The sequence below is a fragment of the Meles meles genome, chromosome X (genome assembly GCF_922984935.1).
Source record: "Meles meles chromosome X, mMelMel3.1 paternal haplotype, whole genome shotgun sequence".
NCBI lineage: Eukaryota > Metazoa > Chordata > Mammalia > Carnivora > Mustelidae > Meles > Meles meles.
The window spans coordinates 13,681,025-14,237,945 of record NC_060087.1 but is presented as its reverse complement, the minus strand read 5'-3'; the positions used below and the strand labels follow the sequence as shown (position 1 = coordinate 14,237,945).

The 556,921-nt window shown below is 46.9% G+C and overlaps 3 protein-coding genes, 1 long non-coding RNA gene and 1 pseudogene across 14 annotated transcripts; 3 read left to right on the top strand and 2 right to left on the bottom strand.

Moving 5' to 3' along the window:
* Positions 1–90,813: 90,813 nt before the first annotated feature.
* On the top strand, positions 90,814–150,358 carry RAI2 (retinoic acid induced 2). 3 transcript variants are annotated; one of them, XM_045994507.1, is made up of 3 exons: positions 91,191–91,568; positions 148,381–148,539; positions 148,831–150,358. In XM_045994507.1, the coding sequence occupies exons 2-3, from the start codon at positions 148,405–148,407 to the stop codon at positions 149,995–149,997; spliced, it is 1,302 nt and encodes a 433-aa protein (XP_045850463.1). In that variant the 5' UTR covers positions 91,191–91,568; positions 148,381–148,404; the 3' UTR covers positions 149,998–150,358. The 3 variants fall into 3 exon arrangements, with proteins under 3 accessions (XP_045850462.1, XP_045850463.1, XP_045850461.1); XM_045994506.1 differs by lacking the exon at positions 91,191–91,568 and adding an exon at positions 90,814–90,986 and having other exon boundaries at positions 148,381–150,358; XM_045994505.1 differs by having other exon boundaries at positions 148,381–150,358.
* A 23,015-nt stretch (positions 150,359–173,373) lies between these two features.
* Positions 173,374–186,644, bottom strand: SCML1 (Scm polycomb group protein like 1). 9 transcript variants are annotated; one of them, XM_045995214.1, is made up of 8 exons: positions 186,475–186,644; positions 182,430–182,578; positions 181,135–181,215; positions 180,566–180,643; positions 177,663–177,767; positions 176,744–177,278; positions 176,444–176,595; positions 173,374–175,010 (listed from the first exon to the last, which is right to left on the bottom strand). In XM_045995214.1, the coding sequence occupies exons 1-8, from the start codon at positions 186,497–186,499 to the stop codon at positions 174,876–174,878; spliced, it is 1,260 nt and encodes a 419-aa protein (XP_045851170.1). In that variant the 5' UTR covers positions 186,500–186,644; the 3' UTR covers positions 173,374–174,875. The 9 variants fall into 9 exon arrangements, with proteins under 9 accessions (XP_045851170.1, XP_045851171.1, XP_045851172.1 ...); XM_045995215.1 differs by having other exon boundaries at positions 180,566–180,640; XM_045995216.1 differs by having other exon boundaries at positions 182,487–182,578.
* Positions 186,645–186,863: 219 nt separating this feature from the next.
* Positions 186,864–241,218, top strand: LOC123935015. Its single transcript, XR_006816864.1, has 5 exons — positions 186,864–187,063; positions 190,265–190,318; positions 237,152–237,228; positions 240,409–240,644; positions 240,743–241,218. It is a non-coding gene; the product is annotated as an uncharacterized LOC123935015 (long non-coding RNA).
* NHS (NHS actin remodeling regulator) lies at positions 190,314–523,257 on the bottom strand. The gene is made up of 9 exons (XM_045995410.1): positions 522,268–523,257; positions 243,153–243,305; positions 238,378–238,511; positions 204,730–204,792; positions 202,534–202,726; positions 199,748–199,879; positions 195,818–198,799; positions 195,199–195,325; positions 190,314–192,037 (listed from the first exon to the last, which is right to left on the bottom strand). Exons 1-9 carry the CDS (start codon positions 522,782–522,784, stop codon positions 191,431–191,433), a joined length of 4,908 nt encoding a protein of 1,635 aa, XP_045851366.1. The 5' UTR covers positions 522,785–523,257; the 3' UTR covers positions 190,314–191,430.
* Positions 523,258–552,586: 29,329 nt separating this feature from the next.
* LOC123935095 lies at positions 552,587–553,909 on the top strand (annotated as a pseudogene).
* The last annotated feature ends 3,012 nt before the right edge of the window (positions 553,910–556,921 follow it).

Genomic DNA, 556,921 nt, shown 5'->3' with positions numbered 1-556,921 from the left:
TAAAAAAGCAGGAAATGTCCTCTGCACATTTACTGACAAGTGCGATCTTGGGCTAACTACTTTTCTAGCCTTAATTTTTTTTTTTTGCTTTTGTACAATAGAAATAATGATAACTGCCTCTTAGGATTGTTACGGAGATAAAAAGATAAGATATGAAAATTACTGGGATCATCTGCATTAATGGAGTTCTTAGATGTAATAATAACCAAATGCAGTTCATGGCCTATGATTGCACCCTGCTTTGAATAACCAGCTGAAAAAGACATTTGGGACAATTGGGGGAAATTTTAATATAGAGTGTTAGATAATATTAGGAAATTACTGTTAATTTTCTTAGGTCCAATGATGGCATTGTGATTATGTAGGACATGATGAAGTTTATAAGGGTAAAATATTATTATGTCTGTAATTCTAAATATAAAAAATAGATGACAGAAATATGACAAAATGTGCACTGTTAAATCTAGATGATAGGCAAATGGACATTATTCTCCTTTTTTCCGTTTATTTCTGACATTTAAAAAAATAATTTGTTAAGGAAGAAAGAACAGTACCATGTCCATAACAAGAACTCAATAAATGTGAATTTCTCTTCTTCCCTCATTGTCTTAGGGACCTTACAGTCTTCTCAAAATGGCTGGTATGCCTCCCATACTTTTCCCAGCCAACCCGCCCCACTTTTCCCAAGGCTACCTGCTTCAAGTTTCCTGCCCTTTCTGTGATAACACATTCTCTGTATCTGTGGGGACCTTGAATACAAGTAGTAGTTTGCCCAATAATGGGGGGAGCCTTGCAAAGAGACACTTGTCCCCAGCACTGATACAGGATGCGACGCCTTTCCCCTGGCATCAGAGTAAGGGTTCAGAGAGAGAAAAATCAGGATACTGGTGCTCATTTTCATATTTGTCAGATCAACCCCCTTTCCCTGATGTTGGGGAAGAGGAGGATGTGGCAGCCAGTTTTTTTTCATTTTAGTTGCTGCATTTATTCAGTGAACGTAGAGGACCAAGGTATGGAGGCTTGGAGTCATCTCACAAAGATCAGTAGTGGAAGGCAAGCAGATGGACCTAGAATGGATCACCTGATTTTCTCTCTGAGGGGTCGTGAGAAATAACTTACCACAAACATGAGTTGTGAAGCCTGTGACAAATGCTCAGCAAGCTACGATGGCTAAATGATGTCTTTGTATAGTGTTGAAGTAACAATAGCTTCCCTGTGTTTCTGAGATCAAGGCAAGTGGCCAAGGTCATCAGGGCCCGCTTCGAAAGGCAAACTAACTTATGGTACAGGACCTGTCTTTAGGGACCATGTGCCAAAATATCAGCTTTGTATACAAGAAGCAAGCATCTTGAGGCCCATAGCTATTTTTAACATTAAAGATGATCAAATAGTGACTAAATAAGAAAGCTAGTTTTATATTTGGTGCAGTGAGTGAAATAATGAATAATGACATTTTTTTTCAACCCGATTTCCACCTGAAACAGTGTGTTTCAAAGTTAACAATTGAGGGGTGTGTGTGTGTGTGTGTGTGTGTGTGTGTGTGTGTGTGTGTCGGGGATAGAAGGAGTGCTCTGAGTGACTCTCTCACTGCGTAGCAACTATATCCTGAATATAAAATATAAAACACTTTTCAAGGCATTTCTGGTCAAGTGGTTGGGGAGATTTCCAAAGGCTTCTACAACAGCAGCTTCTAAGATAAAAAAATAATCCAGGCCTAGACCAGAGCAGAAAGCCTTAAATTGCAAGGAGTAGGTGTGTGGGGGGATGCCCTGAGGGTAAATAGCAATAGCAATACACAGCAATACTGAGAATGCTGATCCGAGGGCCCGGTTCTTAAGCCAAGATCTTCACAGTGGCTGAAGTGGTTTTATATCAGAGGTTTCAGAAAAGACCTCCTCTAATTTAGATCTACAGGAGTCCCACAGATTAAAATCAAGCATTCAGCTTGCAATTCAGTAAGACAAGCCACTGTGAACCAGAGGGAGCATAAATGACATATAATAGATTCAGATCTCCTCAATGATTAGAGATACAGGAATTTTCAGTTACAGAATACAGAACAACTGTGTATGAAATGTTTGAAGACGCAATCACACAGATGAGTAGACAACAAAAGGCTAACAGAAATAACTAGAAAGATTTTTTAATAGAACTTTTCTAAAGAAAAATACAGTTATTGAGGGGCACCTGAGTGGCTCAGTGGATTAAGCCGCTGCCTTCGGCTCAGGTCATGATCTCAGGGTCCTAGGATCGAGCCCCGCATCGGGCTCTCTGCTCCGCAGGGAGCCTGCTTCCTCCTCTCTCTCTGCCTGCCTCTCTGCCTACTTGTGATCTCTCTCTCTGTCAAATAAATAAATAAAAAATCTTTAAAAAAAAATACAGTTATTGAAACAAAAAACCTCAACTGACTGGTTAAACAGTAGGTTAAATCCAGCTGAAGAGAGGATGAGAAATTACCCAAAATGCAGCACAAAGAGGGAAGGAGATAGAAACCATGAACGAGAGATTAAATGATTGGAGTCCACAGTGAGAAGGTCAAACATAAATCTAAATGGAGTTTCAGAATAAGAGGAGAAAGAGAGAGAGATTTGAAGAGGTAGTGGCATGATTCTTCCAACACTGATGAAGGACATAATAACACATATCCAGGAATCACAACATGCCCATCTCTTCATATACTGTCATCTCTGGAAACATTGAGTTCAGGATCGACGAAAGCTCAGATCTCCGAGCATGGCAAGGGCTGAGTCCATTGTGCAATAGCGGGTATGGGGAGGCTGAGGGAAACTCACTAAACATGGCTGTCCTGAGTTATCAAGGAGGGGACAGAGACGTGGAGCTGAGTGGATGTTGAAAGTAGGGTGCTCTAGGCTCACTGTAGAAGTAGTGAGGTGTCTTGCTTCTCTTCCTTGACCTTGCACCCCCTTCCCCAAGTCCCTCAGAGCCAGGCAGCCATGCCCCGTGGATGGCATCACCTGGGCTCACTTGCTCGCCAACTTCCGTAGAGACTGAGCAACGGGAGACCCTGGCAGGAAGGTGGAAGGGAGGAAGAGAAAGCGGTGATGGTCTTCCTTCCTTACTCCCTCTCTGCTGTCATGTCTAAACACGTCATAATTCAAATGCAGTACACTAACTGCCAAGAGATCTTAGAAGGGGCCAGAGAGAAAAGATGGCTTATCCTTAAAGGAATGACAATTAGACTAACAGTTGCCTCAACAGCAATGGGAATCAGAAGACTGCGGAATAATATTTTTCAGTTGTTGAGAGAAAATAGCTTAGAGCTTAGAATTGTGTACTCAGAAAATCACACTTTAGGAAGGAGGGTAAAATTAATATGTTTATGAATACTCAAAAAGAAGGATTTGCTATTGAAAGATCTTCACTAAAGGAACATCTTCTGGAAGATGTGCTTCAGGAAGAAGGAAAATGATGTCAGAAGGATAATCTAAGATGCCAAAAGGAATGGTGAGCAGCCTGGTTGGCTCAGTCAGAGACACATGTGACTCTTGACCTTGGGGTTGTAGTTCCAGCTCCAAGTTGTGTGTAGAGATTACTAAAAGAATAAACTTTTCAAAAACCATATATACATGTGAACAAATGGGCAAAAATATAAAATCATACACACATGATCAAATAATATTGGGAGGAAAAAGGAATACTAATGTCAAGTTATAGAGTTAAGAAAAATGACAAAAATAAAATATTGGACAAGAATCACATGCAAGTCAGGAGGGGAGCTCAGAATTTAAATTTCCTAAGATCCTTAGGACATCTGGGTGGCTCAGTTGGTTAAGCATCTGACTCTTGGTTTCAGCCCAGATCATGATCTTAGGGTCATGACATCAAGCCCCTCACTGAGCCCCACACAGAGCTCCATGTTGGGCTCTGTGCTCAGCTGGAGTCTGCTTGTCTCCCTCTGCTCCTTCCCCCACTCGCACTCTCCTTCTCTCTCAAATAAATAAGTAAAATCTTTTTTTAAAAAGTCTCCTAAGATCCTTAAGAGTATTATTAGAAAATAAGTGTTGGCAAACGTTTTCTATAAAGGGGCAGCTAGTAAATATTCTAAGTTTTGCCGACCATACAGTCCCTGTCAGGAATACAAAACTCTGGCCTCATAGGGTGAAAGTAGCCATAGATGGTACAAATGAAAGAACAAGCCTATAGTCCAATAAAACTTTATTTACAAAGACTGGTGATGGGCAGATTTGATCATTGGGCTATAGTCTGCCCATCCTCTTTCTAGAGGAAAGTTAAAATATTGCTAATTTTTTTCTCTTTTTAAGTTAAATATACATGATAAAATTTCAATGGTGATCACTAAGTAAGTAAAGATAATGTCTATAAAGACCAAGTAAGTAAAAAGGAACAATGAAATAAGGAAATAAATGTACCCACAGACAGACAATAAACCACAAACCATCCAAACAGTAGCAAGAAATGGGAAAGAAAAAGAATCACAGAAAAATCAGGACAAATAAAAAATTAAAAATTAAGATAGCAGACCAAGTCCAAGTATAATAATTGCTATTACTCACCAAATATGCAAGTGAATTAAGTAGCCAGTTAAAAAAACAGAAATTATCAGATGGCATTTTAAAAAAATGTAACTATATGTCCATTACCAAAGTCACACTTAAGGCCCAAGAATGCAGAAAGTAACAGAAAAAAAAAAAAGACACTCCAGCCAATTACTAACCCAAAGAAAGCTACTTTGGGGAATACAGACTTTAAGATAAAAAAGCATTATCAGGGTTAGAAGGGGTCACTAGATCATTATAAAGGATTCAGTTCCTCAGGAAGATAAAACAATTCTAAACTTGTATGCACCTAATAAAATAGACGAAAATGCATAAATATTGGCAGGATAACAGTCCTTTGGGAGATGCCGGGAGTAGGTGATGACTTTAGGAGCTTAATGAGATTGAGCACTTAAGTAACCAGAGTCATAAAATCATGTGCTTCTTATCCTTAAAAGTAGAGGCACACGCCAAAATAAAGCGGTGTTAAGACCACCTAACACCATGGAAAGAAGGGTGCATGTATGTGTATGTGTGTGTGTTGTAAACTCAATTAATTAGAGAAATTCCCAAAGGGATGTGTGTGTGCATGGGGGGAGTGCTAGAGGATTCCTATTTACATAATAGCCCAGAGGCTGGCTGGAATCCATTATTAGATTCCGTGCACATGTGCCCTGGAAAAACTGAGCAGAGGGGAGAGCCCGTATGGCCAGCAGAAGAAGAAAGCTAGTGTGATTGGTTCACAAAGGTAATACACACCCTATACACAAAGGAGATCCCCTAGCTTCATTTATTTCAGAGAATGGTGACTGGCCAGCTAAGGTAGATGTTAGGAACACTGGGAAGAATCCTGTAGGGGAAAAAAAAACCACTCAAAACACAATTCTGAGGTCCTTAATCATCATTCACTTCATCCCCATCCATCAGTCAGTTTAGGCTGCAGAGCTGTATACATAATACTGAGAATACTTGCTCTTGGCCTTCAAAGATCAGCTATTGCCTTTATAGACTAAAGGCAAGAAGTCTGTGAAAACACAGAAAACATGCCCATCTCTTCGTATACGGTCATCTCTGAAAACATTGAGTTCAGGACCGATGAAGGCTCAGATCTCCGAGCATGGCAAGGGCTGAGTCCATTGTGCAATAGGGGGTATGGGGAGGCTGAGGGAAACTCACTAAACGTGGCTGTCCTGAGTTATCAAGGAGGGGACAGAGACGTGGAGCTGAGTGGATGTTGAACTTAGGGTGCTCTAGGCTTTTGGTGCTGTAGAAGTAGTGAGGCGTCTTGCTTCTCTTCCTTGACCTTGCACCCCCTTCCCCAAGTCCCTCAGAGCCAGGCAGCCATGCCCCGTGGATGACATCACCTGGGCTCACTTGCTGGCCAACTTCTGTAGAGACTGAGCAACGGGAGACCCTGGCAGGAAGGCGGAAGGGAGGAAGAGAAAGCGGTGATGGTCTTCCTTCCTTGCTCCCTCTCTGCTGCTGGAGAGCCTCCCTTCAGGACTCCTGAAGCTCCAAAGATCCTTTGGCTATAAACAACCCTACCTTAATGCTGATGGTTAGCATTTATTGAATGTTTACTGTGTTCCAGTGCTTACTCTAACCCAGCACAGTGTACAGGTGAACTTGCTGAATCCTCCCAACAACCCCATGAGGTCGGTACTCTATTTACAGATGGATAACTGGGACACAGAAAGGTAACTAACTTGCTCAAAGTCCATCAGTTACTAGGTGCAGAGCTGGGATTCCAACCCAGGCTGTTTGGCTCAATTGAGTGTCTATTTTTAAGCTCTAATAGAAGCCATATATGTAATTTTTTTTCTACTAACCCTATTTAAAAAATGAGAATTGAAACAAGGAAAATTAAGTTGAGTAATATGTTTTTATAAACCCAATATATCCAAACTATCATTTCAGCATGTAATCAAATATTTTAGAAATGAAGATGTTTTGCATTCTGTGTTTTGGTATGAAGTCTTTTAAAATCCAGTGTGTACTTGATACTTACAGCACCTGTCATTTCCGACACTGAATGTTCATTGGAAATACTTGATCTGTATTTAGATTTCATAAAACTTACAGCTGAAAACATAAGTTAGTGTACTGAAGCCCTTCCGACATCTCCAAAAGTTTTCCAATAATGAGTTGAGTAGGACTTCTGATTTTCAAATTCTTAATAAGCTTTTTATATCAGAATGATTTTACATTTACAGAAAAGTTGCAAAGATGGCACAAAGGTTACCATATATAAATTACATATTTCCCTATTGTTAGTATCTTAGGTTACTGTGGGACATTTGCCACAACTCAGAGGACGACATAGATACAGTGGTAGAAACTATTTCCAGTGTTTCTTTGTATTTCACCAGTCATTTGACGAATGTCGTTATTCTGTTCCAGGATCCAGTCCAGAACACTACCCTGTATTTATTCATGTATCCTTAGTCTCTTTTGGTCTGCAATAGCTTCTTACACTTTCCTTGTTTCTTGTGACTTGGACAGTTTTGACGAGTACTGGCTGGGTGTTTTGAAGACTGTCCACCAAATAAGGTTTGGCTGCTATTTTCCTCATGATGAGACCGGGGTGACGGGCGTCGGGGAGGGAAACTACAGGGGTGAAATGCCTTTCTCCTCGCGTCGTATCAGTGGCCTGTGCTATTGACATGACTTATGACTGCTGATGTTGACCTGGATCATCTGGCTGAGGTCATGTTTGCCAGGTTTCTGCACCCTAAATTACCTTTTTCTCCCTTCCATACTCTTTTCCTTAGAAACCAGTCACCGAGCACAGACTACACGGTAAGGATGGTGGAGGAGGGGGTGTGGATTAAGCTCCAAGGATCAGTTTTAAATGGAAATTGATTAAAATCAAATAAGAACTTAGTTCTTCCATCTTACTAAGCATATTCCGAGGGGCTCGGGCTGCTGTATTGGCTAATGTCGCACTGTGCATTACCACATTTCTGTGCTCGAGGCAAGAGGCAGCTGGTGAGGAGGTGAGGTACTGACAAAGATGTGATGGGCCTGAGTTCGAGGATCAGAGATGTTGAGACAATTAGTGAAGCACAAGAGGAGGCCAAGGACAAAGGATAACTTAATGAGAAGCATTAAGACGATAAGGGCTAGGGGTGTGTGTGTGTGTGTGTGCGTGCAGAAAGGGGAGAGGGTAGGAATGGAGTGATGTTTCAGAGAATGCCTTAAGCACACAGTTAACTGTGTGCTTAAACCGAGCCCCTGGGTGTTGGTTAGAAAGTTTGAACTCACAAATCCGGGCTTATGTTTCAGCTGTGCCGTTTCTTAGCTATCTGATGATCTTGGGTGAGCCACAAATCCTCTAAGCTTGTTTCCTCATCTGGAAAATGGGTAGGTCCTATCCTAGTACTCACCTCATGGGGACATTGCAAGGATCAAAGGATCCTTGGTTCAAAGGGCTTTATAATCTTTGCTAGAACCTACAAATGGAAAGGCATGGGATGGTGTTGATGGGACATGAAAATTAGCTAGTCTCTTGGTACATGGAGGTGTATTGGTTCCTCTTTTGTCCGTCCTTACCCCCAGATCCAGTCTCTCTGCCCCATTCTGTGCCTTACACACTGCCATCAGCCAGTCTCCATGGCCAGCTGGCATCCAGCTGGGGTGGGCCAATGTGAAACAGCAGCAGGAACTCAGAGGGGCAGGAGAAAAAGCCAGGGGATTTCTTCCTTGCTCTTTCTCTGCGTTGGCATCCTGTCTCTGGTAGTGTCTGCACCTCTCTACGGTGACAGCTCCCATGGGGGGGACCCCTCCCCCCATGGCGCCAACTCTCAAAAGCTCCAGTAACACTGTTTCCTTCCCTCACTCCTTCAACCCTAGGCATCAGCTCCCCACTGCTGCTGATTCCCGAGGGCCTCGCCGTCTTGGTTCGTTCCCCTGACCCTGCCCATACTTCACTGTGGTGTTCTCTCTTTGGTTTTCGCTTAAATCATCTGGTAGGAAATCTATGCCCTCTTCGATCCCTGACTGTGGTCGGAGAAGACGGTAAGGAAGAGAAAGTTGAGAGTGACATATAGGGTCAGCTGAAGGACATGAGAGCACGAGGCGATGGCCCCACTGCAAGGACTACAGTGATTGAACTGGCGAGGCTTCGGGCTCTAAACAAACAGGATGTCCGTGAAATCAGAGGCGAACAGACACGTGGGAGTAAAGCCGTCCAGAAAGGCAGGGAAGATGCCAGCGGCGGGGCTGAGATAGAGAACAGAGAGGGAGAAGAGTTTAGGTCTACAATGACATTTCCATGCCAAGTACACCAGGAAGTCAGCCAGATGGTGAGAGCTGAAGCAGAAGGTACTACCCACGACGAAGACATCAAGAGGCCGTGCTTGGCGTTGAAAAGAGTGCAGATACTGGATTCGTACAAGTGGGCTTCAGTCCACTCCACAGAAGCTCTGGGACCAACATAGCCCTTCAGAGTTGCCCCCAGGCAAGGCAAGTATGTGGGCCTTTCTTTATACTCCCACTTTGGCCGTCAGGAAATGCAGGCTGCCTCAGGGGAGGGGTGTGATCGATGGACAATTCCTGAAGGGCTGCTGAGAATACTCAGCCGCCATCAATTCCCACTTCCTGGAGGAACGAGCACCCTAATCCCAAAGGGACTAAATACGTAACTGGCCAGGAGAACTGCAAGGAACAAGAGGTGCTTCGGTGGCACCGCTAGATGCTGTGGCGGTTGCAGAAAGATAAGACACGGTCTCGGCTCCCAAGGAGCTTGCAATGTAGTCGAGGGAGATAAGGGATATAGAAAATTAGCCAGCAGTACCAGGTGGCATGGCATGACTGCCAGTAGATGATACAAACAAGGATAGAAGTGTCCAGATGCTTTTTAGTCTAAGTGGAGTTTCACAGGTGGAAAAGTCAGGGGCGTAGTTTTGGTCAGGAAGAGTAACTGGAGAAAAAACTGATGATCTGGGTACGGGCATGGGGTGTCGCAGTGTTTCATTTGTGGACGGGGATAGGCAGAGCCAGGCTGTTGTCCTTGTGCGTTGGCCTGTGATGTTTTTCTTTTTTCTTTTTTTTTTTTTTTAGATTTTTTTTTTTAATTTATTGATTTGACAGAGAGAGATCACAAGTAGGCAGAGAGGCAGGCAGAGAGAGAGAGGGAAGCAGGCTCCCTGCTGAGCAAAGAGCCCGATGCGGGGCCCGATCCCAGGACCCTGAGATCATGACCTGAGCCGAAGGCAGAGGCTTAACCCACTGAGCCACCCAGGTGCCCCTGGCCTGTGATGTTTTTCTAAAGCATTATTGGGTTTGTCCCAAGGTAGCAGGTCCCTAAAACCCATTCCTTAGACACATGAGATCTTGGTGTGTGCTGGCTGTGCGGGAGGGGAATGACCGGCTGGGACCAGGCAGTTCCAGAGGCCTCTTGGTAAGGAGCGGAATAAGTCTGAGAGTTTGAGTCCAGGCAACTGTGCGAATGGTGGTCCCACCAGCATAGGTGGGACGTTCAGGCAAGTGGAATACGGGATCAGATTCCTTGAGAGGGTTTGGTAATGAGAGGTAGTTCGGGAATAGATCTGTAGAGCTAATGCCTTGAAACCAGGAAGGAGAGTGAGAACTCCAGGAGTGAACGTCTACGAAAAGAGTGGAAGGCTGGAAAGCTCTGAGAGGCATACCTAGACAGTGGATCCTGTACTCCTACCTGACCTACACAGTTGGTCCTTGAAAATATATATCCTAAAGCATTTTCAGAAGGGCAGGCTGGTCCACAAGACCCATAAGCATCAGGAAGAAAGAGAAATGGCAGCAGGTTCAGAGCCTTGGCCCTGGTACATTTTCTGTCTCCTTGGTTGGAAAGACTTTGTTGGCAGCAGGGGTCCGTGCATTCCAAGGGTTTGAACTTGAAGGGGATGTCATTTTTGTTAACCTTTAACCAAGGTTAAAGGCCGTCAGGGAGGAGATAAATGATCTGCTCAAAGAGGAATAGTGGTTGCATTCAAAGAGGGAATAGGAGATTTCGGAGGCGTTATGGCCAGCGACCCCGCAACCCTTCTCTTCGTTGGAGGATTGATGGAGAAAAGGCCCCCCCCCACTTTTTCTCCAGGCATTAAAAGTGAAGTCCTGGGAGTTCTAAGGAAGGGATGACAGGACAACTTGAGAAATTAAGAAGGATATGAATCAACTGAACAGGGAGGTGTTTATCCAAGACTTCTAAAGCAACTGACGAAAATGTATTAACCTTCTAATGAAAATATTGTTATCAAATTCATCATTGGAAACCACTCTTTGGGTAACTGCTACATTCACTATTTTAGGAAGTTGCTTAGTGAGATCCTGGAAAAGAATGGAATTTGGTCTTACAGTTTTGAAGTGTGCCTAGGACAGCAGTTGAAAAGTGTTGTCAGAAGCTGCCATGATGTGGTAGATGCTAAGACGTAGTGATCTGAGTGGCTGCTCGAGATCCTTCAAAGATCACAGAGGGGTGGGGGGGAGCGGAGGCCAGAGGACCAAGGAGAAAGAGAATGGCAGATCAGCAAGTCCTTCAAAAGCATAACACTGAATGAGGCCGGTGGTCCAGCTTGCTCATAGAACTGTACCTGTATGTTTCCTGGGGTTGCTGTCCTCCTGCCATCACATTAGATGTCCCCCCACCGGGAGAAGCTGGGTGAACAGTATGTGGGCCTCTACGTCCTGTTACACAGCTTCCTGTGAGTCTGTAATTTCAAACAAAATGTCTAAAAGAAGTCATGGGGTGGGGAAGTGAGAACAAGCCTCGTGAACTGTAATGGGTATTTACGCTTCCACTTAGGTTATCTCCTTTGTACCTCCGACGGCGCTGTTACATAGCAGAGGTTGTACTGTTATCCCTGCTTTGTAGATGAAGAGACTGAGGGTCAGAGAAGGAAAGTAACTCCCCTGTAGTCACAGAGAGCAAATTGCCGAAGCAAGGCTCAGACTCCTGTCTCTGAGTTCCAAATGCCACGATGCCCTGAGTCCGAATCCATCTGGCCTGCATTGGGCCACACAGATGCAGACCTCGAGATGAGGATTTAAGGGCAAGGAGCTTATTTGGGAGGTGATCCGAAGCTCCAGTAGGGGAGCAGGGAAGCACGGCAGGCAAGAGTACGTGACAGAGCGTATTTTCTGTGCGGGCAGTCGGGGCTCACTCCTGCTGGGGCAGCTCTGGGGGGATCTCAGTAGAGCGTGCCTTGGAGTCATACCCGATTAAGGGGCAGAAAGCTGGTATATGTACCTCCCCGTCCATCCTGTATCAAGTGAGGGCAGTGCTCTCGGGGTGCTCATTCCACGGGTCCTCTAGATGACTCCATGGTCAGGCCACAAGAAAACCTCAGGCAGGGAATGGAAGACACTGCTCGAAGCTGGACACTGTCAGCATATATACTGGAAACGTGAATGCACAGGGGATGAGGGCAGGGTCCCCCCCCCCAGCAGTGACTGTCCCTTGGTTCTAGCACCCTCGCTCTGAGCCTTCTGCCACTCAGACTTGTTCTCTCCTCCTCGAAGACTCTCCAGGTGCAGGTGTACACCCACCCCCATACAGAGAGGCTGGAACAAGGGAGACAGGGCTGCCCTTACCTTGCTTGTTGCGCCCAGGGGTCAGCACCTAAGAGTGAAAGAGCAGCAGAAAAGGCACGTGCGCGTGTGTGTACATGGAGGCCAGATGTGTGCACATCTGTCTCTTGGCGCACCTCCGCTGTGAGCCACCACCTTATTCCAAAAGCAATTTGCGACCAAGGAGAAGATATAAAATGCTGGTGGCCAGTGGGTCAGAGGTTAAGTCAAAAGTCAGAGATTAGTTGGCATTTTTCGTTGTATCCATAAAAGCACCTGATTTTGTTTGGTGGATACTACAGAGGAGGGTACCGAGATTCTGGAGAAATGGGCTGGCCGCATGGTGGCGTGGGGGAGGGTAGAGGCAGAATCAGCCAAGGTCGTTCTCATGGTACTTGCCGCCCACTAAAGAACTGATTGGCTCATTCGTTATTCATATAGTGTTCTTCTCCAGGGTACATGCTGATATACTCTTCATCTCTGTGGGCTAATGTAATCATTATGTGCACACTCTAGAAATAAGTGCCATTTCCCCCTGCTTGTGCCTAAAATAGACATTTCAGACATTTATAACTCAGTCATTTTAAACCAGTCCTTTGCCCCAAGTATGTTACCAATTAGAGCCATTTTGCTCTGTGGTTGATATCATGAAGTGGAACACATGTTCTGATCTTGAAAAAAAAATCTTTTAAATAGCAAAGGTATACTGTGTTTCCCCTTATTATAATTATTGAAGAACAGCTGATGGAATCTTTCTTGACTGTTTACCGAACCATAAAAATTTGACCCTTGAATTAAAATCATAAAAATATCCAGGGGATGTAATGCCTTGAAATATAGAGCATTTTTTTTGTCTCTATAAAACTTCCACAGCTTTAATTCATTATATCTTCACAGGTTTTTTCATATTTAAAAGCTGCCATAAGGTTGTGATACCAAGTCATGAATAATAAAATAGTGTTCAGTTTTGGTACATGTAACATCATTTTGTTTCCCAATTTAGTGTCAATTCCTTCTAAATCGTAGCCAGATTCTTGCATTAATACGATCACATTTTGTAAGCCTGCATATGAACAAACATAAAACCACTTTAACCTAGAAAATGTATTTGGATTTACCCATATTTTGGTTCCATGCTCTTTCTTGTGCCCTTCAAACTTTTTTCTTTTTTTTTCCCTCACCCGTTTTCTCATCATAAACTGGAAAACACATCTCCTGACAGCCCAATGCCCTTCCATTAGGTCTGGCTCCTTTCCAAGGAGCTGGCAATTTAAGTGGGCCCGTCTCTTGATGCTGGGCTCACCTGGACGGCGCCCATCAGAGTTAGACTTAGGCTGCTCTGCCAATAGCGTGTCAGCATAGAAACTCAGCTCCGGTGGTTTCTCAGTGAACTACCGCCCAGCAGGTGCACCTGAGTAACTGAACACACCATGAATAATCAAAGAGTGCTCAGACGCATCGTGGAATGGCAGAGGCTACAATGTAATGATGAGCACGTATTAAGCAGTACCGGCAGAGCCTGCCGTTCAACTCGGTTTAATTTTAGAAAGTAACTTGGCAAACGATATGACAATTTTGGCTTTGCCAAGAAAGGGCAATTCAAAAGCAGCCCGATCATCAGCCACTGGAATCATTTTGTCAAAGAAAAGCCATTTGAATTGTCAGAAGCGCCAGAGGTAAAGCGTCCGTCCGCGCACATGAACGCAGCCGTGGGTGCCCTTCTAGGGAAGGTGGGTCTTTGTCTCAGTGGGACCCAGGTTCGTGGAGAAAGGGATGAGTGAGTCCTACTGTCTTAAGGGAAAGTCGAGAGACCACACCCCAACCTCCACGTTTTGACTGGCAGTTCTCTACCTGAGGAACTATAATGAATTCCTGGTGAACAAGCATTTTGTCTTAATCCGGAGACGAGGTTCTCTTAAGTGGCCGGCACTTTGCGGAAGCCTCTTTATTTGGAATTTTAATGAATTTCTTTTCTTTTCTTTCCCCTTCTCTTCTTGTCTTTTTTTTTTTTTTTTTTGAGGTATGGCTCATGGGACAGTGCACAAATACGGAGTGTACAGTTTAATGAACGTTTGCCTGTGTCTGCACCCATGTGACTTCATCAGATCAGTATGTAGAACATTTCCAGAGTCCCACAAGTCTCACTCCTGCCCCCCTTAGCCACTACCCCAGGGTAAGCACTATTCTGACCTCTAGTGCCGTAAACTGGAATTGCTGGGTTATAGGGTATATGCATGTTTGGTTTTAATAGGTACTGCTGAACCTTTTGGAAAAATATTGAACCAATTTATAATCCTCACCAATTACTTTTTGTTCGCCTAGATTTTCTGTCATTGGCGCTGAAAATGCTTGACAGCTCTTCGCTTGCTGGTACTTGACCTAACCCATGACAAGTTTTCATTACCCCCCTGGGTTTTTAAGGGTGTATAAGCCAGTATGGCTGTTATTTGTCATTTGCTTGTGGTGGCAACCGCAGAATGAGCAATATGGTGGCACACTATGATTTCACAGTTAACCATGGGTGTTACTGTGGATTTCATGGTGAGTCTTCACAAGACAAAAACGAGGTCATCTTGGTAGATCTCAACAAATCATGACCTGTGTCATTAACTTCGGAGACCCCAAAGCCTGAAGTACTTCTTCTGCCTCCCAGGCAAGGAAATGCCCTCTTCTCAAAGGGCTTCTAAGAGGTTTGGAAAAGAGTGGATATAAAAACTTAGGAGTGTGAGAGGAAGCCTGGGGTTTTGCCAATGGGAGTGTCATCATTCCGGCCCCATTTCCAATCTAAACCAGCTGATGGTGTCTCTTTAGATTTTTTCTTTTTTTTTTCAGAATTGTAATTAGGCTTACATTTTTTTTTGTTTCAGTTTTTAATCCACCTAGTCTTGGGCACAGGGCGCCTGGGTGGCTCAGTGGGCTGACCCTCTGCCTTCGGCTCGGGTCATGATCTGGGGGTCCTGGGATCGAGTCCCTCATGGGGCTCTCTGCTCAGCAGGGAGCCTGCTTCCCTCCTCTCTCCGCCTGCCTCTCTGCCTACTTGTGATCTCTTTCTCTCTGTCAAATGGATTAATAAAATCTTTTTAAAAAAAAAGATCTGGGCACAGCTGACAGAGGGTGTACGACACAGATATTCTGTTTGGTAGTCATGTCGTAGACTATTAGTGCCATTTGTCTAGAATTTGGTTTTATTTTATTTTTTAATAAATCTGGGTTTTTTTAGATTTTATTTATTTACTTGACAGACAGAGATCACAAGTAGGCAGAGAGGCAGGCAGAGAAAGAGGAAGGGGAGCAGGCTCCCCGCCGAGCAGAGAGCCCGATGCGGGGCCTGATCCCAGGACCCCGAGGTCATGACCTGAGCCGAAAGCAGAGGCTTTAACTCATTGAGCCACCCAGGCACCCCTAGAATTTGGTTTTATTTTAAATATTACTCAAAAAAAATAGCAAAGACACCAAGTGGCAGTTTATCTGATCCACTGAAAATGTTGCAATTAATCTAATCCTTTTCCAGGGATTTAGAAATGAAACAAATACATAACTGCCTACCAGAGAACACCTCTACATTTTCTTGCCACCAACCAAGCCAAGAATGCATGCCCAGTGACAGGAAGTGTTGTCTGGGGGATTGCTTTATGAACAGCCAGCAAAAGGAGGATATAAAAAGGGGAAAGTAAATGAAGCAAGATTGACCAAATATAGATAATTGTTGAAGCTAAGCGATGGGTGCAGGGGGTTCACCCTCCTATTTTCTCTACATTTGGGAGTTTGTTTTTCATAATAAAAAATTTAAAAATTATATCAACAGTAGCAAAATCAAGTTAATAATGAAAAGGTCTAGAACTTTATTAGAAAGAGCAGAATTTTAAAAGTAATTTACGGAAATATGAATGTGGACTGGTATTGCAATTATCTTTTAAAAAAAAATCCTTCTTATCTTTTAGCGATACGCCCAGAAATATTTATGGATGAAATGACATGATAGTTGGTTTTGACTTAGGAAATGGGTAAGATTGGCCGTGGGTAAATGGTTGTTGCTGGATGACAGCCATGGGGGTTCATATACTGCTCAGGCTATCTTTGTGTACATTCAGAAATAATGTAAAAGGGTAATTTGTGCATATACATTCAAGGAAAACAGATCAGTACAAGGTGATTGCAGATTTGTTTTTCTCTTCATACTCAGGGTGTGAAAAGCTTATATTCAAATGCTTTTATGAAACTAGCTATTGTATAAAGCACCTCTGAAATTGGTCTTTCATTTGGGGAATGCATTAAAACCCATAAAAATTAAAATTGCAAGTCCAAACAAAAAGGTAATCGTGGTGCTCAGATAAACGTCCCCCAGTGGACCAACCAGTTCCCATGGTTCCAAGGTTACCAGTGCAAAGGTGCCTGGGGAGTAGGGCTGTAGGGCTTCTGAGCCTCTGTGGCATGTCTTGGTGTCACCAGTCAGTGGGCTGGATGGGGCAGGGGCGGGACAGAGCTTCCCCAGCCGGGCCTCTTCTAAATATTTACAGACCCTCTTACCAGGGCTAAGTTTTTCTGCGGCAGTATCAGAACGTAGGGCATGACACGTGCACCACGGGGAGACCGAGGGTCGGAACACGGCCGTGTGTGCCTTGGAGATGGACACTGGCTCAAAAGCCAGAGCCAGAATCTCCGGGTTTAAATCTGGAGCTGTGTGACTTCGGGCAAGTTATTCAACCTCTCCATGCACCAGCTTCCTCATCTTTCAAACAGGAGTGATTATAATAATACTCCATCTCATGGGATTATTATGAGGCATCCCCGAGGTCAAGCCTGTAGAACAGTGTCTGTTATAGTCATTATTATCATTATCTGTTAGTGGGTCTGTCCTGAAACATCCTATTTACAGAGCAGCAGGCAAATGTGCGGATGAGAAATCGTCAGGCTTCCTGTTCTGTTCTACCCGCAGACCCCCTTGCCAGAGAGGAAGGGGTGTTCAATGCAAGGGACTCTGGGAGTAGAGTCTGAAGGGTTCCTGTTGCAAGTACAAATCTCTTTAGAGGTTAATATTTTAGCTTACAATTCCCACAGATTTTTGCATCCTGCACCATAATATAGCTGTGTCTGTTCTATTATAGAAATAATGTGACCCATCCTATAGGTTTGTTTTTTGTTTTTGTTTTTGTTTTTTTGCATAGAATTGAGGTTCAAGAGAGATGCTTCGTGTTCATCCCACAGTTTTCCCGATCCTCTGGATATGCCTGTCAGTTCAAGAAGCTGCGACACATAGAGCCATTTGCTTTAGAGAAATTTCCAGATCTTTCTCCCCAACAATCTGGTATACTTCTCCTTCATAGGACAGTCTGTTCTCCAAGGAGCAGTGCCTAGCTATACCTCATGGGCTTTTGTGGCCAAGATATCAGGTCACACCCCCTGTCCTCCTTTTCATTGACTCCTCTGTGACTCTTGATTCAGTTCTTTTTGAAACTCACTCAGTTGGTTTCTGGGACGTCACCTGGCTTCAGGATCTCCTCCTACAGCTCTGGCCTCTTCTTCCGCATCTCTTTCGCAGGATCATCTTTTTTTCTATTCAGCTCCTAAGTGTCATGCTTCCCAGAATTTTGACATCAGTTCTAGGTTCTCATTCTATATGTCCCCCCAGGGTGATCTCACTAATACTCAACCCTTAGTTTCCACCTGTAGAGAACATTCTGGTCTTTGCCTGCTCAACAGCACTTTCCCTACCTGCTAGTACCAGAATTTCTCTTTCCTGGAGGAACACACTTGTGGATTTTTTGGAGCTGACCGTGTCCCACCCATTGTGACAGGTTTGGGTTCATGACCCGGGCATGGCTAATGAGAATGTTCCACTCCAGGTTACAGGGCTTGGTTCAAGAATGGACATGTAATCCCTAATGAATCATAGTCTTTACAGAGACTTTGCTGCTGGAGCTATCAGAAAACAAAAACCAAAACAAATCTCTGCTGAGTCGTGGAATGACGAGATGTGAAATGGGGACTTTGGGGTTGCCAGAGGCCATCATGCCCAGAAGAGCCCAAGAAATTAATTAAAAGAGAGACAGAAATTCAGTACTGTCATTTAAAACCCTGCATCTAGCTATGCCTGAAGCTGAAGAAACAACCCCAGGGATTTTTGGTGTCTTCAGCCATGGATTCCCGTATCTTCATGCACTCCTTTGTGCTGGTTTTCTTGTCACTTGCATCCACGCATATGCTGATGACTCCCAAATCCACATCCATGGCCAAGGCTTCTCTCCTGAGCAACAGACTCATAGAAGTAACTTACAGTTAAACAACCCCCATACGGATGTCCCATAAGGATAGCTCAAACACAGCAGGTTATTTGCTAAATATAATCACACTGTACATTTATATTTACTTGTGAGTGTTTTAAAACTTTCCACCAGAATGTAAACTCTACAAGGACAGGAACTCTGCCTACTTATTCATTGTTGTATCTCCAGCACCTAGAGGAACACAGATAGTAGATGTTCAATACATATTTGTTACATGAATGAAACAAAGGGATTTTCCTTGACTCCTTTCATATATCAAATACCATATTTAATCAGTTACTAAGTCTTTGAGTTTTGACTCATGAACATCTCAGATCTCATATCGGATCCCCTCACAGTACCCCACCGCTTACTTCAAGCCCAAATTGCTTCTTGCCTGGACCATGACAAAAGTCTGCTAACTCCTATGCTGCTTCCAGCTACCCTCTACGCAATTACCAAGCTCTTCCTGAGTTGGAAACCAGTTTCTATTACACCTTTGCTTAAAATACAGCAGTGATTTCTGGCTCAAATCCTGGCTCATGCCTCCCTTTCAAGGCTCATCTCCTGGCGCTCTTGGCATTCATCTATTGCCCAACGAAGAAGGAATCACTCAGAGTCTCTCAAATTCATCAGTGTGTTTCTTGTGTCTGCAGCTTTACAGATGCTCTGGTCTCCTCCCACGCTCCTCTTTTCACCTTCCTGATTACCTTGTGAAACTCACGTCCCATCCTTCAGAAAAGCCTTCTCTGGTCTCTGCCTCCCCGTTCTGATTGGAAGTCCCTGCTATGTTCACGAATCTCCCTGTGCACCCCTTTGTGTACTAAGGCAGTTACGACACAGACTTTTTTCATGCTGGTTAGTATCTGTGTGTTACTTTCCTCTTGGCAGGTAGCTAGACTACATTTCCCAGCCTCCTTTGCAGTTAGCTGTGACCATATGACTGATGTGCCTCACTTCGAGGCCTAACCTGATAAAACGTCTCACATAAAGTACTGCCCCTTCTTCTCGGTTGAGTAGAGAGAACTTAGGGTGTACGGGAGTGGGGAGCCACGACATGTGTAGAGCCACTGTACAGCTCTGCGACTTGGGCCATCAAGGGATCACAACTGGGAAATTAGAGGAAGTATGCCACCATACTGACTTCACTTGCCTCCCCCGTCTGTCTGCTATTATTTGCTTTTTCAGAGTCTTCTGTCATTTGCTGCTGCTGTTGTTGCGTCCTGCCCGGAGTTCTCAGATGGAATCAGTGGGGGCTGGTCCATCTTGGCCAGCAGCCCCCTGTCACCTTGTTTTTGTATCCTAGTCCTGAATACGTGGTTCTTAGTGGGACTTTAACCCTGGTTTGCTAGGTGGACTAATTAATCATCCATGAAACCAGGTGTGGCCTCCTCTTTACCAGAACGGTATTTCTTGTTCTTAGCTTTACAATTTATGTAAGTGTGAAAGTGTTCGGAATGGTTCTTGGGGGAACTTGCAGACGTGATTAAGGATCGCAAATAGATGCTCCAAAGAGGTTACACCATGTGCTATTACTTAACTTTCCTGGTGGGAAAAGAATGAGCGGTGATAATTTTGTGTACAGACGTTCAGATTACTGAGGGATGGAATTCTGCAGATCGCTTTTTAAAAAACTGAATATGGGTTATTTCTTATATCTTATGTATGCATATTAAGCTTAGGGTAAGAAATCTATGTTCATATGGGTGCACTGAGAATTTAATTTGTGAATTTTTGATTCCCCGAGCAATAACATTTACAACTCTTTATTATTGATTATAAACAAATATATCACTCAGTTAACACATACTTGTTAAGACCTCCTACATGCTGCGTTCAACAAGGGTACAAAGAAGTGTAAGAGCTCCGGTTTCCGAGAATAGTGATAGAGTTCACTGATGTGAACTTGACATTTTACAAAGCACTTTTACGCTTCTTGCCGAAATTCTCCTTGCAATGTCCCGGTGAGGTGGGTTTTAGTCCTGTTTGGCAGTCTACAGAGGCTCAGAAACTTTGAGGAATCTGTCCCTGATCACATCATAATGGCAGAATTGAGTCTTTTCCCCCAGTCTTCTGGTTCCAGTTTCTGTTCCTTTGTCATCATACGTCAGTCCAGGGGGGCATAAGTTATCTCATCCATAGACTGTTATCCAGTGGTTCAAGGCAGGCTGTGACGAATGCCAACTGAATGACCAAATGCAGCGTGGAACACACTTTCCCAACTCCCCTTACTACCTGCTATCAGGAAAGACCGCATTCTAGAAAGGTGGCATTCTAGAAAGGGCACCAGTGGCCTGACTGGCTCCCTCAGCACTAAACTCATGTTTTAATGTTCTTACTGATACTGATGAGGTTATGTTATTCAGGACATAATAAATAAAGAGCATGGAAAAGACTGAGAGAGTAGCACCTAGGCCCCAAGTGTGAGAAGTAGCCATCTCTAAGTAAAATTCTGCATATTTGCAGATTACAAGTAACATGCACAGTGGTTCTACATTCCCTGTCAATCATTCCTCATCAAAGAAATATGGAAAGTGTTAGCTGTTCAGTTTTTCCTTTGTATGCAATAAAGTGTACTTTGAAAATTTAGATATCAAATTAAAGATGTGCAGAAGGCTGGGTGTTATACACGACTGATGAATCATCGAACACTACGCCGAAAACTGATGAGGTACTATACGTTGGCTAATTGAATTTAAATAAAAAGGATGTGCAGAAGGAAGACTAATTCTGGGTGAGAGTCAGGAAATGGAAGATTACCTGTAAAGGCACCAGAGGGACAATTTGGGGATGATGGAAATGTTCTGTGGCTTGTTTTGGGTGGTGGGTACTCAAATGCCTAAAACGCATAGGAAAGGAACCTTTGGGAACTCTATGTTTTATTGTATGTTCAGTATACCTCGGGGTTTTTTTTTTTTAACGTGGGAAAGAGCATATAGTTTCTCAAAATTCTTTGAGACATATGTTAGCAAAAAGTCTGATAGCCATTGTTCTGGGGGCGTACATGGAACAAATAAATCTCTTGTTTTTCAAGCTGCTTATTTTTTCTTTTGACTTCTCAGATCCATGTAGCTAGACTGTAAAGTAAATGATTAATAACATGTCATTTTATTTGTGTTTTTTGATCGTTAGCTTTTAGTGTTTTTCTCATAGCCATTGGGTTTTTATGTCCAAGAGCATTCTCCGACGGAAGAGAAGAGAAAGGTAGGCAAGAAAATTAATTAGGGAGAAGATTAATCTTCAGATAATTTGAGGAATGGATGTATTTTCCTGTTTGTAATTGCTCCCTCCCAGAAGCTCTTTTTTAGAGGGAGAATGGAGTGACTGGAGTCACTTTCCATGTAAACGGAACTCCCAGATTGATGATCTAGTTTTAAAGAACTGCTCTCAAATTCCGTAAGAACTTGGAAGGGAAAATGCCCTGACACACAGACGTTTGCATGAATCAGAGAACGGATGCAGTGGGTTTCACTGAGTGGAGATGCTCAGTACTGACAATTTCATCCCTGACCTGGCTCTGGTTATCATTTCTCTGCAACTCGCCCATTCAGCTAGGCCATAAAAAGCTTAATAACCAGCTGAATGTTCTTGCAAAGAGGGCATGAAGCCCCAGGCTTCTTTTCTGGTGCCGTGGAGACAAGCAACGAGATGGTCTGTTCTTCTAGGATATGTTTGCGTGTGGCCCCTTCTCACACGTGCTACGCGGCGTCAAGAGGTTTTGTCAGTCCTTCTTATTTTGTGTGTCTGGTCTCTGCTCCATAATCTGATTATTCTCTCATGGCTTGAGATGGTCTCTGGGCTTTCGGAGCTGGGAGTCAAATGTGAGAATTCCCCGGAGCTGCGGGAATCAGGGAAATTTGGGCTTTTCTTCTTTCTAGGTCCGCTGTAATGACTGGGGCCCTGGCCTTGGGAGGGAGGGACCTCAGTTCCTTCAGTTTCCTCTTTGCAGGTGTGGCAGTGATCGCAGGAAGGAAAACGGGATGGGCTCACTTAGAACAGTCTGAATAGTAATGCCTCAGGGCCCAGCAACAGCAACTGCCTCTGGTTTGGAGAGTTCACGTTCTTGCGCTCAGTACCACTACCGCTCCTCCTCAGAAGCGGCTTCTCGACTGGTGTCATTACTCCAGGATATAGAGTCCTCAAGGGCATTAGTTTTCACTTCAATCGCCTTTTGGTCACTTAGTTCCTGATTTTTTTTTTTTTTTTACTTGTTTGATCAGTAGTCACAGCTTCTCCTTTTATTCCAGCTCCTAACTCTTCCAATACCGACTCCTTTACAACCCATCCATTCCCGCCCAGTGCCTGCGACGGCAGCAGGGCCCAGCCCCTTCTCTAGGAGTTCTGCAGCGCGGATACCATCCTCTTCGGCTCTTTTCCTGGACTTAGAATTTCCCCTGCACGTTGCTTCAGTTGCTCTTGGCTCAGAATATCTGTGCTGTGGCCCTGGAGCCCTGATGACAGGATTCCTTCTTAGCTGATCACAGAGAGGGCCCGGCTGTTTCACAGAGAAGCTCTCACGTCCACACGGTTCCCCCGAAAGATCGCCACAGGCTACCCTGGGCTGCTGCCCCCTCGTCGGCTGGGTAACGCGCCACCACTCCAAAGGCGCACGTTTCATCTCTGCACCTGCCACCAGCCAAACCTTCAAAAGCGACAACTTTATTATACCTGTTTACACGTGAAAGCAATCTGATTGATGTGGTCTGGGGAGAATCTGCAAGCACAATCAGCAGGCAGAGGCTTTTTTTAAAAAGATCCTCTTGGCACTGAGGAAATTGCAGTCTGTTGACCCAAACTCGCAGCGATCCCGGGGCTCGCTACACCCCAGTGGAGTCTGGAAAGCGTCAGTCACAGGTCCTAAGGCCTCAGCAGTGTTTTGAAGCAAATAGTAGCTGAGGATTCTTTTTTTTTTTTATTTTTTTTTAAGATTTTATTTATTTATTTGACAAACAGAGATCACAAGTAGGCAGAGAGGCAGGCAGAGAGAGGAGGAAGCAGGCTCCCTACGGAGCAGAGAGCCCGATGCGGGGCTCGCTCCCAGGACCCTGGGATCATGACCCAAGCTGAAGGCAGAGTCTTTAACCCACTGAGCCACGCAGGCGCCCCAATAGCTGAGGATTCTTAAGAGACACTTTCTGCCCTGAAGCGATCTCTGTGCTCTTCCTGTTGAGCAGTGGCTTCCCTGCCCCTCCAAGTTCATGTCCACCTGGGATCTCAGAAGGTGACCTTATTTGGGAATGGGGTCTTTGCAGGTCTGAGGAGTGGAGATGCGGCCGTACTGGAGTGGCATGGGCCCTAACGCAACGACGGGCGTCCTTATAAGCAGATGAGAGGACAGAGAGAGACACACGGAGGAGTCCCTGTGGTGATGGAGTCAGAGATGAGGGTGACGTGTGTCTGAGCCAGGGAGCCCCGAGGAAAGCTGGGCACCACCAGAAGCCAGGAAGAGGTGAAGAAGGATCTTCGCCTCGAGGCTTTGGGAGGAGCGTGACTGCAAACGAGGGGTGCTTGGGCTTCCGGCTTCCAGAACTGTGGAAAAATAACATTTCTGTTGTTTTAAGCCACCCAGTGAGTAGTGGTCTGTCACAGCAGCCACAGGAAATTCCTACAACTCTCTCTGTCCAAGCTCCGCATCATTGGCAAATTCTACTGTAAAGTCCCATGCTGGTGAGAAGAATCTTAGCATTGTGGTTCACTGTAGTGATTCTGAAGCCAGGTTATTCGGGTTCGAATCTTGACCCTGCCACTTACTAGCTGTGTGACTTTGAGCAGCTTATTCCACTGCTCTGTGCCTCATTTTTCCTGCCTGCCAAATGAGGATTGAATGAATGAATGAATAATGTTAGGGGCTTGGAACAGAACCTGACACACAGGAAGTACTATTCGGTGTTTGTGATATGAAAAAGAATATGTCTATTAGTTTGACGTGGCTGTGTGGAAATGGGAGTGGTTCCATAGAGGAAGAATTAGGAAGGGAGTTTGAACTTCAGAAATCCGCTAAGGCTGGTCAAAGGTCACCCAGGCAGGAGAGACAGTGTGAGCAAAGGCTTGCTGGAGGTGGGACGGAAGAAGACGGTGGCAAGACTCTATTAGAACAGTCTCCTCACTTTCTTCTCCCTGATGGTCAACAGGGAAACACACTATTTGTGTACACCTGGGCTCGTTGAAGCTGCTTACTGTCGCAGCCTGGAGGTGCCAACCAAGCTTCTGAGAGCCGAGGGGACGCAACACCTTGGCACACCTGTGAGCCACTCCCAGAGCCGGTGGGGAGCTCAGGGTTTGAGTACCACTTCTCAAGCTCAAATGTGCATTAGAAATGTAGATTCTGCCTCAGTAGGTCTACGGACTACCCTTTGCCTCAAAATTCTTTCTACCCCAAGTGCAATTTATAAACCAATAACATCAGCACCCTGCGAGCTGGTTAGAAATGCTGAAACTCTGGTCCTCCCCCTCCCCCACCGACTGCAAACCGCCAGAAGCAGAACCCACGTTATAATCAAGTTCTTGGTTGACAGAGGCGCCCGTTAGCATTGAGAAGCACTGGTTAGAAGCCTCAGCCCCGCTTGCCACATGGGACGGTCAAGCCTTTGTTCTCAGACCCAACTGTCTGTTAGACCCTTGAGAGAGCTTTAAAAAACTGTGATGTCCATGGAGCGCACGCGTGGCTCTGTTGAGCATCCAACTCTTGATTTCAGCTGGGGTCGTGATCTCAGGGTGGTGAGATCGAGCCCCGCATCGGGCTCCGTGCTCAGCGCGGAGTCTGCTTGGGATTCTCTCCTTCCTTCTCCCTCTGTTCCTCCCCCTGCTCTCTCTCCCTCTTGCTGGAGTTCCCTTTCTGTCTCTCCCTCATAGAAATAAATACAGAATTTCTTTACAAAGAAATCCTGATGTCCAGGTCAAAGTGGCTCAGTTACATAAAAATCTCTGCAGGCGGGGTCCTGGGGAATCAGTAGTGTCTTTTACATTCCCTGGGGGATTGCAGTGTGCCCTCAGGGCTGAGAACCGGGGAGCTAGGGACAAACCTCTAAGCAGGGCTAGAAAGAGGCTGAGGGCACACAGAGTTGTTAACGGGGTTCAGGTCCCTTTCTCGAAGCCTACCACAGTAGTCCAAGGCATGGACTCTGGAGCCAGGAGGGCCTTGCCTGGCTTCAAATCTGGCTTTGGGCCACTCGCCGGCTGCGTGATATGCAGGATACTCAGCATCTCTTCGCCTCTGCTTGTCTACGGTGAGGGCGCTTGTGAGAGTAACTATGCCCTGGGGTGTTCATGAGGGTTAAATGCTAAATGGACGGTGCTCGGTATAGCACTTGGCACACAGGGCCACATGAGTGTTCGTTCATGTACGTATTTTACTCTTTCAGATGGGGGATCATGGAAGGTTCCTCACATTCCTGTCGTGCCATCTCGTCGTCCTTGCTAGGTTCTTGGGCAGCACTCGCACCTCTGATTAGGCGCCCAATAAATGTTTGAGGAGCGCACGACTGAATGGTTACAATGCCCCCTTGTGTATTCAGTGGGAAGAAATAACCAAACATATAGTCAGGACATGGGACTTTCTGCCCTAAAACTGGTGAAGTCCAGGGAAGCTGGGACAAGTTGGTCACCCTAAGCGCGGGCGTGACCCAAATGTCCTCTTCCTCAAAGAACTGTTTCCAAATAAGTACCAAGAGAGATTCCCACAGTCCGCTCCTTTATGAGCACATAACAAAGGCAATGATAGTTCACTTCCTGGCCGTGGTTGTGTGTGTGTGTGCCTGTGTGTGCACACACCAACAATAACAGTAGGTAGACTGTACTGCAGTGCTTAGGAGGGAGCATCCGATGGCTGGGTTCAAATCCTGGTTATCTCAATTACTAGTTTTGCGATGTTGGACATCTTTCTTAGTCGCTCTGTGCCTCAGTTTCTCCGTCCGCAAAGTGGAGATGATCATAGCTCTCACCTTTCCAAGTCCTTAGGAGACTGGATGGGTGCATCCATGTGAAGCATTTAGCAGAGTGCTAGACACGTAATACATTGGATTGATATCAGAGATTATTAGTATCACTGCTATCATTACGGATACTACCAGGCGACCGACATTCCTCTTCAGCTACTCTCCCTTTCTCGCCTCCCAGCCGCTTCCCTTTGCTAGGAGCCCTCTGCACACTACCGTCTGTTTTCCTTTACCTGCTCTCTCCCTCCCCCACCAGAGGGGCCATCAACAACTTCCCCCCCGCCCCCACCCCTCCTTAGGTGGATGGAGCCCCTGGTCCGCCCTCAGATGCACAAACCGAACACACGCCTTATACTGTAGGCCATGACAAGCGTTAAGAATCTGTGTTAATAGCATTACTATGGATATAAGAAACCAATATGCTTAGTTTTCTCCTTTGATTGGTAGATCAGAGCCAAGAGATAGATGGCAGTGGGTGCGAACTTCAGTCAACATATGGTAAGTTCTGTTCTTAGAACCCTAAAGATGATATGGAGAATCATAAGCCGATTGCTATTAAAATTAAGTTGCTACTGTTTGAAGCATGAACAAGCATGCTAAGTAATAGAAATTTCTGGTGCAACAGGAAGGCATTTCTCAACCTTATTCTATTCACTATTTCTTATCCGTAGCTTGGAAGGGCGTGTAGAAGCCACATATCAAATACGCAGGAGAAAATCTCAGAAAAATAACAAATACTTTCAATGGAGAATGGAGACATAAAACAACCTGACTCTTGAAGCAATATATAACCAGACGAAATGAATATGGATACATGTAAATCTGGTGCAAGGGTCCAAATAAAACCCCACCTGAACCTACGTAAATGAACATACATATTATTACATTATATGTCATATAATTAATACATTGATTTTTCTTATTTATTATACTATTAATAGGGACACCTGGGTGGCTCGGTCAGTTAAGCATCTGACTCTTGATTTCAGCTCAGGTCATGATCTCAGGGTTGTGAGATCAAGCTTGGCAGGATGGCGCCGGTTGCTTTATAGAAGATAAAGGGCGCGTGGGTGGCTCAGTTGCTTGAGTGACTGCCTTCAGCGCAGGTCATGAGCCTGGAGTTCCAGGATCGAGTCCCGCATCGGCCGTGGGTCTGCTTCCCTCTGACCTTTCCCCCCTCATGTTCGATCTCTCTCATTCTCTCTCTCAAATAAATAAAATCTTGAAAAAAAAGAAAAGATAGAAAACAAAGCGGTGTGTCTTGCTTGCCTGACCTTGTGGATTGAGCTTTTTTTTTTTTAAAGATTTATTTATTTGACATAGAGAGATCACGAGTAAGCAGAGAGGCAGGCAGAGAGAGAGGAGGAAGCAGGCTCCCCACTGAGCAGAGAGCCGAATGTGGGGCTCGATCCCAGGACCCTGAGATCATGACCTGAGCTGAAGGCAGAGGCTTAACCCACTGAGCCACCCAGGTGCCCCTGGATTGAGCTTTATATCTGCTGCGCTAGCGGAAGGGAGGCTCAAAGTCTCACGTGGGACGAATGCTTTCTTCACCTGAGGGTCTCCAGGTGACGTGACAGCTGGTGTCTGAGCAGTGGTGCGGTAGGGTGACTAGATTGTGCTGGTTGTCAGGGAAAATGCATTTTGTAGCTTTGGCCAAAATACTTCATCCCTCTTGGCCTCAGTTTTCTTGTATGTAAAAGGAAAGCACGAGATGAAGTGAATGCTCAGAGCCCTCCCACAGTCTGAGACTCTCCGGTCTGGTTCTCTCCTTCCTCTCCGTCAGCTGAATTTCTTATCTCCAAGCACTGAGGCGGATTAAGCCGCCCTCTCCCCGGCAAGCCGCAGTCGCCTTTGCCTAGCACATGCGAGGGAACCAGCTCGTTGGGAGAGCTTGCGTTACGGAGGAGGCTACAAGTGTCCCCAGCTCCAGGATTTCAGACACAGAGCACGAGTCCCCGCGGATTTAACTGAGCCGGCCCGATGGTGACAAGCCTACCAAGTTTGCTTTTCAAGCCTGGGCCATCCGCTGAGGATGGGCTTGCACGCTCGTCTCGGAGGGCTAATTTATCACTCGGGAGAGCAATTTCTCATTAACACAATGTCAATACTGCTGGGGATTGGCTAGACCACCTTTGGAAGAGGTTAAATTACCTTTTAATCAGCGTATGGAAGAACAAAAGCTGTGTTCCATCGTGGCACTGTAGCCCGCTGATTTGAAGGCTTACGAAAAGCAAGGCAATTCCAGCCATACCTGGGTGAGACAAGCAGGATTATTTCCAGAGAGGCGGAAGACAGGAAAGGAGGGCTTCTGCAGCTGTTATCCAAACTGGCATAATTGATGCGGGTGCAGTGGGTTAGAGCTAATGGTCTGTGTTTAATTATGGAGGCAGTGACACAAGACCTCGAGGATGATCCGGCACTAACCGGATGATGGACCGCTTGCGCAGTTATGAGCCCACTGGATAGGGTCAGGGCAGTGGCACGGTGGTCTAAATTCCGTGTTCTTCCCGGGATGGGGGCTCAGTCCTAGAGAGGCATGGGACTATATTCATAAGATGATCCACATTCACACTGACAAGGTCTCCTGGAGAACAGTCACAGGCCCCAGACGGAAGGGCTTGGGAATCCACCACTCCAAGAATTCATTCTGCCATTGAAACCGGTATCGTTTACATTGATAAGCACTTAAAACTCATCAACCGCAGTGGAAAGATGGGACTTTGCATCCCATTTCATTCATCAGAGCAGTAAACGGCAAACAACATTTTTTGTCTGCCAGCTTGCAAAATGATGACAGTAACTGTTACTGATCTGCACATTATCACACTGTGTCCATTATCAGGTTTTGGAAATAGAACCTTCAGGTTGGACCCGGACACCTGGCCAGAGACCACATTTCTCAGCCTCTGTGGCAGGAGTGTGAGACCGTGTGGCTCTGTTTTAACCAATCAGAAAGGAGCAAAAGCGGGGTGCATGTTATGTCTTGGGTCATGCTCTTAAAGGAATCTGTTCATCCTCTGGTTGTTCTTTCCCCCCGTCTTGTGGGTAAAAGTGAAGCTGTGGTGGGTGGTGGTTCAGTTTCAGTCTGGAAGGTAAGGAAAACCCCTGCAGGGTTTTGTAGGTTTTTGTTTTAAATGCCCACGAACTGTGCAGGAGTGGTTAGAGGGTCTGTTTGATAGGGAGGACGCTGGAGCTCAGAGCGGCCAGGCCTTTTTTTCTCAGTTGCTTACCTCTGCAGACACAGAGTCACATCCTGAACCCGGGGATTCTGACTCTGATTCCAGTGCTCCTTTTACCGTAATGTTGCCTCTTCGTCCTCGGAAACCTTAAGACATAGCCCTACACATTCCTGAGAAGGAGATCTGCATCGGTTGACACCCTTGCTGTTTCGGTGGCTTAAGCATCCCCGTCTAACTGGTGTCCTCTCTTTTCTATACCTCCTCCCGACCCCCCCCCCCACCCCTCAAACAACAAATAAGCAAAGCTCTGTAAAGCAAGGTTTTTTAAAAAAAATGGTCGCTGGCCTTGCTTAATATCAGAACTTTCAAGGGCGGGAGGGAAGGAGGAGTTGCAGGAGGAGTATTTTATCAGCGACACTGTTTACAATGCCAGCACACGGGGTAATAAAAAGCAGAACAACTTTTGGTCAGTTTTATTATTGTTTTAAAGTTCTCTCCAGGCAGTGAACCCCTCATTACCTGTACCCGCTTTTTGCCTGTGCTTTGGATGGACCGCTTCTCTCACCCACCCCCCTTTAGTATGCTACAAAATAATAGTAATGAAGGCAAGCAAAATCATGAAATGTAAAATCCACCAAACTCTTGCCTTGATCTCTTTGATATGTACACATGTCCAGGAAATGGCTGGGATGTTTGTACCAGTTGCCGCCCGTTACGTTAAGAAGAGCTTCTGTCAAGAAAAGGAAAGCTTGTCTGTTTCCTTGGGTTTTTCCTTCCCTCTTATCTCCATAGTTACAAGAATTGGTTCAGTGTGTTTCTTAAAGCTGGCATCTTGCCCAACTCAAATTGATTATAAAGGTTGGGAGGGACAGTTAAGATCTGCGCCTTGATTCCCGGCAAGTTGGTTGTTCTGGAAGATAGTGCTGACAGCCCAAGCAGCATGTGGAGGGGAAGGCAAGTCTAGAGACTCCCTCGGTTATTATGGAGCCGCTGAATGACTCACTGGGTTGTGCTCTTCCTTGGAGGAACACAGAAAGATGAGTGCCTAAGTGCCTGGCAGAAATTAGCAAGAGGTTCTTTCCTCAAAGGCTTTATCGTAGGGTTGCCAGATTAAAGACAGAACACCAATTACACGTGCATTTCAGAGAAACAACAAATGCTTTTTTTGGTATAAGTATGTCCCAACTGTTAAGTGGAATATACTTGTACTAATAGATACAGGAGACCCAGTTAAGCTGGCATTTCAGACTTGCACATTTTAACCGGGCATCCCGTGTTTTTATTCAGTAAATCTGACAGCCCCACCTAGAGAAATCCGGTAAGATTTTATGACATCGTCTCTTTCAATTTGGGATTAGCCAATGCTAATTTATTGGCAGGGGTGGGGGCATGCAGGGGAGAAGATCAAAGGGAAAGAGACTAGACTGGAAGACAGAGCTCGAGCTCTGAGTCCTGTGCCAGCAGCCGCCTGTGTGAAGCTGGACGAGGCACTTCACCTGTCTGAGCTTTAGCCTCTTTTTTTTTTTTATTTTATTTATTTGTCAGAGAGAAGGAGAGAGAGAGAGAGAGCACACAGGCAGGCAGAGGTGGAGAGAGAAGCAGGCTCCCTGCCAAGCAAGGAGACCATGCGGGACTCGATCCCAGGACCCTGGGATCATGACCCGAGCCGAAGGCAGCGGCTTAACCCACTGAGCCACCCAGGCGTCCCTGAGCTTTAGCCTCTTAAAAGGAGCGGATTACATGGTCCCTGTAAGGATAAAATGATTTTAAATTCTTTGCTCTTCTCCATGCTACAAATATTATGATGGAATTCATTTTCCTAGAGATGATGTAGGTTGGTGCTGTCCAGTAGAAATAAACCACAAGCCGCATGTGTGGTTTTAGATTTTCTAGTAGCCACGTTATAAGGTGAAATTAACTTCAGTAGTGTATTTTATTTAACTGATTATATTAACATATTATCATTTCTATGTGTAATCAATATAAAAGTCATTAATGATGTAGATAGTTTACATTCTTTCTGTGTACTAAGCCTTCAAAATCTGCTGTGGAGCCTTACGGAGTGACTCAATTTGGACTAGCCACAGTGAAAGCGCCCGTAGCCACATGTGGCTATGCTCTGGCAGGGGTGCAGGCTAGATAAATAACTAAATCAATAAATAAGTAAATTTTAGAGAATTAGACAAGTTCAGAAGTGAGAAATCTGTAGTGGGTTATGGAGAGAACCTAGGCTATTGGGAAGCATGTTCCTAAGCCTTTGAAAGTTAATATACAGTTGATCCTTATTATTCATGGATTCCATATTTGTGAATTCACCTACTTGCTAAACTTTATTTGTAACCCCAAAATCAATATTGGTGGCACTTTCGTGGTCATTGGTGAACATGACTTGAGCATGGGGTGAATCCTTCGAGTGGCCCAGTGCACGTGTTCCCACCTGGGGGGGAACAAGGTGATGTTCTGCTTCCTTGTATCAGCTCTCATACCGTACACAGAGCCCTTTTTGTGGTCTGTTTAGTGCCATGGATTTTGCATTTTTTTGTGCCTTTTGTGGCTGATGTCGCTGTTGAAAAGGGCCCCGAAGCATAGCACTGAAGTGCTTTCTCGTGTAAGAGGGCTGAGCTGTGCGTGCTGGAAAAAATATGTGTGTGAGATAAGCTTCTTCCGGGCGTGAGCTAGAGTGCCATTCGCCATCCATTCAATGTTAATGAGTCAACTATATATTAAATGAGGCAGCTTTAAGCAGAAACACACATAAAAGAAGGTTATGTATTGATCCAAAAATGTTGTGACCAGAGGTTCACAGCCAGGGGTAGTGGTTCCGTATTCACCAGTTTGTGTTCGTGGGGATTTTATAGAACGCAATTACCACAAATCATGAGAATCAACTGTACTTCATTGTTCACAAGAGTTGTAGATTTATAAAAAAGTTGAACAGATAGTATAAAAATTTTCTGTACACTGTCCTTTCCCCCCGTCACTGACACGTTATAGTAGTATGGTTCGTTCATTACAATTAATGAGCCAGTATCAATACATGAGTATTCGATGACGTCCACGGTTCATTCAGAGTCCCTTAGCTTTTACTTAATGCCGCTTTTCTTGGACATCAGGATACCACACGACATTTAGTTGTCACATCTCCTTAAACCCTTCTTGGCTAGGAGAGTTTCTCAGATGTCCTTTTTTTTTTTTTTTTTTGATGACCCTGATGGGTTTCAGGAGGACTGGTTAGGTATGTTGTAGAATGCTCCTGTACTGGGATGTGTCTGATGCTTTTCTCACCGTTGGGCTGGAGTTATGGCTCTGGGGAGGCAGATCACAGGCATAGAGTGACATTTTCATTGTGTCATATTAAGGGTACATATTATCAACATGACTGGTGATATTGGCCTCAGTCACCTGGCTGAAGTAGTTTGCCAGATTTTTTCACTGTAAAGTTAGTCTTTTCCTCCCCTGGCCATACTGTCGTCTTTAGAAGGAGGTCATTATGGGTAGCCCACACCTAAGGAGTAGGGTTATCTGTTCACCTCCTTGAGGGTGAATATTTACAGAATTTCTTTGGGAGTCTCCTGCACGGGAGACTGGGTCTTCTCCATTTATTAAGATATTCAATCATTTATTTATAGCAGTGTGTGGAACCTAATACAACTTTATATATTTTATTGCTCAAATTGTTCCAGCTTTGGTGACTCGGAGCTTTTTCAGTTGATCCTTGTGACCATTCAACATAGTCCATCACACCACCATTGTGTGTGTGTCTGTGTGTGTGAGAGAGAGAGAGAGAGAGAAGAGAGGAGGGGGGAAGAAAGAGCATTTCCTTACTTTCTGGCTCTACAAGACACTCCAGGCTTATTTTGTATATTTCCTGCCCCAATCCTAGAATCAACCATTTCTCCAAGGAGCTGTGATTCCTTTTATTAGACACTAGTACACTAGTATTAGAAATGATTATCCGGGGGGGCACCTGGGTGGCTCAGTGGGTTAAGGCCTCTGCCTTCAGCTCAGGTCATGATCCCAGGGTCCTGGGATCGAGCCCCGCGTCGGGCTCTCTGCTCAGCGGGAGCCTGCTTCCCTTCCTCTCTCTCTGCCTGCCTCTCTGCCTACTTGTGATCTCTCTCTGTCAAATAAATAAATAAAAATCTTAAAAAAAAAAAATTTTAAAAAACAGAAATGAGTATCTTGGAAGTAGGTTTGCTCATTGTTACTGGAGTGTTGTTTCTTTTAGGACCTCTCAGCTGACAGAACAGAGAATTATAGGTGTGTGTACTACCCCATACATTCATACGTCTCTATAAATATTTCTGTATATATCCATCTGTGTCTATATTAAGCTAACCCTAAATTCATACTGATGTCTCCAACTAATCCATTACCACGTGGGCCATTCTAGCCTCTTCCCCTTGCTGATCTGTAAATTTCCACTCCAACAGTGAGAAACCTGGCTCCCACCATCTGCCATTCATTTACTTAATTGTTCAATTCCAGCGTACATGTATAGAGGTATTAGCTCTGCCGAAGTACTGTAGACTTTTATGAAATAAGTTTGTTTCCATTATAAAGCGAACATACGTTTAACAAAGAAAATAGGAAAGCTAGGTACAAATTGGGAAGGAGCATCCTAAGTAGGCCCCATCACCCGAATACAACCTTTGCTGATGTTTAGGGTTATTTCCTTCCCATCTGTCTTCTACTGGCCCTTTAAAGCAGCCAGAGTCTCCCCACACCCCCTAAAGCTGCCAGTGGCCATCTCTCAGGACCCTTCCTGGCTCCCCATCAATGGCCCCTATCTCCAGTCCCCACACCCAGAAGCCGAGCTGCTCTGCAGCCTTTTGGACTTGATGCTTTCCTTGGCCTCCCTCCATTTGGCCGTCGGCCCCCCCAGGGGCACCAGCCTATCCTTACTTCACCTCTTGAAATGAGACCCTGATTTGTCTCAGGCCCTAGTCCCAGCCTAGTCCTGTTTCCAGTCTCTTTCCTCCTATCACTTTGGGCTCATTTTTCATAGCCGTAGTCAGGTTTGAGATAAGATTTTGAATATGGATTCTTCCATCTTAATACTATATCATAAGTGTATTCCATGTTATTGCAATTTTCCCAGTCCCCATTGTCCTGGGTTGGTTTCAAGAGCAGGATTTACCGTGACTTTTTCTTTTTTTAAAACCATATCCTATTGGAAACCTGAGCAGACCCGATTTCCCGGTATTATCAGGCACCCTGCAATGATACATTAGAGCCTTCTAGTCTTTTCTGCATTTAGAACAAATAAGACACATTAGAATATATTTAGAGTCACTCCCAGAAACGGAATTATTACATCAAAGAGTATTTCAAATTTTCAATGCACATCAGTAAATTTCTTCAACACGTGTGGTACTAATTCCACTTAGGGTTAGTGTCAGAAGACACGGCCTCGGGTTTCCCAGTCCCTAGCCCCACAGGGCGGCCACTGGGTGTTCTTGGGAGAAAGAGAAAGGACCCCAGGTGGACCCAGTGAGGCAATTCTTGGTTTTTCTTTTTTTATGTTATGACATGAATCCAGATATACTACAGACAAATCGGGGCCTCAGGCCGTTGTAATAACAGTAGTAGGATGTATTAAGGGCTTCCTGTGCGACAGACACTCTTCTGACGTTTAAATAATGTTGTTCTCACAACACTAAGAGGCAGGCATCTGCTGGTCTCCATTTTACCGTTGGAGAGGCTGCGCCATGGAGAAATTAAAGGACTTGCCCAAGGTCACTTGGTTTGTACGTGGTAGAGGTAGGATCTGAACTCAGGCACTCTCATGCCACAGGCCATTCTCTGGGTGCCTCCGTGTGAGAGCTCTTCATGAAACAGTTGCCTCCGTTCCGTGTATTATTTATTGTCTTCTAATACCAAACCCGTAAAGAGGGCTCCCTTGTCGTATTCTGTGTCTTTTTTTTTTTAACTTCCATTATAGAAAAACTTGTCTTATTTACATGGGTCAAAGAACAGTATGAATAAAGGTCACTTTCTTTATTGGCAAGCATTCCAAAAGAGAAATTTGCATTTCCACTAGTTAAAACTCTATCACAGATACAGGTGATGGTTCAGTGTTCTAGCCAATAAGAAGTACAGAGTGTCGAGCTGAGCTCAGCGACTAACTCCAGGCTGTCCTTGCTCTTCCAGGACTGGTCCTGTCCCAGTGTCTGGGGGATTCCTAGAAACAATCCTGAAAAAGGTGCATGACTCTAGAAAATCTTTTTTTTTTAATATTTTATTTATTTGACAGAGAGAAATCACAACTAGGCAGAGAGGCAGGCAGAGAGAGAGGAAGCAGGCTCCCCGCGGAGCCCGATGCGGGGCTCGATCCCAGGACCCTGGGACCATGAACTGAGCTGAAGGCAGAGGCCTTAACCCACTGAGCCACCCAGGCACCCTGAAAATGTTTTCTTATGTATAAAAAAGACCAGTTCCTTATCTTTCTACATAGAATGTCTAAGATTTGTCGTTCCTACATGAGTAAGGGGATCAGGTCGTGGTGGTCTTCAGTAGCTGGGAAAAGCAAAAAGAGATGATTTGGAAGATGGCCTTTGAAAAGTTTAAGATTCCCTCCATCAACGCTGCTCTGTGTTAGTTGCAGTAATACTAGAATCTCAGTAGATGATTCCATTAGCTGTTTATTTCTGGCTGATGTCAAGTCCATCGCTGGGGCTCTCACTCAGCAAGTGGCCTTCCGTGGCCTCCTTTGGGGGCCCATTTGCCCCCATCTTGAGCTAGGTCCAGAGCATCAGCGGATGGGGAAAGAGAGTCTGCAGAAGGCACCCTTCCTTCTTCACCACCTCCGCCCAGAAATGAAAAGTGTGTTTGCACTCACGTTCTGCTGGTCACCCGCAGTCAAAGGGCCTCCCCCATGACTGTGGGACATGGACTCGCTGGCTAAGCAGCTGTTTTCCAGCCACACCTCAGCGTCCCAGAGGCCAAGGCCAGTCCTGGTGGCTAGGTCGTCAGCTCTGCCATGAGAACCGCAGATGGACTGGGTTCAAGTTCCTCAGGACAGTGGAGGACACTAGACGTTGAGGAGGAGGGCGCTCTGTGGAAGGGTAGAGCCCCAACGCCACGCTCTCTGCGACCTGCGACCTGGGCTGCCCTGGCTAGGGAAATGTGCGGAGAGCTGTCCTTCTGTGCGCTGGACACAGAGGGCCTGGAGAAATCACAGTCCTTGATGGTTTGACTCTAAAGTGAGCACAAAATAAGGAAAGCTAACGAGGCATGTGGAGCAACCCCATCAAAGTGGGGGTATGGGGTGGTTTATGCCTGGGCACTGACTTCGTTAAGCAACAGAAAAACTGCCTGATGTTTTAGAACAAAACCAAACAAAAAACCCTGATGCTCTCTAACTGTGTGGCCGTGTGCCTGACATTTGGCCACTCTGGGGCTTAGTTTATGCAAAAAATGATGATGTGGCCTGATTGTTTCCAAAGCATCTTCTACGATCCTATGACCTGTGAACTCTAGAATGGTAACAAGCGCTTCCAGAGCCCTGAGAGAAGCCTCCTGTTACAGATCTTGATCTGGCTGGTGCTTACACAGATGTGTTTACTTTGTAAACATTCACTGAGCTGTACACTTATGATTTGTGCACTTGTCTTTATGTACGCTGTCCTTCAGTTTTAAAAGTTTACAAAAGAAAAAGAAAAAACAACCCTTGTCATCTTATCCACCCCTCTTCAAATAAGGAGCCTAACATGGTTTTCAAAGTCCAGTCCAGGCCATGAAACATGCACAGGATAGAGACGTCCTTTGCTGGGCTTCTCCCCAGGATCTCCGCCACCCCCCCCCCCCCCCCCCGCCTCGGACTCTGTGTCTCTGGGACAGGGTAAAGGCAACTACCTATTGCAAATGCACTCGGACTTTTCTAGAATCCCTGATTCTCATAGATGTGAAGTCCAGGGAAGGAGGAAACAAGGCAAAACGTGGCCATTCTCTGTAAGCCCACTGACTGGTTTTCAGTGACTCTTGGAAGAATCTTTAGGGGGTGTCTCCTTTGGTGCTGGGCATGTCACATCTCTGGCCATCAGCCGCCTGTTGTAGATTCCCGCTGAATGGTCCCCGTCTTCAGGCAGTTCCTCAGTCAGAGGTCATCCTTCTGCTACCATGTGACCTCATCTTCAGACCACACCAGACTGGCAGAGATGGGCACATGTCCAAACAGCAGCACATCGTGATCGAAAGCCCAGCGATAGCCTGGAGTAAAAGTTCCACATAAATAGAGATGACAGATTAACTGGTACAACCCGATCTTCCCGGGGAGCCCGGATGTGTTACAAATACAGAGTCGGGCAGGTGGGTGAGAGCCCCAGAGAGACGGTGCCTAAGAGAAGGCAGGCAGAAAGGCCTGGAGGAGGAAGGCTCATGAGTGGCCATGACCATGAACAAGCTTTGCATAGGTAGAAGCCAAGAACTTAGCAGGCTAGAAGGTGAGGTGGTTGATTGGCAGGAGCAAGGAGGAGGACACTGACCGAGAGAAATGGCAGAGCCCAGAGAAGGTGGCCATGGAGCGTGAGCTGCCCGTGAAGAGGCCCTACATCTCCACTCAGGCTTGCTGGAGGGCCCGTGTGCTGCCGTTCTTGCTTTCCTTCTTGGAGTAAGCGCAAGAACAAGATTCCTGTCACCCTTATTTCATCTCTCAGTTCCCACATCCACAAAATGGGGATAATAATGCCTACGTCTCAGCATTTTATGGAGTTTAAATCAGTTGATGCATATAAAACACTTAGAAGAGTGCTTCCCGGGGCGCCTGGGTGGCTCAGTGGGTTAAAGCCTCTGCCTTCAGCTCAGGTCATGGTCCCAGGGTCCTGGGATCGAGCCCCGCATCGGGCTCTCTGCTTGGCAGGGAGCCTGCTTCCTCCTCTCTCTCTGCCTGCCTCTCTGCCTACTTGTGATTTCTCTCTGTCAAAGAAATAAAAAAAAAAAATTTAAAAGAGTGCTTCCCACATACGAGGTGCTCAAGAAGCATAAGTCATATTCACGGGGACAATGGTGATGATTTTCAGGCGTGTTCTTAACCCCACAAGGCCCAAAGCGATCAGAGTGACTGTTACTTTCATTCAAAAGGCCCTAATTCTTTTACCTGATATTTTTAATTCCAAAATATGTGGCTCGATACTAACTCAATTCTGGCCTTACCTCTACTCATAACTTTGCTTCCAAACACAGTCCGCTTTCCTGTCTTGGGGCTGTCCTCTAAAACACTTGCTTCCTGTCATAGTTGTTAGTGACATTGCCATCACCTGAAAGGAGCCTGTGGATGTTTTAGGCACTAGAGAAACCGTGGTTTTCTAGAAGCATCAGGAACCTTGCAGCAAGTCTGACCTGAGCAGTAAAGAAGGAAACCTGCTGTGCGTGCCAGTGTGAACTTGGAACTCAGAACTAACTTTTAAGATGAACAGTAAACTGGAAAAGGTGTGTTCCACTTGGCACAGTATGCTGCTGGATGTCGTCCTCCACGGAAGCCCTGACATCTCGAAACCTGCCAGAGCGTTCGGTTGCAAGAACCTCTGGGAGAAGATAATCGTCTGAGCTTGAGTTCCTCCGGAGGCCGACTCAGAAACAAGGTCTCCCATACGTGGAGCTGATCTGGAACTCTGAGGAAACACTGGAGGGGAGTGGGCAAGTGAAACAGGGAAGGGACGGCGGCGGAGAAGGTGTGTGCTATCTAGCCGATGGTCCCTGTGGGCAACCGGCTTCAGTTCCTCGGCACTTCTGGCCTGCCACAGAGAAGGGCCGTGCAGACGCCAGGGACCAGAAAGGGTCAAGAAATGCGGGTTCTGGCAAGTGGGAGTCAGGCTGGAGTGCTAAGGACAAGGGGCGGGGGATGGGCAAGGCACCTGTCCATGCCCGCTCCAGCAGCCCAGCCTGCCCTGAAGACGGGGCTGCACGTGCACTTCTGGGGATCAGGTGCTTGTCTTACAAGCCATACTGACAGCCTGCACTTTGTCATCTTGCAAATCATTTGGGTTGAGACAAATGGAATGGTTCTCCTCAAATGGTAATTGCGTTTTCCTGGAACTCAGCATGGGTTTATTTATCTGCCCCTTGCACGTTGCGGCACGTAGCACGTGCGGATGGGGAGCATGGTGAAACAGCCGCCCAGAGACCCAGCACGAGGCTGCTCACAGACCTGCCCGGAGGACACCAGATGCTGTTAGGTCCTCCTCCTGACTGCATGGCACCAACAAAGGAGCTCTCCGTGCTGGAGGTGGTGCATTTCTGTGATGGCGCGGCAGGCTGCAGACACGAGATTTATGTCATTGCAAGGTCTGGCAGACGTTCTACAGCGCGCCAGTGGCACGGGTGAACACTCGGGATGGGGAAGGTTGCTATTTTAATTTACATGCTATTGCTACCCGTTTTGGCTGGCTTACCCAGAATGCCCCAGATACCTATTTGCATGGGAAGCGTTCCATATTTGTAAGACAGACCATCTTGTGGAAATTGGTGTTTTGTCACTCTCCCAAACAGTGTGAAGTTAGGAAAATGGCTTGAGTGTCTTGTTTGTGTTATAAAATTCTAGCATTTTTTCCTTCATCTTTCTTTCTTATCAACATTTTTGTCAAGGGAGCTCACAAAAGCCAAAAGGATCCTTTTTACATTTTTTTAAGAACCATCCAACATGAAAAATAAAACCTTCTGTTACGCCTTAATTATTGTTTGCAAAAATTCTGAGTAGTTTCATGCCACGATTTTTGTATACTACTACTGAGATGGCCTGGTAGAAAACTGAAAGCTTCCAGAAATCATTTTGAGAATTTCTTCTTTTTATTTTTCTCTTGGAATATTGATGTATTAGACAAAATTTGCTACAGACATTTATTTTTCAAAGCTGTATGATTTCTTTTATATCCTAAACTATTATTTTGCAACATATTTCTATGCATTATTGAATTATCACATTTTTCAGTTTCATTTTTATATGATGAGTTTTGTTTGTAGAACGCTCAAAATGCCATATATAATATACATGCATATTTAAAATGATAGATGCATTCAGAATTCCAACAAGAATCTCATATAATTGCAGTGATAGAATAGAATATAATGCGATAAAAATGCAATTTATCCCAAGGACATATTTGGCAGAATGCAGAGGTCACTGTTTTCTGACCCTCATTTTCAAGCTTCTGTCTGACATTTACATTGTATATCATTAAGAGCATACACAAGTATATCATGTCTTTTTGAGACTAATTTTACATAAATTATGTGTCTCTTTGATTTGTTTGCATAATGGGGTCTTCAGCCTGTATTAGGAATGTCATGTAGACCAGCCCCCTGCCATCACAAGAATGCTGGAAGTAAATCAGAGAAAAGAGAAGTTGGAGATTTCTTCTGAGACATTCTAAAAACAATCAACAGCAGACTTCTTCCAGTAATAAAACAGACTGAGCTCATGATAAGACCTCTCTTCTATTACTAATATGTGGAAATGCTAAACACACACACACACACACACACATCCAGAATTTAAGTACATACATGGGCTCAGAAAAGGATAAGGAAATCCCCAAGAGCCAGAAAGGAAGAAAGGAATCGAAGTCAGAGCACTAAGGCCAAACAGGTACTCCAGAACCATGAAGATTTCATCTCAGGTTCTGAAAAGGAGCATGGCAAGCTTACTAGGGAAGCAACCCTGGCCCAGGGAAGTTATGAGGACGCTGGTGGCTGGGGCCCTCGACTGAGAGAAGTCCTCTACAGGAGATGAAAAGCCCAGGACTACCCTGTACTCGGTGTATAATTTGAATTCACATTTCCTATATGGCACAGGAAACCCAAGCCAAAGAACTAACATAAAAATGGATCTAGAACATTTTGAAAGCTCCAGAATTCCCAACCGAAACAAAGGCAGACCTACTCTGCAGGTCCATTTTCACAGGTAGTGACTCACAAGCCTCCAGGGGAAAAAACCAACCTGTCAAAGAAGAATTCACAATAAAAGTTTGATTGTATAGAATAAAGCTCCCATGGTGAGGGTCAGTTAGAAAGTTCAGCAGACTGGAGAATAAGCATCCTAAGTTGGATATTATAGAATCATCTTGAAGATGCTGTAAGTATCTTTTAAATAGTTGAAGACATAAAAAAGAGAACCAAAATGAAAACCCCAAATAGTATGAGAAAAGACCAGAGAGATTTGACTGAGAAACAGATAGAGTTTCTACTGATGAAAAATAGTCATGGAAATTAGTGGACAGGTTTGAAGAGTCGTGTAGACAATGGCAAAAGGAAACTTAGTTAAATGGTACCTGTGAGGAAATTACTCCAAAGGTGGCAGAATGGGAGAGGGAGAGAAAGAGAAGTAAAGAGAAATGAACTATGAAAGTAATTTGGAGCAAGTTCCAACAAATGTCTAATCAAAACTGCAGAATGAAAATCAACGGGAAATGAAATGGGGGAGAAGCAATATTCCAAGAGATAGCGACTGAACATTTTCTGGGGCCAAAAAAAGACATGAGTTTTTAGACTAAACAAAGCATGTCTTTTCCCAAGCAAGATCAATTAAATCCACACCTTAAGAAAAAAATGTGGTAAAACTACAGAGTGCTCCAGTAAGGGAGAAAATTTCAAAACCAGAGGGAAAAAGAAAAAAAAAATAGCCTGCCGAGGAACCATACAGGTTATAATTCAATCGCATGGCCAAACCTGACTGCGAACACACCTGGGAAATGTAGTCAGGCCATGTGTCCAAGAAGATGGTACCATGGCTTTCAGAGACGAGATGCCCTCTCTGCCACGGTGTAATTATCACCTTCTGAGCAGTGCGCTCGGACCTATGGAAGAAGAAGGGAAGACAAAGGATGCTCTTTGGAGATTGAAGTCTTTCTAACTATCCTCCGATCACACTACACAAAGCACTGGAACTTTCTTCTCTGATATTATCTTGGCTTTACTGTTGTAAATGGCAGGGAAAGAATTCCCCCACCCAGATGGAATATAACATGTTCTAGAAATGAATCTTGTCCAACCTAAACTCAGAGAAGAGTAATCATTTGTGTTTGTTTCTCAAACGCAGAGCTAGCCACTCATAGAATAATAAACTTAAGAAGATCTCAGTGAATCACCCAGGTTAGCCTCTGCCAATGCACTGAGTCATGAGGGTCTCATTTGCATGTGGCACACAACAGACTTAGCAAAAGCTTGTTGAATCCATTCACTGATTCTTGCATTCAGCAAAAACTTACTGGATGGCTACACCGAACCATTGTTCTAGAGCTGCACCGTCCAGTACGCTAGCCATTAGTGACATGTGGCTATTTCAATTTCAATGAACTAAAATTAGAAATTCAGTTTCTCCATCACACTAGTCACATTTCAAGTGCTCAGTAGACACATGTGGCTAGTGGCTGCCACATAGGACAGCATAGATAGAGAATATCTCTACTGTCACAGCGGATTCTATTGGCTAGATACTGGAAGTACAATAGTGAACACAACAGACACATTTCCCGTCTTCATGAAGCCTAGATGCTATGTCAGATGGTGATAGACCTATGGAGAAAGATTAATCTTTTTTTTTTTTAAGATTTTATTTATTTATTTGACAGAGAGAGATCACAAGTAGATAGAGAGGCAGGCAGAGAGAGAGGGAGAGGGGGAAGCAGGCTCCCTGCTGAGCAGAGAGCCCGATGTGGGACTCGATCCCAGGACCCTGAGATCATGACCTGAGCCGAAGGCAGTGGCTTAACCCACTGAGCCACCCAGGCGCCCCGAGAAAGATTAATCTTAATCTTAATAGGAAGTGGGAGTAGAGGAGTGGAGGGGAAGTAGTTGCAATTTTAAATACAGTAGTCTAGGAAGGTCTCCCTGAAAAGATGACTGTATTAGTTAACGTTATGCTAGCTGATATAACAAATAAGCCCCCAAGTCTCAGTGACTAAACACAAGAGTTTATTTCTTGCTTTAATCACTGGGCTGCGGGGAGGGACTCTGGAATCACCAGGTAGAATCTGTTCTGTGTGGTCCTTCAGGGCCACAGGCTATCAGAGGCTCTGCCGGCCACAGTGCAGAGCCTCCCAAGGGGCTCTGGATGTTAACATCCAGTCAGCAGATGGGAGAAATGCAGAAATGGAGTATCGTATAAGAGGTCTCTCTGGTCTGTGGGGCAGGCCTGGACATGGTGTAATCATTTTCACCAGCCTTCAGCTGGCCCAAACTCTGTTTGCCGGGTGTAGAGTAGATGTGTGACAGAGGGCAAGGAGAACTGGAGAGAGAGGACTTCACCGAATGTGGTTCGAATGCCTTATTTTTGCCGATTTTGCAAAAGCACATGACATGTGAACATGTTGCCCGGGCCCCTTTCGGGGCTGGTTAGGGGGTCTGTGCCGGTGAGGGGCCTCGCAGCTTAGGCTTCATTAGCTCGTGCCAGTTAACCTTTTTTTTTTTTTTTAAAGATTTTATTTATTTATTTGACAGACAGATCACAACTAGGCAGAGAGGCAGGCAGAGAGAGAGGAGGAAGCAGGCTCCCTGCTGAGCAGAGAGCCCGATGTGGGGCTCGATCCCAGGACCCTGAGATCATGACCTGAGCCGACGGCAGAGGCTTTAACCCACTGAGCCACCCAGGCGCCCCCCAGTTAACCGTTTTGATAGCGCTATCAAATAATTCAGCCAGGGAAAGGCCACAGACTGTGTAACTGGGTTTTAGCGAAGGAGTTAGCCAAGATCTTCATCATTTTTTTATAAACAAATTATGGCCAGTTGGATGGAAGTGAACAACCCACACTCGGAGAGAGAACCTGAGAAGATAGCCCTGGAATATCCTACCACACCTCCCTATTCCAACCACACTGGCCCCCTTGCTTTTCCTCCTCGATGTCAGATGCACTCCTGCCTCAGGGCCATTGTATTTGCTAAACTGCTCCTCTCCCCTCCCCCTACATTGCACGCTGGCCCCCTCCGTCCTCTGAGGAACCTGTTACTGTGGTAGATAGCAGCTCACCAAAATGCGTGCCCCCAACCATAGGGTGGAAGCATTAGCAGTGCAATAGATGCATCTAGGGAAGGATAGGTGCTAAGGTGGCCAAGTCATCCCAGTAGGTCTGGAACTTCCACGGTTTGGGCACCGGCAGCCCCTCAGCTCAGGAGATCATCTCCTCAGTACGGCAGACTAGCTCGGTTAGTCACCGTACTCGGCAAGGCGCAACTTGGGAAGCTCTGTGTTGTGGACAGCAGAGCGTCCTTCACATCTGGTGGCATTGAAGTGGCCAGAGATGAGATCGGGCCATGGGGAATTTGAGTTGGGGGTGCATTTGACTTACGCTTAGAGGGAAATATTTATGTGGCTCACAGTGACTTGTGTGTGTAGTTAATTTATTGTTAGCTATCCCAATCCAAGAGTGGCTCTGGAATCCTTCTGCTTACTTTCTGTGCCAACACATGCGGCGCTGTGACAAAGACTTCCCTAGTCGTATTGAGACGCCAACTGGACCTATGGCGCCAAGTACCGAAGATATGTGCAGAGTGGAGGAGGAAGAAGGTCTGGAAAGCATACAGCTTGATGTTGTGGAAAATTCTTCCATCAACAGACACAAGGGGGGGATTCAGTTCTCACGGAGGCCTAATCAAAATGGACGTACTCCTGGCAAGGATATACTTGGTGTGCTGGCTTGAATAGTGTCCCCCAAAACTCATGTCCACCTGGAACCTCATAACGCCGACCTCACTTGGAAATAGGTCCTTGAAGATGTAATTTAGGATGAAGTCATACTGGATTAAAGGGGGCCCTAATCCAAGGGCTGGTGTCCTCGTAGAGGAGAGGGCCCACGGAGTCACAGAAGTAGCTATGTGAAGATCAAGACGGAGGCTGGGGTCAGGCTGCCACAGGCCAAGAAAGGCCAGGAGCCATGAAGAACTGAAAGAGGCAAGGAATGATTCTCCCTTCCAACCTTTGGAGGGAGCAGAGACCGTGATTTGGGACTTCTGGCCTCCGGAACGGTGAGAGAATGTTGTATGAAGCCACCCAGTTTGTGGTCGTTTGCTTTGGCAGCAGTGGGAAACCAATACACTTAATAAACGCAACATTTATCGTTACAAGCACATAATATGTTTCTTTTTCCCTTGATGAATTGGAACAGTTAGGAATAGAATTCCCGTGCCCGTATGCACAGACTTACAACAGTACCTCTAGGCAGTACGGACAGTGTGTGTAGTTGTGTGTTACAGGCACCCCAGCTAGCAATAAGAAAAAGATGAATTTCAATCAGTCACGATGGAGCTAAGGCTGAATTGTTTCTGTAGACAATCGTAAAATTATTGTCACATGAAGAGGTTATCAGAGTATGTAGAAAAAAAGGAAAAAGTATTGTAAGTATATTTCAGGAAGCTAATTCATACAAAATACTGCCACTTTATGATTTTTGTTTGGGAGTTTTGTTCTTTTTTTTGAAATTTATAAATTTGTTGCATGTTTTGTTCTTATTCTAAGTAAATATTTACATTTGTACCTAATTTTCTTATTTTGTATTTTTTAAAAGATTTTTAATTATTTATTTGACAGAGAGAGAGACAAAGCATGAGCAGGGGGAGAGGCAGGCTCCCTGCCGAGCAGGGACCCTCAGGTAGGGCTCAGTCCCAGGACCCTGGGATCATAACCTGAATGAAGGCAGAGGCTTAACCGGCTAAGCCACCCAGGTGCCCTGTTCGATTTTTTTTAAGTGGGCTCCACGCCCACCATGGAACCCAATGTAGGGCTTGAACTCATGACCCTGAGATCATGACCTGAGCCGAGATCAAGAGTTGGATGCTTAACCGACTGAGCCAGCTAGGCGCCCCATTTTGTATGATTTTTAAAAGAGCTCTCTCCCACCAGATTCTGTGAGCTCCGGGCCCCACAAAGCCTGGTCTGTCCTTGGGCATGAAAAACTGACTCCAAGGGAATTTTCCATCAGCATCTGTTCACTGCATGATTTTCGGAAATCTATGGGCAAGTTAAGCCCTCTGGAAGCTTGTATCATAAGTGAACCCAGTAATCCTAGATTTACAGCTATCCTGCATGAACAGGATTTTCATGAGGTAGTGAAAACGGCCCTAAATTTGCTTGTGCTTCTCGTGGTTTCAACACAGCAGTTCGAATGGCAGCTTGGGCAGAACGGAAGTCTGTTGTCCCAGACTGTCCTGTGTGCTGCACACGGTTTGGCATCCCTGGCTTCCACCCACGAGATGCCAGCAAGAGGCTCTAGTCTTTGGCATTAGAATCATTGCCAAATGTCTCAGCATTTCCCCCAGGCTTGTTGATGGGGGACGGGTACTGCTCCCAAGGAGAACCACCGTGGCAGCAGATGGCCCTGAGATGTTCTCTGTAAATCCCATTTTATCAGGTTCAAATTCAATTAGAACTTGGGGCACCTGGGTGGCTCAGTGGGTTACAGCCTCTGCCTTCGGCTCAGGTCATGATCCCAGGGTCCTGGGATCGAGCCCCGCATCGGTATCTCTGCTCCGCGGGGGGCCTGCTTCCTCCTCTCTCTCTGCCTGCCTCTCTGCCTAGTTGTGATTTCTCTCTGTCAAATAAATAAAATATTAAAAAAAAATTCAATTAGAACTTAATGCGAGGGCGAGGCCCTTTGCTTTGTGCCCCACTTATAGGGCAGACCCTCCTCGGCTATTCCACATCAGCCCCTTTCCCCCACAGGGGAGCCAGGGAAACCGATTTTGGAAAAACTCCCCGTGAGCTTCTGACATCCACGGAATCCCTGGCTCTCAGATGAGAGTGGTTTTGTCCCCAGGGGATTCTGGGGACATTTTGGTTGTGACAACTCAGGAGAGGGTGCTACAAGCATGTCATAAATGGAGGCCAGGGTTGCTGCCGAATGTCCTACAGAGCACGGGACAGCTCCCATGGCAAAGAACGATCCTGTCCCAAGTGTCACAAACACCAAGGTTGAGAAGCCCTGATCTAGACATTAGACGGATCCCTGAAATAGTCCAAGTGACGCCCATTTTTTAGAAAAATCAAATTCTCTTTTAATGTAAGCAAGACTTTGTGTTCACCAAATCCTAAGATTTTCAACCAGGCTGACTTGCCTGAGGGTCATAAGCAGTGCGCCCGCAAGGTCCAGTCCTCCCCTGACTTGTTGGGAACCCTCTGGCTTTGCTCCCCATCCCTTTCCCTCATCTGTCGGCCTGCCCCCAGCCCTTCTCACATCCAACAGGGTTGGTCTGAGCCCTCAGGGAGTCCTGGTGTCCCCTAGCCTCTCTAGGCAATTATGGCACAGCCAGTCTAGAGACCAGACCTTTTCTTCCTGGGTTCACGGGGATCACATTCCCAGCCTCTCTTGCAATTAGGTTGAGGGCCACGTGACAAAGTGCTGGCCCATGAAATGGGTGCAGAAGGGTGCCCTTTTCCTGGCTGGCCTAACACTGGCGTCAGCAGGGAGGGCATCCAGAAGGGCCCTCTCCGGAGGGAAATCAACAGATAACCACAGTGCTGGCCGGCGAGCCCACCAGAAGGGGGGGGGGCTACCGAGGGGCAGAGTGACCCCAGGGCTGAGGGCTGCAAGGTGAACCTGAGGCTGGGGCCCCTGGGGAGTCCCGGCTGGGCTTCAGTAGGATACACGGCTTGTGTAAGAGGCAGGAGAGCGAAAGTGGGGTCCTGAGTAGCTGGGAGTCGCCAGCTGTATGCACCGACAGCAGGGCGAACGGGGGCAGATGGACAGGGACGCCTTCGCTCCCCAGGCCTGCCAGGACCCAAAGAATGTCATGAGGACGTGGCAGGTGTCGGACTTTCTGCCCACACCCCTGTTCCTTGAGTTGGGTGGAGCTCAGAAAGGGACTTTTCTCAGATATTCCCCTAGATTTTTATTTTTAAACTTGTCAAATAGTAAGAAAAGTTGAAAAAGTAATGTAGTCATCACCTGGAACCTCTTCACTCAGAGTCACCGAACACTTCTCCTGACGTCACTCCATGATTCTCTCTTTCAACTCTCTTCCCCCTCTGCCTCCTCCCTCTGTCTCTCCCTTCCTCCTTTTTTCCCTCCCTCCCCCATCTTTCTCCTCCCTCCCTCCCTCCTTTGGCTGAAACTTTTGCAAGTATCATAATGTGTGTTATAATACATTCCTTGCATTAATCTTTGTGAGGGTTAATTTTATGTGTCCAATTGACTGCACTAAGGGATGTCCGGATAGCTGGTAAAACATTATTTCTGGGTGTGTTTGCGAAGGTGTTTCTGGAAGGGATTAGCACTGGAATCAGTAGATTGAGTGAAGAGGAGTTGTCTTCAGTAACGCGGCTCGGGACCATCCAGTCCCTTGAGCGCCTGGCTGAGCAAGGGTATTTGCTCTGTTTGAGGTGAGACACCCACATTCTCCTGCACTCGGACATTAGTCTTCCTGGTTCTGGCCTTTTAGACTCAGACCAGTACTTACTCCATTGGGCGTCCGTGGTTCTCAGGCCTTCAGACCGGAACTGAATTACACCAGCTTTCCCAGGTCTCCAGCTCGTAGAAAGTAGGTTGTGGGGCTTCTCGGTCTCCATAACTGGGTGAGCCAATTCCTATAAGAAATTTCCCCTACCTTTCTATCCATCTATCTACCCTATTGGCTCTATTTCTCTGGAGAACCCTGACTAGTATGGATTCTGATACCAAGAGTGATTCTAGAGGAACAGAATTTTAAGGGTGAATTTTCTGAATCGGTTCTGCGTTTCTGGAATTGGCTCTTTAACCTGATTAGATTTCAAGATGCTAATGACTCGTTTCCAGCAGTAAACAGAGAGGGTGTAATTTTGTTACATCGTGCCAACCCCCCTCCAGAGTGGCTATGGCAGTTTCTGCTTCTACCAGCAGCGTGGGAGAGTGCCTGTTTTCCTACAGCCATGCCAGCAAAGGTTTTTGTCAAGTCTGTGGGGTTTTGCCCAACAGATGGAAGAGAAATGCAGTCTCACTGTAATTTTAGCTTATTATGAGTGAAGATGAGCAATATATATATACGTATATTCTTATATTTAAGAATCATTTGAGGGTGTCTGGGTGTCTTAGTCTGTTAATGTCCAACTCTTGATTCTGGCTCAGGTCATGATCTCAGGGTTATGAGCTTGAGCCCCATATCAGGCTCAGCACTGGGTGTGTGGAGCCTGCTTAATATTCTCTCTCTCCCTCTCCCCTGCTCCCTAAAAAAAGAATCATTTGTTTATCTTTTTCTCCAGACTGCCTTTTTATATTTGTCCATCTTTTAATTTTGCTTTTGATCTTTTTCTTCTTGATCTTTAAGAGCTCTTTATATATGTGAGGGAGATTAGCCCAGAAAGGGGCCCTTTTAAATGGTAAGAGAAGTTTTTTAAAACTGGGAGACATGAAGATATGACTGATTGAAAAGTTGAATCTGCTTTGTTAGTAAGCAGGAGGGAACACGAATATGATTAGGTCATACACAGAAAAATAAGATAGTTTTCTCTTCTCTTTTTTTTTTCTCATAGAAGTCTAGTGCGAAGAGAGCTGTGATGTACCACATATGGCTAACACTCCAGAAGGATTTCAAATCAAATGGGCTTCCCCCTGGACTTCCTGAAAGTGAGACCAGCTGCCGATACATGTAGCCAATTTGCCAACCATCTCCTTTTTAAAGAACAAGATGACGATGTGATCTCAAGGAAAGTCTTAAAGAAGAGGCCATAGTTCTGGTTTTTAAATGCTGTAATGGGTGCCGTGTTTAGAGGAGAGCCAGGTGTCTCATAACTAACCGTAACACACTCTTGGCCCTAATTTGAATTTGGGGCTTATGTTTAAAGTCGAAAATAGCAATAGAAAAATGTGGAACTCAAACCGTTGTCTCCAGATAAACATCTTGTAGTAACGATGACTTCAGAATGTTCTGAGTGCGGCGAGCTTGAACATGGTCATGGAGCATCTGCGCGGCATTCTCTTTGATGAAAAACGAAGAGGAGAGAAAAAGCCACCAAGCGCCCTAAGGGAACGCGTCTTGGTTCTTCCCTTGCATCTTTGCAGGGGCTGAGATGTTCTCCAAGAAGAGAGGCCTTGGGCTGGACAGGTCCTGGAGAGTTCGTTTCAAGTCCCATTCTCAGCCTTAGAGACAGAGAGAGCGAGAGACAGACAGACAGGCAGACAGACAGCAAGAGCCCTGGACAGCGACCCAGATGCAGAGGTGCACTGCATGGAGCGACCCTTGCTGGGTACTGTGGCTGCCCCACAGGATACCCACAGAGAGCAGGCTGCCCCAGCTGACCATCTATAAGCGACAAAGGTAAGTGGCGAACCCGGAGGGAGTGACAGCGGCACATTTAACCGCGTGATCGATAATACCTGATTGCGGTGGGGTAGAAAAAGAGGAGAGCGGATGATGATGGCCAACACAGGTGGCTCATTCTAGAAGTTTGAGTGCAAACGGGAGGAAATACATTAGGGCAGTCTGCGGCCTTGGCTGTGGAGTTGGAGCTTTTACTTACGGCGTGTTTGCACACCGGTCCAGCTTTCTCCAGTATGCACGGGGAAATTGAGGAGATAGTTGCTGGACTCAGTCCTTGAGGAGGGCAAGTGGTTGGGACTGACGTCACGGTCCTGCGACCTGTGGAGGAACCTGGGGCCCCATGCTCTGAAAGGCCTCTTTAATGCTGTGTTGTTGCCATCTGGAGATTGTTGATACTTGGGCTTTTGTAAATAAAGTCCAGTGGAACTTGGGAGCAGGTGCCAGGGACTTGGAGCCTCGGCTCATGCGCAGTCCTGCCTTGTCCATCTCCCTGGGGCGGGTTCTTAGACACCGGCTCCCAGCTGTCTGGTGCCCCAGGACCCACCTGGCCTCCCCCCGATCCCTGTCCCACACCCAGAAACACAGCTGCGTGGGAAATGGAAGGTGGAAGGAGGACAGGCCTGATTTGTGCTGTCAACATCCACTCCCCGGGGGCCTGGGTACAGGCTGCTTGAGCTCAGGTGCTTACATCCTGAGGAGTTTCAGGGCGGGCTGTCGTGGTAGCCCTCTTGGCCCGGCATTGGCACAGCCACGGCACGTTCAGGCAGCTTAACGGAGGCTGCATCCTGGTGGACACAAGCTTCTCATCCACCCCAAATTGGGTACCTAGTGTGCCCTGGTGCGCAGGTTTCAAGATCCCTGAGGGCCATCCGTCGGCCGTGGACTTAGGAGACACACCCATGGAAGGTGGGACCCGACCTGCTTGGAGCTCACCCCCGGTCTCAGGGCCACGGCTAGGCAAGGTGGCAAGACCAGGCCCAGGTGTGTGCAGCAAAATTTATGCTAGTCATCTAAACCTTTCGTTTTTTCGTTTTTTCTGTGTAGCCTGTTAAGCAGCAAATAAAATCCCCATGACAAGTCAAGAGACAGAATGAGAAAGGAAAAAGCTCTATGTTTGAGTACCATTTCCCCTGCTTTTTTAAGCAAGGTGTCCCAAATTTTAATTTGCACCAGTCCCTGCAAGTTCTGGATTGAATTCTTCCTCTAGGCCAGGCACCGTGCTAGATGTTTTTAAGTCAGTGATCTCATTTGACTTTCTGGGTAATTCTGCCCTAATGACCCTGTTCTTAGAACCAAGCAAGGGCATCCTTGAGCAAGCACGGTGGTTAAGGAGGCATAGGAACTCAGGTCTGTTCTTTTCCTGGGAAGAACTCTGAAATTCTCCAGCCAGCAGAAATGATGCGTGTCATGAGATAAGCCTTTATCTTTTTTTTAAGACTTTATCTTCATATCAGTGTTTATCATTTTTAGTAGCTACTAATCTCTAAATAATTCTCTTTTTAATTCTTTCCTTAAAAAACATATAAAGGCTCAGATTTCTTTTTTTTTTTTTTTTTTGAGAAGTGAGTGGGCTCTGCAGGGGACCAGTACTGCCAGAGCCAGAATGGTAGGTGTTTCTGTTTGGAGAGAGGATGGCCAAGGTGGCCTTATCTGCCCTCCCTTCTCTCTAGTGGGCGGCTGGCAAATGGGAAACACCAGTTCTTGCTCAAAATTAAAAGCCTCATTTGCCAACCTTCATGGTGGAAAAAGCTTCCAACATGACGAGGAGTTAGGAAGAGGTACATGACAGTGAATGGCATTCCCATTGTAGCGATGTAAGACGTAAAAACCCCTCGAGATCATAGGTGAGATAAAGTACAATGCAACAATTAATAAATGACTTTCTTTGTAATATAATTTATGTAATTGTATGTTTATTCCATTTAATTCTTTATTTTCACATTTCAAGTTTTTATCTAAATTCCAGTCAGGGGTGTCTGGGTGGCTCAGTCGGTTAAGCATCTGACTCTTGATTTCGGCTCAGGTCATGATCTCCAAGCCGTGAGATGGAGCCCCGCCTCGGGCTCCACAGAGTCTCTCTCTCTCTCTCCCTCTCCCTCGGCCCTCTCCTCCCCTCTCTCCCTTCTCTAAAAAAAGATAATAAAAATAAATTCTAGGTAGTTAACATATAGTATAATCTTGGTTTCTGGAGTAGAATTCAGTGATTCGTCCCTTCCATATACCACCCAGTACTCGTCACAACAGGAATCCTCCTTAATACATTTAACTAATTGTTAATAAGGGCTGTATTTAAATCAATCAGTTGACTCAACCCCGGAAATGGAACAGTCAGCTCTCGTGAGCCAGTGTGGACTGGTGGAAGCTGTGTGGGCTGATTCGAGGCGCCGTGAAGCGGCACAGGCCGGCTCTAGCTCACCATTGCTTCTGAGGAGCTGAGCCGCAGAGAGGGCCGAAGGGTGTTTATGTGAGTTTCTGGGGGCGTGGGTACCCAAGGAGCTAGGATGCGGGGCTCCCCGTTTCAGAGCTTTAGCCAACACCCATTGCACCCATTCTCCTTTCCAGTTGATCTGAAGAGCTTGCTGGATCTTTCTTGCTCAGCGTTTTCCCAGCTGCCCTGGCCGAGGCCCGAGGGAACCGGCTCTGCCCTGCCTGCAGCTGGAGTGGCTCTAGAGGAGCCCGGAGCCTGATCCCAGGGCCGAGGAAGGCGTCCTGTCCCTTGAGCCAGTTTTCTTTCTTGTTACGGACATCTCAGGGCAGAGACAAAACCCCAGAGTAGGAAGGGCTCTAGGAAGCTGCTGGGCCCCTGCCCAGCTTACAGATCTGGAAATGAGTCCCAGAGGATGCAAGGGGTTTGTGCTCCGTGCACTGGATGCCCGTGGACCTCCAGGGTCTCAGCCACGCTGCCTGTCTCTCCCCCCACACAGTGCAGACAGTTTCTGAAAGTGGCTTCTATAGCAGGCCTCACGCTACGTGCTGGGGACTCGCTAGCGACAAGCCTGCCATGGAGGCCGTGTAGGGGCAAGGGTCAGGGGTCCGCTGCAGGACGCGTGAGTAAGAGGCTGGATCCAAGCCGACATGGGTCTGGATCTTGGCTCTGCCGTTCACTAGCTGCAGGACCGGTCACTTCGGTCCTCAGCGCCTCCATCCTTGTTTTCTTCTGTGGAGAAAACCGTGCTTTCCTTTGGGGGGGTGTTGTGAGACTCTGACGGGGTCATGTACGTGCCTGGGTAAGAGTGTTGCAAGACGAGAGGCGCCCACGGGAACATCCAGTTGTTGGTGCAGTTTGCCCGGCACCCTGGGCCGCCCTGAACGGTGGCAGGGGGAGGTGCTGGAACCCACTCACCCTGCTCCGCCTGCCGGGGACTGCCGGCTCCTGCTCCCAGCTCCCCGGGGGCCATGGTTGTCCATCCACCTTTGGCCTAACCCTGGGCCCCATTGTCTTATTACTGGAGCCGGGCCTGGCACCGGCCATGTTCCGGAAGGCCCTGCCCATTCTCCTCGACCACACAGTGCCTGCCAGGGGGTTCAGCCGCCTGCTTCCCTAGAGACAGGCAGCCTGGATGGGGGCAGCGTGCCCTTTGTTCTTAACCCCCTGCTAGGGCCCAAGAGGCTCAACCCTGTCCAACTGGGAGGCCGGTGGCCCCAGTGCTGAGCAGAAACACCACGGATACTCTGCCTGTCCTGCTGCCAGGCCTGGGAAACCCGGGAAGGTGCACACGCCAGCGTGGACTGTGCCTGCACCAGGCTCAGGACAGCCTGAAGGCCAGCTGTCTGGAAAAGCACATCCGGTCCGACACACACGAGAGACCCACGTGTGCCCCCTTCGGCATTGCCTTTATGAGCCAGAGAAACCTAGACAAGCACGGGGCATATGCGGACACATCTCTGCTATTCCCCACTGTCCCCTGAGGCTGATGGGGGTGGGGCAGCCTCCTAGAGGAGGGTCGTGAGCCTGCACAGACCCTCAGGACACAGGGAAGCTGATAGGACATCAAAGAGATTCCCTTCTCCCAACACCCAGGGTACCGGGCAGTACCCAGAGTCCGCCACACATCAGTCCGTGGCTGCCAAGAGCCTCAACATGAAGCCGAACTGTTTCCTGTCCAGCTGCACATTTAGGGGCTGCCAACAGGGAAGCCCCTGTGGACTCCGAAACACGGCTTTCCCGGGCTTCCTGCTGGCAGAAGATGCCAGAGTACAGCAGGCACCATCCTTCGAGAGGCCCTGGAACACCAAGGCCTCTGAGGGCAGGCTGCGAAAGTGCGAGAACACAGACTCGGACTCCCTGTCCCCCTCCAGTACCTCAAAGTTGCTGTTAGTCCCCGTCCCCCCTCCACTTTGCCATCTGCGCGCTGAGCCGAGCGGAGGAGTCGCAGCGCCCTCTCCTCGGCCCCTTCCACCTTCACTCCTTCCGACGAGCCTAGGCCCGTCTTCTTTCACTGTGTCTCCACGCCGCTCGCCGCCCCCTCAGGATGCGTGCTCGTCTTCGGGAGCAGCTTGCTGCTTTCTGTCAAGAGCATCACGGCACAGTAAGAAGAGGGCCGGGCCCCGCGGAAGCCTGGCCCAGGAGGCAGAAGCTTCTGAGCCCCAGACCCTACCCGGCCCAATGGGGCTGCCGCTTGAGCTGACCTTAAGAGGTGTCCCCGGCTGTCGCCCTGAGCCCGTGCTGCCACGGAGGGCCTGCCCTTTACCCTGATGGAGCTATCCCACCCTCCACGGAGGGCCCAGATGGGAAGAGAAATGCCACAGGGGAGGAGGCTGCTGGCCAATGTGTATCATCTGTAGAAAAGTGCGGCCAGGAGGAGCTGGGGGGTAGGTATTCCTGGGGGGAAGCGGCCAGCGTCCAGGCACAAGGTGTTCAGAAGCCTCCACTAGGAAACGAAAAGCTGCTGCCCTGGAGGCAAGAAGAGGAGGGAGGTGAGAACGGGCAGTGGGGTACAGCTGGACCCCCTCCCCGGGAAAAGGCGGTGGGGCAAGGCGGGGAAGGGAAGGGGCTGCACCCCGGCCCGTGGTCCAGAGGACTGCTGCTTGTGTGGTGGCATTTTCCCTCCTGAGACCATTTCTGCTGGGGAAGATGGGGCTTCAGGAAAGTCAGCCAGCCCAGGAAGGAAGTCTCCTTGGTGGCTGAGTGTCCCAAGCAGAAGGAGAAAGTCGCCGGCACAGGAAGTAGTGAGCAGGCCGTTGCGGGGGACAGAGCCGGTCATTTCCCCCCATCCTAAACTGCAGCGAGCCCCCTGCCAGCCTGGGCAGTGAGAGTCCTCTGATTCCTCCAAATGGGAGGCTGGAGCCAGAGTATCAGCGGCCATTAGCACCTGGTCTTTAAAAAGGGGGGACCCGGAAGCCCTGCGGCTGGTTTTGCCAGCCCCCAGGCAGGAAGGAGGCCTCCACGGTGACGGGAGGGAAGGAGACGGATCGGTGGGTCTAAGGCATCTCCAGACTGTGCAGCTGCAGTTCCAGGAAATTCTAGCCCCTGGAGGATAAGCTCCCCTCAGAGAGGAAGAAGTGGAAGTGGAGTTGCTGAGCAGCCGGGAGAAACTAGATGTCCCCGGACCAGGTGGTGATCCCGGGGACAAGCCTGGGAGCCGTACTTGTGTGCTGACCACACGACGTGAGTGCGACGGGTCAGCGGATCGGCCCTGGGAGTCCTTTGGTGGTTCCTTAGCTTCTTCGTGGGTTGTCCTGAGGCACATAGGGCTGAAGGCGAACGAACAACTCCCTGTTCAGTGTGTGGCTGTGGTCACCAGGCAGTGTCTCAGGACCCTGGATGGAAGTTGCCCCCCGCTGGCTGCCTAGCCTTGATTTCCAGGGTTGCTCGCTTCTCTGGAGGGCAGCGCCTGTTCCTCAAAGTACCTCAGATTACCTCAGTGGGAGACCCACTCACCACGGCCAGGATTCTCTCTGTGGGAGAAGGCGGCCCAGGGAATAAGGCATCCTTTCCGGGATGGCGCTGCAGGCTGGTTTCCTGGACATGTGACCTGTGCTGTCCCTCAGGGCCAAGGCATCGGAAGGGCACCTTGCTTGGTTTAATGCTCTGCTGTTGGTATCTTGGGGTTCTGGATAATTTTTGAATAAAGGACTCTACATTTTCATTCTGTACTGGGCTCCCCAAATTACGTAGCTGGTCCTGTAAGTGCGGATGGGAACCAGTGCATGAGTAAGGGGTCAGCTTTAGCTAAGAACAGACAATTCATTTGCTGTAGAGGAGGGAGAAATCATGGTCACAGGGAGGTTGATGGGTGTGGTGGTGGGACCTAAGGGACTGTTCCCTGACTGCTAGTACATTTCCAGTGGAGTAAGAAACAAGGTCATCGGGTGACGGTGCAAAAGAGGAAGTGTCTGTGGTTTGAAGAAACAAGATCGTCTATGAAGGTGGACTGATTGGGTCCTTCCCAACATCTGGGATGATTCATGGGCCCCCTCGGGGGGCACTGTGTTTAGAGGGTCTGAGAGGGTCAACCGGCTAAAAGGACTTCCATCGTACCCAACAAAGAGCGGCTGGAGCCAGCCTTGACAACAGTTGTCCAGTGTGGGGGAAGAGCGTCAACAACAGCCCATCCAGCTGAGGTGGGAGCTGACCCCCACTGGTCCCTGAATGGGAAAACCACGATGGTCTCTGAACGCAGGTGGCCAAAGAGAAATCAGTGAACCTGCTCTTGTGAAGGATGTTAATGGTCTCTATGGTGCCTCATCCCTTGGCCAGTCCTTGGACCTCGTCCTACTTGACCCATCAGCAATAGGGACAATGTTGATCACCATCTCTTCCTTTAAACTCTTTGTTTGGTCTCTGAGACGCCACCCTCTCTTGGTTTGCCTTTTTCTTACGGACTTCTCCTTCCCACCCGCCTGCCCTATACTTCCTTGTCTTCCCAACCTCTAAGCTTTGGAGTGCCCCCAGACTTGGTCTTCGTGTTTCTTGTCATTGCCTCTCACTCCTTAGGTGATTTTATCCAAGCCCGTGGCCCAAAACACCACCTGGATACTCATGCTTCCCACATTTGTATCTCTAGCTCAGACCTTTCTTCTAAACTCCCTACTTAACTACCTGCCTAGCTACTGGACGTCTTGATTAGGAGGCCTAACATACATCTCAACTTACCATATCTATAAGAGAGCTGCTGGTATCTCTCACACAGCTTCTGCCCTGCACACTTCTTCCTCTCAGTGAACACCCAAACCCTGCTACCGCTGCTTCCCAGAAAGATAGACCCTTCTACCACCACCCACCCTTCAGCCACCTCCCCACGGAGCTTACTCACTCCCACTTTAAATTCTGATTGGTAGAGCCTAGGTCATATGCCTGCTCCCCAGCCTCAAGGGAGGCTGGGAGAATGAATTCTGACTTTGACCTTGAGAAGGGAAATTCTCCAGACAGAGGAAGAGTTTTCAAAGATGCTGAGTAGCAGGGCACCTGGGTGGCTCCGTTGGTTAAGTGTCGGACTCTTGATTTTTTTTGAGCTCGGTTCCGGATCTCAGGGTCATGAGACTGTGCCCTGGGTGGGGCTCTCCACTCAGTGGGGAGTCTCCTAGAGAGTCTCTCTCTCTGGCCCTCCCTTCCAGGATAAATAAATAAATCTTTTAAAAAAATGATCCTGAGTAGTCACAACTTAAAGTTTCCTTCTATTTTTAAAGGAAATATGAGTACTAACTCTCCCTAGAGTTTTCTGATTTTCTCCTAATATTTCACACCTGAATCTACACAGCTAGACCATTAGCTTTTTTTTTTTAACCTCCAGCAGTCTGCCTTAGTCAAGTTTATCCAATAACTCTCAAGCTTTTTATTGTCTTTTTTCTATCAGTTTAGGTCACATCTAATTAGGCTATAGAGGTCTAATAACTATAAGCATAAACAGGTTTGAGAACAAATTTACCTCACTCTTGGCTAAATATTCAACTCAAGCATGACAACAGAAGCATCCTGACATTTGACAGAGTAGCCTTTTAGCCCTGAGCAGTTTCTGGCTCTGGGTGTCAGTCCTGCTTCTGGTGGCGAGTATTAGTTAAGGCAAGTCAAGTAGGCAGAGATGGGTTAAGAGAACTTCTGTAGCTTACTTACTGCTCTTATGAGAATGGTGACTTCACATTTAGTGTCTACCTGGATTCCCTTTTGACATTAAACACCTTGGGTTCCTATGTGTCTCCTGCCTCTCTCACTCAGGGAAAGGCTGGTTCTTTTCTCTTCCAGAACCCTTTGTTAACACATCAGTCTATTTCTCTCTGGAGAAATAATGTGCACCCTTAACCCAATTCTGAAACCATCTGACTGCAGGGAAGAATACATTTTATAGATAGACTGATAAACAGCTAGATAGCTAGAATCAAATATCATATATAAAGCATTAAAATATATTAATCGATTAATATTAATAATCAACTAAAATTAATATTTATTAAATATATTTTTATATCAATATATAAATAAATACATATATCTCAACTAATCAGACGCTCTTGAAAGTAAGTAAAGGGGGCACTATAAAAACTAGGATAGGGCAACAAGTGTAGAAACCAAGATATTTTGTCTTGGTAAAGTGAAATACCCGATAAGCCTGTGTAGGTGCTCATGCAACGGCAGTCTTCTCCAAAGTTCACAGAGAGGCTTATAGGGATTGTCAACATGGCGAATTTTGCTTATTGTATGTCGTATGACTGATGCAGTGATTTTAGGGATTGAGAGAAATGATTTTTGCTGTGGTACAGTAGCATTCCAGAAGGATAGACTGCCTGGGATAGACACACAGGGATAATGTGATCCTATCTGGTAAGATTCTGTTCCATATCTGGAAAACCAACATCTGGTTCTGGTTCCAAACCACTGAATTCTGGTATGTACTTAGACTGTGCCAGCTTGGAGAATTGGATGGTGATGGATACCACTTTATTTATGCTTTAAAATGCCGTACCCTGCAATTGCATTGTGTATTGTATAACTCCAAGATTGATGAGGTGTACCTGGACCAATGATGCTTTGAGTCTTCCCAGCCCAGGTGCCAAACTCTGTGAATGAGTGAGCTTTCAGATGATTTCCACCCCAGCCATCTGCATTCATCTGAGAGATCCTGGGCCAAAACCTGCCCAACCGAGCCAATCTCAAGTTCCTGACCCATAGAAACTGTGAGAGATAATAAATTATTGTTACTGTTTGAAGCCACTAAGTTTATGGGTGATTTGGTAGGCATTAATAAATAACTAGAACAGGTACTTATATGTTCTCTCAACAGAGTGTCCAACAATCAATGGATTTTATGAGTTGGAGCTTCAAGGGAGGGCTCACTGATGAAGACAATTTACGGGAGAACCTGAATATATATGGTGGTTAAAGGGCTGAATATGAAACTAGAGGCTAGTGCATTCATGAAAAAAATGAAGGAGGTACCCTCCAAGAGTTAAGCCTTTGTTTCCCAAACCCCACTTTCTCGTGGCTCTCCTCTGTCTCACTGGTCATTGCCTCTCAGTGTCTTTGCTATTTTCTCCTCATGTGTGTGGTCTCTAAACTTTGGAGTTCCAGAACTCAGACCAGACTGCTTCTCTCTTATACGTATATTACCTAGGCAATCTTATCTAAACTCATAACTAAATACTATCCATGTGCTGATGGGTCCTCCCTTTGATTCTCCAGAGCTAACCTCTCTTCTTAACTCTAGGCATACGTATCCAGCTGCCTGCTCTACGTCTCCACTTGGAGGTCTACTAGGAATCTCAGCCTCAATCTGTCTAAAGCCAAACTCCCAATTTTCCCCCAAACATGCTCCTCTTTCAGTCTTCCCCATTTCAGTAAATAATGAATCCATCATTCAAATGGCCCAGGAAACATCTGGAGTTATGTTTGGATCCCTCCATTTATTTCCCATGTTTGATCCATCAGCAAATCCTTTTGGTTCTACCCTCAAAATACACCGAGGAACAGCCCACCTCTCATCATTTTTACCACTTCCTCTGTATTCCAAGTCAGCATCCGCTCCCATCTGGTAGATGAAGGTGATGAAGAAAGATAGTGGTACACTCAGAAGATAACGATTCAAAACAGGGGAGTTAAAATTTTTTCTTAATTAAATTAAACTTTTTATTTAAGATAATCATAGATTCTCATGCAGTTAAATAATAAAGAGAGGTTTGGGGTTCCTCCCAGTGGTAACAAAATCACAACAAAGATAATGACTTTGATATGGTAGAGATACAGGACATTCTCATCACCACAGGGATCCCTCTATTGCCCTTTTGTAACCACACCCACTTTTCTCCCATCCCTGCACCTCATCCCTGACCACTGGCAACCATCACTCTGTTCATTTCTAGAATTTTGGTCGTTTCAAAATTGTTATATAAATGCTATCATACAGCTTATAATCTTTTTGGATTGGCTTTTTCCCCACTCAGCATAATTCCCTGTAGATTCATCCAAGGTGGTTTTGTGTCTCAATAGTTTATTCCTTTTTATTGCTGAGTAGTACAATAGATTGTGTAACCACTCACCTGTGGTAGGACATCTGGGTTGTTTCCACTTTGGGGTTGTTGTGAATAAAGCAGCTATGGACATTCATGTACAGGTTTTTGCATGAACATAAATTTTCATTTTCCTGGGATAAATGCCCAGCAGTGCAATTGTTGAATCAGATGATACTTGCATGTTTCATTTTTTTCAAATAATCATCAAACTATTTTCCAGAGTAGCTGTGCTATTTTACATTCCCAGCAATAGTTTGAGTCAACCAGTTTCTCTGCATCCTTGCCAGCATTTGGTGCTGTCACTGTTTTTAATTTTAGCCATTCTGATAGAGGCAGTAATAATCTCATTGGGGTTTTATTTTTTTTTTAAGTTTTTATTTATTTGAGAGAGAGAGAGAGAGAAAGCAACAGTGGGGGGCAGAGGGAAAGGGAGAAGCAGGCTCTCTGCTGAGCAGAGAGCCCAATGTGGGGCTCAATCCTAGGACCCTGGGGTTATGACCTGAGCCGAAGGCAGACATTTAACCAACTGAGACAACCAGACACCCCTCATGGTGGTTTTAATTTGCATTTTCCTAATGGTTCATGATCTTGAAAACCTTTTTTTGTGCTTACTTACCATCTGTATATCCTCTTCTGTGAAATGTCTGTTCATGTCTTTTCTCATTTTTTAAAAATATTTTATTTATTTATTGAGAGAGAGAGAGAGATCACAAGTAGGTAGAGAGACAGGCAGAGAGAGAGGGGAAGCAGGCTCACTGCCGAGCAGAGAGCCCGATGCGGGACTCGATCCCAGAACCCTGAGATCATGACCTGAGCCGAAGGCAGAGGCTTAACCCACTGAGCCACCCAGGCGCCCCTCTTTTCTCATTTTTTAATTGGATTGTTTGTATTTTACTGTTGGTTTTGAGAGTTCTTCATGTATTCTAGATGCTGTCCTTTGATGAATATGTGCTTTGCAAATATTTTCTCCCAGTCTATAGCTTGCCTCTGCATCCTTTCACAGAGCAAAAGTTTGTAATTTTAATGAAATCCAATTTATCAGGGTTTTTTTTTTTTTTTTTTTTTTTTTTTTTTTTTTTTGAGAGAGAGAGGTTTGGGGGAAGAGGGAGGGAAAGAGGGAATCCTAAGCAGGCTCCATGACCAGCACAGAACCCAAAGAGGAGCTCAATCCCATGACGCAAGATCCTGACCTGAGCCGAAGTTAAGAGTTGGATGCTTAACTGACTGAGCCATCCAGGTGCCCCTATCCTTCTTTTGAACTGTTTTTGTACCTAGATCCTTTACCTTTCCATATATTGTAGCATAATTTTGTCCTTATCTACAAAAAGTTATGCTAGGATTTTGATAGGAATTTCAGTAAACCTATATATCTAGTTGGTGAGCGCTGACTTTTTTTCAGTGTTAAATCTTTTGATCATGGGCATGGTATGTCTCTCTATGTGGATCTTGTTGGATTTCTTTCATCAGTGTTTTGTAGTTTTCAGCATAAAAGTCCCACACATTTTCTTAGATTTACACATAAGTATTACTTTAGGGATCATAAATGATATTGTATTTTTAATCTCAGTGTTTGTGTGCTCGTTGCTAGTATACAAAAATGTCACCGGCTTTTGTAAGTTCCTCTTGTATCATGCCACTTTTGTCAAACTTACTTATTTGTCCTAGGAGTACTTTGTAGATTTCCTGGAATTTTCTACCTAGACAATCGTGTCATCTGCAAATAGGGAAGGTGTCATTTTTTTTCTTCCCAAACTCTATGCCTTTTCTTTCTTTTTCTTTCCATATTACACTGGCTAGAACCTCCAGAACTATGTTGCATAAGAATGGTAAGAGCCATTATTCTTAATTTCTTCCTGGTCTTAGGGAGAAAGCAGTCAGTCTTTCATCATTAATATAATATTAGCTGTAGTCTTTTGGTAGATGTTCTTTATCAAGTTGAGAAAGTTCCCCTCTATTCCTAGTTCTGAGATTATTCTTTTATTATGAATGGATGTTGAATTTTGTCAGATGTTTTCCTTGCATTATTTGACATGATCATGTGATTTTTGTTCTTTACTGTTATTGTGGTAAACTACACTGATTGATTTTTGAATTTGAACCAGCCTCACTTCCTTGGAATGAGCCCCACTTGGTCATGGTGTACAGTTCTTTTTGTATCTTGGTAAATTTATTTGATAAAATATTGTTAAAGATTTTGGTTTTTATATTTATGAAAGAAAGGGGTTTTGTTTTGTTTTGGTACTCTTTTTATCTGGTTTAGTATCTGGCTAATACTAGCTTAATAAACTGAACTAAGCAGTGTTTCTTCCTCTTCCATTTTCTGGAAGAGATTGTATAGAATTGGTGTTAATTCTTTAAACATTTGGTAGTATTCTCCAATGAAACTATCTGGGCCTGGATATTTCTTTCTGGAAAGTTTTAAAATTATAGATTCAATTTCTTTAATGGTTATGGGGGGGTATTCAAATTATTTGTTTCATATTGGGTGAGTTGTACAACTTTGTACTATTTGAAGACTTGGTCGTTTTCATCTAAGTTGTCAGATTTAGGTGTGTAGAGTTTTCAAGAGTATTTCCTTATTCTACTGTTGATGTCTACAGAGTCTGTTGTGATAATCCCTGTTTAATTCCTGAGAGCAGTAATTTGTGTCTTCACCCTTTTTTGTCAGTCTTGCCAGAAGTTTGTCAGTTTTACTGAAATTTTTTTTCAAAAGACCAGCTTTCTGTTTCATTGATTTTCTCTATTTTTATGTTGTCAATTTCATTGATTTTTTGTTTGTTTGTTTGTTTTTATTCTTACCTTCCTTATTGAGGTTATTGAGGTGGGCACTGACAATACTGATTTGAGACTGTTCCTCTTTTCTAATGTAAACATTTTATGCTATACATTTCCCTCTCAGCATTAGCTGGGCCTCAGATATTTTGATGTGTATATTTTCATTTTTATTCAGTTCATCGTATTTTTAAATTTTCTCTTAAGACTTCATCTTTAATGCATGGATTATTTAGAAGTGTGTTTAATTTATTTTCTTTTTTTAAAGATTTTATTTATTTATTTGAGAGAGATAGAGAGATCACAAGTAGGCAGAGAGGCAGGCGGGGGCGGGGAGCAGGCTCCCTGCTGAGCAGAGAGCCCGATGGGGGGCTTGATCCCAAGACCCTGAGATCATGACCGGAGTTGAAGGCTGAGCCTTAACCCACTGAGCCACCCAGGCACCCCTAGAAATGTGTTTAATTTCTAACTGGAGATTTTCCCGTTATCTTGTAGTTACTGATTTCTAGTTTGAATCCATTATGGTTGGAGAACATACTTTGTGTTATTTCAATTCTTATAAATAAATAAGTTGTGGCTTTTTTAATGCCCAGAATACGGTCTTTGTATATTATCCATGGACAGTTGAAAATAATGTGTATTTTTCCATTATTGGGCAAAGTATTGTATAAATATCCATTAGATCCTGTTGCTTGGTAGTGGTGTTGGGTTCTTTGACATCCTTCCTGATTTCCTGTTTAGATGTTCTATCAGTTGCTGAGAGTGGGGTACTCTAGCTTCTAAATATGATGGTAGATTTCTCTATTTCTCTTTTCAGTTATATCATTTATTGCTTCACAGATTTGTCAGCTCTGTCATTTGATTCATACACATTTAAGATTGCTATGTGTGCCTGGTGGGTTGACTCTTATTGTCCTGTAATGTCCCCCTCTGTGTCCGGTAATTTTCTTACTTTGTAGTCTCACTCGATCTAATATCAATGTTGCCAATTCTGTTCTCTTTTGACTGTTTACATGGTATATCTTTTCCCACCATTTTACTTTCAGCCTACCTATGTCATTATATTTGAAGTTCATTATAGTTGTGTCATGTTTTTTAGTCCACTCTACCAATTTCAGTCTTTTAATTGGTATGTTTAGACCAGTTACATTTAATGTAATTATTGACCTGTTAAGACTTCAGTCTCCATTTCATTTTTTAAAAATTTGTTCTCTGTGTATCATGTCTATTTTGTTTTCCCTGCCCTCCTGTGGGTTATGTAAACATTTTTTTAGAATTTAATTTTGGGGTAGCTATATAGAGGCATTGAGTGTATCCCTGTATAGCCTTTTTAGTAGATGCTTTAGACATTGCATTATATATACATAGCTTATCAGAATCTGCTAGTCATTTTTACCAATTCTAGTGAAGTACAGAAACCTTAGCTGCCTTTACTCTCCTTTGTTTAGAGTATACTTGTCTTAAATATTTTTTCTGCATACATTTAGAAACACATCAGATAGTTTTATAATTTTTGCCTCAATTATGAAACATAATTTAGAAGACTAAAAAGAGGGAAAATGTATTTACCCACATTTTTCTCTTTCTCTTGTACTTCCTTCCTTCCTGATGTTCTGACTCCTTTTATCATTTCTTTTCTGTTTAAAAAATTTGCTTTTGTCACTCTTTTAAGATAGGTCTGCTGATGACAGTTTCTCTTAGTTTTTCATCATCTGAGAATGTCTTGATTTCCTCTTTTCCTCTTCATTCTTGATGGATAATTTCACTGGATATAGAATTCTGCATTGACAGTTCTTTTTTCTTTCAGTACATGAAAAACATGTCACTTTATTTTAGCAGTTTAATAATGATTTCTGATGAGAAACGTGCTGTTGTTTGAATTATTCCCCCCCCCCCATAGGTAGTGTGCTGTTTCTCTCTCACTGCTTTCAAGATTTGTCTTCACCTTTGGCTTTCAGAAGTTTTACTATCAGAAGACGTGGTTGGCTATTTCTTTGGTTTTATCCTGTTTGAGGCTTGCTCAATTTCTGAAACTTATAGATTTATTTATTTCACCATATTTGGAGAGTTTTCAGCTATTATTTCTTTAGCACTTTTCAAGCCCCATCCTCTTTCTCCTCTCCATCTGAGACTCCAGTGACCCAGATGTTAGACCTTTTGTTATACTCCCATAGTTCCTTGAGACTCTGTTCATATTTCTCAGTCTTTTTTTTTTTTCTCTTTTATACGATTTGGTAATCTTCATTGTTCTTTCTTTAGATTCACCAGTTCTGTCCTCTATCCTCCTTTCCATCCTGCTATTGGGCCCATCTATTGAGTTGTTAATTTTGGTCACTATATTTTCAGTTCCATTTGGTTCTTCTTTATATCTTCTCTTTCTTTGCTGAGACTTCCTATTTCCTTGCTGATACTGCCTGCATTTACATTGCTTTAGTCTTGTTTGTAATTGTTCCTTGAAACATTTTTATGATGGCTGCTTTTGTCTTTGTCATATAATTCTAACAGCTTTTCCATTGCAGTGTTGGCATCTTTTGATTGTCTTTTTTATTCAAATTGAGACTTTACTGGTTCTTTGTATGATAAATGATTTCTTTCTTTCTTTCTTTCTTTTTTTACTGAGACCTGGACACTTCTGCTGTCGTACCCTGGCTCTTACTGAAACCTTCTGTTTTAGCTGGCTTCCTGATACTGCTCAGGCAGGAGAAGCAGGAGAGGCACTTTATTCCTGCTTGGTGAATAGAAATTCCGGTTCCCCACTTAGCTTCTGTTGTCATCCTAGGGGAGTTCCAATTCCCCACAGAGCCTTCCCTGACACTTGTGGTGGTTTTCTCCTTACCACTGGATAGTGGGGAAACTCCACTAGGACTCCCAGTGGGGAGGAGAGAGAGATGCCTCATTCTGGCAAGGTGGAGATAGGGTTCCAGGCTTCCCACCTGATTTCCACCAACATCGCAGGGGGTGTGTGTTTGTTACCGCCAAGTGGGGAAGAAAGGCATGGCTCCCTACTCAGCTTCCTCTGACTGCTCTGGCCCAGTTACAGCCATGCAATGGTGGAAGTCTAGACTACAGTTCTTTCTGTGGTGTTTGGCCAGAGTAAAGTAGTTATTTTCTAAATGTTCCATCTTGTGAGACTGTCCCTTTCCTGGCACTTTGACTGGCAATAGCAGGTTTTTGTTCTGTGTGTGTGTGTGTGTGTGTGTACCCTGTCTGTGTTCCAGACTGTCAGCTTCTTCAGCTCCAATTCTGTGATACAGGAGGCAAAAAGAAACTCCACAGACTTTATGACCTTGTTGTTCTTCAAGTCCAGAGCTCCCTAGCCAGTCTGTCTTCCTTTCTCCAACTTTCAGAGTCTTTTTATCTTTGTTTTACATTTAATGTCTAGGGTTGTTAGTTGTAGCTAGTGAGAGGAATAAGGAAAAGTATATCTACTCCATCTTCCTGAAAGTGGAAGTTCCCCAGAAGTTTTTTATATAGAGGTTTTCATATAAAGATGGGGGAGGAGAAGTGAGTATCATCTTCATGAAATGCAGTAGAATAAACAACATCTGTCTAAGGGAGTTTTAGGAAGTAGGGAGCTTCATCAGAGAGCCAGGCTTCAATTACCACTAGATGGTGAAGGAACAGGCATCTGCAGGGTTGCTTGCTATGGAAGGGGGCATCAGAATTCCAGGGGACACTCTGTAAAGGATTGGGAGGGACAGGAAGAGTAGGAGAGGTAAAAAGCAGAGCAAAAAAAAAAAAAAATACCTTGGCTGACAGTATGGGAGGGGAGAGAGGACCTGTGGGGTTTATATTTGAGAGGTGACACAGGTGTGACAAGCAGATTGACTGCTTTAGAAGTCACAGATAAATTTGGTGTCACATCAGAACCTGATCACAGTATACGCTTAGTAGTCGGGAAATGGGGTGCTACAATGGGGAACAGGTAGGTAGGAGCAGGAATGACACCTGAAACGTTTGGGTTCCATTTTCCCAAAGGCACAGCAGGACCCAATACAAATAAACCCTAAAATGAAGAGTTTAATTTCCCAAATGTTCTGGAAGAGTGATGGACCACTCATTAACTCAATCTCTATCCCTTATTTTCCCATTCTAGTAAGGTTCTCAGACAAACCAGTATAATTCCTTTGCAGCGAGGCATTTTCTGATAAGAATTTTTGGAAGATTTGAATATTAAGGTTGTCACTTTAAAATAAAGTGGTGTTGTTATTGCAACAAGCATAATACTAATAAATTTATTGAGTGCTTATTAGATGCCATGTAATGTTCTAAGTTCTCGACATGCTTTAAGTCATTTAATCCTTACAACCTTCTCTGTTACCAAATTCATTTCACAAGAATCACAAAGAATGATGTTTTCCAGTGCTTTCCTAAATAATTGCTACAATTTAGTCCTTATATTTATTTCAGTTGCTGGGATAAAAAGTAACGAGTGCTAATCTCATTCATTTCATCTCTGGCAAATCACTTGATCCATTATCCTTATTTTCCCTGCCTTTCAAACTGGGACAGTCATACCAGGCCACCACCCCTCTAGCCACAGAGAACAAAGGCAGTAAGATTTTACTGCAAAACATTTTCAAAAAAATTGAACTTGTGCTAAATTATTATTCCACCCATAGGGAGCTAGGTGGTGGCTAAAGAATGAGAAAAGCAGGAAATGGAAGAAAAATCTCAGAGGAGAAGAGGGTTACCTAGCAAGGTGTAACCCAAGAGAACAAAGGTGTAGGAACATTTTGAGATGCCAGAGGTTTGCTTTGAACTGTGTCTGCCCCATGTTGGCTCTAGGCCCCTTCAGACAGGGCTCGTGGGCTTCTCTTGGGGCCTCCAAGATGTCTATGTCATGTTAAGTAATGACTTGAGTTGTCGAAAGAGCTTCCTTGGACTGTTTCCCAAGTCTTCACCCTTGTCTCTCAGCTCCTCTTTCATCTACCTTTCCAGAGGTTCCCAACAGATGGTTTTCAGGTTTGCCCATATTGATTTTGCTTCATGCAGAAATAGGCCCGAGCATCTCCCTCAGTGCAAAGCTCTCGGCCAGTACAATGTGGGGTGGGTGCGTCCATGCATATGCCCTTGGAGCACCATTCTCTTGCCTGTTGTAGAATCAGTGTCCCACACTTTGCATTTATCTTCACAGAGCAAGTAAAAAAAGAACATTTCAATGTGGTCTTATTATAAGCCATTTTAAACACTGAAAATTCCCTCTTAGTGATATACTTCCAGGGTGGGGCAAATTTGGATCTCTTTTGAGTCAAGACTATAAACAGAAAATTCCTCACTCCTGGGTTGAAGGCCACCACAGATTAACTTACCGCTTGAAAATCTGCAGATTCTCCCATCAAACTGGCTCAGATTCTGAGCAGACTTTAAGATTTCCATGCTGTCATGTTTCTTTCTTTCTTTCTTTCTTTCTTTCTTTCTTTCTTTCTTTCTGTCTGTCTGTCTGTCTTTCTATCTTTCTTTCTTTTCAGCGTAACAGTATTCATTGCTTTTGCACCACACCCAGTGCTCCATGCAATACGTGCCCTCCCTATTACCCACCACCTGGTTCCCCCAACCTCCCACCCCTCGCCCCTTCAAAACCCTCAGGTTGTTATTCAGAGTCCATAGTCTCTCATGGTTCATCTCCCCTTCATGCTGTCATTTTTAAGGAAAGCTTGAAAAATGGAAGACCAAAACTCAAATGCCATTTGTTTGCCTCTGTCTTCTTTTCCAAGAGGAATGCTGGTCCAGGCTTCTTATCAAAGTGTAATCCCCCAAGAATTACTTCTTTTCTCACCTCTGTTTGGAAAGAATAGCATACAAGATAGATGTTTCAAGATTTATTTACTTATTTTAGAGAGAGAGAGAGGTAGAGAGAATCTCAAGCACTCCATGCTGAGCGGAGCCTGGCACGGGGCTTGATCCCACAACCCTGAGATCATGACCTGAGCCAAAACCAAGAGTTGGATGCTCAACTGACTATGCTGCTCAGGCACCTCTACAAAATGGACTTTGAAACAACTTAAGTTCACAAACTTTTATATTTTTCTGTCCATCTCTTCCCTTCCCCTGCTCACACAGTGGAATATACTGTAAACAAACAGTTTTGAAATAAAGTTTCCATCATAATCATGTCACCACTCAAATATATTCAGTGACTTCCAGTGGCCTACAGGATAAATTTCAAAATCTTCAGATAGGCCTTACATTCTTATCTCCCATTTTTCTATCTATAATCCCTTCACTTCAGAAGCCTTCTAAATATGTTTTCTACTTTTCCCTGCAGAGTAAGGTACCACCTTCCTCATAGCAACTCCCTGCTCTTCTACATATCTAAAATCCTTCAGAGAAATGGTTCTCAAATGTGGTCTCTAGACCAGCACCATCCACATCATCTGGGAACTTGTTATAAATGCAAATGCTTAGGTCTCACCACAGACCTAGGGGATCTGAATTTCTGGGGAGTGAGGACCTACAGTCTGATTGAACAGTCCACGTGGTTCTGGTATGTATTCAAGTTTGAGAATAATTTTTAGCTCAGATCTTACCTCTTTCTGGATGCTTCCCTGATCATCATAGCTTTCATCAAAGCCATTAACATGTTTCCATGTTTGTCCACTTCATTTGGTAATCACCATGTACAGCCCTGTCTAAGGTTAGCTACTTTTTAAGGAAGTCTGGCATGATTCCCGTTCCTTCCCTCCTCCTCCTCTCCCTTCCTTCCTTTCTAACCTACCACAGGCCCTGACACAAACATCAAGTCAGCAATTGTTCATTGGCTGAGGTTAGATGGCTAAGCAGAGTTCATATGTTTTGGTAGTATCTTTACAGCTTAGTCTGTAAGAAAGATGTATCCTTCCAAAACTTGTCCTTTTATTTCCCTGACATAAACAGAATACTAAGACAGATGGCTCATGGCCCTAACTCTTCTAGTACTTCCTGAAGCTAATAATCTGGAGACACTAAAAATCAGTGATATAGACCATCGATGTGTCAAGTATCAATGACTAAACAGGTCCCAGAATAATCTTGATTGCATAAACGTTGTTCATCCAGTTCAGGCTACTTAAGACAAAGAGACCCCAAATGGTTAAGTCAGAAAGATCAATCTGATCAACCAGTAGGACCTCATGGCTCTCTACCCACCCCCACCCGACTCCTCAGGGGAAATGGCCCTTCTCACCATGGAGGGCAGCGTGGTCAAATGTCATGAGGGGTAGCTCATCCTCTCTTAGGGTCCACTGGTAAAGTGAGAACACTGTCCTTTCAATACCATCCTCTATAATTTTCTCCCTTCCCTGCCCACCATGAACCCTACATTTTGACATTCCTGTACAAAGCAAATTGCTCTTAAATATCATCATGCTGAAAGAAAAGTTAAGCAACCAAGTTGCTAGGAGTCTTGTGAGAACAGAGAGACACTCCTTTGTAAGATACTTCTGGGCAAAAAAAGAGGTTTAATAATTTTCATTCTATGACTCTACTCTGGTCTGGGGAATTTCAACAGGATTTGTAGTTAGTGCTCATAAACCATTCTGAAATTCCAAATCCCCTTAGAGGAGTGAGCTCCAAAAGCTTTTTTTTTTTTATTAAAGATTTTATTTATTTATTTGAGAGAGAGAGTGAGAGAGAGAGAGAGAGAGAGAGAGACAGAGCACGAGATGGGGGGAGGGTCAGAAGGAGAAGCAGGCCCCTGCTGAGCAGGTAGCCCAATGTGGGGCTCGATCCGGGGACCCTGAGATCATGACCTGAGCTCAAGGCAGACATTTAAATGACTGAACCACCCAGATGCCCCTCCAACGCTTTTTTTGATCCAGACCCCTATATCAGTAAAAATATTTGGGGCATGAACCACTGAGAGAGATATATTTGTTTCTAAGTTATATTTGTGTACTACTAGCTCAAGAAACCATAAGCAGTCACAAAAAGGTTAATTATGGTGGCATCCTCTATCAGTGCCCAATCCAGAACACCTTGACCCATCCTAGCAGTCATCTGCAGAAGGTTCCTGTACAAGTAATGGCTTCCAATGTCTGTCCTCATGAAAGCATTCTCGGACTATTCAAGTATAGTCAGTAAGTTTGAGAGACACCAAAGTGTGAGGAACCTAACATACACCAGAAATGACTCTTAACCAGTGAGGGACAAGAGTCAGTGGATAAACACTCCAACTTCCTTGCACCTCAGAGGGACAGGGTTGTTCCACACAGCCGCTCAGAGGGTCCTGGGTGCCCACAGTAGTAACCTGTTCATCAGCATACCTTTGATTGGCTTTTGTATGTCCCTTCCCTACTCCCTCACTGTCCTTCCCAGAATCACCTCCCAGATAAGATACTTGCATCTAAATCCTTGTCTTGGGGCCTGTTTTGGGGGGACTCCAAACTAAAATAATTACTAGTAACATATTTCTTGATAACTTCGATTTTTAAGTACTCTGATTTGAATTCATTGTTTTATATAATATGGCTGAGGCTGAGCTACTAGGGTAGAAAAATTGTTACTGCTGCCATTTCTCACTTTCGTGAGCTTGGGTTAATGGCCATGATCTGTGGTTTCTTTGCAGGGATTCTTTAAGCTACTTGCCAAATTTGAGAGAGTTATTAGTTAAAACTGGGTAACATAATCTGCAATGCCGCCCAACCAGGAACACATCAATGGTAATACGTGGCAATATGCTGAAAGAAATGATCACAGGAGGTCTCCATTGTAAACTATTCCCAGTGTGGAACATTCGCTCTCTCCCCCAGGAGACCTTGAAGAACATTGGGCTCTCTCATACAGACTGATGGAGGGCATTGGGGGTGATCTTTATATTAAATAAGAATAAAACTGCATCTGTCTGTCTACTGATTCTGACATTTGCTCCCTACACCTCACGATATTATCTCACTCACCCCTGGGGTGTGACCACCGCATTTTGGAGACCACTGCTGTAGAGAATCCAAAGCCATGTTGAAACAGCCAAAGCCAAGTGGAGGATTGAAGATAATGAAGAATATACTATCTCACAGAGAATCCCTTATCACTGGCAGCAGAGGGGTTCGGTCGGGTGCGCAACATTTCTCTGAATTGACAGCCATGAGCCCTTGAGTTCTTGACTTTTGCATCTGAAGGAAGAAAGAGTAGTTAAAAATTTTTTATTTATTTGTCAGAGAGAGAGAGAGAAAGAACAGAAGGAGGGGAAGGGGCAGACAGAGGGAGAATCAAGCTCCCTGCTGAGCAAGGAGATGTGGGACTCGATCCCAGCACCTTGGGATCATGACCTGAGCCAAAGTCTTAACTGACTGAGACACCCAGGCATCCTGAAAGAGGAGTTTGGTGCATAGAGTGCACAGGTAGAGAAGGGTAGAGAACTGGGAACGAGGACAAGAGAGTAGGAGGCAACATTATTGTTCTTGCCTGGTTTGATACAATGGTTCTGAGCCTTGATGGAGAAAGGTATTATTGAGATCTAACATGGAAGAAAGTATTATGAGGCACCCTGATGAGACTGAACACACATATTTTTGCTTTGGAGCTCAGGTGACAATATGACACAGTGGAGAAGAGAGACATTCTCTAGACTGCTGGTCCCAAGTGAATGTCTACTTCATCATGGACCGTTGAGCGAGCGTGGCAACGGAGTGCACTCCGTGGGAGACTGAAGTTCCCACCCTCATCAGCAGCCCTGAGAAGAGACCCTCCCTCCACTTTTGAGTAGATGACACTGACAAGGGGAAGCATTGCAGGAGAGGAGAAAAATTTGATCACAGTGGATGTGCGGAGGTTGCAGCTGCCATCCTGGTTCCCGAGCTCACTGTGAAACGCCTCCAGGGACATCCAGGAATACTTGGTTGGGAAAGCTGTCTCTTTGGGCTGTTGTAACAAAAATACCCTAAACTGGGTTGCTTATAACCAAATGTTTATTTCTCACAATTCTGGAGGCTGGAAGTCCAAGACCAGAATGCCAGCATGATTGGATTCTGAAGGTCCACTTCCAGGTTACAGACTGCTGATTTCCTGTATCCACACATGCTAGAATGGGTAAGGAACTCTGTGAGGTCTCTTTCATAAGAGCACGAATCCCAATCATGAGGGCTCTACCCTTATGACCTAATCACCTCCCAGAGGCCGCCGCCTCCTAATATCATCATCTTGCGGAGTAAGATTTCAATATATGAATTTGGGAGAGGAGGGGCACAGATTTCCGACCATAGCACTGGTGGCTGTGAATAAGCAGGTGGAGTTACGATCCAGGGAGCTTGGATTAATTTGACTCAATCCATATCCCCCAGGAGACATTTGGGTTGCAATAATGATTTGGGATTTTTTAATTATCAAATAAGCAAATGATTATTTAACATCAAATAATTATTTCTCCAGTGTGCCTTGGCACTGCTGAGCCAGCCACACTGCAGATAAAACATCAATGGCTTTTTACCTGTTCACTTCAGGGGAGGGCAGTTTTTGGCGCAGGGGAATATTCTGGAGCATTAGTTGATGATCTTATGTTGAAAAAGGATGAGGAGGAGAACCAATAATGTTAGTGCTTCTAGGCAGGTTTGCAAGGGCAGATTTGCTTCCTCTTGCCCCAAGTTGCAGGATTATAGCTGTTAGAGCCTGCCCTATAAAGGAGCACATCACTCTTCTTGGTGAAATCATTTGTACGTCGTATTTTGTGGCTCTGACCCTTAGATTCTTCCAAGTTGAGTCATAATTATACTGTTGGGTGAATTCTTGCACCTGTAATTTATATACCTGATCGTTCGTACTGAAATCCTTGCCATCTCACCTGCTCATAGAGTCATGATTGAATAGCTCAGCCATGAGTTGAGGTCTGAAGTTACCAAAGCATCATAACTTTTACCACGGATACTCTCAGACATGCAGGAGGAGGCTAAGACCCTTGAAAGCAGTTGCACCTCAGGCAGAAGTGTCAGCTCACTGCAAGACAGAAACTTCTGGAAGCTTGGTTCACTTTTTCCGGATGCCGAGAGGCCATTTCATGTGTTGGAGGAAATTCAGGGTAGGTGAGATGGCATCCCAACATCTTGAAAGTGTTAAGAGATTTTCCAAAGATACCTTAATCTCTTTTCAGTGAGTAGTTTCCCATGCCTCAAAATAACAAATAATCACAGCCCAATTGCACTTGCCAAAATACATAAACCTTCTGTATCGGGCAGTGAATTTCATCCAGAATGCTATCTGCAGTTTGGTTTCATTTAGAGATAGTTTTCCTGGAGGATTTGGGGGGAAGGAAGTCTCTTGGCTTAAATTTCTTTAAGAACAAATGTCTTGGGGTGCCTGGGTGACTCAGTCGGTTAAGCATTTGCCTTCGGCTCAGGTCACGATCCCAGGGTCCTAGGATTGAGCCTCGCATTGGGCTCCCCGCCTAGCAGGGAACCTGCTTCTCCCTCTCCCCCTGACAACGCTCTGCCTGCTTGCGTTCTCACTTGGTCAAATGGATAAATAAAATCTTAAAAAACAAAAAAACTTCACGTTTAAAACAAAAGATAAATTTCTCTTTGGAAAGAGACTCCTAAATATTATAAATTTATACACACACACATACACACATATGTATATATATTTATATTTATATATTTGAGTCTTTCAGTAGATTTCTAAAAATTGAACCTGAAAAAGGCAGGGATATAGCTATTGCTGTATAAAAAGATCTAATGAAAGACTGAAACACATTTAATCAGTAAGCGGTCAGCCTTTATAGGGAATCCTGCATATACTATTGGGAACAAAGGTTTAGCTTATATGAAAGTGATCACAGGCAAAAGAAGCTTGGAGAAATGTGAAATATTAGAAATTGTCACAGATAAATTTGAGAAGTCAGATGCTTAAAGAAAGACATAAGAACTGGTTTTACAGACTTATCCAAATGCCAATTATAATTTAACAGTCTCCCTCTAAGAGTAAGCACTCCATTGGTAATTATTATCTTGAAATGAATTCATGAACATTAAGCCCCCTCCATGCAGGGTGCTTAAGAGACAATTAATAACAGACATTTAATACTAGTCAAATTTAGTAAACATTTGTTTCTTTTGAAACCTTCTGTTCATTTGCCAGATAGGCAAAAGGTACTTGGCTATTGTAGTCTGCTTCTAGAAAATGTTGTGTTTGGAGTTTGAAAGTGGCACCCTGGGAAACAGTGTGCTGTTACCATGGTCTTGGAATGCCATAATCCTGAATTCTGCAACCATTCTGCAGCCAAATGTGAAAGCAGTTTTGGGCAAGCAACCTAATGCTTCAGATCCTTCAGATTCTAATCCCATCATAAAGCAAATAAAATAATAACCTCTCTCAGCTTCTTAACACTCTTTCCACCCTTGGCTTCAAGGCTGTTCTCCACAGTCTTTCTGATCTCTCCTTTTACTTTGCTCACTCTCAGTGGCATAGCTATTATATTGTACACCCTGGAGCAGATCATTTTTTAAATGCCCTTGATTTCTATACCAAAATTATTTCCAGTAGCAATTGTATAACAGTCAGAGCGATACTTTCTTCAATTGTTCTTTAGTTTTAAAATGAATAGTTAAAAATTAGAAGGCAATTTTGTTCCGGACAAGATGGCTTAGACCCATTTCTCGCTGCTCCTCCCTGCTAAGTGCTACTATAAACCCTGGAAAGGACTCAAGGGACAACCAAAGGAACACTCCAGAAAGTGGGAAGAGAAAGGCAAGCTGGCTTGGGATCCTAGGACCATAGGAACAACACAGCAGCAGGATGTCTCACCACCCAACGAAAGAAGGTAACCCAGGCCTGGCATTTTCAGACCCTCAACCTAGCAACAGAGGGCAGGCCAGGTGGGCTCATTTCTTCACCACATCAAACAGTAGGCCTTCTGACAACACCAGGTGATCCTGACAGTGCCGGCGCGGGGGATTGATTAGGAGCCCCGCTAAAAGCAAGCAGCTAAAGGAAGTGCTCTCCTCCTTTGCCAGACCTGAGACTCCTCCCTTGCCAAGAGACACCAAATGCTAGGTTGGCGCTGGCAGGAGAGACTCTGCTCTGCGCAACAAGCTGCCTGGCTCTGGAAACGTTCTTCATCGCAATGGTCCATTGATTCCCTTCCTCTACCTAGAGACATCAGGGGGCCCTGACTGGGGCAACCCTTTTGCTCCCCTCAAGCAGCACCACAGGGGTCCAGTGGGAGTTCCTGCAGCACCAGATAAGCCAAGTACTCCAGAAAATACTGCAAAGGCTTTGAAAATTAAGCTGTCAGTCAAGCCACACCACAAAAAATAGGTCAGGACCTACATGCTAAACCTAAACAGAGAACTACTTGCTGAAATAAAAGATTTAAATAGGATCTAGAGTCTCATAGCATAATTGTAAAAATGTCCAGGATGCAATCAAAAGTCACCCATCGTAAAAAAAAAAAAAAAGGGAAAGAAAATCACCCATCATATTAAGAACTAGGAAAATCACAAATTGAATGAAAAAGACAATCAACTGAGGCCAACACAGGGATGACTCAGATGTTGGAATGATCTGATCTGACAAGGAGTTTAAAGTAGCCATCACAAAAAGCATCAGCAAGCAATAATAAATTCTTATGAAGTAAAAGAAAAAAGAGAAAATCTCAGAAAACTATGTTATGAAAAAGATTGAAACAGGTGTCTTCTAACTGAAAAAATACAGTACCCCAAATTTAAAAACTTGCTAAATGAACTCAATACTAGAGTAAATATGTCAGCAGATAGAATCAATGAATTTGAGAACAAATTAGTAAAATTTACCCAACCTGAAAAAGAAAGAAAATAGATTGGAATAAAATAATAAACAGACTCTCAGGAAACTGTGGGACAACAGAGAAATCATTCGTAGCATTGGAGTCCCAGGAGAAGAGGAGAAAGAGAGTGGAGCTCTCTTTTTTCTCCTCTTTTTTTCCCAGTAACATCTGGGGCCCCAGGGTGGCTCAGTCAGTTAAGTGTCTGCCTTCGACGCAGGTCATAATCCCACAGTGCTGGGACTGAGTCCTGTGCTGGGCTCCCTGCTTGGTGGGGAGCCTGCTTCTCCCTCTCCCCTGCTTGTACTCCCTCTCTCTAATAAATAAATACAGTATTTTTAAAAAAGAAAAAAATAATAATGACTTAAAACACTCCAAATTTAACAAAAGAAAACACACAGATACAAGATTCCGAGCAAGCCCCAACAGCCTATTTCTTTTTTAATCGTGTAAAAACATTATAGGTAAACCTCCGAAAGCTGAAGGCGAAGATAAAACCTTGAAAGCAGCAGAAATGACACATTACCTATGAGGGAACACCAATTTGAAAAGCAGTGGGTTTCTCATCTGAAACCAAGGAAGGCAGAAGGAAGTGATATAGAGTTTTTCAAGTTCTGAAAGGAAAGAATGTCCTTTAGGTGTGAAAGGGAATCAGACATTTACAGATAACGAAAAATTTAAAAGAATTCGTTGCTACCAGACCTACTGTTAAATAATGGCTACAGGAAGTTCTTCAACCAGAAAGGAAGTTATAAAAGAAGGAATCTTGAAGCATCAAGAAGGAAGAAAGTTAATTTTGTATCCTGCAACTTAGCTGAATTTGTTTATTAGTTCTAGAGGTTTTTTTGTGGAGTCTAGGTTTTTCTATATATAAGATCATGTAATCAACAGAGACAATTATATTTCTTCCTTTCTGGTTTAGGTGACTTTTATTTCTTTTTCTTGTCTAATTGTTCCTGCTAGAAGTTCCAGTATTATAATGGCTAGAGGTGGTGAAGGTGAGCATCCTCGTTTTGTTCCCAATATTTCAGGAGAAGCTTTCACCTTTTCACCCTTCAGTATGATGTTAACTAGGAGCTTGTTATATATGGCCTTGGTCGTGTTGAGATACATTCTTTCTATACCTCATTTGTTAAGAGGGTTTTTTTTTAATCATGAAAGGATGTTGAATTGTTCTACATTTATTGAGACAATATGGCTTTTATCATTCATTCTGTTACTGTGATGTATCATGCTTACTGATTTGTATATGTTCAACCACCTTGCATCCCAGGGTTAAATTCCACTTGGTCATGGTGTATGATGCCTTTAATGTGCTGTTGAGTTCATTTGCTGGTATTTTGTTGAGGATTCTTGCATCTATCTTCATCAAAGATAAAGGCCTGTGATTTTCTTACAGTGTACTTGTCTGGCTTTGGTATCAGGGTAATGCTGGCATAATAAAATGAGTTTGGAAATGTTCCCTCCTCTCCGATTTTTTGGAAGTGTTTGTGAAGGATTGGCATTAGTTCTTCTTTAAATGTTTGGTACAATTCACCAGTGAAGCCATCTGGTCCTAGGTTTTTCTTTGTTGGGAGTTTTTTTTTTTTTATTACTCATTCAACCTCCTTACTCATTATTAGTCTGTTCAGATTTTGTTTTTTCATGATTCAGTCCTGATAAGTGTACTTTTCTAGAAATTTACCCATTTCTTAGGAGGTCCACTTTGTTGGCACATAATTTTTCATAGTAGTCTCCTGTGATCCTTTTTGTTTTTGTGGTATCAAAACATGTCTCCCCTGTCATTTATAATTTATTTGAATCTTTTCTTAGTCTAGCTAAAGTTTTGTCAATTTTATCTTTTCAAAAAAAAAAACCCCTCAGTTTCATTGATTTTTTTGTTGTTGTTTATCTGGTCTTTTTTCCATTTATTTCTGCCCTAATCTTTGTAATTTACGTCCTTGAACAATAGAAAGGGCAGCCATATGGCTGAACACAGTAGACTATCCTTCTTCTCCCAAATTTTACAAATCGTATTTTATAACTGAAACAAACTTATAATACCATCTGATATCCAGACAATAATGGCTGGAAGCAATGAGAGTAAAGGGACCTAAATGGAAGTAAGATTTCCACACTTTACTTGAAGTGGCAAACTGTTGATGTAAACTGTGCTATATCACATATTTATGTTGTAATATACAGAGTAACCACTAAGAATGCTATATAAAGAGACATTCAGAAACTCTATGAATAATGCAAGATGGAGTCCCAAAAAAGTTCGTGTAATCCACAGGAACACAAAAAGAGAAAGAAGGAACAATTAAGAAACAAATAATAAAATGGCAGACTTAAGCTCTAATATATCAGTAATTATAGTAAATGTAAATGGTCTGAATACACCAATAAAAATACAGACTCATTGAATGAGTTAAAAAACAGGACCAAATATGGGCGCCTGGGTGGCTCAGTCGGTTGGGCGGCTGCCTTCAGCTCGGGTCATGGTCGCCAGGTCCTGGGATCGAGTCCCGCATCAGGCTCCCTGCTTGGCAGGGGAGCCTGCTTTTCCCTCTCCCTCTGCCTGCTGCTCTGCCTACTTGTGGTCTCTCTCCATCTCTCTAATAAATAAATAAAATCTTTAAAAAAAAACAGGACCAAATATATGCAGTTTATCAAAAATTCACTTCAAGGGGTGCCTGGATGGCTCAGTGGGTTAAGCTACTGCTTTTAGCTCCAGTCATGATCCCAAAGTCCCAGGATCGAGTCCCACATTGGGCTCCCAGCTCCACAGGGAGTCTGCTTCTCCCTCTGACCTTCTCATGTTCTCTCTCACACACACTCTCTCTCAAATAAATAAATAAAATCTTAAAAGAAATTCACTTCAAATTTTATGTTATAGGTAGGTTGAAAGTAAAAGGATAGAAACGGATCGACTATACAAGCACTAATTTGAACAATCAGAAGAGGCTATATTAATATCAGATAAAGTAGACTACAGGTGAAAGAAAATTAGCAGAGACAGAGAGGGATATTACATAATAATAAAGTCAAAGCATTTATTAGCTATAATGACTCAGTGTATGCACCAAACAGCAGAGTCTTAAAATGAATGAAGTAGGGGGCGCCTGGGTAGCTCAGTAGGTTAAGGCCTCTGCCTTCGGCTCGGGTCATGATCCCAGTGTCCTGGGATCAAGCCCCACATCAGGCTCTCTGCTCAGCAGGGAGCCTGCTTCCCTTCCTCTCTCTCTGCCTGCCTCTCTGCCTGCTTGTGATCTCTGTCTGTCAAATAAATTTTTAAAAAATCTTTAAAAAAATGAATGAAGCAAAAACTGATAGAGCTGAATTTGAAATAGATCAGTTCGCAACTGCAGTCAGGGACTTCAACATATGCCTTTCAGCAATTGAAGAATTAATTATTAGGCAGAAAATCAAAGAGGATATAGAAAATCTGAACAACATAATCAACCAACAGTATCTAATTGGCATATAAAAAGCACTCTACCCAATAATAACATCCATGTAACAGTTACCAAAATAAACATCTAGAGGCATAAAGCAAAATATAACATTTGAAAGCATTGTGATCATACTTAGCATGTTTCCTGAACACAGGTCAACAAACTAGTAACCAATAATAGGGAAAAAAAAAACAAACAACAAGAAAATCTCTAACCACCTGAAAACTAAGCACTCCTAAATAATTCAAGTGACAAAGAGGACGTCTCCAAGAAAATAAAAAATACACAAAAGAAATGAAAATAAAAACACAACAAGAAGAAAATATAAGGGAGGCAACTAAAGCAGTACTGAGGGGAAATTTATAGCTGAAAAAAGGTAAGATCAAAAATCAATAACCAAAGTTTCTATCTCAAGAAACTAGGAAAGGAAGAGTAAAACATACCATAGCAATAAAAAGGAAAGAAATAATAAAAAGCAGAAATAAATGAAGTTGAAAATAGGAAAATTATAGTAAAAATGAATGAAATTAAGTTTTGGTTCATAAAAAGTAAAATAATATTGATAAAGTTCTAATATAGCTGAAAAGAATGAAAATAGAAAAGAAATAAGTCACCAATATCAGTAATTAAACAGGGGAATATCACTACAGATCTTATTAATTATGAAAAAGTTAATGAAGGAATACTACAAATGGTTTACACCAATAAATTTAACAACTTAGAAGACATGGACCAATTTTTCTAAAACCACAAGCTACCAAAACTCAACCAAAATGAAATAGGTGATCTGAATAAATGTCATTATACATTTGTCAAAATCTGTAGAATGTACAACACTAAGAAGGAAACCAAAGGCTTTGGGAGATTATGCTGTGTCAATATAGGTTCATCAATTATAACAAATGTATCAGTCTTGTGAATGATACTGATATGGCGAGGCTGTGTATGTGGAGGGGTTGGGGCTGTGTGGGGAATCCATACCTTCCTCTCAACTTCTCCGTGAAGTTAAAACTGCTCGAAAATATAATAAAGTCTTAAAAAATAAATCAATGGAATCTATCATATCAACAGACTAAAGAAGAAAAATCAGTTAATCACTAGTAATTGATGCAGAAAACACATTTAACAAGATTCAACAGTCTTTCATAATCAAAAAAACTCTCAGTGTTTTCTCCTTTCCCAAGATTGCTTTGGCTCTTCAGGGTCTTCTTTGGTTGTATGCAAGTATGAGGATTGTTTCTTCTCTGTCTATGAGAAATGCCTTTGGAATTTTGATAGGGATTGCACTGAATTTTTAGATTACTTTAGGTAGTGTGGACACTTTAACAATATTAACTCTTCCAATCTAATAACACAAGATATCTCTCCATTTATTTGTGTCTTCGTTGATTTCTTTTCATCACTGTATTATAGTTTTCAATGTACAGAACTTTCACCTCCTTGGTGAAAGTTACTCCAACGTGTGTTATTCTTTTTGATGCTATTGGAACTGTGTTTTCCCCCCAAACTTCTTTTTCAGATGGTGTGTTGTTAGTGTGTAGAAACACAACTGGTTTTCGTCTATTGATTTTGTATCTTGCAACTTTACTGTATTTGTCTATTAATTCTGAGAGTTTTTTGGTGGAGTCTTTAGAGTAGATTTATTTTAGAGACAGAGAACATGAGCAGGGAGAGGGGCAGAGAAGGAGAGAGAGAATCTAAAGCAGACTCCGTGCTGAGCACGGGGCCTGACACGGGGCCCAACCCACAACCAAGAGATCGCAACCTGCACTGAAATCAAGAGTTGGGTGCGGATGCTTAACCAACTGTACCACCCAGGTGCCCCCAGAGTTTTTTTCTACATAAGATCTTATAATCTGCAAAGAGACAATTTAATTTCTTCTTCTTGAGTTTGGATGCCTTTTATTTCTTTTTCTTGCCTAATTGCTCTAGTTAAGACTTCTAGTACTATGTTGACTAGAAGTGAAGAGAATGGGCACCCTTGTGTTATTTCTAATCTTGGAGGAAAAGTTGTAGCTTTTCACTGTTATGTATGATAATAGCTGTGGACCTGTTATATATTGGCTTTATTAGGTTGAGGTATATTCTTTCTATACCTAATTTATTGAGAGATTTTATTAAGAAAGGATGGTGAATTTTTTCCAGTGCTTTTTTCTGTATCTACTGAGATGATCATATGGTTTTTATCCTTCATTCTGTTAATGTGGTGCATCACATTTGTTGATTCGTGTGTGTTGAACCATCTTTGCATCCAAGGGATAAATGAAACCACAAGAGACCCCAGTTGGCCAAAACAGTCTTGAGCAAGAAGAACAAAGCTGGAGGCATCACACTTCCTGGTTTCAAATTATATTTCAAAACTATAGTAATCAAAACAATATGGTACTGGCATGAAAACAGACACATAGATCAGTGGAACACAATAGAGAACCCAGAAATAAACTCACACATATATGGTCAACTCATCTTTCACAAGGGCGCCAAGAATATACAATGGGGAAAGAACAGTGTCTTCAATAAATAGTACTGGGAAAACTGGATATACACGCATAAAAGAATGAAATTGGATCCTTATCTTATGCCATACACAAAACTTAACTCAAAATAGATGAAAGATTTAAATGCAAGACCAAAACCAAAAACTCCTAGAAGAAAACACAGAAAAAGCTCCTTGATGTTGGTCTTGGCCATGATTTTTTTAAATATGACATCGAAAGCACAAGCAACAAAAGAGAAAATAAACAAGTGGTACTACATAAAACTAAAAAATGTTTAGGAAGCAAAGGAAACAATCAACAAAATGAAAAGGCAACGTATGGAATGAGAGAAAATATTTGCTAACCATGTATCTGAGGTATAAAAGAGGTTAATATCCAGCATACATAAGGAACTCATATAACTCAATAGCAGAAAACCACAAATAATCCAATTAAAAAATGGGCAAAGGACCTGAATAGATATTTTCCCAAAGAAGACATATAGGTAGTCAACAGGTACATGAAAATGTGGTCAATGTAATCAATCATCAGGAAAATGCAATTCGAAACCACAATGAGGTAACATTTCACCTATTAAGACGGCTATTATAAAAAAGACAGGAGATAACAAGTGTTGTCGAGACTGTGAAAAGAGACCCCTTGTGTACTCTTGGTGGGAATGTAAATTGGTACAGCCCTCATGGAAAACATCATGGCGCCTCCTCCACAAAATTAGAAATAGAGGGGCATCTGGGTGGCTCAGTCAGTTAAGTGTGTGACTCTTGATCTCAGCTCAGGTCTTGATCTCAGGGTCATGAGTTCAGGCCCCTCATTGGGCTCCACGCTGGGTGTGGAGCCTACTTAAAAAAAAAAAAAATTAAAAACAGAAATCCCATATGATCCAGATCCCTACTTTTGGGATTTGTTTGTTGTTATTGTGACTTACATTTACGTTGTATTTAAATAAAGGACACATATACATGAATAAGATGCAAACACTCTTATTTAATTAGTAAGTGTGTGAAAGCAATAAACTGACAAAGTATAAAAATATTCCTTAGGTGTACAAGTAGAAAGCACAAAAATGGCCCACCTCCCTAGTAATCAGTGAATATAGTTTAAAACAAACTAAGACAAATATTTTGGCCTAGGCCGGTGAGTACTCATAAGGCAAGTCCTCTCAGAGCTCACACTTGGAGTTAGTGGAATATCCTTTTTAAAATCAGTTTGGCAACATATAAATGTTTCTGTGTCTGCCCCAGAAATATTACAGCTGTGTATTTATTCTGAGAAATAATTATTAATGGGAACCTTGATATACACAAAGAACTTAATTGTAGTGTTCGTTACAACAGCAGAATTTGGAAATAGCCTACGCTTCCAACAGTTGGGGAAAAGCTAAGTATATGGTGATAAATGTACTTGATTAAAATTGTTCACGGAACCATCGAAAATGTCTGTTTTGATTATGTAATATCAGGATGCTATGGGAAATGCATATTAGTTGAAGTTATTAAGAGGCAAAAATAAGAGTAAAATCATATCTAATATTATTTCATATGGGTAAATGCTATAGAGAGAAAAACCTGAAGGGACTATATAATTGAGAGGGGTTATGATTGAATGTTTATACTGAAGGTAGAATAGGCTGTTTCAGTTATATATAATTCTTAATGAATGTTATAATGAAAAATCATCTGAAAAGAATAAGTTATATGTATTCTAAAATATTTTCATATTAATTACGAATTTTTTCTAAAGCACTACTGTAGTTTTCAAAAGGTCATCTTATCTGTGAGTAAAATGTTTGTGCTTCAAAAAGACAGAAACAATCACTGTAAATCTGTAATGAAGACCCAGCTAACAGGCGTGCAGGAGATGGTCCAGGGTGGTGTAGTCTACAATTTATGCGAATACTCTTGTCAGGGTTTGGGGCATTCCCTGGAAGGCAGGATGTCAGCGACGGAGAAACCACCTCTGTCCCGGGACAGCATCTGGCCATCCCAGGCTGAGGGAGTGGGATCGGGAGGCGGAGCTCCATGTTCCGTGCAAGGCCTGAGAGCCATGCAGAGAAACAGACCCACAGGTCTCATCCTAGGGCTGGGGCCAGTGTGGGAGGGGGTCACAGAGAGAATGACCGGGGAATGCCGTGACTCGGAGCGATGGCTCGGGCACACAAGGGGCTCAGACGGGAGAAGCCAGCTTCGTGTCAGAGCCGGCACACTGCTGGTGTGGGTCGGAAATCGGGCAGGCGTCCTCGCGGGGCCCACGAGCCTCGGAGAGTCCCCCTGCGAGGGGCCAGGGTGGGCAGGGGCTGACGGTGAGCCATCTCCCGAGAGCTCCAATGTTGACCCGGCCCAGGAGCCACCAAGGCAAAGAAAGGACAGCGACGAAAACTGCTAGCCATCCTAGCAAGAGACACCTTACTCTCATTCTCTTTTCCTCCTTCTGTGACGTTGTTCCTACAGTGCAATGATTGGAGAAATTGTCTCAGCTGAGGACAGACAGCACCATTAAAGTCCACTCCGTGCTACACACCGATGCGCTCTCCCAAAATGTATGACCTTGTCGAGTCCTTTCACCTCCTGAGCTTAGTACAGCAAGAGAAACCTTGTCGGTCACGTTGGCGAGACATGCCATGCGGCAATCGGGACAAACCTGGGGGGCCATCCCGGCACGGGAGGAGGTAGGCAGGAGCACACAGTCATCTGGGGGCGTGGCCCCCTGTGAAATGGCGGGCCCCGCGCCCATCTGTCAATGACCGGCGTGCTGGCCCGGTCCCATAGGTGTGTCTGTGAGGGAGGTCATCGCTCCCAACAGCCCGTGGGTTTGCCGCTGAGAAAGCCCCCGTGTGGCTCTTCTTCTTCCGAGAGACATGGCGGAGAGGGACCCTTGCTGTCACCACAGTGCCCGGGGCGGGGGATGCTGGTTTCCAGCCCTCGGGATGTTTAGGAGCCGCTGCTCCTCGTCTCCTTTCACGTCCTGTCTGCACTCCTCTCGGGGAGCGTCTCAGCAGGTACCTGTTGCCAGTGCTTTGGATAATAGTCTGATTGTCAGCGCTCACTGACACCCCAGGGCAACTTTGACGAGCTTCCCTTTCTTACCGAGACATCAATCTGGTTCATTTGTGAATAGATTTTTTAAAAAGGAAAGGCAAGTCTGACACCTGGAAAGAGAAGAGGAAAGAGAAGAGGACTTGGCTTACTTAAAGGGGTGTGTGTGTGTGTGTGTGTGTGTGTGTGTGTGTGTACGCGCGTGCATGTGCGGTTCTCTACTGAACATCATTTTCCCCATCAGATGGTTGGGGTGCGTGGGGTCATCTCTGAGCCAGCCTATTCTTGGTCCTTTATGTGCCAGTATTTCAGACACACTCGTGTTATTGCTGCCATCATTTTCCCATCCAGCAAAATAATTTAGCTCTCCAAAACCAAATTGGAGTCTATTTTCCACTTAACCAAAATCCGCTGCCTATTATTTCATGCCCCGTGACTTCAGATTTCTCTCCCGGCTTTAATTTTTGTTCCTGGTCCTTTTTTTTTTTTTTTTTTTTTTTTTTTTTTTTTTTTTTTTTTTTGCGGATAAACATGCACTTACTTTGTTTCATGCGACCTGGCTTCTCGCTTCGCTTGTACTGGGCTCTCCACTCATTCGGACAAACGCTGGTAGCCTCCGGTGACACACGGCTCCGAGCCCAGTCCGTCCACCTGTTCCTCCACACGGAAAAGGGGGTTGTAAGACTTGCAGTAGGTAAGGGGTGCTGAAGCTCCTTCGGACTAAGAGCCCAAAGCACGAACGTGAGAGGAGATAATCCTGACTAGCTGTCACTTCCTGAGGGCCTCCTCCCTTCACTTCCAAATCAACTTTCTGCTCTTGAATCCTTGTCTCAGGATTCTGGTTCTGGAGGACAGGTAGCATTCATCATCTCCAGTCCCAAATCTGCTTCTCTTCCCAGGATGTCTTTCTCAGTGCCTACCCCCGCCACCCACCCCGTCACCCAGTCCAGAAAGCCAGGTACCACTTACCCTAACTCCTCCCGTGTCCTCCGTCATTGAGTCCTGTCAATCCTGAGTACAACTTGCCTGAAGTTCCTGCCTTTCATCTCCGCTGGTCCTACCACGATTCAAGCCCTGATCATTGCTATAGCCTCTGTCACCTGGTCTCCCTGCTGCCAACGTCCCTCCCTCCGGTCAGCCCTTCACACCTACCAACAGAGGGAGCATTCCTCCACCCAAATCTTTCTTGGTCACCCCTTGCTTAAAGCCTTCCTTGGCTACCCATTGAGTGCAAGAAGCTCCTTTACATGACAGACGACAGAGGAGGGACATCAGCTGCCCTCCAGCCTCCCACCACCCCCCACCCTGTTATTCTCACGGCCTCTACCGCAATGTATTTGCAGCCTCCAGAATGTGCTTTCCATCTGAGTTTTGGTGCCTGCTGCCTTTCATTTATAATGTCTTTCCCTTACTTTGAAAAGCTCGCATTTATTTCTCAGTGCTCAGCTCTTGTCGCCATGTCTATGCCGTCTCCTCTGACTGCTCTGCCCCACGCCACTCTCTACCCTTTCCCAGCGCAGGGCTAGCCCCACTCCTTTGGGGCTCACCTAGTTGATGTGATAAAACCCCGTGCACCACATAGTATCCCACTGTATCATCAGCAGTTCGTTTATTGGCCTCTGAGCTCCTTGGAGTCAGCAACCATATGTTAACCCTCTCTCTAACTATAGCCCTTAGCTTAGTGACCGGCATACAGCAGGTGCTTAATAGATGTTTACTGGATAAATAAATGAATCATCCATCTGACACGTATGTAAAAACTAGATTATGAGGAGTTGCTATATTAGAAAAGCAAGGTGTAGATCAAAGAATCAGATCTGAGATCACCAAATTTAAAAATGAGAGATCTCGAAAATCACCCTGAGCAGACCTGGACGTTTTGGGGGGGACTTTCCTGCTATTTGGGCATATTGTTTCTTCCCTCCACTGTCTTGGGCATCCCTTTAACTGTCTGGATACAATTCTTCCATAGAAAGGTCTTATTTCTGTCCCCCAATAGCTGCTCCACATCCAAACCTGCTCGATAGTTATGGACTTCTTCGTTTTCCTTCTCTCTGCAAGGGCAGTCACGATGAAAATACAAAAGGGTGCCACTGTACACTTCTGTGGAACCATAATGCCTGTTTATTATGCATTAATCTGAATCAATATAGTCTTTCCTGAAAACATAAGCCCCTCAAAGGGCAGCAAATGAGGATCAAACATTAACCCAGGGTTGTGATGAGGCCAACAAAAGAAATAGGCTAGTAATTGCCTTCCAGGGTATCAATCCCTACCTTATACACACATACCCCCTCGGCACACACAAAACCTTTATGGATCTTTCATCCATGAACTTGCCCAATTATAATTGCCCAGCTGTGTCTTTAGTTGTGTTCAGGCTAAGTCCTGGCAACACAGACCTCACATACCTGATCCAAGGATTCAAACATTTGTGAGATCTCTAGAGGAAGTCTTTGGCTACTGGAATGGTTGAAGACACATTCACAGACAAATACTTCCACAGGTATCATTAATGACTCGAAGCTGATTTAAGACCCCAAGAGCCTGGGGCGCCTGGGTGGCTCATTGGGTTAAAGCCTCTGCCTTCGGCTCAGGTCATGATCTCAGGGTCCTGGGATCGAGCCCTGCATCGGGCTGTCTGCTTGGCGGGGAGCCTGCTTCCCTTCCTCTCTCTCTGCCTGCCTCTCTGCCTACTTGTGATCTCTGTCTGTCAAATAAATAAATAAATCTTAAAAAAAAAAAGACCCCAAGAGCCTGACCAAAACAAGTAGGAACTGGTACTTTCTGTTGATATTCGTTATTATCAGTTCTTAAAGTTATATTGTGTGTCTTTCCACCTCTATGTCAACTGAGTACTTCTTAATTTAACTGTTATTTTTTCCCAAAAGAGGAAATTCAGAATCAAGGAATGGTACCACCAGAGCTTACTTCTTTCTTACGAGCAGTGGGCACTGTGCATGGAGCTCACAATACTTTTCAGAGGCCATAGAAATGTTTTCATGTCATTTAAAATCAAAAGAAAAATTGATCTTCTAGGTTGAAGGAAATGTACTAACACATAACATTAATACATTTGTCTTTACACCAATACAACTGTAAAAATATCACTTTTAGGTATTTTTTTAATGGAGAGGGGAAATCACAAAGGCAGAAGTGTCCACAAAAGTCATCATGTGGCCCCGATTTCTACCACATTATGCTTGCAACACAACAAGGTTTGACCAGAACCTCTCAAATACAAGTTCAGGTTCCCATACTAATTATAAACTTGCCAGGCTGCTCTCTGTGTCTTTCACACTCTGTGCGGCCACCCCAGATTCTACAAGAGGGAAGTCATGGTTACTAGTCACGCTGTTGAGATGGAGGATTGAACATGCAAAGCATAGCTGGATGCAGACTGTTCTCTGCTCTGGTTAAAGTAACATCAGCTCTGCTATTCTTTCTCCACTCCCTTCGTCCTGCTTTGATTTCCAGGAAAAAAAAAAAATCTTTACCTCTGCAAGGATTAATTAAACCAGTGCAGTTGCTTCCTTTGCTCTCTTAAAACATTTATGGAATTTAGGTTATTTTATTTTTAAATGACCAATAGTACTACTAATACCTACTACTTATTTACTGATTAGCAACCATATTCAGTCACCTCTGTAACCCCAGGTCTTAGCCCCGGTGTCTGGCGAAATACCAAGTGCTTAAGAAATGTTAGATTGAGAAACAAATCACCTCTCAGGCAAGTTTGTGGAAATTAGATTCTGTCCGTGGGGCTGATTTTGCCTTTAATAATCTTACACCTTGAGAGAAGGATCTTCTACCTGTATCACGTTGGCATTTTAGGAGGTAGTCGCTGGGTCCTTCCCACCTCTCCTGACTCCATCAGCCAGCCACTTCCTTTCTCCGGGGCTCTGTTCTCGCTCTTCTTCATCCTGGGGTCTGGAATGGTCCCCAGCCCGCCACTTGGCAGCGGGATCCCTGCTCCGCGGGCCCTCCCCAATGTCCATCTCCCCCCTCCCCTGGCCTGAGCCTCGGGCGCCCCTTCCTCCTGCCACCCTGCGCCGCCCACAGCCACGCCCTCCCCGTGGGCGAGATCACCTGTCCCTCCTCCGCCGCCGCCTCCTCGGGTACCCTCTCGCCCCCCTCCCGCTCCCCCTCCTCCGCCACCTCCCCCAAGCCCTCCCCTTCCCCGCCTCCTCCCACCCCTTGGTGTATATAGTAAAGGCCGGGCGCCGCACGCAGACACACACTCGCCCGGACACAGGCGCACACACACTCACGCACAACCGGCAGCGGCGGCGGCGGCGACAGCGGCTCGGTGACAGCGGCGACGGCGGCTCCCACCGCTGCGCACCCCCTTCAGGCGGCGGGCGGCGACGCCAGACCGGAGAGTTCCCGCAACCGCGACCACCCCTTGGCTTCCTGGAGGCGGCGGCCGCAATTGCGAGGTAGCCACCGCGGTGCCCCAGTGCGGGCCGGGGTCCCCTTCCCCCGCCCTCCCGGTGCGGACCTGCCACCGGGACGCAGGGGGCGCGCCGGGTTGGGCGCGCCTGGCGGGGCCCGGCGCCCGGGGAGGGGCCTGCTCCCGTGGGCAGGACGGCGCCCGGAGGCCGGGGCCAGCTGGGAGGGCCGGGCGGGGGCGGGGACGCGGGCCGAGGCCGCCACCCGTGCGGCGTCCCCGGGCCCCGCTCCTGCTCCCGGCGCCGCGCACTGGCTGGCGGGGCCGGAGAGGCGGCGCCGGCCGGCGGGGCGGGGGCCCCGAAGTGGGTTTCGGGCCGCCACCAGCGCTGGCACCCGGCACAGCGGGCGGCGCGCGGCGGACTCCGCGCCCGGGCACCGCACCGGGCCGCCGCTGGCTTTGCCTCTCTGCCCCGGCCCGGAAAACCCGGCGCCTTCCAGGCCCTTCGAAAGATGGATTCTGTTGACGTATCTGGCGGCCCTGGCGAGCCGGGTGGAAAGTTGGGTTTTGCCAGATCGCGCTGGGCTTCTCTTTGTGACGCTCGGCCAGCCCCGCATCGCCCCGAAGCCGGGTGAGTGTGCGTCGGCGTCCCGGGAGCCTTCGTGCCCCCCAATGCCCAGACCCGGGGTGGCCGCACCAGCTCGGGCTTTCTGCCATGTTAGGCATCGAGCAGCGTTCTCGCAGCATTTTTGCGAGCGTTTCAGCGGTGCCTTTTGCTGCGGGGGGAGTTACCGCTTCTCTTGGCGTTGGCTTTTTCGGGGTTGGGGTTGTGCTCTGTGTGTTTGCTTGTTTGCCGTTTAAAGCCCGACTATTGTTCAGGATAAGCTCCGCCTGGGTGGGGAAATGGCATCCCACCACAGTTGCCGGCGAGGGGTAGAAATGTTGCCAAACAGCTGCTGCTTTGTGTTTCCCTATCAGAAGTCCCTGGAGTAGGTTTGGGGCACGACGGATGGATGGAGAGAGGGATGGGGCACGGAAGAAGAAGGTGGCTTTGGAGGAGCGAATTGTCACCCACCCCGTGGCATGCAGTCAGCCTCCCTTTCCGCCTGCCAAACTTTTATGAATATTCCTTTTGTGGCCGGGAAAGCTTAATGAATTCAGCCCAGTTTTCCAGGGAAAAGCAACCCGGCTTTAACAATGGTTTGAGAACTTAATCAATGAGAAAGGCAGAGAGAGGAGGAGGCGGCGCTGACACCATGGGGGGGGGGGGGTGCTGCTTCTTGCAGTCAGGTAGGGGAGAGGTGGGCAGGGCAGAGCGCAGCTCCTGGGTGGCCGGGTTCGGGAACTGTCGGTAGCTCTTACCTGTGCCCGCTGGAGCCACCCCCTATCGTGCCCCCATCCCACAGTCTGGGTCTGCCCAGAACATCGGTGGTGGGGCTTGAGGGGCGCCCTGCAGCCAGCCCCCCTCATCTGGCGTTTTTAAGGATGTGTAAATATTTTGCTGAGGATAAGTGACATCAACAGAATGATATTCCGCAGAGCCCGGGTGTGCAGCGATGATAAATAGATACGGCCAAACAAAGTTTTGATAACCGCGGATTCTCATGGCTCGCTCTGTTTCATTTGGGTCTTTGTTTTTGTTGGTTTAGCATTATCTCTCATCCTCTGGTGTGACCCCTTTATTTAGCTGATTTTGGAAGCTTCTCTTTAGAACAGAGAGAAAAGCAGCCAGCAGGAAGAAAACAATTCTTAGCCTTGTGTGCCTGCATCGGGCAAGGTTTCTTTGCTTCTCCCAGGCAGTCTTTCCCAGCGTGGTCTAAATGCCTCTCTTCCTCCTTTTGAGTCTTCAGAATCGTTTGTTGATTGACCAAGAGACTTAGGATAACTTTGCAAGTGTATTGTGATGTGCTCTTGGTGCTGTGGAGGGCTGGCAGTGTGGGAGGGGGCTCTGGGGAGGCTAGCGGGTGGGAGCCACTCACCAGGGCAGCATTGTGGCCCCCGCCCCACTGTTTTGTCATTTGCCTTTTCTTCTCAAAGAGGAGCGGGGGAGCTGTGCCACTCTCAGAAGTCGGGGATGGGATGGAACGCACAAAAACACACACCTGGTGCCATCTCAATTTCCCTGCCCCGTAGAAGCCCTGAGAGGCCACCTACCCACCCCCGAATCCACACCCTGCCCCCCTTAAATATCCTGCAAATGGCCGCTTGTGTCTCATCTTGACTGATGCCCACTAGAGGCATTCCAAGGCAGCCCGGGCACGGTGAGCCAAGTCAGACTGGAACTTGGGGTGTCGGCCGCTTTGGCACCAGCCCATGGAACATGGGGGTGGTCCTTTGTCAAGCAAAGAAGCACCAGACTTCCTGCTGTTGTGGTTTGGCCCCAGAAAACCTGCCCATCTCAGGAAGAAAAAAAAAATGAGAAAACAGAGTTCCCGGTGATGCCAGTCGCCAGTATAAGAACTTGGTCAGTGGGCATTTGGGTAAAAACTCGAAAATAAATAAAAGTCTTGTAGCCAGAAAACAGCCTCTGAGACAGGGCGTCTGGAAAGCAAAGAAAGAAAAAGAAAATGCAAGAGGTGTGTGATGAGGTGTTGCTACGAGAGCTGTAGGACCCGGAGAACCGATAGAGCTCTAGCTCCAGCCTCCCGAAAGCTAGATGGGACTGGCCTCCCCAACTCCATCTGATCCTGAATGGAGGTCATTCTGGATGTGGCCATCTCCACACACAGCATGCTCTGAATGTATAATAAGAAAAGAGCCAGTGTCTGTTCTCTGGCTCCTTCCCTAACCTTAGATCTGGGGGGAGGAGGGTAGTGGAGGGAAATAAATGGGGAAAGGAATTAACATTTGTCGTTGCCCTCTGTCTGCCAAACGCTTCGCATGTCGGAAACCATGATGTGATGGAGGCATTATTTTCCAGATAAGGAATCTGAGGCTCAGAGAACTTTCCAGTCGTGTGTCTGAGTCCCGACTTTGGTGGTTATGAATTAAAGGAGCGGCACATCCCTCTAACCCCTCTTCCAAGTCTCTTTTATTTATTTCTCCCAAAGGCCAGAGTCCTCAGCCCCTCCGTGTTCAAAAACTGTGGTTCCCAACTTGGGGGCAGGGAGCCTACCAGTGAGGCAGCCCAGTCAGCCAGGGTACACGCTCACGTGCCAAGTGCATAGACCCCAGATAGTCCCAGACTATTTCAGATGGAAAGACTGTGTCTCGTCATCTTGGAATTTCCAATGCCCAACTGTTGCTTAATAAATAGGAGTTGAGTGACTAAGTGATGGAATTGATGGAGCAAATGGTGGTGGGGGGGGGGAGGCAGCTGTAAGTCATCATCAAGGGAGACTCAGCAGGGAGAAATCCAGAGATTTTTTTTTTTTTTTAATACAGAGATTTTTTTCTTTGCTTGGGGATTTGGAGTTCCTGGTGTCATGCTCCATTTCTAGCCTGGGGTAGGTCCAAGTCAACAAGTTTATGTGATATGGGCAAGAGCATTCCCGTTTTTATAGGTGGGGAAACTGAGCTTAGACAGGTTAAATAATTAGCTCTCCATGGGAGGACCAAAGGATGGGTAAAGTATTTCTGACTCTAAACTGTCTCGAATAAATAAATTCTCAATAAAAACGAGATGAGGTCGTACCACACACATGCATCATGTACGGAAGTCCCTTAGTCCCTTTCCAACAAGATGGTAGCCTTTAACCTGCTAGAAATTCTGGAGCCACTGGGAGAACCAGGAATGGAATCCATATCTGATTCTGCTGCCTCCCTGATCAGAATATGAAGGGGACCTCTGAGAACGAGGCTCTCGAGGCTCAAGGAGAGCAGAAATTGGCTAATTATCCTCTTTCCTGTACAAAAGCCTGCGTGGGATTCTGAATTAAACTTGATTTGGGGATCAGGGTGCCCTCCTTGCTATAGAGTTGGCAGCTTTTGTCTTTGGAGATAAGATTACCACTTCTTCCTCTCGCCTGTTTATCTGCCTGGATGCCCATCATCTTGTTCTTTCTAGACCCGGGGCATCTCTTTTGTGGCTCCGCCTTTTTTCATAAGCCTTTTGAGTCTACCTCTCTCCTGTGTTCTGACAGCAACTGGCGAGGAGGTGATTTTGGTGGTCGCATTTGTACTTCTGGATTTTGCGCATGACCCTCCTTCCCTCTCCAACCAAGAACACACACACAAACACACATACATGGGCAAACACAGGCGCACATAATTTGATCACGTTTCTTTATCTGCTTCACCAAATTAGATTGCAAACCCAGAATTGTTATTGAAAGAACATATGTGACTTTGGCGATCTTCTGTCCCAGCTCCTGCCTGAAGCAGATCAGATGGGCTAAGATGGGGACGGCTCAACCCGGAGATGCCTTGACCAATTATTATACTTGCTGGCTTTCCCACTGCTATGGGGAAGCCCCCCCAATGTAGGCATGGGCCCTGGGATTCTCATAAAAGCCCATTTTAATCTCCCCTTAATAGTAGGTCTGGGCTTCTAGAATATCCCAATCCTTGCCATTCCCATTTCTGCTTTAAATCTTACCTCCAGGAACTTGATGGCTCACCCTGCTCTCACCTGTCACTCTTTCTTCCCACAGCTTTTTGGTCTTGTACTACACTGTCTAATAGAACCTTTTACGATGATGGAAATGTTCCATTATCTGCACCATCTCCTACAGTAGCCGCAAGTCACATGTGGCTATTCGTAGTCGGAGGGTGGCTTAGTCCAGAGTAGGAGGCGCCAGCGGGATAACGTACGCACGTGATCTCTAGGACTCAGTACAAAAAGAAAAGAATGCAAAATAGCTCATTAATCATTTTTATATGAATTACGTGGTGCAATGATAATATTTTGACTGTATTGGTCAAATAAGTTACAGTATTAAAATGAATGTCACTTGTTTCTTTTTCTCTCTTTCATGTGCCTACCAGAAAAATGACAACATATTATTTCTATTAGGCAGTGTTTCTCTAGAGCCAACTAACCATCAGCCTGCGCCTTCAGTCCCCTTTAGGGGACGTGAACACGCTCCATCTCCATAGCAGATGGGAGGCACAGGCTGGCAGCCTGGTCTCACCAACTTTGATTTTCGGTAGCTAAGGTGTCATTTGGAGGGGAGTTGCCTCATTAAGGCTATCCATGAGCATGTTTGCTCGGTCAGGTTCCCCCGAGGAATGTGGGCTCCTGAAACTTCGGGGAGCTCAGACAGCAAGGCAGGGCTGGGAACGGGCAGGGCTGGCTTGAGTGAAGTGACCCCTTTCCTCTCCTCTCCTCCACCTCACCCCATCCCAGGCTGGTATCTTTGTCTAGTGGAGAGCTGTCTCTTGCCTGAGCAACTGATTTCCTTGACACCTTGTTTAGGAATATCCTTCCTGGGCATTTGTGCTTGGAGTGTCCCAAGTAGACACCCTAATGGTGAGAGTGGGTTATCTGGGGCTAGAGCCAATCTTATAGAAAGGGAAGGGAAAAAGAGGATGCGCATAGTTATTTCCTGACAGCTTGATGAAAACAAGAGCAAGGAGATACATACAGTTTCTCTGAAAGAGACAGAATAAATGCAAGGATGTCAGTTTCACACACCGCCGTGGTGCAGATGAGGAAATCGGACAAAGGGACGGTTCCTGGGGATGGGGGAAGGCTCCCAGCCAGCGCTGTGGTCTTCCTGGGCCCTTCCCTGGGAGATGGGCATGGCCCAAGTAGATGGAAAAGGCTGGACTAATGAACTTGGGGCTGCGGTGATTTATAGGTCAGGCCCTGTGGCTCTGGCCGCTGAGGGGGCTGCCCCCATAGGGGACCCTTGGCTGACCTCCTTGAGCTCCTCGGAAGGAGCTGGTTTTGTTTCCCATGGCAGAAGCAGACTGTTTACTGGAGCGCAGGAAGAATCCGACATTCTGGCGAAAAATAATTCATTAACAGCCAGGGTATTACCAGTTCCCTGGGAAAGCTCCTCCAGCTGCCCTGCAGCAACTGCTCTTTTTCAGCAGCAGATCCGGGCCTTGCTGGCAGCCAAGACTGGGGATGTTGGGGGCATTTTTGTCGTTGTTGTTATTTTTGCATCTGTGCGTATGGCCACTTCTGCCGTATAATTCAGAGAAAGGAATGGTGGCCTGGTAGGGTCATAACGGTATAGCTGTCAGCCATTGTTTCCTTCCCACTCGAAGCCTGGAAGCTCTAGGCCAACTCTAGGAACCTGCATTTCTCCTGAAGAAAGCCCACCCCCACGTTAGGGGCACTGTAGAGCCACACAGAATATTCTAGAACTGAAGGAATTTTAGAGAATCTCAACACCTGCTCTTAAGAAGCTCTGGAAACAATTGGCTGAAGGACGCCCCCACCCCACCCGCCCAGCCCCAACTTCATGCTCCCACATGCACAGAAACATCAGGCAGAAAGTCCTATCTTGGCTGTGTGGGATTCTTTGCTTACTATTAATTGACACAGTGGGGCCAAAGTGTATGATTCATCATCCCAGTTTTGAGGGCATTTGCAAAGCCAGGCAGGCATAACCAAGAGAATGGGCTGCACATTTTGCTCACTAAGAATGACTGAATCTACAATAAATAAAATGGAATGATTCAGGAAGCTTTTTATGCTCTGGAAAAATCTGCTTTAAAAAAAAAAAGGTTTTTGTCTGCTTGTTTGTTTTCTATACCTCATGTTCAGAAATGTGTACCCAGTTAGCAAGAAATGGAGAAGAATGGCATTTCCTTGTTTTCGTTTTTTTAAAAAGCTCTAATTGCAGGTTAAGTAAGATACGATGTATTGATTTTGGTTTTGTATGGAACATAACTAGATAATCATTTTATTTTATGGGATATTAATTTCCATCCATTTAGACTGATGAAATATGCATTTAAAATGCACCCTATCGGGCGCCTGGGTGGCTCAGTGGGTTAAAGCCTCTGCCTGCGGCTCAGGTCGTGATCTCAGGGTCCTGGGATCGAGTCCCGCATCAGGCTCTCTGCTCGGCGGGGAGCCTGCTTCCTCCTCTCTCTCTGCCTGCCTCTCTGCCTACTTGTGATCTCTGTCTGTCAAATAAATAAATAAAATCTTTTTAAAAAAATGCACCCTATCTACCCCTGCCATCACTGCGGTATTTCTTTCTTTCTTGTAGGGGGAGAGAGAAAGAGGGGGAAGAAAATGTGAGTGAGCATGTAAGCAGGGGGCGAGGAGGGGCAGAGGGCAAGGGAGAGAGACAATCTTAAGTAGTCTGCACACCCAGCACAGAGCCCAGCGTGGGGCTCGATCTCACAACCCTGAGATCGTGACCTGAGCCAAAATCAAGACTCGCCTGGGTAGGTCAGTCAGTTAAGCGTCTGACTCATGGTTTAGGCTCAGGTCCTGATCCCATGGATTGTGGGCTTGAGCCCTGTGTTGGACTTCGGACTTCCTGTTCAACACTGGGGGAGGGGGGCGGAGTCTGCTGGAAGATTCTCTCCCTCTACCCCTCACCGCCCCACTCCCTCTCTCTCAAAAAGATAAGTATTTTTAAAAACCGAGTCAGGCACTTAAGGGACTGAGCCACCCAGGCACCCCTCTCACAGTATTTCTTTAATGTTCCTAGGTCCAGACTGAGAACCTATGGCACTTACTTGGAAAGGAAAAAAACATGTCCTTAGCTAACGTATATGTAAACCAACCTTAGATGTCAAGGAAAATGACCTCTTCTCCCTTTGAGGACTGCCAAATAGATGAATATTAAAGGCTGAGCATTTTGGTTTTATCTAGCGCACAGTTTCTCCACCTTGGCCCTGTTGACATTTTAGGCCAGGTTTTTCCTTGTTGGGGGTCAGTGGGCCTGTGCGCTGTATGTAGGATGTCAGCAGCCTGTCTGGCCTCTTCCCACAGGATGTCAGTAGCCCTGCTCCCAGCCACCGTAGTTGTGACAACCCACGATGTCTCCCGACTTCGTCAAATGTCCTCTCTGGGGCAAAATCGCCCCCAGTTGAGAAACACTGGTGTAGACCAAGGTTTAATAAGTAATTTGTGGGTTTTGGCAAATTGATTTTGAAATAGTAAAAGACACAGTGTATCCCCCACACGTTTATATATACCGTTCATGGGGGCGAATGATTAGCAACTGGAAGTGTGTCATGGGCCTGATTTCACTCTAAGGTTGGTGGATGAGTCTGTAAGATTGTATGAGCACAGAGATTTTTTGTTTTTTAAGGCAGGCAACTAAAGAAGGTGTAGGTAATTGGGGGCACGCTGTAATAATAAGGGCTCTTCTGGTTTTTCATAAAGAGAGCAGGTTTATTCCTCCCTAATTTCTTTTTCAGGTGCACCTGATTCCAGGCATGCCTTCAAAGCCAGCAGGAATCCTCGCCTGCCCCACCCCCTCTCCACTGTCATTTCTCCTGTAGCATCTTAAGCCTGAACCAATTAATTTAGCCCGTTAGTGTACTTGGGAGAGCTCTGTGCGTAACCCTGTAATAGACTCATTTCGGGTCGTGGCAGCCCTTTACCCGCCACTAATGTCTCTGTTTTCCAGGGCTGTTGAGGGAGAATGTCAGTGGTGGGCAGTTGGGGTATTTTTCAAGATGCCGGGGCATTCAGATCTAGGTGGTCCTTCTCAGCCCTCCTGGTTCTCTCTCTCTTGCACACATTCGCGTCCCCGCAGCGGCTCTGCTTCGGAAACAGGATGTCAGCAGCGCTCCTGCAGGCAGCTCGGACCTGGTAATGCCTGTGGTCAGCAGCAGCAGGGGGACAGCTGCCGCCGGGACAAGCCCTTAGCTGTCCTCTTTCAGAGGGCCCCTTGAAAGGCTAGAGAGAGGGGTTATGCATTCTCAGGAAAGGCATCCTGGGGCTAAAACATGGAACTGGGCTGAGCGCTGGGGGGACAGCGGTAGAACAGAGAGGTGGGTCACACGTTACCCAGGCAAGCATCCTGAGGTCAGTGTCTTGCCAGTCTTTGGAGTGCGATGGGCCGTGGGCGGCGCTCAGTGCCGACCTCAGTGGGGGCCGTGTCATGGTGCGGCCATCGAGGCAGGCTGACCTTTCCCAAGGAGGGTCTGAAGGCATTACGAGGGTCGGGCTCCGCCAGTGAGGAGAGATGGAAAAGCTGAGCACATCGGGGTGGGCCAAGCCAGCAGCACACCGGCGTGGGTGAGTTCCGGCCTCCCCTGGAGAGCAGTTCGATCCTTCCTTGTCGTCCTGAAGGAAGAGGCAGCGAGCTTGGCAGACATCCACGGCGTGCCAAGTCCAGGCAGATAAATAATTGACTCGTAGCCCGGGACACTTGGTCATTCTGAGTAGCCAGCCAGGATTTGGGTGATGGTTGCAAGACTGGGAGAGGAAGCAGGATCATAAATCTGGGCTCTGGAGGCCGGTTTCGTGGCGCAGAGGCCACCGGGGCCACCGCCGTGCGCCGCAGAAGCAAACAGACAGGTCCAAGTGGTGTGTGGTTCCTCAAGCTAATGGCAGTGGCTGTGAAACACATTTAGACCCTTGTCATAAAAATGCAAACAGTCCTCCTGCTATAGGGAAAAGCTAAATAAACTCCATCGCAGCTGTATTAAGTAGAAACAGATTTGAAAATCGGGTGTTTTTTTTCCTGAGACACTTATTTATAGCAGGTTGGGCAAAGGCTGCCACTATCTTTCGCGACTCCGGAAGAGTGTTTTCCAGATGGTCCTTTGCTGTTTTTCTCTTTATTAAGCTTAGCTGAACACGGCCTCACTTGGAAAGGTTCATCGAAACTGGCGTTCTTTTTTTCAGATTACAATGGCCATTGATTGGCCAGCAAATCAATGGATGGGAATGGATTGAGCCCGTGCTGATGAATTTCCTTTTGCATTTTAGAAAGAAGAAAAATATCAAGGAAAGCTCAGAATAGGGGTGCTCATTCTTTGGCTGTATACATCAGCACTATGGAAATCATACGGGGCTACATTTTCTATTAATTTACATTTGCTTTTTTTCCCCCCTAAATTAATGCCCTTCTTTTTGCTAAACCTCTCCAGCATCACTGTTTCCTTTCCAACATCTAAACAATGTCCAGATATATTTCAGATTGAGCAATTAGCTCTGGCTGCAGTTTCCTTTTAAGAAAAAAAAAATCACTAACCCGCTAGACTAAATATGAAAGTATTGAATGCAGAAATCTCAATCTGAGACCATTTGTTCTAGGATCCTTTGTGGTTTATCACTTGCATTTTAAGAAGGCAAGAAAAGGCTGATTCTGCCCTGCCTTTCCATACTGGACACACCCACACCAAGAAACCTCAAGCTTTGTTTTTGCTCTTAGGAGCTGGGCAGCTGGATCTGGGGTCATGAAGTCTGATTCTTATAGCCCAAACCATGCAGGGAACCATTTTGGAATGTCACATAAACCATTGGTCCCCACAGACCAGGCATGCGACAGAATTTCTGCCCATTCACAGTGTAATGAAAGAAAAGTGAAAATGTGGTGAGTTTCCTTCTTAAAGCCAAAACTTTTCCATTCCACAGAACTGCCCTTTATTCTAAAATGGCCTTCCTACTTGTCTTGGTGTTTACGGCTCTTTTATGAATGATCAAGATAGTCCCTGGCATTTGCAGTTTAACGTCTTTTTTGACAGTCGGAAGTTGTCCAGCTCATGTTGGATCCTCCATTTTTTCCAACATTGCTCACCCAGGAGACCTAACTGGATTATGAAGGGAAGCCTTTGTTAGGATTCTGAAGCCAGAAAAACCAACTGGAGCAAGAGTCTTGCTCTGAGTTCCCTTACTCGATTCTTCTGACCCATCAGCCACAGGCAGCTGGCTTTGTCCGGAGCCCATGGGAAGCACGGAGTCGCATCTCTAGAGGAGTTTGAAAGGGAAAACTGGCTTCTTGGACATGGCATCCTGAACTCTGGGAGCCTGGCCTTTTATCCCTGATTGTGTTTTCAACTCTGTGGCCGGCTCTTACAGGTTCCACCCACCTTCCTCCTCTCCTCAGCCCTGCCCACTGCTGCACGAGCCGGCAGGCCTCAGCAGGGCTCACCTAGGCATGGCCCTGGTCTCCTTACTGGTCTGCTCTACTCCTGTCCTTTCTCCCCCAGCTGCTGTTCCTCTCCATATGGCATCTCTCTAGCCTTGTCACCCCAGCTCCAGAACATTCAGTGACTCCCTGTTTCTTCATTAGTTAAAAGAAAACTTCACATATGAAGCCCTCTTCCCATTTTTCCAGTCCATTCTCCCCCTCATGACTGGCCTTCGGTAAGGATAATGCCTCTGAGTTATACAGTTATCTGGGGGTTTGTTTGTTTTCTTATCTGGAGGAGATCTGCAAGAAGGTTACAAGATCTCTTGGGCATCTTTCTAGATGAAGAACACTGAAGCCCTGAGTCTACCGTAATGAACCGTCCCAGGGATTATGACATTCGTGTTTAGGGGCGGGAAAAAAGGAAGGAAGGAAGGAAGAGAGAGAGAAAGAAAGCAAGCCCCACAGAAAATGAGGCTCTCTGGCTTCAAGAACTGTAGCCTTACTACAAGTCTCTTACGTACCGCTTCTGGATGGGGAGGCCACCTTTCTAGCCGGCCGACAAATGAGTATTGCTTCAGGACGGTACTGCTGACTTGTGCTGCTGAAACTAGAGCCACTTTCACAGGCACTGAAACTTGCAGTCGAAACACAGCAGAAGGAGTGTGTCCTAGCCAATGCAGACTGTCCATTCCATTAGCAAATATCTCCAGGGGTTGCTCATAAAATCATAATAGCAACAATATGACCTATCATTTCTCAAGCTTCTGCTATAGCCTGGACTGTTGTCAAGGTGATTTACATTTTATTATTTTATTTCCAGCTTTGTAACCCCCTTAATGAGATAGGTGGGTATTATTTCTCAAAGGAGGAATCAGGGCTCCGAGAGGGTAGTAGCTTACACAAGGTCACACCGCTCGTAGGAGGTGGATCTGGGATTCTATACCACCTGATTCAGTAGAACTTCCATTCTACACTAGAAATACACTCTATGGTAGGACGCTGGCTGTCCAATATGGTAACCACTAGCTGGAAGTTGCTGTTGAGCACTAGAAATGTGACTAGTATGGCCGAGACCTGACTTTAAAATTTTATTTTATTTTTTTAAATTTTTATTTATTTCTTATTTTTTTTATAAACATATAATGTATTTTTATCCCCAGGGGTACAGGTCTGTGAATCGCCAGGTTTACACACTTCACAGCACTCACCATAGCACATACCCTCCCCAGTGTCCATAACCCCACTCCTCCTCTCCCGACCCCCCTCCCCCCAGCAACCCTCAGTTTGTTTTGTGAGATTAAGAGTCACTTATGGTTTGTCTCCCTCCCAATCCCATCTCGTTTCATTTATTCTTCTCCTATCCCCCTAACCCCCCATGTTGCATCTCCACATCCTCATATCAGGGAGATCATATGATAGTTGTCTTTCTCCGATTGACTTATTTCACTAAGCATGATACCCTCTAGTTCCATCCACGTCGTCGCAAATGGCAAGATTTCATTTCTTTTGATGGCTGCATAGTATTCCATTGTGTATATATACCACATCTTCTTTATCCATTCATCTGTTGATGGACATCTGGGTTCTTTCCATAGTTGGGCTATTGTGGACGTTGCTGCTATAAACATTCGGGTGCGCGTGCCCCTTTGGATCACTACATTTGTATCTTTAGGGTAAATACCCAGTCGTGTAATTGCTGGGTCATAGGGTAGCTCTATTTTCAACATTTTGAGGAACCTCCATGCTGTTTTCCAGAGTGGTAAAATTTTATTTTTAACTAATTTTCTTTTTAATTTTAATTTTTAAAAAACATCTCCTTTCCCCCCCCACCTGAGCCTCTGGTAACCACCATTCTACTCTGTTACTATGAGTTTGGCTTTTTTTTGTTGTTGTTTTAATTCCACATTTAAGTGAGATTGTAGATATTTATCTTTCTTTAAAAAAAAATTCGAAATGTAAATTGCCACCTGAGGCTAGCAGCTACTGTCTTGGACAGTGCAGCTCTGGACAAGGCCCATCTCACGGTGCCTTTCTGCCCTTCTGCTCCCAGCTTTCCTATAATGTCCTCCCAGTCGAGCATAGCTCCTCCCTTTCTCAGAGGCCTGCGGGTCAGTGGTTCTCAACCTTTGGTGTGTATTCAGATCAGCTGGAGGGCTTGTTAAAATACAGATTCCTGGGACCAACCCTGGGAGCAGGTCGGGAGTGAGGCCCAAGAATTTGCATTTCTAACAATTTCCCTGGTGCCGCTGATGCCAGGGTCTTTGGTTGAACATTATCTACCTGGGCTTCAGGACTAATTCCTGCATCTTAAAGTGGTACGGCCTGGGGTTCAGCTGTTCGCTTCTGGTGCACAGAGAGCAGCAGGGGTCGCTGGCTCAGGTCCATTGGGAGAAGCTTTCTTCTTGCTGCTGTCCTGGAGACCTGGCCCTCTACCAGTCCCAGCTTTATTTGGGCCACAGTTAGATTTGGTCAGTCCCTTGGCAATTGTTCTGGAATGCATTCATTTTAATTTGGGGCTCCTTGGGAGAGGAGATGGAAAGCCGGGGGTGGGGCGGTGCGTGTGTGAAGCAAGAGGTACTATGTCTAGGAATTGTCTGAGCGCCCAGGTGATGGAGGGCAAGTATGGACACGTAAGAATATTTGTTGTCCAGCCTGCTGTTCTCTGCAATTAAACGGTGGCAAAAACGTTAAGTAGGAAAGAAAAAAAAAAAGGAGGCAGGTGAAGGGACAGGTGACAGAGCCAGGTCCCCCAACCGTGTATCTTCATCCTGATTAAAGCCTTTGTCCCTTTTAGAGGGCAAAGGCTATTTGCCGTGCGGCAGTGTTGGAGGTGAGGCAGTGTGAGTGGCCAGGGGGCCTGGAGAGGTCCCTGGGAAGGGGACTGTCATGTTGACGGCCTTGACTCTTGATCTAGCTTTCAGCGGTGCTGAGAATGTTGTTCTTGTTTTTGAAAGAAAGGAAGGGAGAAAGGAAGGAGGACAGGTGTAAAGAAGTAGCCGAGGTTACTCATGAACGTAGCTGTTAGGCTGTTTTTCTTAGGAATATTTATAAAATCAAAGAGCAATGTGGAATCACTTTGGGTCTAAGTGTGCACAGATCTTCTGTGTTTTCTCCCACGGAGGCTGTTCTTTCCTCTTGCCATTTTCTCTCTTTGTTTTGTTGTGGTAGTTGTCTCATTTTTGGAGAGCAGGAATCGTGTGTCTTTTTCTGTGGCTTGGTCTCAAACCAGCCTTCAGTCTCTCGAGCCAGGCAGCACTTCCTAAAGTTCATTTTAATCCCCAAGTTTAACAACCCAGCCCTCCTTGGCTCCTGTTTCCAAAACCAAGTCTTCAAAGGCATGAACTCAAGGCCCATTTCTGCTACTGCAGGGGTTCCGCCCCTGTTGACCGGTGGTGGAAATGTCAACTTCCTGTCCTTTGAGTACTTCATCATCTCACTTAGCTCTGGGCCACCGCCCCAGGAGAGAGCTCAGCAAGTCGGGGCACACCAGGGGGGCCCCACCCCCTTCCCTCTCGTCTCTGTCTCCACCACTCAGCGGGGGTAAGACCCGCCTTCCTCCCGTCCACCAGACCGAGCCTCAACTCCATCTTGGACATTTAGAACACGAAGCTCTTCATCCCCTATGTATGGGATATTGCTTTCCTTCCTTGGAATCTGTTGCTTGCCCCCATCTCTGTAGTGACTAGTGCCAAATGCCCTATTCTTTTTTTTTTTTTAAGATTTATTTATTTATTTTAGAGAGGGACCATCATGCGAGCCAGGGGTTGGGGCAGAGGGAGAAGGAGAGAGAGAATCTCCAGCAGACACTGTGCTGAGCGTGGAGCCTGACGCAGGGCCCGATCCCAGGATGCTGAGATCACGACCTGAACGGAAATCAAGAGTCGGAAGCTTAACTGACTGCACCACCCGGCACCCCTGACCTGTTCCTTTTTACAACTCCCGTGGATGGCATGAAAGACTTCAACTTCTCCCAATCCACAATGGAGCCGAAGCACCTGGCCAAGAATTTAATATACGTGCTCTCACTTAAACCACAGAGTAATGTTTAGAAATAGCTACTTTCATTCACAGTTGAGGAAAGTGAGCTTATGATGCTGAGCAGAAAAGGTAGGTGGGGTCCGGATCGTAATGAGTCTTGTTAGCCTTGAAAAAGAACTTTATCCTGAACAGTTTCATAGGGGCCAGTGACATTATCTAGTCTCTGTGGTTGGTTTTTTGTCCTAATGGAGAATAAACTGGGGCAGGAGGGAAAGAAGACCAAAAAAGGGGCTCTGTTGCTGTAATCCCAGGGAGCAGTGACCTTGAACTGAAGTAGCATAGTGGTAGAGGCAAGTGGTTGGATTGTAGCAGTGTTTAGGAGGCCGCCTCTGGGATTCGGTAATGGCTGGTATGGAGAATAATGATGATAACACCCTGGTTTCTGTAGTTTAGGCCCCTTGATGGGTCAGGGAACTCAGGAGAGGGGGGAGATTGGGTATGTGGCCCCTCCCTCCCGTTGCAGTCAGGCGAGTGGGCAGACAATCTTGGCATTGGCCCATGTAATCATCTGGAGCCCCCAATCTTGAAAGGAGTGTGTTGAAAACCAGCGGATGGGCCAAAAAATGGGGGAGAAAAGGAAAACCTGACAGACATAGTCAACAGCCCGAGCACCTTCAGTCGGCAGCTTTAAATACACTTTCCAAATGCATGTGCTTTAAATAGGCCAGAATTTGTAGGCAGTGGGGGACACGGAGTAATCCTGCCAGTTCAGGCCTTTACTGGGCTCAGCAGGAAGAGAGGGGTTTGGCTGGTGGCCTGCTACTAGGTTGACCAACTGTCCTCATTTGCCCAGGATTGAGAGGATTCCTGAGACATGAGACTTTTCGCTCTAAACCTTGGGCAGTCCTGGGCAAACTGGGATGCGTTGGTCATTCCACTTACCAGGGGAGCTGTCTCGGGCCAAGCAGTGAAGACTCAGTTCTTCCTGGGGACTCAGTATGGCGATGCCACCACAGAGCAGAAAGGGGGCTTGGAAATGGAGAAGGCAAGAATGTATCCCAAGCCCTTTCAGGAAGCTTCTCTGGGTCCAAATGAAAGCCTTCTTGTAGAGTCACACCCTCCACCCCCCCTTCCAACCCTAGGGATTCACTGGGACATTTTGGGTGAATTTCAGGTGAATGAACGAATTCTTTGGTTCTGCCAGCATTTGGGACCCGCAGGTCCTTAATCGGATGCGGGAGTTTTTTTTAAACTGGATGCGAGGTGGGAGAACAGTTTCTTTCCTCAATACGTTCCTACATCTTTGAAATCGCAGTTAGAAAAAAGTCTTTATTTATTTTTTTGAACAGCAGCAAAACACAAAATCATTCCTAGCGGTAGATGCTTTGGATCTTCATATGCAAAGGAACCGTAGCTCTCCATTATTCATAAGTCTTTTGAAACCGAATGACAAATTTTTTGTCTTCAAAAGCTTCCCTTCCCCACCCACCCCCCCCCCCCCCCCCCCCCGCCACAAGTATTTCTCTTGCAAAATAAACCTCAGTAAATAGCAGACAACATGTTGTAAAGGGAGGACAGAGGAGCACTTGGAATGGAAAACTAATGAGATGGCTTTTTCCTGCGAAGGCCTGGCCTGGTACAAGCCTCCAGCTCCATCCAGAAACGCAGAGAGAAACAGAGGGGTCAGGTGACCACCCTCACCTCGCACCCGTGACACCAGTGACAGGGAGAGGCATCAGAAGGAGAGGGTCAGTGCAGGGAAACAAAAGAGAAAGGGAAATATAGAGGGAGATGTGAAAAAAAAAAAAAAAAAGTAAGGTTTAGATCCTTCTGGCCACGTGGCTCAGGTAGTGAAGGAGAGAGAAGGGCCCCAGACGGCACGTGGGTGTTTGGAAAGAGCCTCCAACAGTACGCTGTCCTCTAATGAGCCTGAGAGTGAAAACGACCTTTGTCATTTCTCCGCGCCCTTCTGTACCACTTTATAAGGAGTGGATGTTAGTTATAGCGAAATCGCCTGCGGTATATTCTTAACCAAGCATAAAGGACATAGTGGGTAAAAGCTTAAATAATAGTATCAGCATTTTAAAAGGGTTTTTATTTCACATGAAATAACACACCCAGGTCACCAGCACCCTGATGGAGACGGGGGGCCACACCAGCCCCCCAGAAGCCCCTCCCCACATCCTGTCCATTACCTCTCCCCAGCAGTACCCACTGCCTTTCAACAGCGTAGTTGAGTTGTGTCTCACACAGAATTTTTCAGTCCTAGCCTTATGGATGAGTAAAGCCCCCCCCCCCTAAAGCCCTTGTAATTTTTTTTAGGGGGGGAGGGCAGAACTTTTGTAATGGTTTCCTTTCTCCGGCTGCTGTGAATTCGGCCTGTTCAACAGGAAGTTTCTGAGCTGGGTCCCTGCTGGTGCAGGATTTGGGGCAGGCTGGTCTGTGCTGCCCAGGACGATGCCCCGGCTGTGAGCCAGTAGCCTGCCCTTGGCGTCCCCTCTGCCTAAGGCAGCCACCACACTTGCCTTATCTGGCCCATTAAAGCCGCTATCAGATCATGCAAAGACACGTGTCTAGAAGCACTGAAGACAGGACAACAAAATGGCTGAGTGTTCCCTGAACGTACAGGCCTTCTGGAAAAGGTCAGTCACGACCTTTAAAACAGCATAGCCAACGAGCTCGTTTTTTTTCCCCCACCTTACAAATGAGAGTGCGATTGATTAATTTCGCTTCCTCTCAGGCTTCTTCGAAGCTCTCGACGTGCTTTCTGCCTCCTTTCCTTGCTGCAGTACGAATGCGGGAAGAAAGCTATGGAACATACCTCGTCATGTGTCTGGAGCAGCATCAGAAAAGGACTTATTTGTTCTCCTGGGCTGTGTAGTGCCGAGTGATTGAATGCTCGCCAAGCTGTCAGTTTTATGAAACAAATTCCCTAACCCCCTTGGCCCAGAGCTTTGCTCAGCCTGAGATGGAAAAGAAATAACTTTTAATAGAAAACTCATTGCTAAAATCTAAGATAAGATTTCAGAGTTACTTCTCTCCTAAGAATGAAATGAAATATTGAAGAAAGCATTTGATGAGGGATTCTTAGGGAACCTTATTTCTCAGTTCTTGCTTAACAAACTGTGTTAATAAAAATATTTAGACCTTCGTGATGCATAATGCATTTTTATTCCTAGTGAGCTAGCCTGTTTGTATACACAGATGTTTCCTGTGGTCCTTCTATCATTGCTTCTGCTTTTTCTGAAACAATATTTCTAGCCGGAAACAGAATCTTACGTTAAGAACCTAAGCCCCTCACAGACCCTGTTGGTTTGACCAAGGGTATTTTTATTGCTAGATGGGGGAGGGGGTGGTGGGAATCTTCTTTTATTCAAAAACACAGAGAACGCTTTGAATAAAAAGATAATGCAATGAATCCACTGTATGGAGACATTATTAGAACATTCTTCCTTGGCTTCTAAATTAGACCTGGCCAGATCATCCAGGCACATTCATTACTGAAGGGCTGGCCGGCTTTTTAGTCTCCGTTCTCACTGTCAAAGCCCCATGAGGAATGCCTGCCCTTTCATACAAACCTTAGGTGTGTTCGACTGAGTTTTACAGATTTTTCCAAAGCATTGTTCTCCCAGAGCTGCAGTTTCCTTTCCAGCACCAGGAACATGGTAGCAAACGCAGCTCACCAGCCCAGTTTCTCTGCCACTCTTAGGATCACATGGAAATCAATTAAAAATAAAATCCATAGGCCGGCTGTGCTAAGGAAGGAAATGAGGTTTTTACACATCAGCACTTTTCCAAAAAAACAAAACAAAACAAAAATGATCTTAATTGAAAAATGGCACAATGCCCTAATGAAAAATTAAGCTTCAGGATTCAGTCCTTAATATCTCAGTGATGAGTGTGTATTTCCTCCGGTGGCTGCCGCCGTGAGTGAATTCTGAAAGAATCAGGCAGTGTGTTGAAATAAGATATCACTCGGCGTGACTGTTGGAGTGAGGCATCGCCCTGTTGGCGGACTTGTCAGTTGCTGCCTAAATGCCAGGAGAGGAAGGTTCTGGTTCTCTGGAGTTTTCTTTCCTTTGACGTTTTGGTAAACTTTGCTTCTCTATTGTAATAAAAGTAGTACATACCTACTTGAAATTTATAAATTTAGAATGGCAACAAGAAGCGAATAAATACCATTTGTAATCCTGCCACCCAGAGATCACCGCTAGCAGTGACTTTGGTCCTTATCGTGAAGGGTCTTTTTTGCCTATGCCTATATCCTTTCTCTTCCCCAGGAGTTTGGAAGGTCCAGTCCACCAGTTGGCTCCCCCCGACTTCTGTTAACATACATTTCTGTAATTGTCACCATCAAGAATGAAAAGGTATCTCTTTTATTACCTCTCACGTGTGACAAAAACTTGCGGGATATTTACTCGTCCCTCTTTCACTGTCCCCCCACGCTCCCCACCACCAAGTCTCATTCACTGCCATATTCCCAGCATCTGGAACAGCATATGGAACCCAGCCATTGCTTAGGAAATACCGCCGAAGCAATGACTGACTGGTGAGACTTTATCCTCACATGACATCCCGAACGTGAGCACTGACTTGTGAGGCCAACCCCTTTCCACCTTCCTTTGCTGCCTCTCCTGAGAAGTCCGAGGAAGCCATAGGTCCCACTGCTGTCTGCTGGGTCTGCTTTCCCTCAATTTCCACGTGGGGAGGCAGCGAGAGGTGAAGCACCCAGCCTTTAGTCTGTTTGACCCAGGTCTTCAGATGACTCTGTCGTGGGGCAGGTGTCTTCATCTCTCTGGGCGGCAGAGTTGTCACTGGGAAGACGGGCAGTGGTGAGACTTGCCTGGCAAGAATGTCAAGTATGCATGGTGCCCGGTACTTGGGAGGGATCCAAGATCTGTAGCTAGTACTGTTGTTCCCACCTCTCTCTCCCTTGACAGCGTAAGTAAAGAGCCCCTGGGGGGTCCCGGATGTTTTCTTCCGCATTTCCGGTCATGTCGTCTAATGAGTACAGGAGAGTTTCTAATGGGTAACTTTATGCTTCTGTGCCAAGTGAATCAGAAATGGCAGAGAATCAGGTGGCCTTCTAGTAATCTGTGCTTCCCCTGCCACACGGGGCTCATTGCGTTGTGACTGTGTATCTGCAGAGCGGACTTTCCATCTATGCGGCGAACACACAAGCCATCTTGGTGTCCTCAACCGGAGACCCCGGCGCTGTAACTGAGGCATCACTCACTATGAACTTGCTGAATGGATGAATGACGTAATGAATGAGTACACATTTTGTACACACCTTGCCTCATCGCGACTGTTATCTGGGGGCTTTCTGCTATCTCCTAGATGACAGAAGCTAACCAAACCGTAGACTTCGATGTGTCTACATTAAAATGGAAGCTTCTGATAGATAGACAGACACATAAGTATTGGTTCTGAAAAGGGCCACCTTGAGGGGGAAAAATACTCCCTCTTATTTCCTACCGCCAAGTCCATAGGTTCGTTGGCTGGCAGACCAGGTTCCTGGGGAGAAGAGGAATGACAGTGTGTGTACATCAAGGCTCCCGTCTTCAGCTTTTACTTTGAGTTAGATGTGTGTTGGCATCTCTTTCACACAGAATCTGATGAGTTGGCATTTATTTTTGACAGCATCTCAAATCTCGTGAAAGTCAGAGCTGGGGGCTGGTGTTTTTTTTTAGTAATATCTCAGATGGTGGCAGGATAACCTTGATAGTAAAAAAGAAAGGTTTGAAAAGATATCCCCTTAGAGTTCCCCTGGGAAACTAAAAGCTCAGCAAAGAAGAGCTTCAGAACTTCTCAGAGCGAAGATTTCCTTGAACATTGGCTTTTTGTAGGCTGCACACAAATAAAGACACGAACGCATAGTCTCTGAGGTGTGTTTCCTCCTCTCATTCACCGTGGCAGCAACTGCTGGTTAGTCTCCCACACGTGTTTTGTTCATCTTCCCAGACCACCCCCCCACTACATTTCCCAGCCTCCCTTGCAGCCTTACGTGTGGACACGTGACCAGGTTCCAGCTGATAGGATGTGAGTGGCAATGATGTGCGTACTCTGGTCCAATCAGAAAGACTTTCCAGGTTTTCTTCCATGTTCTTTCCTCATCCACTGGCTGGCTGGGTTGCAGCAAAGTCCCAGGGTAACCTTGGAAGCTGGCAGAGTCCCCTCTGCCTGGGGAAGATCATTGCATGAAACAAGCGCCCCCTCCAGAGCCCCCACCTGAGGCTGTTATAGAAGCAAGAAATAAGCTTCCATTGGTGAACTATTACAAACGTGAAGCAATTTGCTATGCGGCCTGTCCTAACTTAACAAAGTCATACTCCTTGGATGTTAAAAAAAAAAAATGTAGCTGGACAGTTTTCAAAGCCCTTTTATGTGCCAGGAATTGTTTATGTTAATAATAATCCCCTCGGTAGACCTAAATGTCACCCTCATTATACAGCTAGAGACTCCCAAGTGGGAAGGAGGTGAGTATTTTGTCCACCATGGTGGCTCTGGGGTTGGCACAGAGGTTGGAATTGAGGCATGTTGATGATTGTGGAAAAGAAGGCTCAATAAGGTCGTCACACGTGGAGGGCCCCCGGCTGGAAAATAGTGGACCCACTGTTTCCTCCAAGTCGACCTGGCTTCAAGGTCCAGCTGCCTCTGAGTACCCATAACCTGAGATTTCAAAAAGAATGAGGGAGGAATCAGTGATGGGCCCATAGAAAAAACATTTTAGTCTCTCTTGTATTTCTGAATGGACAAAGTGACATATTAAAAATGAAAACATCAACATTTCTAAAACAAAGAAAGGAACAACTCTCTGTAAGCTTATCAGAGAAAACTGGTACAAGCTTGGTTTTATTCTGTAAGTTCTTAGCATATACACACATTCAACAAAAATTAGTTCACTTTGTGTGTAGAAAATTCATATTCTCGCCCACAACATGATTTTGTTATTACTTTCCCCTTAATAATTTCCCTGGACATTATTTCCACGTCAGGACATACCATCCTGTGTCATCCTTTGCAACAACCAGTACTATTCTGTGTAACGATCTGCGGCAATTAACCAGTTTCCTCTCAGTTGTCATTCAGGTTGTTTCTAGTCTTTAGGACACAAAAGAGCTGCGCTCATGGGTATCTCTAGGGTAGGATCCTAAGAGGGCAGTCATGAGCATGCAAGAGGCATGTGTCACTGTCCTCCGTATGTTAAGGTAACAAAGAACAGTGGAAGAAAGGGTTTCTCACACCTCAGAGTGTTGCAGATGGGCTCCGTGCCGTGGCAAAGCGTAACAGTAAGGAGGCACTGGCGTCCTGCCTGGAAGAGGTGTCTCCTTCGCACTCTTGGCTGGTCTCACTGCCGCACTCTCACTGTGAGGGCAGTGTTGCCGGGCAGACTGGGGCTGACCTGGGCCCCCGGGAAGACACTGTCCCACACTAGGAAGTGAAGCAAGGCTTCCTTCCAGAGGAGGGGGCAGTGGCCAGGAGGCCAGAGAGAAAGAGGAGGAGGGTGTCTGGATGTCACCGTAGGTTCTTGCTGGGGCTGAAGCTGAAGGTTCCAGGACACTCACTGCTCGCAACCAGGAGTAAACCTGGCATGCCTGGACAGCTTGAGGGACAAGCAGGCAATTCCAGGCAGATGTCTCTGTCTGTGGGCACAGCTGTGCGAGCTCTGAGATGTTCCTGTCCATGAGGGATGTTCGCGGAATGATGGCGATGATGCTAATGATGATGACATTGGCCATGGTTGGCGGCACGAAGAGGGAGATGATTACCTACCCAGACAGTGCTGCAATGCTGAGAGCTGAGCCTTTGAGAAGAGCTGCCTTCCGGGTGTGTGTGTGTGTGTGTGTGTGTGTGTGAACACACCCATGTTCTGTGTGTGGAAATATTTGAGGGGGGGCGAGGGCACTGATTAAATCCCCGAGGACATGATGTGGCCTACCAGAGGCTTTACGCTGCTCACGTTGCGTTTTCCCTCCTGTATTCCCTGTTTCCGGTGGCAAAAATGCCAGCTTCACCCAAGACAACCCTCTTGACCATTTTCTCCCTCAGGGGGCCAAGCTCTAGGGAAACACTTTAGCTTCCGCCCATCATCTCATTACCCGGCAGGCTTAGAGAGACGGCAGCAAGTGTTCTCTAGAGCTACCTTATTTTAGCTCATTATTCTCTTATTTTTCTATTTTACTTTTCACTGAGGTCCACATAACACGTACAGCAAAGGTGCGTGGAACGTACGGATCTTAAGTGCTGATACACCCATGTAACTGCCTCTCAGTTCAAAATAGAATCCATTTCCAGCGTCCTGTAAAGCTCCCTTGAGCCCTTTCCCAGGAGATATCCCCCAAGGACAACCGCAATTCTGACTTCTGCCTCCGTAGATTAATTTTGTCTCTTATAGAACTTCATATCCACGGAACCGTGCAGCATCTATGATCTTTTGTGCCCGGCTGCTTTCACTTAGCCCAGTCCTCTGCGATCCATCCACGTCGCGGCGTGTATCCGCAGTTCGCGTCTCCTGCTGCCGGGTGGTATCTCATGGTGGGGATGGATCAGTCTGTTTATCCGTTCTCCTGCTGACGGACATCTGGGTGGTTTCCAGTTTGGGGCTGTTGCAAATAAAGCTGCTATGAACGTTCTTGAACATGTCTTTGGTGGCCATATGTAGAGCTGTCTTAATGTTGCCTGTGATAGCGTTTGACAGAGATAGAGCTTGCAAAAATCAGACAACAACAGAACCCCCAACTTATTCCAGCGAGTTTCGCAGAAGAATGAAGCAGTTGACTCGAAGTGGCTTGTCTTGAGTCTGACGGCTTCCCTTCCTTTGGGGGAAAAGGGTATCCCCTGGCGGAGAGTGGCAGGCTCTCTGGGACTTTCAGCCCTCCTGCAGAACAGACATCATCTGTGAGGATTGCTGTATTTATGAAGCCAGTTTTCCCAGTGTAAAAGTGACTCGGGGGAGCGGGTGGTAAACTGGGGCCGTTGGGAGGGCCATTGGCTACTGAACTCGATGGCTTATGATTTGGGCTCCAACGCCAAGATTTTCTCACTGGGAATCCCAGTAAGGCTGGGTGCACACAACTTGGAAAGACAGTTTTCTTTGAGAGAGCTCAGACTTTGGGAAACTCCGGCCTCTTGCTGGACCCTGGGACGCCAGGACGGATTTCGGGGAGTGAAGAAAGAGGAACCAGTAGGTTTGCACCAGACTCTTTGGTGTCTGTAGCACCTAAAGCCTCGACTTTCTCTCTAAGGAAGCTCTGGGGACTGACCCCTATGTCCTTCGTACTCGTTCCACCGGCTTGTGCCTTCACTGCCGCCTCTTCGGTTCTTGGCCATGAGACTCTCGTGCTGACCCTGGAGCGTGCTTGGCCCAGGCCTTGGGCAGGCAAGAGGTGCTGGTGTTTCTGCCCCCGTGGGCAGCCCCTAACCAGTGCCCCAGCAGAGCTGGGGGAAGGGCACCGAACTAACCCCCCTCCTTGGCAAGGATAGCTCTGACGTTAACTCCCAGAAGAACTGATGCCTGGGTGCCTATAGCAGGAACCTGCTTGTTTAAAGCGCCTTTGAGGGGCACCTGGGTGGCTCAGTGGGTTAAAGCCTCTGCCTTCGGCTCGGGTCATGATCTCAGGGTCCTGGGATCGAGCCCCACATCGGGCTCTCTGCTCAGCTGGGAGCCTGCTTCCCCCCTCTCTCTGCCTGCTTCTCTGCCTACTTGTGACCTCTGTCTGTCAAATAAATAAATGAAATCTTTTAACAAAAAAAGCGCCTTTGAATGGCTACCTGCCCTTCTGGACTCACTTCCCCACCCACAGTGGAGCTGCCTGACACCCTCTCCTATGCAAACTGTCTGCACTTGAGTCTGTCTCCGGGTCTGTTTTTGCAGGTTTCCCAAAGGAAGCCATGCTCCTCCCCAAGAAAAATGCTCTTTGGCACGTACCGTTGCTTCTGCCTGGGAATTTTGCAAATTCCACGGCACCTTTTGCATCATCCTCTTGGGGCTTCAGCCAGGCGTCCGCCAGCTATATTTGCTGTGGAGGAGTTTGAGACCAGTGGCTGACCCAAGGGAGGATGGTAACAAATAGTATTTAATTGTCAAGCTGTGGTGAAGACAGACAGCCTTTGTCCCATTGCTTACTGTCAATATCGGTCCCAATACTGCATATGATGGACAGGATACTGCAGGAAGGTGTAAGTTAATGAAACCATTTAGGATGCCCGCCGGGGGGGTGGGGGAATGTATGTTTGGGGAGTGAGATGGGGGTGGGCATTGCTCTTTAAGGAGATTGCAAGCTGTTCCGTAGCCCTGAGGAAGATGGTTTATTATAAAACAGAACGTGAAGAACAAGAGACAAAAAGTATCTGTCTGCCATGGTAGGTTGTTTCCTGAAAAGATAAAACAATAAAACCAAATAAGGAGTTTTGATTTGTTGGGGGGTATGTGATTCCTGAATGAATGTTTCCTTCTGTTTTTGATTTTCCAAAATGTGGTTGTGATGTAGGTGTGAACATTTTGAAAAGAATTCTAAGATGAATCCTTTGGGGGAGCAAAATCCATGCACAGAGCACTTTGCCCGGTGTCTTTCTCGTCTCTGCTCGGAGGGGTGGGTGTCTTTCCACGGAAGTCAAGCAAGGGAACATAGAGGACTCTCATTAGATAGAGCACTTGATGATTTGCGTTCGAATTTGCGGTTCTGGAAGAGGAAACACAGGGACCCATCTCCGTGGGGCTGGGGCATCCGCAGGCCTCCAGCATTTGGTGGGGGGAGCGGGTCGTCTGCACAGGTGCAGGGGGCAGCTCGCCTGTGGGGAGGGCGCAGCTGAGGCAGCACAGGTGTGTGGGGCAGATTTGAGGGCGCAGGTGAACTCACTCTGCCGGGATGGGTCAGGGTGGCGGAGCCGGGCATTTTGGGTTCGGAGGACTGACTCCCTTTTGTCTGTTTCTCCTCGCCACCCTGAATACTTAGAAGCACCCAAGCTGTTTAAGTTAATCTTTCTCCAGGGCTGGATTTGCTCGGGTTGATCAGTGCAACATCACACGCCTTTTCGAGTCATTTTTGCTGTTTCACTGATCGCGGTATTAGAAGCCTCCCCTGTCTGGTGAAAGTAGGTCAGGGAAGTTCCTGACTTCGCTAGGCGGCTAATAGATTTCTGAATGGCAGCATGCAGGGCGCCTGCATGTGACATTTGAGCAGAAGAACAATGGTGATCACTCACTGACGCTCTCGAGCCTGAGTCATTCTGTTTCGCGGCGGGAGCGAGCTCGTGTACCCGTGTGGCCGAGGTGCCGCACACCACAGGTGCTGGAACCCTGTACCGGGGTCGGGGTGGGGGATGGTAAGCACCTCTATCAGGGCCTTACCCTTCCGGGTCTCCTCTCCGCATGGCCCTCTGCCATTGCCCTTCCCTGAGCCTCCACCGCGGAAACCTCTTCTGTCCCTCCTCCCGTGGAAAAGCCTCGTACCAGCATCCCGGGGCCATCCAGCCTCCCCTACCAGGAGGAGCCTCGGCTTGGCCCGTGCACCTGCTCCCAAACTTCCTTCTTCCTCCTCTCGCTGTTTTACTCCTTCCCTGTTATTTCAGCTTTACGATACTGTTGGTCGTACAAAACCCACAGAAAATGAAACTGCATAGCCTTACAATAAAACAGTGAAGACTTTAGGTTGCCCCCAGGAAAAAGCAAATGGAATCAGATTATTAAGGCCTAGACATTGTCAAATTCACCAAATGGCTTTGCTCCTGTCAAGTAATTATTGAGATAGGGCATGCTGTGGGTGTCTCTCTGGCTTGCTGTCTCTCCTTACTAAAATTTCTTTTCTTCAATCTTTAAGATGAACAGTTTCTCCGTAGACCCCTTCTTTCTTCAAGCTACAGACAATGGCAATCGTAATCATGTCTGACCAAAACATACTGCTTGTGTGTGTTCATGTTGAATTTGAAAAATGACAGCAGTGATTTCTTTGAAGTCTCCTACTCAGCCAGAGCTACCTCACTATTGGAATATCCTCGAGGAGGAGAAAGAATAAATCAACATAAAATGATGTCATAAAATCCTCTTAAATAACAACCAGGTAGTAAATGAACATATACACGACCTTTGAAATGTTCACATACAGGGAGAGATACAGCTGCCAGAAGATACTGGAGAGTGGGTCCTAGATGCAGAGAGCGGTGTTTTATAAAAAAAGAAAATCAGAACCTTCGTTTGACAGACCCTAATTTCATTGAGATTGACAGCATTGCCTTTGTCGAGCATACATTTAACAAATGAGATTGAACAACTACCCCACTCAGTTTCATCTAATTTAATTTGACAGCCAAAGCAGGTAGGTAGAGTAGTGTACTTACAGAGGGGTTAGGAGTGCTTTCCCGGGGCGAAATGAGCGGCTTACCTCCTCGGTTGCTTGTGTATTTTTTACTTTATTGTGCCACCTATACATGGAATTTTTTTAAATTTTTGATTTTTAATTGAAGTAGAATTGTTGTATGATATTGTCTTACTTTCTAATTGACATATAAAGTATGTCTACTCCCTTGACATATTTTATATGTCACTTAAAAGCTGATCGTAAACGTGCCATTTAATTAATTTTTGCCATTATGTACATTTGTACAGCCACCATCTAAATCAAGATACAGGATATTCCCGTCCTGCAAAAAATTCACTTTCCAATGAACATAACGCCCCTTTCCTGCTTGTAGGGTAACCACTGCCATGACTTCTAATGGTTTTTGTTGCCAGTTTTTGAATCTCATATAAAGTGCACCACGCAGTATGTCCTTTTGTGTCTGTTTTCCTTCACTTAACGGGAAATTTGTCCATGTCGCTGCATGCATTAGAAATTCATTCTGTTACTGCTCTGTAAGATTCCATTATAGGAGGATAGCACAGCCTGCATATTACTGATGGATGTTGGGTCGTTTCTGGTTTCCCCAATACCTTCAGTTTTCACTTCTATTTCTAGAAGTCTTTAGAAGGGCATCCTAGAAATAAGCCAGAACGATATGCACCCCTAGGTGAACTTCTTCCGAACTGGTGGCAAAATGCTCTCCCTACAAGTGTTCTGTATCCTGAATGAGGGGACTGCCTTGGGTCTTTCTCCACGGAGAATGCAGCCAGACCCGTGTTCCCTCATCCCATTCCCCGCAGAATTGTTAGGCGAGGGTGCTGCTTCAGGACCTCACCTCCTTTAACCCTGAGATGGAGGCGAGAGAGGTGAGCGGGGCCGGCGACTGGTCCTGTTGGGGTAGCTTAGCAAACAGATGGGAAGGTGGTCCTGGGATGGTTTCGAAAGCAGCCAGGAAGGGAGGGGAGCGGTTTCCCTCCGGAGTGCCTGTGTATCTGGCACCATGCCCATCTTTGGGCAGACTCAGGGACACAGCTTAAATTTGGGCATCCTTCCTGATCATTCTGACACCTTCCCATATTCTAAGTCTGGGAAATAAAGCAACCATTATTAGCTCTCACAAAGAAGCTGACCAGGCAGTATGGCTCAGGGAGGCATTTGTCACAGGGCAGAAACGGGGTTCAAAGCCTTGTCATCTTAGAAGGCCACCCCCCTCCCTGCAGCTGATGGGTAAGGCGAGTGGCTGTACATACAGGTGTGGCATGGCTGGGAACTTCGGGGAAGGGCAGGTCTGCGAGCCGCGTTTGGAAATGAAGGGAGAGGGTAAGCTCTTTAACCCACGCGTGGTCAGCCTGGGACTGTTACCGAAAGCACTGAAAGTCTTGGGTCCTGAAAAGCCCCTCAGTCCAGGATGGTTGGTTACCCTGAAGGTTGGTCACCTTTGCACACTCACTTACCTGTTCTGTCACACAGCAGGCACCTTGCAAGGTTATGGGCTTAGGAGGGTAATCAACAAGGCAGCAGTGATCTCTGCCCCACTTCCGGAGTCCTTCCTCTCGAGAGGAAGGTGGGATTTAAGGAAGTGATTACAAGCCGCCGCAGCGGGGGCTTTGATAGAGATAATAAGGCGATGAGCGCTTAATTGGGAAAATACTGGAGGCTGTGGGAGCGGGTGGGGAAGACAACCTGCTACCGGTTCTTTATCTCCTTAGCGCGTGCACGAAGTTCTAGACCTGCTCAGAAAAGCAATTTGCAGCGGACTCTGATGCGTTCAGGATGGCTGTGGAACAAGGAGGGTAGCAATGGGGGTGACGAGTAGCCAGAGAGTAAGTCCACCCTTGTAATCCTTCGTGCTGCTTAGCCCTCGGGCGCGGCTCCCAGCGGCGTGTCTTCTCCCATGAGCACCTCTTGGGTGATGCAGAGTGATGTGGTGAGCAGGAGATCTTGGAGTTGTCCATCCCCGTGCATTCGCATGGACAGGCATGCCCTGGCAGACCTTCTGGATCTTTCCGGGTCGTGTAGATAAAATGGGGGGTTGCGGGTAGGGACTATGAGCCCGGGTTGGTGAGGCAGTATATTTGTGTGCAGGGCTGGGGGGGGGGGGTGGCGCGCAAAAAGTTAGCACCAGATTCTTCTCTGTGTCTTGTTACACCAGAACAGCTTGTACTCCTCTCAGTATCAACCACTAATGGACATGTGCTCTTGCCTAAGAGGCCCAGTTATTGTTGTTTAAAAAAAAAAAAAAACCCCAAAACTTTTTTAGTGCATTAGAATATATGGCAGCTGTTATAAGATCTGAAAGGCTAGCCCAAAGCAGGTTTATTTGCTCATTCATTCCATAGTTATCTGTTGACATTAATGCCCCTAAATATTTTACTGTCCACCTAGCCGTCACGTAGAGCCAACAAAACAAATCCCCTGAAAACTAAAGCCCTTCTCTCCAGGGGAAGGTCCAAAACTTAGCCCAGTGTCTAAGACAGCCAAGCAGAATGAGTCTTGAATTTTAGAGTCTCTTTCTTGTACTCCTCAGCCTAGAGGGTACCATTGGCCTTTCTAAAAGGTATAACCTTTCACTGATGTCTGTAGAAAAGATAGGGGTAGAGGATTTTTCTAGAGAAAGCTTTTCATTATGTGTTAGAAACAGCGTGGCTGCACTGGGTCTGGTTTTTCCTCTTTCCCTACCTTTGCCATTGTGCAGTTATACCGAGATCCCTCCGAAGCATTCTTTTTCTGTCGCATGGGAAGCAATGCACTGCCCACCTACTCTGAGTACTGACTCTTTGAATGTTCCCAATGCTCACGCAGCTCTTTCTAGTCTTGGCACGTGACAGGGTAAGGCGGGACAATGACACCCTCCCCAGATGACCTCCGAGCTTTCTTTCGCAAGCAAGGAAGCAATAATGGAGACTTAGCCATGAGGAAAGAAGTGCCTCTTCCCTTTACAGTCTGACAATGCCTTCCTTTGTAGCTCGTTCAACACGCTTGTCCAGATTTATGATTTTTTTGCCATCTGGTTTATTTCTCTTGTTGTTTTGTATTGTTTTAAATATGCTCGAGGCCATCTTTGAGTCTTTTCTTTAAAAAGAGAACAAATTAAAAAAGCAAATCATATGAGTGTCATTTGAAGGTTAGGGATGAAAGAGAAGTTTAAATAGGACTCCTTCCCTGTGAAGTTCAGTAGCTAAAAATAAATTTTTTTACTTTGTTGATTACGTAATAGAACACGGTGCTCAGATGTGAACTCTATGGAATGTCTCGGTTGTTTGGAGAATTCTTGTTTGGGTTTTCTTAAACGGAGATGCAGGCGTTCTGTAAAATCATGGACCGGATTTGGTTAGTGATTGAACACCTACTAGGTGCTCGCCCCTTTGCCAGCCGCTGCCCGTGGCTCACTTTGGGATGCTGATGGCTTTTAACCAGAGGCCAGACTTGCTTTGCACTTGGTCTCACTTCATGTGCATTCCCTTAAGCCAGGTTTCTCTTTCTAGGGAAACATTTGTGCCGAAAGCACGGGGAGGGAGACTTTATAAGAGGAAAGGGTGGGGTTGGGTGGGGCAGTCTTTGTTTCAAGAAGAAAAGGTACTCTGGGTGCTGTGTTCTGGGAAGCCATGAAATCCCAGTGACCTGGATAACTATGTTTCAACCATGCTCTTATTAAAACCAGCAGTGCTGGCTTTCCCAGACAAAGAGATTCTGAAACAATTTTGGAAATATATTCACAAGAGTGGAATTCATAAAAGGAACGGTACAGGCCATCCGCTGCACTGTGTAGACATAAAATTGGATGGGCAAAGGGGGAATTTCACAAGTACAGATTCAAAGCTTTTAGATGAACTTGCCTAATTAGTAGCAGTGATGTAGAGCATCGTGCTGGAAGGAAAACAAATCTCGTATCTAAAAATGTCCTCTTCGATGTAAAAGCAAGTGCAGCTTCAAACAATGCTCGGGAAATATCTTGGTTAAGGATTTCGGAAACCATTTAGGGATCACGAGTTAGCGTCTGGCACTTGGTAAATTGCTCCACACGACTTAGAAATCTTGCCAAGAGGTTCCTAAATCCTATTCCATTGACTTTAGACTCACCTGGGGGTAGTTTGGGACCCGTGCAGCCTTGGCCACCATCAGATGCTTTGGGTCAGGCCCTTGGGTGTCAGGCAGAGGGGTCCAGTCTGCCTCTGTTGCTTAATCCCCCTTTCCTGTGCTTCTAGAGGTACCACCCCCCCTCCCCGTGACAGACTCATTCCGTCTTCAGGCACCTTATTAGTATTTGTAATCAGGTCACGCTTTGTCTTTTTGACTAAGGATCCGTCTGTCTCTATGAAGTGACAATGCCTGGTTCTGTTTAGCTCTTAGCTCATCTCATAGTTTAACTGTTAGAAAGTGGCCTTCCTTCTGGGGATTGTGATGATTAGCCCAGTTTGAGAACTACTGGCCGGCTCCGTTTCTCTGGACAAGATTTTATCGATACCATCCCAGACAGTTTTCTGCCACGCAGATGGCCAGGAAACAGCATCCTGGCAAACGCCATTGACTCTGGGTGGTAGGTTTATTCATTAGCTGAAGCCTGATTTGAAAATCCAGTCCACTACGATTCCTTCAAATGACTTCCAACCAAGTCACGTACAGTGCTTCTTAAGGTGGATTTTGTTTCTGATTATTCTACTGAGCGCTCCCGACAGCTGGTGGTTCCTGGGTCGGTGGGCTGGAGCCGTAAATAGCTTTGGGATCCCACGGGTGTCAGGATGGTTAAAAGGATAAATGGCGAAAAGAGAAGAAAAGGATGAAGGGCGGTGGGTGAGCAGACAGAAATTGGACAAGGCTCTGCTCTCCTCTACACACCGTGAGAGACCCTTTCGCACCATCCCCTGCCGGCCCTCACAGCTTCTCCGCGGGGATGTCGCAGACCCCATGTCACAAGAGGGTGAGGCGGGCTTATAGTCCAGCTTGCAGAGCCATCAGAATTTTCTCCATCACCTGGTTGCCCCACTCTTTTCCATCCCTAATCGGATAGTGAGTTTCCTGCTTTTTACCACCTCTCAAGAGCATTTTAAATTTTCCTCGGGGCTGCCGTGGGGTCCAGCTTGGAGACCTGCCTGAGCAGGCCGAGGCCGCCTTCCTCTTCTCGGAGGAGCAGCGCGGTTCTATTCTGATGTGGCATGCTGGAAAGCAATCAAAGGTAGGACCGCTCATTTCTGAATTATACATGGGTTTCCCTTCATCTGTAGAACGTAATTAAGAAAAAGGGCTCGAGGAATACCAAATTCTGAGCCAAGCATCTTAAGAAGCTGCCACAGGAATTGGATATTTGCAGCCTCTGCTGTGGGTCCCGTGGGCCGGGGCTGCCCTTAGCTTCTTGGCGGGAGGGGAGTGGCCGCCGTGCCAGGAGCCAGGAGCGACAAGCAGTGGGAGGGAAGGCTCTTGCCTTCTGCCCTGGAGATCTTGGAGAGGCGCAGCAGGATCCAGGCTGACATTTCTCAGGGATTCCCAGACGGGCCCTCCCTTGCTGGCCTCACCTCCGCCATTTTCATTAACTTCCGGCCAGGTGGTCTCTGGAGCACCGGGGCCCTTCACCCTTAGCCCTGCTGGCATCTGGAAGGACATCATTCTTGGTCATTGGGACTGTCCCGTGCATCACAAGACGTTTAAGCGTCTCCATTGGCCTCCCCCACTAGCTGCCATAGAAACCCCTTTCCCCGAGTTGCGACAACCAAACATGTTGCCCAGACATTGCCAAATGTCCCCTTCGCGGCAGGGACAGAGTCACACAATCGAGAGCTATAGCAGCAGCACGGCCTCCCTCAAGCCCATGGGGTGTGAGTCCTCGCCACCAGGATTCCTTTAAGGACTAAGTCCCCAGCCTCCCCACTTACCCTGTTTTCGTGCCATCTCCCTCCGCCAGTCCTCAGGGTGCAGGGCCGTGGCCTCGTTCATACCCCAGCTCTGCCACTGAGCAGCAAGTCTTCTGTTCTTTTCGTGCCTCGGTTTTCTCATCTGTAAAGTAGCGAGAATAATAGCATCTCCCTTGCAGGGCTGTTCCTGAGGACTGAATATTTATAAACATTGGAAAACCTACCCGCACACGAGAAGTATTCCGTGGAAGTGTTTTGTAAATAAATCATAAATAATCCGGAGGAAGACCCTCTGTGCAATACAGCCATTCACCCAACGTTACTGGGCGGCGCTGACCAGAGCCCCACCCCTGCCCTCCAGGTCTCCGAGTTTGGCCATGAGCCAACAGTCACTTAGGTGTGTGGGTTAGTCGGGACGTTAGTGAGGAGCAGCGCCCTGGCCGGGCTCTCCTACGCAGTCCAGGAAGAAAGCTCTCGACACCCAGCAGACTCACCGTCCAGCCTTAGAGGCCCGTGCAGTGCTTTCTTACTCATCATCGATTGAAGGCGACTTCACCCTGCCATGAGCTCAACATTCCATCTGACAGTGACTCAACTGTGTAGAGACTCGGCTATGGCCAAAATCCATGGAACCCCTCACCCCAAATTTGGAGGCACCTCTGTGAAGAGTCTGAGGTCTATTGGTCTTGGAGTATCCTAGTCAGGAACACTGTACTCCCCCTCCCTCCCTCCCTCCTTTCTGTTCTCCGTTCTTACAAATGTCTATTCACTGAGCACCGTCTGCGGAGTGAGCATGATTCCGGTTGTTGGGGATACTGCAGTGAACATGGCAGAGGAGGAGCTTACATTCCAGGCGGGATGGAGGGAGACAGACTATAAATAGTAGACAGAGGGGAAAAAAGATAATTTGCGTTTAGGATAGATGCTGGAGGAAAGACACACAGAGATCGACGTGAGGGAGAATCACTGGATGGAGGTGGGGGCTTACAGATGGCCATGGAATCTTCTCTAAGGAGGCTGTTTTGACTTGAGACTCCAAGGCTGAGAAGGCACCCGCTGTGGGAAGGTCATTCCAAGCTGAGGAAACTGCCAGTGCAAAGGCCCTGAGGCAGGAAAGAGCTTAATAGCTTCTGGGAAAAGAAGTATTCTGTCGGAGGAGGAAAGTGGTAGGAGAAAAGGACTGGAAAGTGTTAAAGTGGGGCCAGGTCAGATGAGCCTTTGTAGGGCTTGGCTTTTACTTTAATGTATGATTGAGAAGCCGTTGGTGAATTTTACGCAGCTGAGTAAAACAATCTACCTTCGGATTGAAAAGAAAGAAGGAGTGGCATTCCCTGTCTTTTGGTTTTAGAACATAATGGTCTTACCAAGGAACAGGCATTTTCATTTGAAGGGATCAATAATCCGATCACATTTCTTAACACTGCTTTGTCGGTCTTCAGGAATTACCTGGTTTTCTTCTCTCCTCAATGATGGTGGTGATGGTGGTGTCATCCACCACTGCCTGTCCGCCTTCCATCACCCTAGTGACTTTCCAGGTGTGGGACAGTGCCGGCCCAGCCACACACAGCCCGCGAGCCGCGCAGGGCTCAGAGGGCTGACTTCAGCCTCCTCCGGGCCCTGCTCTGATGGCTATCCTCTGTGTGGCCTTGTGCTTCCAAAGTCCACCCATCTCCTCAACCTTGCATGCACTTTTAAGCCCCAGAAGGGCAGAAAATCCCTCAGAATAAATCCGTAAAGAGGCATTTGACAAAGCATCTCTAAACTTACACTTGGTGAAAAGCAACTGTAGAAAAAAGTACGTTTAGCACCAGCTTAAATATTACCGTGCTTTTCATGCGGTCTCCCACAGCATTTTGGAACCCTGACATTTTTCCTGACTGATCGTTCCCTTTGATATTTTTTTTCCCCCTACGCTGCTTTGATTCTGTAACACAAGAATAATATTTTTTCTGGACTAAGCTGCTTATAAGTGGTCTTACCCAGGGAATATTTTAAAATGTAGAGATGATTCTATTTTCTCTTAAGTACCAAGAAGTCCACACACATACAAACACATTTAATAGCTTCCGAGGAGAGAGTTTGACCAATTTTTAAAGGCCTATGGGGAAAATGTGCTCCTCGTAATTCCAGCCCCTAGTTCGGAGTCCCATCGTTTTTATGCCGTTGCATGCACGCGGAAGCAGCTCCCCTATCTTCTGCACGGAACAGACCCTGGCCTGAGAGGCAGGCCTTGGTTCTTGACACATGGATTTACCCTAATGTATTGTCTTTAAGATGACTCAAAGGCAAGTGCATCCCATTTTTAGAAAGGGAAGGGTTCTAACGCCCCCATGTTAAACACCCATGTTTGGTGTGTGGGATAAGGCTCCAAAATGCTAGCACCTTTGTTCTTAGGATTGGGTCTAGTCATTAACCCCATGGGAGCACATTTTGCAGTGAATTCATTCTAGGGAGGTAGGGGCCAAAAGAGGACTGCTCTGCTCAAAATCCGGCATCAGGCGTCGGGCCCTGCCTGCCTAGCAGTGGCTTTTTAATGGCTGAGGTGCTGGCTGGCAGGACCTTGCTGTAATTTTGCTCCTATCTAGAAGAATGTCCTTTGTGCCTCTGCCCCTGAACTCTGGGGTCTGAGATGAGTTCTTATCTTAAAGTCTGTGCAAATCCTGAACCTTTGTGCCCCCCCCCCCCACCTCCCTATGGCAGCGGAGTGGCAAGGGCACAGTCACCCTGGAGAGCCCTCTCTTTGGCTTCTTTTGCCCATGGATCTCTCTCCAATCAGAACTGCAGGCACTAGGGAGAGAAGCCAGGCGGGGCCTGCATTGTCCTGGGGGGATTCCAAGCAGTAGATTTTCTGGGTCAGTGGGTATGAATGCTTTTAAATGGCCCTTCAAAAAGTTTTTTAACTAATTTTACTTCCATATCAGCAGACATTTGCTTTGGTGCTGTTTTTACTCATCCGTCCATCTGTCCATCCGTCCATCCATCGATCTATTCATTCACTTACTGAGTCAGCGCCAAGACCGTATCCCAGGCACCGTGGCCTCATACACAAATACTAATCAATTTCCGCCCCGGATGGGGCTCAGTGGGTTCTCTCCGTCTCCGTGGAGAGAATTGAGGCTGTGTGTTTGGGCCTCATGAGGACTGACCGGGATAAGCCCTCATTCATGTTGGGAGGAAGGGGATCCGGACCTGAAGGTGGGGTTCTCGGCCCCGCTGGCACACTGGGATCGCCTGAGGAGCTCTAGCAAATCCCACCACCCAAGCCAACTGTGGAAAAGTCTAATGTTTGTGGTCTAGGTGTGGCCTGGGCATCCGGGTCTTTCAAAGCTGTGCAGCCCGAATTGACTGTCCTTCCACAACCCTTTATCCTGGGGAGTCTGGCCTAATGAAAACCCTCCATCAGGTCCCCACTGCCTCTACTCTTGACCTTATATATTTGTCACTTCGGATTTGGTGGCAGTTACTGTCCCCCTGCACATTTTGGCCACCATGGGCCATGGAACACCAGTACCCAGCCAGGCTTAAAATTGCTGAGAAGAAAAGCCACCTCCTTTTCATCGTATTTATTACTTGTAGTTTCAAATGAAATTCTCACCTTATTTATTTAGCCTTCCATAGTGAGGTTCCTTTGGCTCCCTATTTTTTTTTTTAAGATTAAAAAAAATTTTTTTTTTTTTTGAGCTAGACAGAGCAGGAGCAAAGGGAATGGCAGAGGGAGAGAGGATGGAGAGGAAGAAGCAGACCCCCCTGCTGAGCAGGGAGCCCGATGCAGGACTCAATCCCAGGACCCTGAGATCCTGACCTGAGCCGAAGGCAGCCACTTAACCCACTGAGCCCCCCATGCGCCCCTCCCTATCTTTTTCAGTAATAATCGCCAACCCCTATTGAGTGCTTTCTGTATGCCGGGAGCTCTTCTAACTGTCTTGCATGATAGCTCTTGCACCCTTTGACAAACAACCCTGAGGCATAAATACTATTGGCATCCCCATCTCACACATCAGGACACTGAAGCATAGAGAAGTTAAGAAATTTGTTCCTGCCCTACAACCAGTCCATGGGGCATCTCCCCCCCCCACCACACACCACCCATTTCATCAAATAGGGCTCCTCTCTCCAAGTCAGAAGGGTTTGGATGTGCTCTGCCCCTGCTCTGTATTTTCCTTCTCATATGACAAGTAGGGTGGATGAGTGAGGGTCCACCTGCGAGGTCACCCAGCGTCCCGACGCTTTCCTAACGGTGAGGAGCGGCTTGGGACAGAGGGCTGAGCAAGGAGTCATCCCCCGGCTTCTCAGCCAACGGTGTGAGTCACTTCGGTCTGGTGAGACCCAGCTGAAGGAACTGAAAGCAGATGGCTCTTACCTGCGCCAAGCACTGCCATTAGCACTCTCCCGCCTGCATACTTGTTCGGAATTGTCCTCCTGTCCGAGAGAAGAAGCCTGGGCGGGATTCACCAACAGCCTGAATTCATCTCTTTGAAACTCCATAGAACTTCTCATCTGCTTACTCTCCTGGCGGAAGTCAGAGGCTCTCGGAAGTCAGTAATTGTGAGCTCTTGAGTCATCATTTTTGCAGTTGTAACAGAGCCCAGTGTGGGGACGCAAGATGGAAACAGCACGTGGGTCGATTGCCATAGACGAGGTGCAGAATGGAGCAGCTAAAATCTCCTCCTGGAAGGAAGGGATTAGCCAGTCAAAGTGGAAAATAGATTTGAGAAATCCATTTACCCTTAAGGTTTAGTAGGGAATGCGGGTCAGACTTACTGTAATGTCTGTAGTCACGGCTCTGTCTCCTGGTTTTATCTTGGACCGGGCTCAGAGTTTCAAAAAGAAAGGGGGTATGTGAGCCTTTCAACCCTGGCCTTAGTACTTCCATCCACATTATTAGGAATCAAAAATCTTGTCATTTATTGAACCGAAGGGATGGCATTAAAATATATGTAAAATTATGAATTTACTACTTGTATATTTCTCAGTTATTTGTAGGTTATTAAGGAAAAAGTCTTGCTTCTGCTTATATGATCATAGAACCCAACTTAAATTTCACAGAATATAACTAGCATATCCTGGGTTTTTCTCCTGAGAATAAATATCACCTATGATAAGATAAGAGCTTGGAAATAATCACATGGATTTTGACATGGTCCCAGGCCATAAAAGAATGTCAAAATCCTAATTAGTCTTCAAATAATCTCTTTTGTGGCCAAGAACTTCTGCTTGGAAGAACACCATTTCAATATACTATTTGTCACCTCATTACCTGAATGTCACTTGGAGGCATTTTGTGGAATTCAAACCCTTTGAAGGCCCAGAGGGCCAGCACAGCATCACGAAGATGCACGCGGCCTTGAACGGGGAAGACCGAATCCTAACTGTAAGCTTGCCCCTGACTAGATGTGCGGCCTGAGGCAAGTCCCCCTTTGTGAAGCTCTGTTTCCTCGTCTGGAAAATGTGCTGCACTAGATAGTCTTTGTAAAATGAAAATGAGAAGGCTGTGTGTGATCTAGTCCCTTGCTTTTCTTTCCTACTACACTCAACCTTGCTCCCTCCCGCCTTGTAACGCAAGCGCGGACACGCACACTCATACGCGCACAGGCCCAGGTCTTCCTGGAACACTGGAATGCTCTATACCGTGGTGCCTCTTGCCTTTTGGGGCTTTTCTCAAGGGACTCCACCCCACAGAGTTCCCCCCTCCCTGAAGTGGTCTCTTGCCCACCTCGTTTCCCCTTGTCAGTTACCCTGACTGACTTTCTTCAGGGTCCTTCGCGCCATCAGAAGCTATAAGCACCAGGATGCTGGTACGTGGGTAGGTGGATAAAGGAACTAATGGAACACGGTAGAAAGTCCAACAGAGCCACATGTTGAGTTGAGTGATGTCTTCACGGCCATTTATTTTATTTCAAATGGTATGATCTTAAAAATAAAACAGTTTTCAAAATGAAATTTTAAAAAAAGGTGAGCCGGGGCGCCTGGGTGGCTCAGTGGATTAAGCCGCTGCCTTCGGCTCAGGTCATGATCTCAGGGTCCTGGGATCGAGTCCCACATCGGGCTCCCTGCTCTCTCTCTGCCTGCCTCTCTGCCTGCTTGTGATCTCTCTCTGTCAAATAAATAAATAAAATCTTTAAAGAAAAAAAAAAAAAAGGTGAGCCGCGCATAGACTAGTGTCATGAACTAAAGATTGTGATTATACAGACTCTGTGCACCTGAGATCCGGAAATCTTACAGTGGATGCTCACTCAGAGGGAGGGGACTCCTTCTCCAGCTGAGAGATCAGCATAGGTGACCAGAAAGACCTCTGGAACCCAGCAGTGGCCGCCCTATCCCCATCCCGTCTCACTGGCTCACTGGCGAGGGAACTACAGCTCAGAGAGGCCGAGTCCCTTTTCCAAGGCCACGGGGTTCTGAAGGGGCGGAACAAGGGTCTGGGGCAGGCCCCATTCACGAGCCTGTGCCTGGGTCACAACACAACGCCTCCCTGGGCTGTCTGAGGGCTGAACACAGCGGATGGCCGTGTTGCCGCAGCCTCTTCCCAGGGAAATAGAAGAGTCCTCTCCACCCTGCAAAACAGGAGATCTTTGCCCTCCCGGAACTTGGGATTTCTGTTCCAGCAGGACTTCTTCTGGGCGCCCCATGGCAGAGGCCTGCAGAGGACGTCTCGGTAGCAGCATTCTGAGGCCTCTCCCACAGGGCCCCTCAATTGGGCAGCCGTTACTGTCCAGAGACCAGCACGTTTTGGCTTTTGCTCGCCTCAAAGCTCCCTCCCCTTTCCCAAACACAAAAATATTGGCATTTCCTGGAAAGTGGTTTTGGCTCAAAGCCTGATAGCTATCCCACACTCATGGGCCAGTTTTCCTTGGGGCCTCTGTTCTTTTATTTCATTGAGCATTTGTTTGAGAGCTGGTGATGCTCCCTCCTGTGTTTATACCTGAGGTAAAGGGCCCCTGGCAGGTGCCCTGGGGAGCAACCCGCGCCCCCCCCCCCCATCAGCCAGCTCTGCTCCATCTCCACTCCCTCCAGGACGCTCAGAATTGGTCAGAGTCACAGTGCTCACACACAGTACCGCTTTGGGTGGTGTTTCCCCCTTTTTTGTAGCTTGATAGTATTTTTAGCTTTTTTTCCCCCTTAAATCAAAGGTAATTAAAATCAAATGATTCTTAAGTGGTCAAATGATTCAGTTTTGAGATTTTGTTGTACCTGTATAGTCACTGTCTGAAAGAGGCTATAAAACATTCCTGTCACCCCAGAAAAGTCCTTCCCCCCACCAACTCCCCATAGCAACCACTGTCTGATCTCAGGCATACGTTCTTTGGGCCTGTTTTTGGATATTGTGCCGATGAAATCTTATAGCATGTACACTTTTGTATCTGGCTTCTTTCACTCAGCACAGCGTTTCTGAGACTCACTGACATTGTCACATGTGGCGGGAGGTCACTGCTTTTCATTGCTGAGTAGAAGTCCACCGTGTGGGTGTCGCACACTAGGTTTACCCGTCTGCTGACAGACATTTGAGTTTCCAGTTCTTCCCTTCCATGACCAGACGTCTGTGTACAGCTCTTCTTGTGAATATATGTTGTCATTTCTTTTTTTTTATTTAAAGGTTTTATTTATTTATTTGACAGAAAGCACAGCAGGGGGAGGGACAGTCAGTGGGAGAGGGAGAAGCAGGCTCCCCACTGAGCGGGGAGACTGACCCCAGGACCCCGGGATCATGACCTGAGCCAAAGGTAGATGCTTAACCAACTGAGCCACTCGGGCATCTCTCTATTTTCATTTCTTTGGGGAGGATACCTAAGAGGGGAATTGATGAGCCAGAGGGTGGACAGTTGTTTAACTTCATTGGAAACAGCCAGATGGTTCTCCAAAGTGACCAGCAGTGTATGAGCCCTCCAGTTGCTCCAAGTTTTGGTGTTGGTCTTTTTTATTTTAGTTGTTCTAATGAATGTGATAAGATCCCTTAGTTTTTTATTTTAAAGGACAATTTTAAGAATTTTCAAGCATGTCGGTCAATGCCGGCTCAGACACTGAAAATGTCCTGAGAGAGGGGAAGACAAGTGTTATATTTTATGGGCAGGAGGTTTCTGCTCCTCATCCCTGTCCCTGAAGCACAGTCTCCAGCCCTGAGGGCATTGTCTATGGGCTTCCACAGGGCAAACTGAAGGCCAGAGTCCCCAGAGAGGCAAGGCTGGGCAGGAGAAGAGGCAGGCGAGAGAGCAGGGTGAAGAAGGGAGGGACTCCTACACAGAGAGCTCAGAACCACACTGTGACAGCCCTAAGACCTGCCTCCAGGCAAACTGTGCTCTGCGCCTGCGTGGGCACACACAGCCGGTGAGAAACTAACATGTAAGTAACCAGCAGGCACAGACCAGTTCAGAAGCCTGTTCTAGGGAGTCCCAGCTGCTTATCTTTCCTGCTGCTGTGACCACACATGGTATGAAAGCTCCACTGGATGCAGATATGACAATATTTCTGAGGCCGAATTTTGGCAAGGCAACTGTAAATCCTCCAAAACCGATTGCCAGGCACGGGGCCGGCTTGGTGGGAAGCATCAGAAGCACCCCAGGGTGCTGGCTATGGGTTTCCTGGCTTCTCCAACTCTACGCACACAAGGTAGGGAGCACCTGTAAAATGTTTTCGCTCATCTGTATATCTCACATGTCACTATTTTACCCATTTCTTACAGTCCTCATGCTGATTAGTAAGCTACCTATTTTACAACCTGTGAGTTCTAATATTCCCTGTGCTCTGTAGCCAAGCCTCAGGTATTGATGGAGATGAAGAGATAACCAGGACTCTGGTAGCACTCTGGGAACGGGTCTTGCTGATTAGAACTCAAGCTGACACACATCCTCCCCACCCGTGAGGTGTGTGGTCTTGATGACAACACTGACTGACAGGGTTAGGGTTTCACCTGAGTTATAGACCAGAAACGTCACAGTATAGGTGCTTGTGCCTCTTCTGTGTTGTGATCGGCTCACTACAAAGCGTCAATGTCCCAAAATCTTTAGACAGATCAGTATTTCAGAGAGGAACCCAGAAAGAAATCAATAATGTTGAACACAAGGCAAGAGCTTGCTACAAGTGAAACTTCAGTGGTTGCTAGAGAGGAGGATACTATTGAATGGGTGGTGTCTGCCTAGGAAATCAATTATGGAGGGCAGGAAGGGAAAGCTGGCCCAGACCCTTGAGCCATAGACGATGAGCTCCCCTAAAGGAAAATCCACAGTGACCTGTCCAATAAAGAATCTGATGTGACTGGGGAAATCCCAGGCTTTCCTGCTCCACCAGCTACCCCAGCTTCCCAGGTCTCTTGGCCTGTGTCGTGCCAGGGCCCTGCTTTGTCTCCCTCCCACACCCATACCCATTCACATGGACCAGGGCAGCCTTTGGGGTTCCAGGAATGAAGGCTGCTGAGAGCTCTTCTCCTCTGGCTCTGTGAAGGCAGCTTCACCCTCCTGTTCTCTTGAAACCTTGCCAGCTCTGAGTCCCCACCACGAAATGGACTCTTTCAGTGGCTCTTAATGCAGGAACCAACCAAAAAATGTCCTGAACCCACATTAATAAATCGAGCCAAAAGTGTCCACACTTTTAGTGCTGAAGAGTTAACTCGAGGTAGCTCAGAATTGGGCTCTGAGTGCTTGGGCTATCTTGCCAGTCTGGTTTTCAGCTAGTGGGGTTCAGGGTGCTTTGAGCCTACAAGTCAGTCTGTCCCCAGCATTCACTTTGCAGAGCGGATCCCTGGAAACATTGATGGTGTCCTTGAAAGTAATGCCAGCTGCTGTTTCAAATAGGTTGGTAGTGTGTTGTGGCTCAAACACAGTAGAAGTTTATTCTTCATTTCCCAAAACCCCAAAACAGATGTTCCTGATGGCAGGTGGCCCTCTTCCAAACTGTGATTTAGGCGTGCAGGCACTTCTATCTTGTGGCTCCACTGTCTCCAACAGGTAGCTTCCAAGAGGTCTCTGTGCATCAAGCTCAGGTAGAAAAGAAGAGATTGGCACACCATGTATGGAAACTTTATAGGAGCCAGCCCTGGAAGTGGTACACATCACCTCCACCCGCATTCTGTTGGGTAGAGCTCAGGCACATGGCCACCCCCCCTAACTGCAAGGGAGGCTGGGAAATGTAGTCCAGGCGGAACAGGAAGTGGGTATATGGTGAATAGCTGGCCAGTCAGCCAGGGATGAAATATATCCCCGAGAAGGATGGGAATGAATCCCTGCCTGGGCTTCATGCTTGTGCAGAGGTGTAGGAAAGAAGAGCTCGGCCACAAAAGAAATGGGAGCTCCTGTGTCCTTCAGGGGCCAGCAGTGGCTGGCTACAGTGGTATTGGTGGAGAGAGGGGCTCAAGGCTGCCCCTGCCCCAGGTGCAGAAGCAGGCCAAGGAATTCTAGCCTCCAGCCAGAGGTGAGAGGGCACTTTCCCCTTCTCTCTCCCTTCCTGCCCTCCCCCAGCCCCCTCTACCCCTACACAGGATGCCAGGAACATTTGCCCTCTCTTGTCCCACCCTCCCCCAGATCTGCCTTCTCTGCACTAAACTAAACGTTCACATTCTGGAAAGCTCTGGTTCTCCTTCCCATCAAGATAGTCATTCCCTGGGGATTCACAGCTCAGTTCCTGGAAGGAAAAACAAACAAACAAACCACAAAAAAACGAACCAATTCACACCAAGATGGTACTGATCTGCTGGGGTTTCTGAGACACTGGGATGAGAAAGTGAGTGTGAAATACCTAGCAGGGTGCCTGGCACATAAGTAAATGCTTAGTAAATAGTTGATTAGTATCATGTTGTGAGCCTGCATGTCCAGGGCGGGGTGGGGGGGGTGGGGGGGGGTGGGTGGGAGGGGGAGAGAGAGACAGAGAGGCAGACAGGCAGAGAAGGGAAGGAACCAGCAAAGCCCCGCCAATTAATCTACTTCTCTTTTCCTCCCAATGTAATGGTCTCCCTCCTGAATCATGGCATTCTGCTGGTCAGGATCCGTGAAGACATCAAAGCTGTGTGGGTTCAGTTGGCAGTCCTTTGGGGCATGAGGCAGCTTTTCACCCCCTGTGGAAGAGCCAGACACCCTCTCCAGTTCACAGCCCCCTGTCTCTCCCTGAAACCCTCACCAGCCTTGGGCTCCAGCCCTGGCCAGGCCACACAACCCTTTCCCCCTTGTACCTTTCCTCCTGCTCTTCTAGAACCCCCCACTCCATTCCACTCTCTCTGCTAAAATCTGCCCCATGTGACACCTCCAGCAATTAAGGTTCGGTGACCAGAACCCAGACGCAGAATAGGTGAGGACAAAGTAGATTCCAGTGAATTCTGGTTGGAGAGTTACAGGGACAACAGGTGGCCTCATTCCTGCTCACCTGCTGTGCAGTGTGTGTGTGTGTGTGTGTGTGTGTGTGTGTGTGTGTAAACACACGCATTCCAGAAGAACTCTTCCCTGAAAGAAAATAGGAAATAACACCTATAATCTTCATTGTCAACTAACCAGATGTAACCAGATGTTACACGGCAGCTTTTGCCTCCCCCCACCCCCGTCCATTGTTTATGCTCCATTAGCTGCGACGACAAGGCTTGCTTTCGGAGAAATATAGTGAATTTCTAGGACTTCGAAAGGCTCACTGGCCCTAAGATTCTGCAGTGAGTGGTTCTGCTCTTGAAAGAGCTCACCTCCAGGCGGAGAGATGCTTCTGGCCAAAGAGAATTCCAGAAAGCAGTCTCCCTGTTTAAAAGACGAGCGTTCTCCACCCTCTTCTCCCTGCATTGTCTGTGCACTTCTCAGGTCAAGGCTGCTATTATTTTTATTTTTAGGCGGGATGCAGCTGATAAAGTGAAGTGGCGTTTGTTTATTTATTGTTTTTTGGTCCCCAAGTTGGAACACGAGATCCCCAGAAGAGAAACTCCCTCTGTGACTCATCGCAGGAACATCTAGCCTTCCAGCCAGCACAAATATGATTAAAACAACTTTCTTGAGGGCCCCAGTTAGAGTCTAGCAAAGGAACACATTAGCCAAGCTGACCGTCTCTGGACCATTGCGAAAACACCCTACCGTGGTGGCCTGAATTGGTGACATTTGGGTCTTCACATAAGAAGCACTTTCCAGGGTGTGGCTGGTGCAGTAGACATAGTTTGTCCCCGTCCTCATATCCCCTCAGACTGGCGTCTGTACCCTGAGAGCTGCTTACTGCAAATAGCTGTGACTTTCTTGAGGATATCACCCCCCGACCCTGCCCCTGGGAGCACCCTAGGCCACCTGCTGGGCTAGTTCGAAGGGCTAGAGAACTAACACATCATCAAGGGAGCAGCCCTTGACCTGTGACAAATGGGTGTTTGTGAATAAGCACCCCCGATTCTGAGGCATGTGGTTTCTGCCGCCTCCCAGCTTCCCCAGTGGAATCGAGCCCTAGTTGCCCGCAGTGGTAACTTAGCCGATAAATTGGCTTCCTTCTCTTCCATGTCTCTCTGCTTCAGTCCTCTACTGGTATTTTCTGGGATCTTCTCCCAAATAAACTAGTTCCAGGCAAATCGGTCTGTTCATGGAGCAGCACAAACTCAGACAACTGGCCGGCTGAGTTCGTCCAAACCCAGCAGCCCTCCGCCGACTGTATCCATCACCACCGGTGGCGGTCCAGAAGTTTCCACCGTGACCATGGCACTGAGGTAGCATCCTGTATGTGGGGGTGGGGCCCTCTGAGAGCCCCTAATTTCTGCATGAAAACCTAGGAAGACAGAAACCCGACTTCCAAGAGGCAGCCAGTTCAACAGCAGGGCCCAGTACCGTGAAGTAAGGACAACTTCGGACCGTGCACCTGTTTGGTATTTCAGCTACGGTGGGGGCCAAGTGAATTTCGGTGGCGACCTCGCCGTCAGGTGCAACATCAGTTCTATGTCAAATGCCTTCCCAGGCCCTTGAAGCTGATTTAAAAATAAATCTTGGGGGGCGCCTGGGTGGCTCAGTGGGTTAAGCCTCTGCCTTTGGCTCAGGTCGTGATCCCAGGTTCCTGGGATCGAGCCCCACATCGGGCTCTCTGCTCAGCGGGGAGCCTGCTTCCTCGTCTCTCTCTGCCTGCCTCTGTGCCTACTTGTGATCTTTGTCTGTCAAATAAATAAATAAAATCTTTTAAAAAAAATAAATAAATAAATAAATCTTGGAACAAACAGGGTTTTAATTTGGGAGCTTACTGTGCAAACCCACTGGGAGCATTTGTAATGCTATTTAAGACCCTCAGAGGAAGGATGAGCGGTGAATGTAAAGATGATAACGGTGACGCCAGTGACACGATGACGACGATGATGACGTCAATGATGACAGCTTTGACGATGAGAATGATGATGAAGATGGAGACAGCGATCCCGACGACGATGATGGTGATAGTGGTGGTGGCGGTGATAACAACCATGTTTTGTGCAGGATTTTCCACGTGCCTGGCACGGTGCCAAGTTCTTTTTATTTATTTTTTTTAAGGTTTTATTTAATTATTCGACAGAGAGAGATCACAAGTAGACAGGGAGGCAGGCAGAGAGAGGGAGGAAAGCAGGCTCCCCGCTGAGCAGAGAGCCTGATGCGGGGCTCGATCCCAGGACCCTGGGATCATGACCTGAGCCAAAGGCAGAGGCTTAACCCACTGAGCCACCCAGGTGCCCCCGGTGCCAAGTTCTTTACACGGACTGTTTCGTTCAGTCGTGAGGACCACCGCAGCTCTGGAAGCCCCATTTTGCAGAGAGGGAGATCGAGGCTTCGAACTCACTTGCCCAAGACCACACAGCTAGCAAAGCGAGGCAGAGCTGAAATTTGAACCCAGGCCTGTCTGAGTTCGAAGCTGGTACTTCCGACCACTCTCGTGAGGGGGAGCCCAGGGCCCCGGGTGAGACAGATACAGCTTCTATGCCGGTACGTGGTGAGGGGCTCACGTGCATTAGAAGGGAAAGTCCAAACTCCAGTCCTTTGACTTCACAAGTCTACACCCCTTTCTTCCAGTGACCCCTCAAAGGGTCTATTTCTGGCACGCTAGTCTCTGGAAAATGTCCGGCTAATGACACGGGATTATAAACAGTCCTTTTCCCAGAACAAAAATTTAACCTTTGTATCTCAATCTAATTAGAAGTATTTTCTCTTCCAGAGGCAGGTTCACCCCCCTCTTTGTTCCATAGCGAAGAGGTTTCTTTATTGCAAAAACAAAACAAAACCAAAAAAAAAAAAATATCTCTCCAAACATCATAGCTTTTGAAGATGACAGACACTGGACTGAGACCTTGGATGAGACCTGCGCTCCCGCACAAGGTGGCCACTCAGACTCCAGCACCTGAGGGTGTTTGGGGTGTCCAGCTGAAGGGTGGGTGACCTTGACCAAGTGCAGGGCCAGACACTCCCTGACTTTCCCCGCCCACTGTCTAGGTGAGTGTCCCCCGCCCCAACAGCAGTTCTTCACAGTTTCTCTCCCTGGGATGCCGGGGTTCACCAACACTTGAAGGGGGTGCTTCTTGTCTTATAGTTTCTGGACAATTAAGCATTTCTTCTGTACTTTAGAGAGGTCCTTGCCTTAACATCTCTTCCCGTGCTGTCTTGGGACTGGTGTTCTTCTAATGAGACTGACTGCTTTACCTCTACGGGAAACAGGGGCCTTGAAGGAGCCCCGCTGGAAGCAGATAACCCTGAGGGGACATGGGTTGCTTAATCCTTCGGGGATTGAGCCACAACAGAAGGCAACACGCCTATGGACGAAACAGTACCAGGGCAGAGGAGTAGGAAAACTTGTCTGGCACACAGTAGGTGCTCAGATAGTTTTTGAAAGAATGAAGACAGGAATGAAGGGGCACTTAGTTCCTATTCTAGCCCTCACCCAGTCCTGTGTGGCCCAAGGGCCGCCATCGGTCCTTGTGAGCAGGCTAGAGGTAGTTGGGAGTATGAAATGAGATCACAGATACAAAGACATCTGACACTCTCCACCTGGGCAAGAAAGGAGGCCGGGCAACCCCATGATGCCCTCCCCAGCCAGTCTCCCAGGTCCCTCCCGTGCTCTACTGCAACCCAGCAAAGGCCATCAACAGAAAACCGCCTCTGGGCCTCTGAGCTGTTGGCTCTAGTCGTGACATTTTCCCTGTAATCTTCAGATTTGCCCAGTTTTAATATTTCTCATATTCAACCGACTGTTTACCTGGCGAGGCCCAGCCTTAACCTGAGACCCTGCAGAGACCACAGAGTAGGTGTGCTTGGTCCTGGGTAGGTTCTCTGCCAGCGCTGTGTCTTCAGCCCACAGACGCTGCCTGATGATGGGCAGTTGAGTCCCAAGAGAGACAAAGTGTACTCTGACTGAAGCCAAAAAAACAAAAACAAAACAAAACTTTGTACCTTCTCCCTTCCCTTCAGCCTTCACTTCTTCCCTGGCCTGGTTTAAAGATGACCTGGAGGGGCACCTGGGTGGCTCAGTTGGTTAAGCGTCCGATTCTTTTATTATTATTATGTTAGTCACCATACAGCACATGATTAGTTTTTGATGTCGTGTTCCATGAGTCATTGTTTGCATATAACACCCGGTGCTCCATGCAATCCATGCCCTCCTTAATACCCATCACCAGGCTAACCATCTCCCCACCCCCTCCCTTCCAAAAACCTGTTTGTTTCCCGGAGTCCGTAGTCTCTCATGGTTTGTCTCCCGCTCCAATTTCTCCTCCCTTCATTTTTTTCCTTTCCTTCTCCTAATATCCTCCATGCTATTCCTTATGTTCCACAAGTAAGTGAAACCATATGATAATTGACTTTCTCTGCTTGACTTATTTCACTGAGCATAACCTCCTCCAGTCCCATCCATGTTGATGCAAAAGCTGGGGATTCATCCTTTCTGATGGCTGAGTAATATTCCATTGTGTATATGGACCACATCTTCTTTATCCATTCATCAGATGAAGGGCATCTTGGTCCCTTTCACGGTTTGGCTATTGTGGACATTGCTACTATGAGCATTGGGGTGCATGTGGCCCTTATTTTCACTACATCTGTATCTTTGGGAATAAATGCCCAGTGTACAATTGCTGAGTCATAGGGTAGCTCTATTTTTAATTTTTTGAGGAACCTCCACACTGTTTTCCAAAGCAGCTACACCAACTTGCATTCCCACCCACAGTGTAAGAGGGTTCCCCTTTCTCCACATCCTCTCCAACACATGTTGTTTCCTGTCTTGTTAATTTTGGCCATTCTAACTGGTGTAAGGTGGTATCTCAATATGGTTTTGATTTGAATTTCCCTGATGGCTAATGATGGTGAATGTTTTTTCATGTGTCTGTTAGCCATTTGTATGTCTTCTTTGGAGAAGTGTCAGTTCATGTCTTCTACTCATTTTTTGACTTGCTTGCTGTTTGGGTGTTGAGTTTGAGAGGTTCTTTATAGATCTTGGATATCAGCCCTTTGTCTGTAGTGTCATTTGCAGATATCTCCCATTCTGTGGGTTGCCTCTTTGTTTTGTTGACTGTTTCCTTTGCTGTGCAGAATAAGTGTCCGAATCTTGATTCTGGCTCAGGTCATGGTCTCAGGGTCATGAGTTCAGGGGAGTGAGTCTTCTCAGTGGTCCTGGGAGTGGCCCCAGAAAACCTACCCTTCGTGCACTTCCCTTCTCCAATTCTCCTTCACACTTCCCCATGTTTCTTGGCCCTGTAGCAATTCCCAGAAGGCTAAGTTTGACTCCTTCCCATCAGGCACCACTCACTTGAGGGAGGTCTGAGTTAACGTCCTACCCACAATGAGAGCAGGTCAGTAACCCATGTCATAAAAGAGGAAACTGAGTCCCAGGGACATAAAATGAGTTTCCCACAGTCATGAAAATCTCATGTGTGGGGTGTGTGTGTGTGTGTGTGTGTGTGTGTGTGTGTGTCTTTTTTTTTTAAGATTTTATTTATTTGGCAGAGAGAAAGCACAAGCAGGGGGAGCTGCAGAGGGAGAGGGAGAAGCAGGCTCCCCGCTGAGCGGGGAGCCTGACTCGGGGCTTGATCCCAGGACCCTGGGATCATGACCTGGGCTGAAGGCAGATGATTAAGGAGCCACCCAGGCACCCTTGAGTTTCTGTGTCTTGAATCTCATCTCTTCTGTTTCAGTCACTTGACTACTAGGTATCATGGTCTCAGGAGCTTACTTCATCTTTTTGAATCTAGCTCCTTCAAACTATAGTTGACATTTTGATGGTTGAATCAGACCATCCCGCAGACTTTGGTGTTCAGTGCTGGTTGCGTTGGAGAGGTCACTAGGGACCCCTTCGACTCAAGTGGACTTTGAAACCGAAGCAGTGGGCGAATGGCTGTGCCTTTGGAGGAGCAGAGCCCTGGGAGTAGGTGCCCTCTACACCTCTGAACCTCAGCTTCCTGTGTAGCAAAATGGAGAGATGAACTGGGCCGGTGACCCCAAGACTTGTTCAGGCAAGGGGGACCCGGACATTTTGCTGGGCCTTGAGAACGTCATTATCTGTCCTGCTGAGTTGCAACATTTTCATTCTTAAACTCCTATCAGAAAAAACTGCACACTTTCCCAACACACACACACACACACACACACACACACACAGTTATATGTCTTCCTATATTGATTTATTACATATGCTATAAAATAGAAAAATGGGAATAAAAAGGGTGAGATGGCAAAATGAACATAAATGAGTTTTATGGTGACCTTACCTCACTCCCAGGAAGACCTCAGAGTCCCCTGGTGTCAACGGCACTCAGGGCCCTGCTTGCCCACCTCCACCATGCTTTTCCCTGTGGGGAGAGCAGAACCATTTTTTACGCAGCAGCACATCAGAGCTGAGATTTACAGGCTGTGCTCTGCAGAGCTGCCCAGAGCCACTGCCCATCTAACTGAAGGGGAGACTCAGTCCTGAACCCTGAGGCCACCACTGTTTCCATAAATGAAGCCTCATGTCGGGGAACGCATTTCCAAAGCTCACCTGGGTGGTCATATTTCTTCTGGACAGCCGTGTGGGTCTCTGGATATAAAAGGTAGTCAGCTCTAAGGTGGGTGACTATTTTGTGTATTCTCTGTATTTTCACTAATTTGAGAGCACATTCACGTGGTAATTATGTTCACAGCACCAATAGATTGGCTCTGTGCTGGTGTTTAAAGCTCAGAAAATTGAATCACTGGGGCAAGTAACTAACAATTATTACACCCTATGGGGAGAGCAAAACCATTTTTTACCGAGCTGGAATTACTTCTTAGATACTTAGTGCATATCAGGTCCTGAATGGTGAAACCATATCCACGTTGTATGAAAGACGAAAATTACGCATTGCTCCTGTAATTCCTAGTAAGTGGTGGGTGATTTTTACACGGAATTAAGTCAGTCACTGGGGGTGTACTTGAAGTACTGGATGGAAAGGAGAAAATAGATTCAGAATGGAGAATGCTTGGTAGGGCAGGGTATTTAGCAGAGGTCTCTGCGAAGTCAGCCTTGCAAGAGGCAGAGATGTGCCACATTTTCCCAGGGGGAGGGGAACTTGGGGGACACTGTGAGAGCTGGGAAGAAGTTGAGTGAGCTTGGGTTGATGGCTTTAGGTTTTTTTTTTTTTTCTGTGAAGCACAAAGCCAGATCCATCACTAAGAAGATTGGCCAACAGCTGCCTCGTCTTCTGGCCTCTGGATTAAGAGTTCCCAACCTGACTGCATGTTAGAATCACCTAGGGAATTTTTTTAAAACCCCAATGCCCCAGTTGTGCCCCGGACTAATTAAATCAGAGTCTGGGGGAGGAGGGGAGGGACCCAGACATCAGTAGTTTTTAAAAGCTCCCAAGCGACTCTAATGTGCAGCCGAGTTTGTGAAGCAGCGCTAAGCCTGAACTTGTCAGACTTTAACATGAGGTCCTCAAACCTGCCCGGGGGGAGCCTGTCAAGGTGCAGATTCTGATTCCGGAGGTCCGAGGTGGGGCCCAAGAGCCTGCATTTTTTAGCAAGCTCCCAGGAGATACTGCTGCAGCTGCCTTAAGGACCCCACTTTTGAGCAGGGAGGATGTAGACGATTCAGGTTTGACATGAAATAATTGATAGCTGCCTACAAGCTCCATAAAAATCAAAGCTGTCAATATTTTGCAGTGGGAAAACATGCATCTTAAGAGAATTATCAAGATATATTCTTTAAACGAATGTTTTAGAGGAAGAAATTGATCTTGATAGAAAAACCTAGATGAGGCTAATTTCAGTGGAAGAGGAGAGCATCTGCCTGTTCTTGGGGCTAAAGAGGGCATACTGAGAAGTAGGGCCAGCAAAGCCCGGGGTCACTAAGGTCACTTCCCCTGAGGCTGGGCTTGCCTTCCAGTCACCTCACACAGTAGTCCCTGGCTTGAGTCACTTTGCTGTGTTGAATAACCTCTGCTCCTCATGCCCAGGTACCAGCTATAAAGTGTTTGCTGAGGGGCACTGAGCTCCGCAGACCAGAGCCTTGTGATCATCTTGGCAGTTGACTGTGCTGAAAATGTTCTAAATTCACAAAATAAAATTAAGTCCCTCCCTAGAAGATGATCTGGACCTCTGAGAGGGACTGCCTTTTCCAAATCCCCTACTCAGAAACCAGACTGTACCCAAACTGGTCTTGAGGACTCTGTGTTGGGTCAGTGTGGAGTTCACAACCACATTTTGAAGTTCCTTCACTTTGAGTTGCAGGCTCTTCAGGGGGCCCCATGGCATCATTTGGGATGTGGCAGAGAGCATTGGGGTGAGGGGACTGAGCTCTCTGGGAGTGTGTGTGTGTGTGTGTGTGTGAGAGAGAGAGAGAGAGAGAGAGAGAGACTGACTTAGTGATAAATGCCCATGATGAGGAAATTAGAAGGACTTTAGGACCTAGAGACTAGTCTAAATAATCTGAGTGTTCAAGTGTTTTTGCTTTTTAAATTAATCCATAAGCAGGGGCACCTGGGTGGCTCAGTGAGTTAAGCTTCTGCCTTCGACTCAGCTCATGATCTCAGGGTCCTGGGATCGAGCCCCGCATCAGGCTCTCTACTCAGTGGGGAGCCTGCTTCCTCCTCTCTCTCTGCCTGCCTCTCTGCCTACTTGTGATCTCTGTCTGTTAAATAAACAAATAAAACAAATCTTAAAAAAATAAATTAAGCTGTAAACAAATCCTCATTATATAAATGTCGGTCTGTAAGGAGGCCCACAGAGTGACGCCAGGGCAACCGTCTGGAAGCAGGAGGCCCGAGAGGCAGGCATGGCTTGCAGCGGCACCTGGTGGGTGCCAGATGTGGGCCGAGTCCCTAAGTGACTGCTCGGGAGTTAGGCCCCAGGTCGGCTTCCTCCTGAATGTACCTCCATAGAAGGAAAGAAGCACACAGCCAACTTCACTTCACTTTACTTTTCCTGGGAGTACCAGAGAAACACAGGAACCTGGGGTGGACTCCTCCTCATGCCGATGGCTGGCAAAGGGTCCTGGCTGTCGCGTTACCCTCTATGGTCCCACTGGGGCCTGACCCTCCACTTTTCTCACAGCAAGAACATGGTGACTTTTGTAATAACTGGTCTTGGGCAAGTTTGGGTCAGACTTTCTGGGTCACAGTTTCCTCATCTGTGAAAAGAGTCAGGAAGAGGATGGAGACAGGAGCTTGACCACCCTGGCGAGCCTTGACATGCCATGATCATGTACATGGTGAGCCGGCAAGCAGAGGTTGGGCGAGAGAAGTCAGACTTGGGAAGTCCTGCTCATTCGTGGGCCCCTACTATTCACCAGACAGAGAAAGATGAGGCGGTCCTTCGCTCCTGAAGAAACGAGTAACTAGGCAATCCCAGTGTGGGGTGGGGGTGGGGGGACACTCAGGACCATACAAGGGCAAGTTGGGGTGCTGTAGGACCTCTGTGAGGTGGGGGAGAGATCACCCCAAAGTCTGATGAATGAGCAGGCATTGGCTGGGTATACTTAGATCTTGGTGATAGCTAGATGAGGGGTCCAGATGACAATTCTGTGATGCCCCCCCCCACAGCTCTCTGAGCCTAACTGCTGCCCCAGACAGCCTCTCCTCACCTCCTCATTTGCCCTGGGCCCTGAGACTTTTCCCCAGAGTCTCCATCTAGGGGGCATGTGGCCCGTACTGGGGTGGACCCCAATTCTCCAGCGCCAGCAGCTGACCCACGGCCAAGAGCCTGAGAGTGACCCGCACATCCAAGCTGCCCACTTCCCATCCAGCAACGCTGCGTTTACAGACCTCCCCCCACACCCGGATCATGATGGGCGTAGACAAGACAGAGACAGATGGATGACCTCATTTAAACCCATCTGCAAAAGATGTGTGGAAAAAACCTGAACAAAGTGTTCGCTGTCACCTCTGAAGAACTCCTGCCTGTCCACTTGAGGGTTGGTTGGTGGCTTCTGTGATTGCTTTCAATTTGAAGAGGTCTCTAGTACACCAGCCTCCCCCTGCTCATCAGCAGGGAGGACGCCTTCTCTCTTGCCAGCTTGCTTCTCACTCATCCTGAGGCCTGGCGGCACAGAGACCTGCCCTTTGAACCCTCCTCTCATGAGCTGGGTGGTCTTCACAGAGCATCACTAGGGCCTCCTGCCCCGGCTCTGGTAGCAGCATCCCCCTCGGTGCTCGCACGGGGGTCACTCGGGGCTCCCAGCGGGACGGATGAACAACACGGGAGGGAGAAACTTCCTGGAAGACAGGAGGGTGCACGGGGAAGGCAGGGCTACTTGTTCCTCTGCCAGTTGTAGCCAAAGGCAAGCCTCAACTCAGCAGGCCAGTGCCGCTAGAGGGAAGGGACTCGGAGTGCTCACAGGGCCCACTAGGGCTGAGTAGTCAAGCGGGTCCAAAGCTGTGGTGTGGGAGGACGTGAAAGCGGGATTGGGCCCGTGCCTCCTCTCCCCTTTGCCCCAGCCCCGCTCCCACAGACTTGAGTCCGCCGCCGACCCGAGGGCCTCCCTGTAACTCATGAGACAGCTGTCTCAGGAAGGCTGAGGCATAGGGGACGCCAACCTTCTTGCCCTCCAGTAATAGGGCTTTGGGCTGTCTTCCCCGAAGATAGGGACTCTGATGACCCTTCAGCTCCTTGCCTGGTGAGAGGGACAGAGGAGCGCCCTGGTGGACCAAAGAGAATAAGCAAATAGTGCTGTGGTTTTCTGGAAAGGACCTGGCCACCACTTTGAGAAAATCTTACACTCGAGTGCTCTCTTTTACACGGCTGTGCGGGCGCAGGTGCTCAGTGTTGAAGGGAAGGCTGTAGAGGACTCTTCCTGCCAGGAAACCAAATGCATGAAGGAGCGTGACCCTCACAGCTCCCACTGGGAGAAGAAGCCTGGGATTAGCCCTGAACTCTAATCCCAGCCTCAGCGTCCCTTATCCTATCATCTAATATTCCTAGGGGATCCATTTTCTCATCGGTAAAATGGGCATAATCATAGGACCCCTCTCATAGGGTTTTCTGAGGATGAAGTGAAGGAATGCACGGAAAGTGCTCAGCATTCTTGGCAGAGGCCTGGCTCATCGCCATAGCAAATGCCCAGACAGCAACAGTAAGAGAAGACGCCCATGGCCAGCCACCGCAGTGGCTTCTGATGGCCGTCAAGGCAACTCCAATTCATTAATCGAATGAGTGCGTGAAGGCACGTGTGCCTTCAGGAAGGAGGGAACCGAAGGAGGGAACCGACGGTGTCTTGGGGGTACGATGTTTGGTGGGCTAAATCAGGGAGGATTCCCCTCGGGAAAAAGCAGGCCCTTCAGTTAGGGAAGTCGTCTCAGCTTCCCAGGGATGGGCTGCCTCCCTACTCTGCCCTAAAGGAATTATTGGCCTGCATGCTGGGTCACCTCCTGGTTTTCGGAGGACACCCTGGTTCTAGGGAGTCGGGCTCTGGAGCCCCCCCTCAGAGGCCCCACAGTGTAACCCTGTACCACCCCTCGCCCTCCCATCCTCCTCCTTCAGAGAAACTGCTTGTTCTATGCATTTGATGCATTTTGATTACCTGGAAATATCACACCTTTGTTTGTTGGTTAGAGCTGCCTTCCCGTAAGCGGGACCTCGTGTGTTTATTCCTACTCCCATGGCCTCCTGGGCTGCCTCTCCTCCTTGTTGGGGCAGATGTGTTGGTAATTTGGGGGTGAGGAGAGGACGTGAGGTGACTCCGGGACTAAAGTCTAGACAGCTCCAACAGGTGAGGCCAAGAATCAAAGTTCCTCAATGCCTGCCTGGCGAGCCTGAGGATTATTGAATTACTATCAAGCCCTACCAGACTCCAGGGCTGTGCAGATCCCTGAGTTAGACATGGTGCCTGCCTTCTCCATGGCAACAAGGCTAAATATGGACGCGTTTCCATGGAGAGCCATCCCGCAGTGGCAGCCCAGCTTCCTCCAGGAAGCACCCGCATTGGGTTCCTTCGGCCTCTCAGGAAGTGGCCAGAGGTGCCGAAGAGATCGGCAAAGAGTAGCTCACCTTCGAGGATGTTTGTTTCCAAGTCTTCTATGTCTCCAGCCCTACAATCAGTAACATCCCCTCATGACAGCGGAAGTTAGGAGAGGTCACAGGTCGCACAGATGAGCCGATTAAGGGAAGCAACCCTGGGCCCAGTGAGCAGTCATGCAATTTTCTCATGTCGGCCCAGCTCTGTGGAGAGGATTTTCCTGTGATGAGGAGGAAAAGGGATGGCGTCTGTCAGAGAGAGTCCATGAGGCAGCTGTGAGGACCCTTTGGCGATGTGCCGCTGCTCTTCTCACCAAGCCAATTTGGGGAGAATTATTACTACAAAGAGTTCTTACACTGTTTTCCATACCTAGGATGGCCCTTTTCCGTTTCTTCGAATGTTCTAATGATGGACGTTAAGGAAGGCTTGTGATGTAAGGAGCACTGCGTGTTCTGTAAGACCGACAAATCACAGACCTGTACTTCTGAAACCAAGAACACGTTATATGTTAGTTTAAAAAAAAAAAAAAAAAAAAAAAAAGAATGTTGTAATGTGACAGGATTTTATTTTGTTCTCGAAGTCAAGTCAGTCTTTGCCGCCCGTTTGAATCCAAACAGGTCAAACGTCCACATACCCTAACCGCTCAGTACAGCAGTGTGGACTGAAACTTGGTGTCTGGCGAAAGTTAACCCTATAAACTGAGTATTAGGCTTCAAAACACTCTGTTTAACCTCTCGTGGCTGTTTAGTCCTTACATCATCTGTGTTTATAGCTTAATCGTCTGTTAAATTGGGCCTCTGCGTGCACAGCTGATCACGTGGGTGTGTTTGTGTGTAGCGGTTAATATCTGTAACGCGTATGTGTACATAGAGAGATGGGTGTGCTCCTCGGTTCACTGAGATGCGGGAACTTCTCAGAGCTGCGGACAGGGAGCACTTCAGGCCGTTCGAAATAGCCTCCGACTGAAGACTCACGTGGCGCGTTCTGTGTTGCAGGCCCGGTGGCATCAGAGCCGAGTGATGGACGATCTGCGGTCCCAGAACCTCTCCGTGGACATGACTGAGTCCACTCCCGCCTTGGCCGGTAACAGACTGGAGAATGGCATGGCCCAGCTCATCACCACCGAGGCCTGGAACATCAACTCCACTGACCTGGTAAAGAAGGCCCTGGTGACCGTGCCGGCCCCGTCCATCCTGAACCCCCCGGCCGAGTCCCAGAGCGGCATGGCTCTGAAGGTGGCAGCCACCGTGCTGCAGCCCCTGTGCCTCGGGGAGAGCCCAGTGGTGATGCCCATTCACATGCAGGTGGAGGGAAGCTCCGCGCCCGAGCTCCAGCCTAGCGGCAATGCCGCCTATGTCATGACCGCGCAGGGCCCCGTGCAGCTGCCCGTGGTGCTGGAGCAGCACGTCTTCCAGCACCTCAACTCCCCTCTGGTCCTGCCGCAGGAGGCCCCGTGCTCCTCTGGTGCCATCCACAACAACCTGTTCCAGGGAGCCGAGGACCCTGAGGCGCAGCCCCAGCTCCTGGACCTGCGCATCCCCAACCAGCCGCAGGAGCCCACCTTGCCGTTCGAAGCCGTGCTCCAGAATCTGTTCCCTTCTCAGGGTGCGCTCGGCCCCCCACCCTGCCAGCCGCCTCCTGGATATGCCCCTGTGCCCCCCCAGGCCTTCAACTCCCCGCTGTCCCCGCTGGTCCCTCCAGCCACCCTCTTGGTGCCCTACCCCGTGATCGTCCCGTTGCCCGTGCCGGTGCCCATCCCCATCCCCATCCCGGTGCCCCAGAGTCCCGAATCCAAGCTCGGCTCCGCTTGCTCCAAGCCAGCGCCTTCCTTTGGCGTGCACCCCTTCAAAGGCGCCCAGCCCCCTCTGGAGAAGGAGGAGCGGAAGCCCTTCGATATCCTGCAGCCGAGCGAGTACTTCCAGCTCAGCCGCCGCACGGTCATCAAGATGGGGAGCGACAACGAGGCCCTGGACCTGTCCATGAAGTCGGTGCCCTGGCTTAAGGCCGGCGAAGTCAGTTCCCCCGTCTGCCAGGAAGACGCGGCCCTAGACCTGTCGCTGGCAGCGCAGCGGAAAGCCGAGCCTCCCGCTGAGACACTGTATGACAGCAGCGGGTCCGCAGGCAGCCCGGGTGACGGCGGCGCGATGGAGAAACTTCCTGGTGGCGCGGAAGTGTCCTTTGCCCCCGCCACGGCCCTGGGGGCCTCGGCTGTGATGGATAGCCACGTGGGCGGCAGCCACCCCACCCAGCTGCCCAGCCAGCCCAGCCAAGCCGGCAGCGAGGTCAAGGCTGAAAATCACATCGAGATGGTGAGCGAGTCCCAGGCGGCCAAGGTGATCGTCTCGGTGGAAGACGCGGTTCCTGCCATCTTCTGCGGCAAGATCAAAGGCCTCTCCGGCGTGTCCACCAAGAACTTCTCCTTCAAAAGAGAAGACTCGGTGCTTCAGGGCTATGACATCAACAGCCAAGGGGAAGAGCCCATGGGAAGCACCGAGCCCCTCCGGAAACCCGTCAAAAACCGGAGCATAAAGTTAAAGAAAGTGAACTCCCAGGAAATACACATGCTCCCCATCAAAAAACAACGGCTGGCCACCTTTTTTCCAAGAAAGTAAATAATGGCTTTTTAAAATTTTTATGATTATAATATGGGGAAAGGTGCATTGGTTTTATAGAAAGGCCTTTAAAACAAATTATCTTTGTTAATTATTTGGGGGAGTAGTTGGGAAGCGGGAAAGCAAGTTGACTCTAGAGGCCCTGTAAGCTAGTATCGTTTTCTTTTTTAATTTTTGACTTTTCACAAATGAGTAAATAAGAGCAACCTATTTTTCAAGCAGATTGCACATTTTTTGCAGCTTTAATGGAATATTGGGTGAATCAGAGGGGTTTAAAAAAGCTATTTTCATTGCCACAAAGTGCTTTGATGATGTAATACCTGATAAAGGGTAGGATGACTATTTCACAATAAATGTTTGTTTGCACTAATTGGTTGCAGCATTCTATCATTTTTTTAAAATTTGCATTCCTTAACTGGTGTGGTTTGGCTCATGAAGCACGTTGCTCATAAAGCACGACAAGTTCTCTGTGCTTTGAGACCTGAGCTCTTCGGGCGTGTCAGGCAGAGAAGAATTATACTGGCCTGTGCCCCCATAAATGGGCAAGTCACTTCCCCCTCAGAACCTTGGTTACTTCGTTTGTAAAAATGTGGCACAGAGAAGGGGCGGGGAGGTGAGTTTCGAGCAGCCTGGGTCCCTTCAAGTTCACGCGGGCCCTGGGTGTGGAGCATTCTGTGTCTGAGCCTTCTGTAGACTAAAGCAGACAAATGTGTCTGAAGGGAAAATTTGCCTGCTTCCTCCCCACCCCCTCCCAGAATTGAGCTGGAAAGGACCTTCTTTTCAAAGGCAGTAAGAGCATTGTTCTGAATGACTGAAAGTCTTGCAAGTCGAAGGTATTACTGAAGACCACTCAGAATGAGAGGTAAGTCCTTTGCTGGTGGATCAGGAGATGGCCCAGAAATGTTCCTGGCCTGAGGCAGAGACACTCGGGAGTGGGGTCCGGAAGGGAAGAGAGAGGCGCCCCTTGTTAGTGTACAGCCCAGTGGTTTTCAACTGGGGAGATGGTGCCTCCCCGAGGAACATCCGGCAAAGCCCGGAGACACTTTTGGTTGTCACAGCTGGCGGGGGTGGGATGCTACCGGCATCTGGTGGGTAGAGACCTGGGACGTGGCTAAACATCCCGCAGGCACGGGACCCCCCCCCGCCCACTCCCCCTCCCCTGACCACAGCAGGTGATCCGGCCCACATGTCAGTGGTGACTAGGCCAGATACCCCTGTCTGAGCCATTTCTCATTGTGCGGAAGCGAGGCGCTGGAAGAAGGGACCAGCACGCTGCTTTTCGGTGACTGCACAGAGCATCCCACTCAAATCAGGAACCATGAGTGTGCGCTGGAAATAGAAAATAGACCTGCTAGGTGCCACATCACACTTGGGTCTGAAGCCGTGCTGGCGAGAGATGGCTTACGGCGCGCCTGCTTTTAAACTTAGAGCTCTTTCTTGCACGTCTTTGCAATTAGCATGTATCCAGCTGTTACTGCGAACACCAACAGGAGGAAAAGCAGTTGCGAGACTGTTCTTTTATTACCAGGCTCGCCGTGGATAGGGTTACCGTTTCAGCGGGTCCTGGGCTCTACCCCCAGAATGGATTTTGTTTTTCCTGCTCTTTTCCCGTGCTCTTAAACTTGACTTTTCCAAGCGCGCCGTGGTGGTAAGGGGCATATAGATGCTGCTCGCCGGGCTCGACTGGTCCTGTTCGTGGCCCTGGCTACACCCCGTCCCTTCGGCCTCCACACAGGGTGCTCTTTCCCCCCACTTGTATTGCCGTGCTGGGTTTCTGGCCACGTTTCCTGAGCTTGTGTGTTCTGGTCTCAGAAACGACGATCCAAATGTGCCCAGGGACTGGCTGATGTCTCTTCTCCCCATGTCCGCGGTCGCTTGTGCTGCCCCTGTCTTCCCAGCGTGCTGGCAGGAGCTGCTGCCCCCCTGGCTTCGAGAGAACAGAATTCTCAGTCTGGCCTATAGAAGGAGCAGGTGCTTGAAGCCGAGTGACATACAGGTGGAAAGGAAGGCATTTGCGGCCTGTAATTACATTATAAACCTCAAGCCACAAATTCCTCCTTGATGTGTCTGGAAATGCCCCCCTTTCTCCTCAGCTGTCGGCCCTGGTTGGGTGAGAATTTACCCAAATTATGTGTGTGGCTCCACAGCCCACCGGGGTGTGCAGTCAGCATGGGCTCCCCCCTCGCCCTGGGACAGCCCCCTGGAATAGGCCTCCCACCCGCCTTCGCCGCGTCCAGCCCCAGGACCTGCTGTTCGGGCATGACTGGGGGGCCTTTGTGGAGAGGCTCTGTGGCATGGAGAGGCCTGCCTCCTGAGGTCTGTGAGGCCTACGCAGAGTGTTGTCTAGTGACCAGGCTCAGGGTAGCGCTGGGGGGGGGGGCAGTGACACCCTCTGCCTGCCCCCCTTTCCAGCCTGTGATGGAAACTGGAATCCACTTGGCTGCCCGCAGGCCGGGGTATGAGAAGAACAAAGGGCTTGTTGCTGTGGCCAGTGTGAGCCTAGGGTTCCCTGGTGGTTCAGTTCCCTGCTGCCTTCCCACTTGGATGTTTACAGCCTTTCACACAACCTGATGTAAGAGTTATCAGCCTGGAACCACAGTTCCTAGCCTGAGGCATGTGACCCCCACCAGGGTCACGGAGGGGGACACTGGCCAAGTCAGGTCCCTTCGTTTTTCTGCTTGATTCAGAGACCTGCGGTCACTTACTCACTCACCCCTCACAGCTGTCTCCAGCTCACCTGCTTTCAGGTTTCAGCAGGATTTGTATCAGACTCTTTTTCGTGACTTAATTTCTCATTTCTTCTCAAAAAAAAAAAAAAAAAAGAAAGAAATTTGGGCCAACCAGCCGAAAGAATAGCTTTTCAGAGTCTTTTAGGAAATAAGTTTAGTCCCCAGGAATGTTGATATTTGCTCAGACTTGTCAAGATGGCTTCAGCTGGCGTCAGTTCAGAAATGATAAAAAATTGGAACAAATCACAAAGATCCATATTTGGGGGTAGTTATCCTCCTGGCAAAATAAAAACTGGATGGAAAATGAGAGACTTAAAGACGATACAGTTACTATCCTAACCAAGGAAGTCCTTGACAGTGAGTAGAAAATTCTAAAGTGAGGTCAAAGATTTGTTTAGATTCAAATGCAAAAGTCTCATATTTTAAGCATGAAAACCGTTTGTCTGCGAGGGTGAAAACTCCAAACAAAAGGAGGGAGGAGGGGAGATAGATGGAAGGAAGGAGGGAGGGAGGGAAGGAGGGTAAGAAGGAATGGAAGGAGGGAAAGGTAGCCAATTACTGAGAGGGTATGTCAATACAGCGATTATCTTCATAAATACCATAATTAATAGAGCAGGAAAGGATTTAGATTCCATTTTACAAGTGAGGAAATTGAGGCTCAGAAGAGTTTTCAGTTTTCAGTTTTTAAGCATCAGCAACTTAAAAAATATGTACTTTGCAATGATTCTTAAATATTGGGTTTGAAGCCCAATGAACCACAGGAATTTGGATCCTTTGGGGGCAAAAACCAGTATGAATTAGTGACGAGTCTGAATTACAGATTTTTTTTCGATTATTTTTGAAACCATTCCAATTAACTGGAATGCCCAGAGCACTCGGTACAATTATAAAGGGGCGATTTCAAGCTGAAGGGTGGCAATGCCAGGCCTTTAAAACCCACACTCAAAAGCTGCTAAGCTGAAAACTTTAACAGCAGGGAAAAAAGCGTTAGAGGTCATACTGGCTGACTTTACTCCTCATTAAATAAAAAAGGCAATTTTCCAGAACAGCTCACTACCACCAGGTCAAATAACTGACCTCCCACATCAGCGAAACAAAATAGGGTGTATTTGAGGTCCTACGGGTGCCATTTTAATGAATTGGTATTTATTGTAATTAACATATTGGTTGATTTTATAGTAAGTAGCATATATGAGTGCTGCAAATAATCCATCTGCAGCCGTTATGAGACCAGGGGATTTCTAAGCAAAGTGAGATTGTAGCCATGCCCTGCCGAAATTGCACGAACGAGGAAAAAGTTCAAGTTAAAGGAGATGAACTCTTGAGGTTTACTGTATTAACCCAACTTGTAGGTTATCTTCTGTCCAACTAGGCTAGATATACACTCAAAAGTGCTCACTCTGCTTGATAAAGATGGCAGGCCACCTGGAAATGGTCCTCCCCCTGCTAAATAATTTTTTTAAGTCCAAGGTTTGATAACCCAGTCCATTAGTAAGAATGTGATGAACCCCTTTACATCAGCAGTCCCCATGCTCTCAGTCCCCAATGGTACTGGGAATTCAGTTTTATATATAATCGTTTCAAATAAGGAACTTGGAGAGTTTTTGTAAATGCAGAAATTTGCATTAGGTCACATTTCGAGCCATATTAAGAAACACTACAATGATCAGACTTAATTCTTTGAAAACAGGGAAAACATCCACTTTGGCTGGATGATTCTCTGTTGTAGGGTGCTGTCCTGGGCACCGTACCATGTTTAGCAGCACCTCTGGTCTTTCCTATGAGATGCCAGTAGCCATCCCTCCTGCCTGCCCCCCATTACCCCCGCTGGGACAACAAAAATGTCCACAGGCATTGCCAAGAGCCCCCTGGGGAGCAAAGTCACCCCTGGTTGAGAACCACTGCTTTATTCCCAGGGTTTGTCTTCCTATACCAGTTCCCCAGCCAGAGCTCAAAAACTCTGAAGAATGAATTAAATCAAGAGACAGGAAGAGAGAGCTGTAGCTGTGGTCTCTGGTACCCCACTCACACTTTCTGGCTTATCACCACGTGCTTGACCTGACTGGGAAACTATCGTTTGGAAACTTCATTCATCCGTCCAAAGGGCCATCACTCATCTAGCATGTAACGGGGCCCTCTGGAAACTTCTCCCGAGAAAACCAGGTTCAGCAAACCGAGTCCACCTCACAGAAGGGGCAGGCACTCAGCCAGTTCTGAAGGGATGCCTCATGTTTTACCGGCACCATGAAGCTGGAAGGACCCGTTACTCAAACCCCGCCCCCACCCATGATGGCATTCGTCAGCCTTACTTGCAAGGGCAGCATAACCCAGGAGTTTACAAATGTTGCCAGGAAGTTGGGTCTGGTTTTTCTTCCTTGTTTTACCTCAGTCCTTCTTGATGTGCTCGAGCCTAGTTTTTTAGTTGGTCCTTAATGGAAACAAAGGCCAAATCTCCTCCTAGCAATTCCCTATTTAAATACCAGATCTTTCTGCAGCCTCCTTCTCTTGGACTCAAGAGTCCCATCTCCTCTCCTGCTCTCTGAGCTCCAACTTTGTAGTCCTTTTGTCACCTTGGTTGCTCTTCTCCCAGTTTCTCCATCTACTTTGTAGAGTCAATAGGTCCAGGTAGGTGATGGAAATACTGTGAAATCGACTGTGGCGGTGATGATCGTCCAACCCTGTGACCATACTTAAAAAAAAAAACAAAAGTAATTGTATACTTTAAATGGTTAAATTGTACAGTATATGGATTTTATCTCATTTATTAAGCTTTATGCTGCTATCTTTTTAAAAAATAACAGAAGAACTCCAGATAGAAATTGGGAACCAACTGTGGGTTCCAGCAAAGCGTCCTAGAACTCAATAGTCCCTTCCCATCTTTGGTCAGTTCTATATCTCTGGTAACATATCTCCAATTGCCAATGGGGCCCGACAGCTTTGATTCGTTATTTCCTTTTTATGCACCCTCACTTCCCTTTGGACCCGACCTATCTGACTCTCCCAAGTTTCTCTTTCCGGTCAGAATTTTCCTTGGAGCCTCATCAACCCAAGTCTCATTTCTTTGAATCTGGAATCCCTTCTTCCTAGTGATTTGCCCTGAATAGGCCTCCCCAGGCCTTTGGCTCGGTCCTCACCAGTTCTCTCCCAAATTATATTTGGCCACAGCCTCTTAATTCACACAAAATCACACAAAGAGGACCAGAGTGTGTGTGCATGCATGTGCGTGTGCGTGCATGTGTGTGTGTGTGTATAAAATCACACGACAGCAGCCGCTCTGCTCTGGACTCCCACCCTCCTGCCCCCTGGCCCTGCAGGGCCTGCCGGCACGATTGAGGAAAAGCTGCTCCGTTGTGGTGGCGCTGGACCGGCCCAAGCACTGCAGCTGTTGCCCCCCGACCACCACCACCGCTGCCGAGTCTTCTCCACCAGATCTCTGAATGACAGGGCAGTGCGCCTTCTACGATCTCATCTTAATCTTCTCCATGAGTAGAGGGGACATTCAGGGCACACGTGGTCCAATGACCTGTGAGCTCAGAATGAGGAGACCAAGTTCCTGATGATGGTTCCCTCCTCCAGGAGTGGGGCAGGGTACCAGTGCCAGAGAAGCAGTCAAGGACTGTCCAAAGAAAACACTCATCCCCTGATTACAGGTTGTCCGCAGGTATCAGTCCCTGAGGCAGCCACAATGGCAATGGAGACAATGGAAAGGCCCTCAGGAATTCAGTCTTCCTTGAGGCCAGGCCAGCGTACAGAATGCAAAGTTTGGTTGTTAACAAGTGATGTTTGTTTGGATGCGGCTTCATAATTTCAAGTACCAGACCAATGCATACCAGCTAACAAGGCCTTACCTGGCAGAAGTCCTTGGGGGACTCTTGTTAATACTGGGATAGCATTATTGGTAAGAGCTATCAGCGATTTGTAAGTGAATGGGTACTTCTGAGGTCCTTGAGAGTGGATGAGAACAGTGTGTTTTCTTTATGTGGCTGGGGAATGAGCCTAAGCAGGCAGCAGGAGAGCCACTGAAATTGAGCGCTCATTCTTTAAGCTCTGAGACCTTTTTACTGCCACTGTTTTCAATGGGAATCTTTTCAAAATGCATCAAGCACCTGGCAGGGGGGAACCCCTCCTTGACTCTGATCATTTTTCCGGCCATTGGTGACTGGCCTGAGCTGGAATGACATGATGATGCCTTGCAGGGTGCCCAGGGTCAAGGGCGGGCATTGGCTCTCCGGTCCCCAGCACCCACTCCACACTGGTGACTTCCTTCTTCATTTCTTGAAAATCTCTTGCAGTCACGTCCCTTCTTTTCTTCCATGACAGCAGGTCATGCCTGCACGGCCATCACTGGCCAGCAGGCTCTCGCCCAGAACCTGGCCCACAGCATGAAGTGGTCCCCTCTCCCCCGGCAGGGGCCTTCGATCCATGGCCCACAGTGCAGAGGAGCTCGGAAAGCTTCGACAGTTGCTTATCGACATGAAACACAGCGCGATGTCTTTACTTCCTCATTTGTCACCTCTTGGCTCTGCTGGGTCCTGCCCTGGACTCGGCCACTGACGGGCCCTACTGCTTTGGGCAGGTTCCGGACCCCAGTCTCACGTGACCCCTACAAGCATCAGATGAACCTGACACTGTAGCTTAGAACCTTCACTTGGGGCCTGCCCATCCTATTTATGTACTCTTCGGACCCCCTGTTGCCACCATGAAGGTTACAATTGAGCAGAATCCATTTGAACCATTGCAAATTTCCAGAGTAATGAAATTTTAATCGATGTTTTATTGAAGTAAGTTCCTTCCTTCCTCCTTCCCTCCCTCCCCGTCTTTCTTTCTTTTTTTTTCTTTTTTGTAACATCTAGAAGTTCTGCTACTGTTTCATGTTCCAAGTGACAGTAATTCCCTGGGGAGCCATGGCACCTCTCAAGCCCCATGTTGCTGACCTCGCGGGGTGCTTTTACCCCCTTCCCTTCTCAGCTTTCCAGGCATGCCTCTCGCCACGTTCTTCCATCTCCTGACTGTGGCATCCTTTGTCCTCGCTGGACAACGATGCTGATGTTCCACTGCTCACCCGCATGCCCTAAAACTTCACGCAGCACCCCCCTTCCTCACCGCAGCCCCAGAGCCAACTGTGTCTTACCCTCTCTACAGCTGCCTCCTTCCCCATCACCCAAGCAAGAAATGTGAGGCTGTTGTCCATGACTCCGCCCCCTCCTTCGCCTCCCACATCCCATCTTGTTCACTTCGCCTCCTTGATATTCCCCAAATCCACCATTCCTTTCCTCCACACTTACTGTTCATCACCCAGGCCACATCATCCTCTGCCTAGACGTTTAAAATGGGCTCAGAGCTGGCTGGGGACCATGCCTCCCTTTGTAGCCACCCCCTCCGATCTCCTTTCTAGTCTTCCACCAGAATAGTTTTGGTAAAAGTCAAGCCTTACCATGTTCTGCTGCTGCACAAAAACTCCCGGTGTTGGCTATATCCTTATACCCTGAAGAGGCATCCCGTCTCTGGCCTTCTGAGATCAGAGTGTGGACCACCTCTGTGACTGGAGCTGCCCGCTTTACCCCCATGTGGAAGCTCCAGGAATAGAGAAGGTTAACAGTTGCCAGCAAAAGCTTCTGTGGGTCTACTCTTCAGGGCCCTGACACCCCCTCCCCACCTTCTTACTCTGGCTAATGCTTCAAGATTTAGCCTAAAATAACATCGCCTCCAGAAAGGTTTCTGTGATGAACCCAGCATAAGCAGAGTGTTCTGCGTCCGGCCCTCCCATGGCAGTGTGCACACCTATATCATTTTGTCGACCTCATTCATTTGCAAGTATGTCTCTGTCCATCCTACCATACTGTAAATTGCTCTAGGGCCAAGGTTAAGGTCATTATATCTCTCACATCCAGCATACTGTATGGCGTTTGGAGAGCCCTCGGGGTGGCTAGGGACTCTGGGTAGAGAAGTTAGGAGAGCCAACTTTAGAGCTGCAGAGTCTGGATTCATGCAAGTCACTTCCATCTCTCTGCTCCCATTTCCTCATCTGGAAAATGGGAGTGATAAGACATCCGCGAGTACACGACGTGATGCGTTTGGGGCACCAAGGACGGAGCGCTCAATAAATTAGTCTGTGTCATACTTTGTTTATGGCTAGTGATAGAGACCAAGGACACCAGAGCTCACCGAAATTCCTGATTTTATAAAGCTTTTCACGGTAGCTGGCATATTTTGGGGTTCTGCTTTGTTCCACGAAGGGAGGTTTCAAACCAAGACCCATGAGGGCCTCCTGCAGACTACTGACTAATACTTGAAGCAGCTTACGTGTCCTCTCACTCTCCGTCCTAGCCTGAGAGAGGATCGATAGCTTGGCCACCAACAGGAAAAGGGACTAGTTAGAAAAGGACACAAAGAGACCCAGGTGGGGAGAAAAAAACCTCAGAGGCAAGACTGGCCACGGAATCAGAGTGGTGCGCGTTCTTCAACTTCACTCTCCCTGAGTTTTCTCATCTGGGGAACCATGACTCAGCTGCCTTGCTGTGGGGATTGATGACATAAGGCATATGCCCGGGGGCCTGCCGGGACGAAGCACGCACAGGCCACCATTCCCTTCCTCTCCTGTGGCAGAGAGGCTCCCCCTGTCCAGAGGCCACTGCTCAGCCCCATGGCCCATTGAAGGCCATGGCTCAGGAGACGCTCTAGATTGGCCCTGGGGGCTGTGCAGCCCCAGAAGCCTGCTGTCTGGAGGGCAGGGCCATGGGGTCTTTCTCTGAGGTAAACATGTAGAGCCTTTCTCCCGTTTATCAAACCCTTCTCATGTCTTAGAGCAGCTAAACCTTTATTTGAAATAGAAATATAAATTCATGGGGGCGCCTGGGTGGCTCAGTGGGTTAAAGCCTCTGCCTTCAGCTCAGGTCATGATCCCAGGGTCCTGGGATCGAGCCCCATGTCGGGTTCTCTGCTCGGCAGGGAGCCTGCTTCCCTTCCTGTCTCTCTGCCTGCCTCTCTGCCTGCTTGTGATCTCTGTCTGTCAAATAAATAAATAAAATCTTTAAAAAAAAGAAAAGAAATATAAATTCATGAGGTGCCTGGGTGACTCAGTCAGTTAAGCGTCTGCATTTGGCTCTGGTCATGATCCCAGGGTCCCGGGATCAAGCCCTGCATGGGGCTCCCTGCTCAATGGGGAGCCTGCTTCTCCCTCTCCCTTGGCCTGCCACTCCCCCTGGCTGTGCTCTCTCTTTCTTGCAAATAAGTAAATAAAATCTTTAAATATATATATATATATATACACAGACACACATATATACATATTTTTTTTCGCTGTTTGAGAGATAAAGCAATTTCTTTTTCCAGTAAGAGAGCTTTCTTGGGCGCCCTTTAAACAAGCCCTAGAGTGTGGGCAGCCTCCCAGGAACACAGCTACTAGACAAATTGAGGGCAACTGTATTTGAAAGAACTACAGAAAAGGGTTGGTGAGGTTAGTGCTGAAAAGGAATCCCTCGCTCCTCCTGTGTAAGAGCTGCTGACCCCTCCACCACGGAAACAGGAGCCTTTGCAGTTAATAGGTTTTCAAAAAGTCAGAACAGCCAGTGCTTCTCCGCAGTCCTGGGGAGCAAGCGCCACATCCCCTCGGCCCCACTCCGTCTGCGCCCAGAGGACAGCGCCGCCTGCGGGCAGCCACCGCCACAACCACTCGGCGCTCGCGCCGGCAGTGGTCCTGGCACCCGCACCTGGCTAGTGATGTTGTTCTTCTGGAAGCAGATACTCTGTGAGCATCCTAGGACATCCGGGGGAAGGATCCACATGGAAAATCCCCAGGACCCCAAGTCCTCAGGAAGGCGCCTCCTCACCCTTTAGTAACGGATGGAAAACGTCATTTCAGCAAAGCGGGGGACAGAGGCTCGACTGCAAGCTGGGGAGGACCCCATGGGCTCAGGGCACATGGAGCCCAGGAGACAACCCCAACCTTCGAGGGGAGGAGAGAAATCCAGCAGGTGCAGGGCGGTGGGGCTCTCAAGAAGGCAACAGGGAAGGGCAGAAGGTGAGGTCTCTAAGAGAGCACAGGCTCCAGACTCCAGCCACTGTGCTCGAGGGAAGGGGACAAGGAAGCCAGCCTGTCACAGCTGTCAAGGATCACTCCTCTGAGTGCCCCTTCCTCGCCCTGCCCGCACGTGGATCCACCAGGGGAGCTGTGCAAACTGCTGGGGCCCAGGCCCGGGCGCTGGACGTTCCCCCGGCACTGGTCGGGGAGCAGGGTGCTGAGCTCCGCGGGGCCGGGGGGTCTCACGGGCATCAGGCCGAGGGGCGCTGCTCTGTACGCTTTGTGGAGCCGATCCCGATCGTGGCAGTTGACTCTCGCGTCACCCGGGCAGGCTCACGTCCCAGGCCTGGTTTCTAGGCAGCAGGAGAGGGCAGGCCATGGCCACGGCATAGCAAGAGGGTGTGAAGTGACCGTAAGCGTGACCTACGGGACCGTGACCCCCTCTGCGACACTCACAGAGCAGCACGGCCCCGCGTGCTACGCAGGACATTCTGCTGCTTTCATTCAGCTCCGTGAAAACTGCTGCCACGGGTTGCACTCACGAGGCGCGACGGGTGACGGGTTGCCACTCCAAGGGGGGTGCGCACGGACGTGTCAGTGTGTGCGAGTGAGAGAGAGTTGGGGGGAGGTAAAGAATACGTGAGAGACACGGGGAGACACAGAGATGGAGGGGACGTGGGGCTTGGGTGGCGGCCGAGACGGAAAGAGACTCGCTAGGGGTCCGTAAATACAAGGGGACACCTCCCCATTGCTGTGAGAGTCTGACCACGGCCAGTCTGCCTTCCAGGCCGAGTCTGGCCTCAGAGCCCTGGGAGGCTCGCACCAGGGAGCACTGGGGACAGCAGGCCGGCCCCGCTCTGGGGAACAACATGGCCACAACCTCCCCACGCCACCCTGCTCCGGGCTGTCACCTTGTCCTAACCAGAGGCCACACGGTGGCCACCCGCTGCAGAAGTCAGAACCCTTCCTCCCTTGCCTTTTCTCCGATGCTGAGCCAGCCCCACATTGTCGCCTGGCTGTGGTCGCAGACCTCGGGCAACAAGGCTCATGTGCGCCATCATGACCTCGGATCACCATCGCTATCATGATCACTGAAACGTGAGTCCGTCTCCCATTTTAAAGACAGAGGTGGTTGTGCCTGACTGTTCGTGGCTGTCACGAACCCAACGACTCGGGCCATCCTCAGAGGGACACCTCCTCCTCTGACAACAGCCCGGAAAAAGATTACCGTGAAATTGTTGGGAGTCACCGCCCAAAAGAACACCAGAATGGGATTCCGTCGGGGACACCGTGCACACTGGAGGATGGATTCCGTTCCCTGAGAGCTCGCCCCGACCCCCAACAGCTGCCAGAACGATCTGTCCAGAATGCCCACAATGCTGGTCTGCTGCGGGACGCCCACCCCCGTTCAGAACTCCTTAACTGCTTCCCTCGGACCTTAAGATGCCGTCTGGAGGTCACCCAAGGGCCTTCCGGTCCAGACCTCGTTCAGCTCTCCAAGTTCGGAATGACTCCCCAGTGTCCAGCCTGTGCTGCGGTCTCTCTCAACACTCGTGGTTTACCAGATGCCTCGGGATCACATGGCCTGGCAATGACCTGGGCGGAATAAGGGACTCTGTCTTCCTTCACGTGTGGCCCCAAGTGCCCCTGTGGCCGCCTGAGCAGGGATTGTGGTCAACATGGAGGATGTGAACGGGAACCAAGGTGGACAGAGAGAATGAATGCTCACAGGCAGAGCCAAGATTCTTCTTAGAAATGTGGGGTCAGCTTTACCTCCCAGAGGAGCAGAGGGCTGGCCACTCGAGATCCCAAGCTCGGAGACCACAGGGCTAACCTCTTACACTGACAACACAGAGGTCACATTACGCCCGCATCCTACACATTGTGTCTGGCCTGGGTTTTCCTCTACTTAGGCGTCCGTCTTACAGTTGGGAGATTTCCCATGAAAATCTGTATTTCTGCTTGCTTTGCAAAAACTGAAAGGTCGGTGGCACAAGACTCAGAAGTTTGCACGTCCCCAACTGCCAGGACGACTACTCTCCCTGGGGACAACAGGCGGGCTCCAGCCGGACTCAGCCCCCACCCCCACCCCCGGTCACCTGTGCACACGTCGGCACTGCACCCCCCAGCTTCTCAGTGAGGCCACCAACCCCGCCCAGCTCCAACACCGTCTGCCATCACCCTCGCCTGGAAACAGGATGCACAGCCTCGTGGGAGAAACGATGCTACGTGTTGTCCAAGCCCTCTGTTTTCCTCTTCTTGGGAAAACCACTCTCTCCCTTGAGCAGGGCCACGTGCTCGTCTTACCAGTGGGCCCTGAGGAGAACTACCACGGGTCGCCTCCGGGCTGAGGCACTGAAAAGATCCTTGCAGGGGCGCCTGGGTAGCTCAGTGGGTTAAGCCTCTGCCTTTGTCCCAGGTCATGGTCTCAGGGCCGTGGGATCGAGCCCCGCATCAGGCTCTCTGCTCAGTGGGGAGCCTGCTTCCCCCTCTCTCTCTACCTGCCTCTCTGCCTACTTGTGATCTCTCTCTGTCAAATAAATAAATAAAATCTTTAAAAAAAGAAAAAGATCTTTGCAGTCCACATGTTCTAGGAGCAGCGCCAGAGAAAAGACGCGGCGGCTAGGGAGCATCAGACTTCGTCCGGGAGAAGGGGAGGAAAAGCAAAGGCACGGGGCTGTCAGGGTCTGTTTGTTACCGCGGCAGAGCCTGGGGTATTCGGACCAGTCCGAGCACAGTGACCAAAACCACATCTGCCTCGGGCAGTTCGCTTAGTATGACGTAATAACACAGCTGAAGGTCCTCGCACTGTTGTCATCAGTATGTCCAGTTAGCAGGCAGTCCAGGCATCTGGCAGCGTCCACAGTGGAACACAGGGCTGATCACCAACACTCCCCGCTCTGAGCAGTGTCTCTCCGCAGTCCGCTGACACTTTCAGGAAGGGGGTGCATTGGAGCCCTTTCCTGACCAGAATCGTGTCCTGTGTATCTGCACTTTTCCTAACAGCACAATTGCTGTTGCTTTTGCCAGCTTCCATGCTAACTTCTGAAATGTATTAGTACATAAATTAATACAGAAAGGTGCAGCGACACCTGGGTGGCTCAGTCGGTTGCGAGTCTGACTTCTCAGGTCATGATTCCAGGGTCCTGGGATCGAGCCCCTTGTCAGGCTCTCTGCTCAGCGAGGAGTCTGCTTCTCTCTATACCCCACCCCCCCCCCACTCGTGCTCTCTCTCTCTCTCTCTCTCTCACTCACTCAAAGAAATAAATCTTCTTAAAAGGTACTGCAAATTAGAAACAAGGAATTCTCACTCGGTGACTATTTCCAATGGCGACAGTGATATGCTAATTATACGTTCTAAATACATCATCTCCCATATAGAAATGACATGCAGACTCCCAGTTTTTCATGACCCTGTACACTGTCCTCTTCGGAAGGAAGTGTCTGCATGGTCCACACTAGGGCGTGGGCAGCGGGGCTCCACCCCCTGGAGTGAGAATCTGCATGACTTGGGGTTCTTCCGCACAGGTGTGTCTGTTGTCCCCCATCTGTTCATTCCTTCCGTCACTTGCTCCCAGCAGTATGCTCTCATGGGGGGTTATTTGACGCTTTGGGGTCTGATCCAATACTACTTTACTTACTGTTCAAATTGTTCCAGACTGAGGCACTGGGAGCCCTTCTAGTCGGCTCCCGTGTCCCTGTGAAATGCCCCATCCTTGCGCTTTTTAGAGCACATCCTTCTGATACGACAAGATGCTCCAGACTCATCTGGAATTTTCCCTGCCCTGGTTCTAGAATGAGACATTTCTCCAAGGAGCCCTGGTTCCTGTCATCAGAAAACAGTGTCAGAGATGAACTACTCGAGCGTGACAGTAGTATGGTTCCTTTTTAAAAAAAAAAAAAGTTTCTTTATCTTTTTGATATGCATACTGACCTATTTAGATTAAACGATCAGTCATACTTGCTTCAAAACATCATGGAAATGGGGGGTGTGGGTGCGTGTATGGACGCAACAAGATTGGCCGTGAGTTCGTAATGACTGAAGCTGGGTGACGGGTCCGGGCTTCCTTTCACAATTCTGTTTTTGCAGGAACAAATGTACTATCACAGAGCTTTTTTAAAAAACATAGGCACCTGTGACCAACAGAGAATAACCAGCCCCTAAAAAGGAAGTAAGGCACTGAAGGTGTTATCAGTAGAGACGTTAAAGGGACTGGTTAGCTTCCTGTAAGAGACCAACCCTAAAGGCCCTCGTTGACAGCCCTGTCGGGAGCCCTCTTACTCTTGAGAGCTTTTTCTGTATCTTCACTTAATAAACTCCAATCGCTTTACTCAAAAAATAAATAAATGAATGAATGAGTTAATTAATCTTACAAAAGAAGGGGACATTTGACAGAGCCAATGGAAACAGGTGTTTTATGGGAAATACGGACAGCAAGAACAACTTTGATCTTCTCTCTATTTTTTAAATTATTTTTTAAGATTTACTTATTTACTTATTTGAGAGAGAGCAAGAACAAGTCAGAGGAGCAGCAGGCAGAGGGAGAGGGAGAAGCAGGCCCCCCGCTGTGCAGGGAGCCCAGTGTGGGACTCGATCCCATGACCCTGAGATCATGACCTGAGCCAAAGGTAGATGCTTAACCGACTGAGCCCCCCAGGTGCCCGTATATTTTTATTTTTAAAATTCCAATTCCAAAGCATGAAAAATGTAGCCTCTAAATTGTGGAGAAAAGGTATCAGCCTGACTCAAGAAAAAAATGGCATCAGCCAGCATTTGGTTTGGAGATACAAGATATAAATTGTAGGGTATAGGACAAAAGTTCAGAGTTTACAGGCCGTAGTTAGATCTTCAAATCCTAGTTACACACGCACACACACACTTGCGCTCATACATGCACACCCAAAACACCAAGCCATTTTTTTTTAACGCACTTGGTTTGTGTCTTAGACAAATCTTTCCGTATGTGCATACAACGTCAGGACTTCAGTTCTCCTGCAAGCCCTGTCTGCCTTTGCCACAAGAATCCCTGGGATCACTCGTCCTTCATCACTATTCAAACACCTGTGAGATGTGTCATGGTTGGCGGGGGGAAAGGCGTGGATTAGTTGGGTACAAACATCCATAAAAATGAGTTTTTTTAAACTGGCAGATGTACTGGAAATGGATATGTTTTTCAGAAGAAAGTCTGCTTTTGTTTATTCAACCAACATTTATGTATCTCTTACGCAGGTGATACTGAGCTAACCCCAGAGAACCCAAAATAAAGTGTCAGCCGTGGAAGTGCTCCTGGGGCAGAGATTTAACTGACATGACCTCTGGCAGCCAGCTCAGGGAATGACAGATCGGGGGACCCAGACGACCAGAGGGCTGTGGGAGGCGGGATGTGTGGGAGCTGGTGACCTCAAGGCTGGCGGACAGTGACCACCACCCCGTCAGGGGTCTAGCCGCGAGGGCAGGTGACGTGCTATCAAGAATGCAGGACTGGAGAGGGCTACACTGGCAAAGAGGAGACGGGAAAAGATTTAGGTGTGATGAGTAGGCAATGGGCCTGGGGGCCAGCAGGTGCAGGCACCGTGGGCCAGGAGGACACACAGCAGTCCCCCTTACCCGCGGCGGATACTTTCCGAGACACCCAGCGGCGCCTGAAACCGCAGAGAAGACCCAACACTACATGCACCACGATTTCCCTGTACATACATGTCCCTGATACCGTTTCATGCATGAATGAGGCACAGTGAGAGATGAACAATGATAACTAACGAGAAAATAGGACGACGACAGTTCTGTGAACGTGGTCGCTCTCTCTCTCGAATATCTTAGTGAACTGTACTGACCTTCTCCTTCCCGTGATGACGTGAGCTGGCCACGCGCTGAGATTAGGGTAGTGAAAGACGTAGGCGTCGTGACGCAGCATCAGACTACTCTTGACGTGATGATGCGTCAGGAGGATCGTCTGCTTCCAGAGCTGGGCTGACCTCAGGGAACCGAAGTTCATGGATGAGGGGAGGACGACTAGATAGGCCTAGTACTCAAGGAGAATGTTCGGGAAAGAAGCTGTACCTAGAAAGGTGGGGACGGTTATTGTTTTCATTGTTAGTGTTTCAGAACATCCCCTTAACCTCTAATTTTATGTCTCAGCCTGTAGCCTCTACTAACTTTGCTTTGTGTAATTCAGAGGGTACTTTGTACCTTAGGATGGACTCGATTTTGTGAAAGTTCCATAGATTCCTGAATTCTCTTTCCAATCTGATGTCTGTCGCTAACACTTTTTTCATTATATCAATATCTGCCCTTAATTTTGCTTACTTATGTCAAAGGCTGAAAGATACAGTGAAGTCTTTTTTTTTTTCTATTGCATTTCTAGTAAATTATCTGTATGGTCTATCAGGTGTGGTTTTCTACTTGTTGACTCTGTGTCATTGGTCATCTGTGCCAGTCCACGATCTCTCTCCCCTGTACTCAAACCTCTCACCATATAAGGACTCCTGATGCGCTGACTGCTTTTTGCGTATAATTCTATGATGCAGGGATTGATAGATTCACTGGGTCTTACTTTTGGTTCATCTGCATATCCCTCTCTCTCTAGCCCTTTATTTTTAAAGTTGAAAGCAAATGACAAGGTAGGTAAAAGCATATAATTGTTTTTAGAATCCATCTTTGAATTTTTAGAAATATGGGTGTTTACTGTGTTTCGACATACCATTACCTTAAGGTATGACACAGGTTATGCCTTTTTCTGACGCTTCCGCTGCTTCTGCCTACCGCTACGTGGCAATGCGTTATTTCCTTTTCTCTTCCACCAGTGATTTGAACATGCTATGGCCTGTGTTTTTGTAATGAAACAATCATTATAAGAGCAATACACTGTAGCAAGATCAGAAAGTGAAGATAAGCAAAACGAAATGAAACAGACCCGGAATCCCACCTACCCAGAGAGGCCCACTGTAAGCATGTTTGCATCTATCTTCCGAAATGTCTTCTAGATATGTAAACACATCTGTTTACATATTTCCATATTTTCAAACTGCCCTTTGGATACGTTTGTACCAAATTTGCTTCTCATCAGCATGAATAATTAATTCTGTTTTTCATCTTTGCCGGTTTGATAAAAGGGGAGGAATAACACGCATCCTGTTTTCATTCGGGCTAGTTTCATCCCTAGGCAAGCTGCGCGTTTCTAGGTTCTCTTAGCATTTCTTCATCAGGATTTAACAGAGGGTGAAGGTGATCTTTTGGAACCCATTGGGAAGGGAAGCAGTGTTCAGCAAATGATGTGGGAACCACTGATTTACCATGAGGACAAAAGCTAAAGGTCCTTGATAAAATGCTCACCAGATATATTTATGATGTCTTAAAAAGAGACATGGGTGTGCTTCTAGCAGTTTTGCCCTGCTCGCTGTCCCTGGCCTAAAAAGCCCGCTGCCCTGCCCCCCTCCTTACCACCCCCTCCCCGCCCCTCCCTCCTCCTTCTGGGCTGGGCTACAGCCACTCTTCCTCCGGCAGGGGCTCATCCTCCCCCCAGCAGGCAAACATCATCTGGTGTATCTCCTGCCTGCTTGAGCTTTGCCACATGTACGTTCCTAAGGGACCCAAGTCTCTGGAGCTTTCTCTTGCTCTCTTCCCGCATAGGCGGGAAGGTGCCTCAGGTCAGGGATCTCGCCTCTTACCTTCACTCTTCCACGTCCAGGAGACTGCCTGTCGTTTACCCCCTTTCTGGGGGTGCTTCCTCCCACCTCCACTTTTTAAAAGACTCGTTAGAATTTACCAGAAATTGCCAGAGCTCTTCCTGTTTTGGCTTCCACCTGCAGTGCTCGGCCTACGGGGTCTTCCGCCGCCCCCTCCCCAAAGAGTGCCGCTCCCCTCCGCCTCCTTCCTGACCACGGTGCACTGGCTGTTTGGGAATGGATGCAAGTGAAGGGAAAAGCAAGGGTAGAGCATGGTAGAGCCTCGAAGGCCCGTGCTTGGTGAAATCTGCAGCTGCCCTGTGTTGTAATGCGCGCCCAGAAGCCAGACGTGCGCGTGTGCCCTGGGCCGGGGGATGAAAGATGTGTGGAAATGGAAGTCACAGGAATTTTCTTACGGACCTTAGAGTGAGTAGGAATACTGGCCCAACCCCAGCAGGTGCAAGCCTACCCATCTTTGTTTTCAGGGGCAGTGTGCGTTTTCCTCATTTTCATTTCCTTACAGATATTTACTAGGAAGGCAAGCACGAGGGACTTGGGGCTGCTAGAGAAATGCCATGTTAAATTAGGTAACTGCTTGGGAATGTCAGTGTTTCACTCTCTTCGGAGGCACACTGTTCTCCAGCAACTCACTCTTTCTCCCTGGGCTTCCGATGCTTGGCACTAGGTATGTAAAACCAACTGTAAAGTGATCTAAAGGCCAAATGGCAGTTTATAGTACTACCTGGGGAAAAGGCTCGGGGTGAATTTGGTGCCAAGAAAACTCAAGCCAAACTTGATTCCCCAGGGGGAGGAGTCAGTCCACACACAGCGGGGCCGGACTTCGGGTCAAGTGCCCTTCAGGACGGACACTGCTGGCACACAAAACAAACGAGTGAGACTCGCTGCCCTTACGCAGAGCTCCTCCCGGTGGGGAAGACAGCCAGGGTACAAATAAACAAGATGTCAGCAAGGGCCTTGGCTACATTCCACCCTATTTTTGAGCTGCGGTATTGAGTCCCCCAGACCCAGGACACTGCGCACATTGACTTCTTAGGGACACTCTCTGTAGGAGGCACAGGATGGCCGGGCCCCGCCCCGCAGGCCTTCTTGCTCCAGAAGCTGGTCTGAAGATGCAGCCCCTGGGTGGCACGCGCTGGGCTTGCAGCAGAGGGGAATGAGAGAGACGGATGACCAAGAAGCCAACTGGAGAGCTTCTGCTGGGGCTTGATGTGCCTTTGGGCCACTTACGTGTCGGCCAGAGCAGGGTTCAGGGCCAACAGGGGCACAGGCAGTAGGTTTTGCCTGTAAGAAGGAACCGTAAGCTCATGCCAATGGAGGAAATGCAAGATCCTCTTACAAGGAAAGGTGGAGGCAAGGACTAGGAACGATAATATAACCAACCCCACGTGTAAGGGCTATGGAGAAGTCAGAGGAGGCAGGTGTGTGAGTGGAATGTGGGGAGGGGAGGATCCAGGAAGACCAAGACCAAGGAGGTCTTGTGTGTCTTAGGTTTTGCCATTAGGATCACGATATATGGCTGGGACTGCTGGCTATTTATCAAAGATCCAATTTTTGGTCTTCTTGGGCACAGACGTTTCTGGTCACCATTAGTCTGCTGTGACCACACTGTCCTAAAGGAATAACTCTTTACACTCATCTAATATCCACTGGGTACCTGCCCTTCCCGGACGGACTCATACACGCCTTTTTACTGTTGGCTTCTCTTAGGCCGGATCTAAACAGGATCCATGCGTGACATATGGATGACATGTCTTTAAGACTGTGTTAATCTACGATCGTGGCAACTTCCTCTTTCTTTTCTTTGGTGGGTGCAAGGAAATTGTTCAATGACCTGCTAAATGTGATGGCTTCTGTCTGGCATCAGCTGATGCCTAAAGATAAAACAGACGCTCGTGGCAAGAACTTCTGCTTGTGCTGTTGGCTACACTTTCACATTTCAGGGTCTTTTTGAGAATTGCGAATTTCCGGCAGATCTGATTAGGTTGCTCCATTTTCATTTGTGCTGTGGTTGTTACTGAGCTCAGACCAGGGCCGCCCTTTCTTGCTGGCACTGGGCTCACGTGATCATCTTGAGTACTCTGCTTCTTTGCTTTATCCTTTTCAAATAACCTGTTCAGCTTTTGAGAGCTAAAATTTTATTCCTTAACCCGCTCACTTCTCCCCACCTCCTAATATCCATGGAATTAGCCACAGGGATACCCATGGCATGTGATTGAATAGGCCACCTTCTTCTCTCCCACTTGGTCCATTAAATGACGGCGGGTCTTATAGCCAAAGGAGGCTCAGATCTGATTACATAAGGCCCTTCACAGTGGAACTTCTACTCCTCCCTCCCAACAGTGGGCAGCTTCTCTGGGGCAACCTGCAGAAGGAGGTAGACAAGTCCGGGTTTGAGAGGGCACACGCAACGTCCTACGTCTTCAGAACGGAAGTGGTTGGGCACAGAACCAGAAGCTTCTGCAGTCACTGGAGGGCAGGGGGCCAGGGCAAGGGATGTGGCTCCCAGAGATCCAGGCGTGCAAGGGTTGCTCGGAAGCACCCCAGTGGTTTCAGACTCCTGTGTGCCTGACATGGGGAAATCTCCAGATGACATCTGGTGGCCACTGGCCAAATGCACATCTGCCTTCTGCTGTGCCAAAGGCCTGTCCTGAGCAGCCACCAGAGGAAAACTCCTTCTGTTTACTGTCTGCCTTCTCCCTTGTGGGGGACTCTAACCCCCACTGCTGGCAAGGGAGCCTGGGAAATGCGGCCTCCAGGCCACACAGGGGAGAACTCAGCAAGGCCAGGGGTGCGGGGAGGGTCAACACCAGCCAGCGCTCCAGAACACTGCATGTTGGTCAGTCCGTACGTTCAACGTGAAGGAGCTTCATTTCTCTCACCTTCTCTAAATATAAAAAAGGTGTAATATATTCTTCCCTCTCCCACTGGATTGACTGCTGTGCCTTACGGAGTCTACAGACCCAGCCCCTGACATCGGTGAACTTGAGCACCACAGGCCCACCAAAGGCAAGTGCAACAGAGAGGCCAAAGGTGGGGGGGTGCTTCCTAGGACCGTAGCCTGCCCTGCCTGCCCCTTGCCCCTGAGGGGTTAGTTCCGCAAACAAACAAGCTTAGTTAAGTGCTTTGGTTCTATTTATTTATTTGTTTGTTTGTTTGTTTATTTGACAGAGAGAGAGAGGTCACAAGTAGGCAGAGAGGCAAACAGAGAGAGAGGGAGAAACAGGCTCCCCACTGAGCAGAGAGCCCGATGCGGGGCTCGATCCCAGGACCCTGAGATCATGACCTGAGCCAAAGGCAGAGGCTTAAACCACTGAGCCACCCAGGCGCCCCAGTGCTTTGGTTCTTTAGCTGAAGAGCAGGACACAGTCACTGGAGTGTTAGGACACTGAGCATCACAGTCGCCAGGAACTGGCTCATGTGCGCTATCATGAGCTTCCCGAGGCTCCTTTCCACGAACGTTGGGTCACCTCAGTTATGGTCGAAGCAGCTTGAGGCGAGGAGTAGGTCTCTTACTCCTTATGGCTCGCCCCCTGGGTTGCCAGCGCCCCTGGAGCCGAAGCAGGCGGTCCCGCGTGTCCAGGGTTGCCTCTAGAAGAGCAAGGAGAGTGGAGACCTCGGGCTGAGTACTCTCCGTGGAGAGCTGCTTTCAAGGTTCAGTTTCATCAACCTTGAGGACAAAACGGGAAACGTCGGGAGGTTGAGGACCGAACCCGTCTGCCATGCACTCTGAACATGGGCCCTGGGCGGCACGTCCTCCGTGCCCGAGAGCCCTCCCTGGTTCCCTCCCTCGTTCCCTGGATCAGCCTCAGAGGCTGCGAAATACAAGCGCGTCCCGGCATCTCAGCGAACCTGCAGCCCCGGAATTTAAACGTACTTCACTCACTCAGCCCACTGCGAATGCGATCCCTTCGTAGCTCGGAAAGCCGGGCTTTTCCTCCCAACTACATCGTTCGTCGTCATAGGTTCTGTTCTTTTCTAGTCGTATTACAGAAGGGCTTGGCTTTTTCATGCCTACAGAGGGGGCCTGGGTTTAAGTCTGGGAAGTCCCACCCTGGACACACACTCCGGAGCCGCGGCAACGATCAGAAATCACGCAAAGACGAAAGCAAACGCTCCATGCGCCCAGAGGGCTGCCGCGGTCAGCTTGCAGAAATTCCGCCAGCTGGTGTTGGAAGGATGGCCTGAGAGGCAGAACCAGAGGAAAGATCATTTTAAAAGCCCGGAGTGTTCCCGAGAGCCTAATGCGTTAGACCGTCTCTGGACTACAAGTTGACAAACCGGATGGCCGAGAGCAAGCGGGTCTGAATCCCCCAAGTCCCAGACAAGCACAGTGAGACCCCGTTCCCGCCGCTAGAACATCAGCCCTGGAGGCTCAGTGGGGACCGCGTCAACCGGCAGACGTGCTGCTGCAGGTTGTGGGCTTGAGGCATGGAGCAGAAGCTCCTGGCATAGCCGGGAGGGGCAAGGGGTCAGATGCTGAAGGCGACGCAGCCCCCGTCCTGAGCCTCTAAGGCTTTTGCACCCTGTAAGCTGGGAGAGCTGAAGGCAGAAAGGCAGTGTGGCTCCTGGCCCCCGGTGAGAGACGAGCAGCCAGAACCACCAGGCAGACGTAGGAGCTCGGGGACGGGGACAAGACGTGCGGGGGCCCAGGCCTCTTCTAGTGCATCGCATCCTCAGTACCACCGCGAGCGGCAAGTGCTGAGCACAGGCACAGCTCATGGATGGAACTTCGTGCTGCTCCCCTGGGGGCTCGTTTAAGGTCCTGCAGGAGATCAGCCCTTCGCTGCTAGCGATCTGCTTATCTGTAGAATGAGGGCAAGTGTTAACACTCGACTCTCTGAACGTGCACGTAGACAACCACAAGCTTGGTATAGTGTTTCTTTATCAACTCATGTAGTGAAAGCAAACAAAATCAACTCTGAGGCCTTGACATTATTGTGGTTTTAAAACTTTATTATATTTTAAAATCTGAAAACTGTAAAACATAGTATTCATACAAACACCTGAGGACTGTTCAACTGGGCACAGCGTCTTCACACAATCTGAGAGAAGATCAAGTTTAAAATAGAATCTTGTCTTACAAGAAACAACATAAATGAGTAACATAAATAAAAGCACCTTTTAAGTCACATATGCCCAGTAAAGAATTGCATTTGTTTATAAAGCACACTTGGGTTTTGAAAAGGAAGATGTATATTTTTGCCCCTGGTGAACATTTTATTGGCATGTATAACAAATGGCTAATATACTTAGCACCAATTCTCACAGCTTATAAATATTATATCAAATGTTATATAACATAAGGTAATAAATAAGAAAACAATGAACAGGTTTCACTTGAACGTTCTAATTTTCTAATTCTTGAAATAAAGTCCAAAATGACAATCAGAGCTAATGTATTTTTCAAAGTTTAGTAGGATAAATGGCTCAGAAAGCAAATGAACTAGAAACATTGCACAGCACAGAGAGCTTCCCTGTATGGAAACCCCGAGGAGTCAGCGGAGAGGTACTCGTGATGGCGGATGACATGACTATTTTTAACAGAATAAAAACATCTCACTGGATATAGTTCATCTTTACCTCTGTGAAGTGCAAAGTGCTATCCTTAAATTCAAAAAGACGACTTACTTGTGTGTATACTTCAGATATAGAATAAAATAAAAATATGAAACAGTATCATTATGAACACAGACAATAAAAATGTATCTTTCAAAAATTTGGACATAGGCATCTTTATAGAGAGATGGGAGCAATGAGTGCCTAGTGAAATGCCCAAGCTTAGGTAAAATATGTAAGTTGTAAACTAAGTATCTCTTGCATAAAATGACCGTTCTATCTAATAATTTATCTAAAAATTGGTAAAAATACTTTAAGAAAGCTTGTAAGATTGCCTTTTTTTCTTTAAATAGGAACAAATACAACATATATAGAAATAATAATAGAAAGAAAAATACTTCATATGGCTTTCCCCTTTGGGAAGCCGGTAGAACACGAACAGAACCTTGTAGTAACAAACATAAAAGATTTTAGAAAGATGCTATCTAAGTTTTCTTCTAAGGAAAATCCATGGATTTATTAGAGAACTTTTCAGGCCCTGCTATTTTCTCTTTGGGATTTAGCTGTTTTGGTTCCTTAGATAAAGATGAACAGAAATTAGAGGTGTTTCTGTTTCCTGTGTCAAGTACATTTGTAAACTATGCAATAAAAATAATAAAAAGATATAAAGAAAAACTCCCACGACCAAACTGCCAACGCTCACATGTTAAGTGGCTTCTGAAAGAGTAGACCAGACTATAATGGAGTTCTGCAATTCTGGACAGAACATAGTTTTAGAAGAACCTTCTACACAACAAAAACTTCTAAGGGCAGAAAGATGATTTTACACCAAGATGGCACTGGTCTCCCCTGAATGAAGATCGAGCTAAATTGACACAAACATGTCTTCAGTTAACAAAGAATTTTTCTTCTCTAAGCCTCTCGATGTAGTGGCACAGCTTCACGGCTGTCCCCAGCTTCAGCCCCATGTACTTAATGATCATTTCACTCTTCAGTAGTAGCAGAGCCTTCCCGTCAATGTCCTACAGAAGGAAAGGACAGTGATTAGTTGACAGGTTCATATTTTATCAGAATGGTCCTTTCTTCATATTATAGGAACATGTGGTACCAATAATAGAGCAGTTCCTTCCAGATGTGTATTCTCTGAGTATACACCTGCTTGATGGAAACTATTAAAAATATAATTTGTACAATGAAGCATGATTTGATCATTTATAAATTTACCTTCAATTTTAGGAAGAAAATTTAGCCTAATATCTTTTTTTTAAATTTAACCTAATATCTTTTTAAAAATGTATTTTATTTATTTGAGAGAGGGTAAGCACAAAGTAAGGGGGGGGCAGAGGGAGAGCAAGAAGGGGAGCCAGACACAAGGCTTGATCCCAGGTCCCTGGGATCATGACCTGAGCCGAAGGAAGACACTTAACCAACTGAGCCACCCAGGCACCCCTAACCTAAAATCTTAAAAATGTCCTAAGCATCAAACTACCTACCTTTAAATATTGTGCTGAATAAAATACTGCATATCTATGACAGAGCAAAAACTGTGAATGGGAGAAACGGATTTCAGATGGCCATTAGTTATCTTAGAACAGCTCGGAATATGAGGGTGTTAGCATCCATCCGAACTGTACACGTGCTCTAGAGTGCTGTCTTGATGTTGAAAGCTAATCCGTTAGTTGTCTGAAGTTGATTAGATGCTTAAAAACTATTTTCTTGCCGTATCAAAGAGGGTATGGCTACTAATTTTATTCATCAGGAAACACTACAAAAAACATGACTTCATAGTCACAAAGCTTCCTCCTCAAGTTCTTTACTAATAGACTGACTGACGTTGCTGAAACATACTACTTGGTTTTTACAAGTTCTGGTCTAAAAATAAAACCGTACTGTCTGAAAAGACCTGAAACCCCTTACAGTGCTGCCTTTGTCAGGCACTTTCTGTACTTTTCCTACTAAGTACAATAAAAATAAGAACTTATAAAAAATGTAACCCATGATGTTACTTTGTAAATGGCATGAGGCTATCAGCATCCCCAACCAACAACAACCATATAAGGTTAACAGAACTGAGCCAAAGGGGATCAGTTGCTGGCTTCATTGGGCATCATAACAAAGAGGACACCCTGTCACACTGTTCCTATTTAAATCCAGCCTCTACCATTTAAGGAGCTAACTTTGGGCCAAGTAACCTTTCTCACATATGGAAAATCAGTTGCTAGGGTTCCCCCACCATCCACACTAATCAGTACCCAACTGAAGGGCCTGCACAGAGGTCATTCAAAAGTATTATGGCATGGGCGCCCGGCTGGCTCAGTCCTACAGCATGTGACTCTTGATCTTGGGGTTTTGAGTTCAAGCCTTCCACTGGGTGTAGAGCTTACTGAAAGCAAGCAAGCAAGCAAGCAAGAAAGCAAGCATTATGGCAGGAAAACCAAATCAAGATATACATTACATGTTGCCTGAAAAGGTCAGCGATGGGGGTGAGTATCTGAGGATCTGTTTGTTTCAGAAACTGGATCACTTCCTCCACAGACCAGGTTGAAGGGTCATCCGAGAAGCTTTGTTTTAGGATACCTGGGTCAGTTCCAATTGGTGAACTTGTAGCTTCAATGGGGGAAAAAGACAAATCAAACTTGACCTGATCATTATCCCAAAAGAAGAGACGTTAGATAGGGAGAAATGCCCTTGCGTCAAGGACGTTGAGGATTATAGATCAAATAGTGCTACTTGTCATGCGTCATTTCACACTCACCAAAGTTGGGCGGGATACAAAGAGATGAGCAAGTATGGCCGAGACACTTATTTTCCATCAGAGCTGGATAAGTCATCATCTCAGGGTTATGCACCGGACTGGGCTCACCTTGATCCAGAATGGATCCGGGTGCTACTGTACAAGCTCGAGTAGGTGAGAACATGTGGCTGTTATGGCCATCTGGGCTGGGACAGTAGGGCACGGTAGAGGAGCCCTGGATCGGATCATCAGTTGTGAAATATGGCTGGTATGAATGTGAAGAATACATGGAGGGAAGTGTTGGACTCTGGCTCAGATTCGGCTCCTGCTCCTGGAGTGACTCCGGATCCCGTTCTGGGGACCCCTCCTCTGAATGGTAGGGTGTTCCTATAGGATTGCTCGGGGAGTCATTTGGGGGCCTTTCCACCGGCATAGTTGGGCTATAACTTTCAGGGTAAGAGAATGAAGAAGGAGGTTCCTTCTTCCTCATTTTCTGCAATCTGATCTTTCTGGAAAGCAGGTAATTATAATTTTTATAAGCATATCCAAGTGGCTTCTGAAATGACACAAACCCAGCATAAACTGTCAGTGAGTAGGAAATAAAATAAGTAGTAAATATAAATTTTTTTTTCAGGAAATACTGCTTTACATTAATAAATATATATGCTCTATTTTGACTTTATGATTTTTGTTCCTCTTCAACCCTACATTTTAACTAAATTTTATACATTGTGTTTATAAACATAAAACTATTCATTGTCACATACTTCTCAAACCCAAACTTAAGCATTTTCCCAACAAGTTTCAGTCTCCCATCAGCAAGAATCAATTTGGCCTTGCTAATCTCATAGTTAATAGTTCTCTCTCATTTCTAACTCACTGGCATCTTTAGAAGCAAGAGGTCTATTGCAGTTGTGAAAATATTTTTGTTAACACTCACGCGATTCTGCCACAGTGATTTCACACGGAAACGGTGGATTTTTGAAACTTTTCCATGAATGACATCAAATTTCTTATCCAGGTTTTGAATAGCATCATAGATGGCCTATTATAACATAAGCTATTAATAGTTTCTATTCTAAAAGTAACATAAGAATACCAATAAGCCAAATTTTGACTGCTAGAAACAAAGAAAAGTTCTCAAGCTGTCAGAACCAGATGCCTGGTTTTGGTGACACAGAGTGGAGCTGATGGAGATAAGGAGCCCAACCTCCTCTCAACAACTCCAAGCCATGGGGCATTTTTAAGAAGCTTTAATACTGGAAAGTAAATGTACCACCATTCTTATAAGCCACCATATTTATGATGGAGTCGTTTTATATCAAGGAAGGGGCTATTTTAGGAAAGAAAGCTTCAAATCTGCTAAAAAGGCCAAAGAGCCTCTTTCCATATAACCACGGTGAGAATTCAGAGGCAGTGAGCATTCTGTGCTGGAAAGAACAGTGAGCCAAATATAACAGACGTGACTTTTGGCTTCAAAGTATTTCAAAGGTAATCGACAATTAACCTTATAAAACCTTCCAGTATATGTTCCCTATTGGCCAACCAGGTATGTGACTAAAAAAAACCTGAGAATTTTTCAAATACACAGAAATTTCATTCAGGCCCAAAATACACTTAAACAGGAGGCCAGGACCATTTCCTTATTCATTCACTCAAATAAACATTGAGGGCCTACTTACTACCTCTTGGAACTGCTTTGCTAGGTGCTGGGACTGTGGACAGAAAGGAAAACAGGAAAACAACGAGAGCCTGCCCTAAGGAACGGGCCAGGTGAGTTGGGGAGAGAGGATTTCCATAAAGTGATGGGCAGCCTAAAGCAGTGGTTTTCAAAGTGTGGTCTTGGACCAGTAGCATCAATGTCTCCCACTGGCTTGTCAGAAATGCCCCATCACCCACAGCGCACTTGCTAAATCGGGAACTCAGAGCAGGGGCAGCGATCTGCTTTCACGGGCCCTCCAGGTGGTTCTGGTGCATGATCAAGTGACCCACTGACCTAGAGCACTGAGGTAAACCGTGCAGGCTTTAGGGGGACACACCTGGGTGCAAAGACGAGCGTTCTGCCGCCTATCAGCTGTGTGACCTTGGGCGAGTCACTTAACTTCTCTGTGCCTTAATTTCCTCATGTATAGAATCTGATGATGAGAATCTCAGAGTTCTCTCAAGGACAAACCGAGGCGCTGTGGTGTGATGTTAGTACTCCCACCCTAACAACAACAGCACATGACAACCCGCCCAGTAGTGCTCAACCATCCATCAATAGTCGTACTGTTGCTGTGACTCTGATGGCTACGACACAGGTAAGAATGGGAGGCCACGTGTGCGCAGAACAGGAAGACCTAACCCAGGCTGGCAGTCGTGGCAGTGTCGTCAGAGGAGATGTCCCCGTTGAGGATTAAAAGACGAGACGGTGTTCGCTCGGTAAAGATGCATGGAAGGGCAGAGAGGGCAGAAGGAACAGTAGATTCAAAATACCCAGAGAGAACACAGAAGTCAGATGTGTAGACAGTGAACATAAATGACGTTCAAAGAGCTGAGTGTTTTAAGGGAAGGAGAGAGAAGGCAGGACAGAAACAGGGATGGGAGGCCCCAAGCGGAGGTGAAGCTGTGGGAGGGGATGTGGAGAGTGATGGAGACGGAAGCCGAAGGGCCAGGAGGTGGCCACTGACGAAGGGAAGCGTCCTGGCACAGGGAAAGAGGCTCAGAGGCAGAAAACAACACCGCCTTAGCCTTATAGAGGGAGATGCTAAGTGGCTGGCTGTGGGGAGAGGAACTGCGACTCAGAGGGATTCGGGCCTCACGCTCCACCCCACCTTGGCCTCCCTGAAATAAGAAGCGAGGGCCGGGCCCTCCGGAGCTTGTGGGGGACGGAGAAGGAGCTGACCAGAGCGCTGGCGAAGGGCCACGGGACAGTGGAGGGATCTAGACCGGTAAGGGGAAGGAGTTGAAGAAAGGAGAGAGCTCGCACACGGGAGAAACGGGGAGGACCCCTGATGGTCCGTTTCGGGGCTGGGACTTGGGACACTGCCCTCTTCTCCTCCTCAGCGTTCTAGCCCACCACATCTCGCGCCGTCGCTCAGAGAGAAGGCCCTGGCAGAGCAGTGGCAGCCTGGAGGATCGTGGGTGCTTCCATGAGGCAGGCCGGGAATGGCCCTGCTGGGAATCAGAAGCCCCCTCCCACCGCCCGCCCTCCTACCTCCTTCCCCAAAGACCTGCTACGTTCCTTTGAAGCAGTCCCCTTCTGCTCTCAGTAACAGTGATGAAGACTCACCTAACACCGTTTTACTTAGGCGGGGTAGCTCATCTTAATCCAACAAACTCTGTCTGTTAACTACTTTTTAAAAAAATAAACTTCCATTACCTCTAGAGGACGCAGCTCACAAAATCCTTGATAATTACCCCCCATCAATCTCCACCAGCACGCTAACTTTTACAAAATCCCCTCAAAACTACGTAAGATATACTCTTTAAAAAACAACAGTATGCTGCCATTTTTTCAATTGAGAAATATCAACAATGTATTTAGACACATACTATTTTCTATATCAATTTCTTTCAAAGATTTTGTAGGGAAAATTAATTCAATATCAAACAACATAACATACATTTCTTCAGTTAATGGCTTTTAAAACAAAGCTATAAAATGACCATGTTGGTATTTCCAACTTTTCACCTGGAGGTGCTAGAAATAACTAGAAATTATTAAAAATTATTACAATGAGGGGATAATCTTAGGTAATTTGATATAGCAAAATTTTAATTAATTGTACACTTTTACATGAGATAAAGGGAATTTGAACTTAGTCTTTCAGAAAACTACATTTGAGAAACAGAATTTTGTACCTGACAATGAGTGAGGACATCCGTAACAGTTTTTTGTTGTTCTTCAGTGTAGGATGTGTCAGACATCACAGTTTCCTGCTAATATTTTAAAAGTTAAGTAGTTAATGCTTTACTTTTATAAGAGCCAAATTCAACACCAGGAGGAAAAAAACACTTTACATTTATTTATTTAAATTGTTTTTATTTGTCACCAACTTTTCAAAAGGATTCAGAAGTCTTAATCTCAAGCAGAAACAGAATAAAATAAAAGCTCACATTAATACGAAAATGAAAATGACAACTGCTAATTGAGAAAGGAAATAAGAGTTTATTATATCAGAAGGATCTAGGTTTCAAGTTTTGTACTGAAAATGAGTATAAACTGCTCTGAACTTCCTACTACCTAAGGAAAAGGGAAGTAAAATGGTTATATGGTTACTGTCTAATGAAAGGAAGCAAACAAGTTCAGGAGAGACCAATATTCTTTGGGTTTGAGTTTAGAGGAACTCCACAGTATATGAAGAATTTAAACCTTTTTCTTTATGGTTAAGTGTTAATATATTGGGCAAGTGGCAATTAACATTACTTACATTATTGACATATGCAGTGTGTGGTTCATATGCATAAAGAACAGTGTTATCATCATCATAAGCAGGTATTCGTGTTCTTATCTAAGGAAGATGTATTAACAAATAAAAAGGAAAGATGAAAGACAGAACTGAAAGAAAAACTGAGGACTTCAATTTCACTTTTAAGATGCTCCAAAAGCTATTGGTGAATATCAAAGGACCTTTGCCCACTGTAAATACTATGACTACATGAAAAGATGTACTTGCAAAACTGTTTTCTCATTATCCGAACTTAAGGTATCATTGAAGATATCATTTACATTTAAGATATCATTTTCTATTGAGCTTAACCTCTTGTGTAACTCAGGGTTGGAAGACTAGTCTAGTAAACTGGCACCAGAACTGCTGCAAACCCAAGTATTTTAACCATGAACAAGGAAGCAGGTTACATGGCTTTTGATTTTTAAATAATCCAACAGTGCCACTCTGTGGACAAAAGAAGAAACACTTAAGCATCTACTTTTCTTGATAAAGTAATCACCTTAAAACTTTTTTTTTAATAGGACAGTTTATAAATAAATGAATATACAACAAATAAGCATTAGATTTCATTTAAATACAGTATTCTAAGAATGAATTATAAACTATAGGAATAATGTTAAAATAAAGACAGAAGCTATGTAGTCTTTGTTTCAAAAAGCATAACCAAAACAATACGGAAAGGGCTATAGATTAGTTCTTATAAAAATATACCATGTATAGTGCCTTGTGCTTTTCAAACTTCTTCCACATACTTATGTCAGAAAGCAATTCTCAGTAGGCAGTTAACATTAGGTCCGAAAATGAAAAGGTACTGGGGTGGATAGAAGTTAAGAGAATCGCCCACAGCACTTAGGTGGCGTTAATACCCACATCCTTATTTAAGTAAAGAAATGCTTTTTCTGTTAAGCCAAATTATATATAGTTTAATAATCTATATTTCTACTCACCTTCAGGAATCAAGAAACAGCAGAATGTGACAGAATTGTACAACAGCACAATCAAACACAATCAAACAAACAAACAGCACTGTTTGGCAAGATTTTCATAAAGTTACTCAACCCTATGAGCTAGCGGTGCGGCTCCTGAGTGTTTACTCGATAGAAATGCTAGTTCACAAAGAACTTGTACGTGAATGTTTGTCACAGCTTTAGAGACCACTGTCAAAGCTCATGGAGTTGTCATTTCTGAATTCCACTCAATGAAATGAAATTCCATTTAGAAAAGAAATAGAGCACACTGAAAAGAACGAAGACAGATTTATTTGAAATACAAACCACATCAACTTCACTGGAGCCGCTAGACATCTTTTTTGAGCAATAGCAGCACTCTACCTCCTCCGAGTGGGTCCTACTTGTATTTAAACTTGCTGGTGGGTTTATTTGTGGAAATGCCTGGTCACCCAGGGCTGGTAAACCACCTACTCCTAAAAAGCAAGACATAAAAAAGTTACTTCACACATTACCATCATCAACTTAATAGGGATATGTTCTCCAAATGCCAACTCAAACTGACCGGAGTCCTGGCTGAATTTTAGAGTAACTCTTCCACGAGTGACTTAGAATAAACCTTTCAAAACTGAAGAGCTATGTTGTCACACCTAGATATAAGGATCAAGATCACGCACAAATTCTAAATTGTGAAGTACATACAACTGAAAGGCTACAGAGTAAATGCTGGAAAAAATGAACAAGAGAGCACAATTCCTAATTGCTTTTCAGAAGGCGCCGAGGGGCACTTGGGTGGCTCAGTCAGTTGAGTGTTGGACCCTTGGTTTCAGTTCAGGTCATGATCTCAGCGTTGTGAGACTTGAGTCCTGTTTTCTCGCCCGTTGCCCCTCCCCCTGCTAGTGCTGTCTGTCTCTCTCCCTCAGATAACTAAATCTTTAAAATTAAAAATTCTCTTTCTTTCTCTCCCTCCCCCCTCCACACTTATGCTCTCTCTCTCAAAAAAAAAAAAAAAAAAAACCAAAAAACCCAAACCCTCCAATTTCAGGTATAACTTCAATTTTTATTTTTTAAACCGTGTGTTTTATTCTGATTATAAGACTAATAATAAATAGTGAAACTGCTGTGTTTTCATACAAAGGAAGCTACAGAGCAATGAGAATGAACCAACTCTCGCTACACATGAGGAGAATCTCACACCCATAAACGTGAGTAAAAGTCAGACACAGAAGAGAACATACGATATGATTCCATTGATCTAAAGCTCAAAAACAGGCAAAAATAATCAATGGTGGGGTAAGTCTTCCCAAACCAATACTTTTAGATACACTGTAGTCACTCTAACAAGTTTCTCGTTTTCTATCTTGCAGATGGGCCATGATCTACTTAAGCAGTGCCCAGTTAACAGATATCTGACAAAGAACGCTGTGGAGCAGTCTCACACCTCCTACTTGAACTCTCAAGGAGTAAGAATATTGAATTCAAATTTCCCAACTCTGATAGTGTTTCCCATAATCTCATTATATTTCTAACAATTTTGTTTGATATTTTATATGTGTGATTTTTCATTACATACGTTTTAATATAGAAAAATTAGAATACACCACAAGGTACAGATAGTAATACCGAACAGATTTTACAGCCAACCCTGTGCCAGGCAAGGTTCTAAGCACTTGTTAACTCATTAGTATTCCTGACAACCTTGTGGGGCAGGCTCTGTTATTTTATCCCCATTTTTCTTAAGAGAAAATTGAGGCTAAGCAAGTTTAAATAATTTATCCAGGTCTCATAGCTAGTGACTGGTGCAGTTTGGCTCCAGAATCAATGGGCTTTACTTATTATTAAAATGCCTTGGAATTATTATTATATTATAATATAATATATTATATTATATATATAAAAATATGTAATTATATAATATATAATATTATTATATAATTATTATTAAACTGCCGGAATCCCATCTCTAACATTATCAAAATAAAACCCGAACTCCTACAATAGCCTACACAGTCCTTACACAGTCAGAAGTCTCCACACCCTCAAGTGAGATCACCTTTTACCACTTGTCCCCTTGTTCTTAGCCTGAAATATTTACTTTCTGGCCTTTTATAGACAAAGTTTGCCACCACCGTTACAGACTCTTAAAATCAGACAATTCTCTACTGGATAATTACACTGCAGCCCAAACTTGGCTGTAGTTAGACATAAATGCAGCAGTCATTGAATCCACGACTAGACTCCAGACATTTCTACCTCTGTGGCACATTTATAAATCACCAATGTTGCACTCTTTGAACCTCTCACTCCTGTCATGACCTCTACCCACAATACCCTGCTGGGTCTCCACCTAGGAGAATCTGTTCAACTTCAAAGCTCAACTCAAGTTCCATCTCCACAAAGCAAAGTGCTAATTCATCCCATCCAAAAGTGACACTGCTTTCCCCAAAGTACCAGAACACTCACACAGTAATGCTTTTGAGGTCATCGTTACAGAAAGGGAAACATCAAACAGCCTAAAGACCTCAGGCTTGGGGCCAGAATATCTCGGTTTTAGATCCCAGCTCCTCCACTTATTTATTAGTTGCGTGACTTCCCTGTGCTTTTTTTTTCTTTTTTAAATCTGTAAAATGGCGATAATAGTATGGACCTCACACGGAGTTATGAGGATTAAATGCATTAATACACGTCAAACGCTCACCATCACAACCGGCATAGCAAAGGCACCCACCCACTGTTCGCAACTGTTCTTTCATTATTTGGGTATTCGTAACATCCTCCCAATAAAACTATTTGTCACGGAGCACACGGACAATAAATACTCAGGGTCAAAACATGCAATTTCCATTCACATTGCACCTGTATACTGCAGATATAGCAACCATTTCTGGTAAACAAATTTTAAATACCAGGACATAATGCAAAGAACTGGACTTTAAAAATACTTTAACCCATATCCAAATTGCAAAATTTGCTATTTTGCTTCAAGCAGGTATTTAACTTCTCTGTGCCTCAATTTCTAAACTCGTGAAGTGGTAATAAAAACTACTTCACAAAGCTGTGTAAGACCAAATGATACAGTTAAGCACTGAGTATCATGTCTGGTTCACAGCAAGCACAGCATCAATTTTAGTTCCTTTCCCTTCTTCTCATAAAAGTTTCTGCAACAATTTCTTAGAGCCCAATCATGACTGGGTTATGCAAAATAAATTAAAATAATTCATTAAACTCAAAATCCCGCAAAATGAGTTTACTTAAAATGAAGCTCATTTGTGTTTTACCGCAGAAAACCTAAACTCTTGATAACATAAGAAACCATCTGATTTTTTAAAAGGCTTTTTAAAAGGCATTTTTAAAAGGTATTTCAAAGGCTTTTTAAAAGGCATTTTTAAAAAGGCATTTCAAAGGCTTTTTAAAAGGCATTTTAAAAAGGCATTTCAAAGGCATTTTTCAAAAAAGTCATTTGAAGATTCAGCTTCCAAGGTTCCAAAGCTTTCATTTATCTCATCAACTGACCGAAAATGTTAAGGCTGAAAACAGCGTTTCACCCGAAAACCACTCTACTGTCCGCATCGAACTTAAGCGACCACAAAGTTGCCGGATGGAAGATAATGCCGCCCAAACTGTATCCCATCACCCAGCACTGAATCGAGCCCATGCCCTGTTTTTATGGAAAGCCACGAAGAAAAGCTGCTTGTAAAATCACTGTTTGTAAATATTAATGTAGTTTAACTCTAGAGCAGTCCTAATTTGGGAGAGCAAGGAGAGGAGGGAATGAAGCGATCACTAACGAAGTTATCAATCATGCCTTTATTTCTTTTGCCTCGCGTTTATATATTCTATATACAATAAACCGGGAAGACTGCACTGTCATTGATCAAACGAGGTTACCAACAAAGCTTCAAAATCAACGTTTCAATCTCCAAAAAAATGTTCCAACGAATCAACTCGCTAGTTCATCAGTTCTTTAAACTCAAAATTCTATATAAAGTCTCAGAGTCTTGGTAGTTCCTCGCTCCGCCCCGCCCCGCCCCCCCAACACACCTTCGCGGAGGAAGAGAACCGAGGCAAAACGAACTACTTGTCTCAGGAAGTCAGCACAAAGTACTCAAAAAGCGGCCAAATCTCAAAAGCTCATAGCCGCTGCTCTCCGGGACAGGCGGTGGTAACCACCCTGAACCACCCCCTCTGCGCGATCCCGAAAAATCAAGTTTTTTTCCTTCCCTCAGGGCAAATCCTGTCCGCCCCCCCCCCCCCCCCCCCCGCTTCGCCCCGGAGCTTCCCAACCGTCAAACCAAACCATGCCTCAGCGGTTTTTCGCGCACAACCGAGGGACAAGAAAGTTCAAGGGAGGAAAAAGTGCCACTAAACAGACCTGTTCTGCCATCAGGACCTGCCATACTGCCCGCCGAAGGGCACGGGGCCCGATTAATGTCAGCCAGCTTTCCCGAGTATCCACGGCCTAAGACCGTTAACTTCTACAGCTCCACTAACCGTCCTCCCACCGGAAGTCGCGCTCGACCATACGAGGCGCTTGCCTCGAGGACCCCGGAAGCTCCGGAATACGCGCGCATCCGGAAGCACGCGGCACGCTTCATCCCATTCACACGGCTCTTAACCAATCCGGCAAGCGCCTGCGCAATGGTTGGGGGGGGGAAAGGAACGTTGCTAGGGAGACAGCCGAGGGGAGGGGCTTTGCTTCCCATTGCGCGGCCGGCAGTGCCCGCCCCCGAGCGTCTGTAGCTGGGCGTTCCAGTTCAGATTTCCGCTCGCAAAAGCTGGTGGGATTGGGACCCGGTGGTACAAGACCAGAGGCGCGAGCCTCCAGTGCTGAGAGGTGTTTCTGCGGCTGCGCAGGGGCGCTGGCGCGCATGCGCGAGCTTTACTTCCAGCGCGGGAGACGCTTCGTGGAAAAGGCTCTGCGGGGTGAGGCTGCAGGGTGCTTGGCCTGCTCACTGCCATTGGTTGGTTTTCTAAAATTTTGGTTTTTTAAATGTAATTCTGTCTCTCGCCTTCCCGTCACAAACGTCGACTTTGGCTCTGTCCTAGGTGTGCTTGTCTTTGCTGGAATTCAAAGGAGATGGGATGGGGCCTTAGTTGTGGAGGCTTGGTACAAACGAGGGAAAGTTATTTTAAAAAGTTGTTACCTCATGGAGAGGTTAACATAGACCCTGGAGCCAGATTTACAGGGGTTCACCCCAGCCCCAACATTTCGTCTTTCCATGGCTTTGGGAGAGTCAGGTAACAGCTCTGTGCTTGTGTTTCCCCGTCTGTAAAATGGGCATAATGTGGGGAGTACATGAGTTTGACCAAGCAAAGCACTTAGAACACTTTCCAGGACATAAATTTGCTGTGTAATAAAGGGCACATGACATTTAGTGGCATATTGTAATATGTATATCGAGGCTGCCTATCTTCGGAACGAGGCACAGTCTTGAGTAATTATTAGAAGCAAAGCAGGTGAGTATTGTAAAGTAAAGCCATAAATTTTTTCCTGGCTCACAGAGGAGCTACAAGAAAAGAATAGTAGCTATTGGAAATTTATTCTTCTCTCAAATACAAAACGAGATTAGAGAGGCACCTGGCTGGCTCAGTCAGTAGAGCGTGTGTGATCTCTGGGTCGTGAGTTGGAGCCCCACGTTGGGTGTTGAGATTACTTCTTTTAAAAATCTAAAAAAAAACACCCAAAACCCAAAATGAGATTAGAGCTCATTATACATTATTTATTATTTTTTCCACCTACTTTTGCTATAGCAGTTACCTTCCTTTATGTCCAGTTCCCTATAAAACTTGCGTTTATGAAACCCCAAGAATGCAATTACATAATCCAAGAGAAACTGGTTGTTTAATTGCAGTCACGTTTATTTGCAGTTTCTATACACACTTTCTAGGTAATCAAACTTTTCTGGTACATTTTTTTGAGGGGTTCACAATGAAACTGTCACCATTTTTACTAAAAATAAATACAAGACTCAAAGTGTTGCACAGCTCTAAAATATACAAAGGCTTGAATTGAATGTAAACGTTGAAAACATCTTACAAAAGAAACCATTTCTGCAACAATTTAAAAAGTTCATATTTACAAATATTACAAAAATACAAAATGGATGCAAGTCCATAAACCATTGTCTTTTTGGCCAGCATGAACTGGTTCTAGTACCAAAATAGTTACACTGTAACCTTCTTTATAGTTTTAAATCTTTGTCATGATCTAATTCTCTTAAGTCTGCCATCTCTGCAGCAAATGTACTCACTGACCTTTGGCAAGAGCAAACAGTGTGTTTTGTTTGCTACAACTAGTCCATGTCCTCTACTTAGCCAAAAACAAAAAAAAACCCAAAACACACACACAAAAAAAAAAAAGGAAAAAAATTTTCCCCCACACAACATAGACATGTTGCATAAACATAAAAGAACAAAAAATTAGCATCAGTGCAAACAACAGAAGAAAAGTTTGGATTGATGTTTTTCACAATACCTAATGTGTGTACCCTGCTTCAAAACGGCAGTGATGTTGAAGACAGCCCTCTAATTCTTGGTCTTATATGCTATGTAATAAAGCCATGTAGAATATTCCAGATTAATAAGGAATTCCTTACTTTTTTTTTTTTACTCAGTTTGTTTCTCAATACTCTTAACACAGTGAATTTAAAATCCATCATTACTTGGGTTTTTTTTAAATCTATGAAATATAAAATAGAGAAACTCTGCTATAGATTTTTAGAGTAAACAAAATAAGTAAAACTATATTATAAGGGTTAGTTCTGTGATCATTACATATAGAAGGAATCTTATTCCTCACAATTCAAGTCAGTATGTATTTTAAAAAATATATGGTACCATTACTTAAATTGATGTCAATAATAAAAAGGTGACATTTATTAAAGCCAATTCATGTGTTTCCTATTCAAGATTTAGAATCACTTTAAAGCCCACAGACCTTTCTTTACGCTTAAAAAACCCCTAACTACACAAAAGCCATACTGCAAACGAACTGCTTTTATGAAAATTACAAAAGATCACCTATTGTGACTGGAAATGACGGTTTCTTATCGCATTTGTCTAAAAACTTTCTTTTAAAATTTTGCCAAGTGTACTTTTCAAAGCATGAGAAAAAGTTATTCATGTTCCCATGTGGTGTCAAACCATGCTGGTTTTCTTGACTAATGGGTTCCAATGAGAAATGATGGTCCATTTTTTTTCAAACCCCCAAACATTTTTCTTTTAATAAAAAGTATAACACTTTGTAAATGTTCAAATGTACCCTTTACCAGGTAGCTTATCTATCCCAGCGCAAGCACCCACACTCACACACACGCATCCACACACACGTTCTCCCTCCTCTACCCCACCACCCCCAGCACATATTTTACATACAAGGATGACAAATTAAGAAATACAATTTGATAGTGAAAACAAACAGTAGAAGACAGACATTTTTTTTCTTTACAAACAAACAAAAACCCAACAGCAATCAGATTCTCTAATTCTCAATCTATAACACCTTAGAAAGTGTTTCTATTGAAAGACAGCATCCTCTTAGACTAGGCTTTCTCCTTCATATGGTATGAATTGAGCCAAAGCCACAAACCCCCTTTCACACATCCTACTTTCCCAAATACCACTTGCATAAACTTAAAGCCAGCTGCTTATCAATTTCTTGGTAACTCTGGTCTGTTCTATCATTCTAATCACATTCTATTCTTTTATAGGCCATATCCCTTCTTAGTTCTCTCTACTTTCTACCTTGTCCCATTCAAAACATATTTTAAGTACATAGCTGCTTATATTTCTGACATATTTCAAACATTAGTATCAGTTCACGTTAAAATCAGAGGTGTAAGAATCATTTACAGATTTCAACTTGTAACTACTTTTTTTTCAGTTTTAAGACAAGAAAATTCAAGTAATTTCAAGTAATTCAGCTTGTTTCCCTGCCTTCATGTATCAGAGCACTCACCCTGACATTTCCTTTCCCACCCACCACCCTCCCCTTTTGCCATCAAGCAGATATAGTAAAATCAGACAAAAACTCATTTATATGTAGCATTGTGAACCAGAGCTGTTCCCCATTCCCAGTTTAACAGTGACTATAAATAATGCCTGTACACATACCTATTTCCCAACTATATTTTTCACAGTGTCATTTCTGTTACTTTTTTTAGGTAGCATGAATCTCATCAGCACAGAGAGAAAACTTCACTGAAAACTCATTGCAGGTACTTACTGATAAATCAATAGCTCTGTGGCATGCTTATGTTTTATTTTTGTTAGTTAAAGAAACTGGAGCTAATTACTAAATTGTTTAAGGAGTTTATAGTCATTAGATGATGACTGTTTATGTCCCCAGTAGCCTAATACAAAACATAACCTAAATTATTGTTTTCCCAATTCATTCTCTTTAAAGCAATCCACTGAAAAATTAAAAATCTAAAAGACACTGTCAAATGTTCTTCAGGGCTTTGTGTTGAGAATGTTGATTTTTCTCATTGATTAAAAAAAATCAAAAGCATGCTTTTCATTCTGTCCAGATTACCACATGGCAAATCACAGCCATGTGTTACTATTCACTTGTTTGGTGCTGTAATTTGTCACAAAAATGGCTAGGCCTGAATTCATTATTTTAAATTAATCACATTTCAGTATATGACCTCAAGATTTTCTTTATTTCACCAGTTTAAAATTCATAATTGAGGTTTATCTATCACTCAGAAAATCATATTGGTGGACATTTAAATATGGTATTTTATATGAAAATGGTATTCACAGAATACAGTTATTACACTTTATTTGTTGTGTTCTATAAACAGTTGGTGTGTGGTAGATAATTGGCCACATGTCCACTCGTCATTGATAAATCTATTTACACCTTTTTATCAAAAATATGGTATTTACATGTGTGTAGTTCTTTCTTCTGAATTTTGCTTTAGTTCATTTTAATGTAAAAAAATACCAAACCTCCAGAGTAATTTCATCTTCTTAAGAATTATGACAGTGAGGGCTTTGTTTTCTGAATAGGCAGCTCTGGGAAAACTTTGTCTAGGTTTCATGAAAAGCAGACATTTTCAAATTCTATATTATCAAAAGGAATGAGATTGGGTAAATCAAGCTAAGCTAAAGAAAAATATGAAAGACAGTGCAGCTACTTAAAAATGGGGAAAATAATCAAGAAGGACCATCTTCCATTTCCCCAGCCAATATTTAGGAATTCGTTGGTAAGCGGTGATGGTACCCCATGGTGTGCTGACTTCTCCCCGGTCCTCTCTTCTGTTCCTACATCCTCATACGACTAAGGGTTTTGGCCTTTGACAGCCAGCCTGGCCCGGGCCACCTATGTTGAGCTCTGGGAGGATCGGTCATCATGTGGGCTCCCATCAGAATTTTCTGTCTCGCCCTCAGAGATGGCCTGCATGGGCGCATTGTACAGCCTGCAGCGGACGCTGTAGCGACTGCTGCTGGCTGCAGGGGGTGCTCGGGAGCGGCCAACCCTCGAGGAGGCCGAGGTGGTGAAGTTCTTTGAGGAAAACCCTTCTGCGTTAACTCTCGGGGAGCAGGGAGAGAGTGGGGACAGTGCCTCGGCCCCAGGGGCCCCCTGATGAGCCTCATGGGTGCTTTGTGGGGACTCAGCTGTGAGCTCTCCAGGAGGTTTGGGCAGGATGGGACTCTTGAGGATCTCAGTAGCAGACATGCGGTAACTAGAATCCGAGCGACTTCCTTTCTTGAGGAGTAACAGCTTAAACTCTTCGTTGGACGTGTTGGACTTTTTGGCATTTCGGTAGATGAGGCCCGGCGACCTCTGGCTGTTTGGGGTGGTCACGTTGCTGTTGGGCGAAGTGCCAGAACCAGCGCTGCTGCTACTGCTGCCAAGAGAAGCCCTCGATTTGCTTCGAGCCGACATATCCCCAGAATCTTTTCTTCCAAGGACTTTTCTCTTAGACCTTTCAAGAAAAGGAAAAACCTCATTCTGCATGCATTTTTCTGAAACTGGAAGCGTTAAGTCACATTCGTGCACTGTCCTTGAAGAGCAGTTTGGTGTACACTATCTGATTGGTGAGGTGGCATTAGGGCACTGGAGATGCGGAGGGAGATACATTCCTTGCCCTTAGAGCACTCACGGCCTGAGGGAAATTCTCCAACAACCAGCGGCCTGAAATTAGGTTCTGTAAATGACCATCTCACATAATGACTCATGTGGAGGCTGGAGCTAATAGAGGAGGATTTCCTGGGATGTTTTGCAAGAGTATGAGAAAATATTGCTGTCTGACTTCCGGTTAGAGTGTAGGCAGTGAAGGACTGAAGCTTTCTCGTATTAATTCTGTCTCTGCATTACATATTAAATGCTCTGATGTGTGGGGTCGGCTTCCAGTGAGTACCGGAAGAGCAAAGCGAATAGAGGTGTGGATGGGACAGGATTAGCCATAGGTTGATGGTGGACAGGCTTGGGTAACGGATATGTGTGTCTGGGGAGGTACGTTACACTATTCTGTCAACTTTTTAAATTTCTCCCTATAAAAATATTTCTTACATGACTTTTTAAATCAGTCAATCATTTTTGGCTGTAAAGACAATTTTCTGTAGCTGCTTAGTAACAGCACCGTTATCACTCAGTAAATCAACTTTCTGTGAGAAGCTAAAAACCTAGACTGCCCCTGGAGCTCTTAAACCTCTATATACTGTAAACCCTCAAGAAAACAAGGTCAAAAAAAAAAAAAGTGTCATACACACACACACACACACACAAAAGGCAAGGTCATTTTTGTCACTGTGCTACACATAAATAAATCCTATACAAATGCAAATCTAAGATTACCAAGCTCTGTAAGTCCACCAAACATAGGGATCCATCATCATATTATTTCTTTTGATAAGTACATAGGTGTAAACTTAGTGAATCTTTGCATGATTCAGTATGTTGATAAATATTGGCAGCATGCTCTTTCACCAACCTAAAAATCCACAGAGTAGAGAAAATTTCAGCTTTGCAGTTGGAGACCAGCCTCATTTTGATTCACTGAAACCTTTGTGGTTAGATCGCATAGGCCAGTGTCTGGCACCCCAGTATGGTAGGAATTCCAAACTAGCATTTGCTTTTAACATCTACCATATTCTAGACACTAAAATGTTATTTTAGCATCAAAATTGAATATGTGAGTATAGGTATTTCCACTAGCAGGGAACGGGTAGAGAGGTTTTAACTGACAAGACTGGATACGAAGTGGCAGCACTGAGATTCAATTCCAGATGATTCTGACTCCACTACTTATGTTCTGTCCACTATTCCAGATACTGACATTTGGTCCTTTGGGGTAAGAACTTGACTCTCTAACTTATGTAGGATTTTAGTAACTTGTCCTAAGATAAAGTGGGGTGTGGGGAGTATAATTGGATCTTAGACTACACACAGAGCAAAGAAAAAAGTAAACTGATTCTTCACTCTTTGAGTGGCGAGATGTGCCTGGTAAGGTATGTATACACAGAAAGGGTTTCTGATTGAGTCTTTAAAAAAAGCTGTTGAAGAGCTGTGCTCCTTCTTTATGGGAAAACCACATCAACAGAAAATGCAAGTTCCCTTTAAAAGTAGAATTCCAGGGCACCTGGGTGGCTCAGTTGGTTAAGCAGCTGTTTAACCTGGCTCAGGTGATGACCTCAGGGTCCCAGGATCAGGCCCTGTGTTGGGCTCCCCGCTCAGCAGGGGGTCTGCTTCTCCTTCTCTCTCTGCTCCCTCCTCCGCTCCTGCTCTCTCCCTCTCTCACTCAAATAGATGAATAAATAGATCTAAAAAAAAATAGCATTCCAGGAAAAATAGCAAGCTTCTTGCAAAAAACTTGCTTCAAAAAAGTATAACTTCATGGGGCGCCTGGGTGGCTCAGTGGGATAAGGCCTCTGCCTTCGGCTTGGGTTGTGATCTCAGGGTCCTGGGATCAAGCCCCGCATCGGGCTCTCTGCTCAGCAGGGGAGCCTGCTTCCTCCTCTCTCTCTGCCTGCCTCTCTGCCTACTTGTGATCTCTGTCTGTCAAATAAATAAATAAAATCTAAAAAAAAAAAGTGTAACTTCAGGGGTGCCTGCGTGGTTCAGTTGGTTAACCGTCTGCCTTCAACTCAGGTCATGATCCCAGGGTCTCCCTGCTCAGAGGGGAGTCTGCTTCTCCCTCTCCCTTTGCCCCTGCCCCCGCTCCTGCTCATATGCGCATGCTCTCTCTCTCTTTCGCTCTCTCTCAAATGAATAAATAAAATCTTTTTAAAAAAGTATAACTTCGTAAGGTAGAAAAGGCAGTTTGCAAGATGTGTCCCTTGGGAATCCCATGTAGGTCCAAGGCCTAGTGGAAGAAGGTAGTCGTGGTTGTGAAAGGAGCAGGCACAGCACGGTTGGCTAGCTCAGTCTAATCTGGGTTCGCCTCTGTGCGAGTTCCTGCTCTGTTTGTCAGTCACTAACTGTAAGGAGGATATACTCTTGCAGACATGGCCCTTGATCGAAGGGGGCAGGGGGCAGGTGAGAGAATGTGAATGGGCAGGCTGGATACAACAGTGTCCTGCAAAAACAGCCCAGAGGACATCCTCTGTGCGTTTTGGAGTACTAATTTTAGAGAGGACCAGTGTTATTAAAGAAGTTTAAGTTTTAGGATGGGGGGGAGAAAGGAGCAGTGATTAGTTCTAAGCCATGAAACGCGCAGGTTCATACACTGTCTTGTCTCAAACTTGGGCTCTGACTGTTCAGTGAAGCGGCTTGCATCTCTGCTAGTGGAGGATTACGGCTGTGAGCATTTTTTCCCCTTTGGTTCAAGAAATCATTTCAGTCAGAGGTTACAACAGACTCTGAGCTTTCACTCTAAGTTACTTAATATTGTTTAAATGAAAACTTGTTCCAGGATGTGTTTCCTGTGGGAAACCCCCGTTCCTTCCACAGTTCTTACGGAAGGTGAGGTCGAGCTACATAGAAAGGCTCACGTTCGCTAACAGAAATATAAGTCTATCAGTTTGATTTGGAAAATGAGGTGTTTTTTTTTTTCTTGAATGCACCCCAAGTACACAAGGCTTTCCCGCAGTTGCATTTGATGAGACGCACTGAAAGAAGCGAAACGTTTGGTATTAATTGCCTCACCTGTGAATGACTGCAAACAAATCCTCAGTTGTACGAGGTTTGTTTGGAGACACGAACACACCTTCTGCTTCGGCCTGAGAGTCTTCACTAAGCGGTGAAATCATAGAGTCATCACTCGGTGACGATTCTTAAATGGAGAACAAAAGCATCTTTAGGAAGAGGTTAGCAGGCACGCTGCTGCCTTGCACTGGCTTGCAGCAGCAACAGTCAACAGATACCTCACTGTTGTTTTTAAGAAGAGAGATTATCGGGGAAGCCTCTGCCTTCAGCTCAGGTCATGATCTCAGGGTCCTAGGATCGAGCCCCGCATCTGGGCTCTCTGCTCAGCGGGGAGCCTGCTTCCCCCTCTCTCTCTCTGCCTACTTGTGATCTCTCTCTCTCTGTCAAATAAATAAATAAAATCTTTAAAAAAAAAAAAGAAGAGAGATTATCTGTCGCAGCTCAGTCAGTCCCTCAAAAACAAAAACTGTTATCTCACTCGTTTTAATAAGTGAAAAAAAGGGGGGAGGAGGGAAACCAACACCCAGGGCTGCACTGTGTTATGGGGAACATAAGAAAAAAACATAGTGAAGTGCCGTGAGACACCTCTCCACTTGTGACAAAGCCATCAACAACTGACCTTTCAGTGAAACCTCATCCACGCTTCCTTGGGTCTCCTCTGCTCCGCTGTTGTCAGAGGCACTTTTGGCGGAAACACCTGAAGCGGTATTTTCCTGCTCGGAACATTCTTCAGGGCATGAATTTGCAGTTGATAGCTCCGCTTCACAGCTGGTATTCCCAGGCACTTTGTCATGGTGGCGGCTCCTCCCAGGTTGAGGCTTGAGTGGATTGCCTATGTCTGTAGGTCTGGTTGGCGAGTCTGACTGAGCCGGGAGCGCATCGAGAGACTCGGGGTACGCAGCTTCCTCCCAGTCTGCAGAGATTGGCTTCTGCACCTGTGCCAGGGCCCCGTCTGGACCCGCTCCGTATTGTAGTACTTTGCCATCCAGCTCATTTGCGCGGGCACCAGAGACCCTCTGAAATCCCTCTGTGGGAAAGTCAAAATTCTTACTCGCTGTATTTTCCGGAATAGGCTCACTCTCCATATGTTTTTGGTCTTTTGTGACACTTGAATCTAGAAGATTGCTACCAGCTGAGGTCGCCGTTTCTGGGTCACAATGATTCTTTACATCAAAAGTACGTTTTTTCTCCAACTGTAGTCTATCTGGTCCCATCTCGACTGCAGAGGAGTCTAAGAAGGACAGTATGGTGTCTTCAGCAGAGTACTGACGTGATACTGATTTCTTAGCCGCATGTGGCTTAATCTTACCTGGAGACAGGGCAGCCATTGCGAGAGTGCTATCCTCTAAGTAGGGGAGATCTGCATTGTTGCCCTCTTTCTGCTTCACTTCTTCAGACTTGCTGATGGACCTCAGGTTAACAGATTTCAGGACTGTTGGTGTAATCGCAAGGGACGGTGGAGGGTTGGACCGCAGTGTTTCTCCTACTGGGTTCTGCTTACTATGAGCAAAAACATGCAGTGGGTGACGGTGGTGGAATGGTTTATTCAAGACACTGTGAAGAGCACTTAGGTCAAGATGGGTAGGAGGTATAATTGGAAGTTCAAGGTCTTTACTCAGTGACAGAGCTCCATCTTTTAAAGAGGGTTGCTGTAGTGAGGATTTCCTTTCTGGGACTTTCGGTTTTCTTTTGCTACCTCCAGGAGACAGCGGGCCAGAAAAGAAAGCTGTAGGGAAAGAGGAAGTTGGTGTTTCGGACTGGCTTGAGTAGCCACTTGATGGAGATGCCAAGCCGGCCAGCTTTTCTGGTGAGGCCAATTTAAACTCATTGTCAACAGAAGGAAGGGATGGGGTGGTCGCTCTTGATTCTGACTGGGATGTTTGGGATTCAGAGCTCTCTGGAGATTTGATGCATTCAATAACTGTGGTACCCGTAGCAGTGCTTGAATTGGATAAAGATCTGTAAGGATCATTTGTTTTCAAGTCATTCAGAAGCCAGAGATCTGCATAGTGACTTGATTCAGCACCTTCATCTTTGAATGGCGGAATATCTGGAGTGTCTAACTGAGGTTCCTTAATACCATGCTCACTCTGGTTCATCCAAGAAGATTCTTGCTTGGTGGGAAGGTTGGCATTTTCCATTCGAGAAGGTGTGTTGGAGAAATCAAGAGGCAACTTCATTTCCCTGGAACTGTGAGGCAGGAGCTGGCCACTGCTTATCTTTGGTTCTTTCTTCTCAGAAATGTCTGCATTTCCATCGGACTTCCTCAGTGATGAACTACGTTTAGGTGGGGTCGGCTTTGCCTTTGGTTTCCTGAAAGAGATGCTTGGTCTCCCCTGCCTCCTGTGGTCTAAGTAGTCCTGCCAGGCACAGTCAGGAAGAGTAGGAGGAACCCCAATGCCCTGGCCACTCTCTGGGCCCAGGGCTGCATAGTGACAGACATAACTCTTACTGCCTTTGAGACCACAGTCAAAGTGCATGGAAGTGTAGTATCCTTCTGTGTCCACTGAGAAGTGAGAGCTAGTGTCTGCTTTGTCTGATGGAGACTTTTCCAAAAAGCTGTCATAAGTGGCCATGCTTGTGAAGCTTGCGCAGCCCAGGCTGTCTGCCTTGGGGCGCTCAGGACTAAAATCCTGGCGGCAGGAGGCATCGTGGTGGTGGTGTAGGTAATTCCACTCACTGTCGCTGGTGTTGCTGTTGTTGGGGTCATCCAGCAGATCTGCCACAGTGGAGGTGAAGGAGTTGGCCCGGTGGCCTCTCACTTTATCCAGGGGGTCATTGTACTGCTCTGTCACGAAGACGTTGGCGTCCTCATTAGCATGAGGGGCTGTGTTGAGTGACAACTCCGAGTCACAGTGTGAAGAGCCAGTTAGGGGAGGAGAAGCCGCAGGAGGGATTGTCTCTGACGTCTGGGAGGGGCATGTGGAGCTGCTCCCACTCCAGTTGCCACTGGATGACTGGTGGTCATCTTTCTGGTCCATGTGGCTGCTGAGGAGGACGCCAGCTGTGGAGATGCAGTGGATGGGGCTCCCGAAGGTGTCTGAGTTGGAGGAGATGTCACAGCTGCCAGAGTCGGCAGCCACTCGGGACAGGCGTGACCTCCCTCTCTCATTTAACTTGTGCTGAGGGCTGTGAAGATGTTGAGAACAAGCCAGGCCCAGAGCAGGCTGGTGTTCCTGTGCCCTTGGGCTGCTGGGGGCCTCACTGCAATCATTTGATGATCTTTCTCGGTCGCCCATGAAGGGCTCCCCCTCTTCATATGCTGAGGGTTTAGCACCAACTTTGGGCTCAGCATCCCCACCTCTGTTGCCCTCCCGGGGAAGGCTCCGAGATCTTGTACGGCTGCTCACTGCAGTAGTAAACATGGTGTCGCCTTTGTCTGCCAATGCAGAGATGTTGCCAGCGGAATGAGAAAGGGAAGCTGCGATGCTTTGACCCCTTTGAGCTCTGATTCTCCTTCTGGATGGAGCGGCAATCAGAATATCTTCAGTTTGGCACTCAGAGTCCCTGGTTCCAGACCTCCTATTGACAGTGTTGGAAGGGTCTGGATTTGTGTGCACAATCACATTCCTTTCCCTGGCCACAGGGGATTCGTCAGAATCTAGGGCACATGGAAAGCATAGTGAGATATTTCATACATCAGCAGACTAATAGACATTCTGAGAGAGATCCACAAAGCTGGTGGTAGCATGTTGGATCTCCGAAGGAAAAAAATCAGTGTATAAAATTAGGAGAAAGTTAAAATGCTTTAGGGAATCTGTCCCTTTGCTGTTGTCTCTGTCTCTACACACACATATCCACAGCCGCACATGCGCGTGCGAGTGTGTGTGTGTATAATAAGAGAAGATGTTTTTAGATCTTTTGTGAATTTTCTCTCTTCACTATCAAATTACTTTGCCCCAGTAAGTGACTACGATTTTTTTAAATTAAAGTGCATTTTGTCTTCTTGGCCACTATTCTTTTTTATTTTGTAATATATGCTCAGCAAAATGAAACTTAAAATTCATTTTAAGTAATGAAAGAGATACTATAATAATAGTAATAATAGGAAGAAAACATAGGAAGAGATTCCTAAACACATGGAACAGAAAAAAATAGGAAAAAAGTAATATAAAGGGTAACATGTTATCAATATTCAGTATTTAATTGAATATGCTTAAAATTTACCTTTTTAAAATAATTAATGCCATAAACGTATATCTGTCTTCAAGTAAAGGTATAATTTTCTAAAAATAATCTTTCATTGAATCTTATTACTTTTTATTCCATCTTAATAAAACTTTAAAAAATTTCCAAAATATTACATTTCAGCCATAAGACCTGAACATGTATACCTAAATCCCTAAGGTTAAATCTTCACAGTGAAGAACAGAGATTCAAAAAGTAATACCACCCAGCCTGCTGAACACAGAACAAGTACATGCCTTTTCAAAACCTTTACAAGTTACAACACTATCTTTAAGGAAGCTGATGAAAAGGCCAGCTTCCATTTCATTTCCTTCTAATTGACACCCAACAGAATGTTAACCATTAACAGTTTATACTACACCTATTTCTTGTTGGACTCTTCTGGGGATACCCGAGATGGTTTTCCTCCTCCTCAGTTTTCGTCTCCGCTGTAGTACGGATTGTGAATGAACAAGAGAGCAGCGTATACTAGCCTCTCTGTCAAAACCAACTCCTGCAATCCACAAATAGGTCTCATTAGCCTTTAGAAATGGCAAACAAATTTTCATTTGCTTGGAACACAGTGATATTTATTGATTGGAAGTAAAGGAAGAGTTTGGATTAAGCCCGTGAATAAATATAAGGGAGCCCTTATTCAGCTCCTATTGAAATTACTCTGCAGTACATTAAGCTTTACTTCTAAATGCAGCTCTGCACGGCGGCTTGCAGTGCCAAGAGTAACAAGCAAAGAAGGAAAATCAAAAGAAAGAGGAGAGAAAAATAACATCAAAGAATCTCTCTCACACAGAACCAGCTCCTGAAGGACTTACAACCTTTAGTTACTACTGTCTACCGATCTATTTCTGGGCTCTCTGAAGCTGTCTTTGCATAGTAGATCCAGAGCCAAGATGTTAACCTGAATTAGTTCAGCTAACATATCCTGACCCGTTTCTTCATTAAAAACATCTTTGTGAGGTTTTTTCTCTCTCCATTACACCCCAACCCTACCCACAACCCAACCCAACACAATATTCTCTCTCTCACACACACACACACACACACACACACTCACTCTCTCTCTCTCTCCTGTGAGGAGAAAATAGCCTAGAGATTTGTTTTTAAATGATCATGTAACTCTTACTCCTTTCTTCTACTGACTCAGTCGGACACTTCTTGGTATGGCACCAGTGTCTTATCAATATAAAATAAAAATACAAGACAGTCCTCAGTTCTCTACTTAAGTGGATCTACCTTCACTATCAGCTATAAATGAAGCTTGAATTCCCAGTCTTTACAATACGTCTCTGTTTGCTTTTATAAATACAGGAGCCAAACCATGATGCTTGCTTGTTTCTCCCTCCATAATCACACTATTGATACGCACATGCAGTCTTATCAAGACTAGAATGGTGAGGAAGGAGGTGAGGGACTCACACTCCTGTCTGGCACATTTTTCCGAGTGAGCTTTGCCTCAAAATCAGGATGCCAAAAGTGCATTGGAATCTGGTTGGCTTATCTATCCCGATTGTTACACAAAGAATAGGTTGGCATGTTAAACCTCGGCTTAGCTATAAAACGAAGCAATTGGAGTTCTGCTCAGCATCCGAGTGACAACAGTTTCTAGAATTCACTTTAAAAAAATCTGTGAGATATCACATGATGAATAATTAGAATATTATTGGAGAATTCATACTAATGGAATTTTCCTTTCTTAGCTCCAAGCAAAAATTAAGATCTTTCATTCTCCTCATAATAATTACAGAACACATGGCACACAGACACACTTTATGTTATATGGACAAAATTAGCTTTCTCGTTAAAGCTCTTGAAATCAACATATAATCTGGGCTTTAGTCTGAGAGTTCCTGAAATAAAGCAGAAGGAAAGATTTTCCCTTTTCCTGAATCACAAGACCCATAATCAAAGAACTAAATTTGAAAACAAAATTTACTTACAGTGCTGTGAAGAAAGCAGGTGCTGCTTATAATCAAATGTTCCCAGAAGGGAAAGTTAGTTTAAGAGGATGCCAAAATGATACATTTTGACATCTACCAATGCCAGCCCATTTAGATTATGGAGATCAGATAAAATATGCATCCTTAGAATAATTTCTTCTGCAAGTTGAGTAGGTCATCAGGAAAATTTCTCCTAGCTCATAACCAGTTGATCAACCAGAATTCCTGTTTTTCAGGAAGGAAATAATATCTATACCAGATATCTGGTCATCATTTTCTCCCCACTGTATGTGAGAGAAATCTGAGTGGGATTAATAATAGCCATGTCCAAAATGCATCTCGAGTGACATGCCGTCTTTAGTCACGTGGTACCAGGATAAAAGTAATAACATGGCCATTGTGACATTTTCAATATACAAATAAATTAAAACATAACTATCAGAGCTGTTTAAAGAAAGCTCAATGGATAGATTATTTTCTGTCTATCTTTGAAAGTGAGAATATTTCATAACATTATTTCACTTGCAGCTAAGATTAGTAGATCGTTTCCTGGCATCTACGGTTACTACAGATAAACTTTTCAAGAAAAGTCTGGACAGGCTTGCGTTCGACTTAGGCTAACATTTAAACCCTCAGTACACAAGAAGAGGAAGGCAGAGAGGAATGTAAGCCAGGCTGGCTAGATTAGAATAGAATTCAGCTTTCATCTTTGAGTCTGTATATTTTTAGGTCAGAAATTACCAAAATCAATGCGGAAATCTAAACGATCTTTGAAACAAGCCTACCTTCATCCAAAGAAGCCTGAAAACAGATTTTATAGTTGGTCTACAGGATCATTACTTGCAGTTTGAGAGACCTGGGGTTTGCTGTTTTCTTTTTTGCTGTGCCATGCATCATTATCATATGACTAATCACTGCCGCTTTCTCCATTATTTCAGTCGGCTATGACCAAAGAGCTATTTGGTGACTTTTTTCAAAAAGAAACTGTCCATCATTTACATAACAAGCGGCCTAGCAGAACATATGCAAATGGATGTTCAAAACCGGACAAAAGCATATTGAACATCTTCTGGGTTGTATTCTGATGAAAAAGGTATTGCTTGTTTACAAAGCGGTATTCTTAACTGGCCCGCCCAGCAGCACAGGTTTTGAACATACTTAAAACACAGAATATTGCGACCCGACTTCCCCTAAGAAAAGAACAGAACAGTACCAGTGACATTGATGGGAATAATGCAAGAAGAAATCACTTGGGCGTCTTGTTTCATCTTTTCCTCTGGTGTTGGGAGAGGCAGTGCTTTGCTCCAGTTGGTCTGCTTGTCCAGTGTCGAGGGGATATTGTGTACTGGGTTTTTTGGCCTCTGCCCTAACATGACATCTGTATCTTCATCCTCTGGGGGATGGGACTGCAAATGAAGTACATTCAGACTTAGCCAGCATGGTTTATATGTAAGCAACATATCAAGGAATTTCACGGTTTAGTTAAGAACAGTGAGGTCAGAAATAAGCTTTTAGGTCAAAGGAAGAATTCCTAGAAATAGTTAGTAAGCACCACTAATTGAAAGTTACAATTTCAATAGTCAAGTGACACAAAAGAAAAAATGGACTTAAGGAACATGCTTTTCAGGTTAAATGGAATTAAGAGGAGAGACAGGGTAGCCATAGGTCCCCCAACTTGAAACTGAAGAAAAATCTTAGTTTCTAACCCAGTGACAGGTAGATTCTGGCTATCTCTCTCCCTGTATATTCCTAATGAAAGGCTTGAGAGCCCTAGATGACTGGAATCAAAGGGAACAGATAGATGATTTAGATGTCTATGAAAGGTTCAGAAAATATGCCAGAAAACATAGAGTCAGGAAACATTTCAGAACCCATCACCTGAAGGACAAGCCTGTCTACTCTGAGAGGCTGGATTCAATCACAAGGAGTTAATTTTACTGTAGGATTATGGCATTTGTGAATTACATTTCAATAATGCAGTTTCATCAACACTGTGTGCACATGGAAAAGCAACCCCTCTCCCCCACTTACTATAGTGGAAAATACAAAGGCAATTAATGGGGCAAAAGATCCAAGAGGTTTTCTTTTTCAAATTCGGAAGAGTAAAAGATCTTAGTTTCTTTCAGCTTTTGCAGTGGGAAGCTTTTCTTCTAGCTGTGGAGTTAGAGGCCTTGAGTTTGGTATGACATTTGAAAATTCTCCATCCAAGCCCTTGATAGATATTAGTATTGTCTACCTTTTATTTCAGGGCTGGGCTCCTAACCCAGATTATTAAAAAGACTCCACTCCAATTTTGATTTTGGGGTTGGGCTTCTAAACCAGATTATTAAAAGACCCAGTTTTCACCACTGACCCTAGTTTTCTTTCTTTCCATAATTTGGAGGAAGGTGAGTGTTTATATAAAATAAATATTTTTCCCCTCTTATTCCAGTTAAGTTTTAATAATATTCTGTCCTAAAGTCATGAAAAAAAAAATTTCTCATCCTCACATTTGGAAGCATCATGTCCTGCTGACTCGGGATTCACATATTGTTAAACTGTTCTCAGGTCCTCGTAAAGAGAAGATTCTAGAGCCATTTGTTTAAGTTAACCCCCCAGCATTTGCTTACCTTGTCAGAGGTATCTGCAAAGCCCCCCAACACACCCAACAGGATATGACTCCCCCCCCCCTTGAGAAAAATGTGTTCGGCATGAACATTTTAGTAAAACATAGCAACCTTCTTTTCTCTTCAGCTTTTGTGCAGATTCCCAGCGAAGCGAATAGCTCAAATAAAGTTGGAGCACAAAAGACTTTGTTTCCTAGGTAACTTCCAAAAAGAAAAAAAAAGTTTGGTGCATTCGAAAAGAGAGACAGAAAAAGAGGGAGAAAGAGCAAGAGCTGGAGAGAAACCCCCACCACCAGAGGCCACATTTTGTAGGCGATTCCTTCCTTGAATAACAATGGACTGAGGAACAAAGACAGAATAGTGACCTGACTACAGGCTCTGACCAGCAGCCAAAAGCGTGTTTTATTTAATGGAGACAGGGACAACCGGCTGCCAGAGAATCCTTTTGTCCTGTTCCCTTTTTTGATTTGAGAAGCCGAATCTTTACAGTTCTGATAAATACAGGGCAAGTTGGAATTTCTCTCCTTCGAAGTCTGAGGTCCAGGAGTGGCATTAGGTGATGCCTGTCTTGAACAGAGCCTTAATTGTAATTTAGAGGGGGAAGGTAAGTGAGAAAGAAAGCCGATGACAGGGCTGTCTAAATTACATTTTATTTAATTCAAGTTAGGAAAATATCACTCTTGAAGTGGATTTAAAAGAATATCTGTTAGTTGGAAAGAACAGTTTGTCATAGTTAAAAGAGAGAAGAAAACGTCTGGAGAGAATGGGATAGGGCTGTGATGTAATGTTCTCAGAACCAGTACCTTTCTACTCCATGGGGTCATGTGGCAACACTCAGTGGGGGAGGGCGAACGGGTGCTGTTAAACTATGAACATGAAATGCAAAAAAAGCAAAAATTAAAAACATGCACACAACACACAGTATACCCTGGTTAAGTCAAATCTAAGATAGTGATGAATGAGTATACCAGGATGACTCCCTCCCTTCTTTCCCTCCATATATGTCCTTATTTCAAGGGCAGATTAAGAGCACAGACTTTGGAGCCAGACTGCCTGACTTCAAATCCTGGTTCTACCATTTATTCGCTGTGTGACCAGGGACAATTAATGACTCAGCCTTTCTAAGGTCGGTTTCCTCATCTGTAAGGTAGGGAAATAATAGCATCTGTCTGCCCTCCAGGGCTGTTTTGAGGATTAAATGAGCAGTAAGTTGACAGAATTGACTTTAAAAAATGGTGGCACTTAATAAGGTCTGTACGTTTGTCAGCTGCTACCCCTGCTACTGCTACTATTATTATTACCCTTACCATGTAGCTGTGCTGTATCTGTGACATTGACTTTGCAAATGGTAACTTTCCTTTAGAGCCTAGTCCCATTTGTTAATTTGGGCAAGACAGAATTCTTTTCTTTCCTCAGAGTGAGTTTAGTTTCCAGTGAACTACTTGGAAGAAAATTCCCTCTGTGCACTTTCTTCATCCAGGCTGCTTTCCCATGCCTCTTTCCCATATTCACAGACTGTATTTGAAGACAGAGCCAGATTTAAGGGCATGTGACAGTGTCCCGCACTCAGAAGGACACCATGCTTTTTTGAGTAAGGGGCCCTGCGTCTTCATTTTGAACTTGGCCCCACAAATTATGTAGCCAGTCGTGTTTGGAGAATAATCAGGTAACTAGAATCCCCTTTTCAGGATCTACTGAGTAGGACATTGAAACTCTCTTAAACTCTAAACCATGTCAGCTTTAGATTCCGTTAGGCCTCTATTACAGCACTTTCCCTATCGCATTGCTTTAACGTAACCTGAATTCTTCCTGGATGTGTCTTTTTCTTCTATTAGGTTATAAATTCTTAGGGGTTAGAAGCCACATTTGATTTTCTTTTCAGTCTTCCGTGATGCAAAGTGGCTTCTCCTAGTAGGAACTCAAAAAATTATTGGTACACTTGAATGATATGAGCGTTGTATGTTTTAATAGGGGTGAGAAACTCCAAAAGAGTAAGGTTTGTGGTTAAGATATCAGGAAGAAGCAGACACCATCGAATCCAAGGGCACTGATCATCTTAGTGCAAGTAGGTGAAACAGATAGAGGAAACCACAAGCCATGTTTGGTTCCATCAGAGGCTCAGCATTCCAGTTCTGATTTTTCTTAAGCCTATGGCAGACCTCTGTTTTGGAGGTGGAGCACTGAAGGTCTGATTCTCTTCTGAGTTTCTAAATTTTAAGTGACAGGGTTGCTCATTAATTTTTAAGCAAAGCAAATGCCATCTCCTCGGGCCCAGTTAACTTTGATCTAGATGTTATTTAAGACAACTGATTTCGTAGGGTCTGTGGCTCCCTCACTGAAAATGATCATTTTGACAGATGTGCTGTATGTGGCCTGAGTTCAGATATTACCCCGCTTCTCTCCTAAGCCTCCATCACAGATAGTGATGTGTAGGTCTCAAGTAAGACCCCGGGGTATGCCAAGTAGAGAGCAAAATCATGGAAGCAGGAGAAAGGGAGCCTGAAAAGAAAGCTTGCATGGTGAAGGAACCCATGTCCAAGAAACCAGAGGCTCTGGTGTCTCATGAAAGAATTTAAAGAATTACACAGCAGAAAACTGCAGGAAATAAAACATATTAATGATATTAATATATTAATTTTGGTAGTTTGTCTTTAACCTTCTAAGTCAGCTCTCCTACTGAGTGTTTTTTCCAGGAGTGAGGGATGAGGAGTGGTTTTTTAGTTTTCATCAGTTTGAGACCCTGCCCCGCCCCACCGTGCCATTAAATAAGTACGAGGTAACATTTGGGAATGACTAAGGACTCCAAGTCCAGAGAGAGACTGTTCTGTTTTGGTCAGCCATCGTTAGGTCAGGGTCTCTGCAGGTTACACTCCACTGAAGATTCCTTCTCAACTGATCCGCCTCTCCGCTGTTTTGATAGGAGCTCCAGCCTCCAGCTTGTGTGGCCTGAAACTAGGTGCCCTGGAGCTTGTGTGTGGAAGGACTTTGTTCTTTGGTTTTACCACCACGACAAAAGCACTTGAGCTCCTATAGATGATCTGTTGATTTTGAAATGGACTTTGGTTTTATTTCTGCCATGAAATTAGTACCTGCTTAAGTGAAGTGTTTTAAAGCATTCTCTTTCTTGGGTGTTTGGTCAAAGGAAGTAAAATAGTTCTGATTATTTCTGATTCGACTTTTATATGGTGATATAATCAGTTCATAGGATTTTTTTTTTTCTAAAACTACCTGAGAAATAAAACTGAAAAGAGAACTGCTGCCTCCGGGCATCTCTGCACCGCCCAGCATGCCAGTCCTTAACCAGTGCGCATGGATAAGGTGAGGAAAAGCTGCATGCTGACCAGACTTGTATGAATTAATTTATCCTTTAAGGACTCTATTTAAATGAATCCTATTGCTTATTCTTAGTAAGACCTATAAGGGCAGAAACCATTTCTTGTTCATAAGTGTATTCCTACTGCCTTGGTAATGCTTAAGTAAAATCTGTTGTACTGCTAGCTAGCACCCCCATGTGCCTGACCCAAGCAAACAAAAATCCCCTCAAAAGAAATAATATCAGATTATCTCCACGTACAGTTTTGCAGTACAACATCCAGCACAAAGTCAAAGATAACAAGGCAAGGAGGAGACAAGACAGCATGTGCAAGGAGCATCCAAAACAACAGGTAAAACAGAAGCAGAGCCATAGGGTGTCCTGTTTTTGGAATTACCGCTCCGTGCAGGAGTGCAGTGAACAACCTTGGCTTCCCCGGAATAAGTATGTGGGAAGCCTCTTAGCCACTCATTGATTCATTCAAGAACATTTCTTGAAGGTCAAAAATAGCACCCAGGGAACCAAAGTGTCACATGAAAAATGATCTCTCTCTCATCACTATACAGTTCTTTTGACTTTTCCTTTTTTTATTTTTTATTAGCATATAATGTATTATTTGCTTCAGGGGTACAGGTCTGTGAGTCGTCAGGCTTACACATTTCATAGCACTCACCATAGCACACCCCCTCCCCAGTGTCCATCACCCAACCACCCTCTCCCTGTCCCCCTTCTTTTGACTTTTCTGTACTTTCAGATTTTTTCATAATGTTGGAGAAAAACACACACATAAAAATGTCTCTTTCTTTTTCCAGGCTCCCATTCTGGCCCTCTTACCCCTGATTTTAAGAGGCCTTAGACTCCGAGATGAGACCATTTTAGAATTAGCCACTACTGGTCTTGCCCATCTTGTCCCTGACAAAAGATGCTTCTTTGATGCTTTCACCCCATTTCTGTCCCTGCTGGCCCATAATTTACACTCTCAGATCCTTTCCCTGCCTGCCCATGAAACTGCTTCAATGAAAGTTAGAGCTACATACTTAGGGTCAGTGCTCAGAACAGGAAATAATAGACACTATTCATTTCTTCAGTTTTGTGGCTGTGAACAAGCATTTCTCTGAACATCTCAAGATTTTCCCCAACCTTTCTCTTACTGCCAAAAGAAAAATATAATCGCTCCGCATTTTACTTTCTTTGGGGTTTATTTTATATGCTGATGGGAGCTTATTTTGCCTCTAGACTCTCCAAAAGACATCTGTTAAAATGTTGTGGGTATTTCAGCAGAAAATGTTTTGAAAATTTGGCTTTAGTGTGTGATCTAACTGATAACACATGGCATTTATAGCAACTGACTTTCAGAACTGATTCATTACTATCATGCTGTCTTAAACATGAGAAATATTCACTAGAGAATGGATGCTGTGGTATGCTTGAATATAGGAATAAAACCTTAGAGCGAAGATGCCCATTACAAGCCACATGGGTTCCTAGTCACATGATCTGGGACCTTACTTTCTTTCCACTCTGGGGCCCATTTGTCCTTAGACCAGGTCCCTGCATTTCTGCACAAGGTCACGGCCTATCTAGGAGATGAAGGGGACCTTGTCTGCCTCCGATTTTTCTTACTGGAGTGTGTGACTGTGTTGCCCATAAACAGAAAGTGCCTCGATCTTTCTGGCAGGCTTAAAGGAAGCTGGCGACACCTTCCTCACTCAGCACTCTTCCTGCTGCAGTTACATAGCACTTTCTTTCCATGACACTGTCCCAGAGCCTCCTGTTGGCTGGCACTGTGCTCTTCCAGACATGCTTAATGACATCGTTTCTGACTCATACTGTGTTTCTCCCTTTCCTCTCTCCTCAACTCCAACATGGACCAAAGTAAATAACTGTGGGAAAACAGAATGAAGTAAGCAAGAGTTTAGGGTGCTTCCTGTGTCTCTCTCTCCTAAGCCTTTCTCCCCTTTCCTTGTGTTGCCTTTTCTACCACTCTCCCAGGAAAGCCAGGGCCTTCATGCTTTCCCTAGAGGGCCTGAACACAGCACCCCCAAGTGCCCAAACCCTTCCCACTGCACCCCCAGCCAGCTGTGAGGCTTGACAGAAGCCCACAGATGCATTCACATTAATGTGCTGAGAACTCCTAGTGAGAAGCCCAAAGGAACACATCTCTGAGGCAGAATTGTGGATAGTGGTTATAGGTCGGGAGGGAGATATTCAGGAAAAGTGCCGACTGAGTTCTTCTTTTAACCACTTTATATATTACTGTCTATGTAAAACACCAAAATGCAGAAATATTCAGGACTGGGGAAAATGGCCTTATCATTGATAAGTCTGTTTTTCCAAATCATACCTTTATTTCTCTTCCCTGCCAGATATTGCCACCACCACTTCCTCAATTCTCCTGAGAAGCACTTGGCTAAAGGAAGTACACAAAAGGCCAATAAGCATATGCAAAAGCCCTCAACATCATTTCTCATTGGGAAAATTCAAATGAAAACCCCAGTCACATACTGCTGTGTACTGGAGGGGCTAAACTTAAAAAGGTCAATAATAACAAGCGCTGACACACAGGAAGAGCGACTAGAACTCTCATAAATTGACGGGGTGCATGTAAAATGGTCTAGCCACTTCAGAGACCGGCAGTACCTGACAAACCTAAGCATATGTCTGCCCTATAATGCCCTCTCAGGTATACGGAGGTAAGAAGAATGAGTATGTCCACAAAAAGCCTTGCACAAAAATATTCATAGCAACTTCATTTGTAAAAGGCCCCCCGTAAAAAAGTCCTCACAACTAGAAACACCTCCATTATCTACCAACAAGAGAACGGATAAACAAATCGGGGACTACCATATTCATATAATGCAGTACTACCCAGTAATAAAAAGAACACGGTATTGATACATGCAACATTGACCTCAAAAAACTATGTGGAGTGAAAGAAGCCAAACACAAAAGAGTATGTGCTCATTCACTCAAAAGTGAATCCCACCCTCTTGATGGTCTGATAATGTCTTGGGTATGAGATGGGCCCCTAGTGAGCAGAACGTGAATGCAGTGGCAGGGGTGCAGTTTCCACCGCAAGAGAGTCTTTGTGAAAGACAGCATGCAGCTGCCAAGAATCTCTCTCTCCTTTTGATCTCAGCTGGAACCAAAGGCAAATTCTTTGGGTGAGGGAATGCAAAATGATTTTATGTATTTTAAAGTTCAGGAACACTTTGTTTAATGGTGTTCTATTAATGAAGTGATTTAAATGTGCTGAGCATAACAGAATTCTACTTTGAAGACTGTGTGGACGGTAGTCCCCGTGTGAATGGAAAAGAGGGCTCCAGGGAGGCCAGGAGGGAGACCACTTCCTGCTGCTGCTCAGTCATTTATTCACAGGAATTGCTCTGGACTGTCAAGGAGAACACAAAACCAGGCCCACTGGACCATGATCAGTGTGATGTGGATGCCAGTGAGTGTCTTATTCATCCCCTGTGGCCAGCTTTGCCAATTAGTGGGGTCACTGCCAAGGGCCATTCAGTATCAGTCCTCAAAGGTTGCTAGCACCAAATAAAAGACATGAGTGGGAAAAAGGCAGGCCGGGCTTTGAAGTGGAGGGAAGAAGGAAGTTTTGAACTGCTGCAGACGGCACAAATACCCTCACCCAAATCACAGGAGCAGGCAGCGTGAGTCCCACGATGGCCCATCGGTGCGGGGAGAGTTCCTCCCTCGCCCACCTGCCTTGCCCTCGGCTGGAGGCCCCAAGGTGTGCAGTGGCTGAAGACATGTTGTAGATTTGGCCTCACTCCAAGGGACACTTTTCCCTTGTAACTCACGCCAGTTGTGGCAAGAGCCCAGTAGGGTCATACTTAACCTTACCACAGCAAAGTTTTTAAAAAATAAGAAAAGAGAAAACCTTCTTATGCACAAGCCATGCATGTTCCACCTTTATTTTTTACCTTTTCCCCCCTTTTTAATTGACTCTTTTTTTAGTATAGCTCTATGAGTGTTATCACGTGCCTAGACTCCTGTAGCCCTCCCACTATTAGGATTCAGAACATTTCCATTACCTCCAAAATGTCCCCTGTGCTATCCCTTTAGAGTCAACCCCCCCCCCCCCCGCCTTAGCCCCTGGCAACCAAGAACCTGTTGTCCATCACTACGGTTTTGTCTTTTTGAAAGTGTCATATAAATGGAATCATACCTTTTGATACTGGCTTCTTTCACTCAGCATAATGCCTCTGAGATCCACCCGAGTTGTTGTGTGTGTCAGTAATTCATTCCGGCTCATTGTGAGTACTACTCCATTGCCTGCTTGTACTTAGAGCCGCGCAACGTCTCAGGTGTGCACGAAAATGTGAACCTGGCCATATTCCGGAACGATGTGTACAAGCAGTAATTTTATTCACTGCTCCACAGCCAGGCCCATGTTTTAAAAAGAGAGAATTCCAAAACTAAACTCTGCAGTAAGGAATTTTCTTTAGTTCTCACAGTATTTGATATTAACGGGGCTCGTGGGCTAACGCTGTCATTAGCTGTTGTGCTGCCTGTCCGGCTGTCGTCTGTCAGCTGCACATCTACTCTTCCGCACTCTGCCGGGACTCTGAAAGGAACATTTCTCTCTCCCCAGCTGCTCCCTGTTAGCTTCTGTCCTAAGTGTGTCAGCTCCTTTCCGCACTTACTGTCTCTCTGTCACCTCCGGTTCCCGTTTGCTACGTCCGCTTTGTGGTACCTTCCCGGTACTGAGTTCTCTGTGAAAGTACCTGCTGTGGATCAGTCTGTGTTCCTGGCTGGACCCCGACTGCTGAAGTGTGTGGTACCAGGCTTTCACCCCTGGCTTGCTTGTGTCTAAGGCATCTAGAGTACTTGCTCCCTCTGCTTCCTCACACCCTGAGGAAAACAGGGACCTGTGTGATGGTCTGTGGGATGTCGAGATGATAATGATGTCTGCATCTTATGGCGGGGAACAGGAGAACTGATGGCGTCTCAAAAGCAAACTGCTTCTGGTGATTTTCGAAAACAGGTATAGAGGGGGGAAAGTATCTGCCGGGGTCAGTAGCTGTATAGTTGCGTGTCGTAGGTGCTGTGCTGACTTGTCCCAAGGAGAGTCCCATATCAGAACAGCAGCTGCGAGTAAAGTTACTTAGAGCCAGTCTGTGAGAGCTGACAGCTGAGTTAAATGGAGCGTGTGACAGGCATCACCACTCCGGTAGTCTTACATTTGAAACTAATGTCAGGCTCTTCCAACCCTACTATACCAAGAAGAAACCTCTAGAAATTGAGGAAGTTAACCCTATACACACATGGCGTGGTATCTTCATAGAGCACTGCTCTTTCTGACCATGTATATCTGTGCTCAACACTCTTCTAATTTCTCGTGTCTGTGTAATAGATTCAGACATTGTAGTCTGACATTCAAGGTCCTTCGAGAGCTGGTCTACTGGAGCACTGCAGCCAAACCAAAATATTTGAATTTATGTATACACACTTCATTTTCTCCTGCCTGTGTGAGCTTGCTCTCATGGTTTCCGCAGCTTATAATCCTTTTCCTCCCAGTTTACACATGGAAATTCTACCCCATCCTCCAAGGCCTTTTCAGATGCACCCTTTACCATGAAGTTTAATCCTAACATCCAGCCCTATTCTAACACCACATACCAGTTAGGTACACATACCTTATACTTAATAACATACAATTTTCTCTACTATCCCATGTACTCTGTATGACAGAAATTATGTCTCTCATTTTTGTGTCAGTTAATTTTCTTCAAAATGAATAAATAAGAGGCCACAGTGGGAAAGAGAGCATTCCAAGTGGAGATATTGTTTTGAGAGTACAGGATATTTTCTCAAGAAGCACGTGTAGTTTGGTTTGGCTGAGGTCTAGGGTCTGTGCAATGGATTTGTGGGCAGTCCATCTGGAAAGATATGTTAGGACCAGATCATACAGAGGCTGGAGAGTTGGGCTAAGGATTTGAACTTATTTCTTTAGGCAGAATGAAGGAATTGAAGGTTTCAGGATTAGGGAAGAATTTTTATGTCAAAGATTCTCATACCAATGTTAGAATTTTTTGTAATCGATTTAAAGGAGCAAACTGGATGAGATAAAGGAAAGCACTTAGACTGAAGCAAGAGAGACTTAATTGGATGGATAGAACCATCTTGCGACAGGCCATAAAACAACAGAATATTTCTGAGAGAGCTTGAAAAACTATGAAGATATTTTATAAAACCAAAACACGACCTGTCTAGGACACTGTGGTATGTGTAATTCTTTTACAACAAAGGAAAGGCTTGGTCAGCATTTCTCAGTCTCAGTCTTGTAAACCAATAGAATATCAGAAATCTCCAGTGAGGACTCATGGAGAAAGAAGCAGGGGAGAGGCTGGATAAGAGGAGACAGAACTGGGGACGGGAGAGAGAGTGAGGCAGTGAGAAGGTCTTTATCCGAGGGCAGGTCAAATACTGCTGAAATGTCCCTCCTGCCAACTCTAGTCTTTAAGCCCTCTGTTGGCTCAGAACTCCACTCCCAGTCTTGTCATTCTTCTGTAAGACAGTTTCGTTGTTCTCAGAAGCTGCTTTCTCATAAGACCTATTTTCTTCTTCTTGATAGAAAATGGAAGAGTGAACATGGTCATTTTTTATAGTTCTGGAATAAGACCAAGGGGGTCTAGGTCTTCGTTGGAGTGGTTGCCTTCATTTACTTCCCAGTAAGGCCGTTGGAATGTCCCATCTTTCAGATGCACCTCCTTGGTAAGAAGAAAAGTATGATTTGACAGACTTTTACTTTAAAATCCCTGGATGCATAGTGTGATAAGTTAGAAAACTACTATCAGGCTATGAAATGACAGAGAATCCCTGATATTCTTCCCAGGCTAATTTTATGAAGCCTGACACAGAGGATAATTGTTAACACCGTATGATGGAATGAGTTAAGTGTCAGTCCTGATGGTCAGGATTTAAGCTTCGGTGTTCCTTGGGAACCTGATCAACCTTTGCCACAGCGCTGCATCTCATATCAAGCTTCGCTGTCCACTGCCACAGAAACTGTTGGATATTCTGGCCCCAGACCACTAACAAAAGCTGGAGAGGGACGCTTGGTGAAATTGCTGGAGCATCTTACCACATTTGAGGAAGGATGATTTCCATGCCTTTCCATGTAAACCTCAGAATCTAAGCAGGGACTTAGACTCCAAGGGTCCCCATGGACCTGACTGCAAACTGAAAGCAGCGATAGGAGACGTTTCAGCTCAAGTCCTGACTGATCAGTAGTGGCTCTCTGGACCGTGTGGGAAAGGTTGGCTGTGATCTAACGGGAATGCCTGCCTTAAGCTTACATGGGGGGAGAGCAGGTAAATGTCTTGAGTATTCGCGGCCCATACCAACGTGACTTACTGATGAGAACGTATGAGACTTACTGAATGAGCTGGACAGCCCATTCAGCAGAGGACGAGGGTGAGCTGCTACGACGGACTGCACACCCTGAAATGGGAATCTATGCCATGAGGGGGCCCTAGGGGCCAAAGTGGCACATACCATAGCAATTTCTAATTATCTTAGATTAGATTCTCTGTGGTCGTCTGAATTTTGCCATTTAAAGAAAAGAAATTATGAACTAAGCTTGTCCTGGTTGAACTTACTTTTTCCAGAAGCCATATATCTATCATAGGCACTGGGGTACAAATCCCAACTCAGGGACTGTGGAATATTTATGGCTAAGTGTGTGTGTGTGTGTGTGTGTGTGTGTGTGTGTTTTAACTTTGTATTTTGAAATAACTGAATACTTACACAGAAGTTGCAAAAATAGTAGAGAAGATTCCCATATACTCTTTGTCCAGCTTTTCCTAATGTTAACATTTTACATAACCGCAGTACATTTATTGAAAGCAGAAAATTAACATTGATAAATACTATTTACCAATTTATTAGCTTTCTTTGGCATCTACCAGTTTTCCCACTAATGTTCTTTTTCTGGTCCAGGATCCAATCCAGGATCCCACATTGCATTTAGTTGTCAAATCTCCTAAGTGTCCTTCAGTTTGTGGTAATCCCTCAAGCGTTGCTTTAATGACCTTGACACTTTGGAGAGTGCTGGCTGATTATTTTCTAGAATGTTCCTTAATTAAGGATGTCTGACATTTTTCTTATGGTTAGATTGAGGTCAAACATTTTTGTCAAGAATCCCATGGAAGTGTCATCTCATTGCATTATATCAGGAGGTTCATATACAGCTGTGTCCTGTTGCTACTGATGTTAATTTTGATCACTTGGCTAAGATGGTGGCTGTCAGCTTCTGCAGCTAAAATTACTATTTTCTGTTTGTAATCAACAAGTGTCTTGTGGGCAGAAACTTTGAGACGATGCACACATCCTATTTCTCAACATAATTTCACCCAACTAATTTTAGCATTCATCGATGATTATTGCCCATAAAAATTGTTACTATCATATTTGGCTAATGGTGATTTTTAAAATTTGTATCAATACTTCTACATTTATTCATTAGAACTCTTCTGTAAGGAAGAACTACCCCCCATACATGTATTTATTTATCCCAATTTCCTTATAGCAGTATAGATACTTATTTTCTGAGTTATAATCCATTATTATCTTTATTTTATTGCCCAAAGTGTCCCAGATTTAGCTATTAGGAGCTCCTTCAGGTTGGCTTCTGTGCCCTTTTGACATGCTTCCTATTATTTTTTGAGCACTTTCTTGCTTTTGAGCATCTTAAGATATTCCAGGCTTATCTTACATTTCCCCTGGCCCAGTCCTTGAATAAATTTCTCCAAGGATCCCTGGTTTATCTTTTTAGAGAATGGTATTTAGAAAGATGTAAGCAGGGCGCCTGGGTGGCTCAATTGGTTAAGTGCCTGCCTTTGGCTCAAGTCGTGATCCCAGAGTCCCGGAATTGAGCCCTGCATCAGGTTCCCTGCTCAGCAGGGAGCCTGCTTCTCCCTCTCCTTCTGCCTGCCACTCTTCCTGCTTGTGCTCTCTTGCTCTCTGTCTGTCAAATAAATATATAAAATCTTTAAAAAGAAAGAAAGAAAGAAAGGAAATAAATGTGGGCAGTAGATGTATTCAGTGTTACCAGAGTATCATTGCTTCTCAGACCCTCTCAGATGACAGGGCTAAGAAATATGTTTGTATACTCATACATGCACATAGACACATGTTTATTTTATGCCTATCCATCTGCAGATACATGTGTATATCTCTCTGTGTGTTTGAGAAAATATGTATGAATTTATACTGATATTTTAGATGTAATCCAATACCAAAGGATTCATTGTAGACTTTCCCCATTCCTTATTTGTAACTCCTTTCTCTAGCCGTAACAAACTCATTGTCATTATCTACAACATATTTGCTCAGTCCTATCCTGCACATAAAGTAGTCGGAATTTTTAGTTCATTCTCTTGTGAAGAATAAATTTTCCAAGGAGAGTACAATATTTGTCTACAGTTCCTTTTGTCTTTAGCTTTCCACTGTTGCTTCAGGTACAGCTGCTCCTAGGGGAGCTCCCACGTGGAGTTGGAGCCTCAGGCCTCCACATTACTGTGGAATAAAGAACTAGAGGAGATCAAGGAGACCAGCCTTTCCCATAGTCAGATCACCCGCCTCTACAGCCAGTTCACCAGCCTGGACGAAGGTGAGAATGAGACCCTCAGCTGGGAAGATTTCCAGTTGATGCCAGAACTTGTCATCAACCCACTGGGAGATGGCTCATTAGTGCCTTCTTTCCAGAGGGAAAAGACCAGGTAAACTTCCACTGATTCATAAAAACTGGCTCCTTTCCAACCCACTTAATATAGTGCTAAGAGCAAAGATGAGAATGGACCAGAACCACTCAACTCTGAAGCAGCGAACTATACTTTGCTTTTTGGCTATATGATTTGTATAAAGATGACAGGATCTCCCACAATGAGCTGTCCAGAGGCTATGCATGATGGCTGGAGTGAATTTCCCAGAGGAGCAACTGAGCAGCATCACAGGACCATCCAGGAGACTGATCAGGATGCGGATGGTGCCATATTGTTTGCCAAATTTGTTAGGGTTTTGGAGAAAGTGGGCATAGAACAGAAAGTCAGCATTCAGTTTCTTGACTAAAAAGTTCCTCGTTCTCTACGATTTAAAAACTGGAACTTGAGGTCCTCCTTCCAGCCCCCCCTCTACCCTATCACCGCCTTTCTTCCGAGACACCACTGCTGCCGCAGGACAGCCCACGTGTGCTGTGAACACAGCCTGCCTTTGGGGCAAGCAGGACCTGACAGAATGGCACATGCAGCCTATTTCTCTTCGGTATCCCTTCAGCTGTTCCCCGTTTACAGATATCATCTCCCCCCGTTATGCTGCCGAATGCTATCTGACCATCCTGTCTGAGAAAGGGAGGGAGGGAGGGAAGGACTCTCGCCAACCGGCCAAGCTAGCTTTCCCTGGGTGTAGCCTGCAACCATATGCTGCCTTGCCCTCAGCTAGGTTTCAGCCTCCTCCTAGAACTCTTGCATATGTCCTTTGCTTCTCTGTCACCCGGCATACCATTCGCTTGATCTTTCAGTCTTCCTGCTTTTTACTATGCCTGAGTTTCCTCTTTTTTTTTTTTTTTAACCTGGCACCCCAGGCTATGCCTGTTAAATATATATCTAACTTGGCAAGATTGTTCTATGGTCTGGTAGTTTTTATCTACTTTTGCTCATAAATAAGCCTCTGGGATGTTATATCCTCAGGAACTTTTGGGGAATCAGCATTTCTGTCAGAAAAGATGACCATCTCTTGGTCCCCTGTGGTCTGCTGTCATCAAAGGACTGCTGGATGGAGATGTTCATCTTAAAAGGTGAAAGGTGTCAAGCCAAACTTCTCGGTGGTTTTCCCGGGTCCCTCAACATCTGGCCTCTGATTCTCCACACACAGAGTACCTATATGGCTACTCTTCCTCTTCAGAAAATAGCCACATGCCTGCAGGTTTGCTCAGCTTGGAGGCACGGTCACCACCAGAGTGGCTTCTCTGACAGTATGCTTGGGGACCTTCTCATGGGTTTCTGAACAAGGAGTTAGGACACCCTAAACGCCTCCTGTATTCCCATATCTGCTGCATGGTTTATGCCTAATTCATCTGTCCAAGAGATTTAAAGATTGTCCTCAGGATCCCGAAGGTCTTTGCGGTTGTCAAATGATTACTCTAGGAGGTCCAAAGCATTGACTGTATTGTCCCATTAGCTGCCTGGTTACATTGACTACGTATCTCCTTGTGTAGATCACTGTTAACCTCTCAGAAACATGGAATCTGGCATTGGTAGCACAATACGATGTGGCATTATGGACCTTTCTGCAAGCCAGAGCAGCTTATTTGCTCAAGTCAGCTTAAAGACCTCATTGAATCAGGCAGTCGCCATCCTAATGTCCAAATCTGTTCATTCGTATATCTGCCCATGGCTCACTTCCCCTGACTCATCACTTGCTTGCTTGCTTCCTTGCTTTGGAAGGAAGATGTGCACACAGTTCCTTAGGAAGGGAATGGCTGAAGAATATCACTGCAAAGGAAAGGGAGAGGAATGAGGAACAGAGCAGCAGTCAGGTGGGATGGCTGAAGTATAAATGAGTGAGAAATTCTACAGAAGTACCATTCTGGCTTTGTGATCAAGTGATGTAATACAGGAATCGTACAAAAGGGAAGAATTGTCTGATACTTATCTATTCAGTACCTCAGAGGCTCTTTGACTTGAATATTTTAAGTTCCTAAGTTTATGGCTTTTCCCTCCTTTGGTGTTTGAATACTGTTTGAATTCCTGGTTGTGCCTTCTTATTCTATTTAAAATTATATTTATCAATCCATCAGTAAATATTCTTGGTTAAAATGAAACAAAACAAAAACACTTCTTTCCAGAGTTACTTAGGTTTACCTATTTCCTTTCCCACCTCCTTCAGTGTGATTATGATATTCATTTGAAATATAGTTAGGTTTATTTGTTGCTGTTTGCTTTCCATTTGGAATTCTCCTCACATTCTGATTCATATTATTTATTTATTTATGGGGGGGTGGTAGTATGTAAAACATTACCTGGGTAATGACACTCAGAGAAGTGTCATTCCCTTGACTCTAACTACCTCCTTCCCATCCCCCATTCTTGCTAGTCTGTTCCCACTTCCTGCTGGTAAATCAATCTCATTACTTTCCGATTTGTCTTTCTTGTATAGTTTTGCAGTAATGCTTGTTTTGAAAAAGCAGGTTTGTGCCACCGTGATTGATACATCTTAGAGAACAGTTGGAGTTTCATGTGTATTTCCTTTTTGTTTATGGACAGTTTCATGCATGAGAAATTCTAGGTGAACCCAGAAAGTATACCCAGCTGACGTGAGCTGGGTAAGAATATGTAAAATGTACATACTGGAGACATCTCTGAGTCCCCCTGGTTCACCAGTGTCTTAGAAGCCACACCCATCCGTATCTGGGCTACAGCCTTCCACCCCTTTGCACCAATTCACAAGCTATAGCCATCCTGATCGCCATTCCACAAGCAAACTTCAAGGCTTTTTCTAGGTAAAGTGACATGTTTATTGTATTATATTTCTTAACTATTTAATGTTGTAAAATTGTGTTGCTGCTTTTTAAAAAATTAGGTTCCTATCTCTGTGCATGTGTGTGTCTGAGGTTTACTGAGTGTTGTACCCCATGTTCCCCCATAAACCTTCTGGTTTTTATTGTGTAATTTTGCATAATGTGGAGATTTTTAGGGATGAATATATTGTGTTATAGCAAAATTGACTCTTTTTTTAAAGACTATTTCTTTTACACAAATAAATGGATACCGGTATATTTTCTTCTGTATCCTTTTTTCTAACATGAAGGGTAGTGTACAATAGACACTCTTTTGGGCTTTGCCTCTTTTTTAAAAAAAACACATTTAACTTCATGTTTATATTTTTAATTTGAGTATAGTTGATGCAATGTTATATTACTTCAGGTGTACAACATAGTGACTTGACAAGTCTATACATTATGCTGCGTTCACCACAAGTGTAGCTACCATCATATTATTATATTGCTATTACAGTATCATTGACTGTATTCCTTAGGCTTTTCCTTTTATTCCTATGACTTACTCATTCCATAACTGGGAGCCTCTATCTTCCTCTCCTCTTCACCTATTTTGCCCAACCCCCCCCCCCCCCCCCACAGTCCTCTCCTCTGGCAACCTTCATTTTGTTCGCTGTATTTATAGGTCTGATTCTGCTTTTTGTCCATTTATTTGAGGATTTTTTTAGGTTCCACTTATGAATGGAATCATATGGTATGTGTCTTAGTCTTATTTCACTTAGCATAATATCCTGTAGGTCCATCCATATTGTCTCAAGTGGCATGATGCCATCTTTTTGTGGCTGTGTAATATTCCATATAGATGGATCTTGTTTATGTTTCTACTATGCATGCTGTTTTTTAAATGTTTTTAAAATTTAATTTTTTTTAAAGATTTATTTATTTGACAGAGAGAAATCACAAGAGAGGCAGGCAGAGAGAGAGGAAGGGAAGCAGGCTCTCCGCTGAGCAGAGAGCCCGATGTGGGACTCGATCCCAGGACCCCGAGATCATGACCTGAGCTGAAGGCAGCGGCTTAACCCACTGAGCCACCCAGGCGCCCCTAAAATTTAATTTTAAAATTATTTTAATTCCAGTATAGTTAACATACAATGTTATATTAGTTTCAAGTGTACAATGTAGTGATTTAACAATTCCATGACTACTCAGTGCTGCTCATCATGACAAGTGCACTCTTTCATCCCCTTCACCTCTTTCACCCCCGGTCACCTCCCTTCTGATAACCGTCAGCTTGTTCTCTATAGCTAAGAGTCTATTTTTTGGATTTTCTCTTTTTTCTTTGTTCATTTGTTTTATTTCTTAAATTCTGCATATGAGTGATATCATATGGTGTTTGCTTTTCTGTGACTAATTTATTTTACTTGACATTATACCCTCTAGATCTATCCATATTGTTGCAAATGGCAAGATGTCATTCTTTTTTATGGCCGAGTAATGTATATGTATCACCTCTTCTTTATCCATTTGTCTATTGATGAATGATTGGCTGCTCCCATAATTTGGCTATTGGGACATAATGCTGCCGTAAACATAGGGGTACATATATTTTTTCGAATTAGTATTTTTGTATTCTTTGGGTAAATACCCAGTAGTGGAATTACTGGATTATATGGTAATTCTAATTTAATTTTTAGAGGAACTTCCATAGTGTTTTACACAGTGACAGCACCAGTTTGCATTCCCAACAGTGCATGAGGGTTCCTTTTTCTCCACATCCTCGCCAACATTTGTTTTTCCTTGTCTTTTATTTTAAGCCTTTCTGACAGGTATAAGATGATAGTGGTTTTTTATTTCCATTTTCCTGATGATTAGTGATGGTGCATATCTTTTCCTGTGTTGGCCATCAATATGTCTGCTTTGGAGAAATGTTCATGTCTTCTGCTCATTTTTAATTGGATTGTTTATTTTTTGGTTTTGAGATAATGTAAGTTCTTTGTATATTGGATACTAGCCCTTTACTGGATATGTCATTTACAAATATCTTCAGTAGGTTCTTTTGGTTTTGTTGATTGTTTCCTTTGCTGTGCAGAAGCTTTTTATTTTGAGGTAGTCCCAATAGTTTATTTTTCCTTTGTTTCCCTTGCCTCAGGAGACAAATCTAGAAAAATGTTCCTACAGCTGGTTTCAGAGAAATTACTGCCTGTCCTCTCTTCTACAATATTTATGGTTTCAGGTCTCATATTTCGGTCCTTAATCCCTTTGAGTTTATTTTTGTGTATGGTTTAAGAAAATGGTCCATTTTCATTCTTTTACATGTAGCTGTCCAGTTTCCCAGCACTATTTGTTGAAGAGACTTTTCCCATCGCATATTCTTGCCTCTTTCATTGAAGATTAATTAGCTGTATAACTGTGGGTTTATTTCTGGGCTTTCTGTTCTGTTCTGTTGATCTGTGTGTCTCTTTTTTTTGCCAGTACCATACCATTTTGATTCCTATAGTTTCATCATGTATCTTGAAATCTGCGATTGTGATACCTCCAGTTCTGTTCTTTTTCAGGATTGCTTTTGACTATTCAGAATCTTCAATGGTTCCCTACAAATTTTAGGATTGTTTGTACTAGTTTTGTGAAAAAATGCTTTTGGTAGATTGATAGGGATTTGTATTAAATCTGTAGATTGCTTTGGATAGTACAGATGTTTTAACAGTGTTTGTTCTTCCAGTCCATAGGGATGGAATATCTTTTCATTTGTGTCATCGTCAATGTCTTTAATTAATGCTTTATAGTTTCCAGAGCATAGCTCTTTCACCTCCTTAGTTGAGTTTATTCCTGGGGATTTTATTATTTTTGGTGTAATTGTAAATGGGACTGTTTTCTTAATTTCTCTTTCTGCTACTTCATTATCAGTGTATAGAAATTCAGTGGATCTCTGTATATTGATTTTCTATCTAAAACCTTACCGAATTCACTCATCAGTTCTAGTAGTTTTTTGGTGGAGTCTTTCAGGTTTTCCGTATATAGTATCATGTCATCTGTAAATAGTGCAAGTTTTATTCTTCCTTACCAATTTGGATGCCTTTTATTTTTGTGGTCTGATTGCTGTGGCTAGGACTTCCAGTACTATATTGAGTCACAGTGGTGAGAGTGGACATTCTTATCTTGTTCCTGACCTTGGAGGAATAGCTCTGTTTTTTCCCATTGCATATGATGCTAGCTGTGGGTTTTTCATATATGGCCTTTATTATGTTGAAGTACGTTCCCTCTAAACCAACTTTGTTAAGGTTTTTTTATCATGGATGGATGTTGTAGTTTGTTGGATGTTTTCTATGCATCTGTTGAAATGATCATAAGGTTTTTTCCCTTTCTCTTGTTGATGAGATATATCATATTGATTGATTTATAAATAGTGAGCCATCCATCCATTCCTAGAATAAATCCCACTTGATGATGCTGAATGATTTTTTTAAATGTATTGTTGGATTCTATTTCTTAATATTTTGTTAAGTATTTTTGCATCTATGTTAATCAGAGATAGTGGCCTATAGTTCTCTTTTTATGTAGTGTCTTTATTTGGTTTTGGTATCAGAGTAATACTGGCCTCATAGAATAAATTTGGAAGCTTTCCTTTTTTCCTCTATTTTTTGGAATAGTTTGAGAAGAATAGGTACTAACTCTTCTTTAAGTGTTTGGTAGAATTCACCTGTGAAGCCATCTTTTGCTGGACTTTGGTTTGTTAGGAATTTTTTGATTACACACTCAATTTTATGCCTGGTAATCAGTCTGTTCAATTTTCTATTTCTTCCTGATTTAGTTTTGGAAGGTTATATGTTTCTAGGAGTTTATCCATTTCTTTTAGGTTGTCCAATTTGTTGGTGTATACTTTTTCATAATACTCTCTTCTAGTCCTTTGTATTTCTGTGGTGGTGTTGTTTCTCCCTTTTTTATTTCTCATTTTGTTTATTTGAGCCCACCCACCTTTTCTTTTCTTTTATCAATTTTGTTGATCTTTTAAAGAACCAGCTCCTGGTCACAATGATTATTATTATTATTATTTTTAATTTCTGTTTTGTTTATTTCCATTCTAATGTTTATTATTCCTTCCTTCTACTAGTTTGGGGTTTTGTTTGTTCTTTTTTTAGCTCCTTTAGATGTAAAGTTAGGTTGTTAATTTGAGATTTTTTTGCTTCTTTCTGTAGGCCTGTATTGCCATACACTCCCGTCTTAGAACAGGTATTTTTTGCATCCCAAAGATTTTGTACTGTTGTGTTTTCATTTTCATTTGTCTTCATGTATTTTTTTATTTCCTCTTTAACTTTTTGGTTGACCCAGTCATTGGTTAGTACCCTATTATTTAACCTTTATGTATTTCTGTCCTTTGCAGATTTTTTCTTGTAGTTGGTTTCTAGTTTCATAGCATTGTGGTCAGGAAAGATGCATGGTATGACTTCAGTCTCTCTGAATTTGTTGGCACTTCTTATGTGGCCTAACATGTTATCTATTCTGGAGAAGGTTCCATGTACACTTAAAAGAATGTGTATTCTGCTGTTTTAGGATGGAATGTTCTGAATATATCTGCTAGATCCATTTGGTCCAAGGTGTCATTCAAAGCCACTGTTTCCTTGTTTATTTTGTTTGGATGACCTATCCATTTATGTAAGTGTGGTGTTAAAGTCCCTTACTATTATTGTATTACTGTCAATTATTTCCTTTATGTTTGTTATTGGCTGCTTTATGTATTTGGGTGCTCCCATGTTGGGTGCATAAATATTTATAATATCTTCTTGTTGGATTGTTCCCTTTATGATTTATAGTGTCCTTCTTCGTCTTTTGTTACAGTCTTTGTTTTTTTTTTTTTAAGATTTTATTTATTTATTTGACAGAGAGAGATCACAAGTAGGCAGAGAGGCAGACAGAGAGAGAGGAGGAAGCAGGCTCCCCACGGAGCAGAGAGCCTGATGCGGGGCTCGATCCCAGGACCCTGAGATCATGACCTGAGCCGAAGGCAGCGGCTTAATCCACTGAGCCACCCAGGCGCCCCCAGTCTTTGTTTTAAAGTCTGTTTTGTCCGATATTAATATTGCTACCCTGGCTTTCTTTTCACTTCCATCTGTATGATAAATGCTTTTCCATCACTTCACTTTCAATCTATATATGGTTTTAGGTCTGAAATGAGTCTCTTGTAGGCAGCATATAGATGGTCTTCCTTTTTTCCATTCCGTCGTCCTATATCTTTTGATTGGAGCATTTAGTCCATTCACATTCAAAGTAATTATTGACAGGTGTGTGCTTATTGCAATTTTGTTACTTTGTTTTATGGTTGTTTTTGTAGTTCTTCTCTGCTCCTTTCATGCTGTCTTCACGCATGGTTTATTGGCTTTCTTTAGTAATATTCTTGGATTCCTTTGTCTTTATTTTTTACCTATTATTGGTTTTTCATTTGTGGTTACCAGTAGGTTTGTATATAACATCTTCTGCATATAACACTGTATATTGAGTTGAGAATCACCTAGGTTTGAACCCATTCTTTACTCTCTTCCCCACCTCATTTTGGGTAAATGGTGTCATACTTTACATCTTTTTATTTTGTGAGTCCCTTGACTGATTTTTATAGATACACTTATTTTTACTACTTTTGTGATTCCTACTTATTTTACTCTTAGGGTCTTTTGTTTCCACTCTAGAGTCCCCTTTGACATTTCTTATAGTGCTGGTTTAGTGGTCATCGTTTAGTTTAACTTTGGTCTCTTTGGGAAACTCTGTCTCTCCTTTTAGTCTGAATGATAGCCTTGCTGGACAGAGTATTTTTGGCTGCAGGGTTTTTTTCTTTCAGCACTTTGAATCTACCACGTCACTCCCTACTGGCCTACAAAGCTTCTGCTGAAAAATCAGCTGACAGCCTTTTGGGGTTTCCCTTGAATGTAACTGTTTTCTTTTCTCTTGCTGCTTTTAAAATTCTCTTTTCATCACACTTTTTGCCATTTTAATTACTTTCTTGGTAATTGGATTGATTTTGTTGCAGGTTCTCTGTGCCTCCTGGATCCGGATTTCTGTTTTCCTTCCTAGATTTGAGAAGTTTTCAGCTATTATTTCTTCAAATATATTTTCTCCCCCTTTTCTCTCTTCTCCTCTGGGACCCCTCTAATGTTAATATTACTACGCTTGATGGTGTCACTGAGTTCCCTTAATCTATTTTCATGTTTTATTCTTTTTTTCTCTACTGTTCTGCTTGATTCCTTTCCATTACTCTGTCCTCCAGGTCACTGATCTGTTCTTCTGCTTTCTCTAGTCTACCATTTATTCTATGTAGTGTGTTTTTAATTTCAGTTATTAAGTTCTTCATCTATGATTGGTTCTCTTTTATGTTTTCTATCTCTTTTTTGAGGGTCTCACTGAGGTCCTCCACTCTTTTTCAAGTCCAGTGAGAATCGTTATGACAATTACTTTAAATACTCTATCAGGCATATTACTCATCTCTGTTTCGTTTTGCTCTCTTGCTTCACTTTTGCCCTTTTCTTTCATTCAGGACATATTCCTGGGTCTTCTCATTTTGTCTAACTCTCTGTGTTTCTTTCTCCATGTTAGGAAAATCAGCCCTGTGTCCTCCTCTTGGAAGCAGTGGCCTTATGAGGAAGAGGTCCTCTAGTGCTCTGCAGCACAACATTCCCTGTTCACCAGAACCTGGCACTTCAGGGGTGTCTCCTATATGTGTTGCATGCGTCCTACTGTTGTGGCTGTGCTGTATTTGCCTTCAGTCCATTTGTCTCTAATGGCTCTCTTTGCCTCTTATAGGCAGGGTTTGGTTACTATGTTGTTAATGGGCCAGTCTGGGACCACCTTGGGCTTAAGTTGAGTTAGATCAGGCTTTTCCCAGAGCTATGGTAGCATCAAACTGCAGGACAGTTTCCCTGTGTTGTGCTCTGAGAAGTTTTCATTCGTGGGTGGGGCCTGCAGTCAGACATCATGTCTGCCCCCAGCCCATTACTAGGGCTGCAGTCATATTGGTATGTGCGGTTATTTTCCCCAGGAGTCACTTTGGAGTGGTCCTGTCTCCTGACGGGGCTGCTTGCACACAGCCAGGCTTTGGCACTGCTTTGGATGGGCTCTGGTCAAGGGCATATTGGAAGGGGTATGTCTGTAGGGAGAGCACAGGGGCCAGGTGTGCATGCCAGCCTGCTGTGGGTGGCAAGCTGCAGGTGCCCAGGAGAACTCCTGTGAAATCCTGATGGATTGGAGGGGACAGATCTGCAGAAGAGCTTGGGGGCTGGACACAAGCTGTTAGCAAGCTAAGTGGAGAGTGTTGCGCTCTGGTGGTTCCACCAGGTGTCCGTTTATCTAGGCTGGGAGGCACGGGAGGGAAAGGGCACCTATCAGCACTTTTGTTCTTGGAAAAGTTTCCCAAAGTTCCCTGCCCCTGCAGCACATGCTTTGACATTAGTAAATAAATCTTTCAGTATATCTCGGGAAGTTTTCAAACTATTGCTTCTATGCTTTATCTCAGTGGGGCTGTTTGTTAAATGCTGTCTCTTTAAAGGTGGGGACTCTCCCAGCTCCTGCAGAGCTGAGGCTGCTGATTCTTAAAGTTCCAGGTATTAAGCCCTACTGATTACGAACTTGCGAAGCTTGCGAAGCCAGGTGCCTCTGGCCTTCAAAGCCAAATGTTATGGGGATTCATGTTTGCAGTGCAGTCTCCATGCCTGGGGTGCCTAGTGCAGGGTCCTCTCCTCTCCCTTCATTGTGCTGGTGGTGTCACTCCCTCCTGTGGGCAGTCCTGCTAGTTTGTCTGGCTCCTCACTGCATCTCAGTCCTTCTGATCCTCTTTGATGCGGCCTCTTCTCTACATTTAGCTGCGAGAGAATGTCGTCAGTCTTCTAGTTGTTCTGGTTTATTTACACTGATGTGGGTGTTTCCTAGTGGTGTCTATGGAACAGATGAGCCCAGGATCCTCTTCTCCTATTCCACCATCTTTCCCGGAAGTCTACATGGGTTTTTTTAAATCTATTCTGCCCACCCTACATCTTTTGACTGCAGCATTTAAGCCATTTATATTTAAAGTAATTATTGATAGGTATGTACTTATTGCCATTTTAAAATTTGTTTTCTGGTTGTTTTTGTAGTTCTTTGCTGCTCCTTCTCTTGTTCTCTTTCTTTGTATTTGATGAGGTTCTATAGTGTTGTGTTTGGCTTTCTTTTTATTTTTTGTGTATCTGTCATAGGTTTTGTGTTTGTGGTTCTCATGAGGTTTGGTCATTTAAGTTCAAATATAGTCTAAAAAAACAGGGAAAAAAAACCTTAATTTTCTTTTACCCTTCTCTCTCCTTTTTACGCCCTCTCCATACTTAATGCATGTTTTCATATTTTACATTTTTGTATTCATAATTTTTTAATGTCTAATTATAGCTATTTCTTTTCTACTTAAAGAAGTCCCTTTAACATTTCTAGTGAGACTCATTTAGTGGTGATAAACTCCTTTATCTTTCATTTGTTTGGGAGATTTTAACTCACCTTCAAATCTGAATGATAACCTTGCCAGTAAAGTTTTCTTGGTTGCAGGTTTTTTCCTTTCAAGCACTTTAAATATATCATGCACTCCCTTTTGGCCTGCAAAGTACTGCTGAGAAATCAGCTGATAGCCTTATAGGTTTTCTCTTGTAGTTAACATTGTTTTTCCTCTCTTGCTGCTTTTAAAATTCTCTCTTTAACTTTCACATTTTAGTTACTGCGTGCCGTATGGACCTCCTTGGGTTCATCATGTGTAAAATTCTGTGCTTCTTGGGAGTGGATATCTGTTTCCTTCCCTAGGTTAGGGAAGTTTTTAGTTATTATTTCTTCAAATAAGTTTTCTACACCTCTCTCTCTCTCTTCTTTTAAGACCCTATATCATGATGTTTGTTCACTTGGTATTATCCAAGAGATTGCTTAATCTAGCCTCATTTAAAAACATTTTCTTGGGGAGCATAGGTGACTTATTTGGTTAAGCGTCTGCCTTCAGCTCAGGTCATGATCCCGGGGTCCCAGCTTCTCCCTCTCCCTCTGTTCCTCCCCCCAGCTTATGCTCTCTGTCTCTCTCTCAGGTAAATAAATAAAATCTTTTTAAACAAATTCTTTTCTCTTTTTGCTGTTCAATTTGTGTGCTTTCCATTATGCTGTCTTCCAGACTGCTGGTACATTCTGGTACATCCTCTAATCTACTACTGACTCTCCCTCTAGTGTTTTTTATTTCAGTTGTATTCTTCAACTCTGATTGGTTCTTTCTAGTATTTTCTATACCTTTATTGAAGGGCTTACTAAATTCTTCCACTTTTTTTCTGGAGCGCACTATCTTTATTAGGCATATTGCTAAAAAGGTGGGGGGCACATGGGTGGCTTAGTTTTTAAGCATCTGCCTTTGACTCAGGTCATGATCCCAGGGTCCTGGGATCTAGCCTGGCATTGGACTCCCTGCTTGGCAGAAAACCTGCTTCTCCCTCTCCCACTCCCCCTGCTTATGTTCCCTCTCTTGCTCTGTCTTTCAAATAAATAAATAAAATCTCTATTAAAAAAGGTGTATTGCTTATCTCTGTTTCATTTATTTCTTTTTCTGAGGTTTTTTTTTTTTTTTAAAGATTTTATTTATTTATTTGACAGAGAGAGAGATCACAAGTAGGCAGAGAGGCAGGCAGAGAGAGAGGAGGAAGCAGGCTCCCCGCGGAGCAGAGAGCCCGATGCGGGGCTCGATCCCAGGACCCTGAGATCATGACCTGAGCCGAAGGCAGCGGCTTAATCCACTGAGCCACCCAGGCGCCCCTTTTTCTGAGTTTTTTATCTTTTTCTGTCTATTGGAGCATATTCCTCTCTCCTCCTGTTTTGCTCAACTTTTGGTGTTTCTGTGGATTAGGCAGAAAGGCTACTTCTCCTAAACTTGAAGGAGTGGTCTTGTGTATGTTGTCATCTCTGTAGATTGTGGGTGTGTGGTGACTTTTGCTGGCTGGCTGGAGCTGTGGCAGTATATGTTAGTTACTCTTTTAAACTGTAGCCTTTTATAGAAAGAAGAAAAAATAAAACAAATTTTAAAAAGAAGGGGAAAAGAAAAAACAAAACCCAAAAGAACAAAAATAAAAATCAAATAAGACAAATTTTAAAAATAAAATATAAATAAATTTTTTTTCAATTAAAACCAAAAATATTTTCTGTGCCCTAGCACCACAGGGTAGTTGTGGGCTGTTGTGGGCTTGTGAATCCTAGGCTAGCTGAGGTTGCAAGCTGTGAGCCAAACCCTGTTCTGGCTTGGGCTTTTAGGGTGGAGGGGGAGAGAGGATCCCAGCTATTCCTCTGCCCTTTTAAACAATGGCTTTTTTTTTTTTCTGTGTCCCATTGTGACCAGGGTTGGTGTGGACTTGCAAACCCTGGGCTTGCTGAGGTCAGAAGCTCCTGGCGATGACCAGACCCACCAGTTATGGCATCCAGACCCACCACTTACAGCATCTGGATCCCGTTCCCATCTGGGCTTTTAAGGTGGAGGGGAAGAGAGTGTTCCTACAGTTTTTTGGCCCTTGTAAACTTGGCTTTTTTTTCTTTTTCCCTGTGCTTCGGTGCAACTGAGACTGGTGCGGGCTTGTGGACCCCCCTTGCTGAGGTTGCAGGCTCCCTGTGGGGGCCAGACCCACCTGTTACAGAGGCTGGACCCTGCTCCATTCTAGGCTTTTAAGGTGACATGGGAACATAAACCGTGTCTCTCTCACCTGGAGAACATTCCCACAGCTCCTTCACCGCTCAGCAGAGTTCTAGGGTTGTGTCTTTTATATGCTACTTGCTCTTTAAAACTGTGGCTTTTATTTTTCTGTGCCCAAGGACAGAGGGATCTGTTCCCAGTTTCTCAGTACTCTCCCTCCCCCCTGCTGTTCACAGTGTGAGTGTAGGGGTTCCCTTTGGTTCTCTCTCTCTCTCTCTCACTCTTCTCTCCATCTTTGGTTGCTCAGAAGCTGTTCGGTCAGTCAGGTCTTCTTCAGGAGGAACTGTTCTATCAATAGGTGCAATTCACTGTGTTCCATGGGGGAGGTCAGTTCAGGGCTTTCCGATATTGCCATCCTGTGCTGGAACCTGGGGCTTTGCCTTTTTCAGTTAAGAATATGTCCTGGAATCACTCTGTATTAGTTCATAAAGATCTTCCTCATGTTTCTTACAGCTGCGTAGTACTGCATTGTGTGGCTGTCCTGTAGTTTACTCCATCAATACAGGTACACGTGCCAGAGAAGAAGGGCTAATATCACTCATAGATAAATAATTCTTCAATATATCCATCTATGTATAGCCTTTTGGTTATTTACAGTATCTTTTGATTTTAAGCAATACTGCAATGATTAATCTTTTGGTAATACTGGCAGTGTATGTTTAGTGGGATTGCTAGGGCGAAAAGTAAGGGTCTATGTCGTTTGGTTAGGTATCACCAAATTCCCCTCCAGATAGGCCGTACCAAGTTTGCATTCTCACCAGCAGTGTTTGTGAGGGCCTGCTTCCCCCCAGTTTCACCAGATTATGTTGCCATATTGTTTAATTTTTGCCAGTCTAATTAGGTGATGAGTGATTTCTCAACATAAATGTTTGCATTTCTCTAATTAAGAGTGAGTTTGCACAGTTTTTCTTAAGTGTAAGCAACATTTGTATGTGTTTTCTGGATTGTCTGTTCAAGGCTTTTCCCCCATTTTTCTACCATGTTTTTGTTCCTTTCTTTGTCCCTCAATTTTTTTTTAATACCTTATTTATTTGACAGAGAGAAATCACAACTAGGCAGAGAGGCAGGCAGAGAGAGAGGAGGAAGCAGGCTCCCCGCGGAGCAGAGAGCCCGATGTGGGGCTCGATCCCAGGACCCTGGGATCATGACCCGAGCCGAAGGCAGAGGCTTTAACCCACTGAGCCACCCAGGTGCCCCTGTCCCTCAATTTTTAAAAAAGATTTTATTTATTTATCTGACAGAGTGAGAGAAGAGACACAAGTGGGAGTGTCTCTTGGGACAGTGGGATAGGGAGAAGCAGGCTTCCCACTGAGCAGGGAGCACGATGCGAGGCTCAACGTGGGGCTCAATGCTGGGCTTAATGCAGGGCTTGATCCCAGCACCACAGGATCATGACCTGAGCCAAAGGCAGACGCTAACAACTGAGCCACCCAGGCGCCCCTCTTAGTTCCTCAGTTTTAAAGAGGAATTTATCTACTTAGTGATATTAGTCCTTTGTGGTATATATTGCACATATTTTCTCCCAATTTTGGCTTATGTTTTGACTGTATGGTGTTTGAGCATACAAAAATATTTACTGTTGAGATTTATCAATCTTTTCTTTTACTGCCTCTGTATTTTTGAGTCCGAGTTAAAGACTGAGGTTAAAGAATAATTTACCCCTATTTTCCTCTAGTACTTGTGTGGTTTCAGTTTTTATGTTTAGGTCCCTGATCCATTAGGAGCTTAATCTTGTGTTTGGTGTGAAGTATGGATCTAATTACATGATTCTCAACTAGGGGCAATTCTGTCTTCCCAGGGGACATTTGGCAGTGTCTAGAGACATTCTGGGTTGTCAAAACTAAGGGGAAGAGTGCTCCTGGCATCTCTTGGGTAGGGGCCTAGAGTGCTGCTAAACATAGCACAGCGCACAGGACAGCCCCCACAGCAACGCCTTATTGGACTCAAAATGTCAATAATGCCAAGGTTGAGAAACTCTAACGAAATTTTGTCTTTTACCAAGTGGCTACCCAGTTGTTCCAGCATCATTTAAAAAAAAACCATCTTGGGGCGCCTGGGTGGCTCAGTGGGTTAAAGCCTCTGCCTTCGGCTCAGTCATGATCCCAGGGTCCTGGGATCGAGCCCCACATCGGGCTCTCTGCTCCGCGGGGAGCCTGCTTCCTCCTCTCTCTCTGTCTGCCTCTCTGCCTAGTTGTGATTTCTCTCTGTCAAATAAATAAAATATTAAAAACAAACAAACAAACCATCTTTTACCTCAGTGTTTTGGGATACTGCCTTTATCGTAGATTATGTTTTCATATATATTTGGGTTGATTTCTGGACTTCGTATTTTTTTCTAGTGGTATATTTTTGTTTTTTTCTACTGGCGTGGTTTTCTATTCATATATTAGTGCCACACTGTTGTAATTATAAAGGCTTTAAGGATATTTTAATGTCAGGTAGAGCTACTTACCCCTTACTGGTTTCCTTTGTCAGTGTTTTCCTGGGTATTCTTGTATGTTTTTCCATAGGAACTTTAGTATCCATGGGTCTAACTCCATTATTGGTATTTTTATTGAGATTGTGTTAAATTTATAAATCAACTTAGAACTGACCTACTTATAATGCTGAATCATTCTTTCCAAGAATAGGGGACATCCTTCCATTTGAGAAAATCTAAGTTTGTGGTTTTTTTTTTAAGATTTTATTTATTTATTTATTTGACAGACAGAGATCACAAGTAGGCAGAGAAGCAGGCAGAGAGAGAGGGGGAAGCAGGCCCGCTGCTGAGCAGAGAGCCCTATGCGGGGCTCAATCCGAGGACCCTGAGATCATGACCTGAGCCAAAGGCAACTGCTTAACCCACTGAGCCACCCAGGCGTCCCCTAAGTTTGTGTTTTAAAAGAATGCTTTGTCATTGCTCTCATACAGGTTTTTGCACATTCTGGTAAATTAATTCCTAAGTATTTAATCTTCTTTGTTATTGCTGTAAATGGAGTTTCCTCTACTACTTGGTCTTTTAATTGGCTATCATTTGTGTAAATGAAGGCTATTGATTTTTGTGTGTTTGTATCCTGCTACCTTACTGTGTGTTTGAATTAGTTTTATCATTGATCCTCTACCAGGAAGATCCTATAGTATCATTCATCTGCAACTAGATATAGCTTTACTTCTTCCTTATCAAATCTTATGCCTATAATTGATTTATTTTGTCCAGTTGCATTGATTAATCTCCCTAGTAAATATTAATTAGTAGCAGAGATATATAGTGAGCATCTCTGCCTTGTTTCTGATTTTACTGGAAATGCCTCTAGTGCTTCCCCATTAAGAGACTGGCTTTAGGACTAAGATATGTATATTTTATCATGTTAATGAAGTACCACTCAATTCCTATTTTCTCAAGTCTTTTTTATAAAGAATATGTGTTGAATTTTATTTAAGGCCTCTTTGACACCCAGGGACATAATCATATGTTTTTTTCCCCTTTAGATAGTATATGATTAGTATATGATAATATATTTCTTAATATTGAACCAACCTTCTATTTATAGAATAAATCCCATTTAGTCATGGTATATGAATTTCTTAATGTGGTATCCTGTTTGCTAACATTTATTATTTCTGCATTAATAACCAGAGTGATATTGGTCTATATTTCCCTCCCCCCTCTCCATCCATTCTTTATCAGGCTTAGGTGTCAAACTTTCATAACATGTTCATAAAATAAATGGGGAAGCTCTATTTTATTTTCAATGCTCTGAAATAACTTATAGAGCACTGGTATTATCTGGACTTGGAAGGTTTAGAATTCCTCTGGAAAACCATCTAGGCCTGAGATCATCTCCTTTCCCACCCTTGAAGGATGAGGATTCCCAAGATGGGCTTTACAATTGTGAGAGAGACCTTGAATTTTCAGCTGACAGTGGGTTTTAAGCTAAGTTGGCTGATCAGTTTCCTTTGTGTTCCTCTTGGAACTTCTAATTTAAATTACATGTCAAGAAACCAAGCAACCCCTCTTTCTGCTTGCAAGATCTATGAGGCTACTTTGGAGCCACCATCAGATAGAAACAGAGGACACTGTACCTCTTGAAAATTTAAAATATCCCAGTGCACCCTTCAGATTTTACTGCAGTGCCCTGGAGGACCCCATCACACAGTTTGGGAAGCACAGGTGTAGAGCCTTCCAGCCTTTTTTCCTATGCATGTATGTATATATACTCACGTACACACTCATTGATACCATACACAATTTTTACACTACTTAAAAATCCCTGATGATAAAATATGTATTTTCCATGTCATTGAATATTCTTTAGTGACACTTTTTGATACTATAGTCTATCTTATGAATATATCAGAATTCATTAAGTACCTACTGTTGGATATTTAAGATATTTGTAACTATTTTTCCTATTCCAAACAGTGCTTTGATGAACATCCTAGTGAAAATATCTTTGCATTAGGATAAATTCCTAGATATAGAATTGCTGGATCAAAGGGTATGAATATCTTATAGGGGTTTTTTTGGGTAAAGATTTTATTTTCTTAAGTAATCTCTACATCCAGCGTGAGGCTCAAATCCACAACCCTGAAGATTGAGAGACACACGCTCCGCCGACTGAGCCAGCCAGGTACCCCGTCTTGTAAGGGCTTTTTTGCCCCTTTTATTTAATTTTTTATTGAAGTATAGTTGAGAAACAGTGTTACATTGGTTTCAGGTGTACAACAGTGATATTACCACCCTATGCTATATTATGCAGTGCTCTCCACAAGCATAGCTCCCATCTGCCACCGTACAATGCTATCACAGTATCATTGACGACAGTCCCTATGCTGCACCTTTCATCCCCATGACTTACTCATTCCATGACTGGAACCCTGTACTTCCCAATGCCCTTCACCCCTTTTGCCCATCTCCTCTTCCCCTCCCCTCTGGCAACCATCAATTTGTTCTCTGTATTTATGTGTCTTTCTGCTTTTGTTTGCTCATTTGTTTTGGTTTTTAGATTCCACATACAAGTGAAATCATATGGTATTTGTCTGACTTATTTCACTTAGCATAATTTAACATCTTATAGTTTGATAAATATTGGGAAATCGCCCTCTAGAAGGAGTACAACAACTTATATTTCCTCTAGTCTTATTAGTGAATATATGTTACAGGCTTTTCATTTGATGGTAAGAGTTTGATTTTAAGTGTTTATGAATATAGATTCAGATATTTGTATGTTTTAGGTGCTACACTAGGGACTTTTTCATATATACATGATTTAATTGTATTTATATAACACTTTTAAATCTTAACAACTTGTGGGGCACCTGGGTGGCTCAGTGGGTTAAAGCCTCTGCCTTCGGCTCGGGTCATGATCCCAGGGTCCTGGGATCGAGCCCCACATCAGGCTCTCTGCTCCGCAGGGAGCCTGCTTCCTCCTCTCTCTCTGCCTGCCTCTCTGCCTAGTTGTGATTTCTCTCTGTCAAATAAATAAAATTAAAAAAAAAATCTTAACAACTTGTAAAATTGAAGTTATCATCCCCATTTCACAGATATAGAAACTGGGACTCAAAGATAAAACTTTTTCAAAATCATGCAACCAAAGAAATTGTAGAGCTGGGATTGAAACCTAGTTAGACCCATCATCTTATTACAATATCAATGATACACCATGACCTTGATTGGCTAGTAACAATGATGATGTCTAATACATATCAAGTGCTTATTATGCATTAGGTACTATTTACATGTATTAACAATGTAATAACACATTCAGTCTTTGTTTCAAACTTATGAGGTACTATCACTATTATCCCGGAGACACTAAAATGATTAACTTGTTCAGGGTCACACAGCTAATAAATGGTAGAGCTGATATTCAAATCCAGGCAGTTTGACTTCACGTTCTATACCCTTAATGACCAAACTACAGTATAACAGTTTGCAGAGTTGTGGAAGATTGTGTATCAGAATCTCACTATGAATGCTTTTTTCCTGTTGCTCTCTAAGAAAATGTCCAGCAATGTGGTTGCAAATTTCCTGTCCCTGTACCTGCAGCCTCTTCTCTGGTAGCAGTATACGGCTCTTGTAAGCTCAATGCATAGAACTGTGTTCTGTTCTGAATCACCTTCAGGTCTGAGGGATATAACTTGAATGGAAGATCTTCCAGTGAACTTGGTGACCCAAATTCAATCAATAAATGAAACAGTATTCCTAAGTAATTGGGGCGATTTTAAGTCTTATCATTTGAGATGGGTACACTTTCTGGTTTACGTAAGTTTGCTCTAGACTCCTCCTCTTATTGATGCTTGTTCGGTAAATGAAGCACCCTCATTGTTATTCATTATTTTAGGCTTTTTCCTATAGTCTTACTTTGGTATTTAGACATTATTAAAAATTATGCAGATTATGACAAATGGTGATATTTTTATGTCATTTCTGTAAATGCTCAACATTATTCTCTCCCATCCGCCCCCCTGAAAAAAACAACTTAATGAGCCACAAAACATGTTATAATGAATGGAAAAATATTTTTAGCATTTTTATGCAGAAATGCCTCATTAAAAGCAAATGCTTTTGCAAGCAGATTTGAGCTTAATAAAACTTTTGTCGAGCAGGGGCTTTTATGACAAATCACTAGCATGTGTAACTGCTCTATATAAAGACCTAGAAAGCCCTCAGAGTCTCTCACCTTCCTTTCTCATCCCTGGGCTGCACTGCAGCAGCATAGTTGAGTGTGACATGGCTCTGGGGAGCCTCGATGAGCCTGCAGGACATGGAGCCCACGGTGCAGCCACAGGTAGGAAAACTATCTATGTCTTGGTCAACATCACTTACTGTTGTATCTGGGTATGTTATAGCATGCAGATTCATTTAGATGAAGTCTGTTCTCAGCTGGATGTTTGGCATCCTGCAGTCCAAATATTTTGCATCTGTTTTGTGTATCGTAAAAGCCAGAAGGGCGCAGGGTTTATTACCGTACACAGAAGCTTAATTTCAAGTAAAAACCTCAATTTGGACCCACTCTCGTAACTTCTTAAGACTTTGGGCCTCAAACTGTACTGACAAGGGATCAGGGGTCCAGCCATGTGGGCTGATTTGGTCACAGAAATCATAGCCCCTCACTTCAATGATGCCCTCCTCGGGGGCACACAGCGCTCACCTCTCCCCGCCGAGGCCGTAGAAAGTGCACTCGTGGTGGTGATGTTTGTAGGTGCTCCGACCTGGGCTCAGCTTCATCTGTCATTGGTACTTGGGGGCTTGGGATGAGTTACAACCACAGCCACCCAGGCAAAGCTGCCATCACCAGCAGCGATGAGGACACTCGGGTAACTGGTGACCCGGCAGTCCTAGCCTCCCTTATAGAATGGGCAAGCATGAAAGGATGGCATGGCTCATCTTCACGCGGTGATTTTTCACATTTTTATCGCGGCCCACCCCACCGAGTCATCTGCTCTAGCACCTGCCCGGTGAGAGTGAACATTTACTGAGGTCTTACTCCGTGCCAGGCACTGTGCTACCTTCTTTCCAGGCCTTATCTCGTTTAGCCCTCAAACTTTATGAGTGAGGTGCCATTCATACACCCAAATTACAGATGAGGGGCTGAGGACACTGAAGTCACCTGCTCTAAATCTTTCTGCTTCTATACAGAAAAACTCCTATTTGAGGCAAAATTTTCCCCCTGATTTCAGAGTCCTCAATTATTATGGCTTTGCTGCATTGTGCAACCAGTTAAGTAAAAAAATACTTATGTACTCCTACTCTATTCTCCAAAAGACGCATGAATGAAAGGGGGAAAAAAAATCCAGTCACTCTCAAATGCCCATGACTTGGCTCTCTTAGGTGGCCCAGGCTCTTCTTCCACTAGGAGGAAGGAAATGGACTCCCAAGACCCATTCATGGTTTCTGATGAGCAAGGCCAGGGCTGCTGGCTGGCCACCAAGCTCACCGTTAAGAAGTGCCGGTCCTTAACTTCGCGTCTCCTCTGGCTGTGAGCTGGGGGGTGGGCTGGCAGTGGAGGGGCCGCTATGGAGAGAGGGGCAGCGGCTCTCTGCTCCCGGCGATCACTCCGGCTCCGGTGCTCTGGGGGCAGAAAAAGCAACAATACGGACACAGTCTTAGCATCTTCCATTTCTCTTTCCCCCTTGGGAGGGTGAGGAAACAGCTAGAAAAAAGTGAGTTTCTCCTAATCTAGCTCATCCTTATACCAAATAAGATTTTCAGAATGGTTCCAAGCTAAACTTTCATTTCACAATAATATGAAAATGGGCACTTACATTTTAGTGGGTCCATCTCATAATCTTTGTATGAGATGGCTCAATCTTGAGTTTGGAAAAAGCAGTATATTTTCAACATGCTTCATTTCAAAACAACATGAGCAAAAAAAAAAAAAAAAGTCTAGAACAATAGCTGACGTTGATGCTGGAGGGGACGGTAGGCACAGCCATGCCAGAGCCTCCCGGGGAGTGGCAGGCACGGACGCTCCCAGCCATTCAGTGGGCGAGGGAGTCGGCTCACGCTGGCTCAGGGCTGCTGACTGCTACGTGGTCAGGAATCTTGCAGGCCAGTTTGTAAACTATTGGTTGAAGTAGGCCACGGTGGAGGTATTTACATGACAGAAATTAGTGAGTGTTACACAGTAGGGCTTTTATCTATCTTTCCACCAGCTATCTATTTCTTTATCTACATTTTCTTTTCTACAGAGCCTGTGACCAGCACACCATTGCAGCCATCTAAGCTCTGTCATGCCTAACATTCAGAGGGCTTTGAGATTCTAGGCTCCTAGAGAAAGTAAAGGAATCCCAATGATGACAGTTGTCTGATTTAGAAATAGAGCTACCTCTGAGGAAAGCCAAGACATTTCTGTTTGTGGGATGAAATGGTCCTGACTTCGTAAGAAGAATCACTGAGAGCCCAAGAGCAGTTTAGCTTTCTGGGTGTCTCAGTGAGCTACAGAGCACAACCTGCCCCACACACTGGCCACACTGAAGGCCACCGAGCCTGCAGAGCAGCCCATACTCATGCCCGGGGACTCCTCGTCTAACCAAGACACGAAGTCACCGAAGAGGAAGTCTGTGCCAAACTGCGGCCCAGCCAGTGGTTATCAGAAAGCCTTTCGAGATCAATGTCTTCTTTGTTGAAGTGTCTACCTCTAATGCCATCCTCTTTCCTCTCTGCAAGCCAACAGTGGGCTTTCCTAAAGGGACAGCACAAGGGACATTTTAAAATACATAATGAGTAGAATACTGGTGTCACTGGTGAGGAAGAGGTCAGAGGAAGGGAGTCAGGAGGGAGACATCAACTGAATTTTTCATTTAGTGGGTCCCTTCCTACACTTTCTCAAATCTCTTTCATTTGCCCTAGGCTGGGAGGACGCAGGTTAGATTAGTGGCTCCCTACTAATATTTTTTCTGGTGCTGTGGTTGGGAGAACATTCATCTGCCAGAGTCTGGAACTGTAGTAGACCCTTGGTCCATATTCCTTTAGACCAGTGGAACTTAGACCTCAGCCCTGAAACTTGGAAGACAATATAAAATATAAATGTCTCTTTATAGCCACTTGGTAATCTCTCTCCCTGTCTTACAAACATAAACGATGGCATCACTTAAAGCCATCATTGGCTCTGAGTATAAAGAATTGCTAAGAAAAAGGGGGGAGAGGGGGAATCCAATTCTGAGTACTCTGAAATCCAGCAAGGTGTCACTTGCTCCGGGAAGCCTTCTCTGAAGCGCCCTGGCACGACGAGTGCCTCCTGAGCACCCACGGCGCTGCGCCGAAGTCCCCTGCTTACCTGTCCGGCTCCTTCACCAGACAGGCGTTCCCTGTGGACAGGGACCAAGGGGTAGTTACTGCTCGCCACGTCCCAGGTGTGGCGCAGCGTTTGGCTCAGTAGGCTATGTTGAGGGGTTTGCTATTGAGCAGATCTTGAAAGCAGCCAATTTCTAGGCTCTGATCTCAGCCCTCTGCTCTCTCCTTTTAGCCTCGGCTCCAGAAGGAGCTCAGTACTGCTGCCACCACAGCTGTACTCGTCTGGGCTTCGTTCTCCCCAGTCCTGGTGGAAGCCAGGATCTTCCAGCTGTCCAGAGAGCCTCCGGGGAAGCTCACTGCCCTGTTTGCCGAGCCCGGCTGTTGCCTGGTCGGTGTTAGTCACCGCCACCAGATGGCAGGAGTGGCATTCTGATGGATGCCCTGCTAAGCTGCTGTTTCTTGGACAAGGTTAAAAAAAAAAAAAAAAGTCACTTTCTAATTTTAATTCCACACTGCATGTTTTTAATTCTATGATGCCTATAATTCCTGTTTATGGCTCTCTGCAGTGCTATTAAAACTACTACACCCAAGATTTGCTGTTGAGAGAACCTCAAAGAAAGCCAGTCTGTGGAGGACAAGATGCAACTCCACAATCTTCCTTCCAAACCCCCAGGAGGCCTTATATCCCTCTCTCAGCCCCCAGGAGGAAGTTCGGAGAAAATTGATATTGGCACTTGCTGTTCCTCAGTTCTGTCATTAAGTCCAAACCGACAACACAGTGAAATGTGATAGCTTACAAGCAGCTTAATGTTATCTGGTGGAATCTGGAAAAATCTAATCAGGGATGACTTATGAATAATAATAAAGGGATCAAAATAATTATGTCTAAAGGGCTAACGTAACTTGAGCTCTCTGATGATGGGATCAGAGAAAGTATTTAGTGAGAATGATCAGATTCCTCTGTCATCATTCTCTGCCCTCAATGCTCAACCAGTTTTCTATAGAATTTGATTTACTTACACACACATTCATTGAGGACCTACTCTATGTCACGTTTATGCTAAGTGATTTGAATAAAAAAATTAATAAGATGCCATCCGAGCTCTTGAGTTGCTCATGGATTAATGGTGGAAGACAGGCCTATAAGGGGTTAGTGATGATACAAGTGTATAAATGACATGATTGGGAGGATGCAAAGGATATTATTATGGGAAGGGCGCCTAACTGAGGCTGCAAGGGAACGGTGAGTATGTTAAGGAAGATTTCCAGAAGGTGCTTACACTAAAAATTTGGGAAAGAAGGACTTTATAGCCAACTACAAAATTGAAGTGACTCAATTTAAAAAATCAAAGTGATTAGTAAGAATGCCAGAAATACTTCTAGAGGATACTGGTCATCACTCTTTTTTGTAAGTGTCACAGTATTGGCTACCAATAACCAATGGGAATTTTTAGAAACAGTTGAGTTAGGGATATTAGTCGGTTAATTCTTTCATTAAAGGGGGAGAAGACCAGGGCTATGGGGAAAGGGAGAAGTCACAAACATGTGGAAGAACATAAACGGAAAACAAATGTGTCATCTCTCCTTCCTCGTGGTGACATTAAAGTGTTTAATGTGAATTGTAATACTTTTGGAAAATACCATTCCTTACAGGAGCATATAGGGAACTTGTAACAAAGGCACTGAAGGTACAGACACCACCATCTGTCTCCACGGCAAAAATCTAAAGGCCAGAAAAGCTGGTGTGCCAACTTCTGATACCCAACTTAGGGAGGGCTCTAAAAGGATAATGCCACTTTTCTTTTTTTTTTAAAGATTTATTTTATTTTTTTTTTTATTTATTTGACACAGAGAGAGAGATCACCAGTAGGCAGAGAGGCAGGCAGAGAGAGAGGAGGAAGCAGGCTCCCTGCGGAGCAGAGAGCCCGATGTGGGGCTCGATCCCAGGACCCTGAGATCATGACCTGAGCCGAAGGCAGCGGCTTAATCCACTGAGCCACCCAGGCGCCCCGATAATGCCACTTTTTAATCTCCTTGTCCCAACTACAACGGTTTTAAGCCACCGGGAAGTAAGAGAAGGCTGGTACCTTCTACCTTGCCTGCTTTGTGCCCATCTCTGGCTTTTTCAGGACTGAGAGAGAAAGAGAAAGAGAAATATTTATTTTCCCAGGACACTGTGTGTAGTGAGGAGGAAAAGAGCTCTGGTTGGGGGGTCTGAAGGCCTGGATCGGGGTCTTGGCATTCTACCTAATGGGCTGTATGTGACTCTGAGCAAGTTTACTGACCTCTCTAGGCCTCCACGTGCTCGGCTGGAAAATGAACCGTGTCACTGGTTCTCAACAGGAGCACACCCCCTGAGGGAGGCTCTGGCTGTTAGATGACTAGGCGGGAGCCAAGGATGACAGCTGTCCTACAAGGCACAGGAGGGTCCTGAACAAACAGTGCCCTGGGTCCCACCTGTGTTCTACCAGCATTTCTTGTGAGGGAAAAAACTTAGAACCTACTTCTGAATCAAACCTAATTCTCTTTTAATCATAACCCAAAGGTGTTGGGTTTTTTGGTGGGTTTTTTTGCTCATGTTTAATATATGCACAATGCACCAGTTTTTATGGTTGTGTCCTCCTGGCCCTGAACTCCTTCATTTCCCTCTACTTTTTGTTCAGAATGGCTTCTGATTTTGTTTACTTAATCCAAACCTACTTTTGATAGGCACAAACATCAGACTGCTTTATGATGTGCCCAGGCATTTGTATATTGCAAATATTATAATTTTCCTTTTAAATTCTATTACATATTCAGACCATAGTGCTATTTCTAATTACATGTATAAGCAGGTTATATTACCCATGAATTTGTTTTCAGTGTAGAAAAGGGAGCATTTCAAAGTAGTTGTTATAACAAGGTGAGGTGTTAGAACTGATGGGACAAGCTCTGAGTTCTCTCCCCGAAAAGCCCCCCAAGCCCAGGACCAGTTACCTCTGCGCAGGGCCTGCAGGCTCTGCCGGGCATGGCGGTGCAGCTCCTCCACGCAGGGCGGCCTTGTGGCCGGGAGGAAGATGTTTCTCTGCTGGTGCCATGGCGCACGGTAGTACACGCTCAGTTTACTCTCAATGTCCAGGTTGGAGACGGCTGCAAGACAGAGAAATGGGGCGTTATACATCACAACTTTAAATTACGCCTCTGGCAGAGCCTGGGTGGGGGTCAGGGTGGGGTCTGGGTGGAGTAGAAGTTCAGAGAGCTGCAATCGAATTAGGAATGCACTCAAGGCTGGAGAAAGGTCTGTGGCTTACACTTTGGAAATAGACCACCTTCGCCCCCAGGCTAAGGGATGGGAGACCCCAGGACACCCACCATCTGCCTGGGACCAGCTAACTTTCTCTCCACACCTCTTTGCTCTCTCTGTCACAGTTGCTCATCAACCTGGAGAGACTCTTGGCCATCTATGCTTGGGAGTGCAATGCAGGGGGTGGATGGGGGGGGGGGGGGTCCTGCCTTCCAAGAATACAGAGGAAAGCCTCAGGAATGAGTCAAAAAGGTCACCCTAGCTCCAGTCTTCTGGCCACAGGGCCTCAGAATTAGAGTTCTGCACACCTGCTCCTGGAACCCAGCTGAACTTTACTGTTCCCTTGCTCTGCTTCCTGTCTCCTGTGACCCCTGGCCCCCAACCCTTACTGTTTCACTTTATCTTGCTCTCCACCTGCCAACTCCATTGCCTGCCATCGTTCAAAGCACTGCCCAGCTTCCTTAGTTTCATCTAGGGGCAAGGACAAGCACTGAAGAACCCACTCCGGGGCTACTGGGGTTATGTGAGGAAACCGCCAACAGTGCAGGTGAGGAGAGGGGTGCCGTCCTTGCAACTCATCCAAGAGATCAGAGAAAAAGCCTCTTTCCCCCAAACACACCCTAGGTCTTCATGTACACGCTGAGCCTAGGATGGAGATCACCTACGAGTGATCCTCAGATAAACTTAAGATAAATTCTCGTGGGAGAAGCTGGGCCTAAGCAGGAGGATTCTGGTCAGGAAATTGCTGCACAGAGGAACTCCTGAGCACCTGGGCAGCTTGCCAGCCTCAGGAATAGTGAGAACTGGCCCAGAGGGCCTCACCTGCCAGACCTGCTATCCCAACCAGACCCCTATTCCTCCCAGTCTCGTTGTCTCCCTCTTCTCCTTTCCCTCTTTTCCCCAGTGTGTGATTTGGGCGTGTTCTGCCCAACTGTTTATTCCTGTGCCCCAAACAGACTTTTTTTTGGGGGGGGGGGGGGTTCTCCTCCGATCCTTTTGTTTTTTGAAGTCTGGTTTACCATTTCACTTTGTCTGGGAAGCCTTACACAGAATGAGATACTCTACAGATAAAGCAGAAAGACAAATGGAAAAAGGAGGGAGGGCACTTTTGTAGAAAGGAAATAGAAGAAAACTGGGGAAAATACGTTTTGATAATTAATCCCCACCACCACCCAGTACTGCATTTACGGGAATTAGTTTTGGTTTTCTTTTTCTTCTTTTAATTTTATTTTTTGAGAGACAGCCTGGGCACTAGTGGGGGTGAGGAGGGGCAGAGAGGAAGAGAGTATCTCAAGAAAGTTCCACACTCAGTGTGGAGCCTGATGCAGGGCTTAACCCACAACTCTGAGATCATGACCTGAGCCAAAATCAAGAGTTGGACACTTTAACTGACTGAACCACCTACACGCCCCTTGGTTTTGTTTTCTAATGTGGTCTTTAGTCTTTTTTTTTCTAGAATAATGCATCATAATCACAAGAACCACCAATAGAAACAGACATATTTCCAAAGATGGTAAAGAAATATCACATGGACAGGGTCAAAGGAGCAATGCTGTGCCCGCAAAACAGTGCCATGCAACAGAAATTTGTGTGATGATGAAATGCTCTATTAGCTATGCCATCCAATGTGGTAGCCATCTGTATAAGAACCAGCCACACTGGCTGTTAAACACTTTGTAATTTTTAATTTTTAAAAAAATGTAAATTGCTTAAATAGCGAAAGGTAGCTATTCTAGACACCCATAATCGTGAACACTCATCACATTCTCTCACCTCCAGAGACACAGCATATCACTCTCTTTGACCTAGATTTTTTTCTTCCTTGGTGTTCAGTCTCTAAGAAGAATTCAGGCCCAAGGGTTAGAGACCCCAGAATTATCTTCCCGGGTAACCCAGGGGAGAGTATTTTTAGGGCAGAGTTCTGGGGCCAAGCATAAAGACAGCAACTTTTCTTTATCGAGTTACTCTATAACCTCAACCCTTTCCTTGGAAACCATAAGTGCTTGGTGAACCAGTCAGGGGTCACTGAGTCCGGGGGAACAAGAAAACCTAGGAGGATCGTGGGAGGCCTTTGGGTGGAACGGTCAGGCCGTATCTAGATCAGAGCCTCCCTTCTCTTCTGGGTTAAGTAGTGCGGCATGCGAAGACCGAGGCTTTGTTTAGCCACCCTCGGAGGAACGCTCTGGTTCAGTGACCAAAGCTGACTAAAAAGGCAGCCCCTGCCTGGTGGCAGAGGTCAGCTGCCATCTAACAGGACAAAGGTCATTATCACACTTAGCAGAGGAGGGTGGGAATTCCTGTGCTGGTGACAGCTGGGAGAAGGTCCTGAACAGAGAGCTTGCTGGGGGAGGCCAGCAAGATGTTCAGGGGGCAGTTCGGGAGTACAGGGGCTCCTGAGCACCTCCTCGCCTTCAGGAGAGTGGGAGCCAGGATTCAGGGCTGAGCCCAGGTGAATGGGAATGGACCAGAAGGCTTTGATAGCTCCTCAACTACCAGGTCAAGTGGCGGTGGCTCCTTAATCTGAGTAAAGGGAATTGCTGAGCTCGTGCTATTTATCTCAGTGTTCTTCTGAAGAAAAGACCCATCAGCAGGGCTTGTCAAAGACAGATTACTGGGCTCCAGCCTACACTTCCCGAACCAGAATTTCCTAGAGAGGCCTAGTAATCTGTATATTTGAAAAGTGCCCTCAGATTATTTTTTATCATGAGGTGTATGTGAGAAACACAACATGTTATCTGCTGATGCCTCGGGATCTTATGTGAATGAAGGGAGATGGGCAACATGGTGGGCCGGAAGAGACTGCCGACAATGGAAACCTCTATCCACACCTGGAGTATTTTCCAAATGGCTCTTATGTCCTAGGCATGGTGCTGGGTGTGGGATATAGCACAGAACAAAACAGGACCCCTTGCCCTCCTGGAGTCTGTGTTCTCTGGTCCTGTGCGAGAATGGTTTAGATGTGATGGTGCCTGGAAGCAGAAGGTTGGGAGAAGAGCCCTCTGGCTGAGTCCTCTGTTCTACTGTTACACCATTCCCGAGGGTAGTCCAAGACCTCTAGACTTCTGAAGGCCCTAACACCAAAAAGACCATAGCCTCCACTCCTCCATCTCCACCTTTTTGCAGTAGGTAATCTCACATGAAGCCATGAATTAGCAATCATAACATAAATGCAAAGAAGTTCTGTAAAATTCTCTTTCCTCACTATTAAACATTAAATATAAAGTTATTTGAAAAAAGCATTTTTTGGCACCGTGGCTTTGCTGATGCCCGAAACATTCTAATTGTTCCTACTGCACAAGCCAATGCTGAGTTTCTGGGCTGCAGAACTCTGCCTGCTGCTCAGGCCTGTGGATTTACAGATGCAAAGACTAACACAGGCAGCCAAGTCACGGTTGCTGGGAAGAACCAGCTCTCTCAGTGACAGCCTTCAGGGCTAGGAGTCCTCACCTCTCCCCATCTAGTCTTTTTCTTTATCTGCTGAGAAGCTATAATGAGTTTCTGCCATGCATTAGCAGGTGAACATTTCACTCATCAGTTGCCACAATTGTGTTTATCTCTTAGACGAGGAAGGGAAGGAAGACTCTTTAATCCCTTTGCTTTCAGTTTTGTCCTTTGGTTACAGAGCATTAACTAGTATTATGTGTCCACTGGAGGCAGACATACAGGCACTAAAGGAGCTCTTCCAGGGAGAACTCCCATTTTCTCTCTTAAAAAAATTCTATTTCTTTCTCTGAGTAACCATTCAATGAAAGTTGAATACACTCATTCATAAGCTTATTGTACCAGCGCCACTTATCGCAAAGCTATCCCACATCTTCAGGCTCACCCCCCCCTTTTCTTTCCTGTTTAACAATTACTCCATGGCTCAGCCTTGAAAGCTAGTGGCCTTAGTACACCCAGAAATGTTTGTTCTCATAAAAATGATACGGAGAGCAGCAAGAAGCTTTCTCCTTTGCTTATTAGGATACATCCAGCCTCCTGCCCCATGCAAGACAGAATTCTAGAATAGCCCCCAAGATTCCTGTCCTTTCCTGTATGTACCCTGTGTAGTCCCCCACGACCTTGAATGTAGGTGAAACTTGTGAATTCTGTTATATTATATGGCAGTGGGGAGTTTAAGATCCTTACTTAGTTGACTTTTGAGTTCATCAAAAGGGAGATAATTTTCTTGAGCATATCTGGCCTAATCAGCTAAGCATTTAAAAAAAAAAAAAAAGACCAGAAGCAGTAGAGACATTCTCCTGTTGCCCTTGAAGAAACAAACTGCCACACTAGAGAAAAGGCTATGTGGTAGGTACAGGCGGACAGCCTCTAGGAGCTCAGCCCCAATCCAAACTTTGATTGCAGCCCAGTGAGACCCTGGGCAGAGGACCCAGTAAACCTGTGTCCAGACCTCAGACCCACAAGATAGTTGCGATACATTGTTACACAATAATAGAAAACTAATACACCCTCCCACTATTTTAACTACTTCCCTAGAGCCAGTTGCCCGCCTTGCCTGGTACATGTTCTCTCCTCCCTTTGTTACTGCTCAACAGAGAGGTAGATAATGGCATGGATTACAATGGGAAATAGGGCTATATGTCTCATTTTTATTTTCCACAGCAGAAAAAAAGGTTTTGTGGGTGTATGATTTCTCCTGTCCAACTATAGACTCTCGCAGAGAGCTCTGGCTACATGCCAAGCTGTATGTACATCGGGTGTATTACATTCTTGGTATCTTCACATAACCAAAAGATGAAAGTACTGCTCCCATTTTACAGCTAAGGAAACTTCGAGGTATCCTCAAAGTACGGAAATTTCCAAAGTCTCATATACCTGGCCCGTGGATGATCTGGCACTGGAAACCTTCTCTGTCTGGCTTCCAAGCTGTTGCTCTTCCCCAAACCAGGACTGAAATGTTTGCCTAAATTAAGGCTGATTGGGGGCGGGTATAGAGTTGGCTGTCTGCCACATAAAAAGTATCTAGTGCTTCTCAAAATCAAAAGATTCAGAACTGCTACTGTTTGCATCAGCCATAGAACTAGGTGTAACCAAGAACTGAGTGCATCTTTCAGAAAGTACCCAGGAGATCTGTCATACGAACAGACACCATAAAACCAAACTGCTGAAAGAGAATACCACTGTAGGAAATGTCCACAGGGCAGTGAAAAGTCTTTATAGAATGAACTTAGTTCATTCCCCTGTCAAACTCCGGATATAACGGTATTGTCAGGACCGTGATTCATAGTGATGTATTGAAAGCACAGATCTGGTCACCGGGTTCATCTGAAATGAACTGACTTGGAAGTTGAGGAAAACTAGTGGCTGCCACTCTTTCGGGAAGGCCGGGCCTATTTCTAAGGACCGGAGGAGGCTCATGCTTAGGAACTGTTGCAAAGGGGTGAAAATCAGGGGGGAGGAATAATCTTGCCCTAAGCTTCTCCCGTCCTGCGAGGGTTGGTCCTTATTTAATACTGCCTTCTCTGGCCTGGCCGCATGAACTTTTCACTCCCTTAAAGCTTGCTTACCCTGGGAGGAGTGCACAATGCTTCTTCTCAGCCTGGCTTCCAAGCCCCTGTACCTCAAGTCTCCACCCCTGCCACTGTCTCTCTCCACATGCTATTCCTCCTTCCTTCTCCCAGGCTTTCCAGAATCTAAGAGGGGTAACGTGGTAGCTGAAATCAAAGTATGAATGTTCCATGTGTCGAAAATGGCAGAAAGATGTGCAAAGCCATTCAGAAACGGAATTGTCTTTTGGATTTTTAAATGTTCTTAGCATGCCTACAGGTCAGACTACCTAACTAACCTCCCTTCCTTCTCTTCCCTTCCACCTGTCACACCTGCCCCTGTCACAAGGATTCCTTGCCAGGAACCATCCATTCTGATGCTCTGGGACAGAAAGCAGCAGGGAACGTGTTAACACATTAATATATTAATGAGCATCTGAAAGATTCCGTGTCACAGATATGGAGCCAGTTTGCTCCCCAGGTCCCTGCCATGCTGAAGCCAGTGCTCAGCCGTCATCAGCTTGGTAAGCAGAACAGAAATCTACTCAGGGTCTCTCTTGCTACCGCCTGAGCTCTCAGATCTGTTGGGAGGAAGGGCAGGGATGGGATTTCACCAAATGCGACCATTCATTCCCGCCTGTCCTTCCTTCCTTGGTAACCAGCCCTTTGTGCATTCTATCTGGCAGTGTGGCGGAGGGAGCAGAGTAAGAGCACCGAGACTCCTGCCACTTGCGGAACGGCCTGACGCCGGCGCCAGGCTCCCAGTCTGTCCCTGCTGGACTGCCATTTCTGTAGAACCACGATAATTCAGACTTGTTCACTGCCGTGGGCAAAGCATCCCCTCAGCATCAGAAAAATCTAGGCTTTCTGACAAGTTCCAGTGTCCTGAAACATTCCAGCACACACAGAACATGTCTGTGTGTTTATTTATAGACCAAAAGGATCTAGAACCATTTTCCCTCTAGAAATATTTCCCCAACTTCTAAAACAAACTGATGCTTCATACTAGGAGTACTGTTTAATTATTGCTATGACCGTCATTGCCGTCTTCATGTCTGACATCCCATGGAAAGACCACTAGAGGCATGGGTTCCACTTGCAGTTCTGCACCCTCGTGCAAGTCATGGAACCTTCCCAGGATCCACCTCCCTATCTTTACAAATGCGGATTTGGACTCTCTTCTCTCTGAGTCCTGTCCTGCTCCGTTTATGCCTCCGTTTTCTACCGGTCCTCAGAATAAGTGAGGCTGCATCACCCACCCAGATGGACTCTGCCTTTAAGCGATGGCAGGATATTCTGGGAGGAAAGACCCTGAGCTCCGGGCTGGCAAGATGGAGGTTCATTACAGTAGCAATGGATCGGAACAAGTGACTGAACTCTTTGGGCCTCTGTGCCCTCCTCTGTGAAGTGGGAATCCTAGAGCCTTCCTGGAGTGGCTCTGAGAGTCCAATAAAATGATAACATCCTGACCATGTCCCTGCTCACTACATGTCATTCCCTTTCCTGGACTGGGAACAAAAGAAGACCAAGAGGCCATGATTGGGGTCACAGTACAAAAGAGGAAAGTCTGGAGCTCTCGAAGTTTCTTGTTTCTTTATTTGCCTGTCTTCTTGGTGAGTGAAGTGTATAGAAAGAGATCACTCTTTGGGGGACGTTATAATCTGGAAGCTAGAAAGAAGGCTGCCCACACAAAAATGAACTACTGGGGCTTCATCAAGATCAGAAGCTTTTGCCCAGCAAAGGAAACAACCAAAAGACAACCGACAGAATAGGAGAAGATATTCGCAAATGACATATCAGATAAAGGGCTAGTATCTAAAATCTATAAGGAACTTATCAAACTCAACACCCAAGGAACAAATAATCCAGGCAAGAAATAGGCAGAAGACATGAACAGACATTTCGGCAAAGAAGACATCCAAATGGCCGACAGACATGAAAAAGTGCTCCACGTCACTTGGCATCAGGGAAGTACAAATCAAAAGCACAATGAGATACCACCTCACACCAGTCAGAATGGCTAAACTTAACAAGTCAGGAAATGACAGATGCTGGCGAGGATGCAGAGAAAGGGAAACCCTCCTACACTGTTGGTGGGAATGCAAGCTGGTGCAACCACTCTGGAAAACAGCATGGAGGTTCCTCAAAATGTTGAAAATAGAACTACCCTATGACCCAGCAATCGCACCACCAGGTATTTACCCTAAAAACACAAATGTAGGGATCCAAAGGGCCACGTGCACCTGAATGTTTATAGCAGCAATGTCATAGTATCCAAACTACGGAAGGAACCTAGATGTCCATCAGCAGATTAATGGATAAAGAAGATGTGGCATATATATACACAATGGGATACTACTCAGCCATTGAAAAACTGAAATCTTGCTATTTGCAACGACGTGGATGGAACAAGAGGGTATTACGCTAAGTGAAATAAGTCAATCAGAGAAAGACAATTATCATATGATCTCTCTGATATGAGGAATTTGAGAAGCAGGGCATGGGGGGTACGGAGGGAAAAATATGAAACAAGATGGGATCAGGAGGGAGACAAACCATAAGAGACTCAATCTCACAAAACAAACTTTTGTGGGTTGCTGGGAGTTTGGGGGGAGGGATAGGGTTCTGGGTTATGGACATTGGGGAGGGTATCTGCTATGGTGAGTGCTGTGAAATGTGTAAGCCTGATAATTCACAGACCTGTACCCCTGGGGCAAATAATACATTGTATGTTAATTTAAAAATTTTTTAAAAATTGTTTAAAGTATATTAAAAAAGAAGGCTGCCCACAATCACGGAGCCTGTGGTCTGACAGGTTGCATGTCTCCAGTGTCTGATACTGGTTTACTGGGGCAGCATTCAGTGTAATGACTTGGAGATGCTAATTGTCCAAGTGGCTCTCGGAGCTCCAGCACTGCACATTCTCGGAAGCTGTGTATAATTTATGTGTTTATCTTTAGGTCACTCTGCTGCCGTGCTCTACACCGTGCACTTCCTCCAGAATGTAAGCACGTAGCCATCTGTCGCAGCTCAGCTATTGTTTTAAGAAAATTCCTTCAGGCATCTAACAGAGTCATTGAATCCTGCTGGGAGGGACCTCGGGAATTACAGAGTTCTGTGTTTTTTCAGACCAGAGGGCATGACCCATTAGTGGATTGTGAAATCCATTCAGCAGGTCAAGACTAGCATTTTTAAGACAAAGAAATAGAATACAGTAGAATGGAAAATACCAAAACGCACTGCATGTAGTAAGTATTGTTTTGTGAAGCTGTCGTTTGTCACATGTGTGTGCCTGCTGGTAGAAATGTGTTTCTGGCTCTGGGTAGCAGTCACATACTGAAAGCTACTGTTTAGCCTACCTCTCTCATGTACTGATGAGGAAATCAGTATTTGAAAATGTGACCCAAGATCCCAGACCTGATTTTTGGCAGAGGCCACACCAAAGCTCAGGTCTCCTGACCCACACACTTCCCTTGGCAACCCTTCCTCCCTTCCTTCACCTTTCATCGTAGTCGTTATTTGCTACCTGTCAGGTTGTACTTCCAAAACAAAACAAAAACCCAAAACACTTCTCATCTGTTCTCCAAGAAATCAGCCATTTTTATTTTAGGATTCCAGAAGCATCTCTGCCAAGTGAGCAAAGAGCAAGTTCCCCGGGGAGGCTGGCGCTGCCTGTCAGCAGACCACGTATCGAGCAGCACTAGTTTAAGGAATGAGAGACGAAGGCAACGAGGTAGGTGTTAGGGTGAACAACGTAAACCAGTGATATTCAACTGTTTTGCTCTACAAAAACTATCTGAATAGCCCAATTTAATAATTAGGTCAACTCCAAGATTAGGTTTGCCAGAAAGGACATCATGTTCTTAGTGGTAAAGTGCTCCCCTTCCGGCAACCTGGACTGAAAATGACCAGCCCGTCATCAAGAAGTGGCATATTTGTTCCAGTTTTCAAGGCATGGGAGCCTGAGCTTAAATCAGAGGGGGCGGGGATCGGAACTTGGCTCAACACTTGCTTCACGAGCCTCGCATCCCTTAAAGAGACAAGGGCAGTTTTACAAGTTTACAAACAGGTTTCAGTGGAGAAAAGAAAACACTGATCAGAAATAAGGAATTTGATCTTTCAGGAAAACCAAATGAACAGTTAAGACATACTTCTAAGATTTAGAAGGGTGAATGTCACAAATCTATTTTCATTATTTGCAAAGAACCAGGTGACGTTGGTTGCGGGGAAGACCATGACTATCAGCCTTTGGTAGGCACTGTGCTTTCCTTGAAATTCAAGCAGGAAAATGGAGAGGAAAGAAGGCGCTCTGTCCACAAAGATGAGTATGGGGTTTTAAAGTCCCTTCACTTCTGCTCAAACTACAGATGTGACGTCGTGAACGCTGGCCCCTCTGACATTCCAGGGAAGAAAGTGGAGCTGGAATGGGAGAGGCGGGTCAGAAAAAGCATGTGCAGGTCACTTTTTTGTTTCAGGAGACATTGCACACAGCCACTGGATATAAGAGGAAAGGTTTCTGTTTTCAATACGGTGCATGCATGGAGCCCCTTGTCTTCCTGGACAGATGCCCTTGGCTTCTTTAAATTGTGAAGCAATAAAGTATTTAGCACGTGACACCCAATTATATATGCTAATAAATCTCCTCTCCTAGGTAGAGATAGGCTCTTAAAATTTACTCAGAGATCATCAGTGACAGTGGCAAATTTAAAAATACTTGCAAAAGGCCCTACATACCACCTCCACTGTACTTACTTAGAGTTATTATTTGCTAATTAGTATCTTTATAGGTAGAGGAGAAGTAATGGCCTTTATTGGGCCAACAAGGAAGCTATAACTACATGAGCCTGCAAGCCAAAAGGAATTATTTTCCAAGGACACTTCCACTCCAAAAGTCTAGACATTTATAATGAGTTCTGTGCTCTCTATAAAAGACGAGGTATGAGCTGTATGAGTGGGAAACACTGAATGCATGATCTATTGAATCTGGTCAGAAAAGATGTATTCTTTTGTGACTCAGCCTTAGTCTAGCTGAGTCTGCCGTGGCACAAAGGGAGGCCTGCCCTTCAGGGATGGTGGCTCCTTCCCTCTCTACTTGCCCATGGAAGACAGACTCAGAGAATAAAGAGTTTGGGTTTCGCCAGGACAAGCACTAAGACAAAAGTTCAGGTCTACATTTATTTAGGAGGCAATTCCAGGAAGCCGCCAACAGGAGGTATTGGGGGAAGTGAGAAAATGAAGAAAGCCAATAAACGGTGCACTTTATGGGTAACTGGGGGCTGGATCCTTTGGGAGTCAGCGTGTAACACACACTTCAGAGGTGAGGGAGTTGGGGTGTTTATCTACCACTTCCTGTCTGTCATTGGTTGAGGGTTGCCTAGGCACCAGAACAATATTTCTCTGGGATTTCTAGAAAAGCAGTCTCCCTGGACAGAGGAAGCCCTCAGACAACAAACACAGTCCCTGGGAGCTATAAATCTGGCTTCTGTGCATTGAAGTGATAAGGGTGAGGGAATATGGCCCGGGTACCAATAGTCTTGGGGGATTTAGGAATGTAATCCTCACAGCACACAAACATGTGCATTTCAAATGTGGGATGTCTTGATTGTGCTGCTAGCTAATTTTAAAAGTTCCCCAATGCCAAAGTAGCTCAAAATGGATTTGTTGTCAAAATCCCTCAAGTGTGGCAGTGAGGAATCCTGGCCAGACAGCTTTGGATTCTAGTAGGAGCATTAGCTGAGAGGGCTGTGGCTTGGAGGCCTGTCTGGAGGAGGCTGCCTTGCTATTCCCTGGCTATTCCTAGGGTCCTACCTGCTGTGTGACATTGAGTTGGACCTCTCAGGTCTATTTCCTCCTCTATCAGAGTTTCGGGTATAATAAGGTATTTCAGGTTCATCTTGCACGTCTGTTGCCCTGGACCTGGAATCAGCCCTTTCTCCAAGCAGGTCTGGCTCTGCTCAAAGGGAACAGCTTTAAGAAACCACACTCTACATGCCAGGGGGTATTTATTGTTGCTGGGTTATCAGTGACTCTAGGATTCTTCAACTGAACTAGAGAATATGTAAGTTTCAGAAGACGAAGCTAAATCATGAGTTCAAACTGCTATTTCCAATTCAAATCTAAGATCACAGGTTTTAATTTAAGTGTCTTGATTTTATAAGGGATCTCTTTTCTCTTATGCTGAAAATCTTGATTCTTAATGACAGTGGCATGATCTCTTATTTGAATAGTCTCAAAATGACTACAATAAGACAACTCAGTTTTAGATTTGTTTTTATCTTTAGGATATTTTCTACTGGAAATGGAGTCCTTTGTTTAAAAGTCACATGAAATGATTGAAGGTATTGAATAACAATGATTGTTAAGGTCCTGTATATTCTTTTGGGTACATAAAAAGAAAACTGAGAGACTCCTGGCTGCCCATCTGGATGGATCTAGTTCGTAAGTAAGTGAGTCTATCTAAAGTTTCTGTATTTTTAATTTGTAGCTTGAGAAAAACATACATGCCTTCTTATTCTTATACTCATCTGCCCCATGGGGTGCAATATTTAGAAATCTGGGAGTTCCTTCTCTCCCTCCCCCGCTTCTCTCTTGGGGACTTTGCCATTGGCCTTTGGAGGAACTGGATTGGCTTTGTTGAGTAACAGCATAGAGAAACCCATGTGGTGTTGAGGACAGACTTTGATCTCCAGAAGACTTGAAAACTCTAGCCTGGAGGTCTTGGCATCTATCCCAGAGATCAAACACATATGTTGGCACCTGCAGGGAAAAGGGAAATTAACTAGCCAGTTTTGAATCCGGAGCCTATGACAGAAACTCCATAAGCAATGGCAGAACCTACTGAAGGCCACAGGCCCATCAGAAGCTATGCATAGCCACTCCAGGGATCTCTCTACCAACCATTTGGGTAAGCGGACCACACACAGGGATCAGACCACTTCACCCATGAACAACTGTGAATAAGCCCAAATACCAAGACTAGCCTGAACCATATTAAACTGATAAAATGGTTGGATATTATCAATTTCATATGGTTCAACTTTATATCTCTTAAATAAGCAAATGAGGATCCAAAAACATCAATAATCTTTCAAAATAGATAAATGACACCTTATTTCTCCCTCCCAGGTTCAAGGAATTTGTCTTGTTTCTCTTCTTCAGGTTGATTTGCTAAGGAGGCAGTCAGGAGTGAGAGGAGAAGAGAGAAAAAAGTTAAAGCAGGCAACTGATTGTAGAGGGGTCACATTAAGAGGACAAGGGCCTTGGTCCCCAGTGCTGGCTCGCATGGTTCAGAGGCTCACCAGCAGGTTTCAACCCTAGTCCCTCCAAGTGTACTGGAGTCCCTGTCTAACCACACTTGGGGCTGGGAAACAGAATGTGTCACCTCTTACTAAGTTCAAGGTATTGTGCAGAAGTACTTTAAGGAGAAAGAGAAATCACTGGTGCCCTTGGGAATTTCTAACCTCATAGCCACATTAGACAGATTAGATGATGATCCCGCGTGGGATCAAGTGTGTATCTTAGAGAGGCACTGAGTGCCGTACGGGTTCAACAGATACGCTTTGTGGTGCAAGAAGGGGTATAGGGAAGAGGTATGAAGTGAGAGGAGGGCTGATGGATAGGATTAGCAGTGAAGTTGGAAAACACTGGAAGAGAACCACATACAATTTCCATTTTGAAGGAAAAAGGATTTGTATACTGGCAGCCATGTGAAGGCATGCCAATATGAAGGCTGGAAAGAGTCAGCGTGAGTCCCAGGAGCAGCTCTCTGCAGCCAGGCCAGGAGCTTGTGAAGCAGAGGAGGGAGGTTAGGGGCCGTCAAGGAGGGAGACACCACCACTCGGTGAGCATGTGTGTGAACTGGGCACTTGGTTAGGCTCTTGGTAGAGGTAATCTCATTTGGTTCCCCCAGCAAACCCAGGAAGCACATTTGAGTATCTGCAATTTACTGAATAGGTGCAGAGAGATTATGGAACTTGCCCAAGGGCCCAAAGATTATAAAGTCCCAAGACCTAGGACTTGGAAGTGAGTACATCTGATTCCACAGCCCCGTACTACTTCCTGCCTCACTATCCTACTTTCTAACTCACACTGCTGCTCCACACAAGAGCAGACATCCACGTGGGAAAACTATGGTCATCCCAGAAAGGGAGGACTGAAGTCATTCAGTGGAACGCCCTGGTGGCCAGGATGAGGGACCTGCTATATGACCAGTAGTATCTTAGTTGCCCCCAAAGCAGAGCTCAGCAACACCTGTTTGAAGACAGAGATGGGCTTTATTGTGTATTTTTCGCATCCTCTAGCTAAGCACCGGTCTAGCACACTGACCTATGTGTTACAGGATCTCAGCTATGTGGGTTGAATGGATGTGGCTCAACTGTATAAATGGTTCAATCTATACATCTTGGGGCCTTTTCTGTCTCCTTTTAATCTGTCTCCTTTCTTTCCCTGATCTCTTTCCTCCCAGATAAATTCTATTCAATATCCAGCCCACGTTGCACCTCCTCCATGAAGCTATTCAAGACCCCCATGGCCCAGTTGGTCCATTCATTCATAGAGCAGTGAGTGATTAAAGACCTCCCATGTGCCAGGCACTGTGTTAGGCCCTGGGATACAGTGGTGGACATTAGAGACACAATCCTTGTCCTTGTGGAACTTATAGCCAGGTAGGAAGAATGCCAGGAAGTAAGTTCATTAATAAGGAAGGATGTAATCAGATAGTAATAAGCACTTCGATAAGATAAATGGGAATGTGGGAGAAAGCAAGGCTAGCGGAAAGCATGGCATGGAGGAAATGACAGTGGCTACCTAATGACCCAGAAGGCTGGAGATTCTCAACCAGGCTTCAGAGACACCGAGGTAAGAGAGCCAGAGGGTCACTGTCCATATGGAACTGACCCCTAGTGGATGACCTCCTCCTCTAGCTCAGTATGGCAATCTAGCCTAGCTGATTATCAAAGTCATTTCCTCTTCTTCCTGGGCACAAAACTAGACTGTATTTCCTAGCCACTCTTGCAGTGAGGTGTGGACAAGTGTTGAGGTCTAGCAGTAGAATGTGGGCAGAAGTCACTTGCCCCACTTCCAGCAGAGCCCCCCAAAACCTCCCACACATTATCCTTCATGTTCTTGAGACCTTCAAAGTCACATACTGAAGATTAGCTAGATTCATAAGACAGAAGGATCCTGGATCCTTGAATTCTAGCAAGGAGAGGAGATACCCACCAATGAAGACAAACCAACTTCAGTTATTATGCAAGTTATGAATAGTCCTGAATTTTATTAAGCCACTGAAATACTGAGGGTTATTCGTTATAGCAAGTTTGCACTACTCTGATTTACTGAAGTCACTGTCTTATCACTGTGGCTACTCATTTAGCCCTTTCTTGGCTTAGGACATGGTCCCTATTGTATTACCATTTACCTTCATTCTTTCTGTTCACTTTTCCTTCCTGTAGGTCCCATTCCCCTCAACTCATATGGCAAGAGTGCAGTCGGAGGCTTGCCCTTCTTAGGTGAATGTTTTGATACCTTATCTGCTCATTAAAGTGGGATTCTGCTTTCATTACTATGACATGTTGGTGGATGCTTTTATGGCTTTTTTTTCTTTTTTTATGGCTTTTTTTTTTTAATGCTTCTTAAGTCATTTGTACTTTTAGTTAGGGGAATGATCAGTGTGTTCATCTTTTCTCTTTTAGTTTGCTTAGAAGACCTGTTTTCTAGACTACCACGTAATGCAGTTTTGTGTATTTTTGTGTATTGTGATAATGATATGATACGATATGATAATGAAAATGATAATGGTGGGGCCTGAGTCACTGTGACAATACTATCCATACATGGTTGTAGTTGTGTACTTCCCTGTCCGACTGTATGCTTTTTCAGGACAAAAACTATTTCTCTGTATCTCAGCACCAAGTACAGTATCAGGCATATCGTAGGTGCTCAATAATTGCCCGCTGGATAAATGAATAAGGTTATTTAAAGTTGTTAACTACTCTACCCTGGTATGCTATGGAAATAACCTGCAAAAGTTTTTGTTCTTCAGAAAACATCTCTGCAGCCATCCCCTCAGTTTACAGTAAGCATTAGCAAAAGCTTTTTCTTGAAAACCAGATGCATAGACATTAGGCTGAAATACGAGTTGCTTTGGGGCATCCACGAATGTGAGGATTGTGCAGGAGGGCACACTAAATAGGGCTCAACTTTCCTGATTCCGAATGCACTGGCTTTTTACCCACCTTTGCTCTCTTTTCTCTCTCTTCTCAAACTCTACCTCCAAATTAGGAGTCTACAAGCAGTCACTCTTTGTCTTCACAGACACCTCCCTATGTCACCTACCCAGTGAAAACTGCAGGCACCGTGTCAGCCACAGCACTGTGCTCCATTCCACTGTGCTTTGGTGCCAATTCCCAGGCAGTGGAGGAGCACCGAGGAGTGCCTTCCATGGCCAGCCCATGCAGAGATGCCTTCTCCGTGCCCCCAGAGCAAGTCACCTGACCCCGCATGGACTTGTGCCTTCAGAATGCCCTTTGGCTCTGGATAGTAACTTTGAGAGTCATAGTGCAGAGCTTCACTGATCAGAGATGCCAAGGCCAGATCAATTTGGCAAAAGAACATGATCTGGAAAGGAATGGGCTATATCATTCCTTTGAAGAGTAAAGAAATGCTTTTACTGTTTTTCTTTTAGAGCCTCAGACCCATGCAGCCATAGAAACTGAGGTGAAAACACAAATGCCACCAACCTGCAAACGGCAGGGTCAATGACATCAGCCCCAAGATATGTTTTGAGCCCAAGCAATGGTCCAAGTCACATGGAGGGTCAGCTTACTTGTTCTACCAACACGTCAACGACAGGAAGAGGCATTTGTGACAGAATTTCATCTACTGCAGAGACAGCTGGCTAATTTGATCATTCCAGTAATAAATGAGAACCATTTATTATTGCATTACACTCACACAACCTATAAAACACCTTCCAAACTGACTGTTTCCCAAAAGTTGACAGTGAATTCAATCAAAGGTATAGATTCAATCCTGTGTAGATATGGAACAGACCTCTTTTAGTGGGCGCTCATGGGGTCCCTTCTGTCATTTCTCCAGGGAATTCATTATTAGGGCAGGGATGTTTACATGAAGATGTGAAGATACTGGAGAGAAAGCAGCCAGTGCTTAAACACAACTGGGGAATCTCATGTAAGAAAGAGTTTCAGTCAGTGTTCTTTTTAAAATACTTTTCTTCACAGACTGTCAAACCGATAGCTTTGGTAAGCACAACATTTATTTGCCTTTCCAGAACAAAAGCCCACCTGGGACACGTGACATGCAGAGGTTCCAGATTCCTGCCTCCCTCACCACTGCGTCGGCTCACCACTGTGCCCTCCCAGGTCTTTTTCAGATATCAGTTACTGGCTGAAGCCAGTTCCAGAAATACCAGTGTCCTCTGTGGTAGAATATTCTGCAAACCCACAGAGACCAAGCAGACGGCCATTACAGGGGTAACAAATTCCAGAAGTTCCATCCTCCTGGGGTGAGTTCAAGCCAGTGGCCTGGAGCAGATGGTTCAGGGTCTGAACTGTGTGGCTGTCAGGGCCTTTTTAGTAACAAGTATGGATTTGGGGCTCTGGAGGACGTTGTGTTTGTTTGTATCCACCTCAAAAGGCTCATGTCAAAAGTTGAGAAAATCCCAGCTGAATATGCAGCTGTTAGTGAGGACTCAAAATTGTCAAACCCTTCCTTTGCCGCCTTCTTCCCTGGACGGCACTTCATCAATCTTACCCCTCTTCCTTTCTCAGTCCCCGTCACACTCCTTTCACTATTGTCTTGGGTGAGGGCCTGGGCTCTCTAACAGACCAAGACCAGCTTGACCTTTATGGGTATAATACATTTTCCATCCTATAAAGAAATGCTTGTTGGTGGTGGTTTTCTTCCATTTGGTATATGGGGTAAAAGTTACAGCTATCATGGCCATGACAAGAATGAAATCCTTGGAAAATCAGACCAAGAAACTGGAATCATTCTCTAGTCTTCACTGTTTATGCATTAAAAAGCAAAACCAAAATGGGCACACAAGCAAAAATACACTATTGGGACTTGATCAAAATAAAAAGCTTCTGCACAGTGGAAGAAACAATCAACAGAACTAAAAGGCAACCTGTGGGATGGGAGAAGATATTTGCAAATGACAGATCCAATAAAGGTTTAGTATCCAAAATATATAAAGAACTTATCAACACCCAAAACCAAATAATCCAGTGAAAAAAATGGGCAGAAGACATGAACAGATATTTCTCCAAAGAAGACATCCAGATGGCCAACAGACACATGAAAAGATGCTCGGCATCACTCATCATCAGGGACATGCAAATCAAAACCACAATGAGATGTACAACACACGTGTCAGAATTTCTAAAACCAACAATGTAAGAAACAACAGGTGTTGAGGATGTGGAGAAAAAGGAACCCCCTTTCACTGTTGGTGGGAATGCAAACGGGTGAAGCCACTGTGGAAAACAGTATGGAGGTTCCTCAAAAAGTTAGAAAAAGGACTACCCTATGATCCAGCGATTGCACTACTAGGAATTTACCTGAAGCACACAAGAACACTAATTCAAAGCGATACATGCACCCTTATGTTTATGGCAGCATTATTACAACAGCCAAGATACAGAAGCAACCCAAGTGTCCACTAGTTGGTGCATGGATAAAGAAGAGGTGGTGTGTGTGCGCACACCCACACACATACATACAATGGAATACTATTCAGCCATCAACAAGAATGAAATCCTGCCATTTGCAATGACATGGATGGAGCTAGAGAGTATAATGCTAAGCAAAATATGTCAGAGAAAGACAAATATATGATTTCACTCATGTGGACTTTAAGAAACAAATGAGCAGAGAGGGGGAAGAAAAGGACACAAACCAAGAAACAGACTCCGAACTCTAGAAAACACACTGCTGGTCACCAGAGGGGAGGGGAGTGGGGGGATGGGTGAGACAGGTGATGGGGATGAAGGAGGGCACTGGTCCCGGTGAGCGTCAGGTGACGTAGGGAAGTGTGGAATCACTGTATTGTACACCTGAAACTAATACAACACTGTATGTTAACTGGAATGAGAAAACTTTAAAAAAAGCAAAAACAACAAATATGAATCAGGGACCTGCCATGACCCTCCCCTGGGTAATAATCACCTCTATTCCTGCAACTTACTTCTGCCCTGCTTCTCCCACACTTTCATGTGCTGAGGATAATAATGTCAACAAGTTTCCATCTTTCTCTGAATATTCACTCATTCAGCAAACAAACACTGAGCATCCCTAGTGCTATTCCTCCATGCGGCATGGACAGACATATGAAGTCTGTCCTCCTGGAGCTTGCTGTCCAGCAGGAGAGACACGTAACAAGCATACAGATATAATAAACATCAGGGCGCACTACGGAAGGAAGTCAGGAAGGGTGTAAGGGGATCAAGAGCGATGGGGTGGTTGTTTTGCAGGGTGGTAAAGCAGGGAAGCTCGGTGCCTTGCCAGCATCCCCTTGGCATTCACTCCAAAGTCTGCTTCCCATGACCTTCTGAGCCTCTCCGTCTGGGGGTGATTTTTCTCCTGGGGACAGTAGAATGCTGGGTCACTAGCAGGGCAAACAAGTGTGAGAGAATTCATGCCCCTGGGGGCAGCTCTCCACAATTCCAGATACTCTGATACTCTCCTCTGAGGTTAAGCTAACTCAGAAGTGCGGTCTCCACCCCTCCGGGATGTCCTCAGCAGGACTGAGTTCCAGCTGCTCTATGGGCCCTCATGAGCGCGTCTTAATTAGATTTGTTCCCTCCTCTCTCCTCCCCACTCCGCAACAGGTGCTGCTGGGCTTGCCTGCTCAAGTAAACCACTTATACTCCAACCCTTGTGTCAGGGTCTGCTTCGGGGGGAACTCAAACTGAGATCGGCGGTGAGGGCAGGCTTCTCTCAAAGGTGCCACCCACCGGAGCACATACCTAATCCCGTGAAGCAGGCAGCTAAGTGGAGGGGTGCAGCGAGTGAGCGGCAAGCAGAGAGAGTAGCAAAAGTCAAGGCTCCTATCCTAGGTGGGATCATGTTTGAGCACCTGAGTAACCCCAAAGCCAGAGTGTAGGAACAGAATGAGTGAGGGAAAGGGCAGTAGAAAATGGCTTTCTTACTTTCTTCATTTATAGTTTACCGTATCTTTTTTAGCCCTGTCTTTCATGATTTCCTGCGGTTGGTTCACTTCTCCTCTCTCTGGCGGCTCATTTTCTGAGAGTCCTGCCATTTTATTTGCATTTGTTATTTCACTCTATTTAAATGGATCTACCACTGCTTGGTGCCTGGGGGCGGGGACACAGTCCACAGCTTAAGCTGCCCCAGCTTAGGGAGGCGGCTTCCAGGGGGAAAAGCAACAGGCTCTCTGCAGTGCCTCCCCCCAATTCTTTTTTAAGATGGGAGACTTAGTTTCTCCTGTCCTTCGTCATCACCATCAGCAACAGCACCTTTTCCTGAGAACCCACTATGTGTCAAACTTTGAGCCATTTGCTCGGCCTTCATCATCTCTGACCCTCATACCAACTCCGAAAACCGAACAGGAACTACAGCCCAACCCTGGGAGGCAACCTTCTTCCTCCCGTTTCCCCCTCCTGCAGCAGACAGGGTGCTCCTGTCACACCTCTGGTTACACATGACACACCCCAGCAGCAAATCCCCTGGCTGCTGTGCCCTCGCTATGCATTCCAGGCTCTGTCGAGGTGGCTGCTTTGATCCTGGAACAGGAGACTCCAGATCACAGAGGATATGGAGTTCTCTGTAGGCAGCTGGCATGAGCTTAGCACAGACACCTCCCAGAGCAGGACTGCTTTGCTGCCTCCCGGGAGGTTCATCATCAAAACTTCCTTCCCTGACCCACATTGTGCCTCTCCATTTGTGCTTCTGGCTGGAGCTACCAGGTAACCGACAGCGGAGTCTATTAGTGCTTCGTTCTGCTCACAGTTCCTTCTGGAGGAGTTGGCATCTAAAAATTAGGTAGCAATATGCAGGCCCCGAGGTGGTAACTGTTAAGGCCTAAAAGGCAGGGAGCCTGAGCTCTGTTGGCAGAACTGGCGTGTGGTCTGTGTGGGCCATCCTCTGTAAGCCTCTTACTGTCTCTAGGGATTAGGTTTCTCCAGGCTGGAAGTAATAATAGTTTCCCCTTTTACTCCATCCTAATTGTCCTTAGTGCTTAGCAAATATCTGTGTGTGCGTCTGTATTCTCCGGCTTCCTGTGCAGTTGGATGGGGGCCAGATAACAGAGTGTCAGCTACTAGCCAGTGGGATGCGGGCAGAAGCAGTGTACACCATTTGTAGGCCTGGTCTTTACAAGACCTCCCCAAGAGCTTGCTGCTCTCTTTTCCTCTGCTCCCTGAGGGCTTCGTGTTCTAGGCTTACATCAGACTTGGTGTGATGAAGAAATAGGACTTTTCTTGTGTTAAAGTGCTGAGTTTTGTTGGTTTATATGTTAACGGATCCTAACGTAGCCTATTCTAATACAGTTTTTCTTTATTCTGCCTTTCGTTCATTCATTCACAGATTCACAGTCAGTTTCAGATGTCCTTCATTCCCTTGGTATTAATTAAGCATCTACTCTGTGGAAGGCACTAGTACTTTAGCATGAATAACCTTCTTCTGAAGGTGCTGGATGTTCAGGTAAAGAGGTGGATATGGAAACAGAGGCAGGAACAGTGAGAGAAGTATATACGAGGTGCCTAACATTGTGTTGTGTGCAAGGAAATAAATATTCAGAGGCCTTTACCTTGAGAAAACTTCAAGCACTTTACTCTTCCCAGCTTTATGCTTGATCAGACTCCTTTCACTGAGCCAGTGCTCACCCCCCAACACTGCGCCAGTTCTAAAAGACCTGCATGTACGTCACTCTCTGCTTTCTACCAGCCCATCATTCCAAATCCATCTACCTGAAGTACCATTTCCTAGAAATCATCCAGGGCTTCTTCATTGCCTACATACAGTCCAAACTCCTCAATATGGTGGTGTTGACCCATGTCTGAGCTATCTAACATTTTCCATTTCTCTTTTACCCAAAACTTCTCTTTCAACCAGATTGTTACAGTCCATGTCCAACAACACACACCACTGCATAGCCCACTTCATGTATTTTCTCACACCAGTTTTTAGTCATGATTTTCCTCCTTATCTCCCTAAGTCCCTTCTCTTCAGGTATCCCCTCAAGTGATATCTTTGGTCTTTCTGCCTACTCCAGTCTACAGTATTAATATATTCAACTACTTAGATGGAACGGCTAATTCCTTTAAAAAGCTAGCAGGAGAAACAGAAAATATAAATAAGAGCTTGAGTTCTTAATCAAAACCCTTCCCACAGAAAAAATTCTGGGCCCAGATGGCTTTACCAGTGAGTTCCGTGAAACATTTTAGGAAGAAATAATACCAATTTACATGAAGCATTTCAGAAAACAGAGAAGAAAGGAACACTTCCCAACTTATTCTATGAAGTCTGGATACCAAAAGCTGACAAAGGTCATCTCTGAAAAATCTATAGCTACCACCATATTTAATGGTGAAACACTGACTGCATTCCCCTAAGACTGGGAAGAAATCAAACATCTACTCTCACTAGTGTAATAAAACATAAGAAAGAGAGTAGTAAATATTGTTGTTATCAAACATAATTGTGTAGATTAAAATCCCTATGGAATCTATAAAAACTGGTAGCACTAAAGAGTGAATTTAGAAAAGCCAGTGGATATAAGGTCAATATATAAAATCAACTGTATTTATATATACTAATAATGAAAAATTGGAGAATAAGAAGGAATTTATAATAGCATCAAAAATATCAAATCCATAGGGATAAATCTAACAAAAGATGTGCAAGTCCTCTACACTAAGAACAGTAAAACATCACTAAGAGAAATTCAAGACCTAGAAGATCAAAAGCTATACTATATTCAGAGGACATTGTTAAAGATGTCCATTCTCCCCAAATGCCCTAACAGATTTAAATCAATGGCCAATCAGAACCCCAGCATTTGTTCTGAAGAAATTTGTGAGCTAATTCTAAAATGTATATGGAAATGCATAGGTTGGCTAATTGAATTTAAACAAAATTTAAAAAGGAAATGCATAGATTCTAGAATAGCTAAAATAATCTTGGAAGAGCAAAACCAATCTGGAGGATTTATCCTCCTTGATTTTAAGACTTACTATAAGTCTACAGAGGTCAAGACAGTGTGGTTTTGGCAAGAGAGTATACATATAGATCACTGGAACAGAGAGTCTATAAATTGACCCACAGACATACATTTGAGTGATTTTTTTTTTTTTAAGGTGTTAGTTCAACAGGAAAAAAGAAAATTTTTTTTACATGTGATTCTGGAACAAATGAATATACATGTGGGAAAAAACTGAATTTGGACCCCTACCTTACTCCATACACAAGAAGTAATTATAGAAGGATAATTGACCTAAACATAAAAGCTAGAGCTATAAATCCCCTGGAAGAAAATGCATGAGAAAAATCTTCATGAACTTGAGGGAAGCAGATTTCTCTGACAGGGCTCAAAAGGGACTAGCCATAAAAGAAAATATTGATGAACTGGACTCTGTCAAAATTTTTTTTTTAAAAATTCTACTCACCAAAAGAACACTACTGGAAAATAAACTGGCAAGGCAGACTGGGAGTCAATATTTGTAATCCACATATCTAACAAAGAACTTTCAGCCAGAAAATATAAAGAGCTACTACAAATCAATAATAAAAAGACAAAGAACCCAACTAAAAATGAGAAAAGGGATTAACTAGACATTTCAGAAGAGAAGATATGAATATCTAATAAGCACATAAAAAGGTATTCAACATTATTTGTCATCAGAGAAGTTCAAATTAAAATCACAGTGAGATACCATTTCATATCCACTGGAATGAGAGCTAATGTACCAAGTGCTGAAGAGGGTACAGAGCAACTAGAACTCTGATAAATTGCTGGTGGGAATGTAAAATGGTACAATCATTTGAGAGTAATCTCTGCCAGTTTCTTACAAAACTAAACATACATGTACCCTATGACTAAGCAACTTCATTCCTATTTCCCCAGAAGAAATGAAAACATAAATTTACAAAAAGATGTGTTCAAAAATATTCTCAGCACTCCGCAGGGAGCCTGCTTCCTCCTCTCTCTCTGCCTCCCTCTCTGCCTACTTGTGATCTCTCTCTCTGTCAAATAAATAAAATAAAATCTTAAAAAAAATATTCTCAGCAGCTTTATTCATAATAGCCCCAAACTGGGAACAGCCCAGCAAAATGTTTAGATAAACTGTGGTATATTTCTACAATGGATTACTGCTCAGCAATTAAAAAAAAAAAGGAACGAACTACTGATACTTACAACATGGATAAATTTAAAAAATATTTTGCTGAAAGAAGCCAGACATTTTTAAAGATTTATTCATTTATTGGTGGGGGTGGGGGGGGGAGAGAGAGAATCTCAAGCAGACTTGTGCTGAGCATAGAGCATGATGCGGTGATCCATCTCACCACTCCGAAATCACAACCTGAGCTGAAACCAGCAGTGGGGCGCTCAACCGACTGAGCCACCCAGGTGCCTTGAGGCCAGACATTTTTAAAAAACCATACTGTAGAGGTACCTGGGTGGCTCGGTCGGTTGAGCGTCCCACTCTTGATTTTGGCTCAGGTCACGATCTCAGGGTCCTGGGATCAAGCCCCGCATCAGGCTCCATGCTCAGTGGGGAGTCTGCTTGAGGATCTCTTTCTGCCCTTCCCATGACACTCACTTGCTCTTTCCCAGATAAATAAATCTTTAAAAAATCATACTGTATGATTCAATTTATATGAAGTTCTTGAACGGGCAAATTTAATCTCGGTGAAATCAGTGTAACAGGTGCCACAGCGGGTGGAAGAAAGGGGTACTAACAATTTTGGGGGTGATGGAAAGGTACTCTATATTATTTCAGGAGGTGGTTACAGACATGTATACATCAGAACTCATGGAACTCAACCCTTAAGACCTTTATATAGTTTAATTGTATTTAAGTTATATTCAATATATAAATGTAATTCCATTTTTCCAATAAAAAGATTACCCCAACCCTTCCCCAAAATACTATGTTGGGTGCTACTCTATTGTATTGTTTTTTATTATTTTCATACGTGGTTACCCACTTTAAACTTTCTTAGATCCCTCAGTAGGACCCACACAATATCTGGACTCCATATTTGTTGAATGAATGAATTAGTACTAATCGGACAGTATAAAAGGGAAAGGAAAGGTAAAGAAAAATTAGAATATGGCATGATACACATTTCCACTGTTTCTATTTTCCTGGGAGTCAACACCATTTCAAATGCAGGTCCCTGTCTCCCAACAGAATACAATAATCCAATATCTAGGACATCTTTGCTTTTATTTACAATAAAAGAGGAGGCAAGGAAATAAGAGAAAGCTTTTGTCTCCTGTATTCTGTGGCAATACCACATGATTATTACTCTATTTCTTAACTCTAGTGAGATAGACCAAAAGACATCCGATGAATCACCTTTTCATTCATAAAACCCTGCTTATATCTTTCATCGCTTTTATCCTCCTAGAATAATAGGAGAGAAACAGTACTTGATGGGCCTGCATTATCAGACGCTATTGGAAAGGTCTAGATAAGAGTGCTGAACTTCCTATTAGTATTCTGCATGCAAACCCTTCTCTATAACCCAGAGTCATCCGTTTCCTGGCAACCCTCAAAATTTCATTCTCATTGAATTGCTAGATCTTTATCAAAATATAATTATAGCCTTAATTTGAAAGATAACTTTTGATTGCCAGTGCCATGCCCAAAGGAAGAAATAATCAGGTGGGAGAACACTTAGGTGCAATTGTTAACCGTATAATCAATGTCATGAATTACCTATCCCCGAAATACAAAACAAAACAAAACAAAACTTTGGGGGGAAAAACTTTGTGAAGGGTAGAGTGAGGAGGGGAAAAAAATCACTGTGGCATCAAACTTACTTAAGACTGTTATGTTCGCTCATTTTCTCATTTGATTGTTGCTTAAGTACTTGTCTTCCCAGCTGGAAGAATTTGGGGACGACCTATTGTATGTCCTGCTTCTCTGTGTGTGTGTCCACAGTAGCCCAACCTGTAGTGCTAAGCAAAGCAGTCTACAAGCCCCCTATCTCAGGCCAGGTTCTCTGGAAGTAGACTTTGACATGGACATAGGTGTGTAAGAAGTATGGTACAAATCCTTCTGGGGTCAACATCTAGGAAGGAGCGAGGCAGGACTGGGCAGAGAGAAGGCGCCCATGACACAGTTACAGCAAAGGCTCAGCCAGTCCCAAGGAGGAGCTCTGGAACCGCCTTGGCCCTGCAGAACCGTCCCGAAATGAGGTAAGGCGACCAGTCATCAGAGCAGGGCTGCCATGGGAAGGGGTGCGACCTTGGACAAGGTGGCTCTCTCTCGAGCCAAGGACAGTTCACAGAGAGGTACTTGGCTGTGAGCCAGCTACTAGTGCCCAGCTCTGACTGGTGCGGGCTTGAGACCTGGTGAGGGAGGGGGATGTGGGCGGGGCACCGAGGTAGCCCTTTACCCCGCAGACTCCAGCGGCTGAAGGGCCTGAGGACGATGGTCTGGAACGGAAGCGTGGAAGACTGAACCCATGAGCCCATTTCTGCAGGAACGCAGCTCTACATCTGGGGGCAGCCGGGGGCGCCTGTCGTGCCTGCTAAGTCACCTGGGGATGTGCGACTTTGCCGGGGAAGAGTAGACGGAGATCAGAAATAGTCTTGTCTCCTGATCCGACTGGCATGCTACTGACTTTTCAGAAATTATTCTCGGGTTTTGTCTGAAGGCGGGTACTGATACCTTTTTAAAAAATCGATACCTTTGAGACAGAGTATGGGAGACGCAAGAGAAGTCACCCACTTCCTTTCCCTTTCCTTCTGGGCGGTGACATCTACAGCCTCAGTGCTTTCGTGGACACAGATAACCAGTTTGGTAGTTCGGGGATGGAGAAAGAACCAAACATATCTAACAGTCTTTTTCCACTGGAGTGAAAGGAGAGGATTTTATTTAACCTACATTTTAATGTACAGCCAGCTTCTCCTGAGACCTCTGGGAGTCCTCAAATCTGTAAACACAGAAGCTTCAGACTTCACCACTGGGTAGCCTGTTTCCACCCTGCCTGGTACTCATGCCCTTCGTGAATTTCTCTGTCCGGGAGTCTGGGCCGGGCCTGTGACCCGGCTCCTTCTGTCGGTAATACAAGTCACAGGCCCAGCCTTGAGAAGGCCTGGAAGCTTCTGCCTTTACAGTCTTGGGGACCCTAAACCACTAGGTAAGAAGTCCTGTTCCCTTGCTGGAGAGACCACGCGGAGAGGCTGCTTGGAGAGGGAGAAGTCCTGAGACAACGCAGAAAGAATGTAGCCAGCCCAGCAGCCCAGCTGAACCCAGCCCCCAGGTGACCTACTAGCAGACGGACTACCAGCTAGACTTCTAGAAGAACTGCCGAGGGAGCTCATCCCAGACTCCAGCATCTTGAACCAACAGGTGGGCTCTTGTTTCTTAAGCCAGTAAGCTTTAGGGTAGTTTCTTATGCAACAATAAACAAAACAACCCCAATAAGCAATCACCTTGAGTCAAGTGACTATGCTCACCTTGCCCAACCCCCACCAAATCACCAAGGTGCCTTTTAACCTGGCACTGCTTTTCGCAAGGAAATAAATATCTTTATTATTGCACAATACTTACTGCCTACCCAGAGATGAGTAGACCAAAAATTTTTAAAGGGGAAAAAAAAAAAAAGCCTCGTTGGCCTGTCAGAGCTGGGGATTGGGGCTGGGTCTCTGTTGAAGTAGTGCGATCCTACGTATCAATTTCCTAGGCTTGGGGCTCAAATTCATGCCTCAGCACATTTACAAATGACTCCCTGTCATGGACCTTCAAGGTCACTCACCGAGAGAGGAAACTCCGAATGTTAAAGCCCGAGTATCGGGCTCGGCGCTGATGGGACACACCCGAGAGGGCTAGACATGGAGCTCCCCCAGCTCAGAGAGGCAGTATAGTAAAATACCCAGGGCCAGATTCTGGAGCCAGATCGTCTGGGATCAAGCCCCAGATCTGGCACCTGTTATCCGTACAACCTTGGGCAAGTTACTTCATCATCTCTGTGCCTGAGCATCCTCATCTCTAAAGTGAGGATAATAATAGTCCCTACCTCCCAGGGTTACCGCGAAGATTGGATGAGCTAATGTACGTACAGGACATAGACCGGTAACCTCACTATTCTAAGCCTGATCATACGTGGTTCTATACTAAGAACTGAAAAAAAAAATCTCACAGGGATTTTATATACTATGAATAGCTGTTTCTAGTGCTTATACGCAATGAAAGGATATCCGGTCACCGTATACCAGCCTTCTGAAACTATATCCCATAGAACTGGTTCGGATCCTCGCCCTGCGGTAAACTAGCTGTGTCACACCAGGCAGGTGATTTATAACATGAGGATAATGACAATGACCTTGCCTAAAGAGGCTAGACCAGATGGTCCCTCTAGGAGCCTTTGATATCTCTATACCTTGCCAAATCCCTGTGAGACAGGAAAGGCAGGTGGAATTACCACCATTTTTAAGATGGAGATCAGAATTTAGCTACGTGACTTGTCCAGAGCCAAACCCAAGTCCCAGGGGCGTCTTTCACACCGGAGGGCTTTTTGCCATGGCACAGACATTTCCCAGTCTCCCTTGCAGGTAGCTGTGGCCATGTGACTGAGTTCTGGCCGGCAGAATGTGGGTGGAGAGGAGGCGTGCTACTTCCAGACAATCCTCCATGCTCTCTCTATCCCCTTCTGCTGGCTAGATACAGAGGAACCCAGGAAGGACTCCGAGGCCCTGTGATATAGTAGAGTCACAAGAAGGCAGAAGACTAGGTTCCATATCATTACAAGCCAAAAGTTGATTAGACCTTATGTGATAAGAAATAAAAGCATTGTGTTAAGCTCCTGAGATTTGGGGCTTGTAATAGTATTTGGGTTTGCTGACCAATACGCATGCTCAGTGTCTCTAGTGGATTGCTGGTTCAGGTTGTGAACTTCAAGAGGAAGCAGCCCCCTTTTGTGTAAGAGCGAGGTATTGTTGACCTCTACTTGCTACAGGCAGAGCAAAGTCGATGACGTTTTTGTAAAATCTGAATCCCACTCTGGGTTTTCCCATCTACTCTTCTGCGTGGCCAGAGACTTCGCTCCTGTCGCACTGGGCCTTTAGGCTACATTGAATCTGCAGTCCTTTTGCATCTTTTGTAGGGAACACAAAGATGGTGGGAACATTTTAAAGATAAACTAGCAACTGGTTTTTAAGTCTCTACTAGATGACTACAGGAATGAGGAATTTCTCAGACATGCTTTCAGTTTCCTGGTCTGTTCCTTCCCCCAAACAAGCTCTCTACCTTAATATTTGCCCAGTGATTACATTTATGATCTACAGAAAATAAAGGTAAACTTTTAAAAATCACAATTCACTTTGGAAGGGAGGGGAGAATTACCTGGTAGGTTCCATCTTGAATAGAGAACTGGTGATGGGATTTGTACCTCCCCTCCCAGATTCTCAGGCTCTTTAGTTTGTTTCTTTCACTGTAGACAATTAGGCATTTACATTTTTCAGCGATTACCCATGCATTTTTCAAAAATAAAAAATACCATAGTTCAATCAATCAAGAACAGAGGGGGGCCTTTTTTCCTTCAAGCTGGACTTTGCCACGTTTGCTTCCAAAGAAAAGGTGAACATGGGGGAAGGGAAGGCTTTTGAAAATAAAGAATGGGAGAGGCCGAGAAGCTCCCAGAATCTCCAACCCGCAGGAGAAGACCAGGGCTCCCACCATCTACTGCAACAGTCCCTTCCTGGCTCCATTCCATGTGGCACCTTCTCCATCAGCTGGGGGCAGCCCCCTTGAGACAGAATGGGCACCTCCCAAACACCAGGAAGAGGTCCATCTCTCAGCTGTCCAAGGGTTTCCTGCTGGAAAGGAAAGAGTGGCACCCCAGCTACTGGCTTCACAGAGGAAGCTGGTCTGCGATGTGCACCCTGGACCTTTTGGTCCCTCTGTATTCTGGGCCAGACTCCTTTGGGGGTGGGGGGAGGAGTGGCCTGCTGGCCCCTGAAGCACCGAGGAGAGAGCCCTGTATCTATGGCTGGGTGGAACTCTTAGGGAGTGTGAAGCTGCAGATGCCAGTGGCTGGGGGTGGCGAAGGGGTCCCTGTCTGGGCTCCCATCCCCCAATCTTGCAGCCAGCCCAGTTGCTTTGGGCCTCACATAGGAACGGATGAGCTACTGCCCGTCTCCCACAGACCAACACCACAGCATCCCTGCCCGGCCCTGAGAATGGATGCGGCGCTGCTCCGGAGGTGTGTGGGCCTGGTCTCCTGCTATCTGGGAGCCCAAGTTCGGCTCACCCTCGCACAGCCGGGAAGGGAGACCCCATTCTTGTGACAGTGGGGTCAAGCTAAGCTGCATCTCCAGCCGCAGGGCTATTTTTAGATGCTGTTATCTTTGCCTTGCTCACAAGCAGCTGTGAAAAACAAACTGGTGACCAGGAGGCACAAAACTGCAAAATAAAAACCTCGTAGAACAAGAGCTCCTAAACTCACAGCAGAGCAGACCACACTGGCTACAGCGCTGTGCATCATCATGGCCGGGCCTGCTTAACCTTCCTTAAGGGGGCACCAGTCGGGGCTTTGCTCCTTTACCGCCCACACATTCCTGGCCCTGCTCGCCCATGGCAAGTCCGGCTTCAGACCACCAGACCTGGCAGGGCTCTTCAGCCCGGCAGCCCCACTCGTGCCCACAGATGGTGACCCAGGTGGACAGGTGTGCCAAGGGAGCGGGCTCCACAGGGTTAACACCGCCACAAAAGGAAGAGCTCTGGCTCTCTCTCGCCTCTCTCTTCCAGCCCATCCTAACAGTCCATTTGCCTCACAGCATCACAGCCAGCTCCATGACAGTGAAACCCTTGCACAGGCGAAATGTCACCCAACACCAAGTGGCAGGGCAGGAAAACAGGATGGAGCACCAAGCCGGATCCCAGACTTCTCCCTCAGCCCTTAGAGCTCCCAAAAGGCTCAGCTTCAGGGCGCACTCCCTCTCGCGGAGCCCTGGAGTCCCCATGCCCCCTGTAGGAAACCCATCACCAGCCCCTGCAGCCCCCTCCGCTAAGCTGGTAAGGGCCTGGGTAGCGGTGTGGAAAAGTGCCGCCCCGCCCCAGAACCCAGGATGAGGGGTGAGGTGGAGGCGGCAAACTTCAAAGCTGCAACTGCAATATGCTTAAAATAAAAAGACCCCTGAAAGACGGAGCTGTTCCCCTCGCCCCTCAGAGCTATGCGTGGTCCACCCTGACCGCCTGCTCACCCTCACCGTGCTCTGCCAAGGGGACCTGACTCTCAGACCTGGGGGCAGCGACGGGCGGGGGGGATTTCCTCTTAGGCTGGCGCGCGGTAGGGCTGCGGCTCTTGCTTCCTCAGTCCCCCAAGTTCACCCACCACCCAGGGCTGTGAAAAATTAGTTTTAAATGATGTCACCTGCCCATACCCCTACCCCCTCAACATCCCCCCCCCCCCCCCCCCGCTGGTCACATCTCACACACACCCGAGTGGCCTGGGCTGCGAGTCGCGGAGCATCCCGGGGGGTTGCGGTGGGGCGCCGCGCCGAGGCTAGCTTCCCCCGGCGCCCGCTCGGGCTCGGGCTCGGGCTCGGCCCTGGGCAGCCCGACCGCGCATCGTTCTCCGGGTGCAGAAATCCTACCGCCCGTGCGCCCTGGGCGCGCCGCCGGTCCCCGCGCCGGCTCCCCAGGAATGCGGCCGTCAGGTGAGGTAGGCATGCGTGCCGGCTCCGCAGCGAAGCAGCAGCTGGTGGGGCGCTGGGCTCAGGATATGCCTCTTCTCCCTCTCCCCGCGAAGGAGAGGCCTCTCGGGGGGGGGGCTTGCCAGCGCCTTGTTGCGTTAGGACCGCATTCCCTCTTCCTTTTGCCTTTTATCTTAGTTTCGCCTTCAGATGCAAAAAGGGAGCTCGCAGGAGTCCATGCCCAGCTCCAGCCTAACTCGGTCCACAGGCAGAGAGAGAATTATGAATGGATGCTGCCTTCTGATGAGGAAGTCGACTGGGGAGGTCTCTGCGCACGGCGCGCTCCATCAAAGCGGGGGCATTGGCCCCTCCACTGCTTCAGTGCTGCAGGCTGAGACACCTAATTGACCACTGGGAAATCAGGTGCCGGGAGACTTGGGCGGGACGTAGCCCCAGGGCCACGCTGAGATCGAGCGCCTTGCCGGTGGAGACAGCTTCGATTTACAGCCCAGTGAATGGAGGGGACTGCGGCAGCCAAACCTCCCGGGCAGTAGGCACGGTTGCACCAACGCTCTGCAGACAACCGCCCGGCTCCGCTAACATCTCCCGGCTCCGCTGGGCTAAAGGGAACCTGCTAAAAATAATCCGTCCCCTGCCGCCAGCCGCAGTGAGCCGCAGGACTCGGCCCCCAGCCCCAAACTCCGCGGTGCGCGGGAGCCGGCCACAAAGCGGGCCCTGCGCGCTTAGACAAGCGGGGGGTTGCGGAGGATCCTGGATCCGGATTTCTGGTACCTATGTGTTTGCTTCTCTCGTAGCGCGACGGCTGGTGCTGCGTATTACCCATGCCCGGAGTGGCAGTGGGCTCGACACATCACCAACAGGCTGGACCGACCGCGGCTGCTCAGCACCGCACCCCCGTGGCTCCCTTCTCACCTCCCTTGTCCCCAGCCTCTGACCAACAGCAAAAGAATCAGACACGCAGACGGTGCCAACTCCTCCAGCCCCGACAAGAGGGAAGACAGAGACTGGTGTGGAGCAGGTGCCTGTGTGTAACAGGACTAGAGCAGCCCCCAAACTGTCACATTGCGTCCCTTCCCCCTAGTCATCTCTGGTGGCTGAAACCTTGCATCCTAGATACAACTCACTCTGCCCAGGCTTAAAAACACTGCAAAGACAATGCCTTCCCGGTGATGAACTCCTCTCCAGGGAAGGGTGATTTACTGAGCCAGCTGTGGGGCTGAACCAGGGTTAAAAACCGTGGCAGTGTGTGCCTGTGCCTTAGGCTGGTAGGCTGTATATGTAACAACAGCATGCAGAAGACAAAAAGCCATTTAGGGCCACTGCGACACTCCTGGGATATACCCTAATATATAACAAGGAAAAACCAGTGCATGAAATTATCCCAAGATGCCTTGTGGGACACAGGTTTGGTAATCTGTCTTGATGCCTTGGAAACCCACTTCAGGAAAACTGGACTGTACTCTATCAGGTCATCTCTTTGCAAATAGGGAGGTTTCTGCCCCGGGCAGATTTACATGCGTGGGCAGTATGGAGTCCACGAGGCCCATGACTCCTCCATAATTCACAAATTGTGGTGAAACACTAACTTGCCAAGGTCGTAAGAAATCACAGGGTTTGCCCGTGCACTCGTAGAGCATTTCCTAATTGGCATTACTGTGAATTAGGATTGTGGTCACATGAAATAGCACATCGAACCCAAGTTAGTCTGGGTTGGCTGCTCTCCTCCGACCCCGCTCACACTAACCTCCTCGGAGGGTTGCCAGCCACCAGGAAGGATAGAAGATCTGGCTGGAGTCCTCCTGAGAGAGAAAGAGAGAGAGAGAGAGGCTAGCACAGGAAGGATGGGGGAGGGGAAGTGCTGTGGCCACTCCCCCAGTGAGGGTGAGAAGTGAGCCATGAATCCCAAACTTTAAGGGTAGCGTAGGTAAAGGAAAGGAGGCCACCAGAGAGAAAGAACGAGGTGAGTCAGAGAACCAGGAGACCAGGAGGGAGGGAGGGCCCTGTCTCAGAAACCAGAGGACAAAAAGGTTTCAAGAAGGCAGCATGATCGAGAATGCCAAATGTCCCTGAGAGGTCCACGGAAACGGTTCTGTCCGCCAAGGACTGACCTGGGCCCTTTAGACTTCAGGAAGGCCTGACGGAGTGGACACTGACGGGAAGGCCAGTCACAGTTTCAGAAAACAGAAGGGAAGGCTTTCCCTTAGACGTGCTCCGCAGAGGCTCAGTGGCGGGGCGGCCGCAGCAGCCCCTGGGAGCCGTGTGCTGTGAGGTCTGGGGGTGGGGATGGGGTGTGTGTGTGTGTGTGTGTGTGTGTGTGTGTGTGTGTGTTAACAAGCTCCCAGACCTACTCCACTAGGGACACGGGCACCCCCGCTGTGTGATGCAGACTACTCAGGCCTTGAAATGAGAACTGATGTTTAGGTGAGCCAAAGGGCTGCCTCCTACAGCCCTCCCTGGCAAGACCGCAGGGAGCTGGTGGCCAAGTCATGAATCCTAGATCTCAAGAGTTCAACTGTGCTGCTCCAGGTTTTCAGGGCTGCTCTGTCAAGGGAGAGCCTTGGCAGGACTCCGTAAAGCAATGGAAATGGCCATGTCCTCTCCTTCACGTTGATCTTTACAAGACTGAGGTTGTTATGAGCAGGGACGACGAAAATAAATGATAGAACTAGATTGCCTGATTTGAATAAAGTGTTCGAGGTTCCCATGGTGTAGAGGAAAGACCAAAACAAAACCCTGGGCTTTTGCCCCAGGAAGACCTGGGCCTGAACCTTAGCCCCTCCACCTCTTAGCAGTGTGGCCTTGGGAAAATAATTTTGACTTTTCTGAACCTTGGTTTCCTCATTTGTAAATCGCAAACAGGAATACCTAATTTACAGGCTTATTTGGAACAGTAAATAAAAGAATAGTTACAAAGCACCACGACAGAGCCTGGCGTATGATAAAAGCCCGACAAAGGCAGCGCCTTCCTAACTGCTGGAGGTCTTCACGGCCGTGCTCACACTGTAGTTTTGCTGGACTCCCATTCCCCCGTACGGTGGTTAGGGTACCCGATGCTTCCCATGGCTGACAGAAGCACTTACTGAACCTCTCTTAGATGCCAGGCACTATGCTCAGTGCCGGCAGGGAGAGAGCAGGGTCTGGGCCCTGTTGGAGCAGACGTTCTAAGGGCAGAGTTACAGCCCAGTCCAAGTGGGTATCCAAGGATACCGGGTCTCAAGAAGAAACAGTTGCACACGTGTCCTCCTTAGGACAGTGAAGACCTAGAGCAGGGATCGGCAAACCTGTTCCGTTGTAAAGGGCCAGGCAGTAATTAATTTAGGCTTTGTGGGCCATGCGAGCTCTGCTGGAACCGGTTCACACTGCTGATGTGTGTAGCTCAAAAGCAGCCACAGGCCAGGCATAAACGAATGGATGTGGTTGTGTTCCAATAAAACTTGATCCACAATAACAGGCAGCAGGTGAGTTTGGGTCCGTGGGCCATAGCTGGTCAGCCTAGGATCTGTACTGTGCCTCAGAGCATAAACACGCCCTTGACCTGGTACTGCCAGGAAATACGGAAGTCTCCGTAGGCGATTTTGCATGGAACTAAAGTTTATCCAACCATGAGGAGTTTCCTGAAGCCCCTTATTATTTTAAAGCATATTTTACACTTTGCTGGAAGACACGGACTAGTTAGCGGTTTGCCAGGCTGTCTGTGTGTCTCCTACAGCCAGCCTCCCCCGCAGTTAGTGTGGCCATGGAAACTGAGTGCCAGCCGATGGAATGGGGGCAACGGGGTGTGTGCGTCCCAGCCTGGCCCGTAGAAACTCCTACCTGTTCCTACACACGCTCCCTTCTCTCCCCTGCGGGCTAGACACAGATGCTCCGTGTGGGGTGCTGGAAGCCCAAGACAGAGGAGCCTTAGTGTCCAAATGACCGAATGCTGGCCTGCGTTGGCCTAGAGTGTGAGAAATAAGCCTCTGAAATGTTGGGGATTTTATTACCAGAATTTAGCCTACCTCGAACAATTCACTTTCCTATCTTTATAATCAGATGATACGAAACACAATTTAATGTTTCCTTGATATTTCACTCTCCACAGTCATTCCTCTCTCACCCTCCTTCTAGCTCCTTCCCCACGGTTTGAGTACACAGTGAGCTGAAAAGAGGCACCATGGCTGTGTAACATCTGTTCATTAAACAAGAGTTACTAATGGACTGAGCGAAAACGTAAACAATGCAGCCCAGGGAAGCTCCCTTACTTTCAGGCTTAGTGCTGTGTTCCAGAGAGGGGAAGTTGCTAAAAAGCTCCGCATCTCTGGAATCAGTGGGGCATTTCAGTATGATCTAGCCTATACGCTTCCCATTTTTCTACCAGTCATAATAAATGACTGGGGGAATCCATAATAAAGTTTCTAGTTCTATCTCTTGACACTCATGGGCTATTCAGCTTTCGAAATACTGTCACTTTCTGATTCTTCTGCACACAGATTAAGCCCATTAAATGCTCCAAATCTGTTTAAAACTCACCTTTTCCGTCTAATTATTCTGTGGACACCAATAGCTATTAGTCGGCTCCTAGCTTCTAGGAGCTAGAAGAACTGACTTGAAAAGGCTAAATAATTTTCTTCCTGTTCCAGAGGCGGTATTCCCTTTATGACTTGGGGAGATTTACCCAGAAAACCAAGCTGTGCTTTGGACCTGGTCTTTGGATTATTCTGGTAGGTGGGGATGTGGTCCTCTCCCAGCACGAGGCCAGGCCAGGAGAGGAGTTGGTGGGGCAGATCAATGAGACACTGTGGAGAAAGCCGACAGAGTCCACACACCTTCACAGTCTGATTTTACTTTTTTTTTTTTTTTAAATCACAGAACCAAGATGACCATATTTAAATGATCCTCTTGGTCTGTTTCTTCATCCATGAAACAAGGAGGGTAGAGATGATCTATCAGGTTTTCTCTAGGTCTGTGATTCTGGAAGTCTATTGTTCTGTGAAACCTGGAACCAAAGATACCTTCGGGAATGACTGCTGATCATCAGTACCTAGTTTTTCTTCCCATTTCTGCTGATCATCCAGGACTGATCCCTCTACACATAAACTTTAGTATCTACAAAGGGCCATCATGTGTTCTGTGGTCTGTGCAGGCTGGGTAAACTTTTTGCCCCAGAATGACCCTGTTTATGACCTTGGAGATCCCAATTTGAGCTCTATGTTCTACCATACACACACTCTCCTCCTGTTTCTGGGGGTGGGGGGGCTTCCCTGCCTTATTCTTTTCAGCTCCAATCATGGAAACCCAGGTTTGCCACCAAAGTTCACTTCCCTGAAGCAAGTTGGCATTGGGCGTGGCTGACCCTCCTGCTGTTGCCCCACCACTGCTCACAGGAGACCCCACAACTTCCAGAAGAAATCGGCTATAAAATGGCTCACTCGCTCATAAGGAGCTATGTGTTTATTCATATATATTTTATATCATAACAAATGTAAATTAATTTCAGGGTGCAACCACCCAAGCTAGTATCTATGTGGCTGCCTGTATAAAATTTCTCTCTCAAAATTCTCCAAACCATCTGGCATAAACTACTGTATTGTGACCTGTTAAAATAAGTAACAGCTGTGATAATCCCTCTAGATTTATGGCAAGCTATAAAGCTTTGCATATACTGGCAATGCATATAAAATAATAAATAAAACCATTATCATTCTGTGCTGTCTTGGTGGGAATTATGATGATTTAGCCAAAATGGAACCCCATGGAATGCATCAGAGGAGAAGCAGAGGTTTTGCCCAATCTGGCCCCCTCTACCCCCCGAAGACCAACTTCCCTACGTAGAGCTCTGAGGTAAGTTTGAAAACCTCCACTGTAAATGTGTGCTTTCTGAGAGAACATTATTCCCATCCATTGCTGCCCAACTTGTATTATTTCAACGCTTTCTTTTCTGGTGGTGAGTTTCCAAAATTCCGCAATATATCCAGACTACAAAGAAAAAACATCTTTTTGGGGTTTTTTTTTTGCACATTTGAAGATGTGAATAATTTGCAGCCCCCAAACTAAGAATCATCTTGGGATTATTAACTGTAAGCTTATGTTTTTCCAAACACTGCCAAGATCCCAGGTTTCAAAAGACTGTATTTAAGTCATCTTTCAAAGATACGCTGTACATGGAAAAAGAAAAGCCAATATCTGGCAGGAAAAGGGATTGGGCAGCTTTGATTCTGTGTTGAAGAGAGTTACTGTGGCCACTGCACATGAATTTCAAAAAAATTAAGGAGACAGGGACAGAAACTAACATGGCGTGGCTGTTTACTACGTGCCAGGCTTTACACCGTCATCTCATCTAATCCTTGCAACAGCCGGTATTGTTTCTGTTTTATGGTTGAGGACATCTATGCGTAGAGAGGTTAAGTTACGTGCCCAAGGCCATCCTGTTAACAAGTTGGGGAGATGGGAGTTTGAACTCGGGTGTCTGTCTGGTTTGGAGGTTCATACTCTCTCTGCCTCATCACATTATCTTGTGGACAGCTGTCTGCAACCTTTTTCTGCATGACCACACGATAGGTTGATAGACAGTATATACATGGGTTGCTCACTGTCCTGGCCAGCGACAATTACCTCCTCTTTGTTTCCCACTTACAAAGTCTACTTGAATGCAAGTGAGAGTCACCTTATTAGTGGAAGAACTCCAGATCTCTTTTAATTTATATATTTACATAAGGTGCAAATAAGGAGGTGTGGTTCTTATGGTAGATTTCAAAAACAGCCACGGTACTTATTAGCTCTTCCCATCAAGAGGTGGAGTCTGTTTCTCTTCCTGGAATCTGACCAGGCCTTATGGCTTGGTTTGGCCCACTGAATGCGCTAGAAGTGACACTGTCCGTGTCCTGAGCCTGCGCCTCAAAAAACCTTACAACTTCTGCATTTGCTGATCTTGGTGCCTACCCATGCTTACTGCCACTCTGCCAAGAAGCCTAGGCCAGCCTGTTGGGTGATGAGGTACACGTGGCCCAGATGCTCCCCTGACTGTGGCCCACAGCTTGCTAAACTACCAGACATGTGAATGAGGCCACCCTAGGCCATCCAGCCCCAGATGAATGACAACAGACAAAAAGCAAGCCCTGCGGAGTTCAACTGAGCCAGCCCAGAGCAGCAGGCTCTCCTATTTATTTTTAAGCCATTAAAAATTGGGGTGATTTGTTACACGGAAAAGATTAACTAAGGAAGTTACTTAAAAGAAATTTCTAGCCACCTATAAAAACAAATAGTACTGGTTGAGAATTGTTGGTTTGAACACAAATTCCATAAACTCAAGTGAATTTAAGTAAAAACAAAATAAGTCCTTTTTGATGGCTCCAAATATTGTCATAGCTCAAAGTCGTGTTCACATCATCTCAGTTACACCCCATGAAAGTGCCAGTTCAGGGAGACTTCCTACAGACAGCCTTCAGTCCCAGAAGCCCACCTTCCCGTCTCCAATCCTGGACTGGTCGGGCTGATGTGGAGTCAATCATGTGGTTTTGGGGAAAGAATCACCAAGGTCAGTGGTCCAGAGCCACCCTCAAGAGACGATCAGTGGACGGAAGGCAGAGAAGGATAGATGATGTGCGCAAAGACTACAAATGCCAACGCATAACCCCAGAACCGCTCCAGGAGATGGAAGAGCGATGCTGGGGCAGAAGAAGAACTACCATGATGTTAGCATGTGGCCATCAGTTCCATGATCGTCAACAATGGCGGCCATGCTCTCCGAAGAAGATAGGGCGTCCACAAGCTACAGCTGGGAGGGGGACAGAGATGTCCACCCTTCTCTTCCTACACACTTGGGGAAACTTAGAGATGGATGGAAACCCTCAAAAGGAAGAAAGGAATAATTACAAACTAAATTAGGGCCAAATTGAACTATCTGAGAAAGAAAGAAATAATGGTTCTCAACCTTGGCTGTACATTGCAGTTTCAACAGAATGACATCAACTCCCGCATTCTCCTTAATCACATTAATTACTAACTTTATTTAATAGGAAAAAAATGTTCAGCATTTGGAATTCTCACCAGTTTCAACAAAAGCTGTTTCTTTTGAAGAAAAGGCTGGTGAGTAACGATTAGTTCATTGTTCGGCTCTTTGTGCATGTGGATGCTTGGGCTTTTTTTTTTTTTTTTCTTATTTTCTTAGTAAATCTGGGAACCTTTGAACTTTGAATAATTTCTTTCCTCTCTCAGTGCCCTCTAGTTATACAAACACAAAAAATAATTACAGGGGCAGTCTTTACATCTATACGTCTATGGTTTTTTTCATTTGGTATTTACACTGCTGCTGAGTGAACGAATTTGGTTCATTTTACTTCTTGGGAAAAACGTATGTAATGAAAGGGGGTCCATTTTAGTTGACTCTGGCAAGGTTTTATAAGGAACATATAAAGGAGAAGGAGAGAGAAAGAAACCTTCTTTGTAGTCCTGAGAAAATATGCTGGTCTGTACCCTAAACAGTTTTTCTACACTTGTGGTTAAACACGTACTCATTATGTTTCAGAAAGGGGGATGTTTTACTGAAAGACTGTATGAGTTTAAAAAACCCCTCTCTACACCAGAGTTTGTAGTTTCTCCCCGTTCAGGCTCTGAACTCGCTTTCCAACAGGTTTTCCCCAATCTGAGAATGTGGTCAAGACACTGGATTCAGGCTCTAGCCTGGGACTTCCCTAAGTTGCCCTCTAGGTAGAATCAGAATCGAAACTTCTAGATCAGAGCAGATATAAAAATATTATTACATGCCTGATCAGGAGGGAAGATTTCTTCACTTAAGGGTGGGGTGAAAGGGAACAGAAAGAAAAGTGACCAAGTGGGGAGAATCAGTGCCCCTCACCCCCCCCCCTCGCCCGTGCAGGCACCCCACTACCGAAGCCAGGTAGAGACCTCGACCCTTCATATCAGAAGCCTTCCAACCATGTTTTACCACCTGGAGTGTGATGTGGAGGAGAACTGAGGCCTGGTTTAGCCTATTCTCGAAGGGTTTAGGTTTCGAGTAATTACTTTCTAAAAGAAGGAAGGGGAAGCAGTGGGAGTTTTCCAAAGAATAATTTCATAATAAATAGTCATGTGTAGAAAGTTGCTTGGCACATAGGAGCTCCTTTACTCATAAATATTTCTTTTGGTCCCCCAAGTTTTTACTTAAGTTTCAGTTAGTTAATATACAGGGCAATATTAAGTTTCAGGTGTACGATACAGTGATTGCGCACTTCCACACGTCACCCAGTGCTCACCCCCAGTGCCCTCCTTCCTCCCCAGCACCTGTCTCTCCCAGCGTCCACCCACCTCCCCTCTGGTAACCAGCAGTTTGTTCTCTAGAGTTAAGTCTGTTTCTTGGTTTGTCTCTCTTTCTCCCTGCCACGTTCATCTGTTTTGTTTCTTAAATTCCACAGGTGAGTGAAATCATACAGTATTTGTCTTTTCTCTGCCTGATTTATTTCACTTAGCGTAATATACTCTAGGTCCATCCAGGGTGCTGCATGTGGCAAGATTTCATTCTTTTGACGACTGGGTCTGGGTAATATTCCATTGTATAGATACATGACATCTTTATCCATTCATCAATCGATGGGCATTTGGGCTCTCTCCATAGTTTGGCTATTGTTGATAATGCTGCCGTAAACATCGGGGTGCGTGTGCCCCTTCAAATCTGCACTTTTGTATCCTTTGGGTAAATACCTAGTAGTGCAATTACTGAGGCATAGGGCAGTTCTATTTTTAACTTTTTGAGGACTCGCCATACTGTTTCCCCGGGTGCCTCACCAGTGTGCATTCCCACCAACAGTGTAAGAGTGTTCCCCTCATAAATATTTCTTAAGATTTTTTTTAAATGGAGAGACAACAGATAGTTCAGGTGTTCATTTGTCTCAGAGAGGGGGCAGTTTTAGGATCATAGAGATGCAGATGTCAGGAGGATTTGTAGGAATGATTTTTTCTGGCTTCCTGGGAAGGTTATTACATATCCAAGGTGGCCTGATGCTGCTGCTGCTGGGAGAACCCTGGGAGACCTCAGGGAAAGACCACTCTGAGGTCATCCCAGCCCACTCCAGTGATTCTGGGATGTCGCTTTGTGCCTCTGGCTTTTAGACTTCCCTCCCCCCTCCCTCTGACGGTGGGCTCTGAGCCATAATACTGAAGCTGCCAGATGTGGGGATCTGATGCGCGAACGCAGTCCGTCCTCAGCCCTGGACTGTCCTAGAATTCATTCCTAAGTTTTTCTTTTTAATTCGGGACACATATTCCCATGGAAAAGCTGTTACAAATGACGTTTAGAGTTCCTTCCAAGTTTGCCCATTAAGACTTATTTCCTCCGTAATATTGTGGGGGAGATACGCATTTGCAGCAAATGAGAGTGGGAAACAATACTGGTATCATGATAGTGAATTAATGTTCACATAACTCAAGAAGACGGTTTTAAAAATTCATCTTAAATGCCGGTGCCCAATGAAACGTAAGACTAACTAGAGAGAAAGAGCAGTCAGCTGACAGAGACCTTGGGGTCTACAATTGGAGTATCTATTTCTGAGGATGAAGGACACTGGTTCTTTAAGACCAGTACCACTAGAAAGAGTCACTCATTCCCCAAAATAGTATTTTTGAGTACCTAAAATCCTCTAGGCAATATGGTAGCAGAGATGAAAGGCCTAGTCCCTACTCTGAAGGAGCCCATACAATGGCCAACTAAAAAGATACTACACCACGTACGTGGTTTTCAGAGCGGCTCACACATCCTCCCGACACACACTGTGTTGTGCCTGGGGGTTCAGGGAGCCACGGGGCAGATATTGGGGGAGCTTTCTGGACCACCAGTTTTACTTACTGAGGGTAGATTATTTTATATTAAATAATGTAGAGAACTGTGCTAATTTTATAGGAATGTTTAGATTGACGCACACAATTGTAAAGAAATCTTGAGGTCTATAGAAGGCTGTTTTGGGCCATAACCAACAGTACCACGCCCTCCTTCTCCACCATATGGCTCTAATCCCCTCAGGGGTACTAGTTCATCCTCTGCCCTTGGAAGTACCACTGATATATGGGCATAGCCTGGGGGCTACACAAAGGGAGGAGTCTGAATCACCTTGGGTGAGGTCAGGAAAGGCTTCCCAAGGAAGGTGATGCTTAAGTCCAGGCTTCCAGTCCAACCAGGAGTGGGCCAGAAGACACACGACATAAAGCGTTCTAGAGAGGGGGCAGGGTGCACAGGCCTCGAATTGTGTAAGAGGGCCCGGTGTGATGAGGAAATGCAAGCAATCTGGTGAGACTGAAACACCCACTGGGCTGGCACGGGGAATTTCAGAGACGCAGGCATTATTATTTCAAAGCACAAGAAAGCCTGATGAGTCCAGGACATCTCTGTTCTAGCCAACAGGTGGCGCTGTTGGCCCCGTGCAGCTCGGTAGCTACCCAGACCAAGTGGCCTTGGGAAACCCAGGAAAGCAGCCAGCCAAGTGTAGAAGGGAGACGTTTAGAAATAGGATTCTCTAACTCCAGGAAGAGCTGTGATCCTATCTGCTACTGTTACTTTGCTCAGGAACTCCGAGTGACATCACGCATAACCCTTGCAAGCGCCTTCAGCAGCAGGATGCTGAGATTCAGAAATGAGAGGACAAACCGTCCTTCCCCCACGCTGGGAAACATCATCTCTTCCCGCGCCGAACTGCCCGGATGGCCAAGCAACGAGGTGGGCAAGTCTGCACTGTCACCTCGTGACCTGCCACGCCCTCCGACTCTGGGCGCTCCATTACCCTTCATGACCCCAGAAAACATTTATGACCCTCTCCTAGGAAATGAATATTTGAACAACATATCATTGACAAACAATGCTGAGTAATAAATATATCAGTGACAGGCAATCAAGTTAGTTAGCAGAAAGTTCTAGAGTCGTTATTGGGAACTGAAAGAGAAAGGAAAAGGCCTTACCTCCCCCCCCCCCCCACTCCATTTTCTCAAGACCTAGGACACTTGGTTCTGTTCCTCGTCTGACACCTCTTTTGAGCTCATATTTTTGATATTTTGGGGGGGTATCTCCGCTGATCGGTTTTTGCTCCCTCAAATCAAAACTAAGTTCCCTTCTGCTTTGGCTGGTCTGAGCAGAGACTGCAGCAGAGGCCACAGCGCGTCTTTTAACATTTAACCTGTGCACCAGGCTCAGAGCACGCCCCTGCATTGCGTCTGGGCTCATCATTTTCAAACCGCTGCAGGCAGAATCACCTGGAAGGAAACAGCCTGGAGTTTGGAATCAGACAGACCTGGGCCCACGCCTGGCCTCCGCAACACCTGAGCTATAATCCTGGGCAAGTTATGTCACTACCGTAAGCCTCATTTTCCTCATCTGTGATACAAACACAGAAGTGTGCCTGCCTCAGAGGGTTGCACTGGGGATCAGCTATGACAGAGTCATTAGTATAGTCCTGCTGAGCACATGATAAGGGTCATTAAATGACTTTTCATATTAGCATCCTGGTCTTCCCCAACCGCCGGGCCTAAAATCTCCTCAGTCCCAACTGTCAGTGGACAAGCTCCTCTCAAACACGTAATACTAATCATTTATGACACAAAACGACTTGGCCTTACATGTTAACTGTCACACTTTAGAAGAAGCAAGTTCCATTGCTTCTTTCCGGAAACACCTTTCCTTTGTGACCTGCAGGAAACCACTGGAGGATAAACAGATGCGAAGGAAAAAAAAAAAAAAAAAAAAACCCGAGTGACTATTTTTTGAAGCTGCTGAAATAAGTTGTTGGAAACAGGGACCCAAGAGAGATGGTAGCATAAGCTATTGGTTTTGTATTTATACCTTCACTCAAACAGCCACCCACCACTGAAATTATCATCCGGTGCGCGAGCCGTTACACTGAGACATGGAGGAGGGGTAAAAACATCTTTTGATACTTGGTTGAGTCTGCTTTCATTTTGCCGGAGGTGAACGGATATTAACCAAAATATGTCAACACATGAGAGATGAGAACCAGCCTCAGAAAAACTGGGCGAAGGGCAGAGGGAACAGGGTTTTACTACCGGTGACGGAAGGCATCCTTTGCCTCTGAAGGCCCCTGAAGGCTTCGCTCACACGCCTCCAACACCACCTCCTCATGATGACGATGGCGACGAGGACAAGGGCGGCGACACCCGCTGACTCGGGCCTATCCTGTGTCAAGCACCCCCCCCCCCCCCCGCTGTAGTTTTAGTACACCATTCAGCCTTCACAACAGGCGTAGGAGATTTTACAGAACAAAGTGCAGCTTAGAGAGGTAAAACCCCAGAATGCTTCTGGCTACCAAATTCCTCCCTATCCGTCAAAGCCTAGCTCAGATCTTACCTCTTTCAGGAAGCTTCCTTCCTTTCCCTCTTCACCTCCCCCATCCCCCATTCAGTTTTTCTTTGACTGTTTTGAACTCTGTTTGGTTTCATTTCCTTCCTTCCTTCCCTCCCTCCCTCTTTTTCTAGACAGCTGGAGATATAGTCACACACATTAGGTTGGGTCTCTGGATGTAGCTCTAATATCTTAAAGGTAGGGAAGGTCCTCAGTTTTGACCTAAAAACATGGCAGGATGCAGAGAGATTCTGTACCCCTAGAATCTGATCTGGGCCTAGACATCTATTAAATCGCAACGAATTGGATTTGGGGGCTTTCCCACGTTTCAGATTTCATAGTTATTTTCTACTTGATACTCTGGACCAAGGGCAGAGAAATGTCACTGTCCTACAGAGAGCTCCATGCACGAGAGTGTTGGGGAACAGGAAGTCATTTTTTTGGTCACTGAATTCAAAAGCGTCCCTTCTTATAGGAATCAAGGATGTATCTTATCTCCCAGCTATTCCTTCTGAGTCCATCAGTGGCTGGGCCTGCCACCCTCCTATAAAAGGAGAGTAGACAAAGAGAAGCAGAATGCGATTTGGCGGCAAAGAACATTTTTCCCCGGCAGGAAATGGAGTGACTTTTAGCTTATCTGCTGTCACCTTGTTAATGTGATCATTGTTCTTCAAAATAAAATCTCTTCTTACCCATGATGTGTTTCGTGTGAAAAAATTTTTTTAAAAGCAGCAACTAAATGCCAAGAAAAGAGGAGCAGAGAGGGGAAAATGAAAGGCTAATCAAGAGAAGCTACAAATCAACTTCTTTGCAAGGAAAAGCACTCAACATATAATTATCTTAATTCTCCGAGGTGGCCATTTTGCTTGCTTTCCAAGGTAGGTGTGGAATGTACTAGAAACCTGTGACCCCCTTCATTACACCGGCTTTCAATGCAGGAGCTCCAGGGCTGCATCAATTGGGATGAGTAATTTATCGTTCATTTAAGCCACGGGCTCTGTGGCTGTTGATGTGTGCCCCTGGCCTGTTCTCACGCACATCCTTATTTCAAAATTAATCATCCAGCTCTAACTTGCTGGTGAAGGTTTCCAGGGATAAAAACTTAGATTAACTAGTTGTTAATGGCCAAATGCCATCCGTGGCAAGCATAACACGAAGACAAGGCAGTGAGGGAAGAGAGATTAACTACTCTCTCTTGAAGAATATATCAAAACTTCCTCTTTGCTCCATCGTGGGGTGGGCGCAAGAAAGGGGCAGAGATAACATTCCTAAGACGCCTTCATTCTTCAAAGCTGGGGAAACATTTGCATCTTTCCCCTAACTGACATTTGGCCTCTGGATGCTGAAGAACCAGTTCTGTGTTTCAGGGGTGAGAGGATATAGCTGAGATGAATTCCCTTCTGCCTCTCCTTTTTGCCATTTTGGGGAACCAGTGGTTGTCACCACACTCAAGGTCAAGGAGTTATAGTCACCACAAGGCCAGCACCCTCCAGGAGAGTGGAGTTTCTCAGTATTCCTGCTGACCCAAAGAGAGGGACCCAGAAGGAAGGGAGCCATGCCACCCAACAGAACATTCAGAAGCACGGACTAGAAAACTCTGCCTAGAACACAGACAAGTAATTTCCGACCAAGTTGACATACAGAGAGGTTACGTGGGATAGAGAGAGTGTGGGCAGCTGACTATAGTGGTTTATAGCTTTGGGCAGCCTTATCCCTTCTGGATCTTACTCTCTTTGGCTCCCCACCCCTTGACTCAGAGAAGGTAAGAATCAGTCCAAAGCAAATCGTCTTTATTTTTATGCAAAATATTGGCTCTATCAAAGATGTTTCCCTTGGTTTGAGAGACCAGATTCTTTCTTTTTTTCTTTAGTTTTAAAGATCAGCAGAGCGAGTTCATTCTATCGTGTTCTAAAAAATAGAACAACGTAAGACCAAAGGAAAGAACTCCACAAACAAAAATCCACCCCAAACTTGATACACCTTAACTTCTTTACCCTAACACGGTCAGTCCAAGGTCCTCTCCATCAACCTCACTTGGCTGGCCATTCCACCCCAGGAGGGAGAGTTGGCCCCTCCTTCCTGCAGATGGGCCCCGAGGTACTATGCCCAGTCTTTCTGGTACTCACAGAGCATTATCCTCCCGACTTGCAAGTCCCCAGGGCAGACATCTGCAACTGAGCCCAGTACCCGGCAGAGACGCCGCTTGGTCAGGCTTAGCTCCCCAGAGGCTGCCTCCTTCAAGGACAAGACCAGTAGTCAAGGCTCTGTGGAGTGGGAAGGAACCCAGTTGGGTAGCAGGGAAAGAGGCCAGGTCTGGGACAGAACAGTTCAAATATTCTACTGAGGAACACTCCACAAGAGACAGGGACTAAGAAACTTCAGAGGAATTTTTCAACTGTGAATTTTTGTTTTGTGCCGAGTTTTTTCCTGGCTCATCTCAGCCTGCTCAATCCAGTGTAACACTTGGCTGCATGCCCTCCCCTAGGTACACTGTTGGTATTTTCCTGTCCCATCTGCTAGTGCCTCTGGAGGACATCAGGATGAGAGGGTTGATCCAGAAAGGACACCCTCTGTCCTGGCCCTCTGCCCAAGACATGCAAATGGAGAACAGCTTCCCAGCCACAAAGTTTTGCCTGTGCCAAAGGCATATTATTTTAAATATGATGCTTATTCATAGCTACTATGGACTGAGCAGCTACTAAGTGCACATGCTAAGTTCCCTGCCTGCATTCTTTCATTTCATCCTCACTTAGGGAAGCCGAAAGGCAGACATCACCATCTCTACTTTAGAAATAGGGAAGTTGCAATCACGTGACTGACAAATGGCAGAGTAAGGATCCAAACCCAGACCTGGCAGACACCAAAGCCCACTTTCCCCACACCCTGCTGCCTCTCCAAAACCTAACTCTCTCCAGGATAAAACTCCTACCGAGAAGCCTGCACAGTTAAAAACAATGGAAATTACCAAAGCTGTATTCCTGAGGTAAAGTTATAGCTCTTGATTTTCAGACCTGTCTTTTAAGCTAAGCATTCAACTTAAGAAATAGAAAAGAAGTTTAAAATCTCAAGTAAATGAGGACATAATCTGATAAATTAATTAAAGATAATAAACACATAAAAATGGACAAAACAGATTCTCTGGTAAGACACTGGTGGTGGCCCACACCTTGTTCCCTCTGAATGTGGAGTTCCCAGGAACGAATTAAGAGCCCTGAGCTGATATTCACACTGATAGGAAAGTTTTGCTTCTGGGGACACCTGGCTGGCTCAGTTGGTAGAGCACACGACTCTTAATCTCAGAGTCATGAGTTCAAGCCCCATGTTGGGCATGGAGCCTACTTAAAAAAGAAGAAGAAAAAGAAGAAAGTATTGCTTCTGGGAAATACCAATGCCCAGAGGTCTGGGCGTACACAGTGGCAGTAGCTGCTGAGTGTCCGGCCTCTGACTGTGGACTGGCTTAAGGGTCTGGGCCCTGGGAACTTTGCCAGATCAGCATAAACAGCTCTCAAAGCTACCCAAGGCCCAGGACACCGCAGACTGATGGCAACAGGAGCCTGAAGCTCCAGTCCCATGCTCCATGTTTCCTGAAGACCACCACACTGTCCCTTTTAAGCGTCCCCACATCCAGTCTATCAGCTACAAGATCAAATGTTTTTGGTGCAAGGCTGTGCCTGTCTCCAAGTTGGGAAGATTCAGCAGGGGCTGAGGAGAAAAGAAAGCAGAGAGTTTTATGTTTCCCTGAGTTATTCCTATGCTTATAAGGCAATCGTATGAAACGACTGTTGCATGGCTTTAAATCTAGTAAATAAAATTCCCTTTGAGACTCTGGTTTGAAAGATGGTGAGGATCAGAGTAACTACTTTGTTTATGTAATAAACACACACCCCAAACTGTAACATTTTTATAATGAAACCTGGTGTAATAAAATTTGTGTTGAGGCAAAAAGCAGTCATTTCCACCTCTGTGTTTATTGTGCTGAATGCAGTATCAGCCAACCGCATGCGGCGCCAGCAGCTTCGAGAAGGTCAAGCCCTCTGCCATGGAGCTCCTGTAACCTTCCTGCCTTCCCCCTCCCTGGCCTGCCGCCACCCTCCTGCCTTGGATCTCCAACTCTCCCAGGTAAAGTGGGTCAAGCTTTTCCAAAGGCCTTCTCCCCATCTTCCTCCTTAAGGTCCAGCTGGAAACTTCTGGCCAGCACCTGGAGGGGCTTTATTTCTTTGGGATTCTTTCTGATTACTTGGCCCTTCGGGCCCAATGACCACCACCTGGCTGTTGGACACGCTCCCTCAGATCCAGCGATCCTTCTGCGAGTGCATGAACTTAGGTCCTTCACTGTCTCGGTCTCCTGAGGGCCACTGGGGGTCCGAGTGGAAGCAGCGTTCTTACTCGTTACCCAAGGCAGGGACTCTCACCCCTGGCCACACGCTGGTCTCCCTGGGGTGCTTTTCAATAGCCACACTGATGCCCGGGTCTGTCCGCGAACATTCTGACTTAAGTGGTTGGAGGCACAGTCTGCCCGTCCCACAATGTATGATTTGGCATTAGTGGACATGCTGCCAGGGATCTGGCGGGCACTTTGCCCACCCCTGAACCTGCAAACCTGTCCATGTCACTGATGGACATTCAGGGCCATGCATTGGAAGGGGCCTGGTCCTCGGGCATGAACCCTTCCTCTCCTAAGGGGTCTGCGGTAACAAAGGAGGCACAAACCAGTGCCGCCCCATCACCACACCTGGAAAAGCAACTCAAAGGGAGGCTTCTCCGACGGCAAGGGCAAGGTAGGATGACGCTGTCAGTGGGCCGGGCCTGCCGCGGCTTAGGCCAGCGCTTGGCCCCTGGAGCACGGCCACCGGCTGCAGTCATCTCCGCAGAGACAGTGGAGGCAGGTGTGCAAGAAGCTGGCTTAGCTGGGGCAGGACAGTGGCAGGTTTCAACACTCACACTGCCCGCCGCCCCAGGGAGCGGAGGTGGAGTTTATCAAGAACTGCAAGGAAGCCACTGTCCCTGATGTTCGGGAGCCTGAGGCACTCTGGGACGGCTAACCCCAGCACAGGACTGCAAAGACTTTGAGACTTTTCAAACAGGGGCCAATGTGTGGCTGACCTTGGGCCGCAGAGGCTCGCAAATGGTTTAAGGCCACATCAGATGGAAAGGAAGCTGGAAACCGGAGAACCTGAGTCTGAAGACTCCAAGTTTGGGGCTGCCTGGGGGCCAGAGGGACATAAATGCATCTCCCTGTGGACTCCCAGGACAAGGGCAGGACCTCAGGAATTCCCAGCAGACAGAGGGGGCGGGGCGCCTGCGGAGGAGAAAGGGACAAGCAGGCCTTTTCCCAGCCACCCCAGGCCAGAGCCCGCCCTGGACTGCTACCCCCCCACCTGCCCTGGGCTCCCCTCTGCGCCCTGAGAAGACATGCAAGTGTCGGAGTGGAAGAAGAGGAGAGAGAGAGGCCTGTGGTCTGTCTTAAGCGATCCAACACCTCAGAAGGAGCACCAACTTGCAAACTTGGCCAGCCAGAATGAAATACCAAAGTCCCCAAGCTCAGGAGTCGCTGATCCCCAAATGTCAAGGTCAGCCCTGAGGGTCAGGCCCGGCCTCCCTTCCTCACCTCTGCTCCTGTGGAAGGGTTCCCTTTCTTCAGAAAGCACACTCCTCATTCCGCTCGCCACCGGGCCTGGCTTCTCCCAGGTCCCTCCCCCTCCTTTTGCCCAAATACCTGCATTCTTGGGCAGGCAGCAGGCGACAGGCATGCTTGGATTCCCGCTCTGCTTCTTAAGGACGGGCCTTTTCTTTCATCCAGTGCCCTCCCGGAGCCCCCGGAGCCCCGATAGCTGAAAGCTGATCTGCTGAAGTCGGCAGGCAGAGCAGGGGGGCGGGAGGGCGCGAGAGGGCGACCTTCGGCGAGGAGGGTGGCAGATTTTCACACAACATCTGCGCTGCCTCCGGGACTCCCCCCTGGAGGGGGAGATGGTCTCACCCGAGTGCCGGGCCAGCTGCTAATCCCTGGGGGCTCACCGGAATGGCAAATCAGGACTCCAGGGTAGCCTCAGACCCACCCTGTCTCCAGAGGAGGGGCTTAGAGCACTTTCTTTCCCAGCCCCTAGGAGCTCAGAATGCCCTGGTACTTTCCTGGGGCCTCTCTGCTCCGAGTGCAGTAGGCCAGGGGGTCAGCGGCGTCCCCGGCACCTGGGAGCTTGTTAGAAATGCAGAATCTCGGCCCCGTCGGTTTGAGAAGCTCTACCAAGTGTCCGGGGGCTACGGAAACCATGAGCCTGAGAAAGGAAGCCAGACCCATACTACAGTCCGGGGAAGCCACAGCTGCCCAGCCCCCATGCCAAGGGTCCGGACACGAGGAGGAGGACATACATACATACATCCCTTCTCCACCAGAAGGAGTACAGACACCCCACACGGCCACCGCCGGCAGCCCCGCCTGGCCACCCGTTCCCCGCACCGGGCTGGGGCCAGTTCACTTGGCAGTGAAATTTTAGGTCAGTGCGAGGGTGCGCTGTTCTTCAACAGGCCTGCAAATATTTGCACACACACTGAAGGAGGGGTGGGGGGCAGGCCACAATTGGAGTTTGCTCTTTTCAGGTTGCAAATCAATTTCTGGTCCCCTCCCACCCCGACGCACACACCACCTGTATCAACACGTCGGGCCGCTGGCTGCCAGGAACAACAGTCAAGTACACGGCAAGGATCCTTGAGCGCCTTCGCAGACAGCAGCCGTTCTGGAGCCTGTTCAGACCATCCTCTTGGCAGGAAGGGGCGAAGTCAGGGACGCCCACAGCTCTGCTCCAAGAGCCTTCGTGCCATCATGGTACACGCTTCACCTCCCCCCTGAACCCAGCAACGAATTCATGTGCCAGAGCCGGCAGGGTGGAGACAAGGAAAGAAGACAAACCCATGGAAGGTCAGAGAAGAGCTTTGTTTTCCAGTCCAGACAGAACGCCTGACATGCCCCCGGTGAGGAGAAGACCCTCTGAGAAGCCAGAGAGTCACCTCCCTGCACCCTGCCCTGGGACTCACTCCACTCCTCAGTCATGAGAGCAAGAGCCAGGATGGGTGACTTCGTGTCTGGAGAGCAAGAGAATGGACAGCACCTCAAATACAGCGAATTGCAGCGTTCCCGCCTGCACTCGCCTCCCCTGAGCAGAGGGGAGGCCCCAAACTCAGGGGGCCGGAGAGAAGGTGCGGGGCCCGCCAGCCAGGGAGGAAGACCGAGCAGACAGAAAGCAAACAGGGTGGCCCCAGGCTCTCCTGGGATTTGTGTGGGCTCTCAAAAGCAATCATGGTGGCCTTCTGAGTAGAAAACCAAGCGAAAACAGTACTTCAAAATCTTCTTCGGAGCCCCGATCTTGCCTCAAACAACAATCACTCATAAAAAGACTCTCACGAATGGAAGGAAATGATGCCATTGTTTTATTTTCTATGGGAAGTCATAATAGTTTTTAAAAGGTTAATCTCCTTCTCAGCCCTGTTTTTTCCCTTCCAGTGACCCCAAGCTGAAAAGGAAAAATATTTGCACTCGGTGTTTAAAAACCACAGTGAATTAGCTTTTGTTGTTCATGGCAAAGCCACTATTTAGCTGCCCAGAATCAAACCAGATGTCAAGGAAGAGAGACGGCCCCGCATCCTGAGAACTTGCCTTTCACCTTTCCAGAAGGGCCGAGGAGAAGGCCGGGCTGAGAAGACAAAATGGAGGGAGCTCGCTGGTCTGAGAACCTGAGAGGTGGTTCCGATGCAAGTGCTGGGGCTCTTTGTGAGGTGCTGTGTGTGGTGATGAGCGTGCCACAGCCTTGGGACCCCGGATGCCTGATGCCTCTTGGCTTCCGGAATTTTCCTCTGTGGACACAAGGGCCAGAAGCACAATTCCCACTAGACCAAGGTGAGCAGTAGAGACGTACGGAGGGAAGGATAGGGAACCAGAAAAAAACAACACAAAGGAGATCAGCAGGACTTGCTGGAACACTAAATCTATCAGAGAAAGCATTTAAGAAAGAAGGAAGGAAGGAAGGAAGGATGGAAGGAAGGAAAGAGAAAGAAAGACAAAAGGGAGGGAGGAAGGAGGAAGAAGGAAACTAACTCTAAAAGAATAGGTTTTCTTTCTGTGGCCTTCCAGGGAAGTATGCGGAATAGATTATTAGTCAGTCTTGTTTTTCTTCAGCACACCACCCACCACAAGTCACAGCTTAAATTTTGCAAAAAAAAAAAGGACACCATTTCCCTGGATGTGATCATGTGCCCATGGCTGCTCTATGTAGCATCTCATTTAATCCTTACCATAACCCTGCTGTGCATTCCGTTTTATTAACCCCATTGTACAGATGAGGAAACCAAGGCTCAGAGGCTTGAGGAAACCAAGGCTCAGAGGCTTAAGGAACTTGACTAAGATCACAGAGCTACTAAGCTGGCAGAAGTCTTTGTTTTTATCACCGATGAGGCCCAGGGGACGAGATCAGTGCCCGGCACAAAGCAGCTGCTCCGTAAATATTTACTGAATGAAGAAAGCAGGGAAGGGCTTTGGGGGCACTGGGGCTGAGCTTTGAAGCATGGTTAGGATTTATGCAAAGATAATGGTCAAGGCACACCAGGAAGAAAATAGGAAATGGACAAATGCACCTCTAAGGAAACAGAACTGTTTCAGAAGATTGCAGAAATGGGCAGGAGGAAATAGCAGTTAAGGATACTCATGTCAGAGAGACTCCGGTCCCACCATGGTTCTGCCGCCTTATGTTGCATGAACACGGCCAAGTGACTTGGTCTCTCAGTGCTTTATTTTCCTTATCTGCAAAATGGTAATGAGACTATTACCTTCTGTGGCAGGAACTGTTAATTTCCTATCAAACCTCCCATGTTCGCCTTGTCTTTCATATTGATAACACCTCAATTTTTTAAAATTGCGTCCACGGCCATACAACCAAAAGGCTACATGTCCAGGACTCCCTTGGAGCTGGGGGCTGCTGTCTGGCCAATAACATAAAAGCAGTTGTGGCATGGAACTTCTAGAAAGTCTCTTTAGCATACAAAAGTCATGCTCCTTCTTTCATCCTCCTGTGTGGGCCGATGATGTGATGACTGGTGCTCTGGTAGCCATCGTGGACCATCAAGACGAGGGCCACAATCTAATGGTAGAACGAGGAGCTGGAAGGAACCTTGGTCCTCACTACCGCTGAGTCTCCATACCCGCTCTGGACTTCTTTTACATAAGAGAGAAATAAAGTTTTGTCTTTCTGAAGCCTCTGTTCATCTGCAATGGATATATTTACCTCAAAGAGGTGCCAGGAGGATTAAATAATATAATGCGGACCAAATAATTAGTGCTGGGTGCTAGACACAGTACACACGCAAGTCTAAGCCAACATATTTTGTTGCTCTTCTCACTATTAGCATCATTATCATTACAAAATCTAGAATACTCCCTTATTCTGCTTGAGGCTGAACCATCTTCCAGTTATTTAACTCTATCTAATCAATTTGCTTAAAATTCCTCAAAATTGTGCCTTTCATGAGAACGTATCTACAAGTCTTCCTACGAGGGGGTCCCTGATAACAAAACAAAATACTTCTCTTTGAAGTTCATCACCAAATCATTCAGACAACCAATAATATTGAAAATCTAGGCCTATTCGTGAAAGGCGAGGGCGGACTGCTCGTAGGTTAGCACTTCTGAGCACGGAGACTGGGAAGCAGTCGGTGCCTCAGAAAGAGTTCCCTTTCCCACCCAGACAGACTTCCATTTCAGGACACACCAGGAAAAAAGGTGAAGATACAATTTGCTTAAAACGTTCCGAGAGTCAGCACGGTATGCTGGACTTTCAGATTTGCCAAGAACTGTGGATCCTTCAGTCTCCACTTAGTGTCTCTGACAGAGTGTGTGTGTTTTTTCCTGATCGATAAATGTTTCTTAAAAGATGTAAGGAAGGAAAGACTAATGAGCTCGACTGAGTAGGTCCCCTTGGCCACCAACGATCCACTTCGGAAAACTATGGCATGTCGGGTCCTACCCTAGACCCACTGACTCATGATCTCTGAATGGAGGGCCCAGGAATCTCCATTTTTGAAGCTGTCTTCAAGGAACTTGAACTTCAAGGAACCATGCAACCGTGTGGCGCCGTCAGGCTCCAGTGCTCCCCTCCCCGGCCTCTCACTCAGGCTGGGTTACTGAGAAGCAAAGTCAACGATGGCAATTCTTGTTCTACTGGTAAACGGAGGGGGTGCTCCCAGTAGCGGGGGCGTGAGGACAGCGAGCCAGGACAGGGGAAAGGACTCAGCCCTGACGCGGCCTCTGCTGGACACGGAGATCAGCCTGACCCTGCAGGAAACTGGAGAGTGCCCCTCACGCCACAGAGTTGGTTTCACCTCAAGGCAAGAAATTGGGGGGCTCGCGGGGGCAGGAGGCAATCCTCCCAGACAGGGTGGCCCTGGGCCTGCCGGGAGTCAGGGCACCCAGAGCGCCGGCCACCAGCATCAGCACTCGCGTGCCTGCAGCTTTGCTCTCGGCTGAAGCCCTCGTGTCTGCGCTGCCCCTGTGGACTCGGCCCGAGTGTCCCTTTTACGGGAAGGGTCTCGAGGAAGAGTTTAACCCTGGAGGGAGGTTTTCGGAATCTGATCTGGTCCTTTCCGTGACCAGAGGTGCCTAGCCCACACACCAGACTCCCCGCGTCCGCTGGAGCGCTCCCTGGCAGGCCCATCTGTGCCCGGAGCCGAGCCCACGTCCGTGTTCCAGAACCGTTCTCCCAAGTTCCAGCCACGCTCACTCATCGACTCCGTAACAAGCGACTCGAGGAATCCGGCCGCCTGTGATCTGGATCCTCTCCCCGCTCCCCTGACACATCAAGATGCAGGCCACCGAGCTTCCTTTGGCTTATTCTCAGCGGCTCCTAAATAGGTCACACCACTCTGGAGACTGGCCAACAGCTAATTCCATATTCACCACTGACCTGTTTCATTCCTCTGGTATTTCAGGAAAAAGAAGGGTGAATGCCTCTTCTCCTATGGCTGAGTCTCCATCCCCCAGAGCAAAATCTGTAGCCTGGGCCACTATGCTTGGTCCCGAGCCACCAGTCCCTATCAGTGGCCTGCTTTCCTGACCTCGCTCGCCGCCCATCTGCTGTGCTCCTGGACATAAGCGCATGTGTGTGGGAAATTAAAGGCCCAGCGGGCCCTGGCTGGAGCGGCCTTGGCCCACGGCTGGTCTAGCCACCACCAGGATTAATGCCAGGGCCTGCTGAAGCAGCCCTCACCACGCGGTCAAGAAATGGGGAGCATCGAAGATAAAGCACACCCCAGTTACCCACCTCTCAGCTGCTTTTCATTAGGACATCAGCCAAGTAGAGTGTATGTAGCACTCTTTCCCCCTACAGAGAGCCCCACCACTACTCAGCCTCTGCGCTCATCCAGGAAGTGCCGCCATCTTGTTTTTTTTTGTTTGTTTGTTTGTTTTTTACGTGAGAGCAGAGACAGACCCAGGAAAAGAAGCAGAGAAGAGAGTAAGGAGAAAAGGGTGCTGAAAAAGGGGAACAATCTGCTTTCCTTTTGTGGTTCACTGAAATCTAAGAAGCAGTTTGATACTTCCAACCAAAGTCTGCAGCTGGTAAAAGAAAGAAACCCAGGCCTGTCTTGACTGTCTCCTCAGAAGCTGCTCTGTAAGAAAGTGTCTCTGTCCTCCTCTCTGTCTCACCCCAGATTTCAGCATTTGTTTTGTTTTGAGACATTTAGTTGTTGTTTTCCCTTTTCCATCATACACTCGGAAATAATCTGCAGCTCAGTCTGCATGGCAATCTGGCCCTCCCAGAAGAACAGAAGTTGTGATTCTTTAAAGGGTTCTCCTCGCTCTTCCCACTGAATCTGAAGCCACCGCATAAGGAAAGTCTCTGATACAATAATGAAAAAATTAATATTCTGTTCACTCGGCAGGTATTTACTGAGTACCTACTTCATGTCAGGCATTGCTTTAAATGTGTTCTGTGTACAATTTCAGTTCACTCTCACAGCTACCCTATGAGGTAGATACTAGTATTACCTCCATTTTACAGATCAGGAAACTGAGGGCACAGAGGTTATGTAACTTGCCCAAGGCACCGGAAGTGCTCAATGAGCTCCTCACCACTAGGCTGGGTTACCCCAATGACAGAGGTTCGGGAACGTGTTCTCTGCCTCAGAAAGCACAACGTCACCATCTCCCATTGCTCGTGTCCCAACCCCACGTCAACAGTGAAGACCAGAACCGGAATCCCAGCTACCCACAGGAACTGTCATTTGCTTTGCTGAGTGTTTAACATCCATGGGCAGGTGCAGCTGTGTGTGTAGGTCCATGGGTGGCTACGTACATATACCCTTACACGATGTTCTCCCCGAAGCTGGAAAAGGGGTTCACATTCATAATAAAACTGAAAACAAGATTTTGACCCCTCCACCTTGCGGCTCTCCACTGCTATTGCCCCAAACTGGGACGGGAAAGGTATTCACATACCCTTCTGGCAAGGCTAGGACCCCTCACCCTAGGCCTGAGCTGCCCCTCAGCACCAGAACCTTCTGCTTGGCAGGGGCTCCAGTCTGGGCATGAATGATCACCAAGTTTCCTCAAAAAGTTAAAAATAGGACTACCATCTGATCCAGTAATTCCACTACAGGGTTTTTACCCAAAGAAAATGAAAGCCTTCATTCAACAAGATGGCGTGCACACCTACGTTCCTGGCAGCATTATTTACAACAGTCATGACATGGAAGCCACCGCAGCGCCCACTGATAGATGAATAGAGATTTGGAGTACTCACTCACACACAGAGGAATATTACACAACCATAAAAATGAGGAGATCTTGTCATCTGCATCTACATGGAAGGAGGACCCAGAAGGTACTATGCTAAGTGGAGTCTGTCAGACTGAGAAAGACAGGTACCATGTGATTTCACTCATGTATGGAATCAAAAAAATAAATGAATAAACAAGCAAAAAGAATCAGGCCAATAAAGAGAGAACTGAGGGTTGCCAGACGGAGGAGGGATGGGGGGACTCTAAGCAAAGTGGGTGAAGCGGAGTGCGAGACCCAAGCTTCCGGGCACGGGATGAATAAACCACGGGAACAAACAGTCCCGCACAGGGAGCACAGCGAGTGATACCGTAGTCGCGACACATGGTGACACAGGAGAGCTCCACTTGTGAGCGCGACACAACGTGTTGTCAAATCACTGTGTTGTACACCTCACGCTAATAGAACGTTGGGCATCAACTATACTCCCATAAAACATTTTTTTTTAAAAAGTAAATTACCGGGGTGCCTGGGTGGCTCAGTGGGTTAAAGCCTCTGCCTTTGGCTCAGGTCATGATCTCGGGGTCCTGGGATCGAGTCCCTCATCAGGCTCTCTGCTCCGCGGGGAGCCTGCTTCCTCCTCTCTCTGCCTGCCTCTCTGCCTACTTGTGATCTGTCTGTCAAATAAATAAATAAAATCTTTTTAAAAAATTACCAAGTACTGCGAAGATAAATTCATTCAAACGTAGCTGCTTTAGGAGAAGGGGCCACAGTGTGGTGAGCCACAAGTAGGGCCCCCAACTTCCCATCTGGATCCAAAAAGGATATAAAACTATCCACACCTTCCTCTGACACTTGGTCCTACTGAAGTGTTCGCCTTGCCTGCAGCATTTGCGTCTTCAGAGCAAATCAGGCCTAATGCTGGATGGATAAACCCGGACCTGTGGAACCAGCAGCATTCAGTCAGCAGCGGGATGAGAATCTGGGCAAGGAAGGGGAGGCAAAACCATGGGGTCCGCTATAGTTCTAGAATGATCTAACACTTCACTTAGGAGTTCTGGAGGATCCTAGTAAAAGCAAAACTGCATTTTACCCAGAAGGGGAAAGAACATGAAAATGGTCTAAAGATCTAGACCATTTGGGGACAGAGAGAGCAGAAGCTGACCTCCAAGGTCCTAATAGTTGCAATAATCTGGCTCAGCTCCACAGCCCCCCATCTTTTGATGACGGAGTCCATTAGCGTGAATGGTAAAGACAAGGCTGGGATCCTCCAAGTCTGAATGTCGTCAGGGCGGTGGCCCAGCTGCTGTTAGTTTTTGTAAGTCCTGACTCTAAGAGATGAGTGGAGTAATGAAGAGAATTTTGTGTCGAGTCCGTATCGTGGGGTCCGGGCTCCTCAGACACTCTGCCTGGGGGGAACCCAGAGACAGAAAAATTAGGGGATCCACCTCAGTCTTCACAAGTCATCAAGCATGAAATCATTTCACCCAGAATGGTACTGGCCCTTGCCGAGCTCCTGATGGATGTGAATTAAGTTTATTTGGCTCGGCTACCTCAGATAAGGAAATTCCTGCAGCTTTCCAGGTCCTTTTAGATTTATTTGAAATGACATCATGCACTCTGATGCGGGATTCCTGAATAAGTCCAACATGAGGAGAACGGATATGCTAGAATGATAAGACTGGCTGAAAACTTAAGGAGTCAACGTGGGTGCTGGAGAACACAGGAAGGAGATAAAAGTCATTTCTCATTTGTCCACTCAACAACAAGAATCAGACACTTGACCACTCACAAAACTTGCAGTAACGGGACCACATGGTTAGACCTGGAATTCTAGTCTTTCATTCTGGGGATCCAAGTAAGAGATCCCGCAATGTATAAAACGAGGTAGCTATCCATTCTCCTGAATCTGAAATGGTTTGGCGATGATGCAATTCACAAACAGAACGAAGTCCTTCATGCCGGACAGGCTTGCTTTGGCTCTCGCCTTTGAAGCCTGTCAAATCACTTTGGTTGCCTTTGAGTTATAAGTTGCTAACCTCCGTGTTGTGTCTTTACCCCGAGTATTTTGGGCCTGGAATTTCATTCCGGTGTGTCCTTTCCCTTTTGGAAACCATACCAATGTTTCAAGACAGAAAGACAAAAGGCAAGAAGACATGCTTTATCTTTCAGACATGGATGTGGAGCTCATCACTTACGAACTTAGCCAGCTTCCCAGGGTTTGGTCCCAGGAAGCACGGCAGCCTGCTCTAAGTCCTTCCCGTGGCACCGCATTTAAGATCCTGCCATGTCCAATCAGAGAGCGGTCCGTTCCAGGGACGGCTGGGGACGGCGGTGTATTTCACAGCTGTATCAGTGACAGTGTGAGATTATTCCATGTACATGAAGATAGCAAATGAGAAGGTCCCAGAAAGGGAAACTCGTCATGGCTAACTGTGGTTGCACAGGGGCTCCCCTCTTCCCAGTCTTCTGTGAAACATCCTAACCAGGCTAAGAAGAAACCCACTTGGCACCAGTTTTCTAGAAGTGTCATGAGAATGATTACCTTGTCCTCGTCAAGCTGCTAAGCACTGAAGAAGCAAGGGATGGGATGGATAAGGAAAGCAGAGGCAGAGTTTAGATCTGCTCTGTCCGAAATGGCAGCCACGAGCCATATGTGGCTACCGAGCCCTTGAAATGTAGCTGGTGTGAATAAGGATTTTAATTTTAATTCACATGAATGCTGATGCTCCTTCCAGTTATCGGGAGAATCAGAATATGCGAACGACTTTTTCAAATTTTGTGGAATTTTATGGAATCTAAAAACAGCTACTAAATATTTCAAATCTCATAAACGGCTCGCATTATATTTCTAATGGACATCCCTGAGTTCACATGAACAAAATCAAAACATTTCAAACTGATGTTTTTACAAGTAAGGATTATAAAGTGTTGAGAAGAAAATACGGGTTTTGACTCCACTGAGAACTGAATTAAGTCACGGTGATTTGGAGTGAGTTAGCACCCTCCCCCCCACCCCAAGTGGGCCAACATGGGCTTGCCTGTTCACTGGAGGCTGCCACTATATAGCTGGTTGGGGTGTTCTAGAGCAGTGGTTCTCTAATTTTTGGTCAGGGGATCCCTGAGATCCTCTCGGGGAATCTGCAAAGTCCGAAGTATCATCACAATGGTACCAAGATACTCCTTGCCTTTTGGACTCTCCTCCCTCCTGGGCGACATGCGACACCATCATAGCTAGAATGCAAAAGCAGAGAGGAGAACCCCACGGCCTTCCCTTGAGCCACTCTTCTAACATTTTTGTCTCAGTGGATAGTTATTTTTCCTCAGGCTATTTTATTTCTAAACATGCAATGTATGTAACGTATGGTATGCACTTACTATTGTTCATTTTGAAATAAATTACCAAGCGACGCTTTTTTACTTCTCAGGTTTAATTCCCAACATGATCAACATTGAAAGAACTCATAGGACTGTTCTAGAAGGACTTGTTAGCGGCTGCTGTTGATGGTCCTTCCCATCGCGTCTTGGCCCACGTTGGAGCCTTCCTGCAGCTGTTGTAGACAGTTTCCCACCTCAGACACCCAGATGTCTCTGTTGTTCTGCCTGAGGGCTTTGCTTCTGCCGCAGGACTGTTCACGAGAACCCCAAATTAGCAACGGCCAAATGCTAATCAATGGCAGGCTGGACAGATGCGTTCTGGTGCTCTCACGCCAGGGAAAACTACATGGTGATGACGACACACGAGCCACTGGTCTATGCGGCAGCGTGGCCGAGGCTCCCAGATACAATGTTGAGTCCAAGAAGCCAGGCACAGAATGGTGCATGCTCGTACGGATCAAAGTCAGGCAAATCTGCGGTGTGAGAAATCAAGACAGCGGGTCGCCTTTGCAAAAGAAGAGTTGCTGAGGACGTTCTAGGTGCCCATCTGGCTGGTGGGTTCAGGGATGTGCTCGCTCTTTAATCGTTCGTTGATCTGGAGGGTTCGGGCACTTTCCTGTCTAGATGTGAGGCATCACTCAAAAGGTTTGCAAATCAAGTATTATTATTTTTCCCTCGTGCTCTGCTAGGCACAGGAGATGAGAACACAGAATTTTCAGACATGGCTTATGATTTCTGCCTTTATATTCATCCTCCTGAGAGAGAAATAATAGTAGAAGATTTAATTATTTGGTGGGAGGCCATTTGGGCGGGACTGTCTGGCTTGGACAGCGCAAGGATTTTTTTCATTCATTTTGAGGGCCTTTTCTTACTTGGAATGCGCACGGCATCTCAGTCCGCACCGCTCCTTAGTGTCCTACGCTGGCTGTCCCGCATGTAAGCTCCCGGCCTGACCCTAAAGGCACTTGTTTTGAGGCCTCTGACATCAATGATGCTTCCAGAAGTGACTTGAGCCACCGCGCACTGGGGACCCAGCTCACCCCACTGACAGCGACGGCCAAAGGTGTGGCTACACAGGGGCACAGAGGGGGTGCCGGAGGGGGTGCCGAGCCAAGGAAGAGGAGCATGGAGGGGGGAGTGAGCCAGGTTGTGCGATGGGTTCCTGACAGGCCCTCTGTGGGAGACAGTGAGGAGATACCCTGAGAGGCCAGGACTTGTGACGAGGGCATCACCGTCTAGGAGGTATGAATGTGACCTTGCCAGCAGGCCCCTGGGACGATCCTCTAGTTAACAGCTCTGTCACTCCCAGTCCGTGAGTTTCCTGTCCGTCGGGACCCATGGGTGCCTGCGGGGCACTGAAAAGCCCTTCCAGGAGACCCGGCACTCCAGCCCTCACCCTCATCCGGGCTAAGCTGTAGCTCCACACCCCGCCGCAGATACAGGCTCCCAAAAGGGTGGGAGAGCGCCTGGCTTCCTGGGCAGACCCAGCTCGACGAACCACAAGGAATGGTGCAAAATATAGCCTGGTCATGTGCCCAGGATGTAGGGGACAATGTGGACACTGGGGAGCAGCGGCTGTCCCTGCCTCAGGCTGATCCCCTTCTCGCTGCCGGGAGGGCCAACAGCACGGGGCAGGGGCCATGCAGAAGCCCGCTGGAAGTCTGTCCCTGCCCGGGCACCAGAGCTCCCCCGCGCACCCTGACTCCAGCCCCGGGGTTCCCGACTCCCAGACCCCTCGGGCCTCGGGGAAACCCAGGGCCCCAAATGCACGGCCCACGGGACTCCAAGCCTCATCCCAGACCAGGTCCACTGGAACCCTTGCTCTGGGTCCCACTCGCGAGGCCGCGCCTGCGGTGGAGACGAATCACTATCCACCCCCATCTACCCGGTTCACCCAGTGTGCCCCAACAGTCTGCAGACCGTCACCTCGGGCCTGCCCCTGGGTAGGGACAGACGCCGCCTCACGCCCGTGTCCCTCAGGCCTGTCCCACTGTCACGCAGGCTGACAGCCACCTGAGGTTCAAGGCCACGAGCACACGCCGGCCTCTCGAGAGCCCGCGGCTGGGGACGGATGATCGCACACTGGAAGCTGCTAGCCAGGGGCTTCAGAACCGGGGTCCCCCCTCTCCCTGCCTCCCCTGAACTTTGAAATCTCTCCTGACCCCAGTAATTGCAGCGCGGGCAGCAAGAGGCGGGGGTACCCGAGGGCCGGTGGGGGGCTGCCCCCATGTCCACGCTGGAGTCTGCGAAATTCAGATGCGCTCGTCGGACAGTCAGGGTTTGAAGCCGAAACAAAGAGGGAGGTTTGTGTGTGTTTTTAACTGAACCCGAACAGCTGCAGCCCACCCAGCCTCCACGGGGCCCCTGCACAGAAGAACGAAAGCCATTCTCTCTCCCGGGCACCGCACGCTGTTAGAGCGGCTCCTGCTGCTAATCCTGGATGCGGCCACTCGCTTCACCCAGAGCGCCCAGACGACTTAGCATCAGCAACCGTGAAAGTTCAAAGCACCCCTTGGTCCCGTCCCCTGCTTTTAGGAACGAGGAAGAGGAGGCCTGGGCCCCCACGGCTGAGGCCGGCAGAGCTGGGACAGAAACCCAGGCCTGCGCTCGGGCTCCGGCCACAGCGTCCTGGGCAGTCCCGGTGAGGGCAGGAGCCGCCACCGTGGGACTCGGTCCTTAGAGCTGCAGAGAAGCAATGCAGGAGAGAGACCATGTGGCAGGAAGGGGGAGGTCTCCGAGGAAAAAAACCAACGGGCAGAAGCAAAATGGAGACCAGGAGAAGCCAAGATTGGGGTACAGCAGGCTGGAGGTGCAGAAATGATTTTCAGCATCTCGAGAAGAAGGTGGGCAAGGAAGCCAAAAAAGAGGCCCGATATAATCAAGCGCCAAGGCTTCAGAGTTTGGCCTCCACCTGCCTGTCCTCATGTCCTTCCTCTGTGTCATACGTGACTCCTTACTCAGAATGCTCCCCCCGCCTGGCCCACTCTCTGCTCTCACCACTCCAGACACTCTCTTCTTTCTTGACGCGTTACTTGCTCATTTCGGAGCCTGATAAAATATGTCTGTTTGCCCGGTATGTTTTCTTCTCAGATTTCTGTACAGCTAGCTCCTTTTCTCTTCTTTAGGCTTCCACTTACATGTTATGGACAAATCCATTCCCCAGAGACCTTAGTGACCACTGACAAAATCGTCTTGATCTGGGCATTTATTTATTTATTTATTTATTTATTTGAAACAGAGAGCCACAGCAAGAGAGGGAACACAAGCAGGGGGAGTGGGAGAGGGAGAAGCAGGCCTCCCACTGAGTGGGGGGATCCCATGCAGGGCTCGAGCCCAGGACTCTGGGATCATGACCGGAGTCGAAGGCAGACACTTAACGACTGAGCCACCCAAGCGGCCCAGATCTGGGCATTTTTCATCACACTGAGCTATCTGAATTTTTTTCACAGAATGTTATATTCATCTGACACTTTCTTATTAGCTTGTCCCCTGCTTGACTGGCACCTCCTTGAGAACTGGGCCATTTCTTACATTGTGAACCTAGAACCGGGCTCTACCGTGGAAGAAGCTCGATACATGTTTGGCAAATGAATGCATCAAAGAGCAAACCATCCAAGATCTGTCCTGGGCCATAAACAGGGCGATTTGGCTCTCACTGCTCTTGTATTTTTGTTCTCAACTGTTTTCACTAAGGGCCTCGGGCCATCAATTAATTAAGTTTCAGCTCCTAAAAACTCACAGCAACTAATAAAATAAAACCTGGAAATGGATCTTGCTCTTGCTTCTAATACTGATTTGTGTTTTGACAGTTGATAAAGCTAAAGTCAGTTTACCTCCTAATTTCCCAGTGAAAGAGTGGACTTAAGCAGTCTGAGGACAAGCTCATGAATGAGCCCAAGGCTATTGCTCACGCCTGATAACCAAAATCACCCCTGTCATTCATTCCCTTTCTCACTCAGTCAACAATTCTTACAAGCCATGCACCGGGTGGATGAGACAGTGAGCCAAGTTAAAATGGCCTCTGCCTTTGAAGACGTATGGTCTAGAGGGGAAGAGAGTCAAGATCCAGAGCTAGACCTTACCAGCCAGTAAGGCAAGAACTCTGATGATGGCACCTGTGTGGCGACAAGACTACAGGGTAGGAGGCAGGAGAGGTGAGCAACCCAGATACGGCTGGGGGTTAGGAAAGTCTGCACAGGAAAACAAACAAACAAACAAACAACTAAAGCCTGAAGTCCTTGTTAGTTCATAAGGATTTCTTCACCCTCCCCTCTGTCCCCTGGGGGAAGCTGCTTACTTCAAATGATCACTTTTTGCTACGTGAAACTGTCCAGAGTTGCATCTGCCCCAGATAAAAAGACTGGCCCGAACCAAAAAATCAGAGTAACCATGTGGCTTAATTAGACATGGTGATCAAAGAGCCACATGGCTCATTGGTTATGCTTTTCCATGACCTACTATTCCACACCAGCAATGTGCTCTGCACATCCCATTCCTCCTTGAGATTTGTAAAGTGGGTGTGTAAGGAGAAGATTGATTCTCCACTAAATCTGTGAGAATATTAGTTAGGGTAGGCTAGCTTGTGTAACAAACAGCCCCCAGATCCCACTGACTTTGTACCACCAAGTTCAATTTCTCGCTTATGTCACACCCAAGACGGCTCAGCTGAAATGCTCTGCTCCGTGCAGTCATTCAGGGAACCGGACTCCTCCTGTCTAGGGTTCTCACTGTCCCCCAGGAGCCTAGGTTGCTTCACCAGATAGTCTGTACCTAGCGAACAGGTGAAAGAAGAGAAAGTGTGTGGAGGACTGGAAGGGAAGAGTTCAAGGCCAGCGCTGAAAGAGGATTCCGTTACTTCTGCTCACATGCTATTGGTCGTTACTCAGTCATAGTGTTCCATCTAACTGTGAGGAATGCTGGGAAATGTAGTCTACCGGTGTGTATGGGAAGAAAAGAAAGTGGAGTTGGGCAAACACCCAGCATTGTCTCTGCCACAAGCGCACTTCAGAGAATATATGTAGTCAATGTAGTGAAAAGAGATCGGTGGTACTGTGTGAACCAAACAACCGGCCAGCCGATCACAAACAACTAAACTGTGAGCTAAGTCTCACGTAACTATTTTTCAGCTGGTGAGTTAAACCCACTTAAAATCTAGTCAAAGCATTCTCTTTTCCAGGGACGATCAGAAACAGTTATTAATTGATGAAAATAATTTCTCCATCTGATGCACATGATGTAACTCTCTGCAAAGGCTCAAGTATGTAAAATTAGTAGAAGGAACTAATACTCAGCCATATTCTCAAGAGCATAGCTGACTCTCCATTTAATCACTTACTCAAGGGATATTTATTAAATATGTCAAGCCAAATTTAAGTCTGCACATCACATGTCTATATTCCAAAGTGAACATGTAAAAAGCCACACTTTTCCTTGCCCAATGACGGGGGGAAAACCCCAGCATGAATAAACATGCTTAAATATGTATGGGTCTCTGAAGATATTCATTTGCGCTTGGAGAAATAAAAGTTTGCAGAGGGCCCTGCAATTTTCTGATAAAAGTTGCTCTCTAAGCACAAAGCATTATTTGATTTGTCAGAACAAAATCAAGGAGCAAGGTGAAAGACTGGAGACGTTGGGAAGAAGCCAAGAATTAATGATGTGGATTTGGTGGCGGTGTGCTAACTTCAAAAGTAATAATGATTAAATATACCGAGTACTTATATATCATCGACTCCTAAACAAAGCCGAAAAAGCCAGATAGTTCCAAGGGCAAGAAACGTGTCAGCACCACACTGTCACAGATCACAAGCGCAGACCACCCTCAGGATGCTTATTTGGATATGTAATGAAGTAATTGACAAAAGCCATTCGGAGGGCCGTGACTCAAACGTGTCAGCAGATCTGGACATCTACGGTTCATGCGGCTTGGTAGCACGGAGGCCCGCACACATTTTTCACATTAGGGAACAGATGGAAGCCGTAATTCCCGCCATAGCTGAAGGATGCCTTGCACCCAACAGCAGCAGAGAATAAGCTCATTTCAGGAGAAATGTGCCATTTTCATTCCAGAGCTCAGTGAACTGCCGCCGAACCACTCATCCGAGTGTGGACAGCATGCTTCCCCGGGGGAGACAAGGGGAGCTGCACCTGTTTCAAAACCCTTAGGGTCTGGAAGCATTTCGGTTTCCCCTTCGGCCTCAAACATCACGTCAGAGTCAGGCGGCCTCACCCTCATAGGGTGCTGGGTACATCAATCCCGAAGCTCAGTTTCCTATTAGAACTAAGTAACGCCGAACGCTTTCAGGGCTTTGCAGGAGACACGGGCGGCTAGATACTGGGTTAAGTGACGCACCTCATTTTCATTTGTTCCAGAACATTTTTGCTCTAAACTTCTCAAGCTCTAAATTGGTCTCTGGGGTGCCATCCAATGGGAAACTTGCAGGAAGGGGAAAAATATATTCAACTATTTTGGATTTGGAAAATATGCTCTTTGGCTGAGAAAGACATTTTCCACATATTTGATCACTCAAAAGCTGTTAAGCACCGAAGCTTCCAATATGTTCAAATCTGATAAAAGCCGTGAGCATCTAAAAGCATGTCCCCCCGGTGCTGCAGACAACAAATCACATGATTCATACAGGTTTTATCGATGCCGGTGTAGACTGCCACTACAGAAGGAAACACAGATCAGCGTGGCAGGGTGGGGGGCGGGGGGCTGCTGTGTAGACAGACTCTAGTCTCCCTGGATTTTCACATGCTTCCCCAACAGGAGCCTATTACCTTTCCTGGCAGCCCCCAAGAGGCCAGCAGCAAGGCCCCAATGTCACAAAGAACTTGCTGGCAAGCCTGGCTGACTGGACTTGTCTTACAACTCCCCCATCACAGTTTTCTCCTTTCTAAAAATGACATTGTAGGAGCAGAGGAATGAGCTACATGATACTGAGAAATCTGTTTCCCTAGGGCTGCGAATTCTGAAGTGGTAGCCATCAGGGAAACAAATGTGGCTACTGAGTCTTTGAGAAGAGACTAGTGTGAAGGAGGAACAGAACTTTAAAACTGTATTTAATTTTAATTAGTCTGAATTTAGATCAAAAATCTCTTATTAAATTCAGTTATTGGAAAATTTTTAAACACATTTGGAAGAACCTGGATATGTGAATCTACTTTTTCAACTATAAATTTTATAAAATCTAAGCACAGAGCAAGTATTTCTGATAAAAGCTGAGCATCTGAATTAAGAGGTGCTCTAAGCATATAATAAACACCAGGTTTTGAAGGGTTGGCACCGAAAACTCAAATATGAAAATGATTAATAGTTTTTATTGGGTGTCTTCTGACACAGTAATAGTTCAGATCTACTGGGATAACTAAAATATATTCTTAAAATTAATGTGACTTTCCTGTTGCTTTTTAAACTTGAGTACGAAAAGATTTAAGAATATATGTGTGGCTCAAATTGGTTTTCTCTGGGACAGTGCTACTTAAGAGTGAAAAGTATCACACACACACAGGTATCCCCTACCTGCCCCCGGCGTTCCTGCCACAGGGGCACATACACACAAACCACAGGTAGAAAATAACAAATGGCAACCGAGTATCTAGTACCAAGATCAGCAACTGAGTATCTAGTACCAAGATTGGCAACTGAGTATCTGGTACCAAGATCTCTGAAGGGGTGGCATTACCCAGTAACGTGTCCTGACTTCACTTGTCCTTTGAAGGACTTTGGGCAAATGAATCCACCTACTGTCCTTACAGCAATGGTTGCTGTCCTCCCCTTACCTCCCACGCAGGGGTGTCCTTAACTCAGTTCATTTCCTGAGCTCGTCTTAGAGCCAGGCCACTTGCTCATAAGCAGGGCCAGGAGAGACCCTTCCTGGGCTCAAGGGGCTTGTAGTCTAGCTGTTTCCAAGCATGTAACTAACTAACTAGATCGTTTCCTAGTTGGTTAACTGTTTCAGGCTGAAACACATACCGAAACTGAGTTCCCGACAAAGGGCTCCAGAAGCACAGGGTGCGGAGTGATGAGTTCTATCTCTGGAGATCAGAGTGCGCTTTCCATGCGGTAGCAAGCAAGATGAACATGGCAGACGAGGAGAATTTACTGTGGGAAACTGGAAGGAGGGGCTGCAGATGACGGAAGCAGCCTGGGCCAAGGGAAGGACGTAGGTAAGTGCATGCTGTGCTCTGGGAATGGCGAGGGGGTCAAGGGAGAGACGTCCGGACAGATGATGCTGGAAAGATGAGGCTCGTCCTCTCCAAAGAGACCAGATGATGAAGAACTGGGAATGCCAAATGAATCCACTGGAAACAGCGTGGTTTTAGAAGATAGGTGTGACAAGCTTACGGAGACTATGACGATATCCAGGCAAGAAACGGCAAGAGCCTGCCCTGGGATGAGGCAGCAGGGGGCAGGGGGAGAACAATGGCAAAGGTGGGGGGGGGCATCTGCAGAAGGCAGGGCCCAGAGGAAGACTATTAGGTTGTCAAGGCACGAATGGAAGAGAACACGGAAATAATGGTGTTGTCATCGGGCAAGATTAGGGCACCCAGGAGGGAGAGCAGATTGGACATGTGGTGGTGTGTAAAACCCAGCACTGCCGGCTCTTTGGAGCAAAGCCTGGATCAACACGAGACACTGATTACAGAGCTCCAGACCCCCAGACCCGCTCCGTGCCCAGGGCTCTACTCGGCTGTCACAAAAAAACTGTTATCACTCGACAGAGGTGGGAAGTTGCCAAGGGGGGACATTTTTCACTTTGGGATTTCCCGAGTTAATTTTCCAACACAAGGTAGCATGGGCGTAGATTATTGACACTTAATCCACGAAACTTCGGAAATGAAACAAACACGTATGAAGTGTGGTGTCGGAGTCCTAACACCACACCTATCACTGGTTCAAAGTCAGAGCTGTACCCTTGGAAAACGCAACCCGCTGTGATGAAAGGATTATGTAATTTTTGCAGGGTCAAAATTATCAGACGGTTTGCTTGTACAAGTGGAACAGACACCGATCCCCCTGACCGCCCACCCCCACAGCAACAGGAGCTCGGGTTTCAAAAGCAAGCCTTTTGCCTAGCCCTCGGGCCGAGGTTCTGTGGTTTCAGATTGGTTTTGGCTTCAAGCAAAGGCAAGTCCCTGCTTTTGCTCTCTGAACTAATTCCAGCATGTACGGCTGAGCCTTGTGGCCCCTTTTCTGCTGATCACGTGGGTAGCTTCAAAGTCTTTGCGATGTGATTATTTGTTCTGTCAACAGCTCGGAGCCTCTGAAAAGTGAGGGCCACTGCTTGCAGCTATCACTCATCCTCTCCCTCTCCCCGAATCGCTTCTCAACAATGCAGACCTTCTTCTGAAGAACACTCAGCATTTTCACACCACTCCCCCTGTCCCGATCAATACTAAGTGATACCAGGCGTCTCTGAATCTCGCCAGAACAAACCGAACACTATGTTCCTGTTCCCACCCCTAGAAGAAAGTGCCTATTGAGTGAAATAGGTTTACTAGCAGATTAACCACAAGCTCACTAATTAATTCCATTTCATAAGAGCTGATGGATCTAACGCTTCTTTATGCTTCATCCATTCAGTTGTCTTCAATAGACCCATTGGTCAGAATGATCTAGTCGGCCATCAGCCAAAGGGCAAACCCCTAGCGTTTTGCTGCGTGCGTTCTTCGCTGTTTATCCCGTTGCCACAGTCAATTTAAAAATCGGTCTTTGAAAGTCGGTCTTGAGAGGAACCAAATGAAGCGAATGTTCTGCGGAGGGGAAGGTTCATTCTCTTATGGGAAATGCTGACACAGAAGCGCAAGTGTGCTCGAAACGTGGAAGCACACGCAAGTCCCACACCAAGGACTGTTCCTGCGCCAGGAGAGGCGCCTCAGTTTCTCCAGCTCCAGGGAGGAGGGCCGAAAAGGCTGCTCTCGTCCTGGGTAAAGTCAGAAGGAAAGACATCCTTCAAAAGTTCAAAAGACAGTGACCATCAGACCAAGGACGAGGTCTAGTGGAAAGCCAGGCCCCTCAAATAAACGAAATCTGGGGGAGTTTGGTAAGAGTGGCCCTTCCAATCTTGAACCTAGAACTTGGGAGCACTGGCGCGTCAGGACAGACGGATGGGGCAGGGCCGCACTCCCCTCTCCCCAAGCACCCGCATCATCACGGCGTCGGGACCACGGGATGCGCGGAAGTGCAATGCCAATGGCAGTTACTTCGGAACAAGAATCCGTGGACATATCTACACAGCAGACCTGTTATGCACGTGCGGCCGAGGGGACATTTTGCCATTCGGGAGACTGCACAAGCACATGGGGATGAAAATGACTTGTAAGGCTGGCTTGAGGCAAACCGAGGGAGCGGCAGGGGCAGCCAGAGCTATAATTTAAGAAGAGATCACTTCCAGCTGTGGAAGCCAGGGCTTGCCTGGAGAAACGAGCAGAATGTGGATGGGCAGAGAGAAGAGGAAGGCTCATAAACATGGGAAACAATGGTCCAGAGCTGGGGAAGATCCAAGGCATTTGCAGGGGGGCAGTGGAGAACAGCACAGCAATCTGGACATAAAGTACTCTAGATATATTTTCCCACCTGCCAAACGGGGATAGTAATGACCTCCCTCATTGGGTTGCTGTGAGGATTAACTGAGATAATGTGCAGAAAGTGTTTTGCACGGGGTCTGGCACAGAGGAAAACAAAAACACATTTGCGATCAGTAGGACAGTGGCACCAAAAGGAGCATAGAAGGCGGGGACAACTGTCTCCACGGAAGACCCATCAGGACTCAGCTGGATGGAAAAGAGGACAGGGAGCACCAAAGGTGGCTCTGAAATTCAGGGTCTGGAAAGGGGGAGCATGGAAGGATGATTGACAGAAGCTGGGGTGGGAGGTGGGGGGAGGACATGTCTCAAGCACGTGGTGCTCAAAGCGTCCAGAAGTGATGTCTATTTCAACAACACGAACAACCACAGTTTCACTAAAAAGCACCAACAAGTTCATGGGGGGAAATACACAAACTAAATGTGGTGTCTCAATCCGTCTGATTCAAATGCCTGGTATTTGTTCCACTTATGTGATGCTGGGAACTTTGGAAAAACTGTGTTGTCTATTTGGAATTTTTCCTAATAAAATGCTGGCAGTGGGGTGGGCGGGGTGATCCCAGAAGAAACTATTGTTGAATTTCACTGACCAAACATGCATTTATGCTTTCTTGAAAGTTAAATTCTAGTTTACGTCAAATGCCCAGGACCCAAACAGCAACGAAGATTTACATCATTTGTTTCCCTGATGGTTCTCTAACTGGTTTTGTCTATACTCCTGGAGAACACACAAATCTGGCAAGGGCCCGGCTTGATGGCTGGACACTCTGGCTTTGTAGAGCCTGGATTTCACTTCCAAGGAGACACACTCTTGACACATTAAGATAGAAACAGAGAAGCGCTCTCCGCTGCTAAAACTTAACCACCTGATAAAGACTCACCGCCTTCTGTCTGAGGATGGATAAGTTGGTTCTTATTTGCTGAACATATTGAAAGTTTGAGAATTTTACCCCACAGCTGTCCCTAAATTCCCTATGAATGAGAATATAAATGGAACTAACATTGCTAGCTGACTTTATTATGGAAAAAGCCAGCCAAGCTTCCATTAAGTGAAAAAAGAAACTCTTAAAAATGTTTCTCTTTATGATTTTCTTTTTTTTTTTTTTTTTTAAGTAATCTCTACACTTAATGCGGGGCTTGAACTCACAACCCCGAGATCAAGAGTCACATGCTCTCCCAACCGAGCCAGCCAGGCGCCCCTGTTTCTTTCTCTTTGATAGTTCTTCCCCTCGATTTTTTTTTTCCTAAACCAGGGAATCAGATGTTATGTTTTAGTAATGGAAGGACTAAAAGCCAAGGGCTCTGAGGGAACCCAGTCGCCCACTGAGTGAGATCCCTGCAGGAGAGGTGCCTCCACAAGAAGGAAAGGGGAAATTAAGGACTGGGGGAGGGGTAGGAATACAGCAAATAGTGCGGGGTTTCCCCCTGCTCTCTATTGTGTTTGCTGGCTTCCCCCATATAAATGGAAGTCTGGAATTAGTTCTTAAATCTGACAATGTGGCTAATGACAGGATATGGTTTGAGATCAAATAACCAACCAAAACCAGGGGTCTGTTTCACCTCAGCCACTCAGCGTTTTGCTTTTATCTCCCCTATTTGTTTCACGATAACTTTCAAAGGAGTTGACTGATTCTGATCAAAAGTGGGGCACGGCTAAAGGGTTTCAAGATACATCTTAAGTTCAATTCGTGGTTCTGCCAGCCATCCTGAAACAAAACAGTAGCCAGTAGAAGTTTCTAAACGGGCATATCTGCTGTAATCTTTAGCGGACTTCACCGAAGTTCATACATGAGTAGTGGTTACAGATCTGTGTGATTACACGGACTGGAGTTTGCAGATCGCAGACCCACGGAGGTCTCTAAATTCACCTCATACAATGACTTCTTACAGCGTTTCCAGAGGCGAGGGTTATCTCTGTCCAGGCAAGGGGGAATAAAAGCCTTACTAAAGGGGGACAAAGTTAAATTACTTTGGCTATATCCTGTGAATGATTCATGAAAGAAATAGTTCCAAAGATGTAGAATCCAACCCAGTAGAAGCAAGTAGAGCTCCGGTAGCTAAATCCCTGTGGCTGAAACGAGATCTCCCAGAAGCAGTGGGGCCACAAAATGACAGATCTGGATGTTAGAGGAGAAACTGTTCAGCCCGATACCAGAATGAAGCCTTGAGCACTGCCATGGTGGCACCACAGAATGGCTTGGAGGGGTGTTAATCCTTCCAAGATGCCCATCGGACTCCCACCAAAACCCACCCGAACCAAAAAAACAAGAATTCTGCCTCTACCCACTCACATAAGTGTCCTTTTAAATGAGAACAAAGTGTCGAGCTACGCATTTTCATTAATCCTGCTCGTTTTGTTCCATTTCATGCTGATTAGTCCTCGGCGGCAGATGACATCGCTTACATTGCAAGGGAAGGACTGTGCTTTGGTAATATTCCTGTAACGATCTGTTTTATTTTATATTTGCTCTTTTTCCTTGCCCCGCTTTTCTAGACCTGTCTTGTGCAATTCACTTAAAAAAAAGCCATGTGCTTCGTCAGCCCGACAGCATCCACGGGAGCCCCCTTGCAGACAGGCGGTTTCTTAGGTAGAAAATCTGCGGCCACCGCCACGGGCCCTGGATCATCTGGCTGTGTAGGAAATATGGAAAGTCGACTGAAGGGCACAGATTGTTAACCCCTCAGGAAGAACTGAAAGACAGAAGCCTTCATATGCCTGGCTGTAGGGCTGGCATGGTATATGGAACATAAGGAATAGCACGGAGGACACTAGGAGAAGGAAGGGAAAATGTAGGTGGTGGGGGGGATCAGAGAGGGAGACGAACCATGAGAGACTCTGGACTCTGGGAAACTAACAGGGTTGCAGAGGAGAGAGGGGTGGGAGATGGGTGAGTCCGGTGACGGGTATTTAGGAGGGCACGGATTGCATGGAGCACTGGGTGTTATACACAAACAATGACTCATGGAACACTGCATCAGAAACTAATGATGGGGCCGCCTGGGTGGCTCAGTGGGTTAAAGCCTCTGCCTTCAGCTCGGGTCATGATCCCAGAATCCTGGGATCGAGCCCCTCATCGGGCTCTCTGCTCGGCGGAGAGCCTGCTTCCTCCTCTCTCTCTGCCTCTCTGCCTGCTTGTGATCTCTGTCTGTCAAATAAACTAATGATGTACTGTATGGTGACTAACATAATAATAATAAAAAAAATAAGATTCCACATATAAGTAATATCATAAAACAAATATGCTGATTGATTTCCAACTACCTTCTGGGATGAGCATCTCCGAAGTCTCCTGTCCAGAGCCGAACATTCCATTTCCACCCCAGGACTGCCTCTTGGTTAAGAAGGACACTGGGTCCTCAGCAGCACCCTCTGCTCCCTGTCTTCCACCTCTGGTCGCTCGCTGCCTTCTTCATAAGGCTCTCAACTCCATCCACTCCTCACTTCCCAGGGCCTCGCTTCCCAAGGCTCGTTTCAAAGCATGACTTCCTCCTCTGGCCTCCCACAGCTTCCATCTTAGCATTGGCTCAGCTTTTTCGTTAAGATACTTGTTGGTGTATCTGTCTCCCTCACTGTCTGACTCAATTTGGTGTTAAATAGATCAATACAGGGATGGCTAAGTGCTTTCTCCCTGAAATAAATTCATTTCCTGCAGGCTTGCCACAGTCACAATATCCAGGGGTGGTATTCAAAATATTTAAAAACGGTACAGCATTGGGCACTGACCAACCAAATGGATCCCCAGCTCATCCCAACACGTCAACCCTACCCGTAGCCCAGCAGGCAGGATTTGCAAGGAAGGGTGCTCTGTATCTGATCCAGTCTGTAAAAACTGCTCAACTTTCAAGCTTGTTGGGTCAGCTAGGGCCTGAGGCTCTGGGTTCTCTTTGTTAAATCCTTCAGGATCCAAGAAATTGTCCTGAGTATGGACAGCAGCTTTAAAAATAGTTACTATCATCATTATTTTTACAAAGACTGGAGCCAAGAAGGTGAATAGTAGCTAACTATGAGATTGCTTTGCAGACAAGGGCTTCAACACACACACACACACACACACACACACACACACACACACACACACACCCCACCCCCCCCCCCCAAGTCTTTTCATTGTCTCTGCAGTCACGGTACAGGCATACAAAGAAGGCTTTCATTTATGTCTCCCTCTCTCTGCGAAGCCAGGCCAGAGAGTAAAAGATATCTTAATGTTCTCTTTCAAGGCTGCTGAGATTTAGAAACAAAGATTGGTACGATGCTACAATATCGACCTTTCTTTTACTCTCCTCCTGCCCTTCCTCTTACCTTCTGCTTGCCTTGTTTTAAAAAAATGATATTTAAGCAGCTCCTGTTTTACTTAGCTACCTGGAAATGTGTTCAAAGTAAGTAGCAGCGGGAAGAAATTCAACTCTGAAGAGAAAGACCGAATTTGGGGTTTTGTGGCCCATGTTCATGGATTTAAGTTTTAATGCAACAGGGCAGATTTGAAAGCTGCAGCTCTGGCCACCTATTCAAACTTCTCCTGGTAACATTTAGGAACTCAGAATAACCTGGACTGAGCTGGGGAAGAGGATGCTTGAGATCATGCTTAGGGTTGGAAGGTTCTAGGGCTATAGTAGTCTACTACAGGAGCCACTCATCACACGTCACCACTTCTAATTACATTTTAATTAATTAAAATTAAATACAACTTAAAATTCAGTTCCTTAGTCGCACTAGCAACATTTTAAGTGCTCAACAGGCACATACAGCTAGGGGCTACCCTACTGAGCAGCACAGATATAGAACATTTCCATCATCACAGAAAGTTCTATGAGTGACATGACTTTGGCCCAGGGGGTGGGGGTGGGGCAGAGTCATGTTGGGAAACAGAAAACTTCTTATCAGGGGAGTCACGAAATCCTTCCTCCTCTTTCCTGCCTTTTCGATTTATTTTCCTCTCCCCCCATTCTCTTCTTCTTCATGTCTGTGGACAGGGGAGAGTCTGATGAGGGCCTACACTGTGACGGAAACTCCTCACAGGCCGGGAGCTGCGGCCCTATGGTTCACTCCTATATCCTTGACAGCCACCTCAGTGCTTCGGAGCCGGTGCTGAGTAAGTGCTTGGTGGATGAGTGATCCCACCGGGGTGGGGGTCTCTGCTTTCCTCTACAAGGCAGACAGCTGCATCACCTGAAGGTCGGCTGGTAGGTAGCAGTTCTCCACATCCACCGAGACCATCAGGGACACACTCCGACAGCCTCAGCCCTCAACTCCCCAAAGCTGGGCAAAATCCCGTCTTCACTAGGAGACTCAGAGGGGCAGCTCACCCTAGGGGGAGAAAACTCAACTCTCGGGGTGTGAACCCTGGCTCTGTCGCGTGCCAGCCACGAGGCACTGGGGAAGTCATTTACCCTGCTCTGTGCCTCAGGGCCTCCTTGGCAAAATGAAGACAATCAGTAATAGTTCCTACCCCGCAGGGTTGTTTACAGGTCCGTCTGCACTCCCTCAACAGCCACTGGACTCTTCCTGCCAAGCCCACCGGCTGTGCTGAGCAAAACGCCACCCTAAAAACGGGCTCCAGCCCCCTGAAGCATGTAAGTCAGAAGGCTTCTGGGAGTGCGAGCCGTGTGAGAGACGGAAAAGCAGAATGAACCACCCCATTAATAGGAGACATACAACTTCTAGAAAAACTGAGAGCGGACATCCTTTCCGGCCCCTCCAACTGGTCGCTTTTGTTCAAGGAAGATAAATCAGCAGGACTATTTTTAATGGAAATGGGCTTTGCCTATCTTCCAATGACAGAAACGCGGCTCTCCAGGAACCGAGCTTTGAAAAGCCAGGCCAGCGTGGGGGCCGAAGCCCACCAGTTGGACAGTGCATCAGAGCCGCTCCACGAGGCCCGGAGAGCACGCCCACCCTCTCGGGACTATCAGTGTCTACCCGGGGCCTACCTCAGTTCAACAAAACATTTTGACTCCCGAGACTACCACAGGCTGCCCCTGGTGTGAGTCTACTCAGAAGGAAACTAGCTCAGAACCACCCCTGGCTAGCACAGCGGCTTCAAGCACCCTGTTTCTGTGGGGGTCCTTATGGGAGCCCCCATGTCGTCCAGGGACCCCCCCCCCAAGTTGCAGCTCAGGTGCTAACAGACACACTCGAAGAGTTCAGGGCCCCTCTTGGCTTGGAAGCCCCCGGCCCCAAAGGAGCTATTAGTTCTTGTAAGCAACTCTAATTTCCAGGGGCCCCATCAGGAACATGCCAGAACCAAGAGTCCCATAGTCGGGGAAGCCCAAACCTGTGGCTTCCTGCCAGGTATTTAGACTCTTTACAATCCTGCTGCACCAGAAGCAATTTAACAATTGGGTCATTTTTACTATAAGCAATATTGCCTACTGACATCCCACCTTCACCAGGTTTCCAGGGCAACAGAGCTAGAAATGAACACAAGGACGGATTTCCACAGAGAAGGGGGAGGGGTTATGTTAACTCTTTACCTATATACCTCCAGTGACAAACTCTTCCATGGAAGGAAGTCTGCCATTCCCTGCCGACTGGATGCGGGGACAGGACGGAACGCAGAGAAGCTAGACGCCACCCGAAGCCCAAGACCAAAAGTGACCATTGCAAACCCAAAGGGGAATGGGGCTTCCTTGGCAATGAATGACTATGAGTGGGGTGAGGGCTGGTTGTGTGAGGGAAAGGCCACTTTTCGGGCTTCCAGACTCCAGAGGAGGTCAAGATGGCCAACCCATGGTCAGAAAGCATTGGGATTCACACTCCTGAGAAAACATCAGCAACTTCGAAGAAAGAAAGGAAACCCAAGTTAACCAAGCTACTCCTGGACCTGCACAGAAGGGTTTTAGATGAGCTCTTTACCCAGTCTGCGAGTTAGGCACCTGCTTGGAAGCTATGCTGCTGGCACGGCACTCTCATTGTGTTCCAATAAGATACATACAACTGATTGTGCGTGCACGTACCGTTCCCAGTAAGCAAGCTGTTTCCTCTTGCACTCAAGAAAGCCTATCAGAATGGGAGGTGAGCTGCCACCCTAAATCCACCCTAATTTATATTTAAAGGTAAATTATTCCCAAATGCCTGTCGTTAATAACACAGGACTTGAGGCTTACAACTTGAGCTTACAAGTGACACGCTGCTGTCAGGGTATGCATCTAAGACCCAGTGCCCAGATGGATCCATGTAGATGCAGAGAGAACACCCCTCACGCTGCCTCAGAGCCCACCTCAAAATGTAAACAGACCCGCTTCCATCAAGTCAAAGGGGGAGGCACCAGGTACCTCCCGCCCCAACCAACATCGCTACTGAGGGTTTTACTGGGATGGCCCTAAGAGTTCTGGGACACCCAAGGTGAACCAGTTCCCCTATTTCTTCACTTGATTTGGTCATTTATCTAGTATAAGGGATCCCAGATCTACAAGACACATTTTATATTCTTCTCTGACCCTGAGTCAAAGGGTGACCAGGATCAGCCCGTGCTTGGCTTAACTCAAGCCCAGAGAAGGCGTTCATTCATCCATTCACCTTAACAAGCAGGTGTCAAACACATGTGCTGTGTGCTGGTGAGAGCGACCTCAAGGGGTCTTCATGGAGTTTCTGGCCTCAAGGAGTTCAAGACCTTGCTTGCTTATTCAGATATCTGATCATCCTCGTTCCCCAATTCCTCCCGCCTTCATCCCACTGAGAAGCCCCAGAAATTCTTTATTGCTAGAGGCATAGCCCGTCTGAACTATAAAGGATCACTCTTACAGAAAATTGCTTTCTAAAAAGCATCTTCTGAAATATGTCTCATGGAATCCAAGACCCAAATGTGTTAAGAGAGCTCTCTAGTCAAAAGAATTTGGGAAATACTTCATGCTTGATCCTCTTTTAGAGAATCACAACATCCTTCAGGTTATTAAAGGCTCTGATAGGTTCTGCAGTAAAGAAGCCCATTTGTGTGTGTGTGTGTGTGTGTGTGTGTGTGTGTGTGTGTGTGTGTGTATAAATCTATGCAGTTTTCTCAAGCCTCATTAGCCACACAAATGTATGCGTGTGACCTACCATATTCCGAGGAGCCCACACAGTTTGGGAAATGTTTTACTAAAGCAATGCACCCTTGTCTCCCATTTGATAGAAATATCTCATGTCTGGAAATGTCTTTATTAACACGTACCTGTACACACATGAAACCTTACCTTACATTTGTACACTATTGTTAAGTTGATCAATAGCTTTTAGCTCTATTATTAAAAATAATATTAACTATACTTCATTGTCAGGTCACAAATACTGCCTGAGTGACGTTCGTAAGGACCCAGACTCGGATGACATGGGGTGGTTATAATAGGTCCTTGAAGAGGCAAATTCGTAGCCCTTAAGGACCGTGTACAGCCTTCAGGGAGAGGTCACTGAAACCAAGCCAATTTCTTTTCTTCTTGGGCCATGAGTCCCACCCAGGGGCTTGGGCAAACAAAGTTCTAGCAGCTCATTCAACTAGTTGCCCCTCTCTTCCTGGCACTCTAGCCTTCGATGTCCATCAGAATGTAGACAAAAGAGGCTTCATGCCTCGGCCACTGGAGCAGTACCATTAGGGCGGTGCTGAGCCATGGTGTGAAGTCACAGAAACATCTTTTAGCACTTATCACTATATTTTATTATGTTCTTTGCTTGAACCATGAATAATGGCAATGTGAACAACTGAATACATGTCTAACATATACTAGGTTTGGCAGGCATTTGTGAGAAGCTGGAAAGAGAAAAAAAGAATGCAAGTTCCTTTTGTTCTATTTTCCAAGCTCCAAAATGTCTTCGAGAGAAGTTTGAAATGGTTACGAGTATCAATTCAATGTCTCCAAATGAAGCCAGCATGTTCTGTCTGAGACCAGCCTGGCGCATAGCCGATGTAGTTCTCGAATCCTGCTCTTCAGAAAGGAAAGTAGTTTATCTTGATTTAAAACCCCCAAGCCTGAAAGCGTGGTTGCTGAAATTCCTCGGGAAAGAGGTGTGAGTGTGTGTGCATGAACGGGGAGGAGAATGGAAATAAGAAGTGTCATCGGTTTATCATGCTCTCACTGGACGCTCGCCAAGTAGCCTTATGTTCTAAGGGACCCCCCACATAGAAGAAAACCCCGTTAAAGAAGTGTAAAGGATTTTATTCCGTCTTTGAACTTTTTTCTTTCCTTAAACACTGTCCTCAGAGATAGAAAGGGAAAAGTTGCCTTGCTCGGGCAAGCGGCAGGGAACTTTCAGTGGCCATGCTGGACCACTCTGGATGCTTCCCACATGAGGCCACAGCCACCTCACTGGGAGATCTCTCCCATCTGCTGCAAACACATTGCCTTGCTCCAGGGGCCTCTCGTGGCACCTTCCAGAGCCTTCTGTTGCCTATGGGCCATGTCCAGGTGAGCATCTGAGGGCACCTTCCTCAGAAGTTTACTTAACTCCCTTTCTGATAAATGCTGGCGTCCGTAGTTGCTACCAAAGACCAGAGGCCCATGTGGAAGGAAGCTGTGGCTCTTCATCCCTTCCCCGTGTTACCAAGGCCAGGTATTCAGAAAACTTTGCCTGGGAGGAGTTTCAAATGATTTGTCATCTTATACCTTGGTGCACCAAGGAACCCCTTGAGAATTACATAGGTTGGGTTCTCTGGTTGTATGTGGGTGTGTATATGTTGTGTGTGTGGAGAGAGGGACAGAGAGAGAGAGAGAGAGAGAAAGAGAATATCCCAGCATGCATTGCTTAGAAAAGGGAATTGTGTTTGCTGTCTTAGCCAACAGCTCAAAGCTCCCCGGGAGGACCCGGGTTTTGGTCCCGTTTTCATGCTGGCCCACAGGGACACCTCACATTTGCAGGTCAGAGTCCACGTTGTAAGAGAACTGAGGGAAAAGAACTCTCAAGGTTAAGAACAGCGGTTGGAAACTCAATTTGGGATCTTTAATAAGCTTTGTGACTTTAGATGGTGACTTGATGTCCCTGAGCTTAAATCTCCTTTTATGTACAAGAGGTCCATCTCTCTCTCTCTGCGAGAAAGAGAGCTTACAGCTTGTCACTCTTTTCCCAGAATATGAGGGTGGGGTCAGCTAAAGTACTAGTTAATAGAAAACCCTTAAAAACCAAGGAGTTGTGTTCCTTCTAGACTAAAGGGTTTCTAGAAGTTATCCTTCAGGGGACTGTGCTCCTTAGGTCCTTTAAAAAGCCCAGAGGAAAAAAAAATATAAAAAAAAATAAAAAGCCCAGAGAGGCTGCTGTTGTCCCAGCCAATGGGAATGAGCTTTCGAGTGGCCAGATTTCCTGGGACAGCACAGAAACATCTTCTGAAGCTCTAGGCCGTGTTCTCTTTCCTCATCCAATAATCATGTAATGTTTAGGACAAGCGCACTTTTCCATCCTCAAACCCATTTATCTCGATTCAAGATGTGTAAGCTGCCTACCATAAGCAATTCTGCGGGGCCCGGAGCCTTTCGGCGCCTCTGTTCTGTGTTTCCTCTTTACTTGGAGAGGGAATGGATGTGGCTTTTCTGGCCTGTTCCTAGGAGAGTGCACTGTACGCCCCAGCCCCGCCCCCAGCCACGACAGACCAACCGCCCCTGTGATAACCCTCCTGCTGCTCTGTGATTTTCCCAACAGAACTGGCAAGAGCCAGGGAGCCCGTTTCCCCGCCTCCCCACGCTATTCAGCCAACAGATCTGCTGAGTCTATGAGTTTGGGTTTTCTAAGCGGCTTTACAAAATTAATTCCATTAATTAAAATTAAATAAATTAAAAAATCAATTCAGCTCGTCCATGACCTGCCACCGCCCTCCCCTCCAATGTTACTGGCTGCCACGGTGTCGCTGCCTCTTAATTAGCTACAACACGAGCGGACGTGGTGGCTTCCCAGGTGTCTCCACCAGAATTCTCTTTAGTTTCTGCACACTTCTCTGTACCCCAAAACCAGTCTGACAAATTGCCTGTTTTAGAGTCCCTTTACATTTGTTCCTGGAGGTTTGATCTTGGCATTTATTATTACACGACTGGTACTCTCGCCTTGGGGCCCATCATGCCGGATAATATACCAGAGTGGAAAAGGCTTGCAAGCTCCCACTCATGTTCTCATGCTTTCTCTCTTCTGTCTCTTTCCCTCTTTTATGTCTGTCTCCCTCCCTCCCTCCCTCCTCCCCTCCCCATTCATTCGATTCACTCTCTAAATTCCAGCTGTCCATGAATAGAGTCTGACAATACCAGACAGCTGAGATTACTGGAAAATACTAAAAATAATTGCCTTTTGTTATTAAAGTCAGGACTAGGGCTGCCGTTCCCTCCCAGGAATCTGTAGTTTCCTGCAGGGATTCAGAGGTCTGTAGCCCAGTGCTTTTTTGAGAACATGAAGGGCTATTGCAATAAACATGGCGCTAAATTGACGATGTCGTCTTAAATTAATGTGCATTGTCTCTCGTCCCATCTAGCCGCGACTGCTGCTTTTCTGGAATTCACCACTGGAACATTTTACACACTGATCTCTTCCTGCTGTCCTCCACACCCTCTTTGACATTAAAGTTCCTCTTAAGATTCCAAGGGGACCAAGAACCCTAACTCTATCTCAGCTTCCTTACCCACTGGGGACCAGCCACATCATTTCTGTTTTCCAGTGCAATCTTTTTTAGTCAAGGTCTTGGGAAACCTAACTGTAGCATCATTCTTCTTAGGGCTCTGGTATTAACGGGCTGCCTTCTGGCCCATGGGCTTTTATTGTTATTAAAATAAGTACAGTGTGAACTCAGCAAGTGTGGGTACTAGATGCCCAGCCTGGAAAATGTCACGCCTCCTGGATTTGCACTGGGGTGCTTTTCTGCGTCTAGAACACAAGTTATCAGATGCATTAGAGCCACCTAAAGTTCCTTCCTCAAGAGGCAGGAACTCGATTCTTAGTGCGGGATGGGGTCCAAGAACAGGCATTTTAACAAGAGTCTCATGTGTTGCTTGGGGCCACGTCTGGAGAACCCCTGATCGACAGCGACCATTGCAATGGAGATGAAGGGCTTTGCCGGGACGGGTGAGATGCTGTTTGGGGCAGGGTTCTGGGCTCTTGGGTGTGTTCAGTTTGTGAAAATTCATCGAACTCTATACCTAGGATCTGCATTTTTCTGTATGGCTGTGCTATACCGTTTTACAAAAGCAACCCACGATTTAACCGGGGAAAGAATGGAAAATGAGTCAGCCTCCTGGAGTTCCGACACGGACTTGGAAACTGGTCAACCTTGCTGGAAAGGCCAGGGTTACCACCCATAAACCGCCTGACCCGGGGAAGTCATTAAACCTTTTTTTTACACCTACAACCTCATCTGTAAAGTGGGGACCTATGTCGGGGCAGTTGGGAAGATCAAGTAGTTAGTATCTGTACAATACTCAGAAGAGCGTAAGGCCCAGAGTGAGAGTACCCTATACGTGTTTGCTCACTAAATAAAGCCATTTTTCGTGGGGGCGCCCTTAAAAAATTATCTTTTTAATAATGGCTCCTCTAAAGAAGGCTGGAGAAGATTTCAGAGAGGAAGGAAGGAGTGAACTTATTTCCTAGGCAGAGTTCTTGATTGTGAGGGAAAATATTATCTTGGCGTTTGGCCAATTAATTCTTGACTGGGAGTCTGGACTTCCAACAGGCTCCTGGGCACCGGTCCAGAGGCTTGACAACGAGCCACATTTGGGACTGCCAGAAACTGCCACAGAAGAGTCCGCCCAGAGGGCCTGTGGGAATTGCTGGGGAGGAGAGAGCGCAGTTCAGTCAGGAGCCGCAGCAGGCGCCCAGCCAGGCTGGGGGCCCCTGACGCTACCTGGCGGCCAGGGCGGGGCCCCGGGCCCTCGCCTTCCCTCCAGCTCCCTGCCAGAACCTTCCCGTCCCTTAGATCACGGGTCTCCTCCAAAGACAGCCGACGCAGGGCCAGGGCTGCCTTCACAGGCAGGAAGAGCAAAGCCACAGAACTTCCAGCAACGGGCCTGGGCACCCTCTCTCAGTCAGGCCTGCTCTTCCCTGAGCATCCCCAGTGAGCCGGGAGCCGGAGGGGCTGCCCTGAACGGGCCACCGCCAGAGTCGCCACAATGAGGTGCCCGCGGCGGGGCTTGACCCGCTCCGCCGCCCCCCTGCTCCTTTCTGAGCGGCCGGTCCCCATCAAAGCTCTCGGCGCTCTCATCTAGTCCTTTGCTCTAGGAAGCTGAACTCCCGCTCCAAAGCCTGTGCCTGAACAAAACAAACCCGAGCGGGGACCATTTTGATCTCCCATTAGAAGGGACTCGACTCTGACTCGGCAACCCCCGGGGTACCCCACTCACTTTTAACTCGTTCCTCGCCTGGCTTCTTGCTCGCTCTCTCTCCAGCTCTCTTCCAAATGTTCACGGAAGAGGAGACGAAGGGGCCTGCATGCCGGAAGCTGCGTGGGGCAGACTGGCTAGTGTGACAGAAAACCATCTCCTTTCACGTCTTGGGCACACGGACCCCACGTGGGGTCACATGGCAGCTGGGCCAGAGTACGGATGTGCCCATAAAACGCCCTAGGCTAGTTGCCCCCCCACTTTTTGGGGGCCTCATCTGCCAGACAGGTGCAGTAGCTTGGGAGGCGGAGAACTCAATGGTCCCAGGGAAGAGTGAAGCCATCATTTGGAAGGAGTTTGGGTTTCTGAATGCCTGCATGAACACATTTGTGTGCAGGCCTGAGACGAGCGGTGGTTGTTAGCCTGCCCTGATCTCTTACATGCCAAGTTCCAGACTCCCAAACTGCTTTCTGCAAGCCTGGATGTGACAGGCCTCTCTCTCTCTCTCTCTCTCTCTCTCTCTCGAATTGGTTCCCGGGGGAGGCATCTTTGACCTGTCTTCATGGTAGCCCACACCTGGAGTATTAGCCTCTAAGTCCCATATTCTGACCCTCAGCCTCTAACCTTGGTTCATGTTTCAACTTTGAAATTGGTTTCCTGCCTGTTGATTAAAACGTACTTGTTGGAAGTGAACTGAAACTCTCAGAGATGGGGCCCATCATTCTCTACGCGGAGTCTTGAGGCCATACGCTCTGCGTCCCCGTAGGCCTGTTTAGGATCTCCAAATGAGACCCACTGGCTGCAGTGGAGACAAATAAGCAAAGGGATTGCAAGCTGCCAACTCCCTCCATGCTGGACAAGTTCTCCCAAGCCATCCTTCCCATTGGAAGGCAGAAAAATTACAAGCGCATTACAAAGAACAAGCCGTTCAGCATCTTGGTTTTGCTTGTGTCCTGACTTGCATCTGTAATGACAAGAAACAGGCCGCTTTGTGGTAAACAGAGGCCGACAGACCTACAGACTTAAGAAACTGAGCTGATTTATTTTATTTGACTTTCTGAGATTTGGGGCTGCCAGGTTTCAATGAGTGTTTGTTGTTGTTGTTGTTGTTCTGGAGTGGGGAGTCAGTGAGTAAATCATCTGTAATTTAAGCCCAGCCCAGAGCTCTGAACATCCTTCAGCCCGTTCTTAACTTGGCAGGAAATTGGAGCTCGTAAAGCTACATAAAATTCACTTTTCCATTATTAAAGAACCAACACAAGTAACTGTTTGACTCAAGTTAACATTCACTCCTTGGAATAGATGATGAGTAAATATTTACCCACTGGCATAGCTGTTGAGTAATTGCCCATTAAGAAAGTTAAATGTTAATCACTTATTCTGGATTGAATAATTTCAACATGATCCTATGACTAATCCTTAATGTCTAAGGCAAGAAAAAAAAGCCCACATCCGTTAGTTTCTTTCGATCTTGACCATAAAGAAAGGCATACTCTTAGGAATGTCTCCAATTAGACACAACCAGTTTTCACTCCCTTAGCACTCAAAGCCAGCTTGATTGCTTTTTCATTATTCTTCACCCAAAGAAACTATGACCTCAGGTTAAGTATTAACAGGACCGGAGAAGGAAGTGTTGGATAGGAGTCTAGCGGGAACGGGGGTGGGGGGGGGACATCTGAACTAAGAGAAATAAAACTTGGGGACAGAGGACAGACGTTATAATCTAGATATGCTGGCTATCCTCCATCGAAGGGAACTATGCACGATAAATGCCATAAAGTAAAAACCTTAGGCTACACTTCACCAAGAACCTTAAGTTTGGACCGAGCCGGAGGGGGATCCCAGCAATAGGTGGCCAACGAAGGAGTGGGGAAGGTCTCCGGACTGGCGAATACAGGGCAAGGATGCCTGCTTGGGATCCCCTCTGCTTCAGAATCAAAGAATGAACTTTCAGTTGGACTATCTCCACCCACCAAGTCGGTCCACGTCTAGACGGGAAGGGCAGGGGCCTAAAACCTGCAGAAATTTGGTATACACTGCATGCCGGCAGGACCGCATCTGGGAGCTCAGCGGGTATAGTGGATGCTGTTGATGCCCCAGATTCCAGACCCTCGTACCTGAGCTGGGATCCCCTCCCCCAGATGCTATGAGTATTGGTTGTTAACAGCACCCGACAGTTGGTCTTTTCTTTGGAAAAGTGCCCTTGGTCAGTGGGAGTTACCTAGCCTAGAAGGTTATGCTCCCCTCCCCGGGGGCAGCCCACTGCTAATTCAGTGATTCAAAAGGCCAGTCCCCTTGCATCAACTCTGGTGTGATGCCTGCTCCAGATTGAGACAAGACTGAAGCTCGTGTCTAGCTAGGACCACAAACATGCTTAGGTCTTTCTCCCTGGCCCCGCCCGGCTTCCCCGACTCCCCTTTTCCCGACAGCACTCCCTCGGTGAAGCAGGTGCACAAAACTGAGTGTCTGTTTCTGCTGCCGCTCTTTGTCTGAACCTGAACAAAGACAGTAGGATGGGCAAAACATTTGGTCTCCCAGGTTGCCTGAGAATTTTTTTTTTTTTTTTTGCCAAGGTTGCCCAGTGGACAGATGAGACAGTTTGATCCCAGGGGTACCCCAAGCAGAACTGAAATAGAATAACCTACCTCACTCCTTCCAACCTGTGACTGAGTTCCACTTGTAGGAGAAGCCTGCAAGTGTAAGACTGCCTGCCACTTCTCTCCTCCCTCCACTGATCCATGCCCTCACCTCACCTACCCTCCAATGTATACCCAAGGAAAGACTCCCTTTTGCCATTGGATTTTCTTCTGTATAGTGACCCCCTGCCTCTCAGAAATGTATTGGGTTAGTGACTCTCCTCACTTACATACTATAAGGATGGGTTTTGCTATAGGTATGCCTGCATTGCATGGCGTACAGGAAAGAACGTGGACATCAATGGTGCGTGAACTCGGGTAAGTTCTTCAACCTTTCTGAGCATAGATTTCTCCATCCGTAAAATGATATTAATAAAGCCTACTTCAGTGGTGTGAGGGTCAAATGACTTAAAAACTAGATGTTCGCTGGTATACAACAAGTGCTCAGTGACAGACTATCTGGACAGTAGGTTACTAGTAGAAAAAAATTTAAAGATAAATAAGATATTTGAAAAACTAAGAAATACAACTCTACTCTTGGAACACAGAGACACACAGCACCCTATCTCGGGTCAGTTTCTATCATCCATCCATCCATACATCCATCCAAAAAAACTCCTCAGTCGTCCTTGGAAGCCATATACCGGGGATACAGAAGCAAATTAGAAACAGACTCCATGGGAGAAGCCCACAGTGCAGAGCTGATGAAAGCTGCCGGCCACTTTCCCTGGGAATCCAGGAACATTTGGATAGAGGAAGAAGCAGGAGACTTGGGGCTGAGTTCTACACCGAGATATTATTTATTTTAGAGGTCCTTCCTGTGTAAAGGATCCTTGCACTCCCATATTCAATGAAACTAGGTATCTCTTGGGATTTGATGGGAGATTCTCCCCATTAAGTTGCTGTTGCCACCTGGAAGAGAGTACCAAATCAAGTCCCAAGAAATTAGGACTTCTGGGCTGGTCCTCCCCATGCGACCTGAGGGCTCCTGTTTGCCTGAAGACCAAAGGAATGCCTGTTCCCAAACATGCTCCCTCCCAGTGAGCCTACTGGGATTCACTGGGATTTTTGATCCACTTATAATATGAACAATGAAAGCAGGAACCACTTTGAAGAAATGTCTACCAAAGGCAGGTACAGTTCTCAGTGCTTGATATTTATTAATTTCTCATGGTCCAAACAACTCTGGAAGGTGGGTGTTGTATCCTTATTTTATAGGTAAGGAAACAGGAGGTCAGTACTTGCTCACGGTTACAAATGGAGTAAGAGATGTGATTTAAACAGGGATCCTACTTCAAAGTCTGTGCTCATTATAACCTTTGTGTTTTCATAAGTATAGTCTTGTATTAAGTATGTGGTTTCCTTTTCCATTTATTTGTTGAATGAGCTTGGCCAAGTTTAAGAATTTTCATATAATTTTTGGGGGAGGAGGGCGTTAAGGTTCTAATGGAGAATTTGTAAATTACCCCCAAAGTAGACAGAAATTTACAGTGAAACTCCAAACATCTGTCACACATACTCAACCACCACCTAAGGCCCATCTGCCCCATATGCCCTCATCCATTTCCTTCCTCCTGGCTTAGCAATCCCAAGTATCAAATCCTATAGCTCTGGCTGGTCTTTTTTTGCCCCTAGCACTAGGCACCATTACAGCACTTCCCAAGGCCCACATTAAGTGACCGTTTCTTGTGTATATTTCTCTTCTCTTAAAAATTCACCGTCAAAATAAATAAAATGACAGAAATAAAATGACAGAATATTCCAATTGACTGCAGAGCATTTCGGAGCTTATCCTCAGATTTCCAAATGTGCAGCAAAGTTCTAAGGTGCCATCATTACGTTGCTACCTTGGAGATGGCTGAGCCGATGTCAGAGTACAAGAAGACTGGAAGCCCTTCTGCTCCAGCAAAAATTAATATATAACCAAATAAATGGCTTGCCAACTGGGGAGTACAAGTTGTTCCTTTTCTTCCCCTTAATTACCTCTCAATGGGACATTCTAGAATACCCAGGGGGTAAATTTTCGCTAATCTTCAGGCCTCTCTAAAAGCCAGTGCCAATACAGAAGTTAAATACAGAACAATATCCTATAAACAAAGTCCTGAGTCTAAGGACCCAAATGATTCAAACATTATTTTCATCCATGGTTTACAAAGAAAGTAACATGAATTGTGTCAATGGTCCCAGCACCTCTAGAGAATATTATACTGGAATACAAAAGATACAGAAGATCATCTTCAAGGAATTTATAATACAGCTGAGGGTATGGGATATGCCCAAATCAAATGATAGAGATACACAGAATACAGTGACAGTTATGCACATAGACTTGGGACCACACAGTGTTACACACACACGCACGCACGCGCATGCACATACTGGCTGACCACCCCATCTCAGATGCACAGAGTCCCAGTGTGATGCAAACACCGAGAAACAAGACAACCCAGCAACCATGAGAGTCTGAAGTCTGAGTTTTGGTTTGAAGGCGGCTACACCCCACGTAAAGGCAGCCTGATGGGAACAGGGGAGGGGGAAGGCTGCCGGACAAAATTCTCAAGGTGGAAATAGGTTCCACTCCTGCATCAGCCAGTAATGAATCATTTCTTGAAGCCACTTGGCTTTACTGGAGCTCAGCCTCTTTGTTGCTGAGGCTCCTTCCAGCTCTAACATTCTATGATGCTATGGAGACCAGATCCGCTGGGAAGACAACCCACAAAGGCAACTTCGCACAGCACCGACTCGTGAGACGAGCAATGCGATCAAAGCTCACCCGTTAGTTCGCAATTATGTAACAGTTAACTACAAAACCAAGCAGTGCCGAGTGCCTCCGACACGGGCCTGAAGGCAGAGGGGGGCAAGTACGCAGCAGTTTCTGAACATTCTGGTTTGGCTAGCAGAACTTGGGTTTGGTTCTGGAAGTACAAACGTGGCCGCATTGACACCTCTTGGCCACCAGAGAGCTCCATGCATCTAGCCAGAGGCACCTACTGGCTCCGTGAACAGGGTTTTAATAAGTGGGCTGCCCTTCAGTCCCTGTAGCTTGGAGCACAGGGCCTATCATCATTGCTCATGCCAGTGACATTCGCTCATCTTTCCCACCAACGGTAACTCTGGCCGTGTCCCTCTGCCTTTTGGAACATGGTACTTGGACGGATTCGGGAGGTAAAGGATCACCGTGGGTACCTGGTCCCCACACTAGAGGAATAAACTCCTAGCTTGAGGGGGGACAGGAGAAGCCTGGACCCTCAGACTTACTGATTCTACTGGTGGCTATGAGCACAGACAGCTACGTGTAATACAGACTCAGGAGAACTTCTGGTTATGGGTTTTATTTGCTGGTAGTTTCCGTTTCCTGCTCATAAAGATAACACGCGCCATTCAGGAAAAAGTTGGGAGATACAAACCAATATAAAGAAGAAAATGGCAATCATCCATCACGCCACCATCCAGAGAAAATCACTGAATAGATCTGGACACATTTCCTTCCAATCTTCTTTTTCTTTGGGGATGCGTGTGTATTCTTACATACTTGATTGGAGTCAATGTATTCTGATTGTTTGGGTGATTTTTCTAGCCTGACGTTTCCCCCTCATTTTGTAAGTGCTTTTCCATGTCGTTACATGTGCAGTGCAAGACAATGTGGAGAAGTCTGAGCACCACTGAAGAAAATAAAAACCCCTTGTGTTTCCAGTACCCAGAGATAATCATTTTCACATTTTGGTGTTCTACCTTCCAGTGACTCTCCTAAACATGACAGTGAGTTACTTTTAAGTGGGAGACCATATCATCTATATGGGTTTGTAGACTGCTTTTTTTTTCCCCACATAAATATTGTGTCATGACTATTTCCCCCACATCATCAAATATCCTCCCAAAACATGACTGTTAATATCTGGGTAATATTAAAACCTGTGAGTCGAGCTTAATTCATTTAATGAATTGCCTACTGTTGGCTATTCGTGCTGTTCCCAATACTTCTCACTCCCAATACCATCAGGATGAACAACTTTAAACTAAAGACACCCTCCGCGCTCACATCGTTAATTAGGTACCCAGCATAAATTCTCAGACTTTGAATTGCTGGGTTGAAGGGTTTGAACATTGCTAAAAGATACATCTCCAGTGGCCACACTGAAGTGTCATTATCAGTTCATGGTCCCACTGGGACTGCCTGAAATTTCCGGTCCCATCTGCACTCACCTGCACTGGGGATTACTGATTTTAAAAGTCTTTGTCCACTTAATACACAGACAGACAGACAGACACACACACACACAGTTATTCCTCATAAAACATTGAAAACCTTGTGTCTTGGCCATTTTTATCTCTGCAGCGAGTCACTGAGAACCTAATGAGTATGTAGGACCGGGCTGCATGCTTGATGACAATCAGCGCAGTCTTCCAGAGAACCATACAGATCAATACCATAATCTCTGTCTTACAGATGTGGAAACCGAGCTACAGAGATCTTAAGTGCCTTCTCAAGGTCACACAACAAGTCAATAACAAAGTTGGGCTTCACATTCAGATCGGCGAGTCCCAATCTCATATTCCACTTGTGATGCCACACTGCCTCCCTTAGAGACTTTGAAATGTATTTTTCTAGAGGACAGAAGACTAAAGCGTTCCTCTGCTCTCTGTAGAAGAAATGTCACGAGCCCACCACTAGTGTGTGAGCAGGGATGAGTAAGAAGACAGAATCCAGTGACCTTTTGTGTACAGAGAAGGACTCTAGGATCCAGCGGACTTAGAGGACTTGCCAGATTTGAGTTTGACCGCAAGGTGGGGGAAAGAGGGCAACAAAATACCAGAGCACAATACCCTGACAAGCTCTTTCTTGCTGCCCTGTCTTGGAGCACTGGGTTTCCTGTTTGGATTTCTCTCCCTCACCCACCTGGTGACTCAGCGAAAAATGTCAGGTCCTCTACAAAACCTCGCATCATTTTTCGAGGCAGAATTAACTGTCTCTGTGCGCCTCCGTGCTTATTGTATTATGAGCATTTGCTGTATTATGCGTCAGAGATGTCTAATTGCCCACAAAGGGTTTAAGCCTTTCCCTTCCAGTGGGATCAGAGGGGTGGGGTTGATGATGCAAAGTGGCTGCCAAGGGGGCGTGGATCTCCGGCTCCTGCCCACGTGCAGCCACGTGACTTGTCCTGGTGAATGGTGCGTGAGTGGGCACAACCTTCTACAGTCCCTGCCTCGCTTATGGCTTGTGAGCTCCAGGATTTGAGAATGTGATACTTGGAGCAAGACAATCACGTTGCAACCATGATACCACGAGCCCAAGGGCCAGAAAACCAACGTGATAGGGATGGAAGAGCGAAAGTTGCGGAGGAACCGAGAGTGAACGATATTGTCCAGCTACGGAAGCAGCCCTACAACCATCTGCCTTCTGACATTATTATATCTTGTAAGATAAGTAAATATCTTTTTTAAAAGATTGATTTATTTTGGAGAGAGAACATGAGTGCGGTGGGGGGAGGGGCAGAGGGAGAGGAAGAGAATCCTCAAGCAGACTTCCTGGTGAGCACAGAGCCCAATGCAGGGCTCGAACCTAGGACCCTGAGATCATGACCTGAGCCGAAATCAAGAGTCAGCCACTTACCCGACGGAGCCACCCAAGTGCCCCAGTAATTAAATATCTCTATCACTTAAGCCGGATATTCTGTCCTTGTAATCAAAAGCACCCTACTCCTGTGTTTGATTATTCACCTCTGGCTTCCATCAGATTATGAACTTTCAAGAGCATCTTTGCCTTTAATCCATCTTTGTATCCTGTTCCTCGGGCCAATTACAAGGATCTGGAGGGGCTCGACAAACATCCCCTGAATCGAATCCACCGATGGTGTTCAATTTTGGTAAAAGACGGTGCTATGCCTAATGATTTCCACCGGCCAATTCCTGTAAGAACCTATTTACTTAAACCAAATTTGTCCAGCTGTGTGGCTCCATGGAGCTCCCTGCCACTCACACAGCCCCGTACAGAATCCATGAGGCAGGGGTTCATTTACGGCTTGTTAGTCGAGCGCTGAGCATACCACATGACTCATTTCTACATTATTCGCACAATTACACAATTAGCATTTTAAAAGGTTTTCTAGGCGGCTGGCCCAAGTAAGTTTATCTTGAAAAATGTCACAAAAGGGAAAGAGTGATTAACAAACCAGTCCCCAAGCAGGTTTAGTGGACCGTTGGCCTCAGCCTGCAAGGCACTGCATGGAAGACTTGCTCTGAGGACGTGGCCAAGGAAGTGAGTTTTGCCCGACTTCAGCCTCGAGGGTCCTGGCCCGTCCCCACAGAGCTGCGGACCCGGTGGGAAAGGACTAGAAGGTCTTGTACTCGGTGGTGGTGCGGGGTTTCTCTCTAGTGCTCGGTTCAGCCATGAACTCAGGCACCTGTTCAATTGATTCCAATTCTGATTAACTGGACAGTTACCAGTTCGGTCGTTAGTTTTTGGAAGAAGCTGAAGAAGCACGCGAGAGGCATCTCATCTTCGTTATTAAGTGAAAAACAGAGTACATTCTTTAATAGAGACTGGCAGTTGCTGCGTAAATTAATTAATCAATAAGTTAATATATGTCACTGTATGTGTGTGTTCCCCTAGAAACTCCAACAACTTCATCGACACTGGCTTGGGTATTAGGAAATGCGCTTCTTATGATCCCTCCCCTCCCCCCATGTGATTGACTAATACACAAGGTGACTCTAGGCAAGTCACTTAAGAAGTTAAGAGAAAAATCTTTTTATCATTCCCTGTCCTGTGAAACCCAGAGAGTTCAGAAGAGAGTCTTAAGAAGCCCACACAAAGCCGACAGCAGAGTGAAGAGATTTACGTCAGGGCCGGCCCGCCATCTTGGAGGCCGAGCAGTGGCGCGGTGTTTCTCCCTGATGTCGCTGCCCTTAGTTCATAGCGTGTCAGCCCAGCTTCCCAAGTCCTGGAGGACTGGAGGGGTTGACAAGAGGCCTGGGCTAAGGAGATCATGGCTTCTACTCCCATCAGGGCTCAAGTGACATTAGGGGCCCTCTGAGGCCTCAAGTAAATGGCTGTGTTTGCTCATAGAAGGCGGCCAAGGGGTGTGCTGCTAAAATGGGGAATCTGATCTCTTTGCTAAGAAAGCATCTGACAAGGCATGCTGTCACTCTGTCAACTCCCTATGGGTTTCCAGCCACATTTTCAGGCATCTATCTTATTATTATCAAATGCTCTTATGGTGATTCCAACTTTATCCTTTCCCTTCATAAGCGTTAAGGCAGCATTTACATGTGTGCTTTGAGTTCTCTTTGGCTCTAAGTCCCTTGAGGACAGTGGCCTGTCTTCGGATTCTCTTGTAGCTGTTCTCAGTCCAGGCGCGCAGAGCTCTATGCGCTGAGAAGAAAGGCCACTGTATAGCGTGGACAGATATGCCTACGCTCACCCAGCGATGTGACAGTGTGACCCATTATCACATCGCTCATTCCCCCAGAATAGCTCTGTAGGACAGGGACTTCTAGCCTCATTTTCTCAAACAGTGAGACACCTGGGCTACAGAGAGATGAAGTAACTTGCTCCAGGCCACACGTGGCAGAACCAGGACAAGGAGACGGGTTCTCTGACTCCTTCACTGGACTTTTAAAATTAAGTTATCTGATAACAAATGTCCTTGGTTTTGAAAGCAGAGATAAAAACCTTCGGCAGTCTGGCCTTGCCTTTTGTCAGATGGCTTGGAGGTTCTTATTTCTTCTGCCCTTTGTTATAAACAACCACACAGGTATATGCCTTCTTTTTTCAAAGATTTATTTATTTCAGAGAGAGAGAGAGAGCGCGAGAGAGAGAGCGTGCACACATGAAGGGGCAGAGGGCGAGGGAGAGAACCTCAAGAAGATTCCTTGCTGAGCCTGACGTGGTGCTCAGTCTCATGACCCTGAGATCATGACCTGAGCCGAAACCAAGAGTCGGATGCTTAACTGACTGCGCCTCCCAGGCACTCGCACCCCTGATCTCCTCTTACTATGGTTTTCATAGTGAAGCTGGCAAAATTAACAAACTAGCTCTTTTTTCCATCCCATTAAAAAAAAGGAACCAAAACTCAAAACCCAATTAATCTTCCATCAGCTCATCTACTAGGAGATTTCGGTTCCCTTTTCTATCTAACTCAGCCTGAGCTATTCTTTCGGCCATAAGTCCCGCCACCATATTCCCAGGAAGTACAGCCTCCTCTGGGGTGATGGCAGCCGGATCAAAGGCCCAGGGCCTTGCAAGAGAAGTACTGACCTTATCTGTCAGGTCTCCTGTGAGAACAAAAGGCCCGTTCCAGTTCTTTCCCTCCACTATTCAAGAAAGCTTGGCATTTCTTCGAAGCCTTGAAAACTGAACCAACACCGAATCCCGAAACCAGCAAACCAAATCGAAGGCCAGACTCGTTCACTCACACGGGCCCCATCCTGATGAAAATGCTATTGGCAAAAGGCTGCTCGGTGAGGCCTGGCCAGACCATTAAAGATCTGAATCCAGGGAAGACGCAGAGTCAGCACTGACATGTACAGAAAGTCATACTAATGACAATGGCAGCTAATATTGGTTTAGCCAGAATACACGTCAGACATTGTACTCAACCCTCACAAGAACCCTATGAGATAAGTACTAATATCCCCCTTTCACAGATGAAGAAACTGAGGCACAGGAGTCCGGAAGTCTGCCCAAGGCCACACAGCCAGTGCAATAAACCATGGTTCACTCTGGACAATGACTTGGAGAGGGGCTTACTTTCCACTTTTAAAAAAATTGTACATATTACTGTTTTATCTTTATTACTTTTTTTGCCACCAGCAAATAACTATATTGCTTTTCAAATTAAAAAGATGTAGTTAGACTGGAAAGTGAGCCTAATTTGGACTAAATGAAAAAATGGTAAGCTCTTCTATTAGTGACAAGTAAAAAAAAATATTAAAATTAATATTAATTAAAATTAATTAATTTAATATTAAAATATTAAAAGAAAGGACAGTTTTTCATGTTGAAGTGTTAAATCCGGGTCAACCAAGGGCCATGCTGGATGGTTCCCTAGGGGCCACTATTTGTTTGTGAAGAGGTACTCGAAAGTGGGGACCCCTATGTGACTGGGGAGGCCTAAAATCATCTATCTCCAGAAGCGTGTGGAACATTCTCTCAGCCCTCCCAGTGTTACTCTTTTCCTGATTCTTAGTGACTCGATATCCCCAATTCCATACTGGTGGTCTTCTGTCTAACCAGATTTCTTCCTACCACGAAGACAGAGCAGCTGAATAAAATTCACGGATTCCTACCAAAGCCCACGTTTGCTCGGGTGCCCCCTCCTACCGCAAACCAGAACTGTGTGTGGCAGCCGCCTCATAGACACTGATGTGCACAAAGACCCATGAGAGGTCCACGAAGGTGTCAGGCAAGAGGAAAAGGAGAAACCAGACACCCAGCTCCTCTGGCCAGGAAGCAGAGAAGTGGCCACCTGGAGCAGCCTGTAGGCTGGGTGCCCCCACACTGCACACCTACTTCCTCCCTCTCCAGAGGAGGGCCCGACGCCCCCTTTGCCCTCCCTCCTCAGAGCCCGGCTGGGGTGAAAGTTGAAACCCAGAGGAAGTTCAACGGCATCCGGATACAATTACTCAGGAAGGACAGACTTCCTTTGAGCCCCTGATTTTCAAATCAGACAATCTAGAAAACTCAGCGACCTCACCTCTCATCACTGCCCATCATCCCCTCAAAAGGAAAGCTTCTTGTCATCTTACACAGACACAGAAGAGACTGTCTCAGCGACGGACTTATCCACTCTGATCAGGGCCTCTTCTGGGCCAACTTCTAACCCTTTCAGAAAACAGAGAGCGAGCAAGAGAGGAAGAAGAATCAGGGACATCTGCTGGGTTACCACATCCATCTGCACAATTGGATCGATCGTCTCCACTTTGGAAGTGGCCTAAATATATTTTTACATGAATACTTTTCTAAACAACTTGGTAAGAGTCAACTTACAGCTCACACAATAGCACAGGATTCTCACTAGAGAGATAATCATCCCTTGGCAAAACCAGCAAAGGCAACACCACAGGGAATTTGGACAAGAACCTGGAGACACCAAGAGGGGCAGGCCGGGGCAGTGGGAAGGCTGACTCTCCCTTACTTCGTTCTGGAGTCCCGTATGTGCTGGAAATTCCTCCCCCAACAGCCAATTGAGCTCTAGGCCCACAGAATGCACTCGTGGAATTCTTTTGCCGGAAGCCATTTGTCTGGGTGGCCATGCCCAGTCCAGATCATTCTGTTGAACACAAGATGACTCATTTAGGGAGGAAGGGGAGAGGAATGATTCACGTAAACACCCGGAGCTCAGGCAGCTCTTGACACCCTCAACTGCTCCGTCAATACCTGCTGGGAAGAAATGAATGGGTGGATCTGGAGGCATTCGCTGTGGAGAGACAGATCTGTGGCAACTGTCCATAGCACTCACCACTGGCTGACAGTTTACTGGCTGACTCTCTTCCCTAGAACATAAGCTCTGTGACGTCAAGGACCGTATCCGACGCGTCATCTACTGCACCTCCAGCAGCTCGAGTTATGTATGAAGTACCCCTGTAAGCATCTGGACACTATTACTCATGAGCAAGTTAGCCGTGGGGTATCAATAGAGAGTAGCACTCTGAATGGCATGAAGAGAGAGCCTCATGGAATGTTCCACTCCAGAGGCTATAAAACAAATGTTCAGATGCTTCTCAGAGCAATTAAACCCCGATCCGTCCTAGGAAGAGCAGTGACTCAATCAGTGGGTTGGCACATGACCGCAGTGGGAGTCAAGGCTCGGTCTCATGCGCGTGGGATCCTGACTATGTTAGCTCAGACTCACAGCAACAGCCCCCCCAGCCTAGTGGCCATCGCTGGTGCGCACACACGTTCGGGTTTGCCTTCCAGTGGGCACGCACTTTTATGACCAGGTTTATCTTTTTTACAGAAGAGGAAACTGAGGCACATGGAGACTAAATGACTGGACCCAAGTCACGCGGTGGGAAGGCTGCAGAGTCAGGACTCGCCCTCGAACCCTGAGCGACAGCCATCTAGACAGCAGGGCAACAGACGGTGCACCCAGGAGGCCTCTGTGTCCTGGGCCTGTCAGGGCACAATGTGTTCTGAGGCTTAGGGGCCTTCGGGCCTCCAGGAAAAGCTCAAAGTCTCTCTCTTCTTCTCAAAGCCACTAGAAGAGTAGCTCATGTCAACTGCGCCCCGCCTCACTGGACATCCCGTCTTCCTTCTAGGCATGCATGGAGTCAAGAGAGAACAGGGCTACACACAACCTGTTTCTAAAAACCTCTTATGGTATTTCAATCTTTCTTGGAAAAGAAACACATCAATTCTCAGTCATCCCTCCTAAGTAAAAGAGTCTGAAGAAAGCCACAGAATGTTCCAAACTCTCCTTTCTGCCACCATTTCAACGTCACTTCATACCACATCTTCTTCCCAGAAACAGCAAAACTAGATGGCTGACTAGATGACTAGACTTTTCTCTCTTTACCCCGTTTCCCCCATGATGGGGAAATGGTCCCCAAAACAGGTAACAGGAGAGAAAAGAGGAGGCGAGTGAGGGAATGGAATGAAAGCAAGACCCAAATACCAGCCCCTGAAAACCCAGCTGAACGACTGAGCTGTGCCTGCCCAGCAGGTCCAGCCCAGGAGCGCCCCGGAAGAAGGGGAGCGGGTCCCGGCAACTCTTAGCAGAGCGAACAGCACAACTTCCTCGCTCTGCAATCCTGGAACCTTTTTTTTTTTTCTTTTTAGAAGAGAGATTAACATCACTAAATAATAGAAGACCTACATTCTTGAAAAATTAATGACTGTCCTATATCAAGCAGCTGTCAAATTTATTTGCTTGTTTTCCTGACAAAGTGTTTCATCCCAAATGTTCACAGGGGACCTTGCCTTCATCAGTCTCAAGTCACTAAGGGGAGGGGCTGTGGGAGGCAACCCGAGAAAGCAGGAATTCCCAATTTCCTCATTAACCCGTTAATTCCAAAGACCAGATCAGCCTGCCTTTTCCCACGTGATTCTGCAGACCTCACAGAGCAGAGGACAAAGCAGCCACAGACAATCTCCTTGTCGTCAGTTGGAATTACTAGCTGATGCCAATAGGATTCTAATGCAGGCCTTTGACTGCTCTCCCTTCCTTCGTTTTGCTTCAAGGCTGGCAGTCCCAATGCCCAGGACATACTCAGAAGTAGCTTCTTTGGCTCATCTCCCTCTGGCCCCCAGCCTCTCCTCCCAGCTCTGATTAGAGGGAAGGGGGCTCTCTGTTGTGGAAAATCTGGTGCAGATGCTCAGTCCTTGCCCAATACCAGCTCCCCACCTTCCTCCCCAGTGGCGGACTGTGATCGGCTCTCTGTCCACACTTTTACTCCACTCAGGAAAAAAAAAATAGCGAGAAGAGGCATTCTCCAGGTTACTTATAACCTGGAGCTCTGTCCTTCGCCACTGACGCCCTGTGCGGGGAGGAATATTAAAGTTGCCCCTTGTCTCCCTGCTAATCCCCTCCTCCAAAGCCGCGCCTTCGAGACCACCACACCTTAGCATTACGGCAGCGTGCTCCCAGGAGGCAAGAGAAAGTAAAACTCAAATTTCTCCACTGTGCATGAGAGCCACCCCAGGCCCTTGAGACTAATGATTAAGCTTCATTTTTAATTACAGGGGAATTTAAACGAGCTAGGCTCTCCAATTTCCTCCCTGCCCTTCCTGCTCCAGGGGTCTTGGCTGTGGCAAGGTTGGCCATTCAAGTTCAACTGGATTTGAGAGAGGTAGATCCTGATGTGCACGCCCCATGCACTGAATATTCACCTCTCGGTGTCCGCTCTTCGCCGAGCTCCTGATAGACGTGAAACAGTCAGTGTGTGCAAAGAACGTCATCTGGAGAGAAGACAGACGTTTGTTTCCTGTCCTTGATGACCATGAACAGCATTAGCTACTGATTGGGAAAATGAGATGGGAGAAGGGGGGTGCTACCGGTGGGGGCAGCCCATCACAGAATCAAGGAACACAGTCTCTCTGCAGGAGACAGAAAAGCGATGCACAACTCGAGTTAAAGCAGCAACCAGCGCCCCACACCTCCTGCTGCCAATGTCCCTCGCTCAGCTTACTTCAGGACAGGGCAGTCGCCCCCTCCTAGCACCTAGTAGGTGCTCAGTAGGTATTTGTCGAATGAGTGAATGAAAACCAGCAGCCCAAGAAAATTTTAGCTTCGAGAACCTAAAGAGAATCGTACACCCCCAATCCGAACGTGGCATAAAAAACCAGTCCAGTGTATAGCCCATCTTTGAACAAAAGTCCCATCTTTAATTCTGGCACCCAGGCAGTGAGGAAGGGGCAGCCTAAGAAATATAACTGGGTAAATATTTTTAGGTTCTTATCCTGTTTGGGGTTCCCCCCCAAAAAAGGGATGATTTGGGTGTAAGAGGGGATTCTGGAAAGCCGAGCAGAGTGCGGCAGGGATGGGGAGACAGGGGAGGGAAGGAAACCAGTGCAAGTTACTGTCAGTGATGGGGGTTGGTCCCGCTGGAGACTCACTGGGAACCTGTGGAACACAGCTCATGACTGTCCCACTAAGGGGGAGGGGGAGTTTAGGCTAACCTCCACCAAATCACCCCCCTCTTTGGTTGAGGGTTACTGCGGTGTGTGGGGGGTGGGTTTCGAGCACCCCTGCATTGCAGAGAAAGGGCTCGGAGGGAGAGGCTACAGGGGCTATGCCTGGTGCGAGCTGTCCCCGGGCAGCACACTGTCTCCTGAGCCACAGGTGGCCCCTGGGGGCACGTGGGGAATACGGCTTGGGCATACACAGCATCTGCAACAATTCTCTGCTCGGCTTCCTTCTGAACCTGGTATACCTGCACGAAGACAGGTAATTGGTTTTGTTCTTTGTTGGATGTCATGTTGGTCTGTCTCTCATTAGCCTGGTTGCCTGATGTTTAGATTTTTCCTCTTCTCATCAATAAAAGCAATTGAAGTGTTTCCTTTGGGGAAAAAGAGCAAGAGAATGGAATCCTGTGGTGTTTGAAGAAGAAAGGAAACGAGGCTGCTTCCAAATCAGAATAGCATCAAGACAGAAAAGCTGGGCAGAAATGCCTGCAGAAAGTTCCACTTTTTCTCATTCATTGTTAGCACTCAAAAACGAAGCAGTCTATTCATACGAAGCACTAGCATGTTTGGAGAATATCCGCCCTACCCCAGTTTAAACCATGACACACATCCCCGAGAAGCTAACTGTCAACTATATCACACGCTGAGAATTATTTTTTCACTTCTGACTTGCTTTTCAAATGCAAGATTTCCTGGCCCAAGTAATCCGATCCGGGGAAATGCTTCTTGCCTGGAAATGGCAACAAATGTTTAAAAGGAATCTGAATTTCACCAGGTTTACAGATCTGAATTTGATTGCCTACAAAAGAGCTTTGGGTGAGATCATTTACTGAGCGAGTTATTGGATTTACCACTAGCACACACCTCGTCCACTGGCTTGTGCACACGGGCACGGCCACACAGACACACACAGACACACGCACACATAGTGGGGCATGGGCGGGGTAGGGAGCAGCATGTCGGGGCTGCAGGAAGTGGAACCCGTACAGTGAGAGAGCAGCTAACACCTACCGAATTCTTACTGTGTGCCAGGCACGGGTCTAGGCAGGTTTTTCCGGTTGGGGCAAAAATACGACGTACTCACGAAACACCTTGGACGGACAGATCTAAGGACCGGCGACAATACCAGTTGTGATGATTTCATAACATCCATTGATTTTCTGTTGTATGTTGGAAAGCATCCCAGCCTCACTTGTAGATGCTAACGGCCGATATTAAATACAAAACTATACTGCTCATGCTCCGAGCATTTCGACAGTAGGAACTCAACCCACCTACCCCGTGAAACTAGTTACTCTTCTGGCCCCATTCTACAGACGGGAAAATGAAGACACAGAGAAGTTAAGCTGCCCGAGCTCACTCAGCCTGTAAATGGCAGAGCCAGAATCTGAAACCCGGGGTGCTGGGCTCCAAGCCTCCTTTCTTTCTTTCTTTCTTTTTTAAAAGATTATTTATTTATTTTCAGACAGAGATCATAAGCAGGCAGAGAGGCAGGCAGAGAGAGAGAAGAAAGCAGGCTCCCTGCTGAGCAGAGAGCCGGATGCAGGGCTCGATCCCAGGACCGTGAGATCATGACCTGAGCCGAAGGCAGAGGCTTTAACCCACTGAGCCACCCAGGCGCCGCCCCAAGCCTCCTTTCTTAACCGGTGACTACCCCAATGCTGGGAAGCGGAAGGGCCGGGTCCTAGTTTGGTCTCTACCTTTACCCACGCGTCACCCTGAAGAGCAATGTAACCCCTCTGGGCCTCTGTGTCCGAGAGTGGTCTCCATAGTTACCGGGTGTCTACGCTTCCCTGATCACTTCCATGAGCTTTTAACTTCAGTTAGTGAAGTGCTCACCGCATAGTTCATCCTTTCTCGGAAAAGAATGGTATCTCATTCATCTCTTGAGGGGCCTTAGGAACGGTCTGACATCACCCTCCACTCCCGCCCCTTTCCAGAGACGAGGAAATGGAAAGTTCCATGAAGGAGAGGAGGTGGAGGAGGAGAGAGAAGACGGAATGAAGACAGTGTAGACAGGCTTCCAGCTCCATCGCGGTGAATGTCTGCGTCTCTGCCACCACAGCGTTTGAAGGCAGCTGGCGGCACGCCGGCGACTGGACCAAGCACGCCTTCTAAGGTCAAATGTGAATGATTTCTGAGATACTGGTATTTGTGGGGCCACCTTCTAGTAGTATGAGAAAGTGAGTTTGGAATGATACGTAATTCACTTTAGACCAAATTTTGGAATTTACATGGCTACAGATACAGAGATGGTTGGGTCCAAGCTGTCTCAAGACATACGTCATGTTCTCTAATGAAAGCACGCGTTATAAGAAGTATTTAACCTAAGCAAAATGAAGAAGAATCCACTTAAAGCAGAAGCAGTGTACTACCAGTAAACCCTAGGAATACGGAGCATGGGATACGTTGCCCATTGTTGGCATCTCCCAGGCTCGTCTTCATCTCATGCTACATCTGAACCTTTTCTCAAATCAGGTCCATTAAGATTTTGGTGGGGCCGTCACAGGGGCCTAAGCTCCTCATTAGCCTTCCTCACATATCCTCATCGTCATTATGGCTCATCAAAAACGAATAAAGCCTCTTCTTGAGATACTGGGGAAGTTGCTGGACTCTGGAGGTTTGGGACTCAGGGCTAAGGTAAGAAACACAGGCTCCGCTCAGCAGCTCTAAGCGATATCCAGGTCCATCCCCTGGGCTCTTCCCACGGGCAGGGCAATCAGGACAAAGAAGAAACCCAGAGAAGGATGCTGGGTCTAAAACCCCCATCTTGAGCAACTGAGGTCCACCAGATAACCTCTTCCTTCTTTCCTTGTTTGCTCGCCTGTCTGTGCTGGGAGGAGAATGAATATACTATTTGTTTTCTTTGAAGATTTCCTTCTGATGAGAGATTCTGGGAATGCTTTGAGGCTGGATAAGTGCCCATCCCTCAACCTTAAGACGATGTAAATTGAGCAGACCTGGATGGGGTCCATCAAGTCACCTCTCCTCCTCACTGCTCCTTGTGAAAGGGAAAACAATCATGTGTTTATCCTCGCCGCTGACAGTGTGCAGATGTGTTTTCTTAATGGCACTTGCGACACGCTTCTCTACCCTCTCTGGTGCTTGGAGTCTGTGCTTTTCCATCTCTCCCAGCTGCACAGGGCAAGTCTGTTGGTAACCTCCAATTTTTTCAAACTGATTCTCTTGCCCTGGATTGTTTGTTTTGTTTTTTAAGTAATTTAAACCGCACCAAGTAGCCCTTGGGAGAAGGGTTATTTAATCAAGAGAAAGTTGTTTAGAACACCATTCATGAGATCTTCCCAGAGTTCACCCTTTGGCCAGGACAAAGGTGGAGGAAGAAGAAAAAAAAATTGAGATTTGCCTTACCGATCTTTCTGAGAAAAATTCAAGCCATGTCTGGAAGGCGGGAAGAGACCGAAATCTAACCACTTCTTAACCTTTACCTTCGATGATGCAAAACTAAGTTCCTGAATTGACACGCCGTTTGTTTATTGGTTGACGACCTGTCATAGTAAATTACTTGGCGGTGAGTATCTCCACGATGGAGTATGCCGTGGGTCTTAGATCCAACCACTTCAGGTGACTGAGGACAGTGAGGAAGCCCATCCTAGGAATTCCATAAATGCCATCGAAGGAATAGCATTTCCTGGATCCTCCAGACAATAAGAGAACTACCGAACACCCAGGATCCTTCTACCTCTCTTTCTGCCCCGTGCCACGAGGCCGAGGAATCAGCTACAACAGAAACTAACTCTTGTTGCTGTGCAGTGGATCTGGGCCTCTCTGCACTGAGATTCCCACGGAGGCACAACTGTGTGGAACGAGAAAGGCCCACGCTCAGATCTGGAGCACAACCTGGCACGTGATGGTGTGCAAACACGACTTGGCAGCCGGGAGAGCGAGGCAAGGTGACCCCTAGCCAGAGCTTACCCTGTGGCCAGATAGGCATCTCAGACATTCCAGATACACCAGCCATCTCTGAATCAACAACTTCTTTTTGCACACCTACCCTGAGCCGGGCGGGTATCCTGCTCAATGCTGAGGATACAAAGGCAAACAACACGGGACGTGGCCGTGGCCCTTCGGACCCCTTAGTTCAGTGACGGAAGCAGAGAGAAGGCAAGGAACTCATCAAACAAGACTTCTCCATTGTGAGAAGAGCGGCCAAGGAAAAGAGGGTGTTGCGATACAGGAAAATGGGGAGACGAAGGGGGCCCAGAAGTCAGAGTCGGGTTCTGAAGGACGAAGTGAGAGGGACCAGAGTGAGGAGGGCGCTGCACGTGCAAATGCTCTGATGTAAGAACGAGCATGTGTGTGCATAAAAGCTGGTGACGGGCCGGCGTGGCAGGGGCACACCGGGCCTGGGCGTGCGTGGCATCTGTCACAAGGGGATGAAACGGCACAAGAGTGTTTTGAGATTCACTTAGAATAGCACTTGGGACGCAAGGCTAGAAAAACTGTTAGCTGTTATTATTGTGCTATCTGATAATCATAACTAATATTTCCCAAGCACTCACTATGTGCCGTTTGCTTGAGGTAGATGATCTCACTTAATTTTTACCATAAATAGTGATAATACACATGACAAACCACTTAGGCTCTCCACCGCGCTGGGACCAACATTCGTGCAGCCTGTCTGGAGGTGGGGGAGGCCTCCCGGGACCGCTTTGTGAATGGGACAGCTCCCCGAGACGCCGCTCTGGGGCTTCAAGAGCGGAGACATGGACAGCTCCGACCGGTGGGCCCAGCCACGAGTCGGCGTTCCTTGTGTGAGCTCACCGGGATGCCAGGAAGGCGGACCTCCCCCGCCCCCGGACTCCCTGGCCTCGGTGGCAGCCAGGAAGACACTGGACAGCTCCGCGGCCCCTTGGGAGGACCACGTGCCATGCATGCTGGTGCTTCTTCAGTGCACAGTCGGACAGCATGACTAGGTGGAGGGCTGGGGCGACTTATGACTATTTCTGGAAGGAAGAGGAGGGGAAATTAGGGAAGGAAAAGCATCTTTTCACAGCTTGATTCACATCTGAATGCCTCCCCCATCTTCTTTCCATCTCTCCTTTCACCTTCTCCCTCCAAGTCCCTCCCTCTCCCCCCCCCCCCCCTCTTCCCCTGCTGCTCTTCCTCTCTTTCCCCTCGCTCTCTCTGGCTTTCTCACACAAACACAACCAGGCACATGCACATGCACGCACACAGCTGGGAACATTCTTCTCCTCACCGGCTGCTGGCTGGCCTCTCCCCCGGCTTGGGGGGGTGGGGGGCAAGGGTAGCACGGAGGGGGCGTGGAAGCCGGGGAACCCATCCATTTCCTCCTGGACAAAGGGCAGGGGCAGACTTGGCTTGTTTATTTATTTTCCCCTTCGAAGCTATAGATCATTCCTGAGTAGATGAGACAGCACACGACCCCAGTGCGGTCTGCCAGGGATACAGCCTGTGTGTCCACGTGGGGGACCGAGGCGAGGGGGAAGGAAGGCAACTGTCTTTCTCATTTAGGTCATCACAGAGAATGAAGTGAGCGGCTGCGGCAGGGGAGGGGCAGAGCGGCTCCTGTCCAGAGGGACGGCACAGAAATTCCGATCCAGCATCGCCCTCCGGCCCGGCCCTCACACAGGTCCCATGTTCTCGTTCTCTCGAGCACCCAGCATGCAGCGGGTTACTGAGAAACACCGAGAATCAGACCACTCTTGGCCCGCACTGGGACATTTCTTTTATGGCTTCTGTAATTATTTTTGAAGTAAATGAATTAACGATAAGCCTCACCCTAGAGGCCAAATCTTTAGTTCAGTGTTAAGTAGAATCAAGATGAGACCTATTATTAGCTTCGTATCAGAAAAGGCCATTTTGCTTTCACATCGGAGAGCAGAGAAAAGGGCTCGGCTTGACAGGCAGACAAGCAGTAATAAGCATGTGACTCTGAGGGGGTACTTCTGGTGCCCACTCAGTGCCCCGGTGGGCCTGGCAGCCCTTCAGGGAGTCACGGGGCCTAGCGGGGTGGGCGGAAGTCGGCTCTCAGTGGCACGAGGCCAGCTCAAAGTCAGGGATATTCCTAGTCCATCCCAATGAGCCCAAGAAGGACTCCTCGGTTTTTCGTCTCCTATAATCACAGGCTGTGACAGATAGGATAATCGGATGTGTCAAGAGGCTTTTTAAAGGAATAAAGTCCTGGAATAAAAAAAAACAAAACGAGTGCTAGTTATCCCCGAATCTCAGTGTCCTCACTCATCAAGCAGAGCAGGAAGGAAGGAAGGTGGAGAATCCCAAGCTCTCCTGCGGCTCCTATAATTCATTCATTTCCTCATTCATTCATTCGCCCATCAAAGGCACTGAGGAACAGCCAGGAACCAATCCCCATGCTATGCGCTGGGGACACCATGAGCAAAGAGAAAGACAGAACCACTCCTCTCGCGTGGGCAGAGTCCAGTGGGGTCTGGCGGGTGCAGCATTGAAGAAGTAACGCCGAAAGAATTATTGAAACGAGTACTAGCTACAGTTTTTCTTAGCTAATAAAGAAAGGGCTTCCTAAGGCATCTGCTATAGATCAGAGAGATGGTTCATGAAACCATTAAGGTAGAAAGTCAATTATTGGCCACCATTTGTGAGGAAATTCTCAGTTGGAAATACCCACTTCCAAACTCTAATGGTGGGAAATGGAAGCTTAAGACACTTTCAGTTATACAGCCACGCCTAGGGAATGGGTCATGGGTGACCTGAGCATGGTGACACTGGGTGTCTAGGGGTGACAGCTCTGTGTGGAACCCGACATGTGAGACATCCACCACACACAGCTGCCATGCACTTGACCTTTATAGCTTTACTCACGCGTTCTTGACCCTTTCTCGTGGCTTCCAAATATAGAAGTCTGAAGGATTCTTGAAGAATGGAACTGAATGGTGGCCCCTGTGAGGCTGGGATGAGGGCTTGGGAGACCTGGCTTGTGAGGGATGCCAGCCAACCAGCTAGCAGTCCAGGGGACATGGCTTTGCTGCTCACTACTTGAAGTTACGTTCTAGTAGGTTGTTAAAAACCATAAGATTGCCACGAAACACGTATTAGTTATCTACTGCTTTAAAACAAACCATCCCCAATATTACTGGCTTCAAACAATGATTTATTCTTTCTCATGATCATGTGGATCTGTGGGGTGGTTCTTCCATGGCTTTTGCCTAGCTGTACCCATTTGACTGGATGTAGCTGGAGGCTGGGCAGACTAGAAGGTCCAAGTGGGCCCCATTTACATGTCTCATTGGTGGTGTTGGCCATTAGTGGGGGTGCCTTGGCTCTCTTCCACACAGCCACTCATTCTCCAGGAAGCTATACCAGCTTCCTCACATAGCAGTCTCAGGACAGGGGTCAAGAAGGCCAAGGCAGAAGCTGCTGGACCTGTTAGAGGTCTAGGTTCTAGAACTTGAACACCACCACTTCCACACACTGAACTGCTCAAAGCCAGCCAAGAGGTCAGCCCAGACTCAGCAGGGTGGAGGACAGACTCCGCCTCTTCATGGGAGTCACTGCAAAGAATGTGTGGCCATATTTAATCTACCACAGAGTGAGAGAGAAATCTTGAGGGGGATTTTGCAATGTGGTTAGCCTGTGGTATGAGGCTCTACATGGAAACAAATGGACTTGCCTTAGAAAAGGGACTGAGAAAAGTCATGAGCCTAAACAAACATTTCCACGTTCAAGAACTAGGGCATCTCAGAAAGTGTTCAGGGCATAACCCCTCAAGTCTGTGTCTATAGGGGGAACCGTATAAAAACTGCTGATATTTGACCATTTGGGACACACACAAAAATATGGCAATTTAATGGGCTCTAAGCGAACCCAGGCTGAAAAACCCCATGTGATTTAGAGCTGTGTGGGAACGTGGGCCCCAGGAAGACAAACATTCTGGCCAATTCTGTATGGTAACAGCCCGTATGATCGTTCCATGTCAATGTGTGTACGGGACTCTGAAGCCATGCAGGAGTCATCATGTGAAACCCCCCTGTCACACAGAGCACTACGGTGACCGCGGGATTCGAGAACCCACTAGGCTTCTATCTAGGCCAGTGGTTCTTCTGTGTAGGCTGCCTTTGCCCCTCCGGGGACATCAGCAATGTCTGGAGATATTTCTGATCAGAACAAGGGGGAGGGGATACAGGCACCTAGTGGTCAGAGGCCAGGAATGCTGCCAAACCTCCCAAGACAGTCTGCCCCAGCCAAGACTTAGAGGGACCCCAAATGTCACTCGTACCCAGTTAAAAACCCCGGTCTTGGCAGATGAGAGGTCAGTTTCCAGTACAAGCCTCCATTTCCTCACCGGTAGAAGAAAATAATCGTTGCTTTCTAGACTTCTACTTCTACCATTCTACTCATTACACACCTGTAATGTTACTGTACTTCTCCGAGTTTTCTTTTTTTTTTTTCCCTTTTTATTTATTTATTTTTTTTTCAGCGTAACAGTATTCATTCCTTTTGCACATTCTCCGAGTTTTCTGATTCATTAGATTTGGTGTGAATAAGGTGCCAAGGGGTGTGTGTGTGTGTGTGCATGCGTGTGCATGCATATCTAAGTGGCCTGGTGGTATCAGCCCATATGCCTAGATTAGATTAGCTTTAGGAACAAACACAGTAAGACCTAGACAATGAGTCTGGAAATACACAACAGGTTGGAAAGTCACACATGGATACTGAGCTCTGTAGCCACTGCCCTGAAAATGGGACTCATACTTACACACCACCGTCAGCCTCTGCCCCTCTGCATGTGCCTTTCCTCTTCCGCCCCTTCCACGATCGCGTGCACTTGCCACCCCCAGAAACCACACGCCTCCCTTCCTTCTTGGCTTCCCATCCAACCTCTCATCACCCACCAATCCCAGAGAATGACAAAAATATCCTTGAGTGACTGATCAACCCTGTGAGATTTTTGTGGTTAAGATATAAAGCCCCCTCCCCAACCTTTCTGAATCTGAACAGGACTGCAGTGACATCAAAGCTTTTCCTCTTCAATGCCTTTCATCTTTTCTCAGCCTCTGGCGCTTTACCCACCAGCATCAAGTCAATTAATTGAAAAGTCATTAGGAAGGCCCTCCACCGTGATCTGGATCCTTGGAGAAAGAACAGAACAGGCCGACGGCCTCCCTATTACAGGTGCCTTGCTCACCTCCACCCTGTCTGTGTGCAGCTGGTCCCAGACGATGCCAGTGAGCTGGAGGGAATCTACTTTGCCCATCGAACGTTTATCGAGTGCCCACTATACAGCCGGCATTGAACTCGAACCTGGCCTGGTGCCCAGCCTGAAACATCAGCTCATCCTCATTTCCCTACCCAGCTGTGGCAGGTGGACTCCACTAGCTTGACCAGAGAGGTTAATTCGTAAGATCAGCCCCTTTCTCTGTCGATTTCTTTTGCACCGCAGATGGTCAACCTGCGGCCTCATGTATGGAACTACTAGCCATGTCCCTTGCAAAATGCATGCCACAGTCAGAAGGAGAACCTAAGCGAGGGTGGCATGGCCCAAACCACGGCACAGAAGTAGCTAAAGGAACTGCTTTGTTACTGGGGAGTCACAACCCGGAGTTCAGTATACTGATTTGCCCGCACCCCATTTCAACATTGCCTGACTGACATTCTAGAGAGAAGGCTTCAACGGTTGGTCCACAATCCAGGAAGAATTGCAGGGCTTCGGGCAAGTACTGCCCAAATATGCAGGAACTGAGGCATCTACGGAAAGGTATCAAGATCTGGAATTTTATACCTGCTTCTTTTTAAATGTAGGCATAATTTGCATACAGTGAAATGCACAGATTTTAAATATACAGTATGATTAATTATGACTCATGCATAGACCAGGGAACCCACGCCACTATCCTCTGTTTTTTTTAAAGCTCTCTTTCTTTAAAACCTTTTATTATTCCAAATCTTCAATTATATTTCATTAAAGGGTAGAAGTATTTATAGAGACCATAAGTGGGAGAAAGTCTCTGTCCCCAACAATCTACATGCACACCCCTGTGAGACCACAGCAGCCACCAGCAGTGACCTCTGGAGAGCTCTTGTACCTCTCACCCAGGTGCACTGCAGCTGACCTCCGAAGGCCACTCTCTAAATTGCCGTGCCTGGCTTCCCGCTCCCACCCCCCATAACTGAGAAAGGCCATGCTATCCATAGGCCTGGCCAAAGATGCTGGGGAATCAGCAACCCCCAGCAGCATCTCTTAACAAACGACTCCTGGAAGTAGGAGTATTAATACCCCAGCTCCCTCACCCCTCAGATGGGAGCACTCTGAATGTTCTACACTAAATCCCACAGTCTCCCTTGGGAATCAGCTCCAGTTGCTCCCAGAGGTAATTCGCCCAATGGCTTTATTCCCTTTCCCAACACTCTTACCCCTCTGCTGCCACTGTTTCCTTCACCTCTCAAAGTACTTGCACATCAGCCCTTGTCTCAGGGATTACCTCTGGGGAAAGGAAACACGAAGATAGTCATCCACAATCCCTCTATAGAATTTACCACTTGGGACAATAGTATAGGGTTTTTCTCTATTATGCATGCACACACAGACACGTAAGGAAAAGGCAGAGAACAAATAACAGGAAAGATAAAAGCCAGAAATTTCAGACTCTGGTTCATGTGGACTAGGATTCTGTCCCTGACCAAGATATATGTTTAGATTCCCCTGTATCATCCTGAGACAAACGTGCCCCCAATCCCTAACCTTCCTTCTCACAACCCTTGAGACTTTTCAATATTTACTGCACTATTTTGGGAGATTTACATCATGGTTTCTGGCTCTAGGGGAAGGGTCTCTTACCTGACTGCCTCAGTGCCTCCTTTTTCTCATTAAAACTTCACCTGTGAGTCTGGGTCATTTATTTTCTAAAGGTAGACACCGAGAAGTGGGTGGCTCTCCAATCCTGAACTCAGCCCTGCCAAGCCACACTTTGGGAAGGCACAAGATTGTGTGTGTGTGTGTGTGTGTGTGTGTGTGTGTGTGTGTGCACTACACACATGCTCACATGCACGCCTGCACAAAGTGACTCTACCTACTGCCTGGAAAAGTTAAGCTGGGAATGCAGGAAAGAGGGCTCCACTTTGCTCTCCCTCCCCCCCAAGGCCCTATAAAAGGCGACTTTGCACCTCAATACATTCTTGAAACTTGTGTGAACCCTCTTCCCCCCTTCCCAGACAATGGAGTAGACACAGCACCTCTGTACCCCTCCCCAGTGGGTAATCTGGCAAAAGTAAGAGAGGCCCACAAGCGTTGGGATTGAGATACTTTCTATTTCTGCCTGCTTTATCACCACAGCTAGGTTTCTCACTACTACACAGCAGTGACATCTGTTCAGCCAAGGAATATGGTGTCAATGGGAAATTCAAGGGAATTTAGAGCAAGACTAGGCTCATTGACCTTATGTCTTGGATGACCAACTTGGCAGGGCAGAGTGGCCATCCCTTCATGTCAGGTTCATCACTGAGAGGATGAACTACTTGTAAAGACTTTGTAAAGACTTTGAGAGATCGTTCTTAGGATGATGAAGGCCACCATCATTTCAAGGCCACTGGGAGGTCAAGTGGAGAAAGGCCTTTCAGTGGGACTGTTAACTTGTGCTGTCTCTGGGCCTCCTTCATCCAGGTTGAGACAGCACGGTGGGCCTCTACAGTTGAATTCAGTGGTTAAGAACAAACTTATATCTGAATGGCTGAAAAGTGTGATCACCTGAGAGACAATAGGACGCTTTGTTCCAGGCAGAGAGAAAATAAGGGAGCATTCAGCCCTCCCAAATCTTTACGCTGAGACCAGTGGAGTCTGTTTTCAAGCCGAAGGCTGTTTGAAGTGTGTTTATATGCCTACAGAGTGCTGAACTGAGTGCTGGAGTTAAAGCTGGCAAGTGAGAATATTTACGTCACCCCGATATCATGAGGCTGCCCATCATGTAATAGCAGGATGATTCAAGATGTACATATTACACAGTCTTTCTTACATGAAGAGCTGAACTAAGAGAACCCCATAGGTTTCCCAAGGACAGCAAGGTATGGGGAGCTTTTGCCTGGTTCTGAACGTGGAGATTCTTCTAACCTCACTGGAAGTTCAAAGAAGGGAAAGGACTCTTTCAGTTACAGGAGAATCTAGCAAACCCATCCTGAGGCTCCCTTCTAGGGACTAGCCTGTGATCCACAAGTTATCACTACAAATCAACTCGAAAGTCCGCCAAGCCACGCTGAGTAAGACCACAAAGACAGGTCTACAAGGATTTCCATCCCATGGTGCTGCATTTCCTTTAGGCCATTAGCTCCTCTCCTGGGCTAAGCAAAACTCCCCAAAGGCCAGAATTCATTGGAGCATCTTCACTTAATGGAACAGCCCTTCCAGGCAGCCACACCGAGAAGAGGTAGATTTGAGGCACCTCTAATGCTTTTGCTGAACTGGATATGAGTAACACCTCACAAGTAACTCAAATTCCCTTTCCCGCCCCTGGGGAATCAAAAGGCATTAGAGTTTTGAAGAAGACTGGTCTTTGTTTTGAGATAACTGTTTATTTAATGAATGAGTATAGGAACGAACAAATGCATCAGAGAACGAATGAAACGAATTTCAAAGAAAAAAATCATCTTGGGATCAAATGAGAAACCATGAAGAACACTCTCTTTTTGTGGCATCTCACACTTGTCACCTTCCAAAACACAGTTTGCCTAGCCCACTCATGAAGTAATAAACCACATGTGATGCAGGTAAGAGATCTGAAAGAACTTTTCCTCACCTTATCCAGTCCCTACTATGTGAAGGGCACTGCCCTCCCAACTTACATGTGTTTTCTCATGGATTTAATCTTCCAGGAATCTTTGAGATGGGTGACGTTCCTCTCATTCATGCAATGAGCAGACTAATATTCAGAGAGTGTGAATAACTTTCCCTGAGTCACCTAGTTGGTCAGGGGTAGAGCTGGAGTCAAGATGCAACTTTCTGGCTACGAAGCTCATACACATCCCACTGCTCTGGCCAACAGGGAGCCTTGCAGCAGAGACTTCTAGAATGTACTGTTTTCACCAACATAGGCAAAGGTATGGGTGAAGAGGTGAAAAACACTTTTGGTAGGATACTGACATCTCTCTAAATCCAGTAATAAGAAAAATACCCTTAATTGATTTTGTTGTTGATCATAATGGGCTTTGGAGAGAGTTAGATGGGGATGGGAAGCATAAGCCAAGATTTAGCAGCAAATATGTGAGTACCACTGAGAACCAGAGAGTTTATAATGCCAGCAATCAGCTATATTTTACCTGTAAATAAATGTTTTAAGACTTATTATAAAATATTTCAGACATGTTGTTGTAGGCAGACCTGTAAGTTGTCCCCATTGTTCCTCACCTCCTGGTACTCATGTCTTGGTGGAATCCTCTCCCTGAGTGTTCTGGACCTAGTTACTGGCTTTTAATGAATAGAACACAGCACAAATGATGGGATCTCTCTTTCATAAGTAGGTTATAAAAGACTGTGACTGTGACCTCCGGCCCCCTCTTTGTCTGTCAGAGTCTTCACTCTGATAAATCTGGCTGCCATGTTGTAAGTTGCCCTATGGAGTGGGTCATAGAGCCAGGAACCGAGACTGGCCTTTGGGCAACAGCCAGTGAGGAATTGAGGCCCTGGGTCCCACAGCCCATGAGAATCCAAATCCTGCCAATAACTGCATGAGTGAGCTTGGAAGTGAACTTTCTGAGGCCCTCCAACAGCCACACAAGTGAGCTCGGAAGTAAAGCCATGCCCAGTTGAGCCTTGAGATGACAGCATCCCCATTCGAGTGCTTTGATACAGTGAAGAGGTAGCCCAGCTAAGCTGTGCCCAGATTCCTGAGCCACGGGCACTGTGAGATCATCAATGGGTATAGTTTTCACAGCCACTAAACTCTGAGGCGATTTGTTACGCAGCAACAGATAACTAAAACAAAAAGTCAGAAAGCATAATGCGATGGATATGTGTGTAGTGCCCATGCAGCTTAAGGAAAAAATCACAAATGCACTCAAAGTCCTTCTTGTCTTCCACGTGATCACATGCTCCTTCTTGCTCCTCTGATGTAACCAGTCTCTCAAAACAGCCGCTGGAATGCAAGTCTTTACCAATGCATGCATATATATATATATATATATATATATATGCATATATATACACACACACACAAATATACATATGTGTGTGTATATATATGTGTGTGTGTGTGTGTGTGTGTGTATATACACACACATACATATTTGGTTAAACCACATGAAATTGCCAATATCCAGCCATTTTTTACCTATAAAAACAGCTCTTTTGTAGGATTCAACCTAATAAGTCTTCACACACGCAGCTACAGCTCTTTATTTATAATGCTACCGATGGTCATCATTGTCTAAACTCACGCCTGGCCTGGCTGTGTGAGGCTCACAGCTGTGGGGCTTTGGTAAAACTCCTTTCCTTCTCTCTAGTTTCCTCATCTGTGAACTGGAGACAACTGATAATACCTACTTTGTGCAACTGAATGAAGACTTAATATGATGATGGGCAGACAGCCAGGTACATGGTGAGGACCTAATAAACCGGAGCTGTTGTTACCGTTGCTTCTCTAGTCGTCTTTGTGAAAGGTTTAAACCTGACATTGGCCCTCAGCCACACGGAGTGTCTACAGAGGAAGCCTCTGACGTGTGGCCGTTTGCGGGGCCAGCGCAACCTTCCCTCTGCTTGGGGACCTCTTACTCCAACCCCCGTCATTGCCTTCCCCAGCCTGATCGATAGTTTGGCCAGAAAATCCCAAACCAATCCCCTCTTTTTCCTCAGATGAGACTTCTAAACCAACCTCCTACAGAACAGACTCCAAAAAGCTCGAAATCCTAGGAACAACCTCTCTCTCTTCCAGTCCAGATGTTTCTGTTACTCCAAACCCCAACCTAGGAAGTATTTCAAAAGAAGAAAAAGTGAAAATAATACCCAGGCTTGATTCTCCTTCAGAGCCTACCCGAAACCCCTTCAAATGCAATCTGGGACTGATGGCCAGGTTCAACAGAACGTGTATTTTATCCAAACCCGTCTGCTCTTCTCTCTTGCCAGCAACACATTTTTTAAAAATCTAATCTCTGTTTTCTTTACATGAATCTAGACCAAATGTGATTTCTCCCCTGCATGTGAAAATAAATTATTTCAAATGTAATTTTCTCTTCTGGTTTGTTCCTGCACCTCCAGAGACCCCTGAAGGGCATCACTCCAGAGGCAAGCTCAGTGCTACCGCAGCACCAGCAGGGGCTCCCCAGGCCCCCAAGGTCCCCTGGGGGGTGGATGGAAGAGGGGGTATCGGGGGCCGTCACGCTAATCCCCCGGCATACAGGACTCTTGCTTCATACTCCGAGACGGTGTCTGAACTCCCTCTTGTAAATGAGGAGTCAGGGCAGGAGATTAAGAGTTAGGCTTGGGGCGCCTGGGTGGCTCAGTGGGTTAAGCCGCTGCCTTCAGCTCAGGTCATGATCTCGGGGTCCTGGGATCGAGTCCCACGTCGGGCTCTCTGCTCAGCGGAGAGCCTGCTTCCCTTCCTCTCTCTCTGCCTGCCTCTCTTGTGATTTCTCTCTGTCAAATAAATAAATCTTTAAAAAAAAAAAAAAGAGTTAGGCTCAAGAGGAGAGGTGGACGACACGCCGAGTTCTTATACTGGCACGTTCCATCCATGCTCAAGGGGAGTGACTGAGGGTCATGCTCTCTGGCACGTCTTTTGGACCAGTGCCCCTCAGAGTGTGGCCCCCGGAGCGGCCGACTGACAGCACCTGGGAGCTGGTCAGAAACGTCCCTTTCAGGGGCGGCCGGGTGGCTCAGTCAGTTAAGCATCCGGCTCTTGATTTCAGCTCAGGTCATGATCTCGAGGTCGCGAGATCGAGCACGGCACTGGGCTCCGTGCTGGGGATAGGAGACTGCTGAGGATTCTCTCTCTCCCTCTGCCCCTTCCCTGGCCCCATTCCACACCCATTGCATCTAAATCTCTGAGGGTGGGGCCCAGCCACCAGGGCTACCGAGCTTTCCAGGTGATTCTACGCATGCCCCATAGTGAGAAGCCTTGCCTCCAGTAGTCAGGAAAACACAATGGGGACCCACGGCCTTCATGCTCCAATGGGTCACTGCTGTCTAGTGAGAGGACAAAAAAACTACTGAATGTTGAACAAACCCAAAGCAAGGTTTGAAACGTAACAGTCCACCGCCAGCCCCTCCCACTTCCCCGCACAGCCCTCACGCAGCCCTCGGTGACATCAACGTAGTGAACGCCCTGAGAGAACAGATCTTCTGACTGGAAGAGGTTTGACGGTCACCACAGGTGGAAACATGTGGTTCTAAAGGCCACTGACCATTTAGAAAGAGCTTCTCCTTAGAGCACTACAGATAGAAATGCAGTCTTCTACTTGGGCCGCAAATTCTTAGAGACAAATACAACGAAGAGTCCAGACAAGAGACAGCCCCTCATCTCACCGTATCCCAGTCAGCAAGCCATGGTTTCCCCCAGGACGGTCCTGCTGGGCTGACCATGCTACAGATTCTAGTTCTGCACAACAGAGGGCCTCCACGGTCCAGGGCTGAGACTGGAGTGGGGGGGGGGGGTGCCCTTGTCTGTCTGTTGTTGGCAAATGGGGCCTAACATGTCATCTTCCATTCACCTCGTCATCTGTGCCCTTTGTCATGACTGCTGTCTCTCCACAGCCCTGGCCTGTGTCTGGTAATACGGAACATCCACAAGCTCTTTATGCAGTGTTCTGAGAAAAGGCATTGGAGAAACTCAGGAACAGAGGCTTGGACGGAGAAACGACACTGATACCCCACAGCTGTCCTTGTAGGCGGCAGAAGGATCCAGAGCAGCCCAGCAAATTCTATAGGGAGGCTTCTGGGTCTGTCATTTCCCTGAATCTGAAACATCTCTCATACAATAGCAAAGTGGTGAAGGAGGCAAATGCAGACACACTGGGCCGTGGCAACCTGGCTTCACGCCCTGGGAAAAGTACTCCCCTTCCACAGAAGTGTGGGAGAGGTCCGCGAAGCTCCCAGGAGCCACCGGGCTCACCACCAGAATGACCAAACTGAAGGACCAAATCAACGTTCTCGAGTTGCCCCAGTCGCTCTTGGATGTCTCGTCCCCTCCCAGAGGGAGCAGACAGAAGTTCTAGCACATTACACCGTGTTACTTGCTGCGGGAGACTGGCCCAGTCTTCTCTTTCCTGCTCCATCCAGAAGGCCTGGGGCACCTATCTGTTAAAGGAGCACGAGGCCTGAGACATCAGTCATCCCTCGGGCTCCCCAGACAGGGCCTTTCAGACAGCCGCGTGGGCTGGCCAGGGCATGAAAAAGGAGGCTGGGAGGCAGAAAAGGGAGGACTCAGAGGAGGTTCAAGGTCAGGAAAAGCTATTTTTTTGTTGTTTTGTTTTTCCACTAATACATCAGATCACTCCAGCTCATTCCTGTTGCTCTTGGCTGGCAGGACTAAAAAAGAACTCTGAGTCACCAATGCTACTCATGACAACTGCTTCCTGTGTGGGATTTGGGCATTTCTCTTTTGTTTTCTTGGCAGAAGCAAGAAAGAAACATGAAGGGGTGAAAGAAAGAAGTGAGGAAAGAGTTAATCTGCTGTGTTACCAGGTTCTTAATCCCAAGCCCCTTCATGCTGGCTGTTGATAGACTATTAAGTCCAGTAATGATACCTCTGAACCACAAGGATAAAAAGCCCACAGGGCTCTTAACCATCTCCTTGCCAGGAGGGCAGGGTCCTGCCATATTCCTAAGCTCACCGGTCCTGCCTCGGGCCTTGTTTGGCCCGGTATTCTAAAGGCAAGGCCTTCTGTCTATCTTACGCTGACTTCTCCAAGGAAGCTGTCTAGGCTTCCCACTTTTCAGTTACAGGCTGGGCCTTAGTAGAGGCAGAGGGAGAGTAGAGCCCAGCAGAAAAGAACTTACAGGGTAATTTGCCCGGGACTGGGACCTAGGGAGGTTTCCAGGACATGGGACTATCTGTACTATAACCAGGACAGTCCTCGGCAAACCTGAGGTGGTCATCCTAGAGCTGATGGCCGTGAGAACTTTGGCTGAAGTCAGGAAGGCAGTCTTATTCTCAGTCTATGTTCTAGAAACAGTGCTCCTCAAACAGTAATGTGCACACAGATCACTGGGGGGGGCGGTGCTAAAGTGCAGATCCCCATCTAGTAGGTCTGGGGTGGGCCCTGAGATCCTGCATTTCTAACCAGCTCCCGGAAAGTAATGATGCTTTGAGTACAAAGGACCTAGAATCACTCCTATTTCAGGGAGTCAAAAACCCTATCAGAACATCCTCCTACCTTCTGATTCCTCTTATGTGCTTCAGCCCATAAACCAATTTGCCCAGGAGGACAAATAAGTCCTATAGGCTCGGCATGGCCAATAAAGAACCGGTCACTGTAGGCCACAGAGTCTGCTAGAAACACTTCTGGCCAGCTACCCCTGTGGCTAGCACAGTTGTCCCAGAGTTCCCTCCCCAACTGTCTCCTTTGCAGTCTTCCCTTTCAAAGCCTTGAAATGTAAAATACTGTCTTTCACAGTCTATAGCTAGGGACAGTCCTGTAACGCAGCTCTGGTTGATGAATCAGGAGCAGAGATCTTATGGGAGGTGGAGATGGACGTCTGGGAAAGTTTAGCTTTCATGATAAAAAAGGAGCAGATGTGACTGACGTCCCCCTCCCCAATTTCTTTCTCTTGGAAGACAGATGTGATGTTCGAGTGATTGCAGCCACCCTGCGACCATGAGGAAAAGGCCAAGAGAATTTCTGAGACACTAAACCCAGCATTGTTGAGCTGCAACACCAATCTCTGCAGCCACCTACCTCCAGATGGCTACGTGAGAAAATGAAAACTCCATTTTATTTAAATCCCCAAGAGCTCAGCCTTTCTATTCCTTGAAGTGTGATATATCCTAACTGACATAACTGGCCTCCCAAGCCAAATACTACTGCCAGCAGTTAAGGCAGCTATGTACAGCCATGCAGACTATACATAGGAGGCATCAATCATGAAGCCTTCAGAGTTGTGCAGTGCACAACCTGCATTAGGTACATGGTGTTCGGAGCCAGACCTTGGCAGAAACCCAGTTCTACTATTCCTCTCCTAATCAGCCTTGGACTAGCCCTGGAACCTCTCTGAGCCTCAGTTTCCTCATTAAAGAGGAAGAATTATGCCTTCTTGGGGGGATGCCTATAAAGATTAAAGGTATGTGTGAAACACCTGGCACGTAGCAGATACTCTATAAATCGCAGATCTTGTTACAGGAAATGCCATATGACATGTGCTGGCATCTGCCGGCATCACCCCATGTTGAAGGACCACAGTGATTCTGAGGGTCTCCTTCTCCCACAGCAGCACTGCGTCAGGCCCAGGCTACTGCCAGGGACACCTGCGGAGGGGTTTGGGGAAGGGAGGTATGTCCGGATGTCAGGGAGGCATGCCGAGAGGCCACTGCACTCCACGGGACCACCTGCATGCGTGTGTGTGCTGTGCACTGCCATGATGGGGCAAAGAGCTTCATCCTGCCCCCCAGGAAGTCCCATGTGCCCCCAGGCACACCTGCCCCCACCACAGTGAAGCTGGGACTCGGGCAATGTTCTGGGGAAAGTTTCTCACCACTACACGAGGGAGTTCTAATAGATGCCATGGAAACAGGCCATCCTCTTTGTTCCAAGAGGCGTGTTCACAGAAAGAAGAGTGGGCCAGATAGCTCTGGCCATTCCCTGGAGTAGTTGTCGAAGCCGAGAGCCCTGGGGAAGGAGACCGCCTCCCAGAGCCACGCCGCGCAGCCTGTGCCAATCATCGCCGGAGAAGGAGTCTGGCTTCTGCGGCTCGGTGGGAGCACCAGGCTTTGAGTGACAAGTTCAACCCACCCCCGAATGCCTTCTCCGGTGTGGGTTCCTTCTCCCTATGAATATTTTTTACCGAGCTCCTACTGTGTGCCAAGCACAGATCGACCAGGCCTTGCTGGTACCGGACTCAGCGAGAGAAACAAAACCTCTGTCGTCACAGAGCTTGCTTACCCTCTAGTCCGGGAGGCAGACACTAACGCACATGTGTGAAATACCGCGTCTGTTAGCTGGCGATAAAGGCTACGGGGAAAAGGAAGTGAGGAAGGGGGCGTCAGAGAACCTAGAGGGTGCTCGGGAAAGGAGGGCTTCACGAGGAAGGGGAGCAGTGAAGGAGACGAGGTGGGGATCCCTTCAGACGTCTAGCAGCAGAGTGCCCCGGGCAGAGGAGCGGCCCAGGCGGAAGGCCAGACGTGCATGTGCTTGGCATGTTCCGGGAGCCGCCGGAGCACTGTGGCTGGAGCAGGAGGGAGTTGGGGGGAAGGTGGAAGGGGAGACAGGCAGATCCCCCAGGGTCTTGTGGGCCACCCCCAACTGAAGGCTTTGGCTTTTGCCAGGGGGCGAGACAGGTGACTTTTGGACAGCTTTCAGCAGAAGAAGAACACGATTTGACCTCTCTGGAGAGGTCTCGTCTAGCATCTGGTGCAGAATGGACTAGAGGCGGGCAAAGACTGAAGATGAAAAACCATTAGGAGGCCCTCGCTGTAATCCATGGGACCAGATGGTGGCGGTCCGGGTGGCCTCCCCTTGCTAAGCTCCAGATCTCCAGGATGTTGGGTGGAGCTGGGGCAGAGGAGAGCCCCACAGACATCCAGCCAGAACCCCTCTGCCCCGTAGGCTGCACCCACCTGACTCCATCTGGAACAGATGCGCTCCAGACACGGGTGTCCAACGGCCATCCCATGGCTAAGTGACAGCCAAAGCCAGGTGCCTTGGGCCACACCCTGCCTTTGACTGCTCATTGCTGCCACACCAAGGAGCCACCAGAGGCCAACCCAAGCGCCTAGCAGCCTGATCTTTAACCAGAACCTTGACAAGCACCCAACCAATAAAACCTTGGCCTCGCTGGGGCCCTGAGAGGTGATGCGAGCCAAGAATGTTTATAATGCTCAAAAAGGAAGAATTAAACATGTGGTCAGGCCCAAGATCAGAAGGTCCTGTGAGGGGAAATCCTGTCTGCCTCTGGGTGCTTGGGGTGTCAAGAAAGCACCTCCATACCTTCTTCACATTTCTATCCTCTTAAGACAAATCATAGCTCCGTGGTTAGCCCTTCAAACGGCTGGCATCAAAACTTCAGTTTCCCATTAGCAATAAATGAATTCAATCTACTCCAAATCCTCCGTGCTCCCTATCAGACACCCCTTCCGGACTCAAGGGGCTTTGTTCAAGTCCCTTCCTCCAGACGGGAGAAGCGGTCCATTCAAACACACTTGCTCCGTTTAGGGGTTTAAGGGTTTTGCAAAACCAGCTGCTGCTTTCCCCGGTGCCAACATCAGGCTCAGACATCAGCCCCCACCCCCCAGCCACTGGGCTACCCCTGCTCGCACGCTCACTGAGTGCTGGGATGAGAAGCTGATGCTCCCGCTGAAAACCTCGACACATAAAAGAGAGGAAAGCCCTGAGCTGGTTGCCGGGGGGGGTGGGGGGGGGAGGCGACAGCTTGTCTTTCTGGGTCATCCAGTAGGATGAGGCCCACATTCTCAAGGATGCCGTGCCTGGGAACAATGCGTGCTGGGGACCGGGGTGGGACTCAGAGAGACTCAGCCCCTCGGGCAGGCAGCAAGGACAGCTCCGGGGCCTGGCATCGCTGCCACTCAAGTAACTGGCCCTGGCCGTGACCGTGGCCACTGGTCACCATGGGCCCAGACAGAAAGCAGGCAATGAAGTGGGTTGCTTTTCTGATGCTAGTATACAGCCTGGCTTTTGTTATTTGTTTGTTAAAGAGGGGCTTACTCATCTTGCCACCTTTTATTTTTTTAAAGATTTTATTTATTTATTTGACAGAGAGAGAGAGACACACACACACAGCAAGAGAGGGAACACAAGCAGGAGGGGTGGGAGACGGGGAAGCAGGCTTCCCGCTGAGCAGGGAGCCTGATGCAGGGCTCGATCCAGGACCCTGGGATCATGACTTGAGCCGAAGGCAGATGCTTAATGACCGAGCCCCCCCAGGCGCCCTTGCTACCTTTTTCAATAGGTCTTGTGCCCCCTTTTCTTCCCCCACACCACCCACTTTTCTATTAACAGCAGGAAGACTTGTTTCCCCCAAAGAAGTCCATAGAGATGGGAAAATTAATTGAAACAGACATGTGTCAACATTGTTGGTTTTTTTTTTTAAGTGGGACAAGTAATGATGTACAAAAATGTACTTTGGGAGCCATTAGGCAGCGTGAGCATGGTGGTATCTTGATCTCACCTTCACCGCCGTGGCAGGAGGAAAGGTTTTCCCTGGGGTCATGGCCAGCCGCTTCCCTCTCCTCTCCACAGCCTGCTTCCTATCTGGCAGCTCACAGATTCCCTAGGTGGGGCTTCTGGAAGTCCTCTGAGGTTGTGTGGAAGATCACACACGTGCCATGTGCCTCTGCACGTGCACGGGTGTGCGTGCACGTGGTACCTGTTTGTGCATACACACGTGCATCTCTAGCTCTTAGCAGAGTCTCATACCTCTCCTTCGTCTCTTCTCCGATCATCCCCAGGTCAAGAAGTCATACGTTTCTACTACACGACGGCCGCCACCCCAGCCGCTGCCCTAGGGGATCCGCAGATCTGGCATATAGATGGAGCTCATGAGGGGCGCCTGCATGGCTCAAGGGGTTAAGCCGCTGCCTTCGGCTCAGGCCGTGGTCTCAGGGTCCTGGGATCGAGCCCCGCATCGGGCTCTCTGCTCAGTGGGGAGCCTGCTTCCCCCTCTCCCTCTGCCTGCCTCTCTGCCTACTTGTGATCTCTCTCTCTCCCTCTGTCAAATAGGTAAATAAAACCTTTAGATGGAGCTCACGAAATGTGTTTTGGAGGACCTTGAATCGTCTGTCAGCAGGCCGAAACCATCGGCACCTCTATCCGCACAGAACCAAAATCTCACTTGTCAAATCTGGTCCTGCCTCAGACGTCCCGGTTCTCGATGGTCCCAGCATTCGTTTCGCTCAGTTCCGTGCCCTGGACACCAGCACGGCTGGCGCCTCTCTCGCTGCTGCTCCCCACATGAACACAAACTGCCCAAATGCCCTGGCATCTATCAGCTCCTGTGGAAACTGTGCAAAAATGGCCTTTGGATTGTGTCCCTGAACACCGCCCCCGCCCCCCCCCCCCGCATCTACCCCCCCACTGCCTGCTGACTCTGGCTGGGCCTTGACACTTGCTTTGGTCCAAGAGACAAGGGCAAAGCAGGCTCAAGCTGAGACGGGCAGATGCCCCGGGGCTGCCAGGGGCCCTTCCACTGCAGTGGGAACAAGCCCAGCCTGGCCTCCTGGAGGGCGAGGGACTGCGTGCTGAAGGAACCGAGGCGACACGCTATCCAGGCTGGGACCCCAGTCCTGAAAGTGAGGCCATCTGAGAACTTCCGGCCCTGGCCACGCCGGTCCAGACCAGATCTGCCCTCCCTGCCTGATCGACCAACAGGTTCATCAGCAAGATTAAGCCTACGTGGTTACAAGTGGCCAAGTCACAGTGACACTAAGTTAAGCGAACAGATACACCTGCATTCCGGCCCCACGGCCACTGCCTCTTTGACACCTGATCTCACGGTCTTCTGACTCAGATAAGAAGTCTACAGAAAATAGAAAACATTAAGTCACATTTGGTTATATATTTAGAAGTCGTCTTTACCAAGATGAAGCAGATTATATGAACTCAGGACTATCTCAGAAATGCTAAATTAAATGGGTCACCGGTACAGCCTAGAAATAATGCAGTGCTTGGCACAGAGGAAGCCCTCCCATCGACACTGGTTGGACTGATCTAACCTAATGTGACTCCCCGTTTCAAAGATGAGAGGACAGAGGCCTGAAGAGCTTCTATGGCTTCTCTCAGTCCTATAACTAATGGCAGGCCTTCTCTGCCTCGTGATGCCTGTTACATGTAAAAATGGGGTGTCTGGATGACTTCTGACTTCCGCGGATTGGAAGGATGGGGTGAGCCTCAGATGTATACACCATCCACTGACTAAAAGTCATGGGGTCTGGCTTGCTCTTTGTCACTGGCACAAGGTAGGTGCTCAGTTAACGTCGAATGAGGACGTGAGTGTGGAAAACGTGCCACAAAAAAGGCCATCTCTGCAGCTCGTACCTGCAGGGCCTCTCTCTCCCCTCACACAGAACTACAGTGCATAGAGTGCCTTCCCAAGTGTTAGAAAAAGTTCAGCCTCGGCTACTTTCTGGCAAATACCTAAAGGTCTCAAAGAAAAGGAGAGCCCCCCCCTCCCCGACGCACCCAGGGAGGAAAGCAGAGGTCCCTGAGGGGCCAGCATGCATTGACTGTCCTCATTTATTTTACACTTTTCTCATTGCATTCGGTCAAGGTCAACCTCCTCTTGACTTGCCCCCCCCATCAGGAAGACTGCTTGCTGGGAGAGCAAATCCAGGCAGCAGAACAATCGATGATCTCCATGCCAGGCCAAGGACGCAGTAAATGCCACTTTCTCCTCCTTTCTACTCCAGCAAGAAAAGCTACAGTCGTTTCCACACCATCCTCCGGCAGGGGTGGCCAAGAAGAACAAAGCTCTCTGCTCTCAAGCCCAGATGGCTTTCAGCACTTCCCCAGTGCCCTCGTTCACCCTGTGTGCACGCCAGCGCATCTGTGCATGCATGCGTGTGTGTGTGTGTGTGTATGTGTGTGTGTGTGTGTGTGTGTGTGTGTGGTAGGAGCTCCTTGTAGGCAAGAACTACTTCATTCAAGGCTCGTCCCCACAACCATGCACATGTCCGGCATCCAACAATATGTGTTTAGTGAAGCCGTGAAGGAACGAATAGATCGTACTCAGAGGTCTCTCCGAGTGACCCTTGGAGATTCCACTGTGGTTGCAGCACATAATGGGAACACAAATCGTGTGAGCTTGAAACAAAAGCCCCCGCGCCGGCTATGAAGTTGCTGTCTCTTAGTTCCAAAGCTGCCCTTTCTATACACTGCTCTGTGATGCCCCAGGGCCTTGGCATTCACCCTTCCTGCCTTGCCCACGGCTCCCTGTTGGGCTCTGCCAGTAGGGGGAGCTAGAGGGAGATGGGGGCAGGGTGTGGAGACAAGGGGAGGCGAGCCTCCCTTTTCCTCCTGCGCCCTTGAGTCTCGCCTTAGAAACAGCCCTTCATTAGGGAGCAGCCACCCTTTCCAGAATCCAGCTGTTTTGTTTTTGGTTTTTTGTTTTGCTTGGGTGTTCTGCAATCTCAGAACCTGCCTCACTGTTCCCCCTCTGCGACATCAGCACTAGCCAAGCAGCATTTCCTCCTCTGGGCTCTGCGTCCCAGCCCTGCAGGGTATCACCTCCAAATCCCTAAGTTTTGATAACCTCGCCCTCGTCCCCTGCTCCCCCGATCCTGGGGGTGATCTCTGCTTCACTGCTCTGTTCAGTCTCCTACTGACAATCTAACCAACAGCCTCTGTGAAAAGAGCCAGCATGGCTGCACGTCTCCGGGCTGAATCCTGACTGATATGGGAATGAGGGGGTCTCTGGGGGCAACACCATCTTTTGCACTCCTCCAGAAGACTGAAGTCAGGCACAGTGACCTCCACTTAGTCTAGAGTAAGACCCTCCAAATTGGGCTCTGACCAAACAGACAAAAGACAACACTGCCTCAGGCCTACAGCAAACAGGATGCAAATAGCATCTATGGGCCTGACACTCCAAAATTATCCATTCAGCAAATGAACGTGCCTGCGGCCAAGGCTGCTATGTGCTCCCCAGGACCCATTGCCTTTTCTCACTCAAAACACAGCTGGACTACATTTCCCAGCCTTCCTTGCAGTGAGGGTGACCACGTGATTGGGAGCTGGCCAATGGCACCTATGTGCAGATGTGATAAGCACCACTTCCAGATTTGGCCCACAGACATCTCCCACGGGTGAAACTTCCCTGTTGACCCGATTTAGAGGCTCCAACAGAAGACTGTGAAGCACAACCACAAGGTGAAGAGGCCTGGTCTCAGAATGACCAGGTAGCAGATCTCCTGCCAAACTGGGAAATAGGAAACAACAGAATGAAACCGTTAGCTGATCTCACAATAAATACCTTTTGTATTAAAGCTGCTGAGATTTGAGGCCAAGGGCATGAGCTTGATCTCTAGTCCCGGCCATCCAACTCTCTGCAGTGGGCGTTGGGTCATGAAGCTAGGTAAACGGGAATTTGGATGATCAGCAGAAGCTCGTTTCAACAACTGGAGAACAGCTCAAAGGGCAGAGGCTCCTGACAGCAGGTCCCTGCCCAGCAGGAGAGCACATGATTACAAGGAGTCCTTCCATCCAGATAATGGAGTCAGCCTCTTTGGGGGGCCTCATGTAGGTAAATCTACAAAATGATTAACTGAATTGACTAGCCCCTGCAGAGTCTGTGTCCCTAGGACTCCTCACAGAACAACAGAAGATCATCTGCCTGGAATGACTTTCAACATTGAACTAGGAAGAAAAAGACTGGACTGAGTGATTTTTCTTTCCATTAATAATAAGTAAAGTGTATTTTATTGTAAAAGCAATAACATACGGTCACTAGGAAAATAATTCGAGAATCAGAACGGAAGAAGCACATCACTGTACCACTGCACCATCCAGGCAAATCATCATCAAAGGTTGATATATTTCCTTACAGAATTTTTGCCTGGCTTACGTGTTTTACATGGTCGTGATTATACACAAAGCATCATGGTTAAAAACTGAATTTAAAATGTCGGATTTGAATCCTATCTCTGCCGCTGCCTAGCCCTGCAACCTTGAACATGGTACTTGGCCTCTGTATCTCCAGATCTTCATCTGTAAAACAGGGACAATGATTCGAATCTCATCCAACCTGTGACAAGAATTAAATGACATTACGCAGGAAAGCGCTTAGCGCAGCGTTTGCCCGGCTGAGATGAAGCACTTGGGAAGTGCCAGCTATGGTAGGCTATGTCCGGAATTACCTCTCTCGACGGAAAGAAAACAGTAGCTAGGTTCTCTGATTAGTGCTATTTCCTCATTGCAGGCAATTAGGAAAATGTGGAAAGAAATCATGAAAGAGAAACCATGCTTTCTGGATGTCCTACAGCTCCTTGTCTTTTGCATTTTGGGACTCTCAGAGTCCAGACAGCTTTGAGTGAAGGAGGCCAAGAAAACAGTGTGGGGGGGGGGCATGAAGAAGGGAACAAAATCTTGATCCGTGAGTGAAAGCACCAACATACAAAGATGTCAGGGAAAATTGACAAGACACCAGGGGCAGTGTAGCCCTTCTCTTGATAGCAATGGTATTTGATTTTCCTGTCTCATAACTACAAAAGAAAAAAAAATCAAGAACCACTTAGAGAGTATTTCTGGAACACCCTGATTTTGCCCTCTGCACAAGCACTGTGCAAGAGAGGCAGACAATGAGCCCCTTTCCCTCCATCATCAGCCCCATCAGCCTCCCTGGGGAAGGGGAACCCACACTTCCTCATGACGGGAATACACGCTGTCTTCTAAGTAGTGTTCAGATTCACCAGTGATATCTGCCTTCAAGCTCCAAAGCATTTCTGGGTGATGCCAATTTTTGTAGGCATTAGCTTCTGCCTTCTTGTCTTAGCAATGCTCAGGATAATGTGAACCATTAATTCTGTGGCCTAATGGAATGGGAACTGCAGTCAGGTAAAAGGCCCATGATTCTACGTGGAGGAGACTTCAGACTGTCACAGGAAGGATGACGCTGTTCTGTGGTTCATATTAGTGCTACTCAAAGTGTGGTCCGTGGACCAGCAGCACCGGAGACCTTGTTAGAAACAGACCCAGGGAATCCGAATCCGATTTGGGGGGGCGGGGGTGGTTGGTGGCTCAGAAATCTGTTTTGCCAACTCTCCAGATGATTCTGACGCACACTGAAGTTTGAGAAGCACTGGTTTATACCACCTTTCCTAGAAGGCCAGGCACTCATGAGACTATTATTAATAATAATAGTCTAAAACAAAACAACACCTAGCATGACTCAAATAGGTACTACGTGCTCAAAACTGTTCATTATGACTCATTATCCCCTGTAGGCCTCATCACAATCCCACAAGCTAGACACAACTATACCCATTTCGTAGATAAGGAAACTGAGAATTAGAATGATCAGGTAACTTGCCCATGGTCATCCAGCCTGGAAGTAAGGGATCCTGAGCTTGAACCCAGGGCTGACTGATGCCCAGCACTCTACGTCTCAACCTCAGCCTCCACCTCGCCCGCCTTTCCCACCTCTGCCTCTATGTCTTTCTCTCTCTCTCAATTCAGGACTTCCACAGGGAGAGGGAGAAGTTCCCTGGGTATCACCGTGTCAGAGCCCCGATCCCTTCTCCGGACTCAGGCAGCTAATAGATGCCCGTGAACCTGACCCACGGAGTCACCAGTGCTTTGAGACAGGAAGCTGCAAGGAAATGGCCAGACCCGTCCAGGGTGTTCGGCATTCATTTTTATGGCAACCGGGCAGGTTCATGCATCCTCGGGCCACCGCTGCTGTGGAGCCACTTGGCACAGCCATGGCGGCATACTTGGCACCGTTCCTATTCCTGCTGGCACAGGCCAATGCCAGGAAGGAATGGGCCTCTGTGCCAGGCAATGATGCCAAGCCTCCCCCGCGGGCTGCTTTGCCACAGCAGGTCAGGCAAGTGGCAGAAATGTAAAAACTGCTTCTCGCAACTGGGGAGCAGGCGCGCAAGTACACTGAACCCTGGCAGGCTCTCGGCAGGCTGCTTGCAAAGGCTCTGGCCGCCCTGCACGAGGACACTGGCAGGGAGCCGGGGGCGGGCATGGGGTGGGGGAGGGGATCAATCTGCAGCAGGCCCGGCTCGGTCACAGACGTCGGACAACTGGTGCATGATGACCCACCAAGCCCAGCAGGGATGCCCTCCCCGCCGCACCTCTTTCAAAGGCTGAGATTGCCCCTACCAGCTTGTCTTTCTGTGTTGCCTCTTCTCGCCCTTTCCCAGTGAACATGGGATTATAAACCACCGAACAGAGGTGTTTTCCCGCCCCTGGTATTTCCCTCTTTAAGACGTGTTCTAGGGAAAGCGGACCCTCGAAGGATCCTGAAAGGTTCCGTGTGCGTGCGAGGCATGGGCCTAACCATATCATCGCAACCAGAAGAGCTCCCCCTGACTGAATGGTGCTATGTGCCAGCTCCTGTGGCTTCGGTAGGTCACCTGAGTCATCTCCTGTCACCCTCTCCACACTGCTAAGAGGTAGGCACTGCCACCATCCCCATTTCACAGATGGAAAATCAAGGCAGAGAGAAGTCAAGCCGCCCGCCCGGGATTAAGCCCCGAGGTCGGGATTCAAATGCAGACAGTCTGGCTTCGGAGTGAGCTATGAACGGGGTGACACTCTGTAACACGTCCGGGGACCGCACGTGGTTTTGCTAAGAGATGCATAAAATGCTTCCATGGACAAAGCTCTCCCCCCTTCCCCCCGGAAGATGGGTTCATCACTGTTTGTGTTCCATTTCCTCAGACGGTCACAGGAAGATGAACAGCTCAGCACCTCGGCAGAGGTAGGGGGAAATGCGTGGTGCTTTGCCCTTAACCAGGGTCAGAGAAAGTGAAACTAATTTTCCAAAGCTCTTCTGAGAGTTGGCTGTTCAAAAAGAGCTAGGCTGTGGATTTCCTCACTTTTCTTCCCTTCTACCCACCGTCCCTCCAGAACCCAGATCAGATGCTCGGTACTCTCGGTCTGGTCAGCTCCTGTCTCTCTAGGCCCAACCCAAGTCCCCTGCCCTGGAGCCCCAGAGCTCGCTACTAACTGTGCTAGCATCTCTCATGCACAATCAGTCCTGCCTTTTCCTGGTGACGCATCTCTTCGTGCTCAAAAACCCAGGCCAGGGCCCAAATTCACCAAGAAACTCCCCGATAGCCCCAGGTCACAGAACTGCTTTCCTCTTCTGACTCCAAAGGCAGCCTGCAGCGTCTCCCCCGCCCAGAAGCTGCTATTCTAGAGAGGCCAAGCAGACAAGCGGCCATGTGACATGAAACTGAATGAAGGGATTATATGGTGTGCCACAGAGCACTAGGGACCTCGGAGAACAATAAAGTAGGCAAGGAAGACAGAGCAGGTGAGTGGTTGTGTCCTATCCTGAAGGAAGTAGTTGGGAAGGGCCTTGCTGATAAGGCAAAACAAGAGGAGACCCACCGAGGCATCAGAGTCAAGTGAAAAGTAGGAGGACTGTGTTCCAGGCACACGGAACTGTAAGGGCAAAGACCCTGGGGCAAGACCTTGTGTGTTGCTGTGTATTGTGTATGCTTGAGGAGTAACAAGAAGGCAGGGCAGTGGGGATGTGAGGAAGAGCATCAGCACAACCCGGGAGGGGTGCGGGGAGAGGGCAGGTGCTGAGCACAGCGGCATCAGTAAAGTGTGGCTAAACAGGAAGCAGGGAGGCAGGGCAGTGGCTGGAGGGGGAGTCCCTGTACATACGAGGGGAACAGCAAATGCACTCCCAGGAGGAAAAGAGAAGTGGGCGTTTCTAAGAGCAAAGCCAAGCCTTTGGTCTGTGTGATGCTGAGCACCCACAGAAATGCATGCCTGGGCTCAGACAGGCTGGCCTGCCCGCTCCCTAAAGGGGTTGCCAAGGGGCTGGCAAGGGCTTGGCCCAAAATGCCCCAGGTTGGAGTCCCTCCCCTGTTCCTCACAGGCCCTGTGGCTTCCTGCTCCATGCCCTTGCGACATCCTGCCGGAGGGCGTGCTCTGGCCTTGGGAGCTCAGAAGGGCCAGGGACTCTGCCTCCTCACCCACGGAGGGGGCAGGAACTATGGGTCCTCTCTTCCCCGCTTCCTCACCCCCCGCTGCGAAGCTGTACGCCGTCTCCCCAGGGCTCGTGGGCAGTCTGCTTCTTCCCATGCCTGCCAGGCCCTGGCCTGCCTCACCGCTGCGGGCCCTGACCCCCGGGGCCTTGCATCACCTCCTAAACGCACAGCTTGCGCTCGTGTCTGCTCCTAGAGGACGCAAACTGGAGACCCCGGCAGAATCCAGGAGAGGCCCTCCACTTGCCTGGGTCTCGTTTCGTACACGTGAGAAGGGGAGCGTCTACCGAGAACCTCACCAGCCAGCGCATGAGGCCAAGACACAGATCTCCCAGCTGCATGGGGAGCGCCTGCACCTGGCCCTCCACAGCCCACCTTGCTCTCCTCTCGGTGAGATGGGCAAAGGCCCACAAGCCCCAGGCACGAGGGCCTCCCTTCCTGCCGGTGGTGGGCTCTGCAGTTCCCCTTCCTGTGGATGTGCTGGGAACAGCTTCCTCTTTGTTCCGGGGCCTGATCCCATCTGCTCAGCAACTGCCCAAATCCAGCGCAGGCGTCGCGTGCCTCCAGCCTCCCGTCGCGTCGCGACGCGCATTGTCTCTCAGCCATCACCCCAATCCCCCCAAACAAAGGCCCTCAAATCTGAATAAACCCTCTGACATCAGCCTGGCGGGTCAGGACGCTGAGCACAACAGTCCCCAGGCCTGCCTCTTTGAAACTCTTTGGCTCTGCTGACCTTTGTCTCACCCGCCGTCGCAATGCTCTCCTCTGTCCCCGCCGGGCCGGACACTACATTTCCTGGTAGACTTAGCTACTGTGCTGAGCCGACAGGACACCTCCATTTTCTGGTGACCCAAATTCATCTTTTCTTTTTTTTTTTTTTGCTTTATCATTTTACAGAAATTCCAGGATTTCGGTAGGGTCTGGTTTGTGAAATTGACTTCGTTATCAGGGTACCCCCGGACAGGACCCCGTGGTGGCTTCTGCCTAGGATGATTTAGGCAGCCTAATAGCTACAAATTCTTCAGCGACACCATATACTTCTCACTCCCTTTACCTTCTCCTCCTTAGGTAAAGAGAATCTGTCTCCTTCTAGAGGTAGATTTGCCCAGGTTCAAGCCTGTAATCACAAATACTTCATCATCATTATGCTTGGAATCTTGGTGAAAGATCGAGCCATCCCCTGGTGGTACTTGACAGAGGTCTGCTAGGGGAGTTTGGCTGATGCCAAAGCCTAAGAGAACAAAAGAAGGGGCCTAATGTCTGCCAGAAACTTCACTTCAAGGTTGACGCCGTGTGCCTGCCTGAAAGATGGAAGCCAAGGCCCATTTTCTTTCTTCCTCCTTTTGGATGGGTCCTTGTCATGCTTGGACATGACAAGAGTCTTGGCTTTGCTTCCCATCTGGCAAGTCTCTGCTGCTATGTCAATACATTTTTATGACTCATATTTCAGTTTATCTCCATAATTCTATCACCTCATGGAAAATCAAGATAAGAATTCTTCTCAACTTTCATTTCTGGAAAAATTAAGCTCACTACCCACCAAAGAAGCATGGCAGTAGGGTCTTCCCTGCCTTCTGAGAATGGGGAAAAAAAATTTTGCAAAGGAAAGTTCTCAAAGGTTTCACACAGTGAACAAGAATAAACCGTTGATTTGTGTCCAACATGTCAGACAGTGGCTAGGCATGTAACGTAATGAGACCAATCTTTGCCTCACAGGAACATATTTTTAGATTTTCTTCAAGAAAAAGCAATTTACTGGGCTCTTTGAACCCTTTTAGAAGACACAGAAAGGAAACTGGTGGTGGCCCCAAATCACTCCAGTGGTAGAACAATAAATGGTTTAGGACTAAATCACAAGTCTGCCTGCCTAAGACAGAACCAACTTTCCAGAACTCTTCTCCTTCTCTCTTGTTCCATACTGTAGGTGTGGGTCTCTGACAAGGTAGAGATAACCAGAGACACCATTACCCAGGGATGAACCTGCTCTAAGAAAGAACCAATCCTTTCAGAGCACATAACTGCCTGGTAGGTTCTTGACGAGAAAGTAATCACAGAATGTCAAAGCTACAGAGGACTTCAGAAATGATCTGGTAGCGGTTCCAGACCAGGGATGGTGCTGCCTCTTGAAAGGAACGTTTTCTATTTCACTATGACTAGGAGAAGACCCGTCTCACTTGTTTTAGTGGACACAGCCAGAGATGCTAGATGACTTGGAATTCCCAGTTCATCTCACAGAAGTGACTGTCTGATGACCCACACTGCTTATCCCACCCCAGCTGAAATGGCCCATGACCCTCATTTTATAGAAGAGGTGCCATCTCAGGAAATGACGTTAAGTGGGGCGCCTGGGTGGCTCAGTGGTTAAGCATCAGCCTTCAGCTCAGGTCACCATCCCAGAGTCCTGGGATCGAGCCCTACATCAGGCTCCGTGCTCAGCTGGAGCCCACTTCTCTCTCTCCTCCCTGCTTGCGCTCTCTCTCACTATCTCTGTCACACTATCAGTCTGTCTGTCTGTCTCTCTCAAATAAATCAATAAAATCTTAAAAAAAAAAAAAGAAATGAAGTAAAGCGCCCAAGGCCAGAGGCAATGACGGCGCTGGATTGGTAATCCAGGTTTTACATTATACTTCAGTAAATGAGATCATTACTTTTTTTTTCCTTTTTAGGGACACTCTGAAATGCTGCCCAAAGCTGACCCTGAGACAGATTCTAGTGTAAGTAGTGTATCTGGGAAGCATGGGAACAGAGTGAGGAAATGTGACAGGGACAGGAGGGCAGTCCTAAAGAGAATGTTATCAAACAGATTCTTGCTATCGGTGACAGAGCTTTGATTTTGTTGGTAGACTCTGGGGGATACTTTAAAACACAGCTCAGAGTTGTCCCAGCTGAGGGGGGAGGAAGCCGGGGTACTGATCCCCCAATTTCATTCTTCACTGACTAAAGAATTCTCAGGCCAAGAACTGTAGCTACTGGGAGCAGGACAATGCCCCGGTATACACACCAACTGTGAATGTCAAGAGCACACAGGTGGGCATCGGTAGCATCTATCAGACATACGATGACCTATACCAAACGGTGAATCCAGTCACTTACTTGGTTCATGAATCAAACAACCTGAGCTTGTAGAAACTGCTTGAAATTATTTTTAAATACTTGCCTTTAAGTTTGGAACAGTTTATACCATTAAATTTTGGACCTCCAAAGCAGATTTGGCCCAGGGTCCCTCGTGAAGCCACAGGCTCTGGGGAGTTGCCATTTACGGGGCGGCAAGAGGCAGAACGGCACTCTGTCTTTCTCTCTTTGAAGTGGCTGCCGCTTTCCCAGCCCCAGTCCCTAACATTCAAAACAGGAGAGCCAAAGCAACACAAAATCCACCAAAGGCCACCAAGGTCTCTAACCACAGTGATTTCTGAGGGTGTGTGCTGGGTGAGCAAAGGTAGTTATGGGCCCCGGGGGAGAAAAGCACGGCGTCACTTCCCAGAAGCCAGTGTGCCAGGCACCACCAGCCACGTTGGCCTCCTCGTAACCTTCTTTCTCAGGAAGCATTCTCTAACGTTCTGTTGTGGAAACATCCAATTTTCTGCTCCTGAAATCAAGTCATGTTCCCCCATCCTGTGAATTCCTCCCAAATGCCCATCAGCTGCCTAGGCATCATGAGTGTGACCTGGGAAAAATGTGTCAACACGGGGGCAGATGCACACCAGAATGACCTTTCGGACTACAGACTCTGAGAAGAAGCCTTCCTTCCTCCACAGAGGTGAGAGAAATCGCCATCAAAAGAGGAAAATCGTAAATGGCACAGTCACAGACTCCCTAAATGTGGCTGTGGAATTCTTTCTGTTAAGTGCTGACACGACTTTTGCTGAGAGAAAATGCATATTCATGGGAAGAGAAGGGAAAGCAACAATTTATTGGACCACAGTGACACACTTTTGTATTGGCGCCATTTCCCCTTCAAAAGGGCCCTGGAATCGGCAGGACTTTCAGCCCCATTGTATGGACTACAAAACAAGACTTAGAGAGGCCTCGGGGCCTGCCCAAGGTCACAGAAGCCAAGGCACGGTGTCAGTGACCCTCAGGCCCGCTCACCGCTCATCTACCCTTCTGTACTCAGAAGTGATGACTCCCAGACTGCTTTAAACAAATTTTTTAAAAATCTGTAATTAACTAAAAAAAAAAACAGCAGCCTCATAAAAAAAAAGGTTGTTGAAAAATATGTAAAGGACTTAGAGTAATAAATTGTCTAATCACGTGGACTCCTGCACTTGAGAAAATCCCATATAAAGCCATGACCGGGGACCTTCACTTTTGCAAGCGCTTTGACCCACCCACAATCCTTTGATGGCAGACACCTGCCCACAACTTCAAAGGCTGTTTTGGTGACGGTCATTGCTCATTATCAAAAATTCCGCAGAGGTCTGTGGCAGGCACGGCTCTGCGGGCCTGAGAGGCATGATCACAACAGATTCGACACCTCCACGATGCAGGTGCTGTGCCCAGTGCGGCTCCGTGGGTCGGTATCATCACTCCCATGTCACAGTTAAGGAAACTGGAATCTCAGCGCGGTTCAGACGACAGCCGCTGTGGCCCACCGGTGAGTGGCAGGGACAGGGTTTGATCCTGGGTGATCAGTTTGCTTACCCCAGCCCCCAGCTCCAGCCCCAGCCCCCAGGCTGGGCTCTTTCCGACAATGCTGACATTTTCACTGAAGTACCCGAATCGCACCCCGTCCCTGGAGACGATCTCTAGAAGCTGCCTTGTGGTGCTGTCTCAACCTCTCTGAAAGGCAGGGCAAGGGGGAGCCATGGAAAGCAGGCTGCTGGTGCCAAGGGCTGCCTGCCTGCCGCACCACGACTGAGTCCTCCCTCCCACTAAGTCAATTCTCCAGGGGACCCGCTGTGTGCCGCCTGTCCCCTCAAGGGCAACAACCGCATCATTCATCTCCGTTTCCTAGGGCTGCAGCGCGGGGGGGGGGGGGGGGGGGGGGGGGGGGGGGGGGGATCATCAGGGCTGAAGCAGTGTGCCTGGATGGATTGATTAATTTACATAGAGATGGCTTCCGCTTTGTCCTAATTAAAGCCAGAGCAAAGAAGCCTTCCTGACCTCGAGGGCTGATTCATGCTACCAATTACGGAGACATTCAGAGCTGAATTCTTACATATTTACGACAGTTTTGAAAAGGCAATTGTTAGAGGTTTGGAAGGGAGTCTGGTTTTTGTTTCCCGGTATCGTATTTTCCGAGACCCCCCCACCCCAATTTCCTACACTCCCTAAAAGAGGCAGACAACGCGCGCAGGGCGCGCCCAGTCTGTGTGCCAGTGCGTGGAACTACAAAGGACGCCAGGGGGCTCATCAGCAAATAGTTACAGGGTTGCATTCTAGATGCCCGCCCCGAAGACACAGGGATCAGCACAAATGAATCGGGTCCCTGCTCTGTGGAACTCGCAGTCCAGGAGAAGAGACACGTATCAATTCAACCACCATACTTTGAATGTGGAAGTGCGAAGGGCCAAAAGCACGTCGAGGAGAAAGCGGATCTCTAATACAGGGCTCTCACCAGTTAGGGAGGGGGCAGAAGAGCCACCCCCCAGGAAGCGTGAGGCGTCATCTGAGGGCACTCATCAGCTCTAGTGGGGGGGGGGGCATTCAGCAGGTGCGGAAGCCCTGTGGGGAGCAGAGAGTGGCCCGTGTGGTTGGAGCAGAGCACAGAGCAGTTGAGGGCGGCAGGGGGACGACAGAGCAGGCCCATGCACAGTGTCCCCAGGGCCAAGCTCAGGACTATAGGCTGAGATGAGTAGCTTATATCCCCATTTCACAGATGAGGAAAGAGAGGCACAGAGCAGGTCAAGCAACCTGCCTGAAGTTAAGCGGTGGGGCTAGGATTCCAACCGGACAGTCTGGCTTCAGAGTGGGGTGTGAAGGGGCCCACGCTCTGTAACATGTCAGGTGACCCCACAAAGGCTTTGCTACCAGAGTGTAAGATGCTTTTGGGGGCAAAGCTCTGGAGGAGGACTTGATTGATCTAAGCCAATTATCAGCCTTTGAAAGGGCTGAAGTTATGGTGGGAAAGGAGAGGGTGTGATGGGGGGTGGAGACAAGCGGACAGAGAGGGGGAGCCACGCGGGGGAGGGGGGGGAGACAGGACATCAGAGCTGCTGGAGGGACTGGGGATCTCAACTTGAGGTCCTAGCCCCCCCCCCACCATCACCAGGGACCTCATTAGAAACTGCAGATTCTCCGATGCTGTATCATATAGGCGAAATCTGCCCAGAGAGTAGAAGTTAAATATTCTCACAAAAGAAAAAAAGGTAAATATGTGAGATGATGGGCATGTTCTTTTCACACTGCACATGGCTATCAAATCATCCTGGCATGCACTTTAAATACGTGACAATTTCATTTGTCAATTATACCTCAGCGAAGCTGAAAGCAAAGAATGAATGAGTGCAACTTCTCTGGCTTCGCCTGGACCGTACTTCAAGGAGCGAGGGTCCAAGGGGTCAAGGGACCATCCATCTCGCTGGCGACAGACAAGCGCTCGACAGAAGGCCAGACCGTTAGCTCTCCAGAAACCTGAAAAATGTCATGCTCCTTAAGTAAACTTCCAGACAAAGCCCCGCACAGGCCCCTCACTCAGCAGGACTGCAAACCTAGTGAGCAGATAACCATCAACCATCCCATCCAACAGCGAGAGACCACTGAGCACGTTCTGCGAAACTCACTTTAAAGTTCTCCTTGAGCTGTTTTTAAATCTTAGCTTCTCTGGGGCACCTGGGTGGCTCAGCGGGCTGAGCATCCAAGTCCTGACTTCAGCTCAGGTCGTGATCTCAGGTCCTGGGATCGAGCCCGTGTTGGGTTCCACACACAGCATGGAGTCTGCTTGGGATCCCAACGGGGTGGGCCCCTCCCAGCCACCCTGCTCATGCTCCCAGTCAATCAACCAAATCTTTTTTTTCAAAATTTTCAATTATTAGTTCCTTTAAGACGGGAGTCACTGCACGGTATCTTTGTTCTTTCCTCTCTGTGTCCCAGAAATAGACCCCAGCTGCCACCAAAAAGCCAAGGGCCACAAAGCAGCATACCCATCTGGGGGGTCGCAAGCGCAGTGAAAGTCACAGATCAACAGGGGATACCCAAGGGGGAAACAAACAAGCAACAAGAATAAACAGAATGCCCTTGGCTTTTAGCCAACGTCCTGTCCTATGGGCTCCGGACCATACCAGCACCTCCCTGATGTGAAACCCCAGGGCAGCAGAAAACCAAGATGCTGTCTCCTGGAATGAATCAAATCCTGATGAGAACGCCCTCCTCCTGCTTTCTAAGAGCTACTGTGGGCTGAGGATTTTTTTTTCTTCTAAAGGCAAATGTGCAAAGTGGCAAGAATTGAATAAATAATTCAAAGACTTTGAGCTGGAATCTGTGTGCACTCTGGGCAGCTCGGGCTCATTTCTGTGTTACGCTGCTTGTCTGCACTGGGAATGTGGAGGGAGCAAATTTTTTCCCCTAGAAAACCAGCGCGTCAGCTCTCTTTGCCGGCTCGGGATGCTAAAGGCAGTGCAGCGTTAGCCAAACCCGAGCCAAATGAAGCTCACGCACTCCTAGGCAGGGTCAAGTCAGGTACCGCAAGTGACACTTCCTTATCCCCCCACGGCCTGGCATGTCTCTTGTGATGGCTCTTCCTGGGTGTGCCTGTGTTTTCCCATGTTTCAGAGGCGTGCAACATGTTGACTTCTCATGAGCGATTTCGAGCTCTCTGATACATAATAAAAGCATCCATTTTCAGCTAAATCAGGCCTTCTGTTCCGAGTGTTTTCCCTAGAAAATACAGCATCTCCTAATTAAATAACTCACCGAGCAGCAGGAAGGGATGATGTGGAAATTCCTGACAAGCGGCCCACAGTAGCTGACGGCTTCAGAGAGACAAGCTGTCTTACCTTTCTCAAGAGAGACGGAGGGGTGGGCGGGATGGAGGGAGAGGGGGAGGAAGGAAGGAGGGAAGGAAAACCCTGTTAGTCCCAGTGTGGGTTCATAAAGAACGTCCGGTCAGGGTGGGGTGAGGCGGTGCGGTCTGCAGCAAGGTCTATATTACCGCAGGGGAGGGGAGAGGCCAGCGGTGAGAGGGTCATGGCAAGGCAAGGGGCACCGGGAGAAGAGAATCTGGGGGGTGACAGAAAAGGCCTTTGGGAGATGTCCTTCGGGCCAGGCCCTTCCCTAGGAAGATGCAGACAAGGCCCAAGTCCTTGTTCTCCCGGCTCTGGAAACAGGTTCCCCTCAGTATCTTGGGTGGCTCTCAAGATGTCTCAGTCTATCGCAGGAAGACACGGTGAGAATGGGCAGACTGTGAAGGGGGACTCTATCTCCCATAACCCCATCAGCTGGAGGGAACCGGCAACCAGAACCACACTGGGCGTGGAGAGAGCCTGGCAGCTTGAGGGGCCGGGCAAGTCCAAGCCTCCAGCATCTCTCTCTTGGATGGCTGCAATGCCCTCCCCACAACCAACTCCCCGCCTTGGTCCTAGCCCCCCAGTGTCAGTCTCCACACACCCCCACAGTGCTCCTGTTAGGATCTTCCGCCGGCATGGCAGTGCCCAGAGGCCTGTGATATGGTTTGTCCCCCCAGAGCCCCTCGCCTTTCCTCTGTCTCCTGCATTTGGGCCTCATTCACTTCTCTGCAGCCCCATCAGCCTCCTTGTCGCTCTGGAACTGCCAAGCATGTTCCCACCTTGGGGCCTTTGCCCCAGCTCTTGCGGCTGCTAGAATGTTCTTCCCCAGAGAGCCATGTGGCTCGGGCTCCTCTCCCTCATCAGGTCTCTGCTCAAATGTCACCTCGTCTGAGAGGCCTCCTTTACCCCTCCCCGTGACATTCTATCCCCGCACCCAGCTTCGTCTGTCTCTGCCCGGCACCCACCACCCATCGTCGTCTGTTCCGTACTGCATGTTGCTCCCGCTAGAATGTCAACTACAGTGGGGCGGAGGGACGGACAACTGCGGTCACCGTCACCTCTGCAGTGCCCACAACCACGCCTGACGTGCCCCAGGCACTCAACAGTTGTAGCTCCGTGTTTAATGAAATGATCCTAGGACAGAAGAAGCGGCAAGAGCCAGAAGGAGGCACCTTGAGAATGGCCATCTCACGGACAGTATTCCCATGGGGCCAGCATCAGGAAAAGCATGACTCTGGAAGGATGCGTGGCCTGCTCGAGGTCTCAGTTCTGACGCCTCCTAGGTAGACGTGGGCCAACCCGCCATCCTTCCCTGGGCATCACTCAGCTGCCCGTCTGGTGTTGGTCATGGTGCACTGTGCTTATGAAAAAGGAGGGTGGCCCAGAGCTATGTAACTTGCTCAAATGACAGATCTGGAACCTTCTGAGGAGACCACGTATTTATAAATATTTGAGAAATGAGGACATTTCCAGTGTAACATGTATTCATAGGGGTTGCCTTGAAGTGTGGGTGTTTTCATTTACTTTTTTCTCCCCGCCCCCTTTCTGAAGCCAGCAAGCTACCCTCAACCCACACAAGCAGGGTGTTTGAAGAAGGGGTGAGTTAGTCAGCACCCTCAGAGCGAACTACTCCTCCAGAAGAGTCAGAGCTTAGCCGTGAAGCTTCCCGTGGGCAAAGCCAGCACAGACGCCAGCAAAGCCGCCCACGCCTGGGGCCGACTCCTCGGGCCAACGCGGCGCCCCCACTCCTCATAGGTCCTGAGAGATCCGGGGGTCAGTCATGCTCTTAAGGACAAAGCCTCTCCTTCTGTGGGTCTTAACTATTGAAAGGCAGGGATGGTGCAACCAGTGCTGGATGGGACCCGAGAACGGTCCTCCCCAGGAAGCAGGGGAGGGAGGAGACGCACCGGAAGTGAGGGCAGAATCAGCCCCAGGTGAGAACCACGGCCCTAGACAAGAACCCCAGAAAACCAGAGGGAACAGCAGAACAAGTCACCAGGCGCCGATTCATTTGGGGGTGGGGTGGGAAAAGGAAAGAGAAGAAGGGAAGGAATATGACGACACAAGAGTAGAGACTTCGGCCAAGAATTCAAACACGAGCTCCACCGGCAGATAAGACCAGGGGGGTGCGTCTTCCCACCCAAGAGCTCACCAAGCCTGTGGGCCCCTTTGAAGGTAGCAGGGAGCGAAGCCGGCCAAAGGGGCAGAGAAGCCTCATAAAATGGGAGCGTCCCATGGCTCTGCCGTTTATCTTATCTCCCTCACTTTACAGATTCAAAGCAGTAAAAACTCCACATGCCACCCCTGAACGTTCCTTTCTTTCAACTTAAAGGCTAACAAAACTTTGTGTCAACACAGAGGAGCCTGAAGTGATTAAAGCAGAAGAGAGCACTCCCTCTACTGTGTCTGCTTTTAATCCTCGGAGAATTTTTCTTCTAGACACACATACAAACAGCTTGGGAGTTGTTTATGCTAACTGCAGAGGGGTGTGGGCAGGGAAGGGAGCGGGAGCTGCTCAGAGAAGGCAAGAGAATGGGGAAACAGAGGCAAACACCGGGAGGTGCGGGAAGCCTTCCATCTCCCCCCCCCCCCCCCACCAACCCCAACTGGAGTCAAGAGCAGGCAGAATTCAAGGCTGTTTGGCAGTCTGTGGACTGCTCCCCCCAGGGGGCCTGGAAGGGGCAGACCCAGCGAGGCGGGCAGGGCCACCCACCTCCCTCCCTTCCACATTCAGGAGCCAAATCAGTCACTGGAAAGTTAAGTGCTGCCTTTATCATATAACAAAGGGCACCAGAGAGTGCCTCCAAGGCTCCCATGCACTTAATAAAGGCGAACTGAATAAACAAAGAGAAAGTCTTGAGAAAAGAAAAGTCTTCACACCTGGGTATCCTCTTTATTGCCGACTCCACTTTTAGCAATAACCCACCAAGCTCTGACCTTACATCCAACTCAAGCCAAACCCAGGGAACTGGTCAGAGAAGGTCAAACTGGACCTAACTTCCAGCCTCTAGTCCCTGAGGGGAAAATAGCGGACATGTCTGCCTGGCACTTAGACCCTCTTTTCAACTTCTTTGACCCATGTTGTTGACTGTCTCCGAAGCTTGGTTCACTGGACTGTTGAGTTCATCCTCGGCATTGTTTCTAAGTAAGGCCAAGGACTTCAGGAGACATACCCACTCAGGGTAATCTTAACAACAGTTCATTGTGCTTTATGTGGATTAACTCATTAAATCCAAAGCAATTATAAATTATCTGCGTCAAATTTTCCTCCTCCCTGTCAATAAGGGCCAGTCACATATTTAGGGTCTCTGTGCTAGATTATGAAAATGGCCCCCATCATCCCCCTCCTGTATCTCCACCCCTTTGCTATGAGACCTTGCTCTCCCCTCCGGAGACAGAGTCCAGTTGCTTCCACGGCCTGGGATCTAGGCTTGGTCGCGGGACTTGCTTTGGCCCATATGCTGCAGAAGGGACCTCGTGTGAGTTCTACACCTGGGTCTCCTGCTCCTAATGCACAGGCTCAGCATTCCATGACCACGGCAGGACCAGGTCCTGGCTAGCATGCTGCATGGGAGAGAGCTCCTCTAGAAGAAATCCCCCGGAAGAGGCCAACCCAGATCAGCCAGTCCCCAGCTGACCTGCCAGTTCACTGCAGACCCGAGCCAGAGCCCAGGAAAGATGGGAGCGGGGTGAGCTCAACCACAGACTAGATCCGTGTGTATTGTTGTCAGCCACTAAGTGCTGGGTGTACCATTCCGAGCACTGGCCGCTCCCTTTCACCTTGGGTTTGTCCAAGAGGCAGTTAGCCTCTGCAGGGTTCTTGAAAGTTATTCAACTACAAACCTACTCTCTCTTTCCCTTTTCTCTCCTCTCTGGGTGTGCACCCAGGCACGTTCCAAGCAGCACACACACCCAGGGAAAGACCATTCCAGATCACACATCACAGGGGTAACTAGCATTTGTTCATTTGTAGGTTTTATGGAAAACAGCTGCTTTTCCTTCATGTCCACTTACAGTTTTCACTGCTGTTCTGAAAACAGTTACCTTAATGGGACCTGTAACAACCAGTGTTATAATAACATATGAGAGCCACGAAACCTCTCCAGCAGTCCCCGCGGTTCCCTTGGTCCTGTGGGCCAGAGAGAAGATACTCGAAAAGACTCAAACCAAGACCAAGAACGTAATATTCCAGCCCCAGTAAAAAAGCAATCGGGAGGCTCTCCCAAAGAAACCCCTTCCAGAAACAGCACTCAGTGTGGCTAGAAACTGGCTAAGGATTCACTTTGAATCAGATCAGTAGATAACCAAGATTCCAAGCAATACCATTTCGCTGTTTGACAACCACCACCACAATCCACGCCCCCGACACAAAAAGCTCCCACACAAGCATTTTGAAACATTTCTGGAAATTCATGTTTTACTTAATTCATCTGCTTCCAATAGTTCATTTTCTCTTTCAGTCCAACCATCCTCCTCCGGGTTCAAATGGTGTCTCTAATTTGCCCCCCTCCTCTGGAGCAGGGGTCAGATGGAGAGAAGACATTATTAATACTCTCAGCATGATCAGCTTTCTGTCGATCAATGCTGTGTAAAAGACCAAGGTGTGATTTTTCCAGGAGATGCCATAAAAACAAATTATAACACATGTGATCAAAATCCTATCATTTTTGGTAAAGCGTGGAAAAGGTTATTCCAACTTATACAGTGACATGTGTCAATTACTTCTCAGTAAACCTGGGGAGGGGGGAACGTTGCTCAAAAGGCATCCAGTCAGGGTGCAATACGTATTTCCAAAATGAGTTACAACATGTGTCAAAGCCCACACCCAACAGCCCAGGACAGTTTGGCAAGAGCTGTCAGTAGGGGTCTAAGTTGCATATCGGGACCCTTCCTCCCTGTGAGCTCATCTACCAACCTCAGCACGGTGGATGTGCCTTCCCACCCAATCACAGGCTATTTTGGACTCACAAATATGGAAGGGATGATGGATGCAACCATGAGAGTAAGCATTATTCAAGCGAGAACCTGTGAGTGCTAAAGCTAGGTGAGGAGAGTCTGCTAAGGAAGAAGATACTTACATAATATCAAATTTAGCTGTTCATTACCAAAGGAAAAAGGGTGACCACACAGAGACCACCTTAAGCAAGGGATCAAAGCTGACATCTCCAATAGGGGGGCAAATGGAATTCCATGCCTCCTGATAAGGCCCCCAGAGAAAGACAAATCCTTCTGCTATACTTAAATAGTATTCCCACCGAGGAAACACAGAGCTGAATCAAAACATGAGGAACCATCAGAGACACCAAAATTAAGGGACATTCTATAGCTGGCCAGCATTCTTCAAAAAAGGTCAAGGTCATAAAAGACAAAGGAAGACTGTTAAAACTGTTCTGAATCAAAAGAAACTACAGAAACAAGACACTTGAAAGCAGTGTGAGATTCAGGGCTAGCTTGTGAATCGTAATAAAATTGTCACAAAGGGAATTACTGGAACAAAACTGGACTATGGACGATGTCTTCGAGAAAAGTCTTAAATCAATATGACATTTCCTGAATTTGATATCATTTGATATCTGTTTGTAGCCATGGAAGGGAATATTCTCGTTCTTAGAAAATACAAAGGGTAGAGGGAGTTTGGTGCCAATGGCTTACCTGAAAATTGTTCAGGAAAACACTTACATGTATGCGCGTACACATGTGTGTACCTGCACATGCGTGTGGAGAAAGAGGAAAGACATAAAACAAATGAATGCAGGAGTTCTTTGTATCACTTGTGCCGCTTTCCGATAAGTTTGGATTATTTCAAAATAAAACTCTCCGAAGCAGAGGTTCACTCATCAGGGGGCCTGGCAAGGCCAGATCCAGAGAGGGGTTGGCGGGGGAGCAGACCCCCTCTCCAGCTACCTTCCGCAGCACTGTCTGCAGCCTTCCCCCGGAAAGGACCCCCTCTTAGCTTCTTCTGAGATGGAGCTTTTGTGACCACAGGCCCCTGGCACTCTGGGACAGTGTGTGTCTTGCAAATCAGGAAACTGAAACCACTCCAGGCCACAGTTCAAGTCTATTTGAACATTTTCTTCCTGTGGGTTTTCGTTTTCCACTGCGGTGGTTGGAGGGTATCTAGTTTCTTTGCTGGCTCTGTCATGAGAGAGACCAGACTGTGCTTCTGCTGAGGCATGAGAGGGCCCAGGGAGCCAACAGAGACGTGGGTAGGAAGTCACGGGTTCCAAGATGATCCCTTGGGGGTATGGGACGCTACCCTGTCTCGACGGTCTTCTCCCGTTTGTGGAAAGACCCGCTGAGGGTGCATCTGGCCTAAGTGTCCGCATGGCGGGCTCTGCACCTGGACCAGCGGCGCCTTCGGGTGTGTCTCAGGGCTGAGCTCTGGGCCCCCAGCCCTCAGCTCTGCTCAGTGGCCATAAGCAATCCTGCTGTGGGGGCCCTGCCCTCTCCGGGTGCGGTGGGCTCTGGAAGGCCGTTCCTGGCAGGAGCACCGGGTCTCTGTCCCTCCAGCGCCATCCGCTGCTGAACGCCCTACTTGCTGTTGTACCTGCCCCGTCACGTGACTGAGTTGCTAACCTCAGTTTCCTTCCTGGCATTCTAGAGTCCTGCCGGGCCCTAAGACTGAGCCTGACGGTGCTCCAGCCCTCGCCGGCCGCCTGCTGTTCTCCCTACTCACCAGATCCCATCGCTGTGGCACTCTCGCCGCACCCACGACGCTCACACAGTGACAGAACCATCCTGCCAAAGGCCAGGGACAGCTCCTCAAAGGGCAGTCACCAATGTGAGTTCTCCTGGCTAGAGTCTCCCCTAGGAGTTCGTTTCCCAACAAGCCCCGGGCTGAAGTAAGTCCAGGGACATTGAGAGCCACTCTCCAGCACAAACCTGCCTTCCAGATGTGCGCAGACAGATGCGGGGTGGGGGGGGGGGGCAGTGTCCACACTAACTTGGGGGGGCGGCGTGGGGAGGGGAGCACATCAGTTTCCCAAATGCAGCTACTGGGCCAGAGCCGCCGAGTTCCCATGTAACTTTGAAGGAATTATTTTAAGAAAAGGAAAGAAAGATGAGGGGACGGTGTCACCTGACCGCCAGCAGCCAAAGCCAGAAGTTAACATCCGGGCCCCTGAGCCAACAAACAAACACTTCTCGAAGAAAGGCTCCCTGCTACCGCCCAGCTCCCCTCCGCTCGGGAGTCCTGCCCGATCAGAAATGCAGTCCAGGTTTTCCAGAAGGCAGCACCGGGAACTCGAGAAGATCTGTGCCACACCCTGGCTGTGCAGCCCTGAAAGCTGGGCCACCGGAGGGGTCTGGGCCCCTTCTCAGAGGTTTCCAGCCACTATTTGAGGGAATGTGCCAGAGACGCCACAGGGGGAACGATGGGCCTGGCACAGAGCCTCCCTCCCACCCCCAAATGGGTTCCTTTCAGAGGCCATGGCATCCAGCAGGCCACACCGTCCTGAAAAAGCCAAGGCCAGAACACACCCCAGGCGGCTCCCCCCACGGCCCACACACCCAACAGGACAGTCGGTGCCTGGAGGAGTGGCTGCATTTCTCTGAGGCCACACATGAGGTCTAACATGAGGGCTTGCTCCAGTCGACATGAAGCATCTGGAAGGATGACCTTAAAATGCCATAGAGAATAGCAGACGCCACCTTCCGAGTGGCCCCAAGCCCATCCCATCCGTCCTCCCCCACCCCAGCTCCAAGGCCGGGCCTGCCTCCCTCCCTCTCCCAGGGAGCAGAGGCCGAGGTGTCCTGGCTTTGATGAAACTGGGTTATGGGCTGAGCATGTAGGCTGCTTCCTCTGCCAAACCAAAACGCAGCGGTGAAGCAGTTATCCAGAGGACTGGAGCTACACCCGGATTTGTCAAGGTCATTCAGCAAAATGGAGGCCATTTCTTAATTTTCCACTTTGCTTCAGCTATGGTGACCTGGCCTCAGCCCGCTGGAAATTCCAAATGAAGTACTAGCAAACCCAAACACGTTTGGTTTTGCAAAGGAATGAATGAACAAAGGAATGAATCAAGAAATGAAGCCAGCCAAAGCACCCTCCCTCTCTTCCAGAGAAGTGCTTTTGGAAATACGGAAATGCATCAGACATGTTTGCCAGGCAAGGGTAAGGGGATGGTGAGCGGGGGGCTGAGGTAGAACGTACTGGAGATTTCCTCAGTGGCAAAAACATAGAGGAGTGGGAGAAACCAGTTGAATGCTGCAAGGTCTCGCAGGCCGTAGGTGACAAAGAAAGGAGTCTCAAACAGGTCCCTTGCCACCCTGCCATCCCTCCAACCAGACCTTCTGAAGCTTGGCATTCCTATTTCCACCACGGATGTGAGATTACAGAGCACACAGCCAGGCCCTTGCTTTAGGCTCCCTGGGCAGGGCCACACTGGGTCCCTGCCATGTGTCGGTACTGGGTTAGAGGGAGTAGACCCAGCAAGAGAACGGTCTGTGGCTCTTGAAAAATCCCGAGAGTAACGCTTCCTAGACCTTGCGGTGCACAGAGACCACCCACCCTCTTGCTGACGTGCAGATTGTGATTCTTGCCTTCTGGCTGGTGCTGAGGGGCTCCCAGGGGATGCTGATGGGGCTGGTTCCATGGGCCCCACTTTGAGAAAGGAGGCTCTAAAATACACCCACAGAGGAAGGGGATGACGGCTGGGGGACGGACTCCTTCCGGTTCAAGGAAGTAAAGCACCCTCTCCTTCTGGGCTCCTCCTCTTGAAATGAAACTGTCAATAACAAAAGAGGGGTCACCCCAGCAAAATCTCATCCCATTAGTGAGGCTGTGACTCAGGATGCAGGGAAACGCATTTCTGCTTTCCAGTTGTTCTTAGGAAAATTCCATTTGCAAGTTACTAAGTCCCTTCCATCCACCATCTCGCTCTCTTCCTCTGCGCTCCTCTCAACAGCAACCTTAGACGTGACGCCCTGCAACCAGCCCAGCTGCGGGGCCAAAATTCTAGAAGCAATTCCTAAAAGTGGTAAAATGTTTCGGGTGCAGCAGCTTAGCTTTCTGTCTCAACAGAATGCGAGCAATCCAGGTTCTCCTCCAAGCCAGCCCCCAATCCCTAGGGAGCTGGCTTTCTTGGCAGTCAGCAAGATGGTCACTGTCTGTGCTTTCATGATCCACTCTCAGATCTTAATCATTCGGAGACATTCCTATTCTCCATGTTTGTGGTGGGGCGGGGGGGGGGGGGCAAAAATGAAAAAATACCTTTCTCATCAAAACCCCACAGAAAGCAGAATGGACAGAAATGGCATTTTATTGGTCATCTGACCCGATTCTCTGGGGACCATTGCAAAATTACTCCCTAGGGTGGATTTAATGGGTGCAGCCAAGTTTTAAATCTCTACAAAGATGAGATTTCCCATAAATTCACAAATGTCAAATGGAACGAACTCTCTGATGTGTGTGTCATATGCAAAGAATTAGGAATAATCGGGAAATGGTTCCTGGAAACAGAAATCTAAGTCTTGACATTTGCTCATTAAATTATTAAAAACTCTGTAACCAAAATGAGGACAGGGGGAGTCTTATCTCAGGAATTGAGAGACTAAGAGGCAAGGAACTTGCCAAATAAGCATTAAAAGGCTGAGTGGGTCTGCGTGCTTATTTCAAGATAACGGGGGACAATGGCAGGTATCCTGGTGACAACCTCCCCCCAGAAGGTGGTCCCACTGGGTTATCTTTAACCACAGAGAAACAGCAGTAATAGCAGAAGCCAGGGGTTAGAGCTCTTTTGAGCTGGGTCGCAGCCCAGCCCCTTCCCACAGTTCCCCTGCTTTGTGCTTAATTTCAAAGTGAAAGGCAAACAGAGGCAGGGCAGGGACCACCCGGAGGGCGTTCCAGCACAAGCACCCCTCCCCCCATTCGGGCTCAGCCCCACCCGAGCTCCTAGCAGGGAGAGGCCCAGGGAGGGATCTGAGCAGGCTGCTCATTCGTGTGGGCTAGTCGAACAAGCAGCCAGGCAATGGAAAGACAATTTCGAAATTGTTGCTTTTCATTCTTCTTCTGTTTTGCCATAAAAGCTTGTCCCGAGTAAGCCCTTCACGCCGCACATGGATGGAGGAGTGGGGAAGACCCAATGAGGTCCCGAGCTGTTCTCCTTCTCTGAGGCCACCCCCTGAGAAGTCAGGGAAAGCCTAGAACTCCATTCCTGTAACCTGGACCATGGAGAAACAAAATCACGGTTAATCACACGGTGTGGCTCTTGCAATACACCATTTCTTCCCCGGCCAGCCCCTCAGAACGGCTGACTTCAGGAGGCACCGGGGCAGGAAGCACAATAATAATCATCACAGTAGTCACAGGAATCATCACACTTCCCCAGCTCCCACCAGACCTTGGTGCAGCACCTACCGCTTTCTCTGCCTCTCATAGAACCACCACAAAAACCATCTACCATAAAACCATCTACCAAAGTCAAGCAGCAGAGAAATAAAGTAACCCAGACACAAGCAATACAGCTGAAAAAGCAGAAGCCAAGTTCTGAACCCAGGTCCCAGCATTAGAATCATCCAGGCCCAGGCTGCTCCAGAGACCAACTCAAGGAGACTCCCTGGGGTAGAACCGAGACATCAGTATTTTTGAGATCTCCCTGGGTAACTCTAGGAGGCAGTCAATTTGAGAACCAGTGTTGCCCACCGCCATTCATCCCTGCCTCTTCAGGAAATAAAGGACAGCTGGATAGGCTGGGCTCAACCTAGGTCTTGGTTCAAGTCACCAGAAAATCCACACGGAGAGCGAACGCACATCTTTCAGAAGATGGAAGGGCCCAAGGTCAGCAGAGGCCAACCTGATGCGAGTTATGGCTACGCTATGCCTCAAGGGCTTGTCTGGTGTGTTGGGAGTGAAAGCAAACTCCAGTAGACCCCCGGGGAGAAAACAGAAGTGGGCCATGCCAGAGTTAACCTTGGACTGTGTCTCTTGGGTACTCCCCTGGGTAGACGGGAGTCTTTGGCGCTATTTAATGCAGGATCTTTCGCTGCTGTGGGAGACGGCATTATTGTTCTTAACTTTATCCTTGCAGACGGTTCACACATCCCCACCAAAGTTGGCTTGGCCGCATGACTTGCTTTGCCAATTAAGTGTAGGCAGAAATGTTGTGCCATTTTTTGAGCATAAGCATTAAAAACAAGTGTGTGATTCACCGTTTTCTCTTCCCTCATCAGCCATCTGGACCAGCAGTGTTCTAGAGAGAAACTTCCCCCATCGGCCTCAGCCCCGGAGTGAAGGAGATGCAGTACATTTTTCACGAGCAGGAAATAAACTTCTGCTGTTGTAAGTCGCTGAGATTTGGGGGGGGGGGGGGTCATTTCTTACCAGGCCTATCCTGACCGATACAATCAACTATTCTCAGAATACTCGGATTTCATCTGTGCCCTAGAGTGAATGAACCACACCAACCAGAACGTTCCCTTCTCTATGAAATGCTTCTCAGGAGGGAGGGATGGAGACATCCAATATCAGTTCCCCTCCCCTGATATCTTAAATCCTTTCTGAGGCTAGAAAGGGCCTAACTGAAATTAAATTAAGATAAATGGATTTCCTCTCTCTCTCAAGTGCATTACAAACAAACAGCATTTGAAATCAGACACTTACATGTCCACTTCTCTCTCTCTGGGTCTTCTAATTTTCCACCGAAAAAAGGGAGAGGTCATTTAAAACACGAACAGCCTCAACCCCAGAGATTCTGAATTATTTCGTTTAGAACGGGGCCCGGGTGTCAGCATTTTTTTTAAAACACTCCCCAGTGACTCTACTGTGCATCCTGGATTAAAATCAAATCCTACTTCCCCTTTCTTACTGCAAAAGCCCAGAGGAACGGAGAGCATAGAGCTAGTTAACCACAGAGGTCAAGACTAAAACCTTTCATCCGTGATCTTCTCACTATAGTGTGTTGTTTCTCTGATTACGCATGTTTTTCCAGAAGAGTCACTTGTCCCCATGAATTTAATTAACAGAGAGATGACAACACCCACGGCTAGTGCTCTCATTGGCCTCTTTGGGTATTCAAGGGTACCTCTCTGCATTTTGCTCAGCAATCAGGGACTGCTGTTTTCTACCAAAAAGACACACAAAGCACGCTTCTCTTCAAGACCTTAAAACAAGCCTGTATTCTTCTGAGTTGAGTTGCTGTCTTTTATGAAGCTCAGTGCCATTATCAGACAGTTGTGGGAGCTCTGCTGCGGTTCTGAAGTAGCCACACAACAAGCTTGTTTGCTCTTAAGGCTGGAGATCCATGCACTCCCACAACTGGGTCAGAAACAGTACATATACATATATATGTACATGTATTCCATTTAAATTACACTGGGGCCAAGATGGCGGTTATGTAAATAATGAGAGGTCAGCTAGACAAAGGAAGGTATCACGCAGGCGCAAATAAAACATCTCTCCCTTCCTGTACCCCTTGTATTGGATCCTTGATCCAATGAAATAGATGTACTGACAACAAAGATGGCGTGTGTATGTGTGTGTGTGTGTTTAAGTTAAATCCCCTTTCAAGAACATTTGTTAAATATTGTTGGGTGTGTCAAGAAAGGTACAAATGCTTGGGCCTACTTGTAAAAGCCCACCATGGACAGAAGTAGCTACAGAGCTCTGTCACAATCTGGAGAAACATTTAAGGCGTCTCTGACCTGAGCTAAGCAGGATTGGAAAAACATCTTTCTGTCTCTGAATAATCATCCAAACTCTGTTCTCAAAGCCTCACGTTTTTCACCAAGTATCAGTCAAGACTGCACTGTCCCATACGGTGGCCACTAATCACATGTGGCTTTTGGACACCTCAAACATGGCTCGTTCAACTGTAAAACATACACCTGATTTCGAAGGCTTAATATAAGAGGAAAAGGTAAAATATTTCAGTACTATTTGATAGCAATCACATGCTGAAATTAGAATATTAAATATACCATCCAACTAATTTTCACCTGTTTCTTTTTACATCTTTAAAAAACTCCATTCTGCGAACATGTCCTGTGTCTACCGGACAGTGCTGGGCTAAGCTAATCATTTTAATGATTTTAAGGATTCATCTACTTGGTTCGAGTTGGAGGGGACAAATTCTTGACTCTGCTTGAAGAAGTGGAGGCAGAGTCATGCTCTTGTTTACAACCCACACTGCCTGGGCTCCCCGGGTAGTTTCCCACCTGGACGTCTGTGTGTCTCTGGCATTTAACCTCATCTATAAAATGATAATGATCATATTTGGACCACACAGAGCTGGTGTGAGGATACAGTGAGCAAAATAAATGTACAATGCTCGGAACAGCATGTGGGACTTGTGGGCATTCAGTATCTGGTAGGTATTAGAATTCTTCCCATCATGTTGGCATTTCAATACTTTTTAACAGACCCCCAAGGATTTTCCAGACTTTAACAGCCTGCAGATGAAAAAAAGGTCCCACATTTAACCTAGAGCATCCATAAAACATTTTAACAATACACATAAACTGGTAAAAGACCACTAATTAGCACTCAAAACGTCCTTCTTTGTACATTATCTGACAAACATTATCGTTGAATAATAGCCTTATAATGTAGATATATATTCCTTGGGATATAATACAGACCCTTGGAATTTCAGCCCTGGAAGTGGAATTACCATTTATGCTATACACGAATCTCCAGTTTTCAAAATTTCACGGCACAACGGAATGCTACCCATGTTGAAAGGATACCAACCACTCTGAGCCCTCTTCAATGATTTAGAAGGTACTTCCAGATCTCTCAGTAAGCAAGGGTCAGTAACAAATGAAGCATGGAAATACCAGTCCAGGCACTGTCCCAGGTGATGAACAGGGCGAGCTTTCACTTTATCATGTACCTATCAGTTAGGTCGTAAAAATTGAGTATGCTTGACAAAAAATCTACACACGCTGGCAGAAAAGTCCATTTCTGCATCTCCAAATTTGTGTTATTTGCTCGAAGTCCACAAGGCCCTTAATCTCTAGGATGACTTGAGTGGACCTGATTTACTGTTCAATGCCCGGACAGTGGAGGAGGCATTTTAAGAGAGCCAGCTATCAACCTCACTGCCCTGAGCCCTCCAGTGAAGGTGCCAGTCTGCCCACCAGACACATTTCTGCTTCTCCAGAGAACCTGGATGCTTCTGAACCACCCGGATGTGAAGAAACCAAGGAAAATAATGACAAAGGAAACAGCCCTGTAAGTGGGCAGCAGACTCTGGAGAAATCCCCAAAGGTCCAAATCAGGGTTGCCCAATCTCAGCACTGTTGACATTTGGAGCCAGATCACTCTTCGCTGTGGGGCCGTTCTGTGGGGCCTTCTAGAACGTTCAGCAACATCCCTGGTCTCTACCTCTTGGATGTCAATAGCATCCCCTCTGAGTTGTGGCAACCAAAAAAGTTCCCAGGCACTGTTACATGTCTCTGGAGGTGGGGAGGGGGATAACAGGACACAAAGGACCCCTGTTGAGACCCACTGGTCTAAACCTTTGAGTTTCGATTTTGAGTACACGTAAGCATCATCCAATAGCTTGTAAAAAGGCAAAAGGCAGATCCCTAACCCCGTTCCTAAGATATTTTGAACCAGAAGTCTGGGGTTGAACCCAGGAAGCTGTGCTTATAACAGGCTCCTTGGGGATTCTGATGTGGGTGGGCTATAGTCCATGCTCCGAAAAACGCTGATCTTGCACCCTGGGTGCATGTCCCGGTCAAAAATCAAGACTATGCAAAGTCTGAGCTTGACACTGAAGCAGACCCGGTTAAACAAATGAGCCAGGTGGTATAGAAGTTGCTTGATTGTGTATAGCTACACATGGGAGAAATCAGGTACTGAGATTAAAGAAGTTGTAGAATAGAAAAGAACCCATTTGTAATCTACCATGGGAAATTAAGAATGAGCTGCGCTCAGGCTGTAATTTTACCTCCTGGGAAGCACCGAATGCAGGTGAATAATATATCTACCAAGGTTCTATGTTAATCTCTTTTTTTTTCCTTCTAAAAGACAGAACTGAGCATTTATAGAATTCTGCTCCAGCTCATAATAACAGATATAATCTGACATTTGATTTTAGGTTTACAGCAGTTCCAGGACTGCAAATAGGCAAGCGAGATTTTCAGGATTTATACAACAGGGTCACAGTCCCCGAGTGAGCTACAAGATAATGAGTGGGTGAGACCGTGTGGCCTGGGTTGCAGAGACACCGTAGGAGGATATTTTGACTAGAGACCCCAGTTCTAACATCCAGCTGGTCACTGTTCAATCCATTTGGGTCTGAAGGGGCTTCTGGTTTGCTTATTTGCTCTATTCAACATGAGAAAGGTCCAATCAAAAAATAAAACCGCCATACAGCCGCCACTATTAGGGATCTTACTTTAGGTTTAGAAACAAGCCCTACAACAAGGAAGCCTACACGAATACTGTCAGTCCTGCTCTAACGCTTGTGTTAGAAACACAAATTTGTTCCAATGTGATTGATAGATTAGAGGAGAATTTGAGCATCACATGAAGTTCGTGTTTGCTTATATGCAATTCTGTCTGTAAGAAACAGTAAGTGGGGGCCCCTGGGTGGCTCAGTGGGTTAAGCCTCTGCCTTCGGCTCAGGTCATGATCTCAGGGTCCTGGGATTGAGCCCCGCTTCGGGCTCTCTGCTCAGAGGGAAGCCTGCTTCCCCCTCTCTCTCTGCCTGCCTCTCTGCCTACTTTTGATCTCTGTCAAATAAATAAATAAAATCTTAAAAAAAAAAAGAAAAGAAAAGAAACAGTTAGTGATCGCAGCTAGGCACACACCTCCGACATCTCCCAGCCACCTCCGTTCACCTTATGAGCCCCAAGCATCCACACCCAGTGTGACAGCTGTCCATTTGGTCTCTACTGACACTCCTAGCAGCCCTTCACAAGTCGCCACCCTTCTGATGCCCACGTCTGCAAGCCACTTCCAGGGCTTTCCCTAGGTAGAGCTCTGCAGCAGTTATTATATTTATGTATTTCCTAACCATATGACGTGTCAAACCGTGCTACCATTTTTATTAGGTTTCCGTCTTATTTTTCTTACACGCTCCTAAGTTTTTAAGTGCTGTGCCCCTAATCTCATTTATTCCATAAGCCCTGTGGTTTTTATTGCATAGCAATATTTTGCATTTTGCATAGCACAGTGATTTTCTAGGAAGTCATGTCATATTATAACAGAACTGACTGTAGTTTATTTGAGAGACAAGCGAACAGCGGCAAGGAAATGAGGAAGCAAGACGGTAAGGAAAGGTTCCCTAGGAATAGTGTGCCTGTCAGACACATTGCTACTGCGTGGGACCAGAGTCCAATCCCACTGGGAAATTCTGGGAAATGCTGCAAGACATGGCTCAAATTGGTCCCACCAGAGAGGCGAGGGAGCTGGGGTATTTGTACACTAACTCCTGTCTGCCTGGGTTAAGGGCTGCTCCTGGGGGTGTTAATTCCAGCCCACTGAGCCCTCAGGACAGCAAGAAGATAAAATTACTGACAGATGGGACCCCCCCCCCCCCCCGCAGAGCACACAGAATTGGTGAGACCCAAAGGATCTGAGTCATCTCCCTATATGCATCTGCCACAAAGGCCAAAAGAAGGCAGGGAAGGGGGAAATATGGCAGAATAAAAGAAGACAAGAGCGAGGGCTGTGCATTTCAAATTCTCTCACTCCCAAGTGTCCCTTTAGTAGGAATCCCCTGAGGCTTGGTAAAACACTGATTCCTGGGACCCACCCCACATCTGCTGAATGGAATTCTCCAGAGGAACAGCACAACTCTTCCCCCATCCAGTGCCAAAGGTAAATGTTGCATCTGCCAAGCCCAGGAAACACTGCCAAAGCAATAACCCCCCAGTTCTGCCAGACTCTGACTTACCACAAGAGAAGTTCTCCCACTGAGCCCCAGGGGCAGAAGAGGGATGAGAAATCAGTGTGGGGGAGCCTAGGGCGGTGCTGAGCCCCTCCCCCACCATACCCAGCCGCACAAGACAGAGGGCAGGCCGACTGTGGTCATTCATCTCCTCCTTTAATCTTCAGGGGCAGTTAAGTGGCTTATGGAGAACGAGGGGCCAGGGGCCAGGCAGGCAGGCCTCCCATCCGAGGTCACATCCCGCCCACCCACAAGTGAGGTCTCTCCAGGCCCCAGAATAGCTTCTCTCATCCCAGAGATAACTCGGCTTCAGGAAATGGCTGTACGTTTAATCTCCAAGAGCTTAGGGCCAAGGCCATCCGGCCTCACTGACCACGGTGGAGCCCGAAACCACAGTTCTGGATACCAGCGACCCATCGGCAAGCAGGCTCCAGCCCCTGTACGTCGGCCTCATGTCCTTATTTCTCCTTCACCCAGAACACAGCTCATTTCAGAGCCTACCCCAGTGAACAAAGTGCTCAGCTATGAAACAAAACGAAGTGACGTGATGGGTGATGTTGCTCTAAGGTTAGTGAGTAAATAAACTTACGTCGTCAGTTACACTGGCCACTGAAGTCCTACGGTTGCCATCAAAAAAAAGTCCACAAATAAAATGTCAGGGTAATGAGGCTACGGTTTATTTTTTTTTTTTTTTTTTTTTTTTTTTTTTTTTTTTTTTTTTTTTAAATTTTATTTATTTATTTGACAGACAGAGATCACAGGCAGGCAGAGGCAGGCAGAGGCAGGCAGAGGCTCCCCGCTGAGCAGAGAGCCCGACGCGGGGCTCGATCCCAGGACCCCGGGATCAAGACCCGAGCCGAAGGCAGAGGCTCCAACCCACTGAGCCACCATGAATCAGAGGGACAGGATCATCCCTCGTGGCCAAGGGGAGATGGAGAGACCAGCCACTCAGGCTCCTTTGGGAAAATCTAAACAGCTTCAGCACTCGATTTATAATCGCACTATTTATGTACCACCTCGACTGCTGCTATAGAAACAGTGCTAACCTCGGACACGTGTTTGTATTTGGCATCGTAGAAAGCAGTGCTACCTCCACTGCTCGTCGATGGGCATTCATCCCAGGGTACCCGTCTCCATGGGTCATCTTCTGGACAAATGTGCCACCAGGAAAAGAGGTGGGGATCTGCACACCAGTAAACCTACGATGAGGAATGAGACAGAATGGGAGGCTGTGCGAACGCCCAAATCCTGTACCCAGGGCCAAGCGCTCTGGGACTGGCCCTCCAAAGGAAGGCAAAGCAGTTTGGAAAGTTCTAGAAAGACACCCAGAGTTCTGAGCTCAGCTCTTACTGCCCACCTGAAGTCTTGTCCCTCATTTCTAAGGTCCTCTTCTAAAAGGGGGAGATGGTTCCTCTGACCTGAGAATATGGGAAGATGGGGGAGGTATTTAAAAAGAGGGGAAAGAAAAAAAAAAAAAAAGAGGGGAAAGAGATAATAGTGCCTGCTTGGAGTCAAGTGTCATGTCGCTTGAGGGGGAACACATGCCAGAGGCTGACTCTGAGACAGACTCTGGGGTCTAGGGGGTAGACCTTTCAGGCTTGAAATTTTTATGATGCCTTTTCCAGATACGAAGGTGCAAATTAACGAAGGGCGGTAGAACGCTAGTGTGCCGCATTCTAGCGGCATGAACACACACAGCTGGGGGAACGGTCCATGCCGCTACTGTTGCTGTTCTCACCATCACCGCACAGTTCATTTAAACTAACGTTCCTCTATCACGACTGGCTTTTGCTTTAAGGAAGGCAGTTCGTGTAACTGCCTTTTGTATCACTTTTTTTTTTAATAACCTTTCTCACCACTTCTAATTGCTGGTGGGAGAGGCAGCATGGCACAGTGGAAAGACCACGAACACCCAGCCTAAGCTCGGGATCACCTAACTTTAAGCTGTGTGACCCTGAGCAAGTTCCTTAACCTCTCCGAACTTGGTTTCTTATTTGTAAAACGGAGATGTGAGGTATGAAGCTTGCCCTTCCAGCTTCAGAGAGGGCCAAATGAAAACTCTTACGCAAAAATCTTTTCTAAAAGTAACATGCCATCGAGAGTCAAATTAGGTATAACTATGACCTGCAGGTCAGGAATAAAGAAAGATGCCTCCTAGCTACACTATTTGCTGGAGAGGCCTGAATGCTTTAAAGCTATTCCTCCTGGGGGCGCCTGGGTGGCTCAGTGGGTTAAAGCCTCTGCCTTCAGCTCAGGTCATGATCCCAGGGTCCTGGGATCGAGCCCCGCATCGGGCTCTCTGCTCGGCAGGGAGCCTGCTTCCTCCTCTCTCTCTCTCTGCCTGCCTCTCTGCCTACTTGTAATTTCTGTCTTTCAAATAAATAAATAAAAATCTTTAAAAAAAAAAAAGCTATTCCTCCTGAACTCCAGCCATGGCTGGTGGTCTTTTAATGTCAGTGCCAAAGAGACCTTGTTAGTTCCCTGGGAAGGACCGTAGCGCACACACAGGAAGCGGCATAATACAGAGCCCAAAGGTACCTCACCAGATGACTCGATAAACCAAATGCGGTCTATCCGCACAATGGAACAGTACTGGCCATAAAAAGGCACCAAGTGCCGACACAAGCCGCAGTGTGCAGGAACCTTTGGAAAACACGACGCTAAGTGAAAGGAGCCAGACGAGAAAGGACACATACTGTACGAGTCCGGGTCCATGAAATGTCCACAACAGGCAAATCTAGATAAACGGCAGACTGGGTGGGGGGTGCTAGGGCTAGGGGAGGGGAGAACGGGGAGCAACCACTTAACAGGTATGGGCTTTCCTTCCGGAGGGGATAAACATATTCTGGAACCAGACAGCGGTGGTGGCTGCACAGCACGGTGAATGACTAAATGTCACTGAATTGTTCATTTGAAAGTGGTTCCTTTGGGGTCAAAGAAAATTGGCCTCAATGAAAAAGACACAATAATAATAACCATGATAATACTACCACCAACCTTGGGCTCACTGTGAGGGTTAGGTGAACTAGTATGAGTCAAACACTCAGCACTCTGGCCAGGGGACAGAAACAACCCCTGCCCCCATCTCTCAGAGAAAGAGGGTGAGGGGCTTGGGCAAAGCCACGCTGCGAGAAGTGAAGTAGGTTAAGACTGAAGGCTGTTCTTGGCTCCTAAGAATAAAGACTCATCGGGACGTCTGCCTTCAGCTCAGGTCATGATCTCAGGGTTCTGGGATCGAGTCCTGCATCCGGCTCCCTGCTCGGTGGGGACTCTGCTCCTCCCTCTGTCTGTAGCTCCCCCTGTCCCTGCTCTCTCTTCTCTGACAAACAAAATCGTAAAAAAAATTTTTTTTAAAAAGGCTCATCTAACTTGTATTTTAAAAACAGTCGAACCCACCCCCTCACCTCATTGAATGCACCCCGAAGCTCTGCGGCAGTTCTACCTGTCCCTCGGGCTCGTGACCAGGCAGCCGGGCTAACCCACAGGGAGAGCAGGCTGGGCCTTTACTACAAAGCCCCAGCCACGGAGGGGGGAAAAAAAAGAAGCAACTGTGTTCTACATTCTAAAGGGGAAAAGCCCTTTCTGGCAAGAAGCACGGAGAAAGCCCAGGGGCGAAATTTTCTGGAGATTTGAAGACACACCTGGGATGTCTTGCCATTCTTCATTTTTTTCACTTTGATCTTCATTACAGTGTGGTGAGGTGTGGTTTTAGGTATTTGTGTTTTTCCAGCTCAAAGCAAAAATCCAGCACCCCTGAAGGCCGGGAAAGGTGTGACAGACAAGTTCACAGGAGCGCAAAAGTCACAATAGAAAAGATGTCATCATATAAATACCCCAGACGTCAAAACAGCAATAAAAGCATCTCTTCGCTCATTTCATGATTGTTAATGACCCATGAGCTAAGTATCCATTTATGAAGCCCATAAAATATGGCATGTGACGATGTCACCTTTTAAAAATGAAAGCATAGAGTTCTTGCCCCAGTTTTGTTTGTTGGCTCCTGGGGGACTGTTCTAGCAAAAAGCCTGACAGACCTGGCCAATGCAATTGCAAATACCCAGATACAGCCTGAAGACAGCCCAACCGTAAAAGACAGGAAGGAATCTTAAAAGTGGACACTTTGAAATACACTCCATCCTATCAGACTGGTCATCTCAGATGAGTGGTGTTTCTTCCCAGCCTTAAGTGTGTGCAGAGGAAAACCCATCACCAATTTATTCCCTACAAACCAGGGAACCTGAAAATCCTCTAGCCAATTCATAACGGCACAGCTACAACTACTTGACAAAAATCTAATTTCTAAGCAGGACCTTCCTGCAAGGGAGGTTGGGAAATGTAGTTTCTAGCTTTCCAGCCTCTCCAGCATAGCAGATGCCAGAAGGAGGTGAGACTGGATGCCAGGTGCCAATCCACCATCTTGTCAAGAATTAGCGAGACAGAAATTCTTGTAGTTCTGTTTACTCTCAAGGGATTACCATCGGTCACAAAGAGAGAACCATAGAGATTTTTTAAAATCCCTGAAGGTTCTCTAGTGCTGTGAGCCCAAGGACAACACGACTTTAATAAGCACCATGTGTAACAGTCCCAACTTCCCGGTGACTCTGTCTGGGGGAGGAAGAGAGGGAGAGGTAGCCTGTTTATGCTGCTTCTAGGACAGAGTGCTTTGGCCACGAGTAATGACAAAGAGAAAGTTCCTACCTCTTACAACCTACACTTCCTATGCGGCATTTCATTCCACATCCCCTGGTTCTCACTTCAGTGGGATAACGTCCCACATGGGGCTCCCATGTGAATTCTGCAGGGTGTTGAGGGGGAGATGGTTCAGAGAAGAGAAAGCACCTATACACGCAATAACCTTCCCTCCTCGGGTCCCGGCGCCCCATTACGCACGCGCACACGCACACACACATCTACACGCTTCCACCCTCATCCTTGCTGAAGAGACATTGCAACTGAGGGTAAACAAATTAAATCTCGAGTCAGGAAACCTGGTTTTGATTCTCTGGTCCCTCACTGCTTGGCTCTGGTTAAGTCACTTTCCCACCCCGAGTCTCAGCTTCCTTACATGGAAAATAACCCCAGCCCCAACGTCACTGCTCCTGACACACGTTAGATAAGAGAAAGTAATCTAAGGTGATTCTAGAAAGGAAATCACAAAGAAAATGATAGCTATCCTTTTAAATCACTTAAATAGACCTTCTATTGCCCATTTCAGAGGAGCAAAGGTTAAAAGCTTGGTAATGCCCTGAGTGGTTGCAGGCTTGAAAAACACGAAGGTTCTGGCAAAGAGGATAGAAGCATAAAATAGTCCAACCGAACTGGGGGGTGACTTGACGGTAGCGCTCCAGCTACAAAATGTACCACTCTTTGAACCGAATTCCCAGATATACTTGCAAAAGCCCACCGAGTTATTCGTAAAGGGACATACGTTACAGCAATGGTACAAAACGGAAAATCCTGCATCTATCAGTGGGGACTGGTTCAGTAAATCACAGTTGGTATTTTTTTTTAAGATTTTATTTATTTATTTGAGAGAGAGAGACACACAGCAAAAGGGAGAACACGAGCAGGGGGAGTGGGAGAGGGAGAAGCAGGCTTCCTGCCAAGCAGGAAGCCCGATGTGGGGCTCGATCCCAGGACCTCGTGATCATGACCCAAGCCGAAGGCAGATGCTTAATGACTGAGCCACCAGGTGCCGCTAAATTATAGTTTTAAATACTATGCATCTAATGGAAAGAATGAGTAGCTCATTTGGAACTGGAAAAATTTCTAAGGTTTATTATGAGGTTACCTAAAAAGCAAGATAAAGAATACTATGTCTAGTAGGAGATAGACTGACAGAGAGAGAGTCACGCAAACACACACGCAGATAATTGAATAAAACCTTTCCGGGATGATTTGCATGAACCTATCAGTGTTTCTCTCTGGAGAGAAGAACTGGAACGCAGGGGAGAGGAAGGCTTTCACGTTTCATTGTATCTGCTTCCTTTCTTCACAGTTGAACGTTTTATTTTCAATCCTGTGCATTTTTATTAATCTAAAATTACACACTCTAAAAGAAAGCTGGAAAATGGAGTAAAGAAGCCCTTTTCCTGAGTGGATGTTGGAAAAAATAAAGGAAGCAGTAAACAGAAACGCTAGAATGCCGCATGAGGTGGCCAAGGCTGTGGTTAGGAAATACTGCTGTGCGGGCTGCCAGTCCTCCCTCTGCCTGATCCACCTCGTCTTAGGGGATCATAAAAGGTGGAGGGAGCCCCAAAATAAATGCAGAGAAAATACAATATAAGAGGAGGGCGAGCGTATGTTGACACGGACCCACGTTCCCAAGCTAGCATGGAGCGGTGAAGGAAGAGACGCCTAGAGGGTCACCCTCGCATCCCACTAAGCACAACTGGCATTTAAGTGAGCATTTGCACCATTGGGACGGCTGGGGGTGAAGCGTACACGTCCTGTTGGCGGAGAATCCCAAGAGGTGGGAGATACGTAACCTTTTCGCCAAAGATTCCTGTTGTTCCTAATGTTTATCCAGCTATATATACACAGATGGGTACCAGCACAGAAGAGCTAAACTTTCAGATCACTGCAGATTCAAAGCTGTAAACACTAGTTACAAAAAACACACGAGCTGCCGTGTCCCCAGTGTCTGCGGAGACTCCAGCTCGAGGGGCCATTAAAAAACGCTGCCCCCGAGAATGGATTCCATGGGGAAAACAAGGAGCGCAATATTTGAATAATCAAAGTGGAATAGGTTTCTCAGCTGTGGACTGCCTAGAACCCTTGGGCAAGTTCAAGCACAGTGAGTTCCAAGAGCGTGGGGCATGGCTTGCAGCGCCTCCCCCAAATTCTTGCCTGAGAAACCTCCCTTCCAAGCCCCATGCTGCTGACTGGTGGACCTCAGGATGCACTTTGGGAAATCAGTTTGTTCCACGGTTGTTTCTCCTCCTCAATGTCGAGATTAGGGAATGGCTGTAGGAAGAAGAAACTACACCACAGTAGACTGACCCCAACAGAATATTCCATCCTACGGATTAGGGCAAAAATTCCAGTGAAGGGTTGTGATCAAAGAAATAATAGTAATACGGTTCATCCTCTTCACTGTACAAATAAGAAAACAGAGCCCCAGATAATTCTAAATTGAGAGAGAACCGAGCTCCCTAGCCCTTCAGAGCTGGGACTCGGGAGCCGGAATGCCTGGGTTCAAACCCCAGCTTTCTGCAGGACCCAGGACAAGTTTCATGACCTCCCTGGGCCTCCGCTCCCTCATCTGGAAAATGAAGACAGCAGTCTCTACCCTACAGAGCTGTGAGAGTAAGTGGGCTTGTATTTAGAAAGTACGCAGGCCAGTATTAGCACACAGTAAGCGCTAGGTAAGTTTGTCTCTAAGTAAAATAAAGTTCCTGGGGCCCTGGAGTCCTAAACTGAGGCATCCTTACTCCCACATTCCTGTTCTTACACAACACTTCCACTCTAATAAAACAGTAATTGAAAAGGGGGAAACCAAAGGGATAATGGTTCGACCATCATCCAAAAGTCAATGTTAATGGGAAGTTAATAGGCCCAACGTTGCCAGAGCAAATCTCACGAATTCAAGTAACACTTCTCCCTCCAGAAACACATACTGTGTAATTAAAAAAAAAAAAAAAAAAAAAAAAAAAATATATATATATATATATATATATATATGGGCCAGGAAGGCAAGGGATACATTGTTGGGTCCTCCCCCTGTGCCAGCCTGAAGATTCTAAAAAGATTAGGTCATTTTTTAAAAGGATGTTCACAGCCAGCACTGGGGAGGAGGGCAGGTGGAGGCCACAGACTCAGAACACAGGAGGGGCGCGAAAGTAGGATATATTGGAGATCAAAGGCAAATGGGGGTGTTCCTGCGGCAAAGTAGATAACGTCAGGATGGGAGGGTGGGCTGAGGTTCCTCTCTCCCCTTTAATTTGTTTTCAAGCAGGTGTGGTGGGCAGAGGAAAAAGCTCTGACTCTTTAAATACAGGCGGTTCTCAGGTCCACAGGCATGAGCTGCCTTGGGCCGGATGGCACGTGAGTTTCAGCCTGAGTGCCGAAATACGGATTTGCTAACTGGGGCATGCAGAAGGCTCTCGACAGACAAGGGGCAGGAAGGAGGGAAGGGAAGGAGACAGGCTGCCCGTCCACCGCCCTCTATACTCCCTCACCAATCACAGAGGGTGATGTTGGCCACGGATGACCAACCGCCCGGGAGACCTCCTTCAACTGCCCCTCCTTGGGAAATGGGCCCCTCCCGCGCTGTGGCAGGAAATTTCCAAATATTCTGTGAGGAGAAGTTAAGTGTAACCAATGGGGGCACAAAAAGATGGGAGGAATCCAAGGAGAAAAATGTGGGATTTTTGCCCCCATGTACTGACATAAGCATCAATTTAGAGAGGTGTTTAAAAGGTGATCCTGTTTTAGGAACCCCAAATCTGTACACTTGGTTGCCCACAGAGATGGAATATCTGAAACTATAACTGTCCTGGAATGTTCGAGACACATGGTCACCTAGCCCACACATCTTGATGGGGTGCACATGACCTTGCCTTTCCTAGCTTTTCTTGGCTGGGGTCTCAGGGAACAAAGTCCCTCAAAGTACCCTAACACTGGCTCCCATAGCTGGGAGGTGGTGGAACCAAGACACCTGTCCCTTTTCCGCGCTGCTCCCAACCCTTGTCCTTATCCCCTGGAGGAGAGGCTGAGGATACCTGCAGACACAGAAATGCCCCACGGGGTCTCCATGTCAAGCTCACAGATTCCCGCCCCTGGCTTCCCGGAGAAGAGGAGTGGCGGTGGCCTTAGCAGTTTCTAGGGCTGCTTCTTCAGAGCACAAATTCTGAACAGACACCCCAAGAGGCATGACATGACAACGGGGAACGAGGGGATCACGGCCGGGACATTTTTAGAAATCCTGTCCTCCTCCTGCACAACCTCCAGGTGACAAACAAACGATAATCAAGGAAGGCTCCCAGGAAAATAAAGCCCAACCCCAGCTGAGCAAACATTCACTCACTTTAGTCACCTGGGCTCCCCAGGTTTATGGCTTCAAGAAGCAATTGCATCCAAGGCTCCCGGGTCTGCTGTTACCTTTCTAGGCATCAAAGCCCCAGCCTGGGAATCATCTCCAGGGTCCAGACTGGGAAAGGTACGGGTCTTCCTTTCCCATCAGCTAGAGGATTCAGTACATCACACCACTTATCCCGGCCACCAGTTCACACATGGGCCTTACGGTGCTTCCCAACACAGCCCAAGTGGCTTCCAGGCACACTTCCAGGACTGAGATTAAACTGGCAAAGATAGTCTCAGACCCGCAGTAGGAGAATGACATTTTGCTAAACACAGCCCTTTCAGGGCTCGCTGCATTGCTGGAAACGATGCTGATTATTTACCCACCAGCAGGAAGCCCCTCTCTTTGCAGCACCTCTTGCCAGCCCCTCCTGGGTGTCCCAGAGGGAAGGAGGAACAGTGCCTGTGGCCCCATCCTCCAGCTGCTGTGAGCATCGGCCGCTAGTGGTCCGCAGCGGGCCCCCTTCTCAGGAGAGCTGCCTTTGTGTGATGGGAGGTACCTTGCCCAGGAGGTTAGGCCCATGCCATGCCCTCCCCACGGCCAGCCCTAGCCACTGAGAGACCCACACGGTGTCCAAAAGCCCTCTCCCTGCAGATCTGAGCAAATCAAGGCTCTGCCTGAGACCACGCTGCGGCTCAGCAAGGTCCCCTTCCCCGTTCTGCTTCCTTCACACCCTTACAGGTTTCTCCTGAGTGTTCTCCCAATAAACCCCAGGCACCAGAAGCCCTGTCTCCAGCCCTGCCTCCAGGAAACCCAACCCAAGACACAAAGATACACTGGAGGGTAAAACGGTGCAGTAAGGCACCCCACAATAAGAAGATTCTGCATGTAATGCAACTGGTGATGGGTTGTGCTTTCAGACAGGTCCCCAGTACATTTCCTATGGGCGGGAGGAGGGAGTGTGCAGGGGAAGGCGAGGCGGACGGAGGAAATGGCAGACAACTGTGTCTCAAGCGCCACAAGGAGAGAATGTTAGCCTCCTGAGTCCCCGGCATTCTCCTGGCCCCATCACCCAAACGGGCCAGTGAGAGGTGCCAAGTCAACTAGGAGATTCCTAGAATAGCCTCGCCAGCCATGGGACCCAGGATTATCCTTATGGACGTTCGAGGCTGAGAGGGCCAACCCCACCAGGGGATGCCCTGCAGAGCCTGTGCCAGGAGAGATCCGGATCATGCCGTCAGACTCCCGGCCCTCCCGCTAGCTATGCAGACTTGCCCAAGTTTTCATTCACCTCACTGGCCTAGCTTTTCACATGTTTGCACCACTGTTTGATCCCCACTTGCATACTAGGACGGAGGGTCACTGCAGGAGGGTGAAGGTTGCTAGTTTCAAGTGTAAAACGATTACAGCCTCACCGGTTTTCACCTGCTCCCTTTTCTCTAGCTGCACACACACAGGGAGAGGAAGTAGAACATGAGCTTTCAGTGTGTGAGGTTAGAAAGCCTCACTTAGCTGTCCAGAAGGTCCAGAGAGAGAGAACACCGGGCTCAAAGATATTTCTATATGGTTGTGGTTTGAGTAAGGTCCAGGCCAAACCCTGCCACGAAAAGATGTTTCGACAATCCCAAGCAGAACGGATGGCAGGAACTTCTCAACTACCACGCCTTGGACTGTCAAGTGATGCGGTCAGTACTAGGCGCCCCAAGATTTGAGTTAGGCTTTGTGAGAACAGTTCCTACTCTGCAACCTTGGGGCGAGGCAAGATTTTATCAGGGGATGAATCAGATGGAGGCAGGTGTGGGAGGCCATCAAAGGAAAGCTCGCCACCTCCTTTGAGATCCCCACGGGGACAGGATCCAGAAAATTTAGGGGAGGAGGCGATGCCGCAGGAACACGAGATCTCAGACTCTGCTGACAGCGTTGCAGAGAATAATTCGGCAATATCCAAAAAGCCGAAGAAAAACAAACCCTTGGACCCAGAAATTTAATTTCTAGCTGTATACCCTAACGCAGTGGTTGCTGATGCCAGCTGCACAGCGGAATGATCTAGGGGGAGCTTTTAAAAGATACAGGTGCCTAGTTTCCACCCCCCAGTGATTCGGATTTCGCTGGGCTGGGGGAAGCCTGCTGCTGGACATTTTAAAGCCTCCCTTGGCTTTTCTGATGTGTAGAAAAGGTCGCGATCCACTGCCTAGAGACCTTCTTCCCCCATGGGCCATAAGGACATTTGATATAATTGTTTGTGGCAGCACGGTTTGCAGGAGCAAAAAACTGGAAGTACCGCAAATACCCGCAGACGGGAGAGTGCAAAAAGAAATTGCACAGTATTCCTTTAAGAGCATTCCTCGGGGTGGCGAGAGATGAACACGACAGAGCTGTGGGGACCAGTATGTTTCAGTCATAAAAGCAAGCTACAGAATGACACATACAATACTCTATGACGTATGCAAATTTTAAAACCTGTCAATTCAGGTTGTGAATATATACATATGCAGTAATACTACTGAAACATATTGAGGTGAGGGTTGATAAGCCCAAGAATGATGGGGCGCCTGGGTGGCTCAGTGGGTTAAAGCCTCTGCCTTCAGCTCAGGTCATGATCTCAGGGTCCTGGGATCCAGCCCCGCATCGGGCTCTCTGCTCCGCAGGGAGCCTGCTTCCTCCTCTCTCTCTGCCTGCCTCTCTGCCTGCTTGTGATTTCTGTCTGTCAAATCAATAAAATATTTAAAAAAAAAAAAAGAATGAGGCTAATGGTTACCCCTGGGGGGCCAGGGGGTCATTAGATTAAACAAGGAACACGGGGGCTTTTGATTCCAATGGTAACTCGACCTATGTATGAGCCTCAAATTCATCATCAACTCCACAGTACAGAGAGCGGAGGTAGTAACTCCCATAAAATGAACAAAACCCCAAAGACGGTTTATTATTTAGCCTTTGTTAAGTCCCCAGAAGAACTCCAAGACATTAGCTGCCTGCTCTCAAATGCTGCCATGTGTATGAAAAACAAAAAGGCACCTGTCAAAGGAAATGAACAGGGTACTGTACATTTTGCATGTTCCCATCCATTCAGCGAGCATTTCTTTCTTGAGAAGCTTTTGTGCACTCAGCCCTGAATGAGGTGTAGGGTTTCCCTTTTCTCTCTTCCCAATCGTGAACCCAAATGACCACGAGTTTCCCTTTCCATTGGTAAGAGTTCACAAAGACGGAGCCATGAACCACAGAAATGATTTTTCTTATATATGCCAAGGTTTTCCCATTTCTGGTTGAAGGGCATCAGATGTCTCCAATTAGCTACACAGAAGGTTGTAGAATGAAAGGAAAAAGAATCCTGCAAACGCAGGCGGGCAGTGAGCAGAGGGAGACGATACTACCAAGGCTGAAACACGGATTTTCATCAGGCGAATTCAGTAGTAGGCAGAAGAATGAGTGACGGATGCCAGTCCTTTGGGTCTACCAGCTTGTTGCTAAACCAGTTCTCCTGGCGGGCCAGCTGGCAGCGTCCAAGATACTCACTGACACAGTCCTTTGTTGGTCCCCGGAGCTTTAGTCTCCGTGGCCCAAAAGCAACACAAGGTTCTATCTGGGCCTCAGATGCGTAACTGGACCAGTTTAAACCACTTTCTCTCACCTTTGCAAACTTTTTTTTTTTTTTTTTTTTTGTTCTGAAAAGTGGTCAAAAATGAACTGTGGCCAAACTTGTTGGAGAGGCAGGGAGGCAAAGGTGGGGCAGGGGAGTTGCCATCAAGGACCCAGGGGGGAAAACAGCGGTCCTCAAGCGAGGAAAACCCAAAGGCATGAAGCTAGTTCTGGGATTGTACCCACACCTAGGAGGAGGAGATGTCGTGCTGGGCTTGTTACCCCAGATCCACTCATCGCCCTCCTCTGCCCTGCTCTGCTGAAACCTCCAGGTCCACTAGCTTCTAGCTAGGCTCAGCCAATGGGATGCACTGGGAGGACATTGCAGGGTGGGAGGAAGAGAGAAGTCAAGGTTATTTCCTCCCTTCGCTCTTAGTCCAGGGCCATGTCTCCTTGGGGGTCGCGCCTCCCACCAGGCTGGCTTACCACTATTCCAGCCTCCTTACGGGCCCTTTAGCCCCTGGCTTCTGGCAGCATCGCTCCTCCCCACCTCCCCCTCCAGCTTCAGCGTGGTTCCGGCTCCCTGCCATTGCTCAACTCTGGCCTACTTTGCCATTCTCTGTTTGGCTTCTCAGCTCACCCATGGACAGTGTAACTAATTCCCTGTATTAAATCCTCCGTGTGTGAAATTCCTAGAGTGGTTCCACTTTTCTGGTTAAATGCTGAATGGTACAGGCGCTCTGAGGCAGCTGGGTGCCAATGGGTTGATACCCGGCTTACATATTACTCTAGGCTGATACGTGCCAATAGTCATTAATTTGGTTTTGAGTCAGAAGACCTACGCTCACTCATATCCTTGCTCTAACACTGCCTAGGGGTATAACACTGGGCATCTACCCCAGCTTTCTAAGCCTCAATTTTCTCATTTTTAAAATGGAGCTCACAGTGTCCATTCCATTGGATTGCTGGAAGCTTCGGTGAAGCGATTATGGGAAAGGGCCCATATTAAACCAAAGTAAACAAGGATGAGTGTACTCTCAGCAACATTACTGTTATTAAGTTTTTGGTCTACAGGTAACATTTTTATAAAATGATTCATTTCATAAATATGGAATGTTTGCTCTTTCCTATCCACTCAGCTCCAAAGGGCAATTTTTATAAGATATTTTAAAGAGAATATTTCCCTTTCTTTTATAGAAATGTTTACCATGTAAATACACAGCCAGGCCAAGAGAGAAGTAGGATTGCTGAGCTCTGTTGGAACAAGCCCCAGGTAAACACAGTGTACCATGTAATGGATGTGTGAGACATACTGGGGAGGAACATTCACCTTGGCCATCACTACTCCCCATCTGTAGTTATTCAAAAGCTCAAGTTCAGTCTCCCTGCCTGGTCTAGTTGATGAGAATCCCTCCAGATTAGGGGTGCCTGGGTGGCTCAGTGGGTTAGAATCCCTCCAGATTAGAGCAGGGAAAAGTGAGTTACCACTAAAAGATGTGGCCATGACCACACCCAGGGCCGAAGCGGGCAAGTGTCCATGTGACATGATGCCCGAGGTACAAAGAGATGCAAAGTTTTTTTAAAAAACATCTCCCCCACCCCGTCTCCCCCACCCCGTCCCCTACATCAAGGGCCCCCAATTCTTAGGGAATGCAATGCTTTCTCATCATATTGGACGTCCTACCTCGGAGCAGGCTCTCAGGAGACAGGGTGTGTCACACCCCAAAAGGAGAAAGATGCCCCAGAAAGGGGGGATGCAAAGTGAAGGGCTGGGGGCCCCCCAAACCACACCTCCCTCAAGTTTCCCAAGCCCTCTTCATGATAATGATCAAAGATGGGAGAAAAGATTTCCAAAATAAGTCCAAATTATCAGAGCTTCTGGAAGGCTAACAAGCATCATTCCCTCATAGTTTAGAAAGGCAGTCATGAGGAATCAGCCCAGGAGGTTTCCAGAACACACAAGGTACTCCACAGTGCAGCCATTACCTCATTTAATACTTCTCTGATGCTAGGAGATATGGCTCACTCACCCCACTTTCCAGGTGAGAAAACAGAGGCCTACAGAACCAGTATGTGGGCATAGCAGAGTTCACACGCAGGATGGCCCACTCACAGTGAGCGCACGTCCGGGCCCCACCCTGCCCTCCCGGTCGGTGAGGCCCCTGAAATCACAGTGCGAAGCTCTCCCTGGCTGACGTTCTCACTCTTCCAGGCTACGGGGCTGGGGGAGGGGGTGCAAATCAGGGCTCCTTAAACTGTGATGGGCCTACAGAGTCAGCCGGACATCTTGTTAAAAGCAGATTCTGATGGGTGCAGTCTGAGACTCCGGACTTCCGGCAGGCTTCCAGAAGACACCAACGTCGCAGTCCAGACACCCCTGCTTGGAGTAGCAACACATGCCTCCCCATGGCCTTTCTGCTTTCAGTCAGGCGCCCATTCCAGGAGCCTTGCTTACCGGGCACACACTATATGCCCCACATTGTGCTGGAAGCTGGGGGTGTGGCCACGAGAGGCGGGGAGATGGACAGAGACAGACAATGTATGTGGAAGGGAACAAGTCCATGTGACATCATGAGGTCCAGGCTGGCAAGACCCCGGCAGTGACAGGGAACAGGGTTCTCTGACACAGGCCCACATCCTGGGGCCCTGATCCACAAGGGAACTAGAAAGGCATTTGTGAATGAATCTGATGGCCCTTATCGATCAACTCCCCCACAATCCATAAAGACTTAGTGGCGCATCTGCTATTTGTAAAGCAAAATATGGGATGAAATTACAGAAAGTCTGGGATTTGCTTCAAAGTGCTTCAGGAAGGGGAAGTAGGTAAAAAAAAAAAAAAAATCAGCTGTGAGTCGACAGCAGGTAAAGCAGGTAACACCTGGGGGAGAATCATCAGATTGTTCTGGTTACTTCATTATATGCTTGACGTTCTCCCAAAGTCAAAAATAAAACCAAACCAAGCAAAAAACCCCACCAGAATTCAAGTATGTAAGACGTATGAACATAATACCTTCCCTCAAAGAACTTACAAACAATTGCGCAGCCTGATTCTCCATCAGGGGTCCGCCAGCTCGCATTCAGGGGGTCCAAGAACTCAGAGGGGTATTTTAAATTGTATTGCACTTGTCTAAAACAGAGACATAGATTTTCTTTCAGTTACGTGTGTTGGTGACAAACCATAGTCTGGGCCTCTGTCACCAGTAGAAACCACAGGCATTTTCATATCATATAACTGGTGTTCCAGGTATCACAAAAGTCTACCCCTTTAACCCTTCAACCAGGGCTTGACAGTCAGTGGGCTAATCCGAAGCTCATATTTTACTAGGTCGCAGATTCACAAGTTAGTATCATTTTAATAAAGATTTTTATTTATTTATTTGACAGACAGAGATCACAAGTAGGCAGAGAGAGAGGAAGGGAAGCAGGCTCCCTGCTGAGCAGAGAGCCTGATGCAGGGCTTGATTCCCGGACCCTGGGATCATGACCCCAGCAGAAGGCAGAGGCTTTAACCCACTGAGCCACCCAGGTGCCCCACAAGTTAGTATTTCAATAACTATTTCTTCACCAACCATATTTAATAACGGCTGATCCTTTGTAATTCTATGTATTTTCACATTTTTGAATCCTAGTTTGAGAAGGGTCCAGGCATCAACAGTCGACCACAGGGGCCCATGGCATGGGAAAAGGGGGAATCCCAGTTCTGGGTCAGGTTTGCTGAACACAGAGCGACTACATGTCTCCCCCACCCGCCCACACCACTGTCTGCCTCCTGCAGTCCTACAGGAGGCCTCGCCTGCCCAGAGAGGCAATAAATCTCTCATTCCCTCCTCAAAAATACTCTCTTGAGGTAGCTCTCAAGCCCAAGTGTCCTCCTGACTGAAGCACTCAGAATGGGGGGAAAGGGCCTGGAAGCATCTGGAAGTTTCCAGTGTCTCAGAAACAAGTCCTGACTTTAGTATGAAAGAGAATTCAGGCGATGGGTTAAGAAGTGCTGGGCTATGGGCTAAGTAAGAGTAACATTCTTCTCCACTTGTCCTTTCTCCTTCACTGGTGCCCATCTACAGAAAAGGGCCTTTAGCGGAGGAAAGGCGCAGGTAAGAGGACAGCAGAATTCAGGTGAGGAGAGACACATCAACCGCCATTTCCATTGCCTTAGAGACGTTTTCAAACCAGTCGCCGGGATGGGAGTATATATTGGCCCGATTCTCTCCATGATGCTGTTCAGAGCTGTCGGTTTGGATGTTGTATGGGGGCTGGGAACGTCCAACTCCCCGGAGCTCCCCCAAACCAGTAGCTCTGGATCCTCCTGTGTCTTTGGGGTGAAAAAGTCCCTCCCACCCACTTTGTTCCAGCTCTGACTTCCAGCGGAGGCTCTCGTGTCTGTGGGCAGCTGAACGTCCTTGGGGCTGTGCGTCCTCCCAGGCTGCAGGACACGGCGACTCGTGGCTTGGGAACACCTGTTAACAGGGCCCAAAGAGCCCCCTTGGCTTGCCCTGGTCTTTCATTGAGGGCTAAAATTACAGCCACTGAGCCGGCCTCGCCCTTCGGAGCCTGTAACTGGACACCGCAGGACAGCCACAGCACTCCAGGGAGGAAGAAAGCCAAGGCTGGGTGTGGGGGGAGGGAAGGGGACACTCGGGGACATGCCATGTCATGAGAAACTAAGGACTCAGTGACCGTGAGAACTAAGGCGCAGCTACCTCGCCATGGCATCAATCCCCTGGCCAGAAAATGAGTAAGAAAAGTCAGGAAAGGCAAAGGCTGCCCTGTGCGGTGGGAACCCTAAATTAGAAGCCTCCCAAGACCCAAAAGCAGAATTATGCAGCAAAAACAGCTTGGTAAGTGCCGAGTAGCTCCTCATTCACAAAGGAAGATTTCTTGCCGGGGAGCAAGGTGGGGACCCCAGGCTGACCCAGCCACTCCCCAGCTGTGGGACACCGGCAAATCCCTGAACTTAGTTGGGCCTCAGTGTCCCTCTCCATAGTAAATGCAGAGAGCGAGCCTTGCCCCAACTGGGCTCCCACAAAAGTTAATCAAGCCAATACCTGTGCTAGCCTGCTGCAGACATTAAGCTGCTCCCCAGGCGTTGGGCACACTTGCTAGCTGGAGTGGGAGGCCGGCGGGTTAAGATAGGAGGTGCTGGGATCCCACTGTTGGGTGTGAGTCCTGCCTCAGCTGCCTCCTAGGTGTGTGTCCTCTCCCGAGTTCATCAGCAATTCTATACCTCGATTTTCTTATCTGTAAAATGGGCTTTCAACGTGACAGCACCTACCCCCCAGGGCTGTCAGGATAATAAAATTAGCTTCTTCACCTAAAATGCTTGGAGCGGTGCCTGGCACGAGCCACATCCAACCAATAGTCGTAGTTCTTACAAGAGTACCCTTCATCTTCACCACCCATGGCTCTGGGGCTTGGTTTTATCACTCGTGTGGCCAAGAAGACGTTGGAAAGTCTGATGGGAGCTAAAGCTTAAGGTGTGCTTGTGCGGTGGGACTTTGCCTCTTGTGCTTCTGCCCCCGGCATGAAAAGAATACGCCCCAGTTGGCCCGCTAGTGCCAGAAGGACAAAAGCCATGTGGAGCCAACTGGAAAGAAACCCCAAGACGAGAGCCAAACCCAGACTAGATTAGTCAACTTGCAGGCAGAGTCACCACAAAACTAAAAGCCTGAGGATAGATGCTTTCTGTCGTACACTGCTGAGTTTGGGGGTTATTTGTTACACGGCTATGGGTGACAGATAGTTGCTATTACCATCATCATCATCATTATTAAATCACTATTACAATATAGCCTGGACACTTTGAGGGTTTTAATACTAGATCTTAACACACACTCTGTTCCATTTTGGGATGACTGTCATTATAAAAAAAAAAAAGAAACAACAGGAAGGATGGCTGGCTTGTCACTGTAGGATATATAAAACAAGCAACTGCGTACTCACTCAACTACCCTTTACTGAGCGCCTACTACATGCAGACCCCACACCAGATGCTGGGGAAGCATATGCTTCAGAGCGATCTACATTTAATTCCTGCAACTAAATCATCCCCCACTGCCTCATAGGCCAGTTCTTAGAAAGCCAAGTCAGGCCCTGTGATGCATCCGTTCTGGCCAAGGGAGGAAGGCTTCCATGCCATGATCACCACTGGAATCCACCAAAGTCTTTAACCAGCCATGTGTCTGCTCAGCAGGAAGGCTGTCACTGTCCAGGATCCTCTCAGGCCTGGAGAAGGTTCTACAGCCTCCAAATGGCCACTGATGTTCAGAATCCCAAGCACTCTCATCTTTTTCCTGGATAAACCCCAGTTCACACCTAGCATCGGAAAGGCAGTGAGTCAAATCTCTGTCTCCCTCGGGCTAAAGCAATCCTGGTCTTTAACAACCAGCTGGTTTTCTGAGGCTCAGGGGAATTGAAAAGCAGTCCATCTGGAAACTCGTCCATGAGCTGATGCTGTTTAGAAGTTGGCAGGAGCAGGGATCAAGGGCAGGGTCGCTCTTCTCTCATCCCTTCGATGTAGGCCACCTAAGAATCCCTTATCCAAGCAGGGCAGCACACGTGAGAGGCAGAGGGCACCCCAGCAGCCGTTTCACCCTCGTGGCCCTCTGTCTCAGCCCTGGGGACAAATAAAGGGTTCAGTCTGTACATTATTCCCTCTGGCCTCCACCGCGAGCCATGAAATAACGAACCTCGCGTGTAGAATGTTTACAACTCTCTAGAAGGCACATTTCTTAAGTGCAACATAGAATGTGCTAGCATAAAAATAACTGGCAAGTATTTGTTTTTGCTAAATGCTCACTTGGTTTCCAGAAAGTGAAAATGTGTGTCCTCTGAAGTTTGAATTCATGCAAAGAGGGCTGGAGACCGGTGCTGTGCAGGTAACCTAGGGGCCTCTGTCAACCTGCCAGAGCACTGTTACCTCAAGCTTTAAAGTCACCATAAATCTCAGCTTTGACTTTCCATCCCGCTTCTTCCGAGGACAGCCATAGCTGCCAGTTCGGGCAGCGGGAGACAGTCTCACCATCAGAGCTAATGGCAGCAGGGGGCATCTCACACGACCAATCTGGAAAGCACTCTAACATAATGCTGCTACATTCCGCTCTTAGAACAGCATTGGCTTCTGTAGTGATTGGGTCATTTTATTCTGGACTTTTGATAATTTCACACTGGGGCCACTGATGACCCCTGGAGGGACGGCCTCACCCAGGGCTAGCTCATTCCTAGAGAGACCATCAACTCACCTGGGAGCGCATCTCTCCCATGCAGGTTGGCCAATCCATGACCCAGACTCCCAAGCACCTCCGTTCTGAAGCTCTCAGAGCCCCAGGCTGCAAGCCACCTGACCTAAGCACCCCAGCTCACCTAGCAGACAGCTAGGGATGGTTCCTCTACTCCAGACACAGCCCACTAAAATTTTTCAAGCCAGCTGCCCCAAATCTGTTTACTTCGTCTCGCCTGGTCCTTCCCCCGAAAACCACTAAATAAATAGATAGACAGATAGACAGACAGATAAATATATAAATAAAAGCAAGCTAGCTCTTGCTACAGTTCCTCTACCCAACCCACCCCAGGGCTCCTCCATGTGCCCCGCCACCCTGCCCCACGGCATGGCTTGGTCTCTCTCGGCATCTGAGTAATAAAGGATCTTTTCATCTCCTGATCCATTGGTGTCCTCATGTCTGAATAACAACAAAACGTACATTGAACAATAGCTTCAGTGCCCAGGAAGGGGTGAGGGGATGGGTGACAATAAGCAAGTAAAACCAAGACCCTGTGTCACCAAGGCAAATGGGCTCCTCCGGTTGTGAGGGGTTGTTCAAATCCCTTCTTTTGAAGGGATGAGGACTGGGAGCACACGAGGAACAAAGAAGCATGTTCAAGGGCAAAGGCTTAACAACTCATTTTCTAAATAAAAATGCCCGGATTAGGAGCGTGTAGGAATTCCATCACGTAAGCATTCCTACCATGGCTGATTCCAAGCTACCACAATGAGAAGAGATACTCACACTTGGCTCTCGCAAGCTTCCCGTGTTAGTGCTGGCCCACCAAAGGAGCAGGAGCCCCTACTATTTGCTGAGGGCTCCAGGCAATTCCCAAAATGCGGCTTTGGAGACCCAAGAGTTATAAAGTCTCTCTGGTACTCCCACGGCACAGGCTTTCAGAAGATAGGAGCCTCATGTCTGAGAAACATGGAAAATTCAGGAAAGAATGCCCCCCTGGGAAGGTGTTCTAAAAGCCTTTGGGCGTCCCTCCTGCCAGCAGCCCTCAGCAGAAGTTGCAACTCAGGGCATGTGGGGACAGAGAACCCAAGCTCTGTTGTCACAAAGGCCTGCTGTGTGACCTTGGGTGAGTTAGTCAGACCCTGAGCCTCGGTTTCCTCACCTGCAAAATGGGAATAACAACTCCACCATTGCTGGGTTGGAGTAAAGGCTGGGACTAAGGTTTCTTCAGAGTTTAGCACAATGTCCAACACGGACAGAGTTCTTAGCTGGGGGAAGGAAGCACATGTAGCTTTCTTCCATCAACTTGTAACTGGAATTTAGTATTTCCTTCAATTATGAATGAAGGCAACAGCCTGCAGAGACACTAGTAGTAGTAGTAGTGTCTGTTGCCAACAGAAATTAGATATTTTCATGCCACATTACAGTTAAGGCTTGAATTACTATTCTCAGCACACCACTTCTTCAAGTTAGGATGGCTGTTGGATTCATCACTAATTCTTACTTAATATGGTAGCAAACAAGCCTATATCACAACATCACAATTTTAAAAATATTTTGATAACTGTATTCCAATACACTTCACTTCTGCTGTAATCTTAGGTTTTGTATTTCATGCACTGAGAAACATTACTTTGAAAAGGGATCCATAGATTGAACCCCATTACCAAAGGGGTCTATGGTTCAAATAAAAGTGAAGAATTCCTGGACCGATGCTATAAATGGCAGCAAAATGATGACGGGGATGGCGGTTCTCACAGCTGCGGGGACAGTAAGAGCCTGGCTCCATGGGCCCATGAGCTGCGGCAGCACTGAGAAAGCCATTGCCTAAAGGGGCTGTGCTTGCTCCCTGGTGTTCTCTCTTACCCCCTGGAGAGCCCAGCCACCATTCATCTGGTCCCAGAGAAACCTCTCTAGTCCACACTGGCACCAGCTGGGAATCCCGGCTCCATGCCCACCGACTGGGTGTCTCCTAAGCTACATGTGTGCTCAGACTCCGACAGGAGTCTGCCACGGCTACTCCTGGAGCTTGGGAAACACGGCTCCCAGATGGCCTCGCCAAGTACCAGTTGGTATTACCCTGCCATGACCTGTGGTTCAGAAAACCTACACGTGGCATCTCCAAGACATTGGGAGTGGGGGTGGGGGAGGCAGACCAAAAGGCCCTGAGGCCAGATTGTCTGCACCTGTGAGCTGTTTTGCAGCTTGGGAAAATGTTCAGAAACTAAGTTTACTGGTTAGGTTCAGCACCGTGGATGACGTACAGCTTACTTGGCAGAGAAGGACTGGGGATAAGTTGCTTCTTGGGCAGCGGTACTGTGTCTCCCAGCTAAGGCATTTGGGGAGCTCCCTACAAAATCACAGACTGGTCTCTTGTCCTCCCAACCGGGAACAAGTGAGCACCAGATGTGGCGGCCAGAAATGCCACGACAGGAGCTCCCCTGGCCTATGCTAAGTACTCAAAAATGTATTTGTTGAATGAAGCAGCTCTCTCATTCCTCTCCATGAAGCTTTGAGTTAAATAGCATTCTTCTGTCCATTTTAGAGAGGAGAAAACTAAAGTAAAGCTATTTGCCCAAGGTCACCCAGGGTGTAGGTAGTAGGAGCAGGATACGAACCCAGTTCAGTGTAGCTCCAAAGCCTAGATTATCAGCCACTATTCTAAATACATGGATCCTCAAAGAGCCAGAAAGACTGAAGAGCTCACTGGATCATTAGGCACATTTAAAGCACATTTGGGATAGTGGTGACTTTTGATCTTGGATAACGCTCTGGCTGTCGTCAACACATCAGCCTTGGGTACTGAACTTGAAGAGATGAAAGCTCTGGTTGATTTGACAACTGGGAGCAAAGGATGCTTTGTCAGTGGAGTCACCATGGCAAGGGCACCAACGGCAAAGAGACAACCCTTCCTAGTCCCTTGTCACCCTGTCTTTCTCATACAGGGATGTGTCAAGAAGGATCATTTCTGCTGAACTGTATGCTGCCCCATGGTGAAGGCTCCCGCATCTCGCCCTTGGGTGAGAGCAGGCTTTCTTGCTTCTAGTTGCAGCAGAAAACTCCAACCTCCTTTCTCCCAGATGATTTCAAACAAACCAGGAATGCTCATCACAATGTTCAACCTTTGAGTTCTCCAGTCTAGAATTCTAGTAGATTCACTGATGTTCCCAGATCAGACATAAGCACTAGCTGAAATTTTGCCATTCTACACACACCTTTGAGTCTGCAGAACACCTTGTAATCATTTCCATAAGTCTCTCTGAACAGTCACATCTATTTTGACGTAATGCCCTCGGTACCAGCAGTATGATAGTAAATGTTTAACAACTGACTTTCCATGGGGAAGGGAAGCGCTGGTAGGTAGCATTTGCTAGTTTCTGTGGTATAAATACTCGCCCCTTGGCTGATTTTAAGCTATGGACTCGATGCACTGAATACAGAGTCGCTTAGACGTGCCCAGTTGGCTCTTGTGTACTGGTACCAGCTGGCCCCAGCCCACCACAGCCCAGGAGCCAGCACCCAGACATCTTATGAAAAAGCTCATCTTTTAATAGTTCTTGGAATACCCCTAACTCACTAGGCGTCCACGATGAATAACAAGTGATTAAGGGTATTTGAGACCCAGCTGAGCAGCGAGATATTGGGAGCTGATAGCTTTGTGCCTCTTCTGTTCAAAGCCAACTACCAGGGCAGCAAATGCAGAGACCAGGCAAAAAAGACTGGGCATCCCCTGCTCACAACAGCTGTACACAGCAGAAAAAGCTCATCCAACTACATAGCTCTCAAGCCCCTTCTACCTGGACGAGTGTTATCCCGTGATTTCGCTCTGCAAAACACTCATGAGGCTGGTCAGTCTCATGCTTCTCTCTTCCCCAAGTGCCCCTCACATGAATGTCAGTTCAGGATAGATGCATGAGCTTGGGGTATACATTTCTGCGCTTCAGCTTTGGTTTCTCTTTGATTGATTTATTATTTATTGACATCATCCTATGTTGATTTTTTTTTTGTCAATTCTTTCAAAACCGTCCAACTCCATCGATAGATAAATGTATATAAATTGAGTGAATGGATGAATCACATACCCTGTTAACCACACAGAGTTGTCGGGGCTAACAAGAGCCTGCCCACCATATACCGCTGCTCTCAGGGTCAGCCTTCACAGCACTCACCTCCATAGCTCTTACGAGCGTCCTAGACAAGCAAAGAGAGCTCACAGTCCTTGTCATCTTGATGGTAATGGAAACAGCATTCCCTGAGGGCCTCCCATGTGACAGATGATTGTCATATGGTACAGGGAATACTAGGGCAAACACTAATGACTGCAAAAAATCATGGCGTCTTTCCCTGAGATTTACTTGAGCGAGAGGAAAAGAGTGACGATGGAAAGAAATGGGAAGAGGAATGGCAGACAAGCAGCCACAGAGGCAGCGCAGTGGAAACAGGGCTGGGTGAGTGTAGGAGAGCTGAGAAGAACTGAGGGCAAGGAAAGCAAAAACCTTCCAACGTGCTCAGGTGGGTTTGAGAGATGAAGTGAGACAAGGTTTGGGTGTGTGTGTGTGTGTGTGTTTTGAGGACTCCCACTATAAGTTATAAATGGCATCCCCTTTAGCGTTTTGAGAAACAGGAAGTAGATTTAGTCACTTCCGGTTGCTAGATGGTTTTTACTGTGACTGTATATCACGACTGGACCATGTGGAACTCCAACTATACTGTGTGTAAAATATATTATCTCTGTTACTTAGAATAGTTCTTCAAGGTAGGCATTTTTATTCCTATTTTATGGATGATGAAAGATAGGCTCAGAGAGAATAAGTAAGGATTCTAAGACCACACAAACTGATAAGCAATGGAGCCAAGAGTCAGTCTCCTTCTAGGGAAATAATAATTATGTTGAAAATAATAAGAGTAGTAACATCCTCATTTCAGAATATTAAAAACAAACAAAAACAAATCAGTTATTGGGGAAACATCTGTGTACACGTGATAAGTAAACGACATCCACGCTTAGTGAAAGAGTTTAGGGCAGTGGCTGGTGTAACTGCTCCAAGGAATCCAGAAAATTCTCAGAGGTTCTCCTGATCTAAGGAGTAAAAGAGCTCAACACTGACACCTGCATGCCCACTCCTTCAAATGGAGACTCTACCAACCCCACGAAGTAAGCTGTGGCACAGAGTTTTCATAATACCCCATATCTATTCCTCTTTTCTTCTGTATTTCGGTGGGCACAAGGCTTCTCAAAATAAAGATGACCCCTTGCCCTTTGGGGGAAGTGTGGCTGTGAATCATGTTCTGGTACGTGCAGTCTCAATGGAAGTGAGGTACCCCAGTCTCTGGGGATTTGTCTTTGCAAGGAAAGGGGATGCTGTAAAAGCTCCTCTTTATCCTATCCTTTGGTCTGGAAGGTGAGCACGGTCATCAATCATCTTGGACCATAAGAATAGGGGTATCATCCTAGGAATGATAGAGCATCCAGAGAGATCCTGGGTCTCTGACCGGCATGAGGGAGAATTAAACTTCTACCTCATCTAAACCTCTCTTAGACTGGGTCTTTGTCAGAAGGACAGAACCTTCCTTTTAATCTGATAACCCAGCAAAAGCACTCCTAGGCATATACTAAACAAAGGGAATGAAAAAGCCTATCACAAGACAAGTGCAAGAATATTCACCGCCACTTTGTTCATAACAGTCACAGGCTAGAACCAACCCAAACATCCATCAATGGGAAAACAGAAAAATCAATCACAGTATAGTCATAGAATGGAATATTATACATTAATTAAAAACAAAGGAGTGATCCACACAGCAACAGGGATGAATCTGATGGACATGATGAAAAATACATTGTGTGTGATTCCGTTTCTATGAAGTTCAACAACAGGCAAAACTAATCTATGGTGACAGGGGTTAGAAGAGTGGCCTCTGGGTGGGATATTCAGACTGGCGAGGGCCATGACAGGAGGCTGGCAATGCCCACGGTGTTCTGGTATCTTCTTCTGGGTGGCAGTTACAGATACATATTCATGGTTTCAGTTGTAGTTATATATGTATGTATGCTTTTCAATCTGCTTTTAAAAAATTTCTTCCATGTGTTTTTCTTCTAAACAAAGTGGAACAAATTCCATGTCGAGGAAAAGCCCCTATGCACACATGCAACACACATGCACGCACACATTCCTTCATTCAAATATTGTGCAAAACAGACTTTCCTCGCTACGAATGATTTCACCATCAGACACACAAAAAAGAAATTAATTTGTGGCTACATGTTGAAAGAAAAAATAAATAAATGACTTCCAAAACCCGACATATACAATCTCTCTCTCTCTCTCTCTCTCTCTCTCTCTCTCTCTCTCGCTCTCTCTGGAAACAAAGTTTCCATGGATGCAGGGCCAGAATCAAGAGGAGAAGAAAAAAAGCCACTGTTAGAAGCAGCAAAGTTTGTCTTTCCCTCTTCAAATGTCAGTGCCCACCGATCACTAAATCACTCCCACGGCTTATCAAAGTAAATGTCACAGAAAGTTACGGACAGCACCTTATTCATTAAATGCACTTGAAGAGCTTTCTGGAGGAGAATTTTCTTTTAAATCTCATAGGGGGTTTGCAATGCAGTGAGAGGGTTATAACCCACACCAGTTTGGAGGGCATTCTTAACACCAAATGGGTGCTGGGTGAGATGTTTTCATTCTCAGACTACACTCATAACAGGAGCAATGTAAAGTTTAAACTTTAAGTCAACATAATAGCATTGCCGTTATCTATTTCAACTGGCATTTATACATCCACAGCATATACAGTAGCACGTGCTAAGGAAGTCTGGGGTCCACTTCCCCGGACCACCCATTTTGTTCCATGGTAGAGCATAGATCTTATAAAGAGCAAACTTTCACATGTAATCAATGCTAAGTCATCGTGCACTTTTCAGCTAAAGCTTCGGAGTCCTTCTGGACTTGACACTTGTGCACCAAACCATCAAGGTATTGCTTCTCTTTTCTCTACCAGCAGGAGCACTTGAGTGGGAAAGTTGCAGAAGTAATATCAAGAGCTGGCATTCAAAGTTAAGTTGAAATTCATTAAAATTTTAAATAAAATCAAGGCAAATTAAAAATCCAGTTCCTCCATGCACTAACCACATGTTAGGTGCTGAATAGCCATAAGGGGCTAGTGGCTACCACGTCGGAGAGCACAGATATGGAACGTTTCTACCACTGCCTACAGTTTTAGTGCAGAGTGCTGGTCTAGATTACAAAAATCTGCTTTATCTATAGAGATGCTTCAAGATCCTTCCCTGCTAGCTTGAGAAGAAGAGGGAAAGGTCTGAGATATCAAATAGACTATTGTAGACTGACCTTAAGTCCACGGTCATGTTAACTGGGAGTCCCCCAGCTGCGAGCTATTGGGAGGAGAATTAAAGAAAGAGGCACATACCTTGGTTCCGAGAAATATGCCCATCAATTACTCTACTACAAGAACATAGTACCAGAATGTTGCCACCACCACATCAAGAATACCAATCTCCACGCGAGCCACAGAACCTAAAATAGTCCCCAAATCAAGTCCATCCATTGGCAAAGCAAGTAGATAGTGAGTATTAACAACCAGCACAGAACTCATTTGGGGGTTAGGGTTGGGGGATCCTGATTTTGATTGGGAAAATCTCTTGAAAGCTACTAGACGTCAACTGTGAGATTCAGCACTAGTGGTCAAGAGCAAGGTTACTCAAGATCTGGCAAAGCGTTCTTCATGATATAAGATATGTTTACTCTCAAGAAAGAAGACCTTGGAGGGCTGGAAGAGGCCATAGCGAGAAGGGAGGAAGAAAGCTGACAAAAGGAGAAAAGTAGTCAAGTGGGAGTGCTTTCCCAATGGGTTCCCACATCCCCAGGTGGCAGATTCATACCCACTGGCATCGACGGTCCCCAGGGTCGAAGATGGACATGGTACATCTTTGTGAACCTTCAATTTTACTCCATCATATGAGGTGGGGTGGCCTGAGGATATTTTAAGAACAGGGATATTGGAAGTTCAACTGGACACTGTTTGCCATGATAGACCACTTGCAAAAACTGGCCACAATAATTTCCCTTCCTATATCCACACCCCTATGCACAGTGACTTTGCAGCTCCTCCCATTAAGAGGGGAGTCTACTTCTCCCTCCCTTAAAGCTAGGCCTATTTGCAGACCAGTTTTAACCATCCAAATGCAGCAGACATTGAATCATGCCTGTTCCACCTGTAGGCCTCCAGAGGCCTGTCCCCACTGTCACTTGTGTGAAGTAAAGGGGAAGATCTTAGAAGACGTGCTTCCTAATAGATCTCCCTGCTTCCATTTACCACAACCCTGCCTCACCATGTCCTCAACACCACCACGCAAGCCACAACAGGTCCCTTCTTTGTTACAAGCCCTCCAGGGACTCCCCATCTAATTCAGAGTAAAAGACAAAGGACCTACAATCACTACCAAGACGTTGCATGATCTGCAGTGTTACCCCACCCTATGGCCTCTCTGAATTCACCTCCCGCCACCTCATGCCTTGCCCACTCTGCTCCTGAGCATGCCAGGCCCACACTCCTGCCTCAGGACCTTTGCACTTACAACTTCCTCTGGTTGCAAAGTTTTCCTCCCAGATAGCCCCACGCTTCATCCCTGCCAGGTTTTACTCCCATGCCAACTTCACACCAAGACCTTCCCTGACTGCCTGATTTGCTATGGCACCTCAGCAACCCTGGGCCTCCATCTTTGTGTCATCGCATTATCGCCACTTAACAGGCTATAAAGTTGATGCACTTCATTTCTACAGGTCGCCTCATGGCCAAGTGTCCTTCCTAGACAGCAAGTTGTCTGAGGGCAGAGATCTGTGTTTTGTTTATTGCTGTACTCTCAAAACTTTGTGCAGTGCCAGGAATGTAGCAGCAGCTCGATAAATATTTGCTGACTGAATGAATTAATGAACGAATGAATCTTAGCTACTGCAACAGACACTGTCAGTGCCTCTTGCATAGACCTCAGGCCTTTTGGTTAAGCTCCAGATTTCCATGTGCAAGTGCCAGCATCTCTGAGTGGGGGGTGGGGGGTGGGGGGGAGCCTTCCCCAAAACAGGAAGGCCACTCTGGCGGTGCATGAGCTGAACAAGAAATGCTGGGGAACTAATGCCCCCAGATGCAGCGCCCAACCAATGACTTGGGCGGTTGGAGTACAAATACCCCAGCTCCCTTGCCTCTTGGGTGGCCTATTTGTCTTGTAGGATTAAGCCTGCTAATGTGCCTTTATTGCCTTCCCCCTCTCCTGGAGCATATCCTCATGACCTGCTGGTGTTCCTGAATCCCCCAACAAAACTGCCCACACTTGGCTCACTGTCTCAGGGTCTGTTTCTGGGGGAACCAAAGCAAAGGCAGCTGAGAGACCTGGCTGATTACACATGGAAGGAGCATTTCCTGAGCCCCCACTATGTGCCACGCCCATATGCTGTGCTCAGCAGAAGGTGTCTAACTCCTGCCCCCAGCCTCACGAATGGGGCAGAGAGAGACTGATGAAGGCTGCTAAATCATCAACTGTAGGACCATGGTCCCCATGTCCCACACTCCAGGAGTAGAAGAGGGAGGAATAGAAAGCCCATTACAGCTTTCCTCGACAGCTGGCCTGAGTCCCAATGACAGGCCTCCAGCCCATCTCTAAAATATATAAATGCCGCCCTGCTTCTTATGCAGGCTTCAGAGAAAATGTGTGCTATTCGTCACGTGGCCCAGTACAACTCATACAGGCATCCTGAAGCTATCGCAGGTCCAAACACCATGGCCCTTGCCTGCCAATCCTTCCCCCACCCTTCACTCCCTTTCTCCATCCCACTCCCATTACCGCCCCCCCCCCGCCCCCAGAGTCATTCCCTCTGGCAGATAAATCACAGCTCTGAATTCTCTTGTGATGTTGTAACAAGCTGGCAACAGGCAGACTTGTAGCAGGGAAGGGCAGAGGACCCCTAAATCAGAAATAATGAGATTTCTCTCTCAGAAGCAGCGTGAAATGAGAGGCAAAGAGCAAGGTGGCTGCAGATAGGAGGGGACGGGGTGGGGGGGGGGGCAGGAAGGGAAACGAGGTGGCCAGGGGCAGTGTTAAGCCAGCGTGCACAAATGTGCTTTTAGAGGTGTGCATAAGTTAAGGAGTGTGTGCGTTCCCGTGTGAGCACAGACGCAGGGGACACACGGCTGTTAAATTACAGCTACCTGGCAGAAGAGGAGGCTGACGGGAGAGCACTCCTGCCCAAGGAGCACAGGCTGATGGGCATCGCTGACGAACCAGCGCTTATGAACAGGCGGGGGAGATTCCCGGGAAGTAGTAGCAAGATGTAAACCTGGCCTGAGCGACAAAAGGGCAAACAGGAAGCAGAACCACCGAACAGACGGATAGACACACACGCAGAGAAACGAGAGCCAAGCTTTCAGGGATCAAGTGGCTACCGAGCTCTTACTTCCTGCGTGGCACCCGCAGGTCACTTTCTGGGGGAAGCAGGGCCTGGGACGGGCTCTCTTGCTTGGCTTGTTATCTGAGCGCCATTCATTGGCCATCTGAGCGACATTCATGCGCCAGCGGAATACTAGTCTATCCCGAGAGTCTTCTTTCTAAATTGACCTGGGCAGGGTCTCTGTCTGGACACCAGCTCCCTTCTCGCCCCTCCCGCCCCACATTTCTGAACGGCTGCTGGGCTGTGGCTTCAGCCCCATTCAGAAGTTAGAGGAACATAAAATGTTAACACATGTGCGGATTTGTGACCGCTTGTGTCATACTAATCTCTCCTATTTTCCCTCTCCATTCTTCTCTCTTTTCCAGATCCCTTCACCTTTCCATGTTCTAGAAATGAATGGCCCATTGCAGGGCAGCAGGGAGAGGGATGCAAGAAAACCGTGGCCTACTCGTCGTTCTCAGGCACAGGGACAGTTTGATGGTTAGAGCAAGACTGACACGTCGTAGTCGACAGGTGCTGTCGCGTGCTACCCAGATACCCTATTGAAGACTGAAGTACTCATCTCCGGGAGCTGTTTCCTGTTTTGCGACCTGCCTTCTATGGAAGGCAGCTGCCTCCCTCCGGGCTCAGTCCCCCACCTAGGCACGACCTGCATCTAAAGACTAGTCATTTGGAGGACACAACAGCCCAACCTCCTCACCTCAATTTGGGACCACTCTAAAGGGCCAGCAGCTCCCCACCAGAGCTAAAGTAGGTATCTGTCATCCCATATGGCCACTCAACTTCTCCCCACCCACTGCAACTTCCCTGGCTCCTGTGTTGATCCCACAGGCGCCCTCATTAAGCGTCGTGTACACAAGTCTCGGTGGGAGAGTCTGTCCAGCCTAAGACAGCTGGAAGGAGGAAGCACGCTGTCCTGAAACCACTCACAAACAAGATTTCCCTGAGCTTAAGGCTTCAACAGAACACGTCAGAGTTCAGTACAGCCCAGCCTTCTCAGCACACAGGACTGGCAAGAGATAATCCAGCTAGTGGGCGGATTCGGGGAACAGAAGGAAGGAACAGGGATAACCTTGAGTCCCACAGAGGCAAGAGGGACTTTTCTTAGGTCCCAATTCTGTTCAATCTTCAGTGACAAACTAGCCTGAGCCACAAATGGAACCCTGATGCAAGAAGGCAAGTCGCATAAGGAATTTTACTCCTTCCAGGAGCCATAGTCTAAAAAGTAAAAGGGATAAAAAACAGGAAAAGGATCAGGTGCAATCAAGTTTAATCACGTATTTCATTTAGCTTGGGTCTAAAATACGATCGTTTTATCACATGATCAATGTAAACAATCACTAATGAGATGTTTTACATTCTCTTTTCGATATGAAGTCTTTGAAATCCCATGTGCTTTTTACACCTTAAAGGCATCTCAATTTGGGTGGTAAATTTTTATCAGAAATACCTGATCTGTATTTTGATTTCATCAAACAGAAGGTTGGAGAGTATACTCAGAATACCAAGAGTGTTCCAAAGATACTAACGCTTTTCCAACAACCAAGCCAAATATCAGTTTTTAATAAATTTAAATTAATTAAATTACATTTAAAAATCAGCTCACCAGTCACACTAGCCACATCTCAAGGATTCAGTAGCCACTGGAGGCCAGTGGCTGTCATGGTGAACAGTACAGCCTTAAGAGTTCTTTCTTGACAATGGAATCTTCCGGGTTGATAATAAACTGGTTATTTAGTTTAGGAAAAAAACCAATCAGCCCACTCTTCCAACGGGAAGATGAGACCTCCCTCTCAGTTGATCTCGTTCATATACATCAAAAGAGAGCTTCTGGTACAAACGGGCCACCCTTCGAGAACACTACACTTATTTCCATGCGCGGTCTTTAAAAAGAATTCCATCTACCACGACTTACTCTTTCCCACCACTTAGGAAGTTGGGTCCTCATTTTTCTTCTGGTATCTATCAAGATTTTACTGGCACACTCGTGTTTCCTGGCGTGGCTTGATAATCTTGATATTCTGCGGTAAATAAATCACGTGTGTTTACATTCAAACTGTGCACTTTCTGCATATCATTGGAAAATTTGAAACTCCCTTACTCAAACTTGTACCTAATACATGGTCTCCATTAATTTGACATGTTTAAAAAAAAAACAGAATGTAAACCTTTTCCTCCTGCTATAGCTGCTGTCTAGAACTTGAACTCCATTTGCTAAAAGAAAACATGCCTTCGGTGTCGGACCCTGAGGGACTCAGCAGTGACAATCACTCTGCATGCAGTGGCTACACCATTCTACCAGATCAGTGTCCTTGGGGACCAAAGAAGCCAGACTGACTGACTCCCACTGGACTCTACAGAGTGCCTTATCCTGGGTGTACGAGTGTACAAACTGAACCCAATGCCTCCGGCCACAGGATTTACAGGGAACGAGTCCTATGCTCACAGGTGGACAGCACTTAGCGATAATCACTGACCTCTGACCTCTTAAAGGATGTTGAAAGCTTTCCTGCTTTGCAGAAAATTTCCTTCCTGCGTTTAGAATCCAAGGGGGTTCCAGCCAGAAGGAACATTAGGAATCGACTCATTCCTCACTGTGGACCTCAGTGGTGGGAGACTGAAAAACTGGGCTGGGTGAAATTTTTCACCTTTAAGAGGGCAGCACAGGTCTGCCTTTTCATTATCTTTATGGCCCACTGCAGCTTTTCATCTCTGTCTCCCCCTTTCGCTTTCTCTTTACTACTTGCCCCTGATCTCCTTTCACGGCAGAGATGATCCCCCCAACATGCGGCATCCTGGGGGGCTTCCCCCGATCACATTTCACATACCAACTACATGCCCTTGATCTTAAACCAGTGGACACAGCATCGGGAGACTCCCTGGGAAAAGCGAGCCTATTGGATTGCAAACTAAAGCCAAAACGAGACACAAGGATCTCCGAACAAATTTACGGTCACCTCTCCACCACTCTCTAAGGCAGGGGTCATCAGATGACATCTCACTGTGAAACCATTCAGTGTTCTCCGGACTAAGATTTTGCCCCGGAAGTTATGTGCTTTAACTAGATACTAAGCGGCCATCAATCCCTTCCCTGTCCCCCAAGCACACATTCCCACCACTTGGTCCACCACTTGGACTCTCCTGGTTCACAAAGGCTCTATTTCCTACTGGCTTATCCATGCACTAGGAGAAGAACCCCTCAGCGACGCACCTTCTTACGGTCTGATGCCGACTCTGCTAATTTCCTAATTATAGAGATGGATTTTCTGTCTTGTTATTCTAACATAGTTACATTTCACTTAGACGACGAGGAAAAAAAAAAAAAGCCCCAAAACGTGGTTTGAACTTTTTCACTCTAGCGTAACCTTCGTCTCCCCACGGTTTTAATTACAGCAGTAAAATAATATAAGTAACACTGGAAACAATAAAAGACATTTGTTAGATGGGAATTAATAAATGGTAGTGTAACAGCAGTCATAGTCCCAGGTTAGAAACCAATCTAAATCAATTGAAATGTTGTTTTTAAAAAGCTTGGTTTAGGTGCGCGTGGGTGGCTCAGTCAGTTGAGCGTCTGATTCTTGGTTTCTGCTCAGGTCATGATCTCACAGTTGTCGGATCGAGCCCCGACTTGGGCTCTGCACTGAGCGTGGAGTCTGCTTCAGATTCTCTCCACCACGCCCCCCCCCCTCCCCCCCGCCACCCTCTACCCCTCTTCCCAGTCACGTGCTCTCACTTTATCTCTAAGGTAAATAAAATCTTTTTATTTATAAAAAGCTTGGTTTAAATTATAACTGGGTAATCAATTATATTTTAAAAATGTAACTGTTGCTCTTTTCTACCCTAGGGGCCCATGCCAAAGTGGATGGGCAGGAGAAGGTGAGATCTAACCCGCGAACTCCCAGACCTGGAGCTTGGAAGGTCTAGCCTCGTCAGAAGGCCTCATCATAGCTGTGGTGGGATATGGTCTCAGCTCTCAAACCATCTTTAATGTGCAGAGATTAAACAGACATACACAAACCGAAGTAAATAAATATAGAGCCAAACGAGAAGAAAAGCATAAAATAAAGGGCTCAACCAAACCAAAAGCTGGTTCTTTGAAAAGGCTAATGAAAAGATAAAGCTCTGGCAGAATAATCAAGAAAAAAAAAGAAAACGCAAAAATAAATAATATTAGAAATGTTAGAAGATACAGCACCTCAAAGTTTCCCCCATTAAATACCAGCTCCAGCTACCCAACCTGGGTACCAATTTTCTGAATTTTAAAGCTGGTTTCATTCATTCAACCATCCACCCACTCATTTCATTCAATATTTACTGATGTGCCAAGGACACACAAAGAACAGAACCCACCAGCCCATCTGAAGCTGACTTTGCCTGTCAACGGGTATAAAACACACAAAGCAAGTCAAAATATCACATGCCAGGTAGCAGAGGTAACCTTAAAGAAAAGTAAAGCAGGTTGGGAAGTGGAAAGTGATAGGTAATTTTACATGTGCCCGTGAGAAAAGGCCTCTTTTAACCAGATGCCTTTGGGCGGAGCCCTGAAGGAAATGAGAAAGCCAGCCATGAGAATCTGTAGGAAAGAACATTCCAGCTAGTGGGAACAGCAAATGCAAAGGTCCTGGGGGCATATTAAGAAGGCCAGTGTGGCTTGAGTTTGGGGGAATCTGAGCATGAAGACTGACAAAATAAGCGCTAGTGACGCTTTATGGTGCTTGTCCCACAGGTTTCCAGCAACGATCGCAGTAGATTCATCATGGGGAAGGGCAAATACAAAGGGTTTAATTCTGTTCTGAAGTGGACTTAGTAGCAGAAGAGAGAGGAGAGGGGGATCGTTTTAAATTGGGCCTATTCCACAGTGGCTTCTTGGGCAATAGCGTCACCAGAGAAACAAAAACTTGGGCCAGAAGGTGGCAACTACCGTCACCACAACGCATCACGCGGGCCCTTGACCGTCTGTGAGAGATTGTGAAATGGACAGTGTGTGGGGGGCAGAATATTCCGGTTTGGGTAATTAAGGAGCGGAGCCCTGGAGGCAGATGGCCTGAGTTCACCTCTGTTGTAGACATGTGTCCTTTGGAATATCACCTCACCACTTTACCCCTCAGTGTCCTCAGCTGTAAAACAGGGATAAGGACACGGCTGCCCTGGAGGGTCAATGTGAGAGCTGAAGAAAGTAACACCCGAGCCCCGTAGGCCTGTTTTCTCCTCTCCCAAGTGAAGACAATGAACTCAAATCACCTGTCTTCAAACTTTTTTAAACTACAGAACTCATTCTTAAAATATTGTGTGGCATTCCAACACTGTCTATGAGTCAGATAAATGGGGGGCTGTTCTGGTTGAAGGCAGAGAGCCCCAAAGCCCCACCAAGCTTTTCTCTCCCCTCAGCGAAGACCCTTGAGGTCTTAGAGTGAATCAGAAGAACACTGGCTAGTTATATATTCCGTGAGGCCCCCTCCAGTCCGAAAATCCCATAACTACCTTCACATGTAGACAATGAGGGGCAGAAACAAAACGATTTCTGCTGAGATAGTCTCTCTCGAATGACCCAGAATTTCCTCTTTTGGATATATGTTCAACAGAAATCCAAACACACATTCTCCAAAAGTCACCTACACGAATGTTCGTAGAAGCACTATTAGTAATCGCCCTAAACTAGGAAACACCCAAATGCCTATGTACAATAAACAAGATAAATCAGTGTATTGTGGCCTATTTATAGGATGGAATGCAGTATAGCCCTGCGAATTAATGAACCACAGCCATACCTCATGACGGGGCTGAATCTCACATGCACATGTGAGGCCAGACACAAAAAGGCACACACTGTCTGCTTCCATTTGTACGCAATTACGAAAACCAGCAAAAATTCATCTATGGCATTAGAAGTAAGAATAGCGGTTATCCTGGGGCTGCGGTACACAGAGACAAAAATGGCCTCCACGGTGTGGGTAAAATGTTGTTTCTTGCTCTGTCGTGAGCTTCCAACGATTCACCAAGCTCTACAGTTCGTGATGGTACATCGTTTCACAGGTATGTTATACTTCCATTCAAACAGGTATTGTTGGAGAATTCTTGGTGAGGCCAAAGTCTGCTGGTGAGATCTCTGTGTGACCCCTGGTTTGGGTCCCATGGGCAGGATGTTACTCTCTGGAAATCCCTTCAAATCGAGGACCGGAGCAGCGAGCCCCATGCTGAGACACGCTCCCTTCTCTTGGGCCACCCGCTATCTGGCTGACCCTGCCGAAGGCTCATACCTCCAGTGGCAGCAGAAAGGTTTTTAAAGTGTTTTACAAACAAGGATGGATGGTAGAGAGCTTTACTATTTTGGATGTCACGGTGAGCTTATTCCTTATCTTTTTTTTTTTTTTTTTTTAACCCTGGCAAATAGCACTACACAAAACCCAGCAGCAGATGATGCAGGTGAGAAGAGTGTAAGGGTTTCATGCCGTGCCCAGAAATTACATGGCTTTGTTTCCCTTGTCTATTACAGCAGATTAGCGAGTCCGCTTTTCTGTGCTGATCATATAAGCAGAAACAGTCCATTCCCAGATGCCCAAGGGGGCAGTGTGGTGTGGTCAGAAACAAAAATCAGTGTGATGATTTATATTAATGTGTTCAGATCCACAAATGTGTCCTCTCCCATGAAGAGCCCATAAGTGTATTCCACACGCTTTTAATGGTCCGAATTTAAAAAAAATTCAATTAACTTGGAACCTTAGCTCTTATCAGTGATATGATGTGGCTTTCTTTCAATGTTGTATCCCAGTTATGTCCACATACTACAGAGCTGATCATCTGATCTTTCAGAAATACTTCTTGTTAAGGAAAAAAAAAAATCCTTGGGTGGCTCAGTGGTTTAAGCCTCTGCCTTCGGCTCAGGTCATGATCTCAGGGTCCTGGGATCAAGCCCTGCATCGGGCTCTCTGCTCAGTGGGGAGCCTGTTTCTCCCTCTTTCTCTGCCTGCCTCTCTGCCTACTTGTGACCTCTCTCTTTCTGTCAAATAAATAAATAAAATATATATTTTTAAAAATCCTTGTATGGTTTTTTGGGTTTTTTTTGCTTTTTCTGTTAAAATCCAGGCTGCCCAAGTATTGGGTTAAGAGGCAATTAGGAAAGTAATTAATTTAATTTCTAAAAAGCAATATCTAGGGGAGCAACTGTAAGTAAGAAAATTCAGGTTCTAGAAATGGGATGAATTAGAGTGGGCAATATGGTCACTATGAAGAACGGAAGAACGGTAACCTAAAATCCAGTTCTAATCACTAGGAAAGCTGACACCACTCCTCTATGAGCCACACCCTGAAGAAAATATCATCAAATAGTAGAAGCCCAATACGCCCAACTGTTGGGACAGGGCAACCTTGTGAAATTTCATTTGTTGAGTTTGAAATGAATCCAAGAGATGAAACACTGTGTTTGACACTGAAAGGAAAGAGCAAGAGTCTGGGAGAAACTTGCTACGTCCCCCCATTGAAAGTGAAAGTACATTTCTGTGTCTTCTTTTGCAATTTACAAGAAAGAAATGGCTGTTCCAACAGGACCATGTTGGTCCACCAGGAACATCAAGGGCAAACAGGGGACAAGATGATGGGGAAGAGAAGGTTGGCTTAGGAGTGTGGCTGGAGCCCCAGCTGTCGTTTCATGACACCATGACTGAGGACCAGAGCTCTGAAGCTACCCAGCCTTCTCAGCTCTCACCCCGGGACCAGATGTGGATCGCAGTGGGGCCACTGACTTCTTCAATAGATGCCCCCGAGAGGAGCCTACGAAGAGCGTGCCCGGTTTCGGCCATCGTGGCATCAAGCACATTGCATGAGCTTCCATCATCTCTAAAGGTATAGCCAATGGCATCAAAGATAGAGGAGGGCATCGCCTGGGGCGGAAAGGTCTATGTTTTCCGACTGCATCAAAAAACCCCCTCAGAGGTGATCATAAAAAATGAGATGTTAGGGATCTGACCCTGGATAACAGATCTGCCGAGGGCTTCTTCGCCGGAGACTAGAGATGCAAAGAAACTTTCTGTTCCTCCTTCCCATTTTATTGTTGACGAGATTATAATAAGATTATTTTCAGACTCTTCTCTTTCCATGAAGAGGTGCTTGACTACCAGCCCTGGCCAACTCCTTCTGCTCAAACCCAGCTGGATACCCAGACCTCGCCTTTCCAATGACTGCCCAGCCCCAGGGTAAACATCATTATTCACAAGATGCCAAGCCTACCTGCAAAGCTGCTTTGTATCATCTCATTCTAACCTGTCTTGAGCACTGAAATCCTAACGCCCTCATATCGAGACATTCCTTAACATACCTGAGGACAACAAATTGGGTTTTTCCAGACTTACCCCATCTGTTTTCCAACCGCTTCCATATGCTATCTCTGTCTCCCCCTCCCCAGCCTCGCCTGCCCACCCGCCCCACTGCAGCTCCCTCCTGGTCAATGAAGGAAAGAGGATGCCTGCCAGGACAGGAGGGCAGATCGTGTTTGCCTGCCCCCACAATGACCATGTCTGTGCTGTTTGCACTTGTAGGAAGGCACGTGCTACACAGTCAATGTCACAGCTAATCGCCACACGCTAGACATGCAAATTCCATTAGATGCTGAGGGCAGACCCATACAAAAGAACAGACAGACAGAAGACTGCTCTCCTTGGGGCCAGGAAGGTGGCCCTGGCCAAGCACCCAGCCAGACTGGAACTCCACCAGGAAATGTATACGAAACGGCTTTGGTGGGTGGGACATTACCTGTGATAAACCCGCATCGCACTCTGAAGAACGCGATGCTTTAAAAATAGACAAGGCATGCGTCCGTCAACCAATCAATCAATAGTAGTCGGGGCGAAGGGACAAATGAAAATTGCTGCACATGCAAGTATGAAAAGGTGAAAAACAAAAACACACCCCAAAATGGCGTGTCCTCAGAAGAAGAGAAGGTACACTTCTAGCCTAGCTTCTGCTGTGTAGTGACTACTTTTTTTCTTTTTTCCTGCAAGAGCAGATTCTTCTAAGACGCACACAACCCTATTCTCGCCCCTTTATCTACGGCTCCAGCAACGGGAGAAACTAGCCAAAGGGAATCTCATTTTTTTCCTTTCGCTGCACCGGTACCATTACCACGACTAACAATGAACCAGCTCGCCCCCACCTGAGCCCCACACTGACAAGGGCACAAAGAGCTCTTTCCGCTTACGCTGTCTGCTGCTGTCTTAGCCGCATAGGACACAGAGAAAAGACATTTCAATGGAGGCCTCCGAAGTGCTACTTTAATTCCTTCCCTATTTTTTCCTGTGGGACGTTTCCAAAGACTTTAATGAGCCGAGCCATCAAGGGTGTCGTTGACTCACCCCGCGGTATCACCGCACTCTTCGCCAAATCCACCCAAGAGCTCCCAAACTCCTATGATGCACATGTATGACCACTCAGACCACCTCACCTTGAAACACAATCATGTGACACGGGGCCTCAGGCCTAAAAACAGACCCTGCTACACATGAGAACTGGAGACATTTTGCTCCAGTATTTTCCTCAAATTTCCCTTAAAGTCAGGGAGGGCAGTGGTGGGATAAAGGGAGGACAGAGCTTTTAGCTGAGCCTGCGCTGAGACATTTTCTAGTAGACCATGGAACTGGGATCGTCCAAGTTGTTCCTGGCACCTGGCTGCTGGAGCGACCCCAGAAACTCATAGCAAACCCCTCTCCCATCGTCTTCATTTTCCTTCTACCACCCGAACTCAAGAGCGCTTTGGAAAGGGAGCCATTCTCCATCACTGGACTATGAAGGGAGGAGCGGGTACTGCTCAATCCAGGACAGATTGGCTAGTTACAGCCACTCGGTGTCAGGCATTGGCTCTTCTCCAAAACCCCCGCGAAGACGAGGGGCAAGCCCTCCTGGCGGGGAACCAGCCACCCCTTGGGTCAAAAAGCTGCTCTTTCAGAAGACTTAAATGGTCACTGGGCTGCCTTCTGGATCCCCAGCGTCCTCGCTTTTCTTCACTTGGAATTACACCAGCCTTACACCAACCAAAAGGCAAAACTATGACAAGTCGGGGACCCTGAGAGGCCACCGCAATCCTAGAATATCAGTTTCAGTAACGTCATTTATGTGGCATCTGAGGCTACGAGGTGTTATACCCAAGAAATACTAATGGCGTCCCCGTCATCATCGTCTATGGCAGTGTTCCCCCAATGATTTAACTCCCTCCCCTGATCAACAGAGCGTATGAAATAATCTAACCTTTTTTTCCTAAGAACCAACTCCTGTACCAAGTATGAGATGACCCTCTCCTGCCGCCCAGGCTCTATGGAGCTTTTCGCGGGCTCTCTGTCCCTACACCAGAACCTTCTTTTATTGTCCAATAGTAGTGACCGTATAAGCCGTCGTCAGGCTTTTTAACCCAATGCTGTCTTATTTGCTTCACAAATCAATCCGATGTGAAAAACCGCACGAGTGAGCCTGTGTAGACGGCACCACCCGGAGTGGGGACCATACCCAGCTGGCTCAGTCAGAACCTAGGGGGTTGACAAACCCATCAACTCTCCAGGCAAAAAGGCACTCACTCTGTGACAACAACTCTAGCTGTGTCTCTAGATGTCTTTTTTTCTTCCCCTTTTCTTTCATTATCATCTGTTCTGGAGAGTTCCCAGAGGCCGCTCCCCCACTCCCCGTGAATGGAAACTGCAAAAATAAAAGTCTGGGTGACTGAAATGCTGCTGCCAACCAGGCACTGGCCCTGGGCTCGCCAGACCTGGCCTCAAATCTCAGCCTGCATGCTACAAGCCGCACAGCCCTGGACCCCTCACTTTCTTCTCGGAGCTTCGGTCTCCTCATCTGTAGAATGGGGGGGGATAAAAGCCGTCCTCTGTGGGGTCACACTGCTGTGGTACTGGAATGCCGCAATGTGGGTGAATGGCTGGGAACAGAGCCAGGCACACCCTAACCCTTCCATACCTGTTCGTGTACGTCACTCCTAGTTCCAGAATTAGCCGCCACGCCACCCAAACCTCAAGGTCTGTAGTGGATGAGACGGCACAGGGGTTAAAAGCCCACAGGCTCTAGGGTCAGCCTGCCTGGATGAGACCCCTGGGGCTCCTTGTCACTAGTTGTGTGACCCTGCTGGGCAGAGCGCTTAAGCTCTCTGGGACCCAAGCTGCTCCTCTGAAAAGAGGAGGGGAACAGTAACTCCTCGCACTCACGGCTGTCAGGTCACTCCAGTCACTTACGAGCCTGTAGGAAGCACTTCCAACAGTACCTGCAGCTTGTAAGCACCCAACAGAGGTGATTACGGGCTCTGACTTTGTGGATGAGGATGAAAATGGCCACAGGGCCGTCCTCTCCCTGCACTCCCACCCTCCCCGCAGGACGCCGCAGATTTCCTGACAAGTGATGGAGTTGGTTTCCCCGCCCCTTGAACTGGAGCTGGCCTTGTCCCATGCTTTGGCCAATGGGCCATTAGCAAGCATACCACAGCAGAGGCTTGGGAAAGTGCTTGGGAAAGGGGCTTGTCCTCTGTTGCTGCCCTGGGGAGCCCTCTGTCTTGGAGATGCTGCTGGAGGATGGGAAGTCACGTGGGAAAGAACTAAAGCCCTCGAGCTAACAGCCGTGCCCTGCCTCACAGCCGGCTGAGAGCCAGTCTCACGGCCCAGCCAGCAGCTAACGTGCCCACTGGCCATGGGGGGCATACATGAGCCCCCCAGAGATTAGCTGACCCTGTCCAGAGCTGAAGAACTCCACAGACAGCCCACGGAAATAGGAGGCAAGTAAATGTTTTAAGCCATTCAGTTTTGGGGTGGTTTGTTACACGGCACAAGCTACCTACAGTAGACCTTCTGGAGCCTACAGTACAGTTCCGTGTACCATTCTAACTCCTGGGTGCTTGTCTGCCAGGTTTCTGTGGCCAGCCTGAAAAACGTATGTTGTAAAGGCATTTTAAAATAAACACACACACCCCCCCACAAGCCCTGTGCCTCGGCCAACCAGTTTTTTCTAAAGAGAGCAAAACCCCCTCAAGACATTTCTGTTAAAAACAGCTTAAGAGGAAAAGCTTCTTGGTATAATTATAGACACACAGATGGGATCTAGAAGCTGGAACATAACAGGCAGAAAACTTTGTGGGTGGAAGGGACATTAAGACACAGGGGCAGACTCTCGATAATCACAAGATTCTACTCACGCAACTTGGGACCGATTAGGCCAAGGGGCTAGACCCGGCTCAAGGCCAGCTCCTTTGGAAACTTCTCCTCAGCTCCTCTCACTGACATCCACGTCTTTTGGCTGACCTCCTACACCCACAGTACACATTCAGGCTTGAGATGACCTATGACCCCACAGAGCCCTAGAGGATCGACCTCGTGCGGGTCTGCGTCTCATGGACTGAACAAAATGCTAAATTCTTTGACAGGAGGAACCTGCCTCCACCCGCTCACAACACCTAGCAAAGTTCCAGGCACAAATTAGGCACTCAAGAAAATCTCAGCAGATTGCACAAAACTAGGCCGTGCATTGTGAGAAAACCGGCAGTCATTACATGAAGCAAATATGCCAAATTAGAAATGAATGCGTATTGTGTACCCCTGGGGAGGCAGCACGAGCAAGAGGGCCAAGAACACGGCCTCTAACGCCACACTGGCTGCTGCCCGGGAACCAAAACCCTTCAAATTACTAAAATGCACCTGTTTCCTCATCTGGAAATAGTGGTAACAAAAGCAGCTATCCTGTGGGGCTGTCAGGACAACGAGCTGTCGTAAAAAATGTCAAGTGCTGTATCTAGAGCACTAGATACTATCTAGCAACAAAAAGGAGCAAACTTCAGAAACGTTACCCTCCGGGAAAGAAGCCAGTCACAAAAGATCGCCTGGTATACGATACCATCTCTACGGACTTCCCAGAAAAGGCAAATTCACAGAGGCACAGGAAGGCGCTCAGTGGCTGCCTGCGCTGGGCTGGGACGGGGGAATTGACTGTAAATGGGCAGAAGAGGTGAGAGAGGGACGCCCCGCTGGTGCAGTCCGTTAAGCGTCCGACTCTTATTTGGGCTCAGGTCGTGATCTCGGGGTCATGAGATCGAGCCCCACGTCAGCCTCCACGCTCACCAGGGAGTCTGCTGGAGGTTCTCTCTCTCACCCCCTGTGCTCCCCCTGCTCACACAATCTCTCCCTTAAATAAAAAAAAAAAAAACTTTAAAGAAAAAGAAAAGAGGTGGAAGAAATGTTCTACAAATCAGATTGAGATGACGGTGGTACTACGCGGTTAACTTACCCCAAATCACCGAACGGCGGGTGAGAACTGGTGAATTCTACGGTATGTAAATTATACCTGAATAAAGCTGCTTGAAAACCACGTAAAGGGTCGGGGCGCCTGGCTAACTCAGTTGGTACAGCACGAGACTCTGGATCTCCAGGGGGTGACTTTGAGCCTCGTGCTGGGCACAGAGACTACCTTAAAGGAAAAAAAGTGTCAAGGGCTTACAGAAGAGTGCCTGGCCCACAATGAGCACCACATAAAAGTGTTTATCAGATCAAATAAATAAGCATTGTTCTTGGGAAAAGCTGGGCACAGCCCAGTCCCCAAAGATGCTGAGCCACTCTGGTCTGTCTGACCCTTTGTTCACCCCACCTCCTCATTGTGGGGATCTAAACCCGGGATGCTCTTCCCATGAGTCCAGGATGTTACTAAGCCAGCCATATGTGTCTCCTTTGGCTCCTACCATCCCTGGGACTGCCAAAATGCTACACAGTTTATTAAATGCCTCTTATTTGTGTAGCTCATGATGCCAAGCTGTATTTTATTATACTGAGCCAACTGCTCTTATGCAAGGTTTTTGGGGGTGGGGTGGGGTGGGGTGGTGAGGAGAGGTGTTGGGAGGAGGGAATGATCACACTATTGGGGGGGGGGATTCCTCAAAACCACGACTCCAGAAACAGCTGCTGATTACTCACAGAAGCGCACACATCCCTGCCCTCGACAAATGTCATGCCCTGGGTTGTCTCTGACCCTGCTCAGAATCTGGACAGCATCCCCTTAGGTGGAAAGGAGGAAGGAGCTTGGGAGGGAGGGGAGAGCTGGAAACAGACAAGAGTCCTGAGCAGAAAGTTCCTGCCAACGCGCGTCTTTACCATCTTGCCCCAAATCATCTGCGTGGGGTCCTTCACGCGGTTAAGGTGAAGCTAAAACTTCACTGTGTTTTATCTCCCACCCTGCTTCAGGAGCTGGTCCATTCGCTCCGGTCCCATCAGGTTCCGTTTCCCCCATTAGCGCTGGTGGAGCCTATCTTCCCAGCCACCTAAGCACGTCCATCCCGATTTTTTGAGAGGGCATGAAATAGGACTCCATCTCCCCACAGCCTCCTCAGACTTGGCAAAATGGCTGCCTGGAGTTGTGCCCAGACCTAGTAAGACCAACCCACTTCCCCCACTCGATGTCTGTGTGCGTGCGATGATTCAGTGATTATTTACTGAGCGCCCACACGTGACGACACTTGGGTTCCAACCCCAGCAGTGTTTCTCAAACTTGAGCGTGCGTTGGCATCACCTGGAGAGATGCTGACACCGAAATTTCTGAGCCCTACGTCCCAGAGCTGCTAATTCAGTAGGTCTGAGGGTGAGGCCTGGATTCAGCATTCCTAGGAGGCTCGCAGGTGATGCCAACGCAGCTGGTTCATGGACCACCCTGGGTGGGGGGGCACCGTCCTGGAGATGATAGTGAGTAACAGTGGAACCTGCCTCAGGCGGCTGATGACCCCTTCCTGGACAGAAGACACACGTGAGTCCGCGAAAACACACCGAGCCAAGCTGTAACAGTGTGTAACACCGCGTAAAACCAGCTAAGTCTTAGCCTTAGGAGAGACCCAGACAGCACGTAAGGGAAACTGAGGGATGGGTTGAACTGCATATATCTCCACGAAGGACTCCGTCGTGGGCAAAGACCTCACCTTACTCGTTTTTGGCTTTTAACACCTAATACAATGCCCGGTGCCCAGTAAATGCTCAGTGGAATGTTCAGGAAATGAATGAGCGATGGAAGAACCACAAATGTAAGCCTTCACCCATTAAATTGTGTGAAATAAAGTTTCACGTCTGGTAGCACGTTTCTCTGCCTTACCAAAAATCAACAATCCTAGGAAATACTCATTTTAGTACTTAAGATTTTGATGTCAGGCTATTAATTTGATTTTGCCTAAAATATCTAACTTACCAAAAACTGTACTAAAACTTGCTTTTTAAAAATCAGTGAGTCAACAAACACTGAAAGACCACAAGGACTGCGCCTAGAATATTCTGTGCCAGATTCCACAGTGAGCATGACGTATGTGGCTCCTGACCTCCGAAAGCTGGAAGTCTGGGTTTCTTCAGCAGATGATATTCTCCATACCTGAGTTCAAAGCCCACTGGCTAGTCAAAATGCCAAAGTCTCTGGCTCTGAATCCTAGTTTGCTGGCTATGGGTCTTGGGGTCAATTACTTAACCTCTCTGGGCTTCTTCCTCATCCTTGAAATGTGGATAATAGATTACCATCTCCATCAGCATCAAAAGCGAACCCTCCCCTCCAAGGAGCGCAAGACACAATCAGCTTATAAAGTGAGAAGCGAGGAGAGGAAGGGAAGTGGAGATCTGATCCCTCAAAAAGCCCAGCGCGGTCTCACAGCTTCTCGCACCACCCCGATTTTTCCTGCTCCCCTCCAATCCGCTTTCACAACAGCTTCTTGAAACATCCAACCCATTTACACATCAGGGCCATCGCTGTGATGGCTCAAGTCCAGGACCAAGCTGGCAGGATCAAGGGAAGACAGGCCCCTCTCATTCAGCCACACACAGTCGGCTTGTCACCCTTTTGGAAACCAGTGACTCAGACGTAACTCTCCTGCAAGGTGGCAGCTGGTGGGCTTTGGCAAAGCACACAAAGGGAGCACATTCTCTCTCCCAGCGACCCAGGGCACCAAGGAGAAGGTCTTAACACAGTTCTCATTCACGCTTTAGCCTAATTAAAATGGCATTACCAGTTTCAATGGAGGGTTTCTTCTGCCAGCGGCAACCGGTTCTCCTCTCCACAGTTTATTCTTGTTTTTGGAGTTCATTGATCCCCAGCGCAGATTTGAGGAAGCTTGGATTGGGGGATAGCGGCTCGGCTCTCTTTCCTCTCTCCTCTGCCCTGAGACCCCAGGACTGCGACAATTATTTGCAGTCTCTGTTTATCTAAACTGGCTCAGAGCCCTCACGATGGGCACATCTTCGTAAATCCACAACCCGAAGTCTTCTGGGTTAACCAACAGACTTCACTCTATAATTTAGCCTGAGACTTACCAGGGGCCAGGACCCCCCATTTCATAAAACCCAGACCCCCTTGGCCTGTCCACCTCAAAAATACACAGTGTCCACTCTGGCATGTGGCGGGCTGGAGGTGTCAGGTAGCAAGCTGAATCTCGCGTCCCCTCCGCAAATTCTTCATTTCTTCCTGTCACAAGGGGGCTACTTGTCTGCAACAATCTCCAGGAAATCCTGTGCATTACTCAGTTTTTCCCGCCTTGTTCACACGCCACGCGCCACCTTGCAGTCCACGGCACACCACCCCTTTGAAGTAATACGGTAGCATTTAGGGAGGGGTTCAAGCGCCCCAGTGAGCCAAACAGCTCAACTCCAAGGTGAGATTTACAGGGACAGGGTTTATACTATTTGGGATGGGAAGCGGAGAGACAGTAAGGGATTAAATGATACCCCAGTGCATCTACTACCATGACCCTCTGGCCTTTTCTCACCCTGTGGTCTTAATTCTTTTATCCACTGGCTCATGAGTTCATCACACTCTTACCGAGTACCAAAGCGAACTGGAAACAGCATGCGGGCTAGGGGCGGGGGCTTTGCGTTCAAGCAGACCTGCTCGATTTGCAGTTCTACCATTCCACTGGCTCTGAGGGTGGCCAAGTCACCGGGCTTCTCGAAGCCTCAGTTGCCTGCAGTCACTGAGCATGGTGGTCGGAGCTAAGTGAGGCTGCATATGTAGACCAGTTGGCAAAAGGGATGAGCTCTGCGGTACATGATGATCGTGATGGTGACGTGATGAGGACACAGAGGACCACTCTTGGGTCTTGGGAGGTAGCCTGTGATAGCTACTGAGATGGCGGTTTGTCTAGATCAATAGCTAAATTTCTTTCCTAACTCCACAATTCCCGGCTGTTTTAGGGAAGAGAGACTGCATTTGATCCCTCCAAACCCTTGGGATTCCAGCTCCTAGTCTATGGGGAGGCCAGCCTCTAACAAAGGAAACCAAGGAGGGGATTCCATTTTGCTTTTCCCTCTTACCCATGATCCCCTCTCTCCTGGGATCATCTAGAATGGCCAAACTGGACCCAGGAGGAAGGAAATCCACATATTCTCCAGTCCCTCATCCTCAACCCTTCTTCTCGTCAATGAACATTCAGTGGAAAGACAAGACGAAATCACCATGAGGCCCTTGTGATGGAGTCCGCAGGGGCCTTATGCCATTCCCTTGAGCTCTCACAAAGTTTTTCTTCTCCACATGTTTTCATACCCTGCGACACTCCTAAGAATTCTAAGGAGGGCACCTACTGAACTCACCTAACAGATCAGGAAGCCGAAGTGGACAGAGGTAACATGGCCCTCCCAAGGTCACACATCTGTCACCAGAACAGTAAAAGTTAGCACCTCAGTCTCCTGATGCCAACCTTGTGCTCTTCCCCTCCCCCAGGCTTCAAGCCAACATTTGGCTGCTGAACTGAGCTTACAAACTCCTTGCCAGCAGAGTAAGAGAATGGACTGCTTGTCACTCGAATAGGGGAGGAGTCAGTAGTCCCGAGTCTAGGCATGGAGGGAGCTAACCCACATTAATGTCCATCTGGAATGGGATTGGCAGTAGCTCAGGACGCTGAAAAAGCTGGCGCTCAGGAAGAGTTCTCCACTCATCTCCCATCCGTGTCTTCTGTGGCTCCTTCTGTCCAACCCAGCCCAAATGAGCTCCAATGGTATCAAATGACCCATAAATCCACAGGGCCCCAAAGACTCAGACTTGGACCCCTACACAAAATAAACCCACTCTACTTAGACTAGGGAAGGGAGGCAACAACTTAAGCTTGCCAGCCTCGTAACAGTCCATAATACAAAAACATGTGGGGCCGGATCGATGTCACCCCAGAAGACATGCACCCCACCGAACACGTTCATATACATACCAGGGGTGGGTGTGACACGGTGACTTTAACTGAAAGCCTCCTGCCACCATCCTCTTTAAATTAGTGTTTTATTCCCTGCGTAGCTTTGTCCCTTGACTCCAAGCCACCTGAATCACTCTCCCGAGGACCACCATAGGATGTCAGCCTCAGGCTTCCGTCCTTCCGACTAATACACACCTGGAGAGCTCCAGTGAACCAGAGACCCCAGAGTGAGCAGTGGCTTCCATAGTGAGTACGTCCTCAGCAGATTCTTTCCTCGAGCAGGGGTTCCTAAACTTTGTCGTGCCATGGCCCCTTTGGCAGGCTGGTGAAGCCCGTGGACCCCTTCTCAGAATTCATAATCCATGAAATGAGACACATGGAATTGTCAAGCAAACAAGCAGTGTCAAAATGCAGTTATCCAAAAACACTAAACAGAAAATTGGTCATAAAGTATTACGTGTGCTCACTGATACATGAAATAACAAGACCTAGCAGCGAATCTAATAGACCACGGGTTGTGAAGTAGTGAGCCTATTCTGAGATTTCTCTAGGAACTCTAAGATGATCTGGAAATGCCTAGGATTCCTATTAGCGACCAAGGCACCGGTACAGGTAAGACAGGACTATGGTCTGTGTCTCTTCAAAATTGAAGGAAATATCCAAGTTTAGTTAAGGTTACTGAAACTAGAGAGGTCATTTTTTTTTTCTTGGACTTAATGAATTCTACCTGCTGACCATACTTGGAGGAAGGGAGGTTTCCAGGTTAGGATCAATCCTTGTCACAGAGCAGGGCTACCTGGATGGATTGCTGAAGAAGAAATGAACAAGCCATCTGGATCAATGAGGGCGTATGTCAACAACTAGCTGTTGCTGGGGAGGGTAGAGAGACAAGTCCTAAATGCTGAAATAATATTCTGAGTCCCTAATGACAAAGAAATGATGGCGTTCTAGGGCACGGCATTAACAAGCATGCTGAAACCACAACTGAAATGGTCCTGTACAAGGGATCCATGGACAATGGGACAAGGAAAATGATAGGGCCTTGGATTTTTCTAACTTGCTCATTATATTACTTCTCTAGGTAGTAAAAGAACTTCCTAGATCAGTCCTGCCATGCCACACCCTTGGATAAACTGTCCCACCTACCACAGCCCAGAAAAGGGCTACGTAGGATGGTGACTTTGGCAGCCATTTTTGGTATCATATGTATGTCCCTGCCCCACCTCATGCCATAGCTGACTGGACCAAGGGTGAGCACCAGATTCAAGAGTAGTCTAACTATTGGCTGGTCAGCAGCCAATGGTGTGGCTTGATTTTTTTTTTTAAATGATCTGGATCAAGCAGACTGCACGCGCACTCGTTCAGACGTGTTCTCTCTCTCTCTCACCTGCTCTTCCAGAAAGGGAACAGAGACATTGCAAGGAACAGGCAATTATGGGTGGAAGTCAAAGCTGAAAGAAAATACAGAAGAAACCCAGACTTGGATTCGGGGTCATAAGAGGAAAGAATCCAAAGAGAAGCCGAATCCAGCTAATGGTAGAGCACTGGCTGCCCTGGAGACCAGGAGCCCTGACGATGGGTCCCTAGGTCGGCTTCGGGTTTTTACCGTCTTCCACTTCCTGTCTTGGTAAAGCCTCCACTTCCCGTCTGCACAGGAAAATCTCTTGAACACGATTCAGAGCATCTTTGGAAAAAAGTCACACTTTCATTTTCACTAACCTGGAACTCACACTTAGCATTTCCTTCTCCTCCTTCTGGGAAGCCTTCTAGAACCTCTAAGATTGGATGAGATGCTCCAACAATGTGCTCCCAAGCCCCTTTTAGCTACTCTTATCGTTGTAGGAACAATGTTCATTGTAATGCTTACTTACATCTCTCTACCTCACTCTAGACCAGAAGTTCCTTGAGGGCAAGAACCCTGTTGGCCTCCTATGGATTCATGGGGCTAGACCCAGCAAATGTAGCAGACTTCATAAATTTTATTGAATCAAATAGGGAAGGAAACTTCTACAGGAAGCCATGGGGACACTATAAATAACAATTCAATGATGCAAGCTTAGTGTCCTAGCCATAGTGCATGAAAAGGAAATAATGGAGCAGATACCACCCTTGTAGGAGAATATTAGAATTGAGGCCTGTCCTACAACTGGATTAAGGCAATTCGGTTCACCGAACATTTACTGTGACCGACTATGGGTCGCACCTCCTTCCTATAAGGATTTAACAAACATGAGAGAGGTAAGGCATGCAGAAATATCTCAAATGTAATGCAGAATAAGACACATATGAGGCAGGTCAGTTGGAGGAAAACCTGTCACCAGAGCTGGGATCTCATGACCTATATCTAATGATCTAATCTATGTCTAATCTGATGACCACTTACCCATAGCAACTGCAACAAGTTGCTAGACTAAGTCTCAATTTTGCTGTCTGTAAAATGGGGCTGAGGATTTTGACTTCATAAAAAAGTTATGAAGATTGAATGCCACCATTACATGGAAGGATCTGGTACTGCAACTGGTAGCTAACGATGTTCATTAAAGGTCTGGATCTTTCCCTCAGGCGTTTAAAAAAAAAAAAGGTTTACGGGCACCTGGGGGGCTCAGTGGGTTAAAGCCTCTGCCTTCGGCTCAGGTCATGATCTCAGCGTCCTGGGATCGAGCCCCACATCGGGCTCTCTGCTCAGCAGGGAACCTGCTTCCTCCTCTCTCTCTGCCTGCCTCTCTGCCTAGTTGTGATTTCTCTCTGTCAAATGAATAAAATATTTTTAAAAAAGGCTTAATTGTACACTATTGGCAAGGTGGTAGCAGTAAAAGATAGAAATTCGATCTGCAGCATGTCACTCCTAAATGCATTTCACCCATGACTGTGCTGGAAGAAATTTGTACTGTATTTGGAGCAGGCTGAAAGAAGGTTCAGCTCAGCACTAGCAACCAAAACGGAACTACGATGTAGACACATGTAAAATGTTCACTTCACCAGTAGCCACGTTAAACGAAAAAGTAAAAAGAAACTGGTGAAATTACTAATAGATTTCACTTAACCCAATATCCCTAAAATATTATTTCAATATGTAAATCAGTATAAAAATGCAGTAATGACACATTTTACAGTCCTTTGCTTGTATTAGGTCTTAGAAACCCGGCGCGTGTTTATTCCCAGAGTGCCTCACGCGACGAGTGGCTGCCGTGCGGGATGGCCCAGGTCCAGCGGGTGTGGGAACAGCTGTGGGCGTCACCACCGAGGAAACGGATTCTATCTTTTTTAAAGATTTATTTATTTATTTATTGAGAGAAAGAGAGAGAGCATGCATGCGCACTCAGAGACAGAGAAGGAGAAACAGACTCCCTGCTGAGCAAGGGAGCCCAGGGTGGGACTCGATCAGGATCCCATGACCATGACCTGAGCCAAAGGCAGATGCTTAACTGACTGAGCCACCCAGGTGTTCTGGATTCTGCTGAGACAGTGGATGAGGGCTCAGACTCTGGAACCAGAGTGGGTTCAGTTGCTGCCTCGTGACTCACCAGCTGTGTGACGCTGGGGAAGTGACTTCGTGTCCCTGTGCTTAACATCTTCATCTCTACCAGGGGAAGAGGAGTAATGCCAGTTTCTGGAGCTGGGGAGGATGAAATGAACTACCATGTGCCAAATACTTAGAACCACGTTAGGCATACAGTGAGCTGTCAGTAAATGGGAAGGAGTGTGATTAAGACAGCTCCAGAGGGGGGCAGGGAGGGAGTAGGAGAGAAGTCAAAAACCTATGAAAGGATTAGGGTTCTGCTACTTCCTGTTCGGAATCATCCACGCTGATTAGACCACAGCGCTGTGCCCCTCACAGGCCAACGGGAGGGGGAACCGTGGTACACAGCAGCCCAGCGTGCATCAGTCCCAGAGGGTGGCAGGCCCCCGAGTTTGCAATCCAAAAGCCATCTGTGGAGCTATGGTTCCAATTAGGAAGGTAAAGCTGGCCCCAAGACCGCTCCCCACAGCTTGGCAGGAAAAGCCATTTGCAACAAACCAGACCATGTCTCCCATTTTCTGTCTTTGTTTCTCTGTTCAAACATTTGTAAGTCGTTCCGAATTTGGGAGAGGCGGCGGCAGCAACTGTTTTAAAAGGCAGAGCCAGGATCAAATGAAGGCAGGCCAAACACACAAGTGGCCAGGGGTACTGGAAGCCAGAATACAAGTCATGAAAATAAAGAAGAAATTAAGAGCAATAAAACTCACATCTGCCGAACACAGGCAATTATGTCCTCCTGGAAATAACTTCTGATTCTTACAGATTAAGCGCGATCTACGTCTCTCAACCTACGGCTAATTTTTCTTTTAAATCTCACCCAGACAGGCCTTCTTCTCTTTCCTCGCACTCCCAGCCTGGCTCACTATAGACGCTTCCATTCCTATTTACTGCGTTGCAGAGGTTTCACAGGCATAGAGTAAAATGCCTCGCTCTGAAGCGTACAGCTCGAACAACCAGGTTGGCCAGGTTTGGGTGAAAATACGGACTCTTTCGACTGTCTTCGGTTCCTTCCAAGAATACCCACCCCCCTCCAAGGATGACCACTCTTCTAACCCCTTCCTGTGTAGATTAGCTGTGATTGGGCTTGAACTCCAGATAAATGACACGCCTCCCTTTTCTCTGCTTGTTCCTCAAGCACGTACTTAACCAATTATAGCAGAGACGCGGATGGGAATGGAGCACAGGAAGAGGTGTAGGACACGAGATCTGTCGCATTTATACAGTCTAATACTGAAAAGAGGCACCAGAAAAGCAGACCTCGAGAGCATGACAGGCTCCCGTGCACACCGACATGCTGTCCTCAGGGCCTCCGATGCTAACACCAGAATGCTACCGCCCTAGGTTCCCAGATGTCCAAGTGTGCCTCGGGTACGGCTGGGTAAGATATCAGGCCCACAGCCACTGTGCACAGAGCTGACTCGTAATAAGATTCAGCTTTATCAGGAAAAAGGCGAGGATGTCTCGCTCCCTCCAGGGACGTCCTTCTCAGTTTCACGTGCCAAGGTAAGAGCTGGAGACGGCCAGCCTGGGTTTGAAGCCCAGCTTTGCCACTTCCTAGCTGTGTGACCTCACGCAGGTTTCTTCACCTCTCTGTGCCTGAGTTTCGTCATCTGAAAAATGGGGATAACAACAGTACCGACTTCATTAGGTGCATTAGAAGGACTAAATGTTGTAAGAACAGTGCTTGAAACATGATACATCCTCAAGATCAGCTATTGTTATTACTGTTAAACCTAGACAATATCCCTAACGCCTTCAGAGACATCGGGAGGGCACAAGATGGACTTAAGAACGTGCAGCACGCACATATGAACACGTGCTCACAGGTGCGCACACACACATGTACACCCAGGTACATGCATGTGCACCCAACGAATACACATGTGTGTGCATGTTTGCACACGTCAAGGCATGTGCACACAAACACATGTGCACCTTTGACTCTCCTCCACTCAGGTTGCAGATGACAGAAATTCTCCTCATCTTCCTAGAAAGCTCCTGCTCATTAAAACCCAGAGGTAAGAGATCAAAGTAAAGGAAGTGTGAAACAGGGAGAGGAACCTCATTCATGAGGAACGTATTTGCCATAAGCAGGTCTGGGGAATGCAAGCGTGTCACTCCCTGAGTGCAGGCTGGGTTCACACATCCTGAAATGACATTGCGTGAGCTGAAATTCACAAAATGGCCCCCAACCACAGCGCTACTCATGGGAGGAGAAAGGGAGCTGGATTACTCTCGTTCTCAGAAGAGCAAACGCAGAGATCTAAAATCACATCCTCTAGAATTACATAACACCCATGAAATGCTCCCAAGCCCCAGGGCTGGAGAGAGATAGTTATGTGGCACTAGGCAGTATCACAGTGCCCTTTCCTCTAAATGGAATCCCTAACAACTCAAAAGATCTTTTTTTCCTAGAGAGCAATGAAAACTTTTGGAGACACTGCGATCACGGTACAAGAATTTCCTCCTAAGACGTTTTCTAGTAGAATTACAAATATCCTAGAACCTCTTTCTCTCCAGCATCCTACCCAGAGGGTGGCCACGAATGAAAATATACTGCTGTACTTCACAAGAAGGTCAGAAAGAAGCAACTCAAAACTCAACTTTAAACATCATCTCAACAAGGCTGGGGACAAGTGGTGTTCAAGCTTCACTGCTGGTCTAGCCACTTGTCCCCAGCACTCCCAGAAAGGCCAATAACTTACTGTACGAAATCAAGAAAGACCGTTCTAGGCAGCAGTAGTTATATCTCTTTAGGGCACACACAAGGAAGGACCTCAAAGACGTGCAGATCTAGCAGTTTCTTCTTGTTTTATGATTAAAAGACAACCGGAAAATTCTCCCTCCCCACCCTGTGTCTGTGTGTCTGTCTGTGGCCAAAGTCCAAATTTTACTGTTGACTCAAAATCTAGCTAATACTGTGTCTGTTTGTTCTTAAACTGCTAGCCAGCAAATGTTGATATGAGCCCAAATTACTTGGACTTCAGCCATAGCGTGTGTATGAAGACAATGAAATTTTATTTCCTTTTCCTCATCAATGAGCTGATTGGCTCCAAGTGCTTTAAAGTTCTCCAAAGTAGTTCTGTGGCTTATAAACACTCCAATAGTATCCCCGTAAAAACTACAATGTCCACCTGTCTCTTTGGCCCTCAGTTAAAAGATTGCATAAGAATTAGGGAACTGATTACCATTTAATCCCTTTCAGTAACAAGGAAAAAAGGTCAAGCAATGCCCACAGGTGCTAGTTAACAGATTATTTCACAAAATTTAAAAGGTGTGCCTTTAAAATTAGAATCTTAAGTCCCTAACGCCTGGTGGGCACAGTTTGACTTTTTTGGCAGGCAGGAAAGAGAAAATTCCTAATTCTGACCTGAAGGGGAATTAATGAAAAATCACCCCTTAGCTTCTGATTTGCTGAAAATAACCAGAGAGGAGGACATTAGGCCCCTGATACTGGCCTTCGTTTCAGAGGCATGTGGAGACATTCCCATTTTTGACAACTCTGTTCACCCAGCTTCTTAGCACCCAGCAGACACCAACTAGCGCCCGCAAGCTGGGAGCAGTCCAATACACCATCAGGACAAAAATTAAAACCTGTTTTCCTTCAAAAGAGTTGGCAATGTTACCGAGTTTTTATGACAATAAAAGCTGTTTAAGGCAGCTCATAAATCTCACGTTAAAAAAAAGTTTAAGACACATTAAGCCTGACTTTGCTATGCAAAGATCGACCATGTAACCATTAAAGGACACGCTGCAGAAGATTTGGTGACACAGTAAGATAGTCTTGTCCTAATTAGCCAAAAAAAAAAAAAAGGCATGGCGACTACACGTCCATTTTATTAAGATATGTACAGGGGAATAACTGGAGGTCATACACAAATATACTAAGACTTTAGGTGACAGATTTAGAGATTATTTTTATTATTTCTATTGTGTTCATCTTTATTTTTTAAATCTTGTTCACTGACCAGGTCTTGTGCTTCTAGACTAAGAAAAAAATAATTTACACTGCTACAAAACTTCGTTTTACTCAGGTCCTAACTCTGCCAAGAGTCCAAGATCACCATTTGGTCAAAATCGTTTCCGACAATAATCCCCAACCACACACAACCGCAGGGGTGAATTTCACAAACACACAACCCCGGGCAGAAGCAGCCGGAGAACTGAGCACTGGGTGACTCATTTACCGGAGGCACACAAGAGTGGCCACACGACAGGAAGTCGGAAGTGCCGGTGCTACTTAGCCTTGGGCGGAGGGCTCAGCATTGGAAGTCTGCGACCCTTCCACGGTTTCTAGCTGTGCTCGGTGGGGAGAAGCTGGAAGAAAGGGGTCTCTGCTAACCACCACCTTTGCACTGCCTGAACTAGGAGACCTGTTTAAAAACACCTTACCGGCCCCTTAACAAAGACGAGTGTGGTGTTCACATGAGATGCCCGCTGTGCCCAGGGGGCTCTGACGTACCCCAGGACCAGCAGTCACACACACATCCCAAAGTCCAGAGACACAACATGAGTCTGGATTCCAGCACAAGCCCCAGGAAGGAAATGCTTCCAAACTCATTCTTTCCCACACTTGGGCTCCCACTGGCCAGCAGTTCCAAACAAACAAACGAACGGGATTAAAATAAAACCAACCAACAACAGGAACCAATGAAGCTTTTGCACTGTTGCAAAAGCACGGAGACAGTCAACCAGAGAGTTCTGGATGAAAATAGTGTGTAAGGATTTCCCAAACCTTCTTACCATCCGTTCCAAACATTCTCTTACTTGGGACCAAAAAGAAACTGCTCTTTTTGGGAAGCAGGGAAATGAGAAGTCAGGAAGGGCAGAGGGAAATGCGGTGAGAGCAGGGAGGAAGAGGGATCTCCCGGGGCCAACTCTACGCTGGCTGGTCCAGGGTTACCCCCTCCCACCCTCCAGTCGTCCTAGCCACCGACTGATCGTGGCCCATAATCTCCCCTAAAAAAATGGGGACAAGGGGGCACCTGGGTGGCTCAGTGGGTTAAGCCTCTGTCTTCAGCTCAGGTCATGATCCCGGGGTCCTGGGATCGAGCCCCACATCGGGCTCTCTGCTCAGCAGGGAGCCTGCTTCCTCCTCTCTCTCTGCCTGCCTCTCTGCCTACTTGTGATCTCTGTCAAATAAATAAATAAAATCTTTTAAAAAAATGGGGACAGGACCAGAGTAGCACTTCCTCACCTCGGCTGCACATTAGAGCACCCCGGGCGGCTTTTAAAAATACTAATGCCCAGGGACATTCCAGACCAACTGCTTTGAATCTCTGGGGCTGCAATGCATGCACCAGCATTAAAAACAAAACAAAACAAAACAAAAATAAACAACGAACCCTTCCTGATGAACCCAATGGGCAGCTACGGCTGAGAACGATGGTTTAGAGCAGCACATGCTGTGTTTTCAGGCACATGCACTGCCCTCGAAGAGGCGGGTTCTGATTCACTCGATCTCGGGTGGGGCCTGAAAATGGGACCCGGGCGCTTGGATGGATGAGGGTACAGATCGCAGCCTTTCCAAGCCTGTGCAGAGCCTAACCAGCATGCAACTCAGAAAGGGGCTGGGATGTTCTGAAATTGATTTTCTTCTGGGCCCTCATGCCCACTTACACACCACGGGATTCCAAATCTGTGTCCCTTTGTACTAAAGCAGATGTGCTGGCCCTCCCCTTGCCCCCCTCCGCTTTAGAGAGAGCCCAGTGGAAGTGCAGGACACCGAGTTTCTGGAACATGGAGTCGGAGAAAGGCAGCCAGCTCCCCGCCCACCCCATTAATCACTAGAGGCTGCCGAGAAATAATGGCTCCCTGCTGCTTGGTGGTTCGAGAGGCCTTCTAGGAGCTCCCCTACTTGACAAGATATAGGCACGAGCCATACCAGAGTGAGCATTAACGAGACCCACATGTAGCTGCCGAAGAGTAAACACTCACTTAATCCCACATAACCGAACGGCCTAACAAACGAATTAGCTGGTGGCATCCACTTAGGATATATGATCCAATCTATATTATGATTTCTTTCTAAAGGCTGAACTGATTTTGACACATATAAAAATGTGGTTTCAATCACCCAGAATTGCCCTGTTTGAACAGGGGGAGAGAAAGGTTTTTAAAGGACCCAGACCTGAGGGGAGCAAAGAAGGTGAAATGAAAGAGATTTGCCCTGGTGGTGGGGGGCCCTTCAGGGCCTTAGGGCTGCTGTCAAGGAGCCCGGGAGACTTTTAGCTCTGTTGCTAGGTCTGCTCAGCCAACATGTAGGCGCAACATGAGAAAACTCACCAAAAAATTCCTCACCACCTCCCCTCTCAGACTGCGTTCATGTCCCTCAACAGTCCAGGGACCCCAGAATCACTGAGACTAGAGCTCCGGGGAGAGGACAGGGCTTGGTCAGGCCCGGCATGGCCATCCTAAGACCAAACTGGGGATAAGGGGTTCATACGCTCGAAGAACCTCCATATTGGCCTCAGCTAATGACACCAAGAGGAAGAAAGGGCAAGTACCACAAGGGGCTAAGAAATTCCTGAGCATCTATCCAGTACTTCACAGCACTTAGTTTTTTCTCAGGCCCATTGTCATAACAACCCTATGAGGTAGCTACTAGGACTTGCCCCTTTCCACACATGAGGAAAACTGAGGCACAAAGACCAAAGTCACGCAACTAGGTAATGGTGTTGCTCCCGGAAATGAAGGATTTAATGAATCTTGCTGTGGTCTCAGACCTAGGCTGCTTCCTCGGGCCCTGCTGGGCCAGTCCAATTCCCTGTGGTACGTCTGAGGCAGAATGCTGCCGCCTTTGGGATAGCCAACTGCTGGAAGAGGGCTCGCGCCTGTGTCCTTCAGCCAATTCCGACAGCTGTCCACATGAAGAAGCTCCCAGTGCCACAACAGCTTAGCTATGTCTGTCCATCTAAGTGCAGCAAACACCAAAATAACTACTCTGTTGTTACATACTTGGCACTGGGCTAGCAATTTTCATCTATCTTATTCCAATTTTTATAGAGGGAAAAAAACATCAAGTACTGAGAAGTTATGTAATTTTACAAAATCACCTATTCAGGTTCTCAGTGAAGAGCATCTGGGCCAAAATCTGGTGATCATTTTTCCCACTCTACAGCTCCACTACAATGATGCTAAATAATGACCTGAATTGTCCACAGTATATTTCCCAGAAAAAGCATGAAACATTCATTTATTCTCTCAACATGAATGTTGTTCTGTAGTCAAACTGAACCCCCTGTGGATCGTCAAACAGGCTGTGGCCGAGACTGCTACATATTCATTCTCTGTTCTCTTTTCTACCCAGGCACGTGGCGGGGCTACATTTCCCAGAATCCCTTGCAGGTAATGGAACTGTGTAACCTAACTCTGGCCAATGCCACATGGGTAGAAGTGGCAGATGTCTCCTTTAGGCCTGGCACATAAAAGCCTTCTGTGCAATCCTCTAATTCTCTTCCCTCAACTACTGCTAGGTTCGGGCGCTCTAATGGAGGACTCGAAGTCCCCGGGAAGGGGCAGAGCCACAGACAGAAAGAGCCTGGGTCCCTGAGTGCCTGCGTGGAGCAGAGGGCTCCCCTATCAACCCACACCGGACTGTAACATAAAGCAGCAAGAAAACGTCACTGCATTATGCCACAAAAACTGTAGGGTTTGTCTGTCGTCACAGTTAACTTACTCTCACGCACAGATGCCACTTATTCCCTTTTGCTTGCACTTTTATAAATCTTACCTGTTGTTTAAGTCAGTGATTTCTCAACTGTGGTCCCAGAAGCAGGAGCTTGTTAGTAATGCAAATTCTCAGGCCTTATACTTCTATCCTACTCAATCAGAAACTTGGGAGGGGGGGCGTTGAGGGGAAGGAAGCTGGAATCCACCCATCTGTATTTTAACAAGTCTTCCAGATGATTCTGACGCATGCTCAAATTTGATATCTACTGTTTAAAGTAAACCGAGATCTACCAGTGAAATCCACAAGGCTATCCCCCAGCATCATCCAGCTCCTCCTCTGTGCCGTCCACTCATCTCAGCCCTTAAGTACACATGGCCACTGTCATTGTGACTATATTGTTTCTCCTCTATGGTACATGCTTGTCCCAAATTCCCACGGGCAGAGCCCATTCCCCTTACCTATTGGTAAATGCTGGAAGGAAGGGAGGGAGGGAGGGAGGACATACCTAAAATACATAACAGGGCAGGATCCCCATTTGACAGAAAGAAAATGTTAAGTGCCAAAAGGCTGGGTGACTCGTCAGGCAGTAACTCAGCAAACATGTTCATTTGATGTCATCACCTATACACGTCTGACTCTCACAGAGACAGGATCGTAAGGAGTAAAGAATTTGAGTACTAAAGCCAGAACTGAAGTTTCTGGGTTCAAATATGGGCTTTTACACTCAGTGCTTATGCAATTTTAGGCCAGTTAACCCCTTGGTGGCTCCATTTCCTCCTCTGTAAAGGTGGGATAATAATGGTACCTACCCTTACGGGGATGTGATGAAGATATTTTTTGAAGATTTTATTTATTTATTTGACAGAGAGAGAGATCACAAGCAGACAGAGAGGCAGGCAGAGAGAGAGAGAGGGAAGCAGGCTCCCTGCTCAGCAGAGAGCCCCATGTGAGGCTCGATCCAAGGACTCTGAGATCATGACCTGAGCCAAAGGCAGCGGCTTAACCCACTGAGCCACCCAGGCGCCCCTGTGAAGAAAATGTAAAGGGAAAATTGTATAAGGTGCTTAGAATAATGCCTGGAATACAGAAAAGTCTCCATAAGGTTAGGAATTCTGTCCTATTGGATGAATGACCTGGGGAACTCAACTCCGAGCCTCAGTTTTGTCGTCTGCAGAAAGGGGTGTTGCCAGGATGACCTGAGATGATGAATGGTAGGTGTTGGGCACTGGCACGGAGGCAGACCCCCAAACCTGCCTTCTTCCCATCTCTTGGTCTTGCTTGTGCAGTTCACAGAGAGAGGGAATACACAGATACACATGTCTAGGAAAACGGGGCCAAGTCAGACAACAATCCGCTCACACAGGGCTTTGGCCTTCTGGGGGTTTTGGGACTAGAGCAGGAACTGCCCAGGCCCCCCAGCAAGATGAACTATGGGAGGATGTGTCCTTTGTGTCCTTGGGCTCTCCAATTCCATGCTTTATTTCTAAATAAGAAACGATGGTACCGCTGACTGATCCAGAGAAATCTTTGTCCATCTTTGAAAAACTGCCCACAGCAGCTAGAGAGCAAAGGTTAGCCACAGCTCTCCTCAGACTTGTTATTAATGGATACCTCCTTCCAGCTCACCCCTTCCTGAACTGAAGCGAGAGAGACAGGAAGATGAGGAATTTCCTTCTAAGCTTTTTTCTGTTTTAAGATTAAAAGCAAATTTACAAGGTCAAGAAAACCCACAATGTTTACACAGGGTTAAGAGGAGCAAAGAAGGTGGAAACTTTATGCTTTACTCTTTTTTTTTTTATTCTCTAGCTTCCATCTGTCTTTGGGGTCTATTTCTTCTACCTTTTCAACCTAAAAACTCATAGAAGTGTGAACTAGTACACTTGGGAGAAGAATCTGGCAAGCTCTAGAAAAGCCAAAGGTACCCGCAGTCTTCAACTCAACAAGTCCATCCCTAAGTTGACCTTAGACTTGTTTCAATTATAAAGTAATAGGGTGGTCAAAGTGAACTCTGTCACTGTCATTGAAATAAGTTCAATGAAATAGTCACTCCTCTTACCATGGACAGCATATTCTGGTATTTTCCAATGTATTCCATTCTATTCATTTTTTTTTTCAATGTAATTGCAACCCACTGGTTTGAGTTCATGACCCACGAGATGGTCACAACACCCTCTGAGAAAAACACCGCCCTGAAAACCTCACACGTATATGCACAAAAGTGACATGTTCATTGTAGCACTGTTTGGGAGAGGAGATACCAGAACGAACTGCCACGTCTATCAACAGGAGAATCGATAAATGGAAGTACTTTCATATAATGAACTACACACTGCAAGTAAAATGAATCAAGGAGCGCTCCAAGTAACAGTGTGAATAAATCTCCATGTATAATGTTGAGCAAAAAAGGCACGTTGCAGAAAGATACACAGAGCACAGAACAACGTATGCAGATTTTAAGTCAAGCAAAAAACAACACTCAATATGCTTAGGAATACACCCATAGATATTAGAACACAAAGGCATGCCTGATAATTATTAAAAGGACTTTCCAGGATACGGTTCTAAAAGGTGATATAATACGGAGAAAGAGTCTGTAATAGAGTTTTACTTGTAATAGTGTATTTCTTAATCTAAATGCTATTTCTTATCATTCTTTCTTGTGTATCTGAAAAAATTTGAAAGATATTTATTACATACACACGTGCACGCACACACATACACACATGTGTGGCTTGATCCCACCACCCAGCGATCACACCCTGAGCCGAAATCGAGAGTTAAATGCTTAATCGACTGAGTCACCCAGGCACACCTCTGAAATTTTTATAATTAAAAGAAAATCCTCCATGGAACTAAGCACTTGGGACAATTTTGCTTCCTCCTTTTGGAGTCGATGGGATAAAAGTTCTCCACTTTTAGTTCCAGTTCCCATCCGAGAGCAGGGGAGCCCAGAATGTAGATGTGTAGAACGCATGCTCACCCAACCTCCCAACCCAGCCGATGTGCACCAACACGGAAGGAAGGTGGAAGGAAGGTCTGGGGAAGCTGAGGACACCGCGCCGCAGTTCGCTGAGGGCCAGAGACAGGTGCGGCTGCTGGTGGAAGTCATCACTCCAGGGGCCACAGCTGAGAGGAGCCCCAGTATCTAAGTCAGGAAATTTGTTGTTTATCAGCAGCAACCCTAATGGTGCATCCGGGTTGCTACTCTGTGGGGATTCTGATCCTCCAGCCCCTTCAAACGTGGGGAACACTGGCTCGAAATAAATTTTACTGGTTTGACCTTCTATGTAAATCACCAATATTAATGTTGGGGAACTTAAAAAAAAAGGATCTTTCTTGATGAAGACATCCCCATTGTATAAATGGAGTGATTTGGGGGCACCTGGGTGGCTCACTGGGTTAAAGCCTCTGCCTTCGGCTCAGGTCATGATCTCAGGGTCCTGGGATCGAGCCCCGCATCGGGCTCTCTGCTCAGCAGGGAGCCTGCTTCCCCTCTTTCTCTGCCTGCTTCTCTGCCTACTTGTGATCTCTGTGTTAAATAAATAGATAAAATCTATAAATGGAGTGATTTGTTTCTGAGATTGCTGTCACCAGAGCTCAAGTCAGAATGTATCAGATCAACAGAATCTTCTAGCAGGAAGGAGTCTTAAACCAGCGCTTCTCAAAAGTTAACATGCAAGTTGTTAAAATGTGGCTGGGGGAACTCGTTAAAATGTGGGTGGGCACAGGAGGGCCGAGGCAGCCCAGGATGCAGTATTCTAAGCTGCCGAGGCTGAGGGAGGGAAACAACTTACTCACTGTCTCTTGGTACTTCACTGGGACTAGAACCTGACCCTCCAGAGGTGGGCTTCAGTATTTCTCTGTTCATCTCCGTTAGGTCTCAGCTGCTGGATATACCAATCCAGCAAAGCGGCCATGGGGCTGTCAAGTTTCAGGTTGTTCCAAGACCAAGATCCCGTTGTCTGACCAAGAGCTGGACACTTAACCGACTGGGCCACCCGGGCGCCTGTCACTGTCTTATCACAGGCACAGACTGCCAACCCACTCACTTGGTTTCCCTCTCCCCCTGCACTTCTCTCCCTCTTCAAAATGCTCACACACACGGCCACACACAAAATGGGCACACACAGCTGATGCCCCTCCAAAGGTTCTGTGTTTGTGACTTAAAAATAACAGAGAACAGTTAGTGGTCCCTGGCCGGGCACGCTCTATGGCTTATGTAAGCCTCACGACATTCCGCGATGTGGGAATGACCACCCTGTTTCACAGACGGGGAAACGGAGACTTGGTTCACTTAGGCAACTTGCCCAAGCCTTCCAGGAAGCAGAAGGGGTGGATGAGGAAAAAGTGAATGTCAGTTGCCCCCAAAAAGGTGATCCAAAATGAAGCCGGGGAGCTAATGGCTCTGACACTGAAAACTGGCCTGTCCCTTGGAGAGGCCCCAGGACGCGCTCTCTTGTCCTGAGGGCCCATTTCCCAGGGAGGGAAAGGCAAGACCTCGGACCCTTAGCCAAAGAGTCTGCCTCCCAGGGAAATGGGATGTGGGAGGGAGGACAAAGGGGAAGAGGAGAGGACAATCCTAACCTCAAGTCCGAGTGTGAGGCCCGTAATTCTTCTCTTGATGAGAGGTTTTCCTGGTGCTCTTGGACCATAGAGTGTGTGTGTGTGTGTGTGTGTGTGTTTGCCACTCAAGTAAGTTCCCAAAATGATTGCCTTCCCTGAGAGCATTGTTTCTAGGGTCAGGAGTTCTGATGGGCCTCATTCAGAAACATCAAGAGGAAGTGCCCGGGGCTTCCCTACAGGGGTGGCAAACACCGTTGGCAGGCCATCTGAAGAGCTAGGGCTGACGCTAGCAGAGAAGTGTGGGCAACAGGAGTTCTAGAACCTACTTTAGAACCTACCTAGCATGGTCTAACATCCGGAGACACACAAAAGGTATGGCAAATTCTCCCACCTGTACCCCCAGGCAGACCACGCTAATAACTTACAGAACTTCTTCCGAGTGAATATCGGGCTTCAGAGCCCTTCTCAACACAGGGATTCCACAGCCGCACCGCCATGAGGAAGACCAGCAGGCAACCAAAAACCTGCCTTCCATCTCTGTGAAGGTAAGGGGCCTTCTCTAAGTTTCGGGAGACTGGGTCTCTAGTCCTGGCTTGGCCACGAAACAATTGTGTGACCCGGCACCAGGCACTCGACCTCTCAGGCCTTCTGCTTTCTCAGCTGTCAAATGAAAGAACTGAGAGGTAAGAGCCCTTGAGTTGGAGAAGGGGGTTGTTCCTGGCAGAGATCCCAAGGTGACTCTTCTAGGCATATGGGATTCTACCAGGTTTTCCCGTCCTCACAGCTCATTTTTCCTATGTGGCAATGGGCATTACATTCAAGCAGCCGAGAAACTACCAATCCAGCCACATACAGTCATGGCGGCTGATCACCCACACTGGAAAATCATGGGGCCGGGTGGGGGGGGGGGGTGGTGGGCTTGATTTTTTTCCCTAAATGTTTACCTGGAATCTTCTGGTAAAGTGGCTGCAGTATATAATCACAGAGATAATCACTACAATTTTATTTTTAAGGCAATATCTAGATATTCATATATATCTATGAGGTAAGTACAAAGATAGGAATCATTTCCAAATTTTTGTTCCGACACTCAGCAGCCAGGATGCCTAGAAATATGCACGCCAAAGACAGTACCACGAAAGGACGGAGTTCTCACACAGAGGAGACATGAATTTTTTTTCCCTTATCTCTGAGGAAAACCCAATGACCATAGTTTTTTTTGTGACAAAAATAGTAAAAATGGATCCAAACTTTTCCTTCAGTTTTATTCTTAAACAGGCTATCCTATTTGGGACGATTACCCCCAAACCTCATAACCTTCTGAGAGACACAGCCCCGACTTGGATTCAATACCCAGCTCTCTGATTTTTTTACGCCTCCATCCCACTGGGACTTCTCCCGTCAGCACAGAGTCCTGCAGACAATGGCGGGATCTATAGGCTGTGGGACCCCAGGGAAACGCGGACTCGTGCCAGCTGGGAGCAGGGCCTGCACTCTGGCTCTTCTCTGCTCACGAAATCAGAGAGGCAGGTTTTTATATACTACAGCCTTGCTCTCAGCCTCCCTCCCCAAACCACCAAAGGCAGGCAATGAGATAATTAGACCCCGCAGGAGGAGTTCAGGGCTGGTGACGCCCTGCCAGGCTGAGAGCTCCGGGGAGAAGGGATTTCACCCCCACACTCCTAGAAGATATAGCTCCTGGGAAGTGGTTCCTCCCCGACTCTGTCCTGCTCCCCAGCGACCCCAAGCTTCAGCATGGAAGCGATTTCATTCTGCAAAGTGTTCAGTAACACACACACACACACAAACACACAGGACGTGTGCTCTCCTCCTCCTGGCCTCGCTTTGAAGCTGCTAGTCCGGTGGTTCTTGACCTTGGCTACACATCAGAATCACCTGGGGGGGCACCTGGGTGGCTCAGTGGGTTAAGCCTCTGCCTTCAGCTCAGGTCATGATCTCAGGGTCCTGGGATCGAGCCCCGTATCGGGCTCTCTGCTTGGCAGGGAGCCTGCTTCCTCCCCTCTCTGGCTGCTGCTCTGCCTACTTGTAATCTCTCTCTCTCTCTCTCTCTCTCTCTCTCAATCTGTAAAAAAAAAAAGAAAAAAAAAATTAAAAAAAAAATCACCTGGGAAGCTTCTTTTTTAAAAGAATAGCGGAGCACCTGGGTGGCACACTCAGTTAAGCGTCCAAATCTTGATTTCGGGTCAGGTCATGATCTCAGGGTCTCAGGACGGAGTCCCGTGTCTGGCTCCGGGCTCAGCGTAGAGTCGGCTTGAGATTCTCTCCCTCCCTCTCCGTCTGCACCTGCCCCCACTTGCACACTATCTCTAAATAAATTAATAAAATCTTCAAAAAAAAAAAAAGGAGTCATGCCTAGACCTTCCCCCCGCCGACCCCCTCCCAACCCCAGGACTCTTTTTTTTTTTAAGATTTTATTTATTTATTTGACAGACGGAGATCACAAGTAGGCAGAGAAGCAGGCAGAGAGAGAAAGGAGGAAGCAGGCTCCCCGCTGAGCAGAGAGCCCGATGAGGGGCTCGATCCCAGGGTCCTGGGATCATGACCTGAGCCGAAAGCAGAGGCTTAACCCACTGAGCCACCCAGGTGCCCTCAACCCCAGGACTCTTAATTGGCAAGTCTACCCCGAGTGCTTCCAAAGTGCAACCAATGCTGAGAGCCACTGAGGTAAGTCCTCGGCCTCATACACACTTCCCCATGCCACTTCCCTGCCTTCCTTCAGCTACGTCTTAGTAGCCCTGCCCTTTAGGTCTCAGTGTAAATGTCATTTTTTTTTGTAGAAACTTCTCTGGTTCTCCCAAACTGGCCTAGGTCTCCAGCTATGTGCTCCCACAGCACCCCTACTCTCCCTCACACCACCCTCATAGTAAAAGAAATTTGCACATCCCATCGCCTGTCCTCTGACAAAGGCCCACTCTAACGTGACAGGGTGTGCTTCTGGTATCACTTGCCATCCCAGTCCCCATGCCCAGGATAAGGCTTGACCCAGGGTAGATGCTTAACAGAAAACTGTTTGAACAAACAACTGCCCGTGGCTTATTCAGGGCTGGCCCCTTCTCTAGAACACCCTGGTAGCAATGTTTAAATCAAGCATTTTCCCAGTCCCAGTAAAATACCCTCTCCCTCCTTATGGCAATGGAGAGGGGATGTTCTCAGTTTGGTTTCTGTGGCAGAGATTAACTACTATTTCACCAAATCATTTGCTGTTCCTCTGGACACACTGCTAGACCACACCTCCCAGTGTCCCTGAGCCTAGGTGTGGCCATGAACTGAGGCTGGCCAGTGGGATTTGGGGGAAGTGATAAACCCCATTTCCAGGCCTAGCCCACGAAGGCAGCCTCCACATCCTCCCACCATGCTGCTGGCTGGATCAGGGCATCCAGCAGAAGACTCCGAGGCCCTAAGGGAGGGTGGAGCCACAAGACAGAAAGAACCTGGGTTCCTGAATAACCACGTGCCAACCCACATCACTCGGTAGTGTGAGTGAAAGATAAAGATTTCCTGGGATAAGTCACTGAGGTTTGACGGTGTTATCACAGCTCACCATAGATTATAGACTTTGAAATTTTTTTCACTAGGGGCACCTGGTGCCTTAGTTGAGCATCCAACTCTTGATTTCAACTCAGGTCATGATCTCAGGGTCGTGAGATCGAGCCCCATGTTGGGCTCCATGCTGGGCGTGGAGCCTGCTTAAGATTCTCTTCCTCTCCTGGCTCTCAAATTTTTTTTTTACCAGTTTATCAACACTTCAGGGGACATATAATCCATAAATTCAAAGGTCAAAGTGAAGAAAAATTGTCTTGACCCTCTCCATACCTCTGTTTTGATGCACATGACTTCGTTCCACAGAACACAACTCACTGCTTCACTCCCCAGCTTGGCCACGTATCACCTGATCCCAAACAACACGGTGAGATCGCTTTAGGACCCACTGCCGCTTGACTTGTCACCTGTCCTTTGGGCATCCAGGCAAAAGCCTGGTCTGCATGTGCACCAACCCTGCTCTAATCTGGACCACTGGCCAACTGACCTCTTGTTCGTTCTCACCAGCCATGCACAAGAAGAGACAGGCCTCAGGCCTCAGCTTCCCAGCAGACAACCAGGGCATCCCCAACCATGAACCCGAGCAGCCCTGTAACAGTGACTAGCTTTGAAATCCAGAACTCACTGCTAATAATCCGTCATGTTTCAGACAGAACCAAAGGGGTTTTGTGCACTTTTATTTAAAACACACACGCACAACATTTGAAGGAGTTCAAAGCAGAGTGAAACCTATATATTTTCTAAAATTGTTAAACTCCAGTAAAACTTTAACATCAATATGTTCTTTGAACTGAACTCACATTTTTATTTATTATGAGTCTCTGGCTCCCACTGTCCCCCACCTCCTTAACTTTTACCTTCATCACTTCCTTTAGGAAAAAAGAAAGCCACATGCCATGAAGTTGTTGGAGGGACACTCTCTCTGAATGCCTATGTCTCTGTGTTTGCATCCAGTAAAAAACACTCTGCAATTTAATGTTTTAAGACCACCGTTTCCAAAAGGGATTAATTATTTACCAAATATTTATTGCCCTCCATGCAAAGCCTTACAGGAAATATCAAAACAACTGACCCAGGTTCTATTCTCCAAGGACTGAGCATCTGGATAAGGGAGTTGCATTTAAGGCACAATTAACTTCAGTAAAGGTGAAATGGGGAAAACTCCATGAAAGAAGGTAGAAGCAAAGTCCTATCAAAGCCTGGAGGAGTAGATTGCTCCCAGATGGGAAGATGCATTCACTCATTCATTCATTCGTTCATTTATTCAACAAATATGTATCAAGTGCTTCTTCCATGCCACCCCAGGCGTGGTACTGTGCACACGGTACTAAGCAAGACAGACATCCACTCGGGCACAGCTGCACAGAAGATGCAGTGTCTGAGCTGAGCCAACAGCCGTAATGGATGGAACATAGCCTAATAACAACAGTAAACGGAGTTAAACACTTAGTAAGACCCCTCCAATTAGAGTGTATGACATCTGTCAACCTACTTAATACGCTATGCCCACCAAACTGTATGAGGTACGTACTATTCTTATTCCCATTTTACAGATGAGAAAACTGGGCTCCAAGAGGTGAGGTTCCTTGTCCAGGGTCATTCAGAGCCAGGATTATTCCCAGGCAGTCTTCTTCCACAGCCTTCATTCTTCTCCGCTATCCCGTAAACTACAGACAGTTTTGAATTCTAGGGCAGGACACTTGAAGCCCAGTGTTTGCCATGATCGGCGCCAGCGCCACGCACGGGAAGAAGACACAGCCCAAAGCCACTTGCGGTGTCAGTCAGGGAAGGAATTCCACCCCAAATTCAGGCCCGTTCAAAGCAGCAGAAGAAAACAGTTCTGAGTGTCCCAGGATGTAAGTGAGGAAGGTCTCCCCTGGCGCTGCCAGTGTCCTGGAAATCCACACGGGGGGGCCATTCATTGGTGACATTGCACTATGGAACCCTTTTTGTCATTCTAGTCATTAAAGCCCCTGGGAGGCGGGGTTCTGTAGAGAAACTAGCTGCTTTTCCGGCCTGATGTGATTCTGTTTTAAGGGTAACTTCTCCTCAGTGTGCCACACTCTTCCTCACTACACACACACACACATACACACACGTTCCCCCCACCTTCTTCATGGAATAGATGAATCACTAAGTTCCATCAAACATCTTACTAAACTGTTGAGTTAAAAAAAAAAGGGGGGGGGGGGCGCCTGGGTGGCTCAGTGGATTAAGCCGCTGCCTTTGGCTCAGGTCATGATCTCAGGGTCCTGGGATCGAGCCCCGCATCGGGCTCTCTGCTCAGCGGGGAGCCTGCTTCCCCCTCTCTCTCTGCCTGCCTTTCTGCCTACTTGTGATCTCTCTCTCTGTCAAATAAATAAAATCTTAAAAAAAAAAAAAAGCATGACCCTCCAGTCAAGGCCCAGACACCAGCACACAAATAACAGACTGCGAAATGAAGGGCCCAATTAGAGGGGGTTGGCAACTGCAAGGCTCTAACTTGGGCCATTGTTTGGGGGGAAAAACCTACGAGTGGCGGTTCCAGATGAGACGGGGCTGACGGAGCTCCACAGCTGGTTTACGTCGCCTGCAGATATGGGGCTGACAGGCCGCCGTGCACTCTAGGGGCTCATGTTTCACAGGCATCCCTCAAGAGGGGCTGGAAATCAAAAGTCCCTCGTTCTGGCCAGGGTCACAGACCCAGGAGGGTCCTCAGTCCCTGGAAAACGAGGCCAGGAGTGGCTGAAGAAGAGGAGCTCATTGCGCCCATAACAGTGGCACCAGCTGTCCGGGCCCTGCCTAGACCACCCGTGTGTCCCACCCAACAACGTACCCCCTTTCCTACCGGCAGGCCTCGAAGTACAGTAACAGGTCAAAAATGCATCATCTATTCCCACAAAGGCCATAGAGAGTACCCATATGAGCCCACCGTTCCGTCCAGAGGCATTTCTCAAAAGGAGAGAAAAAAATCTATGTTTGCACAGAAACTTGTGCACAAATGGTTCTGCCTGCTGTATTCACGACGGTCGAAGGGTGGAAACAACACAACTGATGAAAGAATCGACCAAACGTGGCAGAGCTGTACGATGGAAGATGACTCCGCTATAAAAGGAACGGGGTGCTGACACCTTGAAACCACTACACGAAGTAGGAGAAGGCAGACATAAAGGGCCACATGATTTGAGCTCACATTTCTATGAAATGTCTACAACAGACAACTCCATTGAGACAAAAAAAAAAAATCAATTAGCGGTCACCAGGAGCTGGAGGGAAATGGGCTTCTTTTGGGGGTGATGAGAATCTTCTCAATCAAGGTGCTATTTTTTAACGTTTTAAGAAGCAAGCTCTTGGGGCGCCTGGGTGGCTCAGTGGGTTAAGCCGCTGCCTTCGGCTCAGGTCATGATCTCAGGATCCTGGGATCGAGTCCCACATCAGGCTCTCTGCTCAGCGGGGATCCTGCTTCTCTCTCTCTCTCTCTCTGCCTGCCTCTCTGCCTACTTGTGATCTCTCTCTCTCGCTGTCAAATAAATAAATAAATAAAATCTTTAAATAAAAAAAAAGAAGCAAGCTCTTTCCTTAAGTAACGTTCAGCGCTCGATAAATGGGTGGATGGACAGATGGAATGTAGGAAGAAAGGAAAAGAAAAGGTGTATAATCAGAATGGAACCAGGCAAAAATATCCGGTGAACTCAACATAAGGAAAATTCTACAAAGTAACCGGCATGAACTCTTCAAAAGTGTCAGTATGATAAAAGGCAATGTCTGTGTCACGAAAGGGTTCTCTGTAGTATTCTCGCAACTTTTCTGTAACTTTGAAATGATATAAAAATTAAAAATGACCAAATGGAAGACAAAGAGAGGCAGGGAGAGACCTGGTCTCTGGGTATTCAACGAAGTCCATACCTCCACGCTTACAGCCTTGAGTCTCGTCATGAACGCCCTAGCCTTTGACACAGCTACACCGAGCAAGTGCCATGGTGACAGGCATGGAGGGCAGGGGATGGTGGCCAAGGAGCCCCCAAACAGTCCCGATGAGAAGTTCTGGGATCCCACCCAAAGAACATTCTCACCACAAACACCCAGAATGACCTCATGTCAGGTAGGAAAAGGAGGCGGCCATTTTACAACTAGTAATGTTGATGACAATTCACCAAGAACGCGACCCCAGGACCAGAGGCAACAAGTTACCACGGGCACAGCTCAAGGAAGGCAACAGATGCACAGACCATGGGCTGGGGTGACTGGCCTGGCCATGGGCACGTAATGGCTCTCCTTTCTCCCCATCTGCTTATTTTTCTCATCTTCGGTCTTGTGATTGGCAGGACCCAGGCCTAATGGGTGATAAACAGACCACGTGCATGTGCGTGTCGGACAGAAAACAGAATGAAATGATGAGACTGGCCTAAAAACCAATAAAGTTCCCCTTCTCCAATTTCTCTGAAGGTCTTACTAGATTTTAATTTCCAGTAAGTCTCCTCAGATGCCTTGGAATTGCCCGCAGAAACACTTGATGTTGCTGCGGACCAAATCAAAGAGAATTAAACATTAAAGCACTTGGATAACAGTGCGGGTCTGTGATGGCTTGAGCTGTAAGGTGCGTGCATCTTGTCTCCAACAGACTTTGTTATCCCTCCTTTAGGAACTTCCACTCTAATAAGGCGGTTGAGCTGCCCAGTTAACACTGGGAGTTGCTTGCCATTCCCTCATCCCAAATCCTATGAAGATCCCTAGACGAATCCCCCAAGTGTCTACGTATTGGTTACTAAAGGGGATTGCGTCCCTGTGTCTGTGTGGGTCACCTCTTCACGACCCATGCCGGATACAGTGACCGATGCCCAGTAGGTGTTTAATAAATATTTGACGGGTTCAACTGAACTTAGAATTCAAGAGTAGAGGAGAGCACAGGCGCGAGCTTTGGTTGTGGTGACCTGGTGCGAAATTTCTTTTGCTTAACATACGTGGGCGTGCGTGCATGGGCACGAGCACACGCTGTGAGTTCAAGAGCAGAAAGAAGTTTTTAAAAGGCTCACATCCCAGAAGTTCTGGATCTTTAGCTTCCACTAGTCTGCCTCCCTCAAGCTCGCCTGCTTCTTACTCCGCTGTACTGAAGAAAAGTGTGTTGGCTACCTTCCCTCCATGCTACCAGGGTACCTTATCCCAAAGAGTGAAAAGTCTCCTGGCACCCAAACAAAGGGATACTTTCAGACAGTATCACCTCAGAGGGACAGTCCCAGGAGTGAAATAAAGCCAGCTTCGGTAGGAAATATTCAGGTGGGAACTTCCCGGCACAGCTCGGAGCCCTCTGCATTTATCTAGCCACGCAGCTCCCCATCCCCTCCTAAGAGAGAACTCAGAAGACTGGCCAAGCACCCGTCTTAATACCTTCACTTGAATCAATGAAGAAAAGTCCATTCTTTTTACTAAAAGCTGATGGTGTGTCAATAAGAAATGGTTTCTCCAGTTAGGGCACAGAACAGACCTTTCTTCATAAATGGAAAGGGTTTGATGAAGATAGGCTTAAAGTCGGTATATGATATACACCAGGGCTTCTCAGACTTTAATGTGTACGTAAAGCACCCGGGAAGCCTATTAAAATGCTGATTCTGAATTAGCGGGGGTTAGGGAAGGACTGGAAAATCACATTTCTAACACACTTCTAGAAGATGCTGATGTTACTGGTCTCTGTGTCACACTTTGAATCGTGAGAATACACAGTGTGCTGGAAAATGCTTTTTTTTTTCAAATTAAACTTATAAAAAATTCAGATATCAAATATATAATGTATAAGAGGGTGCTTAAGTTTTTCAGTATAGGGATGCCTGGGTGGCTCAGTTAGTTAAGCGACTGCCTTGAGTTCAGGTCATGACCGTGGAGTCCTGGGATCGAGTCCCAGGTCAGGCTCCCAGCTCAGCGGGGAGTCTGCTTCTCCCTCTAACCCTCCCCCACCTTGTGCGCGCTCTCTCTCTCATTTCCCAAAGGAAGGGACTTCTTTGCCAGCCCCTCACACAGCTTCTGCTTCCGGTGGCACACTCGGTGGCCGGCCCTCAGGTGTGGGGATGGAAGCTGCAGCCACTGAATGCAACAGCCCAGTCGGGATGGCAGCTGAGGGGTGAGGAGGCGGGTTGGTGGGGGGGGGGGGGTTGTAACCAACTCTGCACAGTCAGCAAAGCCCCCAGGATTCCTGATTCAACAGGAAATGTCTTCATCAACACGACCACAGTGACAACTGGCATGCATTGGCACGGGCTGGTGTGCACAGTCGCACAGAGGGCTTACCCCATGGACACCCATCTCTGCGGGCGCAGAAAGAGGGGCCTATGCATTCTTGCCCAGATTCTAAGCCTAGCCACCAAATCCGGTCAGTCCCAGGTCCCTAGGAGTACCCCTTCTCCTTCCTGGCATCCCGTAAAGGTGGGTCTGATCTCTTTTCACGTTCCATGAAGTCCTCCTTCAATCCCCAATACAAACCCAAATACAAACAGCTCATCTTTTCATTCTACAGAGAACGCTTTATTTAAACATGTATTCTGAAAGCTTCTGCACTGGCGACAAGCTCATCGGGTGGATTTCCACTGCCCAGAAATGGAAAAGAGAGAGAACCCCGCCAACAGGTTAGCAAGGCTGAGCCTGCCAAGTCACCTGGGGTTACATACAGCAGGTGAATCTCAAGACTAGAGCTTCTTTAGGACCAGGGAGTAGCCTCTTTTCCGTTCAGAAGAGAGAAGTCAGTAATTCCAGAGCCTTGGTTCACCACCCTTCTTTGCGGCATGACCATGAAGGGTACTGACGGCTGCCTCGAAAGTGCTTTAACACCTCCAGATGGAAGGAACTAATTAATGCTGAGTCTCGCCCAGGGCAGGGGGCCCATTCATTCGTGCTGGAGGTGAAGTCTAGAGAGGAGCGCAATTATTGGCAGCCCACGATCCAGAGAGGAAAACGAGAGCGCTCTGAAGGGTCCCGATCCTTGAAAGGACACGACATTTCCCAGCAGCTAAGCACTCACTGAATCACAGAATATTAAAGCCAAAAGGAAAATGAGTGATCATCTAATGATCCAAATGATCTTTACTCTACTGAGGAGGAAGCTGAGATCTGGAGAGGTAAAACGACTTGTCATATAGCTTATTAGCAAAAGGAGCAGAATCGTCATGCTGGGGGTCTTCGGCCACTCAGCCCCCACCCCCACCAGGGCTCACTCTGGGGCTGAGTATAACAGAGGAGAGACTGCGGGGCGGCCTGCCTCCACACCGCAGGTACATACAAGGAAACCCCGGTGCAATGAGTCTCTTCCCTTTAAGCTGAACAGCTCCATAAGTGAGGCCGAGAGCATGGGAGGGGTGAGGATAACTCAGTGACTGAACAACCAGCTTGGGGGGTGGGGAGCCTTGAGCTGAAGCATTTGACCATTTCCACGGTGTAAATATCCCACCGTGGCAGACTCCAAGCTACCAACATGACGTCGCTTAACCCAAGTTGGGCAGAGATGTTTGCAGTCAGCTCTTGAGGGCTGGTACAAGCGGACTCCAGACACCACTGGGATTTCTGAGAAGGCCGAGTCCCTTGGGTTGGAGGATGGAATGATCTTTGGCCCCCTAAGGAAAAAAACAGCAGATTAGCCAAACATCCCCCAATTGCTGCACCCTGAAGTCTCCAGTTCCAATGCCCGTGGGACCCAGAGAGAATCAAAGTTTTGAGAAGTCACTTGGTTCAGCCTGCCTGCATCTCTGACGATTCCAGGCAGGAGCCATGAGAGGTGGAATCAACATTCCCTATCTTAGCGCTCTGGGCAACCAAGCGCTCCTTCCCCAGCAACACCGGGATCCAGTTGCCAAGGTGACGCGTGAGCTGAGACCTCCATCTTTGCCAGCGTCAGTGGAGGTGCCTGAATTCAGCTTCGGGCAGCCCTCTGAAGGTCTCGTAAACAGGCTGGGAAACATGAGCCACCAAATTCACCCTCAATTTCCTTCTGCAGAGATCGCCAAGGCTGGGGAGGCAACTCAACAGGGAAAGTTCTGAGCCTGTGCTTTCTCTTTGCCAAACACTGATTGGCTAATGGAGGGAAAACTGGTGTATAAACAAAGGTGGCTAATGACATTCATGGGTCTGGAGCGATTCCTCTGGATTGTTCTGACAGCGAACAAATGGAAAGAGCTCCTAGGGAGCATGTTTCAGCAACAGCTGGAATATGTAATAGACGTTTTTCTGTGAGTCTGACAGGTTGAGCTCCATCACAGTTGAGCTACACTCACTGGACACTGATCAGAATGAACTCTGCCATTCCTCGGAAGTTTGCCAAGAGGCCTTGGAATAGAAGGGAATCCAGGAACTCAGTTTCAGAAAGCAAGGAGAAGAAACACCAGACAGATCATAAGCTGACCTGATTTAAAGAGAAAGACCTATGAATGCCACTCCCTCTGCTTTCTTCCTGGTTTCTTGACCATCATTATGTCATTTTGATACATCCCACCAAAATGACAGAAGCACAACCCTTTCCAGAGGGTCACTTTAGGGGGAGAATCTGTCACCTGCTGCCTCTTGGACTTTAGTTCCATTCCTTCCCCTCCTCCCACCATACACACACACACACACACACACACACACACCTTGATAAAATCCACAGACTTAAGTTCTTGAAAGATATGGAATATTCCAGATACTCTACCTTACACAAGGATTCACTCTAAGCATCATTTAAATGACAAACTCCCATGGAGTCTTTAAGATAACCTGATTTATCAAAATCTGGTTTGCCCTCAGCATTTTAGCAGCATACCCATAGTCTAAAGCAAGGTGGTTTTCAGAGCACCTGGGTGGCTGAGTGGGTTAAAGCCTCTGCCTTCAGCTTAGGTCATGATCTCATGGTCCTGGGACCAAGCCCCACATTTGGCTCCCTGCTCAGCAGAGAGTCTGTTTCTCCCTCTCACTCTCTCTCTCTCTCTCTCTCTCTCTCAAATAAATAAAAAACTTAAAATAATAAAGCAAGGTGGTTTTCAAAACCAATGACCAAAGACACTTCTCAGAAGAAACAGAATTTTTAAGATTACAAGATTCATTTCTGCACAGCAAAGAAAACGTTCAGCAAAACAAAAAGACAACTGACTGAATGGGAGAAGATATTTTCAAATGTTGTGATAAGGGGTTAGTATACACAATATATAAAGAACCTATAAAATTCAACTCCAAAAAACCCCCCAAATAATCCAATTTAAAAATGGGCAGAAGATATGAACAGACATTTCTCCAAAGACATCCAGATGGCCAACAGACACATGAAAAAGTGCTCAACATCACTCATCACCAGGGACATGCAAATCAAACCACAATATCACCTCACACCTGTCAGAATGGCAAAAATCAGAACACGAGAAACAATAAGTGTTGACAACAAGCGAAGATGTGGAAAAAAAGAAACTGTCCGGCACTGTTGGTGGGAATGCAAACAGGTGTAGCCACTGTGAAAAACAGTATGGAGGTTCCTCAAAAAGTTAAAAATAGAACTACCATACGATCCAGTAATTCTACTACTGGGTATTTACCCGAAGAATAAGAAAACTAATTCAAAAAGATATATGCAGTCCTGTGTTTACTGTAGCATCATTTACAATAGTAGAACATTTACAACTATGGAAGCAGCTCAAGGGTCCATGGACAGATGAATGGATAAAGAAGATGTGGCGTGCGTGTGTGTGCATGCACACGCATACACACACACAGGTATATTACTCAGCCATGAAAAAGAATGAAATTTTGTCATTTGCAATAACATGGATGGAGCTAGAGAGTAAAATGGTAAGTGAAATAAGTTAGAGAAATAAGTTAGTGAAATAAGTTAGAGAAAGACAAATACCATATGATTTCACTCATATGTGGAATCGAAAAACCAAAACAAAGAGAAAAGAGACAAACAAAAAGACTCTTAAATATAGAGAACTGGATGTTGTCAGAGGGGATGTGGGTGGGGGGATGAGTGAAACAGGCGAAGTGGATTAAAAGTACACTTATCATGATGAGCCCTGAGTAATGTACAGAATTGCTGAATCACTAGATTATACACCTGAAACTAACACCACAGTTAATTACACAGGAATTAAAAAGAAAAAGATTACGAGATTCAAATCAACAAATGACTGAATATTCCTGGTACCTTTCTTTTTCTTCTTTCAGGCTCAAGGGAGTTATTACAAATAATAACATGCCTAGGGAAGATCCTGAGAAGGTAGCAAGATCTGAAGAAGCCAGCAGTCCGAGAGCACTAGACGCTTCCCAACACAGCGCGGTATCCGACCCCCCTCGCTGAAAGCTCCATGCTAATACACACACCTTAGGGCAGCAAAGGATGAGTTGATTAGCTGCAGTCGACATGCCCAGTCAGTCCACCATCATGGTATGGGGACCCACGTGGACTCCCACTTTTATAAGTCTGGGCTGGGAAGCAGAAATTCATCTTACGAAAGACATCATCAGAAGGCATGACAGCCTAGAGCAGCAAGCTACCGCTAAGACAGTGGAAGTCCTATTTCTGTTTGTAAAAACAAAGAGAACAGCATTTTCCTCTCAGCTCTTCCCAAGTGACCCCCATTTTGAGTGATCCTTCCCACTGAAGGCCATCTGGCTTGACCTCTTTTGACCCCACTTCCTCCCTCCACCTCCAAATACGTTGAGCTCACCTTGGACAACCACCAGAACTTGATGACGATAAGCCAAATTAGTACCGAGGCACAAAGGAAAGCAGCACTGTCTTTGTTCTCCACCGATCAACGCATCGTCCTGCCCACCATGCCAGCACTTTGCTCCATGAGACACACTTAGAAGTCAAGAGGAACACAACCGCTGAAAGCGAATGAGGAAAATCAGGGCACATCCAGCAGGCACTCGCTGTCTTTCCTAATACTACTTAGCGCTTCCACAAGCCTTTTCATCTTCAAAGCACTTGAGGAACATTAGCTAATTAATCCTCCCAACAGCCCTGCAAGGTGACGAAGGATTATCTCCATTTCACAGATGGAGAAATGAAATATTTTGAACACAGGCAGAAAACCCAGTGACAGACGGAATTGCCAGAAACTGGGCTGGGCTCCTTCCCGGTGTCTTTGATGCCCACCGAAGCCTGCCAAGGTATCTCATCCCCAACCTGAGCAGGTAGCCAAGCAGACAGAGGGCCAGAGGCAAGACAGACAAGGCTCTCCTGCTAACCGTTCCAAGTCTACAATTAATGCGTGATTTCACCTGATTGTCTGGCTAGGGGAGGTCCTCTTTGAAAGTCAGATGGAGGAGGAGATGCCCTCTCAAGTCATCTTCGAGCTATGAGTCTGATGCTCCTCCCTACACATCTCCACTTGGTTGATATTTTAAACCAACCCCAAAGAAAGCACATACAATCGTGGGCAACCACTTTAAATCCTTCCTGGAACCGAGGCAAGTTCTACACAAATAAATGAAAAGCCATCAGCGTGGTGCTTTCATTATTCAATTTTTCTCATATTTTAGGACAAGACTTTCTCTGATCAAACCCCAGCTGCAAATACCAGTTGGAACCCTGGTCAAAACCTCATAATTAAAAGCAGTATAGGAACTTTACGTCTAGCCCAGGCCTATGACTAAAGGCATAATTCCAAACTGCGGTGGTCTTAGAAGTTCTTGAATTTTTCAAAAGCTACAGAAATCATTTGGAGATTCAGACTGCCAGCACATTCTTCAGAACTGCCACTTTTGAGTTTGACCATTGCCCTATCAATAGCTGCCATTAAAATTTACCAGTTTCTACCTTCATGCCTTCTTTCATACTCTTCTCCACCCCAGAAGTGACATGTCACTCACACATCCAGGTACAAAACAAACAGAGAACTTGAAGACCACCTTCTCCATCCCCCAAAGTGTCTCTAGGATCTCCCTATCAGAAGCTCACAGTAAGTATCCAAAAAGGTTTTCAGTGTGGGGAGGGGGGGGATTCTGCCCCCACCAAAGGCCACCTGGCAATGCCTGGAGACATTTTTATTTTTATTTCTTATTTTTTAAATATTATTTATTTATTTATTTGACAGACAGAGATCACAAGTAGCAGAGAGGCAGGCAGAGGGAGAGGGGGAAGCAGGCTCCCTGTTGAGCAGAGAGCCCGATGCGGGGCTCAATCCCAGGAACCTGGGATCATGACCTGAGCTGAAGGCAGAGGCTTGAACCCACTGAGCCACCCAGTTGTCCCCTGGAGACACTTTTAGTTGTCATGGCTGGGGCTACGGGTGGTAGAGGGAGAAGATGCCATCGGCACCTCGTGGGTACAAGCCAGGGATACACGGGACAGCCCCCACCGTAAAGAATCACCTGGCTCCAAATGTCAGTAGCACTGAGGGTAAGAAACGGGATTAGAAGAGAACCATCTAGATCAAGCACATACTGAGCACACAGTAAGAGGGTTTTCAATAAAAACTGACAGACTGCTGGCCTGAATCGTTAGTTGCTTCTATCACTGGGACCAACCCCTGTCGCCAGAACAGAACAGTCAGACAAACCAACTAAGAACAAGTCCGGTAGCAATTCCACTTTTGTAGAACCTGGGTAAAACCTCGATCATTTCATCTGTGAGTAAGAGAATAAAGTTTATTGACTTGCAATGAGTTCCAAAATATTCGATGGCAGGGACTGTGTCTCATACTTCTTTTATCCCCAATGATGCTGTCTACCTAGTAGGTGTAAAAAAAAAATTATGAATTAATTGATGATCATGGACCTCAATTATATCACCAGGGAGGGGGCAAACAGCAAAATGTAAGTAGAAAAGAAATAGAATATTTTAACTCAATCAGTCCCATTATGGCCTTAAGATAACACAACTGGAGAAGCAGTCAAAAATAAGTCATTATATAAAAAATACAACACAGCAATAAAAAAAAAAACAAAAAAACAGCTCTTCGGTATGTAACATAGATGGAGATCATAAGCATGATACTGACCCAAAGAAGCCCCAGAAAAGATACATACTGTCTGATTCCATTTGTATGAAGGTCAAAATCAAACAAAATGAATCTATGCTAGAGGTCAGAATAGTAGTTACTGTTGCAGGGGCACGAGGGAACTTTCTGGAACACTGGAAATGCTCTGGATCTGGATCTGGATCTGGTTAGTGGCCATATGTGCGTGTGAACACACATAAAAGTTTATCAGGCCATACACTTAACATTTGTTCACATTAGTGCATGTCAGTTATTTCTTACTTTCAAAAAGATAAACATTCATTAAAAGTGCAAAGCACAGAAAAGAAAGAACCAGCCATGGCATAAAACTTTAAAAACTATGGTTCTAAACAGGTAGGCTTGTGTTAACAAGCCTCTTTCCAGAGGTAAATATTCACAGCTTTCATCCAAATTTCAGCTGCAAGAGTTGTCTTCTTTCTTAATTAAAATGCAAACACAGACTTGAGTCAGAAAGAACACACTAACTTATTTCCTATTCAAACAAAGAAATTAAATCCAAGTCTGACAGACCAGGTCTGCCTTCACAATCCAGGCCAGCAGAGCACGCATGCACACACACACACACACACACACACACCCAGATGCCTTTAATGTGGCTGCCTGGGGCAGCTCACAACAGGAATAAGACTACTTAAAAATCCAAACAATTGCATTTCACAATTAAGAAACCACCCCTGCCCTCTCCCTCCCAAGAAACAAAAAAATCATTAGTTTCCTGCTCCTGCAAAAAAGATGGTGAATTTGACACCAGGATATTCTCAGCTAGGTCCCCGACTGAGTTCCCGCACTCCCTAGCCCCTCAAGTCCACGGAGCACCTGCCTTGTTATTTCTTACTTCCACTCTCAAAGTGTACCATTATACACCATTATAAAAATGCTATACTTATAAATCAGAGGTCAGAAAGTACAGGAAGAAAACATCAAGTTGCCAAAGTATACCTTAGCATTGTCTTTCAAAATAGCTAGGAACGCCCAATACCCATTTACTGTGATTAAGCTGCTGTGCCCTTGAAGAATGCTTTTCTACCAGGAAGTTCAAAATCTTTGTAAAGAATTTTTAGTTAGCCTGTCTCTCCACTCAGATGTTGAGCTTCTGGAGAACAGGGGCTATTTTGTTGCCTTTATAATTTAAAATACCAAGACCTGTGCGAGAGCATCACAGGCCTTCAGCATCTGTCTAATAAAGGATTGATGGACTGGGGGGGGGGGGTAAGGGGGGGAGACCAGGTCGGGGAGGGAGGGCCAAGAGGACAGAGATGAAGGCATGGATGGATCCATGAATGGCCAGGGGGATGCCTGAGCGGATGAGAGAGCAGGTAGGGAGAGGAGAAGATGAAAGTCAGGTTAATGGGTGACAGATGAGTGAACAAAGTAGTAGCAAATGGATTACATGCTTTGGCAAATTATTTTCAGTTCCCAAAATTGTTTTCATTAGACATCTACTTAGAACCTCACTCGGAGTCAGGTGCACAGTAGGTTCTCAGTTAATACTTACCAATTTTAACATTTAAAATACAACCTCATCTTAAAAAGTCTACAGCACAGACAGATCAGAGCAGAAGCCCACAGCCACCCTTCAACTACCAGATTTGTGGAAGAAAGCCAAAGTTAATACAATGAGAATCCATAAAGCTGCGAAGGACACGCGTAAGGGGAAGATGGATTCGCTCCCAACATCTAGAAATATTAGGAAAGATTTACAGAATTACTTATTCCCCGAGTATGTAAAAGCAGGATACTTTAACCTTCAAAAACTCTCGCGGGTCCAGGAAAGAAGCTGTTGTGACATAAATATGGTGCCGAAAGCAGCAAACCACGTTTGAGCAACAATCATGTAAGCGTGACCACTTCAAGCCAGAAATGTCAGCCATCGCAAAGCTTTTTTGAAGTGTTATCATTTCTGAGACACACGCTAGACTTTGGAAGTTTATGTCCGAGTTCAGAAAGTGCACTTGAAAAAGGGAAAAGTTTCAAGAGAGAATTTTCATACAAACCAAACATAATAATTCAGAATCCAGTTTTAGAAGGTTCCTGGGGCTGATGGCAAAGCACTGGAGATTGTCACCATAAAATCTGTCCATCAGAAAGATCGTGTCCTTTAGATTTATAAAAAGGGAAACCTGCTTATAAAAGTCTACGGTAAGGGGCGCCTGGGTGGCTCAGTGGGTTAAAGCGCCTCTGCCTTCAGCTCAGGTCATGATCCCAGGGTCCTGGGATAGAGCTCCGCATCGGGCTCTCTGCTCAGCAGGGAGCCTGCTTCTCCTTCTCTCTCTGTCTGCCTCTCTGCCTACTTGTGATCTCTGTCTGTCAAGTAAATAAATAAAAATTCTTTTTAAAAAAAGTCTACAGTAAAACTTGATTCATCGTTGAAAGAAACTGATCTGTGCTGAACCATAAAGACCGGAAGATAAAACTGCAAAATAAAAAGTATTTACAGTGGAATCATCTATTTGTGGTCCTATTCACAAAGATAATACACAAATCGGAAGGAGGAAGGAGGCGTCTCTGCTCCGAAAGCCTTCACTGCCCTGCTTAGGCTTATCGGTCACCCAACCGTCAGCAACCTCCTCACTCTCCTCTTTGCCCTTAGAGCTGCCCTTTCTTCCTCCTCCCCTTCCCCCTCCCCCCTCCTCCTCGTTTTCCTTATTCATTCTCTGACCCTCTCTCAACCTCTTTCCGTCATTCCAGTATCAGATGGGCTGGATGAACATCATCACAGAGGTAAGCCTGAACACAGAAAAAACTGAGGGAATTTCTAAGCATTGGTTTAACAGCAGCCCGGTGTGAGGAGAGAGAAACTTCTGGCCTGTCTGGGGACAGACTCTAGGCAGGCCGTGCTGAAGAAGCTGGAGTGCTTCCAGGAGTGATGGAGGAAGCTGCCCAGAGGGCCCTGGGTCATGCAGGAGGAGGGCCTGGGCAGAGGCGGCCAGAGCACCCTGGAAGGGGGGGACACAAAGGGCAGGAGGGGTCAGCTCCTGCTGGGATGAAGACGATAGCATCTCTATGCTGCCAGCCTTTTTTGTTCTTCTAACGAGCAATAATGAAAAGACCCCAGCATTCAGAGAATGCATGAATTCTCTTAATGCCTCATCTAGCTTTCTCATAACATGAAGGCCTCAACAGGTATATTTGCAATCAGCTCATGGGTGTTCGTCTTTTCTTTTTGCACTGATTTCTCACGGCTTAGTCTTGTCCGATAGAGTCCTTGACGGGCAAGAAGAGCAGCATACAGCCTTCCCGATATTATGACGTGGAACCAACAGGCTCCACGATTCAGTGGAGATCTGAGCCGGCCCCCAAGAAAGAACAACGAAGCTCACGCTGTAGTCGGACTGGGCAATTCCAGAAGTTCTTTCGTGCACACGCTCTGTGAGTGTGGCCATAAAGAGAGGCCGTCCCTGATGAAACAAAAAATTGCAAAATTCTGCAGCCCTCTCACAAAATACATAAGGATCCTGACCACACGGTAACTTCTCCCAGTAGATTTTTGATGCCCAGTTATGACTGGCTTGATCAACACATCGCCAAGACGGAACAGTCATCCTTGCTGGAAAAAAGGTTGTAAGATAAAAATCATCATTGAATATTTACCGTTCAAAAGTAGAGAATTTGGGGCGCCTGGGTGGCTCAGCGGGTTAAAGCCTCTGCCTTCAGCTCAGGTCATGATCCCGGGGTGCTGGGATCGAGCCCCGCATCGGGCTCTCTGCTTAGCTGGGAGCCTGCTTCCTCCTCTCTCTCTGCCTGCCTCTCTGCCTACTTGTAATCTCTGTCAAATAAATAAATCTTTAAAAAAAAAAAAAAAGTAGAGAATTTGCATGCTCGTTTTAAAATATTTTATTTGTAAAAATTGTGTAAATTATGGACTGTCTCTGGTTGCCCTCTTGCTACAAGGCAGGCCTGAGGGATTATAAAAAAGATTAAATGTCTTGCAAAGCCTAAAATATTTACTATCCAGCCCTTTACAGAAAAAGTTTGCTGACTCCAGTATGTAGTAACTCAGTGGAAAAAAAAATCTTAATTTGGGTGTTTTTAAAACCAAGAACGTGTGCATGTATATGAGTGTGTCTTCTGAAACTCACGAAGACCCACAAATCTCAGTAAAATACAGAAGAATTGTGTCATAACAATACTGCGTGTTTGTGCAAAAGGCTGATAAAGAGGGTAGATGTAATTATCTTGCTATTTCTTGATGGAAACATCCCCTCTTTCAACACTCATTTCAAGAAAACTATGACTCTTTTTTACAATTAAGTAACACCAACTGCAGTAACTGTCCTCCCTATCCCTCTCATACACACACACACACACACACACACAAACATACACACACAATTTCACATTTTCTTCATGGCCCCCACCCATTCATTCGGGTTCCCAGTGGATGCCGGGCACTGTGCTGGGGCCCCAAGAACACAGAGCAGGATAAGACACAGCCCTCACCCTCACTGGGCTAGCAGTGGAACGCAACAGGCATGGGACAATTAATAATGGGGCCGCGTGGTAAGTACTGTTCAGAGGAATATCTATGAAACAGGAACACATTTTGGCAGCCAAATCTTGGAGCGAGCAGATGCTGCAGTTGGGGAAGACTTCAGGGAGGAAGTGACGTGTGGCTTGGGCTCTGAAGTCTGAGTAGGAGTTTGGTGCCCATGGAGAGAGAACACAGGCTAGGCTAAGCAGTGGGAACAGCATATGCGTCAAAGTTAAGCGAACACGGCAGGTCCAGGGACTTGCATGCTGCCTGCACGGGATGGAGTCCAGGAGAAGCGGGAGGGCATGAAAGCATGAGCTGGAGAAGCGGACTGGGCCCAGACCTCTGCTTTGCTAAGAAGTCTCAGCTTTTTCTGCATTCCTTAAGCAGTGCAAGAACGTGCTCGGATTTCTGTTTTTAAGATGATATGGCCAGAGGGGGGGATGGCTGCCGGATGAAGGGGGAGAGAGGCTGAAAGCAATGTCTTCCCAGTTCTATCCGTGTGTGTCCGTCCGTGAGCCCTCCCTAGTTACACCAAGTGAACAGGGCCTCCAGAAATGGAAGGCAGCCTAGTGCTTGAATGAGCCGAAGAAAGCGTTCATGCAATCTGTTCGCTGGAAATTACAGAACCGTCATAGCATGCCAATTTTACTTCACAAGAGGCAAAAACCCTTCCCGTCTCTATTGTAGCCTGTGTGTCTGAAAATCCCCAGTATCTGAGCAGCGCCCAGCAAATGGCAACAGAAGTACAGAGAAATGCTACAGTGACCAGCTTTTGTGCTCGTGGTCAAAAAAGAATGAAGACTCTGTTTCCGAGTTCAGAAACATCGATTATTACAATATTCCGATCACAGCCCAGACATCTCCAACTTGTGGAATGTTTGCTCCATACGCTCCCTTCAGAAATGCCTCCTCATTATAGAATTCTTGCAAAAGTGAAATAATTCCAGCTACTGTTTTTCCCATAAAAGGGACCACTGTGCTCCTGCTACTTTCCCCCAGCATGTTTCTGTAGGTGGTCATTTCAACAATAGAGGAAGTTCAAGGGTTCAAACAGATTTCCACTGTTCCAGCCCAAAAATTTGAGGTTTTTTCAAGGAAGTCCCCCCTACCGAGCAATTATGCTTGAATTCAAGGCTGGCTCTTTCTTACCAAAGCTGTGGGGAGAGGAGGGCCGAGGGGAAAGGGGTACCGTATGGGGGAGGGAACAGGAGAGAAGCCAAAGAAACCAGAGCGCTCAATCAGAAGTAAATGGTTGCAACCAGCCACCCGATACCATGGCGACCCGGGAAAGGGGAGGAGAGAGGAGTCTGGGGGGGGGGTGGTTCATTCCCCACTCTTATTCTTGGCAAATTTCTACTCTGATGAATAGATACACTTAGGGAGAGGAAAAAAAAAAAAAAAGAGGACATACAGGGGCCTTATAGGGACTCTGGCATGCCCCAAGGAAGACGTTCAGAAGGTGCTAGAAGGAACCAGTGGAGCTGTAGTGTCCAGCAGGGAACATCTGTTTGTTCAGGGCACAGTGGTGTGGTCACCACACCGCTCAGCCTGCCCCGACGTGGTCCCCAGCTCTGCATGACATCCCATGACCTTCCACGGCAGAGCAGACCCACTCCGAGGACGCCGCTCTCCCTCCTGGCCCCCACACAGCATTGCCTAAGGCGACAGAGAACCACTACCTCACTGGTTTCCCTTCTGCCTCCCTGACCCCCAACCTGGAAGGCCCAGGAGCAAAGGCGACTCCAAAGACCCATGGGTAAGGAACCCTGCTCCTCCACCCCAAATCGCTCATCGCTTTCCTCTACCTCGGGTTGGGGTGGGGTGGGGTGTGTGTGTGTGTGTGTGTGTGTGTGTGTGTGTGTGTGTGCCATCTCAAAGTGGAATTCATTATGCTCACGTTTTTCACAGAGTGGATGTATGAAAATCTCAGAGGCTAGAAAAGCCCTTATTTCTCTCCTCCCCTTCTGCTAAGACTGCAGAGACCCTGGCCACTCAGTCGCCCATCTCCCAGGTCCCCGGGCAGTCTTTCAGCAAAGCCGCTAGGGTACCAGCTCCTTGCCACCGCTAAGGAGGACACTGCAAGGAACTTCTTAGAGAAAACACAACCAGCCAAGAAGAGGCATTCTTTCAAATGTATTACCCAATTATTTCACCAAGGTACTAAGTATTTGCTCATTTTACAAAGGAGTGGTCTAAGGGTAAGAGAACTTGGGTGGTTTGGCAGAAAAGCTGCAACCCATCGCACAGAAGGCAAGGAGGGGGGAAAAATTCTCATCTGGACACTGGGCCGCTCTCCCCCAATTAAAACCTGGTGGATTAAATGCTCAGAGGAAGTAGTTGTGCCCCAAATGGTGCTCATATTTGAAAAGGCTGGACCAGTGTGTTTTGGGATGGCACTTCACACCCACAGTGTAGATGTGGGATGTACCAAAAGGAAATGAGAAGGCAGATTAAAAAAATTTAAGACAATTTTCCCCCAGGTGTTCCCAGGTTAAGAAACGTCTGATTGTATTTATTTGTTTGGATTTTGCTAAGATGAGCTCTTTCCCACTATGAAGTGGTCATCGTGCTTTCCTGTGTCTTTCTATACAGCTTTTGAGGTTGGAGGGGGGGGCCTCAAATGTCTATACTGATTCTTCCTCTTGCATTTTTTTGACAAGTGGGGTGTGCTCTGTGCTGTCTTAGCTGTGATGGTTTCCAAGTCGGCTAAGGGTGGGGAGGGCAGAATACCCCTTCTTATGGGCAGGTGGTCTCCAGAAAAGTCTTTGAGAAAACAAAATATCATTTCCTGGAAATAAAAGGTAAATGATCTCTGCATTTTTTTATTTGAATTTCTAAACTTAGATGCCCCAGTCATTTATCTAAGTGCAAATCATTTTAACTTAAATTCTTTCTATTTAGGGGAGATCTGTTAGGTCTTCACAGATATATATGTGTGTGTGTATGTGTGTATATATACATACACACACACATACACACACATAGGAAGGAAAGAGATGTTTAGCCCAAGAGTTAGAAAGTTAACACCTGGAGCCTGACTCTCTAGGAGACAGAGTTTATCAAATACAAGGCAGGACCCAGTCACCAAAGGCCACAGCTCTTGCTTCCATCTGCCCCACAAAAGGGGTGCTCCCAGCTGCTGACCCAGCGAGCACCCCAAGTACAAGAGGCTTCCCCCCCCCCTGTGCTTATCAGCTTTCTCCGGTCCAACTTTTGAAGCTGTCTATCATTTCAACCTTTCCAGCGTAAAAGGATTTAGAAAGAGTGATCGTTCCCCTGAGGACAAACAGGTGAGCAGATAGTACAAGCCAGATTTATCGTCCCAATAAATCCACTTTTCAAAACAGACAGCCTTACCATTTGGAAAAGCCTTGTTCTCTCCCATTTCTGGGCAAATGACTACAGTTTTGTTTTGTTTTTTGTTTTCTGGGAAGAAAGAAAAATATTCTGAATAGAGTCTGAAAAGATTGATCAATCTGGCCAAACCTGTGGTTTCATTTCAATTCATGCCTAGTTTAAAACTGTATAATGACATCAATAGAGAATGACTCATACCGAATGCGACTTGCAGAACCCACATGAAAAAAAAAAAAACCTCCATGTGAATCGCATCGTCGCCGCTGAAGAGTATTAATTAAGCAGCCCATATGATCACGATGCAATGAACTTGAGAGGAGAAAAGACAGCAATGGCAACACTGAAAAACTTCAGATGGATTAGGCAGCCACAATCCCAGAGAGTCAGAATACTTATTCACGGACTCAAGCATATTCATTTACCGTAAGACAAAATTACACATACGGCAATTCCAGACTGATCCGAAAACGGCACATAAACACTCCAACTCATTCTTGCGTGCACACAAGCACACACATTGGTGCGGACACTCAAGTGCTAAATACAGATGTATTTACATATATCTAAATTGCTTTTCAATTCGGCTGTAGTTAAAAAGCTTCATAGTTGAGATCAGGATTTGACAAAGCAGCCCACAAGCCAAACTGGCCCATATTCTGTTTTTATAAATAAAGTTTTATTGGAATACCATGGTCTCCTATTTCCATATTGTCTATGGCTGTTTTCCCATTAGAGAGACAAAGCTGAGTAGTTGCAACAGAGACTGTATAGCCTGTAGGCTTAAAATATTTACTGTTTGAATCTTTACAGAAAAAGTTTGCCAATGCCTGATTAAGACAATGAATACTTTCTAAGTCACACCTAAGTTAGCCTGCACACGCTGTTCGGGTGTGACTGAACAAGCTCTGGACTTTTTCTAATTATTGGAAAGTGTTATTAAATATCACGACCCACTAAGAATTCAGGGAAAAGGAACTTTGGGGGCTTAGTATAATTACTCTGTTCTGAACCTTAATTCCTTTGCAAGCATTTTTGAGCTTGATATGATGACATATAATACATACATATTATTTTGATATATACTATGTATTATAAATACATTATTTAAGTACATAATATCATTGAAATGAAGCAACACGCCATCTGAAATCCCCTGTTACCAAAAGTATGAAGCTACGTGCAATTCTAATCCCGTTATGAAATACATTTCCCACACACATCTCTCCTGGATATAGAAATCACTGACTCCTTACAAGATGAGATTATCCAATTTCCAAAAAAAAAAAAAAAATTACTCGTTTTTATGCGCCGTGTTTCAAAGTGAATTTGGGGTGAATATAAACATGGGACAGGCAGTCAGGGAGGGGAAAATCTTCCACAACATGGTCACGGATTATTCTAATATTCAATACTATCTGAGTAGACTTCAATGAATATTCTATTTTTGTCTCTATCTCTAAGTTCAATCATTCTGATTTCATTTCTCACGTGGAACCTATTCGTTATTCCTAGGAGATATGAAATTCTCTTCTTCTGAAGAAATCTAAATGTAAAGCTTTTACTGTCTGAGGCTAAGGACTGAGCACAATACACATCCTTACTGTCATCCTCTTGTCAAACCCACGCCATGAAGACGACAGGCACGGTGACGAAGTAGAGTAGGGCAGCAACGACTGGATTATTCCGTATGGAGATGCACACTGTCACATTTGTGATTTGGATCAAGGATTCATGACCTCATTCCATAGCTAGTCAACCTAGAGCAAATGTAATTTACTGGAGCCAGGAGGCCTCATTATGATCCGGCATTCAACACGGCTCGTTCCTGTTACCAAAGTAACTCACAAAGAAAAATGATAGCCACATAAGAAATCCATATTAGTGGTCTTCATTTTATTGACAAGATTTCCAAGATAGCAGGAAAAAAATATATTGCGCAGGGCTTGCCAATCCATTACAGGACATACATGCCATGTTAAAAATGATTACACAGAACGAATACGGAAAATCATTCACTTGAAATTGCACTGGAAAACCCTGGCTTTGGGGGTAGCACTTTCATGACACATAGCCTCAGTCACCACCTCCCGGCAAAAGTTTAACTTGCTTTTGCTTCCCTTAGGATTCCAAAATATCCTTAATGTCTTGGAAGCCACTTATAACTATCATCTGTCTTTATAGGTGGAAGGATCCCACACGCTTTCTCGGTCTCATACAAAGACAACAGGGCACACGGACTCCTTCCAAAGGATTCATAAGGGGCTCTTTTAAGGAAAATTGGAAGGTATAGCCCAAAAGGCAGGAGTTGACTTTGGCTAAGTGACAGCATTTTTGTCTTTTGAGGTAAAAGGCAAAATTTAGGAACAAGGAAGAGGTGTTGAGTGTGTAAAATGGAGGAGATGCAAGCTAATAACATCAACTCATGGGCTAATTTGAGATTTTTCCAGGCAAGGTCCATTATAAGTAATTTAAGCAAAGGCAACTACTCTGAACCTAATAGAAGTCAAGGCCTGTGTACTGGAAAGCCTTGGGAAGGGGAAGGAAGGGTGTCAAGAGGAACATGGATTTCCTTACTCACTGGCATTCTAAGGTCTGTTTAAAAAAAAAACAGAGCAAAGAGTTGCTGTCAGAAAGGTCAGTCTGGTCTCCTTTCCATGCTGTTGCTGAAAGCCTGTACGACCTTTATCTGGGCAGATAATGAACTAGTTATTATCTCAACGGAAGGTCCTGACTCTTTCTACGCTCCCCATCATCAACTTGCCATGCTTAATTCAATCTGTGTTTATGCAGCTCAAACATATTCCCATCAGATTCAGTCATCCCCTTTCCAGACAGTGATACTGTTGCTAACATCAAGCTGGTATCACTTTCAGGAAGGATGGGGAGAAAGCTTTAACATTACAAGGAGACCACCCTCAGACACAGCCATTTTTTTATACTGTTTTTGTATGGTTGGGGGTTTTCATTTCCCAGTGGACCTGAGATAAGCCACCTGGAGAATTTTTAATTGTTTCTTTGAGGGTATTGTTTTTTATACTGTGTGGACACTTGAAAGGCGCCTCTCATGGTCTCAGTGGAAAGTGATTTCATTCTCTGAATCTCATTCTAGGCACAGAAACACTCAGCCGGGCAAGAAATCTTAGCTGTTAAAGCTATTTTGCAAACGGGGATTTTTTATTTTTATTTTTTATTTTTTTGCCCAAACAGAATTCTTTTAAGAAAGCACTAAGTAAATAAAACTTCTTGTGTGTGCCACAAATTTTGCTTAAGTTCCACACGCATGTGCCTCAGCCCCACTATTACTCCATTAGAGTAATAATCGGTGCCCCCCCCCCAATACTGTAGCTTTCCTCAGTGAGAGCGCGTCATCAGCCGCTTTGAGGGTGGGTGTGGCCACCACGTGACTTCCTTTAGCCAATGACGGATGAGCGGAGAGCTACACGTGGTCCTTCTAAGTGAAAACTGGAGGAGCAATGGACTACATTCTCCTTTGTGACGCATGTGTCAAAATGTAGCCTCCCTCAGTGTAACTACAACCAGCGGAGCTTCCCTACTGACGTGTGGGATGAGGGAAACATAAATATCTGTTCTATTGAGCTGCTGGAATTTGGGGGATGTTTAACATCACAGCGTAGCCTAGCTGATCCTGACTTTCTATTCTACCTCCCTTCCTATTGCTGCGCTGTCTCTAAAACATGAATATCTTTCTGTAATAGACAATGCTCGGGAAAATTTCCATGGAATAGAAAAAAAAAATCATGTAACAGAAGGAAAAGACAAGAGTGTGGTAAAAATCCACTCGACTGACCGTAGATTTTCATTAAGTGCTGTGACCTGACGCCTTTTAAACTCTTCACGTACAGTACTAAGCTTATTTACATGCAGAGTCTAGTATCATGTTGATTTTTCATCACTTTTTTCTTGATGTTTTCAGGAAAGTTTTCAGGAAACTCTGGATATTACAGTGGGTAACAAGTACCTTTATGTTATGGACTCAATGTTTGTGACCCGCCCCCCCAATTTCTATGCCGAAGCCCTAACCTGCAGTGTGGCTGTACTCAGAGATGGGGCCTCTGAGGAAGTAACTCAAATTAAATAGAGTCATAAGGATGGGACCCTGATCCAATGGAATTACTGTCCCTATAAGACACCCCAGAACTTGCTCAATCTCTGTCTCAATATCTCTCTCTCTCTCTGCCCCTCACCATGTGAGGACACAGCAAGGAGGAGGTCATGTGCAAGCAAGAGAATTCTCACAAGAAATTCAACTGGCCAGGACCTTGATCTTGGACTTCCAGGCTTGAGAATGATGAGAAACAAATTTCTGTCATTGAAGCCACCCAGTCCGTGGTATTTTGTCACGGCAGCCTGAGCTGACAAATACACATTATAACTAGTCAGGTAGGTATACAATGAGGTGACTTGGTCATTAAATGAAAGGAGTTTCTCTCAGGACTAAGACACTAAGATAAAAAGCTCACACTCTCAAAGAAGGGATCTGAAAAATCCTTGAGAGGTGGACAGGTGTTCTGTGGGAACACTATAAATACACACTACGTGCCAGACACTGGGCACAGAGTTGAGGACATAAAGGCAAGCAACACATGAGCCCTGACTCCAAAGAACTCACAATCTCCTGGGAAATACACTGCATAAACAAGTCATTTCAATACCACAAACATTCGCTGAGTGCCTACCGTGAGCTATGAAACACCACGCTGGGAGATGAACCAGGCAATACGTTATTATTGATCATCTGATCATTCTTCATGGAAGTGCACAGACTGCTCAATTATGAGCAGAATCAATAACCAGGGCGGTGGGTTGGTGCGGACAAATGCTCCACAGCCTCCCCACCACACCAGAGCACTATAGTCTTCTGCATGTCGCCATCTTGTCCCGGAACCAGTCCTGGTCGGGCTTACCACGGGGGATCTCAAGAGGAGTCCGCCAGAACAGTGTCTTCTAAGGAGCAGGTGCTTGCCAGAGATGAACCAGTACCAGCCCTATCCTCCGCTCGCCCAGACACATGCTGGGCTCGCAGAAAAAGTTGTATGATGACGTGTCTTAGTACAGCATTCAACGCGAGCGGCCACTGCATAGCACTGTATCAGAACTAAGCACACCTATACTCAGTGGTCACGAGTAGAGACAGAAGCAAGTTCAAACGCTGACCTGACCACTGGAAAAACAATCCCCTCCACAAAACCAGTAGCAGTCCTCCTCAGGGAGGAGCACACTTTTCCGAGCCTTTCCTAAAACTCCAGGAACCAAGCATCATCTCTTCACCTCAATCTCACTCCCAGGACCTTAGGCCAGATCATAGAAGACCCACAACTTCTCTGCTGTAGCAAAACTGGGTTATCTTCCCTAAGAGAGGGAGCACAGACGCCATCCAAGCTGCTTGGGCTTTTTATTATGATTTGGAAAAGCAAGAGAGTGGAGAAGGGCTTCAAAATATGGTTTATAAGGATGTGAGGGGAAAGCAGAACAGGAAAACAGAAAACAGTGTGAATAGAAGAGAAAGCACCACCGTCTCCCTCAACTCTGGATTTACTACATTCATCTTTTAATACAGAAAGGGATTTGCCAGGACAGCCAGCCACACAGATACTATTAGGTGGCGGTCATGATCCGCTTCCGAAAAACAAACACACCATTCATGGGAGCTGATGCCAGAAGATGTGGGCTTCCCAGGAATACCTGAGCCAGCCGAAGGGAGGTTGGTTTAGGAACTGACATTCCCCAGTCTTTCCTCCACAGGGTTACTTTCCTTTGGGCTAGAAATTCTGTTTCAGGTTCTGTGGGGTAAGGAACTCATTGTGACCCCTGTTGCTTCTTCCGACATCCTCCCACACCACAGCCGACATTTCGCTTTTCCCTCCTCCTCTACACTAGCCAAACCCATAAACCAGTCTATGATAGACTAGGGAAACTATAGCCTTCTTTAATTAGGCAGGATGGCGAGGCGATGTCGGCGCTCTGTCTGAGTGGGGCAGGGAGCGAGCATTCAGGGTTCTTGGCAAGGCCACACTGGTGCTGGGCAGCGGGCATGCACATCAACATTTATTGAAACATCCTAGCCCTGGGCTTGCTTTGTTTCGTTTTAATAAAAAAGAGTCCCATGGCCCAACTCCACCTAGACCCTGTGGTAATTAACAGGAACGTGGGTCACTGCCACTTGGAAACCATCTGCGCGGTCTTCAGTTGTCTCCGCCAACACTCGGAGGGAGGACAGAGATCCACGGCACATTCGAAGCCGCCTGTATAGACAGGAAAATAAACAGCCAGCGTTGAGAGGTAAGGCCAGTCCTCAGACATAGTTTCCAGTCTCGCTAATTGAAAGCTAAGGGGAACCTTCTGGAAAACAGTTTGCAGATCCCAGCGAAGGGGCTTGGGGGTAGAAACAGCAGGAGTGGAAGAGCGGCCACGTGGTCTTGGGAAACTCATACGAGTCACTTTGGGCCTTGCTTTGCTCATCTGGAAAGCAGGCATAATAACACTTGGCTTTCTTAACTCACCACATTGTTACGAGGATGAAATGAGATAAGGCGTGGGTAGAGCCACCCACAGGCAAGGAGTTATTATATCCCAGTCCATCCAGAAGTTGCGTCTTTGGAGGCTCATTTTCAAATGCAACTGTTGGTCGGTGGTTATCACCATGTGCCTTCACTTGCTTCTTCTTACCCGTGTGAGGAATGAGGTTTTCGCCTCCCATACGGGGCTGGATTGTGGCCCAGGCCTGGGTGGACGCTCTGACCGTGGAACCGAGGACGGACAGGTCACTTGCACTCCACACACCTGCTCCCTGCTCCTACAACGGGCAGCCAGCGCGTGCGCAGTCATGCCCCACACTTCTTCCAGGGACTGGGGAGCAACGTGGGGAAAAAGCTGACCCCACTACATGCCACAGAATAAAAGCGACCGTCCTCACATCTCCGCTTTTACCTCCCTCCTTGTGCCCTCTGAAAAAAGAAATTTTTCTACTAATAAAAAAGCTCCTCCCCCAGAGGACTTGGAGGGCAGCCCCTTGCTGCCTGGGTGCCCCTCCCAGACTACAGGGCTCTTCCTGCTGCCACTATCTGTAACACTTGCAAGGTACCCAGGACCCTGGCATCCACCGGGCATTTTCTCTGTGATCCGTCATCACATGTCCCTCCTGCTGATTAAACTGAATCCATAAGAACCAAGATGGGGCCTAGAATACAATGTTCACTCACTCGACAAATTCAACAACTAAGTATTCACTCGCTTCCTACGGTGTGCCAGAGACCAGTTACCTGCTCACCAAGCCTGCTCACAGCTGGGTAACATTTCCCAGCATTCCCTGCACTTCCGTGTGCTCAATGAATGAGTTTTGGCCCATGGAAAGTGGGTAGAAGTTAAGTACACAACTTCAGGCACAGCCCATAGAAACCCTCCTATAGGATCCTCATTCTCTCCTCTCCCATGTGCAGACCTGGAAAGAGGTGATGGTCCTAGGGGATGAGAGAGCTCCAAAATGTAAGAGGCCTAGGTCTCTGCTGAACTGTGTAGCAAGCCACCTATCGAACACCCACGTCGAATCGCCACGGGGCGGAGGGGGGGCGGGCAAGAAATAAGACCTGTGTTGTATTTAGTCACTTAGACGTCTGGGGTTCTTTGTTGCAGAAATTAGCTTACCCTGACTAATGCGATTGAGAGTAAACTAGGGAACGAGACCTGATCCCGATCCTATGAAGTTCCCGGTTTAGTGGGGGAGCACAAAAACCACCACAGAATTACAACACAGCGAGATAACCGCCACGAAGCGGAAGACAGAGTGCTGTGACAACTTGCCCAGGGAGGCTCACGGGGTTACTGGGGAGGGCTGCCGGGAAAGAGGGCCATCAAGGGCAGGGCCAGGGGAAGCTATAGGAGCTAGACAGCATGGCACAAAGAACAACGGAAATACTCTGAGAACAGGGGCCACAGCATGAATTTAGGGAGGCAGACAGAGACACGAGGCAGGGGAGAGGGTGGGCCCAGCCTTGGAGTCTTGAAAACCAGTTCATTTCAATGTCATCAGAAGAGCAGTAAGAAGCCAGAGAAGAACGTCAACTACAGAATAATGTGCGATTCGACTTTTGCCTTGTGAGGGTCACTGTGCAGGAGCGTGGAGAGTGGATTAGGGGAGAACAAAACAGGCAGACACGACGACTGATTGGAAACCTCTTCCACGCACCAACGTAGTGCGTCAGACTCTTGGGCACGGGCACTAGCCCAGATCCCACACCGTGGTCACTGTCATTTGGACTGCTGGCCATCTTCTCTGAGGGTCCCTCCTCAACAGGATCATTTCTTCCTGGCCTTGTTGCTCCTCCTTCCCTCTTCATGCCAAACCTGTCCTCAGCGTCCTAGCATGCCTGTCGGCAAAGCCCATGGGAGGTTATGCCCCAGGGATGACACTGTACTCTACTCCATCTCCCACTCTCCGTAAACAATGCTCATTAAACATCCAGCATTCTGCCAAGAGACAGGTGCCTCTGAAAACAGGGACAGGCCAGTGAGGCGACAGTCAGGACAGCATCAGCAGCCAGACATAGTCTCTCAGAAGGACAGGCGGCAGCAGATGCGAAGGGCAGGTACCATCACTAGACAAATGACACTAAAAGACGGTGCTGAAGACCGGGGAGCTTCAGTCTGAGGGACCCACTCACGTGAGCTGATCCCAGGGAGATCTTGGGCCCCTCGGCCACAAAGGGAACAGGTCTGGCCTGGGAGTGAATGACAGTTGGAGAGAGGGAGCCAACGAGAAAAGATCAAGAAGGGCCTAGGGCAGAATTCTATTTAAAGCACAACCTTAAAGGGGGACAGATTCTCTTTTGTATCCACAGCATGTCCCCGTGGCAAAGAAACAGCAGCTTATTTCCCACATCGGTCTTTTGCTGCCCCTTTTAATGACAGCACGGACAGCATGGTTACACTTGCCGCACCAGAGGTGAGATGCTGAAGTGGTCAAGGTTGCTCTGGTCTGGATTTCCCTCCCCAGCCACCACTAATGGAGGCCGCGCCACACTCACCAGTGGGAACATGCCCCACAGCAGGACTTTCGGTCTGGGACTATGCCACCAAGAAAGGCAGGAGGAAACGCCCCACCCCTGCTCTCAGCGGTGACCACACACACGAGGCGCCTCTAACTACGCTTGGATGCTATTGTCCTGCTCCTCGTCCTTGGGAAGCCCTCACAGCGGAGGCTGGTGAGCTGTTCCACAATCGTGTTGCCTTTCTCTTCTCGGGATACAGGAGTAGAGAGTCTGCACTCATCTCCGCCCCTCTGCAGGGAGGCATGTTCACGTGACTGAGCTCTGGCCCAAACCACATGAGTGGAAGGGAAGCAAGCCACTTCCGGGCCTATACCATGAAATTGTCCCACGCTCTGTCCTCCACTGTTTGCCCATCTGGAGGCTGCATGGAGGGCACCAAAGAGCTAGAAGAGGGCAGAGACAGAAGATGAAAAGAACCTGGGTCCCTGAGTCACCACCTGGAGGAGAGTCCTGAGGACAGTCACCTGACCAGAATCAGACAACTATGCCAGAGTAAAACACTTTTACTGTGCTCAGCCACTAAAAGTCAGGTGCTGTTTGTGATGACAGCTAGCCTAATGAAAATAGCTCCCCCCGCCGCCATTCTTTGGAGCGAGGGGTCCAAATCATTAACATTTTTCTTCAGACCACTAACATCCCCTACTCCTGGCAGATTTCACCTTGCTTTTTAACAGCTTAATTGAGATGTAATTCACACAGAACAAAATACACCCTTTAAAACACACTTCAGGGGCGCCTGGGTGGCTCAGTGGGTTAAAGCCTCTGCCTTTGGCTCAGGTCATGATCCCAGAGACCTGGGATCGAGCCCCGCATGGGGCTCTCTGCTCAGCAGCTAGCCTGCTTCCCTCCTTCTCTCTCTACCTGCCTCTCTGCCTACTTGTGATCTCTGTCTGTCAAATAAATAATAAATAAAATCTTTTTTTAAAAAACACACTTCAGTGTTGTTGTTTTTGTTTTGTTTTAAGTATTTCACAGAGTAATGTAATCCTCGCCATCCAATTTTAGGATATTTTCATCCCTCCTAAAAGAAGCCCCTTACTCAATAGCTTTCACTTTCCATTCCCACCCCCATCCCAGCACTAGGTAACCACTAACCTACTCCATGTCTCAGTAAATTTGCCTGTTCTGGACATTTCGGATCACTAGGATCATACAATGTGTGTTCCTGTAGGACAAGCTTCTCTCACTTAGCACGATGTTTTCAAGGCATACCCACACTCTAGCATGTATCGATAATTTGTATGATTATGCACGGTTTATGGCCAAGCAATATTCCACTGCATGGCTATGCCACATTTTCTGTACCCATTTGTCAGCTGGTAGACATCTGTGCTATTTTCATCTTTCGACTATTATGTGTAATGCTGCAGTGACCATTCACATATGTGTTGTGTTGGAATGCAAGTTTTAGATTCTCTTGGGTATATACTAAGGAGTTGAATTCCTGGCTCATATGGTGACTCTATGTTTCACATCTTGAGCAGCTGTCAAACTGTCCTCCAAAACTGCTGCCCCACTTTACCATCCTGCCAGCAATGTGTAAGGATTCCAGTTTTTCCGCATCCTCCCCAACACTTGTCATGGTTTGCCTTTTTTATTGTAGCCACCCTAATGGGTATGAAGGGATAGCTTCTTATGGTTTTGATTTACCTTTTCCTGACAACTAATGATATTGAGCATCTGTGTGTGTGTGTGTGTGTGTGTGTGTGTGCACGCACACACGCATGTTTTTCTGTCTTCTTTGGAGAAAGGTCTCTTTAAATCCTTTGATTTAAAGGACTGAGTTCTCTTTTTTGAGTTGAGTTCTCTTTTTTATAGTTCTCAGTGTAAGTCTGTTATACGTTAAATTGTGCTCCCCCCTAAAAAGTATGTTGAAGTCCTAACCCCCAGTACCTACGAAGGTGACCTTATTTGCAAATAAGTTCTTTGCAGATGGAATCAAGTGAAGAGGAGCTTATATTGGGTTCGTGTGAACCTTAACTCCAATGACTGGCATCCCTGTAAGAAGACCATGTGAAGATACAGGGACACTGAGACACACAGAGAGGAGAGCAGCATGTGAAGATGGGGACAGAGTGCAATCGTGCATCTCCAAGCCCAGGAACTCCAAGTATAGCTGGCAAGCACCAGAAACCGGAAGAAAACCAAGGGAGGACTCTTCCTTAGAGCCTTCAGAGGGAATATAGCTCTACTGGAACCATGATTTGGGACGTCCAGCCTCCTGAACTGTGAAAAAATGACTTTGGCTTAAGCCACCAGTTTGTGGTAGTTAAGTTACAGCAGTCTTAGGAAACAAACACAAAGCCCTTTCTCAGATATAGGACTTGCAAACGTCTTCCATTTTGTGGCTTCACTTCTCACTTTCTTGTGATGTCCTTTAAAGGAACGAAACTTGTTGGGGGGCGCCTGGGTGGCTCAGTGGGTTAAGCCTCTGCCTTCGGCTCAGGTCATGATCTCAGGGTCCTGGGATGGAACCCACATCGGACTCCCTGCTCAGTGGGAACCTGCTTCTTTGAAGCCTGTTGGTCCTCCCTCTCCCACTCCCCCTGCTTGTGTTCCCTCTCTCCCTGTGGTTCTCTGTCAAATAAATAAATAAAATCTTTAAAAAAAATAAAGGAACAAAAGTTTTTAATCTGATGAGGTCCTATTTTTTCTTTCATCTCTTGTGCTTTTAGTATCATATCTAAGAAATCACTGCCTGATTTAAGGTCATGAAGATTTATTTCCAAGTTTTCTTCTAAGAGTTTCACAGTTTTAACTTCAACTTCATATTTTGCATGTGGATATTCAGTTGTCCCAGAACCATTTTGTTGGAAAGATGATAGTTTCTCCCACACTGAGCTGCCTTAGCACCCCTGTCAAAAATCAGTTGGCCGGGGCACCTGGCTGGCTCAGTCAGTAGAGTGTGCAACTCTTGATCTCGGGGTTGTAGGTTTGAGCCCTACACTGGGTATGAACATTACTTTAAAAAAATCTTAAGAAAACCAATTGACTATAAATGTTAAGGATTTGTTTCTGGACTCACAATTCTCTTCATTGATCTACCTGTCTATCCATATGCCACTACCACACTATCTTGATTACTTGATTACTCTAGTTTTGTAGTAAGTTTTGAAACTGGGAGGTGTGAGTCCTCCAACTGTGTTCTTCTTTTTCAAGATTGTTTTGGCTATTTGATGTCCTTTGCATTTCTATATGAATTTCAGAATCAGTTTGTCAATTTCTGCAAAAAGTCAGCTGGGAGATACGGATTGAACTGACCCTGCATATCAACATGGGGAATATTGCTATCTTACCATAGAAAGTCTTCTGACCCATGGACCTGCAATGTCTTTCCATTTATTTAGGTGTTCTTTATTTTCTTTCAATGAGGTTTCATACTTTTCAGTATACAAATTTTGTATTTCTGTAAAATTTATTCCTAAGTATCTTTTTCTTCTTGAGGCTACTGTGAAAGGACTTGTTCTCTTAATTTCTTCTTCATTGTTCCTTGCTAATGTGTGGAATACAACTGATTTTTGTATACTGATCTTGTATCCTCAAAGCTTGCTAAACTCATTTATTAGTTCGTAAAGTTTTTATGTGTGTGAGGATTCCTGAAGAATTTCTATATACAAGATCATGTCATCTGTGAACAGAGATAGTTTTACTTCTCCCTTTCCAGCATGAATGCTTTTTTCTTTCTTTAATTGCTCTGGCTAGAATCTCCAGTATGATATTAAATAGAAATGGCAAGAATGGACAGCTTTGTCTCATACTTCATCTTAGGGGAAAAGCATTCAATGTTTCACTACTAGATGATGTCAGCTGTGAGTTTTTCATACATGTCCTTTATCAGGTTGAGGAAGTTCCGTTCTAGTCCTCGTTAAGTGCTTTTGCATGAAAAGGTGTTGAATTTTCTTGAATGTTTTTTCTACATCTGTTTAGATGACAGAGGATGTGACTGCACCCTCTGTTACAAAGGTAAAAACGACCACTGAAAAGAAATCAATTTCCAGCCCTCTTCCCTATTGCATTTCAATATATTAATCTATTTACCTTTCTTCCTTCCCTTTCAGACTGTGAGTTACCTAAGGTAGGGGCTCACCTTTGACATATTTGTATCCTCAATATCTAGCTAAGTGTCTGATTCATAGAAGTCACTCAGTAAATGTTTGTGGAAATGATGAGGATGAAGTCATCCCTCAGAGGCATCTAAAAGAATTAGGACGACCAAGAGCTGAAGAGGCACTCCTATGGAAAGGGCTACTAATGAAAAGACTGACTGGGAATATAGCAGGGATGTTCTCAAGGTACAGTGTCCCTGACCACAAGCAGGACATACCATCTGTCTCGAACACAAAGAATTTGAAAACTCAAGTGGTGAGAGACCTCATGGTTTATAGAAAGTCAGGGCCGTGGTCTTCTGAGAAAGATGGCTTTGGAGTGACATAGCAGTTTCAAACACCTATTTTTCCATTGCCCAAATTAAGAAAAGGACACACGGTAACAACTCAGTGTTCTTGGGGTAGACAGGAGAAAGGGCAACAATTCTTCCCTTCCTGGATCCATAGCCCTTGTAATTCTCTATTTGAGAAGGAGAGTCTTTTTTTTCTATCTCCTGAATGTGACCTGGTCTCGTGATATGCTTTGACCAGCTCCAAGCCTAGCCTTCAAGAGGGTACAAACACGTCCCTGCTATGTTGGAGTCTTGCGGATAATGAGAGATTCTAGACTCACTTACGTGATTACCCTAGCCAACACCCAGCCACCCCTCCGATGTAAGGCCATCTTAGCCCAACCAGTTCTCAGGTGACTTTCCAGCTGACCAGCAACTCATCACCAAAATGAGTGAGCCTGGCTGAAATCAGAAGAACCACCCAACTGGGTCTAGTCCACATTGCCAACTCACAGAATTATGAGCTAAACAGTGCTTGTTTTAAGCCACTGAATTTGTTCCACAGCAAAAGTCGTGACACAGAAGTAATGTCCACATAAATTGGAAGACCAGCTCTTATTCCTGGAATATTAACAAATCAATTCTACAACCTTGGGCAAATTGCTTCACCTTCTTGGGCCCTAGTTTTTTTTTTTAAGATTTATTTATTTATTTGACAGACGAGATCACAGGGAGGCAGAGAGGCAGGCAGAGAGAGAGGAAGGGAAGCAGGCTCCCTGCGGAGCAGAGAGCCCGACGCGGGGCTCGATCCCAGGACCCTGGGATCATGACCTGAGCCGAAGGCAGAGGCTTTAACCCGCTGAGCCACCCAGGTGTTGGGCCCTAGTTTTTAAACCAGAAAAACAAGGAAAGATAGTGGACTTGCCCAGGGCTTTGTAAATATCAGTAAGTGGCCAATGCCTTTCCTCAGATAATACTCCACGAGGAACCTCAGCATAGGACGCAGATGAAAAGTCACCTGCTCTGGTTCTCGAGGAAGTTAAACGCCATCTGTTCCGCTTTCCTCTCACCTCTCACTCCTCCCTCCTACTCCCGCCTCCACTCCCTGGAATGGCACCCCAGCAATCTGTGGATAAAATCTGGTAAGCACTGTGCCATTCAGTTTTTCTAAGACTTCTTTCAGACTAACATTCCAGGATTCTAGGCCTGAAGGGGACACTTAATTTTGCACGAATCGAGCCAGGTTGGCGGCTCTAGCAGCACCGCCCACACTATGTGCTAATTAGTAGTTTGTCTGTCTGTCTGCTCCCGCAGATGATGAGCAGCTCGACTAGAACTTCTCTTCCTCCCTCTGGAGCGCCTCCCCCCACCCCGATGACTGCCACATGCCTCTCAACGCCACGCCATCAACTCAAGAAATGCCATGGAAGTGGATGCCTGGATGAATGGGTGGACGAAAGAATGAATGAATGAACCAATAACCACATGAATGGATTATTACTGGATACTAAATGAGTAAATAAATGGGCACGTGAATAACCTTGACTTGGAATTCACAATGTTTCTGAGACAGAATGAATTTAGCCTTCTCCCTGAACAGAAGGTTGAGGCTCCACGTTACATGCTCAACATTGTCAGGTTACTCTCAGCAAAAAGTCTGAAACAACAGTAACTAAATTAGTACCTTTTGGAAAGCAACCCCAGTTATTTTCTAAGCCTTCCTATCATTAATTCCTTGCAAGGACAGGAAGCATTTCTCTCCATGTCCCTCCCTTGAAAATGCCAGCCAGCCTCTACCCAGCCCCAACCCAATGTATCACCACCCCCCTCCACTCTTTGCAGTTGGCATGTGTGCCCAGATTTACTTGGACTCTACACAAACAGAATTTTCTGCAGAAATCTCTGCTCCACTTGTCCATCAACGATTTTCCCAAAGAGCCAGGGAACGCTCTCTTCATATACCACCCCCTGCTTTGCTTGTGTGGCCCTGATGGGTGCGGGGCTCCTGGGGCCGCAGATTTCCAGCTGTGTGCTAAGAGCAGGAAGCCCATGGAGAAGGGCTCTGGCGCAGGCCAGAGATTCTTCCTGTCCTCCCGTAAAGCTTCTGCTTCCTGCTCTAAGTTCTTAATGACTACCTTCCATTTAAAATCATCTTTAGCTTTAAAGGAGGCTAACTTTGACAGTACTGTAAGCCAAGATAATCTGGCCAGAAAGTACTCTGATGAATTTAATATCTTTTTTCTTTTTCAAGGTGGGGAATGAGCATGAAAAAATGCAATCTGGAACAGAAATATAAATAAATTCCAGAGAACTGATGCAACATACTGGAGTAAAGCAGTAAGTAGGGATGCTTGGTGAATGTTTCAGTTTAAAAAGGTGGGGGCACCTGGGTGGCTCAGTGGGTTAAAGCCTCTGCCGTCGGCTCAGGTCATGATCTCAGGGTCCTGGGATCGAGCCCCGCATCGGGCTCTCTGCTCAGCAAGGAGCCTGCTTCCTCCTCTCTCTGCCTGCCTCTCTGCCTACTTGTGATCTCTCTCTGTCAAATAAATAAATAAATCCTTTAAAAAAAATAAAATAAAAAGGTGAGGTCACGTTTCATCTTTTTGTTGTTCTATTATTTAAATGATGTGTCTCCATGCATATATTTTTTCTGCCATAATGTTAAGGTTCCCAGAAAACTCCGAAAGCCCAATAATTATGGTATATAGGCATCTTATTTTATACAATCAGTACATTCCTAAAAAGTTGCAGGGTATCAACTTGTTTTTAAATAGAATCATTATATCATCTTAAAGTGTTCATTAGCCTTTGTATTACATAAGTAACATAGAGAAGCAAAAAAAAGACAGCCCCCCCCCCCCCCGCTTCTGAAGAAAAAAAGTTATCTATAATCCCACCTGCCAGAGATAACCACGGTTAACATTCTAGAGCAGTGTTTTCAAACTGAGGCTTGAGGCCCATCAGGAGATCATGAAATCAACTTAGTGGGTCATGACCAGCATCTTAAAAAATGTAACAGAAGAAAGGAAAAAAGAAGAGGAGTAGAATTTCAATGAAGTAGAATAGTGTCGGAAAGATCGGATAAGGTTGTATGGTAAAGAAAAGACAAAGAAATGTATCAGAATGCATCACATAGAGAAAAGCAAGTGTTGTCAATAAAACTAATGTCCCTGCTACACGCACCTACTGGGGTCACAAATGTAGAGTGTATTTCTCACTGTGGGTCATGAAACATGTTTTAAAAATACAGACTTGGTGAGGTGCCGGGGTGGCTCAGTCAGTTAGGCCTCCAACTCTTGATTGTGGCTCAGGCCGTGATCTTGAGGTCATGGGTTCGAGCCCCATATCAGGCTCCACACTTGGCGTGGAACCCGCTTAAGATTCTCTCTCCCTCTGCCCCTCCCTTGGGTTACATGTACGCATGTGCTTTCTCGCTCTCTCAAAAATAATAGTGATTTGGTATATATCCTTCCAGACATTTCCCCCTCTATTCCTGTATCTTAATAAACATGCCCTCATCTGTAGACTGGTAGCAAGTCTATAAGACTTTGGAAAGTAACCCAAACATATTTTGAAGTCAGTAAATGCCCATTTGTACCATTTTAATGGCAGTAGAGTATTTTGCTGTACCAATCTGTAGCAATGTTGCTTATCAACCCATTTGCTATTATTATTCATTTAGGATATTCCCAATATTTCCTCATCATAAGCAAAGGTAAAGCATCTATTCATTGTTTTACTTATCCAGTTTCTTTTCTTAGGTTAAATTCTCAAGTGAAATCTCTGGTATATAATTTTTCATGTATTAATTCCATAAAGGCCAAAGGCCTCCCCAAAAACGTACACACTTCCATGAGCAGCATCTGGAACACCCCTAGCTCACCCCTTCCTCACTCCCACGCCAAACATGATCATTATCACATTTTCATTTTGACCTATTTGAGTAAGCAGGGGGTGGGAGGGGGGGAAGGCAATTTATTTTAATTCAGGGTGATTCGTTATCTGAATGAGGTCACCCACGGTTGATCTCCATCAGCCTTCAAGCAATGTTATAAAAGACAGAAGGACGACCCCTGAGCTACAAAAGAAGTCTCTGGATGGGTGAGATGAGTCTTCTGGGTTTAAAGAGTCAAAGCCTTGATGTATACACTGACTCCTGCTACAGCAAACAGCGTATTCTACCCAATCAGTGCGTTCCCCAACCAAACAACTCATTAGCGACAGCCACACACCGGGCAGCCACGGCCCTGCCCAGTTCTACATGTGACCACTGAACACAGCCATCTGCCTCTGCCGGACACGCACTAGGTACTTCTTGGGCCGTGGGCTTTCTCGTCCAGCGGTCCCAACCCAGCCCTTCTGAGACTCCAAGGACCCATCCAGACACTGTCCTTGGGTCTTTTTTCTACCTCCATTTCCCCATCGTAAACTGGGAGGCAGAAGGCTAGCCGGCAGTGCTGAGGTGGTAGGAAGGGGGCCGTGTACCGAGAGCATCTGAGTAAAGCAGACGGAGCGCCGAACTGCAGACAAAAGCCACACTGAATCCCGGATTCACATCTTCAACGGTGTGGTCTCAAAGCCACTGAGCCGTGCCTCCGTTTCCTCATCTACCAGAAGACTAGAGTCCCAGCGCAGACTTGTGAGGGGCTTGTGAAATAACAGGGGACAGGACTAGCACAAAGCGGTCACACCACAAATGTTAGGTGACATTGTGTGTGTGTGTGTGTGTGTGTGTGTGTGTGTGTGTGTGTGTGTGTGTACGCGCGTGCTTGAATTTGCTTGATGTCCACCTGATCCTGCTCAAAAGAATACCCTTGATATGACCAAAATTCAGCCACCTTTCAAACACAGGGGCAGGGCTGGCTACAGCAAGAAGTCCGAGTGAAGAAGAAAACACTGGAGGCCGCGCTCTCAGCAGTGCCCCCACAGAAAAGAAAGGCCGCTTGCGATGAGCAAGAGATACCCAGGTCCTCAGTAAGTCTGGATTCTTAAAAGCCTCATTTCTGCATAAAGCCCTTTTGCATTTCACACCTGGAGAGTCAAGAAAAGCGTATCTTCTGCCCCCCACCGACCTGCACCGCCTGCCTTCACAGAGCTGTCTCACTAGGCCTCTGGTTTTTATAAAAGCCAAAAAGTCAAGTCACCTCTGTCTGAAGAAAATCTGGTTAATGGTCCAAACCAGTCTCCTCATGAAAAAAAAAAAAAATCAGCTCACCTATCCTTTAGTTAGGAAAAGGAATGGAGCCAAGTATAGTAAAATTCAAAGCCATGTTCAAATTTATTACAAAACCCCACTCTCAAAGGCCCAGCTGTGAGTTACACTGCCGCAGGTCCCCTGGGGCTTCTCACAGCCATTTTTCAGGCTTCACACACCTTCATACCCAAAGTGAACCCAATATTCCATCAAAACACAAGGCAGCCGTGGGGCTGGCCTGGCCTGTAAAGAGGTCCCAGATAGTCCCAGGATGCTTGGAGCAGAGGGCCTGGACTGAGACATTCACCCCTCAATTCTCCAGTCATGGTCATTTCAGAACAAACAGTGAGGAAGCCCCTGGGGCTGGGGTATGGGGGTGGGGGAGGTGTGCACCACTCACTGAGTCCAGGATCTCAAACCTCTGCAAAGGAGTCTGGGAAACTGAGCCTAGGTCAGGGGTTTGAAAGAAAGTCCCCAGGGCAGATTTAGAATTTGCACGAGGCTTTTCAACCCCCACAATCTACAAAGCCCCGTCGAGCCAGGGTTGCTACTGTGTGGATCAGATATCCAAGTCCCTGAAAGCAGAGACCCAGAAGAAATCCTCTCAGCCGGCACAGAAAAGCCTCCTCTCTTCTTTGTCTCTTGCCCTTCTGAGGAAACATTCTGTTTTTTGCCTCGATTTTGCATAAAACCTTGATGGTGGGCAATCAGAGAAGGCAACTCTCCAATAGCTCTAAGGTTAATCCAGCCAAGCGATTAGAGAACTCGCAGGTCTTCTCCTTTCCCCATCCAAGGAAAGGAAGCAGTCTGAACATCTGACAGGATTCTCCTTCTCACAGAGGAAGACAATGACATGGACTTTGCAAGTAATGTGAAACATGGCTTCGTTAAGAGCCGTTGTTTGAGAATCAAAAGTCCCCATAACTATGCTTTAATTTAAAAAGAGGGGGAAGAAGAGTCCTTTTAAGTAGATCACATTTCTTCCATTTTAGGCATCAAAAATTTGCCACTGAGCATCAGTGATAATCTTTAGAGAAAAACAGAGCAAAACTTTTGCTTAGTCTAGAAGCCAAAGGACAAGCAGTAAGAACAGTCACTGCCGTAGCCTCGTAGTATCTTGTTGAGGGAGAAAGTTTTGTAAAATTATAAGGCAGGGAGTTTTTACCAAACAGAAATGTGTAGGTATGTTCAGCAAAAGACAGGAACTGGGATGTTCATAGCAACATTATTCAAAAGAGCTAAAACTGAAAACTATTCACATGCCCACTGCTAAGTAGAATAGACAAAGCAGGGTGCCTAGGTGGCTCAGTTGGTTAAGCGACTGCCTTCAACTTGGGTCATGATCCTGAAGTCCCGGGATTGAGTCCCACATCTGGCTCCCTGCTCGGCGGGGAGTCTGTTTCTCCCGCTGACCTTTCTCCACTCATGCTCCTCTCTCTCATTCTCTCTCTCACAAATAAATAAATAAAATCTTAAAAAAAAAAAGAATAGACAAAGCATGCCATATTTCTAGAAAGGAATACCATACAGCAATGAAAATAAACCATAGCTATATGCAACATGAATGTGTCACAAATATAATTTTGAGCCAAAAAAAATCCAGATATAAAAAAAAAGCACATGGTGTATGATTCCAAAATAAGCCAAAACAATCTATGTTGTTAGAAGTCAGGATAACAGCTCCCCTTGGGAAGGTACGACTGGACAGGAACATTGCTAGAAAGCTGCAAATGTTTTTTTCTTATTCCAAGTGCTGACTACAGAGGTGTGCTCAATTTGTAAGAATTCACAGAGTTGTACACTTAGGATTTGTGCGCATTTCTGTATTTGTGTTATAATGAGATCTTTAAAGTTTTACAAGTATACGTCTATCATTTATACAGGAGCGAAGGGGGAGAATTCTTTCGTTTCCAGGTAGCAACATTTCTCCAGAAACTGGAACTCTGTCAACAAGTTTTTATTTCCATTTCCTTACTTGAAGAAAGGTGCCACACTGCTCCGGTCACCCAGAGCAACTCTCTCTGTCTCTCAGAAAAAGATACTACACTTCGTGCCTCTTTTACTCCGTTAAAGAACACCAAATACTTGGGAGTGCATTCATCATCAGTGCATTTTCCGGAAAAGCAGTCCTTTTTCCTCCCCGCACTGTCCTTCTGTGTTCAGGTTGGCTGACGCTAACTGCCCTAACAGCTCCTAAACGGGACGATGAAAGTGTCCTTCTCCCTCCCGTGCAATCCAGTCGGGTGTTGGCAGACAGCCTTTCGTGTGGTGATCCAGGGACGTGGGCTCCTCCCATCTGGTGGCCCTACCATCATCCGTAAGGGGCTCGGAGTCTTCTGCTAAACCCTCTGCATGCAGCCAGCAGAGTGAAGAAGAAAGAAGCCGCAGAAGCTTATGTAGGAGCTTTTATATTTCCATCCTAGGGCAAGGCAGTTATCCCTCCCACAGCCATTGGACAGAACTCAGTCACGGGGTGCAACCTAACTGCAAGGGAGGCTGGGAAATGTAGTCCAGCGATGTGTCCAGGAAGAAAAGGGAAGAGTTGGTGAACGCCTTGGCCATTCTCTGCCGTGGTCGGCCCAGATCTATCAGCTGCTCTCTTCCGCTAGCCGTTCCATTGTCTGACTACGATAAGCAGAGGACAAATCTGTGGACATGTCATTACGGGAGAAGATACAGACAGTTCCAGAAAGTAAGGGCATGGGTGTCTACACTCGGCCCCACTTCCACAATGGCACACATCCTAAGCCAGGCCTTTCCCCGCCCCCCAAGAATGAGGGCCTAATGGCTGCCAGATGCTAAATTGTTCCTGCAGTGTTCCAACATGAGTTAGGCCAGCCAAGCCAGAAAACAGGGTGGCATTCTTCTGTCCTCACTTTTACCACACATCCAGCTGCCCAGAATATTTACACTGCGTGACGAGCCGTGGGGACTGGGTTTTATCCATTTTTATACCTATTTCCCTTTCCCAAGCCCCTAATAATCATGATAAAACAGTAACAAAAATAATAGCACCCACGGCGCGCACACACACTGTATTCTGTGTATGTGTGACACGTGGCTGGAGCTCTCCATGGATGGACTCACTTCGTCTTTACAATGATTCTACGTGGTGAGTACTAATCGTGTCCCATTTCACAGATTTCCCATATTTCACAGATTTTATTCCCAGTATTCCCATATTTCATGAAATACGTCCCATATTTCACAGATAAGGAAACTAAGGCACAGAAAGCATTTTCTAAGATTGCACAGCTGGCAAGTAGTGGAACTGGGAGAATCAAAAGGCAACATACACTTCTACCAGAGAAGTGACCAGGACGAGGTACACAGTCAGGGATCATGACAAAATTCCAGTCCTTCAGGGAGCAAACCTTGAACCTAAGCTTCCTAAGTGGACGGCTTAATCCAACCAAGCTGAAGGCACAGAAAAGCATACAGAGCAACTTGGAAAGAAAACAAAGTACAAGGTAAGAAGTCAAGGAAAGACTCTGTGGGTTTTTTTTTTTATGTTTTGTTTTGTTTTTTACCTGTCCTTCTCACTCAATAGCCATTAAAACATCTCCGCTGACAAATCAAGAAAAGCTGAAAGGGCTTCAAATTTACATTGACAAACCAATACTCTGAATAGCCTGCTCGCTGTCTTTACTCCAGTGAATTTGTAAGTGAATCCCATTTCTCACCATCTCTTCCCACCCTAGCCCCGGCCCGAGGTACGCTGGTCTCAGGGTGTAGGGCAAAGAGTTAAAATAAAGCTACACAAGCGGCAACCTTACGCAATGTATTTTTCTTCATGCAACTGGATTGGTTTTAATTAGCAAAGGCCAAAACTTTGCCAGATGAGCACTCGTAACATCTGATACCTGAGCAGAGTTCCAACGTCTCTTGTCTCACACAGGAGGCATTTAAGCCAAGTGAAACTCCAAGGAAACCTCTCAGGGTCTCTTCTCCGTCTGCCCACCTTGCCCCACATTGCCCCAAACTTTGAAGCATCCATCCAGCGCTCTGGTTTGGGAAGCAGAGAGCCCTAGGACTTTTCATGGAAAAGGATTTCTGCGGTATTTATTCATGCCGTACTTCCCCCCTGCCCCGAAGTTCTTCTCTAGACTCGAACTCTCAACAGACATGTGCCATCTTGCAGTTGAAGCACTGCAGGGGTGAGGAGGGGTTGGCTGAGGCAGAACTCTGATGTGAAATTAAAAAGGGAAATACAGCTTTACTTACATTATTAAAATATAAATACAGGCTTGAGGAACAGAGTCCAGATGCACGCTGGAGAGAAACATAAATATTGATATTAAATTCTAATGAACATTATGTCTCACTGGCTGTCATCCCTCCTCAGAGCTACTAGTTCCTCCGTCCCTCAGATGTCTGGCGTTAAAAATCAAGAGTAGCTGAACTCCAGAATAGGGCTTCTTATTTCGCAAACCTAAACGCACTTGGAATAATCAGAAATCAGATTTTAAAGAACTTTCTTCATCCTCCGTCTAGGCTTCACGCATCAGCATCGGCTGGAAACACATGCACAAATCAGTATTCCCTGCTACTTCAAAATTTGTCGGAGATGAACACATTCTTTTTTTTCACATCCTCTAAAATGTTATTTTAGCTTTATCTTAGAAAAACTCCAACTTCTAAGTTAATCCTGGGGCCTCTGAGGCCAGATTCTTATCCCTGTCCCAGCTCCTCCCTAAAGCTCAGCACCACGATGTCATAAACGGCCAGTGCCATGAGCCCAAGGGAATTCCGCCATCGCAATTTGCCTTGAAAATCTTGGGGCACCTGGCTGGCTCAGCCAGTTAAGCGTCCAACTCTTGGTTCGGCTCAGGTCATGACCTTGGGGTCGTGGGATCGAGCCCCACATCGGGCTCTGCGCTCAGCAGAGAGGCTGCTTGAGGATTCTCTGCCTCTCCCCCTGCCCTCCCCACCCCACTCGTGCTCTCTCGTGTGCGCAGGTGCTCTCTAAATAAATAAATCTTTAAAAAAAGAAAAAATCTGATGCATGGAGTCATTAGTTCTCAGTCTGATCCTCCTGAAGAACCCCAAAGCCCCCGTGGAAATCCTTCTCTTCTGTGCCCACAGTCATAGAACAGGGCCGGTCGGGGCTAGCGTCAGGGCACCAGAGCTCGAACAGTGCGCTCCTAACTCCAACACGTATTCTCTACCTGGAGCGAGGGAACGGTCTGTATCTTAATAGGGCTGTGGGTTACACAGGTGAAACCGAACCACACACTTGAGAGCTGTATATTTCATCATATGGAAATTCAACCTTGATTAAAAAAAAAAAAAAGAGTACCAGAACATCTTTTAAATTTTTCCAAGGTAGCAAAATAAGATTAATCAACAAAACTCTAGAAGTGCCGACTTCCTGGACATTTAGAAGTGGCTTTACAAAAGGCATTAGATGTATGTGAGAATTTGCTTGTGCTCCTCCGAGAAGGAGCACAACACGTTCTAACATGGTTTCCTTTGAAGCAAGTCTAGCAAGGGAAGAGGGGAGGAGAGCTTTCCATTCCTTTTCAATGTTATGCCCCTCTGTATGGGTTGCATCGCCTAGCCCTAAAACATGAAACGAAAAAATGTCAACAGCTCTAAAGCGGATCCAACCACGTCTCATTCCTTCTGCCAAACCACCACTACCTCTCAACAGAAAAACTGCCAACAGCCTCCCACTTGCTTCCCTGCTTCTACTCCTGCCTCCCCCTCCTGACTCCCTGTGCGCACCCCCCCCACAGCCTCTTCAAATCACAATAGCCAACGTGATCCTTTTCAACTCTAAGTCAATCATGTTACTCCTAGGTTGAAAACATTCCAATGAGTCCCCGTTTCACTCCGAGTGGAAAGCAAAATCCTCACCATGGCCAACTAGACCCCCCCATGAGCCACCTCCCCGGCCTCCTCTCCTCCTTACTCACTCTCCATGTACCACACTGGCCCGCCCGCCATCCCTCCACCAGGCCAAGCACGTTCTCCCTCCACTAGAGCCCTCTTCCTCCAGCTGCCCACGTCATTAACTCCGTCACCGGTTGCCAATCTGCACTCAAACACTGCGTCCTTAATGAGGCCCGCCCGACCACACCATGGCAAACAGCAACCCCCCGCCAGTCCCCTGGCTGGCCCTCACCCTGCTCTAGTTTCTGTTTGCCCAGAACACACCTCCTAAGATGCTTTGTAAATCTGCTGAAAGGTATGTTTGTTTCTTTCAGTTTGTTCTTTAGGTTTTGTCTCCCTCCTCTGAAAGCTGTTGGTAACTTTCTGCTCACTGATGGAGCTCGGGTGCCTACAGCCGTGCCTGGCAGAGAAGAAATGCATGAACCTAAATGATAAGATCGCTGGTCAAATGATTTTTATTTCTACACTTTTGTGCATAACAAAAAGTGCACGAAGAGCTCAGAGATCCTGGGAGTCCTCTGACCGTGCCCAGGGACACAGGGCTGCTTACCCAGTGGTCTCCTTGCCCCCAGACCTGCCAGGTCACAGATTTACGCACAGGTTTCACCTAGTTGGACAAAATTAACACATGCTCCCCGCTCTGCGTGATCCGATTATAGCAGCGATAAAATAAGAGCCAATAATTAGCAGGGGCTCACCACGTGCCAGGCGCCGCGCCCAGCGCCCGTGCACCCTGGCTCCTTCCATCCTGTCAACAAGTGGATGCGATCGGTACCACTTTTATCTCCATCCCATAACAGACAGCCAAAAAGAAATACTCAGAAAATTGTCCAAAGTCATACAGCCGTAAGGGGGTGGAGCTGGGATTTGAAGCCTGGTGGCCTGACTTCAGAGCCCAGGCTCTTAGCCACATTCTCGCTTGCTTCTCCACAATTAGATAAACCTGACACTTGCCAACCTCACTCAAATTGAGCCTAAGCAAACGCCAAAGGTCATGAATCCCAAACCTTTCCTTAAGGAACAGATGATAAGGACGTGAGCTATCATAAAAGAAAGAGATAAGCTCTCGGATTCTCTGTCTTTTACAAAACTGGGCACTTCGGGGTCTGAGAAATGGGCCCTAGGACCCAGAGAGTCCCCCTTGCAGACCGAGGCTACAGTCACTCTATGGCCAAAACACCAAAGCAGATTCCCCAAAATAAACTCTTTATCCACTCTGCACAAGAAAACTTAAATGGCCCCTCTGATGGCTGCAGGCGAGTCCAGTTTGAGCCAGACTAACCTCATTTCCCTTTTGAGTAGGGTTATTAGACTGCGAGATCAAAGGGATGCTACAGACATATGGTATCTTGATTTCAGCAAACCATTTGACAATTGCTCATGATGATAGATCTTGTGGGCAAGGTGGAGAAATGTGGTTTTAATGGGAAGGTGGGGGGTACACTTGTGGCTGCTGCAACAATGGTACCCGAGGAATGCTGCTGAACAGACATCAGCTTGGAGGGACACTACCAGTACTGCCTGCCAACGGACCCCAGCCTTGAGTCCATCTGAACAATCACTTTATCAGAGATGTGGATGATGGGCTAGAATCATGTTTATGATGTCTGCAGAGAGCAAAATGCTGTAGGCAACAGCTGACACAGTGAATTAAGACTTTAAACCATCACCACTGATTGGAAATGAAAGAGCAAAGCAAGCAAGATTCAATTTAACAGAGACAATGGGGGAGTCTTGTGAAATTTAAGTTCGAAATCCCAAGTGCACAATGGAATAGGGGAAACCTCGTGTAAAAGAACTGCTGCTGTAAAGCAAAGTCGCGGGCCATAAAAGCAATACGACAATGCAGCGACAGTGTCGTGCGACGGTTAAAATAGCAGGGGCCTGGGCCACCTTCGTCCTAACAGGGCATCCATATGAACAAAGGAATAGGTCCAGGAATAGGTCCTGCAGGTCCATAGCTCTGCAACCCTGGGCAGGAGGTTGGATTTGATAGATACTTAGGTCTTCCCCAACTCTGGGATCCAAGATTCTCCTACTCTTGGGAAATTCATTTTATTCTTGGTTAGTTTCACATTCAAGGACTTAGGTACTTATAATTAAGTAATCTCTCAGCATATGGATGCCCAGGTCCTCAGATTCCTGTTTCCAGACACGACCTTCTCATCAGTGAATTGAATGATGGACATTAATGTCCGAAACAAAAATTGACCACGCCTGTCTCACTCATTCAACAAAGTTGAGCCAGACGGGCTCTCTGCCCTTTGTGGCCTTGTGGTCTGGTAGAAGGGCTCTCCAAAACCTTTTTTCCACAAATTTATACCTTAGAATGAGAGCCTTACATTGAAAAACCACTCCTACCTCATTATTTTTTATTTCAATTATTAGGATATGATTTATGAGGAATTCTTGATACAAAAAGAACTTTCAGGAATCTTTGTGATTGATGGTTTTGTCCAGGCATACTCTTCCCATGATTTTTTAATAGAGTGTCCTATAAAAATCTCATGTTACACGAGTTGTAATAGTAAAAAGTCACAAAAGAAAAAAATAAAACTGAGCTGTCAAAATAAAATTCCAGCTATGCTTAAAATCGTTTTTGTCCCTAAAATTTCAAAGTATTATATGAAGTTAATGACTCCTTAAGACTCTTGGACAATAGGAGAGATTTCATATGTCATTGCAATTTAAAGGTAATGCCCATTAAAGGTAGACCAGAAGCTCTGAGACTCCAGACATTTCTGAAAGCTTATGTGGAATTTACACTTTCCTGATGGCATTATGTGGGAAAGGCCTCCACAAACAGGAAGAAAGAAATCTTTTTTGTTACCGTCTTAGCATTATCAGCCCCAAAGAATCTCAAGGATTTCCTAGGTAAAGTAGTTCAGTAGTTTTGATTTAAAAGCCCAATCCAGTACAAGAAAAGTCTAGAAGGAAATGTGTTGCTGTTACGAGTTATGAGGAAATTACAACCATGAATTATTAACCTTTGAAAGATTGCTTTCTTCTCAGTTGTTCTGTGATGGATTTAAAAGCAGCTTTCAATGGAGCTGTTAGGATCTCCTAATGCATCAGAGAAGCTTGCTGAGCAGAGACAGGAAGAAAAGAAGTCTAACCACAGTTACTCAAACATCCAAAAAAATGCATTAACCAGACTGCAAACGGTTTTGCAAGTGGTAGAATGAACAGAATGGGAGAGGGAAAGGATCATCCCCCCAAGAGCGGAATGAGCCCAAAATGATGAAATTACCCAATGTGTTATTTCCTAGTATCTTTCTGGGTTTACCAGTTTCTGTGTCTGCTCTGGCTGAAATTATGCTTCACAAATAGGGAGCTGGGATCTCCTGGGGCCGTCACTGACTCCATTCGCAGGACCGTGAACAGTACTCTCAAACGCTGCCCAATGGAACACTGAAGAACTAAGCGGATGCATCTTCATCATAGTAGACTTGAGCTCTTTCCATGTCTCTTCTCACCCCTGAAGCACTGAAGATAGCCTCTAAAGGGTAAGAAATTATCTCCAGACCCACTGGAGAGCATCTAGGAGGGGCTGGGCATGTAGCTAATGTAATAATCCGGGGATACATAGTTCAAGGAAAAAGAGTGAGAAATATCACCTCTACTATACTCCTGGCCCTAGGTCTTTGCCTTCATAGTTCAAAAATGAAACAGATTGTTTTGATCTGGGTTTCCCCCAGATCCAATGAGTGCAAGTACAAGTTTCTGTGGAAGGCAACCCCAAGAACCACCCGCAGAGACATGAGAAAGCGAGATGGAGAATGGAAGGCAGAGAATACATAGTACATTATCACATAAGTCAGCACTTCAGGGGCAACTAGAGCTCAGTTTTACTGGGGAGCCCTGAGAGATGGCGTGCAACATGCAAGGGAACTGGGGCATTCGTCCACCAATGCCCCATCCATCATCAGGCGGCTACTGCTGCAGGGGCATTTAACTCGCTGGCACTTCTGGCTTTCCCCCTGTTCAAGACCAACCATGGTCCACTGGCCAAGGAGAAAAAGCCCTAGGCAGAGTTAGGAGTTTATAGTCAGTAGCCTTCAGTATGGCGGGGGGGTGGCTGAAGGAATACAGACAGAGCACCAACACTGTCTGCTGTTCAGAATGAGAAAAGCTATGATAAAAGTTAGCACACAGTTCTAGAAAACTTGTGGGTGGAGAGGTGGTAAGCAAGCAATCAGGTTCCACTTTCTGGAGAAGATAATATGCTGGTGAGTATCAAAGAATGAGTAGGAATTAATCAGTGAAATGTTCCAGAAGGAAAGAGTAGTATACACAAAGGCATGAAGAATGAGAAAACCTGGCAAGTTGGGGAACACCCAGTAGTTCAGTATGACTGGATTAGGGTAATAGATGGAGAAGGCTGAGAGCCACTGGGGAGAAGAGTGAGAGAAGTGGCAATGGATTAATTGCACATCAATAAGGAGAAAACTAATCTTGACCCCCTACCTCACATCACTTGCAAATATCAATGCCATATGACTTGAGGATGTAAATGACAAAGGCAAAACAAATAAAAAATGTCTAGAACATAGAATATCTTTATGAACTTGGGGTCAGTGAGGAATTCATTTATGAGCAAACAAAACAGAACACAAAAACACTAACCATAAAGAAAAAGATTGATAAACCTAACTATGGAAAAATAAGAACGTTTGCTCACCAAAAGATAACACTAAGAGGGGCGCCTGGGTGGCTCAGTGGGATAGAGCCTCTGCCATCAGCTCAGGTCATGATCTTGGGATCCTGGGATCGAGCCCCATACCCCCCACATCGGGCTCTCTGCTCAGTGGGGAGCCTGCTTCCCGCTCACTCTGCCTGCCTCTCTGCTTGTCAAATGAATAAATAAAATCTTAAAAAAAAAAAAAAAAAGATAATACTAAGAGAGTAAAAAGGCAAGCCACGGAGTTAGGGAATGTATTTGCAGTACCTAGAACTTACACATGAAGCACATCCACAGCATATAAAGAACACCTTCAATTTTAAAAGGTACAAAAAACTTACCGAAAAATGAGCAAAGGCCATGAACAGGCAGTTAACAAAACAGCATATCCAAAGAGCCAAAAATATATATGAAAAAGTGTTCGGGAGCATCTGGGTGGCTCAGTCGGTTAAGCAACTGCCTTTGGCTTGGGTCATGATCCCAGGGTCCTGGGATCGAGCCCCGCATCCGGCTCCCTGCTCAGTGGGGAGCCTGCTTCTCCCTCTCCCTCTGCTGCTCTGCCTGCTTGTGTCTCTCACTCTCTCTGTCAAATAAATAAAATCTTAAAAAAAAATTTAAAAAAAATTTTTTTAAAGTTTTCAATCTCACAAGCTATCAGAAAAATGCAAATTAAAACTACAACAAGAACTTTATTACCTACCCACCAGGATAGCTTTAGTTAAAAAGACAGTACCAGTGTTGGTGAGGATGTGGAGCAACTGGAGCTTCCCTATACTTCACGGAGTATAAACTGGTACAACCAGTTTAGAAAACAGGTGGTAACTACTAAAGCCAATACCCACTCCCTGTGTGCCAGCAATTCCACACTTAAATATATACCAAACAGCTGTGGCTACATTAGCTCATCAAAACACATGTGAAGAAATGCAATAGTCCTAAACTGGAAACAACCCAAATGTCCATCATCAGGAGAACGGATCAATGAATTGTGGAGTACGCACACGATGCACAATTCTCTTCAGCAATGAGAATGAGCAATCTACCGTCCATGCAACAAATTGGAAGAATGTTATGTAACCTTGTATCTAGCACTGTTAACCCAACAAGTAGATAGTATGTGACTCCACTTACATAAAGTTCAAAACCAAGACAATCTCATTGACAGGGTAGAAGTCAATAGTGGTTACCTTTGGTGGGGCAGGGGGCGGCAGGACAGTGACCAGGAAAAGGCCTGCGGAAGAGGTTTCAGGATAAAGTAGTGCTTTGTTTCTCAGACTGGATAATGGTTACAAGAGCTGTACATTTATGGTCTCTGCACTTTTCTGTAGGAATGTTCAAGTTCATTACAAAACTTCCTTTAAAACTCAGTGACAAATACAAGCAGTGGCAACCAAAAAGCCAACGACATTAAAATGTCTAAGGATGAATGGCTTGGGATCGAGGCTCGTGAAGTAATTCCAAAGTCTCAGGTTTTAGTGACTGAAAAGCCGGACGTACTTCAAGTTTATGACCATAAATCTCAGAGGGCTCTCAACACAGCCAGGTAATCCCGCCGCACTTCCTTACTGCATCCAGGTTCCCTCCCTGAGACAACATTAACACCCAGCCTGCTCTCCTCACATTACCAACACCATCTCAGCTGAGGACCTCCCGATGCACGCACTGAGAAAAATCAATGTAATCGTGGAAGAGCACCCCCCACCACCAGCTCAGCAGCCCTCAGCCATCTCTACCCCATGTCTCACACTCACGTCTCCAATCTGGGTCTCTCTCTTGAGCTCAGAACTCACACATCTAATTGGCTAAGACACATAAGGCATCTCAAGTTGATATGGCAAAAATACAAAACTACTGATGCTGCATGCATGTGCGCGCGCACACACACACCCGATAAAACACCCACTCTTCCACTAGCCTTACCCATTTCTGGAAATAGTACCATCTTAAGCCCAAACAAACAAACAAAAAAACAACCCAAAACTAGAAGCCATCCATAATTATTTTTTTCCAATGATACCTTATACCCAATCTGATTAATAAATCCCGTCAATTCAGAGGGGCTGTGGGTGGACTACCAGTGGCATCTACTACATTATGCCTCTCCCTTTGGCACTGGCCAAAGCCTAAGGGAGTTTCAAAGGGAGAGGAAACCTAGAAGTGACTCACACTCCCTTTTCTCCTCATTTGAAGGTGTCTGGGTGCCTCTATACTCCCTGGATAGCCTTCCCACACCGGTCATTGTCCCTTCGTAGTCTGCACACCGCTTCATACACGCACAGCTGCTTTCCCTTGCCTTGAGCCCGGCTAGGGTGGCTTTTGCAGGGGTGACATGATTGGACATACACTTCAGTGAAATCACTCCGGAGGCAAGGCTGGAGGCTGGGAGACCAGTTAGACGGTGTGACTGGTGATGGTGGTCAGGACTAGGGAGGTAGCTATAGGACCGTGAAAAGTGATAGGACTCTGAATTGACAGGATTTATTAATAGGATTGAGTATAAGGTATCATTGGAAAAAAGTAATTATGGATGACTTCCAGTTTTGGGGTTTTTTGGGTGCCATCCTAAATTTATATGGACAAGAGAAGAGAAAGGTCTGGATACAAAGTGTGGAAATAGTAGTTTAGAAAAATTCAAAAATAAGAGATTTTTAAGTTCATCCCTGGGTATTAATTAGCCCCATCTTTATTTATCTATTCATATATAAATATGTATAAAGAGTATATAGCCATCAAAAATCCTCTTTTTTCTCCATCAATCATTAGTCTGCACTCTTGTAAAAGGGTCTTAAAGGACTGTGTTAAATGCCAGATACGTGAGGGCCCGCTGCTCTCTCTAAAGCAAGAGGGGAGAAAGGAGCACATTCCCTTCCAGCACGGGGTTTCACTTGTGCGAGACCTAATTTAAGGAGTGATGCGCCCCATACACACGCACAGAAATGTATGCACCACTCAACAGTCCGCAAAACTTCCCTCCAGTTCTTCTGAAGTGAAATCACCACTCACCCCAACCGCACTCCCCAGATATCAGCGCTGTAGAAAGTGAAGGGCTTGTCCCTGCTGTGTCCTTTGGGTTTTTTGTTTGGTTTTTTTTTTTGTTTTTGTTTTGTTTTTTTTTTTTAGGAGGCAGGATTAAAGCGCTCATTTCAAGTCCCAAAAGTAAAATACGACTTGGCCTACGGCAGTCTTAATTCTTTCCAGAACTCATCCCGGAATTGCCCTTTTAAACAACCAGTCATTAACCCAACTCTGGGTCTTTTATAGCTGCGAAAACCGATCGCGCACATCATTTATTCATTACGCTTATTATTATCGTTATTGCAGAAAAGCAGCGGATTCCCGGGGCACGGTGCAAAGGGGTCTTTGTTGGGGGGGGGGCTCGAGTGGGGAGCGTCGGGGAGGAGGCTGGGGCTGGGTTGCAGGGCAGAGGTGCCCGGAAATCCCCGAGGAAGGATGCCGCGACAGCGCCCCCGCCTCGCGCGCTCCGCGGCCACCGCGCTCCGGCGCAGCTGCTGCAGCAACCAAGGAAGCTTCTTATGTAAGTCGGAGCCGCTGACATCACCTTCGCCGCGAGCGTCGCAGCCGGACTAGGCGCCAAAGGACCGGCGCGCTGGCCTAGCGCCCCCGCCCACCGTCGGTTCCTTCCTAAAGGATGCGGCCGCCGCCTGATTTGACCTAGCGTGCGCCAAGGGACCCTGCTGAGCGCCCCTGGGAGGGCAGACGACACAGAATGACATTTACTGGGAGCCTTAGGGTGTCGCCAGAGTGAAGTAAAAGGGCAGCAAAGATGCCCAAGGGTCTTCCACACTAGGGTAGATGGGGCGACAGCACACGGTGGGGGAAGGGGGAGGGGGATGGGGACACTCCTCCCCGATCCTCAGAAGGCGGACGGCTCGGAGAGCCATTTAGTAGGGCTCCGGTGCTGGCGGGCGCAGGAAAGATGCCCGGGGCCTGGGACACTCCTGCAACCACGCCCATCCCCGCGGCCCCGCTGGGCCACAAGGTTAGAGCAGAGGCTTCCGAGTTCACTCGCTCCGTGAGCCGCGCCGCGCTACGGAAGCGCAAGGCGCAAGTTCGGGACTCGGCGCAGACCCTGACGGTAACAGCGAGAGTGACAAAACCGCTACGGCGTTCCAATAGCCCTAAAAGGACGCTCACTACTCCTCGAGCCCACCCCCCCCCCCCAAGCACGCATGGAGGGCACTACAGGGCTCGGGGCTGGGCTCCTGGAAACCACGAGAGTTGCACCAACCCCCACCCCCACCCCCAGGGAAGGCGAGTCCCGGGAATGAATGACAGACCCCTCTGCCTCCTGTGTCCCCAATACTCTCCTTCTCAGCCCGCGGCTGCCTACGAGTTCCCAGGCCGCCCCTTTAACTTTCTACTCCTCCCCGCCCCCACGCCGCGGCTGCATCCCCTGCCGCCAGCCCAGTGGGAACTCCCAGCTCGGGTAGTACTGGGGTGGGTCCCAGGGGAGGAGAGGGCGGGGGAGGCGAGAGTGAGGAGCGGGCTGCAGCGGGCGCTGCGCCGCCGGGTGGGATTGCGGCGACCGGGGAGGGCGCGAGGGCGCGGCGCTGGAGCGCCGGGCGGGCGGACGGCGCGGGTACTCACGCACTGCCTCCTGCTTGGGGTCCAGCGTGCCGAGGACGCGCTGCACGCCGCCGAGCTTGCCCTGCAGCGCCCAGACGCGGCGGTGGGTCAGCTGGATGTCGCTCTCGAGCTCCTGGAAGAGGCTGCACGCGTGCCGGGCCACGTCCGAGAGCTGCCGGAGGACGCGGGCCAGCGCGGCGTTGCTGACGGCGCACAAGTCCAGCATGAGCAGCACGGCCGCGGCCGCCGCCGAGGACGCCTCTCCAGCCGCGGCCGTAGCCTCGGCGACCCCCGCCGCGCTCTCCTCGCCCGCCGCTGGCGCCTCTCCGTGCGGCGGCTGCGCCTGGTCGGTCGGCGCGGGGGGCGCGCGGGCAGGATCCTCCGGCCCCGGCGCCACGGCCTCGTCCCGTCGGCCGGGCGGCTGCAGGGGCGGCGGAGGCTCTGCGCTGCCTCCGTTAGCGTCCTCCGCCGGGCCGGGCGCCGGACGCCGCTGCCGGCACAGCCACTGCGGCTCCACGATCCTTTTAGCGAAAGGCATCCCGCGAAGCCGGGCCGCGACTTTCTGGTCTCCTCAAAGCGCCCCTTGCGAGCGGGGAACCGGGCGCGCCCACCTGGGCGGAGAGGGAGCAGGAGTCGGGCAAAGGCTCCACCGGGCGGTCCGGAGACGCGGGGGCTCCTCCGCTCACCTGGCCTCCTCTTCTTCCCCGCCCCTCTAGCAAGTCAGTCCACCTGGTCCTCCTCCGGGCGCACCGTTCCCTGGGTAGGATGACAAGAGCGGGACACAGAGATCCCGGGGTGCGCCTGGGCTCTCCTCACTTGCTTCCGACCCGGGTCGGCTGGCTCAGCTCCATCATTCCTGCCTCGCCGCCGCCGCCCCGGCCGTTGCCGCCGCCACCGCCTATATAAATGGGCGTGTATATGTGTGTGTGAACGTGCGTGTGTCTGGGTGTGTGTGTGTGTGTGTGTGTGTCTCGGTGTGAGTGTGTGCGCGCGCCTCAGTTTGAAAGTACCCTGGCGCAGGCCTCTCCCCGCGCGCCCCTCGGCCGCTCCGGGGAGCGACTGCGCCCGGGATCTCACTCCCTCTCTGGGCGGGGAGGAGGTTTCGGAAAGGCGCTTTGAAAACCCGGAGAGAGGAATCCGCCTCCAGCCCAGCGCAGGAGGCGGCGCGGGGGCGGCGGGGCGGACGCAGGGCGGAGGGAGGCCGGGGCGAGGGGGGCGCAGCGCCCTGTGCGGCCGCTGGGAGTCACTGGTGGCCTCGCCGCGCCCGGCGCGCTCCGACGCAAAGGCACTCGTGTCCAAGGGGTTAGGATTGAGACTCTCAGCGTGGTGGGGGCGGGGAGGCCTCAAATTGGGGTTGGGGGTGTGGGTAGCAAGCGCAGAGGCAGGAGGGTGGGGTATTGGGGGTGCGGCAGATTTGGCGTGTTGAAGCAAGTTGCCTCGCCGAATTCCAGCTCTGAGCAAGTCCTTTGGGTTCTTAGCAAGAAAAACTGGGCTGCCCCTCTGAGAGCCCGGGGCCCTGTAAGCTGGTGAGGCAGCTGGGGTGGGAGGGGATGAGGCTTGCGCGCTTCCCAGAGTAGCCAGGGTGTTGTTGATGCCTCGTCCCAGGCAGCTCTTGGCCGCCTGCGTTGGGCCAGGTGGCTAAAGAGTACCATGAATGAGGCCCAAACCACCAATGAGCGAAAGCCCCGGAAAACTGCTTGCAAAATTCATTGGCACCTTAGGTGAGATAAGCGGGATCACCTGCGTGTTACCCTACTGGGCTAATCATACACAGGGATTTTCGAGTTCTCTATCAGAGAGATGATTCACAGAAAAAAGTTTTCCCCTTCAGTTAACTGAAAGGTATAATTTCTAAAAATGCACATATTTCAATTGCCGCAGTCCACAGGCTGGATGCTGTCAGCCTAAAACCTAAAAAAAGAGTTTGGGAAATGTTAATAAAACACATGCTTTCATCCCTCCAAAAAGAATACTGTAAAAATATTTTTTTTATTTTAAAGCCGCAAGCCAGATCTTGGGAATGCAGCCTTCATTTCATGTGTCTAAAAAGAACATGGAAAAAATATGTTTTATGGCAACAATAAAGTTCTCCAGCCCTGCGGTGGTGCCTCTTCTCTTCTCTCCCTGCCTTTAGTGGGAGCCTGCACAGAGCCCCCGCAGTCAGCACTTGGGACTGGCCCACACTTTGGTTATAAAGGCTTCAACAGACCCTTCCTTCTCTTAGTCTACAAAAAAAAAAAAAAAAAAAAAATTTAATAACATTCTGGCGAGGGAATGTCCTTGTTCATAAAAGATCCAGGGTGGGAATTTGAGGGTAAAGGGTCATGATGCCGGCAAGGCATACATAAAGGGTCCGGTAACATCAACAAGAGCAACTATGATAATAGTCATGTGTATGTACTTTGACAGAGAAAAAGGATATGGCAAAATGGGCAAAATAATGAGTCTAGGTAAAGGGCATTTTTGGAGTCGTCATACGTTTGTTACAACTTTACGTTTGGTTTTGTTTCCAAACCAAAAATGAAAGAAGAAAATATTTTGAGAAAAAGGGTCTTTCAGGAGTTGTTTTTTATCTCACAAGTCTCAAAAGCTTAGAGCTTGTTGTTTTCAAACTCAGCTTGACTTTTTAATATGTTCAAAATTCTGAACGTGAGCTCTGCCAGGTGGCCAAGCCGCACCCTCCTCCCTAAACATACTGAGACATGAAGAACAATGAGGGGTTTTAAAGGCATCCAGTTAGCAAGCCTTGTGGCAAGTCTGCCCTACCTCTCACTCCCCCTCACCCAGCACTGTCCTATTAATAGCACTCAGGGGGACAGGGGAGTGGCCCCTCTGAGCACTGACAGGGGCCATGAGCAGCTTGGGCTGTCACCCGAAGAGGAGCTTGGGATCCTTGGTGAGTTCCTTCTTAGGCCCTAGGGCCCCTGCAGCACACTGCCAGGCTTGATTGAAGGAGAGGGCAAAAGAGCCTGGCAGGAAAGGAAGAGTCTTCGTCTTCCTCCAGGTCCCGGAGGAGGAGGCTTCCATGGGGTAATTAAGTTCAAGAACAGGCTAGGGACGTTGGTGTCTGCCCCGAAGTGGTCAGCATAGACTGAAGTCAAGATTTCAACATGACCCAAAGCACACTTCAACTATGCAAAAAAGAAAACTCTGTAATCTCCTGGACTCCTAGTCATGTGCTAATAAAGCCGTTTGGTTCAAAATTAAAAGCTTTGATTTTGGCGTTTGATCCCCTTCGTTCTTAGTCCACTGTAAAGTATGGATAAAGGCACTTTCAGAAAGGCGATCGCTCTACATCTGGAACACCACCTAAATTAAAACTACGTAAACAAACAAACAAACAAACACTACGTGTTAGCTATGCAAGGACAGCTTTAAGATAGCCTCCCAGTGTCACTGTACCTCTTTCCATTTTAAGCCCCTCCTATGTGACCTACCTTCCCCACGTGCACACACACACATTCTTCAGCTTAGTTCCTAACGTATAGAACCGAAATACTGAAATCAATAAAAGTGTAGCAACCACATGTAATCCTGATGAGCTGTATGAATATTCTTAACGCTGATGAGTTTTCGCACATCCAGGAGCTGTGCCTTCCCCACTCAAATCCCGGAGCGCACCATTTTACTCCGGCGTTTCCCACAAAAACCTGCTGAAATAGAGGCTGGTGTTTGACGGCAGACTGCTGTACCTACTTACGTGCGTGCTCATCTCTCCTGATCACATACCGCTCCCCCATGTGCCCCTTTACTAGCGTGAACTTGGAGCCAAATGGAAAGGAAAGGCAGCATTTAAAAAAACAAACAAAACAAACAAACAAACAAACAAAAAAACCCCCCATGGCCTGATCCCCAGCAGTCAAAGTCATGCAGCTCAAAGGCCAGCACTTTCCCCCACAGACGCTAATGTTCGGCCAGTATAAACCTAAGGCCATGGTAAAATGAATGAAACACCCCATCTATGTCACCACGCCCCACAGTCACGCTCCTGCTGGCTGTGGCCCAGTGGGAACCAGTGCCAACAGTCGAGTTCCTCTAGAGCCTCCCAAGCAACAAAACAGATTCCTGAAACATTCTTCACCAAAAGTGTCTGCTCCGTTTCAAACATCCCAGCCTGGATGCCGCACCGCCATTACTTCTGCTTGAAAAATATTTCTTTTGTCTGAGAAATTCCAGGAGATACATGGGCTTGTTAGCACAATCACGTAATTACAGGGACTGGAGTCTCCCTTCCCCCACCCAGCTGCACTTATTCGGCACCTAATCACTCTAATTCACTCCTAAAAGCCCTGCCGCTAAGTAAAAAGTTGTTAAATAAAAAGTATTTCCATTAATTTTATTGGGGAAAATTATGAGCAGTCCATCCCAACCCAGGTTAGCCAAACCACTGTACAGATGGAAAAATATATTAAGTTTAGATACGTAAAAACAACAACGTTGGAGTAAATGAACATGGTATGTCCATAGCACGCCATGTTGGAATGTCCCGGAGCGGAGGTGCATGGTACTTGCCGAAGGAAGGAGAGCGGGTCTGAGAGTGGGTAGCAGTGGCTGGAGGAGGAGGGCGAGGTTGCCACTCCTGGGAAACTCTTGGAGAGTCCTATGGTTCACCTTCAAGCAGAAACCTTTCTGGAGCTCGTGGTTATCCTATACTTGAACTGCACCCACGAATAAAGTTACAGCACAGAAAAACAACTTGAGATCAAAGCTAAAGATGAGACAGCCACGGAACACAGGAGAAGAAGGCATCAAGGCATCGCACAGTCAACAGAAGGACTGCAGGGGATGCTGTTGGCCCCTCCCGCTCCCACACCAGGAGGCCACACTTCACGCTCTCCCCAGGAGGTTCTCCCAAGTTCGGTATTAGCTGCTGAGCTCTGACATTCACTGACTCCCTCTCTCCTTTGGCTTTGCTGGTTCATGGGAGGAAGCCATCTTGTTGGAGGGAGCATGCCTTCTCGCAGAGCGAAGATTCACGGCATAAACATTGTGGCTAAAGCCTCCAACGCTTCGTTTTGGAAACTCCAAAGTCCAAGCTCTTCTGCTTCAAGAACCTTAAATTTGGCTTTGTGTACCTCTGTTCCCAGGAAAGATCAGGGGAGAAAGGATTCATTAATATATCAAAATATGAAGCCACCATACACATAAGCGATACTGACCACTATCACGTGTGTAGTTTTCAACGGGGGTAAAGACTATATACCACTCCCAAAGGTTTTCCTTTGTTTCAGTTTGTGCTTTTCTTCCTCACAAATCCTCATTTATCCTACCAAGTGTGAAGGACAAGGGCTTCTCTCTGCATTTTACTGGAAGGGAAACATGGGCAGAAAAAAAAAATAATGCTATTTAGTGATTTTTCCAAAATGCCAAAGACTGTGAATCCAAAGACTATTCCGACCAGCTTTTTTTATCTTCCCTGCAAAGAACTGTTGATTGCTCACATTGTTTCCAATGGCAGAAATTTTGATTTCTTTCTTATCTTCAGAACTCCTAGCCTCACATTTTACAACTGAATATAATTTTAAACATGCCAAATCTGGATCTAGTCAGAACTGCAAATACATCAAAATAACGGACAGAGTTAAAGCAGATGGTGATAGCAAACAGGAAAGTTTCATTCACTGATTCGTTCCTCTGGTTATGCAACAAACATTTACTGGAAGCTTTATTTACTGAGTGCAAACATCCATTGGGTGCTCAGGCCTCTTTTGGCTGCCAGGGATATAAAACAAAAGAAGACAGAAACACTGCTCTCAGAGGGTGGGGTCTAGTAGGGTAAACAGGTAAACAAGTCAAGGTAGTACATGGCCAGCAAGCTACAAGAGAGAAGAATTAAGTGCAGTTCCCAATCCCAGAGCGATTAACTCCGTTAAAGTGGGCAGGGAGGAGTGGTGGATACAGGGATTCTAGACACAATGCAGGCTTCAGGTCTGGTTCTTCCAGCTTAGAAATAGACTAAAGTGAAGCCCAGGCATCAGGACGTGGTTGAAAGCAAAACAGTGGCAAAAATGGAGACACCCTCCCGCTAGCTGCAAGAGAAGATGGGCTTTTTCTTTTTTTTGAGATTTTATTTATTTATTTATTTGACAGACAGAGATCACAGGTAGGCAAAGAGGCAGGCAGAGAGAGAGGAAGGGAAGCAGGCTCCCTGCTGAGCAGAAAGACCGATGTGCTGCTCCATCCAGAAGGCAGAGGGTTTAACCCACTGAGCCACCCAGGCGCCCCCAAAAGATGGGCTTTTGATTAGAATCGTGAACTGGCAGTTCCAACAAGTCCTTCAAAAATCCTGGAAACCAGTTGGTAGGAGAAAGAATGTGGAAATTAGCTGATTTGTCATTTTCACTCTTTGGCAGGGCTCAGTTTACAAAGAAGAAGTAGATTTTTAATATATTTACTATAAAGGAAAGTCTTTAGTTGGGTAAAATGCAGCCCTGTCTCTCCAGCGCATGGTTCATAAGCTCCCCCCACACCTCCCCTTTTTTTGAACTGTGCAGAATGTGCTTTCCAAGCACCCTTCTGTGACGAAAACACCCGGCGCTGGCCTTGACCCAGAGGAAGTGCTTTTGACTGTGGTGGTCCTGAAATAAATCAGCTCTTTTTGAGAGGAACTTGAGGGAGTGCAATCTACAACCCGCATTATCAGTCTGGGACAGCGTCCTTGTGAACAGCAGAGGCAGCAAACTGCAAACTTTATCAAGATTGTAGTGCTCATTAAGGAAGTGAAATTGAGCCAGATTTGAAGGAAAGCGCTGTAGTAATTACAGAGTTATGAGGATTTAAAGGCTATGCGCCTGGGCATGCAGAGCGCTACGTGTTTCCTTTGGGTTCAGAGACACCGCAATTACAGGGCTTACGGGGAGCAAAGCACTGAATTAGAACTCCCCATTAGTTTGATGATTCACTGATGTAAGCGCAGGCACCGGAAGCCTGACTTCTGTCCCTTCTCCAGCTCCCGGTCCACTGTTCTCCCTCTGGCTCGTCTAGTTTACAAGATGAAGGGGTCGGGGAAGAACAGAAGCTTTGGATTAATAATAAGAAGTTGGGCACAAGAAAGTTAAAACTTTCTGAAACGTAATGATTTCCCTACATTGGTGTTGGCTTTGCCAAGAGTTGTATAAAAGCTTGTTCTTTCTTCTTCCTGGGCTGTTATGTGGTAATGTACAACAATGACATAGTAGTAAATCGAATAAGAAAACCAGAGAAGAGAGTATTTTATTTGGGTGTAGAACAAGTTACCATCCCCACAGGAAGCTCACTGAGATAGTAACACATGATATGGCATAAGACACACTAGAACAAACAGACAAACAAACAAACAAACCAGTGTCCAGCTAATTCGCAATAGTGGGCAAGAGTCTGGTTCTTTGGAAGGAAGGGTTCGAGACTGCCAATCAACCTAACAAATCTACTTGCAGAAATGGTGTCTTGCCCTGGAGAATGATGCTGCTGTTGACTCCGTGACTCCACGTCAATGCAATCAAAGAGTACAGCCAATTAATTTTTTTTTATGAATGGGGAACACACTAATTCCAACCCAGCATGACCACTCAGAGAAAGAACTCTGTGCCAGAACTCATGGCACAAACAGACGATACTGGACGGGCATGCTTGGTGGGAAAGGTGACTTTGTTCAGCAGATTTGTAAATAAAAAGTGTCACCGAAATTTACTTATGTGGCCCTCTTCATCTTTGTGCATGACCTACAGGGCTCCTGGGATCAAGCGTGAGATAACGGACCAGCCGTGCCTCTTAAATTATTTTTCCGGAGATGTTTTCTTTCTCCACCTCAATTGTAAAGATCCAGGAATAACAGCCCAGTGCACAAAGTAGACATTTTTATTTCTCATCCTGTCTCAACGGTCTCATAATGGTTCAATAAGAGTCTGGAAATAATGAAAGCTTCTCCATGGAGAAGTACAAGACTCACCAGAAGGAACAGTAGCACCTAGGAATTTCCTGTAGTAACAGCAGCATGAGAAGAAACATTCCAGGAGTCCAAGTTTCCTATTTGAGAGAGAATTTAAAAAGTGACCATCCGGGGCGCCTGGGTGGCTCAGTGGGTTAAGCCGCTGCCTTCGGCTCAGGTCATGATCTCAGGGTCCTGGGATCGAGTCCCGCATCGGGCTCTCTGCTCAGCGGGGAGCCTGCTTCCCTCTGTCTCTCTCTCTCTCTCTGCCTGCCTCTCTATCTACTTGTGATCTCTCTCTGTCAAATAAATAAATAAATCTTTAAAAAAAAAAGTGACCATCCTATATGCTCACTAGTGTACAGATGGAGTATCAGGCCACTAAGACGAAAATACACTTGAACTTATTTTGAAACATGCTTAAAGTATTTCCTTTAAAGTATTTCCTACTAGCTCTGGGGACAACTTCACCCCTGGTTGCTAGGAAAGTCATAATAAAAGGCTGGGGAAAGTGAAAAGGATGGGGGGGGAGGATTTGAGTTTTTAAAATTATTTTCTATTTTTATTTTATTTTACCTTTATTTGCTCTTGGGTAAGTGTATTCGTTTTGAATCCCCCATAGGACTTGGGTAGTCCTGCTGCAGTGGCCAAAACCGTCCTTTTCTGACCCACCATCCCTTTCTTCTTTTCTAACAGAATTTCACTTTCATTCCAGGCGGCACTGACCCCAGCCAATCTGCTCGCCATCCTGAGTTCCTTCACATTCAGGGTTGGCCAGATGATGCAGTTCTGGATAAAAACGTCTAAGTGGACAGCTGCTAGAGATTTCGAGGAACTTTTTTACCCCCAAGGTGCTGCCCTTCCCGATTCTTCCTCTCTCTTGTTGGCCCTGGTGAATGGACTTCGGGCTGAGATGGAACGGCTGTCCTGTGACTGTCACATACATGAGCATGAAAGCCTCATGCATAGAGGTAAGGCTTCTGGGGTATCAAAGTTAGAACAGACTGTTCCGTAGACCGGGACTCCCACCCCTTCCAAATTTCTTGTATTGTGAGAAAAATAACCACTATTGGGGCCAGCTACTAGACACATACATGCATTCAGATGTATTTCTGACTGACAGGAGTGTCCATTCCTTACAAAGCAATCCTCCGAAATTCAGAATACCAGGGTTCTAGATCTTCCTCATTCATTCATTCCATAGACATTATTTTTTAAAAACCTACTAATGTGTCTACAACTATTCTAGGAACCAAGGAGCCACCTATGAACTAAAAAGAACAAAGCAAAGACTTGCCCTCATGGTGCTTACTTTCCTGTTTAACAATATTAAATGATCATCGTCCCATAACAAAGCGTTTGTGTATTGAAAAGACAGTTCTGTACTCTGAAAACTACAGAACACTGATGAAATTGAAGAGGACACAAAGAAATGGAAAAGCATTCCAGGCTCATGGATTGGAAGAACAAATATCATTTAAATGTCTATACTAACCAGGGCACCTGGGTGGCTCAGTTGATTGAGCATCTGACTCTTGATTTCAGCTCAGGTCATGATCTCAGGGTCCTAGGGTTGAGCCCCAGGTCAGGCTCCACGCTCAGTGTGGAGTCTGCTCGTCCCCCTCTCTCTCTGCTCCTGCCCCCACGCTCTCTGTCACACTCTCTCTCAAATAAATAAATAAAATCTTTTTTAAAAAAGTTTTTTTAAATTTAAAATGTCTGTACTACCCAAAGTAATTTACACATTTAATGCAACCCCTATCAAAATAACACAGCATTCTTCCAAGAGCTAGACAAAAAAATCCTAGACTTTGTATGGAACCACCAAAGACCCTGAATAGACAAAGCAATCTTGAAAAATAAAAACAAAACTAGAGGCATCATGATTCCAGATTTCAAGCTGTAATCACCAAGACAGTATGGTACTGGCACAAAAATTGACACATAAACCAATGGAACAGACTAGAGAACTCAGAAATGGATCTTCAACTCTATAGTCAACTAATCTTTGACAAAACAGGAAAGACTATCTGATAGAAAAAAAAAGTCTCTTCAGCAAATGGTGTGAAAACTGGACAACATGCAGAAGAATGAAACTGGACCGCTTTCTAACACCACACACAAAAATAAACTCAAAATGGATGAAAGACCTAAATGTGAGACTGGAAACCATCGAAATCCTAGAGGAGAACACAGGCAGCAACCTCTTTGACCTCAGCCACAGTAACTTCTTATTAGACATGCTTCCGGAGGCAAGGGGAACTAAGGCAAAATGAACTATTGGGACTTCATCAAGATAAAAAGTTTCTGCACAGCGAAGAAAACAACCAACAAAACTAAAAAGCAACCTACAGAATGGAAGAACGTATTTGCAAATGACATATCAGATAGAAGGTTAGTATCCAGAATCTATAAAGAACTTACCAAACTCACCACCCCAAAATCCAAATAACCCATTTAAGAAAGGAGCAAAAGACATGAATAGACATTTCCAAAGAAGACATCCAGATGGCCAACAGACACATGAGAAGATGCTCCACATCACTCAGCATCAGGGAAATGCAAATCAAAACCACAATGAGATCCCACCTCACACCTGTCAGAATGACTAAAATTAACAACACAAGAAACAACAGGTGCTGGCGAGGATGAGGAGAGAGGAGACCCCTCCTACACTGGTGGTGGGAATACAAACTGGGGCAGCCACTCTGGAGAACAGCATGGAGGGTCCTCAGAACTGCCCTATAACCCAGCAATTGCATTACTGGATATTTACCCAAAGGACATAAAAATACAGATACGAAGAGGTCCACGCACCCGATGTTCACAGCAGCGTTATCAACATAGCCAAACTGTGGAAGGAGCCCAAGTGTCCATCAACTGAAGAATGGATGAGAAGCTGTGGTCAAGACCAATACCATACGATCTCACTCATGTGTGCAATTTACAAAAGAAATCAGATGAACATATGGCAAGGGTTGGGGGAAGGGAGAGAGGGGTGTAAACCATAGGGGCCTCTTAAGGACAGAGAACAAACTGAGGCTTGGTGGTGGGAAGGGGGTGGGGAGATGCGGGGATGGGGGGCTGGGCTAGATGGGTGATGGGCATTAAGGGGGGCATTTTTTGTGATGAGCCCTGGGTGTGGTATGTAAGGGATGAATCCCTGAATTCTACTCCAGAGACCAGCATTGCACTGTATGGTCACCAAGTAAAATTTAAATTAAAAAAAAAAAAAAAGGTGTCTCTAGTGGGTCTAGGTACTTAAAATAATACAAAGAAATGATGTCTGTAGTACATCATACGGATTCCCTTCCGGCTTCCTTCCCCCTGGCGGGCGCACTCAGCCCCACACTGCTGCGTCTGCTCGCTGTCCACGGCCTCAGCCTGCGCTGGGGGCTTCCCCCTATTTCGGTGGAGCTACCCAGGAGCTCAAGTCCCCTCTGAAGGGCAGCCCATTGCCGGTGACTCAGTGGGACAGTGTGGAACGCACTCCGTGCTGATATTCACACTCCAGAACTCTCCATGGGATCACGCGCTGAGGCTGCCTTCTCCTGAATCCTTCCCCTGCCTGCCCTGCTTCCCCCACACTTCAGGGGTCCCTCCAGAGCGCTCTCCCTCACTCAGATCTGCAGCAAACATGCCCACCGCAGCTTCTGCTAATGGGAACCTGATCTGTCTGCCTCCATTTTTTTTAATTAATAAAGAATATAAATTTTTCATTTCCCCCTTTGAACGAACCATCTAAAAACTTCCTCATCTGAATTAAAGTTCATCGAAATTAGAGGGGCTTGCCCATAACTCACACAGCTGCTCCTCATTCAACTCAGTACAGCTGGCCAGCGCATTAGTTCTCACTCCTCTAACGGCCTAATTGCGTTAACTAATAATAATAAATCATTTCTCTTACACACTCAATTGACCACCGGGTAGAAAAAGATGCGTAAGAATTCTTAATATTGAAATAGAAGTTCATGAGACCCATGAAAGCAAAAATAAAACGATCGTTTCCTCTAGATCAGTATTCAACTGATCCAAATCTTATGCACACATCAGGACGGTAGCAGTATCTGAAAAACTAATGCAAGGGTGAAAGTATTCTGATGATTATACCCATTTTGCATTCCCATTTTGGGGTAATATAGACTATCTGCACTGTGACTTGTTATGCTCATAAATAACGACATCAGAACTTTCCTGGCATGCTATGCCTTTGTCCACTCAGGCTGCCATAACAACATACAACAGACATGCATCTCTCACTATTCTAGAAGCTGGAAGCCTGAGGTCAGGGCACTAGCCTAGCTGGGCTCCGGTGAGAGCCCTCTGGTTTGTAGGCTGCCTTCTTCCCCAGTGTGGAGAGAGGACGGACTCTTCCTCTGCTTGGAAAGGCACCAGTCCCATCATGGGGCCCCTCCCTCGTGACCTCGTCTAACCATGATCACTTCCCCAAGGGCCCACCTGCAAATACCACCACATGTCATTTATTAAAACCCCAAGATAGGTCGCAACTAAAAAGCACAAAATGAAAGAATTATTAACATCATCTCATGAAAAACAGTTTTGTCTCTTTTGACCCCTGAACATAAATTTAAACAGCCACTGAACTTCAATATACATTCAATCTGTGACCATATAAAATATGTGAATTTAAAATTAATCTGTTGACATATTCTAATGCTTTTTTAAAAAGATTTTATTTATATTTCAGAGAGAGAGAGAGCACGAGCAGAGGGAAGGGCAGGCTCCCCTCAGAGCAGGGAGCCCAATGCAGGACTTGATCCCAGGACTCTGGGATCATGACCTGAACTGAAAGCAGATGCTTAACCAACTGAGCCAGCATGTCATCCCTATTCTAGTGTTTCCAACATAAGCAATTTAAAGCCAATAAAATGCATCCCTGGTTAAACCGACAAATATCAAAATTTGTCTTTACAGATTGTGAATAGCAGTAAAATGGAATTAAAATGAATTTCTTAGTAAAACTTTATTACTTGTCAATTTAAAATTCCTCAGTATTTGCTTAAAATCGGGTTCTTTTCTTTATCATTGGCTATACAAAAATGATCAAACGATTTTTTAACATGTTACAGGATTGAAAAGACGGCTTGTCACTCTCAAAGAGGTTCACAGTGTCCATAAAATAGAAATGCTGAGATAGTTGATCTCTGGCGTCACATATGATGTGAATGACTGTGAGTCTCATGCCACTGGCTGGACTCGGAGCTCTAGCATGCCAGGCAGCTTCACCGATCTTGCATTATATTGGTAGGTCGTTAGGTAATAGTCCCTGCTTCTTTTTTTCTTAATTATTTATTTATTTGACAGACAGAGATCACAAGTAGGCAGAGAGGCAGGCAGAGTTGGGGGGAAGCAGGCTCCCTGCCGAGCAGAGAGCCCGATGTGGGACTCGATCCCAGACCCTGAGATCATGACCTGAGCTGAAGGCAGAGGCTTAACCCACTGAGCCACCCAGGCGCCCCCTAGTCCTTGCTTCTTTAGAAGCGGGACACTGTCCCCCTCTGTTCCACTCCTTCACTGTCCAGCTCGAAGGTGCCCCCTCACTGGTATCCCACAGCCCATGGAGCCTGTCTTGTGATACTTCAGTGTTTCAAAACAAGAAGCATTGGGCTCAACCCAGGAACAAGTGTATGCTGGGATGGGAAATGAACCAGAGAGTATAAGTCCCGAGGCTTATACTCTGAGCTACCTAATAGAAAAGCTGAACTGAGCTAACAGATCCTCCAGGCCTAGAAATCTTTCAGAATGTCTCCGAACTCAACATCTTGGTGTGAAATATTCAAATACCTAGAGGGGAGGCACTGAACTAAATGACCTTTTCCATTCTAAACCTCCATGTTTCCAAACACTGGTGTTCAGTATGAGTCCAAGCTGAGCTCGTGCATGCTGTTTTATCGTTCTCAATTTTAAAAACACAAGAAATGCCCATCGCAGACTACATCTACAGCACCAGTACAAAGCAGCGTGTACAACAGCGATGACCAAAGAGAGCTGTGTGATCTGGAAGAGAAGAGAAGATACCCAAATCAAGTTTCCATTTGGACCAACATCTTTACAACAGCTTTCCGATCACTGCTTTGGTTTTTCCCACCAAAATCAGAGAACCCCATCTTATCAAATCCCTGAAATCTGTATGACCTTTCTGTCTCCTTAGTCTTGTTCTCCCGTATATGTGTGGCTAGAACCTAGAACTAATTGACAGGTCTGCCCATGCCTGCATCTTCATGGCTCAGCAAAGCCCCCTGGCCCAATTCATTGTAAACAGAAGTATTAACCACGTAAAGATAGTATTTTAGTTAAACATTATATTGAGTTACAACACCTAACTAGTTTATAAGAGCTCTTACATATCAATGTTGGCGTCTATTTATTATGTATGTTACAAACAGAAAAAAGCAAGTCCTGTTCTGTGTTATTGAACTATGGTTCGCTGTGCTGTTTCCTCGTATTGTAAGAATTCCTGTCATGAATTTAAGAAGTTGTCACTGTAAGGAGTTGGCTTGGATGAACTTGGCCCTCTGTGGTTAGGGTAGCCCCAAAAGGGGGAGCCTGGGGCCCAGAGTTGGGGACCCTGAGCACGGCACTCTCTCCCACTTAGAGCATTCCCTAGGCATTTTCTCACTTCTCTTTTAAATCATAATTCCCAGCTTCGCATGTGGCAGGTCTGAAAACAAGCCTCCACGAAAGGGCTTAGCAATTTGGGGCCGAAATGAGCCACCAGCCGCGGCTGTAGCCGGCTTGATGTTTTTCTTGGGGGGAAAGGACTCCTATGGCCTTTTCTCCATCACTGTCGGAAATGGCTTCCTTGGCAAACACAGCCAGAGGTTGGTCCGTTCTACATGGCACCAACGAAGCTTCCTCCCCAAATCCCCGGAGTGACTCGTCTGTGGTCTAAGGGGATTCTCAGAGAACAGCTTCGAGGGAACCAGGCTCGCATTCACTGGCATTACTTAGTTTCTCCCCGTGCCTCCAACCACCTCACAAAACCATTTCTCTGCCTTCAGGGTTCGCTTCTGGAGAACACATGCTGGTTGTCCCCACGGGACAGTCCCGACCCAACACGATGATGTGTCCCCTCCCCCAACAAGCAGCCACTGTTTCCGCACACGTGCCTGGAACGTTCGTTCAGCAAGGCTTCTGAATGATTTTTCTCAAAGCTTTTCTATTAGATGCAGTGTGAGAAGTACGGGATTACCTGAGTCCTGTTGCGTTTCTTTGCTAAGGTTCCTCCTGTGCCCTGGTCTCTGTCTGGGGAGAGGCTTGGTTCTCAACCTTGGCTGTATGCTGGAATCATCTGGAAAGTTTTTAAAAATCCTGATACTCTGGGAGCCCCTGGGTGACTCAGTTGGTTAAGCATCCGACTCTTGATTTTGGCTCTGGTTGTGATCTCAGAGTCATGGGATCGAGCCCCGTGTTGGCCTCCATGCTGGGTTGGGTGGGGGGGGGGGTCTGCTTGGCATTCTCTTTTTCTCTCTCCCTCTGCCTCTCCCCCACCTCTCTCTCACTCTCTCCCTCTTTCTCTCTCCCCGCCACTCAAAACAATATTGATACTCTGGTCTCCACCAGCAACCTCACCAAAAATTTCTGGTTTAATTGGTTTAGGGTGCAGCCTGGGCATTCGGATTTTTTAAACTTCTCAGGGGTTTCTAACACACAGAGAAGTTGAAGAATCAATTGGAATTAGGAGACTTGATTTAAATGTAGCCACTAATTAGCTATGCGGCCTTGAGCAAAAGAAATATTCATTTATCCACCAGGTGTTCCCTGACAGCTTGCTGTATGCAAGACAGCACTAGAAGCCTAATCTCTCTTGCCTCTGAGATAAGGAAATTGGGCTCAACAATTTGCTCGTTCATTCAGCAAATCAGTATTGAGTGCCTGCTTCCTTCCAGGCCCTGGCTAGGCACAAGATGTGCAGCAGTAAATCAGAGGGAGGAGCCCCTGCCCTCATGGACCTGACAGTTCAGATGGGGGAGGCACAGCCACACACAAGTAGTGAAAAGCAAAGACTAGGGATGCCTGGCCGGCTTAGCGGGTAAAGCATATGACTCTTGACCCTGAAGTCATGAGTTTGAGCCCCATGTTGGGTGTGGAGCCTACTTAATGAAAAATAAATAAATAAAACATTTTTTTAAAAGTGAAGAGTGACGTCATATAAAGGACGGAATGGATGATGAGAGGGATGGTGACGGGACGGGCAGCCAGTGTGGAGGAAGCAGTGGGCCTGGTGGAGAAGGGGGGGTAGAGGGAGGCCCATGGATTCAAGAAAACAGTCAAGGAGATTACATCTCAAAGACTTGTTGTGGATTTGATAGAGGGAGAATGAAGAAGGCCAGTTCTTAGCTGGCAGGATTGATGAGTCATGCACTGGAGCCAAAAAATGCATGAGAAGAACCCCAGCACCCGCCCCCCAAGGATTATGAGGGTCTAGAGGGAAGGTATAGGAACCTGGGCCAAGGAACCAAGTCCCTCCCCCGAGAGAGCCCAGGGGACGGGAGGAACCTTAGCCAAGAAATGCAATGGCTCTCACAGGTGGTCATTTCAACACCTGAACTGGGTCTTTGTCTAGCCAAAAGGGGAGCCACTAAAGAGCCTGTTCCCAGAGGCCCGAAGCTGAACAACTTAAAAGGGAAAACTGGACAGGAGAACCCATCGCAATTGCAAACAACGTGAGGTACCGCGTGCCCTGTGAAAGCGGGTTCTTGCATATTGCGGAGGCGCTTGAGAAAATTGTTCTCTTCCCCCTTCTGAGTGTAGACTGTGTTGGCTCTGAGAATTCATATCTGTCCTGGGAGATCCCTGTAAGTGTGGGGGGAAAGAGACAGAGAGACAGAGAGATCCACAGCTACCGTTGGACAATCTGGCAACATCAACGGGCAGGTCTGGAGAGACCGTGGGCAGAACAGCAGCCCCCGGAGGCTGCAGAGCTCCGTGTTGACTAATGTGCGCTGGGGGAAAGGTTCTGCTGGAGGAAAGGGTGTACTGTGTGGTGAGAACAGCTCTAGTGCGTGACCATTTCAAAAGGGAGATGCAGAGGTGGAAGAAGGAGGAGACTCCACAGAGAGGAGAAGACTGGAGGGCAGGGGACCAGCACAGGAACTGGAGTGTGCCTCTAAGAGCCCCGCGGTGACCGCCTAAACTCCTCAGGGTCCCGAGGTTTCACAGTCTTTTCTTCACATGTGTTTTTTCCCCCTTTGATGCTCCTCAAACTTCAGCACGGGCTGTCAGACCCACATAGCTGTCTGGTTGTGTTAGGGAGGAAAGTGAGAGCGGGGACTCCCAATTACGATGGAAAGCTTTCCGAGATCTTTCCAGGGGGAACCGCAACATACAGAGGGGAAGGTCCCCGCCCGCAGAGTTCCCGACTTCCACCCACAGAGACGTTTGTAGCGCCCCCTGGTGGAGCCGGGAGTAACACACGACGGCGGGGAAGCTGAGTGGCGCAGGTGGACGACTTGAGAACGGACTGGGGGGGGGTCCAATCTGTCCCTTTCCCAGATACCGTGGGGGAAGCAACCGTTAAGAGCAAGATGGAAACTTCCATTTGATTTACAGAGGCAAAACACCAGGCGCAGTGCCTGGTTCAGAGTTGGCACTCAGTAATTGGCAGCCATTACCGTGATTATGATGATTATGATTATCGAGATTCAGTTGCTATAGATATCCTGTGGCCTTAAATGATCTGAGGATGGTTCACGGAGTAAGAAGCCCCGAGGGCTCAGAACAACTTGACTCTAACGCGGAGGGCTTTGAGGGCATAGTGGGCGATCCAGCCCCAAATCCATCCTCAACCTTTCTTCCCGGCAACTGTAGCTGCTCAGCTGATGCTCATGGTCACCACACTGAGCCCGGAAGCCCGAGGGTTTCTCAGGGCTGTGCTTCTTGCCTCCAAAAAGTTCATTCCTTTCACTGGAACCCCTTTCCTGCCGTTTCCCAAAGGGTCAGCCGTTGTTTTGAAAGGCCCACGATGAGTCACGCTAGAGGCCTGGGGAGGCCAGAAGACACGGCAGGAGGAGACAGAAAAATCGGAGCAGAGGAGAGGGAAAGATAGGCCAGTCAGGGCCCCAACAGGAAACAGATGGCACATTCCAATGAGGAGGACTTCAAGAGGATTCTTTCATAAAGGGACTCATTACACAACGGCAGTGGGTGGGAACATGCTGGACCTCGGGGTCAGCGGAGGCAGAGGGGGCCTGCCTTCAGGGGTGAGGGGAGACAGAGGTGATCAGAAAGAGAGAGTCATGTAGGCTTTCTTGAAAGAAGCAATGACCTTAGGTCCCCAAAGGGGGAACTGAGCAGAGTAAAGACCCGAAACTCACTGGCCTCCAAGCCTCTGAGCTACCTCCAGAACTCCGCACAGTTTGGACCCACCTGGAAACCTGTCACTAAGGGAACCCTGTTGACAAAACATACACAGATCACGCACCCAGGCCCCAGAGCAGGCCGGAGAATGACGGAGAAGGGTCAATAGAAGACACCTCGAACAGCAGAGGGACGACATCTACGGATCAGTACTGGTGTTTTTGTGTTTGTTTTCCAAAATATAAGACCGCAGGCCCATCAGCAGTGGGATAGGCGGAGCATCGTTATCCTGGAAATGACGGGTGGTTTATATTTACCCACCAAACTCTCTCTTTGCTCTTGGAGCAAAAGACAAGCCTCCGTTTGGAAACTCCCAGTCGTGCCTGGGAGTAGGAGTAGGAAGAGAAAATCCCAGCAAAGCGATCGCTTTCCCTTGCGGCTACTGACAGGACTGCAGGGCACTAGAGAAGGCGTCGTGAGGGGACAGGAACAGGTGCCAGGAGTAGGAGTGGGGGAGAGCAGAAGGGCTCAGAAAGGAAACCAAACATTTGACAGAGAACAGCACATAGTAGCAAGTGACTATACCAAGTGTAGCTGGGGTTCCTTTAGAAAAAGCTCTGGCCCAGGAAGCCGGAGCGAGGTTGAGTGTGGGTCACAATGCCCAGATGACACATCCCATTTCTCAGGGTCCCACATTCTATTTCCTTCTCGTTTCACCCAACGTCCTCCTGGAAGTCCTACAGATCTTCCCCTAGGACCATATGCGCGAGTGTTTTTGCTTGTCATGAAATGATCAGCATTCAATGAAATGCTTCTATTTTGGGGGCATTACCATCTCTAAAACAAGACACAGAAAAGCAGAGGGAGGCAGCTAGGGGCTGCATTTAATCTTCTGTAATATCGCAGTGGGAAGGAAACTGGGGAATGAAAACATAGTCATTTAGAAAATGGTTGATGAGTCACTGATTGGCATCGGGTGGAGAAAAGGAGAAGTCATTACACATTCAGAGTATGCCTGGTCTTTAAAAATAGGTTCCTCACTCTGCTCGAGGGGGCGTCTGGGCTTTAGAGGATGGAGGGTGGCCGAGGGCATGGGGCCGAGGGCTGGGGACCAGCACAGAAACTGCCCACGGCAGGCAGCGCCCTCCTGTTTGTTGGGCCAGGTTCTCCTCAGCCCTTGAAAAGCCTCCAGCTTTAAGACGCAGAAAGATACCGTCTCGCCTCCTTGTTCCTCCTCTACCCCTTTCTTGAGGCCTTAGTAACACTTTTGGGGAAACTTCAGCTTCAGGGGAACCAGGCCAAGTAGAAGAGACAGCACTTCGTTCGACCATAATTTTGCCATCGGCCGCAGAGCTTGGCCCAAGACGACCCAGCTCTCTCTGGGTCTCCCTGCTTTTGACCTCCTTGTTGCTTATTCGTTGTTCTACATTTTAGTTGGTGGCAGTGGCGGGGGATTAGAATCTGTCAGATTAGGACATGGAGTAATGTTTGCTGGAGGCGGGAAAGTAAAGTCTCCCGTAAGCAGAGGTTCAGAGACAGCCTGGAAATGTTCTTGCTGCCGGCGTTATAGAAAAACAAAAGAAAACAAAATAGAAACGCCGCCTGCTAAGGGCTTTACCTTTGCCGGCTAGCTCTTGGGCCTTGGCGTGCAGATCTGGGCCACGGGTGAGGCGATGAGCCAAAAAGAGCTTGACTGCTTTAGAGTGAGAAGGGCAGAGAAAAGAACAGATCTAGAAGGTAAAGGAAGACAAAGGCCAGGTCAGGCTGAGTTGGAGAGGAAGCCTGAGGACTTTTCGAGAGCCAGTGGGTAGAAGAGAGGCAACTGCCGGGTTGGGGTGAATTCGGGCTTTGGGGGAGAGGAGGCGTGGAGAGGAACTCGGTCGTGTGTTAGGAACGGGATGGCTTCGTTACACGCTACTCGGTCGTGTGTTAGGAATGGGATGGCTTCTTTACACGTCGATGCCACAGGCAAAATCGGAATCGTTTTTCAATTGTTTTGAATTGTTGGACTGGCGTTTCCTCTGAATGCAGAAGCTGAGGCAGACCACAGGGTGGTCTGAATTTACGCAGCTTAAGAGCATGAAGTCCATCCCACCCATGTGTGTGTCCCCCTCCCCCAACACACAACTGTCACAACATACCCGCAACTTTCTTACGTTATATTTTGCCTTGGACTTGTTTAGTGCATTGTCTTTGGTCATACTGGGATAAATTCACCCACCCTAAATAGAGACAAAAGAGAAAATTCTGACACTGGTCTAGTTTCAGAAAAGTAGGTCTGCAGGACACTGATTTATCTCCGCTTGGAATTCTGTGCTGAACACGCAACTGGGGATATCCAGAATCTTCCCACTTTCGGTCTCTCTCTTCTTCGAGAAACTGCTAAGTGCTGGAGATAAAAGAGAGACTCAGTGGCCTGTGGACTGTTGAGGAATGTTCCCGTTTCGCTGAGCGCCGGCAGCCACAGCTCCTTCTCATACAACGTTGTTTTAGACATCACCGTATGCACAACATACACTTTCACTCTTACACATTTATTCTTTATCAGCCTTAATCATTTGCATGTTCACTTTACACACTCGTTTTGGTCCCTCAGCATCCTGAAAATGACTCTCAGGCACGCACTCACCTTTAGTCCAACTGAGATGCAACTTCTCTAGAAAAAAAAAAAAGGTAAAGAAATATACTTTTAAAATTATGCATCATGATCCGACAGAATTTATTCCAGGATTGTAAGGGTCTCAACGCACGTCTAAGAGGCATTTGATAATGTATAAGGCCCATTCCTGGTAGGAATTCTTAGTTAAGGGGCGCCTGGGTGGCTCAGTGGGTTAAAGCCTCTGCCTGCGGCTCAGGGCATGATCCCAGGGTCCTGGGATCGAGCCCCACATGGGGTTCTCTGGTCAGTGGGGAGCCTGTTTCCTCCTCTCTCTCTCTCTGCCTGCTTTTCTGCCTACTTGTGATCTCCATCTGTCAAATAAATAAATAAAATCTTTTAAAAAAATAAAAAATAAAAGAATTCTTAGTTAACTAAGACTGTAAGGACTCTTCCTTAACAAGACAAAGAGTATCTCCCATTAACCAACAGTCACCTTCAGGTTTAATGTTACCAAACAACAACAAAAGAGCTCGTAGCATTTCCAATAAAGTAAAAGAGAAACAGAGAATTCCTGATCTCACTGCTGTAGTTGCATTCTTTGTTGCTGTTGTTGTCCCATTCCTGTTTAATACTGCCCCATAGGTTCTAGACACTATGATAAGATGTTACATAGCGACAAGAGGAAAAACTTACCAGTGGTCCCAGATGATTTACTTGTTTGCCTGGAGAAACCAAAAGAATCTAATGAAAAACCAATGGGCCAAATAATCAAATTCATTAAGGTGGGCCAGTTATAAAACGAACACACAAAACTCACTTGTATCATCTTTTCTAGAAATTAGCAATCCAGTTAGAAAATATCATGGGAAAGGATCGTATTTTTAATAGTAACATGTTTTGTAGAAGTTAGTGGGCACATGCACGAGGCGCTCCACTGCACGTTCATCTGTGACTCCCTGCAACAGAGACAATTACTTTATTGAGTATCTACTATGTTCCAAGGGCTGAGCTGAGACCCAACTTTCCCAAGTGTATATTCTAGAGAAAAAAATCAGTCCTTCCAACTCATGATTTCACAATATCCCTACGTAGGATGAGTCTTAAGAACTCTCTTTCTTTTTTTTTTTTTAATATATTTTATTTATTTATTTGACAGACAGAGATCACCAATAGGCAGAGAGGCAGGCAGAGAGACAGAGGAGGAAGCAGGCTCCCTGGGGAGCAGAGAGCCGGATGGGAGGTTCGATTCCTCAATCCCAGGACTCTGGGGACTCTGGGATCATGACCCGAGCTGAAGGAAGAGGCTTTAACCCACTGAGCCACCCAGGTGCCCCCAAGAACTCTCTTTCTTAAAGTAAATATGTTTCAGCTCCTGAAAATGGGGGGGCAGGTGGAAGCTCATGCAGAGGGAGGGGGAGGGGCACAGGCTAGTGGAGGCTGTGTACGTGATTGGTTCCCTTTGCCCGTGTCCCCACCCAGCCACTCTGTCTGTTCCCCCTCTCCGGGAGGCTGGTCTTCATGGGTCACATCGTGGGCTCCCTTGCTTCTGGCTGAGCACAGCCAATGGGGAGCCCCAGCAGGAGATGGGGGTGGGAGGAGAGGGAAGCTGGGGCGCTTGCTTGGTCTCTGCACAGGTGCAGGGCCAAGGTCTTGCTGCCTTCTCTAAACACTGCCCCAGTTGGGCCCACGCTCCCTTCGTTTGCCCCCTTCAGGCCTGGCATGGTAACAAGCTCCCCAGGATGGATGGAGGGATCGCTGGCCTTGGGTCTCGCATCACCCCTCAGCTGCTTCCCTTGAGCCTTCCTCACACTTTTGTACCAGATCCGTTTACTAAACTTTCCTCACAGTGACCCTGACTGGTAAGTGGAGAGGTGAATGGCTCGAGTTTGGGGAGCCGACCTGTGCTATTCGGTCATCAGGACAACCTTTTCAGATGAGAATCGGCAGCCCCACTTGATGCGGGAGAACAGCGCCGCTGAGAGGGGTAGGGTAGCTAGGCCAGCATGCCCCCGCTGTCCAATGGCGGCCCCGCTGTCCAATGGCGGCCCCGCTGTCCAATGGCGGCCCCGCTGTCCAATGGCGGCCCCGCTGTCCAATGGCGGCCCCGCTGTCCAATGGCGGCCCCGCTGTCCAATGGCGGCCCCGCTGTCCAATGGCGGCCCCGCTGTCCAATGGCGGCCCCGCTGTCCAATGGCGGCCCCGCTGTCCAATGGCGGCCCCGCTGTCCAATGGCGGCCCCGCTGTCCAATGGCGGCCCCGCTGCTCCAACACTTGGCCATGCCTCTCCTGTGAGTCCGAGGCGGTGTCCCCCTTGCCTTGCTGCTGACCCTCCACCTCTATGTAGTTCCCCCAAGGAAAATACAATCGGAACTCTGGCCCACTGTGATCTAACCCCTCGGGCTGCTTTTCTTCAGGCCAAATGTTCCAGAAGGCCCTGTTCTCGAAAGTCAAAGCTCTTCAACTGGCTCCCTTGTGGTTGGTTTGGGGACTCAGGGAAGAAAGGGAACCCGCTATTGATCTTTAGGCTGCCACGGAATTGCCCCTGCTCTAGCTGGCTGGGTCCCACAGCCCCCCAACAATGGCAGACTCCTGAGGTGATTCCAGTGCTTCTGAACCAACCCGAGTCTGCCTAAGATTTTAGCCAACTAATGATGACTCATGCTGTTCTCTGGTCTTCCTCGGGTTTTAAACGTTTCATAAATGACACTACGCTTTATCAAATTGTTTTTCTGAGGGAGGACAAGGACTTACCTTTTACTCTATGTTGATGGAGGAGATAATAAATTTTAAATAATTTGCTGAAGCTCATTTAAGTTTTTACTGAGGAAAATCTGAGTGATCTTATTGATTATCAAATGTTTCTTTTTTGCTTTCTTTCTGAGAGGACAACTGTTCTTACAGACTCTGATATCTAATTGTTTGTTTGGTTTTTTTTTTTAAATAAAAACGATCTTGCCAGCATTTAATAGCAGTGAAATAAATTCAAATCCTCAGATGGTCCTTGGAAGGAAGTCTAGGCTTGTGGGTATGAGCTGGAACTCTGGCATTAGCAGCCCTGAGACCGACTTCCCAGCTGTGTTATCTTAGGCAAGTGTCCTAACCTTTCTGTGCCGCAGGTTCCTTGAGTATAAAATAAGACTAATGGTGGGTACTTATTTCACAGGGTTAACGGGAGAAGTAAATGAGTTGATTCATGTCAAACTTTAAACATGGTACTTAACACATAGTAAACACTCAATAATTGCCAATTACTATTATTACTATGTGGAAGCTTCTATGACAGGCACTGAGGAGGGTCAAAGAGGAAAGAATCTCTGCATGCAAGTGAATTATAATTTTATAGAGAAACATGAGGGGAGACCGAGGCCCCGGAAGAGAGGACAGGGACTGGACGGATAGGGGGAGACGGGGCAGAAGACAGGAGGCAGGTGGGTGAGCATGTGGGCGTGAAAGAAATGGAAGCCCAAAATGCAAGGAGACCTGGAAGGGAGGCAGAACCCTGGGCGTCCTACCCCTGACTTTCTGGTCATTGGGCCATGAGAACGCTGGCTTCAGTTTCTTCATTTAGGAACGGGGGCGGGGGGCACCAGACCAGATCATCGCCAAGATTCTTCCATACATACCACTGTGAGATACATGCCTTAGGATCAAGGAGTTCACCGTCTAGCCAAACTCACAAGGGTTTGCTTTCCCTTTCATATCTTCCCTTCTCCTCTCTTTCTTATCCTCTGGCTCTTCTTTCTCTCTGCCTGATCTTCCATATAGCTCAACATATGTCAGGCTGTCAACGTACGGCATATTTTGCAAACAGATAAACAGCGGCACATATGCAACCATATATTCCTGGCATGCAGATGCCCCAGCTTGGCTTCGTCAGCCCCAGCAGAAAGCATTTGGTAAGTCTCTCTCAGAAATTCCAGAATGCACGAGCTGCCCATGGAGCCTCTGACAAGTGGTTAAAATAAGTCGTTCCATGTCTTCTCTGGTGCAAAAGCCAGAACACTGGCTCCCCGCCCTTTCAGTTCCAAGGCATTTAATACCAAAGGTTCTGCCCCTTTACTCAACTATCTGGGATGTTCTGACCAGGGGTCAAACTGCCCATTAAAAGTTCTTTCGTTTTTCCAGTGGGCAGTGACTCATCGTGTCCTCGGCACCAGACGAACGGCCCTGCTTGGACCTGGAAAGGCTGTACTCTGAGACCCCTGGGTCTATTTTGTCCACTCGAAAATAAAAATAAGCTTGTGTAGCTGACTCTGTAAAGTCCACCCCTCTCCTCCAACAGGCCCCATTTGTCCCTGCATGCCCAAAGCAGTAGGCCCAAAGCGCTCCTCTACGTGCTCTCCCCTGACATCCCTCAATCCAGGGCTGCTGATAAAGGGTGGATAAATGCCCCGGCTCTCTCACCCTCCAGCGGGATATTTCTGAAGCCGTGGATCCCAGAGTTATGTCTGAGAAACTGGCCTGAAAGCATATCTTCCCTAGCTTCCTGGTTTTTCCTCTCTCATGCCCACCACCCAGGTTTCTGGGAGTTCCTCCATTGACAAAGTGCTTGCTTTTGAACCCTTGGGTCAGCATCTTCTTCGGAGAGGACCCCGGTTAAGGCAATCTGTAATTCAAGTTTGGAAAAAAGGTGAGCAAAGATAACACAGGGTCTCCTCAACCTCAGACTTTGCACTGGGGCCCCCAAGGCAATCTGCAGTTTAAAAAAATACTCTGAAATGTCAACAAAAGCAACTGTGGATACCAAGCTGTTGGCAATACTCTGCCCCAATTCTACCTGGTCACTGGGTCTGGTCTGAAGTTGTCCCAACATCGGAGCGGGATTGTCCTTCTCTGGCCACGTGAAAATGCGAGATGGCAAAAACAAGCGAGAAAATTAGATTCTGCCACGTTTTCCACTCCCGTGTGGCTTCTTGCCTCCTCCCCCTTGAGAACAAATTTTGTTCCTTTTCCTTGTAAAGATTAAAATGGACCCGGACAATAAGGTAAAGGAAAACAGCAATCAAGGAAGAAAGTGAACGTGACTGGTTGGTGGATGTGATACTCACTGGAGGCTCAGTGTGTACAGAGTCTGAGTTAACATTTAACCACTAAAAACTCAGGAGTCAAAGGTCACTTAACAAAGGTACCTCCAGACAGAAAGTTTAAAAAGTATCACCATACTATCGTCCTTTAACAAGCTACTGCAAAGTTTTCGGGGAAATCCCAAGGGCAAAATTTGATTTGTTATGAGCTGAATCTGGAGAGGAAGAAATCAAGAGTTTGAGATGTGAGTGAGGCCCATTATATCTCAAACCTTGATCCATTCAGTAATCCCCTTCTCTTTCCTCCCCTCAGTGAAGTCCTGGCTTGAGCTCATTTTTCTGTCTTAGACCCAAGTACTTCCTTCAGGATTGGTTTTCTGTTCTTGCCCTCCAGATCTGCTCATTGTCCACCACCTCCCAGACTCAGGGACTAACGGTGGGCTTGCCCCCTCGAGGCAAGTGTGACACAGTTGTCCATCTCCAGTGTAAGCTCCTCTTTGACCTCATTGTACTGACTCAAGCTGGGGGGCAGAGACACGAAGGCAAATAGGGTGACTTGCTTCAAATCTTTTGTCGCCTACATAGTAACTCCTTCCTTTCATATATAGGCTTGCTCTGAATTCGTGGAGAGACCCTGACATATTATGCCTTGTGGACCAAGAAGGCAGACGCTGGCATATGTCTACACATCCCGCCTTAGAGCCCTTCCTCACCTTCACACACACACCTATCACGGCCCTCACCACACCCGGCTGGTACCTCTAGCTCTTTGTTGTAGGCCAATCCACAGGCAGCCAGAACCTTGCAAGGACATCCAGAATTGCCTAGAGATCTATGCTACACTGTCTCGATCCCCTGATTATCATGGGGAGGGCGGTTCTAGAAATACTGCAGCTCCCTTTTCCCCTGATGAAGGCTTCCGTTGTCCCCAGGGCAGGACTGAGCCCAAGCCACTCTCTTGGGGGCTTGGCACGCTACATTTCCCTCCTCGGTTCTTCCCTTTCCTGGTGCATTTCCTTACTGGTTTTTATGAACCCTCATCTCAGAATCTACTACCAGGAATACAACCTGAAACACAACTTCTTTAAATGAAAAACACCAAACCCTAAAATTCACTGAAGTTTTTTGTTTTGCTTTGCTGGCGATCTCGTTTGAAAAAAAAAAAAAAAAAGCTTGTTGGGGGGGATGGGTGAAACAGGTGACAGGTATGAAGGAGCACACCTGTGACGAGCCCCGGGTGACGGATGGAAGTGCTCGATCGCTACCTTGCACACCTGAAACTAATATTACACTCTATGTTAACCAACTGGAATGAAAATGAAAACTAAAAAAAAAAAAAAAAAAAAAAAGCTTGTTTTTAGTGGGGCCAAGAGGTAGCAATGTTTTTCAGCTGAACCTTTAAAAAGTATTTGGAGCCTAACAGAACAGATCGGTGTTACCTTAAAGTCTTGACGAAGTTATCTGCCCAACAGATACGTTTGTAAAGGTCCTCAATCCAAACATTTCAATCAGCAGCTCAGCGTCAGACCCTCAAAATGTGAAAGGAAAGAGAAGGACGCTTTTAGATTCAACAGATATTTGTTGCGGGTACCCCAAGCCCCTCTCAAGGTTACACGGTTCCAGAGAAGGACTCTTATCACGCTGCTACTTTGCCAAACATACTCAGCAACACAGACTTACTTAGTAAAGATGAAATTGGGCTCTTCAAAATCTTTTTTAAAAAATTCACCAAAGGGCTATTTTATGACCTAGTTTCTTTATTAAGTAGTAATGTAAGGAACGTCTTGTTTTCAGTCTCCAGCAGCTGCCAAAACCTGAATGTATCAAATCCAACAGATCACAGCCATCCCGGGGTTCTATTAATAGCAAGATAATTTTCAAATCCACTGTACCGAGTAGCATTTTGTTTTTTGGTTAGGCATATAATACATTCCATATCACGTCTGGTGCGTTGTGTCTTGAGGTCGCATTTTTAAAAATAAATCAGGCTTGTTTTAAATTAGGCAAACAATACATCCATCACTGTTCGGTATTTTGGCTTGGGCTCTTGTGGTGCCATGGCTAATATCTAGGTTTGTGGAGCCTAAATTAAAACACACTTGTCTCCTATGTTCTTGTACTGTGTTTCTCGGTGTATATTGGGAGCCACAGAAGTGTAAGAAAATAGCTCTCTGGCAAGGAAGCAGTTGCAATGATCCCATGAAGAATATTTTCTAGATGGGCTCTGGTCTATTCGGGGGCATCTCAAATGAGGAGAAGAACTGTATGACATCTTGCCCCGGCTCAAACCATTTCTCAAATCAACCTCTCTCTGTCTCACTTTGTGTGTGTGTACTTTAAAAATCTTTTCCTACCACAGGGTCATAAAGCTACCGTCCGTGGTGGTTAATTTTCTTTGTCAGCAGCTAAGCCATTGTGGTCGGCTGTTGGACCAAACACCAGTCCAGACGTTGCTGCGAAGGTACGTTAGACGTGTGATTGGCATTCACAGCAGCAGACTGGGACAAAGCAGATTACCATCCCGAGTGTACATGGGCCCCACCCAGTCAGTTGAAGGCCTTGAGAGAAAAGTCTGAGGTCCCCAGAAGAGGAAGGAATTCTGTTTCCAGACTTCCTTCAGACTCAAGACATTAACTTCTTGCTGCAATTTCTAGCCTGTGAGCCCGCCCTGCCGATTTAGAACTTTCTACCACCTACAATCAGATGAAGAAATTCCTTAAACTCTTTCCCTGTCTCTCCCTCCCTCCCTCCCTCTCTCCATATATATATTCTTACTGGTTCTATTTCTTTAGAAAACTCTAATACAGATTTCAGATACTCTCCTACATGGTCTTCCGTAAGCTAAGATTGGGATTTCACAACTAACTTTTTAACCCATCTGGAATTGATCTCGTAAATAGATTCCTAATTTGTTATTTCTTCAATTTCACATGCCTTGAGAAGAAGAGCTAAATGTGTCCATTTCCCAGTCCTCTCGGACTGTAGGTCTGTGTATCTCTTTAAAAGCATAAACATCTGGGGCGCCTGGGTGGCTCAGCGGGTTAAAGCCTCTGCCTTCGGCTCAGGTCATGATCCCAGCGTCCTGGGATCGAGCCCCGCATCGGGCTCTCTGCTTGGCTGGGAGCCTGCTTACTCCTCTCTCTCTCCCTGCCTGCCTCTCTGCCTACTTGTAATCTCTATCTGTCAAAAAAATAAAAAATCTTTAAAAAAAAAAAAAAAAAAAAGCATAAACATCTAGCTTTCCCTGTAGATATCCTGATTCAACAGGTCTGAGTTGGGGCCTAAGCACATATATGTTATTAGCACAGGCAATTCTGAAGTTCTATATAGAAGAAAATGAAGATGAATATTTTTATATCCTCCTGATGGGGAACATCTGAGAATGCTATTAGAGACAAAATCCATTAAGAAAGCAGCTTGAGGGGCGCCTGGGTGGCTCAGCGGGTTAAAGCCTCTGCATTTGGCTCAGGTCATGATCCCAGGATCCTGGGATCAAGCCCCGCATCGGGCTCTCTGCTTGGCTGGGAGCCTGCTTCCTCCTCTCTGTCTCTCTCTGCCTGCCTCTCTGCCTACTTGTAATCTCTATCTGTCAAAAAAAATAAATAAATAAATCTTAAAAAAAAAAAAAAAAAGAAAAAGAAAGCAGCTTGAGGGGGTGCCTGGGTGGCTCAGTGGGTTAAAGCCTCTGCCTTCGGCTCAGGTCATGATCTCAGGGTCCTGGGATTGAGCCCCACATCGGGTTCTCTGCTCAGCAGGGAGCCTGCTTCCTCCTCTCTCTCTCTGCCTGCCTCTCTGCCAACCTGTGATCTCTGTCAAATAAATAAATAAAATGTTTTTTTAAAAAAAGAAAGCAGCTTGAGATATTTGACCATATCAAAGATTTTTAAACTGTGTAAAATTATCAGTTCTAAGACAAATAAGTTCTAAGGCTCTAATGTATAACATCGTGACTATAGTTGATAATACTGCATTATATCATTAAAATTTGCTGAGAGTGGAACTTAACTCGCCAAAAAAAAAAAAAAAGTAAATATGTGTGGGTGATGAGTGTGTTAATCTACTCGATGGGGGTGAATCTTTCCACAGTGTACATGGTACCAAATCATCATGGTGTGCACTTTAGATATCTGACAATTTTATTTGTCAATTGGACCTCAAACTGAAAAAAACAATTCACACAGAAAAGTGCATCTGTAAGATTTTCAAACTCTTATACAGTAAGCGATGCCGTACGGAAAGTTTGAAGTAGAAGGACAAAGTAGGGAAAATGTACAAGATGTATTAAAACAGTGACTATCCATATGTAAAGAGCTCTTATGAGTAAATACTGCAGGAGCAAGAGAAAAAGATCAGAATGATTAAGAACATCCGTCACAGAATCTAGCTGTCTGGATTTTATGGTTGGCCCCAGCACTTACAAACATGATCCTGGTGGGCACTTACTGAATCTCTGATTCTGTTTTCATGTTTTTAAAATGGGAATCAGGGAGAGCGGACCCCAGAGAGCCCTGAGCAGCCCCACCGCCGCCGCCGGCCTAGTTACCATCACACCCCGGGAGGAGCCGCAGCTGCCGTAGCCGGTCCCAGTCACCATCACCGCAACCATGAGCAGCGAGGCCGAGACCCAGCAGCCGACCGCCGCCCCCCACCCGCTGCCGCCCCCCACCCCACCCTCAGCGCTGCGGACACCAAGCCGGGCACCACGGGCAGCGGCGCAGGGGAGCGGGGCCCGGGCGGCCTCACATCGGCCGGCGGGGACAAAAAGGTCATCGCAACGAAGGTCTTGGGAACAGTAAAATGGTTCAATGTAAGAAACGGATATGGTTTCATCAACAGGAATGACACCAAGGAAGATGTATTTGTACACCAGACTGCCATAAAGAAGAATAACCCCAGGAAGTACCTTCGCAGTGGAGGAGATGGAGAGACTGTGGAGTCTGATGTTGTTGAAGGAGAAAAGGGTGGAGTTCCAGTGCAAGGCAGGAGATACGCAGCAGACCGTAATCCTTATAGACGCTATCCACGTCGCAGGGGTCGTCCACGCAGTTACCAGCAAAATTACCAGAATAGTGAGAGTGGGGAAAAGAACGAGGGATCGGAAAGTGCTCCCGAAGGCCAGGCCCGACAGCGCCGGCCCTACCGCAGGCGACGCTTCCCACCTTACTACATGCAGAGACCCTGTGGGCGTCGACCACAGTATTCCAACCCTCCTGTGCAGGGAGAAGTGATGGAAGGTGCTGGCAACCAGGGTGCAGGAGAACAAGGTAGACCAGTGAGACAGAATATGTATCGGGCTTATAGACCACGATTCCGCAGGGGTCCTCCTCGCCAAAGACAACCTAGGGAGGATGGCAACGAGGAAAATAAGGAAAATCAAGGAGATGAGACCCCGGGTTAGCAGCCACCTCTACGTCGGTACCGCCGCAACTTCAATTACCGACGCAGACGCCCAGAAAAGCCTAAACCACAAGATGGCAAAGAGACAAAAGCCGCGGATCCACCAGCTGAGAATTCATCCGCTCCCGAGGCTGAGCAGGGCGGGGCTGAGTAAATGCCGGCTTACCATCTCTACCATCATCCGGTTTAGTCATCCAACATGAAGAAATGAAGATGAAATTCCAGAAATAAGAAATGAACAAAAGACTGAAGCTGAAGACCTTAAGTGCTTGCTTTTTGCCCATTGACCAGATAAATAGAACTATCTGCATTATCTATGCAGCATGGGGTTTTTATTATTTTTACCTAAAGACGTCTCTTTTTGGTAATGACAAACGTGTTTTTTAAGGAAAAAAAAAAAAAGCCTGGTTTTTCTCAGTACACCTTTAAAGGTTTTTAAATTGTTTCATATCTGGTCAAGTTGAGATTTTTAAGAACCACATTTGTAATTTGTAATAAAAGTTTACAACTTGATTTTTTCAGAAAAGTCAACAAACGGCAAGAACCCATTAATAAAGGTCTTAAATAATTGTCTTTGTGTAAAAAAAAAATGGGAATCAGAATAACTCTATATGGTCACCGTGAATATTAAAACAAGTAAGGCCTATTAAGGGCTTAGCATAGCGACACACTGTAAGGCATCAGTAAATACTAGCTTTTTAATGAAAAAAAAAAAAATGCTCCCTACCCTCAAAATGGGCAGAGGCCATAAACAAGCAAGTCATTAAAAGCAACAATAACAACACAACAGAAGTGGTGATGAAACCTTAAAAAAATGCCCTCATTTATGGTTAGAAAGATACAAAATAAAAGATGATATTTTTGTTGTTATCATGGATCCAACTGGCAAAGATTTAAAAAAACAGACACCCACTCCTGTTGGGGAGGGTGAAGGAAAACAGATCGCATACATTCCTCCGAGGCTGAGATCCCTTGTCCACGGAAATAAGATATCCCACCACCACCACCACTTCTGAGAATCACTCACGGACCCAGCTGCCGGCCCTCTCTCCTGTCACCTGGACCTCTGAGTCCAGCAATGTATGAGTTACCTTGAGGACTGTGCTCTACGCAGAGGTCAATATCCGTTCTGTTGCAGAGTATTTTGAATATCATCTCTGGATAGTATCTTTCCGTATTCTTGCAATATGTCAGAGGTTGAAACATGTTCACCGAGGAACTAATTAGAAAAATGAATAGAAGTCCACATACTGAGAAGTTCATTGCAAAATTGGAAACACCCTATAAGTCCTACGAGACACTTTGTTTAAATTTGTCATGGTAAATCCATACAATGTAATATCATGCCCATCTTAAAATGGGGACATTAAAATGTCCCAGGGTGTAATTAATGGGGAAAAAAACTCAAGGTACAAAACATCATGTTTAATATCATCACTTTAAAAATATACAGAAATCATTTAAAAATACCACTTTTGGGGGCACCTGGGTGGCTCAGTGGGTTGAGCCTCTGCCTTCAGCTCAGGTCATGGTCTCAGGCTCCTGGGATCGAGCCCTGCATCGGGCTCTCTGCTGGGCAGAGAGCCTGCTTCCCTTCCTCTCTCTCTGCCTGCCTCTCTGCCTATTTGTGATCTCTCTGTCAAATAAATAAACAAAATATTTTTTAAAAAAATACCACTTTTGTTTCGGTGTATATTTTTTCATGTAAAAATATTTGTGTGTATGTATACATATATACACACATACGCACATATGTATTTACATATATGTAATTTTTAAAAAGATTTATTTGAGAGAGAGACAGAGAGAGAGCATGCAGGGGGAGGCGGAGAGAGGGGGAGAGAGAGAGAATCCCAAGCAGACGCCTTGCTGAGCACGGATCCCATGCGGGGCTCGATCCCACAACTCTGAGCTCATGACCTGAGCTGAAATCGAGAGTTGGACGCTCAGCTGACTGAGCCACCCAAGCGCCCCTCTCTGTACATAATTTTTAACAATATTTATCTGTGCTGAACTGCAAAATCTCAGCACAAATTATTCCCATCTCTATTTCTGCACCTTTGCATTATGGCTTTGGCTCGCCTCAGATTAAAAGGTGTAATCTGTCTCTCGACCACTTAAATCTGTGCTTAGCCATGTAACTGGTTTGGCCAGTGGGACATGTGCAGATGTGGTACCCGCAGAGGCACAAAAAATGTTTGGGTTTCGGGGCTTTGCCTCCTGTTGCTGCACTTGGAAAACTGAGACCACCATGTGAAGAAGGGAAGAGCCTGTTCTCCAGCAAGGGAACAGCCTGCTGGAAAGGTCATGTGGGGGAAAACCGAGGTGTCCTGGTCAATATCCTGTCAACTGTTAGTTATGAATAAGGTCATGCTCAGCCACCCAAGTCCAGCTAAGCATCCAGAAGACTGCAGAGATCCACGGAAGCCAACCCAGAATGATGAAGTCATGATCACTGCTTCCAGCCACTAAGTTCTGGATTGTTCGATATGTTACTTCAGGCCAGTGAAATTTGGATACTTAAAATTTAAAGGCAATTTTGTATAACTCTGCATTTTCTAAACATTCACAAAGAACACGCATTACTTTTTTTTTTAATTTATTTATTTGACAGAGAGAGATCACAAGTAGGCAGAGGGGCAGCAGAGAGAGAGAGAGGGGGGAAGCAGGCCTCCGGCCGAGCAGAGAGCCCGATGTGGGGCTTGATCCCAGGATTCTGGGATCATGACCTGAGCCGAAGGCAGAGGCTTCAACCCGCTGAGCTATCCAGGTGCCCCACGCATTACTTTTTTAATTCAAATTCAATTAGTCAAAATGTAGTATGTCATTAGTTTCAGATTAACACACATTACTTTTTAATAAATCAGAAAAAAATAGCTTTTTCTATTAAAAAATTTTTAAATTACTTAAAACATTTTTAATTAAAAAAACTGAAACCCTCTACCAGATTCAGGCTGTTTGGCAGAATAACAATATCAATAATTAACAACTAAATAGCACTTAGTGTGTACCAGACACTGTTTTTACATATATTCTCTTAATCTCCATAATAATTCAATTGCAAAGAATAGGATCATCATTCTGTTTTTCCATTGAGGAAGTGAAGGCCGAGAAAGGTTTAATGACTTATCCAAGGTCACGCAGCTACTAAAATGGCAGCTCTGAGCTTGATCCCAAGCAGTCTGTTTCCTGAGTCTACGCCCTTAACTGACCTCGGACAGAGACAAAACCATACGTAAATGTAAAATGCCATTTCTCAAGGATTTGGTATCTGAAAGTTACAGCTGTGAGATATCCAGGATCTCTCTGGTCTCTCTTGGGTTTCCTAAGTTCATATGACTTCATCAAGTAAATCAGTTTCAGGGTGGACATAGCGGAGATGGGCTAGGATTCGAATCATTCCATTTTGCTGCTTGTTATCAACTCTTA

Excerpts from the sequence above, each read along its gene's own strand:
- NHS (XM_045995410.1), bottom strand. The coding sequence starts at position 522,784 with ATGCCTTTCGCTAAAAGGATCGTGGAGCCGCAGTGGCTGTGCCGGCAG. Across the intron at positions 238,512-243,152 it reads CCTGCAGGCCCTGCGCAGAG|AGCACCGGAGCCGGAGTGAT; the intron begins GTAACTGGTCCT and ends TTCTGCCCCCAG. Across the intron at positions 192,038-195,198 it reads TTGTTTGCAGTCATTCACAG|GTCTAAGAGAAAAGTCCTTG; the intron begins GTGAGGCAATTA and ends TTTTCTTGAAAG.
- RAI2 (XM_045994506.1), top strand. The coding sequence starts at position 148,405 with ATGGACGATCTGCGGTCCCAGAACCTCTCCGTGGACATGACTGAGTCC.
- SCML1 (XM_045995214.1), bottom strand. The coding sequence starts at position 186,499 with ATGGCAGGTCCTGATGGCAGAACAG. Across the intron at positions 177,279-177,662 it reads AATCACTGTGGCAGAATCGC|AAGCCACTTGGATATGCTTA; the intron begins GTGAGTGTTAAC and ends GTGTCATTTCAG. Across the intron at positions 176,596-176,743 it reads TTGTATCCCGCCCAACTTTG|CTACAAGTTCACCAATTGGA; the intron begins GTGAGTGTGAAA and ends CCCCCATTGAAG.